This window comes from Ambystoma mexicanum, chromosome 1p (genome assembly GCF_040938575.1).
Source record: "Ambystoma mexicanum isolate Mex_15411 chromosome 1p, UKY_AmexF1_1, whole genome shotgun sequence".
NCBI classification, from domain to species: Eukaryota; Metazoa; Chordata; class Amphibia; order Caudata; family Ambystomatidae; genus Ambystoma; species Ambystoma mexicanum.
In genome coordinates, this window is record NC_090921.1 from 558,564,800 (window position 1) to 559,141,267 (window position 576,468).

The following is a 576,468-nucleotide window of genomic DNA, read 5'->3' on the forward strand; positions in this document are numbered from 1 at the left end:
CTATCTTATATTCTAGTCCCATTGTCTCAAGTCATACAGCACCTTGGCTTCCGGAGGCACTGCTTCACTTCTCTTTTCCATCCACCTTCTGCAGGTCAGTCTCATCTGGACAGCTCTGGCGGTCTAGCCATTCTGTCACCTCCTCTGGCGTCTCAAAAAAAGGGCCCTGTGTTTTTGGAGCACATTCAGCTTTGCTGGGTACATCAGCATGTACTTGTAGCCCGCCTCTCGCAGCCTCCTCTTGATGGACCCATAGTTCAATTTTTTCCTCTGCACCAGGAGCGTATAGTCTGGATACGCCGTGATAGATGCGTACTGTGCCTCCTTTTCAGAAGAATTCTAGGATCTAGGATCTTCTCCCTGTCTCGATAGTTCAGGATCTTAGCAATGATCGGCCTCTGGGGGCTCCCGGTGGGGGCCTCCACGCGAGGGCTCTGTGAGTCCCCTCCACTGCAAACCCCTGGGTGAGATCTCCTCCTTGTATTTCCTGTAGTAGCATGGTCTCTACTTAGTCTGTGGGATTTTGACCTTCTTCGCCTTCCGGAAGCCTGACAATGCATATATTATTCCTGCGGGCCCGTCCTTCGGCTTCCTCAGATCTACCTTCCAGGTTGCCCACCTGTTGTCCCAGTATGTGGATCTCCGAAGCGTGCGACTTACAGGCCACTGTGTTTAAGCTTGCCTCTCTTTCCAGTTCACCCATACGTTCCAACACTTTCCTGACATCTTGTCTCAGAATGTTCATGTCCTCCTGTACCGCTCCAATCTTAAGATCCAATGATGTTTTGAGATCTGCCATAGCTGCTTCTAGCTTGGTTTCCCAGGCTGACTTCAGGTCTGCGATTGCGTCCAGGATCGGCTGATTGTGTCGCTCCAGCGTATTATACGGTTGCTGATTCCTGTCCTTCTTGCTAGTCCCCTCCGCTGCTTGGGGTGTTTTAGCGAAGTCTTCCATCGTCGCCTGCTTTCCTTTTGGTTTCAAAGATTTGGAAGCCATTTTGGCTCACCTCTATGCCCCAGTTTGCCGCAATTGGTTTTGGTTCTCTCGCCCCACAATAAGTTGGGTCAGTAGAGCCCCCTCACACGCCTGCGTGAGTCCTCTCAGCTAATTTATTGGGTTCTTCCCACGTGTTCCATGTGTGTGCTGGTGCTTAACGTGTTCCATACGTGTGCTGATGCTTTCTTCAGGCATGTGAAACTAGATGCATGTGGCGACCGTTCTCCAGCACTCCACGTCCTTTGTTCCGGTGTGCTCTATCCCTTCTAGTCCCCGGGCGCATTTCTATTTATTCCCACGCATTTGCACTCTGCACACCTTGCGAACCTTGTGACAGGGTTCCGGGCCTGGTTCTCTGGGTTTTCCCTTCTCTGCCTTTAGGGTGGGTGCACTGTCTTGAGCGTACACAGTTTCTGTCTTTCTGGCGCAGCTGGGAGGCCGTGTTCATATGCCAATTGTACCCGTGTCATACGGGAATGTTGCATGGGCTTGGATGTTCTGTTCATACGGCTGCCTTGCAACAGTGGGCACCACTCGTTCTGTATGCGTGCCTCTCCTAGCCACCATACTTCCTTCGCCAATATCGCCACAACTCAAATTTCAAAGAGGTCATCGGGCAGGCAGCCCGCCAGGCGGCCCAAGATCGGTCCTGGCGAGGTGTCATCATTATAAGCATAAGGTAGACATCCTCCAGCGAGCAAGAGAGAAAGACTTAATAGACTTCGAAGACTCAAAAGTTTAAATCTTCCAGGACCTGTCAGTAGCCGCCCTGGCCCAGAGGAGGGCCTGCTGCCCCCTCACTCTATGGTTGCGAGACAAGGGAACAAGATATAGATGGAACCACGCGTTTGCCCTCGTTTTCACCTATGCAGATGAGGAATATAGAGTGACCTCGGGAGAGGAGGTCAACAGGGTTCTGAGAAGCCTGCAGGGAGGGGGAGACTCAGCCGAAGGAGAGGAAATGCCCCCCTCATCAGAGCCATCGCGGATTTCCTCTAGCCCCTGGCTGCAAAAAAGCCGATCCTAGGGCAGAAGAAAATTCAAAGGACTGAACACCCCATAACAAGGCCAGTTGTGAGATAAGAACTGCACTTAGACCAAGTAGAGGAGGGGAGGAGACAGGTTGTACCACTAATGAAACTCAATAAACACCCAGCGCGGCCACCTGAACATTACGAGCCACCACCAGAGATTCGACCCACGTGACCTCCCCCCCTCTCGGCTTCGTTGTTTTAAAAAAAAGAAGCAGCCGGGATGTGGCACTCCTGAAAGTTGATAGCAAGCTTTTGCGTGAGTATCAGGTCAAAGATTGCAATAGTAACCTCAAGGGTTTTCGAGGCGACACCCGTTATGTGGCCCTATGTTGACGCCTAGGACATCTCCATTATTACCGGGAGATGGTATTCACTTTCTTCCTCTTTTTCTTTTTTCTTTTCTGTTTGCAGTGGCATAGTGAGGGGGAGAAATCACAGGGGTCCTACCAGGGTACTGGGAGAAACAATGTAGAATCACAAACCGGAGCGATCAACTCGTTACGCCCACTCTTACAGTTGACGCAGGGCTCTCACACACCAACAGGGAAGGGGTATCCACATAAGCCCTGACCACACGTGAGAGAAGAGAAGCAAAGGGCTAAGGGCAAAACACAACACGCCAAGCCCCGGACAGCAAACGCACTGCATAAAGATGATGGTGGGTGACAGCATTCGAACAGGATCCCTTAACATCAAAGGCATTTATTCACTGCAGAAGAGGTCCATGATGGTACATACATTCAGACAGGTCAACTTGGACGTTCGATTTGTCCAATAAACTAAATTTAAGCACAAGGGGGAATTCAACCTGAAAGAGAGAAACCTGGAGGAGCCCTGTGGGCGTCAGTGCCGGAAAAGAAAGGAGGAGTGGGCATTTTGTATCGTTCCTCCCTGGGACTTCAAATTTCACAAACACAAAGAGATCCCAGAAGGGAGATACCTCATTGTGCAAAGCACCATTAGAACCGCAAATGTAACGCTGTGCTCTAAATATGCCACGAACACCAGGCAACTATACTTCTGCAGAGACCTCTTAGCAAAACTAGATGGAGAAAGAACAGGCTCATTAATCTGAGGGGGAGACTTCAACCTGATTATGGACCCAGCTTCAGACTGGAAATCATACAGAGATGGTGCCCCCCACCCTGATAGAAAAAACTTCCAGCACTTCATTTCAGAACACCTATTAACTGACACATGGAGAATCAAGCAACCACTAAGCAAAGGCTATACCTTTTACTCTCCTCCACACCAAACTTATTCCTGCATAGGAAGGGCACTTGGAACACATAATTGTAGAAGCAACCATAGAAGTAGTGGGGTGGTCGGATCATGACATGGTCACAATCGACCTTGATCTGGGCCCGGGTAAGCCAGTAGACAAAAGATGGACATGTAACGACACAATGGGCCTCATTACGAGTCCGGCGGTAACTGTGCCTGAAATTCCGGCAGGTTACCGCCAGACTCGTATTACCATTCAGTCTCCGTGAATCCCGGAATTACCGGGGCATTACGACTCCGGTGACCCGGGAATTCCGGAGGCGGAATTCAGTAAATCCCTGTTCCCATTGAGTCCAACAGGACTAAATGGGAAGGGGGAAGTGGAAACACCGGCACCATCTCGTGAGGGTGCCGGTGTTTTGCACGTCCGCCTGCAGGCGGGTGGTGTTAAACCCGCCAGGTCAGAACTGGCGGGAATGACACCTTCGCCTGCAGGACTCGAGATCACCCGGTATGGAAACAACAGTGGCGGCGGGTTTACCGCCACCGTTATTTCCATACCGGGAGACTCGTTATGAGGTCCACTGTTTAAAGACATCTTTAGGTAGTCGCTAGACGCAGAAACATGCAACTTCTTCAAAAGAAATAACACAGGGGAAATGCCGTCTCCACGTTCTTGGAAGCTGCGAAAGCTACAATAAGAGGCTTGATAATATCCCAGGGATCCTCGGTCAAAAGATTAAAACTCCTGAGAGCGACCCATGTTAAGCAGGCAATAAAGGACAGAGAGAAAGCCCGTGCGGGGGAAAAGGGAGACGCGACAGACACTAGGGAAAAGATCAGAGGCCTTAGACAAGACAGGACAAGGCACACACACTACTGGTGGCCAGACTTAGGAAAGAGAGAGCGGAAAAGACAGTCCTAAAAATCAGCTCAGCCTAGAAAATGGTCTAAGTGAACCCAACAGAAATCACAGCCCGTTTTGCCCAGTACAATGAGCTGTTATATACATCAGACACCAACTCCTCCCCTGAAAGCACCGAAGAATTCATGGCCAAAACCATGTTCCCATCATTGTCGGCAACGGACCTGACTGACAGAATGGTCCAATTTCCACGGAAGAGGATGAACATGCTATCTCCCACCCAAAAGCGGGCTCCGCCCCAGGCTCTGATGGGTTCACCCCAGTCTACTACAAAAGATTTAAGGGTGCGCTAACCCCGTTCCTAGCCCTCCTTTTCAACAACATTATGGCCAAGGGAAAACGCCCCCCCCCCCACTTTCACAGAGGCAAGGATTATTGTCATACTTAAAGAGGGGAAAGACAGGTTAGAATGCGGTTCTTACAGCTCAAATATATGCGAGCATCCTTGCCAAGTGGTTAAGTAAAGTCCTCCCTCAGCTGGTCCACAGTGACCAGGCAGGGTATGTCATCCTACACAAAGCAGGCCTGGGCACAGAATGGGTAAGGGGCGCGCAAGCATTATATAAGAACACCTGAGCCAAAGTCGAAGTGAATGGGGTAGCAGCTACACAGTTCACACTAACCAGAGGGACCAGACAGGGGTGCCCCCTCTCTCCGCTCGTCTACATTCTGGTCATGGAACCCCTCTCCCAAAACATCAGAAACAATGACAGGATCAAAGGATTTGTTAGATATTGCAGCGAGTACAAACTCGCTTTATTCGCGGACGACGTGCTAGCTTATGTTACTCACCCCTTGCAAAATAATCCCAGCTCTCCTGCAAGCGACAGAGGAATACGGGTCGCACTCTGGGTTCCGAATAAATTGAAGCAAAACAACAGTTCTCCCCATCACAGGTACTAAAGCCCAGCTAGACGCAACCACACAGGATTGGGGCCTCAAAGTCACGCAATCCAGCATACGCTACCTGGGGATCACGATTGCAAAAAACCTGCTGAATCTATTCCAGGCTAACTATAAGCCGCTCTGGGCCACGATTCAGCGTGACCTAGACATTTGGAGTAAGCTCAACCTCTCATGGGCAGGCAGACTAACTGCAATAAAAAATTAACATCCTGCCACAGCTCCTTTTCCTGTTCCAATCCCTCCCGGTCGCGCTCCTGGGCGCATTTTTAAACACAGCCAAAAGGACCCTGCTGACATTCCTCTGGGAAGGGGAGAAACCACGAATTGCATACAGCACACTAATCCTCCGAAAGAGAAGGGTGGCTTAGCCTACCCAGATCTACATGAATACCACACTGCAACACAGCTGCGCATTCTAGTACAACACATCCGGAAGTCCAAGAGTAAGCAATGGGTCAATTTGGAAAATGGTCTTTTTGCTCCTGCAACAACGGGTGAATGATTGTGGGTTCCCCCTGAGGCGATTCCACGTAGAGCACTGGAATATCCAGTCTTAGAAGCATTGTGGGCCATATGGAATAGGAGAAACCCCGGCATGGGAGGAGTTACAACCTGGTCATCACCCCTCAGTTGCATCTGCCCCCCCCATTTCAGAACCCCTCCACTTCCAACCCCAATATGAACAAGGCCTGGTCAGGGCTGGCCAAATGTGGCAAGACGGAACCTTCCTAACCAAGGAGGAACTTGAAAACGCACAGAAGGGTCTGAGCATTAAACCCCTTCCATATCTACAGCTAAAAGGCATCCTCACAGACCTGAAATGGAAAGGCCAGTTACAGCACCCTCTCACCCCCTTCGAGAACATTCGGAAACACGCACTTGGGTACTAAAGGACTCATAACCAGCATGTAGAAGGCACTCATAGACAGGGGACACCTCCCACCCCCGAACACGAAGATGAAATGGGACAATGAGCTGGGCTGGGATGACAACCAGGAGGGCTGGGATGACAACCAGGAGGGCTGGGATGCTATATACAGAGCGGTGTGGAAGTCCTCCATTGCTGTTCAATACAAAATGTATACCTGCAGAATCCTCACACATTGGCACTTGACCCCCCCAACGCTTAACCACAATGTATGAGTGTATCACCCCCTACTGCTGGAGAGGATGCGCACAGGTGTGCACATACTGTCACCAATGGTGGATTTTCCCCCACATACAGGTGTTCTGGAAGGAAATCCTGGGGTGGATCCACCAGATCGAAGGCATCTACAGGGACCTATCGCCCCTCCTGGTTCTCTTCGGGTTTGAACAAATCGAGGAAAGATACCTGCTCCTCCCGCACATGCCTAGAAATGTGCTACTAGCAGCACGCGTATGCATCACGGTTAAATGGAAAGCTAGCTCCCTTCCCACCAAAACAGATTGGCTGCGCAAAGCTAAGGAAATCTACGAAATGGAAAGTTTAACAGCGCAGCTAATGGAATCACACACACATATTGATCAACAATGGCTCCCTTTTCTGGAATATTTCAGAGAAGCACAAATCACCCAGATTAACTCACCAACCCAAGCAAGGACCACAGAACACAGGGCACAACCAATCAGACCCACGCACCCTGGACTCACTCCCACCCCAGCCCAAACGAGGCTGGTTACTATTACCCATTTATCTAAAACCCACAAAATCTTGTTCCTCAACTACAACTCTCAGATGACCCTTTGCACAGTTCATATGCTCTCGGTAGACAACGTCAGTTTTCATCTCCCATAAGACAACAACCAACCTGAGCAGTTAGGACCCTGGGTGAGGGAGGGGACGGGCATGTTCTTATTGTTTCTCTTTTCTGTCCTTGATTTTTCTCACTCCCCTCCACTTTATTCCTTTTTGTTCTGAAGGGGGTGGATGTTCTATCTAAAAAATAACAAAACCCAACCTTGGCGATCTAATGTTCAATTTGCTTACTGCAATAAGACACAATGGGCCTCATTACAACTCTGGCTGTAGCCGTGCCGGTAAATCTGGCACGGCTGCCGCCCGAGTTGCATTTTTTCCAGCACCCACGAATGGGCAAGAACTGGGTCATGCCGAGTTTAGCGAACCCGGTAATTGCCCATTTGCGGGTGCCGGCAACAAGGGCCTCCCCATGCCCATTTGGCCCCATAGGGCTGAATGGGGATGGGTACGTCGGATGCACCGGCGCATTCAGAGTGCTGCCGGTGCATCCAGCGTGCTGTGCTCGCGGGTGCCTGTCTGCCCGCCACGTCAGACCTGGCGGGCAGACAGGCACCCGCGACCACAACACGCAGTATGGCGGTCCGGGTACTGCTGTACCGGCATTCTTACTGGTACCGTAGTTCCCGGACCGCCATGCTTGTAATGAGGCCCAATGTAATGTTTCTGTTATACTTTTGTAGATTACAATAAATAAATATTTAAAACAATAAATAAAAAAAGCAGTCAGGCCCCTCTTAAACAAAAAAGAGGCTACTAGCCCATTCTTATATTACTGGCACACTAGTCAGTTATGTATGTAGCTACGGTTAGAATGATTTGTTGTGAAAAGTAACTACGTTCTTATGACAGCGATTTTGTGCAGAGTGTCATTCAAGTTCTATGTGAGAGGAGATGCCTGCAGAGGCCACACCTATGGCTAATTCCAACGGCGCAGATTGTGAGTGGAAAATAAAACATTGGTTAAAATCAAGAGAAAGACCTATAGTTGGTAAATGCATAATTCTTATACATCTGGGTTGATAACATAAGGTGGGTGCATTCTGCATGCCTCCAGCTACCATTAGGTAGTTACCCTCAAGGCCCCACTTAGCCGTAGATGCAGAATTCTGCCAACACCTGCATTAAAGGTAGTGGAGCACATTCTACAATCACCTAGAAACCGTAACTAGGTCGACCTCCTGGACTTAGCTAGACATGGCACCCTGGTTAACTGAGACAGAAACTTTGGTCACCATCGTGGACTTGACTAAGTGTAACACCCTGGTTACCTGTACAACCATATCACCAGCAACTTATCTAAGTGGAAAAGCTGCCCACTCTCGGTATCAATCTAAATGCGATATATTGCCCAACCTCATTGTTCATCTGAGTGAAAATACGCTGCCTGCTCTCAGGACCATCCGACTGCTATATGTTGCCCCCGTCAGACAGTTCGGGTGCAGAGAGAAAGCCCACACTCAAGATGCCTTAAAGAGTAATCCATTGTCCTCCCCTAAGCAGTCCAGATGCAGCACATAGCCCACTAACAAGTCCGCCTAGGTGCCACACAATTCGCACCTATAAGAGTCAGTCTAAGTGCAATATTTTGCCCCCTCATTGTTCTTCTAAGTGCGATATGATGCCCACTCTCAATTCAGTCCAAATTCAATACATTACACCATCAAGGCAGATCAAGTGCAGCGAAAATGCCCACCCACAGAAAGCATTGAAGAGTGATACATTGACCACCTTTGGACAGTCCGAATGCATTACCTAGCCCACCCCAGGTCCATTCAGGTGCAAGACATTGCCCACCATCAGGTAGTCGTTCAAGTGCGCCACATTGCCCCCTGCGCCTCCTCAAATCCATGCAGGTGTAAAACCATGCCTGCTTTCAAAGGTATTGCAAGTGGGGGACCCTCAGTCTTCAAATCATTAAGATTCTCATCACCCAAACACTCAGTGATGGCTCTCATCGTAACCAGGATTTCCCCCATGACATTGCCATTGTAGAGAAGACAACACTCCTGGTAAGTTTTGTTTATGTTTATTTCCAGTAAATTCTTCCACAAAAAGCCGGACCAGTGTTTTCCTCCATTGCTCTCTCTCTCTCACCCCACCCCATCTCAACCGTCCCTCCCATCACATTCCTCCCACACATTCCAAATGCCTTCCATTCATCCTCATTCCATAGTCCAATAGAATACTACTGCCACCTTAGCAGCCATTCACACTACCTTTGCCTCTTTCTCTCACTCCTCTTGTCTCTCTAATAAAGGGGTTAGTCTCATGATCAGCATGGGCACACCACTGGCACCGCTTCTCCTCTATGATTTCACCATCATAACTTGGTCAAACTCCTTACTTCTAACCCTCTATCTCGGTCGAACTCCTTACTTCCAACCCTCTAACTGCCCACTGAGAACCCTCAACCTCTTCATCTTGGATCTTGCCCATTTAATCAACACTCCCAGCTGATACCCCTGCCATCATAATGAATGTCCCCAACCTCTCGATTATAACTAAGCCCCAACAGCTCCAACTTGATGCCACTCTCTCTGAAAACTCATGCGTCAACCTACATAACCTTCCAACCCACACCCAAGGCAACTCTCTCGATTCCACATGCCTATCTTCCAACATGGTCTTCTCTGCTCCCACAATTGACACACCCCCCACTCCTCTGACCACTCTCTCATTTACTTCACCCTCTCTATTCCTCCCCTATTCTCCCACCCCCTTCCCCATCTTTCACCAAATGGAAATTCAAGCGCTTTAAAATGTGTCCAGCCTCATATTACGTGGGACGCTTGCAAACACGTCCGACATCGTGTCACGTGATAGACGGCCGTAAATATAGGATTTTAACGTCCGCCATCTTGGAACAGTACATGTTTTGTATGAAACACTACATTTGCAGTGCTGTTCGACCAAATGGGGTCAGATGTCAGACCCGAACCTTACAACTAACTTAATCATTTGGTTTGTGTACTATTTATAAGCCCCATGGGGCTTATCTCCCAATCTTGCACGTGAGAGTCTCTGTGATAATTTACATTACCGAAGTAGTCCCTTGATTATATCTCAGGCATGTACTTTAATAGACAAAAAGACATGTTCTTTTATTTTTTATAATTGATAAATAAGGACCATTCAATGGAAATATTTAAACCGTTTCTTACGGTATCCAGTGAATAAATCCATTTTTGTTCAGCCTGTCTTAGCTTCAGGTCTCTATTGCCTCCTCTTGGTTGGGGAAGTATCATCTCAATGATGAACCAATAGATGTCATCTGCACTATGGTGAGCAGCCTTAAAGTGTGCTACCAGTGGTTTTTCTGGTACCTGATTCTTTACACAGGATCTGTGTTCACAGATCCTCTGCCGTATGGGTCTCTTAGTTTTACCGATGTACAGCAGCCCGCATGGACACCTTATGCCATACACCACCCATTTGGAGTTACAATTGGTGAAATTTTTCAACTCCCATTTCCTGCCTTTTAAATCCACATTTTTCATATTCGACATCAATCTACACACCGAACACTTCCCGCATGTATAATGGCCCACCACTGGTAGCAAGTTCCAGAGTGTCAATTGAGTATTGGCACTTCTGTCCCTGGATGTTCTATATGTGTGAACCAGTTTATCTCTTAAGTTTGGCATGCGACGGAATGCGAACCATGGTTTGTTTATGGAAAAGTCATCGGTTTTAATTATATTCCAATGCTTGAGTATGCACCTACGCAAGTCATTGCTAATAGGTGAAAATGTGGAGACGCATGTGATCTTATCTTCCTTTGTTCGAGGTTGTGATACAAGACAATCCTGTCTGTTAGTATTCTTTGCTGTTTTCATTGACCTACACACGATATGCGGAGGATACCCTCTGGCTTTTAGTCTGGCTGACAGTTCTTCACTGTGCGTGTCAAAGTCCTACTTACGGCTGCAGTTTCTACACGCAGAAACTGTCCAGACGGTAAGTTTTGCCGTAAGGAAGTGAGGGTGACCACTTTTAAAACGTAATACTGTGTTCTTATCCGTTGCTTTCCTGAAAAGGGTGGTGCCGAACTTATTGCTTACATCTTTATAGATCTCAAGATCTAAAAACAAGATCTTTTCATTATTTGAGCTCATTGTGAAATTAATACACTGCTCTTGATTGTTGACCCAAGTGAGGAACAGATCAAGCTCTAGTTGGTCTTCTCCCCATAGCATGAACACGTCATCGATATATCGAACCCAAATTTTTATGAGATGTTTAAATGGGTTGTGTTCAGCATAAACTGAATGTATTTCGAGATCGTCCATGAATAGATTTGCCAAATCAGGGGCGAAGGTAGAGCCCATACTTGTACCGTGCTGTTGTAGATAGAATGTATCTTGTTCGATAAAGAAGTTATTAGTGAGGGCAAGTCTAATGTACTCCAAAATAAATGCTGATGGAACAGACCTGTCCTCTCTCTTCTCCAAGTATTTTTCCATTATATGAACGCATTTCATCTGGGGAATGCTCGTGTATAACGCCTCGACGTGTAAGGTAACCAATATATCATCGGCTCTCACATCTATAGTGTCTAACACTTTAATCATCTGTGTCGTGTCTTGGATGTAAGAGCGCATAGTTTTAACAAACAGTCTCAAAAAGAAATCCATATATACCGATAAAGGCTCTAAGATCGAGCCAATGGCTGCCACAATGGGACGACCCGGAGGGTCTTTTGGATCTTTATGAATCTTGGGTAAACAGTAAAAGGCTGGCGTGACCGGGTGATGTATCAAGAAGGCTTTTTCATCAGCGTCTATCCAACCCTCACTTTCTGCATGGTTCATGAGGCTCTCAAAGTCCTCGCAAATTCTAGGTGTAGGGTCGCAGGGTAAGGGTTTGTAAAACGCCACTCTTTCAAGTTGTTTTCTAACTTCAGCACAATATTTCTCAATGCCCCATAGAACCACCCCACCCTTGTCTGCTGGTTTGATCACAAACATTTTGTTATCTGTTAAATCCTTCATGGCCTCCCTCTCTGCTTTAGACAAATTATCTTTGTGTGTGTTTTTAGTTTTGACAAGCGTTTTCATCTCCCTGAAGATCTTGTACTCAAAACTGATAATTTCCGGGGAATCCATGGAGGTTAACGGGGTAAAGGTGGAAGGCGGTTTGAGACCTGAAACACTACTTTCCCGGGGCCATACGTATGGAATGTATACATATAGATGTGATTTTTAGAATTACTTCTGATCATGATGTTGATTTTATAGAAATATATTGTAAAGTGTAATGTTTTTTGATAAATATTAAAATATGTATATTTTTGTAATTAGATGGTTATTCGCCCATTTTTGGTTAAGGGGTGAACATGACTAAGTTCATATGCATCTGAAACACTCACCCTTAGTAGAAGGGAAAGGAAGCTGGTTTGTTGGATTTTGTGGAAACAACTCCCTCCATAGCACAAATCTTACCCTTGATAGGGGGAGGGGGAAAGCCATGTTTGTGGCTCTCCATTGTAAGGCATGATGCGCAGTTCCAGACAAGACGGTATGATGCAGTGTTCGAGATTTGCGGTTCAATTAACCCATCAGGTGGAGTTCAAAGGTTGACTAGATTGGTGGCGAAGATACTGGTGGTTTAAAAGACAACTCAAATGTGGCAGTTGCGGTGATGCACTTCTAGTTTGAGCCAAGGCTATGTTATGTTATTGTGATTTCTACCACGCACCGCTGCCATTTTTATGGTCTCCAGGCACCCAGGCTGGGCTGAAAAGGAAGGGTGTTGGGATGTGTTAGTAAGCGGGATTGAGAGCGAAAAGCGCAAGACAGGATTGATGTGCTGTTGGTAGCTGTTTTCTTTTAGTTGATCGACATTGTGCATTGTTTGATGCATGGTTGTGTATGGTTGGTTTATGTGCATCTTGGGTGTTGTGGAGAGTTAGTAGAGTGCTTGTAGTTTTCAGTGATTTTTATTTTTTTGCAGCAGAGGTATGTATCTGGTTTCTTCAGTTTTGGGGTGGGTATGCAGATTATTATAGAGTTTTTAGTAGGATTATTCGGTGGTCATCTGAGTCTTTTTTTCTGCGGGTTGGGTTGATCCGTTGGGTTAATCTTAGTCTATGGTGTTTGGGGTCAGTGTTTTATTTCTCTGTGTGATCCAGTTTTGGGAGTTTCTAATTGTGTTGCATTGGCGGTTTTCCTTCGCCGGTGTTCCCTCTTAAGCTTGGTGAGTTAAAGAGCCATGTTTTTTTATCAGTTTCCTGAATTTTAGGTGATCTTTTGTTGTTCGTATTTGCTTTGGGAGCGAGTTCTAAAGTCCCACCACTACGCAAAACAATGCTGATCTCACAAATGTGTGCTTTGTGTATTGTTTTGGTTCAAATCGAAGGTTGTTGCTGGAACCTAGTGTTTGTGTTGGTTTGTTGATGTAGATTTTTTCTCTATATGAATTCTGCTCTTTGGCCATGGATTGCTCTGTATTTTATGCAGAGTGTTTTGTAGAAGATTTGTTTTTTTTACTGGTAGCCAATGCAGTGTTCTCAGTGCTGGTGTGATGTGTTCTCTCTTTGTGAGTCGTCTTGCTGCTGCGTTTTGTATTCATTGTAGTTTTCGCATAAGGTATTCTGGCATTCCCAGATAGATGCTGTTGACGTAGTCTATTCTTGAAATGGCGAGAGCGATGATGGTGAGTGCTCTGTGTGGGAAGATGAGGAAGGGGAGTATTCTCTTGATTATGTTTAAGTGAAAGAAGCATTTCTAAACTACTGCGTTGACTTGTGGTTCTAGTGTTAGTTCGTTGAGCATTATTATTAATACTGTGGCCCACTCAGATGGAGCGGTGCAGTGTCGAACTGGTTTGAATGTGCGACACAGCAGTTAAAAGATCAAGAGAGTGACAAATTCTGCACCAGAGGGTCCTGTTGGTTTGAACGAGGCTTAACGGCATTCAGAGACCTCTCAAAGTGGTTTGACAGTGAAACACAGGGCTCCTGACTGTTCTGGCCTGGCCGTAAGGTTGCTGTGAGTCCCAATCCAGGGGCTCAGGGACGAGATAGGTCCTTGTTCTCATTCTCCCAAACACGCGGAGGCTGGCAAAGACTTGCAAGATTCCTTCACCTCCAGTGGGGTCCTGGGTACCGGTGTAGCTAGATGAGGCAGGTCTTGCTCCAGCAGCAGGTCAACCAAATGTGCCCTAGGGTTGGTTAGGGAGCAGACTTTGTCTCTGCCTTGGAGCACCTGCCTTCATCTCACAACTAGGTCTCTGGAAAGGACTGCTCTCTCAGCAGGGGCCAAACAAACTATTCTTGAAGACTTGAAATCCAAAGATGAATCAAGGAGAACCCCTCTTTTATAAACAAAAGTCCACAGGTGATTAGACAAAAGCACGTCTGCTTTAAGAGGTTAATTCCCTGTCCTTGTGACAAGTGGTCTTTGCCTTTTTGCATCATACCCAAAGTGCTTTGTGCTAAAGGATGTGGAGGAGAAAGAAAGGAAGGAGAAGTAAAGAGAAAAAGGATAGTGGAAACCTCCCCCAACTGGGATGAGTGACCTCCGACTACACTAACCCTACATCCTTCTCAGACCCATATCATCAAAGCCTGTTGGTTTGCAGAACCCTGACGTAAGGCTCGCACTTTTGTAAAGGGTGCGCCTTTTGATCCCTGTTTCGCATAACAGCGCCTGCTGAGGGGCTGTCTTGCTGGAGAGAAGTGTTAACCAACCTAACAAAGGATCAAAAGAGAGGCATAGTTTCATTTTTGCATTTTTAAAGCGCTCACACAGCCCGCGGGCAGCGAGGCGCTGTTACAGGAATTCTTTTTTTTTTTTAATTGCGCAATAGTTTTTTTGTCTTATTTGCGTATTGATAACGCACTTAAATACCCAGAGGTTTCTAAGCGCACACCCGGGGATCGGACCTGTATAGCTTTGTGTCGTCTTGCTTCCAAGGTGAGCATGTTGCCGCTGAGCTATCCTCCCAGGGTAGTCTTTCAGTCTCTTGTGCTGTTGGCTAGGCTGTCTGATTAGAATGCACATAACCCTTCCACAACTGGCTTGTGCTTACAGTTCTGAAATGTGTATTATTCAAATAATATGTGGCTCATAATAATTTGTTATACCATCCATCATCATACCACATCGGATATGGCTCATGTTTTCAGATTAGTCTGCCACCAGGGGAGGAGGTTAGTAGAATCATAGAGAATTTGGCCAGGGGTGTACATTTAAATGCAACCTCTGCATGGCACTCACTTGGTTGTCACAGCAGCAGTCAAAAAGGGCATATGTGACCTCTGAACCTGCTCTGTACCACAGGAGAGCAGGAGTTGCAGATTAGGAAACTGGTGCAGCAGGGTATTTCGTGTTTTTCGCATGAAGCTTTTTTTTTTTTACTTTTTTTTTTTCAAAGAGAGTTACGTTGAAGCAGAACCATGCCATAGACATTGCATAAGCACATCAGACACAGTTATAATATACATTTGCATATGTAACAATAAACGTGGTGGGTTATGGTGATGTTGGGGGTGTAGTGTCTTCATCCGGTAGCAAATTACATAGATATATGCAAAGCGGGGTCCAAATGTCCTTAGGCCGACAGGTTGAAGGGACAGTTAATACAAATTGTTCCTCATTTTCATTCACCATTGACAAATCTTTAAGAAAGTCAGTTCGACTAGGTCTCCTTGTGGATTTCCAGCATTTCAAGAAACATCGTTTTGCAACAACACATGAGATGTTAAAAAGTCGCCTTGTGGTTTCTGCCACCTTACCAATGTCCCCGAACAGGTATTTTAGTGGAGATAGGGATGCAGAGAGTGTCGTGATTTCCTCTAGGAGTTCTGCAACTTCCCCCCAAAATTCTATTACCAAGGGGCATGCCCAGTACATGTGGTATGCGTCTGCATTCGGTGCATCACACTTTAAGCATTTCCACATACCACCCACGAATTTCGTTAGCTTAGCCGGAGTATAGTGAAGTTGATTCAGTATCTTAAATTGAATCAGTCGTAGCCCCGAGTTCATGGACACAGTTCTAGTGAGTTGGCAGCATCAGAACCATAAAGTTTCATTTATTTCAATGCCCTAGTCCCGTTCCCAAACCTCTTTAATAGTGTTATGTGAGGTGAAGTGCGACTGCACCAAGGAGTATAGCATCGAGACTCCCCTCCTCTGCCCACCAGTGGTCATCATAGCTCTTATACATTCATGGGTTGGGGGCTCCAAGGGAAATGTTGGCCATTTATCGGCAAAAGCGGCCTCCATTTGGTGAAATTGAAAGCGTTTGAGTTGCCCATCTCCCACCGTCTCAAAAAAATCCCCAAGTTCACAATATATACCTCCTGGGAACATATCGCACATTTTAAAAAGTTTGTTCAGGTCCCATGCCTCCTGTAATGCCCTGTCAAATGTAGGTGCACTATTGGGGAAGTTCCATAGGGGAACTCTAGTCCAATCCTCTTGTATATCTTGGACATGCATGTGTGGCGGTGCTTACTGGGTCAAATGCACAAGTGTCTTTATATTTAGATCCAAAGATGACCGATCGTATATCGATGGGGGAAGCAGCATGTTTCTCTAAGGGGATGTGTGTGGCTGTGTTATCAGGGTCGAACCAGTGTTTTGCAAAATGCGGCTGAGACCCTAAGTAGTATAACTCAAAGTAAAGGGCAGAGATGCCACCACTCGGTAACGGTTCCACCATTTTGGCACACCCTAACCTAGCCCTCTTTCCGCCCCACACAAAGGAGGTGGCAAGTGACTGGAGTTTTGCAAAGAAGGCCTTTCCGGGCCAGATCGGGATATTACCAACGTAATATAGTAGCTTTGGAGGACCACCATCTTAAGAAGGGCCACTCGGCCTTAGAGGAAGATGGAGAGGTTAGCCCATAGTTGGAGTTTGTCAGCCAGATTCTGCAGCATATCCCCATGGTTTTGCATATAGAGTGTGTGTTTGCACGGGGATAGCATTATTCGTAGGTAGTGAACCTGTGTGGGGGCCCATTTAAACCCACTTGTTCCAGATAAATCACCGGTGCCAGGGGTCAGTGGGAACAATTCGGATTTTGACACGTTGATCCTGTACCCAGAGTAATCCGAGAAGGTGTGGATGTCAGTCATTACAGGTTCCATGTTCTCTTGTGGTTTGCGGATATATAACAGGGTGTCATCAGCGTATAGGGATATAATCTGCAGGGGTCCCGTCATCCTGAGTCCTCTGTGGGAATGGTTCTTCCGTACGTACTCTGCCATGGGTTCTATGGTGAGTGCAAATAGGATGGGGGAGAAGGGGCATTCCTGCCGGGTACCTCGGTTTAACATGAATGTGGGTGACATGGTGTTGTTGGTAAGAACTCTAACTGTCGGTTTTGTGTATAGCAGGTGAACGCTCTTAACAAAGTACTGGCCCAGCCCGACCCGCTCCAGGACTAGGAAAAGGTAGGATCAAGAGACTGAGTCAAAAGCCTTTTCGGAATCTAGTCCTGCGATGGCCGCATTTGCCTTCGGGTCAATCTGCGCCATCACACCAAAGAGGCGTCTTAGGTTCAAGGCTGTGGATCGAGTGGGGATAAAGCCGGCCTGGTCAGGATGGACCAGTATGGACATATACGATAAAAGTCTTGTGGCGAGTATCTTGGCAAAAATCTTTGCGTCCGTGTTTATCAAGGAAAGGGGTCTATAAGAGGCCATGTCCTGCGTGGGGCGACAAGGTTTAAGAAGGACTGTGATAACCGCCTCACGCATAGATTCAGGGAGAGTGACACAGTCCATTGCCTCCTCCCAAAACCTCAGCAGCATGGGGGCCAATTTGTCATGAAATTATTGGTATAGTTCGGCTCCCAGGCCATCCGAGCCAGGGGTCCTGCCAGAGGTTAATGCTTTAATCGCACTGGTGATTTCCTCAATGGGTATGTGATGGGTATATCCAGTATATTGCATGTATCGGGTGTCAGAGTTGGGAGATCTAAGTCATCTAGGTAACTAGTTATTTCTTCCTTGGATTTCACATCGTGGTTGGAATACAGGGATGCATAGAAGTCGGCAAATGTGTTATTGATATCCTGCTCCCGGTTCACTATCTTCCCTTGAGTTGTCTGGATGCTCGAGATGGGGGTATGGTAACTCTCTTACCATATTATGCATATTAGCTAAGAACTTGCCTGCTTTATTGCTTTCCCCATATCTATGGGCCCGGGCTGGTGTGGTCATATATATATATGACTTCTCTATCTGCAAGTTTATTAAATTCATTCAGCGGTATATCGGACAGAGTCTCCTTGTTGTGTGTGGTATTATTTCAGTTTCAAGTATGCCTAGTTTTTTTTCGGCTATGCTTAGCTCCCTCCTAAAAGACTTCATAGCCCATTGGACTTTGCTAAAATGACACCTCGACCCAGACCTTGAACGCCTCCCACAGAGTGGCATAGCTGCCTACCGACCCCTCATTTAATTTAAAGAACTCTTCAATTTCGATGTGGAGTGCAGACATGGGGGTCTATAAGTATTGTAGGGGGAATCCTCCAGCATCTAGCAGGTGGTGCGCTATCATGCAGAGTAAGGGTGAGGGATATTGGGGAGTGGTCCGAGAGGGTGCGGGGATATATCTCAAAGACGGATGCTGCATCTGAAAGGGTTGAGTTAATAAGCCAGTAATCTATACATGAGTGTGAATCATGTACAGATGAATAATAGGTAAACCTCTTTTCTTGTGGATGTAGCGCGCATGCCATATATCTATTGTGCCTGTTTGTTCCATTATCTGCTTCAAGACACGTGCGGCCCTAGTGGGTGCCCGGGGAGCCGCCGAAGAGCGGTCCAAGGTTAAATCAAGAATTGTATTGAAGTTCCCTCCCCAAATGACTTGTGCGTCTCTGGATGTGATCACCATATCTAGTATTGTGCAATAAAAGTCTGGGTCATCGACATTAGGTCCATAGGTATTAACTATCACTATTTGTTGTTCCGCCACTTCCCCCCAAACCAGTACTTATCTGCCTTGGACGTTTACTTTGCTAGAGAGGTATCGGAAACCCAGTTTTGGGTGAATCAACGTGAGCACTCCACCAGACTGGCCTGAGTATTCTGTATAATATCTAAGGGGTCCCCAGTGTGGAAGAAAGTTGGTGTTTGCAGTGTTGACCACGTGTGTTTCTTGTATAAGGAGGATCTGGGGGTTGTGTCTAGTCACATAAGCTGCGATTTTCCTGGCTTTGACTGGGTTGTTGAGACCTTGGATATTCCATGATAGTAGTTTAATCATCAGTCCCCCATCAGCCTGTGTCATAGCCATAACTGAACTTGATTCTATGTCCCATGTATCGATGTGCCTCCGTCCAACGCACGGTATTCGCTATCACATAACTCCCTGATTTTGAACTTTTAACATCCACAACAAGACCTGGCAAAGTGCCAGGGGTAACCATTCTTCGTGCCCCGCCCCCACCCACACCATCAAACCCAACCCGATGATTTATCCCATTTCCCATAACTTGTGGAATTCTCCTGAGTGTCGCTCGTTGCAGTCACATGGCTGCCATCAACAGAGGCTCACGACCCCAATTTCAACAACTTCGGAGCCACTCTTTCCTAATTCAGGCATTAAACATTGTAAAGGATATGAGTTTAAATCCCTCTCAGTCGGCTGGGCCATTTCTCTCCTCGCCTGGTCGTGGTCACATGTTTTGATCCATTGCCTGGTCTCTGGGGGGCATGGGGATGGAAACCTCAATGTATGCCATGGCTTCAGTAGGATTTTCGAAGAAGTACGCTCTGCCCCCATAGTGGATTCTCATCTTCACCGAGAAGATGAGGGCATAGGGGACGTGGCATAGCCTGAGCTGCCTCTTGACGGGCTCATAGGATCTCCTCTGTGTTTGAACAGTGGCCGAAAAGTCTGGGTAGGTATGTACTCTGTTTTCCTCGTAGTGTGGGGTACCTTTTTCCCTAGATATCCTCAGGATCGTGTCTCTGTCCCTACAGTTGAGGAGAAGGGCTATTATCGTACAAGGCGATGCCCCAGGTCTGGGAGGCGGTGCCAAGGTTCGGTGGGCTCTTTCGACAAGGAAGTGGTCTGAAAAGGATTCCACGCCTAGGAGGGTTTTCAGGAGGTTTTCACATGTCATTCCATTGGGCCTTTACCGAAGGCCTCTGAGATTTACAACAATCTGGATGTTATTCCTTCTGGATCTTGATTCGAGATCCTCACATTTATTTTTGGTTTTTGGAGTTCCCCCTTTAGTTGTGCGATGTCACGGCTGTGCTGTGTTATTGTGCCCCTGTTTGTACTGATCCTGTTTTCTGCATCAGTAATACGTGTGCTCTCCTTGTCCACACTTGCCTTCAGGGAGCTGATCGTTGCCACAATGTCATCTAGCTTGACATTTACTGCTAGAAAGCAGTTTTGTAAATTGTCATTAGGCGGTCCCCCTTTTGGTGGCAGGGGTCTCGGCCTGGCTACCCGTCGTTGACAGCGGTGTTGTGGCCGACCCGTGGGGCTGGGAGCTGGCAAAGGAGTCCATTGGGCCGGTTTTCTTGGCTCCTGTACCCCTCGTCTCGTGGGGGCCCATATGGTGTAGCCACGTCACAGAGTAGACTGTGTTGTCCCACGTCTCATAGTTGTATGGGACAGCTCTGCTTTGCTGATCTCGGGGCGGATTGGGATCTTCTGGCTCGCGTGGCTGGTTCGCCCTTCTGTCACACCTTTATGGATTGCTTTGGTCGATCCTAATGATGTTATATCATATGGAGTACCCTGGGGTTGTTGCTGTAGTGACTGCACAGGTCACGTCTAAGTCATATCCTCAGGGCCCCTCCTTGCAGTTATTTAGGCTCCGCTGTGTTGTGGACCATCTCTTGGGCTGTTTCAATTTGTGTCCATGCTCCGCGGTGGTCTGTGCTGTGTAGTGAAAGGATTCTTCCGGCACTTGGGTATTGACGTGCGGGTCTGGGACCAGTTTCAGCTGGTTGATGAGGGTGAATTTGCAGTATATCCTTCCCTAATATGACCAACTGCGATGGGGGGACTGTGTTAGTTCATATGTATGTAGAGAATTCAGATACCTTCCCACAGTAGTCTGGGAGTACAGGGTATTACATAGAGATGGATATGTAGGTAGCAGCCAAAGCGTATCATGCACCCTTGTTCTTGACCTTTAACGTACTCACTGGGATATGTCGGCTCCTCCAGGGTGGATGGGGGTTCCTTCTACCCTGGGATAGCGAGTTTAAGCGCCTTCCATAGTTCCAGGGTGTCCATCAGCTTGCGTAATCCGGATATAAGGCCAGCCTCCGCCAGTGCAAGAGGTAACCAAGGTTCTATAATAGGGGGCTCGTGGCACTGAAGAGTGCAGCCTTCCTGTTGATGATCGTTTTTCTGTAGGAGTTTAAACTGCTTTTTAGGGGCTCCCCGGGTGTAATAGATTTGCACTGGCCTTGTGCGTATAGTTTGGCAAAGTCCTAAACTTCCTCTTGGGGCAGTGTTAATGGGGGCCGGAGCGGAACCTCATGATACGTACATTTACCCCATCTTCAGCTTCTCCTGCAATTGTAATGCCGGTGTTGGCGCTCCCCCTCCACCAGTGTGGTCGGCGTACAGGGCGTAAGAGGACCCCAGTGTGTCCCTGTGATCCCGCCTAGCGTGGGCGGTTTGTGGAAGGAGGGTTTACCTACGCCGGGTCGAATGTAGTTGTGTGTCTTTGCACGGCGACTCCCCGTGCCGAAGCAGCCCGCCATGCAGCCGTCCCCAGTGCGCAGTGTGTGCAGCTCCAGTTGAGCCACGAGGGCCCGCGGCAGCGGCTCCCTGCTCTGGTGCACCGTGTCTGTGGAGCGCGCGGGGAGGGGGCTAGGCAGCAACGATGTTCTCAGCCCTCCAGCAGCCCACACCCCCCCCTGGTGCACCTATCGCACTTACCTGTAATACTCTGTATGTGTCCCCAGGTTCCTGATCCGCTTTGTGTCGTGGCCCGCCTTTGGGTGCTGAAGAGATCGGGACCTTTGCGCACTGTCTGGGATACGCACCCTGTCCGTTCACGAGCCCGCGGAGCAGTCGGGCCGACGGAGGCTGGCGTGCGGCTTCGCCCTCAGTTCAAATTGTCCAGCGGTGCTGCGTAGGGCTGATCAGGCTTGTCCGTGGGGACCAGTGTTTGCCGTCCTCTCAAAGTGTAAATGGCAGTATGTCAGTAGCGGCTGCAACTGCAATACGTTGAGCCCGATGGTGATATGGCGTTGTCCCAGCCCTTCCCCCACTTGGCCTTCCGCCAGGTCCAGCCTCCACTCTGCCGTAGTTTCCTATCGAGCTCATGCTCGGCTTCTTCCTCACTGCGTTTCCACTGGGGATGTCAGGCTAGATATCTCTGCGAATATTCCACGGATTTCTACCGTGTTTTTTGCCTTCTTATCTAAGAATCTTCCACCATCAGCTCCACGATGTTTCTAGGGATAGGGTGGCCCCTGGAAGGATTTATATCCGTAAGGATGTTATTCGGGTCGGAGCTCGCTACTTCAGGCAGCCATCGTACGCAACAGCACCCCTTGCATGAAGCTTTTGAAAGGGGGATCTGATTAATGCAATTGTAAAAAGCCAGGGCTCCTACACCATTGCCAGATGGCCCAGTGCTCTTCTGGGTGTTTGGGCTGTCAGTATCAAATTGCAGAATCTAAACCCCTGCCCCTTCACATCGGCTGCACTGAGTGGCGCTGACACCAGAGCAGATGAGGTGCATTAATAACAGAGGGCAGCGCTGGTTTGGGCCTTGTAGATTTAGGGTGGGGAAATGCTAAAGGCGAGAAAGGGTCACCCGAAGCCAGCCTTTCTGAAGTATTCGGACATCAGCGGCCACTCCATCCTTGTCTTAACAGCTCGAAATGTAACTGGCAAGTAAACATAACCTATTTTTCGAACAGTCAAAGGATTTTTCACTTGCAAATCTCTACTTGGCAGAATTAAACTCGATCCTAATATAGCTAGTGTTTTCTGTGCCCCGGTGGCGAGTTTTCAGGACGTGAAGCCTGAAGCGAGGATGCAAATAGAACTCGGAAAAGGCCACAAACCTCTGCAGGTGAGTGAGCGGAACAGCTTCAAAGTTCGCTCTGATGCAGTGCATCCCTTAAACATATTTGAAATTGTATGCCACATTTAAGTGCCCTTTGGTTTCATATTTGTCCTGCATTCCCCTCTCTGTAACAAACCGAATATTCCAAGCGTGACGTATATTGTTAGACACTCTGCACGGGAGCCAATAGCAGCAGGTGCGATGCAACGCCTCCGTCGCGGCGACCTTTCTCCGCCTTCCTCTTAGATGAAGGTTGTGTGTGAGGATGGCTGATGCTTGGATGGCACTTGCGCACCACTGTCAGGCCTTGTTAGCTCTGCTAGCCCTGCTAGACGGAAATCTACCAGCAAAGAGTGAGGGACTGAGAAATGGAGACACAAGTGTGGAATGCAGCGTCATAGCAACCTTAGCTCGCGGATATATGATCCCGGGCGAGTGCCTGCCTTATATTGTCTTACTAGTCTCTGTATAGCAGGCGGCTCCTGCGCGCCCACATTTGCCAGAGGCCTCACAATTCTTCACGGCCTCGGTTGATATTCTCTCTTTCCCTCCCCCTCTCCTCAACCCCACCTCTTATGGGTACTTTGTACCATCCGTCTTGCAGCTATAGAGCTCTCACTTCCCATTTTCACTTCTTCCCCTCCTCGCTACATCTCCCACCCCGCCCCATTCTCCTCAGTGGTCCGTTTCCTGTCTCGCGCTTTTGTCTCCCCCACCCGTCTCTTCACAATACAACACGGCTAGCTAGACACTGGCATGTTGCTTGGTTCACTTATTTTGTGGGGGGCGGGAGGCGGGGTTCTCCTTTCCTCTGTCCTGTCCGTTATTCACTTTTCCAACAGGGAAGATGCACTGTCAGGCACACTCGAGGACACACATATAGGGCTGACACCCGCAAAGAGGTACAGACACACACAGAAGCATGTACACATACTGAAATCTTTACACACAAGCGCACATAGTTGTGTGGGTCCCTGGAGGCTGCGTGCAATCTGCCTGGGGCCGACATGGTTGAGAGTTTCATGCACAAACAGAAGCCATTGCCTACTAATGGGGTTTACATTGACACCAGTATTAGTAACTGCATTTCAGAATATTTCACCAATTAGTGCAGCAAGAGTTGATCTGATAGGATACTTGGAAAACAACTTTTAAAAAAATCACATTTCTAAACCAACAACAAAACACAATTCTCTTGACTGGATCCAGAGATGTTTGTTATCAGTCACGAGGAATGTATTTAATTTCTTCCAAAATGTTGCGAATTCAATGCTTTACACATAGAGTAACACGTGTTTCACCATTATGTAAATCAAGTAATGTGAATTGAACATAACTTAATACATTTCCAGAAAATACATTAACATTTCATGTGATATCAATTTCATCTGTTCAATTAAATATGCATTCACTTTCTACTGTTATGTCTAACAAAAATGTATAATTGATTTCCACAATGTCAAATTTGTACCTCCCAATTACTGGGACAATTCACTCTTTTTTCCACTGGAGGTGTGTACATTCTTTGCCCAAATTAACCCACGTGTCGTAAAGGAACCCAAACCAACAAAGGGTATTCGTGGGAGTTCTTTGACCAAGGATTTCTTTAAATAATGGGTTGAAATGGTACATACATCAACACAATTTTTGAGAAAAGTTGGGTAAAAAACTGTACAAATTAAAATTGGTCCTGTAAGGTCACACATGAAAATATCAAATAGATGGATGTCAGCTGTCCAACAGTGCATAATGTCCCTGCTACCCTAGAAATATACCAGCACTGCCACTGCAAAACCTTTTTTGATGATACTCACAATATATATCAGCATTTCCACTCTAAACCACATGTTCATGATGCCTGCTTCCACAGTATATACAAGCATGATCCTGTAAAACACTTTTGCACACTCTGTGGGTCCAAATAGGTGCCACCATTACCAATGTAAAACACTTTCATGATGGTGCCATTAATATATGCCAGCACTGCCACTGGAAAGCATTAATTCATGCTAATGGTTTCAACAATAATTGCCAACATAGCCCTGTAAAACACTTTTCCATTCTACCATGCTCAAATATATGACAGCATTCCCATGACTGTGTCCAATTCACCCACACACATACACACAACACACACACATTCAAATGCAGACAGGATAGCTTGCACACACACACAACTCATTCTCTCTTACACACAAATGCAATGACAAGCGCACACACACTTAAATCCCTCTTGAAAATATTGTATTCACAATGCACATGCACCCAAAAAGTGTTTTTCTTTTAACATTCATTTCAAAGTGAGGATAATGGGCCTCATTCCGAGTCGGGTGGTCTGGTAAAAAAGTGCCACTATCCAAGATACCAGCACTTTACCGGACGGCCCGACTATGGGAGTGCTGGTGGGGCATCTGGGTTACCTCCAGCTAAATGCTGGAGGTAAGCCAGGCGCCCTACTGGCCAAAAAAGCCCCGTTACCACCACCGGGATTGCCGGTGGTGGTAATGAGGGCGAAGCAAATCCCCTGATGGAGTCCTATAGGACTCAATGAATGGGGATTTACACTGCTCCGCCAGCACTCATAATCCAGCGGCAATGCCGCCGGACCAGGTGCCGGTAAAGGTAAGCGCCAGATGCCGGTAACCTGGCGGCTCTACCGCCAGGATACCGGCATAGTCGGAATGAAGCCCAATGTCCTTTTTCCCTCCAGTCCGATGATCCCATTTGCAGCAAGAAATTAAGGCAGACAGGCAGGGAGCAGAGGCAACACATGTGACATGGTGGAAAGGGGTGTGTTTGAGAGGACTTCACTGAGGGGTCATGGGCACAGTAGGGGTTGTGGGGGAGTCTAGCAGCAAACAAAGGCAGCGATTCGACAAATCTCTGTGCCTGTGTCTAGTGATCTTATGCAGCCACCTCCAGTTGCGCCTCGTCCATAATATGTGAGGGGGCGCTGGCCCATCAGTACTGTTGCCCATTATGGAGAGCCGAGCCAGTCCAATGGAAACACTGATAGCTCACCCAGCTACTTACTGCAGCTGAGGGAGCACTTATGGGGCTGGCTTAAACTGTCAAAGGTAAACAGGTTTTCTTTTCTCAGTTTCTGTTACCCAGCACGCATACCCAACGGTGCATGCAAGACCTGGGTTGTTCAGCTTCCCCACCCTTTCGTGGCCCATTGGGGATACAGGCTGGGGAACTGCACCTCTGAAGGTGCGTGGGGGTGCTCTTGTGCCTTCCCAAATATTCAGACAGTCTGGTTCAGGGAATAAGGAAGTGCTCTTTGCTTTCTGGTACCTGTTCATTTGGTGCATGTGCCAGAGGGCTTCCATGTTTTCTTGGGAGGGTAGCACACAGTCAAGGAGCATAGTCCAAACCGGGACTGAAGGTAAGACGAATGTATCTGTATAATATATGTGTGTGTGTGTGAATCAAAGAGTGAATGTATGATGCATGGGTGAGTGCTGGGTACTTATATGAATAAACGCATACATGATGTAACAGTGCATGAGTGAATGTTGCTTGGATGAGTGTGGTGGCTACTTGTGTGTTTGTGCCATGCTTGACCAGTGATTTTGGGGCCGGGGGGGGGCTTTAGGTGGAGATACAATGGCAAAATCAAAGACCACCAGACACTCACTGGCAATCTACACCGCCACATGGGGATCAGCAAGATCGTCCTCAGCTGGTTCAAATTGCCACGAGTTTGAACAAATGTATTCTTCCAGATCACCAACCCTCCTCTCCCCGTGTTCTTAATTCTTTACATGGATTAGCTTGACACTCTCCTGGCTCTGTACAACATCCACATCCACCAATATGCAGATGACAAGCAGCTCTACCTCAAGCTATCCTCCATCAAAGACATACACAGGCTCAAGGCCTGTCTCTCACTGATCCAGTTGTGAATGTCCAGTTCTTACCTGAACCTCTACGCCTCCAAGACTAAATTCCTACTTCTGACCAACAACACCGAACACCCAGACATCCATGCCTGGCTCTCTGCTATGTACCTCAAAGGCTTCACACCCCAGCTGGACATCTGCCCCAGGTCCCTTGGGTTCGACATTTACTGACACCTTTTCTTCAAACAGCACATAGCATAGAAAGGAAGACATATCCGGGTTGGTACCAACTTTCTCTCCTTCACAGGCTCCCCTGACATGTGTTCTGCATGCTGCAGCACATCTCTTCAGACTAAGTAAATTCGACCACATCACCCAACCCTCATTGAACTGCAATGGCTCCAGCTGCAAGCCTGTATCATTTTCAAATCCTGGTGTATCATCTACAAGTCTGTCAGCCTGAAGTCCCCAAGCTACCTCATTGATAAAGTCAGCATTTCTGGAGGCCTACAATCCACCAGAAGTAAAGACATGTGCAGAGTTGAAATCTGCTGATGCAGGAAGGAAAAAAGCCAGATGACAGGCCTTCTCTGTCCCCATCCCAAGAATCTGGAACCTCCTCCCCATCAACATCCAACTCACCTTCTTGCTTCTACAGTTCAGGAAGGAACTGAAGACACTCCTATTCAAGGAATGGCTCCTCCCTAACAATTAGGTCCATAAACCATCCACTTGCCACCTTACCTGAGATTGGGTGATCTGATCTCCACTGTTCCCTCCCCTGGTTACTTGCAGATCCATTGCTGACTATTGCGTTCCCTTCCATGTTGTAGATCCCCACTCCCGTGTTTGTATACTCCCTAACCTTATTCTTCCCCCTATGATTGTGAAGCGCTACGTTGCTTCCCGAAGCTAGGTCTGCAGTCAATAAATAACCTAATAATAATAAAAAGATGCAGAGTAAAAAATGATGCTGTGATGACATCATTTTTCTCACCATCTTAGACAAGTAAAGAATGGTGTTATTACGTGGGTAGACTGGCATTTTTGTGCAGCCAGTCTATTAATTTCTTCCTGTGCCATGGCATTTGTTTTACTAGGCATCGATAATAAAGCAAGCATGATAAGTTTTATTGCATGGTTAGACTGGCATTTTGGTGCAGCCAGGCCCATCAATTCATACTGTGGCATGACATTTTTTACTGGGCGTCTTTGATGAAGCAAGTATGAAAAGTGTTACTGCCTAGCTAGACTGGCTTTTTGGTGCAGCTAGTCCAGCTATTTCTTCCCATAAGGTGGCATTTTGTACTGGGCCTCTATAATAAAGCAAGCATGGTGCGTTATTACGTAACTAGACTGACATTTTGGTACAGCCTATTTAGACATGTTTTCGTACTGTGACATAGCATTTTTAACTGCAAGCCAACTGGAGTATATTTTTTATGTGAGGATACTGCCATATATTGGCAGACCCAGTGTGGACATGATTTCTAGTAGTATCATAACGGACATTGGGCCTCATTACAACCTTGGTGCTAAGTGCACCAACTTTACCACCATGGTGTAAACTCCGTTTACACCATGGTGGATGGCGGATTTACCGCCCCATTCCAAGGTGAGTGGGGCGGTAAATCCCCATTTCCCATTTTCCCTTCCCCATTCACATTTTTGCCCCTTAGGGCATAATGGGAGTGGGGAAGGCGCTAATTACGCCGCCGTAAATTACGGCGGCGTAATTAGCACCATGGCAGGTTAGCGCCATGGATTTTAACGCCTGCTAAAAGCAGGCGTTAAAATCAGAATCAGGCGTTAAGGGTTAACGGTGGAGTTAACCCTTAACGCCTGAGTTGTAATGAGGCCCATTATGTGAGTGTGACCCCTAGCTCCTCCTTTGTACCCTTGTATCCCCTGACCCCTTCTAAATTTAATGTAATCCCTTTTGCTTGTTTTGTCCATTTTAATTTCCTGTGACCACCAACCCCTTCTATGTTTATTTTTGTCCTTTTTGCTTGTTCTGCCCATTTATTGTCCTGTGCCCAAGACCCATTCTTAGAATAATTTCATCCTTTTTAGTTGTTTTGTCCTTTTGTGTGCCATGCTCCTTGCGCTTTCTCCCCCTTCTGCTCCCACCCCTATGTTGCCTGTTGCCCTCCCCCCATTGGCTGCAGTCTTCCTCATTAGGACAGTCCCCAGGGCAGCCCCACTGTCCGGGTATCCCCTGCGGCAAAGGGTAGCTCCTACAGTAGCAGCTCCAGACTATGCTTGCCTGTGTTTGCTAGTGGAGCATGCATGCAGTCGTCAACCAGCAGCGACTGACATAGTAATAAAGGTGTAGGTAGGGGCAACAGCCATCACTGTTCCCTATTCAACCGTCCCTCCTCTCATTACTACTATTTTCACTTGTTTTTTCCCTTTCTCCAGAATAGTCAATTTTTGGTGTTTTCCATTTGTGGTACGTTTGAAAATTAGGCTTTTCTCCTTCCCTCTAGGAAAGTCGATTCTGGGTGTTATGCATTGTGGTGTGTTTGAAAATGAGGGATTTCTCCCTCTTTCTAGGAAAGTCGAATCTGGGTGTTTTGCATTTGTGGTCTGTTTGAAAATTAGGCTTTTCTGCCTTTCTCTAGGAAAGCCGAATCTGGTTTATTCTGCAGTCTTTCCTTGTCACTGGCTCCCTCTTGTTAGTCCTCACGCACACTCTTGTACTTTCTCAAGTGCACTTTTTCACCGGTCCTGCACTCCTCCTCTCCCCCCCTCTCCCATCATTCTGTTACAGCACTTGCACGCTCCGAATCGTCTCACGACCTTGTAGGAACGTTATTGTTTGTCCTCTTCCCTGTTCATCCCTTCCTTCACTCCTTCTCTTCCCCCTGTCCCCTCTTTCTGTTACTGCACGTGTACACTCCGAATTGCCGCACGGTCTAGTAGGAACGATTTTGTTTGTCTTTTCCCTGTGCCCCCTCATCCTTCATCTCCCCTTCTCCCTTCATCTCCTTTCTTTCTGTTAATGCACTTGCACAATCTGATTTGTCTCACGACCTAGTAGGAACGTTGTTTGTCTTCTTCCCTGTGCCGCCCTAACCTTCACCTCCCCTCCTCACCCTTCTTTTCTATTACTGCACTTGCATGCTCCGAATGATCTCATGGCCTAGTAGGATCGCTATTGTTTGTCCTCTTCCCTGTGCCCCCGCCTTCCCAACCCTCCCACTGCCATCCTCTGCATTCTTGTTACTGCACTTGCATGATCCAAATGTGTCAAGACCTAGTAGGATCGTTATCTTTTTGTTTTTTTCTCCCCTCTTCCCCCTCCCTTGTCTTGATGCGCCTTGAAACGCCTTGTGCTGTATAGGGGCATTATAATTAACCAATAAATACATAAATAAATAAAGCAAACATGAATAGGTTCTTATATCAGAATACTGGCATATACTGGTTCAACCAGCACGGATATGTATGGACACGGTCAGCATGAACATGTTTTTAAACTACAATATATTGTGGGTAAAGACATCATGAAAATGCAATCGGAAATTATTCTGTTCACTATCGTGACTTTGATCTGTTTGATTTTTTTACGAGTTACCCAACGAAACCAACTTTAAACTGTCTGGCTACAACCCCAACCCCTAACCCTCACACACTTGTTAATATGTTCATAAAAATGTATGTGTTATTGTTCGAATTTGATCAAAAGTACATGAACCAAGTGGACCGAAATTGATTGCTGTTGAAAAATAAACGTATTATTAAGGGGGAGAGGGGTTTGTACTATGGTTAATCCACCCGTGCATGCACACCACACACGCCTTCCGAGCACCCCAAAACCACTCTGTTGGTGCTGGCTTGACTGGGTTGCTGCTCGTAATGAAAATGGAAAAGGGATGAGGGGTGAGGCTGGCGGGAAACAGAGCATGGCAGGTGACCATAGGCTTGGCTTCAACTCTTGCAAGATTCCCATGTAGATGCCACCTCTGTTTGTCAAGCAAAGTCGTTATGGTCGATAACATAGGAATGGGAGGCCTTAGCCTGAATGTCACACATTTGTCCCCTGTTAGTGGGCCTCCAGGCCAGTGGAGGAACTGTGAATGCCAGGGTGCCCCTGCCCCGCTTTCCAAGGACAATTGGGCATCACAGCAGAAGACACAGTGACGCATGACTATGCAAATGGCCCAATACAGAGGCATAATCATACCGCACAGACCCAGCATTTAAAGGCCTGCTACGTGCAATAAAGGACTTTTGTTCGACAACGCACGAAGGAACAGCAATACAGAATCCATCGGCAGGCAATGGATAGGGGTGGCTTCAAACCCCTCCACATGTGGTACAAAAACACAGCAGATTGTGCTGCTTTAAGATTTCCCTGCATGCAATGCTGCTTAAACAAGGCCAGTGGGCTTCTCTGGCAAGGCACCAAGCAAGCAGGAGTGAAGGACAGCCCTAAAAGGAAAGACCTTTCTTATGATCTGTTGGGATTTGAGCCCCTTCAAAATAAACAGGCGGAAATTAAGGTATGTGCTGTCAGACTGCTCACACATATTTAAACATCACTGCTTACTTCAAGCTCCTTCTTTGTTTTCAAAATCTCAGCGCAGAATTTCTATGAACGTTGAAGCCTTGGGGAGGGAATCATTGCAGTTAATACTTGTGATCTTGGACAAACATTACATATTCTGAGCACCCGAGTTCTATATTAATGTGTTGCTGGCATGAACAAATATAATTAATTAATGTTTAGCAATATAGCATACTGTGTTTTGCATTGGTCTGCAGTTGGTATTAAATGCTATGCGGGGTGCGGAGGGACGGGGCGGGTGTGTGTGTCTTAGAACAACACTGATCTAAGAAAGGCCAACACTAGCTTGTCAGGCCAGCACTTGGGGCATTCGCCGAATGGCCGATGATTCGTCGAATGCCCGATGTACTAAACCTGCTGTTTTCTCCATTATTACCTTCACAACCCAACTTCTCATTTGATTTTCTACCTCAAATGATTACCTTACCTCCATGACTCATTATCCTCCCCTAGTTTCTCTGTCGTCTTTTTAATTATTTCATATCCACCCATTTAATATTTACATCCAGGGGAAGGGCGCTCAGCCAATCTGGTGGCTGGAACAGTGGGCGAGAATCCACAATCCCGTCTGCTGTCCCAGCCACCCGAGGCCCCGGTCCTCCCTATTTTCATTGCAGGGCTGCAACAGGGAGAGGCTGTTGACCACCCCCGCCCCTCCTTCTCCACTTCCCTGTGGACTGGTGCATTCCGCTCTGGTCTTCTTCTTCTTCTTCCCACTGGCCATTACCATAGACATGGAAAAGGGACTTATTCCTTCTCATAGCTCTCAACCATTTATGTTGCAAAGGCGGGTGAAAACACCCGGTTTTTTTGGCGGGTTAGAGGCCCATTGAAACGAATGGGCGTGAAGGTGGCTTGGCGGGTGAGTCAGCTGTTTACAAGGCGGGTGACACCCGCCAAAAGCGTGTGAGTTGAGAGCTATGCCTTCTTCTTCTTCTTCTTCTTCCAGTATGGCGGTGGGCATCTTTTTTTCTGTTTGTTTTCTCCATTTTTCATCGGATGATCAGTTGCTCTAGCAGCGCAGATTTCCCGATGGAAAATTGTGAAAGCCATTCCCAACCCAGGCGAACCCCCGGGGTGTGAATGACTTTCATGCCCTGCTAGTCGTGTGGATATTGTCTTTAACAGCCCACAACCCAAGGTAGGCCCTTGCTTCTCTCGGGCCTGCTTTGGCTCAGGCTGGTGGGCGTTAAAGGCCATGTCCAACCTCCTGGCAGGGCATGACATCCCTATTGAAATTATTTCTTAAATCTGAGGACCCACCCACACAGGATGTGTGTGTGTGTGCACGTGCGTGTGGGCGTGCAAGGATGTGTGTGTGTTTGTTTTTGTGTGCTTGTGCGTATACATGTGTATATGTTGTATGATGTAATGTGTGTGAGTGCATGATGTATGGGTGGCTGGGTGTGAGGGAATGGAGAATGGGTACACGTGTAAATAAGCATGAGTATGGTTTGTGAATGTATGTGCTTGTGTTAAATGGCTGGATTACTTACCAGTAATCTTCATTACTCCTAGGCCTACTCTTCCTCGTCCCAGTACTTGCCTATGCGGTGCCTTGCCTCATGCATAATTACTGGGACGAGTAATAGGGATGTAGAGGTAAGGCTTGGCTATGAAACTGATTTTGGAAGTTGAAGGAGGAGAGTGGGAGGGAGAGGGGATGTGTGGGGAGGGTGGCGCAGGAAGGCAGTTTGCTAAAACACACTGGGCATCCATGATAAAGCAGGCATGATATGTGTTATTAGTGGCTACACTGGCATTTTTATACAGCCAGTCTAAACATTTCTTATTGTTGCTTGACATTTTGTGCTGGGTATCTCTGATAAAGCAATCATGTTAAAGCAATCATGTTAAGTGTAAATACCTGACTAGACTGGCATTTGGGTGCAGCCAGTCCTTACTGTGGCATTGTATACTTTTCTAGGTATCTATGATAAAGTATGCATGATAAGTATTATTACATGGTTAGATTGGCATTTTGGTTCAGCAAGTCTAGGTATGTCTTACTGTGGCATGGCATTTTTTATTGTGCATCATCAAGGCTACAGCAAACATGATAAGTGTTATTACATGTCTGGCCTACATTGTGCAACTATTTTTGACATGTATTCTTATGCTGGCATTACATTTTTTTTTTTCAAATTCAAATTTTATTGGCATCAGTGCATATAAGGCATAATACAGGAGGTTACATTTCTGATACCAAGAAGCTTTTTGAACTTTTCACCCCACTCCCAACCAGCAACCAACCCTTCCCCCCCAACCCAAATAGTATACCAGCTATACTCAAATAAACACTCTGTTTGTCTCCATGGAGTTTCAATTTCCATCTCCCATATTATAGCCCACCGTACATGGGACCCAAGGGCGGCACTCAAATGTCTTCCCACTGCGAGCTTCTTTTGAACCTCTTTCTAGCAGAACATCCCATCAAGCGTATTCTCCTTAAATTGAGGTAGCATCTCTCCTATCCCGGTTCATAACAATTTGCCTCATGTTTATTAATTCATTTCTACAGAATGCGAGTGTTCTGGGTCATATTTCTCCAGGAATGGTGCCCACTCCAATGCCCTGGTAGGCGGTCGGTTGTGTAACAGCCTGGTTAGCTCTTCCATCCTATATAGATCCAGTGCTCTGATCGCCCATTCTTTTTCACTTGGGAGGCTGTCCCTTTTCCATCCACTCACCAGGCAGGCCCTTGCCGCCAGCAGGAGGTAGTGCGGCATATGTGGGAGTCTCCTCCAAGTTTCCCCTCTCGTTTCAGTTCCAAACAATATCAATAGTGGGTCCAACTCTCTTTCTTCCCCATCCAAATCCCTTATCCACCCGAGCACTCACCTCCAATACTGCTGCACCTTGATGCAGCTCCACCATACATGCCAATAGTCTGCTACTTGTCCGCACCCCCTCCAACAGTGGGGGTCCGCCCCGGGTACATCTTGCTCAACCTTGCAGGGTCCCACTGCCACCTATATAACAACTTGAGTCCATGCAGTTTATACTGGCATGCTATTGACGTTCGGTGTGCATTAAGGCAGAGGGCTTGCCACTGTTCCTGGTCCATCTCCCTACCCATATCTTTTTCCCACTTCCTTTTAAGCAGAGTTATGTCCTCCCCTTTCACCTCCAGAAGTGCCTGGTACAGCCGTGAGATGAGGCCTCTGGTGCCCACAGCCGCATCCAGCACCTTTTCCGTGCGGGTCAAATCCCTCTGCAATTTCTCCTTCCACACTTTAGATTTTAATGCCCCCTCGCAGGTATTTAAAGACAGATAGCTTGCCTATCCCCAGCACTGTCTTCAAATCCAGTATGCCCAAAAACTCTCCATTCTTGAGGACCTGGCCTACTCTCTCCAGCCCCGCCTCAAACCAATCCTGGAAGCATCCATGATCTGGAATTGCATCCCTTATGGGTGGCGCTCATATATGGCTCATTGGGGACGGCCATGTCGTAACCCCTCTCATTTCTCTGTTCTCTCTCCACAACCCCAATAACGTGCCTAGGACCTGATGCTTATAGATACCCCTCGGCATTGCTTTCTTTGGTGCCCATAACCATTCTCCAAGGGTCACCGGGCGGAACCGGTAGTTCTCTATCCCCACCCACTGCTTATCTTTAACCATTCGTAAGTGAGGAACTAGGGTTCGAAACTGGGCAGCCCAATAATAGGTCCTCATTTCAGGTAGTCCTACCCCTCCCTTCTCCTTCGGCTGGATTAGCAGTTTGTAAGCTACCCTCTGCTTACCCCCTTGCCAGAGGAACCTAAGCGTCTACTTTCTTAGCTTGTCAAAATGTGCCCCTGGAATATCTATTGGCAGCGCCTGGTATAAAAATAGTATGCGGGGGAGAATCACCATTTTTAGCGCATTTAGTCGCCCAAGCCAAGATATCGTAAGTTTTTCCCACTTTTCCATTTCAGTTCCTAATCTATGTAAGAGGGGGGGGAGTTGCACTCATAGATTCTGTCCAATCTCCACGGTATCTTCACCCCTAAATACTTTATACAATCCCTCTCACTGGTATTCCCAACGCTGCCCACCTCAACAGCTGCCCAGGTGTGCCCTCTCCCAGGGGAAGGAGGACCAACTTGTCAATATTCACCTTAAAGCCTGAGACCGCCCCGTACTCCCTTATAACCTGAAGCGCTCTTTGTGAGGAGCTGCCCGCATCTGAGAGATACATGAGAATGTCATCTGCATACATACTAATTTTATACATCTGCTGCCCCACCTCAATTCCCACTATTCCCTTATCCCGCCTTATCCTGTCCCCTAAGGGCTCCATCGCTAAGGCAAGCAACAAAGGGGAAAGTGGACAAGCTTGCCTGGTGCCTCTCATCAACTCGAATTCACACAATGTGACCCCATTTACTACCACCCTGGCAGTGGGGCCTGCATAGATCGCCCTGATTGCTTTACACATCCTCTCCCCTACCACTATTTTCCACACCACCTCAAAAAGAAAGGCCCACTCAACTCTATCGAATGCCTTCTCAGCATCTAAGCTGAGAAGCACATATTTCCCTGGGTGCTCCCCCACATGTTCCATTAAATCAATGGTTTTCCTAATCGCATCCGGCCCCTGTCTGCCTGCGACAAATCCCATCTGGTCGGGGTGCACACGGCGCGGCAGCTTCTCTTCAAATCTTGTTGCCAAAATGCGGGTAAAGATCTTTTCATCCACATTCAGGAGGGAAATTGGGCGATACAAGAAGCTAAGGACCGGGTCCCGGTTTTCTTTGGGAAGGACTGTGATTAGAGCCTTACTAAATGATGCTGGGGCCTTCCCTGTTTCCAAAATACGATTGTACAATTTGACCAGATGTTGCGTCAGGGTTGATGAGAATTTTTTTAAAAATCCTATTGTGTACCCATCTTCACCCGGGGCTTTGCCGTTAGGAAGGCGGGATATAGCGTTCTGGACCTCCTCCTCAGTAATCAGGCTATCCAGATGCTCTACCTCTTGGGGCGTGAGCTGAGTCATCTCCACTTCACCTAAATATTTCTCCACCTCATCCCTCTCTTCCCCCACCTCAGTAGTATAAAGCGTTGTATAGTACCTTGCAAACCCTTCCGCTATATCACTCGGTGTGCACCTATCCCCCTCTCCCGCTTCAGGGCCTTTCAGTTTCGTAACCCATTTGTCTCCCCTCTGGGCTCGAAGTCTAGCTGCCAGAAGGCAGTCCCCCTTTTCATAGTATTTCTGCTTTAAATATCTCAATTTCCATAATGTTGCTCCCATATCCAGGGCCCTCAGTTCTGCCCTATTTGCTTTGACCTCTTCTTCAAGCCCTTCTATGTTCCCCTTCCCCCTGTGCAGCCTCTCTTCCGCTTCTACTATTTACCTTCGGAATCGTACCTCTCTCAAACCCCTCTCCCGTTTTTTCCTCGCTCCCTCCCTAATCAATATGCCCCTACAGGTGGCCTTGTCCGCATCCCATACCGTCTCCACACTCACTTCCCCTGTGTCAATCTGTTCAAAGTACTCCTCTATACCCCTTTCCAGGTGCTCAGCGAACCAGGGATCGTTCCAGAGCATATCATTACAGCGCCACATGCCTCTTGGCCTATACAACCCTGAGATTTCAATGGTACACATCATCATATCATGGTCTGACCAGCTTATCGGTCTTATGGTACTTTCCACCAGCCTCGAGCCCTGCTCCCTGTTCAACAGGATATAATCTATTCTCGTATACGTTTTATGTGGGTTTGAGTAAAATGTATACCCCTCTTCTCTTGGATGTTTCTGCCGCCACACGTCTATCAACGCATATCTTTCCATTGTTCGCCCCAGGTGTCCCCATCTGTCTTCCCCCCCTTCCGCTCGTCCCTCCCAGGACTTTCTGTCCCACGCTTCATTTGCCCAGGCATTGAAATCCCCGCCCACTATATATAGGTCGGCATTCCGTGCCTGCACTCTATCTAACGCTTCCCTTATAAACGTCTCTTGCCCCTGATTGGGGGCATATATTGCTACCAGCAGAACTCGTGCCCCATCCAGTTATCCCTCAACTATCAGAAGTCTGCCCTCTGTTGTGGGCTGCCTCCGGTCTCCGGGGCAGCCCACCGATGGTGTCGGGAACACCCGACACGAGAGGTGCACCGGGTATCAGCCGGCAACCAAACAAAATCAAACAAAACCCACCACAAACATTTGGTGCATTCCAGTCCGCGCACCACCTAACCTCTACTGAAACACTTGGTGCCTTCCAGTCCGCCCACCACCTAACCGCTACTCCAACCCAAACATTTTTGACACCGCAAAACAAAACAGGTGTGTTCCAGTCCCCACACCATGGTGCCCTATGCCGGGGTCCTCCCACTCAGAAAATCCCGGGATCAAACTGGCCCTCGGCGCCACTGCAGGACGAGAAGAATATGTTCTCTTCGTACTCCTCCCCCATATCATACGGTGCTTCTCGGGGACTCTCCGCCACCTGGACCGCCGCCACCTTGGGGGTCCTTCTCCCCTTCACCTCACTCCCCCCTGTTGCCCCCGCCATGCCGGCTGGGGCTGGAGCGAGACACACTCGTGCGAAATGGCCTCCTTTCCCGCACCTTCCACAGATTTGTCCCATCGCCGGGCAGTCCTGTGGGTGGGGCAGATCCCACCCACACTGATGACATATTGTGGCATTGGGGTCTCTCTTCGGTCAGTCTCTCCTCCTCATCACTCTTCCTCCTGGCCACCTGCCGACAGCCGCCACCTCCTCAACCTTCACTCGCTGCGTGGGGACCTCCATCTTTAGGTGGTGTCTAGAGGAATCCATGGCCGAGGCCTGCACCTCTGCCAGTTCCTGGGCCCGGCCAAGCTACAGTATTCGATCGAGGGTCAGCGCTGGGTCCCTCAGAACCTGCTTGCGCAGTTTGGTGGAGCTGCAGCCATAGATGATCTGCGCTCTGACCTCGTCTTCCTCGAAGTTTCCCAGATCGCAGGACAGTGCAATGCCAAGCAACTTGCCGTGAAATGCATCGAGGCTCCCCCCTTCTTCCTGTCTGGCACACCTCATTCTGAACCGTTCGTAGTCCCGGTTGACCATGGGTCGGAAGTACCCATTCAGGGCCGTGATGGCAGCGCCGTAGGACTCATCCGCTGGCCTTAGTGTCCTAAACAACCTCTGAACAGCCAGTCCGGCGGAGTACAGGAGCGTCGGGCGCTTAGCTGCATCCTTGATCTCCACCGCAGCGAAGTATAGCTCCAGGTTCTCTATCCAGGCCGCCCACCGGGACCCCAGACTTGCAGGCGCCCCCAGGATATCGAAATGGGGTATTGGTGCCAGCTGACCCCGACATACTCCGTCGTCCGACATGCTGGCAGCCGCTGGGAATGCCAAATGCAGTCACCGTTGCTGCTAGGTGCCCGCCGTTCTTCCTGCCCAGGGGCGCACGAGCACTCCAAGTGGAGCCGCAACCCTCGGGTTTAACACCGCTCCGAACAGCAGGAGGAGATACTGTCCAATTTTCCCCTTTTTGCTGGGCCGCCTTGTGAATCTTGAGGCCCCTTCTGGTAACCAAGGTGTATTTTCTTTCTTGGGCCCGGCCTTTGATGGGCCTCCCTGTTTGGCGTAACCAGGCTCTTCCCTGCGGCGGCCTGGGCTAGGGGGTCTGCTTCCCTCCCTCAACACGAGAGACAGAGAGATGGCCCCGCCCCTTTTCCTTTGTTAGGCAGTCCTCCCGAGTGGAGGGCATGCCCCCTTCCGGCCGCACCACGGTCCGAGTCCAAAGCACCCCCGGTGAGTTTTAATGCTTTAAAACCTTTTCAGCAGCCCATCCGACCATAGGCTGCCGGCCCCCTGGCTGCCGCTTCAACTGCAGACGGCAGCGTGACTGCGTCTGCCTCCCCAGGCCCACACGGTGACCTCACTCGGCACGAGCCCCACAGGCCCCGCCCACCTCCTTTGTTGTGTGTCGGGGCATCGACACGCCGTCCCACCGGCAATACATTGTTCGCTGGCCTGCGCCGCAGATGAAAACTCCCCTTTTCAGGGATGGAAGTGAAAGGCCTCGGCACCGGGCGCCCACTGACCGATGTGCATCCAGGGGCCCCGGCTGCCGAACACGACCGCACACGCGGCCTCTTCGCTCCTCCCCACCTCACACGCGCCTTAATGCAGCGCACCGCCGGGCCAGGGGACAGGTGCCGGAGTCTCCTGGAGACACAGGGGGGCGCGTGGGCACCAGGACCACCCACCGCTCCTTCCACACACGGCCGATGCCGCGACACACAGGGCCAGCCTCAGCAGACCACGCCGGCTCTTCCACACGGCCGCCAACTGCGGCCGTGTGCGCGGGTCGTTTCTCCTGCCCACCACAAACACCAAGCGGCAGGCGTGACTTCGTCGCCAGTGTTGTGGGCTGCCTCCGGTCTCCAGGGCAGCCCACCGATGGTGTCGGGAACACCCGACACGAGAGGTGCACCGGGTACCAGCCGGCAAACCGTGCGTAGGGGAGCACCCTACGGCGCCCGGTATCACCAGGCGCAAGACTCTCAATGTGAGCGTGTCACCCCGAGTTGCCTCAGCCGCGGCTCCGAGGACACTCGGGCTGCAACACACAATAGGCCACGTCCACGTGGCAGGCCCACACACACAGAAACACAGACACGAGTTGCCACTTCCTGGGGCTCTGCTGCTCTGCCCTCGCAGCGCCAGCAGAACCCCTTTTATTAAAGGAGCATGTGAGCGTCATGACACAGTCACGGCACTCACGTTGCCCAACAACTAGACCCCCACACAACACCCGCCAGCAAGCTATTGGATACACACCCCTGGATTCGGCAATGTTTGTGGATAAGTATTCCCACCCCTCCCTTTTTAACTGTTCCAGATGCCCAGTATGTCCTACCCACCCCACCTCCCTTCAACTCCCGCTCCTTTCCGCACACCAGCCTGGTCTCCGCCAAGAAAAGGAAGTCCAGGAAGGCCTTCTTAAACTCTCTAAGCACCAGCGATCTTTTGGTCGGAGAGTTTAACCCTTTCACATTAAGGGTGCCAACCCTCAGGCCTACCTTCGTCATTTCATCCCCCATAGCTAAGCTTACTTATCCTGTACCTTCTCTTGCATCGGAAGATAAGTGCCTTCTCCTGGCTTCTCATCATTTCTCCCCGGGTGACATCAACCAAAGTGTTCATACTGTTCTCTTTAGTGATAGTATACCCATTAAACTGAACATTAAACCTGTCAACTTCCCCAAACAAAAATCTCTCCTGAAAGGAGGAACTAACATTCAAATGTGAGATGCCCCCTCCCTCACCGGGGGCCACTTTGACAAGGCTAGAGTTGCCTCCCTCCAGCTATCAATACATGTTTACCTGCGCACTTGCCCAGGTTCCGTCTTCCTTTGTGAAGGCGGTCAGACCGACTGATACTTCCATTTCAGACTCACTTCTCCACCTGAGCTGCCAGTTCTTTTCTCGGTGAAGAGTCATTAAGCCGCCTGAATTTCCTCCCCGTCTGAGCACTCCTTCTTTTCTGTTGACCAGGGGCTGGGTGAGTACTCAAGTCCTGTGAGTCTGGGCCCCACGGGCCACGCGGTTCCCTCACTTGTAGCTCCAATCCGAACGTAAGGTGCTTCAAGGCCTGTTCCGCTTCTTCGATGGATGTCAACCTGTATTCCACACCCTCGGCCTCAAATTCCAGCGAGAAAGGGTAACCCCATCTATAACGGATCCCCCTTTCCCTCATCCAGGTCGTACGTGGTCTGCAGCCTCTCCTCCTTGCTAGTGTGAAATTTGAAAGGCCCTGATACACTGAGACTTTGGATCCTTCAAATTCGATTTCCTTTAGTTGTTTAGCTCTGTTGAGGATCTCCTGCCTGTCTCTATAGCTGAGGAACTTCCCCACAATGGAGCGGGGGCCGTTCCCATAAGGCTTGCCACCTCTGTGTGCCCTCTCCAACTGTACCAGTTTGCCGCCTTCCGGTGCGAAAATTTGGTGGATGAGTGCTTGTACTTTCTATTCAACTTGCCTTGATGTCTCTCTCCTGTTCTTTCAAGCCGAGTATCCTGACATTATTTCTTCTTTCCCGATTTTTGAGATCATCTATCTTTAACCTCATTTCTTCTTCCCTCATGTCCATCTCCGTCATTCTTGCATCAAGGCGCATCTCCACCATATCGGCATTAAGCTGATTATGCTCCAATGCCTCAACCTTACCTTCCTCCTCTTTAACTCTACCCGTCAGATCGGAAAGCAATGTCTGAATACCGCCTCTCAGGGCTTTAATCTCTGCCAGGATGTGGCTTATGTCCTCCTTGGTTGAGAAGTGGGAAAGATCAATTCCGGCGGCCATCATGCTCTGTGATTCTGTGTACCTGTCCCGGCACTCAAGGGTCCAACTCTGACGCGTTTTCTCCCGCCTTTCTCCTCCTCTTGTCCTCCGGTTTCCTCCTCACTCTCCCCTCCACGACAGCACTGTAGCTGCACAGATCCGTACGCAGCCCTGAGCTGTTTCCTTTGCACGTCCCTCTCCTTCACCCAGTCTCTAGTAACCTTCCGCAGAGTTATATAGTAGTCCTTGTACCTGCACAGAGCTCTAGACTGCGTAGATTCTTTGGGTGCTAGGACCATGACTGGCTGCCGTATGGTGGTTGACAGTTACAGCAGGAGTTAATTTACCCCCAATGATGCCACCATTACTCGCCTCTCCCGTGCTCTAATATGGACACCAGGGAGAATCCCCGATCACCTCTGCGCCTCCCAGTTGTGTGGGAGGCGTTCACTTACACAACTTCTGGACCCCAGTCACCAGCAGCAAACCCCCGGCTCTCAGCTCCTTCCAGCACTCCTTTCCATGTTCGCGGGGCCTTCTCCCGCCCCTCCTCAGGGACCAGACCTGTCCAATCCCACCAGTGGAAGGAGTAAGTGACCACCTGGTTGCTTCAAGTAAAGTCCCTTCACCATGCCAGTACCCCCAGGGGTCATGTGTCACTCCCTATGCGCAGTATTTGCTGTATGGTGCACTGTTTGGAGTCACTGTACCTCAACAATGTCTCCACTGTCTACTCTTCACAAAACGCTGCCCAAGCCACCCGCCACACGCTGTTGGTCACTTCAACCTTAATCATCCAAGGCTCCACCACGCGGGTGATCTTTAACTTTGACACGTTGCCGGAGCAGGAGCCGTCGGACCCCAGGGCGCTGCGACCCACCTGAGGCTCCTGCTCCTCCTTTTTGTTCGATCCTCGAGTCACCGCTTTCAGCCCGCTTCACTTCTGCTCTGGCCGACGAGCGCCATGCAGTCCAGGGAGGAAAGGGGTGCGATTCACGGCAGGCATCAGGTATCTCTCCCTCTCTTCCCAGTGGAGGTGACGGTGCGGGGCACGTTACCACCAGGCCTCCCGATAGCTCCCCTCCAAGAAAGCCTCAGCCGGACCTTTGGAGAGGGCTTGCTGCAGAGATCCTCAGTCCTGCCGGAATCCCCCCGCGACACCCTGCAGGACGCTCTCCACCGGGGCAAGGCAGTCTCCTCCGTCGCCCAGTGTCCTCTACCCTCCAGAGCCCCACTCCGCTTCGACACCATCACTCCTCGAGGCGGCCGCTTCGTTCCAAGTCCACCGGGCCGCTGAGCGCAAACCTGGACACTCTGCTTCCTCCGGGAGAAGTCCCGGTTCCGAACCGCTCAGATCCCTCACTTAGCACCCATGGGTGTCCCCGGCTGTTCCACCTTACGTGCGTTGATCTGCTCACGGCCCTGCAGCAAATATGCTCATCTCATCTCTAAAAAGCTGGAGGGACTGGGAGCTGCGTATTTAGGCAGCCATTTTATCCCGCGCCCCCTAGTGGTCTCCGGCATTACATTTTTAATGGCAAAGCGGTAAGCTAGCTCAGCGGGTTCCGCCAATACATCTAAGACATAGCGCCAGGCCTGGCATAGAGGCGAGTCTGATATACGTGCCAGGGGAAGCGATAAGAACTAATTCTGTGCATGTCAAAGCTCTGTCTCTAGGTGGTATCATTTCTCCTCTACTGCTATAGATATCAAATCCCATAGACAGCTCAGTAGCAATGGTGGGATCAGAGGCTGTTTTACTACGTTTCTCAAATGTAAGGGTTACCCAACTTGTGAAAATTGATTCCGATCCCACCCTGACAACATATGTGAGGAGTCAGAAATGCAAGACAGACACATAGGTAGAGTATTCTCACAAGTTACCATTTTATTAAATAAGGGGTGAGAAAACACCTATCTTTCTCTAACCCAACAAGGATTTCCATACATAACAAGCTAAGGCTAAAAGAAAGTGATCTAATGTCCAAAAGTATCTGTCCCCACACTAATACATAGAACACAAATCACACAGGAATTATTTGGCGATTTAAGTTTCACAAAACAACATATATATTCAAACACAAAAGTTATAGTCAGGAATCCTTGTGACCAGGGTTGGATCCCCTTCCCCTGGATGAAGTCAGGATTTTCCAAACCAAAGTTCAATTTCAGAAAAGTTCTTTGCAGTAGCCAAGTTTCACTCCAGTTAGAAATTAAAAGTTATTTTCATTCAGTATATCCTTCACTTGGCAAAGTGACTGTCTTATGTAAGGAACTCATGGTGGCAACAGTAAAGACAGAGACATGTGATCACATTTCAAGGGTGTTTATTAAACTGTACGCAGGTTGGAAAAACGCCTAATCTAAACCTAAATCTAAGAGGGGAGCAAGTGTCAACCGTCAAATGGAAATAAGACAGTCCTTGTGGCGTTGTGTCATATAAAATGGGCTTATACTAAGAAACATATTGCCAAACCTTACAACTAATACAAAAAGGGTGTGGGGCGGTTTTCAAGATAAGAAAGAATTGTTCACAAATAATATGTCACGATGCGGTAGCTTGGATCTCCCTTCCCCACGTTTTGAGCACGGGGTAAGATGGGATCTTGGAGCACAATACGCACTCAAGCTTTCCCAGCACGAGTCGACAGCTCCACTGCAGCTTATCAGGACCATCGATGACCAAGTCTCGTTTCTCTTGAAAGTCTCTTGCCTTGGAGGGCCTGCCATATTCAACAACAAAACAAACGTTCCTTCAACAATAACAAAGTTTGTTTTCTGGTTTTGCTTTGGGTGAGGATTCTTGGCCCTTGGATCCTCCTCTTCCAGGCACTGACCCTTATTTTCTTTAACCTCCCTCCTCTGGGTTCTCTATGGCTTCTATTTCGCTCACAAATCTTAATGGGCCTCATTACACGGACGGCGGTGGACCAAGGTGCTATTAGCCGGTAGCACCCTGGTCCATGCCGGTAAAATACCGACACCGCCTTGGAGGAAAGGGGAATTACCGCCCTATTCCAAGGTTGGTGGGGCGGTAATTCCCCCTTCCCCCATTGCCCTTCCCCATTCCCATTTTTGCCCCATAGGGCATAATGGGAATGGGGAAGGTGCTAATTACGGCACCGCAAATTGCAGTACCGTAATTAGCTCCCTGGTCCCTTTGCGGGTTGTTTTTTTACGCCTGCAAAAAGCAGGCGTTAAAGTCTCCAACCCGCAAAGGGACCTCGTAGTAAGGCATTAAGGGTTAACGGTCACCGGTTGCATTAACGGTGACCGTTAAACCTTACCGCCGTCCGTGTAATGAGGCCCAATGTCTTTTTAAACAGTTCCAGTGGACATCCCTCGGTGGGGTTCACCTTTGTCAAGACACAGGGCTTCATTACACGTTGCGCGCTAAAATCGCAAATTACCGGCATGGCAACCTTAATGTGTCCGCCCTCGCAGGAGGGCGCTGATAGCGTACCATTACGAGTACGCAGACACGAGCATTGCGCCATGCCGGTAATGCCCCTACTGCCATGCCGCTAAACTCCCCCAAAAGTCTCTTACCGGCTTCGACGACAGTGCAGATAGCAACTCTGCCTTGACGCAGCATGCAAATAGTGGTCACCGCTAATAGCGGTGACCGTTAAATAGCGGAACCGGAAACAGCGTCATGGCGCAGGAATGGGAAAGAACGCGGCGGCCATCTTTAAAAACACAATCCATTGCCATCCTCTGCCCCCTGGACCTGTTTGTAGTACTTTGCTGTTGGAGACTTCCTGGAATACCCTTACCATGCCCAAGGCACTTATAAAAACAACTGACCGCCAGCGGAAAGATAAGTTTTCAACTGAGGAGCTACTTATGCTGACACAGACCTTATCTGACAATGCTGCAGTGGTCTTCACAAACGACATGCGGCAGGAGACACTCCTTAAAAAAAAGGCTATCTGGGCCGAGGTGGCACTGAAAGTAAGTGCTGTGGGCACCAGCACCCGCAATGTACGTGAGTGCCGGAAAAGATGGGATGACCTGAGACTCCGGGTCAGAATGATCCTGGCAGAAAATCATAACATTGCCACCGCAGGTGGATCTGGGTCGCCAATTAAACTAAAGGAATGGGAGGAGACATGCGCCAACCTCGTCGGAGTTGAATGCATTGAGGCAGTCGGGAGGATGGAGCATGGCATGCAAACACTTCGGATGGAGGTAAGTGTACTGATGAAAGCATGCAATGTGAATCTACTGGTCCCCACAAATGTCAGCCCAGAATCACCTCATGGATGGCCAAACATCCACACATGCATCCCACCCTGCCCATGTCAGTGCCAGACCCAAACACACACACATGCACACATCAACAGAGCCAAGTGCCACACACAACACTGCATGGATGAGCCACTGAACTGACACGTCACCTGCATCCTTCACAATGAAGTCCAAATGCCCAAACTACAATGATGATGTATCCTGCATTAAGTACATTGAACCGTAACCAATGCCATCCCCCTTCTTGTCCCCGACAGGGTCACATACAGACAGTGAGGATGCATCCCAGGCACCCCCTGCGCAGAAGAAAAAAAGGCCACAGACGACCAAGGACACCCCCACGACATCAAGGGGAAAAGGCACGAGGCTCCATTTGCAGAGTCTCAAACATTGGTTGAGCGCCACTGCCAAGGCCACACCAAACCCAACTGCCCCACCTTTGGTGGTTCACTCACCACCACCAATCACAGCCACCGAGGGACCACCCTCAGCTGCAGCTAGTTCGGCAGGAGTGGCGGCAGCCACTGCAACATTATCTGATGTGGAGGACCCAACAGAATTCGACCTGGGCATGCACACCCCAAGCCCCGCTGGAATCCCAGAGCCATCACCCCAGCACACACCTGGCTCCAACGTCACTGGTGACGAGACCATGGGAGCCTTCAGTAGCCCCCCGGTGCCTCCATCTGTACACCTGCCAGCATCACATTGCACAGCAGCCACACCACCACAGCCCGACACTGCCCTTGACCTGGCCAGCATCAGCCAGCGGCAACAGGGTCTCACTGTGCTGGTTGGTCAGCATGTGGAGGAGGCTGCCCGTCTCAGGGCGGAGATTGGGGAGACATCCAGGCACTCCAGGGAGGGGATGGAGGCATGCACAGACAGGCTGTGTGGGGAGCTCATCCGAGTTCGGGAGGTCCTCACACGTACTGCGGACGCAATGAACCGCCAATTCCCACCACCACCAGCACTAGGACAGTCTGCCACTTCTTCGTCCGCCAGTTCGCGGCAGACAAGCCCACTCCGACGCTCCGCACGCACCACCAGGCGCACCTCTAGGCAGCCTCCAAATGCTGGTTTTGGCAATGACCAATAGGGAGTGAATGTCCATGCCTCCGCGTGCATGCCTGGACGCAAACATTGTGGAAGACACATGAGGGTCTGTTGTGGGGGGTGGGGGGAAGGGTGTTATGGGACTGTTGTGGGGGGTGGGGGAAAGGGTGTGATGGGACTGTTGTGGGGGTTGGGGGGAAGGGTGTGATGGGACTGTTGTGGGGGGCGGGGGGAAGGGTGTGATGGGACAGTTGTGGGGGGTGGGGGTAGGGTGGTGGGATGTTCGGGGACATGCACATTTTCCTGTTTAAGTTCATAAATAAACAGGTGTTTGAGCAAAACACAGGCCTGGACTTCCTCATTGTGTATGTGTAATTTATTGACGCCAGGGTCCATTGTGAGCTAACAGACACCACTAGCCATATACAGGTGACAGTACGAGAACATGTTACTCAGAAGATTTGGTTGATCAGATGCTGTCTCACAGCACGTCCCTCCTGGCCATCCCCTCTTGCATGACCTGCATCCCCTTCACCTCCATCCTCATCACCATCATCATCCTCATCAGGTGCTTCTATTTCAACATCAGGGGGCAGTGGCACATTCCGTCTGATACACATATTGCGCAGCATGACACATGCCATGGTGATCTTGGCCACCTTCTCATGGCCATACAGGACAGCGCCACCAAACCTGCTAATGCACCTAAACCATGACTTCAAAAGTCCAAAAGTCTGCTTGATCACGATGCGGGTACGGGTATGTGCACGATTGTATTCCTCTTCGTGCCTGTTCTGTGGGTTCCGGACAGGTGTGAGGAGCCACCTCTTCAGGGGATAGCCGGCATCACCTATATGGGGGAAGTAATGGGGTCCTGTTACTTTTCACCACAAGTGTGGCCGGTTCATATCACAAACATTGACTTGGCATTCAGATTCAAGTACACACTTAACAGCATACATGCAAATGGTCTGTGTAACTGCAATGTGCAAAGGTGAGCTCAACCCTGCAAGTAGACATGCCCCATTGATGCCTCCAACAGTATTTGACATGTCCTGCGTGAGGCCAGGTCTTAGGTGTCCCTGTGCCCAGGCAAATTTGGTACCACACTAGTGGTGTACTGCCCTTCCAACATGGATGTTGCCATGCTGAGAGGCATCACTTCAGTGGTGCTATGGGTTTGTGGTGCATTGCTATGGCTAGGGGGTATACCTTAGTATGCATTGAAGGGCACAATGCATTATTGATGTCGTGCTGGACGAATTCTGCATGACTATGTTGACGGCATGGATGACATTTGTGTATTTTGTGGCGTGGAATGTTGTGCAATGTGGATGTGGATTGATGTTTGATGTTTCTAGACTTGGATTGTCATCTGTGTTGTGTAGCATATACTTGCATGTCCGTTCATCTCAAGTACGTTGCGGCCCTCCCAGATGGACATTGGCGTACATCTGTATGTGCATTTGGACGACGGACTACAGGCTACACTCAGTTGGAGTATCTATCTCCCCCCCCCCGCAAGCACACCCAGTTGGAGTATCTATCTCTCCCCCCCAAGCACACCCAGTTGGAGTATCTATCTCTCCCCCCCAAGCACACCCAGTTGGAGTATCTATCTCTCCCCCCCAAGCACACCCAGTTGGAGTATCTATCTCCCCCCCCAAGCACACCCATTTGGAGTATCTATCTCCCCCCCCCCCAATCACACTGCCATGTGCTTGGCCTGCTACTCACCAAGTAGCCATGAACGTTGTCCCCTTTCTCGCTCCATGTAGCGGGTGATAGTTGAGTTCCTCAGGGCCATGGAATCATGGGTAGATCCGGGAAATCGGGCACAACAATGTGCGATTATCTTGTTGGCGTCACATACCATTTGGACATTGATGGTGTTGAATTGCTTCCTATTTCGGTACACTACTTCATTATGATGTGGGAGGACCAATTCCACATGTGTACAGTCGATGGCCCCGATGCAACTTGGGATGCCTGCCAGTGAATAGAATACAATCTCCTGGCCAGTTCGTGGCATGGATAGGTGTTTGGGTGCATGCTTCAGGAGGGCATCGAGTACCTGGTTCAGTGTGCGTGAGAATACTGGTTGGGAGTTGCCATGCATCTGCCCCACTGTATGCTGTTAGGTGCCTGTGGCCAGGAAGAGGACCACATTCACCACCTTAAATAGAGGGGGGATGGCAGTTCTGATGTCGATGAGGCTCACAATGTCGTTGTGTATCATGTCCACGATGCTGGTGATGGTATCATGGTCCAGACGGTACAGGGTGTGTATCTGCTCAGGTGTTAGGTTAAATGGACTGGCTCTGATCCTGGGAATTGGTGGGGGCCTATGTGGTATGATTAGGTGCCGTGGTGGTGCTTGCTGTGCCTGTCTTGCCCTCCTCCTCCTCCTCCTGCGTCTCCTCTGTGCTGCCTGTTGTTGTTGCACCTGCGCTGCAATCAGGTCCTCCAGGCCATGTAATGCTGTCAGTATTGGAACCATCTTGGTGTGGGAAGGGGTGTGGGAAGGGGTGTGGTGTGCTTCTTTTGAGCAGCCACAGTCTCCATTGCCTCCACCCGTGCTGATTTTGGCCACCTGTGGCAGGTGGTAACACTGCACAGTTCTTTTAACGGGTGGTTCGCAATGGCGGTATTAGCGCTATGCCGGTAAGGGGTTTTGGGGGATTTACCATGCCGCTATTGGCATGTACACTTGCCTTGTGATGCTGCGCTATTGGCGGCATGTTGTTATTTACGGGATGGAGGGTCGCGGGCACGCGGACTGACCGCTATTAGTGGCACCGTACTTAGCGGTGCCGCTAATGGCGGTGAGCCGGGTCGTAATCCGCATGGGCATTTCATGTTACCTGTATTCCATTACCGGTAACGTTAAATCCCTAACGCCTACCGTGTAATGAGGCCCACAGTTTCTTGGGACTTTAGACTTTGCCCCTTCTCCTCAGCTACCCTCTCCCTGGTTCACACTTGCCAACTTCACATTTACATTTATTTTCAATGTTTGCGGGATTGACTTCCCTTGCACAGTTCTTAGGTCAAAGGCTTTTGACTACAGGGATTTTGCTTGACCTCCTGTATGACCACTTTTACCTATCTTGTTCGCTCTCCTATGCCTTTCTGGTACCTGTAGTTTCCATTCAAGTGGGGGTTGACCAGAGTCTCTTGAGTTAGCACCCATGTGGTGCTGGTTCCCTCTGCAGCTGGCCTCCCCTTTACACTTTTACAGTTCTTTGAACTTAGTTCAACTTGCCACTTTGCGTCTTTCATTCACCACAGTCCAGAACCTATCGGCTCTCCCCTTGACTCACCGACTGCGATGAACCGCTTGGCTTTCCTCGTAACTGGAGTCAAGGCCGGCACCACGCTAGCAAGAGTTTCCCTCGCTCCCGCTTATCAGCGTCGACACTGGTATTGTGCTGCACAGTGTACTTTTGCACATAGTTACTAGACCTACAACCCTAGGTACTTTTGCAGCACACTTGGGCTATTGTCTTCGGTCTTACGATTTTCTCTGCGGAGGATTTGCGGGTCTGCATCAAAAAGGGCAAGGCCGTGTGTCTCCTTGTCAGCCTTTCAATATTTGCTGGCTTCCTCCTCCTCTTGAACTGCCGGACCTAGATAGCTGTCTCAAGGTGCGGTCTGCCTTGCTCGTACTGTGCTCTCTTGCTCCACCTTGTATTCCTGTGGGTAAGGGAAAGGGACATCAGGTGTGTGTGATTCTGATTAATTGCCTGCCTTTGCCTGACCCTTGTATTGGGACATGTTAGGTAAACGGCTCTGGTATTAGTCCATTCTCTGGTGTGTTGTGCGAAAGTGTTTGTGTCGGAAAATGGTGGGGCAGTGGTTTTGAATGTCCTACGTGATAGAATGGGGAAAAGGTATTGAAAGAAGGGGGATACCACGTCTCACCCGTCGTTGTCCCACTTCCACTCCCCGAGGACCCCACATCCAGGTGATACTCACTCACTGGTCCACCCACGGGAAGTGGATCCAATAGCGATCCCTGAGGACTAACTAGAGAGACACCTTCAAGTTTCTCGCATGCTGTTCCTCCATGAAATTTAGCCACATGTGCCTCACAGGGGAATCGGGAAAGAAAACCCATGTTTCCCTGGTCTTTTCACTTCTGGTGTTCCACTGTGAAACAATAGGGTTGTAGGTCTAGAAACTATTGCATGACCCTAGGGTTGGACTCTTTACGTTGGCTAATCCAAACTAAGGCTGAATGGTCGGTAAACAGTGTAAACTTTCATCCCAATAATTAATATATGAGATGGAAAATGGTCCACTTGATGGCTAAGGCCTCTAGTTCTACCACAGAGCCATTTTTTTCACGTGGGAATAACTTGCGACTGGTGTATGGTATGGGGTGTTCTAGTCTGTTGCAAATTTGATACAGGACGGCTCCTAACACTGTAAGAGAGACATCCGTCTAAAGCACAAACTCTTTCCAGAAATCGACTACCTTTAGGATTGGGTTTTGGCATAATGTTTGCTTTAAAATGTTATAGCATATCTCATTGTCATTGCTCCAATGGAGTTTCTGGGGTTCAGCATTTTTAAGTTTATCTGCTAGCTGGGCTGTTTTGTCCAAATAGTTAGGGATACACCTATGGTAATATCCTTTTAGACCAAGGAAAGCCCTAAGATCTCTTTTGGTCTTGGGAGTTGGAATATCCAAGATGGCCTTTACCTTTTCATGTTGGGGTTGTACGTTTCCATTCCCTACGAAAAAGCCAAGGTATTTCATGGCTGATTGGGCCATCTGCATTTAGCTGGATTAGCAGTTAGGCCAGCATTCCTGAGGACATTCAAGATGGAAGAGATGGTCCTCCCAAGTTTTACTATAAATTCCAATATTGTCAATGTAACCTCCACAGGAATCAGAATAGGGCTATAGAATGTTATCGATAAGGTGTTGGAATGTAGCTGGTGCACCATGTAGGCAGAAAGGGAGGACTTTAAGCTGTAATTATCCCAGGGGCGTTGAAAATGCATTTTTTTCCTTATCTGGCCCATATACGGGGACTTGCCAGTACCCCTTTGTTAAATCTAGGGTGAATAGAAAGGTGGCTTTTCCGAGTTTAGCAAATCAGGAAGATCGATGCGTGGCATGGGATAGGCATCAAAGTCTGATATAGCGTTAACTTGACAGAAGTCTATGCAGAATCTCCAGGAACGGTCAGATTTGGTGACCAACACAATATGAGAGGACCGCTCTCCTCTGGGTTCACTATGGCTTCTCCTTCGCTCACGCATCTTAATGTCTTATTAAACAGTTCCAGTGGACATCCCTCGGCCGGGTTCACCTTTGTCAACACAATATTTCTTGGGACTTTAGAGTTTGCCCCTTCTCGTCAGCTTCCCTCTCCCGTGTTCACACTTGCCAACTCTTAGCTTTCTTGGGCTTTGGCTATGTAAGTTATACTGTCCCCTTTTAAGATGCCGCCCTTCGGCAAAGTTGCATCTCATTTGGTTTAATATTGCCCCTCTTTGGCTTGGGAAATGTGGGTTATAATATTCCCTTATTAGATATTCCCCAATTTGGCTTTGGAAATGCGGGTTACAATATTCTCCTATTCGACATCTCGTAACAGAAAAATGCCGCCCAGTTTGCTGAAATTCATACGTTCAGTATTCAAAATCTTTTAGCGATCTTCTTTGGCGTCCCCCGGGGTCACCTTTATCAGGCCAACTCACTGGTCAGTCTTGCCATCTCCTTCTGACATGCTGCTTTTACTTCTTCTTCATTCGTCGGGACTCCTACAATGTTTGACAGTTCCCGCCTGCCTGCCTACCGCTGCTCACGCCGACTGTCAACAAAGCCTGCACAACCCTATGTGCTCACCGGTGAGAACCCTACACCAGAGTATGCTGCAGAATGCAGGGAGCTTCTTTCTCTCTCGGGGCAGCTGGCCTCAATACCGTGTTCAGCTGTGCATCCTCTGCATTCACAAGGGTTCTCGACCTTCACCAGAGTCAGCACGGCGTCCCGCTGTCAGTACAGTTGTGACTCTAACCTCTGCTGCTTCATCCTTTTGGCCCGCACCTGATGGTCCAGCTCAGGTGCGTCTCATTACAACTAGCCCGCACATTACTCTTTGGTAGCTCTGGATCCGTCTTCCTCTACTAGGAGCATTATGGGACTTGAAGTCCATAATGTTCCTATTTTTTTTAACATCAGAATCATCAATTTCACAATAGGCCATTACAACTGTATGGCCATTAGAGAAATTGTTCAGAGGGTCTCCCATTCCGCCTGACCCTGGTCCCCTCCAGTGTGATCCTCCCATACACTACTGCCACCAGGGTCAGGATCAGTTAGCAGCTTCCTTTCCCTGGCCACATGATAAGGGTTCCAGTCCAAGGTTTTAGGGATGATCACCTCTGATTCATCACATGGCCCGCAGGGCTCCTGTGCATCTCCAAATTTGTACAACATTTGTACAAAACCACTCTTGAACCACCTTGACTCTGTGGGAATCTCACATACAACCTATGCTGATGATACTCGGATCCTCATCCCCCTCTCAGGAAACTACGAGGAAGACTCCAGCCATATAATCAGAATATATGACACTATTCAAAACTTGGATGGCCACGCACTAACGATAAGATGATAAGATGATAAGATGATAAGACAGAGATCCTGATTGTAGGTCTGCCGGTACGCCTAGCCAAACTCAACCCAGCCTACCGTGCCTTCATGATTGTTGCTTGCACCATCCCTGTCTCCTCGCATGTCAAAACGTTAGGTGTCTACCTTAACTCCAGCCTATGCATGACCTGCCATGTAAACGGAATTGCCACCTCAGCTGCCTACACCACAAAGCTCCTGAATGCAACCAAACACTTCCTCTCCTTTCAAGACCGCCCGACCATTGCCAGAGTGGTAATAGGCTCTCGTCTTGATTACTGCAACTCTCTTCCGTCTGGCACTTCAGAGTAACATGAACAAGCTCCAGACCTTCCAGAACAATGTCATTTGAGCTGCCAATGGTGTTTCCAGACATGACCATGTCTCAACCGACAGAAAAGTGGCTCACTGGCTCACTGTCAGAGAAAGGATCAACTTTAAAATACTTAACATCATTCATCACTGCCTTTGTAACACTGCACCATCTTACTTGTTGCAGAGGAGCTCCAAGAACAGCTTGTCTGGACCGAGTGGACTAATCCACAGCCACAGACTTACCTTCCCAAGTTTCAGACTCACTAGAGCTTGGGGCTCTAGTTTCCTAATCATTGCCGCGTGACTGTGCATTAACTTGCTTCCTCACCTACGCTCTGAGAACTTGTACTGGCCTTTCATAAAAAAAATGAAAACTATCTTATTCCACTGATACTGCCCTGGCCCCTGATATCAGTTGAGGTATTATTTATCCCAATGATTTTGTACCTGATTTAGTACTAACAAATTATTTTCCCTTGCCTGCCTCTTCCCTCCTATCTACCCACCCTCCTCCCCCTCCCACCCACCTGTGCTTTAACAAGCACCTTGATGCCTGTGGGTTTTGTGCGCCCTACAAATGTAAAAATCAATTAATAAATACCACACCATATCATCCATTTTAACACCATGGGTCCACAATGCTCCCCTCAGGAAACTAGTGACTTTATTCTCTCGAGAGGGGACACCTAGGAATGGACCCACACACAAAGCACAGGGTTCTTATAATCGTTAAGCATCAAAGCAGCAGGAAGGATATTCTGCAGTGTCCCTCTCCCCTGACATACTTAGTCTTGCTCCTGGAGACCATACAAATGTCAAAAAAGTGCGGTAGAAATCCCAGTGGTATAACATAAGAATTACTCACACCTACTTCACCTGTCTATTGCACTACCATTGTTTCTAATGCAGAAAGTAGAACTATCACGGCACCCGTGCACTCAGTCTCTCCACTTGCCTCTTGGTGCCTGAAGAATGAGTGAAATAACACTTTGTGGTATTTCTTAAGCTTTTTCCTCCAGTGAATAGACCTCATCCTTCCTGGGATTGGAATATTATGTAATATGCTTATGGCGCCGTCTAGAACATCATCCATTTCACCCCCAGGACTACTGTGGCATCAAACTCCTACCTTGGAGAGCTGTGTTTTTATGGCTATTACATTGGAAATATGCGTGAGTAACAGGACCTTTTGGACAGAGTGTCATGCAGTGTTTAGGAAGGGTAAAGTGGTTTTGTGAAGCTATGCTTCCTTCCTACATCGGGAATAAATCCATTCCAGGCAGGCTGAAGAGAGGAGCGGTGAAGCGCGGGACAACGAGGCGCACAATACCTATTTGTGAGGGGTACCAAATGCAAAAATATTAACCAGCATAAAGCAGCCTGACAATTGAAGGGTGCTAATTAAAATAACATTTCTGCCATCTTTTTTTCAGAATTTGTTCTACAAGGTGGAGAGCACTCTGCTTCATCTGAAGTTAATGCGGTGGGAGACCCCCTACCCTCTTCTCCCCCCACCTTAACTATTACCCTTGACCCACCCCAAACCAATAATTTAAAAAAAGTCCCCAAATTTTGCAAAAAAGATAGTCATTTCTCAATTCGAAATTGTATTGACGATCATTTCTGGGGATACCGAAAAAATCTGCATCACTTGACCAGGAACCTCAGAGTCTCGGATTGTCCCCTTATGACTTATTGCCAATCTTCTCAGACCCTAGCCCCCTCACAACTCTTTTTTTGGCCACCAGCATGCTTGCACCCCTTTTCATGCCCCCCTGCCGCCTCACTCATCTTTTAATGACCCCCAGGCCCCTCACACCCGTGTTCATGCCCCAGCCACGCCCCTTTTCATGGCCCCCAGGCCACTAGTACACCTTTTCTAACCTGCCACACATCCCTGTTCTCTGTCTTTTGCCCCCTCTTCTCAGACCCTAGCCCCCTCGCACCGCTTTTGTTGGCTCCCTTGCACTGCCTCTTCCCCGACCCTTGCCCATCGTCTCGGACCCCAACCCCCACACACCCCTTTTCTCAGCCTGCTTGTACCCCTTTTCATGGCCCCTCAGGCCCTTGGACCCCCTTTCACAACCACCAGCCCCCTCACACCCATGTTATTGGCCCCCAGTCCCCTTGCACCTGTTTCCATGGCCCCCAACCCCCTTGACCCCTTTTTATGGCCCCCAGCACCCCTTTTCATGCCCCAGGCCCCTCGCACCCCTTTTCTAACCCATCACAAACCCCTGTTCTCTATCCCGTGCCCCCTCTTCTCAGACCCTAGCCCCTTGGACCCCGTTTGTTGGCCCCCCATGCATCCCTCTTCTCTGACCCGTGTGCCTCTTCTCAGAACCTAGCCCCCTTGCACCCCTTTTCTCAGCCCCCTTGCTCCCTCTCCTCTGACCTTAGCCCCCCCGCACACCTTTTCTCGACTCCCATGCACCCATCTTCTCTGACCCTGTCCCCTCTTCTCTGACCCTAGGCCCCTTGTGCCCCTTTTCTCAGACCCTACCCTCCGTGCACACCTTTTCTCAGTCCCTAGTCCCATCATACCCCTTTCGGCACACCCAGATTCCTTTCTACGCACCCTAGCCTTTCACAGACCTCCCCTGTTTTGCGTGTCTATTCCCCTGGCTCAGCAAAAGTTTAGCCCTAAGAGCCAGGCCAGTGCCCCTGACTTGGCCCTGGCTCGGCCCTAGCCCAAAATCCCTGGCTTCCCAGCTATAGCTGGTACATCAATATAGCGCCTCCACAAAGCAAACTTTCCCTATCTGCAGAGCTGTAACATGGGCGCCATCACATGCCTTCTGTGCACATTAATCCTTCAACTCCATCTCCAATCAGATTTTTCTGGCCTGGAATTTATGCTGGTATAAAGAATGCTGTCAATACATGTGCCTTTTGTTCGAAAACTAGTACTCAACTTCCTCCTCCAGTTCCCTTACAACCATCACCTATAATAGATATCCCTTTTCACGGTAGGTCCTTTAGAAACCTCAAGACTAGGGAACCAATATATACTGGTAGTCTTAGATTATGCAACTCGTTATAGTGAGGGTTTTCCTTTAAGGAATAACTCCCTTTCTTCTTTAGAATTGGTTTCCCAAAAGAAATGTTGACTGACCAAGGATCCATAATTTATGAGTAAACTCACAGCGGAAGTTAACGAGATTCTTCAGATTCAAACTTTGCAAACCTCCATTTATCATCCCCAAACTGATGGATTGGTGGAAAGATTTAATCTGACTTTAAAAGACATCTAAAGAAATTAGTAGAAACAGATGGGAGGAATTTGGACATTATGATACCTTGGGCCCTTTTTGCCATTAGGAAGACTCCTTAGTCTTTCACTGGAGTCTTTCTCTTTGAACTATTATATGGAACAGAACCAAGAGATGTGTTAGATATGTTTTGTGGGACCTGGGAAAAGAGAGGGAGAGCTACCATACCATTGTCCCAAACGGCTGAACCATTAAAAGAACATATGGCAGCTGTTCAAAATATAGATCAAACTAATATGACACAAACTGAAGAACATCAACAGGACTCTTATAATAAGAAAGCAGAAATGAGATCTTTTTCTTTAGGTCAAAAGGTTTTACTTCCATCCTCGGAAAATAAAATACTTTCCAGGTGGCATGGACCGTATGAAACAATGGAAAGAATACTATTTCCAACTATAAAATCTCCCAGCCTGACTGAAAGAATAAGACTCATATTTACCACATTAATTTAAGAATGGAAAGAGGACCCGATCAAAAATACTTTGGTGATATTAACCAGTTTATTAGCCAAGGACAATATTAACAAACAAATATGTTCTGATTTGGCATAAAACCAAAAGCAAGATCTAATAGACCTCCTACAATTCTCTGATGCATTCAGAACTGAACCAGGTGGAGTTAAATGAACATATCAGTATATTCATACTCCTACGGGAAAGATTATTCATCAAAAACCCTACAGAATTCCTGAGAGCAGGAAGAGGATTATCCAAGAAGATGTAGAGTCTTTGTTGAAAGCGGATATTATAGAAACCTCTCATGTCCCCTGGTCTTCCCCTATCATTTTGGTTGCCAAACCTGATAATTCATGGAGGTTTTTTATTGACTTTAAAAACGTCAATGAAGTATCACAGTTTGATAGCTAGCTACCTCATGCACAGGATAGACTATCTTATTGAAAGGTTGAGGGATGCAGTATATCTTTCTACTATCGATTTTGATAGGTACCTCATGCACAGGATAGTGTGGGATGTATTTACCCATGCATCCTAGCCCTACCTCAAAACTGTGCAGTACTGACATGAAAACATCATGATGGCCAGAGCTTCCCAGAAAATGCACAGGGAAATGCAGGAAGAATAGGCTGCCATTCATTTTTGCCGATGTTATGGGCACAGAAGGACACTGCCTAAAACCACCATTGGACTACCCGCACAGTAGTCTGAAACCATTGGGAATGGCAATGCTGATTGCCAAATGCAACCTAGAATTGTGGGGAATTCATTTTCTTAAATCCCAAAAATGGGTGCAGTACCAGTGCTCACCACTATCCAAAAGCCGGCAGTTTAAAACCACCCTGTGTTTTCTCTGAAGGCAAGTCAAAATGCCTATTTTCAAACATTGCAATATGTGCAAAATATTTACTGAACACCAGCAGACATTTGGCAGAATGGAGTTTTGTGTGCCTACAAAATCTGGGAAATGAAGATCATAAGACAAGGTTTATAACAAGACTGGCTGCGCTGTGGATTTCAGCAGTTTAAGTTGCACTGGATTTAAAGACACTAAAATCGAAAATGTTTAAATTGACTGAGTGACCTACTTTTGAGTATCACATAGGTTGCAATTGTTTAAATGTCATAGTTTTAAACTTAGAATCAGCCTTCTAGCTGCATATGTGAAAATGTTTAGTTTTATTTGGATGCGGGAACTGGGGAACAAAAAGTGACATTTTATCTGAAACCTGGCTTAAGGAACTGAATTCTGCCTGGCAACTACCCCCATCAGAAGGGAAACTTGAGTTACAGCTGTGTTCCCAGGCCAACCTTCCTTTTGCTGCCCACACTAAGGATATGCCATCTATCTGATAATTGAATTATCTGTGCTCTGCAAGAGAGTGAACAAAGCCCTCTTCACTCAGGCAAAGGTTTTTATTACCGCAGTCGTAAATTGTAGCTTCCTCTTGGCAGGAGCTGGGAGGAGCACTGCCTGTGAGAGCAAGCTGGCTTGGCAGAAACTGGAAAGACTGGTTTCTATACCATGTGACCTGGGAAACCACACCCCTTTGGAGCCAGAACATAACTTTAAAAAGATGAATAACTCATAGAGCGGACATGTGAAAATTTTATAAAGGACACCATAATTCTTGTGATTTTTCTGCCCACATTTTAAGAGGTTTTTCGACCCGGTGGCATGTTCAGGGGGGTTTTAGCGGAAAAGTGGATATTACTCTAAATGTATGCATGTTAAAAATCTGAAACTTCATCAGTTAATGTCCCTACTCCCTGCACACATGTATGTAAAGTTGGGTCAATGTCAGAAATTGCAAAATCAGTTAAAAAGTGAAATATGTGCCATTTCTGAATGCAAGCTCCCAGGAAGAGCAGAGTTTGAACAGGGTATACCTCCTGTAATGCATGATGGGTGCATATGATTTTAAAACAATATGTACCTCTGCAAATATGTATTTGTTTCAAATCTAGATTTGTGTGTAAATTGACAGGAGGAGTGGACTTTCTGCAGGCTGTAAAGTGACATCACTCTGACTCACAGTTCATTCCCCAATCAAATGATAAATGGAAGTTTGACCAATTAGAAGCTGAGAGAGAGGTAGGGTCAGTGATGCTAGAACACACCCACATTCTAAACACATAAAAGCATACAGACAGGACAGATAGAGGCTTTCCAAATCCATCTGCAGCGGGACGCTCTGCCGGAAAAATCCATACTTACCTCCATCAACCTCCAGAAAGCCAAACTAGAGACTTCAATCTATCCAGAACTAAGAGAACCAGAGAGAAAGCAGTGATGTACCCAGAGAGACCCAGACCAGCAGAGAGAGCTGACCCAGATCACTGTGAAGTGCAGACCAGACCAGACCAGAGTCCAGTCTAAAACCCTGACCAGATCCGTGATGAGGCCCATTTAATTCAAGAATATAGTGTGAGTACCTAGAAAACTGTGCAGATCCAATCTCCTAATTAAAATAATATAATTCAACCTATTTAATCTAAGTAGAACTGCCTCCTAACTGTCACCTGTCATTTGTAAAGCTGTCACTTGTCATTTCTAGTCGCAAGCTGCACTTGTCTTTTGGAACTTTAAAATTTCAAATCTGAAAAACGACCTCTAGTAAATCGGTCATATCTCCGCAACCGTTTGGGCTAGAGACTTGCAGTAACTTTCCTCTGATAGCTTAGAATCGTAGCTTTGAATCGCACCAAGAACCGCATTCCTACCCCTTATAGTTTTACCGCAATCGCGGAACACGCATCCGCGAATTTTACCGCGATTTGCAATTTCTTCACATGTAAAAACTGCTGCTGCTTGCCTTCCATTTGCCAGAAATTCGTTTGACCTGCTAACTATCCCTGCATCATTGCTAGTGTGAGCTGAGCTAATATTAACTAGATACCACTCACCCTGAACCTCTGAAAGGGAATTAAAAAGCATTTCCAGCATATTTCTCATCCATTGCTAGCACATATCAAAGCATTTGGGCCTGTGATTTCAAAACTCCTATCTGTTTTCTGTTGTCTAAGCTTGGGGGGGATTGAACTGATTACATTGATTGCATTTCTGAGAACTGTGTGCTTCCTTCCATTTCCTTGCATTGCATCAAGGGGGGGAGGGAATTGCCAGAGAAAAGTGATTACATTGTTTTGTTGAAATCATATTGAGTATTTCTATACTGCATTTCATTCATTCAACCTTGCATCCATTTGAACTCTATAAAGCATTTTGTACCACATTATACTTTTGTTCCTATTTACCAGTGTGCTACCTTATCCATTTCATGTCAACTCATTAGTGATTATAAGAAGTGTGCTAGTGCCAGATTCTCCATTGTTGATCTTTATCATATCAGATTAAGTGTGCTATTCAATTATTAATTTATTATAAAGCGTGATATATATATATATTTTAATTTATCAAATAAACCCTTTTAACTTGCAAAACAGAACTACTTCTTGGCTCAGTGGGGTCAGGGGGATTCCAAGAGAGGGGTGTTATACAGGGGTAGTCATCCAGAACGCATGAACTGGACCTAAAGATATATCAATAAGGGTTTTCATTCAGTATTCTAGACTAGGCGTTAACTTAGCTGTAGTGCTGAATTGAATCCTCTTACAAATTGGGGGCTCGAGCCGAGACGTTGGGTTAGATTTACCACTTGTGCAGCTTAATACAGTGTGCTAACTGACGGGATACATACATCCGGTCGGATCACCACGCTGCATTACGCTGTGAAGCATTCCTCAAAAGGGACACTCCAAGAAAAGTTCTGTTCTGCAAAAATAAAATACAAACTTCTGTAAGTCAGGACAGAGACCAATCTCTAGAATGACGACCTTAGTAGACATGAAAATGGCCAGAGAGCACCTCTTGCATAAGCTATTTCTGAGAGGTGAATGGACCGAACAGGGCCAGGATGCGTGGTTGCAGGCAATCACACAACAGGTCACTGAAACAGGGTCAGATATATATAGAGATCAGGGTCCCTTACATGTGGCCCTGAGTGAACTATATATGGCTCCTAAAGCCAAAGATGAACACGACAAGATTGTTAGGATAGCGGCATACCTGTACCTATATATGGGAGACATGCAGGATAGATGCGCTGAAAGCCAAAATCTGGCAAATAGGCAACAGATGGTGTTAGAGAAGGTCCAATCTGACCTGGTCTCTTCTGAGCAGAGGCTGCAGAGGAGCCAGGAGTCAGAAAATGACAGTAGGCAGCACATCATTAAAATAAAGAAGGATATGGATGTGCTGCAACAGGAAAAGGTAGAACAGGATACTAGATTTCTGGCCCTGCAGAAGGAGTACCAAGACAGTTGGGACTCCTTACTGCAGAGCCAGAAAAAGCTGGAGCAACAATTAGACTTTAACAGGGCATGCACGGAGCAGGTAGCCACCCTGCAAAGTCATCTAGATAGAGTGAAGGTAGAGAGCAACAAGCTGATCTTGAAAGACCTGGATACCCAGGCAGAGTTTGATGAAGAACGCCAGAAAGCTGGTGCCTTTCAAAGGCAGAGGGACGACCTGGCGGCACAAATGCAGGCTCTTAGTCAGGAAAGAGACGCCTTAGGCCAGGAAGTCTGCCATTTAAAAAGGAAAATGGAAGAAAATCACCTGGCCCACCAGGGGCTGGGTGATCTCCAAAAAGAAAACCAGAACTTGGTAGAGCACACCAGAAGGGTGGAAGATGCTCTAGCAAGAAAGGAGCAGGCCAATAGGGACATTGCCCAGGAGGTAAACCTCCTGCAGCAAAGACTGGCCCAGTTCTCCAGGACCAACCAGGAAGCACAGAGGGAGAATGAGGCCCTCTGTCAACACAATGATAGGCTCCAGCAACAGGTAGCGATGCAGGAGAAACTGATAGAGTCGAGTAAGGCCTTAACAGAGGAACTGAAAGCACAAATGCAGGCTCTTGCATTGCAACAGGGAACAGGGGCGGATAGAGATGAGGTCCGCTGGGAAAGAGAGATTCCTGACCATAACCGCAGGAGCCCTAACACCAGGGGCCTTCATCTCCCCCAGTCCCTGGACTCTACCACCCCCATGTCCCCTGGCGCACATGAGCACAGGGCCGCAGGGATGGCAGATCACTATCCAGCTAAGAGTATGGGGCTCATAGGCCAGTACCACTCAGGAATGGAGGGGTGGGCATCCGGGTATGGGCACCCAAGTACAGTACAGTTCAATGGGGAACCCCAGGAGAGTAGGCCCATTAAGGGCATCCTGAAAACCTCTGCCCAGTTAGGTCAGTGGAGGGGGTACCCATCAAATCCTGGCAGCAAGGAGGAATCTGAAGACTCCTCTGAACTGCGCAGGACACAGGAGACCAGGTCCCCACATTCTGCCAGCCATCCCCAGGCTCGCAGAATCCGGGAAAACCTGGAAGAACAGACGGGAACCTCTGGGAGCAGTGCCTCTGAGTCCGAGGAAGAATGGACAAGGGTTACCCGAACCAAAAAGGCCAATAAGGCAAAAAGGGCCTTGCTTAAGGACCCCTTAAAGCAGATTAAGGCGATCAGGAGCGTCATCACGCCTTACCATAAGAACGCTAAGTATTCTGTTTGGGAGCACTTAGAGTTGTTTGAACAAATGATGGAGACTTTCCATTTGAAGGACAGCCAAAGCTGTATTCAATATGTAAAGTGGACATTCTCCCCGGAATACTCCAGTTTCTTTGCGGGGCTGGAGGACCAAAATCATTTAAGATGGTCCACATATAAGGCGGCCATCCTGAAACATTTTTCTGTTCACAGAAATCCTCAAGAGGCTCGCAAGGCGGCCTACAATTTGCAATGTGGGGAGGATCAGGCCCCACGAGAATTTGTGCAGGAGTTAAAGCGTGCTTTTGCGCAAACCACCAGAAGGGTGCGCACGGATAGCAGGGAATTTATTAATACGTTTTTCCATGCCTTGCCCAAATATATCATGACCCAGCTCGTGAGGGATTTTCACGAGAAAAGATCTTTAGACTGGGTCATTGAACAGGCTACCCGGATCTATGAGGTGCAGAAACCGGTAGATAGCAAAAGTAATGCCCAGAAAAACCCCAAAGCCAACAGCACCCCTGCTGCTGCCAAGGTGGCAGAGGTAAAGGTCACCCCCGTTTTGGATTTGGAGATGGGGGGGCCTAAAAACCTGCCTGCACCTAATAATGCTAGGCCCAGGAGGTCCTCGGGTCAGTCACAGACAGGGAGCCAAGGAGGCAGCCCCACAAATGGGGTCCCTCGCTCTCCTGATTATGTAAGTCCCCGTTACAAGGGAAATCGACCCATCCTGGGTTATGTGTGGACTCCTCCAGCCCAAGGGGGGGGATCCAGACAAGCACCTAACCCAGGGAACTTCCCTCCAAACTTCCCACAGGAGGGCAGAAATTTACCAAACCCTGGGCAGGACTGTTTCCCCAGATATCCACCCGACTTCCAGCCCCAAAACCATCCATCCTTCTTTCCCCAATTCCCTGAGCCCAGACCACTGAATCCGGGAGAGGGGAGGCCAAGGGTGGAGGGGTACCCAAATCTTCCCAACCCGGGGTATTACCAGAGGAGGGACAGCTACCCTTCCCGGGATCAGCCCAGGGGAGAAAACAGGGCCCCGTATCAGCCTGAGCGGGTTTCCCAGTTAGAGCGCCAGGTTCAAAACATGGCGCGGGACCTGGGTCACATACTGAGGGCTCAGCAGAACCCTCAGATGGGCGTGCCGGCGCAGAACGCACCCAACTCTGGACCTGGTGCTCCAGAACAATGACGGGGGCAGCACCCCGATAACTCACCGGTTCCCAGGGAGGAGGCACAAAGGGAAGGGGGGTGTAAAGCCTTGGAGGAAGCTTCCTTCCTCACTTGTAAACAGCCCCTGGAAACCCAGGAACCGGAAACAAAATCTCTTGCCCCTGAAAGTCTGCCTCCTAAGGAGCAGAGGGGGGGTAGGAGAAACAAAAGACCCAAACAGACTCAGTTTGAGGAGGAGGTACAGATCTTCCAATTTGAGGGAGAGGGATCCTCAGAGGATCCTGGGAAAAGGATCTTCTCCTTCAGAGAGGGGGGAACTCCTCCCAAAGAAAAATGGGTCCCTAGGGATGCAAATCCAGACTGGGGAGATGTGGAGACTGAGCTACCGCCGCCCACCATCTCATCCCAGAACCAACAGCAAGAAAATCCCCTGGTTCAAACCCATCCTGGGGACTGCCTCCAAGAAGGGGGGGGCAGCCCAGAACCGGAACCAGGGGAACCCACAATGGCTCTGATCTCCAGTTGCCAACTTTTTCTTTCAGATTCCCAAGACTCTCCACAGAATTCTGCCCAAATCTCTTCGCTATCGATGTCCAAAACCAGAAAGTTAGCCCACCAGTTGTCCAAAAATGTACATTATCTGTGCCCCCTTGAGGAGAAGGAGGGAAGATATTATGCCCCGGTACAAGTACAGGGGCAGGGTACAATCTCGGCACTGGTGGACACTGGATCTCAAGCTACCCTTCTGTCCAGAAGGGCCTTTGATGAACTGAATGCAGGAAGGGGAGAGGATTACCAAATTCCTCTCACCTCTCTTCCGGGACAACTACAGAACTTTGACGGGAAGGAAATTCCCGTTGAGGGGACTGCAGACTTGGACATTAAAATTGGGCGACATAAGTTGAAACACCCGGTCATAGTTGTGACCCCAGAGGGCACCCCTTGTTTACTAGGGAATGACCTCCTGAGAAGGTTGTCACCCCTAATAGATTGTGTAAACAAGGTCCTCTGGACCCAGACTAGCCGACCAATAAAATTAAAACAGAGTGTTAACCATGTTAGTTTAAACGGCACCTGCCACATGGTTGAACAAAAATCTGACCAAGTAGAATTTCACTTCCAGAACAACCAGATTCCAGACGTGACAGTAATAGCGGTAGGACAACAGACTGGTGATGGGGGGTCCTCTCTATTTCTGAAAATCAACCTTCCTTCCAATTTAAGGTGGTATTCCACGCTGGAAGGAAACACTCTGAGATTCTATACTAATCCACAATCAGAAACTCACACTCCTATAGTCCAGAAAGATGTGAAATCAGCTCAGAGCCTGGCTGATATTCAGCAAATTGAAGAGCAGTTGTTCATCCCTGTTCAGTTAAATGATGGGAAGGACTCTGTTCTCGCTCGAGTGTGTGTGAACAACGGTAAGAGCTTCATCAGCGAAGCCATGTTTCGCCAACTCCCAAAAGATCCAGCCATTCCCACCTTCAAACTGATAGACAAATGGGAAATGGACCTGGAAGCACCTAATTCCAAACATCTCCTGCCAAGCAGGTGTATGCTCAAAATCTCCATTGGCAACAAGAGCATAGTCCACAATTGTTGGGTCGTGCGAGACGTCCCTGCCGCCTTTTACTTAGGCAGTGACATTCTCAATCGCTTTGCCATTAGTTTGGACCTAATAAACTTCAAAGCTTGGTCCCGATTAGCGGATAATCCCATGGGCTTTGATGATCCAGAAAAAGCATTTAGGTCAGCTCAATTACTACCTTATGCAGTTGAAATTCAGATTAAAGAGGAAGTCACCATCCCAGAAAGGACCCGACAATTCTCCCTGGAAGTGAAAGTTAAAAGGGGACAAGAGTTGAAAAACCCTGATGCTTACATACATCTAAATGCTTCTCTCCAACAGCAAGGGTTGGGGGTAAACCCAACACCATTAGTCAACATAGAACATGACACCATTCCAATAGAGGTGGATAACAGTGACTTAAAGAGTATTACTCTAGCCGCAGGCACCATTATTGGAATGGCGGTTGATGACCGACATTTCTCCATTGATCTTGTAAATGAACTGTTAGGACCAATCCCCAAGGACTGTTTTGACAGTGACAGTGATGACAATACAACACCAGACAGGATCTTTACCCGGCCTGGGGGGAACTTCCTGGTGTACACTTCCTGCCCCTATGGTAAGGAAGATGTGACTTGTGACTTCAGGAGGGATGAGGTGATTTTCCAGGTCCATGAGGGCTGCCTTTCCCACCTGAAGCCTCCGGTCCAAATCAGCACTCTGACCAGGGACTTCTCCACCCAGCTGGAGGAGGCCGCTGAAATAGCCAAACCAGAAGTCTTTCCAGGCTTCAGGCAGATGGTGGAAGAGAGAGTCAACCTAGCTGATGCCTGCGTGACTCTGGAACAAAAGCAAAAGTTGAAACAAGTTTTCTTGGATTTCCAAGATCTCTTTGCGGTAGACTCATATGACTGTGGTCGCACTGACATCCACACAACAACAATCCCCACGGACCCTGGCATGACTCCTGTGTTTGTGAAGCAATATCGCTTGCCTCTCGCATCAATGGAGTCCCTTACTGAAATAATTAAGAACCTGGAGTCCCGGGGAATAATCCGTCCCGTCCACAGCACCTTCAATAATCCGGTGCTGGGAATATTGAAGCCAAACGGCCAGTGGAGACTCTGCGCCGACCTTAGGGAGCTCAACAAACGGGTCCATACTTCCCGATGACCTCTGCCCTACATTGACCAAGGGCTGGCCCAGATCCAGGGGTCACAGGTATTCACTGCAATAGACCTGACCAATGGGTACTGGACCGTGCCTGTCAGTAGGGAGGACCAATACAAACTGGCTTTTACCTTTGGGGGCCAGCAGTACACATGGACCCGGACTCCCTTCGGATACCTTAACTCCGGCAATGAATTCAACATTTTTCTACACAAGGCCATGCCCGACTTGGGTGCAAGGGGTAACCTGGCTTATGTAGATGATGTCCTCATCAAAAGTTCATCTGTGGAGGAACACATAGCGGAGATCCGTTATGTTCTGACACAGTTGAGGGCCGCCGGAGCAAAACTTTCCTTTCAGAAAGCACAGTGGTGTAGAACCCGTGTTAATTTCTTGGGGCATGAGATTACTCCTCAGGGTCTCTGTCCCCAGGAAAAGAAAGTGGAAGCACTTCAGAAACTGAAAGACCCCACAACTCTGCGGGAACTAAGGAGCCTCCTTGGACTGACTAATTACAGCAGAAAGTTCATTGAGGGCTACGCAGAGATCACCAGACCCCTGATTCATCTCCTGAAGGGGGGGGTCAAGTGGGAATGGGGTCCAGAACAAGCCGAGGCGGTAAAACAACTCAAAAGAAGCCTCTCACAAGCGCCTTGCCTAGCTTACCCTGTCAGAAACAAGGAGTTCTTCCTGGAGACGGGGTTCTCTGATACGTGCTTGACGGCAGTATTATACCAAAAGCATGACAAGGTCAATAAAGTAATCTCCTATGCGAGCAAAACTTTATCCTCTGTGGAGGAAAAATTCAACGATTGTGAGAAGGCACTCCTGGCAACGGTGTGGGCATTGAAGAATTACCGTCCGTTTATCCAGGGGGAACACATCATAGTGGAGACTCCACACCAGCCTCTGCAATATCTCCAAAGTGATAGAATCCGGGCCGGAAATGTGAGTAATTCCCGAATTACTTCCTGGATTCTGTCAATGCAAGGCTTTCCTGTGGAGGTCAGATATGGCCAAAACAAGAAGAGTCCCCTCGCGCAAGGTCTGGCTGACTTGCATGATTGTGCCAGAGAAAACTGTCTCGAGGACGAAAGTCTAAAAATAAAGGACAACATGGAGGCATACCTTAATTCCCCCCACAAAGTCTTTGAAGAAGACAAGTGTGAGGGAATGCCCACTGTGTACGTGGATGGATGCTCTTACCATGTTGACAACAACGGGGAGAAAGAACTGGTGGCTGGCGTAGGGAATGCATGGGTGAATGAGTCCCCAGAACCCTCCGCTGGATACAAAATTGGTCCCCGAAGTAGTCAGTTGGCAGAATTGATGGCTGTGCATCAGGCCATCCTCACTGCTGTCCAACATCAACTCCATGAACTGGTCATAATCACAGATTCGGATTATGTACGGAACGGGTTCGTGGAGCACCTGGTTAATTGGAAAACCAGAGGCATGTTATGTGCTAACAACAAACCCTTGAAACATGGGAAGTTGATCCAAAACATTGATGATCTGGTCACATCGAATGAGATGACCATCTATTGGAAAAAGATCAAGGGTCATTCCAAAGTAGAGGGACCAGACAAAACTGGAAATGACTTAGCTGATCAGCTGGCCAAAACCGGAGCCATCCAAGGGGATCTAATTGAGATTGAGTCCCTGTTGGGGGAAATCCAGGTCACTGCCATCACTAGGTCCCAGACAAATGCTCACAACGACCTTTCAATTGCACAATGGAGTAAGGAGACCCCTGATGCTGATTTGATTACTGCTCAGAAGGGGGATCCAATTATTGGTAAATTTTACCAGCACCTTGAGGACCCTGAGAACTTTCCCCTGACGGATACCGATTACATTGGGAAAGAGGACCTAAGAGTGTTGATGAAATGTCCAAAAATGTTCCGAATCCAAGACGGTTTGCTGGTAAGGAAATCCAAAGCTGGCCACGATCAGTGGGTGGTTCCTACCTCATTCCGAAGCCTGATGTTAAGTCACGCCCATGATGCGGCCACCGCCGGTCATAGGGGGTTTCACACAACATTGGAAATCTTAAGAGAGGTTGCATACTGGCCACACATGGGCCAGGACCTCAACCAATATTTGAAGGGTTGTCTTGTGTGTGCACAATTTCAGCCGACATCCCTCACACACCGGGCGCCGTTACAAAAGAGGGGAATGACACTGCCATGGTCAGATTTACAAATCGACTTTGTAGGCCCTGTGATTCGCTCGGCTAGGGGGAATAAGTACATGTTGACTGCGACATGCTTGTTTACCAAGTGGGTGGAATGTCTCCCAGCCCCAAATTGCAAGGCAGAAACTGCAGCTGCCTTGATGATTAACCACATCTTTTCCCGTTTTGGTCTACCTCAAAGGATTGAGTCAGACAGAGGTAGCCACTTCACCAGTGAAGTAATGACAAAGATGTGGGAGATACTGGGGGTCAAGAGAAAGCTGCATATTGCTTACCGGCCAGCTTCTTCTGGGGCAGTAGAGAGATATAACCGGACAATTGTGAGCATATTAAAGAAGTTTGTGGCAGATTCTGGGCCAAGTTGGGATATCCGATTACCTCTGGTCCTAATGGCTATCAGATCTATCCCTTCATCTGCAACCAAAATGTCACCATTTGAGTTGATGACTGGGCGCAAGATGGTGCTTCCTCAGCATTTGCTCTACAGGACCCAAGAGCAGACACTGATAAATGCCTCCACTACTCATGAGTATGTAGAGAATTTAAGGAAACACCTCCAACATGCTTTTGCTTATGCTCAGCGGAATCTAGAAAGATCGGCTGATAGCATGAAGACCCACTATGACCTGAAAACTTCCAGGAAGGAATATCAGGTGGGGGACCGGGTCTATCTATACAACTTCCAAAGGAACCAGGCCAAGCAGCGCAAATTTTTGCCTACATGGAAAGGACCCTTTGAGATCGTCGATAAGATCTCCCCTGTGGCCTACAAGATCCGCATCCCCAAAGGCGGTTCGGCAGAGGGGGAAGACAAGTGGGTCCACATAAACCAGTTGAAATGTTGCCATCCCAGGCACACTCTGCAACAACTGGAGGAATCCTCTGGAATCCTAGCGGGTACTGTCTCAGACTAATTCAGTTCCAATCATAAAACATACCACATCTAGTCTCTAAAATATTGTGATTTGCATGAAACTGTCTCTTAGTTATACTGTTTTTTTTATCAAAGTAAGAATGTAATGTTTCGTCATGATGAAATGCATATGCTGTCCCACCATCTCAACAGTGGTGGAAAAACGTCTATGAGTAGGTATTGCCGCTCTTCCTTTGTCGTCCTAGGAGAAAGAAGACCTTGAGACTGGCCAAGGAGGATGATCCGGAGACCGGGAACGAAGATCCAATGGGCCCAGTGGACCGCCCAATACTCCCATCAGGACTGGCGAGGAGAACCGATCGATCAGTACCGGATGGAGAAGAAGATGCTGAACTGTGCCATCTATTGGAAGAAGATGAGGAAACATCCCAGGTCTTGCGAGTCCCATTCGTGAAATAGAATGGCCATCGCAAGAGGGGGGCTTGTGGGATGTATTTACCCATGCATCCTAGCCCTACCTCAAAACTGTGCAGTACTGACATGAAAACATCATGATGGCCAGAGCTTCCCAGAAAATGCACAGGGAAATGCAGGAAGAATAGGCTGCCATTCATTTTTGCCGATGTTATGGGCACAGAAGGACACTGCCTAAAACCACCATTGGACTACCCGCACAGTAGTCTGAAACCATTGGGAATGGCAATGCTGATTGCCAAATGCAACCTAGAATTGTGGGGAATTCATTTTCTTAAATCCCAAAAATGGGTGCAGTACCAGTGCTCACCACTATCCAAAAGCCGGCAGTTTAAAACCACCCTGTGTTTCTCTGAAGGCAAGTCAAAATGCCTATTTTCAAACATTGCAATATGTGCAAAATATTTACTGAACACCAGCAGACATTTGGCAGAATGGAGTTTTGTGTGCCTACAAAATCTGGGAAATGAAGATCATAAGACAAGGTTTATAACAAGACTGGCTGCGCTGTGGATTTCAGCAGTTTAAGTTGCACTGGATTTAAAGACACTAAAATCGAAAATGTTTAAATTGACTGAGTGACCTACTTTTGAGTATCACATAGGTTGCAATTGTTTAAATGTCATAGTTTTAAACTTAGAATCAGCCTTCTAGCTGCATATGTGAAAATGTTTAGTTTTATTTGAATGCGGGAACTGGGGAACAAAAAGTGACATTTTATCTGAAACCTGGCTTAAGGAACTGAATTCTGCCTGGCAACTACCCCCATCAGAAGGGAAACTTGAGTTACAGCTGTGTTCCCAGGCCAACCTTCCTTTTGCTGCCCACACTAAGGATATGCCATCTATCTGATAATTGAATTATCTGTGCTCTGCAAGAGAGTGAACAAAGCCCTCTTCACTCAGGCAAAGGTTTTTATTACCGCAGTCGTAAATTGTAGCTTCCTCTTGGCAGGAGCTGGGAGGAGCACTGCCTGTGAGAGCAAGCTGGCTTGGCAGAAACTGGAAAGACTGGTTTCTATACCATGTGACCTGGGAAACCACACCCCTTTGGAGCCAGAACATAACTTTAAAAAGATGAATAACTCATAGAGTGGACATGTGAAAATTTTATAAAGGACACCATAATTCTTGTGATTTTTCTGCCCACATTTTAAGAGGTTTTTCGACCCGGTGGCATGTTCAGGGGGGTTTTAGCGGAAAAGTGGATATTACTCTAAATGTATGCATGTTAAAAATCTGAAACTTCATCAGTTAATGTCCCTACTCCCTGCACACATGTATGTAAAGTTGGGTCAATGTCAGAAATTGCAAAATCAGTTAAAAAGTGAAATATGTGCCATTTCTGAATGCAAGCTCCCAGGAAGAGCAGAGTTTGAACAGGGTATACCTCCTGTAATGCATGATGGGTGCATATGATTTTAAAACAATATGTACCTCTGCAAATATGTATTTGTTTCAAATCTAGATTTGTGTGTAAATTGACAGGAGGAGTGGACTTTCTGCAGGCTGTAAAGTGACATCACTCTGACTCACAGTTCATTCCCCAATCAAATGATAAATGGAAGTTTGACCAATTAGAAGCTGAGAGAGAGGTAGGGTCAGTGATGCTAGAACACACCCACATTCTAAACACATAAAAGCATACAGACAGGACAGATAGAGGCTTTCCAAATCCATCTGCAGCGGGACGCTCTGCCGGAAAAATCCATACTTACCTCCATCAACCTCCAGAAAGCCAAACTAGAGACTTCAATCTATCCAGAACTAAGAGAACCAGAGAGAAAGCAGTGCTGTACCCAGAGAGACCCAGACCAGCAGAGAGAGCTGACCCAGATCACTGTGAAGTGCAGACCAGACCAGACCAGAGTCCAGTCTAAAACCCTGACCAGATCCGTGATGAGGCCCATTTAATTCAAGAATATAGTGTGAGTACCTAGAAAACTGTGCAGATCCAATCTCCTAATTAAAATAATATAATTCAACCTATTTAATCTAAGTAGAACTGCCTCCTAACTGTCACCTGTCATTTGTAAAGCTGTCACTTGTCATTTCTAGTCGCAAGCTGCACTTGTCTTTTGGAACTTTAAAATTTCAAATCTGAAAAACGACCTCTAGTAAATCGGTCATATCTCCGCAACCGTTTGGGCTAGAGACTTGCAGTAACTTTCCTCTGATAGCTTAGAATCGTAGCTTTGAATCGCACCAAGAACCGCATTCCTACCCCTTATAGTTTTACCGCAATCGCGGAACACGCATCCGCGAATTTTACCGCGATTTGCAATTTCTTCACATGTAAAAACTGCTGCTGCTTGCCTTCCATTTGCCAGAAATTCGTTTGACCTGCTAACTATCCCTGCATCATTGCTAGTGTGAGCTGAGCTAATATTAACTAGATACCACTCACCCTGAACCTCTGAAAGGGAATTAAAAAGCATTTCCAGCATATTTCTCATCCATTGCTAGCACATATCAAAGCATTTGGGCCTGTGATTTCAAAACTCCTATCTGTTTTCTGTTGTCTAAGCTTGGGGGGGATTGAACTGATTACATTGATTGCATTTCTGAGAACTGTGTGCTTCCTTCCATTTCCTTGCATTGCATCAAGGGGGGGAGGGAATTGCCAGAGAAAAGTGATTACATTGTTTTGTTGAAATCATATTGAGTATTTCTATACTGCATTTCATTCATTCAACCTTGCATCCATTTGAACTCTATAAAGCATTTTGTACCACATTATACTTTTGTTCCTATTTACCAGTGTGCTACCTTATCCATTTCATGTCAACTCATTAGTGATTATAAGAAGTGTGCTAGTGCCAGATTCTCCATTGTTGATCTTTATCATATCAGATTAAGTGTGCTATTCAATTATTAATTTATTATAAAGCGTGATATATATATATATTTTAATTTATCAAATAAACCCTTTTAACTTGCAAAACAGAACTACTTCTTGGCTCAGTGGGGTCAGGGGGATTCCAAGAGAGGGGTGTTATACAGGGGTAGTCATCCAGAACGCATGAACTGGACCTAAAGATATATCAATAAGGGTTTTCATTCAGTATTCTACACTAGGCGTTAACTTAGCTGTAGTGCTGAATTGAATCCTCTTACAATAGACTATCTTGTTGATAGGTTGGGAGATGCAGTATATCTCTCTACTATCAATTTGACAAAAGGATATTGGCAAGTAACTGTTAATCCCATGGATAAACCAAGCCGGCCTTTTCTACTACGATAGGTGTATTTCAAATTAAGGTTTTACCCTTTGGGCTGCATGGTGCCCCAGCTACCTTTCAAAGACTAATGGACCAAGTTCTTAGACCATATGCTTCATTTTGTGTAGCTTATATTGATGATATCATCATTCATAGCAAGTCATGGCCAGAACATATGTCCCATTTGTATATGGTAACTAGGGCCCTAAGAAACATTGGATTTACTGCTAATCTGAAGAAGTGTCACCTTGCTAGATCTGCAGTGAAATATGTGGGCTCTTTGTGGAAAATGGACTGGTTCAGCCTCAAACTGAAAAAGTTAGGGCAGTTGAAGGCCCAGAAGACCAATAAAGAACTACAGGCCTTATTGGGCTTAGTTGGTTATTACAGACAATTAATCCCTAACTCTGCTTCCATCACTTTCCTTCTCACAGATAAGCTAAGAAATGCAGAACTTCAAAAACTTAAATGGCGCCCCGAAGACCAGGTATGGTATGATAAATTAAAACATATTTTATTCAGCAAACCTGTCTTGAAGGTGGCTGACTTCAATAGACCATTTATCCTACATACAGATGCGTCACATACAGGGTTAGGGGATGTATTATCACGGAGCCATGATGGTATATAACATCAAATTCTATACATTAGTAGGACATTGTTTCCTTGTGAGAAGAATGGTGCCACTCTGGAACTTGAGGCTCTGGCCATTACATGTTTTTCTGTTGAACATTGGAACGGAAAAGAACAGGGTAATATTGATTTCCATTCCCGATTCCCACTGAAGGCTGTAAAAACCAGGAACAGAAAAGAACAGGGTAATATTGATTTCCTTTCCCGATTCCCACTGGAGGCTGTAAAAACCAGTGACATTAGGGGTTGGGTATGTGATGAATCAGAGGTGATCATCCTAAAAACCCTTTACTGGAACCTTTCTCATGTGGCCAGGGAAAGGCAGCTGCTACCTGATCCTGACCCTGGGGGTAGTAGTATGCAGGACGATTACATGTGAGGGGACCCGGGTCAGCCAGAATGGGAGAAACCTCTGAACAAGTTCCTTAAATGCCATACAGTTTTAATGTCCTATTGTAAAATTGATGATTCTGATGTTAAAACAAATAGGAACATTATGGACCTCAAGTTCCATAATGCTCCTAATACTGAGATGAGGAATAGGGGTCCAGAGTGACCAAAGAGTAGTGTGCAGTCTAGTTGTCCTAATGACCCACATAGAGCAGCACCTTTAAACATTTAAAGGCCCTTCAGGTGCAGGCCAAATTGGAAGAAGCAACAGGAAGAAACAGAGGTTCGAGTCGCCACTGTGCTGACAGCAGGACGCCATGTGGAGAATCTAGTGGAGGTCGGGATCCCTGGTGTATGCAGAGGAGGCACAGCAGGAAGTGGTATTGAAGCCGGCGACCCTGAGGGAGAGAGAAGCTCCCAGCATCCTGTAGCACACTCTGGTTTAAGGTTCTCGCTGGTGAGCACACAGGGTTGTGCAACTTCGACAGTCAGAGGGAGCAGCAGCAGGCTGGAGGGAACTGTCAAACGTTGTAGAAGTCGCGACGAACGAAAAAGAAGTGGAAGCAGCGTGCCAGAAGGAGAGGCCATGGCACAAACAAGTGAGTTGTCCTGATGCAGGTGACCCCAGGGTGCTCCAAATGATTTTGAATACCCAACTTATTAATTTAAGCAAACTGGGCGCAACACTCCTATTACGAGATGTTGAATAGGACAAAATTGCAATCCGCATTGCCAAAGCCGAATTGGAGAATATCCAATAAGGGAACATTATAACCCACATTGCCCAAGCCAAGGAGGGACAATATTAAATTAAAAGAGATACAACTTTCCTGAAGAGGGACATCTGAAAAAGGGGCAGTATAACTTACATTGCCAAAGCCCAAGAAAGCTGAGAGTGAAACCAAGGCATTTTGAATTTGACAGTCCCGTATCAAGATATGTTGAGAGAGTTGAGAGAGGAAATTGCAAACCACATTACCCATAGCCAACAGGTTGTGTAAAAGAAAATCAAATACAACAGGAGAGAAATCCTCCTTATAACATGGAACAAGGGGGATAGACGTGTAATTTGCATTGCTTATGGCAAACAGACAGTGGAGTAAATTTGCTGAAAATGTTGGGGGGCACATGACATCTAAATGAAATGGGCCCCTGCCAAATGAATGGGACAAAATGGTGTGTCACAAAAGTTGTGGGGGACAAACACCCTTGCCCCACCTAAAATTACGCCCATGCAAACAGATCAATGTGAGAACTATTATCCTTTTGTGCAGAATGTTGGAGAAAGAAACTGTATGCCAATTGTGTTTACATGCCTTACCACAGAGTACAAGGTGTAGTAGTAGGAGTTTTATCCTGGCAGCAGTGTAAGCCATAAAAGGGACACATATTGGTTAGTCCTGTCAGTTGAGTGGACCAGGAAGAAGATAACTCGAAGTACTGTGTTTGTGGTAGAATGTTGTGGTGCAAAGAAGTGGAAAATTCATTACAGTGTTTGATCAACTGTTGTATAACCATCCTGACAGAGATGTTGTATCTAAAGAGGAAGCATGACATACCAGTTTATTGATCTTCAGGGAATATTTACCTGGACTTCTGACTTGCTGTGTGAAGAGAAAATCGTTTTGGTTTATCAAGCAGAAGGTTATGAAATCTTTAACTATTGTTTGCAAGTGTGAAAAACCTTTTGAACTAATTCAGTCACTTTGCCAAATTAAGGATACATTGAATGCAAAGAACTTTAATTTCTAACTGAACTGCAACCTGGCTAGCGCATATAACTTTTCTGAAATTGAACTTTGGTTTGGAAAAACCAAACTTGATCCGGGGGAAGAGGATCCAGCCCTGGTCACAAGGATTCATGACTATAATGTTGTGTGAAACAAGCTGTCAAACAATTCTTGTATGATTTGTGTTGTATGTATTAGTGTGAGGGACAGATACTTTTGGACATTTGGTCACTTTCCTTCAGCCTTAGTTTTCCTGGTAGGGAAATCCTTGTTATGTTAGTTTAGGGAAAGATAGGTATTTGTCTCACCCCTTTTTATTTAATAAAATGACGACTTGTGAGAAAACTCTACCTGTGTGTCCATCTCGCATTTCTGACTCCTCACAGACACCACATGGAACCTGCATTGGGTTGGCCGCTGCTGCGCAGCCTGCGTAAACACAGGAAGTTCCGTCAGCAAGGAAAGATGCAATGGTCGCTGTGGTGAGATGGTGGCAGAGGGTCTGATGGTTGACCAGGTCAAATGCTGCTGACATATCTAGCACTAAGAGGAGGGCAAAGTTGCCTGCTTCACAGATGTTGTCCAACTGGTTTTTGTGGTCCAGGAAGGCAGATTCAGTGCCATGTCTTGGACAGAAGCCTGACCGATGAGGGTTCAGGGTTGTGTGTAGCTCATGGTAGGCTTGCATTTGAATGTAAGCCGCACAGTCTAGGATTTCTAGAAGAAAGGGGACCATGGTGATAGGCCTGTATCTGGTAGGAATGGTAGAATCGAGGAAGGCTTTTTGGTGAGTGGTGATACCCACGCTTCATTGAGGTTAGGTGGGATAAAGCTCTTAGCTAACTAGGAGTTGATAAATGTTGTTATGATGGGGTGAGGGCTATGGCACAATCCTTGATAAGGGGGGCTGGGCAAATGTCACGCTCGCTGCGAGAAGGCTTCATTCCGGCGATGAGGGTGGAGATTTCTGCTTCTTTGAGAGGCAAGAAGCTAAAGGTTGGTTGTAGAGGTATAGTGTTCTGATTTTTGCGGAAAGGGTGTGCAATTGAGATGTAGGATTGGATTGGTTGGTCTGTGAATAGTGTGTTGCAATGTAGAATTTGAGCATGTTGATTAATCAGTGGAGAACTCAATGGGTGGTTGGGGTGGGGCGCAGACAATCTTGAAGCCACAAATATTACATCAGAATAGTGCATAGCAAGTATGAAAGCAGCATGCCAAAGCATGAATGGAATTCAAATGCAGAACTATCATTGGTCACTGTACACAGATATTCTCTCTCTCTGACTCTCTCTGTACCCTTACCTCTCATAGATACATTTTATCTTGTGTGCTACAAGGATATGGGAATTGACTGATGAAGGGAGTTTGCAGCCTGGAGACTCCATTCATTATCTTAAGCAGAGTGTTAAGGGTTATTGGAGGATTTCATTTTTGGTTCAGAAAATGAGATATGAAAAGCAAACCTAACACTGACTTGCTCAAGTGTTCTACCGAGTGGGCCTGCTGGGACTTTTACCTGTTAAGGCATGCCTGTCAAGTGATGGACATGTCAGGTGGTCATCAGGCTATCCGGGCCGAGGCCAGGTCTCTGATTGTTTCTCCCATAAGTCTACCCCAGTGTCCTCCACAAGTTTCTAACCTGTCTGGCACAGCACAGAAGGCCACTGGCAAAAGTGAATCCCCACCAAACTACCCTGTATGCTTTCTGTTAGGGAGGAGGTGCTTGGATACCAGATTGTGTAAACCGTCACTATGCTTTTTCGCCATGAGTGTGAAATTAACGCCAGGAAGGATAGTATTAAAAAAGGTGGGGAGGAAAATGTGCTCCTCTAGGAGCCCAAAAATTGCTGCCGGAGGCTGCAAACAGAAAGAAAACAAGAAACCAGTGAAAATGATCAGCTGGACTCTCACTCAGTCCCCAGAGATAATCCAAAAAAAGAAATGTGATTCCACAGGACCCAAAAGAAGCACACATTAACATGGGGACACAAACCCCCACTATAAGGACGCAACTCAACTCTATGGCAGTATTAAAATCCATAGTGGATGTAAAGGTCCAAGCCCCACGTCCAGGATGATGATACTAACTCCAAGTTCCTTGGGGCTTTCCAGGCCCCTCCTCCCTCGGTATCCAGAAAAGTACAAAGTCTAGAGCCCCAGGTGTTCAGAGGATTCAGATGAGAAACAAACAGTACAAGCTTGAAGAACTAGGCATTAGGTACACCAGATGGCGGTTTTGACTCCAGGCCACAGTGGGGAACCAGGACAGGTTTCAGAAGCAAAACCTGAACAAACGGACCCCACCAATGAGTAGAGCAGAAGATAGTGGAACGCAAGGTAACAGGCAGGCCCCTCTCTGTCCTCATATGATTTGTAGGCATTTCTGTAATGGACGTAGCTTCAATTCCCATATGGGGTACAGCAGTCAATTCACCAGTTCCCCCGGCGGCTGGCTATTGAAGCATGCTTCCACCTGACACTCTCACCTGGTGCTGAGGCAGGTCCATAAATCGGGTTTTAGATTGGTGCTGGATCCCTGCAGGGAGTGCTTCATGGGACGGTTGATGCGATGAGCAGAGATAAAAGTTGAAGTGTGGATTCCTTAATGTGGCCCACAAAGCTGGGTGCAAATTACCTTGGAATCGGCCAAAAAGACAGAGTTCAAAATTCCGAATGGGAGATTTGGCCGAATTTCAGCTGTTCGAAAAATACTGAACGGCCAAAAAGTTTAACCAAATCCCCCATTCAGTGACAGGAGCTGCAGGGGTTTCCCCCACACACTTGCTTACTATATTCTGAGTGAGGGTTGCAGGGGTGTCCCCTGCAGCCGGCCGCGGGGAAAAAAAGGAAGGAAACCTATGGCGCTGGTTCCCGATCACAGAAGAGAAAGGGTACAGGCATTGCAGAGACACAGCGAGTCGGCAGCAATGTAAGTAGGGTGTGGGAGTGTAGGTGGGGGTGCCGGCCGGTGGGGGCGCCGGTGGGGGCTGGGGCCAACTGAGAAATGCTCACGGGAGAAAAGACTGAAGGTTATTTCGGAAAAATAATATTCAGTGTTTTGTCCCTCGAACATTTCCATCTCTGGCTTTCAACCCTGATCCCCTTACCTTGGCCTAAAAGGGCTGCCTACAGGAAGGTGAAGAGATACATTTTGACAGTAAAGGATATGGGTCTGGGGTAAGATTGGTAGTCCAAAAACAATGCAATATCTGAATGCGTGGTTTCACAAGCCCCTTGTTAGGTGTTGCTCTATGTCCTCGCTCCTGTGAAAGAGCAGTGGACTAAATCATTGTATAAACAGGTGTGAAATATTTATCTGACTTTAAGGGCTGTCCTTACAGACAAAGAGATGGGCTCTCAGTTCTCATCATAGGCACAAGGAGTGATCTACCCCCACAGGTGGTGTCTAGGAGCCAGGAAGGAACTGTCTCACCCATAAATAGATATTTGCACTAAAATCGGGGAAGGAAGAAGGAGGAAGGGACTGTCTTTCTAGAGTAAGGTGGGGGTTGGCTGTTTCTTTTTCTTCAAATGTTTATACTTTTACACAAATTAATATGATTTCTAGGATGAGTATCAAATTTGATTTAGCCTAGTTTTGAAGCTATATCCAAAATCTCCACAATTACATATGTTTTGTTCATATGGGCTTTTTTTGATTGCCTAGTCATTTTCTGCCTTCTTTTGACACATGAGCATTTTATAGTCTCCATCTTTGTCGCTGCTTTCCTATTGCGGACCCATCCCGACTGCATACATTCTGCCTTCTCTTGACACAGCCCTGCATTCTTCATCTCCCCTGCTTCTAGTTGCCTTAATATGGTATGATATGGCATTTATAATGCGCCTGTACACAAGTGTTTCTGGGCGTGACAAGACAAGGAGGGGGAAACATAAGGAGGACAAAACAATGATCTTAATAGGCCCTGCGTCATTTAGATCCCACAAGAGCAGGGAAGACGAAAGGGAGAAGTACTGAGTGGGGCAGGGGGTGGAGTGAGAAGTGCAGCCATCAGGTGATAAATGCAGAGAGAAGGGATTGTAGGGTTGCAGATACAGACCACAATTGCTAGGTGAGTCAGGAGGCAGTGCAGGTGCAACTGTACATACACAAGCCTGGGCGCAAGTTCAGAGGGTAGCCAAGTGGCCAGTGTGTGGAGCAGTCGGGAATCAGCAGGGGAGAGGAAGAGAGAAAGCGGAAGCGAAGAGGAAGGTCTTGAGTTGCTTCCGGAGCCGGAGATGGTTCTGCTCAAGTTTGAGAGAGGCAGGGAGGCTGTTCCAGAGGGAGGCCCCAGCTGAGGATCGAGATCTTACCCCAACTCTCTGCTTGGAAAAGCGACTGACCCTCAGAGAGTTGGAAGTGGATGAGCGGAGAGCTCAAGAGGGAAGATGTTTAGGAAGAGAGAGTTGGAGGTAGTGCGTCCCAGGCCCCAGAATGCCTTGTGGACGATGCTGAGGTTTAGGGACGTCAGTTCACCAAAATGCTAGGGATAGTGGAAGTGACATCATACGACTCTTGACCCCCTGATGACATCACAGGAAGTGATGTAATCATACCCCGCCCCAAGTGACATCACAGGAAGTGATGGCAAACCACTTTCAGATTTTTTAGATGCTTCTAGCACCCAGGTTTCCAGGTGCTCTCATTTCAGCCATGTATAAGAGCCGAGGCACAGAGGGAGGCATGATTTGTCCACGGTTATGCATTTGGGGAATGCCATTTTCCAGATTCAACGTGGGGTCTATATGTAAAACATACATGATGCAGTATTTCTAACAGTGTAACCAAAATCTGTAACTCAGGCTACAGCTAGTGTATGAAACATCTATAGATCAATGGACACAGAAGTACGTGTTATCTGTGGCGTTGCTGTATTAAACAAGCCAAACAAGCACTGACCTGGGAAGGCGTGCGCTGCAGTTTAACCATGAGAAAAATGCTGCACGAGCAAGGCCTGACAACTAAATCATTGACCAGGATTTAGTATCAACAAATGTTTACATGATTAAGCTACCACTACGCTAGAAGACACCTATTAGACTGGTCTGCGTCCACAGCAGGGAGTGCACCTGATGATTTTATCTTTGCTAGAGTATAATACCTGGGAACGTTTCTTTCAATATATCCAAGACCGCCCCACCCCATAGTTTTTATTATCTAAGCATAATACTGGGTGCCAGAGGACTTTAAAAACAACAAAACACCATTTAATTTAATATCATTGCTGCACACATAAATTCATAGCACCACACAGTTATTTAAAATTGAAAACACCCACGAGTTGCTTCTCACCCAGGGACTCACTGGCAGACTTCAAGGCGTGCACTTCACACTACCCCTTTGTCAGACCGAGTGGTGCTCAATGGCATAGCATAAAATTTGGCAGCTCCACTGCGAACCATGCTGTGGGCTCCCCAGCCCCCCAAGCTCCTTAAAGCACAGGGCATGCCACACCCTGGGCCGGTCCAGACCACCACGTGTGTGGAAATTTCCATGATGATTATACCGCTTCAGGGGCATGCACTACTGTAAGTGAAAGAAGTAAATATGTTTTTCAATCAACGCTTTAATCTTTAACGTAACATAGAGAGAAGGGGCGGTGCCTGGTCCACAAATATACCAGCCACCACTGGGTGAGTTGTTGGTATTACCCAAATTTACCTTTTACAATTGGCCTTTTGCACAATTGACCTAATTATAGTGGTCCTAATTGACCTTCTGCACAATTGACCTTATTTTAGTTATTTATATATGTATTGGGTTGGTTTTGGATTATAAATAATATAAGGGGATTGGATGGGGGGATGCAGGGAGTTTTGGATTTGGTGGAGGGTTTTGCCCCGCATACATGTCCTAATTGACCTTCTAAATTAGGTAAATTCTCCCGAGGTCAATTCTCCTGAGGTCAATTGTGAAAAGGTCAATTAGTATACAACCAAGTTGTTTTTTTGGAGGGTGTAAATATATGCCACAAGTATGTGATTGTGACTAAGCATAGCAAGAGAGCCTGAATTAACTTAAATGGGTTGGGAAGGACCTCGTGGGGGTTCTTCTTCCTCCCCAGAGTAAATATTTTGAATAGCGGGTTAAAATGGTGCATTACAAAGCCTCTTTCTGGAAAAATTTGGGTAAAAGGCCAACAATCTGGGTAACAGGCCAACAATCGGTTTTGTAGGGTGTGGGATAAATCATGAAAAAGTACTATCATGCCTGTCCCTGCAATATATGCCAGCATTAAAAACATTTGTATGATGGCTGTGCCCATACATTTCCATGCTGGCTCCACCAACATATGCTAGTATTCCCATATAAAACCATACTTATGTTCGCTTTAAGACGTTTTTCTATAGTATCATTATTGGCAATGGCCACAAAACTGGCCCTGCCAATATATGTCAGTACTCTTATGCAAGTACATACTCCCGCTGGTTTGGCCATTAAAAGTGACACCTCACAATAGGAAAATCTGTCTAAACGGGTTCCAATGTCAGTCTAGACCCATAAGAACACTTATCTTGCTTGATCCATTATCGATGCTCAGTAAATAAAAAGTCATGCTACAGTGAAGAATATACAGGCTGCTATGCCAAAACACCAATCTAGCGAGGTAACACTACTTATCATGCTTGCTTTTTTAAATATACTGAGTAATAAATGTCAAGCCACAGTAAGCAATGTCTAGACTGACTTCATCAAAATGCCAGTCTAGCCAGGGAATGGTCCACATGAACTTGCCTTTGTCCAAAAATACCAGTAAAACACACAAAGTCAAAGGATGTGGCAAAAATGCTCCAGTGATTCCCGTCTCACAGGGCCTTACACACATGCATCCCCTTTCACCCACCGGTCACTCACCCATGCATTTCCTCTCGCACTCGCTCACACTGGATTCACCACACAGTCACACACCAAACCCCACCCAGAACATTCAAAAATACACATTGCATCACTTCTCATTCACCCACCAGTCACTCACACCTTCTCTTCCATCCACTTATTGCATTCTCTAGAAAGACAATCAACCACCCACCGACCAAGGACATTCAAAAAAACACATCACATCACTTATCATTCACCCACCAGTCACTCACACATTATTTTACATCCACTCATTGCATTCTCTACACAGGCACACAACCACCCACCCAGCCAGAACACACATCACATCACTTCGCATTCACCCACCAGTCACTCACACCTTGTATTACATCCACTCATTACATTGTCTACACAGGCACATTCCCTCCCACCCAGAGAATTCAAAAACACACATCACTTCTCATTCACCCACCAGTCACTCACACTTTCTGTATGTACAGGCATACACCCACCCACCCAGAACATTCCAAAACTCACATACCTTCTCATTCTCCCACCATTCACATACGTACATCTGACATGCACTTCACACATTCAAAACAAACATCATATTACAAAAAAAAAGCTTTGACCTTTTTCTTGCACCTTCGGTCTGTCCTTCCAGGCCTCCTTGTCTCCTCCGTGTTGCTCACTAACAGGAAAAGGGTAGCTGCAAGAGCTTCCTAGTTCCTGTATGTGAGCTGCAAGGAAGCCAAGGGAGAAGGGGTTGGAGCTGAACATGGCATGTGACATGTGCCATATGTCACTGTCAGCTCCAACCCCTACTGAGTGCCTGCCCGGCCCAGCCTTCACCCTGATGGGTGAGGACTGGGCCGGAGACCCAGCAGACCTGGTGTGGCAGGTCACCCTGCGCCACGGGAGGGCCCGCTACACCAGGAGCACCTGTTATCTTTTTGGGGCAAACATTTTTATTTTTTTCAAAATATATTTTTTTTAAAGTTGGGGTCGCAATGGGGTCCCAGGGATTGCAACTGTGGCCCCTGGGGGTCACAGTTGCAACCCCCTGTGACCCCCAAATGAAGTCCCTGCAGAGGGTCTTGAACTTGATCCTTGCCGCCACTGGGAACCATTGAAGAGATTTCAGAGCTGGAGAGATACGATCCCTGGGCTTGAGGCCAAGGACAAGTCTCTCAGTCCTTTTCTGGATACGTTGAAGAGGCAGGAAGATTTAGAAAGAGGCTGTTGCACTAGTCCAGCCTAGTGAGGACCAGAGCTCTGGAGACAGCTTCTGGAGGAAAGTGAGGAAAGGAAGAATACCTCTGAGGAGGTGCAGTTGATAGTTTGACTTGTTAGAGACGTCAGAGATGTGAGGATATAGAAGGAGAGGTTGGAGTTGAAGATGACCCCATGGTTCTTAGCCTCACAGGTAGGAGCAGGAAGAGGGCCTAGAGGGCTCAGCCAGAGAGAGAGAGAAAAGGAGGGAGCTGGTGTTCCTATGAAGAGGATCCCAGTCTTGCTGGCCTCCGTCGCAGCCTAAGTTGCGATGGCGTGAACGCAACCTAAAGTAGGAGGAGGCGCATGCAGCCTAGAGTTGCGCAGTAGGGCATGCAGCCTAATTTGTGAGGGAGTGAATGCAACCTAAGGAAGAGGGAGCGCATGCTGCCTAAGATGCAAGGGAGCGCAAGTAGGCAGGGGGTGCGAGGACAGGACCTGGGGGAAACACGTATGTGCAAGAGTGAGAAGGGGCACCAGGTCAGGGGGGATGAATGGAGTGTAGCAAGCTAACTCTCCCCGCACCTTCTTACCTAGCAACTGCAGACAGGAGGGTGAGGTCGTTCACACTCACTGTCTACACTGCTACCCCATCGCTGCCAAACACCTGCATCGCTCAACACCGCAGCCTTGTCCTGCAAGGGCTTTGCCGCAGAGGGTCTGTATCTCGGTTCTTATAGGCACAGAAGGGTGGACATAGTGAAGCGTGCTAGGTATAATCGTGCAGGGTCTACTGGGCACCTGTGTCGCTCAACACCACAGCCTTGTTCTGCGAGGGACACCATAATTCATGTTATGGTTAACTAATTTAATAATACTCAATTTATCAAACATTGGCATATGAAGGCTACGTCGCTCTGCCAGGGCTGGAACCTGAGACTGATGGTCGTGTACAGCTATCCAAGGCGAAGGCTTAACTCGCCAAACACCTCAACAGGCAATGCCCAGTTTGCAACAAATCTGAGCAACCACTATTCTGTGCTCCCTCTGAATTTGGGAATTACTTTGTGGATAAGGGAAAGGAGGAAATGTATAAGCAAATATCCCTGACCAGTAAAAATAGGTACCTGGTTAAAGGTCTCTTAGTCATCCATATCACATAGTGACTACATGCTACTGTGTTGCAAAGAGACTAGCATAAGTGTATCCATGTTGCCTGAAGATGGACTACACCCATGAATGTGTAGCCCACACGCATGCGTGCCTTAATCTGTTTAGTCTATCAGTTTAGCAGTTGCCCTCACCTGCCAGGTGTTTCACTGAAATGGTTATTCCCTGACTGATTCTCCAAATCCTTATTTCCAGTGGCAGGGCACATAGCACTGAATGTCTACAACGCTGATTCGTCATGTAGAGACTAAAAAAGATTGGAAATGCCTTGCCTTTCAAGGATGGCAGCAACGCCTTTAAAGCCAAGAAGATTGCCTTGCGCTGAAGCAGGTTTATGTGGAGGGACATGTCCGGATGGTACGTGTGACAAAGTGACCCCAAGAAAAATAGTTGAATAAATGATTAAGCAGAACCACGGACCTGAAATAAGACATTCAGTAGGCCAAACACATTGCAAAAATCAAACACAATTAAAAGCGGATGAGGATGGACACTTGCAGTCTGTGAATCTCTTGTCTCTGTAAGTATGACCCCACGCAACCCCTATTATCTAAACGAGGTGGACATTCTCTGCGAGGATGGAGGAGCCATGGTGGGTCCATTTTATTTATTTATTTTTTATTTGTATAGCGCCCAGCAGCCCGTCGGCATCGTGGCGCTTTTACAGAGGAAGGTAAACTCCTTAGTTACAGTGGTACATACATTGAATATCGTAGCTATTACAGCAGTGGGTTACTTCATTACAGTGGTAAAGGACATCATTTACCAAATGTACAGTTTTTTGGTTACAGGGAACCTGAGTACGCAAGAGTAGGTCAAAAGTGGGAGCGCAGAGGTCAGTGGAGCAACCAGGTTTTGAGGGCTTTGTGGAATGCAACGTGGGAGGGTTCGTTTCCGAGGGTCAGTGGCAGGGAATTCCATTGTCTGGCAGCAATGAATGGAGGAATGGAAGCTAGACCTACCTGCTTTGGCACGTTTGACTTTGGGGATAATGAGTCTGTGGGCAGGTGTTTTAATAGGTCTGGAGGAGCACGCTCTAACTACTTTCGAGGAGAGGTATGGGGGGCTGTCTGAGTGATGCACTTGTGAGTGATGGCGAGAGTTTCAGAGTTTCGATGAAGGAAAGAGAATATAAGATGGCTGAGAGAGTATTTATCAACTCCTAGAGTGAGGTACTACCATAGAGCGTAAGAGGAGGAATTCATTGAACACTGTGCAATCTTTTCTATCTTCAGAGGACCATAATCTATCCAGAGTTCCCTGGTGGGAGTTGCACCAAATAAACTGTAAAGGACAGACAAATAAATTCAAGGGAGCACTAAAGGCACCCTGTTTAGAACAGCTTTACAAGGAGTGTTTGATGGAGCTACCTCCCTAGATAAGACGAAATCGACACACTTCATGAGACAGTATTCAAGTTCTTTGCCCCTTCTCCTCTGCTGAGTTCCACAATGTCTCCAAAAAGTATATGTACTTTTTCTGTCGAACTCGTATTACTTTCACCTGCTATTAACTGTGAATGCACTATACAATGCATCATATTGTGATTGTTTTAAGCACTCCCCACCCCTCGCTACTGCCTATATTCTTCCCTCCACCTCTCAAATGGCTTTTCTCCCCTGTTGCTTTGAAACACCTATGTTGAAAATTGGCACATTATGAAACATCAATTTATTACAGAAAAATCTCTTAGAGAAGGATAGATTTAATCTAATGATGAAGGCACGACCAAACAAGTGTCCTCGCCACAGCAAGGGAAATAGATGATACCAAACCAGGAGGTGTGGCGAGAGGTTGAGTGGTAGGATGGATCTTCCAGTTGCGAAGTGTTGAAAGGCAACAGAGGTAAGACAGTCTAATATATTGTGTAATTGAAATACATTGGTCTGTTTCTTGTTACTTTAATACCACTTCATCAGATACGACATGTTTTGCACCTGTAGGTAATCTAGGGTATGACACTAAGTGTATTTGAAAGAGTGCAGAGTCAGAGAGATCGCAGGCTCCGGAAGCATCCAGCTGCTATTGGGTTATCCATGTGCTGACGAAGATAATAATGTCGACACTGGCATTACCTTGATGAAAAGACAAGACACCGTCCAGGGTCCATTAAGAAGTACTTTGTGCTGATAATGTTTGTCTCTTGCCAAGCATCTCTGGAAGTAGCTATGTAGGGTCCAGATAGAGATGCCCGTTATATGTGTGTATTAGATCTATTGTGTACCGTCAGGAGCCCTGATGAAGGAAAGACTGATGCTGCTGCATGGTGACCCTCTAGCTATTGCTCTTTGTAAAGCACCGTTTTTAACCAGAGTAGGTTCAATGTAGCATTTTATCTTCTGGTCTTCTTATCCACTATAAAGAAGTGGGGATATAATGCTAGATGCCTCTATGTTGCAGGGATGTGTCTCCTAGATCCACCAAGTTCTGGATTCCCACCATGAGCTCTAGATGGTAATGTCTGATGGATGGGCAGAGCGGGCAGGAGGCAGAAGGGGAAATCTGTAACAGCGGCTATGATAGGTAAGACCCAAGGATCCTGTGCAATTATCTGACGCACATGATGACACAAAACCACCACCGCATATGAGCATCAGCAGGAGGTATTACAAGGTCATGAAGGAGAAATCAGTGCGTTTTCTATCCAAAGGATGAGGTTCCTGACTGGTTTACATATGTCCCTCTGACTACTTGGGGACCTGTTCACTTTCATGAGCCTAGCTTTGAAGGTACAAAACATCACATTCCGTCTGGGCCATTGCTTGGACTAACTAATGGCAAAGAACTCTTTGGCGGGTGCCTTCCATAACATGTCCCTGGACTTTTCCAGTGATGGCAGCTGTCTTATATCTGCCCATCTTGTCATATGTCACCACTTTAGTTTGTTGCTGTCAAACAGTAGACCACCAACCCTATTATGATTCTCATGTAGGGCATGGTGGGTTCATGCACCTATGGACTATGTCCACATTTCTGAAAGCACACATCAGCAGGGCAACTTGAGTCTGCTTCCCCTCATTTAATGTCACAGTAAAATCTCTTATTTGCTGTTAGTGGTCCGTTGCATGGCTCTTTCCTATGCGGTTACTGCATTAATTTCACACCAAGTCAATGCTTACCTGCTTCAAGTGGAGCCATACATTTTTGGTAGCTTTTCTTACCATGATTCGTATACCCCTTCCTCTGCCCCAGGGGTTCTTGCGTGTGTATACCCGTCTGTCCCAATGCCAGGGTTGGGATCCCTCCACCTCTCTATTACGGGACTGTGCTCCATGGCATGCAGAATCATGATAATCTTGTTACCAGGACATTGCAACTTGCAGCTTGCCAGATGTTTCGAACTATGACTCCAATGATCCCTCACCATTGACTAAACTGGCGAGGGCCAGAGCTTTACGTGTGCTGGGGCTGGCCAGGGCTGAGCCCTGGCAGTCTCCCAAAACAAATTTCGAAGGGATTGTGTCCTCCGACGTATTCCTTATCTTGATAGATTACATTCCAGCTTGCTGGCCTCGGAAATTATTTCAGTAGAGGGCGCTGCACGTTGACGTCTCTCCAGCTGGTGTCCCTCGACAGCCACCATCTAGGCACTGACGTCTTCATGTGTATAAATGGACTCGCGCAGCGACCGTTGCTCAGTTCCGTTTTTCTGCGCTTCGTGGGCCTCGGAATCGTGTTGCTCAGTTCTTTCTTCAAGTAAATTCTACCTATTCCTCAAAGATATAATCTTTATTCGCTGGCTTCCTCATCCGAACCGTCGACCCCACGGTCCGGCTTCAAAAAGTGTTGTGATTGTGGGAAGAAAATGTCGTTGACGGATCCACACAGGATCTGTTTGTGGTGCCTGGGATCGGAGCATCACTATTCAGAATGCGAGGACTGCATGTCCATGACGGTGAAAGCCTTGAAGGAGCGTAAGTGGAAGCTAAAAAGAGGTAAGACTCTTAAAACTTCTACTCCTTCGAAAGTTTCCTCGGCAGAGTCGAGACATTCGTCTCCTTGTCGTCATGGGAAACATTCCCGTTCAAAGTCTCGAAGCGGTTCCCATCAGTCTTCGAGATCTAAACACTCGAAAAAGAGGTGTCGTAGATCTCCCTCTACTTCGTCTTCTTTCACTTCCCCGGAAAGGGTCACCTGCCCCACGAAACACAGCTCTCCAGCTATGTGGGAGGAATTCCGTAAATAAATACTTCGCGTCTTCGAGAAAGCGGCCTCGATCCCCCCAGAGATGGCTAAAGGTGATACCCTGGGTGAAAGACCCAAAAAATCAAAACGCCGCGAGTCGTTGCACCCGGCGAAGAAACTGCCCGAGAGCGTCATGAACCCTCGAGCAAAGGCAGTAAGACCGGTTCCTTCGACTCATAAATCTGCATCATCGAAGCCTCTATCGAAGGGCCCATCGACACACAAATCAGTCGAATCAATGCCGTCTTAGACGCCGATGTCGACACCAATAAAGGACAGACCTACTGCTGTTACTACATCACAGTCAGTAGAAGTACAGAGGGCTTCGACCATGACCTCGAGAATGTCGTCAATAACCTCGACGACTCCGAGTAGGATCCCGATCCTCTCGAGTTCTTCGAGGCCCCTACATACTTTTTCGACACCTTTTTCGGTTTCATCAAAGCCTTTGACTTCCGCGTCGACAACTTCGATGTTTTCTCAACCTGTGACTACAAGCTTGGCCCCTTCTGCTCTAGAAATGGGTTCTAAACCATACCATAGATCTGATTATTTTAGAGCGTTGTCCTCTATATATGAGGAAGGGGAGGATTCCGATCATGAGAGACCTTTTGGGTTTCAAAGGACCACAACACCTATACCTGAGGAATTTATCTCAGAAGAGAACAGGTTAAAGGATCTTCAAGACTCCTTACATGAGGCAAGTGGTTTAGATACTTCTCCTGAAGTAGAATTGGCTAAACCAGACCCTGGGGAGCATGCTGAGACCCCTTATAGGGTTCTGATGGCCAGAATAATAGAGTTCATGGGGTGGTCTACACTTTCACCTTCTTTTCAGCAGGATGACCTTACTGACATCCTAGATTCAGGTCCTGTTGTTCCCTTTCATTCTGCACTGCAAAGAAAAATGTCTGCTAATTGGGAAACTCCTGAAGTTATCCTGGTAGTTAACAAGAAATTATCTTCCAAATACAGAGTATCTGTCTCAGACCCTGAATATTTGAGCAAGCATCCAACTCCATAGAGTTTGGTTGTACAAGCAGCAACTTCATCGAACAGTAGATCTGCATACCCTACTATTCCACAGGACAGGGATGATAAAAGGTTTGACGCTATGTCAAAAAAAGTCTTTTCGGCATGTAGCATCGCACTTAAATCTATTAACGCCACTTGTACGCTTGCAAGATTCAGCCATACACTTTGGGAGTGTGCTTCATCTGCGGCTGACTGTCTCCCGGAAGGAGAGAATAGGGAAGCATTTTTAAACATCATTAAAGATGGGAAAGATGCAATGCACGAGTCCCTTCAAAGTGGCATTGATTCTGCTGACAGTATCAGTAGGGCCATGGCGGCTGGTATTACAATCCGCAGATATGCGTGGTTGCGAAAGTCTGGATTTGCTTCAGATGTACAGGCCAGACTTTTGAATATGCCCTTTGACGGCAGTCTTTATTTGGTAAAAAGGCTGATGACAGCCTGGAGAAGTTACAGACATCTAAGGCAGCAGCGAAATCTCTTGGAGCTGCAATCTGTCAGACCCCAAATCGCCCCTCAGGAACCTCCTGGAGGGGTAGGTCCGTTCGCTTTTACTCTGCATTCGGAAAAGGCAGAGGACAGCGAGCTCAAAGGGGCCAAAAATGAATCATCCGTGGTGGACGGGTTAAAGGTACAAAAGCCGCAGCAGCAGGTGCCTCTTTACTCTCGGCATCTGCGTCAGCCGCCTCTAAACCCCTCTGAGGTCTCTCCCCACAAGACACCAGTAGGGGGCAGGTTAACTCAACATCTGGCGGAATGGCAGGCTATTACGTCAGATGCTTGGGCATTGGAGACAGTTGCCCAAGGTTACTGCCTGCATTTCCTACACACCCCTCAGAGTCATCCACCGGGGAACAACTCTTTGAAGTTTCCAGATCTGCTCCTTCTGCAGGAGATTCTAGACCTGCTAGAGAAAGGTGCCATAGAACCTGCACCTGTAGCGGAGAGGAACAAGGGTTGGTATTCCCCCTACTTCATAGTACCGAAGAAGGACGGAGGACTGTGACCCATCTTGGACTTGAGAGAATTGAACAAATGCCTCAGGAAAGACAAGTTCAAGATGGTAACCCTTTCTCAGATCCTTCAGGCCCTCCAGCTTCAGTACTGGTTGGTAGCTCTAGATCTTCAGGGTGCTTATTTCCATGTGCCAATCCATCTCAAACATAGGAAATACCTGAGGTTCGCAATTGGCAACTCTCACTATCAATTTCGAGTTCTGGCATTTGGGCTGACCTCCGCCCCGAGGGTCTTCACCAAGCTAATGTCGGTAGTGGCTGCAAGTCTAAGGAGGGAAGGTATCCACGTCTACCCTTACCTGGACGATTGGTTGATCAGAGCAGTATCTTCGGAACAAGCTCAGATCCAACTAGATTATGTCTGCCACTTCCTTCACAAACAGGGCTTCTCCCTCAATTTAAAGAAGTCACAGATGATACCATCACAGAGACTCCAGTTCATTGGAGCAGTCCTGGACACTTCCCTGGGAAAAGCCTCGCCACCAGAGGTAAGGGCTCAAGATATTCTACAGATGGTCACCAAGTTTCAAAATGCCCAACGTCTACCAGCCTTCGACTTTTTGAGGTTGCTCGGCCTCATGCCATCCTGCATCTTCCTAGTGCCAGAGGCTCGCCTGAGAATGAGATCCCTCCAGTGGGCTCTAAGAACCCAATGGTCGCAATTGTCAGGGAGAATGTCAGATCTCCTTCAAATCCTAGGCAGAATAGCTCGAGACCTTCAGTGGTGGGCCAGTCGGGAGAACATCTTGAAAGGGGAACAGTTTTGCCAACCATGACCGGAGATAACAGTAGTCACGGATGCCTCACTCACGGGGTGGGGAGCCCATACCAACGACTTGACCATCAGCGGTCGTTGGTCTCCATCGGAGTCCAGACTACACATCAACCTATTGGAGCTGAGAGCAATCAGACTAGCGCTGAAAGCTTTTCTGCCATCAGTACAGGGAAAGAATATCCTGATAATGACGGCCAACACAGTGGCCATGCACTACTCAATAAAAGAGGAGGCGTAGGGTCACTACCACTGTGCAGAGAGCCAATGCAGCTCTGGTTTTGGGCAATTCAGGAAGGAATCTCTCTATCGGCAGTTCACCTAGCCGGAGAGAAGAACTTGACAGCGGACGCTCTGAGCAGGCAGAGCACAGTCTCCTTCAGGAGATTTTCACCCTTTGGGGAACCCCTCAAGTGGATCTGTTCGCCACCAGCATCAACAGGAAGTGCGATCAGTTTTGTTCAAGGGAATTTCCCCCGAGAGGAGCTCTAGGGAACGCGTTCGTAGTGGACTGGGAGTTTCCACTTCTGTACGCATTTCCTCCACTCCCTGTCATTCCTCAAATGATCAGGAGGTTGAGAAGATTCCGTAAATCCATGATCCTAATTGCCCCGGATTGGGCCAGGAGAATGTGGTACCCAGACCTTCTGGACATATCCATCTGTCCTCCGATTCGTCTTCTGCAAAGAGAGGACCTTCTCTCGCAGAAGGGAGGTCAGGTTCTCCATCCAGACATCAGAACCCTCAACCTTCACGCTTGGTTTCTGAAAGGTTGAGATACAAGGATTCGGACCTTCCGGATGATGTCATGGAGGTGTTGCTTTCGGCTAGGAGGCCAGCAACAAAGACTTTATACCGCTGCCCTTGGAACAGATTTTGCAGCTGGTGCAGAGAAGAGAATATCGATCCGTTTTCATGCGGTACACCAATGGTGTTATCTTTTTTGCTCTATTTGGCGAATTCAGGTCTCCAAGTTGGTATGATCAAGGGCTACCTCGCAGCGCTGTCAATCTTGGAGCGCACTGCGGAGGAGCCATCATATTTCAAACTACCCCTAGTAATCCAATTTCTGAAGGGATTAACTAATGTCTATCCCCCACAGCCTTTCCAAGTTCCCTTATGGGATTTAAATCTAGTCTTAAACTTCCTAATGAGTACTCCTTTTGTACCACTCCATTCTTGTTCATTAAGATTTCTCACCCTTAAAAATGTCCTACTAGTGGCTTTAACATCTGCCAGAAGAGTGAGCGAATTACAAGCTCTATCTTGCAAACCTCCTCATACTATTTTTCACAAAGACAAGGTTGTCTTACAAGTGAAGCCTAATTTCCTCCCAAAGATGGTCTATGAATTCCACATCACTCAGAAGATAACCTTACCTTAATTCTATCCTCCTCCCCATCCAGGGAAAGAGGAAGAGAGGCTACATAGGCTGGATCCAAGGCGAGCCTTGAGCTTTTATATCAGCAGACTTGCTAGGATAAGGCAAGCAGACCAGCTGTTTATAGGTTATGCAGGACACAAATTAGGACTGGCAATCACAAAACAGACCATTTCAAGATGGATTATATTAGCCATTCTAGAATGCTACAAATTGGCAGGGAAAGAGCCCCCTCAACATCTTAGGGCTCATTCAACCAGGTGTATCGCAGCCTCTTCGGCTCTCCAAAGAGGGGTACCGATTCGGGACATATGTGCAGCTGCCACATGGTCGTCCGCACATACCTTTGCAAAATTCTACAATCTGGATTCCTCCTCTAACCAGGAGACAATATTTGGCAAAGCTGTGTTACATTCTGTACATTCTTGAAGGGAAATATTCCAATTTTACTCCAACCTCCGTTTGTACACCACTGCTATGGGAGTCTATCAAGATAAGGAATGCGTCGGAGGACACAATCCCTTCGAAGAACAAGTTACTTCTTACCTTGTAACGTTCTTTCAATGGGATGTTCCTCCGACGTATTCCTTATCACCCTTCCCATCCATCCACGCAGTAAAACTTCCCTTGTAGTTGCAGCTTACGCTCCTTCAAGGTCAATAACCAATTCATGCACAGCTAAATTTTCAAGCTTCAAAATGGAACTGAGCAACGGTCGCTGCGCGAGTCCATTTATACGCACGATGACGTCGGCGCCGAGACGGTGGCTGTCGAGGGACACCAGCTCGATGGACGTCGACGCGCAGCACCCTCTACTGAAAAAAATTCCGAGGCCAGCAAGCTGGAATGTAATCTATCAAGATAAGGAATACATCAGGGGAACATCCCATCGAAAGAACGTTACAAGGTAAGAAGTAACTTGTTCGTTGAGCCAGGGTCCTACCAGGGCTCCCTCTACTCCCACCAGCCCAATGCAGTTTTTCCTGCTCCACTACCGGCATTTGAACTCAAGCCCTGCCCATGAGAAGCGAGTGTCACATTCGGTTGTTTCAATCAATAGACTGCTTGAAAGCCTGTTACGGGCTTAATGGGGCAAGCAGTTTATTGAGAAAACAAAAGCAATCCAGCACCTACCAAACAGCACAATGCTGTACCATTTCGTAGGCGCTGGATTTCTTTTGTTTTATTCAATAGGATGCTTGCCACATAAAGCCCACAACAGGGCTTTATGTGGCAAGCTGTCTATTGAATGAAACACATAAAACCCAGTACTTATGGAATAACACAGTGCAATGTGACACTGGCTGGTCAACGACAGGTCTCGGATTCTAATCCCCAGCATGGCAAAGGAAGAAAAACACATTTGTTTTGCTGTTGGGGTGCTGAATACGGGTTAATGCATGTTATTTGTCAAGCTGTATGACAAATATCAGGCAGCTAAGCAAATAGCATTATTTGGTTAGATGAGATTGTAAAAGGTGTACATTGATATAAATAGGCAACCTTGAACCATGTATTTGGGGGATTTTATTTTTAATTCAAAGGTATTTGCTAGGTCTCGCCCAGCACTATTTAGGCCATACTCCCAATTCAAATGCTTTGAAGTTTTAGAGCTGCCCTCGATTTCTCATCCTGCTTAAGGCACTGGCTAATGGTAGAAGTAGCCCAAAACATGTGGACTCTTGGATAGTCAAAGTTTGCAGACCCCTGCTTTTACACCGTGTTGCTCAGCCCTCCCCCCTCCACCCCAACCAGAGGTGGTGTTATTCTGCGCTGTGCCTAAGAAGAATCCTTCTTTTCAAAGAGGCAGTAAAATGACTTTTTCCTGAATATGTCTGTTTTTTACTCTGTGTTAGATACACAAATTTCTGACCAAAATATCTGCCCTAACTCCTGGGCCATGCACAAATATATATATAGACTAGTAAAGTATGATTTAGGCCTACAATGGAACTCTGAAAGGTGGTGACCTCAGGCGCAGTAACTGAGACGAGGTAAACTGAGCTTCGGAGCCCGGAAGACGCCCGCAGCCGCCGCGCCGTGTGGCTCTGGGTGAACCACTCTTCAACTCGACAGGGGACACCACCTGGGGACTAGGCAGCCGCCATACCCTGGATGCACGGACACGGGTTTCCGATTCTATTTTTAAGGGCAGAGTAAGGTGGCTAACTCCAAAACTTTGAGGTCAGGTGTGCAAGGTTTTGGCGAACACTAACAAAATGTTGCAGCAAATGAAATACTCTATAGACTGTCGGTTGACCGGCTTCCAGTCCTAGTACTTATGGCTCACAGTCTAATATCGCTTCTTCGTTAACCCTGTGTCTTGCATAAGGCCAATTTTAAAGTATTTACTCCTCCACTGGCCCTCGATAAAATGATGGTGATTTCCGCTTCTGATCACTACAAAGAAGAGGTGGAAGTGTAAAAAGTAGGGGCACTATGTTTCCCTGCCCTGCCCCATTCAAATCCCATACCTTTCCTCCGCCCACCCCACCGCCCCTTGTGTTTTACACAAAACCGAGGAAAACACAATGAAAGAAAATGCATTTAAATGACCAACATTAGTTTGTCATTTATCGCCCACTGCATGCAGCTTTATGTCGCCTCCCCCTTCTAATCACCCACCATTCCCACCTCTTAAGGTACATGCCCAGGACTATAGCCACCCACCTCCACCCATTACCTGTACATACACTATGTCTGCAGCAATCCATGCTTAATTGCAGAAGACAAACAGAGATGACTGCCAAGTGTAGCTTTGAGGAGGCTCTGCAATGAGTGTTATGTCCCAAGCAGTCTATACTATAAAACTCAGGACATCCTGTTTCTCTCTCTCTCTCTCTCTCTCTCTCTCTCTCTCTCTCTCTCTCTCTCTCTCTCTCTCTCTCTCTCTCCCTCCCTCCCTGCCTCCATCCCTCCCTCCTCCCTCTATTCTCTGCTCTTCCTATGCCCCCCCTGTGGCCACATCTCCTCCCCCTTCTCTGCCTTTCCCCTGTTCTCCCCTTCCCTGTTCTCCCCTGATGAGGTTTCTAGACAAGTCCGTTCTATGAAATTCACGGCAAAACAGGTTCTCCCCTGTTCCTCCAAAACCATCAAGGACCAAATTGACACCCTTGCTCCTGCTCTGGCTAACTTCTGCAACCACTCCTTTGGCACTGGAGTCTTCCCTTCCCCCCTGAAGCACTTCTTGTGCACCCCCTTCTTCCTCCGCCTCTGCTGCCCGGACCTTGCAGCTCCTGTGGCCTGATCCATATGCTCCCTCTGGCTCCTGCGGCACCCGCAGCTCCTTGGCCTGCTTCATCAGCCATCACCACCCCAACCACTGTGACCTCCACTGCTCCTTGGTCTGCTCCTTCAACCATCACCACCGCAGCCACTGCGGCCTCTGCAACTCCTTGGCCTGCTCCCCCTGGCTCTACGGCGCTCCTCTCTCCGGCTCCTGCTGGGTGCGCCTCATCCATCACTGCCCCAGCCACCGCAGCCTCATCAGCTCCTTGCACTGCTCCATCAACCATCACCACTGCAGCCACTGCAGCCTCTGAAGCTCCTGGCCTGCTCAATCAGCCAACTCCATCGCAGCCACAGCGACCTCTGCAGCTCCTTGACCAGGTCCCCCTGACTCTACTGCGCTCTGTCCTCCCGCTCCTGCTGGGTGCGCTCCAACCTTCACCACCCCAGCCACCCGGCCTCTGCAGCGCCTTGAACTGCTCCATCAACCATCACCACGGCCCCTGCTGCTCCTTGGCTTGCTCCATCAGCCATCACCATCGCAGCCACAGCGCTTCAACTTGCGATTCAACCGTCACCACCCCAGCACCACGGCCTCCGCAGCTCCTTGGACTGCTCCATCACCCATCACCACCGCAGCTACCGTGGCCTGCTCCATCAACCACAGTCTCCTGCTCTCACGGCCTCTGGTTGCTGAGGCTCCTGCTGTGTCCTTCGCCTCTGCTGCCCCGGGATCTGCAGCTCCTGTGGCCCATTCATAATGCTGCAGACTGCCTCCCTCACCTCCTCTGAATGCCACGTCCTCTGCAGCTCCTTAGCCTGCTACACCTACCGCAGACTGCTGCTTTTACCACCTCTGACTCTCGTGGCCCCTACAGCTCCATTGGCCCACTCCATCAACCACAGACTGCTGCTTTTTCCTCTGCTGCTGTTGCTGCCTCTGTGGACCTTCTTGCCCCTCCACCGATCCACTCTGGAGTGTCTCAACTGCCTTTACTGCCTCCCATTAGCACTGCCTCAATCTTGCGTGCCCCAAAGAGGTACCTGATCCACCCACATCGGCAGCGTCCTCTCCAGTTTTAGGTATCACCTCTTGGACCTTTTACTCTCCTGAGCATCCTGGACAACACTTTGCTCTACAGCCCTTCCCACTTCTTACCAACTGGTATTCTGGTACTCCATACCTACCATACTGGCCCTCTACTCTAATTCTTGCTCCTTGTTATGCACTGCTCCCCCTTTCTGTCCCGCCCCCCATCTTCCCTCTGCCCTCTCCCCCTCAAAGTTCTCTATCTTATCATCATGACCATTTCCTCTCTCAACCTCCCTTCCCCTCCCCATACCCACTCCTTCCAACCTCCAAACCACTCACTCCGACGCTGCAACCTTATCTACCCACAAATCTCTAATACCCCCAATACCTTCAAAGTTGCCCTCTGGAATACCAGATCGATGTGCAACAAAACCACTGCTGTTCTTGACCTATTCTTAAGCCTCAACCTCCGATTTCTCGGTGTCACTGAAACATGGATCCCTCCCCATAACACTTCTGTTCCCGCATCCCTCACCTCTTCTTCATCTTCTTTCGAGCACATCACTCGCCCCTCTGGCCGCAGAGGTGGCCTAGACCTTCTCTTTCATCCTCATTTTACCTCCTCTCCATCTCTTCCTTCTCTACCCACTCTTCCTTCCTTTGAATTCATGTATAAAATCTTTAATTCTCCCCATGTTATAGCTTTCCTCATCATATACCGCCCTCATTGGCTCATTCTACGAGGACATTGACCATCTTCTAAGTCTCCTCTCCCCCAGCACCTCCCCTCTAATCGTACTTGGCGATTTCAATCTCAATCTTTCTACTAACTCCCCCTCCACTCCTCTCCTGTCCATCCTTGATTCCTACCTCCTTACCCATCACCCTTCCCCTCCTACTCACCAGTCTGGCTCTACCATTGACCTCATCTTTACCTCCTCCTTCTTTGCTTCTCCTATTTCTTCTCTATTCAACTACCTTTCTGACCACTCCTTACTCCCCTTCTCCCTCACCCCCTTCGCCCTCCCTTCTCTCTTCCCCACTTCTTGCTCTTCCTCCCTCCCCCCCCTCTCCCACTTCGCCTCTCTTTCAGCCACGGAAGCGCCCTCTGCCTTAACTTCCTACCTCACCTCTACTCTAGATCTTCTTTACCCTCTCTCCTCGTTTCGCCCTTCTCGCCATCCCGCTCAACCTTGGCTTTCAGCTCATCTTTCATCCATGCGCCGCCTTCTTAGGTGCCTCGAACGTTCCTGGCTCAAACACCCCACCTCCTCCAACCAATCTGCATACTTCGACTAACACTCCCTCTATGACTCCTGTCTCAATTCTGCTAAGCGCACTTACTTCTCTGAGCTTCTTCACTCTCAGTCCTCCCATCCCCGACGTATCTTTCAAACCTTAACTCAACTTCTTTCTCCTCCTACCCTTGATCATTCCATTGCCCCTCCTCTCTCTGCCTCTGATCTTGCCACCTTCTTTTCCAACAAAGTCCTCAACCACTGACAATCTATCCTCTCTTCCCCTCCTTATTCTCCTCTTCCACCCCCCCTGGACCCCATCCCTTCTCTATGTCCTATTTACCCCTATCACTCAATCTGAAGTTACCCTCCTCCTTTCCAAAACTCATCCCACTGCTTCACCTGCTGACCCCATTCCTACTTCCCTCATCCCTAAAATCTACCCCCTCTTAATACCCTATCTCACCTCCTTCTTCAACAACTGTCTCTCAACATCTTTCCCCACTCCTTTTAAGCATGCTACTATCATCCCCATTCTTAAAAAACCTTCTGCTAATCCCCATCTTGCATCCAATTATCGTCCCATCTCCCTTCTACTCTTCCTCTCTAAACTTCTAGAATGCATTGTCTATTCTCAACTCCCTACCTTCATCTCCAACCATTCTCTCCTCCCCTCAACCCAATCTGGATTCCGCTCTCTTCACTTCACGGAAACTGCTCTCACCTCAGTCCTCAACTCTCTCATTAGTGCTTGCTACTCTAAGCATTCTTCTATTCTTATCCTACTGGACCTCTCAGCTGCCTTTGATACTGTTGACCACCCTCTTCTTCTTAATTCTCTCTCTTCATTTGGCCTTAAAGACTCCATTCTCGACTGGTTCTCCTCCTATCTTTCTAATCGCATCTTTTCAGTCTCCTGGGGTGGCTGCTCCTCACCTATCTTTCCTCTCAACCACAGTGTTCCCTAAGGTTCTGTCCTTGGCCCCTTTCTCTTCTCACCCAATACGTCCTTCCTAGCACCATTTCTATGCTGATGATACCCAGCTCTTCCTTTCTTTCTCCTCCTTCTCACCTGACATCCACCTTAAGCTCTCTTCTTGCCTCTCTGCTATTAAATCTTGGATGTCTTCTCACTTCCTTTCTCTCAACTGAGCTCCTTTTTTTCCCTGCCAACACTCTTCCTTCTCCCTCTCCTCCCCCTTCATTCTCTTTCCCCTTAGCCAACTCCCCTTCTCTCCTCATGCCCGCAACCTTGGTCTCCACATCGACCCCCACCTCTCTCTTTCTCACCACATTTCTCTCACTGCTAGAAGGAGAAGGAGCAGGAGCCCCTTCCCGTTTCCGCTGTCATGATCTCTGCTTCCAAAAGATCAGGACTTGCCCGACTCCCTTGGAAGCAGACCCATAACCCCGGTTCCGAGTGCCAGCCAGTCCCAATTGGGACCTTTTGGACCCTGTCCTGGCGCCAGTGGCACCAGGCTCATAAAGATGCCCAGTCCCAGCGCTGGAAGCGCTGGGCTCATAATGCTTGGGTGGACTTACCTGCAGCAAACCATGCTGCTTACTTACCTGCCAGTTGAACCCCTGATCCTCTTCTGTTTGGGACTACTTTTCCTGTTGGGTGGGGCAGGAGCCACTCCCTAGGTTCAGAACACTGGAACTCTTCTGGAAAGCAGGAACTCTTTTCTTACCTAGGCGTGGCTGTAGAAGGAGACACCTAAGCACTACAGGAGGCTATTTAAACCACACCCGATGGATGAATCTTGCTTTGCGTTATTCTGCATTCTCTGCAGCAGAATGCTCATCGTGTCTTCTGCTTCTGATCCTGGGCCTAAGGGAACAAAGGCTTACCATCCTGGAATCCAGTCTTCAGCAGCACCTGTAAAGACAAAGAAAGAACAGGTTAGCACTACGGTCTTCAGTGGCAGCGCATCTCTTACCTGGTCCATCGGCTGTCACCAACGCCTCGCGCTGCATTCCGGCATCTGAAAGACAAAGGCTTACCTACTCTTCGCATGCTCCGGAGGTCTTCACACTGCATTCCGGCATCTGAAAGACAAAAGCTTACCAGCTCTTCGCACGCTCAGGAGGCCTTCGGCGCTGCATCCCGCATCTGAAAGACAAAAGAAGGTGCGTTTAAAGACATTGTGCAACTTTATTACTCACGTGCCATTACTCCTTCCCACGCCGAATCCAGTGGGTATTCCAGCACCCTTCAGCTTCTCTAAAGCGCCGAACTTGAACCTGCAAGATAAAAGGGACAGTTAGTGCGCATCGTGAAGCAGGCTACAAGCGCTTACTTACGTGCTTCCAGGCGCTTCTATTCCTCACGCGGGTTCGATCCTCAACTCTCATCAGCCCGCCATCCGCCTTCGCCGGAACCCTGCAAAACAAGAGATATCATTACAAAAGACTTTTAAGACATTTGAAGTGCCCAGAACTTACCGTTCGTGCAGTTAACGACGGACAGCAGTCCTCTGAGGTCAAGAGGCCTGCACCCTTATCCAGTGAAGAAACTGGTTACGGCACCCTGCCCCGAGGCAGATGGAGAGCTCGGCGTTCACTTACCTAAGGTGAGGGTGTTAACCTTTGGGGTTCTACAGGAGAAGAGAAAGGGAAGAGCAGAGAGGCACCCAATAACGCCAGTTCATTAATCCCATATTTTCTATCTGCAGACATCTTACTCTTCAAGTCAGACATACAGTGCACAGAGGTCCAGCCCAAAGAGCCAACCGTGTGTTACACATCACCTTTGAAGATACAGCATTCACCCAGTCAAGACCGGCGCCTCTGCGGGAATCAGGTGAGCGTTACAGAACGCAAAGCCTATCACAAAACTCCCACCCAGGCGTTATGGAAACCTCGGATACCGACCAGCTAGCCCAGTTACTTGGGGAACTAAGAGCAGAAGTGCATGCAGCCCGTCAGGAAACGAATGCTCTAAGAAGGGAACTGATTATTTCCAAGGAGCGAACAGACGATCTCGCTAGACAATTGCTACAGTCACAAGCCGGACAAACTCTGTTACCCGCATCAGGGGCAAATCTTCCTTCAACATCCTCTACGAACCCAGTGCAGATCAACCTACCTGGGAATGTACATCTGGCTCCGCCCGAACGATTTTCTGGTGACCCAAAGAGGTTTGCAGTATTTATTAATCAGTGCCGGTTGCACTTCTTATGCCGGCCAGCAGCCTTTCCAACTGATCAAGCTAAGGTAGCTTTCGTGCTTTCGTACCTTAGTGGCAATGCGGCAGACTGGTCGATCCCTCTAGTTAATCAAGATGATCCGGTTCTCCATGATTTTCAAGCTTTTCAGCTCAGTATGGAAAAACTGTTTGCAAGACATTCACTGGGGCTGGCCTTGGACAATGAGCTCCTTTCATTGCGACAGGGTAATCAAGACCTTTTGGCTTATATTGCGTCTTTCAACAGACTGATAGTGGAAACTCGATGGCCTGAGGACAAAAGGATTACGCTGTTTTATAGAGGTCTACGTGGAGAGCTCAAAGATGTGTTAGCCCAAGTAGTGAATCCCCCGCAAGACTGTTCGGACTATATTGACTTAGTCGTTCAAATTGACCACAGACTGCAGAACAGGAAGGCCGATCGTTCCAAGTTTGATGCTCGAGTATTTTCCAAACCACCAACTCCTACCAAAGGAGTAGACTCCGGGGAACCCATGCAAATAGGGGGCCTGAAAGGACCACTAACACAAAAGGAGCGGGAAAGGAGAAAACAGCTGCAATTATGCCTCTATTGCGGAAACTCGGGGCACTTTCTTCGAGACTGTCCGGTGAAACCAGCCAAGAAGGCAGTAGGAGCTGCAGTTACCAGGGTCACAAACTCTGAGCAGGGAAACGACCTCGCCCGACAAGAATAGAGGTCCTCTTGCCGAGCGTTAAAACCAGTTCCGTGACCTCGCATTTCGTGATACCTATGGTCCTCATTAGCCCTGAACATCCGGATCGATTACATGCGATTGAAGCTTACATCGACAGCGGTGCCATCGGCAATTATGTGGATCATGAAATGGTTTTGAGGATGAATCTGACTCTTTGTCCAAAGGCTGTAAAGGACGTCATTACTACGGTGGATGGTACGGAGATAGCCTCCGGACCAGTAACGCATACCACCCAAGAAGTGACGCTAGTAAGTCAAGATGGACACCATGAGAAGATCGTGTTCGATGTGATCAAGGCCCCTCAGTTCCAGATTATTCTAGGAATTCCTTGGTTAGAGAAGCACAATCCTCAGATCGATTGGCGAGCAAGAACGGTTCAGTTTTCAGAATGTGTCTCTACTTGTCACCCTCGACCTGGTGTTGCACTGGCAGCAATTTCCTCGGAGGCTCCTCACTTACCTCCTGAATACCTAGAATTCCAAGATGTTTTCCGGAAGGATCAGGCTAACTCTCTACCTCCTCATAGGTCTTATGACTGCCAGATAGACCTGATACCTGGATCTACTCCTCCTTGTAGTAGAATTTATGCCCTCACCGAGCCTGAGAATCTTCACCTCTGACAATACCTGGATCAATACCTAGCGAATGGGTTTATTCGTCCTTCCAAGTCCCCTGCTTCCTCAGCTTTGTTCTTCGTTCCAAAAAAAGAAGGGGACCTTAGAACTTGTATAGATTATCGCGCCCTGAACCAGATCACCGTTAAGAATAGATATCCGTTACCTTTGATCCCTGAACTCCTGGACCAAGTCAGAAAAGCATGCATATATACAAAGCTGGATCTTAGAGGAGCCTACCACTTGGTACGAGTAAAAGAGGGCGATGAATGGAAGACGGCCTTCCGCACCAAGTATGGGCTATTTGAATATCAGGTCATGCCCTTCGGACTTTGCAATGCCCCGGCCGCCTTTCAATATTTTATGAACGATGTCCTCAGAGAGCTCATAGATGTGTGTGTTGTTGTTTACATTGACGACATCCTCGTTTATTCTTCATCGCAAACTGAACATCGGAAACACGTGAAAATGGTCCTCGAGAGATTGCGTCAACACAAACATTTCGCTAAGTTGGAAAAATGTGTTTTCAACGTGACTGAAGTTGAATTCTTGGGATTCATATTATCACCTAGCGGAGTGCGTATGGATTCAAAGAAGGTCGATGCAATTCTGAATTGGTCATCGCCATCCTCCGTAAAAGGTGTTCAAAGCATGTTAGGCTTCGCTAACTTTTACCGCAGGTTTATCCCCGAATTCTCTCGAATAGTCCAGCCCATCACCGCCTTGTTAAAGAAAAACAAACGTTTTGAATGGTCTACCAAGGCGGAACAAGCTTTCCAGAATTTGAAGACTAGATTTATCTCTGCACCGATCTTAAATCATCCTCGCCCAGAACTCCCCTACATCGTTGAAACTGATGCTTCGAGCCTTGCCATGGGGGCAGTTCTATCACAAAAGGACCCAGTAACCAATCAGTTGCATCCCGTGGCATTTTGGTCCCGCAAATTCTCGCCTCCTGAAATCAATTACACTATTACTGATAAGGAACTTCTAGCTATCAAGTCTGCCTTTAAGGCTTGGCGGCATTATCTTCTGGGTGCCCGACACACCGTTACTGTGATTACAGATCACCGAAACCTGCAATATTTGAAAACCGCAAAAGCTCAATCCTCTAGGCAACTCTGTTGGGCACTATTCTTTGCCGAGTTTGACTTCATAATTACCTATCGACCTGGTACAAAAACGGTAAAGCTGATGCCCTTTCTCGGATGGGAGTGGAAGAACATTTGATCAATCCTAAACCTGTACCTATCATTCCCGAACAAAGAATTCTAGGTGTAATCGCCACACAATCCATAGAGGAAGTTAAGGATAAAGCCAGGCTACTGGTAACTCCAGCAGACATACAGAATTGGCATCTGCAGGGAAAGGACTTTACGGTGAAGGACAACCTATTATATTTCCAAGAACGGTTATACCTGCCCAGCACAGATTTACAGAAAAAGGTAATCTCTTGTTATCACGATTCTTTAATGGAAGGACATCCCGGTATGACCAAGACCTCGGAAAAGATCAAGCGCTACTTCTGGTGGCCGTCTTGGAAAAAAGATATCAGAGACTTTATAATGTCCTGTGGAGTATGCGCCCAAAACAAGAGTCAAAAGGAAAAACCAGCCGGCCTCTTATGCCCTATTGACATCCCGCCTCGCCCTTGGCATACGCTTTCTATGGACTTCATCACCGATCTACCTCCATGCTCCGGATACAATACGATCCTAGTAATCGTGGACCTATTCTCCAAGATGGCGCATTTCATTCCACTCAAAGGCTTACCAACAGCAGCAACTCTGGCCCGAGAATTTCTCGAAAACCGCGTCCGACTGCACGGTTTTCCTTCAGTTCTAATTTCGGATCGAGGTAGTCAATTTATTTCTCATTTTTGGCGAAGTTGCTGTCGGTCGGCTCAAATTGATGTGAGACTTTCGACCAGCCACCTCCCTCAAACCGACGGACAAACCGAGAGGACCAATCAAACTCTGGAACAGTATTTGCGCTGCATGCTACAACAAACTGAAAAAACTTGGAAAGATATCCTTTGGATAGCCGAATATGCCTACAATAACTCTGTCCACTCGGGAACTGGGAAGACCCCGTTTTTTCTTTTATACGGTAGTCACCCTCGAACCTCGGAGTTGGATCCACTCCAAGATCTTGGAACACCAGCAGTAGACCACCTGCATTCTACAATCACCCAAACCTTTAAGGAAGCCGTTTCTCACCTTCAAAGGGCTAAAGAACAATACAAGAAAGGAGCAGACCAACATCGGAAGGAAGCCCCCCAATATCAAGTAGGAGATCAAGTCTGGTTATCCACCAAATATCTACCTCTAAAAGGACCACGCACATTCAACCCAAGATACCTTGGTCCCTATTCCATCACTACCATAGTAAATCCAGTAGCGGTCAAGTTGGACTTGCCCCCTCACATGAAGATACATCCGGTCTTCCACGTCTCTCTATTAAAACCTGTGCAACCTCAAACCCGACTAACTACATCTCCAAAATCTATTCTAGTTGATGGAGAACTCGAGTTTGAAGTCAAAAGCATCCTGGATTCCAAGATCTCCAAATCTAAACTATTTTACCTGATTGACTGGAAAGGCTACGGTCCCCAAGAAAGATCCTGGGAACCTGCAGAATATGTCCAGGCGACTCGTCTAATCAAAAGATTTCATCGAACATTTCCTAACAAGCCCAAACCCCCGGAGAAGCCCGGTTTGGGAGGGGCCTTGAGGGGGGGTGCTGTCATGATCTCTGCTTCCAAAAGATCAGGACTTGCCCGACTCCCTTGGAAGCAGACCCATAACCCAGGTTCCGAGTGCCAGCCAGTCCCAATTGGGACCTTTTGGACCCTGTCCTGGCGCCAGTGGCACCAGCCTCATAAAGATGCCCAGTCCCAGCGCTGGGCTCATAATTCTTGGGTGGACTTACCTGCAGCAGACCATGCTGCTTACTTACCTGTCAGTTGAACCCCTGATCCTCTTCTGTTTGGGACTACTTTTCCTGTTGGGTGGGGCAGGAGCCACTCCCTAGGTTCAGAACACTGGAACTCTTCTGGAAAGCAGGAACTCTTTTCTTGCCTAGGCGTGGCTGTGGAAGGAGACACCTAAGCACTACAGGAGGCTATTTAAACCACACCCGATGGATGAATCTTGCTTTGCGTTATTCTGCATTCTCTGCAGCAGAACGCTCATCGTGTCTTCTGTTTCTGATCCTGGGCCTAAGGGAACAAAGGCTTACCATCCTGGAATCCAGTCTTCAGCAGCACCTGTAAAGACAAAGAAAGAACAGGTTAGCACTACGGTCTTCAGTGGCAGCGCATCTCTTACCTGGTCCATCGGCTGTCACCAACGCCTCGCGCTGCATTCCGGCATCTGAAAGACAAAGGCTTACCTACTCTTCGCATGCTCCGGAGGTCTTCGCACTGCATTCCGGCATCTGAAAGACAAAAGCTTACCAGCTCTTCACACGCTCCGGAGGCCTTCGGCGCTGCATTCCGCATCTGAAAGACAAAAGAAGGTGCGTTTAAAGACATTGTGCAACTTTATTACTCACGTGCCATTACTCCTTTCCACGCCGAATCCAGTGGGTATTCCAGCACCCTTCAGCTTCTCTAAAGCGCCGAACTTGAACCTGCAAGATAAAAGGGACAGTTAGTGCGCATCGTGAAGCAGGCTACAAGCGCTTACTTACGTGCTTCCAGGCGCTTCTATTCCTCACGCGGGTTCGATCCTCAACTCTCATCAGCCCGCCATCCGCCTTCGCCGGAACCCTGCAAAACAAGAGATATCATTACAAAAGACTTTTAAGACATTTGAAGTGCCCAGAACTTACCGTTCGTGCAGTTAACGACGGACAGCAGTCCTCTGAGGTCAAGAGGCCTGCACCCTTATCCAGTGAAGAAACTGGTTACGGCACCCTGCCCCGAGGCAGATGGAGAGCTCGGCGTTCACTTACCTAAGGTGAGGGTGTTAACCTTTGGGGTTCTACAGGAGAAGAGAAAGGGAAGAGGAGAGAGGCACCCAATAACCCCAGTTCATTAATCCCATATTTTCTATCTGCAGACATCTTACTCTTCAAGTCAGACATACAGTGCACAGAGGTCCAGCCCAAAGAGCCAACCGTGTGTTACACATCACCTTTGAAGATACGGCATTCATCCAGTCAAGACCGGCGCCTCTGCGGGAATCAGGTGAGCGTTACATCCGCTCCTTCCAACCTCTCGCTCCTTTCCATTGGAACCGCCTTCCCCTCCCCATCTGCTCTATTACCTCCTACCCCTCATTTCACGCTTCTCTAAAATCCTACCTCTTCCATTCACCCCCTAGCATCTTTCCCTTTGGTCCCCCTCCATATGCGCTTAACCTCACCAATAATGTAAAGTGTTCCTTGTACTGTTTTCTGGTTTGATTCAATGTCATGTATTGCTTGTTGTAATTGCTTGTTCCTCATGTAAAGCGCTTTGGATTAAAGCACTATATAAATCTAAATAAATACAAATACAAGAAACCCTCAGCCGACCCCTCTGCCTGGCTAACTATTGCCCGATCTCCATCACTCCTTTCCTGAGCAAACTCCTTAAAAAGCTGGCGATCTCCCAGCTTAATCTTCACACTGAATCTGTTGGTTGTCTCCATGATCATCAGTCGGGTTTCAGAGCAGCCAGAAGCACAGAAACTGCTCTCCTGAACATCTGTGAAAACCTGCTCTCCAACCTCGATTCTAAGACCCCCTGTGTCGTCATCTTACTTGATCTCTCCTCTGCCTTTGATACGGTCAACCATGCCACCCTGCTCAAACACCTCTGTGATAACCTGGGTATCACTGATCAGGCCTTGGCATGGCTACCCTCTTTCCTCTCCGATCGACCCTGCCAGGTCCAACTAGGGTGCTTCCTCTCCTCTATCTCTCTCTCTCTACTTGTGGTGTTCCCCGGGGTCTAACCTCTCTCCCTGGCTGTTCAACCAATACCTGGCAATTCTTGCCCACTCCATTGCCGCTCTCTGCCCCAACTTTCAGTGCTATGTGGATGCTCGTTTTCAGGCTCCCTTCCACCACCTCTTCTCCTTCTCTCATTTCTTACTGTCTGTCTGCTATCCAGGAGTGGTGTGCCACCAACGATCTCTGCCTTAATGCCAGTAAGACGGAGATTCCCCTCACCGGAACACCTGCTCCCTCCGTTCCTGTCACTCTCTGGCCAGCCTCCCTTGACCCTAGCCCTGCCCCCTCCTGTGAGGCTAAAAACCCTGGGGTTATCTTCGACTCTACACTCCCCTTCTCTCCTCACATCTCTGACGTCTTTAAGAAGTCACACTACCAACTGCACCTCCTCAGAGGTATTCTTCATTTCCTCTCCTTCCCCCAGAACCTCACTGTCCCCAGAGCTCTGGTTCTCTCTAGGCTGGACTACTGCAGCAGCCTCTTTCTAAATCTACCTGCTTCTACTCTCCGCCCTCTGCAACTCATCCAAAACAGGACTGCAAGACTTGTCCTTGGCCTCAAGCCCAGGGATCGTATCTCTCCAGCACTAAAATCTCTGCAGTGGCTCCCGGTGACTGTGAGGAGTAAGTTCAAAACCCTCTGCATTGTCCACAATGTCTTCTGGGGCCTCAATACCTCCAACTCTCTCTTCGTAATTATCTTCTTTCTCAAGCTCTTCACTCCAGCGCCTCCAACTCCCTCAGGGTCAGTCGCTTCTCCAAGCAACGAGTTGGTGGTAGATCTCTTTCTTCATCTGGGGCCTCCCTATGGAACAGTCTCCCTGCCTCTCTGAAACTTGAGGAGAACCATCTCCGGTTCCAGAAGCACCTCAAGACCTTCCTCTTCGCTTCTGCTTTCTCTCTTCCTCTCCCCTACTGAACTCCTGGCTGAAACTGAAACAGCACTGGTCACCTGGCTACCCTCTGATCTCAGGCACAGGTCCCCTCCCCTCCAGTTGCACATCTGCACTGTCCCCTGGCAACTCTTGCACTTGGGGTCTGTTTCGGTATCTCTACAGTCCCCCTACCTGCACTTGGACACTTGGATGTCTGCACTTACCATTGCACTTGCCACCAGCTGGCCGCACTTTTTTAATTGTGTTTACTGTTTGATCCATGTACTGCACTGCCCCCTCCCCTTTCTCCCCGCATTTTTCCCCTCCTCTGCACTTGCTCGATCTCAATGTAACCTGGCCTAGTAAGATCGTTGTCTCTGTCTACGCTTTTGTTCCCACTCGCTTGCCTCATTGCACCTTGAAGCACTTGTGTATAGGCGCCTTATAAATGCCATATCATATCAAAGGGAGATACCATCCCCTCGACAGGCACTGGAAACTCGTCAGGAACAGGGTCCCCCTCGAATCCACACAAACACACATGCACAACAAAATAAATGCTAACTCTTCCCTCTGCAGCAACTAACAATAGAATTCAGCTATACCCCTCGATTAATTCAGCCTAGCTGCACACATACTTATACACCTTCATGATCACATCAACAGTCTGTAGAATGCAGCTATTCCCCACAAAAATCAGCCTAGCTGAACACAATCCCATTCACAGACTCTACTGCCACCAGAATGCAGCTACCCAAGTCCAACTGGCCGTGCTACACACATTGTACTGATCTCACACAACCACTGCACCATACCTAGCACAGGAATGCAGCTACACACCACCTAATCCACCCTGGCTGCACACATACTGAATGCACCCAAGCACTTTACTACACTTCTCTCTCCAATGACCTGATCTACGGTCCACGAGGCCGTTCAACCCACATCGCTTTTCAATTATACCAATGGTAACAAATGAGCAAAAGGCCAGGAAAGTGACTTCTCTAAAAAGTCAGGACAGGTTCAAAAACGAAAGTAAAATGTTTTGCGGTCCATAGATTATCGAGGGCAAGTTGCATAAAAGAGAACTATTCCCTAACACTTGCCCCTCCCCCAAGATTAAGGACAGGGGGGATCTAATCCACCCCGGATGGGTTTTCTGTTCCAGTCGGTTATACATTCTGGACAGACCATCAGCATTGTAATGTTGTGCACCTGGTCTATGCTCAATGGTGAAGTCAAAGCCATGGAGACTTATGTACCACCCCAGTAATTTAGGATTCTCTCCTTTCATGTTCATAAAGCACTTTAACAGCCTATGGTAAGTTTGCACAGTAAAGATAGCCCCATAGAATGTAGGGTGCCAGCTTCGTAAGACGCCACACATATGGAAAAAACTCTTTTTCCACAGCAGTCCATGTGAGCTCTCTGTCCTTAAACTGGCGACTGATGGAACAAATAGGATGTTCCCTGCCTTTGAAACTGTGAAAGGACAGCACCTATCCTGGTGTCAGAGGCATCTGTCTGCACAATGAAAGGTCTCTGGTAGTCAGGTGCCCTGAGAACAGCGACCTGACAAAGGGAATCCTTCAGGCCTTGGAAGACCTTCTCACACTCCTCAGACCAAGAAACTTTGTTAGTTTTCTTTGGAGTAGTGTGGGCCATTTGAGGGGCAGCTATATTGTCATAGTCTGCCATAAAGTTCATGTACTGCCCAATGAGGCATAGAAAACCTTGCACCTGGGTTTGGTTATTGGGGGTTGCTTAGTCTAGTACAGCCTGTACTTTGCTGGGAGGAGGCTGAATCCTGCCCCCACCAACATCACGCCCAAGGTAGACAACGGAACCCTGACCAAGCTGGTGCTTGGTTACCTTTATGGTCAAGTGGGTCTGCTGAAGAGCCTGTAACACAATCCCCAGGTGTCTAACATGTTCCTCTCACATGGGGCTGAAGACTGCTATATCATCCAGATATGCAATGCAGAATTCATCCAACCCTTTCAGAACATGGTTTGCCAACCTTTGGAATGTGGCAGATGTATTATTCAACTCAAAAAGCATTACCCTGAACTGGTAATTACTTTCAGATGTTGAAAAGGCTGTCTTCTCCTTGGCATTTTCTGTCAGGGATATTTGCCAATACCCTGCAGTGAGATCAAAGGTGCTAAGGTGCGTCGAAGCACCTAGATTGTCCACCAACTCATCTGTTAGTGGAAGAGGGTGAGCATCCGTCTTGGTGACAGCATTCAGAGCTCTATAGTCTACGCATAATTTTAAATCAGAGGTACCTGCTTTTGGTACCAGAACCATTGGACTTGACCAAGGACAGCTAGACGGCTCAATAACCCCAAGATCCAACATTTTGTTGACTTCAGACTTAATGTCAGATCCTACTTGGTCTGAATCACTACAAATCCTAAACTTAGTAGGTCCACCAACTCCAGTGACAAAGTCCTGCTCACACCAAAGTATACAGCCTGAAATTAGGGAGAACAATGGGGAAAATGTCCTGAGCAAAGTTTTTAACTCACCATGCTGTTGTAGAGTCAGTTGAGGGGATAATTTGACACCCTCATTGAAGCCATCAGAAGGGCTGCCTTGGAATACGTCAGGCAGAGATTCAGATCCCTCCTCCTTCCAATCTGAAGCCAGAAGCAGGGCTCCCATTTTTTCAAGCTCTGATGACGCCTCCCTCCAATCCTCCTCACCTTGATCTTTAGCAGAGCTGTCCGGGGTGTCTGACTACTTCTTTCTTCTGGTCTTTCCCTTGTCTCCTAATTGGTCCTTCCTGGACTTGTGGAGGTAACGGCGAGCTCCTGCGGACCCACGTTGCTGGGCTAGTGAACACCAAGCAATGGGGATTCCCGGACAAGCCAACCCCAGTCAGGGAAAAAGCCTTGCGGTTAAAAACCCTGTAGTTTATCCTCTTCGGATGCAGCAAGATGTAGAACACTGGACCAAAATGCAGCAGCTCGTTGAATATACTGGCACCATATCCCATTGAACAGGTGAGAGTGGTATGCTGTAGATACGCCAGGGAAATACAGGATTCAGAATCAAAGGGGAATTCAGCTCTGAGATAACAGGGAAAATTGAGGATGGTAGCGTATGCTCAGAATGCTATAGCAGTCGGAATGAAGAGTGAGATCCAGTGCTAGCCGGGCGAGACCGGAAAGAAAGCCAGAGAACCGGGAGTGAACAGGGAGAGAACAGGGAGAGAGAGAGACAGGGCGCAGGGGCGAGAACCGGGGGAAAGAGAACTGCAGGCGGACAAAAGCTGCTCCGCCTCGGGAGGCGAGCGAGCAGAGCAACACAAGAGAGCAGACCAAAGAAAGGCGACCCAAGCGGGGCGCCGCAGAAGACAGGTTGACAAGCGAGAGAAGGCAGAAACAGGAGCGGAGGCTCAGAAGAAACGCAGCGTCTCACCCAAAACAGACAAGGTTGCAATGCAGCGTGCTGTACTCCGTCACAGTGTAAATACAGGCAGCTGCCATCTTGGCGGAACACTAGACCGTAGCAGGACGGTCTACTGAAAACGTAACAGAACTCTACCGTAACTTCCAGTGATGCCACTGTTTCCATGTGCGCCGCATGATGCATTTCAGCCCTAGGGATAAAAGACTCCAGACTACTCGTAGGAAACTCTATGGAAGCCTTTCTGGGCCTTCCAAGCCCACTAGATAGCTTACGTTACTGAGTCCTTCAACTTGGTATGGTCCAGAGCATGAACTCATGATCAGATTTTCCAACAAGTATGATATAAGAAGGTCCCACTGCCATCTTTAGGGCTCCCTAAGTGCTCCAATAAAACTTTGGAGAGTTCCCAAGAATCTCTCACTCAGACCAACTGATTACAGAAGAGATGTCGATGAAAAATGACAAGTCACATCTTCATTCCACAGGGCCTGGCTATATCTGAAATTGAAGGTGCTGCCTGAGTCAGGCACAACGTTGTAAGGCAAGCTACTCCTGGTAAAAATGTTCAGCAAAGCTTTAATTGCTGACTTGGCAGTCATTATCTGAGATGTGTTGGCATCGGGATACCTGGTGGTGTGATCAGCAACCACTAAGTTAATACTATTGCCCAAGGGTGTACAAAGAGTCAAAGACCTAACAACGTCAGGCCTTGTCTCTCCAAATGATGGATCCACTGCTGGTAGTGGAGCCTAGAGATTCTGAATCTCTGTTCCACTCTTGTCATATTGCTGACAAGAATTGTAACCCCTACAGTGGTTTCCACTGGGACCCCCATCATGGACGAGCAGGATTTCATGGTTGACCACACTTGAATTACCCTGATGCCAGGATGAACTGCAACGGGAACTTCATGCACCAACTGCAGGAGGAAGGGCCACACATCCTGATGAACCACCAACCTCCTATGGTCTCGTCTAGTAGGCTCTGTGGGCTTACACACTGGTCACCTACATTCCTCCTGGATTTGTTGTTTCACGGGATGCTCACCCTCCAATTGGAAGCAGGCCTTTCTCCATTGGCCTTTTAGTGATTGTTTTTTCTGTTGACCCTTATTAATCTCTACCCTAGGGACTTCTTCTTGTGCAAGCAAGCTTGGCAGTTCAGGAGAACCATAGGTATGGAGTATTTCTGGCAGTTACTCTTCCTCATCAGGTTCAGGGATTTGGACATCTACCTTAACCACAGTTTTAAGTAGGGCAGGGGGATATATTCTTTCCCTCTACTTCTCAGATTTCTTTCTCTTGTAGCCTTTGGTTTTTCCTTTGGCTTAGGCTTGCCCTTAGACTTGGCTAAGGCAGCCTGATTCTGAGACCTAGTGTCTGAAGGGTCTACATAATGTCTCTCATGACGTAAGGCTTGGAGTCTAATCTCTCACAGAACTCTTCTAGAAACTCCTCTTCTCACACTGACAGATGCCATATCCACTTCACTATTCACAGTTTCAATGAAAGGCATTAGTGGGAAGTTGAGAGATTGCTCCTTAATCAACTGAGGAACTGTGGTAAGAGCCTCTGAGTTTACAGCAGTGGAATCTACTACAGTTGGACTCAGCCCAGTGTTTTTAATAGTAGAGGGACTTACACCTTCTACCAGTACACTATCCTCAGGAAAATAATTTTGGGGAATTAACAGGTATTGCTAGGTTTCAAGGAAACAAACTCTACTTTAGATCCAGATTACAGGCGAACGGAAATGTAACGAAATTACCCCCATCGTACACAAACTACAATGGCTTCCACTCCAGCCAGGATACTGCTCAAGACTGGATTTATCATCTACAAAACAGTCACGAGTAGCGTACCGGCGTACCAGCGTACCTTGTGGCACACGCTTCTCATGCAGCAAATCGACCAGCCGGCTCGTATCACAACTTGTATACAAAGAGAGAACCTGCAAACAATCCTTTTCTTGTCATTCACCCACCCTCTGTAACTGGATCCCTGTGTCGGCGCTGAATGCCCCCGAAATTATCCAGTTTCACAAATCTCTCAAAACATGGCTCATAACATGGCTCTTTCAACAACACCTGACCAAGGACTAATTCCAATGGACGCACATACGGACGCACAGACCTCACAATACTATGCTATTGTTAAAAGATGCTAGCCCAAATGCCGGCTACCCACACTCTGTATTGTGCTCCGCTGCTCTTGATCTAGGTATGCACTTTAAACAATAAAATAAACATTAAATAAAATCCTTCACCACCCATGTGATAATCTCCTCTTCTTCATGGAAAAAGCCAGATTCACAGAGTGGACCCCCAAGGTCTCACTCTCACATTGTGGTCCCCCTTTACATGGTAACGTGCTCCACCGGCTACACAAGATGAACTGGACCTTTCTATGTCAGGAGGCTTAAAGTAGCCACGCTTATGCTTGGGATAGTTAGTCCCACTACCCTTTCCAGACTTCTGTGACCTATTTCCCTTTTAAAACCCAAGAATTTCTTTCTATTTGTAATCTCAAAACCTCCTCAAGTATTGAGCAGAAGTTTTCCTAAAATGGACGAGAAGGGCCTGCTTCAACTGTCAAAGTCTGTTCTGTTTGCTTTTGATGTTTCCATGATGTCACTGCAGCCAGAATGGAGCAGCATGCTGAGCAACCATGTTATTTTGGCAGATTTGCCCACTTCTTGCACTTCACAAGCATACTCAAAGATTGTTAGACAATCTATGATGTACTTTTTCTCATAATTCATACTGAGCAGATCCTTAGGAAATATAGGATGAGAAGAGTACCCAGAACCACTTCCAGAACCTCTTGAGGAGCATGGAGACCCCTGCAGCCTTGCAAGCTTCAACTGATGATCCCTATCGTTCTGCTTCCCAATCATTTCAAATTCTAGCTCCGCCATGTTGAAATCAAGCTCCTTTTGTGTGAGCCTGAGCTTCTCCCTCTTAAGCTCCCACATGACCGCAGATTCAGAAGTTGTTAGGGAAGCATAAGAAGAGGCCTCATCTTCTCCTTCCTCTTGCTATGTCCTCTCAATAGTTGCAGTTATAGTAAGTCCATTACTACTGCTAGGGACAACCCCAGCACCTCCGGCATCACCATTGTTTGGCAAAGGAACAATCCTGGACTCCTGATGATCACACAATCTCTGTACTAGATCAGACTTGTTTCCAGAAGATGGCAGTCCTCTGTCCACACACACTTTCCTCAAGTTATCTACTGTTAAAGTACTAAGAGTGACTGTTATATTACTAGAAGGTTCAAATCACAGTGTTCTGCGTGAGTACAATCATGATACTACACCAGTGGACAACACAGGGGTACCCAAGACCTTATCCTCACTCCTGTACAGCAATTTGTTAAGATGGATTTCTCTAATCTGGTCCGGTGGACAGATTTCTGGCGGCGGAGGCCACCTTAATTATAGTGAACTGGGGAACTCTGAGAGGTTAGCCAAACCCAATCAAGGTAAGTGTGGAGAGTGGCAGGGCTTAGTCTCAGGAGAGGTGAGTGGGGTCAGGGTCCACAATGAGTCCACAAAGTCTTTTTTTTATTGTATGTTAATTAAAACCATAGTTTCAACCTTAACATTGTCTGACACAAATATATTCAAAGAAAAAGTATATGAACATTGCAAATACTTACAACAAATAAACAATACATCAAAAGATTAAAATATTCTAAACATACACAATTAAAACTCATGGATTATTTCATTCCACCATAACATCGAGTTTCGAACAATAAAAAATAATAATTGCTAGAGCGATCGAGGTTGGATTACCGTACAGGCATCTCTTCAAAAAAGTATCCTTTTCAACGACATCCTAGTAGTACATGTAAGAACCTAAATATGAAACTCGACTAAAAGACAAATTGGGGAAAAAAGTGACTAAGTGCTTTAAAGTTTCCAGTTCATTCATATTTTTACAGAATCTACAATATGCACCCTGACGATCAATTTCCTTTTGCCCTAATAACATTTCTTTAATCAGAAATAAATTCCATCTAAACCTCATAGAATCCACCCTTGGTTTAGGGCACGGAAAGATCTTCAAGTAAGATGCCAACTCGCCTTAAGCATTTATGCTTGTGTTCTAAGTGCTGTAAAGAGACAAACCCATGATATTTGTCAACTGCTAAAGACCAATAATATTGATACAATGTCTGCTTAACCCTATCAGGGCTGTGCCACAGATCCATGCTGGACAGAGATATATCGTTTAGCATCTCATTACAAAAGCCAGTAAAATTATTCATCACCTTCTCAAATCTTGTTACAGCCAGAGACCCTCATTTTTCATGCAGAGTATTTGGGCATGGGTTAAAAGTTGATTACAAAGTGCTAGATATTTTCACATCCCTTTAGCTCAAAATGAGCACAGACCCAGCTCAAAGTGAATTGCAATTGAGAGGACCGAATTGGGGATCCCTAGCACCTTGCGCCAAATAATGCTCTCAAGTGTACACATTATTTGGAGAAGCTAGAGCTGTAATAGCTCTATTCCGTAAGTTAGCTTCGGGGTCACCTTACCTAAATAAAACTTAATGGGAGCAGGGAAAATATGCAATATTTATTTTGTATGTTTTGCATCTGGCCGATTAAAGACTCACCCTTATGAAGAAAATATGCCGTAAAATGTTGCTTACCAGCTTTACCAATAATTGGAAATCCAAGTTTCCAGCCTCGGAGGAACAAAGGAAACCTGCTCAGTTGAGTCTCCTACGTCAGAAAAATAAAGATTAAAGAGGCAGGGGGCCAAAATGCACCCCTGCCTCAAATCGTTATTAGTATATATTTTCAGAGTTAGTTTCCCTTCTTGATTGAGCCTCACTTGGATGTTGTAATACTCATGTAAACCTATAGTAAGGCACACGAGCCCCCAATTTTGGAGTTTCAGCCATAGATACTTGCGGAACACTAAATCAAAGGCCGGTGACAGATCGATTGCAGCCACATAAATGGCCACATAAATGGCCTCATATTTTCTGGTCCACGCTAGATCTTGGCAACATCTTAAGACAAACCCATTCAGGGTTGTACCTTGATGCTTTCTAAAGCCTAGGTAATCTTTAATAGACCTGCTTCAACCGCTCAAGCCTCCAAATGTTGGAGAAGTACAGACACAATCATTTTATTATCCGCGTGTTCAAGATTGTGATTGGGCGTTAGTTTTTCGGGTCTGATCTAAAGCCCTTTTTGAAAAGGAGAATAATATAAGTAGTGTTCCAGGAGGGGGAAAATGGCACAGGTGTACACTATTAAGAAAAATAAATGTCAAAATCGTTGCCCATTTGGTCAGATCTTCCTTGAAGAGTCTATTCGATACATGATTTGGCCCGGAGACCCTCAAATTACTTGCTCTTCTGACAAAATCATACACACACTCTTGGGTCATTTCAATATCCCTGTCACAGAGCTGTAGTGCCATCTTAGGACATTCAGTTGGAATACTAAAGGGATCAGAGGCATACAAGGTCTCAACATTACTAACCCAGTCTTCCTCTGAGAATGCATTAATGTGAAGCTCTGCTTTGACTAGTTTGCATAGAATTAATTAGCTGCCAAAAATACCCCATATCATTTGATTTGAGGAATTTGAGCCTGACCTTGGCATCTCTTTGCAGAAGCCTAGCTCAATTCCTTCTGATCCATTTCTAAAAATTAGGATCAATAGGTTAAGACAGAGTTGTACTCAATTGACAGGCCACAACACACAGGAGTAGCACATGACTGGAGATGTAGCAGTCACTTGCCAGGCTATTTCAAACCCAAAATAACATCCACAGTTAATGAACTACAGGTACCAGAATGCAACACCCCCCACCCCTCAATGCCAGTGAATCTGTAGACTAGGCACATGAGATGTATGTCTGGGTGAGACATGGGGCATGCATGCACAGACTGACCATTGAGATTCCGCTGTCACAGGCAACACATACTGCTGAGCATTATTACACACACGTTAATGTTAATGGGTCTTGTGCCGTGCACTGTTGCCATTTGCATTGTCTCTTGGCTCTTTGGTGGGTCTGCAATGGAAAGAGTGTTGGGGCAGTTTGTTAGTGGGATTGAGAGGGAGAAGAGCAAGAGAGCTTTGATGTGCTGCCGGCAGCTTCAGTTCGGAGAAACTGATCACTGAATGCTGGGGTGATTCCGCTTGGTAGTCATCATGTGGTGTTGAGGCATGATTGTGTATGCTTTTGTTTTCATGTCGATTTTGTGAAGTGCATGCAGTTAGTGGTGCAGTAGAGGTATGGTTGTGTTTAGTTCAGAGTTTGAGGGTGAGTAGGCAGAATGGTGAGTTTTGAGTATGGTTAGTTAGTGGCAATACATTTCCTACACCCATCAACCCATCCAAGTGTGACACACTTCCCACCCCTAAACAATCCTGTAGGTGCGATACATTTCACAACCCAACAATCCGTCCCAGGGAGCAGAACCCAGAACGATGCAGAAGTTACACAGTGCCTGTCTCAGGAAGCATAAGGCTTAGCTATATTGTCAGACCAAATGCAGAATGTGGCTAACCTTCGTATACAGGCTAAGTGTAAAATATGATTAATTTACATAATTCGGCTACCTACAAGCTAAGTGTCCTTACCCATTGCAGGTGACTAAGGATACCCGCTGCTTGATGAACCCTCTGAAGCATCCCCAGACGTAGGAGGAAATGGCATACAACAGGGCACATGTGAGGATCAGGGTGACTATTGAGCAGACCCTCTGGCTCTTGAAGGCATGTTTCAGATGTCTACACCAGTCTGGGGGTACACCAGTCTGGGGGTGCGCTCATGTACAAGCCAGAGAAGGTGGGGCAGATAGTTCTGGCCTGTGCAATGTTGCATAATATCTGCCTCAGGCGCAACATATCCCTACCCCCAGATCTGGACATTCCTCCGGCCAGAGGGTGATGCAGCGCCAGCTGGTCCCATGCATGTGCACATGGAGGCAAGGGATGGGCGCATGGCCCGTCAAGAACTCATAGATAACTTTTTCTGAGTACCCCTTTCACTCTGCACTTCCCTTGTACCTAACTGCATATGATGCACATACACAATAAATACTTGTACCAAAATAAGGAATGTTCACTCATTGCTTGATGTGAAAACTATGTATTGCATGGTTATCCTCCTCCTCCGTGCTGTACCAGCCACGATAGGGCGGTGTCTGGTGTGGCAATGGTGATGTGTAGGACATAGGGGTGCTGGTGGGGCCACTGACCACCGGTGTGGTGTTTCTGGCAGCTGGCCGTGATGGTGGTAGTGGTGGCACAGCTGGCACAGTAGGATGTGGTTGTGGTGCTGGTTGTGCAGCTGACACTGTCAGACCAGACGAAAAAGGCCCTTTTCCACCCTGTGAGCCTCACACAAGCAACCAGCAGAAGGGTGAGAGGGCTGGAGCCCTCCCCTGTACCCTGCGAACACGTCCGACGCGGATCCATACCAGCAGCCCAGACTGTGCTGCCTGAATTCAACACAGCCACCATCCAGCATTATTCATACATATGGTGAGGCTATTCTACCAGAATCCTGCCTATCTGATACCTGCAGCACTCTCACCGCTATTATTGTTGCCCCCATGAATGCCTGCAGCGTAGCTGCATACCGTGCCATTTGATCGGCACCATTTTGTCCTCTCTCCCAGCCTGCCGCCAAAATGGTGGGCGCAATGCGGCACGGTTACGAGGCTGATGCTAGTTGCTAAGCAACTAGATTCCCTATTAGCCAATCAACACCGCCGGCAGGCGGAAGCCGGCTCTTGGAAGAAGGCCCGAGGAAAAAGGCCCTGTGCCACCTCTGTTCGCCCCGGGACGCTGCAGCAATGCGGCCCCACTATGCATCCCGCCCGACACATCTCCCATGATCACCTGGCCCCATATTGACTGCTCTCACTTGTGCTCCTGACTGTCTCCTGCACATCCCTGGTCAACGATGCCTGATGCTGGTAAGATGCCTACATATTGTCACACGGACTAAGGTCCAGCTCCGGCACACTTAACTATATAACTGACACTCGCTCTGAGCGCAAGACACACTCTTTGCCATGCTACCTGCATGCACGCCATAAGATCATCCGTGCACATACACGTTCGCACGAACATTGCCAAATGCTATTATGTTACTAGGCATATACCGCTAGATAATACTGCCTGACTAGATATTCAGTGGCCACCATTGCTAAAAAATCATACTGTATTATGTAAACTAGCTAATTGTATTCACATGCTATAGTAGTGCTCATGTACACAATTGCAAAAGAGCCTTTATTGTTATAACTGTCTACTAGTCTATACCTTCGAAATTGCTTCGGAAATGCAAATGCCCACTTTACTTGGACTAGCCAACAGTGCTGTATAGCCTACTAGCTCTTACACATGCTATCCTTAGTATAACGTCATAGCCATTTGATATGCATGTGAATGCCTATGATAATCCACACTAACCAATGACTAAATCCTATGTCTAGTCCACTAGCAAATGCCGTCGTTTACTTATAGTACCCAGCCTTACTCTATGCAAAGGTATCACCGTAATTATCAAGCTACCACACTCTAATATTGCATACTTTACCTAAAACATTATGTACCTACAGCCTAACCTAGTCTACGTGGGTGCCACTCTCATGCTAACAGCACTATACATAATGTCGACACCAACCACGATAGCAGATACATTGGACAACCGTACCTTGTCTTCAAATCTACCCATGCATAAGCCCAACGCACCCCTCCTAACGACCCCTTGCAACACTGTGCTTAGAAATTCTAGACTCTGAGCACGGTTACCTAGAATATTTGACCCGCTCATCAGACATGAGGTTATCTCTAATTTACAGCGTAAAGCACCCGACAAACACTCATCAAAGCTCAGGCACACTGCTAATAGCAGCAACAACAAGCCTCACACAAGAAAACAAGGACCCACACCAGATTAGCTGCTCCAGACAGCACCACCCCTACATCCCCAGATAAATCCACCCCTAACCTTAAAGGAGCCTTAATAAATGCTAGATCGTTAGTCGCTAATGCCACAGAAATAGCAGAAGCCATCCTAACAGAAGACAGAATCCTGGCTTCATGAGGCAGCAGGCCCTGCACTGTCCCTAGCCGTAACAAGTAACTACACCATCTGCAGAGTTGACAGCGGTGAAGCCCGAGTTGGGGGACTAGCTATTATTGCCAAAGCCACTCTCTCTATGAGAATCTCACCCTCGCCCAACATCAACTCTTGTGAACTTATGCCAATCAAAATACCCACAGCCAACTCGCAAACACTCAACATTCACCTTATATACAGACCCCCTGGCCCTATTAATACTTTCAATGAAGAACTCGCCATGATTTGATAGTAAAATCTAAAGGATACATCCCAAACGCTACTGCTAGGAGACCTTAACATAGGCTTTAATGATGCCAATTACCAACATGCCTCTGCAGCGGCCAACACCCTGTCAGAGCTTGGCTTCACCCAGAGAGTGAACAAGCCAACTCATAATAAAGGGAGAAGACTTGATTGGGTTGCATATCATAATTGTAATGTCTCCATCACCTCCATCTTACCCCAAATTTGGACGGACCACTACCTTATATCTTTTAGAATAGCAACCAAAAGACCCACCCTACAGGCACCTCTTGCCCTCCCCACATTCACGAGAAACAAGAAAAATATTCCAGCAGAAAAAATACTCCCTTGTATCCTGCCCACCCTCAACTCCCTACCTGACAATATGGATCCTAGCATCCTAGTTGAAGAGTATAACAAAGTTAGGAACACTTCTCTCGACAATATTGCCCCGCTAAAATGTAGAAATAGTAAGCCGAAAAGCCACCTCAACAATTGGTTTACTCCCCACCTAAAAAACCTAAGACTAGACAAAAGAAAATGCGAACCTGCTTGGAAACTTCATCCCACTGCAGAAAACAAACGAAAGTTAACTAGAATTTCTTCCCAATACAAGAAGGATATATATTTAGTCAAACAAGATACTTACAATACTAGAATCACGCAAGTAAACTCTAGCATGAAGGAACTCTTCACGATCCCAAAAGAATTAGAAAATCCTATCACAGCTCAAGACAACTGTGTCAAAGATAAAACATGGTGCGCTGACATCCAGCATGCGCTAGCTAACAAAGTGGCTAACCTTCAAAACAAAATAGCACTAAAGAAAGCCACACTAATTGTAACCACACCACCACCCAACAAAACAATTCCACCTAAAATTAAGCATGCCAACCAATTTCACTTCTCCAAAGTCTCCATTATAGAGGTTGAGAAAGTTATACTGGGTCTCAAACCATCAAACTGCAAAGGTGACCAATGCCCAGCACAATTTATCAAGGATGCTGCCATGGATCTAGCACCTTTCATTACCAAACTTATGAATGCTTCCTTCACATCCAGCACAATACCTAGCAATCTTAAGGAATCTTGGGTACTCTCACTTCTTAAAAAACAAATGCTAGACCCCGCCATACCGACTAACTACAGGCCCATCACCACGGTGCCATTCCTACTGAAGATCTTAGACAAGGTAGCATATATACAAATCCAGAACTTCCTAGAACTTAACCAACTCTTAGGCTCTCGCCAATCTGGTATCCGGCCACTACACGGCACAAACTGCTCTTATTTATCTTAAAGCCCAAATAGACAAATTAAGAGACAATGGAAAGCTTGCATTACTACTCCTCCTGGACCTGTCGGCAGCTTTCGACTTGATGGACCACAATGTATTATCTAGCCACCTGGATTCAGCTACCCACTTCTCCAGCGAGGCTATAACGTGGATACAATCCTTCCTCAGTGACCAAACCAGGAGGGTCTTCTCACTCTCCAGCCGCGGACCCCATCCCCATCACTTGCGGGATGCCCCAGGGCTCATGTGTATCTCCAACCCTGTATAATATATTCACCAAGCCCCTGTTTGATGAGTTGGACCGTCTGGGTATCACCTACACTATCTATGCAGATGATACCCAGATCCTCCTACCACTTACTGGGTAATACTGCAAGGATTCAGCATTGGTGAATAAAATTTACAGCATTGTTCAGACATGGATGGCCACTCACGGTCTCTGTCTGAACGATGAAAAACCAGAGCTTCTCATCCTGGGATCTGCATCTCTCCTTACTAGACTTGGCACGAACTACTCATCATTCATCATTGATGGGAACCTTATCAAGGTTGCCAAGGAAGTAAAAACATTAGGTATTTACTTAGACCCCACCTTAACATTCACAAAACAGGTAAATTTCATAGCCTCCTCGACAGCATACACATGCAAACTAATCAGAGCGGGCAAAAACTTCCTCTCATCCAACAGCTGTATGACCCTATCTACAGGTCTCATCTTATCTAGACTAGACTACTGTAATGCACTATACATTGGAGCGAATAAATATATTACCAACAAAATTCAGATACTCAAAAATAATGCCCTTAGAGTGGTACTCAGTATCTCTAGGAAAGAACATATTTCTGAAACTAGAATAAAATACAAGTGGCTATCCACACTGGAGAAAATCAAATTGAAAACTGCCTCCCTCATCCACAAAAGTCTAAACAATAAAGCACCACGATATCTAATAGAAAGATTTTCCAGAAAAATATCGACTAGACCCACAAGACTAGTTAACTCTAACTGCCTTCAGGTGCCTCACTTTAAGCTATCCACTATTGGGGGCACCAGTTTCACAGTTAAAGCAGCTCAACTATAGAACTCGCTACCTACCACACTCAGAATGGACCAAACCTTTGCCATATTTAGACAAAATCTGATTACATGGCTCCTAGAGAATGCTGACAAATGAACTTGTAGAGTTTAACCACACGTGTAAATAACTGTACATTTCTCTATATATTAATTGTTTATATTTTTCCTACCACTGCCTACCCTATGTACCATACACCAATAATTACCAGATTAGATGTTTTGCCATTACTTTGTAACCATTGTGACCTGTGTACTAAGCTGTATGACTTCTTATTGTTTGCGCCCTGATACCTGTTGGTCTGGCATGCATAATAAATACTAAACAAACAAACAAACACTGCAGGAGGTGGTGGTGCTTGCTGTGCAGGAGGAGGTGGTGCAACCTTCCTGCCTGCACATGCTCAGCACAACGACCGTCCAGCCGCGTCGCTGTCAGCGGTTGTGCCTTTTTGGGGTGATATGAGAATGCTTTTTGTCTTCTGGGAGTCAACTCTGCAGGCTTGTGTTACACTCATGCTACACTGCGTGTGCCCTGCTCTTGTCATGCTGTTTATTTGGTCTGTTTGCTCCGATGTGTGCTTCTGCATGTGGGTTGTGGGAGTGCACATGTATCCCATGTGTGGGGCAGTGCATTTTAGCTAAAGTGCTTGTGCATGGCTACATCAGCCCACAAACCCTGCCATGTGTATGTGGCTGACACGTGTTAGACCTGTTCCCTTGCCAATTTGGTGTTTCTCTACCTGGGGATGCATTGTCTGGGATGCATGTATTTGGACTTAACATGTGCATTTACATGGTATTTGTTGTACTTACCACCATCGCCTTGGGTCCCAGCTCCGACCTCTGCTACCTCGACTCCCTCAATCCCCTCCATGTGCAAGATGGAGCTGCACATCTCCTCCCAGGGAATGAGGGTCACGGGTGCCACCGCCCCTTCTCTTGTGACAGCAGATTCCCTCTTATGGGCACCCTGGATGTTCCGGGCCCTCAGCCGCACGTCGTCTCAGCATTTGTGGATGTCACGTGGCATGCCTGGGACTGACTCCACATCTGTGAACTTGCCGGCCGCCTCCTGCCAGGTGAACAACCTCCTCCTATGGCTGGTCCTGCGAATCACAGCCCCAAATAGTGCCTCTGTGTGCATTGCTACGTTGTCCACAAGGGCAGCCAATTCCAGCACTGTAAACCTCCGCTTACAAAGCCAAACTTCTGGGACTCTAGATATTCCACTTCCTGGCATGTCTGCAGTCTCCGATGGGGGGGATGGCAGCGGGAAGTGGGGGATTTGAAGCGGATTGTAATTTTAAAATGGCCACCGGCTAGCTTCCCGTTCCTGCGATGATGCTATTTCCGGTGCCGGTAATTCCGGCACTAGAAATTTCAGCATCGGAAATACCAGCACTGGTGATTCCAGCAGTTTGGGTGCCGCTATCAGTGTTTCTGGCACATTTTTGACGGACACACCAGCACTTTTGTGCCACCTGCAGTAATTCCGACGCACCAGTATTACCTTTTCCAGCAGGGGTGTGTGCGTGCCCGTGGACCTATAATATGCTGGTAATCCGGAAACTGTACTACCAGCATGCCAGAATTACCAGCGTATTTCTGGCAAACTTGTAATGAGGGCCAATCTGTCCAAGAATGTACCTGACGAACATGTATGCCAATATATGATCACCACTATAAAGTGTAAGGAAAACTCTGTACGGGCCTGTCAAATTCAACGACTAGAGAGCCCACATGGATGTCCATCTCCTTAATACCCAAAATTCCATGCTCGGCCTTAATCATGGTCACTAAGCCACCCGCGAGAGCGACCCCCTCTACTATTAAGGGCAGCCTGATAGCATGTTGTGTATCCATCCAGCCATGGACGCTTCACTAGTCATGATTCATGAATGCATATGACATCAAACTTTGCTTGAATACAACCGACTTCCTGATTTAGAATCAAGTGAGTGCCCCCTCGAATTCCAAGATGCCACATCAAAAGTGGTTTCCTTACTAAAGCCTACTGCTTCCCCTGTTGTTATACAGGGCTTCTGCCAGCCATAATCAATCCTGACCCTCATTTTGTAATTCCACATTTTCCTGTGCTCATTGGACTTACCTTGTTCCCAATACGCTCTGCTTACTGATACCACAACCTCCTTAGCAGCTTTCAAGTCCACTGCTCCTGCCTTATTATTTTCCATCACAGGATTCCGGAGCCTGAATACCGTGATGTCTAACCCTAGTTACTTGAGTGGCAGTAATTCTTTGAGTGGCAGTAATTCTCTAAAGATGGTGTCAAACACAATTGTGATCCAATGTCCAATGTGACCAAGTTCGTATGGACAGGGTCATTAAATTCCACTCTGTCTATGTCTTTGGTGGAGATCGCCCTAAAATTAGGCACCTTGGAAAATAAGGTGAAAATGTTTGATCTGTTTAATAATAGCCGATTGTCTTCCCTAAATACGCTTTCCACCAAGAGTCTATTGGGACGTGATTGGGCCTGTAACATTATCAACTTGTTGGAGTCAACTCTGCTTAGATCACAACGTTGTCTGTGTTAGAATTATCAGTGCCACCAGATCCTCTGGCTCTGTTGCTTTCTGTACCTCTCAGAATGCTATAAATTGTAGATTTACCAATCCTTGTAAGCACTTCAGCCCCGGGAATCAGGTTATCTTTGATGGAACACCTTTGCTCCTCATGAAAGTCCACTCTGTTGTATTTGGAGTTTTTTTTTCCACTGCTCGGTCTCTTTCTCGACCAAACAAAATTGTGTTCCAAGGCCTATCGACTTGCCTCAGATCACTAAAGAATTTGGAAAGCTCAAATAATCCGTTTGTATGGTCGAACACTTTTTTTAACCTACAGGGGCCCACAGCTCACCCTGTAAGTCGCCACGCACAACAGCCTCTCCATGAACTTGATTAGTATCAGCTGATTTTTCCTGTTATTAGAATCAAATCTTCAGATTTCTTGGATAGGCCAGAGGTCGTCCGGTTCCCGCAAATCGCATTTTGTCACTGGCTTTTCAGAATTTTGTAATAAAAGGATAGCCTGATACAAGTCTGACTTCGCCAAACTTTTATCTAGTTGCAACAGTGCCTTTAAATCTGCCTCCTTCGAGGCCTTCTCCCACTTGCTCTGGATAGAATAAGTAGAATATTGTGCATGTCAACTTCCGATTTAATATTGTCAAATAAATTCGTGACAGCACATAATTAAGGGAACTAATGCAGGTTGGGCTTTTTATTAGTCTCAATGTCAGGCAATTTAACGGGGGACAAAGGCTTCCACTGCTGCATTGGCCGAGGAGTAGAAACATACAATGAAAGGGAAATGCTGCTGTCCCCTGTGTCATGCTTTGTAAAAAGAGTAGACATGTTGATACTCTCATTATCGTGGAGCCCGCCTGACCACACATTTGCAGCCAGCATTTTAAGCATTTCCTCATCCTTCACAGTTGGATGTGGTGCCACTGAAGCAATTACGAAGTTAACTGATTCAACTCCCGGAGCAATGTGCCTCACACACACTGCAGGGATGAAAAACGCAGTGATTGTTATTTCCTTTGTTTTAGGTTCAGAGGTCTGGTCCCTCGTAGGAACACAATTCTTTAAGCCATTCACCCCTTCACCCTCTGTCTATGGAAAAGGGAGATCTCGTGCCATCTCAAACATTTGCTTGCCAATGGTCTTATCAGATGGTTTTGAAAAAAGGCTTCTTAATGCATATATTCCAGCAGACCCTAAGTGAAGCATGTCAGAAGACACTACAAACACTTTCAGACCCAGTCAGGAATAAAAACAGATAATCTTCATGGCAAAGAAAGAGTTCCAAATTCCAGGCTAAAAAGGTTCCCCCTCTACTCGCGGTTGACTTCCTCAGCCTGGGGAAGCTCATTACAAATTCCGAACTGCTTTCTCACTTAGTCACTCGCTTGCACATGTGAACGCTCACACTCTGCTTGAGGTTTTTAAACGTAATGATAAGTTGTGTCCGGTTCAACAAGCAAAACGAATGGAGCAACAGAGTAGCTTTTTCTTCCAATCTCATGGTCTGCTCCAATTCATAGTATCCCAGCACCACAGGAATTACAAGCGTTTCTGCCGAACTACATCCTCACTTAGTCACTCACTTGCCCATGCACCGCTTGAGGTTTTTTAACCTCCCACGGAAGGATAGTTGCACCGGGTTCAACAAGCAAAACGAATGGAGCAACAGAGTAGCTTTTTCTTCCAATCTCATGGTCTTCTCCAATTCATAGTATCCCAGGACCACAGGAATTACACGCGTTTCTGCCGAACTACATCCTCACTTAGTCACTCACTTGCCCATGCACCGCTTGAGGTTTTTAAACCTCCCACGCAAGGATAGTTGCACTGGGTTCAGCAGGCAAAGCAAATGGAGCACCAGAGTAGCTTGTTATTCCAATCTCAATGTCTGCTCTAATTCAAAGTACCCCAGCCCCACAGAAATTACACAAGCTTCTGACTAACTGCTTTCTCACTTAGTTATTAACTTGCCCAAAAAATGAAATACGCAATGATTCTAATTATACAGGTACGCTCAAAAATACTATATTTATTATAGGCCCAAAGACACAATAGAAAAATGAATTAAGCAGGTAATATTAACACACAACACTCTAAAAGTAAAACATATGTACAGTCACCTTTGGTTATATAAATGCATTCAATTCACCTGAAAGTAAAGTGAGTAGTTATGCAATGGCCTTGTGCCAAAAAAGCCACAACATTCCTTTAGGAGAGGGGTCAAAGGCAGGAAGAGTTGTTGTGGTGGTGAGACATGTTCAGACTTCACGAGGATTTTACTGGTAAGCAATATCCCTTTTCCATCACGTAGAACCTCTTTTTAAGCAAATGTTTAAAAAGTGAAAGAATGGAATAAATCCAAGTTCTTCACAAACCTTTAGAATGGAGGAGATAGGGGCAGCTGTAAGTATTGCGATTACTCATTGCGACTTGGGAGGTCGGATGGGAGTTGCTGGTGGTAGGTTTTCCCACTGTAAGATCCAGAAGAAGATGTCTAGGAGCTGTGGGTTCCAGGAAGGTTCCGGTGTGGTCCAGGAGCTGAGTGCAACCCTGTCCAAAGAAGAAATGCAGCAGGCACAGACGCAGGGCTCTTCAGGACACTCTACCGGATGGGTCAAGTGACAGTCACCGCACACGTGTCATGGTATTTCACTCTATTCAGCCCTGCAGGGATAAGAGCAACAGGTGAGATACCATCTCATTTCAGAATGTTCCCTCATGATAGTAGAACTAGCATTAGCTTTAAAAGGGTATGTAGAATATATTGCCTTGAAGGTGATAAGTAAAATGTTTTCCTATATTATCCCTGTCAGGATATATTAGGTTCTGTTTAAGTATAGGTAGAAAGAGCAGTAATGTAATACATGTTTAATGGCAGTCTAGACTGTAATACTTAAAACAGCAACATTAGTGCTAAAAACTAGAAAATATACTCAAAATGCTTAAATACTCAAATGGGTTCCTAGAGGCCTATATAAGCATTGTATTGAAAAGTAGCTACATAGTAAGGCAGCTTTCGTAGTTGAGTTACAGACACATAGCTAGAAGTATATGCAGCGAATATACTAGAATCAAGAACAACCAACATTGTATACAAAATATTCAATGTAAAATATACAAAATGTATATACATTCCCAGTTCATCTAAATAAAGCAACACATTGTTCAAACACATTTCTCATCTTCAATGTCCCTCGGGTCTTCTCACTATATGAACTTAAGATTCAAACACATTTGTTTGGCCTGTAACAAGTCACTTCTTTTTTAATCAAATCAACTGGCACCGTCAGGTTCCTCCTCTGTGAAATCAGGACAGGCCACAAAGCAGGTGGCTGACACTATGGACGTAAGAAGCCCTCGGCTTCACTTTAAAAGATTCCATAAACGCCTTTCTACAACGTCATTAGACAGCTGGCAACAATCTAGCAATGTTCAGTTAAACACGATACAGCAAAAAATAATGACATCACTTCCTCTTATTCACACTGATGAGCTAGAAAATTAAAACTCCCCTGTAGAAAGAGAAAGGCTTGGATAAAAATAGCAAGTACCTTAAAGAAGGGATGTACCATAAAACACATACTTACAGTGTGCGTAGTTTAGTGTAGTAGTCTTTGAATCTACATGAAATGAATGCAGAACCAAATAGTGTGCACTTTTAGCTTAGCCCCTGCACAAGCAAGATTACAATACAACAGATTTAGGTGTATATAAATCTCCCCTATTTAGTATTAGACATGTAATGTGCACACACGACTGAAAGAAATATGGGTTTCCTTTTAAAACATGTCAGTGCCAATGTGTATGTCATCCTTTATAGCGTGCAATTAGCATGCATGCACTTACAATTAAAACTAGTATAGTATAGGTGTGGATGTGGATACACCATGCAGCATACGTAGTGCTTTGGCAGTCAAATCTACATAGAAGGCACATATCTAAGCAGAAGACTCAGTGAGTGTGTGCTCTCACAGCCCTCCACTGGTAAGTACACAGAAAAAAATCATTTTTTAAATAGCTAAAGGTGAGCTCACATTGGCCATCCATCCACAATGGCCCCCTTAACATGCATGCATAAACAATAAGCCATAATATGCAATGGAAATACTCAATTACTCAAACAGGTGTTGGAAACGAAAAATGGAAGGGATTACTTTCTTCTACATGTTTTACAAATGTAGATGGGAAGTTGAAACACGCCAATATAATGGTATAATTAGAATGTCTAGTGTCTGTCCATGAATAATAATTGGGGCCCCTACATTCAAGCACTGAGATATAAGACATTTTGTCTGTTTTAAATCTCAAACAAAATAGGCCTCCAGAGTGCATTTGCATGTCCCAAGGCCTGTTTGAATTTCTCAATTTAATAGCCAGGAAACACAGTGCTGAATGGTCTGATTAAACAGCTCCTGAAAATACAGCTCGATTGCATGACATGCGAGCCCGTCCAAGTAGTAACTACCTGGAATCCCTGCACTGAAATACATCATAATTAAGAGTGCTCAGTATTAAACGTAACAAAAGAGCATTTTTATTGCAGTCCAGGCCGTAAATCCTATAGTAAATTAAGCAAAAACTGCACTACTGATGAAGATCATGAGCTTCTAGTAGCAGCCAAACAATCCAAGGAACAGTTCCAAGAAAAAAGGAAGGGGCCAGGAGCCGGCAAATGTTAGCTACGGCAGATTCTGGGAGACAGTTGTGCACAATCCTCCCTTCTCCCATTGTGCTGTGCAAGACATATATACACACTTCCAAATGTAAACTTCACAGACAGACATTTAAAGTGTGGGAAACTCAGCACATAACACAGGGTAGTCCTTAAACTACACAGCTTTAATGCGAGGTGAATCAGGGAATGTGAATTTCCAGTAACAGATGTCAGATGCTGATACTCTGCACCTACACTCTAGAACCAAATGACCAGTACAAACTAGAACAATCTAGCACAGTGTCTAGAACCACAGCCTAGAACATTCTAGCTCTTGGGACCTAGTACCTTTAGATTTGAAATGGGTTCACTTAGTCCATTAAATATGAATTGGCAATGTGTAAAGCAGAACAGTGCTTTAGCAAAGGCTATTAAAAGGAAACATGCTTACACCCAAGCAAGACAGTGGTGTAACCTCCTGCAAATAGCAGCCAGTCATGACATAGCTATAGCATAGCAAAACTAAGCCAGGCAGACATATTGATGCATAAAGTACATTATCTGCCACAACCGGCGTGCAAAAAGCCTGCCCATCTACACGTGCATTGCAAAATGGACACATTCTCAACATGTGCACACATTTTGAAGCAACTCTAGTAGAAAAGACCACATTACAATCTATATAATCTATGCGGATGATGTGAAGACAATCGTCTAGTCCATAAATAACCATACTGGTTTAATAGAACCTGTTACACAGACACCTACCATTATGCTATCCAGCATAATGCAGGCAGAGTGATGAATAGCCATTTAGATAGCACAGGCGGTTGAATGCTCATTTTTGCTATCAGTGTAGATCTGCAACCAAGAATATTCAAATTAAAGCGAGGAGTAACAGCTTACTCATTTAATGAAGACAAGTGAAAAGCCACCCATTGGTGGAAAAAACTGCTCCAAGCAGAAGCGCTACATAAATCACACGCAAGAGCAAATGAAAGCAGAGACAAAATAATAGCTGTTACTAGCTTCTATATTTTATGTGTTGCTAGAATACATTAATAGTAATTCTTAGTGAAGTCTTACACCTGATGCAAAAATTAATCCAAGTGAATCAGCACAGTGTGCTTTTACACTTGAGAATCTGGTAATGGGATTTAGAATTAGCGATCCAATAATTGGCGGTTTTGTGGTCTGAAATGGGATACATTTTTGAGATCCTGTTTCACTATAGATTGCACTGGCAACTGGCCAAGTCTTGCTGGGGTTATTCATGGGATAGTCTAGAGTTAAAGGCCAGCAGGGGTCCTAGTTTGTTTGATGTTCCTGGGATTTCTCAGTGCATAGGTCATTGATAAGACAAGCTTGTGATGTAAAGATATAATGGTATATGTTCTCGTTCATTGGGAACAGGCACATATATAATGTCTTCACATACACCCTAGAGTGTACAAACAAGCCCATACCCTGAATGAATAGAGAAGACAACTTCATATGTAATTGCCCCTATGATATCATGACACCCAGAAAGAGGTGGAACTAAACCATTGAAATGCAATAAGAAAATATTCTGTGGAAGCAGGTGCATCCAGTGCTAACCACACCATTGCTAAAACATGGGACATGTACAATCCAGAATCATTTACATATCAGATGCAGAATCCCAATGCCAACTGGCCATTGCTGACAGCCATGGCTAGTGGTCTGGTAGTATTCTAAAATATACAGGGGGCATGGCCAAAGGCCATGGCCAGAGGCATGTAACAACACTATGGCATAAAAATACCTTGGAAATTCAAGGAAAAACCTAAGTTGCCAGGACGTTAAGGTGAGCAATGCATTGTAAAAAAAATAACTTTAGTTGCAGGGATGTTAAGGCGAGAACTTAACGCAATGAAACCCCTGAAATTCAGCTAAAGCCACCTTAATATTCCGTCCCCTGTTGCGCATCCTATGACCACAATGACATCACAGATGAAATCCCTGATGACATCACTGGTGACATCAGCTCTCCATTCGCCAGAGGCCAGAGAAGAACTCTTGCACATGGATAGAGTTTTCTTCCAGTTTATGTATATAGTCAATCAATCAAAGCCCCTGACCTTGGACAGGCGGTGCTGTCTCTATGCTGGACTTTATGGTTCTCGCCATGATTCCGCTGTGCTCTGCTTCTGCCCTGCTGTGGGACTCAGTTTGTCCTCTATTGCAATTTAACTCTCCTACTTCCTTTAATCTCGCCCTGAATGGTGGGATACGAATACTGAGGGCAGTGGGTCTCCTCTATCTCACACACCTTCATTCTTATAATTCAGATGTCATCTTTTACCAAACTACTACAAATGAAAGCATCCATGTATGTGTAGCTGCTGACTATTTCTCACAATGTACTCGCAATGTACTCATTGTTATAAACTATTCTAAAATGCTAAAATCACATATGTAAAAACGTATGGGTGATCTAAATATGTGCAAGTACCTAGAGTGATCTTTTGTCTGATGCCATCAGTTAAATAATCATTGTCATATATGATATTAGTGATGACACCAGTGAAATCACCATTGTGCAACTAGCCCCGGGGGACACTGGAGTGTACCGCTAAGATGACCCAGTCCTGCAGCCTTGAAACAGGCCCAAGACCTGCAAACATGGCAGCCGACGCCACCTCCCTTGGAACCACCTACATCACCACTTCTGACCCGGATTGGCTAGCAGCATGCCATCCAATAAGAGGACGTGCGCCCAGCCGGCAGGCGAAGCCGAGCTGCGAAGGCCACATGCAAAGGCCTACGAGACTCTCTGCAGCTATGAACCAGCCCTGAGGGACACAGGAGTGTTCCCCTAAGATGCCCTAGTCCTGCAGCCTTGAAGCAGGCCCAAGACCTGCAAACATGGCCACTGCCGATAATGCCACCTCCATGACAACCACCTACATCACCACTGCTCGCACGGATTGGCTACCAGCATGTCATCCAATAAAGAGGATGTGCGCCCTGCCGGCAGGTGATGCCGAACTGCAAAGGCCGTATGCAAAGGCCTATGAGACTCTGTGCAGCCCTCCGCTGCTCGCCATTGTTGCTTCGCACTCCGTCCACCTTCAACCAGTGATGCCCGTACAAACCAGGTAAGCCACTTGTCCTACCGCAATTTCCTGGCTCGCCCAAAGCTGTCCTCACCCTGGTGGCACACAGTGCGACCCCCCTGGTCCGCATGAAGCCACCCCCAATCAACTCTGCACTCCTCTGCAGGCTCGTCCGCCTCTGTGCATGCACTCTCCCAGTGGTTCACAAATCTCTGCGCAGATGCGTAACAAGCCGAAATGACAGGCTAAGTACCAGAGTCTTGCCCCCATCCAACGCACCCAGACCCGCCCTCTGTGGGCTCTCTACGCCTCCATCCTGGGTCCACCTAGCACAGAGCCTCCTCAAAACCCCCACGTCTGCCACCCAGCGAGGATTTACACCAGTACAAACCTCCCTCAGCAGCCGTGCTGCCATATGCACAAGCATGCCTCCAGCACCATCAGCAAACAGACTACCTAAACTGTGCATGCACGTGCATAACTTTGCGCTCACCCCAATCGATTGCCATCTATGATGCCAAACCAGACTCACCTACTACCCACTTACTTCACTCACTTAAATCCAACAACATCCTTGGCCTTTAACAGTCTGGTTGCCGCCCAGCCACGGAACGGAAACTGCCCTGCTCGACCTAAAAAACAGATGGATGACATCAGGGACACGGGCAAACCCGCCCTACGCCTCCTCTTAGACCTCTCGGTCGCATTTGACATTGTTGATCATAAGATACTCTACCGTCACCTCTCTTTCTCAGCACACATTTCCCCCGACGCCATCGCCTGGATCACCTCATTCCTTCAAGGCAGAGCCATGAGAGTATTCGGTTCCATGTAATAATGTCCCAGCAGAAACGTCTCCTGACAAAAATGTCGCCATTTTTTTGCAGCAACATTATTAGATTGAATATAACCCCGATTTTGGTTATTTTTTTTACGTGGGGAGCAGGGGACATCCCCACAACCCGTCCCCATATATAATGTCACCATATAAAATGTCGCTAATGGCTTTTCCCAGTGACATTCTTTATGGGGACATTATTACCTGATACCGAGTATTCTCCGACCAAGCTTCCGCCAAACCAGCTATCATCCAATGCAGAATATCACAGGGTTCCTGCATATCCCCCACGCTCTAGACCATCTTCACCAGACCATTATTCAACATACTGGATTCACTCGGCATTGTATACACTAACTACGCCGACGATACACAAGTCCACCACCCCCTTTCGGGCGACTACGAGACTGATGCCAAGACCCTTAACACCGCCTATTCCATCATCCACACCCGGATGGTGGAAAACTCGCTATGCCTCAAAGGGGAAAAGACAGAACTACTACTGTTAGGACCCACTGACATACTAAAGAAACTTGACAAACGATATTCATCCTTCAATATTAAGAACACCATTATCTCAGTTTCGCAGGCTGTAAAAACATTCGGGGTCTACCTAGACTCCAACCTCTCAATGTCCAGGCAAGACAGCGCCATTGCGTCCTCTGAAGCCTACTACACAAAACGACTAAACGCAGCTAAGCCCTTCCTTACCACCGGAAACTGCCTAACTATTGCGAGAGCCTTAATTGGATCTACATTGGACTACTGCAATGTCCTCTTCGCAGGCACATCGGCAAAAACCTTGAGAAACTCCAAACTATCCAAAATAACGCTCTATGTGCCGCAATAAGCATCCCCAAAAGGAACACATCTCTAATGCTAGACAACAAGCCCACTGGCTACCCATCCGAGAACGTGTCTTCTTTAAAACACTTGCCCTAACCCGCAAGTGCATCAACCACACAGCCCCACCCTACCTATCGCAGAGAGTAACTAGACCCCTATCCTCCAGATCTACGAGAACACCCTACAGCAACCGACTGGTAGTACCCAAAGTGAAATGTGCCAGACGGGGTGGTGTAACAATCCCCTTCATTGCCTTTAGGCAATGGAACTCCCAGCTGCTCTCCCGTAGAACAGAACCCTCACACCTCGCTTTTCGTAAAGCTATCAAAACTTGGCTATTTACTTAAACCGGTTCCTGAAAAGCCTGCACTGTTACTATACAATGTCTCAATATTCAATCTTGTTATGCCAGCTAGATGTAACATTCCAATCTCGCAAGATGCAATTACATTATATAAGCCCTCGGTAACTAAATCACCCGCCGTTTAACACATTATGCACATCAGTATGTAATCCCCCTGTAACTAAGTCGCTTTCCATGTAACAGTGCCACGATGCCTTCGGGATGTTTGTGCGCTTTATAAATGCAAATAAATCAGTGAAGTCATACATGATGGTATTTGTGATGTAACCACAATATAACCGCTAATGATGACATCACAGTGAAAATCACTGATGACATCACTAATATCATCTATGACATCAATGATGGAATCACCGATTACATTACACCACTAACCGGCCATGGGTAGTGGCAACAACATTTGGCCGTGCTGTGAGAAACCTGAAGGTGTCTCCCTGGTTGGTCCCCAGGGATCTGTCATCCTGGTGGCTAGGACACCGCCATCGCTATTGGACATAGTTCCTGGGGGTGGACCAGCGAGGGAGGATCACCTGGATTTGAGTCCTCGGGGAGTGGGACACCAATGGGTGAAACGTGGCATCCCACTTCCTTCAATGCCTTTTCCCCATCCTCTTCAGTAGGACATTCAAAAACACTGCCACCCTTTCCAATACGTACACTTTCACACAACACGAAAGACAATGGACTAACACCAGAGCTGTTTATTTGACATGTCCCAATACAAGGGTCAGGCAAAGTCAGGCAATTGACCAGAATCACACACACCTGACGGCCCTTTCCCTTGCCTACAAGGATAAAAGGTGGAGCAAGAGAGCACAGAATGAGCAAGGCAGTCCGCACAACAAGACTGCTATCCAGATGCAGTAGTTAAAGGGGAGAAGAAAGGCGGCGAATATCGAGAGACTGACAAGGAGAGACACGACCTTGTCCTCTTCGACTCAGACCCACAAAGCCTCTGCAGAAGGAATCCTAAGACTGAGGACAACAGCCCAAGTGTGTTGCAGCAGATGCAGACAGTACACACACCGTGCTACGCTGATAAGCCAGAGTGAGGGAGACTTCTGCTACCGTGGTACTGACCCTTGAATCCAGATAGAAGGAAAGCCAAGCGATTCGTCACAGCTGGTGAGTCGAAGGGAGAACCGATAGAAACCGGGCTGTGTTGAGTGAAAGGCGCAACGTGGCATATTGAGAGAAGTTCAAAGAACTGTAAAATTGTTAAAGGAAGACCAGCTGCAGAGGGGACCGGCACCACGTGGGTGCTGTCTCGAGAAACCCTGGTTTATTCCATATTGATGAAACTCCAGATACCATAAGGCCGTAGGAGAATCGGCAAGATAGGTCAACGTGGCCATACAGGAGGTCTAGCAAAATCCCTGTACAGTCCAAAGTCCTTGACCTACAAACTGTTGAGAAAGCAAGGGAAGTGAATCCCACAATCATTTAAAGCAAGAATAATTGTAAAGTGGCAGGAGTGAACCCGTTGGAGGGTTGCCAATAAAGAGGGGCGAAGTCTTAAGTCCCAGGAAACACTGTTAACAAACATGAACCCGGCGGAGGGATGTGCACAGACATTTTTGTAAAAAGACATTAATAGTTGTGAATGCTGGAAAAGCCATAGTGAACCCGGCGGAAGGAAGCTAAAAGTAAGGAGGGGTCAGTGCCCGGAAGGGGTGGGGGGACCCCGGAATGAGGAATCCTCATCCTAAGTAACATAAAGAAACAAACTATCATTTGTTAAAGGAACGTTTATTTAGTTATCATGAATACATCCGGTCCTCGAAGGAAAGAGACTTTCAGGAGAAACAAGACTTGGCCATCGACGGCCCTGATAGCTGAAAGCAGAACCGTCTTCTTGTGCTGGGAAAGCTTGATAGTGTACTGTGCTCCAAGATCCCGCCTTAAGTCGTGCTCAAAACATGGGCAAGGGAGACCCAGGCTACCGCATCCTGACATATTATTTGTGAACACTTCTTTATTTTCTTGAAAACTATCCCACATCCTTTTTGTATTAGTTGTACGGACTGGCGATAGGTTTTTCTCAGTATCGCCCCTTTTATTTGACATAACGCCACTAGGAATGCCTTATTTGTCATTTGATGGTCGAAGCTTGCTTCCATCTTAGATTTATGTTTAGATTAGGTGTTTTTCCAACCTGCATAAAGGTTAATAAACACCCTTGAACTTTGATCACTTGTGTTTGTCTTTACTGTTGCCACCATGAGTTCCTTACAGTGCCCACTGTATATTTGAACACAATAAGGGGCCACTGTAAACTGTGATGTCATCATTGTGGCCATAGGCTGCGCAACAGGGGACGTGAACTTAAGGTGGCTTTAGCAGAATTTCAGGGATTTTGTTGCATTAAGTTCTCACCTTAACGTCCCTGCATATAAAGGTTTTTCCTTGAAAATATATATACACAAACAAACATAACTTTGCTGGTTTTTGATATATATATTTGTGTGTGCCTATGTACAATATATATAGGAGAAAACTAGTTACCCCTTCCTTTCACACTAACACGATTTATGATTGCACCACATCCTGGCTAGGTGCTTAAATTGTCATCAACATTTATTTATTTATTTAATTTATTTATGGTATTTGTTATACGCCCAAACCTGATGTATCACAGCATTAATCAACAGAACGTTTTATTATCCAACATATAAATGTGTTCTTTTTTCTTCAAAGGTTTTTTATATTATAGCATACACAATTAGAAAAATGACACAAGTAAAAGACATATTCATTCCAAATCTTTCAACAAACGGTGACACTGCAAAATTGGGTCTAGGCGTTAGTACAGTGTGACTTGTTTAGTTACAAAACACCATCTTTTTGTAGAACAGTTCGATGTATTTCATAATAGTTAACAATCCACACATAGGGCCTCATTAGGAGTCTGGCTAGGATACTAGCAGTAATACCACCGGGATACCGCCATCGCAAATATCATTACCGCTACTCAGCCCGGCGCTATTGGTGCCAGATCACGAGTAGCAGTACAGCAGTAAGTTCCCATTCCCTATTGGGTCCATTCGACCAAATTGGGTTAGGGGCGTATTACTGTGAGCGATAATTGCATCTGCAGGAATAGCACTGAAAATTGCCAAAAACAGGCGGTAAGGGGACATTTTTATCTCCAGCAAAAAGCTGGAGGTAAAACTCCCACTTACCGCCCGACTCAGGATTAGGCCAACCTCTAAATGCGGCGGTAACATCGTTACTACTGCATTTAAGGGCTAAAGCCCAACTCAGGATGAGGCCCATAAGAGATCAATCTGGTATACCCCCAGTTTTTGAAACGAAGACACTGGTCCTAATTCACAGAAGCATTTTATAATGGCAAAACCCCATTGGAAAACGTTCTGTGAATTATCCCCTGAGTCTTGTTGCGTGGTGTGCAGGGCAGACTTTTAATTACATTTCTTCTGTATATCAAACAGGACGTGGAACTGTTCCACTCTGGGAGTGGAAGATTACTTGTATGCCACTCTTTAGGTCCTATTATTCTTCTGCTTATGATATATAAGGTCGTGTGAGTAGTAGAGGTATAAGGAAAAGCTTCAAGAATAAGAAATCTCACAATAAATAATCAACATCAAGTCCATCAAGGATCTAAAGGGTGGCATAGAAGTAATCTTCCACTCTCAGAGTGTCTTCGTTTGAAAAACTGGGGGTGTACCAGATTGACTCATACATCTAGCAATTTCTCCTTCTGATGAGGCCCAATACAAAACCAAATGACAATAGTTGGGAAAAGCGTATCATAACAGAGGGGCGGAAACACGTGTCAACCAAAACCTGACTAGACATCATGGGCTGACTAGTCTTCCATTTTCCATAAAGGACATACAAACATTTGTGTATTCTTCCACAACAAATCTATATCTGTACAGATAAAAACCTATATAAATAGACAGAGTAGGTTAAACCTTTTTTCGATTTCCTTTGATTTAGGTACAGACAATGGACCTCATTACGAGTTCGGTGGTAGCCGTGCCGGTAAATATCGGTCATTTTTGTTTCGGCTTCTGGCGATGGGGACTTACTGGGGCATTACAACCCTGGCGGTCCGGTAATTCCCTATCGCCGGGCACCGGAAAAAAATAATCCCCATTCGAGTCCCATTCGACTCAATGCGAATGGGGAGGCTGGATGTACCGGCACCATTCATGAATGGTGCTGGTGCATCCATCAAGGTCTGCGAGCAGGTGTTATTCCTTCTGCCAGGCACCAGCTCACAGATCTCGGAGTATGGCAGTCCGGTAACAACGGTGCCGGTAGCTTACCAGTACCCGTGTTACCGGACAGACACACTCGTAATGAGGCCCAATGTGTGGATTTTTGACTATTATGAAATATGTCAAACTGATGGTGGTATTTTTTCTTTTTTTTTAAAAACTTTATTTATATTTTCCAACAAAACATGTAACAGGATCAACAATAGGTAACAATTTCCAAAAGTCTTAGCACCCATATTTACGAAATGTACATAACCATCAATGAGTTAAATGAGTAATCCCTAAAAAAGTATAATTATCTAAAAGTATGTTAACAAAAATATCAACACTCTACTCTTGTCGATACACAACTAACAAGCTTGTATAAGAACTCAAAGAGGGAGAAAACATAAAAAGAAGAAAGAGAAAAAAGAAGAGAAAAACATAAAAATAAAGAAATAAAAGACAAACTAAGTACCCCATATAAAACGCAAACACACCCCACACCCAGAATGCCTTATATCCACCCTAACCCTCATGAACATGCAAATATCAAACGTCATTAATCAAACTCATTTCTATGCACCATACAAATCATTAAAAGGCCACCAGATATCCAAATAAACCTCTTCCTGATTTCTCCTGTAATACATATATTTTTCAAAATCTGATAACAACTGCATATCATTCCACCTGCGGCTTTTTCCTAGTTTTCCACAATCGCAAGAGTGTTCCTGGAAAGTTTATGGACAATACTGTATCCAACCTATCTAACACATCCCTCTATAAATTCCTCCTGGTGAGGTATACCCCTAAATATTTAACTTTCAAATCAGACCATTTACAGTTTAAATCCTCAAAATCACCCCTCATACATCTCTCCGAAAGTGGAAAAATGTCTGACTTTTCCCAATTTACTTTGTGACCAGAAAGTTTAGCCACTCTTTCAAAAGCTCCCTTCAGGGCACTACTCCCTTCCCTCGAATTTGATAATATAAACATCATGTCATCAGCATATGACAATACTTAGATTTCTGTGTCCCCAAACATTAGTCCCTTGATACCATTATCCCAACGTATATATGCAAGAAAGGATTCTAATGCTAAGTTAAACAAGAACGATGATAGCAGGCATCCCTGTCTTGTACCCCTCTCAAATTTAAACGAAGCGGAAGCCTCATTGTTCACCCAAATTCTAGCTGTCGCATCACCATGAAGACATCTAATAGCCTGCAATAAATGCAACCCAAACCCTCACTTTTGCATCGTGAATTCTAAAAATGCCCAATTCACTCTGTCGAAAACTTTCTCTGCGTCAATAAATACAAGCACTGTGTCCTGAAGCATATGCCTTGGTAATCCCAGTATATCAAAAATAGTCCTGATATTGTCATACCCAAACCTATTCATAATAAATCCCACTTGCGATTTATGTAATAGGCCTCCAATATATTTTATTACTTTAGAGAATATTCTAATATCCACATTAAGCAAAGAGATGGGTCTATAATTACCACACTTATGATCATTTCCTGGTTTCGGAATCAGTGTTATAAGGACTTCCCACATTGATGGGCAGATGGTCCCTTTGCAAATGAAATCATTAAATAGATCACACATAATAGGAGCAAATGTATCTCCAAATGATCTATAAAACTCTGAAGACAAACCATCCAAACCCACCGACTTGCCAACATTAAGTTGTTCAATGGCTTTTAATATCTCTCCTAACTCAAATTCTGCATCCAATCCCTGTGCATCTTCAATTTTCTATTTAGGAAGATCTACTTTGCTAAAAAGGTCTCTAGCTCTGACTTTAATGGAAAGGTATCTTCTGTATAAATAGCTTTGTAATAAGAACGGAAACATTGGCAAATGTCTGCATTCTTAATAACAATTTCACCCTGCGCATTCTCAATATTTTGTATAAATGATGATTCCATCATCCCTTTCAGTCTATTTGCCAATAATCTACCGATTTTATCCCCACTCTCCCAGTACTTTTGCCACATAAAAGCGATACCCTTTTCAGCCATCATATTTGTTTTGTGTTTCAGTTCTTCTTGTGTACTAGACATCTTTAGGTTATCTTTCATATTTTTTGTTTGCACATATTTCCTTTGAAGAGCAGCTAACTCCCCCTCCAATTTATGTATCTCCTGTAACCCAGTTTTCCTAGATTATGAGGTCCTATTAATTAAATCACCCCTTATGGCAGCCTTAAAACTATCCCACACTATTTGAATATCCACAGAATCTATATTTTCCTTGAAAAACATCTCAATATATGTGCTGGGATGGTTTATTTCATTGTTATTTCTTGATATACCTGCTTCCAAGCGCCATCTTAAGAAGTTTGATTTATCTCCACCTACTGTCAACCTTAAATCTACCAAAGCATGAGCAGAGATTTCACGTTCCCTATTGTTTGCACTCAGCAATTTATCAACCAATCTGCACACTGCTGACCGATCAATAGCATGATTACGAATGCAATTAAAGACTCCACCAATTCTAATTGTGTCACCCTGCATATCACATAGCAACCGCGTAATAGTTTCAAAAATAATTTATTTGGAGGACATGGACCATATATACATACAATCGTGATAACTTTACCACCATATAATATATCAACCAAAAGTACCCTATCTTCCCCATCAATAACCACATTCTCAATCTTAAAAATAAGCCCTTTCTTAAAGATGACACTCGCACCCCTTGATTTTGAAACATAACAATTCGCAAGGATACTTATTATTGGTCAGATACTTCCTGGTTTCATCCAACAAGTGAGTTTCTTGTAAGAACACAACATCCGCCTTTGTTCTCCATAATCTAGCCATCCCTTTCTTCCTTTTCTTGGGGCAATTTAGACTCTTAACATTCCAAGTTACCCTTCCATCATGCTTTCATTCTACAACATACAACCAACAAAAAAGATATATATAGACAATACAATACAACAACAAAAAAAGAAAAGAAATCTGCAAAAGAATTGACCCATGTCCATCCAAATAAGACAGAACCATCCAAGAATATTTTCCTGAATTTTCAAACTGTATTTTAAACTTTAGACTCCCAATTAACGGTGTCCATTATCAGAAAATGAATCCATATTTCTTCTCCTACAACATCCCTACATTTCATAGCTATGTTACAAAATTCATTCACAATCCCAGTTCATTATAACCTCCTGTCATCCTATCCCAACAACATAACTTATAACGAATGTTCACACTCTAGGTCTCCCTTGTCTCCCTTGTCCATTTAGCTATATCTATTAACCTTTCCCCACTTATTATCAATTCAACCCCTAACTTATGTAAATTCACAAAGTTCATGAAAACAAGCATTGCATTGTATTCCGAATTTCCCAAAACCTCTATGCTCAGCAAATGCCAAAGGGATCATCATTTATTATATGTGGCGTCCACTTACATCCAAATGGACTACCCTCAATTTAAATATTTGAAAATTAAAACATGTCAACATATAGTAACTATTTTCATTTTTCTTTTAATTATTCCGTTCCTAAAAAGCAATAAATAGTATTTAAGAACCTTCTCCCACATTTAACATCACATTCTAATACAAAGGACTCTGTCTCTCCAAATCTCAATAATCCCTTCAATGTGCATTTGCCATCCAATAATAAGCCCAACCAGTCAGTATAGTATATTGCTTGTGTAACCAGTGGAAAATTTAAAAACACACGTAACTTTTGCCAATTATCCATGTACAATTGAAACCCTTAGTCACACAAAACCAAAAAGTGCTAACACATGCAAATTCACTTTCAAAGCTGCTTGGTATCAGGGTAACCCAAACCAAAAAGCTGAAATGTATCCTACAAATGTTCCAACCACCCACTCCCACTAGATTATAATAAGCATCTAAATTTGCTCTCCCACGTTTCCAAATGCAGGTGCAGTCACCATTAAGACCGTCCAGCAGCCATGCCTCATAGAACGTGTTGCAATAATGAAAAATATACCAAACTGTCTTGGCCGCCAAAAATATTTACCAAAATATATATATATATATATCAGTAGTGTATGCCTTGTAAGCACAATATGTCAGGTCTCAACCATCTTCACATGTTGAATACAAACATATGCAGCCAAAGACTTCTTCAAGATTAATAAGATGCATGTTCATTCTCACTTCTAATCAAGACACACTTGCATTGGGAATCTTTCCTGATAATGCTTGTGGGGGTTGAATTCAAATGTTGTTGTATTATGAAAAGGAAGTAGAGGATTCCTAAACAACATAACTAGCATGTTGGTAAGGATTAAAATTGCTATTTATTGCATTTCAACTGCCTCAAAATTCCCATATTAAATAGGCATTACCCTTTGACCCCACTCCCACCGTAAAATATTGTCCCTTAGCATATAAACCATAAAGTTATATATATGGTATGAAGCAAGTGGCATTTCGAAACAGTCCATATTAAATACACCTCTTTTTTGGCCCTGCACCAGAACTAGTTTGCATATGCATTTCATCTCATAACACAGAATGTAGATCAGCAATGTCAGTACACCCGCGATAGAAATGCAGACTTGAAGCTGATCTAATACAAACTAAGCAAACCATATTAAATACATCTTTCTTTTTCTTTAGCATTGCCCGCGTTTTGGATCTGCATCCACAATAATAACTCTCTAGAACATTGTGTGCGTACATATAACTGAGTGCAGATTAGCAAGGTTAACATAACCGCGATGTAAATGCAGGATCAGTATTGAAGTCAAACAAGCAAATGCCTGTATTCAGTCTAACCATAATCACAACGTTCTTCCTCATGCCGCATTTAGAGGTTCCAAGTCTCTATGTATCCTTGTGGTTCATATCAACACTCACCGTTGCAGTCATTGGATAAAAGTCCCCACCGAATGAAAACTTTGGATGCTGGAGGGTCCACACAGGCTTCTCAATAACGCACGCCACTCTCCTTATCAGCAGACGTTATTTCTCCAGCATTGGATCTTTCATGGATTCACATGCTTAGAATATTCCACGTCGACAGGCATGGGAACCCTCGGTATATTTATAAAGCCGTTTTCCATAGTAAAAATTTCGACACTTCTGTGTCCTATCTACGTCGTTTTGGGCTGCTTACGCGTAACCCAATAGGACATAGCGGTATAAATGCCCCGTCCCCGCGGCTCCCTTAAGATTTCAACCGTCTTCCAAAGTAGTGGGATCACTTCGTGTCATCTACTATTTTACTGGGTTGTTTTTCGTTTTTTCCTAATGTCTGGGAAAGCTCTATTTCGTCCATGTGCTACATGCGCATTAAAGAAGGTGTACGAAGGAGATGGCCATATGGACTGTATATATTGTCTCCACCCTCACCATTCAGGTGACAATTGTGACATTTGTAAAGGCTTCTCGCAGAAGACCCTCAAAGACCGGAATAGACGGCTGGTGGCTTGGTTAAACGACGGAGCGGGTGCATACCCCCTTCAGAGGTAGGCTCCAGGCATAGCTTGGCCTCAAGAGCTAAATCTCCAGTGGTCCCCCGCCGTTCCGTATCGGCTGAACCTCCAGCGAAGAAAGTGCGTTCGATGAAGAAAAGCTCCTCTGAAGAACATTCCACGAGGGAGTCATCATCGAAAACAAAAACTTTGTTGTCTTCCTCCTTGTCAAAAAAGGAGAGAAAAGATCTGTCAAGATCCTCCTCAGGTGATCATCATAAATCATCCTCGAGTCGAGATTCGTCAAAACACAAGTCAAGTTAAAAAAAGGCGGGAGCGCCTCAGGATTCTGCGCATCCACCGGTGTTGTCGACGGGAGTTCGATCGTCGACACCCTCACTACCATTGACGCAGATCGTCTCTTCAGTAGTTCCGCCGAGTCATATGGCGGCGACGACGACGGTGACTGTCGAAAAATTAACCTTGTCGACGGAGGCTCCGCAGGAGGGCTGGCGGCTGGAAGTGTATGACTCGGTTTTACCAGAGACCCTGTTGCAGAAGGAGAAATCTTTTTCCATATCCTCTGTGGATGAGGAACGGGAACCAGTGGTTGGGCCTACGGAGCTTGGATTGCAAGGGGTTAGCTCTCTGACTCTTTCAAGTGGGGCATGTGTCCCAGTAACAACCCCGTTACTCAATCCTCAGGCTGTTTTATCCCTGGAGGTTTTGTCTACTCTACAAACCTTGTTGAGGAGATTGGATGCGAAGTTGCCTCAGGTTACGGCTCCGGCGAGACATACCACTCCAGTCGACGACGAGCCAGGCCCTTCGCATCGGCCGGCTCCTATGGTGTCGACGGCAGTTCCGGTTCGTGAAGACCTTCCATGCCCGCACCCGGAGGAAAGAGAACTACCAGAGTCCGAGTCGGAAAGAGAGTCTATATCGGATATATCGTTATCCCCTTCTAGGAACCCGACTTGGGAGTCGGAGGTGGAGATGGAAGCCCCAAGAAGCCCAGTTCAACCGTCACCTCCGGATGACATCAGTTCCTTCCACACAATGATGGGTAAGGCTTGTACAGAGTTTGGCCTGCCCCAGGGGGAGGAGAAGAAAGACTGTTTCTTGTTTGATCATATGGGAAAGAGGAGAAAATCGGTATTTTCGGTTCCCATTTTTGATCATGTATGGCAAGAGGGGCTACGAACAATGCGTCATCCGTTCTCGGAGCCAGCGATTAAAGGCAGACTGGAAAAGAAATTTAAGGCTCCTGAGTCTACTCCAAAATGCTTGTCTTCTCAACCTTCTCCAGAGTCAGTGGTATCGGCGGCTGCTGCAAGAAAAGCAAGGTTTCAGCATAAATGCACAACTCCTCGGGAGAACGAGGCCAGGAGACAGGATGCATTTGGCAAGAAGATGTTGTCGGTGGGGGCAACAACGGTGAAGGCGGCCAATTCTCTAGCTATTATGGCGAGGTATGACAGAGAGATGTGGCATCATTTAGCACCCATACTGGAACATCTGCCGGACGAACATAGAAAATCTGCGATGTTACTTGTTCGTGAGGGGGAAGAGGCTTCCAATCACTCAAACATTGCCGTAGATCTGGCAGAATCAGGCTTTAAGCAAATTAACAATGGAGTGGTTTTGAGGAGACAGGCCTGGCTCAAATGCACCTACTTTCGGCCAGAAGTACAATATAAAGTGTTGGATCTGCCCTTTGAAGGAGAACACCTATTTGGGGAGAAGGTGGATGAGGCCTTGAAAGGCATGAAAGAAGTCTCGGACACAGCACGCTCTCTTGGGGCCCTTCAGAGTGGCAGAAGTTTTCGTTTGTTTCGCCCCTTTAGAGGAGCGTCAGGAAATTCCCGATTCTCGTCATCCAGGGACCATACGTTCAATAGACCTTCATACTCCTCTCAAGGCTACAGGCGGGCTTCTCAAACCGCAAGAAGACGTCGAGACTATCAAGCCTCAAGAAAAAGGGGAGGTTACTCGTCGTCGATGAAGGACAATCAATCAAAAGACCAACAATGATGAGTTTCAGAACGTCCTGGGAGGCAGGGTGTCTCACCGTGTCGACGAGTGGGAGGAGATAACATCAGACCGGTGGGTATTGGACACAGTGAAGTTCGGCCATTCCTTACAATTCAAAATCAAGCCGTCGCACATTCCACCAGTGTTTTCGGCTTAGCCCCATCTGCAAATTTTAAAACAAGAAGTAGTACTTATGCTACAAAAAGGGGCTATAGAGTTGGTACCTGTGTCAGTGAGAGGTCAAGGAGTTTACTCCTGATACTTTGTTGTGAAGAAACCCAACGGAAAGTGGTGTCCCATTCTCAATCTTCGAGACCTCAACAAAACATTAAAAAATCTGAAGTTCAAAATGCTCACACTTCAGGAAGTGATCCGGTCTATTCAACAGAGGGATTTTCTGGCGTTGTTGGATCTCCAGGACGCGTATTTTCATATACCAATGTGTCGACGACACAGAAAGTTCCTGAGGTTTGTAGTCGGGCGGATCCACTACCAGTTCACAGTGCTCCCATTCGGATTAAAGTCATCTCCAAGGGCGTTCACAAAGTGCTTAGCCCCGGTAGCAGCATGGTTAAGAAAACAGGGTCATCATGTTTACCCTTATCTGGACGATTGGTTGGTGAGGGGGTCGTCCCCTATAAAAACCCAAGCAAGTCTAGAGGCCACCATACAACTTCTGCGACAACTAGGATTTGTGGTCAACTTCGAAAAGTCCTCCTTAACTCCCTCAAGGAACTTGGTGTTTTTGGGTGCAGAGTTCGAAAATCAGTCAGGATTGATGAAACCATCTGTGGAGAGAATTCACAGGCTCAATCAGCTGACAAAACAGTGGAAGGTCAACACCAGAGTGTCAGTAAGGAAATATATGTCGATATTGGGGGCCATGGCTTCATGTATCCCCTTGGTAAACAACTGTCGCCTCTTCATGAGGCCAATTCAGGAATTCCTGGCAGACCAATGGACCCAGAGTCAAGGGCGTTGGTCGGACAAACTGACTGTCAACAACGAGCTCCTACGAGCACTTCGATAGTGGCAAATCTTCGAAAATCAATCCAGAGGGATGCCCCTGCAGGACCCGGAGTTTCACGTGACGATAGTGATGGATGCATCTCTGACTGGATGGGGAGCGCATCTGGGCTCTCTTCAAACGCAAGGCCTTTGGTCATCGGAGGAGTCAGCCCTTCATATCAACGTGCTGGAGTTGAGGGCAGTACGTTGGGCCTTGAAAGCTTTTCTGCCGCACATAAAAGGATCAGTGGTGAGAGTATTGACAGACAACATGACAACAATGTTCTACTTAAGAAAACAAGGAGGTACTCATTCCAGAACTCTCTCGACCGAAAGCTCAGGAAGTATGGCATTGGGCTCTACAACAAAATATAACTATAGTAGCCTACCATCTTCCGGGAGTAAAAAAAGTACGAGCGGATTCTCTCAGCAGAGAAATGGATCAGCTACACGAAAGGGAATTGAACGAGCAACTGTTGTCAGAGATTTTCAAAAAGTGGGGACAACCTTCCCTGGATCTCTTTGCAATGAGGGAGAACAAGAAATGCGCACAGTACGCCAGCAGATGGCCGCAACTCGATTCGCTGGAGGAGGCATTCTCCTTCCCGTGGACGGACAAGTTTCTGTACGCTTTTCACCCGTTTCCACTCATACGACGGACCCTGCAATGGATTCAAAGATACCGGTGTTGAGTGATCTTAGTGGCTCCTTATTGGCCGAGATAGGCGTGGTTTTCCGACCTGCTCCAGCTATCAATAGCGTGACCTGTGAAGTTTCGGAGGGCTCTGAACCTCCTGTCCCGGAACAAGGGAACAGTGTGGCATCACGATCCGGACAGTCTCAACCTGACAGCCTGGCCTCTGACTTCTCGGAGTTTGGTACCCTAACTATTTCATCGGATTGCCGTCGAATTTTACAAGCCGCACGGGCTCCGTTCACGAATACTTCGTATGCATGCAAGTGGAGGAGATTCTGCATGTGGTGTAAAGGTCAACCAGGTTTAGAGCCTCTGAATATAATTCCGAAACAGCTTCTTCCATATTTGCTGCATTTAGCAGAGAAAGGTTTATCCTTCTCATCGATAAAGGTTAATCTGGCAGCCATTTCAAGATTCACACGTAGGAGGCATTCATCACCACTGTTTAGTGATCGGCTGATAAAACACTTTATGAAAGGCTTATTTCGTACTTTTCCCCCAATTAAACAGTTTCCTCTGAACTGGAGTCTTAACCTAGTGTTGACGGGACTAATGAAAGCTCCCTTTGAACCAATTGCTTCTTCGTCTCTAAAATTCTTTTCGTGGAAGTTGGCTTTTTTGGTGGCTATCACTTCAGCACGACGACTCTCGGAGATACAAGCACTAGTCATTGATCCTCCATACTTGAGATTTTTTAAAGACAAGGTGGTGTTGGCGACCAATCCTCAGTTCATAGCGAAAATTCCTACTGTCTTTCATAAACATTCGTCGATTGTACTACCTACATTCTTCGTGACTCCTTCATCGGTCGCGGAAAAAGCTCTCCATACATTGGATGTGAAAAGAGCTCTAAAGTTTTACCTTCATCGTACTCAGCAATTTAAAAATACAAGACAGCTGTTTGTGGCTTATGGGCTGTCGGCAAAAGGAAAGGCGATCTCAAAACAAGGACTGGCACGATGGGTCTCATTGACGATTGCCTTTTGTCACTCGAAAGCGGGGAAGCCGCTGGAAAGGCGTCCGAGAGCCCATTCCACGAGATCAACTTCATCTTCAGCGGCGTTGTGGGCCGGGATTCCGCTGGGAGATATCTCTCAGGCAGCATCCTGGTCGGTGCCACATACATTTACCCGCCATTATTGCCTTGAACGGCAGCATGCAGACGATGTACTGATGGGACGAGCAGTCCTACGGCATCTGTTTCAGTGAGGTAAGCCCTATTAAAGGGAATGTCCTTTAATCAATATATATATATATATATATATATATATATATATATATATATATATATATATATATATATTAATGTACATGCTTGTTGTTGTTGTTGTAAACTAACGTGTAACCGCTGAAGTTTTATATAAAAAAAAAGAGAAAATGTGTGCTTAGGATGGTATAGGTTTGCATTCACACCACCAAATCAGGAGTACTGCTATACACTCTATTCTAATCATGTGAATCCATGAAAGATCCAATGCTGGAGAAGGGAATAGTTTCTTACCTGTAACTCCATTTCTCCAGCATTGGTATCTTTCATGGATTCACATGCGCCCGCCGGTCTCCCCTGTATGCAAACAATTTAAACCCCCCCATTCTACTTTGGAGGGGTTAAAATCTGAAGGGAGCCGCGGGGGCGGGGCATTTATACCGCTACATCCTATTGGGTTACGCGTAAGCAGCCCAATACAAAGTAGATAGGACAAAGAAGTGTCGAAATTTTTACTATGGAAAACGGCTTTATAAATGTACCGAGGGTTCCCAGCCTGACGACGGGGAATATTCTAAGCATGTGAATCCATGAAAGATAACAATGCTGGAGAAATGGAGTTACAGGTAAGAAACTGTTCCCTCACGACCGATTGAGCATTGAAGCAACTTTCTGGATTACGTGCTCACACTCCACATGCAACAAGGTCCCTTACTCTAAACTGCCAGAATACATATCTTTCAAACAAAAGCAAATGCCCCGGCAGTTTCTGACGAACACTTTAGCAATATGTAACATTTAAGAAAAAAACTCAAGAAGGATAAATAAACAATATTTAACACAAATCATAAGCAAAAACCCAACATTAAATATAACTCAATGGCACAACAGAAGCTGGTGAAAGTAATCATCTCTTCTTTCTTGTATTCAGATGTAAACATCGATTCTTCCATAGGTTCTTGGTCCAGATCAGAAAGGAAAGCTTTGGCTTCCTAATGATCATTAAAAGAGTGAACTTGTCTATCAATCACCACCCTAAAGATTGCCAGATAAATGATGTAGTATTTTAAGTTTTTATTCCTTGGTTTCTCTTTTGCCAAATTAAAAGTCTTGCACTTCTCAAGGATATCCCTGCTTAGGTCACCAAAAATCATAATTTTGTGACTCCCCTCAAGCGAGATCTCCTATTTCCTGTGCTCTTTTAAGAACTAATTATTTTACAGGAAACCTCAGGAACCTTATGATAAAGTGCCTTGGTCTTTGTCCCATAACTGGCTTTGGACCCAAGGATCTATGCGCTCTTTCAATTTCAAAAGGTATTTTGGGGTCTAACTTAAGCAGCTTCATCAAGTTCTCCAGAAAATCCACAGGGCAGTTTATCTCAGCATTTTCAGTTATTTCTCCTCAAAATGTTTTCCTGCTCAGAAATGTTGAGGCTTAATTTCTCATTTTGCAGCTGTAAAGCACTTATCTGTTCAGTCATCCTTCTGCGTGCCTTCATCCACTGTAGTCAGATGGTTTTCCATAAAGTCAACCTTAGTGGACAACACAGTATATCTCTCTTCTGAAGCAAACAGTTTTGCTTTAATGTCTGCTATATCCGAGGTAACTTTGGTTAAAAGCTCCAGGATTTTGTCTTCCCTCTTTCCATCTTCTGTAGTCTCAATAGCTCCACCATTTTGCCGCTTAGCAGGTTGACAGGATTCAGCAGTGGTAGGATCAGCCATTGTAGCAGTTGCAGATAAGCTCAGGACACATTAAACAAGTGACCCTGTACTAATCCCTAGGCATACTTTTGTAGTGTCGCTGTTTGTTGGAATGAATATGTCTTTTACTTGTGTAATTTTTCTAATTGTGTATGCTATAATATAAAAAACATTTAAACAAAAAAGAATACATTTATGCTATTCACTTCTTCCCCCCTTGAAACTGGTCGCCTGAAAACAAAATTCTTGGGAAGTACCCATATTCTATTTATATGTGTGTCTGTGTATACATATATATCTCATATCACACATGTATGTGCATATCACAGCTGTGCTACATTGTATTTGACCTGGATTCTATAGTCCGGTCTCAATCAGACCCAATACACCACACACTTTTTTTTTGTGCAGTGCCTTTTGTTCTAGCTGCTTCTGGTACAAGACCATGCTACATCAGAAACCCCAAATTAAATGCACATCACTCATAACAGTTTAAAAGAGAGAGTGGCTTTACAGTCCACTTGATTTCCCCAAGTAAAGTCCACAACCTGCCAACTTTGGTCGTTACCCAGTTTGTACTGGTTTTACAATAGTTTTGTCACAAAACACCCACAGCGGAGTCTGGAAAGCACCCACAACCTCAGGGGAGGTCACTTCTCCCACGACAGAGTCCTCTCTTTCTGTTGCTCTCAGAGCCCTTAAGCTGCATGCCTCCCCCTCACAGAGTTAATCATAAGATGCCCCATTGATCACTATCAGCCCCCCTCCCTTCCATGCTTTCCCAAATGGATACAGCATATTGGGTCTGGTTTTAGCCATGCCTCCAAGTAGTCCAATGTGGGCAAGTGCCACTTGTCTTCTGAGTGTCAACAGGAGATTGCACCTATTTCTGGAGTTAGTTTAAAAAGAAGAAGAAATGTGAAGATAAATGATTTTTTTTGTTTCATTCACCCCAGTGAGGGAGAGAGGGAGAGGGTTATCCTGCACATTCATGTGCCCATTCTCTCCTATTGTATTATTCTCAGTCATTACCCATTATTGAGGTTGGTCTTCCTAGCCAAAATATTCCTTTGTGAACTACTAACATTTTCAAGTAGCGTGCAGTATGTAAGAACTGCAACTTCCTACATTAAACAACAGTCAACCCATGTTGTTCCTCTTTTTCCAGACAGGGTCTCTTGCATTCTGTTCATTCTCAAGGACAGGGGCCTATCAACCTCAGTTTGTTTTTAGCTGGTGTCATGAAATATCTTTGTTGAAGAAGAGAATAGGCAGAAGAGACTTTTAGAGCTTTCCCAGACAGTATTTGATCATTTAATAGGGCAGGTTTTAAATAGATTTGTGAGCAAATAATGTGAAAGTCCCATGCAACCATGTCCATCTCAATCCTTTGGTTCTGTGATTTCAGAGCTGGTACCATGAAACATGTTATATCTAGTTTTTTTTATAAAGCCAAGTGGCTTCTTGATGCTAAAAGAAACACACCTTTAACCAGTTATGAATGATCAAGTGATCTCATGTGTATTTCAATGAAAAAGGACATTTGTTCCATATTTGAATGGCTTGAACTATGTAAGCTGCAGCTACCTCTTGTAGATTTTGTAATCCTTTTGATTGAGGTAGCAGTGCTTGCTGATAGGGAAGTTGGCCTTATGGGGATTAATGAATCAATGTACCTTGCAGAAATATAGGACCTGCATGCAATGCATATATCTTTGAAGATAATTATTTCACAAACTAGCAGCCAGCAGAGTGAATCAAGCACCTTAGTTGCTGACGTTCATGTACTAGTTGGTGTGAGCTGATGGGCTGCAGTATTTTGGAGACGTTGATCTTTGGTCATTCACAACATTTGAAACTCTGAACATTTTACAGGAAGCAACCATAACTTATTTTTTTGTATTTTATTTTTTTATTTGCATTTAATCAATAAAAGATTTTTACAAAAGTCTTTTAGCATTCTTACTAAAAAGTTCTGATGAGGGTACTTAGGATACCGCTTTCAGTTTCTTTCTTTCAAAAGTCAATTTCCCCGCTGTTATCGTCAGACTGATCAATGACCGTTTGACGTTAAAGTTTAAAGTTTACCAGGTTGGCTCTTTTCAAGGCAATATCTAAAAGTTTGGCTGCGGCCCTCGACCATCTAGCTGAATCGCCAGAAATGAGCCGACACCAACCCGTCTCTTCACTAAGTACCGATGGATGGGATAATAGCGGTGCCAAGTACGCCTCTCTTTCTGTAGACATCGCTGGACAGGACGTCTGGAGGTGTCTCACCGTTTCCAGCTGATCTGGGTTCTCACATAGACGACATGAGACTATTGCAGATTGAGATCAAATGGCCAAAATGTCCCTTGCGTCTAGGGTATTTAACCAAGCTCGCATGAATGTTCTTTGCAGATCTTTTTCCGGAAATTTTTCACAATATTTCAGCTGAGTTTTTGGTTTATTGTGTCCAGGCGGAAGATCTTTCAGTAGTTTATATGACAGAATTTTTTCTTTTGGCAAGATCCAGTCTTGCTGCACTATTTTTTCTTTCACTCTGCCAGGATTAAAGATTAAGAGTTCTTCCGTGCAGGCTATCTCTTCCAGTTTGTCTTTCCGTTTCTTGACCCAGTCAGTTAGAGGTTTACACCCCCCTCTTTGAATTTCTTCTGCTACCACCTGAAAGATGGGAAGACCGTCTGGCAAAAGAATTTTTCTAAAGAGTTGGAGTGCCCCTTGCTCCACTGTTGATGCAAGAGACGTAAGACCAAGGTCCCGTCGAATCGCCGCCAAGGGGGCTGACTTTGGGAGGCCCAGCACCGTCTTCCACACAAAACCTTCCAATTTTAGCCACAGTTCTTCAGGGAGGGTTAGATTTGCGCTCATTCCATAAACTAGAGCGGGAACTATTTTAGATTTGTAGAAGTGAAGGGCTGGTGTCCATGAAAACTTTTCAAATTTTTTATCTACAGCTTTTAGTTGGGCTGTCAGGTTTCTTGTTTTATCCCTCAGGGCCTTCATAGTGGTGTTTTCTTTCAGGGAATTATCTATCCACACCCCAAGATATTTGTATTCATTCACCACTTCCAATTTGTTGTTTTTCAGAAACCAGGCCGATGGGGTTTTGCGGTCGACTGTCGATTTGGTAAAGAGCAGGATTTTTGTTTTCTGGGTGTTCATTTCTAAGTTGTTTTCTTTCATGTAGGCGGAGAGGTTTGATAATTGCCGTTGTAAACCTATTATTGTCTGGTCTATCAGGATCAGGTCATCCGCGTACCATAACCTAGATACTTTTGACAGTCCCACTCTTGGCGGGAATGAGCGAATTTTCTCTTCAGTGTACTGGAAGTCGCCTATAAAGGCAATAAACAGAGCCGGCGCCCGGGGGCAACCTTGCTTGAGCCCACGTTTTGTGAGAATTTTGTTTGACAGGTGGCCTTGCTGGCTCAGGTGGACACGCATGGAAGTTTGAGTGTGTAGGGCCATGATTGGATCCAATATTGGAGTCAGGCATTTCCAGGTTCTCAATTTTTCCCAGAGTTTCTCATGATCCACCATGTGGAAGGCCTTCGATAGGTCGACCAGAGCCAGATGAACTTTAGGGGCACCTGATTTCACCCTTGCTTTAATGATGTTTAGAATTAAGATGTTTATCGCCGTCCGTGTGCCCTTTTGGAAACCAGTCTGGAAAATATCAGCTGCAGGTGAAGCTCTTGCCCACTTCTGAAAGTGCGTGAGTAATAAAGTCGCGAATATTTTCCCCAAAATGTCCAACAGTGCAATGGGTCTATAGTTGGACGGGTTTTCTCTGGACCCTTTTTTAAAAATAGGGACCAGTACTGCTTCTGTCCAGGATGCCGTGATCTGTCTGGCTTTATGGCAATGATTGAAGATTTCCCTTAAGACTGCAGCCCATTCTTCCGGATGTTTTTTGATGTCAATATTGGTTAGACCATCAGGGCCCGGGACTCTTGAAGTTTTCAGTTGTGTTATTATTGTTAAAATATCTTCCACATCTGTCAGCGGGACCCAATGGGCACCAAGCTGCTGGATTTTCCTGTCTATGGATGTTGGTGGCGGCTGAAAAAGGACGCTGAAGTACGACACCCAGTTTTGTTCCGAGACCGCTTTGCGATAGGGGTGCCCTTTGCCCATTGGTAGTTTTTAATAACTTCCAAAAGTCTCTTGTGTTTTTTAAAGCGAGGGACTTCTGCATGGCTTCTGCGTCATTTTGATACAGACTCTCTGCGTGGTGTTTTATCCTTGATTTATAGTGGGTTGCACCCTTTTGGTAATCGGACCATGCCTCTGCTGTTTGGTGCCTGATTGCGAAGTTTTTTAGATTTCTTGTTTCACGTCTCTTGATCACCACCAACCTATCGTAAGTATGATTGTGTGCAGGTTTCTTACCCTTTATTCCTGAAGAGGACACACTATGCGGTAACAATAAGGGCGTATAATCTGGTCTTCTTGCAACTGGACTGGTTGTTCTAAACTCGGGATCCGTGCTCAACCTATCCTTCATGGCTCTGATGTTCTCAGCCGTAAGGCGCAATCGGGATTGTTGCTTGTTTGGTTCCACTTCCGAAGCGTATAGGAGCCTTTCCGGTGCCTGTGCTCCCCAAGATAGTTGTAGCAAATTGTGATCGCTTTCCAGTGTTTTCACGACTTTGAAGGACGAAATAAAAGGGATCAGACCTTCAGTTACAAAGATATAATCCAGGGTAGCAAAGGATACATCTCTTTCCCACGTTGGAATCTGAGGTTCGGAGTCTTTTAACGTTGCTGCATTGAAAAAGTTTCTTGATTTCATCAGCTTTGACCATGCAAAACCTCTTTTGTCTGCCAGGGAGCGGGTCGGTAACGGTTTTTCAGATGTTATGTGTGTTTTGCATTTAGCATTTAAGTCACCGCAAATTATGATGTTATCCATATCGAACTCTACATTGATGGTGTCGATGGCTTCAGCCACTGAGTTGCACATTTTGTTTAATGATGTTCTCTCCGGGTTCCAATACACGTTTATTATCGCAAGGTCTGAAATGATCCATACATCCTGCACTGGGTCATAGCGCTGCCATGAAGTTAGGGTGCCAAGCATACCGTAGGCTTCAATGATTTTGGTTTTTGGCATGATCCCTGAGCCTATGCGAATAGCCATTAGAAGGCCCGAGGATGGTCTTCCCAGTAGTGACCTACAGGCTGGAGAGAGTTCTATTGCAAATCCATCTAATGTCGGTGGCTCTGTTAACCAAGTTTCCTGTAAACATAGGATATCGAAACTCCCTAAATTTAAGTCACTCGGGCGGGTCAGGTGATTGAAGCCTCTTGTGTTCCATGATGCCATAACCAGATCTTTTTTGGCTGATTTAGGGGCCAGTTTCACTCTAGATGTTGGAAGCTCTAGAGGGCTTCGTGTTCGCTGCTATTTCTTGTGGGTCCTTCTGAGACTTTTGGCTTCTTCTGACACATTTGATTTTTCGTAAGTTCGTCCCGTTTGTCTAAAGAGTTGTTTCTATCTGTTGTGCTCCGCGTAGTTTCATAATGGTTTCACTGATGCGGACTCCACCCGGTATTTTCCCAATTTGATGAGGATTCGAACTTTGAGTCTTCTCTTCTCCAGTCGGAGTGTTCATGGCCATTACTCGGCAACTGATGCCTAGTGATTCTGCTCCTCGTGGTGTCTTGCCAGCGATTTTGGTTATACAGTGCTTCAGTTCTTGAGATGTAATGGGCCCTTGCCAGAGAGACCCTCTTCCGAGTTTCGTTCTCGTGCCTGTTTGGTTACTGAGAACAAATTAAATCCTAATTTGTGTAGATCTTTGCAAACTTCTGAAGGGATTTCTGCTAGAGCTTCGTTTTTTATATGGATGAATGCTTTTGCTCTATGGTCCCGCTGATAAGGTTCTACCAACTTAATATCGTTAGTCATCAGATGTTGTAATTTCTTAATTCTTGCTAGGGTTTTAAGAACTGTTTTTTCTGTTCAAGACCATATACCCTTCTTTAGATGACGTTTGTTCAAGTTTAAAGATTGTAGTTCCTGCAAGTTTTTCGTCAAGTTTCTTGGATCCTTTTGACGGGCATGAGTTTTCTACGTACTTCGACGACCTCTGGGCGACCTCACATTGATCGTTTTTCTTTTCTGAGATCGTAGGCCTATTTTGTCTTAGATCTCCAGGGCTCGTTTTATGATTTCTTTCAGGTTCCATTTGCCCCTCGACGACCTCAACTCACCCACACCTCAGTATGGGCACTTCTTTATCATCCTCAACTTCTTTGCGGTCGTTCGACAGGATGGTTTTATTTACAGCTGCTGAAGCTGATTTGACTTCTGGTTGGGGTGATATGACTATGATTTGGGAATCTTCTAAATTGTCATAGTGTTGAGACAGGTTCATTAGATCGCTATTATTCTGAAATTCCTGAATCGTTTTTGGAGATGTAGGCAAGAGCTGATGATCTGGTTTAACAGGTGGGATAGTTTGGGAGCGTTCAGTCATCCTTACTTTAGCCTCTTCTTGCTTCTTTCCTTTTGTTCCGGCGCCTAGAACCAACAGTGGATGGGATGACTTTTCTTCTGTTTGCTTTGCTCCAGATATCGATGCATGTTTGATTTGTTGAATTTGAGTTTTAGTTGGTTTCATTTTTAGCGGCTCCAGCTCAGTTCGCTCTTTTAAGGTCCTAGACTCAGATATTGCAGACGGATTCCGCGATGGCTTTGCTCCAAAGATGGGTGCCAAGTCCTTGTGGAGAGGCCCTTCGCTAGTCTGGGACCCAATAGAGATTGAAGATGATGCAACTTGAGCGACATGGTGTCTTTTCGTCAGTTGGTCTTGCAATTTGGCAATTTTAGCCTCCATGGTCACCTGTGATAGCGTAGGTTTTGGTGTCCAGGGCTGTTATGAAGCCTTCAATGAAGGTCAGCTTTGCCAGCATTGCAGATGACATAGAGGTGTTGTCTTTGAGAGCTTCATTGATGGACTCGTAGAGTTTGGCAAAGGGATTTAAGGCAATTGCCAGTGTTGACATTATTTGTAGCAGATCTGTTTTGTTACTGGGGGAGTCCTTCTGAACCGGTGCTGATATTTCACTAAGTCTTCGACTAGAGACCGGCATATGGAGACCCTTGTCGCCAGTATAGACAGGGACTATGTCTATACTTCTTCTATCTGTGGACAATAATGAGTCTTGTGCACGAAATTCTTCCTCTGCTTGGGGTCCTTTGGAGTGGCGCGAAGGTTCTTGTATATGTGCTTTGGTCCATGCGTGTCTGTCTTCTATTTGTCCCGCTACAGAGTTTGTAAAGCTCCGGTCTCCTAATGGAGTGTTTGACGGTGGAGGACTAGCTACCCCCTGGATCTGGGGTGCCACTACCGTTTTCTTTACTTCGATCCTAGGTGGCCTCTCACTGCTACTATCAGGGCTTGAAGGAGCCGACGAATGTGAGGGCATCTCTGCACAAGGGCCCTGGACTGGTGTATTTGACATATCTTCAGCGATCATTTCCTTTAGGACTGGTGCCTTCGCTTTAGAATCCGGCCTTGGGAAACTTTGGTCAGTCTTTCTGGCTTTGCTTGCAGGTAAGGGATCTTGTACCGCCTCCAAGATCTCTGCATCGGAGAGCTCCGAATCGTGATCTAGTTTCCTTTAATGGTGGTTGAGAAAGTATTCTTTAAGGGAGGACGATATCAGGGGAGTTGGAAAACACTTTGCACTCCCTTGACTTTTGGGGCCCAATTTTCTTTGTTTTTTCGTGTATATTTTATTTGGTGTTGACTTTGTTTTTGCTGATCCTTTTATGTTTGACTCCATTGTTGCGAGATCGGCGGGCTCATTTACGGCTTGTTGGCAATTACCCTGAGCCTTTATCGAAGCCATTTCCAAGTTTGGGTTTTGATCTTTGGGGGTGGCCACATTCACAAAGTCTTCAATTATCTGGGCCTGATTCACGGTCTGTACTGGTACTGGAAAATGGTCCAGGGGCCTTTCTTTTTTTGCCGAACAGGCTTCTAGAGCTTCCTCATCAGAGCTCCTAAGATCATGAGTTATAGATAAGTCTTCTTGATCAGAGATCAAAGAATCGCTTGAGGCGATTCTGGTAAATCGGTTGGGTGAAAAAGGCAGTATTTGATTTCCACTGGGTAGATTGAAACTTCTATGGATCAGTGCAGTCGTTTGGACATTGGCTCGGGGAAGTACCTGAGCCTGGCTGTCTCTAATTTTTTTTTCTTCCATCCCATTTTCCAGAGTAGGTTTTTTTGATGGATGTGACAGGATGTCTTCTGATGCAAGGGGCACATTTTCCATCCTCTGCCGTTCAGGCTCCTGCCGAAGCCATCCTCTGACAGCCTCAGGCGAGAGACCACTCGTCGATACAGTGGAACAGGTGGGGGTCTGGAATTCTGTTTGATCGATCGCTAGCGCTGTTCCCTTGTTGGCCATTTGATTTTTTCCTTCGCCATCACCATCAGACCCCCAGGTTTCCACGGAGGGCAGAGGTCCCCCCTGGACCGATGTATCCACTCCACCCCCCGGTACTTGGCCTGTTTCGTCACCATCACCTGGTTGAGTACAGTTGTTTGCCGGCATTTTGTTGCCAATTTTTGATTTAATGAGGATTTTTGAGCCTCCGTGTTCATTAATGGGTCAGCCACAGTCGGGCTCCTTTCCGAGTCGTCCGCAGCAACAATCGGGAATACAGACGGCAAGAGACCCTCTCCCCCAAGTTCATTTAACACAGTGTCGGTTCGGAGCCACCGTTTCTCGAGGATTGCCTCGGACGGAGTAGGCGGTGCCATCTCAGAGATAGCAAGTCCCGAAAGTCCCGCAAAACAAGGACCAGAGATTCACAATGTGGGAGAAAATAGAAGGAGCTGAGTCCAACGTAAGAAGAGCTGGGACTTTGGAGTAATTTTCATACACGACCTGAGCAAATTATTCTCTGATTTTTCTCAGGTGTGTGAGTAGAGTGATTTACACAGTATTGTTGTGAATCGTAGCACCAGGAAAGAAGCTAAAGGGGGTAGGACCCGCTTACCGCTTCTCCCGACTCCGGACACCAGACAGACTGCTCGCACACCCCGCAGCGCTCCGCGCATGCGTGGTGATTATGTAGATGGAGGCTGAAAACCTTCAGTAGCTGTAGCTGTAGAAAGCGGACTGCGCAAACAATCCTCACGGAGCAAAAGCACAGCGGTCTGTCCACCAGTTCTCCACCAGACACACTGCTCGCACACCGCAGTTTTTTTAAAACCCACCGATTTATTCATTTTATGAAAGTAGTGTTTTATGTGGGGTTTGTTGACAGCATAGAAATGCTAAGGTTTTAATTACATGTTTTATTCTCACTGAGGTTTGGCATAATGTTTTGTTTATCTGTGTGGCTTATCATGCGAAGGATCCATGTTTATTCACGAGTTCCGCACAGAACACATTTATTCTTTTTTTCGTATCTGTGGTATACATTTCAATGTGATTATTTAATAGTGTTTTGTCTTATTCAACTGTATAATATCTTGTTTTGAAAAAATATCGATTGTTTTGATTTGTGTTCCGTTTTAAATGTAGGTGTAGAAACCTTTTGTCTACGAGTTTGACAATCTGCACATATTTTTTGATCTATTGTTAAACTTGTATATACTCATGTTCAGTCGTTATATCTGATTGTGATGCACTGTGTTGGTTAAATATATTCTTTTCAATTGTAAAATGTACATTCATGACTTGTTTTTAGCATTATTTTCAAAAAATGTAATATATGAGTTTTAAATTGATCATAATTGTGACGCTACCCTCAGCCACCTCTTCTCCCTCTCTCATCTCTGACTGCCTGTCCGCCATCCAGCAGTGGTGTGCCGCCAACGATCTCTGCCTGAATGCCAGCAAGACTGAGATTCTCCTCATCGGCACACCCACACCCTCCTTTCCCGTTACTCTCTGGCCGGCCTCTCTTGGCCCTCTTCCTGCTCCCACCTGTGAGGCTAAAAACCTCGGGGTCATCTTCGACTCCACATTCTCCTTCTCTCCTCACATCTGTGATATCTCTAAGAAGTCACACTACCAGCTGCACCTCCTCAGAGGTATTCTTCCTTTCCTATCCTTACCCCAGAAGCTCACTGTCTCCAGAGCTCTGGTTCTCTCCAAGCTGGACTATTGCAACGGCCTCTTTTTAAATCTGCCTGCTTCTACTCTCCGCCCTCTGCAGCTCATCCAGAACCGGACTGCGGGACTTGTCCTTGGCCTCAAGCCCACAGATCATATCTCTCCAGGACTGAAATCTCTGCACTGGCTCCCAGTGGCTGCGAGGATTAAGTTCAAAACCCTCTACATCGTCCACAAGGCCTTCTGGGGCCAGGGGCCTCACTACCTTCAACTCTCTCTTCCTAAATATCTTCCTTCTCGAGCTCTTTGCTAATCCACCTCCAACTCCCTCAGGGTCAGTCGCTTCTCCAAGCAACGAGTTGGTGGTAGATCACTTTCTTCGGCCGGGGCCTCCCTCTGGAACAGCCTTCCTGGCCCCCTGAAACTTGAGGAGAACCATCTCCGGTTCCGGAAGCACCTCAAAACCTTTAGACAGAGGAAAAAAAGGCCAAGGTGGCCAGGCGGTAGCGGGGCCCACCCAGGAGGGTGGAGGGGCAGGGTGCACATCAACACCACATGTGCGGTTGTTGAGAAGAAAAAAACAAGACCCCTCCATGGGTTCATGGACTGCATGGCTATGATGGATTGGGAGAGCTGTTGCTGTTGTCACCACCCTCTGGTGTAGCATTCGAAGGTGGTAGTGTTAAGGGAGGATCACCACGCATAGCTCTGGCCTGTTCCTCTATGGCATCGGCCATGCAGGACTGATATGCTCGCCTCTGCAACATGATGGCTCGGAGGGCCCCATGCAACACCTCACGGGATGCACAGAGTTCCTCTGTGATGGTATGAGTCAACTGTTACATCTGCTGCTCAGACCATCTACTGCGGGCTTCCTCAAGTGCAGTCAGTGTAATTCTGAGGGACCTATACTCTTCCATCAGGGCGTTCCTGTGTGCACAACCCTCTGCATCCAGGGATGCTCGCAGAGCCCTGAGTTCCGCCCGCAGGCTCCTGTTACTGGCCTCCATGTGCAGCTTGTGTGAGCGGCATGTGGACCGCATTGCCTGCAGCTGGAGCTCCACCTGTCTTTCTGGGGGCATCATGGAATTGGCCAACCTTTCCATGCCCTGAGCCAACATCTCATAGGATGCAACACCATACATGGACTGCTCCCATACAGTATTGCCAGCTGACACACAACCACCGTGTTGGCGGACCCTACGCCTATCAAGCCCAGGGGAACCTGGCCCTTGATGTGATGTGACTGTCTGTGGCTGCAGGACTGCATCCCTCCCTTGATCAGCTGTCCCAGGATCAGGAGCCAATACTGTGGAGCATGACCGTGCATCCGCAACCACCACAGACTGACGTACCAACACTGACTGGCCCTGTGAGGGGTCTTCACCCCCTGCAGACATTTGGGACACAACAGCACCCACAGTTGATCCACTCACCTGCGACAGTGTTGAGGAAGCTATATCTGGTTCACCACCAGATCCAAAGGAATCATCAGATGTGGATACATACTGAGTAAGGGCCAGGACGGACTGTAGCACCAGAGGATCTTCATGGGCTAACACACCACGTCCTCCACTGGTGGTTGGTAGCAGCTCAGTATCCTGTACCACCTCCCCTCCTCCTCTGCATCAAGTGCCTCATCACCTGCACATGGACAGAAAAGGAAATGAAGACCCATGTTAATTGCATAGCCCACTCACACAGCTACCACAATGTTCACATGCAACACATTAACCTGCCATGTCACTCAAGGCACAAAAAACCATGCACGTATGCAGTGTAAATGGAAGGGAAGGGAACTATGAATGCAGCCATGCATGTGTGATGAAGGGCTCAACAACACATGTAGTGCATGGTGCCTAGCACCTGCTTCACACACAAGCACCTGACGTGCAATACACAGATGCTGCATAGCCATGCATGACCTGCCAAACAGCATGAGACGGAACCTGGTGACTACAGTCCCAGGGCCATGTACAATAGTTGTGTCATTGCATGATATTGTACTCACAAAACCAAAATACACAAGTGTCACAATGCGCAACGATGCTAGGGTGTCGGAATAGAGTAAAGACAGGCACACTGATACCATGATGCAAGGTCACATTGACATCACACCAGTGAGTAGGCATGTTGAAGTGGATACCTGGGTTTCGAAGTGAGCAGGGGCAGTGCAGAACATGTGAACAGCCTTAATTTCAAACATGAATACGTCACCAGTAATGCAAATGTTGTGGCCTGTTGGCAGAGGAAGGTCAAATGCACACATCAGGTGCAAAGTGGCGGTAGTGGGTTGTAGGGATACAGTAAACCCACATCAAGTGCAGGGGATGGCCGGGATGCAGTGCATGGGTGAAAACATAGGCTCAGAGGACTGTGTCGGAGAGCAGATTGTAGCCAAGTCACTAGTGCATCATTTCAGTCATCATGGACTCCAGCAGCGGAGAGGAGGAGAGTAAGTATAACGCATGAGGTAGCATCAGATGTGCCTACATACCTGGAGAAGGTTCACCTCCAGTTCCATTGAGCCAGAGAGGCTGTACCAGAGGGAGGACCCAGCCAAAGACAGACATCAACCACCAACTCATTGCAATGAGGAGCTACTGCCTAAGACTGATTGTGAAATGGAGGAGTGAAGGCTATGACAGGTAAGCAAATCTTTAAGATGGAGTTGAAGTAAAATTGGCCCCAGGACACCTAAGGACTTGTGGACAATGCACAGGGTTCAGGAAAGAACAGTCGTAGCCACTGCGAGACAGTGGCATCATCACAGTCCGAGGGATACACAATTCCTGGCCCCAACCCAAAAGGACACTTCCCACAGTCCTGGTCTGGATGAGTAGCAGAGGCAAGAGGGTTCAACCACCAAAATCTAGTAAGAGTCTGTTGCAGTAGCCCACCATAGGTAAGACCAGTCCTCTGTAGACTGTGAGCTGCAGGGGTAATGAGTGGAAAGGAAGAATAGCTCTGAGGAGGTGCATTTGGCAGGGTGACCTCTCAGAGACATCACAGATGTGAGTACAGAAGGAGAGTGTGGATTGGAAGATCAACGTAGGCTACCCGCCATCACAGGTTGGAGCAGGAAGAGTGTCACGAGAGGCTGCACTGTGAGTGACATGGAAGGGATGATAATATGGTGGTAAGGACGAGTGTCATGGTGTGCAACACCTTTTATGCATGCATTCTACAGGACAAAGAGCACGTGTCAGTCCACCATGACATGCCAACCCATGTCAGTCATGTAAATACAGGCAGAACTGCCGGACAATCACAACAATCCATCCAAGCAATATACACATGTCTTGGACGCACACGCATCACCACTCACTGGACATGTCCTCATAATTTGGCAGGTCTCCCACGCCTTGAATCTGCTCCACATCAATCATATCACTGACTTGTTCTTCATGTTGAGTCAGCTCATCGTCCTCTTGTGCTGGCCCACCTCCAGTGACCAGAGCTGTGTGACCATGAGCATGGGCGGCGGGTGCTACTGCTGCCCCTGCAGCTCCCTGACCCTGGCTGGTAGGGCCAGCAGATAAAACTGCTGCTCTGGTAGCCCTGGTGCTGGTGTCTGCCACTTTCCCAACATGTCCCTTCCCCTTCGAGACAGGGACTACTGCACCTGGGTCCCTCTGGACCTGTGCCTGGACCACAACAGGGCTGTCTGTGTGACCCTGAGCCTGGGTGGCGGGTGCTATAGCTGCCCCTGCAGCTTCTTGAGCCAGGCTGGTAGGAACAGCAGATGACACTGCTGCTCTCGGACCCTGGGTGCTGGGGACGTCAGCATCAGCTGCATCTCCCTGACCCTGTTGGGTGGGGGGCGCAGCTCCCCCTGCATGTCCCTGGCCACGTCGGCCACGTCCACCTTGGCCACCTTTCCCAGTTGTGGCCCTCCCACTTATGGCACTGATGGAATTGTGCAATGGGAGGCGCAGATATCAATTGTCCTGGACAATTTCAGTAAGGGGGCAGTGTACATGATGTTAAACATACCAGTGTTCTCCTGCAAGGCTCAATGTGACCCCTGGGGAAAAATGAACGGGCTGCATAACACACAGGCACCCCAAAAACGAAAATTATGTGTACACGACCCCTCGTTAACCCACGTGTAAAGTAAAAACCTAACGCAGTATGCTGTGGCACCCAGCAACACAAAAAATGGCATAGGCGAAGGACACGTAGGGTAGTATGACCTTGAAAATGGGGGTACGCAAGACACAGGGGAACCCACAGTCTCCAAAATGCGTACGTCGGCCTTAAAAAGAAAAATCTCAATGCACGCGCGTGTGTACAGAGGCAAATCCCCCACCAAAAGAAAAAGCTCGCACTCTCACTGTAGGGAAGAGATCGCGTGGAAACGCTAGAATCTCTTGCACTCTCGCTTTAGGGTAGAGATTGTGTGGAAACCCTAGAATCGCAGAAGTCCACACATCCGTCCGCTATCGCTAGCACAATCACGTGATGGTCTCCTACGCACTGATTTATCCCGATACTGTACGCTAACACCCAATGTTCAGCACGTGCCACATAACTTACGCACATAGGCCCTTTCCTCTAAAGCCACGCTAACGCGCTGCTTCCGCACATGCAGATTCACTCTGTTTCCGGCTGGCCACGTGAGTAATACAGAAGACCCACGCTCCGGCCTACCAGCCAATTTATCTGCCTCCAAGTGCCCCAAGCTGCTTCCTACGAGCCATCTGCTGCTGCCTGCCCACTGTGTGTGTCTGCTGACCACGTGCCCTGCACTTTTGGTACCTGATGTACAAGCCATTGCTTGAGCTCCTGTCATTGGACCTGTGACCACATCTGCTGATCCAGAAGATTCCTGACGTGCCAGACCACCTCTCCATAGCCCAGCACCAGGACCACCTTGACCACCCACACCTGTATCGGGGGTTGCCATGTCTGAAGCAACTTCATCCCAGGCAATTGGCAACCCCCCGGCAGTGACACAGAGGACTGTCAGCTTCTCAGCCAGGGAAGTTGACATTCTGGTGGAGCAGGTCCTGGCGCATTATGATGCCCTCTTCCCCGGACCATCGCAAGTCGGCAAGGAAGGACGGATGAAGATCTGGGCGGACATTGTGGGTGCCATCAACGAGGAGGGGGTGGCACCCCGTGACTACATCCATGTCCACAAGCGCTGGGAGGACTTCAAAGCCAGGACCCACAACAAGGCCCTGCACCTCGTCAAGGCTGGCATGGACTAAGCGGGGCACCAGGGCCGGTTGACCACCGACAACATGCGGGTCCTGGAGCAGTTCTACCCGGCGCTGTACGCCCAGGTCAGGGAACTCCATCTGGAGTCGACTTGTAAGTGTCCATGTGTACTTGTCCACCATAGTGCATTTGCATATTGATGTATGGTTGGAGTGTGCAGGAGTGTGCACCTTGGCCTTATGTCCGTTATGTCTCTTGTACAGATGTCTGTGTGCATGTCCCATACAGTGCTGCATGTGTGTCTATTCCAGCATTTGTGACATCAACAGCGTCTCATTTGCAATGTGTGATGCACTGCAGCATCTAACAACGTGCCCATGGTTGCATACATGTGTCTGGACGTCACCATGTGAGAGGTATGACACATGTGTGCCTTTAGCAACATCATGGACATGCATGGTGTACATGTGCATATGTCTAGGAAGTGAGTCTGTGACTGGCCAACAATCCTGGATGGATGTTACTGGAGCATTTGAATGTGTGCTTGACTCTTGCTGGCAATTTAAGCTTGAGTGGACTCTGACGTGATAGTTATGTGGCCTGCTTCATTAACATCAGAAAGCTTTTCAACCGTCCATCACGAACAAGGTGGCCAACTCTCTGCACGGACAACTCTGTGGCGAGGTTTTATATCAACAAGCAGGGTGGCACCAAGTCACCTCCCCTTGTGGATCTCGCCATTCAGATTTGGGAATGGGCCGTCCAGCACGACACTTGGCTTCTGGCTGTACACATTCCGGGTCACTTCAATGTGACTGTAGACTCACTCAGCCACCAGACAGCAGCCAGCTACGAGTGGGAACTGAACATGGATTGCGACTTTTACAAACTAGAAACTTCCTCTTTATGCTTCCAGGAACGGTCTCAGAGACTCCTCCCTAGGGGATGCTCTCGAGATTCTGTGGCACAACATGAAGGCCTATGCTTTCCCACCACTTCCTCTCATTCATCGGTCACTCTGCAAGCTCAGTAATACATCAGTAATACATCGAAATGCACTCTCCTGTTCATAGCTCCTTGGTGGCCAGCCAGATTCTGGTTCTCGGAACTTCAGAAACTGTGTATTCTTCCTCCGATCAGACTGCCCTTGATTCCCGACCTGCTTCACCAGTGCGATCATCAGATGTGGCACCCCTCCCCACAATCGTTCAGATTAGCGGCCTGGTGCCTGAATTCAGCTCTTTAGCCCATTTTAACTTGTCCGGGGACAACATGCGCATTATCCAAGCGGACAGGAAACCTTCTTTGAGGTCTCAATATAGGAACAAGTGACTCCGTTTTTGCCACTGGTGTTTAGCTAGGTAGCTCAACCCCAGGCACACTACGATTGACACTGTTCTTTCGTTCCTATCTCATCTTGCAGCTTCAGGCATCCATGTCTTGTCTTGCAGGACTTACTTGTCGGCTATTGCTGTCTACCTGTCCACTGACAGCTGTTCATTTTCTTTGACGAATCTAGTCATTAAAAGGCATTTTGCAGGTCTATTACATATTTTTACACCCAATTCGGCCAGGCCGTTCTCAAGAACCTATTCCAGTAAAGATTTTCCCTCCACCCGTATAACCTGTGAGGTGTGCTTGGGAATCTCCCACAAGTATGGAGGAAAGGGGACAGGACGTAGGAGTAAAACAAAGTTACTCACCGTAGTGACTACCTTACTTCTAGTCCATAGTGTACATAGTCTCCTTTCCTCCATACGCCCGCCGTCCCCTCTAATAAGTATCCTCTATTATTGCTTAAATGGTCGCAGACCTGGCGATAGAAAAGGACTGAAGGGCGATACGTGGGGCGGGGATCAGGAGGGCGGGGTTACAGCCACGTGCGGTACCCCGAGTCAAAATAGAAGAAGGACAAACATTTTCAATTTGTGATGTCTTTTAACAAAAGTGCTCTGGTCCCGTCCCGAAGGACGGAATGTCCCACAAGTATGGAAGAAAGAGGACTATGGACTAGGAGTAAGGTAGTCACTACGGTGAGTAACTGTTATTCAGCTCACTGCCTGTGATTTATTTTATAGAAAACAACACTGGGAACATTTCCACAGCACATGCAAGTGCCAGATCCTATCTCAAATGCCCACAATGCACACAAAAAAGGGAAACTGCATGTATATTCGGAAAGCATGTATTGCACCATTCACAAAATGCATCATTGGGAAGAAAGCACAAAAATACATGTATACATTGGAAACAGTGCTATCTCTACATTTGAATACATAACTTAAACAACTGAAAAAAGTCTGCATTCATGTAGCATGCATCTATGTGTGAGAAACTTAAACTTCCATACACAGTAATATTCTCATTTCCAATATCAACATCTTTCTGCCCCTCGTCTCACTGTACTGTAACTTCTACTAATCCATTTACAAAACAAATAGAGAAATAATTTCAAACATTTCAAAATTACAGCCCCGTAGGACACAGTTATCACTGCAGCACTGCCCCCACATTCCAATAATGCTAATACTCCCAAGTCCCTGTGCATATGCAGTGCTATGCAATTGCACACAAACACTAACTCTTCCTGCCAATAATCCTCCTACAATCTAAAACAATGTGTTCTCTTACTGCTATTATTGTACCATTAAAACACATACCCACTAACTTCCTTCTTTTGCAATTGCAGTGAAGAACCGCCTGTTAAAAGCCAGTGACATCTCTGCTGGACTAGAACCCAGAAGAAACCTTCTCTTCACATCCAGAAAAAGTAAGTACAGTACTGTTGTAGTGTTCTGCTTGTTACTCAGACAGTGCAGTGTTCTTCTATTGTAGCCTACTCAATGTTATCCAAACCCATAGCAGTCGCTTCACCCTTACTCATTCCACCTTGCGAAGTCCACTGTTTCTATTGTCATCAGAACACTAGTATGTTACCCCCCACTAGTTTCATAATAACATTGCAATGTCCTTACTTCTTCAACCACATTACACTGTCATGCACGCTAAAGAACACCTTTCCCACAGGAACACACACACCTAACAGTACCACCTTCCCAACCAAAAGTAACAGTCATTTGCACAATCACACTTCTCTATATATACCTACCCTCATATTCAGACACTCATACAGAGTGCACACAAATACATTCCACAACTTCCAAACCAACACTTTCCTTTTTTCTCCAACAGACACAAGACAATGCCTACCAAAAACCAACTCTGTAGAAAACAATGCAGAAATAGAGCAAATAAAACTCAAGCCATGCAAAATGCCCATCCACCTCTAGCAGACCTTGTATAAAAAGATCAAACAAAACAGCTAATACAGTCACTAAGCAAAACGGAACCAGATAACAGGAAAAAAAAGTGTGACTTCTCTTTCAAAATGTACAACTAAAACTAAATGCATTAAGAAGAATGCACCTACCAGTAGTTCTAACACTAAATCTACAAACGGTAACATAGCCACAAGTAAGCATTCCAAAACATTCATTTTACAAAAAATGTTCCACCAAAGATCCTTCAGAACCTTATAAAAACAGGGGAGAATTCACACTCACCCTTAAGACTTAACTACAGAAAACTGACCATAGAAGCTCTCATAGACAGTGCACTGCTCCTCAAAAGGAAATTATTTATATTAGTTTTAAACAGAATGCAACCACTAATAAAATTAATTAGTAAACCACAAACAGTACTACGTAACCGAAACAATATCAGTATAGATACCTTTACAAATGTCTGTGCAGGTGAGTGGATTCACACCACCAGCACAGAGCCATAGTTCAATGAAGAAACATAAAAACAAGAGCAAACAAACCCAATTGTTATACATAGCAGTGGGCGAGGGTATGAAAAGGTAGACAATACCATTATGGAAGAAGAAACGCTGCTTGCAAGAATATCCCCAATAGACGTACAATCAACTCTCCATTCCACTGAACCAATACATCCTGTGTAGAAATGGCTGTGCACATCAATGTGTAACGTGCGCAAACAACCTTTCAAATCTTTGCAGCAATTCCTCAATCATTATGTGAAAGCCAAAGACAAATTAAAATATTACAAACTATGGACTCCTGTCCAGTGCGCAAATACACAGGACTACAAGGACGTTTATTAGCCTGCATTTCTGGACCTGCTCGCAAAAGCACCTTCCACCACAAACAAATGTTAGCAACACACCATTCAACTGTACGAAATCTCGTTCCAGACTGTACTATGCAAAAAGTCCTGCTTTAGCACTGGAGCATTTAAATGACATGCTCCTACATGGTACAGCCAAGGAACTGCTCAAAGAAATAGACCACATCCAAAACATATATTTTAGAACTGAAGAGCACTTACAAAATCCAGTAACAGAGAACTCTATCTCTATCACAGCTTGTTTGGAGAAAATGTTAACATTGTGTTTAAACTGCAGAGTAATGCTAAAGCATAACCTTGACATGGAACAAGGATTAGTTAATGGAGCACTGGGTACAGTTGTTGTTTTCCAGACATACCCACGTGACAACAGCATTCAGTTTGTCAATATTCACTTTGACAAACTTCAGAGCTAAAAGGATATGATGGTCAACAGCCCGTTCCTTCTTTCCAAAGACATGTATGTATGCAGAGAATAGTTTTCTCTGTCTCTAGCATACGCAGCCACTATTCATAAATCGCAAAGGTCTAACCCTAGATCAAGCATAGAAAAGAGTACTGACAACCTTGCAGATGTCAACCTTCTATTACACACGTACAAAAAAGAAATAACAAAGTTTAAAAGCACATGGAAGAATGGAAGAATTAGCACACAAAAATGTAAACTGTATGTCCTTAATGCAAACCCTAGCAAGCTGTGCACAATTCAATGAAACAATGTTGAAAAAAGAAATGCAACCACTAGTCCAAATTTACTCCACAGATAAACTGTGTCAACAAGCCAGAGCACGACTAAATAACTTAGAGAACTCTATCTCTATCACAGCTTGTTTGGAGAAAATGTTAACATTGTGTTTAAACTGTAGAGTAATGCTAAAGCATAACCTTGACATGGAACAAGGTTTAGTTAATGGAGCACTGGGTACAGTTGTTGTTTTCCAGACATACCCAAGTGACAACAGCATTCAGTTTGTCTATATTCACTTCGACAAACTTTCAGAGCTAAAAGGATAGGATGGTCAACAGCCCGTTCCTTCTTTCCAAAGACATGTATTTATGCAGAGAATAGTTTTCTCTGTCTCTAGCAAACGCAGCCACTATTCATAAATCGCAAAGGTCTAACCCTAGATCAAGCATTGATTGACATTGGTAGCACAGTCTTTAAAGAAGGCATGAGTTACGTAGGGCTGTCACGCCTACGTACACTTGAAGGACTATTTCTAGTCAATTGTGATGCAAGCAAAGTCAAAGCTGACATTCCTTGCATCGTAGAGTACAACAGACTAAGTGTAATCTACACACTCCATCTCAAAATGTACCCTGTTCCTCAAAAAGGCAAACTTTGTTAAAGAAAACTAGACCAAGCACAACTTATACATGATCTCCCAACAGTACTACCAAAGAAATTGAAAACAGCTGGTATTCCATCAATTACCACAACCACAGAAGTATGTACTGAAAAGGCAAATGCATACCCAACTGCACAAACAAAGAACTGTCTGGTCCATTCAAATTTTCCAATACAACTGGTGTAAATTGCTATGCAAACGTAGCAATCAATATTCATTTCCAATTGCCACCAATTGTTGAAAACATTTCCTTAAACAGCATGGACCAGTTGTGTTTGCAAATGCTACTCCACAGAAATGCAACAAGCAATCCTTAGAACACTTACAGTGTCTCAGGAATAAGGCAGGAATTGGACTACTGTGCGGGAATGGTGAGATTCACTATAAACACACAAGACGATCCAGAAGAATTTCTAATGTACTTACTGCAAGTACTGGAAAGCCAAAACATGCCTATAAATGAAATCTTGCAGATTTCATACATGTGGAAACATACATGCACTCTCTGCAGCCATGTGGTGCAGGAACAAGTCCCTAATGACCGCTTTCTGTATGTATCTATACCTAACTGTGAATCCATTCCATTTCAACAGCTGGTACAAAGTGCAAACCATGGCATATTATGTACTACTTGCAATTCCGACAATCGTTCCATTCCACCATACAGATAAAATCACATAGCCAATTCGTAATACTAATGCTTTTACGATACAATGCAGATGGTACCAAAAACAACTGCAAGCTTACTAGCTTCACACATGGACAAGTATCATTTGGCAGGAAAACCTTCACAACAGTAGGCATAATCTATCACAAGGGCCCAACAACCAGTGCAGGTCACTATACTGCGTACATTAAAAAGAAATGTGGATGGTTTGAATGCAATGATACTTCCATTACTCTGAAGCAGAGACTACTAGGAAATCTTGCAAATGCCTACTTAATATTCTTGAAACCAAAATGTTCTCACTGAGCTACTGCCCAATACCCACCATCACATATGAGAAACTGTAAACAGTTAGAAAATGCCAACCAGTATCTAACTAGTTATCTAGCTATCACAGACCAGTACACTATCATCAGGCAAGATAGAACATCAGCTAAGGGTGCTGGTGTAGCATTCATCGCAAAACATCACTAGTTCTCAGGCAAGCCCCTACTCAAACTCTCCCATCTGGAGAACTCCTCTCAATCAAACTACCTTTATCGCCAACTCAAACCATAACAGTTCATTTGATCTACAGATCTCTGGGCCTGCTCTCCACATTTGAGGAAGACACATCGTTACTCCTTACAAACAACTTTAAACCTGGCTCACAAATACTAATTCTAGGAGATCTTAACTTAGGACTATATGACACTAAAGATGCCAATGCTTTAGCTATCAGCAACTGTATCGCTGAACTAGCCCTCATCCAACGGATCTCCCAACCTACCCACAACAAAGGTAGACTGTTAGACTGGATTGCAGATGCCAACTGTAATATTAACGTTCTATCTAACCAGCCTTGCGTCTGGACTGATCACCATGCCATTCTCTTCTCTATACCAAAGGACAGCAACCCCAACCCTGAAAATCATTGGCCCTTCCTAGACTAGCTAGAAACATGAGGAATATAACAGCTCATAAGCTACTCCCACTTTTTCAACCTCTAACAATCCCCTCTTCTGCTAATGAGGGCAAAGACGACCCTACTTACCTTGTTGACCTCTACAATGAAACTATTCTTGACGCTATCAACAAGATCGCTCCCCAAAAACTGTGCAAAGCCAAACCTCGTGCCCACATGAACACATGGTTCATCCCTCACTTAAGAACACTGCGAAAAAAAAAATGATCTGCTGAAACAACCTGGAGAAACTGCCCCTCAACCTCCAACAAAGAAAATATCACTACAGCGTCTACCACCTATAAATCTGCAATCTTCCTAGCAAAATGCAATTCATACAATGACCGAATCCAAAGGGCCAAGTCCAACAGGAAAGAATTATTCAGCATTCTAAGAGAGTTGGAAACACCTACAGCCCCACCAACCACATGCTCTAAGGACTTCACCTGGTGTCTCAACATCTAAAAAGCGCTCTCGAATAAAATCGAGCACCTACAAAAGAAAAATTAATCTAAAAAAAATAGCCTAGTCACTAACGCCCCGCAATTGCATACCCAAATGCCTCTACCAGATCAAACCGACCTATGCAAATTCTCCCCTCACAGCATCAATGAAGTTGAGGAGATAATCCTTAGCCTAAAACCCTCCAGATGCATGGGTGATGTTTGGCCAGCATCAATCATAAAAGAAACTGCACATGAGCTTGCACCCTTCATTACTTCATAAATAAACACCTCATTCTCTTCAAACACAGTACCAACAAACCTTAAAAACACTTGGGTCAAGCCCCTCCTCAAGAAACCGTCCATTGACACAAATACCCCAACAAACTACAGACCAATCACTACAGTGCCCTTTTTGCTTAAAATCATTGACAGAACAACCTACCTGCAGATCCAGCATCACCTGGAGAGAAAAAATCTACTGGGGCTTCACAATCAGATTTCCGTCCGAGGCATGGCACTGAAACAGCTTTGATAGATCTAGTAACCCAAATAAAAACCATAAAATACGAAGGCAAACTTGCCCTGTACTTTTACTAGATCTATCAGCTGCCTTTGACCTTGTGAACCATAAAACTCCTTGTAGCCACCTCCTATCAGCTGCCCGCTTCTCCAACGATGCCACCACATGGATCCAGTCATTCCTCAAAAATAGAACCACCAGAGTGTTTGCCCCAACAGCATCTGCTGCACCTGCTGCTGTCACCTGTGGGGTCCCACAAGGCTCTTGCGTCTCCCCTACGTTTTATAATATATTTACAAAGCCTTTATTCGACAAGCTAGACCTTATGAGTATCGTGTTTACAAACTACAACAACAACACCCAAATTCTTATCCCCATTTCAGGCAACCACACAACAGACTCAAAAAGACTCAATGACATCTACAGTATCATCCAAGCATGGATGGCACAACACAGACTTTGCTTAAATGACGACAAGACTGAGTTACTCCTGGTACGAACACCAGCCAAATTGAACAGACTTGACAGTCACTTTAACACATTCACTATTGATGGCAACGTCATTAAGGTCTCAAAGGACGTCAAAACCTTAGGCATGTAGATCGACTGGATACTCTCCTTAGACAAATTAACGCCACTGCGTCTACCACTGCATACACTTGTAAACTCATTAATGCTTGCAGAACATTTCAGACTCCTGACAACTGCATTACCTTAGCTAGGGCCCTCCTACTAACCAAGCTGGATTACTGTAATACATTATATCTAGGCACAAACAAATATAATCTAAGAAACCTGCACATTTATCAAAATAACGCGCTCAGAGCGGCAACCAAGTTCCCCAGAAAACTCCACATCTCAGAGCTGAGACAAAGGGTGTCATTACGAGTTGGGCGGTAAGGGATTCCCTGCCAGTAATCCCTTACCGCCCAATTCTGAGGTCCCTTTGCGGGAACCGTAAAGGACGTGTGGTCTGACCACACGTCCTTTACGGGTCCTGCTAAGGGACCAGGGTGCTAATAACGGGCCTGCTATTCGCGGGACCGTTATTAGCACCTTCCCCATTCCCATTGAGCCCTATGAGGGCTCAAGTGGGAATGGAGAATGGTTAGTTGAATGGGGACTTACTGGGTCCTCCAGGGTCGGAATGACCCGGTAAGTCCCCATTCACCCAGACCAGACCCGGACCCGTTTTGGAGGCAGTTATGGTGCTAAAAGCACCATGGCTACCGCCCAACTCGGAATGACCCCCAAAGTGTGCGATGGCTCTCAATCAACCAAAGAATTAAACTCAAGACCCTCTCTCTTACCTACAAATGCCTACATAACCAAGCACCCAGGTACCTACGCGAGAAATTCAAACATTGCATCTCAGTCCGCCTGACTAGATCTTCGCAATCCAACTGCCTCATCATAACGAGGTTCACGCTCCAAAAAGCAGGGGGTAGGAGCTTCCCTGTACTAGCAGCAAAAACCTGGAATGCCTTACCCCCCCAGTATCAGACTAGAAACTTCCTACTACAAATTCCGAAGGTCCGTCAAAAACTGGCTCTGCACCAATGAAAATTAACTTCCCTGGGCTCTTTAGTTGGTTACTTACTTCTTATTATGCCTTTTCCTGTAAACTCACACCTATGCAACCGCTGCTCTCATGTAAATGTACATATATGCAAAGATGAATCATATTTTTTGTAAATTGTCTAACCATGTACAAATGTTCCCCGTTTAACCTGTAATATGTAATTGTAAGTAATGTGTAATATGCAACTGTAAGAAAAGTACCCAGATGCCTCAGGGCTAGGAGCACTATATTAATAAATACAATACAATACAATAAAATAACTACAACCATAATACTACAATATTACTGCCTATTAATCCACCACCAAAAATGAAAGTTCTTCTGAGGAAATCCTTCAACACTTATTAAGCATAAACAACCAGCATACACCAACTAGTATCTTACTGCACCCACAGTACTACAATATTACTTCCAGTGGTCAAACTGCCAAAATAAACCTTCAGCAATCGCACTGTTACATACATACCCTCAACAACTTTCAAACTACCAACAGTTAGAATACGCCAACAGGTATCTAACTACCCCCACAAACCTGCAATATTACTCTGCAATACCACAGTATTTAGAAAACATCCACAGCAAGCAAATGCATAAACAAACACTGCTAAACAGAGAAAACAAATAAACAGTTTGAATACGCCAACTGGTATCCAACTGCAACCATAGTACCACCACTTCCAAAAGGAAAATCATACACCATTTGAATTCCTCATACTGTAGCAGTGCCTATAACCAGAATAGGCAGTAGCGGAGGGTGGGGGGGATTACCAGGCATACAGCAGAAGCGGTGGGTGGGAGGTGGATTACCAAGCATACAGGCAGTAGCGGAGGGTGGCAGGGGGATTACCAAGCATATAGGCAGTAGCGGAGGGTGGGGGGATTAGGTTACCAAGCATACAGGCAGTAGTCGAGGGTGGGAGGGGGATTACCAGGCATACAGGCAGTAGTTGAGGGTGGGGGGGTTATCTAGCATCCAGGCAGTAGCAGGGGGTGGGGGTTTACCAGGCATACAGGCAGTAGCAGAGGATGGGGGGATTACCAGGCATACAGGCAGTAGCGTAGGGTGGGAGGGGGATTACCAGGCATACAGGCAGTAGCAGAGGGTGGGGGGGTTATCTAGCATACAGGAAGTAGCAGAGGGTGGGAGGAGGATTACCAGGCAAACAGGCAGTAGCGGAGGGTGGGAGGGGGAATACCAGGCATACAGGCAGTAGCAGAGGGTGGGGGGATTACCAAGCATACAGGCAGTAGTGGAGGGTGGGGGGGTTATCTAGCATCCAGGTAGTAGCGGGGATGGGGGATTTACTAGGCATACAGGCAGCAGTGGAGGGTGGGGGGTTATCTAGCATACAGGCAGTAGCAGAGGGTAGGAGGGGGATTACCAGGCATACTGGCAGTAGCGGAGGGTGGGGGGGGGGTTATCTAGCATGCAGGCAGTAGCGGAGGGTGGGAGGAGGATTACCAGGAATACAGGCAGTAGCGGAGGGTGGGGGGATTACCCGGCATACAGGCAGTAGCGGAGGGTGGGAGGGGGATTACCAGGCATACAGGCAGCAGCGTAGGGTGGGACGGGGATTACCAGGCATACAGGCAGTAGCAGAGGGTGGGGGGGATTACCAAGCAGACAGGCAGTAGTGGAGGGTGGGGGGGTTATCTAGCATCCAGGTAGTAGCGGGGATGGGGGGTTTACTAGGCATACAGGCAGTAGTGGAGGGTGGGGGGGTTATCTAGCATACAGGCAGTAGCAGAGTGTGGGAGGGGGATTACCAGGCATACAGGCAGTAGCGGAGGGTGGGGGGGTTATCTAGCATACAGGCAGTAGCGGAGGGTGGGAAGGGGATTACCAGGCATACAGGTAGTAGCGGAGGGTGGGGGGGATTACCAGGAATACAGGCAGTAGCGGAGGGTGGGGGATTACCAGGCATACAGGCAGTAGCGTAGGGTGGGGGGGATTACCAGGCATACAGGCAGTAGCAGAGGGTGGGGGAGATTACCAGGCATACAGGCAGCAGCGGCAAGGGGACTCACCGGCAAAAACGAACAGGAAAAACAAACAAGGACTTAGAAGGATCCTGGAGGTGCACTCACCAGGCACGGTGTATCAGTCTGTGTCCTCACGGAATGCGCACAATGAGGAAATAACGAACTTCGATTGTCGTTGGTGCATCATGCTCACAAGCATGCATGCAAGGTTCCATAATTCAGCAGTAGTTCCCCATGTCGAGCGCAGCCTCGAGAAAGCGTCCGGGTCCCCAGAGGAGGGGGAGATGCAGGCTCAGTGAGAGAAGAGAGTAGAGTGGGCACACAGGGAAAACAAACAGGCCCTTAACATGTGATGTTTTCTTTTTTCACAGACATTATTATTATTATTATTAATATTATTATTATTAATAATAATAATAATAATAATAATTTAGCATTTTATATAGCGCTACAAACCCTCAGGTATCTGATGGTTTGTAGCGCAATGAAACAACAATTTCTCCTGCATTTGCACATACCACATTAGTGAAATCTGCTATTGCCACTGCAACAGTATTCTGCAGTGCATGCAAAAAGGTGCACAGGTCCTCAACAGTACATACAGTGAGTGTACAATTATTAATTATTGGTGTCATACTTCTTTGTAATCTGCAAACTGCATTCTAAACACATATTTATGCAATCCATTTGCCACTGTCAAAAAGTTCAGTGCATGACTGTATTCTGCTGCGGTGGTTGTGGCCAGGGCCTAGACTATTGGGTGCATGGCCTATGGCCTCTGGCCATGCACCCAAGAGTCTAGGCCCTGGCCACAACCACTGCAGTGTAATATAGCCATGCATGCAAACATCTACCCAATTACCACAACCCACACACATAACACAGCCGCCTGATGCCTTATCCACCTTAGTTGACATACTATTACAGAACTTCCAGCCAATAGACATGCATGGCCTCTGTACCCAATACTCTACTAACTGCCCACAACCAACACAGCATAATACAGTAAACTACCCAAGAACGTGCTCAGTGCCCACAACCCAAACACATAAGGCATCCACCCAAGTCCCTGTCAACTTCTGTACACATAGTACTCCATTACGTGCAATCAGTCAGCACACACTTCAGTCCAGTAAGCCAACCGCCTCAGACCCTGTCCACTTTTCTACATATACCATTACAGTACTTCAACCAGTGGGAACACTCTAGGACTCTTTAGTGCATCACCTACGGCCATGCACCCAAGACTGTAGCAGCTGGTCACAATCACCACAGCATAACACAGCCATGCACCCAACAAGCTGTACACTGGCCACAACCCACACACATAAGCCAGCCACTGAGGCCCTGTCCACTTCTATACACATAGAATGCCAGTACGTGCAACCAGTGGGCACACTCAGACTCTTGAGTGCATTGCCTCCGGCCATGCTGTCACGCTCACCTGATTCCCACGGAGGCGCAGGTCTGGCTTCGAGTGCTGATGCTTCTTCAATGGTGAAGCGCAGGACTCTGATGATGGACAGGAAGGGCCCCTCTACTCTGGCTTTTCTGGTTCGCAGGAATATTCCCCTGTGCTTGAAAAGGGAGTATTACCTACTGACGGATAATGCTCAAGCCTCCCACTCCCTTCCAACCCTCCTCGATACCCTTCCACGATTCCCCGTGAAGTCTCACCTTAGGGTCTGGAAGGATGAGTTCTCCATCCTTCTTCTGATGCAGGGGCGCGTTGAAACCCAGTTTCTTCACTGGATTGAGGTTTGATGGGAGTTCAAAATAAGCTTGACTATTCAGGTGAGGCGCTGTAAGAGTTCTGTTGCAAGTTCAAAAGTTCAAGCTTAATAATAATGTTCATTGTCTTATTGCAGCAAGCGCTAATGCTTATGTCTTTTTCCCCTTAGGGGCCGGGGTTCGGAATGCCGGAGATATGGCGCCGACTCGAAGTGTAAGTTCTGGATGAGCGTTCAGGTAATGTCTTTGCATTCGCTCATTCAATGTCTTTGTCTTTTTTCCCCATTGGGGCCGGGGTCCGGAATGCCAGGAAGCGGCAGGACCCGAAATGAAATGGGAATGACCCAACAGGTAAGTCTTAGAAGGAAACTGAGCTTTTCCTATTTCCCTTCCTTCTCTCACCTTGTTTTCTTGTCTTTTCTCTCTAGGCTCTGGGAAGTGGGTGCGGATCCGGATGATCGCTGCTGAAGATGGAGGCGCCCAGGAAAGGTGGGTGAAATGCAGCGCTGCAGCGATCGAAGCGAAATGCATTTAAAATGATGTCTTCCCTTTCAGGATCGTCGGTGTGATGTCCCCGTGATGCAGCTTTAGCAGGTAAGGTCTTCTTTCTCTCCCAATTCTCTCTAATCTCCCTTTGCAGGCGACCCAGGATGCGAACAGGCGTGGCTGAAGTCCAGATGCAGGAGCTGACACAGTGAGCGTCCAGCTGCGAGGAGCAGAACAACGCGAAGCGTGAGTTGCTGATCAGGCGTGGTTTAAATAGCTTTGGAAGAAGTTCCAGGCATGTATCCTTCCACCGATCAGGTATGTATCCTTCCCCGACCACACCCAGGTGGAAAGTAGTCCCACAGGTAAAGTAGTTCCATTCAGGCCTCAAGAGGGCCTGGATGTAGCAGCATGGTCTGCATCAGGTAAGTGCACATTAAAACACTTGAACACATGTCTAGCTTTATGAGCCTGGCGCCTAAGGCGCCAGGACAGGGGTCCAACATGAGCCTGGCGCCTAAGGCGCCAGGACTGTGTCCAAAGGGCCCCAGCTTGGGCCCGCTGGCACTTCACTGGGGGGAATGATGCCTGCCTCTGGGGTTGCTAGATCGGACCTGGCTCCTTGGAGGTAGGCATCATGACAGTACCCCCCCTCAAGACCCCTCCCAAGGTTGTTCCCTCCGGGGGTTTTGGCTTGTTCGGAAATCTCCGGTGGAACCTTTGTATTAATCGAGGTGCGTGAACATGGTTACTAGGCTCCCACGATCTCTCCTGAGGTCCATATCCCATCCAGTCAACAAGATAGAAGAGTTTTGACTTTAACACCTTGGAGTCTAAAATGTCTTTAACTTCGAATTCTAATTCCCCTTCAATATGAACTGGGTCTGGAGGCTTGGACAGTCGGGTCCCTGGTTGTACTGGCTTCAAAAGTGATGCATGAAAAACTGGATGAATACGCATGTTAGACGGTAAATCCAGTTTAAAGGCCACGGGATTGATTATAGCCTTGATGGGATAAGGTCCTATGAATCTGGGATTGAAGGTTTGCGGGCCCTTGAGGGGTAAATGTTTCGTTGCTAGCCATACCTGGTCTCCTACTTGGTAAGGAGGAGTTTTACTTCGGTGCAAATCAGCATTTTCTTTATACTTTTTCTTGGCTTGCTGTAAATGAGTTGCAGCTTCTTTGAAGGCTCGGGTTATTGTGGAATGCAGATGATTTACTGCGGGCATTTCCAGGGTCAGAGGTGGGTCTAGGTCAGAGGTCCGAGGATGGTGACCATACAAAGTATAAAAAGGAGTTTGTCCGGTTCCAGAATGCACTGAATTGTTGTATGCATATTCTGCGATCCAAAGGATGTCTTTCCAATTTAACTCGGATTGGTGTAACATGCACCGAAGATATTGCTCGAGAGTCTGATTGGTTCTCTCGGTTTGTCCGTCGGTCTGGGGGTGGTGGCTGGTGGATAACCGCACATCTATTTGTGCTAGTTGGCAACATTTCTTCCAAAAATGGGAGATAAATTGACTACCACGATCCGAGACTAATATGGAAGGAAAACCATGTATGCGAACTATATTCTCCAGAAATTCCTTGGCCAAGGTGGAAGCTGAAGGCAAACCTTTTAAAGGGATAAAGTGGGTCATTTTGGAGAATAGATCCACAATTACAAGGATAGTGTTGTAACCAGCACAAGGAGGCAGGTCAGTTATAAAGTCCATTGACAAGGTGTGCCATGGTGCCGGTGGAATATCCAAGGGTTGAAGTAGGCCGGCTGGCCTTTTCTTTTGACCCTTGTTTTGGGCACAAATTCTGCAAGACAATACAAAAGACTTTATGTCTTTTCTCCAAGAAGGCCACCAGAAGTGGCGTTTGATTTTTTCCTCCGTTTTAGCGATACCAGGGTGTCCTTCCATTAATGATTCATGATGATGGGCAATAACAAGTTCTTGCAATTCTTTACTTGGCAGAAACAACCGCTCCTGGAAGTAGGGTAAATCATCCTTAACGGTGTAATGAGGACCCTTTTGACTCCATTCCAGTAAGGCTGAAGAGTCTAGAAGTTGTTTTACTTGCGTTTGGATGTCCTCAATAGTTTGCAATGAAGTTAGGCCTAAGATTCTTTGTTCAGGTATGATTGGCCCAGGTTCTAAACTCGAATTGGGTTCTTCCATGCCAATCCGGGATAAGGCGTCCGCTTTACCATTCTTGCAGCCAGGGCGATAGGTAATTACGAAATCAAATTCCGCAAAGAATAGAGCCCATCGGAGTTGTCGTGAAGATTGAGCTTTGGCCGTCTTTAAATATTGTAAATTTCTGTGGTCCGTAATTACGGTGATGGTGTGTCTTGCCCCGAGAAAGTAGTGACGCCAAGCCTTGAAAGCAGATTTAATAGCCAGTAACTCCTTGTCGGTAATTGCGTAGTTGATTTCAGGAGGAGAAAATTTCCTGGACCAAAAGGCCAAAGGGTGTAGTTGGTTAGTTTCTGCGTCTCTTTGCGACAGGACAGCTCCCATGGCCGAACTGGATGCGTCGGTTTCCACAATGTAAGGGAGATCTGGGTGCGGGTGCTTCAATACAGGTGCAGAGGTGAATTTGGTTTTCAGGTCCTGAAAGGCTTGTTCGGCCTCAGGAGTCCATTCAAAGCATTTGTTTTTCTTTAGGAGAGCTGTGATGGGTTGGACTGTTCGGGAAAATTCCGGAATGAATCTTCGATAGAAATTGGCGAAGCCGAGCATGCTCTGAACTCCCTTCACCGAGCTAGGAGATGGCCATTTGAGGATGGCGTCCACCTTTCGCGAGTCCATTCGGACTCCTTGAGGTGTCAGTATGAATCCGAGAAACTCAACTTCTGTGGTATGAAAAACGCATTTTTCGAGCTTTGCAAATAGTCTGTGCTGGCGCAATTTCTCAATAACTGCCCTAACATGTTTTCTGTGATCGGATTCTGAAGAAGCGTACACCAGGATGTCGTCAATATAAACAATGACACAGACATCGATAAGTTCCCGAAGAACATATTTCATAAAGTACTGAAAGGCGGCAGGTGCATTGCACAAACCGAAGGGCATCACCTGATATTCGAAGAGCCCAAATTTGGTGCGGAATGCAGTCTTCCATTCGTCACCTTCTTTTATACGCACCAGGTGATAAGCTCCTCGGAGATCTAACTTGGTGTACACACAAGCGTCTTTCACCTGGTCGATAAGCTCAGGGATCAGGGGCAGAGGATAACGATTCTTAATCGTTATTTGATTTAGGGCGCGATAGTCTATACATGTTCTAAGGTTGCCCTCTTTTTTCGGCACGAAGAACAGAGCTGAGGAGACAGGAGACTTGGACGGGCGAATAAAACCATTGGCTAGGTACTGATCTAAATACTGACGCAAATGCAGGTTCTCAGGTTCCGTAAGAGCATAAATCCTACTACAAGGTAGTTGAGCATTGGGTACCAGATCGATTTGGCAATCATAAGACCGATGGGGAGGTAACGTGTTAGCCTGTTCCTTCTGAAAAACGTCTTGGAATTCTTGGTATTCTGACAGTAGCTGTACAGGGGTGGAATTTGCTGAGGCTAGACCCATAACTGGATTTTTTGGATAACAAGTTGGTTCACAATCAGGAAAACTTATCTTCTTTGCTCGCCAGTCGATTCTGGGATTATGTGTTTCTAACCAAGGAATTCCAAGAATTACTTGAAATTGTGGGGCCTTGATGACATCAAACACGATTGCTTCCCCATGTCCATCCTGACCCACCAGTGTCATTTCAACAGTGGAATGCGTTACAGGCCCTGAGGCTATTTCGGTTCCATCTACTGTAGTAATGACATCTTGGGTTACTTTCGGGCGGAGAGGAAGCTTAATCCTGGAAGCCAATTCACGGTCTATGTAGTTTCCAATAGCTCCACTGTCGATGTATGCTTTTACAGCACGCAACTGCTGAGGCTGTTTTGGGTCCACGAGCACCATTGGCATGACAAAATGCGAGGTCAAAGAGTTTGTTTTCAAGCTCGGCAAGCGGACCCCTACGCTTGTCGGGCTAGGTCGTTTCCCGAATCAGGTGTCAATAAATCGTTATCAGTGGCTCCAACCACCTTCTTAGGTGGTTTAACCGGACAATTTCGAAGAAAGTGACCGGAAGTCCCGCAATACAGACAAAGTTGCATTTGCCGCCTTCTCTCTCATTCCTTCTGCGTTAATGGTCCTTTAACACCGCCGATTTGCATAGGTTCGGATATGTCGGTACTCTTGGAGTTAGCGTGGGTTTTGATCGGTACTCGGGTTTCGTACTTAAACCGATCTGCTTTTCTATTTTGAAGTCTGTGATCAAGTTGAACCACCAAGTCTATGTAGTCTGCGCAGACCTGGGGTGGATCTACTATCTGAGCTAGAACATCCTTAAGCTCTCCGCGCAGGCCTCGATGAAACAATGTGATCCTTTTGTTTTCTGGTCATCCAGTTTCCACAACCAGTCTATTAAAGGTGGCAACGTAGGACAGGAGATCCTGATTACCTTGTCGTAAGGATAGCAGTTCGTTATCAAGGGCCTGTCCTTGAGAGTGTCGAGCAAACAATCTTTCCATGCTGGCCTGGAAGCCCTGAAAATCCTGGAGAATGGAATCATCCTGATTTACCAATGGAATAGACCAATCGGCAGCACTGCCACTGAGGTAAGATAGTATAAAGGCTACCTTGGCCTGGTCGTTAGGGAAGGCCCCGGGTCTGCATAGAAAGTGTAAACGACATTGGTTCATAAAGTCGGCATATTTCTTGGGATCCCCCGCAAAACGTTCAGGCGGGGCCAAAAGCATGTGTCCAGGTAGATTGATTTGTACCGGGTTATTCAAACCCATTGATGTGGAAGTACCTCCGGAATTAGGTAAAGGAGTGTGCCCTGCCTGGGCCTGCAATAACCTTTTGGCCAGGTCATCAGTTCTTTCCTTGGATAGGATCAGTTCTCTTTTGAGAGCGTTGGTCTCCTGGCGGGCTAAGTGCACTTCTGCCCGTAATTCCCCCAAAAGCTGGGCCAGCTGATCTGTCTCGGAAGTCTCCATAGCGCCCGGGTGGGAAATTGTGGGTAGGCTTCGCGTTCTGTCACGCTCACCTGATTCCCACGGAGGCGCAGGTCTGGCTTCGAGTGCTGATGCTTCTTCAATGGTGAAGCGCAGGACTCTGATGATGGACAGGAAGGGCCCCTCTACTCTGGCTTTTCTGGCTCGCAGGAATATTCCCCTGTGCGTGAAAAGGGAGTATTACCTACTGACGGAATAATGCTCAAGCCTCCCACTCCCTTCCAACCCTCCTCGATACCCTTCCACGATTCCCCGTGAAGTCTCACCTTAGGGCCTGGAAGGATGAGTTCTCCATCCTGCTTCTGATGCAGGGGCGCGTTGAAACCCAGTTACTTCACTGGATTGAGGTTTGATGGGAGTTCAAAATAAGCTTGACTATTCAGGTGAGGCGCTGTAAGAGTTCTGTTGCAAGTTCAAAAGTTCAAGCTTAATAATAATGTTCATTGTCTTATTGCAGCAAGCGCTAATGCTTATGTCTTTTTCCCCTTAGGGGCCGGGGTTCGGAATGCCGGAGATATGGCGCCGACCCGAAGTGTAAGTTCTGGATAAGCGTTCAGGTAATGTCTTTGCATTCGCTCATTCAATGTCTTTGTCTTTTTTCCCATTGGGGCCGGGGTCCGGAATGCCAGGAAGCGGCAGGACCCGAAATGAAATGGGAATGACCCAACAGGTAAGTCTTAGAAGGAAACTGAGCTTTTCCTATTTCCCTTCCTTCTCTCACCTTGTTTTCTTGTCTTTTCTCTCTAGGCTCTGGGAAGTGGGTGCGGATCCGGATGATCGCTGCTGAAGATGGAGGCGCCCAGGAAAGGTGGGTGAAATGCAGCGCTGCAGCGATCGAAGCGAAATGCATTTAAAATGATGTCTTCCCTTTCAGGATCATCGGTGTGATGTCCCCGTGATGCAGCTTTAGCAGGTAAGGTCTTCTTTCTCCCCAATTCTCTCTTATCTCCCTTTGCAGGCGACCCAGGATGCTGACAGGCGTGGCTGAAGTCCAGATGCGGGAGCTGACACGGTGAGCGTCCAGCTGCGAGGAGCAGAACAACGCGAAGCGTGAGTTGCTGATCGGGCGTGGTTTAAATAGCTTTGGAAGAAGTTCCAGGCATGTATCCTTCCACCAATCAGGTATGTATCCTTCCCCGACCACACCCAGGTGGAAAGTAGTCCCACAGGTAAAGTAGTTTCATTCAGGCCTCAAGAGGGCCTGGATGTAGCAGCATGGTCTGCATCAGGTAAGTGCACATTAAAACACTTGAACACATGTCTAGCTTTATGAGCCTGGCGCCTAAGGCGCCAGGACAGGGGTCCAACATGAGCCTGGCGCCTAAACGCCAGGACTGTGTCCAAAGGGCCCTAGCTTGGGCCCGCTGGCACTTCCCTGGGGGGAATGATGCCTGCCTCTGGGGTTGCTGGGTCGGACCTGGCTCCTTGGAGGTAGGCATCATGACACATGCACCCAAAACTATAGTAGCTGGCCACAATTACCTCCCACTGCATACAGTATCATACACCAAAGAATCTCGAGACATTCCAACAAACCACCTGACAGAAACCCTGTCCACTTTTGTACACATACTATTACACTACTTACAGCCAGTGGACAGACTCTTGGGTACATGGCCTCCAGCCATACACCCAAAAGTCAAAAAGTAACATCATAATACAGCCATGCACCCATCAATCTATACACTGCCATAACCCACACCCATAAGCCTGAAGCCCTGTCCACTTCTGTACACATAGTATTCCAGTACGTACAACCAGTCAGCACACTCTTGGATCCAATAAGGCAGCCGCCTGTAGCCCTGTACACTTCTCTACACATACTATTACAGTACCTCAACCAGTGGGCAGACTCTTGGGTGCATGGCTTCCGGCCATGCACCCAAGAATCTACTAGCTGGCCACAAACACCACAGCATAATACAGACTATACAAACATCTCATATCATCTACATTCCACTCCCCTACCCTAATGAAGCCTGCCTGAAGTCACTACATAAGCTCCTTGCCTAAGGACATACCCACGAACTGCCCGCAGTGTACTTACAACCATTCACATTCCACTCCCCTACCCTAAACCATCTGCAGCCCTGTACACTTCTCTACACATACTATTACAGTATTTCAACCAGTGGGCAGACTCGTGGGTGCAAGACCCTAGTAGCTGGCCACAAACACCACAGCATAATACAGCCTATACAAACATCCTCATATCATCTATATTCCACTCCCCTGCCCTAATGAATCCTGACTGCAGTCACCATATAAGCTGCTCGCCTGTAGACCTACCCGTGAACTGCCGCACTGTCCATGGGCACTGCAAACACACCACACTCTTCTTCCACCTAAACAAATATATCATATGACCCATCTTTCACTCCCTCACCCTTTCCAGCCCCTCATCACACCACCAGATGCCCCAAAACATGTTTTTCAGCCCTGTTCACCGCTGCCCTATCAGCGAATATCCACAGATACAACATGGCAGGCATTTTGGAAAAATATGACGCTCATCACTCTTCCGTCCACCCAATCAGCAGGCATGTCGTGTGTTCGCGGACATCACGCAGTCATCCGGGCCAATCGGAGTCCATTCCGCAGAGCGAACAGGGAAATGGGTCCGTGGAGCAGAACCAGATATCACACATTTTTTGGCACCTACATTTTGGCTGTTTTTAAAAAACTACTGGATGGATTTCCACCAAATTTATAAAAGCACGCTTTCGGGACCAAGCCGCTACACCGCCGCAAATTTGGTGAGAATCTGTCCAGCGGCTTGACCTGTAGGCGTGAGCAAAGTTTTTTCCATTCAGTCTATGGAACAAAATAACATAACCTTGCCCCCCCTTGACAAAACCGCACCAAACTTGGCAACATACATTTTTCGTAAAGTTTGGGGAGGATTCGTCCAGGGGAGGCTTATAACTTTCAGGGGGAGCGAAGTTGTAAGCCTCCCAAAAAGTGCTCTTCCTATGAGATGAGCAACTTAACCATGACAACATGGCTGCTACCGCATATATGTATATATATATATGTATATATATATATATATATATATTATACACTAACAAAAAAACGTTGTTAAAGGGAGGTTATGGGTACAGGTAAAACCGAAACCCCCCAGAAATTCCCCAGTTATGGTAAGGTACGCAACCATAACTCGTGCCACCAGTGTCCACTGCAAGGACTAACACCCATGACATCAAAGATGCCATCACAAATCTCATTCATGACATCACTGATGACATCACATGTGCATTTAGTTTTAATAGGAAGCCTTCACAAGGGATGTAATGGTGGTAGAAAACTATCAACGATTATTGGAAGAACTATCATGAGAGATGTAGGTCATGGAGTAATGCATTGCTATACACACCATTATATTACACACTTCTTCACTGTACATGAAGGAACTCATCTACAAACGTAGCCATTGTCTGCACCATGCCTCATGGAAGTGTAACCTTCAAAATCTTTCCATGTTACATAATGAAATCATGAATGCATTTGTTTTAGGGTGTCGGGTACTGTGAAACATGTAATAAGTAGCTACCATTGCCTTTAGAACTACATAATTGCACTACTGCATAGAAACGATAAAGACACCACAATGTATACAAACATGACCATATATAAGGGAATTAAAGTAAGCTAAAAAGGAGCAGTATTACCAGAAACTGTTCATAACATAACTGATTATCTTCATGCACCACAGGAACCAGTGCTGTGTTTTACACTTTCCTCTTCCCCTATATGTATATGTATGATATGATGTGAGTGAAGCGTAAGGAAAGCAGTGTAAGAACATATGAGAAAGGTGCCCTACACAAATATAGAACCTTTTGAATTGTTTGTTCCTGACTGTTAGTGAAGAAAAGCACCTGTTCTACTTATGGTAATGAACAAAACAGAGGGAGCCACACATGTGATATCATCAGTGATGTCATGAAGAGATTTGTGATGGCATCTTTGATGTCATGGGTGTTAGTTCTTGCAGTGCACACTGGTGGCACAAGTTATGGTTGAGTACCTTAACATAACTGGTGAATTTCTGGGGGTTTTTGGTTTTACCTGCAACCATAACGTCCCTGTAGGAAGGTTTTTGCATTGAATTTGATAGGTTTTTGCTAGTGCAACTTATCCATAACGTCCCTTTAACAACGTTTTTTGTTAGTGAATTTCATAGATTTTTATTAGGGCACTATAAACATAACGTTGCTTTAGCATAGTGTATTTAAAAATGATGCTATGTTTGTAGTACTGCACCTTCACCATAACGTCCCTTTAGCTATATGTTTTGTGGCTTATTATGATATAAAGCTCCTTTCAGAGTGTCACAATGTAAATGCCAATGAAGGGAGGCAGTGCGACACTCATCGTATGCCCTCCACACAATTGTATGGTAAATGAAAGGCACCGTGGTACTGTGAAAAACACTGCAGTGGAAACAGGTAGAAATGGGTGGTTGTTCAAACAGATGGTTGTGTGTGTTGCAGTGCGTTTTCAAGTGCGCAACAGGAAGCACAGACATTATCCCAATACTTCCGAAAAGGGCAGCAAAGCAATGTGTGTACAGTGTGCATAATTTGGAAATGCAGTAATCTTAACAGGAACACTATTTGTGGGGAAAACTGTTCGTGCTGTGAAACGATAGATTCCCATTTGTACAGTACGACTATGGCACAAGTTGTAAAAAGACACAAATACAGTTCTTCAAAAAGTACCACGCTTTCTCCATTTCCGGACCCAATAAAAACTAACGCACATACATGGGTGTCTGCATAATGGAATACACAATTATGCAGGAGATCTGAAACCGAAGCATTACCTGGCCTACTGCCTCCCTCCACACAAACGGCACTGAAAATTGTGTTACATGGTGTTCATTTGTCCCTCCACAATCAACAATAATAATATCGTCGTGTTTGAGCATCACCAAAGTCAAACACAGACAAACCAAAAGCAATCACTTCATTGTAGGTTCTCCATATGCGTACAAATCCACATGCTACACTCCACACATAACTCCCACCGGACTCTGTTTTCCATTCACTGTCAAGTGATATATGTGCAATTCACCCACAAAGCATACGCTGTGGCTCGTACAACACACAGCCATAGGCTCACTCTCTGCATTTAGATCGCCAAATATACCGCATACCACAGTCTGTACGAGCACTCCACACCCAGAAAGCTTATTGCGCAATCCTGTGTCCGCCACAGTCCCAAATATAAGGTGGCCATGTGCAAAAGGGGCGTATGTTACACGTACAACCCTGTAACTGTCGCGATTTCTGCTGATTTTTCCAGGTTTGCGCGCGCGGGTGTAGGGGAATAAAAGTCAACCAGGATATGGGATGTCCTTTGTAGTGGCGGCTCTTAAAAAAGCTGTTTATTTTTTATTTTTTAAAACAGCTTCGACAGTAATAACTCTTTTTTCGGGCTTTTATAATTGTTTTTATTTGTTGCACTGCACCTCACATTCTTACAATACGGTCTTCAGCGCAGCCTGTAGATTGGAAAACCAAATGTCATTGCCACTGGGTGACAATGAAATGCCAGTTCCATTGAGAAGGTGCACATATCGATCACCAATGTTGTCATTGTCACAGGAGTACATCCCAGCAGCACGCAAAATCTTACACATGCTTCTATTGATAAGACGCCTTCCCACCTCTGGCTGCCGACAACATTCATTGGGATAGTTATATACTGGACTTGGTGGTATACATGAGAAAAGCACCTTCGCAGTGGCAAAAATGTACTGGACCTCTTTCATCATCTTTTTGAGTTGATGGTGCACACTTGCACAAGCTATGGAACCCAAAAGCAATGCTCCATAATGCACTACCACAACGTGTACAGTACCTAAAGTGGCCACTCATTGAAATTCTGCAAGCAAATGGTCGAAAGTACGGACAGCAACACCGCACCACAAAGTCTCCACTTCGTCCAAATTCAAATTGCCGTTAAGGCCTCTTTCCACGGCATACTGGAGCAGATCTAGCACAAAGCAATCACCCACTATGGAAACTGTGCATCTGGCCCTCTCTACCAGCCTCATTACACAAAGTAATGAAACAAAATATGGCCGCCCTTTCCTGTGACGCACACTCTAACCACCTGATTGGACAATTGCAACAATCGCATTTCCATTGGCCAGCATGTTCAAAAGCGCAGAATGTAGCATGTGCGGCATGCAAAGTATCGTAAGGGCCACACCCCAGTAAATCATGAACAGTCCTTCTTCCCTTCCCACTATCCTCTTCCCACCACGCCCTTATTAGGTACTGCTAAGTACTCACACACGCATCCACCAATGCCCTCCAAAACTTCAGCATCTTACAATGTCAGTTCTCCACAAGACTTCATATGTACCGTTACAAAATCAGACTGCACGTGTGCTGTTATTGGAAAGCACGTCCAGTGGAAAGTGCAGTGAAAGATTGCATGAGTTATACATGCACATTCATTCACATAAGCACCCATCACCACAAAAGAAAGGTGTGAACAGTTTTTTCGCAGTATGTTCGCAACTCTGTTATAAGTGCCTCTGCGCATGATATCTGCCTTTAAGCATCCACTACATTGTGTCTTTAGGATTGTCTCTAGAAACACTTATATATTGTTTTTCTTTTTGTCGTGTTTTTCTTGTTTTTTTCTCGTTTGCTCACTGTCTGTTTGTTTCTCCTCCTGACATTTTTTTCAGCTGAAGATAAATGCTTATGTTACATTTCTACAGAATTCTCTGCAACGCTTCGTGCAGAGTGGCAAACATAACAGCATTGCCAATGGAGGTAAAAAAAAAAAACAACATTTCCTTGAAACCACTGGAAATCTGGACGGTTATTAATACTTTCATAGTCGGTGCAGAATATCCCAGCACTGCACATAAAGTGGCACATGCTTCTGTTTATCCAACATCTCCCGACCTCTGGCTCTGGACAAATTAGACCAGCATTCTCCCATTGTCCTCTTGGTGTCATCGATGAGAAAATCACTTTAGCAGTAGGAAATATCTGCATCACAGCTGTCATCAACTTCTTTAAGTAAGCGAGCAAACATGAGCATGACATGTGCCCCAAATGTATCCTTCTAAAATGCTCGACCACCACATCTACAGTACCAAAAGAGGCCACACATTGTATTGGAGTGTTGTTGTTAATACAGGAACCTAATCATAGATAAACATAGGCAATGGTTGCAGCATGCACCATAGAAGTACATTACTTGTAATTTTGGATAGTACAATAATGAATGCTACTGTATCAGAATTTTGAGTAATGTTAAACATGAAATAACTAGCTAACAATTCAAGACTTACTACACACTTGTCCTAGTACAAACAATACATATGAAGACCCACAATGCATACAAATCAGAGGCACATACAGGGAAACTAAAGTAAGGAAGAAAGATACAGCATCATCATAAAATGTTAATAGCATTAGTTTATCTTCATGTATACAAATGAATGGTGTGTTTCAGGCCTGCTTATTGCCCTATGTGTGTGCACAATGACCTGAGACCAAACCCTAAGAAAAGTACTTTAAGAAAATATGACAAGGTTAACGTCTAGATATATAGTACCTTTTGAATTTTAATATTCGGACTGTCAGTGAACAAATTTATCTGGCCTAGCTATGTCAGTGAACAAAAACAAGTGGCCCAGATATGTGATGTCATCAGTGATGTCATCAATCACATTTGTGATGTCCTGGGTGTTAGTCTTCGCAGTGCATGGTGGCGGCGGAAGTTATGGTTGCTTAGCTTACCATAACTTGCACATTTCTGAGGGTTTTCAGTTTTACTTGTAACCTTAACGTCCCTTTATCAAAGATGTTTTCACTGAATTTCATAGCTTCTTATTGTGGAACCTAACCATAACGTCCCTTTAACCACGTTTTTTTCACCAATATACATATACTTAGTTGAGGTGAGTCGTGGGTCCCATAGAAAATCAAAAACATGAATTGCTAATAACTTAAACTGATTTAGCAGAAATTTTGCTGACAATTTTGTACGCCTCCAGACCCGCCAAACATGCACACCACCCCCTGCACCCTGAACCCCCCCAGATTGGAAAGTTTGGGATTGATTCATTAAAAAATAGTAAAGTTATTAAGGAAACAAAAAATCCCTTTTGGCCTGCTCCCCATTCATTTCCCCATAGACAAAAAAGGTAACTGTTTGCTCCAGCACACAGTGAAAACTGCAGAATGGATTTTGACCAGGTCTGAAACAACTTGGCCACAAAGCGTTGACTTGCGCTTCTTTTGTGGTCTGGGTTTATTCTGTCCAGTAGTTTTATAAATATTTGACAGAGAAGGGGGTGCCCCCTTTTCTCAAAAAAATAGTGATATCCCTATGATGCATTGCGGCAGAGAGATTTTTCAGAAAAGAAAAAAGCAGCCATCTTTTTTTTCTGATGAGAGAGCTGCGGCTTTACCTGCAGGTATTGGAAAACGAAAAGCAGGAAAACAGTAAAATGGCATCAGGCTAGAGGTGGAGAGGGCACCATGTCAAATTTGGGAGTTGGAGGTTGGCTAGGGACCTAGTTTGCAGCATGAACGTTTCTCTATAGCCACGGTTATTCAGTCCGATAATCTGAGCTACCAGAGAAAACAAGATCGGGCAATAAAAGTGCATCACAGCGAGTGTTTGAGGGAATATTGGAGCAGGCTAGGGAGGCAAATAGAAGTTTGTGCGATTGAGGGGACTTTGCCATGAGGAGAGAGGCAATTAGTGAGTGAGGGTCCAGGGGACATTTTTGTTTCTCACCGTTTTTCCCGATAATCACTGTTATCCAAAAACTACCTATAAACGCGGCTATATGTAGCAGATAGCTATTATAACCGCAGTTATGGAGAAAAAGTAAATAAAATAAAGAAAACAGGTTATTTATAGTGCTACAATGAGGTCAGGGGAAAAAACTCACTGCTTGGTAGCATTTTAAATGGCTGATGGGCTGGTAGTGTTGTAAACTATACAGCGGCCATGGCCAAAGGCTGTGGCCTATTAGTGTTAAAAAAAATAAAAAGTGGGGATGGTCAAAGGCAAGTGGGTAGGGAGTGATTTAAAAACTACAGTGGGAACAGCTGAAGGCCATGTCCAGTGGCCCGTTACTGTTTTAAAATATACAGTGGGCACAGCTGAAGGCCGTGGCCACTGTCCATGACTGAAGGCGATGGCTTTTGGCTCGTTAGGGTTTACAAAAATACTGTGGGCACAGGCGAAGGCCATAGCTAGTGGCCTGTTACAGTGTCCCCCCAAAAAACAATGGTATAACAAAACCCTTGAAATTCAAGGAAGAAACTTTGGTTAAGGTGACCAAACATAAGCACAACAAAATCCTTGACATTTAGAGCATTGGTAAACTCTGGACCGGCTCAACTCAGCGTGTTCCTGTTGCAGAGCCCAAGAACACATATATATTGTAAGAGAAGGGATTCATAATGCCATACAAAATGGCATTATGGGGGAGATCAACAGAAATGCGCCGGTCTGAAATTTCCCAATGTGCTGAATTTCAAGGGTTTTGTTTCATTATGTTTAGTCACCTTAACTACACTTTAACTAAAGATTTTTCCTTGAATATATATTTTCATATATACATAATATTGGGCATGCGACTTTATTCCTCACTGTTTATGGAAAGGAATAATTGAAGGTTTACTAGCATGCAATTGTTTTACTTCTGGCATGTCACTTGTTTTGCATGACTTGGTTCCCTATTTATTTCCAGAACCTTCTGTATTCTGGAAGGTGCTACTAATGGTCGGTATGGTTTTAGCATTTATAATAATTTGATATAGAAGTGATTGTGTAAATATGATTAGTCTATTCATTATACATTTTTTGTTAAATAGTGTCAAATCCAGTAAAAGTAAAAGCACATAGTGATAGGGATTAGGGGATTGTGTTAATTAATGTGAGTTTTAAAGTTTGCCATACCCAGAACGCATACAAGTTCTCCATGGGGACAGGCCGGGTGAAAATTGTATGCATTCATGTATGCATGCGTGCTATAAATGTGGTGATGGTGGATATGTCCGTTCTATAGGTTTATGGTGTGGCAATGTCAATGGGGGAGGAGTTCAGTGATTCAGAGTGGGAGTGCGTTTGGGGAGTAAGTTTACAGTCAGGTTTTTTGCTTGTAGTAGTGAGTGTAGTGTCAGAAGTTGTGGTAGTGATGGTTGTTGGTCCTGGTGTCTGCGTTTGTCATATGTTATGCATATGTTATCAATGCTTATAAAGCGCACTGTCACCTGGAGGTATCTTGACCCCGGAATATCACAGGGCAAGCAATACACTATGGCCTGAAAAAGAAGGGTCTTCAAAGATCGCCAAAATTGCAGATGGTTGGAAAGATTTCTAAGCAGGGGCTGTAGGGTCTTCCAAAGTTGCGCTGCCGCCACAGAAAAGGTACGGCCGCCCACTCTAGTGTGTCGAAAAGTACGCACACTTAGCAGGCCATCAGACCGTGAACAGAGCTCCAGATAAGGGAAGTAGCTAACAAATTTGTTCCCGAGGTATTCAGCTCCGTGACCCTGGAGAGCACTGTGAACCAAACAAAGCAATTTAAATTTAATACGTTGTGCTACAGGTAGCCAATGCAATGCCTGTTGGACTGGAGTGATATGAGCTCCATACGGGGACCGAGTGGCAACTCGAGCTGCAAGTTTTTGAAGGCGCTGAAGTCGCTAGACTAAGCCTTTGGCAATAGTCCAGGCGACTAAGAACAAGGCCAACCTCGATTGGGGGCCGGCGTTGGAGAGGTATAAGATGGGATGATTTTCTGCAAGATCTTCAAATGGAAATGCTGCACCTTACTTATAGCTGAGACCTGATGATCCATGAAGAGAGTGGAGGAAACCATAACCCCAAGGTTTTTTACAGTCTTGACTGGAACGGGGAGACACCCAGATGAAGGCGGCCAGAACGAAGGCCCCCCATAGTGATGGAATGTGGGTGGGCTGATTGTGTGTTTTTTTTGGACCTCATTGGGTAAGGTCACCTGTAGGTTTACCTGTCAGACAGAAAGTGTAGTGAGATGTTTCAGTCTTTTGTTGGGTTTGTTTTTTGCGTTTTCCTTTAAAGTAAAAATTAGTGGTACTTCCCAGAGTTATAGTTCAGCAGGAATTATGCCTCCACTGCAAGAGGTTGTCTCGAGCAACTTCAAGAGCTTGGGATTTCTCAGTGTTGCAAGCATTCTGCAGTGCACATTGTCAGGAACTCCTTCTCTCACAACCCTTCAACTACATGGAAAGCTTTGGTACATGAAAGACAGGTTAAGATGGCCACCACTGTGCCAGTGAGGAAACTCCCAAGATGGCTGCAGGTGGGGTCAAGACTGGTTAAGAATCAGTAACTGTGTAGTGTTGTATGAGGCCAGCCTTTAAAACCCTCCATCATGAGGGGGCTGATGCTTAGCATTTTCTGCATGATTGGGTTAAGCTTGACATTATGCTTACCGTGATCTGGAAGTGCCCATGCCTGAAGAACCAGCCTTCAGCAACTTGCACCAGTGGGGAAAAACAAGATTACAGTAAACTGCCAGCAGTATGAAATTTGTTTTATGAAAAGTATTTTTGGAAGTCAACATCATTGTTCTCAATTGCCAGATTTAGTTTGTCCTTCTTTCTATGAGTGCCACGTGGTGCGGTGTGTTTTCAGATAAAGGTCATGTCACCCGTTAACTTCGAATCAGCCGGCATTCACAAGGTCTGGAAGCCGGGTTGTTCAATTACTTTGTTGCTAGACTGCTGTGTAGCTGCGTACGGCTACTTAATTTGAACTGGGGTTATCGACCCAGCCCTTTAAGACGAGGTAGCAATACCTTGAGATGGATGGGGATGCAGATGATACTCAAAAATCAATAATCAAACTAACTCAGGAAGTTGGCAAATCACATCTGTTTTATTTGCAATTGTCTAAAACAAGGAGTTACAACGAACATCGACAATTCTCTCGATCTTCTCGCTCAGCAAGTTTCAATAAAAAGCAGGTTATATCGTAAAAACTTGTCATTACTAACGTCATCCTACGTAGTAAACTACAAAAACCTATTTGAGAAAGTGATAGGGTTAGAGGGAACATCTATGTATACATTCCATACTTGTCGGGAAAGTGATTGGGTCTCTAACATCAGGTGGGACAACTAAGCCCTCCTCTAGTGCAGGTCACTATGAACGTCACCAAATACACAACGTCCCATTGGTTACACAAGCTATAGGGCTCTTTACTAGGTGGCCCCCTATAATTGGTTGGCACCCTTGTATCCGTCAGTACTTTTCATCATACGCCAGCAGCATGCAGGCTGGCATCCAGGTGCTGGTGGGCTGATCTTGACAATAGCTTCCCACCAATTAGCCTACTATTCATCATCACTTTGCTGTCTGCCAGTCAATTAGCCCTTTGAAGATTGGCCTTGAATTTGTTCTTTGTGCCCGGGAGTAAGTGGGAGTATAGCATACTCTGTCTCCTGGAGTTGGTGTAGCACGTCATGATTATCTATTTTCACTCATCCACGTGACTGAAGACCATGTTTTAGAGTTATGCTGCATTTAAAATACTCTTATTTAATGAACCTCTGACGTCTTCATTGTTCTCGTGCCCGTCTTCTGAACATTGTTTGTTCTTTTCACACACTTGAAACCACTGTCTGATCCTTCAGTCCCAGAACGGCCTTGGCTTCTTGGTGCTGGTCCAGCCTTGCCTTTCTTTGATTCACCTCTGTAATTCAATTGCTTTTCAACTGTGACACACTGGAAAAGCCCTTCTTTTTCTCGGTCCAGCTCTGCTAAAATGCGTAGTGGAGTCGTCCATAGTTCATTCACTCCTATACATATATTTTTGGCGCATGCCGCAATCTATTCACTACATAGCTAGCCTTAAGAATACTTTGTCTACTTGCATTTCTTACATCTGTACACCTGTAAAAGGACCTGATATCTTCATTGTTTCTATAGCATAAACATCTTCAACTCGATCTCAAAATGTTGCTTATCTTCGAAACCTTCTCAACACCTATGAATGTTTATGTTCTCTTGCCTCTTTAGCGCTTAAGGGTGCGTCAGCCCTACTTCGTGTGACGTCACCAATCTTCCCTTTTGCTCACTTTTCCCTCTTATTCTGGGATTTCATTGAAATGGCTATCATATTGTCATGTATGCAGGTACATTTTTCTCAATGGGAACCTTGCTTCCAGGATTCTCCTTGCTATTGGTATCTTCACTGGCACTGCACGTATTTCACACTCTGGTTCCCAACATATAGGCAACATGGGAGCGGTACTTGAGGTGAGGGTACTTGTTTCCTTCTCTACAAATTTAATTATTGAAGGCGGCCACGTAGATTCGCACGGCTTATGTCAACTACATTCCTCTCAAATGAAGCTTCCAGCATTGTCAATTTATTGGTGCTCGCTCGAGCAGGTTTGCCACTCCATACCGACTGAAGTAAGACAACATTACTTACCTAGTTTTCTCAAAGCGTTTATACTGTTTAATTCCTGTTTTGCTTTGGAATGTCTGTGAAAAGAAAATAAGGACAAAAAAATATTTTGTTTTTTGGGAGTAAAGGCAAGACATTGTTTAGCTGTTTTGAAACCGAATCTCACGTTGCAACAGGCACATTTTCTATGTTGATTCAAGTAACAAAAGACACATTCTTTAGAGTGTTTCAAGCTGCACACTTTCTACGTTATTGCCAAGTTACTAGAGGCACAATTTCTTTGTGGTTTTCAAGCTACAAGGATTGGATTAAAAAGACTGTTCTTGAACTCTAAGTGTGTGCCACCTGTGGAAAGAAGATAATTTGGTCACAGTTTTATGTACTTTCTGGGATCTGCATTACAGCCTATTGCTCCTGCACTTAGATCTCAAGGAGATAATTTGGTAAGCACTGAGCATACAATTTAGCTAACTTGTTACATCAAGACAGAGTAATGAGTTCCTGACCAGTAAACCTCATATATATTAAATCTTATGTATCCACAGGGAAAGCCCGTCCATTGATCATTTTCAAAAGCAGTGCGAGTCTTAATTTCCGTTGCAGTTCCCATCCTCACTCAGGAAATAATCCAATCTCTTTGAAGGCAAGAATGAACGTGCATCTGTTTTGGCTTATTAAGAGGTTTGGGTATACCTTCTCAGTCTGAAGAGGCCAGGAATCCCCAAACACGGCGGGTTTTCACCCGTCCCTGCAAGACACCAGGTAAGCATTACAAACCTATAGTTGGTTCTGGAACACAACTTATATTTATTGTTATTAACAAAGCTAACAGTTAATGGTTGTCATCCCTTTTTACTTTTGTAAATAATAATGTATTGTTTAGTTCTTACTAATCCTAGTTAATCTTGCAGTATTGTTGTCTTTACTTTACTATGGTTGTAGGTTCAGAAAAACCTGTTTTCTTTCAGAGATTCCAACCTTTTGGGTGTTAGGATTTTAGAATGTGTAATGTGATCTTAACAGCTTCATTTGTTGCCAACATTGTCACTTGTTGTGCCACAGTGTGCCACATGTCATTAGCAATGGTGCACATGTGAACATGGTTCTATAAATATGTACATTTATAGTTAATATTTAGTGTTGAAGAGTTACTTTTCTAGTAGTGTCAAAAACTTTACTAACATAGTTAATATTTTTTAGTAACACAGTTAAGGTGTCCTACTAACACTGTTTGTATTTAGTGCTCACCAGTAAGTAGCATAGCATGTTATTACTTTTGTATTTTTTAGCACCAATGAAATTTGCTAAGTAGTCAAATGGTTCACTTACTGGAATGATGACCATGATGTGTCTTTAACCTGTGGCTGTAATGATTCTGCAGCAGCGTTTTCCCAGGGAGGGCACCTTTTGGCATTTGGTCCGTAATGAATATACTAACATATTCTTTGTGGACCACAAGACAGCATTCATGTCTGTATCTATGATGGTTTGCATGTCAGTAGTGCTGGTTGGGGTACTTTTTTTGTTGTTTCTGAGGTATTCTCTGCTTCTCTCTTTTTGTGTGAGATGTCCATTCTATGTATTTCTCAGTTGTTCATGGCTACTCTTTTTCCCCCCAGAGTTCTCCTCTTCAGGTGGTGTTGTGCAGTTCTTAATGGCACCCTTTCCTCTACCAGTGTACACATCATCTATCCATGGAAACTATGATGACTGTAATGCTCACCTGGTATCCACGGGGACGTCACTCAGCCTGTTCTGACCTCTTACGACCATGAACCATTCTCTGGAGTCTACTCGACTGGAGACTGGGCCTGAAACACAGGATTGGTAGAGTTTAACTCCCTGTTGTCTCTGTGTGCTTGAACCCCTTCTTCCCCGGGGTCCAACCCTGCCCTTTGATCCACAGCTTACCTTGTTTTCTTGGAAAGTGTGCTCTCTGTCCTAATTTCAGTGCAGGGGCGCGTTGATTGATGCAGGCTCGTTGCTGCCTAGTTACTTAACTGGCAAGAGTCTGACAGGTAAGTATAATGAGTCTTTTGAACAGTTCTCTAACTTTGTTCCTTTCCTTCCTTAGATGATGGCCGGCGTCCGGGGATGGCTACGTGCTGCTGAGATGAGTAGCGCTGAAGGTGAGTGAGAGCGCGATGCGCGATGCAACCCTTTCGTATTTGTATTGAACTGAGTTCTTTTTCTGTGTCTTTTAGGTGCCGTGACGTTTTCAGCGTGGATGCCGGTTATGAAGAAGAAATGTGGTGAGTAAGCGCGGTATGCGGCGCCTCTAGATGTTTCCACGCTAACCTGGAGTGTCTTTTCCCTCTTGCAGATGGATGAGAAGTTCTCGAGACAGAGTTCCCCCAGAGCGGCTCGGATTCAGGTAAGCGTTTGAAGCTCGTAGTCTTTAAAAATAAGCGAAGATTTGCTGAATGCTTACTAATGCCTTTTTTCTGTTGTTTTCCCTTTTCCTCAGGAAGCGGCGTGCCGGGATGGGAATGACACGGCCGAAGATGCCCGCAGAACAGAAGGACCGATGAATGATGGGCAGAAGCACCACAAGGTAAGGCTGTTCCTAACGGTGTTCTTGCAGGAGCAGAAGAAAGATGCAGGCCTACTGGAGACCGATCCGAACACAGTGAGTGTCACGCTGCAGGTGCAGAAAACGCAAAGCATGTTTCTCAGCCTGGGCGTGGCTTAAATAGTCTCTGGGTATCCCAGATGTCTCTGGGCTGAACCACACACAAAAGACTAGACTGCACATGCAGTTCTGGGAAATGAAATATGTGGGGGCATCCATCTTGTCCCCATCAATGCACTACAAGTCCAATCCCCAATGTTATCCTATGGGAGTGAGTGAGTCTGGTGCCACAAGCACCAATTCTGACTCCAAGTGGGTCTTTGGAGGGATGGAGAGGCCCTTGAGGGCCATGTAGGTGATCGTGGCCTGGCTCCAGGCTGACATCTTGGAGGGCTGGGGACATGAGAGACAGGAATCATGACATGACTAGAAGCTGTAATACAAGTATAGTGATGTTGCAGTTGGCAACATTGAATTTGTTGCTATATCTACTAATCACAATACGATGTACTGCTAATTCACAGTTGTTAAGCTACTATCCTTTGTTCATGTTGTTAATTAGGAAGTTAAGAGTTCTTAGTTCTGTTAATTTTAATAACACTGTTTACTAAAAATCCTATAGTGATTTTTTCACTTCTACTCATTGGAACATTGGCAATGCTTTTTATGAGACCGTTTAGCGTTCTTATGGTGTTGCACCTCTGTTTTCCTGATTTTCCTCTGATGTCACTCTAATGAAACACTTTTTATTTTTACAGTCGCTTTTATTGTGGATTGTGTTGATGTAATATTTGTGTGGATACGGAGAGACCTGCTACATTTTAGTGTGCAGTTTATGATATGCATGGTCTTGTGGCATCAAGAGCTAGGCCTTTGTCTTTGTTACACTGTGCTTGCTTGCATGCCTGCTCAAGGACCTCTTCCCACATTTTAGCATGCTTTTATGCACATGCGTTCAACTTACAAACCTCATTTTTGATATCAGGATAATTTAGCAGGAGCAGGCTCTATGTGGTAAATATCCTGTGAAACAAAAAGAGAAAACAGTACTTTTTATGTGAGATTTTTGTGTTGGATGTACTAGTGTGTGTGTGTTTGTGTTATAATCATTTTGTTGCTTTGTATGTTTGTTCATGGTGGTCACTGTGGTTTATTCGTGCTGGCGAGTGATAATGAACTTGCTTGGGTATGACTATCGATATATAACTTTGCCTGGGAATTATAATGCAGTCCCATAACTTAGGCTGGGAAATGGGGCGAGGGGGGCCCAACAACTCCCCTTACACGTAAAATGAGACGGGCTTTGATTATGCTGTGGTTCAGTATCCTGCAGTTTGTCAGAGATCTCCATCACAGCTCTAGGCTACAGGACAAGAAGAGGGAATTGAGCACAGATTTCGTTCATATGTTCAGCTATGCCAACCATAGGATGAGAGAAGAAGGGAATCATAAATCATAAACACCTTTCACTTATGGCCCAGGTAAGGAAGTACCATGGCAGAGTCAACTGGCTGTCATGTTTGTGCCACTTAACTTCAAAATGGCAGAAAGGGGAAGACCCCTTTTAAGTCATAGGCCTTTGTAGCCACGCTATGACAATACTGCATACACTAGTGGTTATACCTGTGAATGGGTGGTGAGAAGTAGCCCTCACCCAATCACATAGTCAGTTTAGTAATAGATCACTGGGGTCTCCATTGCACGCCCTCGGAGCCCCAATTACTGGTAGTATACAAATTAAAAAGATGGGAGTTTGGAGGTTTGAAGACAAGGAGAAAGCAGGGAGACCTGTAGAGAGAGTGATCTGAAAATGGAGGGAGAAGGAGAGAAAGGAAAAGTAAAGTATTGCAGGAGGGAAATATTTGGGCAGTGTGAGAAGGAGGAGTGAGAAAGTAAAGAAAGAGGGCAAGAGTCAAGAGAGTGGAGGAAAGATGAGATAAGGGAGTGGAAGGGGTTGGAGAAGGGAAATATCAGTTGGGGAACAAGAGAAGAATGAAGAAGAAAGTAATTGTTACGCTGACCTGGTCTCTGCGGGGACGTTGGGGCACGGTTGAAGCCCTCCCTGGAACTGGCTCCTCTTGGTCAGGCTTCTTCCCCTGCTCTTGTGTTGTGGTCTGCGCTGGTTGTTGGCACTGCCCAATGCGAGAATATGAGAGGCCGTGAGAATGCTGTGATATGACTGTGGTCCCCCTCAAACCCTTCTTCGCAGAATGTGGTGAGCATGCACCGACCCATATAGTCTCACCTGTTTGATTATGATGGCGAGCTCTCCGTCCTGCTTCTCACTGCAGGGGCACTTTAGATAGACAGAGTTTTTTCACTGGTCCATGTGCGTGACAGCCCAGACCGGCTATGGCTGAACCACTCCAAAGGTAAGTATCCTTTTCATAATGATTATTGTCCGTATCCTTTTGTACTGTGTTTCCTTGATTATTGTCTGTATCTCTTTGTAATGTCTTTCCTTTTCCCCAATAGGTGATATGAAGCCCACGTTAGTTGCGGTGCAAGAAGCAAGCCCCAATGGAAGAAAAGGGACTTCACGATGTCCCAATAGGTGGTAAGTTTGGTTTTAAGGTCAAGCACGAGGATTGGTCTAAGCGTGACCTTAGCGTAATGTCTTTATCACTTTTCTAACCTTGTTTTGTCTTTTTCTCTTGCAGGGATTGTCTGGCGATGTTGGACTGTAATGCTGTTATCCGAAGATCTTCCGGCGGGTGAAGGATGCCTGGATCCGCGATGATGCGGGCCGAAGGTGGACTCCCGAGTAAGTGTTGTGGCTGGGAGCCGGAATCAGGTAAGTATGCGCTCCGACTGCGGTTGCTGCTGGAATCAGGTAAGGAGGCGCTCCGACTGCGGTTGCTGCTGGAATCAGGTAAGGATGCGCTTCAGGCAGCGGTGAGCGTTACGCTGCTATAAGCAGACTAACGCGAAGCGCTTGCATGCGGGCGGGGCAGGCTCAAATAGCCTGGTCCAGGCCACGCCCATTTGTTCTGACTCGTGGCCCCACCCTGACACTCCTAGAGGATGCTGCACGTGCAGCCCAATTAATTAACTCCTATGGCCATGCCCGACCTGGAGGCACGTGGAGGCCCTGCAGGGGAAAAAACAGCACTTGCACCAGAATAAAGTGTGCAGAGCACATTTACTCATGAGCCTGGCACCTTTGGCGCCAGGACTGGGTCCAACTGGACGTTTTATGTAGTGGACCTTGTGGGTCTTGCCCAGTGGCCATGACAGTAATTGGAGGAGAGTGGAAGAAGAGAGAAGGAGGTTGAGGTTGACAGGGAGTATTTCAACAATTTAAAAGAGGTCAGAGAGCTATAAGACTACATCAGTGGGCCAGAGCTGGGAAGCAGCTAGGTTATCAGGACAGAGAGTTGAGATCCTTTTGGATCTAGGCCCAAAAGACTGATCTCACTACAGGAAAAAAGTAGAAATGAGAAAAGTCATTGGCTAGCCTGCAGCCATACTCTGAATTCTGGTGGAACCAGTAGACCCACTGTCCAATAGGTAACTTGGCATCAAGAAAGAAGCCAGCACCAAATACTATCACTATACTACTTTATTTTTATTTATTAATTTGCATTCAAATTGAATAAACAATTTTTTTGTAAAATGACAATGTTTTCATAAACAAGACTAAGGGCCTCATTACACGGACGGCGGTAAGGGTTAACGGTCACCGTTAAGGGCAACGGTGACCGTTAACCCTTACCGCCGTACTACGAGGTCCCTTTGCGGGTTGGAGGATTTAACGCCTGCTTCTTGCAGACGTTAAAATCCAACCCGCTAAGGGACCTCGGAGCTAATTACGGCACCGCAAAATTGCGGTGCCGTAATTAGCGCCTTCCCCATTTCCATAGAGCCCTATGGGGCAGAAATGGGAATGGGGAAGGGCAATGGCGGAAAGGGGATTTACCGCCCCTCCAACCTTGGAATGGGGCGGTAAATCCCCTTTCCGCCAAGGCGGTGCCGGTATTTTACCGGCATGAGCCATGGCGCTAATAGCGCCATGGCTCACCGCCTACCGTGTAATGAGGCCCTAAGTGTAATAAAGAAAGAGAGAAAGAAATAAACAAACATATATATATATATATATATATATATATATATATATATATATATATATATATATATATATATGAAATGAAGCTTTTCAAAGGAAAGGCAGCCAGTGGAATGCACTCCAGAGAGCAGCTGCAATAGGAGAAAAATATCCTTGCGGCAATTAAGTGGAAAAGACACCTCGGTATTTCCTGGCAGCACGTTTTCTTTATTAGTATAAATGCATCAGGAAAGGGAACCAAAAAAGAACGACGCGTTTCGCGGTATGCAAACCGCTTGATCACGTAGGTTTACAAACAACACAGATGATGGAATGCAATTTAACCCCTAACAACTCTCTGATTGCGCATAGAGAGTGTCTCCCTGCTCGAAGCCACTGGTTCAGCATGTTTTGTCAGGCAGCCATTTTGGAACAATTAGATGGTATACATTTCTCATAGGAAAATGCAGACAACTTCCTCCAACATATACGACATGGATGACAGTGCTACCATGATTTTAAATGAGTTCACAATTTCATAATATATATATATATCCGTCTTAGATAATCAGGAAAACTTTACACTTCCAATCTCTGGAAGACCATCAATCAAGAATTTGACTGCTGGGACAACGTACTTAATCTTGTGGCCTTTCATTAAAGGCTTCCACCAACCATCAGTATCTGAAATGTCAAAATCCGAAAAGAGCGGTCTTAAGTGTTTTAAGCGCTGAACAGTTAGGGCTGGGCACAGTGTCATTATGTGGAGAAGAGATTCAATTATAGTTACGTCGTTACAATGTCGACAATGTGTCTCCGATGATTGCCACAAATTGCACTGATTGCATTGGTCAGGTGCAGGTTCAAGCAAGTCCTCAGAAATAGGCCTCTGACCTTTTTGTCAGGAAATTGCTTTAGGTATTCAGGCAGTGAGTTAAGTTTCCATTGTTCTGATGGTAAGTGAACTACAGAGTGGTATGTGTTTACCATCTCTTACGTAGAAATCCAATCGCTATCCTGAAGTTTTCTTTTAACCCGTAGTGGGTTGGACATTAGTTGCTCAACAGAACTGCCAATTGTGTCCAGAGGATTTATCATGGAAATGCACCATCCAGTCAGGGAAGAACTATGGTTAGACCTATGAATCATCTCTAACAGCACAGAGCACGAAGGATTGCTGCATCTTGCAAATAAGGCAAGGCTAATACGGTTTCCCATGCACTTCAAGGAGTTCAAGCCCAGTTCCCTTCGGAGAATGGCAATGAGTGTAGACAAAGGGACTCCTAGAACTCCTTTCCAAACGTGCCTTCAAGACGACTCCAAAAATAATGTGGAATGTTGAACATGGCCTCCGCCCCGTAGATTACTGCGGGGACCACTTTGGCTCTGGAAAATTGTACAACTGGTAAGATGGAAAAATGAGCATACCTTCTGTTCAGTGCACAAGCTTGGCCAGTAGATGTTTTAATTTTTCCCAAAAGATGAGTTCTCATCGGAGTTTCAAGTTTAGAATGACTCAACCAGACACCCCTGTGTGCCATTGCCAAACAACATGCTCTTTGTTTTCCCCTTGTTAATTTCAAGGTCATTCTTTTTGATGTATTGTTGTAAGGCGTCCATTTGCCTTTGAAGACCAGCAAGGGTCTGGTCAATTAGTACGACATCGTCTGCATATAAAAGACGAGGCAACTGCACTCCTCTGACCTTAGGGGGAAATTATCTAGTAGACACAAAGGCTTCAGGAATGTCCGCCACAAAGGAGTTATAAAAAGCTCGGGCCATAGGGCACCACTGCTTAATTCCTTGGGCGGTTGCTATTTCGCAGGAAAGAGTCCCTGCCTTATTCAGTCTAACTCTTCGAAAGGTGTCAGGGTGCATATAGGTGCATAGGGTGGAGTATTCTTTTTGGGCATTCTCTTTTTTTAACTATGGACAAAGTTTAGATCTATTGATTTGGTCAAACGCTTGGACCAAGTCCACAAACACCATATATGTGTTCAAATTGTTTTTCCCAGAGGGTTGTTACAGCTGGTTTCCTCACACCATAATTGAAAATGGTTGAGGATGATAGAGCTGTACAGCTTACCAATAACATTGAGGAGCGCGATAGGGCGATAATTTTTGGGGTTTCCTCTTGTCACCTTTTATTATGAACAGGGACCACTATCGCTTTCCTCCATGAACTCGGCAACTGATGGCAAATAGTAATTTGGTTGAATAAAATGGAAATGAAAATGGCTCATTCGTCAGGGAACTCCTTAAGCATACAGTTAGACAACCCGTCGGGTCCTGGGGCTCCAGAGCCTTTCAACCTCTTAATTCGTCTTACAAGGCCGTGCTCATAGGTAAGAGATAACCATAAGCTAGGACATGCGGTGGAGTCAATGTTTTCATTGATTTTGCATTTCAAGGAATAAAGTGTGCTAAAATGGCTGGTCCAAACTATCTCGCTTATAGGGTTCGATTGGGCTTGGTTAGAAGCTAAATCTTCAAATTTTAGGAATGACCAGAATTTCCTGGGGTGTTTACCGCCCAATGCTTTTATCAATTCTGGCACTGCTGATGTTTAGAGGCTGAAAGCCTGTTTTTGTACCTTAATTTAGCAGAAAAAGCTATATGATAATCATTTCCCCAAGCCACCACTTCAGTGTCAAAGGTATGCTGGTGATTTTGAACGAAGATGCTCTTCTTAGGACGATAGTGAAATTGTTCCAAAAGTGGCGACTATTCCACCAAAGAGCCTATACTTCCCAGATCAGATGTTAAGGCTGATATTCTTGTAGTGGAAAATTTCAAATGAAAGCCACCATTACAGGTGATGAGTGGAGTTGACATCCGGTCCCTAGGCGGAAGAACTGGTGATAACCATTCCGAAAACCACAGGTGATTGTCACTGTTTGTTGTTTTTATAACCTGGAATTGCTTGACCAAAGGCAAAATGTGGGAAACGTAGATGTAGTCCACAACCGAGTTAGAACCCCTTTGCTCCCACGTCGGTTGAGAAGGGATGTCACCTTGACAATTTCCATTAAACAGATGCATGTTTCTTGAGTCCATAAGGAGAAACCATGAATTTTGCTTAATGAACCGGGGATCGTCAGTATTCCATGCGCCAACTTGCTTTTTATTATTGATCAAGTCTGGGATGTTAAGGTCCCCACAGATGACATATGTGCACTGCTGATTAATGAAAGCATCGTCCAGCAGGTCAGTGACCTGATTGATAAATGCTTCCGTTGTTTTTGGTGCTGAATTCCAGTATACATTAATAATGATAATTTTGTTCACATCTTCAGTCGTTCTTGTTACTACCACACGTTTCCAGCCGACTACTTCTTGCATTAGCGCATTTGTTGATATGGAATTCAAGAGGGATAGAGGACTGCCTGATTTCACCGCAGTCAAGAGACCCGCAGAGGGACAGCCCATGGACCCTTTAGAGGCAGGGTTTATCGATATTTCAAAGCCGACCAAAACTGGCTTTTTCCTCAGCCAGGTCTCCTGCAGGCAAATCAGGTCAAACTCCCCCCAAGTTAATTTTGCTCGGTTTGGCCAAATGGCCAAACCCCCTGGTATTCCAATAAGCAAGCTTTGAAATTCCTGATACAGGTGGAAAGGCATTTATAGGTGGTTACTCTCGATATGATCCTTGAGATAAACTGGTGAATTGCTAACAGTTATTGTGATTCGATAAGGCTCCAGCAAGCCCGGTCCAGTCAGCTGTAACCAGGCTAGATTTCTTTGGGTTTACCACTTTTTTGGGTCCCCAATTGGCGAACCGAGGATTCTGGCTGGAAAAAGTAATTTATCTTCAATCTAGGGCCTGATGGAAATCTGCCCATACCTAGGGTCCTTAAAGGTGTTATATAAGGCCAGACGCAATGATTTTTTCTCTTTTGATAAAACTCCTCTGTTAACATTGCTGGAGTCCATCATTTCTGATGTGAGTTTAGGCCAGATTACTGATATCTCGTCTGGCTGTTTTACAACCGTCAGGTCGAACCCCAAAATTAATAGGTTCTCAGACGCCTCGGGTAGCATGTTCTTGACAACCGGTGACTTGATGTGCAGATACACAGCGTCTGGTCGTCTTTCGTCAAAGAATTCAATCAAAGAGAAATTGGAGGAATGCAGCTGTCTTAAATTTGGAATGGAGATGAGGAGTTTCAGGACTGTACGGCGATTAAGGATGATCAAATCATGACAATCCAGGACTCTCTCTAATCTCAAAGTATGGGTGCAAAGAATGTCATGACCATTTGTCTCCGCAACCCGACTGTTGCTACGTCCTCCAAACTCGTTTGATTTTAAATGTTCCCACCTTCTTTGGTTTCCTCCACAAATGTCAAAGTCAAAGTGTTGTAAGGGCACTTGTCCACAAAGTTTATGGTCCCTACGGGCAACTGAACGTTCTTCAGTTTTAGCTCTTTGTCTCTTCTTGTCCAGTGTCATGAAAGGAGGCGACGCTGGGGAGGGTGTCGTTATCTCCGCTTTATCAGCATTATCCCTGAATTCCTTTGCAGGAGCAGCTGCTGTCCTGGCTGATGACTCAGAATGTGTAGATACGTCCAGAGAGTATCTTGAGAAATCTGACAGTGCTGTTGAAGTTGGATTTAGGGATTTGATGCTGGGATGACTTGCTGAAGGATTAACACTGGTGTCTGTATGTGGCCTGGATAGGATTGTATAGCCTCTACAGTCTGTTTTTAACACCATTTGTCGAGGGGCTGGTTTTGGTGCTGCATTCACGGAGTTCTGTTTCATGTTTGCACGTTGTGACTGGTCGTTATTAAGAGAGGGACTGCTGTTATCTCTTTTAGAAAACCCTGATGGCTTTTGTTGGTTAAAGATTGAGAAGGCCAAGTTACCAGCGACTCTTTCTCTTTCGTCAGATGTTGTTTAATGTCTCATCATTGCATGTATTTGGACCCCTTTCCAGAGACGTAAGAAGTGTTTTTCCCTTTGTGGGTTCTTGGGTGTTTCTTGCTGAACAAAATGTTCTTTAGTCAAGTCCACCGACAGGGACTCGTTAGTGATCTGAGCAGACTCCGTACACGTCGTTCGTTCATCACAACCAGATGTATTGCCAATCAGGCTAGGAGCTTTCATCCCTGGAGATAAATTTCCATGTTCTGTGACAAAGCCTTCAAGGTAGATGTGTTTCGTGTGTGTCATGGCCAGTAGGGTAGTTTGATCTTTAAAGGTGTCATTTAGCTGTTCATATTAATTAGTAAAGGGCGCCAGTGCAATAGTGATCGTGGACATGATGGAGAACAAGTCAAGTTTTTCTCTCTTGTGAGGCGGAGTTGTTCGTTGGTCCTCAAAACAGCCCTCCGTCCGGCTAGTGCGAGCGCCCGGAACAGGAAGCATGGGAACAGAGTTGTCAGCATGTGAACCCACTACTTCCCCAATAACACGCCCTTCTTCTATACTTGAAGGCAATACCAAGTCTGTGGATAGATCTATCGGTGATGGTTTGAATCCCGTATGAGAGGCTGAGGCAGCAGCCTGCTGACCCCCCGACAGAGGAAACAGCCTCTGCTAACCGTTGATCTCCTTGATGTTATTTGTGCTGAACGGGCGTTCCGTCTCCCCCAAGAGTCCCTTTCACTGGTCTCAATCACGATTGTGGCCTCCAGTAGCTGACCCATAACCTCCTCGGTCGTAGGACTGGAGGTACCAGGGTGTTTAATCTGGCTCGGTTGATACTTGGGGTCCTGACACCACTTTGCTTATTAGGACTAGACATCAGGGGCAAGAACTGTGGTGTTTAGGACTGCAGGGCTGCAATTAGATGCAGTAAAGTTGAATCGGGCAATTGATTTTGAATTGGCTCCCTGGTCTTCGAGAGGGCCCTGTAGATCTCTATCAGGCCACCTCCAGAATTCTATGCCCTTCAGAAGGTCTGTATCTGTTGGTTCGCCCGAACAGAGTTCAGAAGCTGGTGCAGTCACTTTCTTAGAAAACATCGAGGGCACTTTTGGGCCAGTAACAGTGCCACGTTTTACCAGTTTGTGGAAAACATGATATTTATGTGTTGGTTTCAAAGAGATCTTGCCCAGTTTCTGTTTTCCCGCTAAGCATCCCACCGCAATGTCACTTGCTGGTACCTTAGGGGTGCTCAATAGCATCTTTTCGGCCAAGCAATTAGAAGCTGGGCTTTGATTAGTCAATAAAGGTATGCTTTTGGGGTCTAGGCCACCCAGGTCATCACATACCTGGGGCACCGGCCGCAAATCGTCCTCGGCTATATCCGCCTGGGGACCCAGCTCCGGGCACAAACTGTTAGGTGTTTTAGGAATAAAAGAAGCATGTAGTACTTCAGCATCCAACATGTTATTAGAAAACACCCTAGAAGGAGGCAAAGGAGTGGCGGTTAACTGACCCGCGACCCACGAGGTGCTATGAATTTGAGCCTTGATCACATGTGGTGTACTTGAAGAGCCATTATCAGGTCTGCCCCCTCCTGACTCTCTTGATTTTTTTCTGCCGGGAGCCTCACTCCCGAAACGAAAGTACCTCTTGCAAAAATGCTTTTAGGCGAGTCAGTAATGTTAGGTGCGTCGTAGTAATCGAGGTGACCATGGATGGTCTTGTTCACTCACCTGCCTAGGTGGATATGGCAGGGGATAATGAGAGTTATCAAATGAATGAGAAGACGAAGTTAAGACTTCTGAAGCTGTAAAAGATGCTTGCATTTTTAACACAGACAGAGGCGGCAGCAGCAAGTGAGTCAGAAGGAGCTGGACTCAAAGAGCCACGTCCTGTAGACATGGGGGACATGATAACATTCAGAGTGGTGATCTTCGGAGTACTCACCACATGTCCCCTAGAGTCCAATTGATCATTAGGCAGTGCTGGAAACTGGGAGCGCACCGGAGAGAGGAGCCCCTCGTCCAAGGTCTTTAGTTATTTGCAGCTTATTAGCTGCATGGTCTCAGCCACCGGACACCAGACACTATGCAACGCTACGCTGCGCTCTGCTTCGCTACTCACGGGGCCTCATTACGAGCATGGAGGTAAGCAAAAAAGGAAGGCGGAATGGTAATACCGCCATCAGGTACCGGTCCGGGCCATTACGAGCTGAAAACCCAGCATTACCGCCACCTCCTGTACCATGCCCCTTCTTACTGGCATGCGCGCGTACACGCGCCCTTTGTGGCGGCAATACCGGGATGCCGCTAACAGGAGGACATCACAAGTCACGCGGGCATGCACCTACTGGCATCCCAAAGGCAGTAAATATGGCCTGCACGATGGCGGTATTACAGGCATCGCAGATCACCCGTAAATAACAACCTGCTGTGTACCCAACTGTCACAGGTGCACACAGTCACCACAGGTGGAGCAATGGAGCCTGTCACAGCACAAAAGGAGCACACACCACACCCCTTCCTACACCAAAATGATCCCACTTGTTGTTGCAATCTTGGGGCTGGAGGACATGCCTGTACTGCTACACCAGCAACAACAACAACAGGCAGCACAGAGGAGACGCAAGAGGAGAAGGAGGGTGAGACAGGCTCAACAAGTCCCACCAGTGCAGGCAGTGGTACCACGTAGGCAGCCACCAATCCCTCGCATCAGAGCCAGTCCATTCAACCTAACCCCTGTGCAGATCCACACCCTGTACCGGCTGGACCGGGACACCATCACCACCATAGTGGACATGATACACGATGACATTGTCAGCCTGATTGAAATCCGCACTGCCATCCCCCCTCTACTGAAGGTAGTGTCTGTGCTCCAAGTCCTGGCCACAGGCACCTCCAAGCATGCTGTGGGCCAGCTGCATGGCATATCACAACCTCTCTTTTCACGCATGCTGACCCAAGTGCTGGATGCCCTCCTGAAGCACCCAGCAACCACATATCCCTACCACGGACTGCCCAGGAGCTCGCTGACACAAAAGTTGGCTTCGATGCAGTGGCAGGCATGCCCAATTGCATCTGTGCCCTCAACTGCACCCATGTTGAATTGGTGGTCCCTCATGCCATGGAGGTGGTGTACGGCAATCGTAAGCAATACCACTCCATCAATGTGCAGATGGTATGTGACTCCAGCAAGATGATCACACATTGTTGTGCCCGATTTCCCGGATCCACACATGATGGCATGGTCCTACGGAACTCCTCGCTACCCCGCTACTTGGAGCGACATGCTGGACGACGTGCCTGGCTGCTCGGTAAGTCGCCTGACAGGCCCATGGCAGTGCAGTGGGGGGGTGCATACTCCACCTGGGTGAGATTGGGGAGGGGATGCATACTCCAACTAGGTGAGATTGGGGGGGATGCATACTCCACCTGGGTGAGATTGGGGGGATGCATACTCCAACTGGGTGAAATTAGGGGGGATGCATACTCCACCTGGGTGAGATTGGGGGGTGGATGCATACTCCACCTGGGTGAGATTGGGGGGTGCATATTCCACCTGGGTGGGATTGGGTGGTGAGTGAACAATGCACATACAGCAAAACACTGTGGCCCTAAACATCCCAACATGAACATGACACATCAATGCCATACATAATACCAATGCTGCACACCAATGGCAATAGGCCAGATGTACAAGCAGGCCACATTCCTCAATGCTTCGACTGCACATCAACTGAGCATACCCTCTGCGTCACAAACCAGCAACATGCAGTGAGTATGCATAACGGTCATGACTGCAGAAAAGCACAACACAGGACATGCACCCATGAGTGGTAACAAAGAAATCCCACCGAGGGAATACATTGATTGTCACTGGCCTACCACCACAGTCGTGCTGCATGCCACCATGGGAATGGCAACCGTTGGATGACAAATCATGATTACACCTGTGCCAATGCTGCTAGTGGGAATACATACAGAGTACTATACATCACCAATAGGGGTGCAAATACATTGTTCCACATCCACAGTACATCTGCAACAGCATGCAAGTGAACACCCTGCATCATCTGGACAATGCAATCCACACCTGCAGACCATAGTACAGCACACATTGCAACAAATGAACCTGTGTGCATACATCCAGGGACATGTGCATGTCAACACCAAATAGCTGCAGCCATGACAGTGATTTCTACAGGTGTCATGTCAGATATTGACTCACTCACACATACCTCATTGTGCTCCCATGCAGGTGATAGTGGCTATGCCTTGAAGCCGTGGCTCCTTACCCCTGTTCGGAACACGCAGAACAGGCACGAAGAAGAGTACAATCGGGTTCATACCCGTATCTGTGTTGTGATTGAGCAGACCTTTGGCCTGTTGAAGGCACAGTTCCGCTGCCTAAGCAGGTCTGGTGGAGCACTCCTTTACGGGCCTGAAAAGGTGGCAAAGATCACCATGGTCTGTGCCATGCTGCACAACATGTGAATCCGGAGAAACGTACCACTGCCACCTGACATTAACCTGCATGCACCGGGTGAGGATGAAGATGATGATGGGGGAGAAGCAGCACCCCTGCCAGTTTGCGATGCACAAGATGGCCGTGCTGTGCGCCAATCAGTGATTGACGATTTCTTCTGAAACACTGCGATGCTGATGGTTCTGTGTTAGTACTACACTGGGCACTGGGATCATGTGCATATGGACACAGGGTGTGTGGGGAGTTGGGCACTGTGCACTGTCATGAATTGAATAAACACACAAAATTAACAATGTCCAGTCATGATATGATTTTGAACACAACGGGTGTATTGGAAATTAAACATTATTGTGGTTGAACCCTCCACCTCACACACACCCTCCCCCATCCCCCCAACACTCCCAGCACCCCATGCCCCCTCCCCCCAACACTTACAACACCCATACCCCCTCCCCCATTGACATCCCACACATGATGTGCTAATCATGGTTTTCATCAAGATGCACTCAGCCCATGCAGGGTGGCCCTGCTGGTGGCAGCCTCTCTTTAGTTCTGGGGGCTGCATGTCTGTGTGACATGCGCTGCGCCTGGTCTGGCGCACAGGGCTTGTTGGAGCCGAGCTGGCAGGTGTGCTGGATGGGGTAGAGGTGGCTGCCTGTGCAACCGTCATTGCAGGTAGTTGCTGCTGCAGTTGTTCGATAATTCCTCCCAGGACCTTGGTCACTGCTGCTAGACTCTCGCGGATCACCATAGTGTTATTGTTCAAGGATGCTTGCAGCATTGGCATCACGTATTTCCCGGTGGGTCAGTTCCCCCTACGCCACATACTGCCGGACCAGCTCTATCATCCGATCCTGCCGGGCCTCAATCCTCGTCATGTGGGCCTCGTCATCCTCGTCATGTGGGCCTCCATGTTACTGGTGGCTGTGGAGGTGGACGGGGCAGTAGCAGGGCAGGCCAATGCTGGACTGTACTCTGATGGGGGCCACAGATCTGGACTCTCCAGTACTCTGCATGGGGCTGACTGGGGTGCCCTGTGTAGAATGCCGGGGGGTGTGCTGGGGGTGTCCTGGGGGTGTCCTGGGGGGTGGGCTGGGGGCTCGTGTCATGTGAACATTCCCCATGGAGGTTGCCGTCCATGTCAGATTGTTCTTCGACGTGGCCCTCTACATCGCTGAGGTGGGCTGAGGGGGGCTGAGGCAGCTACCTCCCCAACTGAGCTGGTGGCAGCAGACTGTGTGCCATCAACTTCAGCTTCAACTTCAACTTCAGCTTCTACAACAGTGGACAACTCTGGTGTGGCTGTGTCATCGGGTGGTGTCTCGGTTGTTTTTTGCTTCTCCGGTGGCCTGCCCTGTATTTCTGGTGCTGGCCTGTGTGGCAGTCTGGGTGTTGGTGTTGCCCTGGAGGTAGATAGTCCTGTGCCTTCTTGGCTGGCCCTGGATCCCTTGGACCATGTTGTGGCCTGTGTGGCAGCCTCCTGGCCTTCGCTGTCAGCATCTGTGCCTGTGGGGGACCAGGAGATGCAGGGCATCCGTGATGGTGGTACGTGCAAGATGCAAACATTGGTGTAGTTCACATTTCATGCATTGCATACTTGTAGGTGTGACACACAGGGTGCTTGCAATAGGGGGGCATATTGGCATAGGTCGTGGACTCTCCGTTTTGAACTGATGTGTGCTATATGGCATACTGTTGTATTGCAGTTTGCGTGATGTGTGACATGTGAAGTTTTGCCGTGTGTTGGGTGTCTGTTGGTAATGGGATTGGCACGCAGCATGCATATCAATGTGCCAGTGTTTGGGCCACCACCTAGACATGGGTCTGTTTATGTGTGTATGATGGGCCATGCATTGACTTGGTTCACTTTCACTTCAGTTGTGCTAAGTCATGCTTTGGTTCTCTGTGGTTTGTGGGGACACTCACCTGCATCTGCCGATGACGGCACCCCTGCCTCCATGTCTCTGAATCCCTCTATCGACTCCATGCTGATGCCAGGTTGCTGGGAGAGCGGTCCCCGCCACCTTTTGCCATGGCCTCCCTGCGGTTGGCAGACAGGATGTTGCGAACGTGGAGACGCAGATCGTCCCACCTTTTTTTTTACATCCTTCACTTTGCAGGTGGTGGTGCCAAATGCAGTGACTTTCCTCGCCACCTCCTTACAGATTTCTTTTTTTCGCAGTTGGGCTGGGTGCTTCAGATCTTTTGCAAAGACTTCACCTGCATGGGCAACCAGCGTGTCAGCTAACATATTTAGCTCTTCATCCGAGAACCTCTTCTTGCGCAGGTGGGGGGTGGATTTCCTAGTTGCCTTGGACATTTTCTGGTGATTTGGCCTACTCTGAACTCAGTACCAGTGCTGTGTTTGGAGAATTGCGATGGATTGTTTTTCTTACGATGACCGCCGCCGCATTTCCCATTCCGGCGCGATGATGTTACTTCCGGGTCCGGTATTACGAACCTGGTATTTGCATGATAGTATTGCTGGGTCCGTTATTAAGGGGTTTCTCCTGGGCGGAGGCGGTATCAGCGGGTTCGGTGATGCCGCTATCGCGGGTTTGGGGGGTCTTTAGCGGCATGGCAGTGCAGCCATTACCGGCATGGGGGTTCACACGTGCTCGCGCTCTCGTAAACAGCCGCTATTGCGGTGTCGAGGGTACGCAGACACGCTACTACCACCATGCCGGTAATGACTGTGTTTTTACCACGATTCTCATAATGAGGCCCACAGTGTTTTTGAGAGCAAGCGAGCGTGAGTGGAGGCAAAGTCCCTGGAGACAAACACTGAGAACAGACTTAGAAGGTCTTATATCAGATCTTGTATCAGCAATCAGGAAAGTACATAGTAGAAAAATGCAGAGAACAGACTCAGCAAGTCTGAAATGCCCCAGTAATAACACACCGCAGGTCCAGACAGCGAATTCTGTAACAAATGAAGAAAGGTCTTAGGCACATAGACACTCTGCGCTACTTTATTCAGGAATAGTGTACAAGTAGAGACCAACATAAAATGCAAAACGGGGAGCTTCCCACAAGAAGTAATAGTGAATATGGTCTTCTCCCAAATGCGTCTCTTCTGATCGATTGAGGTATTTAGCCTTTAAGGGCCTCCGTGGTGCAAATGTCCTAGCCACTTCTAGTCATACATTTCACACTGTTTTCTCCCATTTTTCAGGTAATGCATACTTAAGGATGACCCAAACACGTTCCTTCATCCAAACAAGTTGCAAGATTTTTACACTAGGACTGATTCTGGTGCCTAGTTTGTGTGAGTAGATAGGTCCATGGTTGTAGCTGGAAGGGAGAGCTAGCAAGTGTTTCTTTGATTTCTTAGCCCATACCTCTCTGATTTGACCCTAAGCTCCCTGCCCCTGTCTCATTCATACTCCCACTTTTAACAAGTCGAAATGTAAGGTCAGCACATTGTATTGCTCGCCAAGAGTGCACGGACAATTATTTATCACCAGTACATTTGCAGAGCAAAGAAAATATTTTGAACGCAGGTAGACGGAGCAATAACTCACAACCAGTTACGCAGTTAGCAAAATAATTAGCACTTATATGGCTATTTATTCATAGCTAAGAAGCAACAAGTGATAAAATAGAAATAAAACACAGAGAAGATAGAGAATTCAAAAGAAAATACATCACTGTGGGCGTAACTGAATCCCTCATCTCGCCAGAAGCGGCTGGAAGACCCCGGTAACAGCCAGGCAGAGAGCACAACAGCCCACAACAAGGTCGGAACAAGGCGTCCCCCCTCCTACTGTGGTCTTTGTGTTTTTTCCACCTGACCTCTCCAGAGCTTCCCAATATATGCCCTCCTCAAAAGGGGTGGCAATTTCTCGAACCTTCTGGCATTAGCACTTGCGCATTGTTGAGTGACCGTTGGTTGCCGGCCGGATCAACCGACAGTAACCCCCAAGGAGCAAAGCTTCCCTCTTCTAAAACACCACGGAAAACAATTCCATAACTCATAGCAAGACATAACAAACCCAGCTTGACTAAGGTCTGCATACCAGGCTCAGTAAAGGATAACATTGAAAGCATGTCTTTTAGCAAAGCAAGTGCAGTTTTCACTGAGGCATGGAATAAATATCCATTATAGCTCTGAGTGCCCCCAGAATGCACTGCGCATCAGCACCATGTATTAGCTCAAGCATAACACACATACGAATTACTTTTAACCAAGCTAGCTATCAATGACAAAACCACTATCAACTTTGTTGTCATCTACAGAACGCTTACTCAAACAGCCATCCTGAAATAGATATCCCCCTCCTACTTCCGCCACTCATCAAACCTAATACTAAATGCGTCATCCTCTGAGACATAAATCTAGCATTCAATGATAGTCGCGACATCAAAGCAGAAGCCCTTCACTCAGCTCTTAAGGATATGAGCTTTACACAACATGTTAACACCTGTCATGATCTCTGCTTCCAAAAGGTCAGGGTTTTCCCAACTCCCTTGGAAGCAGATCCATAACCCAGGTTCCGAGTGCCAACCAGTCCCAATTGGGACCTTTTGGACCCAGTCCTGGCGCCAGTGGCACCAGGCTCATAAATATGCCCAGTCCCAGCGCTGGAAGCGCCGGGCTCATAATGCTTGGGTGGACTTACCTGCAGCAGACCATGCTGCTTACTTGCCTGCCAGTTGAGCCTCTGATCCTCTTCTGTTTGGAACTACTTTTCCTGTTGGGCGGGGCAGGAGCCACTCCCTAGGTTCAGAACACTGGAACTCTTCTGGAAAGCAGGAACTCTTTTCTTACCTAGGCGTGGCTGTGGAAGGAGGGACCTAAACACTACAGGAGGCTATTTAAACCACACCCGATGGATGAATCTTGCTTTGCGTTATTCTGCATCCTCTGCAGCAGAACGCTCATCGTGTCTTCTGCATCTGATCCTGGGCCTAAGGAAAAAGGCTTACCATCCTGAATCCAGTCTTCAGCAACACCTATAAAGACAAGAAAGAACAGGTTAGCATTACGGTCTTCAGTGACAGCACTTCACTTACCTGGTCCATCGGCTGTCACCAACGCCTCGCGCTGCATTCCGGCATCTGAAAGACAAAGGCTTACCTACTCTTCGTGCGCTCCGGAGGTCTTCGCACTGCATTCCGGCATCTGAAAGACAAAAGCTTACCAACTCTTCGCACGCTCCGGAGGCCTTCGGCGCTGCATCCCGCATCTGAAAGACAAAACAAGGTGCGTTTAAAGACATTGGGGAACTTTAATACTCACGTGCCATTACTCCTTTCCACATCTAACCCAGTGGGTATTCCGGCACCCTGCAGCCGCTCCAAACTTGTACCTGCAAAATAAAAAGACAGTTAGAGCGCATCGTGAAGCAGGCAACAAGCGCTTACTTACGTGCTTCCAGGCGCTTCTATTCATCACACGGGCTCCATCTTCAACTCACTTCAGCCCGTCATCCGCCATCGCCGGAACCCTGCAAAACAAGAGACATCATTACTAAAGACTTTTAAAGACATTAGAATTACTCGAAACTTACCGTTCGTGCAGTAAACGACGGACAGCAGTCCTCTGAAGTGAAGAGGCCTGTTCCCCTTATCCAGTGAAGAAACTGGTTACAGCACCCTGCCCCGAGGCAGATGGAGAGCACGGCGTTCACTTACCTAAGGTGAGAGCGTTAACCTTTGGGGTTCTACAGGAGAAGAGAAAGGGAAGAAGAGAGAGACATTCAATAACCCAGTTCATTAATCCCATATTTTCTATCTGCAGACATCTTACCCTTCGAGTCAGACATACAGTGCACAGAGGTCCAGCCCAAAGAGCCAGCCGTGTGTTACACATCACCTTTGAAGATACGGTATACGCCCAGTCAAGACCGGCGCCTCTACGGGAATCAGGTGAGCGTTACAGAACGCAAAGCCTACCGCAAAACTCCCGTCCAGGCGCTATGGAAACCTCGGCTACCGACCAGCTAGCCCAGTTACTTGGGGAACTAAGGGCAGAAGTGCATGCAGCCCGTCAGGAAATGAACGCTCTAAGAAGGGAACTGATTATTTCCAAGGAGCGAACAGATGATCTCGCTAGACAATTGCTACAGTCACAAGCCGGACAGACCCCGTTACCCGCATCTGGGGGAAATCTTCCTTCTACATCCTCTATGAATCCAGTGCAGATCAACCTACCTGGGAATGTACCTCTGGCTCCGCCCGAACGATTTTCTGGTGACCCAAAGAGGTTTGCAGTATTTATCAATCAGTGCCGGTTGCATTTCTTATGCCAGCCAGCAGCCTTTCCAACTGATCAAGCTAAAGTAGCTTTCGTGCTTTCGTACCTTAGTGGCAATGCGGCGGACTGGTCGATCCCTCTAGTAAATCAAGATGATCCGGTCCTCCATGATTTTCAAGCTTTTCAGCTCAGTATGGAAAAACTGTTCGCACGACATTCACAGGGATAGGCCTTGGACAATGAGCTTCTTTCGTTGCGACAAGGTAATCAAGACCTTTTGTCTTATATTGCGTCTTTCAACAGACTGATAGTGGAAACTCAATGGCCTGAGGACAAAAGGATTACGCTGTTTTATAGAGGTCTACGTGGAGAGCTCAAAGATGTGTTAGCCCAAGTAGTGAATCCCCCACAAGATTGTTCGGACTATATAGACTTAGTCGTTCAAATAGATCACAGACTGCAGAACAGGAAGGCCGATCGTTCCAAGTTTGATGCTCGAGTATTTTCCAAACGGCCAACTCCATCCAAAGGAGTAGACTCCGGGGAACCCATGCAAATAGGGGGCCTGAAAGGTCCTCTAACACAAAAGGAGCGGGAAAGGAGAAAACAGTTGCAATTATGCCTCTATTGCGGAAACTCAGGGCACTTTCTTCGAGACTGTCCGGTGAAACCTGCCCAGAAGGCAGTAGGAGCTGCAGTTACCAAAGTTACAAACTCTGAGCAGGGAAACGACCTCGCCCGACAAGAATAGAGGTCCTCTTGCCGAGCGTGAAAACCAGTTCCGTGACCTTGCATTTCGTGATACCTATGGTCCTCATTAGCCCTGATAATGCGGATCGATTACATGCAATTGAAGCTTACGTCGACAGCGGTGCCATTGGCAATTATGTGGATCATGAAATGGTTTTGAGGATGAATCTAACTCTTTGTCCCAAGGCTGTAAAGGACGTCATTACTACGGTGGATGGAACGGAGATAGCCTCCGGACCAGTAACGCATACCACTCAAGAAGTGACGCTAGTAAGTCAAGATGGACACCATGAGAAGATCGTGTTCGATGTGATCAAGGCTCCTCAGTTTCAGATTATTCTAGGAATACCTTGGTTAGAGAAACACAATCCTCTGATCGATTGGCGAGCAAGAACGGTCCAGTTTCCAGAATGTGTCTCTACTTGTCACCCTCCACCTGGTGTTGCACTGGCAGCAATTTCTTCAGAGACTCCCCAGTTACCTCCCGAATACCTAGAATACCAAGATGTTTTCCGGAAGGATCAGGCTAACTCTCTACCTCCTCATAGGTCTTATGACTGCCAGATAGACCTGATACCTGGATCTACTCCTCCTTGTAGTTGAATTTATGCCCTCACCCAGCCTGAGAACCTTCACCTTCGACAATACCTGGATCAATACCTGGCAAATGGGTTTATTCGTCCTTCCAAGTCCCCTGCTTCTTCAGCTTTGTTCTTCGTTCCAAAAAAGGAAGGAGACCTTAGAACTTGTATAGATTATCGCTCCCTGAACCAGATCACCGTCAAGAATAGATATCCGTTACCTTTGATCCCTGAACTCCTGGACCAAGTCAGAAAAGCATGCATATATACAAAGCTGGATCTTAGAGGAGCCTGGTACGAGTAAAAGAGGGCGATGAATGGAAGACGGCCTTCCGCACCAAATATGGGCTATTTGAATATCAGGTCATGCCCTTCGGACTTTGCAATGCCCCGGCCGCCTTTCAATATTTTATGAACGATGTCCTCAGAGAGCTCATAGATGTGTGTGTTGTTGTTTACATTGACGACATCCTCGTTTATTCTTCATCGGAATCTGAACATCGGAAACACGTGAAAATGGTCCTCGAAAGATTGCGTCAACACAAACTTTTCGCTAAGTTGGAAAAATGTGTTTTCAACGTGACTGAAGTTGAATTCTTGGGCTTCATATTATCACCTAGCGGAGTGTGTATGGATTCAAAGAAGGTCGATGCAGTTCTCAAATGGCCATCACCATCCTCCGTAAAAGGTGTGCAAAGCATGTTAGGCTTCGCTAACTTTTACCGCAGGTTTATCCCCGAATTTTCTCGAATAGTCCAGCCCATCACTGCCTTGTTAAAGAAAAACAAACGTTTTGAATGGTCTACCGAGGCGGAACAAGCTTTCCAGGATTTGAAGACTAAATTTATCTCTGCACCAATCTTAAAACACCCTCGCCCCGAACTCCCCTACATCGTGGAAACTGATGCTTCAAGCCTTGCCATGGGGGCAGTTCTATCACAAAAGGATCCGGTAACCAATCAGTTGCATCCCGTGGCATTTTGGTCCCGCAAATTCTCGCCTCCTGAAATCAATTACACGATTACTGACAAGGAACTTCTGGCTATCAAGTCTGCCTTTAAGGCTTGGCGGCATTATCTGCTGGGGGCCCGACACACCGTTACTGTGATTACGGATCACCGAAACCTGCAATATTTGAAAACCGCAAAAGCCCAATCCTCTAGACAACTCCGTTGGGCATTATTCTTTGCCGAGTTTGACTTCATAATTACCTATCGACCTGGTACAAAAAACGGTAAAGCTGATGCCCTTTCTCGGATGGGAGTGGAAGAACACTTGATCAACCCTAAACCTGTACCAATCATTCCCGAACAAAGAATTCTGGGTGTAATCGCCACACAATCCATAGAGGAAGTTAAGGATAAAGCCAGGCAACTTGTAACTCCAGCAGACATACAGAATTGGCATCTGCAGGGAAAGGACTTTGCAGTAAAGGACAACTTATTGTATTTCCAAGAACGATTATACCTGCCCAGCACAGATTTACAGAAAAAAGTAATCTCTTGTTATCACGATTCTTTAATGGAAGGACATCCCGGTATGGCCAAGACCTCAGAAAAGATCAAGCGCTACTTCTGGTGGCCGTCTTGGAAAAAAGATATCAGAGACTTTATAATGTCCTGTGGAGTATGCGCCCAAAACAAGAGTCAAAAGGAAAGACCAGCAGGCCTCTTACACCCTATTGACATCCCACCTCGCCCTTGGCATACGCTTTCTATGGACTTCATCACCGATCTACCTCCATGCTCCGGATACAATACGATTCTAGTAATCGTGGACTTATTCTCCAAGATGGCGCTTTCATTCCGCTCAAAGGCTTGCCAACAGCAGCAACTCTGGCCCGAGAATTTCTCGAAAACATCGTCCGACTGCACGGTTTTCCTTCGGTTCTAATTTCGGATCGAGGTAGTCAATTTATTTCTCATTTTTGGCGAAGTTGCTGTCGGTCGGCTCAAATTGATGTGAGACTATCGACCAGCCACCACCCTCAGACCGACGGACAAACCGAGAGGACCAATCAAACTCTGGAACAGTATTTACGCTGCATGCTGCAACAAACTGAAAAAACTTGGAAAGACATCCTTTCGATAGCCGAATATGCCTACAATAACTCTGTCCATTCGGGAACTGGGAAAACCCCGTTTTTTCTTTTATACGGCAGTCACCCTCGAACCTCGGAGTTGGATCCCCTCCAAGATCTTGAAACACCAGCAGTAGACTACCTGCATTCTACAATCACCCAAGCCTTTAAGGAAGCTATTTCTCACCTTCAAAGGGCTAAAGAACAATACAAGAAAGGAGCAGATCAACATCGGAAGGAAGCCCCTCAATATCAAGTAGGGGATCAAGTCTGGTTATCCACCAAATATCTACCTCTAAAAGGGCCACGCACATTCAACCCAAGATACCTTGGTCCCTATTCCATCACTACCATAGTAAACCCAGTAGCGGTCAAGTTGGACTTGCCCCCGCACATGAAGATACATCCGGTCTTCCACGTCTCTCTATTAAAACCCGTGCAACCTCAAACCCGACTAACTAAATCTCCAAAACCCATCCTAGTTGATGGAGAACTCGAGTTTGAAGTCAAAAGCATTCTGGACTCCAAGATCTCCAAATCTAAACTATTTTACCTAATTGACTGGAAAGGCTACGGCCCCCAAGAGAGATCCTGGGAACCTGCTGAATATGTCCACGCTCCTCGCCTAATCAAAAGATTTCAACGAACATTTCCTGACAAGCCAAAACCCCCGGAGAAGCCCGGTTTGGGAGGGGCCTTGAGGGGGGGTACTGTCATGATCTCTGCTTCCAAAAGGTCAGGGTTTTCCCAACTCCCTTGGAAGCAGATCCATAACCCAGGTTCCGAGTGCCAACCAGTCCCAATTGGGACCTTTTGGACCCAGTCCTGGCGCCAGTGGCACCAGGCTCATATATATGCCCAGTCCCAGCGCTGGAAGCGCCGGGCTCATAATGCTTGGGTGGACTTACCTGCAGCAGACCATGCTGCTTACTTGCCTGCCAGTTGAGCCTCTGATCCTCTTCTGTTTGGAACTACTTTTCCTGTTGGGTGGGGCAGGAGCCACTCCCTAGGTTCAGAACACTGGAACTCTTCTGGAAAGCAGGAACTCTTTTCTTACCTAGGCGTGGCTGTGGAAGGAGACTTCTAAGCACTACAGGAGGCTATTTAAACCACACCCGATGGATGAATCTTGCTTTGCGTTATTCTGCATCCTCTGCAGCAGAACGCTCATCGTGTCTTCTGCATCTGATCCTGGGCCTAAGGAAAAAGGCTTACCATCCTGAATCCAGTCTTCAGCAACACCTATAAAGACAAGAAAGAACAGGTTAGCATTACGGTCTTCAGTGACAGCACTTCACTTACATGGTCCATCGGCTGTCACCAACGCCTCGCGCTGCATTCCGGCATCTGAAAGACAAAGGCTTACCTACTCTTCGTGCGCTCCGGAGGTCTTCGCACTGCATTCCGGCATCTGAAAGACAAAAGCTTACCAACTCTTCGCACGCTCCGGAGGCCTTCGGCGCTGCATCCCGCATCTGAAAGACAAAACAAGGTGCGTTTAAAGACATTGGGGAACTTTAATACTCACGTGCCATTACTCCTTTCCACATCTAACCCAGTGGGTATTCCGGCACCCTGCAGCCGCTCCAAACTTGTACCTGCAAAATAAAAAGACAGTTAGAGCGCATCGTGAAGCAGGCAACAAGCGCTTACTTACGTGCTTCCAGGCGCTTCTATTCATCACACGGGCTCCATCTTCAACTCACTTCAGCCCGTCATCCGCCATCGCCGGAACCCTGCAAAACAAGAGACATCATTACTAAAGACTTTTAAAGACATTAGAATTACTCGAAACTTACCGTTCGTGCAGTAAACGACGGACAGCAGTCCTCTGAAGTGAAGAGGCCTGCTCCCCTTATCCAGTGAAGAAACTGGTTACAGCACCCTGCCCCGAGGCAGATGGAGAGCACGGCGTTCACTTACCTAAGGTGAGAGCGTTAACCTTTGGGGTTCTACAGGAGAAGAGAAAGGGAAGAAGAGAGAGACATTCAATAACCCAGTTCATTAATCCCATATTTTCTATCTGCAGACATCTTACCCTTCGAGTCAGACATACAGTGCACAGAGGTCCAGCCCAAAGAGCCAGCCGTGTGTTACACATCACCTTTGAAGATACGGTATACGCCCAGTCAAGACCGGCGCCTCTACGGGAATCAGGTGAGCGTTACAACACCCCCACTCACATCAGGGGTAGAACCCTAGATTGGATCCTTATGCATACCTCCACCATTGTTATTGATTCTATATCTCCACTCAGCTGGACAGATCATTTTAACATACCGTTCACTATTACGGATGAACCCCTCCCCAGTGAACAAAAATCTACTCATACTTATGAAGCTAGAAATCTTCGCAAGCTCACACCAGATATAATTAGCCCCATACTGAATAAAGCCTTAGACTCCCCGTCAATCACCAGCGATAACCCATGTCTCCTAGCGGACATCTACAAAAACTGTCTTACCTCTACTATTAACGCGATAGCACCCCTAACCACCAAAATGAAACGTACCGATAAACGGTCATGCTTCTGGTTTAATGATGACTTGGTTGATCTTAGAAGAAAGAAACGCACCTTGGAACATGCCTATAGGAAAAATCCCACACCAGAATCAGAAAATGCCTTCCTGTTGTCTAATAAAAACTATAAATCAGCAATAATCTCAACCAAAGCGAATGCCTATAATACGCGGATCACCAATGTGGCCTCTGACTCCAAAGAGTTATTTTCCATCTTGAGAGAATTGGAAAACCCTATCCCCATCACTAACCCTATTAAGCCGAGCAAAGAATGGTGCACCACCAAACAAGATGCTCTAGCAACCAAAATTAAATTGTTACAAACCAAAATTACAACCAAAAAGGAATTGCTAGCAAGCAAACCCACCAATGACAAACACCCTCTTAACCCTGTTTCTAATACCATCCCATTATTTGCCTTAACTCCAGTCTCCCAAGAACTAGTCTGTGACACCATCTCCAAACTTAAAGCTTCTAACTGCAAAGGCGACTCCATCCCAGCTCAAATAGTTAAATCTTGCGCCCACGCACTCACACACATTATTATTAATTTTGTGAATGCCTCATTCAAAGCCAACCTGGTCCCAGCCAGTATCAAAGAAGCTTGGGTCACCCCACTGCTAAAGAAGCCTTCTCTAGACCTGACTGTACCTAGAAATTACCGTCCAATAACGACAGTCCCCTTTCTACTCAAATTCATTGATAATAAAATAGCCTACAATCAAGTACAAGCCCATTTAGAAAACAACCAACTTCTCAGCTGAAGACAATCTGGGTTTAGGCCAAACCACAGCACTGAAATGGCTCTCCTGGACCTCAAAATCCAGATGTACGCCACTAGAGACTCAGGCAAACTATGTATGCTCTTGCTAATAGACCTCTCAGCTGCGTTCGACTTAGTGGATCATGATAAACTCTGTGCCACACTAGCATATGACTTCAACTTCCCACAGATGCAAGTATGTGGATTAAATCCTTCCTAGCTGACCGAACATCTAGAGTCACTTTAGGTAAGGAAGCAGCTGACCCCATCTCTGTCCCTATTGGAGTGCCACAAGGCTCTTGCCTTTCACCCACACTCTACAACGCATACACAAAGCTCCTATTCTCAGCCTTAGACGATATGGATGTCATCTACACCAACTTTGCGGATGACACCCAGATCCTCATCCCACTCTCAGGTAACTACACCCACGACACCTTACTCATTAACAAAATCTATGCTATTATCCAAAACTGGAAGGCTCTAAATAGCCTTTGTCTCAATGATGAGAAGACCAAAATTCTGATTATGGGCTCCCAATCTAACATTAGTACCCTTCACCCTGACTGTGCTTCCATCAACATCGATGAGACCATGATACCAGTCCTGAAACAAGTAAAAACCCTAGGAGTTTACCTGAATGCTAATCTTTCTATGACTAAACACATCAGCAGCCTCTCGTCCACCACATCATACACAGCAAAATTAATTGCGTTAAGCAGACAATTCCTCACCCCTGCTAACTGCGTTACTCTGGCCAGAGCGCTGATTCTCTCGCGACTTGACTATTGTAATGTTTTACTATTAGGTACCTCAAAATCAAATTTTAAAAAAATTACAACTTATTCAAAACAAAGCCCTAAGATCAGCTCTAGGCTTCGGGAAATCAGACTATATATCTAAGATCAGGAAATATCACCACTGGCTACCTGTTGCAGAAAGAATCACCTTTAAAACACTGTGCATAACCTACAAATGCCATCAGGACAAAGCTCCTAAGTATTTAAATAAAGCTATTAAAAAAAAGTATTCCCAAGAACACTAAGGTCCAACAACCTCTGACTTCTAGAGACACCCCGTTGCAAGAATACTAAAGCAGGGGGCAGCAGCTTCCAATACTTAGCCCCCAAACATTGGAACTCCCTCTCCAATAGCATCAAAGAAGAGGGCTCCTTCCCAGATTAAAAGAAAACACTCAAAACATTGCTCTTTAATTAGAAAAATAGGAGAAATGTATTCAGTGGTTGTAAATATGCTTTATTCAATCTGTACCGACCATCTTTGTGTAACTGAATATAATCATGTTTTTGAATGTCTGCATTTTGCAATATTTGAATAATTGTGTGTAATATGTGAATTCTTGCTCTGTAACCACGCCATGATACCTAAGGGTCTGGGCATGTAACAAATGTAATAAATGAATATCTATGTGCTTCATCAGGAATTGGGCGATATCCCGGTGATATTCCCGCAGGGATACCGCACACGATAATAGCACTACCGCCATCCGGTCCGGCGCTATTAGCGCCGGATCACAAGTTTGGCGGAACAGTCCTTCCCCATTCCCCATTGGGCCCCTTTGGGAATTCCCCATTGGACCCAATGGGGAATTTACGGCACAATTACTGTCAGTGGTATTACCGTGCAGTTATAGCGCAGAAAATCAGCAAATTCCAGGCGGATTTCCCCCCACGTCAGAGCTGGGGTTAAAGTTAAATACTGCCAAACCTGTGATTTGGCGAACTCTTAAATGCGGCAGTAATAGTTTTACCACCGCATTTAAGGATTACTGCCCAACTCGTGATGACCCCATATGTGTTTACAACATACAATAATTGATATATAGAAAAAATAAGGAGTGTCCCAATTACCCGAGGTACATCTGGAAAATATAAATAGACACAAGAGAAAAAGAAACGCTTGTAGTATCGGGATAGATTACAAGCAAGTATTTCTTAGATATACCCTCCAGTAATTAATACTACATTTAGAAAAGGTCCAAGCAAACAATTGCCTAGGTGCTTGATTGTTAGGATACTTTCCTAAATTTGGTAAATGGTATTAGTATCCCCATTCACTGTTCAGATCATTTCTACTAGTTAATCTGTGGGCTATACGAACAGGTTTCTTCTATCTCACTGCCCTTCATGGCCAATTCCTGTTATGACATAATTGCCCATTGTGCACCCCTGCCGTCCTTACCTCAAGCTCAAGCTGTCTATCTCGTCTTCTGTCATGTCATCCCCCTGGCTGCAGACACACAGCTCTTTGCACCCTAGGTATGGCTCGCCATCAACCTCACTTGTCTCACATAATCGCTGGCGCCCTTCATCAAGCTGGCAATGCACTATCCAGCCATGCCTCAACCTTGCGTCTCATGCCAGCTAACCCTCACCCCATCAGATGAGTACTCCTGGACCGCAGCATCACTTGCATACTCCCCCTGGGGTACTAATAGCTTTATGGACACTGCGAGAAGGCAGTTCCAGGTATTATGGACCCTTAGAACTACTCATTAAAGGCCCTTGCTATACTCAGGTCTTTAACTCGGTCTTTGAGCCCATAACACTCAGGAGACCCCAACCTTGTGCTCTATAAAGCTTATCTGAAAACTGTTGCCAGAGATGGTTTAAAGAATACTCCAAACCCAGAGATGGTTCAAGTGCTTTTATTAAAGATGGCAGCAGGGTCCTAGGGCTGTCCCTTTCTGTCTCGTTTTGATGTACGTATTTCCACCCTAAGGCAGGCAACCCTATTACCTGGGTTAGTAGATAGAGACTATTGACCCGCTATGGTCTTGTTTCTAGATGGCTTGTCCTGATAGATTAAAGGCAGTTGCATATTCTACTTGGGCTCCCTCAGGGATTTCCTAGACCCTACACTAGCCATTGGTTAGTGTCTACCAGAGAAGTGGGAATGTGCCTTCATACACTTTGACTGAATCAGTCTTTTTCCTCTCATGCCCTGTCGTTCCTCACCCTCTCTCTATACCCTCTGCTCTCCTACTTCCACGTCTTCCAGCTTCCTTCCTTCTACTCCCTGCATCCCTCTTCTTCTGTCCCTTCATTCCTTTGATAACTCTCATTCCTTCTACTTCTGCCTCCACCCTGCAATGTTACGATTCCTACCTACACTGCACCACTTCCTCACTTCTACTCCCTCCACAACACGAATACTACTACCACACCATATTAATGTATCTTCATTCCACCTACTTTTCAGACACCCCTTCTTCACTCTCATATTCACTTCCCAGTCACTCCCTTCACTCCCTCTCCTAACCACGCTCACTAGTCATTCATACACACTTGCACCACAGTACCACTTGCACTCAGTAACCAATATATCAATATATAGTCCGGCGAAGAGTCCAGTCTTCCCGCAGTCTGCTTTGTTTTTTGCTTGTGAGAGGATCTGCACGACGTGGGTCTCAGTCCCATTTCTACCTTCATTAACTACTTTAAAATCCCTCCGACGCGCGGAGCGGAGTCCGGCGAAGAGCCCAGTCTTCCCCAGTCCGCCCCCAGCCACCCTCAGTCGCAGAAGGGCATAAGCAGGTAAGCTTTTGGCGTTTGTTGTTTCATCAGCCGTGTTTGAGCTCACTGCATCAAACGCTCACAGATCTTTTAACAACAATGGCTTCAATTATGATGAGCAATAAAATTGTTCCCTCAACTCAGAGCATCGAAGAGAGTGAAAAAAGATGTTTACGTAGCTCTAAGCCACAACGAGACTCGAAAGAAGGGGGGATGGATCAGCAGCCTGCCCGAGACAGACTTCAATCTGCCCCTTCAAAATTATGTTTAACTCGGAAGTTGCAAAACGATGACTATGTGCTTCAAATTAAATCGCACGTAAAGCTGCAAGTTTCAGCACAGATAAACACTATTCCTTCTGATTTGGCCGAGAGACAGCTGAGGCCGAGGCACTCTGAGGAGGAGGGGGTCGAAGCAATTATAACCCCGATAGGGGAAGAGGGTGAGGAGGGGTCTGGTGGAAGGTGAGCTCTCCCCGCTGGCCCCGTCGGAGCAAGTTCCCCCGTCCGATCCGCTCTGGCTCTCCCCCGCGGGCCCCGCCCCCCTTGAACATCGCGGCGAAGTCGCTGTAAACACACAAATAGCTCTGACGAATGTTACACCATCTTGTGGGCTTCCTTTGGATTTAGACCAGCAGACTTTGGACGGGCAACCCACAGATGCTTCTCCTTTGGCTAAGATGTCGCAAGCCGGCCAGGACTTGAGCTTGCAGGGAGGAGCTAGCATTCACGGTGAAACATTGAATGGGAGTGGAAACGGTTGCGTGGCAAATTTTGACAGTACGATTGGACAAACATCTGATATAGAGAACAGCGGCAAAGACATGGATGCAAAACAACAACCGCAATCCGATGACAGAGGGAAAAACAGTGCAAAACACCCCCAACTGAAAGTGAGCTCAGCAGGCGTCAAAAAGGCACAACGAAAAAACGAGTGCAAAGACACTCCTGAGAAAACGGCCCCCAGCGCTAAGGCCCCGAGCAGACTAAATTCTGCCCATCGGCACCTTACTAAGCACAAAAAACTGCAAATGTCATCAATAAGAAAATTCTTCCAAAAAGCGACTCACCGCACGGCGACAAATCTCTCATCTAAAAGTCAAGGCAAAAGAAACCATGAGCATCTTGACGAGCTCTCTGACGCAGAGATTCTGGAAGCCATAAAAGAACCATTCCCGGCGCTCAAAATCTGGAAAACATGCTCTCCTTCAGCTCTTAACGTAGCCGCAGTAAAGAAAAGTATGACGCACCATCAGCTGGGAGGAGCTAGTGGTATTTCAAAAACTGGTTCAATTCCTTCTGAACTGCTGTCAGAAGAGAGATAAAATGCTCAAAAAATGTATTCCCAAGATGGTGGACGTACAAATACATCTGACATGTCCATAGAGGAAGTGCTCGACATTGAAAAGTGTAAATAACAAAAATACAGCACAAAATGAGACAGAACTGGAAGGCCAGCAAAAGAACGCCTTAAACCTCCAAGATAAATCATTAAGACACAATCAATTAACTATGCCTAGCACACAGGGAAAGCAGGCGGAAACGACAGTTCCGCCAGGATTACCCGCAAATAGAAAAAAACACTTACCATCCGCGGGGATCCTTCTGAAGGAAAATGAAGTCGAATCTTTTCAGATTCCTAGAAGGGAATTAATGTCAGAGGACACCGGGGGAGGATGTCCAAAAAATGGATCAAATTACTCAAAGAACTATTCGCCAACGAGCTCAAATCTTCAAGATCCTTTGTCAATTCCATCTCAAAGGCGCCAGAGCTATGGAGACCAATGGCCTCAGTTGACAAGAGAAACCCCGAAAAAAAAAAAACTGATTTAACAGCAATAATGTCTGCACTTACTATTGCATTAAACCCCTTCTGTAAACTTTATGAGAACATCAACGATAGCCTGAAAGATCAAGTGACATTGATTGCTATGATGCATACGAAGCTTATATATCTAGAAGGGTATATAACAGCGGTGGATCAAAAAACCACAGCTGGAAACAGCACTAAGAATAACCAGATACAATCTGAGAATCATGGAAGGGCATGGCATTCTGAAACAACTGTACAAAAGGAAACACAGGACATACAAAGAAAAACGACTCAGAGCTCTCATTCAACTCAAACAGAGCAATTTCAGCACAAATTAGCTCCTCAGAAGGATCTGAATGGAAGCAACTACAGCATATTTAACCAGCAACAAATTCAGGAAGCTGTCAAGCTAAACCTTCCTGAGGTTTTTTTCTTTCAGGCAAGCTCACCGAAGAAACACACAACCGATGAAAAGCACCTGACTAAAGGAACTAGCTCTAGAAATTGCGCCCCAAAAGAAAAAGCTGAGGAATCTTTGAAAACGAGCAACAAAGAACCTAGGGAACTAAATAGATCAACAAAGGATGTTTTACTGAAGTTGGCCAAGAAACCGGAACTGTGTACGGGACCACCCAAAGTAAGAACCACAAATTCAGCAAGAGAGACAGAAACAGAAAAAAAAGCAAAGCCGCCGACAACAAGAACAGAAATTGAAGGAACCAGCAAGAATAAGGAGCAAGGCGATCTAGGTAAACCCTCGTCAAGAACACCAAGCGATTTCCTAGAGGATCCATCTGCTAAGAACTATTCCCAATACTCACGTAGTGAGGAGGAAGAGGACCCTGAGGTCTTTGAAATCGCAAAGGCGTCCAATAACAGAAAGCCATCAGATAAACAAGACCGACAGTCTGTGTACAGTGAGTCGGTCGAAGATGCAGAATATTCAGATGGAAAAAAAGAAAAAAAAGAAAAAATAATTCACAGAAACTTGACAGACAATCAAAGCATGCGATTAGAAAGTAAAAAGCTCCTTAATCAGGTAATTCCGGTGAAAATATCAAATAATAGTGAAAAAAAGACTTCAAAGGACCAAAACATGGTTCAGGATGCGAGGAAACCCAAAATGACAGGCACTCCACTCTACCATTGACATGGGCAAAAAAAACATCAAACAGTGTCACACAGGACTGAGAACGAACATAGAAAGGAAAGACCCTCCCTAAAAGTCATGTAACCTAGACACAAATGGGCAAAGCAAGAGCGTGCTCAGGAAATTCTCACGCTGAAGCTGGAACAATCAGAGGAAAATCGTGAACAGATGGTACTAAACAGGAGGACTGTTCGAAACATTTTTAGTACCATTTCAACACTGAAACGTTTGCGAGCGGAAGATTTTATTAGGATGGAACCGTATCACAGAGGAAAAGTGGCTAAGGCCTACGTCCACATAAAGGTGGGGTCTAGGCCTTATTCTATCAACAAGCCACTAGAAGAGCTTCGGCAGAGAGGTTTCTATCGGTTGTATCGGTTCCTATTCCCAAGACCACCGAAGGAATTGAGGGTTCAGACAAGTCTCCCTCTAAAAAATCAACGTATCGCACATCAAATAATGGAGATCAACCTGGATCCAAAGGTTTGGATGCCTACAAAACAAAGTCAGTGGACAAAGCAGTACGGGAAAGGCTTTTACATCAGACTCAGGGGAGCACCTGATTAAAGAAAAAAGAGAAAGATACGACTGATTAAAAGGATACCCGATCATGTCAAAAACCATGGAAAAGACGCCAAAAAACAGGAAAGAGAGGGGCTCGTCAACACCTAGACTCACTCCGCCAAGCACAAGTTCGTCACCATTAGTCAAAAACTCACATCAAGTGGGCAAAAAGGATACATGGCTTTCTCCAATGAAGCAGCTATGGGCTTGGTTGCCCAAAACTTTATCAGCATATGCTAAGAAGTAGCAATCGGCAACCCACGGCATGGAGGATCAAGAACTGGGGAGTCTGAAGGTACACACTCAGCCTCTTACCTCCCTGCTGTTGGGTTCTTGGAACACAAGGGGCCACCAGCACCTGTTGAAAAAGGGCGATGTAAACTTGGGAAAGTTTGATATTCTGTCACTGCAGGAAACATGGTTAGTGGAAAAACCGCACCTTGATGGATTTGCCATTGAATTCTGCCCGGCCTTAAAGGGAGCTTTGGGTCGTCCATCGGCGGGGATCTTGTTGGCTGTTCGATCAGGAAGCAGGGTTTCAATCGTGAAGACGATGTCGGTATCCACAGCCATCTGGCAGTATTAACAAATTGAACAATGTGGGACCAACACACAAAAATTGCAAAGGAACTACCCATAGCTATAATCTCAGTATACTGGAATCCGTGTAACAAACAAGATAGCGACTTTTTGAAGAAAATTGAAAAGCTACTGGATCATTTTTTATTGGAGTTAAAAGTGGACCACTTAATAATTTGTGGTGATCTAAATGCCAGATGTTTGCGTTCTGGGAAATCTGAGCTCCGTCAAGGGACACCTGCAGAAAAAACAGGTGCCTCATGGCTGGAGCTAATGGCCTCACGTGGCTGCCACAATTTGGATAGACAGCAGTCGAATTCCTACTTGGGAAAGGGAAAATTGTGGCGCTACAATTGACTAAAAACTAAAACTGGCAAAGTCTTTTGACATTGTCAAAACAAATGCCAGTGACCACAACCTGCTGAAAGCCACTTGGGAAACTCAAAATAGTCCACACCTGCAATATGGCACTAAAATTGAACCCAAAGTTCAAGGAAACCACCTAAAACTATCAGCAGAAAGAATATGATCCTTAAATATTAAATATCAGGAAATAACGGAAAAAAACAGGCCTTAATAGGATCCAAATACCAGACTACCAGCCTCTGCTGAGCCTGTACAAAATTAAAACCCAGAACATATCTACCAAAAAGGAATCCAATGTCCATCAGTATGACAAGATTTTAATCGCAAAAAGAGCTTTGGTGAGACGCTTAAAAAAAAAACGAAACGAACGAATGATCCTCTGGCGATAAGGGAGGCGACCATTGAAGCTAAATCATACAAAGTATGGCTGCGAAATCACCGGTTATCTATGTATCAAACAGATTCGGAAAACATGTTGCGCAAATTGGGAAGTAAAAATACAGGTGAATTTTGGGCCCTGATTAAAAACTCTGGGGTCCATCCAATGGCGTCACAGGTAAATTGCGTACACGAAGAAGCATGTAAAGCGCACTTCACAGAACTTTTTCATGGTCAAGAGGATCAAATTCAAATATCAAGCACTGAGCCGAATACAGCATGGTACATTCTTGGAAATGAAGAGGAGATAAAGGCAATAATCCAGAAATTAAAACCATCACGTACGCCTGGTATGTGATGGAGTGGCAAATGTGGACCTCAAACTATTTCCGAATGAATGGGCACCGTTTATCAGTAACATCTTCGTAAACTGCTCTACCACCAAATCAGTACCTAGCTTCTGGAAAACCTCTGTAGTGGTGCTGATATTTAAAAAGGGCGACAAAACGGAGCCAACCAACTATAGACCGATCGCCCTTCTAGACTGTATAAGAAAAGTCTATGGCATGCTACTGCTTCGGGAGTTTCAACAATGTGCAAAATCAGCTTCTTTGCATGACCCCTTTCAAGTTGGCTTTCAGCAAAAAGCTGGGACCTCGATAAACATCTTGGTTCTCAGCCTTATGAAGAGCAAGTCATTCGAAGGATCTTCAAACATCTATCTAGCCTTCATAGATTTAACTCAGGCTTTCGATAAAGTCGAAAGAGAACTACTCTGGAAAAAGCTTCAAGAGGCGAATTGCCCAACAAACGTCATGAGTCCCATAAAAGCCTTATACTCTGGAACCTCTATGCAAGTAAAGCTTAATGGGAAAGGCACTTTATCTGAGAGCATTTAAACTAAGAGAGGGGTAAAACAAGGATGTCCGCTGGCTACAGCTTTATTCATCGCCTTTATCGGTGATTATAAGAACTCATCAGAAACCGTAAAGGCTTTTCCTCCCTAGGTGGGGGGCAATTCAAGTGCCCAGAATTCTTTACTTGGATGATATCACCGTGATGGACCAAACTCCGATCGTCCTCACACGCCAATTAACTAATCTAGCGGAGTACATTAACAACAACAAACTCCAGATTAATATAAGTAAAACAAAGATAATGATCATGGGAAGAAAAAAACAAAGCAACCAGGAACAAGACATGGTACCTTGAAAATACGCAGATTGAATTAGTTCAAGAGTTTAAGTACCTGGGGGTTACGCCTGACAACACCATGCAAGAAGCCAGCATGCAAAACTCGATTTGGACAAAAGCACGTTCCATGACTACGCAAGCCAGAATACTGGATAACAAATTTGGTCGCTTCTCATTATTACCAGCCTTGAATTTCTACAAAAACAAAGTTATACCTTGCTTGACATATGGCGTGGAAGCAATGCCCACACTGCCAGACAAAATTTGGGCAAAGATTGAGGGTTTTTTTTGGCGATCACTGCTATCGATTCCTAAATCCACATCAACAGCAGCAATTAAAAAAGGACTGGGATTGATCTCACTAAAAACTGTGGTAGATAACAACAGTCTGTCCTTGTATAGGAAAATTGTTCTAGAAGAATCGCCAACACTGTACAATCTGATGGCTAAGGAAATAAAATCAGGAAGCTCAAAAATGCTAACATCATGGGCAACCAAAAACAGGGAGAAATAAAAATCTATTGCCTGTTCTGAAGAAGATTTGCTGCTGAACCCGCTTAAAGTAAAGAAAAAACGGAAAGAATTAGACTGGATCTTGACCCAGGACCAAGTAGCAAAGAACAAACTTCTGCTCCAACTTCCACCTATACAAAGGAGATATAACGACCCAGGAGAAATTTATAAAAGATTTCTGAGCAAACCGCTGAGACATCTGTTCATAAAAGCAAGACTAAATCTGTTGCTAACAAACGAAATTTTGCACATCAGAGGTTTAAGTCCAACTAACATATGCAGATTATGTAAAGACGAAGGGGCTGTGGAATCAGTCCGGCACCTACTCACTTCATGTCCAACATTACAAGGCATTAGACAATCCTATCTGACAACTGTTCTGAAACACTCATTGTTACGCGAGGAAGATTTTTGGTGGCCACGCCTGATGAGTGGAGAAAAAGTGACATGGTCAATTGCCACTGTAAAGATTTTGCAACACGCCCTCACGTTGATCGAGGGAAAAGAAAAAGAACAAATCAGCTAAAAAATCAACAAAGGGTTTGGGGACAAGCTCTGTTCTATGCCTTGTTTATGTTCACGTTCATGTTTATGTGTAGATAACAAGAGAAAGCTATCTACGTCCCGTTTTTGTTAAAATCAAATATTTTTGATAAATACAATAAAAGAAAAGAAATATATATATATCACCTTTTCTCTGAAACACTTCCACACTCCAATCCACCACCCCTCCTCCTGCTGGTCTCTGGGTCCACCACCTACTCCTTCTCTGACCTCACCCAAACATCCCAAAACATCCTATGTCCTGGATATTCCTTTATCTGATGGTCAACACCTACAACGCATCCATGTCTAAAGCTGTCGACATCATTGCCCCGTTTAAAATGCGCAAAGGGAAACCGAAAGCTCACCTGAACTCATGGTACACCCCTGAACTCAAACTACTCAGACAACAAAAAAGTAAACTTGAAACACTGTGGAAAACAGCTCCCGCACTAGAAAATAGAACTAATCTTACTAATATTACCGCTCTCTACAAAAAGGAGATAATGTGTGCTAAAAAAGAATCCTTCAACTCCAGGATAACTCAGGCAGGCTCTAGCACCAGAGAACTATTCAACATCTTAAAGGAACTAGAAAACCCTAATCCCCCCACAGAGACCTGTACTAAGGATAAACCCTGATGCACAGGTATCCAGAATGCCCTCGCCAACAAAATCACGGGGCTCCAAACCAGAATTGAAAACAAACGACAACAAATCACTTATGGCTCAACATCCAGTCTAACGCTACCATTGCCCACTGTTATCAATTCAGGCTTCACATTCAAAAGGTAACTATACCTGAAGTACATAAAATGATAGCCTCCTTGAAACCTTCGAACTGTAAAGGGGACAGCTGCCCCGCTCAGATCATAAAAGACGCAGCTAGGGATCTGTCACCCTTCATCACCAAATTAATAAACCTGTCATTCACAAGCAATTCCGTCCCAAGCAATTTGAAACCATCATGGGTTCTACCACTGTTAAAAAAACAAACACTTGACCCGTCTATACCTACCAACTATAGACCTATCACCACCGTCCCGTTCTTACTAAAAATCCTCGATAGAGTGGCCTACGTACAAATTCAAGACTACCTAGAAACTAACCAACTATTAGGAATTCGTTAATCAGGCTTTCGTCCTCAACATGGAACAGAAACGGCCATTGCTGATCTCAAAAGTCAGATCGACGAACTCAAAGATAAAGGTAGGGCTGCCATCCTTCTTCTCTTAGACCTCTCTGCTGTCTTTGACTTGGTTGACCATAAAATCCTATGCAACCACCTGTCATCGGCAGCACACTTCTCCCACTGTGCGGTCATATGGATCCAATTCTTCCTCGCTAACCGAACCATGCGTGTCTTCTCACCGCTAGCAGCGGCCGACCCGATTGCCATCACCTGTGGTGTCCCACAAGGCTCTTGTGTTTCGCCTACTTTGTATAACATATTTACAAAGCCTCTATTCGACAAGCTGGACCATATGGTGTCACCTACACCAACTATGCAGATGACACCCAGATACTCCTAACTCTATCCGATAACTACAACTCGGATGTCAGCCGGACTAACCAAATCTTCACCATCATTCAGGCATGGATGGCCACACATGGCCTCTGCCTGAATGATGATAAGACTGAACTGCTCATTGTCGGATCCCCCAACAATATCCTGAAACTCAACCCCAGCTATACTAGCTTCTCCATTGATGGAAACACTATTCCTATCGCGAAAAGTGTAAAAACCCTTGGTTTCTATCTAGAGACCAACACTAACCTCTCCAAACAAATCAACATGACCGCCTCAGCCACTGCCTACACAGGTAAGCTGATCAGGGCCTGTAGACCTCTGCTATCCACAAACAGTTGCCTCACACTAGCCAGAGCACTTATACAGTCTAAACTGGACTACTGCAACAGCTTATATGCAGGCGCAAACAAATCCGTAATCAACAAATTGCAGGTCCTCCAAAACAACGCACTCGTAGCTGCTCTTAATATTCCTAGGAGAGAACATATTTCTGCTATTAGAAAATCATGTAAATGGCTCTCCATCCAACAGAAAATCAATCTAAAAACTATTTGCCTTACCTTCAAAGCCTTAAATCACCTTGCCCCGCCGTATCTAACCAACAAATTCACCATGAAACCTGCTACCAGAATCACCAGATCCACCAACACACTATGCCTTGTGGTGCCCAAATATACCCCAAAAAGAGCCGGTTCTAAAAGTTTCCCGGTCCTAGCCGCCCAACTTTGGAATACACTTCCACTGGACATCAAATCCATCCCTACCTTTCAACCATTCAGAACCCAGGTTATCACCTGGCTTCTGAATAAATAACTAACACCACCTCAGGTCCTTGGGACAACTCACACACACGCCAGCACTCACCCACCGCCACACTGCGTCTATTGATACTAGCTTCTATAGCTCCAGTATCTATGTGTACTTATTATATAAATGTATTGCGACATATCACATTGTCTGATTGCTATCTGCATTAATTGTATTTTTGTAAACTGTATAAATGCGGCACAACTGTTCCAATGTGTATATCTTTGTCCTGTAACCATATCCTTGAGCGCCCATATACCCCTGGGTCTGGAGCGCTTTACAAATAAAATAAACAAACAAACAAACCTCCTTTGGTTGATCTGACCCTCGCTGATCTGGTCCTGACTTTCCTGCCCGGCAGGGATCAGCATTACAGATGTTTTCAAGGAGCGGACTAAGCCCTGCCCCTTTTCTCTGCACTGGGCTGCCATGCTGTAACAATGGCGGCACTCACTGCATAATGTCCAGGTTCATGTTAGAGAGCCTTAAGGTAAGTTTAGTTTGTATAAGAAGTTGTTGTGCTTTTGTTTTCAGTCCCTAGTGGTCTATGGTGGCTGCATTGGTTTTGTTACAGCACGTGCTACGGCAGGGGCTTATTGAACGGTGTCTGCAACAACTGTGTGGGTGATCCAGATCCTCGTTTGTTCCTTCTCGCTTGCTTGGTTGTGTTGTATGTCAATAGTATAGGTCTCCAGCCAGGCGCTTAGGAGTTCTGACTCTGTTACCGCTGGCTCTCTACCCGGCTTGGGACTGGCATGGAGTTGTGTAGGGGCTCTGATGGTTTGCTGTCTTGTGGGTGGTTTTCTTTCATGTCTTCTCTGGTATTTCTGGGAAGGAAAGTGAGACCGTGGGCAGTACTTTGGTTAAGAGGTATGAGGTGATGCAAATTAGTACTGCACATGTATAGACTGGCACTTGAGGAGGGGACAGAAAAGGTAGCCCTCTCAACTGCCACGTCCCCCTCTGGGGTATGACTAACTCCTTGGTATTCCTCCTACCCCAGATTTAGAGGGTTTCCCATCCCCTCTTGACAAGTACAGGTCCCTGAACTTGTTACACTGCATATATTCTATGCATGTGCAAGATGCACTCACCAAAAGTGAGATGGCGAAGGCGGAAAATTTGCTAGGAATATAGGATCTAAGAAAATCGAGTGTAAGAATCTGCTGGGGAATTCCTCACATGTGAAAGGGCTCAATCATTCATAGCCTATATATTGCGGTTGTTTCAATTGAACTTTAGGAGCATGAACCTGTTTTTGGTATCCATGACTCCTGTATTGTTTTAAGCAGTGCATTAGAGCAATACATGAGTGGAGGTGCACTACACTCGTTTGTAACCGTTACTTACCTGAGCACAAACAAGCAGAACGCTTCGGGCAAAAGCAATCCCCTAAACCCCCCAAATACCACAGAAATATAATACAGTGATGGACTTAGAGCACAATACCCTATGGGAGGCACAGAGAAATGAAAAACAAGGAGCGGATCTATATTTCCAAAAGAGCAGCAGGATCCGTTCTTTGAGCTGAAGGCATACAGTCCTATTTTGTGGTCTACTCTGAGCTGAGCACAGGACCCCTCAGGCTGCTCTGCCAGGATACAACCCAGCAGAACAGGTTCAGAGTTGCTAATAACACATGGTAAACGGAAACAAATCTTGTCATTATTTGCCTGTAATGAAAACAGTGCACCTGTCTTTGATGGTAGTTAGGTTGTTTCTTCTTCCAAAACTGTGAGCACAATCATACAACAAAAATGTCTCAAGTTTTGATCTGTTAAGTTACTGCGATTCCTACAGGACATCGTTGTCATGTGCATGGTCTCTAGTCTCTCTGCAGACTTTGAAACAGAGGGGGTATTATAGGTTAGAGGAAGGACACGAAAAGGCAATATAGTTTTATTGTTCTGATTATGTGTGCAGGGCGAAAGTACCCTGAGCTCTGTTTGCGGGTCTATTTCTAGGTGTTATTTGCCTATGCCACAGAGGCGTTTGTTTCTAGGGGACTCTTCTGTACTCATGGTGCTAAAATGCATTGGCTGGGGGTTCTAGTGTAGCGTTGCTTGAAGAGTAATAGAAAGACTCTTTGGCATCCCGTGTGCCGGCGAAGTAGTTGGTATGCTCTAACTCTGTCAGAGCATAAGACTTTGAGGATGCTTGTGTGGGGTTTTAGTAAAGGGCCTGTTAGGTGGGTTGGAGCATCCATCATGTGCATTGATGGCAGATTGCTGGGATGATGCCACGAGTAGCTGTACTAAAAAGCCAAGTCTTAAAGATTTTCCTGAGAGCTAAGTAATTCACCATTGGGCACATCCCTTTTGGGACGGAGTGCCAGTGTTTCACCCCCATGCTAGTGAAAGATGATCTCCTCTCCTGTAGAGGAGCAGCCGATTGCCTCTATAGGAAGCCCCGCCCCTATTCTGCCTATATGTTGGAATCTGGAAAATGCAACAAGTGCAACGCCAGTAATGGTACCTATACCACGAACAATGTTTGAGACAAGGGGCCTCATTACGAGGTTGGAGGCAGCCATGGAGCTGTTAGCTCCATTCCAAGGTTGGCAGGACCGGTAATTCCCCATTCACCAGGGCCCTTCCCCATTCCCATTTGAGCCCACATAGGGCTCAATGGGAATGGGGAAGGCGCTAATAACGGTACCGCAAATTGCGGTACCGTTATTAGCTCCAGAGTCCCTTTGTGGGTCCCGTCCTTAACGCCTGGAAAAACCAGGCGTTAAGGGAGGACCTGCAAAGGGAACTCGTAGTAGGGCGGTAAGGTTACGCCCACCTCGTAATGAGGCCCAAGGTATCCGTTGAGAAGACCGTAAGAGAAGTACCCCGGAAGACTGATGGTCTCCTAAAAGGAGCACCTGAAGAAGTGAGAAGATATGAAAAGGAGAAGCTAGTGATGTCATGAAGAATGAGAATGACGCACTGAGAAGGATGACCAGAGAACATAATACATAGGTGATATAGAATCTGATGGCGAAGTAAAGAATTGAGAAGACTTTTATGTGCAAAATGTTTGCATGAGTGTGAAGAACACTGAAGAAATTGTAAGCCGTTCAATGACTGTACAGACGCTGTAACGCAAGCAGACTAAGTATTCATAAGGCTGGTTATACGTAGTATATAGACTGCAGGCAGTGCTGCCAACATATATGTATATAGAGTTCTGGACATTCAATGATATATTTTAGCAAGCTAATCTCCATGAAGGAAGATGGATTTGAAGCTACGTGTGTCTCAGCAAAGAATAGGCTTGGATTTGAAGCAAAGATCAGAGAGGCTGTCTGGCTTGATGTCAAAGACTGGAAGCAGCCAAGAATTGGTTATCAGTGTGCGAAGAACAGTACACTGAGAAGCCAAGGCATCCCTTGTTACACCATGGGTGCCAGGTTGCTTCATTAAAGACGAATAAATGCTATAATATGAGCAGATTCACAGTCTCTGATCACGTGAGCTGAGGATGAAAATAGATGAAGAGCATGGTGCACTGGACTGAAGATAGCAAGTGCTCATACTCCCATATATTCCCAGAGACGAGGAGCTACTGCAAGGCCAAGTTCAAAGAAATTGTGAATGGCAGATGGCATGAGTGATGAGAGATGGCAGGCTAATTGGGGGGGAAGATAAGGGCAAGTCCACCCAGCAGCACCTGAGGCACCAGTTTACATGTTTGTTTATTATTTATATTGCGCGCCGGACCCAAAGGTATCAGGGCGCAGAGGTTACAAGAAGACTCGCAGCTTAGGTTACACATGTCATAAATACAGGTCAGGGCACAAAGAAATACAGTTATATAGTGTCATGAAGAAATATGGTTACATAGAATCACGAGAGCAAGTAGCACATACTAGAGGAACGGTGTATAGGCAATATGATAATAGCACTCAGAAGTCTGTTACAATACAAAAATGGAGGTGATCAGGTCTTACTGGTCATAGGCTTTGAGCCAGTTGATGACATTCTGTCTGAAGTTCATGTATGGTTGATCCGCTCATAGGGATGGGGGCAGGGAGATCCAAAGCTGAGCAGCTTTTACAGGGAAGCTGCACCCCCCAACCTTGGATAGGTTAAATCTTGGGACAGTAAGGCAGTTAGTGTTAGCTGTTCTAGTGGCTAAGGTAGCAAGGGGCCACATCATTCAAACAGTTGTAGGTAAGTGAGGCATTTTTTAGCCGGATTTTGACGGTCGTAGAGAGCCAGTTATTTTGTCTTCTTGTCTCCGATATATGCTTTCTCCTTGTAATGCCCAGGGCAACTCTGATCGAATGTTCCAGAACCAATTATAGAAGGCGCATAACGAAGAGCCTTATAGTTTAAGAGCCAATTAGGTGTTGTGTTTTTAATTATTGTTGAAGATGACTTGCACGAAGGGAGGGCATGAGTGGCCCACCTGACTATAGAGACCAAATCACAGTCCCAGCCCCTATAGGCAGTGTTGACAATTACAATGAAATCCTGCACGACATGCGAGCATGTCTGGCAGCATTTACAATGGATTCCTATGGGGTCGGCGGCTCTATGCTGGCAGCGTTTACAATGGATCCCTATGGTGTCCGCCGACTTTATGCTCTTGCATAAAGCCAGCGGACCCCATAGGGCTCGCCATCATTTGTGCCGCATGAAAATCCATGCCACAGCAAATGCTGCAACAAGTTACGTTCTGTCCCTCCTCTCTGCCATACAAATGATTGAAAATGGTGTGACATCAATGGAAGGCGTTTGAAGCCATACTCAAGGCTTTTACGCATTTTAACGTTATGCCACTATGGAGCATGAACTCCATAGTGTTTGAATTGTAGATAGTATTAAAAAACAAATGATTGGGAGTGTCCTTGTGATTAGTTTGTCTTTATTGTACAAAACTAAAAAGAAAACAGAAGAAATACACGTTCAGTGTGCAAAGCCTCAGAGAGCATGACTATTCGATTTGCTAAATTACCACCATTATCAAATGAAACTTTGCTCATTAAAAAAATCTCTTCACTTTAACAAAAAGAAGAACGCATGTTTGGCTGTCAGTGCAAACACTGTGACAAGATCCGGACACAGGTAAGAGTAGTATAATTGTTTATTGTATGGACCCCAAAGACAAGCAGCCGCCACAAGAGGATCCCGAAACCAACTGGCCCATGTGGAATGTTGATGCCTGAACACCCATCAACATTCCACACGCGCCTGGACATATTACAACATATCTTCTTCCCTTACATAACCAATCAAACATTAACAATAATAAATGCAAAATAACAGGAATTAGGCTAACGGTGAAAAAGGTAAGCAATGGAATACAACATATCGACAGTAATGCAAACAGAGAATTCAAACAAGGTTGCCCCAGACATGATGCAACTACTAACAAATGTAGTCTCTAAGTTTTATGGGCAGCCCACACTGCCTAGAGAGACGCCCCACATCATGCACCACTTCAGCTTGCCGAATAGGAACACTCTGAGTCTCCACATTCAAACCTGCACTTGAAGAGCAAGCAACATCCTCTTCATGTCTGTGCACCACTCCTTGGGAACCAACAGGATCAAAATCCAGAGCAACATCCTGAGACTCCACATTCAAACCTGCGCCTGAAGCGCAAGCAACATCCTGTCCCTTGCGTGAATTGATAACTCCATCCACCACCACACGTCTCTTACTCCAAATGGAGCCATCCTCCAATTGCACATGACCCTTACCCGTCTTTACCACCCTCCTTGGAGGCTGGAACGTGCTGTTGCCCTTTAGAACAAACCTAGGATTTCTTAGGTGCACAGTATCCCCAGGCATAACCTGTAATTCCTTCCTGGACTTCTGAGACAAAGCCATAGCTTCCTGGCGTGCCAGAATACTGCGATGGACGCCTTCCAGATCTACCTCACATGGACCTCTACCTCCCAAAGCCAAAGTCCTCAACAAGGTGCCTGCCTTCCTGCCCCTCATAAGTTAAAATGGAGACCTCCACGTGACAACCAAAGGAGTCCTGCGATAAGCAGCCAAATACTGTGTCAAAACCTCCTGCCAATCCAAACCATTAGCCAAAGCCAATTGTATGGCAGACTTAATAATACCATTCACCCTCTCAACCAGGCCATTGGCGCATGGATTATATAAAGCAGTCCGATGATGGGAAATGGCATGTTGATCAAGAAATTCTTTCATAGCTCTGGACGTGAACTGCACACCATTATCTGTCACTAAACTAGCAGGTAACCCTTCTCGGTCAAACACCTTCCTCAAAAAGGCAATAACCGAATCGGTAGTGACATTTCCAAACGCAGCTACCTCAATCCACCTAGATGTATAGTCTACTAAAACCAACAAATATCTACTCTCAGGCTGAAGACATCTCTCCCTCACCGCCACCTGGAACCATCCCATCCTCGTCGCCAGTGACAAGTTCCGGACACAGGTAAGAGTAGTATAATTGTTTATTGTATGGACCCCAAAGACAAGCAGCCGCCACCAGAGGATCCCGAAACCAACTGGCCCATGTGGAATGTTGATGCCTGAACACCCATCAACATTCCACACGCGCCTGGACATATTACAACACACTGATGTTTGCATCCAACTTGCCCCGGAGCAATCCTGGGAAAAAGAATGTGTAATTTTGAAAAAATAAGGTAAAACACTACAGATCTCAAACTTTTTCTCAAACCGGTCTCTATACCCTACATCATTCCAACCAAGATGGAATTCCGTAACTCCACTAACATCAACGTTGTGATTCCTGGTAAGTTTAAATATTTGGTATCCGTTACTACCACAATCCCACCAAATAAATTCCGGCCGATTGGAATCTTTAAAATGTATGGCAGAAATCAATTGAAACAAGAATCAGCAAAAACCCAAATCCTTGGCATATTCTCCTCCAAACATTAATTTCATCCTAAAACATGCATGCATATTTCAAAGTACATACATGTTTGTTAAATCCTTTTCTATAACGACACATATTACAAATAAACATATTGAAACAAAAAAACTTGGCTTTAACATATCAGAAATTAAAGAGGTGTTGCAGGCAATGGAAAATGGGTCCTTCATTTAAAATACAAAAGACATTTTAAAAGACAATTTCACATGGCCATTAAGTAGTAGGTAAAACAATATTACAAACAATTAGGGGACAGGAGAATACAGAGAAGAAGGGAAGAAGAGGAATAAAGGGAAGGAGCAACGAGAGAAGAACAAAGGCAAGAGGAAGACAGAATTAGAATGGAGGCGAGAAAGCGAAGGGAACTAGAAGAAATAGAACAAAGAAAGAGACATCGAGATTTTGATGTCAGTCTTATTTATAAGAAACCAGTAGGGCCAAGCCCAGCAATACGATGGGACAGATAAAGGAAGCACGTCAGGGGCATCTAGAATAGTATTGTAAGAAGAAAGTTTTGATGCAGAGAGCATCGGAGACAAGATCGATAAGGCCTATCCAGAATTAAAGGAAGGTAGCACATATGGGAGTCAAGGGAGGAGGGGTCAATCTCTAGCATTTCAATCACAAAGCAAAGAAGAGATTCCGTTCAGTCACAACTGAAGAGCATTGTCCTTAAGCAGACTTAACTTAGACAAAGGTGAAGGGGATGATAGTCAGATTTCTTGGGGACACAACATGTCAAACGAGGAAAGAGACTTCATCCTCGGGGTAGAAGAAGGGAGCGTGTGCGCCTTCGAACGAAGCCGGGAGATAGACAAAGATGTGAGATGGTCAGATCTGGAACAACCCAAGGATAGGATGCGAGATCCCATAGCATATCCAGAGCATCCCCGAGAACGATTGTATAGTGAGAAGGGAGAATCGCCGTCATATGTGAGCCGGGTAAGGTCACTACCGTCAAGGAGATGGACAGGGGCAATCGTCCCTGCCATGGATAGGCTGACGAGGGAGCCAACTGCGGGTTGGGGTTTAGGCAGTTTCCCTTTTTTGAAAAAGGGGGTGCAAGACCACAGTATATTCCATGGATGCAGATGGATGAGGATAATTTGAGGTGTAAGCTCCCCGAGTCTCACTTTGAGCATTGGGAAATGGATCTAGGAGTTAGAAAAAATGACAGGAGGAAACACACTGGCCATAAGGGACATAAAGGTTCTCCTGGCAGCTATTCTTGGGGAAAGAGCTGATGACATATGGAGGAGAGCAGGGTATTAACGTGTAACAGCACAAAACACAGCACATGACTGAGCGCTGTTGAATAATTGCAGAGCAGATATTTGGAGGGCATTCAGGGTACAGTATCCTGACACATCAGATATGGGTGCAATTATGACACATAAGATGAAGTAAGATGAAGATCCTTTTGCGGACATTCAAGAGAAATGGCAACTTGAAACTCACGAGCTGTGGGGAAAACTGTGGCATTATTTTACCACATTTTATGTCAGGGATTGCCTGAGCCAGTAAAGAGGCATATGAAGAAACAAGTCTTGGTCCTGGAAGGATAGTTCAGCGGCAACGTGCGAGCCTTGGAAGAAAGACGACACGAAGCAACACAGGCTCTGATCCCCGGGTCCGTGCTTAGAAACCTCTGGGTGTTTAAGCGCGTTATAAATACGCAACTAAGAGAAAAACAATTACGCAACTAAAAAACAACAATTCCTGTAACAGCGCTTCGATGCCTGCGGGCTGTGTGAGCACTTTAATAATGTAAAAACTAAAATAAAATAAGTGGGAATGGAAGCAAAACTGTGGGCTGAGATACAGCTGACGATAGTGCATCACTGTTGGTTGTTACAGGAGACAAATAGGAAGAAAGATGAGACTACGAAAATCAAGGAAGCCAAGTTAGTTCAGAATAAATTATCAAAGTTTGCCATAGAAGGGGCGGTATTGACAAGCGGAGAAGGATTGGAAAAACAGGAAGCAGTAGGTACCTCGCAGGTGAATAATCAGTGCCCGATGGACCAAGGTGGATATGGGTTTGAGAGAGGATCACACGTGTGACCACATATAGCACACAATCGTTTCCCATCAAAAAAACTCTATTAAAATACTGGCCCATGGTCCATACGTGTTTGCCGGGTTCAGGTAAGCCACTTTTCGCATTTAAAAGATCAAGAAATCTTAAAGATCAATTGGTGCATTCTTCCACACTAGCTAAACCCAATGTAAGTCAGAGAGTGTTGCGCCCACTGTTGGGCCATTTCCCTTATGGAAATTGTCGTGCCTGTCAGTGCACCAGGAAGACTACAAGCTTTCCCATTCAGAATAGAACTTGGGAAATTCGATTCTTATTGAATTGTAAAACCAGTAATGTGGTATATTGCATCCAGTGCCCCTGTGGCCTGCGATATGTCGGCCAGACAAGCAGGCCGGTGCATACAAGAATCAACGAACATCGTTCTAGAATACGATGTAAAAATCATCTGGCCCCATTGGTGTCGCACTTTGTGGCATGCTCACACTCCCCGGATGATATGAAGTGGTGGGTGCTGGATGTGGTTAAAAACAGCCTTAATATGCAGCAGGCACTGCTTAATGGGGAATCCAGATGGATGTTTCATCTGCAGACACTGGACAGCTCAAAAGGGCTCAATGAGGAGACTCTCACATTCCTGTTACCCCCCTTTACCACACTAACAGCTGCCTATGGGTAGTCTCTCATTTCCACATGTTTGGGATGAGCAAGAGGCAGTTTCATATAGAGTATGTCATATGTAGGGAGCTTGGTCTTTTTTGATTACCATTTGGGCCTCTTTACTACATAGGTTTAGCTTATTTAGCTTTGCCAGTAGAGCGGGTGCAGTACACTCTCCTTTCCACTGAGTTGGACTAATATACCTTGAATCCTCTTCCTGTTGGGACACATACCTGTATGTACTTGGATATGGGTGTGTGCCACTAGTCAGAGGTTTGGGCTAAAGAGGAAGAGGAGGATTCCAAAATAATCAAGGTGGGTCTCAGAATACACAGAATGAGTATCAGAGTACCCAGGGAGGGTTTAACCAAGGGGGTCTTGTCAGACGAGCACCCCCAATATGTTGGACTTGTGGGATGACAGGGCACATTGCACGCATATGTGAGAGCCAAGGGAATGTACAGAATGGCCAATTTTCATGCGGGGGACAGCTTATCCTCCACCATATAGCACACAAACTAGGGAAGGGTATGCCCAAGATCAGACACAAGCTCCACGAGTGCAACAGGTACAGCAGCAAGAATGAGTGCAAATGAATCGACCGCAAGGGCAGTCACAACAAGCCCTCATGCAGACACAGCAGTATGCAAACACAGGACAAGTGCTGACACCCAGAATAGGAGGTGTCACTGTGGTAGGAGGAAATCCTTTCACAGGGACGGGGATGAGCCTTTACCCACAATAGGACATCTCACAGGGTGACTTGATGTGTTCAGTAATATCTGTGACACCAGACCCTCAAGAGGAACCAAGGGTCCATGTGACGATCGGAGGAAAATCTTTTTCTTTTCTAGTAGACACTGGAGCTACTCGTTCATGTATACGAGAAGGAAAATATACAATTTTGGGAATTGCCATGAATGGTCAAGAGTTCTCGGGGAGCTATGTGTCGAGTGCCTTTTACTGATGAATTACAAGTCTCTATAGGAGAGTGTGACATGTCTGTTGCTTTGTTATATTCATGACAGACACTACTTAACATTGTGGGAAGAGATTTAATGACAAAACTTAACATGACGATTTCATTCACTGATCAGGGAATAGTGTGTTCCACTCCAGGAATACACTATTTAAATGTGGGCAAATTTATATTGGCGTTCACAGGGCAAATGGCTCTGCGAGGCGTTCCAGTAGATCCAGAGGTTTTTCTGTATGGAGTGAGCATTCTACTGGCATGGCTACCTGGCCTAGTGAAAAAGATTGTGAGGATACCTGATAGGTTTTTGTTTAGACCACAAATTCCTATGGAGGAATAGGGGGGACAGACTATCCCTATAGAATTAGACGCAGCCATAGTACGAAGGGAAATGGCAATGCTCGAAGGAATGGACGATGAGGGTAGACCATGAAGAACAGTACTAACTCTCAAGGAAGGGTACAGATTGACTGACATCGCTGATGGCAACATGTTTAGGGAGGACCGAACAGATGATGAGGTGGTGTTCTTTATGAGCATCACATACTGTATAAGGATAGAGAAAAGGGTAGTCCCACAGCGAATGGCGATAATGTGGCAGCGTCCAGCATTTTTTCAGGAAGATTTGGAGAAGGTGCCAAGCGTCGTTTGGACCATAGGCCCTTAGGACGTAGGTTTATTAAAGGGAATAGAGGAAGTTAAAGTAAAGCTGAAGCCAGGAGTGATTTTACCTCAAGCAAGACAGTACCCCTTGTCTCGAGAGGCTCATGAGAGTATATTTCAGACTATTTCAGCACTGATGAAACAAGGAATTCTGGTGCCATCAGAATCGTCGTGTAATACCGCGGTGTATCCGATCAAAAAATCTAAAGGAGGATCATGGAGATTTCTACAAGATATTAGACCGATTAACCGTATTGTAGATGCAGAGTTTCCTCTAGTTCCTAATCCGGTGATGATACTATGCAGCATCCCAGTAGAAGCTCGATATTTCACAGTGATCGATTTGAAAAACGTGTTTTTCTCGATCCAGTTGCACAAAGATTCACAAGACTTGACTTCCTTTACGTTTCACCAAGCTCGACTAAAACATACTCGTTTGCCCCAGGGGTACTGCGAGTCCCCATCGAGTCTTACAGATGGATTTAGGCAAATATTGATCATAATAGTTTGGTGATACAGTACGTAGATGACATTTCATTTTGTAGCACCACAGAAGATGAGTTCTATTAAGTTGATGACTATTCTAGCAGACAAGGGATACAAGGTAGACAAGGAGAATACTGTCAAGAAGAGGTGTTATACATAGGGCAGTTGATTTCACATGAAGGAAAGAAGGTGACGCCTGAAAGAGCTGAGGGGATAATGAAAACCTCAAAGCCAAATGACGTGAAACAGATGCAACAATTGTTGGTGTTATGCAACTATGTTGGAGCCTGGTTGTTTGATTACATTTCATACACAAAACTCTTTTTCATAAGCTTTTAAGGAAGCATAAGTAGATTAAGTAAAAATAGAATGGACTGCGGAAATAGAGGAAGGGTTTGAGGAGTTGAAATAAAACGTATACAGCCCCTGTTTTAGGAATTCCCAATTATGCTGAGGAATTTTATTTGTTTTCGCCCTCAAATGGGACAGTCATGACAGCAGTGCTTACACAGAGCATGCCATTGGGGTACAAGCCTTTAGCGTATTACAGTGGGATTATAGACCCAGTTATGAGAGGACACTTTCCTTGCGAACAGTCATTGGCAGCTGCCGCATTTGAAATTGAGAAGTCTACAAGTATTGTCATGGGCTGCTCTATGACTCTCTTCCTGGCGCATGCTCTGTTTGCTATTTTAGAGAAACCCAAAGGTACATTGACATACCAAAGAACTTCGGCTTATGAGGTGTTGATTTCTAATCCGACGATTAAGATTGTAAAATGCAAAATAGTGAATCCTGCCAGGTTTATAGCTGAGCCAGTAGCAGAAGGCGATCATGCACATGACTGTGCAAAATATTTTGAATTTTATGATGATATACCCCATGTGAAAGAAAATGCTATTTCAGGAGGGAAATCCTCTTTATTGAGGGTTCTTCGAAAATTGATGAGACTATTGGGGAAAGGCATTCAGGCGCAGCAGTAGTGAGATATAGATTAAACAGAGAATTTGAAGTTGTAGCAAGTGCAAGGCTGCCGTCTCACTTTTCAGCGCAAGCAGCAGTATTGGTAGTGGCTATTTTCGCACTCAAGAACCACGAAGGGCAGGAAGTGACGGTGTACAGTGACTCCGCCTATGTGACATCAACCGTACTTGCAGGGTTAGCATGCTGGAAAAGGAGGGGCTACCTCCATGTGGATGGCACTCCAGTGCCACACGCATCCTTATTGGACAGGCTTATTAAGGCACTACAACTCCTAGTGGGCATAGCGGTCGTTAAATGCGAAGCTCACACTAAGCAAACATATTGTACCCTTTTGACAGCTCAAAAGGGCTCAATGAGCAGACTCCCACATTCCTGTTACCCCCATTACCACACTAACCGCTGCCTATGGGTAGTCTCTCATTTCCACATGTTTGGGATGAGCAAGAGGCAGTTCCATATAGAGTATGTCATATGTAGGGAGCTTGGTCTTTTTTGATTACCATCTGGGCCTCTTTACTACATAGGTTTAGCTTATTTAGCTTTGCCAGTAGACAGGGTGCAGTACACTCTCCTTTCCACTGAGGCGCTGTGTCGCTATTCCTGAAATAGGGCCAGCTAGGCCACGCAGCGTCTCCTTCGCTACCGACATGGTTTGTCAGGAGACACACTGCACGGCTCCGGCACAGATCGAAGGAGTTCGGTTACACAAACGGGTGAGTGTCTTCAATTCATCCGCTATATCCAGGGTTCACATGCCCCTTGGGGACACACTTTCTGACCTTGTTTTCCTCTCCCAGCCCATAACCGTGACCGCATTATTGCGAATCACACACGGGAACTATTTACACACCTCCGCTTGCAGAAGCTGCAGAGAATGCCCACTGCCGACTTTCTCCAATCCGTACCTTTTTGAAAGCAGCAACGTGCTTCAGGTAAATCAGGGTGGGCATTATGTATCTGGCATTGCCCTGTAGTTGGACACCTTTGTCTTTAGACATGTGGACTGCTAAATTTAGAGATCATATCTTGATTTGTTACCTTTTAGCACACAGGGCGCCCTCTGCCTGATCTGCATTTAGGGTCTACGGTTCCACCTTTCTCCATCTCTCGTTTTTTTGAGTGTTACGGCCCACACATTTAGGACCAATACCTGCGGGTTCTACCTCTGGGTCCCGGCAGGACAGGAGCCGTGAGTTAATCACCATGCTATATTTATATTCATGTTTTATTTTTCAATTTTAGTGAGCACATTTTGTGCATGAGGCTCTGTAAATTTCACCAAGCCTGCTTTTTGGTCTCCGGTTCACTGAACTTTTGCGATTGTGGCCACATTTCTTGGTTGCATGCAGCCCTTGTTCCATCCTTTTAATTCTTCTTTATCCATCTTTCTGTACTGCCTTTGTCCTTTTACTCATGGCCTTCTTGTGTTTACTATATCCATTTACACGCTACAGTTCCATCTCATATTGAGGTTGATCAGGTCTCCTATCACTACTACCACACGGGTGGCATGGGCCTGAGTGCAGACTATGCAATTCATTTCAGCCTGCATATAGTAGCTAGATGCCATAGTTTTTAACTGATCATTGAATATACACACTTAGTGTTTTTTAATTTTTTCTTTTTCCTCAGGGGTCACCTTTATTTATTTTTTATCTGACTCTGGTCCTGAGGAAGGCGTTACATACACCAATCAACGCCGAAACGTAGGACACACCTACTTTTGGAGTACCACACTTAACAGGTGTCAGATGGCTGTGCTCAAACTTATGCAGCCACGCTACGTAGACCCCGAGTAGATCTATTGAATATCAAGCATAACCTTGAACATTTCTTTTCTTGAATTTGTATAATCTACAACATCTTGCAATATATGTAACCATCCGTGTGGATGGCACTCCAGTGCCACACGCATCCTTATTGGACAGGCTTATTAAGGCACTACAACTCCCAGTGGGCATAGTGGTTGTTAAATGCGGAGCTCACACTAAGCAAACATATTGTATCTCTTGCAGGAACGAAGCAGCAGACAAAGAAGCCAAAAGGGTTGCATATTCCCCAGATATTTTGAGTTTTGATACTGAGAGAATTAAAGAGAAAGTAGTTACAGCTATGTTAGTGCAAGAAGGGTTTAATACACTTTCCATAACCCAATTAATGGAGATTCAAGGAAGTACACTACAGGAAGAGCAGGAATTATGGAAGAGAAGGGGGTGTTCTTTATCCCCCACAGAAGCATTATGGCGACAAGATAGCACTGGAAAGCCGGTGATGCCAGTAGCGTTATAACAGGTCATGCTTGAACTGCTGTATTACCTCACACATATAATTAGGGAGTCTTGCTGCAACGATTGCGGAATACTGGTTAATTCTGAATTTGTTGGAACACGTTGCACTATTTATAGTAAACTGCATTGTGTGTCAAAAGTTTACTGCTGGGCATACATTGAGAACAATTAGAGGAGTATTTCCTCGACCAAATGGTCCATTTTAGCATTTACATAATGACTATGTCGATATGCTGCAGGCAGGTGTGTAATGGATATAGGTATCTATTAGTGGTGGCGTGTCCCTTCTCTGGGTGGATCAAGGCAGTTACGTGTACGCACCCTGATGCTACTTGCACCGTAACGTTTTTAGTACACAAAGTCTTCCCGAGATGGTGTGTGTGTGTGAAGTGCTGAGATCCGACAATGGCCCACATTTTGTTAATGCAGTATTTGAACAGATAGGGCTTTTATTGAATATCAAACGCATGTTTTGTTCTGCTCATCACCTGCAAGCAAATGGGATATGTGAGAGACTCAATGGCCTCCTTAAAGAAAGGATTGTCAAGATTAAATTGATGTTGAAGAAGGGATGGCTATATTGCCTACCCATATCTTTATATGCCCTTTGGAATCAGCCAGGTTCAGACCATCACCTCATCCCTCACAAGCTAGTGATAGGACGGCGAATGAGAATACCCCTTACACCTCCATCTAGGAGTAGAAGTGATGCCCAGAGTGTAGCTCAAACATTGGGTGATGAATTGCATGATTATTTGACATGTATGACCTCCAGCATCTCTCTCATTTCAGATCAGCTCAAGCGCCAGGGGTCGGTCTCAGAACACAGATGAAGACAATTCAACAACCAGCACAACTGAACTTTTATCGGCACCCAAGTTGTATGTTGGTGATTTAGTGCTCATTAAGAACTTTACCCGAAAGCAGCATGAGACACGTTTTAATGGCCCCTTTTGCGTTTAAAATATAACCCTGTCAGCTGTGAAGGTCCAAGGGAGACCAGCTTTGCTTCACTTAGGAGATATAAAAGTCTACAAAGGTGAGACCCTCCCTCCCACCATTGCCAATCCAGAAGCAAGACAAGAAGAAGAATTTCAGCATGTTCAGGCTCGATCGATGACGAAGAAGGACGATTAAGTAATAACCAGTGGATGATGCAGATTTAGTTTGGACTAAAACTCAGGTGATACTCCTTATAAATGTTTTACCAGGAGTACAAAGACTTGCAGCAAGTTTTAGTCATGGGCGTAATTTTAAGGGGGGACGGGGGTGTTTGTCCCCCCCAACTTTCATGGCACACGATTTTGTCCCCATTCATTTGAATGGGGCATTTTTTTTTCAGATGACATGTCCCCCCCAACATTTTCACCAACGTTACTCCACTGGTTTTAGTAGACCAAAAATGAACTCTAGAAACACATTGAAGTATCAAAGTTATGCCTAAACGTCAGGTCTTAATCAGAAATTGGAAACAAGCTCAGTATGCAGATTCATTTTGTGGTGCATACTTGTTCTAAGCAGTTAAACATATGGTACTACTGATAGTGATGTGCATAGGCTTGTGTTTGCTGTTTTTGTATTTATACTTGAAGATTATCCTGCTCTTGTCAGAAGAGACGTTGATATTCACACTTTTTTACAGGATCCGAAAAATGACCCTGTGATAAGAAGGCTCCTCATTGAAATAATCGAGCACATTTTATAGTCACAGGTGTAAAAGAAATTTGATGATTGTGTTAAAAATGTGAAATTTGGAAGCAGGCACAGTTCTAGAGAATTAACAAGTATCAGGATGGCGCAAAAGGTGGTTGCCTATGTTTTGGTGCATAATTTATGCCTGCTTGGTTACACTCTGTCTTTCTATTCCTTCTTTTTCACAGTCTCTATCATACTAGTATTCCCACTACGGCAGAGGCCACTATGGTTCTCCCCACTACAAGAACTGCTTTTGACTTGGTTACTTTCACTGACACAGAGGCCCCCAGGGATCCCCGCTTAGGAGAACTACTTTTGATTTTCTTCATGAGATTTACACATTTACATTTGGGAGACATAAGAGAAATGCAGAGGAAGATAATGCGGGGATTAATACCTATCTAGACAATGCAGCACACTTTGAAATAACATGTGATATCAGCACATGAGAAAGGTGGGAGAGAGAACATCTAAGGAGAGCTGCTACGTCTGTGCTCTCATACCCTATGCCTCGAATGCAGTACAAACTTTCATCTCTAGATAAGGTCCAGAACATGATGCCAGGTGCCTCGTTCATCTTGCAGCATGCATGACCAGAGGACAATTCCAGGTAAGTTGGGCTACTTTGCGATGGAGATCAAAATGGTCCTTTCTGTTTCAGGATGATTATATCAAGACCACACACATGGAAAAGCAACCTTGATGGGAGAGCAAGATGCTTGTGTATCCTGCAGGAGGACAAGAAGAGGTGGTCATGAAAGACATGAAGAGAATGGAATGCCCTGATATAACAGAGATAGCTGGATCGCCCAGAGGTTGGGAACGAACACAAGTGTTAGTCTATGGATAAGAGAAGTCTAATACGGTATGGGAAGGAGGACTGAAGTCCTTTGCAGTTCATCTACTGAAGTCAGAATATGTGCAAGAGGTACAGAGAGCAAATGATGGGTGTTTGAAGTCATGGGCTAAGCATGCCAAACTGCTGACATGAGTAGAAGATGAATCAGCTCCAATGATTGTGCTTCCATTGGTGAATGCGACACTGTGCTTCCGAAGAGAAAGAAAGAAACACGTGGGAGATAACATATGCTCCAAAACTACAGTTGATGTTTCCAGAATGGGAACAGGGCAAAGGTTCTGATGGACTGATATTGGGCTTGTTGGCCTAGGGCCTACATGAAGCTGCCAAAGGATTGGGGAGGAACGTGTTCCTTGGTGCTCATCCATGTTCCAGCATTAGTGATTCCTCAGAGCGACTTGAACATTGGAAAATTTCCAAAAGTGGATGCTCATTTAAGAAAGAGAAGATCGCTGGAATTTCTCAATCAAACCAGAAGAGGGTATTACTTCTCAGCCACATCAATAGAAGCATATGATGCCATTCCTTATGAACACAGGTTGTTCAGTAAGACTGCTTCAGCATTTACGACTATCTTCATGCCTGGGATCCAGACGATGGCTAATGCCCAATGGTTACAAATGACCAGATGGGAACTTCTGCATGCAATCAAAACCACCATAAAGGGATTCAATGGTATCAAGGAAGATGTTGAGACTTGAGTGTCGTGTAGGCAGTAGAGGCCTCCGTCCCCAAATGCCGCACAGGGAGAACTTAACGCAACTCTCTGTGCAGCCGTTGAGGTCACAGGCGAAGATGTTCGAATGTCCAAGTCCGGGAACGCGAACCTCGGGGACCCCACACTGCTGCAAGAAAATGCGGATTAAGTACCAAGCAAGAAACAGTACCTACAGTATTAGAATAACTGGAAAGGTCTTACCAGTCAGGGTCAAGGAGGGGATGAGGAACCTAGTGGAGAGGTCCGGGACCCACGTGGACGGCAGTACCCCAAGAGGAGTAGGCTCAGTTGTTCGCCTGTCAGCAGGAGCTGTGGAGCTGTGAAACTGTGAGGCAAGGAGTTCAAAGAACCAGGGTGCAAAAGGGTGATCCAGGAGGCAGTCCAATAACAGTCCGTGGTCGAGAGCCGTGTATCACTGTGCAAAGAAATCCGAAGGGGTAAATCCAAGAGGAGTCCAGTAAAGCAGGCCAGGTCGATTCCGTGAGTGATCCAAAGATGATTCAAAGTCCGTAGCGCCAAACAGAATGCAGAGCACAGCTGAGAAGCAACGAATACCCAGGTTTCCGGGTTTATGTACTCGCGCTTCTGGTCACGTGATGCGTGGCATGGTCACGTGATCGGGCAAGAGCATCACGTGACCTCACAGTCCCGCGATGCGGAAGCTCAGGGTTAGCCCTTCGCGATCCTATGCGCCAAGGCAATTGCCAATGTAGGAACGGCCGTAGTCTGACAGCCGTCCTATTACGGACCAGGCGCGGGTGTGCCCGCAAGACGTGTGTGAGTCCACGTGAGTCCCGGGGAAGGGGGGAAGTGAGAGAAGGGCGGGACTGGGGATGAGGGAGTGCCCTGGGGACCGCATGATGAGGGATCGTGACAGAACCCCCCCCCAAAGGCCCACGACCCCGTGGGCAGGAAGGGTGATCCCGGTGGAAGCGAGCCACCAACCGGGGAGCGTGGACATCAATAGCAGGAACCCAAGAGCGCTCCTCCGGACCATAACCGACCCAATCAACCAGGTATTGCAAGCGCCCCCTGCAGACCCGGGAGCCCAGAATGGAGGAAACCTCATACTCGTCTGGGGAAGCCAAGGACACCGGGGCAGCAGAGGCGCGCAAGCGGGACGGGGCCGGACACGGTTTGAGAAGGGAGACATGAAATACAGGGTGTACCCTCCAAGAACCCGGGAGAACCAGTCGGTATGTGACAGGGTTGATAACCCGGGAAACCACATAGGGACCCACAAAACGGGGCAACAACTTCCTACAACCCACTAGCCTCAAGTGACGAGTGGAAAGCCACACCCGGGAACCCACCGAGAAAGACGGAGCCAACAGCCGTTTCTTATCTGCCTGGACCTTCATGGAAGACTGAGCCTCACGGAGATGTAAAGCAGTCTGGTCGTGGATAGAGGACAAATCCCTAAGACAGGCGCTGGCGGCCGGATTGGTGGAGGCCGCAAGGTCAGGGATCGGTAATGTGCGGGGATGTTGGCCATAGAGAACATAGAAGGGGGAGAACCCAGTGGATGCATGAACTGCATTGTTATAAGCGAATTCAGCGTGTCGGAGGGCACGCAACCAAGAGCACTGTTGTTGCAGGATCAGACAGCGGAGATATTGTTCCATTGTTTGATTAGTCCTTTCGGTCTGACCATCCGTCTCCGGGTGGTAGGCCGAAGAGAACCGGACATCGATACCCAACAACCTAGTTAGAGCGCGCCAGAAGCGAGAAGTGAATTGCGATCCCCGGTCTGATATAAGGACAGAGGGTAACCCAAAAAGACAAAAGACGGTATCAAAGAACAGGGTGGCCAGGATGGAAGCAGAGGGGATACCCTTGCAGGGGATGAAGCGTGCCATCTTTGAGAAGGAATCCACCACCACCCAAATAGTGTCGTAACCCTGTACCCGAGGGAGTTCCGTGACAAAGTCCATGGTTACCGTATGCCATGGTTTCGGGGGCACTGGTAAAGGGAGAAGCAGGCCTAACGGGCGACCCCTACGGGTTTTGCATTGTGTACAAATGGTGCATGTATTGACGTAACAATCCACGTCCCTCTTCATGCCCGGCCACCAACACCAACGCTTCAGGAGGGATAACGTACGGCGTTGGCCAGGATGACCATTCACAGGGGCATCGTGCGACCATTCCATTGCCATGTTGCGTGTGTCGGCAGTGGGCAAGAATAGGCGGTTCAGCACAAACGGGAGGCCATCCTGGAACACCGGATCCCACTCAGATAGCTGGTCGGGATGTAAGGACACCCACTTGCGTACTGCGTCCACTAAGGGCATCGAGGGAGTACATAGACAAACGACCTTAGTGTCGTCCAACATTGTGTTAGGGTATACGGGAAGAGAGACCCCCCCGGGAGAGCGGGACAGCGCATCGGCCTTGCCGTGCGCGGAACCAGCCCGATGCCGAATTTGGAAATCGAATGCTGCGAAGAAAAGGTGCCACCTCACCTGACGGCTGTTAAGGCACTTCAGGGAAGCCAAGTCCTGCAGGTTCTGGTGATCAGTAAACACCGTGACTCGATACTTGGCGCCCAAGAGATGGTGTCGCCACACGCGGAAAGCGTCCATAACCGCCAACAACTCCTTCTCGGTCACGGTGTAGTGTGACTCGGGGGTGGTAAACTTGCGGGAATGAAATGCAACAGGGTGCAGACGACCCGTGGCCTGACATGCTTGGGATAAGACAGCACCAAGAGCGAAGGAGGAGGCGTCAGCTTCCACGACAAAAGGGAGTTCAGAGTCGGGATGCTGAAGAACAGGGGCTGTGGTGAAAGCAGTCTTCAGTGAATCAAAGGCCTTCTGTTGTGTATCAGACCAAAGGAAGGGAACTCTAGGACTGGTTAATGCAGTGAGGGGAGACACGATAGAAGAAAACCCAGAGATGAATCTCCTGTAGAAATTCGCAAAACCCAAAAAGGACTGAAGGGCTTTCAGGTTCGCAGGAATAGGCCAGTCCAAAACCGCTTTAACCTTGGAGTGGTTCATGGACAACCCCCCGGGAGTGATACAGAACCCGAGGAAATCAACATTACCAACGTGGAACAGGCACTTTTCCGGTTTGGCATATAGTGAGTGTTTCTGTAAGCGTGTTAATACCTCACGAACGTGTCGCACATGCTCTTCCAGGGATTGAGAAAATATTAAGATGTCATCGAGGTAAACCACGACGTAAACATCTAAGATATCGCTCAGGATATCATTCATAAACCTCTGGAAGGTCGCCGGGGCATTACACAGCCCAAAGGGCATGACTGTATATTCGTATAGGCCGTACCGGGTACAGAAAGCGGTTTTCCATTCGTCCCCGGAACGGACGCGGACCAGGTTGTAGGCTCCGCGGAGGTCCAGTTTTGTAAAAATGGTAGCGTGTGTGAGTCGGTCCAGCAAGGGCGTGATGAGGGGAATAGGGTACCGATCTTTCCTCGTGATAGCATTCAGGCGTCTATAGTCAACACATGGGCGTAGATCGCCTTCCTTTTTCGGCACAAAAAAGATAGGGCTGGCTGCAGGCGAGGTGGATGGTCGTATGTGCCCTAAGCTCAAGGACTTCCTAATGTACTCCTTGAGAGTCATTTCCTCGGATGGCGAGAGGGAATAGATCCGCCCCGTGGGAACCACTGTATCAGGGAGTAGATCGATAGGGCAATCGTACGGGCGATGTGGAGGCAGTGTTTCAGAGGAGCCACGATCAAAGACAGCTGCGAAATCTTGATAGACCTGGGGAACGTCTAGTGCCACTAACCCAACTACGTGTTCTGATGGTGTATCTTGCGGATCCTGTACTGTAAGATGAGCTATAGCCTGGGCGGGATTGTCGCTGTGTGCGTCTGTGGGAAGACAGAAATGCTGGCAGACAGCCGACTCAAAATGAACCAAACCCAATTTCCAATCAATGAGGGGATTATGTTCCTGAAGCCAAGGGATTCCCAGGATGAGCCCAAACTGTGGCGTGGTGATAAGGTCAAAACTAATGGTCTCCCTATGTCTGGATTGTATTGTTAATAGCAAAGGGGCTGTTTGTTGTTTGACTGGGCCCGAAATCAAGGACGAGCCATCTACAGCCTGTACCGGTTCAGGCCTGGTCTTGGTCAAAAGGGGCAGGTTTAACAAACGGGCCAAGGAAATGTCGATAAAGTTTCCCGTGGCCCCAGAGTCAATTATCAGAGTAACAGGATGTGAAACGGACGCTGTGGGCTGTAGAGTGGCTTGTACATGAATGGGCCGGATACGCCCGAAAGAGGGTGTAGGGTTCGGGGTGTCTGTGGTATAGCTCGATCCCGTCCCCGGTACTATGATCGAGCTATCCGAAAACCCTGTGGCTTGTTTTTGGGACGACGTGGGCATTCCTTAACAAAATGACCTAGGGTGCCGCAGTAGTAGCAAGCGTTATCCGCCCTCCTGCGTTCCCTTTCCAAAGGAGATATCGGACTCCTGACCCCCCCGATCTGCATGGGTTCTTGGGAGGAGTCAGAAGAAGGAACTGTCATGGGAGAAGGGGAGGAGTGAGTGAAACCTGCTTCCGCTCTTCTTTCGGACCTACGTGCGTCCACCTGGAGTGACAAGTCAACCAGATCTTGGAATGCAGTGGGTAATGAGGGTACTACTGATAAGGCGTCCTTCATAGGGTTGTTGAGGCCCCTATAGAAGACGACTGCTTTCTTGCCCTCTGGCCAAGAGGTTTCAGCGGATAGCTGGTTAAAACGGGTTATGTATTCAATGAGAGAACCCCTACCCTGGCACAAATCCAGAAGTTCCAGATCTCGAGATTGGGCCTTGTGTCTAGTATCAAAAACCCTGGACATCTCGGTGACGAGGAGATCGAAATCATATAATGCCGGGTTATCGTTCTCCAATAAGGGGTTGGCCCATGCAGCGGCAATCCCAGCCAAATGGGAAAGGGTAAATGCCGCTTTCGTGGTGGAATCTGGAAAAGCCTGAGGCCGGCACAGGAAATGCAACTTGCATTGGTTTAGGAAGGTCCTAAATTTCTTGGGATCCCCGTGGTATCTCTCAGGGGCCGCCAATGGGAATGGAGTAGGTAGCATCATGGGAACGGGATTCTGGGGAACAATCGGAGGTGGAACAGGTCGAGAAACAGAGGGTGTGTCTCCGAATTCTACATCTGGGGGTAAAGGGTGTCTGGTACTTTGTATGTGGTCGAGACGTTGATGGATAGCCGTGTTGGCTGCCGCCATATCGGCTCGTAGCACTGTAATGGCTTGGACTATAGCAGACATGGGGTCTTCAGCGTTCCCCTCCATTGCCTACACGACTATAGGCTTCTCAGTCTGTTGAGACTTGAGTGTCGTGTAGGCAGTAGAGGCCTCCGTCCCCAAATGCCGCACAGGGAGAACTTAACGCAACTCTCTGTGCAGCCGTTGAGGTCACAGGCGAAGATGTTCGAATGTCCAAGTCCGGGAACGCGAACCTCGGGGACCCCACACTGCTGCAAGAAAATGCGGATTAAGTACCAAGCAAGAAACAGTACCTACAGTATTAGAATAACTGGAAAGGTCTTACCAGTCAGGGTCAAGGAGGGGATGAGGAACCTAGTGGAGAGGTCCGGGACCCACGTGGACGGCAGTACCCCAAGAGGAGTAGGCTCAGTTGTTCGCCTGTCAGCAGGAGCTGTGGAGCTGTGAAACTGTGAGGCAAGGAGTTCAAAGAACCAGGGTGCAAAAGGGTGATCCAGGAGGCAGTCCAATAACAGTCCGTGGTCGAGAGCCGTGTATCACTGTGCAAAGAAATCCGAAGGGGTAAATCCAAGAGGAGTCCAGTAAAGCAGGCCAGGTCGATTCCGTGAGTGATCCAAAGATGATTCAAAGTCCGTAGCGCCAAACAGAATGCAGAGCACAGCTGAGAAGCAACGAATACCCAGGTTTCCGGGTTTATGTACTCGCGCTTCTGGTCACGTGATGCGTGGCATGGTCACGTGATCGGGCAAGAGCATCACGTGACCTCACAGTCCCGCGATGCGGAAGCTCAGGGTTAGCCCTTCGCGATCCTATGCGCCAAGGCAATTGCCAATGTAGGAACGGCCGTAGTCTGACAGCCGTCCTATTACGGACCAGGCGCGGGTGTGCCCGCAAGACGTGTGTGAGTCCACGTGAGTCCCGGGGAAGGGGGGAAGTGAGAGAAGGGCGGGACTGGGGATGAGGGAGTGCCCTGGGGACCGCATGATGAGGGATCGTGACAGAAGAGCTGAGGGCCATACGACCGATGACCCTGCAGAACAGATATGTCCTTGACATGATCACAGCAATGGAAGGAGTTTGCGCTAAAATCGGGCCATCATCTTGCACGTTCACACCTTCTAATGATGGCAAGAATGGGACCTTGACAGAGGCCATAACGTTGCTGACGAACCTGCATGACGAGATGGAGGACAGTTTTGATGACAGTTGATTTGCGTCCATATTCTCATGTATTCTGTAGTGGATGGCAAATAGTATTAGTGGTGGTGATGTTTGAAGTCTGTATGATCAAGATAATAATTGCCCAATGTAAGAAGACAGCAAAGAAGGCAGTAGGAATAAAGATCATGATCAATATCAAATCAGGGTTTGGACCCTAGAAATTGACAGATGACGATGTCAGAAAATACAAAGAGGCCAGCATCATAGCACCTGAAAGTAGGATGTTCCTGTATCCGAAGAATTATAAGAAGTACGTGGGATGATGGGTCTATTGTAATCCGAAAGGGCAATGCAACTACATGACCTGAGGTGTAGATGAACATGTTAAATTAGTCTGCTCCCTGAGGGTGGTGATGAAGATCTGGACTCCAAAGAAGCACTTCTTTAAGAGAAAATATCAAGATGTGGAAACAGGTGAAGAAGTGGTCGATGAATCGACCACAGGGTGGAATGTAGAGGAGCAATTACAGTCTCTGCAGGAAATCCTGCCCCCCTACCTCCTGTATGTTGGAAGCCTGAGATTGTGCCATGCTTGACACCAGCAGTTGTTACCATACCATGACAAATATTCGAAAGAAGATACCCACTGAGAAAACCCTATCTGATGCATTCCTGAAGAGACGATAATCTGAGGGAGGAACTCCCTGAAGTAATATGAAAACGAGTAAAAGAGGAGCTGGTGATGTCACAAGAGACTAGCTTCACGCACTGAGAACACTAGCTGAAGAGGATGCACAGACCTTATAGAAAGTGACGACGTAGTTAAGAATTGAGCAATTTTCAAGAGCACTGCAGAAAATGCAAGCCGTTCAAAAACTATACAGATGCTGAAACGCAAGTAGATCAAGTAATCTTAGATGCTGGCTATAAGTAGTGAATAGACTGAAGACTGCAGGCGAAGACGCCATTGTAAAGAAGCTGGACATTGGTGTCATGAATTTAGTAAGCCCGGATCCATGGAGAGAAGAGTCAAGAGCTGTGTCACAGCAACAAGTAGCTGAGATCGTGGACACGAATGGCGAGGCTGTTTGGCCTGGTGTCAAAGCTGAGGCAGCCAAGACCGGTTATTCTTGAGGGTGGTGAACGTGAGAACCTGAATCATCCCTCGTTAAGGTTCAAATAAAGAACACCAGGTGTGCCAAGTTTTATTCATTTAAGAGATTTAAATGCTGCAAAATGGACCAAATCGTGGTCTCCCGTCACGTAAGTCAGGGATGGGAATACAGTTGAGCTTAGAGTTCTAGAACAACCAGAGTGCGTGCTCACACTCCGCTATATTTCCAAAGACAAATAGGAAGAAAGATGAGACTAGGAAAATCAAGGAAGCCAAGTTAGTTCAGAAAAATTTTCAAAGTTTGCCATAGAAGGGGCGGTATTGACAAGCGGAGAAGGATTGGAAAACAGGAAGCAGTAGGTACATCGCAGGTGAATAATCAGTGCCCGATGGACCAAGGTGGATATGGGTTTGAGAGAGGATCACACGTGTGACCACATATAGCACACAATCGTTTGCCATCAAAAAAGCTCTATTAAAATACTGGCCCATGGTCCGTACGTGTTTGCCGGGTTCAGGTAAGCCACTTTTCGCATTTAAAAGATCAAGAAACCTTAAAGATCAATTGGTGCATTCTTCCACACTAGCTAAACCCAATGTAAGTCAGCGAGTGTTGCGCCCACTGTTGGGCCATTTCCCTTGTGGAAATTGTCGTGCCTGTCAGTGCACCAGGAAGACTAGAATACGATGTAAAAAATATCTGGCCCCATTGGTGTCACACTTTGTGGCGTGTTCACACTCCCCGGATGATATGAAGTGGTGGGTGCTGGATGTGGTTAAAAACAGCCTTAATATGCAGCAGGCACTGCTTAATGGGAAATCCAGATGGATCTTTCATCTGCAGACACTGGACAGCTCAAAAGGACTCAATGAGGACACTCTCACATTCCTGTTACCCCCTTTACCACACTAACAGCTGCCTATGGGTAGTCTCTCATTTCCACATGTTTGGGATGAGCAAGAGGCAGTTCCATATAGAGTATGTCATATGTAGGGAGCTTTGTCTTTTTTGATTACCATTTGGGCCTCTTTACTACATAGGTTTAGCTTATTTAGCTTTGCCAGTAGACAGGGTGCAGTACACTCTCCCTTCTACCAAGGCGCTGTGTCGCTAGTCCTGAAATAGGGCCAGCTAGGCCATGCAGCTTCTCCTTGGCTACCGACATGGTTTGTCAGGAGACACTCTGCACAGCTCCGGCATAGATCGAAGGAGTTTGGTTACACGAACGGGTGAGTGTCTTCAATTCTCCCGCTATATCCAGGGTTCACATGCCCCTTGGGGACACACTTCCTGACCTTCTGTTCCTCTCCCAGCCCATAACCGTGACCGCATTATTGCGAATCACACACAGGGACTATTTACAAACGTCCGCTCGCAGAAGCTGCAGAGAATGCCCACTGCCGACTTTCTCCAATCCGTACCTTTTTGAAAGCAGCAACGTGCTTCAGGAAAATCAGGGTGGACATTATGCATCTGGCGTTGCCCTATAGTTGGACACCTTTTTCTTTAGACATGTGGACTGCTAGATTTAGAAATTGTATCTTGATTTGTTACCTTTTAGGACACAGGGCTCCCTCTGCCTGCTCTGCATTTAGGGACTACGGTTCCACCTTTCTCCTTCTCTCATTCATTTGAGTATTACGGCCCATGCATTTAGGACCAAGACCTGCGGGTTCTACCTCTGGGTCCCGGCAGGAACAGGTGCCGTGAGTTAATCACCATGCTATATTTATATTCATGTTTTATTTTTCAATTTTAGTGAGCACATTTTGTGCATGAGGCATCACTCTGTAAATTTCACCAAGCCTGCTTTTTGGTATCCGGTTCACTGAACTTTTGCGATTGTGGCCACATTTCTTGGTTGCATGCAGCCCTTGTTCTATCCTTTTAATTCTTCTTTATCCATCTTTCTGTACTGCCTTTGTCCTTTTACGCATGGCCTTCTTGTGTTCACTATATCCATTTACACGCTACAGTTCCATCTCATATTGAGGTTGAACAGATCTCCTATCACTACTACCACATGGGTGGTACAGGCCTGAGTGCAGACTATGCAATTCATTTGAGCCTGCATATAGTAGCTAGATGCCCTAGTTTTTAACTGATCTTGAGTATACACACTTAGTGTTTTTGAATTTTTTCTTTTTCCTCAGGGGTCACCTTTATTTATTTTTTATCTGACTCTGGTCCTGAGGAAGGTGTTACATACACCAATCAACGCCGAAACGTAGGACACACCTACTTTTGGAGTACCACACTTAGCAGGTGTCAGATGGCTGTGCTCAAACTTATGCAGCCACTCTACGTAGACCCCGAGTAGATCTATTGAATATCAAGCATAACCTTGAAGATTTCTTTTCTTGAATTTGTATAATCTACAACATCTGGCAATATATGTAAGCATTGGGTTAGATTGTTTGTATATGCAGATATAGACCTGTTATGAATGAGTTAATAGCAGTGCAACTGAATCAAATGAATTGATGCATGTTAAACCATTTCATTTCAACATTTCAAAACACCTTAAAATGTTCTTTGTTCGTGTTGTTTTTTTATATTTTCAACATATTGAGTCTGGGTTGAATTAATAGCTTGGGAATACTATCCTTTTATCCCCCAAAAACTTTTTTGTTTGTGTATTTTTCTAACTGTTTATAATAAATTGTGATACAGATTTAGACTACAATATTAAGCTGTACGTGTTTCTTAATACAGTACTTGGTACAAAACAATGTATGGTTTCTCTGACACATGGCCTGTGCAATTGATTAATATATGAGACGGGCCCCTGTCGTTATATGTGACCAACAAGGGTTTATGTTCTAGTAATTAAGTCAAGAATTGATACCACACACCTATTTAGGAGAGGGGTTGGAGGAGTTTGCCTTCATAAAGAGACGGGTTGCAGTCAATTGGTTGGACTAGTATACCTTGAATCCTCTTCCTGTTGGGACACATACCTGTTTGTACTTGGATATGGGTGTGTGCCACTAGGCAGAGGTTTGGGCTATAGAGGAAGAGGAGGATTCCAAAATAATCAAGGTGGGTCTCAGAATACACAGAATGAGAATCAGAGTACCCAGGAAAATTTAACCAAGGGGGTCTTGTCAGACGAGCACCCCAATATGTTGGACTTGTGGGATGACAGGGCACATTGCACGCATATGTGAGAGCCAAGGGAATGTACAGAATGGCCAATTTTCAAGAGGGGGCAGCTTATCCTCCACCATATAGCACACAAACTAGGGAAGGGTATGCCCAAGATCAGACATTGTATCAGACACAAGCGCCACAAGTGCAACAGGTACAGCAGCAAGAATGAGTGCAAATGAATCGACCGCAAGGGCAGTCACAACAAGCCCTCATGCAGACACAGCAGTATGCAAACACAGGACAAGTGCTGACACCCAGAATAGGAGGTGTCACTGTGGAAGGAGCAAATCCTTTCACAGGGACTGGGATGAGCCTTTACCCACAATAGGACATCTCACAGGGTGACTTGATGTGTTCAGTAATATCTGTGACACCAGACCCCCAAGAGGAACCAAGGGTCGATGTGACGATAGGAGGCAAATCTTTTTTTTTTCTAGTAGACACTGGAGCTACTCGTTCATGTATACGAGAGGGAAAATATCCAATTTTGGGAATTGCCATGAATGGTCAAGGGTTCTCGGGGAGCTACGTGTCGAGTGCCTTTTACTGATAAATTACAAGTCTCTATAGGAGAGTGTGACATGTCTGTTGCTTTGTTATATTCATGAGAGACAGTACTTAACATTTTGGGAAGAGATTTAATGACAAAACTTAACATGACGATTTCATTCACTGATCAGGGAATAGTGTGTTCCACTCCAGGAATACACTATTTAAATGTGGGCAAATTTATATTGGCGTTCACAGGGCAAATGGCTCTGCGAGGCGTTTCAGTAGATCCAGAGGTTTTTCTGTATGGAGTGAGCATTCTACTGACACGGCTACCTGGCCTAGTGAAAAAGATTGTGAGGATACCTGATAGGTTTTTGTTTAGACCACAAATACCTATGGACGAATAGGGGGGACAGACTATCCCTATAGAATTAGACACAGTCATAGTACGAAGGGAAATGGCAATGCTCGAAGGAATGGACGATGAGGGTAGACCATGGAGAACAGTACTAACTCTCAAGGAAGGGTACAGATTGGCTGACTTTGCTGATGGCGACATGTTTAGGGAAGACCGAACAGATGATGAGGTGGTGTTTTTTATGAGCATCACATACTGTATAAGGATAGAGAAAAGGGAAGTCCCACAGCGAATGGCGATAATGTGGCAGCGTCCAGCATTTTTTCAGGAAGATTTGGAGAAGGTGCCAAGTGTCCTTTGGACCACAGGCCCTTAGGACGTAGGTTTATTAAAGGGAATAGAGGAAGTTAAAGTAAAGCTGAAGCCCGGAGCGATTTTACCTCAAGCAAGACAGTACCCCTTGACTCGAGAGGCGGATGAGGGTATATTTCAGACTATTTCAGCACTGGTGAAAGAAGGAATTCTGGTGCCATCGGAATCGTCGTGTAATCCAGCGGTGTATCCGATCAAAAAATCTAAAGGAGGATCATGGAGATTTCTACAAGATATGAGACCGATTAACCAGATTGTAGATGCAGCGTTTCCGTTAGTTCCTAATCCAGTGACAATACTATGCAGTATCCCAGTGGAAGCTCGATATTTCACAGTGATCGATTTGAAAAACGCGTTTTTCTTGATCCCGTTGCACAAAGATACACAAGACTTGACTTCCTTCACGTTTCACCATGCTCGACTAAAACATACTTGTTTGCCCCAGGGGTACTGCGAGTCCCCATCGAGTTTTACAGATGGATTTAGGCAAATATTGATCATAAGAGTTTGCTGATACAGTACGTAGATGACATTTCATTTTGTAGCACCACAGAAGATGAGTTCTATTAAGTTGATGACTATTCTAGCAGACAAGGGATACAAGGTAGACAAGGAGAATACTGTCAAGAAGAGGTGTTATACATAGGGCAGTTGATTTCACATGAAGGAAAGAAGGTGATGCCTGAAAGAGCTGAGGGGATAATGAAAACCTCAAAGCCAAATGCAGTGAAACAGATGCAACAATTTATGGGGTTATGCAACTATGTTAGAGCCTGGGTGTTTGATTACAGTTCATACACAAAACTCTTTTTTTCATAAGCTTTAAAGAAAGCATAAGTGGATAAAGTAAAAATAGAATGGGCTGAGGAAATGGAGGAAGGGTTTGAGGAGTTGAAATAAAACGTATACAGCCCCTATTTTAGGAATTCCCAATTATGCTGAGGAATTTTATTTGTTTTCGCCCACAAATGGGACAGTCATGACAGCAGTGCTTACACAGAGAATGCCATTGGGGTACAAGCCTTTAGCCTATTACAGTGGGATTATAGACCCAGTTATGAGAGGACACTTTCCTCGCGAACAGTCATTGGCAGCTGCCGCGTTCGAAATTGAGAAGTCTACAAGTATTGTCATGGGCTGCTCTATGACTCTCCTCGTGGAGCATGCTCTGTTTGCTATTTTAGAGAAACCCAAAGGTACATTGACATACCAAAGAGCTTCGGCGTATGAGGTGTTGATTTCTAATCCAACGATTAAGATTGTAAAATGCAAAATAGTGAATCCTGCCAGGTTTATAGCTGAGCCAGTAGCAGAAGGCGATCATGCACATGACTGTGCAAAATATTTTGAATTTTATGATGATATACCCCATGTGAAAGAAAATGCTATTTCAGGAGGGAAATCCTCTTTATTGAGGGCTCTTCGAAAATTGATGAGACTATTGGGGAAAGGCATTCAGGCGCAGCGGTAGTGAGACATAGATTAAACCTAGAATTTGAAGTTCTAGCAAGTGCAAGGCTGCCATCTCACTTTTCAGCGCAAGCAGCAGGATTGGTAGTGGCTATTTTCGCACTCAAGAACCACGAAGGGCAGGAAGTGACGGTGTACAGTGACTCCACCTATGTGACATCAACCGTACACGCAGGGTTAGCATGTTGGAAAAGGAGGGGCTACCTCCGTGTGAATGGCACTCCAGTGCCACACGCATCCTTATTGGACAGGCTTATTAAGGCACTACAACTCTCAGTGGGCATAGCGGTCGTTAAATGTGCAGCTCACACTAAGCAAACATATTGTATCTCTTGCGAAAACAAAGCCGCAGACAAAGAAGCCAAAAGGGTTGCATATTCCCCAGATATTTTGAGTTTTGATACTGAAAGAATTAAAGAGAAAGTAGTTACATCTATGTTAGTGCAAGAAGGGTTTAATAAATTGTCGATAACCCAATTAATGGAGATTCAAGGAAGTACACCACAGGAAGAGCAGGAATTATGGAAGAGAAGGGGGTGTTCTTTATCCCCCACAGGAGCATTAGGGCGACAAGATAGCACTGGAAAGCCGGTGATGCCAGTAGCGTTATTACAGGTCATGCTTGAACTGCTGCATTACCTCGCACATGTAACTAGGGAGAGTCTTGCTGCAACGATTGCGGAATACTGGTTAATTCTGAATCTGTTGGAACACGTTACACTATTTATAGTAAACTGCATTGTGTGTCAAAAGTTTACTGCTGGGTATACACTGAGAACAATTAGTGGAGTATTACCTCGACCAAATGGTCCATTTCAGCATTTAAATATTGACTATGTCGATATGCTGCAGGCAGGTGTGTAATGGATATAGGTATCTATTAGTGGTGGTGTGTCCCTTCTCTAGGTGGATCAAGGCAGGTACGTGTACGCACCCTGATGCTACTTGCGCCGCAACGTTTTTAGTACACAAAGTCTTCCCGAGATGGGGTGTGTGTGTGAAGTGCTGAGATCCGACAATGGGCCACATTTTGTTAATGAGGTATTTGAACAGATAGGGCTTTTATTGAATATCAAACACATGTTTTGTTCTGCTCATCACCTGCAAGCAAATGGGATATGTTAGAGACTCAATGACCTCCTTAAAGAAAGGATTGCCAAGATTAAAGTGATATTGAAGAAGGGATGGCTATATTGCCTACCCATATCTTTATATGCCCTTTGGAATCAGCCAGGTTCAGACCTTCACCTCATCCCTCACAAGCTAGTGACAGGACGGCGAATGAGAATGCCCCTTCCACCTCCATCTAGGAGTAGAAGTGATGTCCAGAGTGTAGCTAAAACATTGGGTGATGAATTGCATGATTATTTGACATGTATGACCTCCAGCATCTCTCTCATTTCAGATCAGCTCAAGCGCCAGGGGGTCGGTCTCAGAACACAGATGAAGACAATTCAACAACCAGCCCAACTGAACTTTTATCAGCACCCAAGTTGTATGTTGGTGATTTAGTGCTCATTAAGAACTTTACCCGAAAGCGGCATGAGACACGTTTTAATGGCCCCTTTTGCTTTGAAAATATAACCCTGTCAGCTGTGAAGGTCCAAGGGAGACGAGGTTTGCTTCACTTAGGAGATATAAAAGTCTACAAAGGTGAGACCCTCCCTCCCACCATTGCCAATCCAGAAGCAAGACAAGAAGAAGAATTTCAGCATGTGCAGACTCGATCGATGACGAAGAAGAAGGACGATTAAGTAATGACCAATGGATGATGTAGATTTAGTTTTACCTAAAACTCAGGTGATACTCCTTTAAAGGTTTTACTAGGAGTACAAAGACTTGCAGCGTGTTTTAGTAGGCCAAAAATGAAGTCTACAAACACATTGAAGTATCAAAGTTATGCCTAAACGTCAGTTCTGATCAGAAATTGGAAACAAGCTCAGTATGCAGATTCATTTCGTGGTGCATACCTGTTCTAAGCAGTTAAACATATGGTACTACTGATAGTGATGTGCATAGACTTGTGTTTGCTGTTTTTGTATTTATACTTCGAGTTTATCCTGCTCTTGTCAGAAGAGACGTTGATATTCACACTTTTTTACAGGATCCGAAAAATGACCCTGTGATAAGAAGGCTCATCATTGCAATAATCAAGCACATTTTATAGTCACAGGTGTAAAAGAAATTTGATGATTGTATTAAAAATTTGAAATTAGGAAGCAGGCACAGTTCTAGAGAATTAACAAGTATCAGGATGGCGCAAAAGGTGGTTGCCTATGTTTTGGTGCATAATGTATGCCTGCTTGGTTACACTCTGTCTTTCTATTCCTTCTTTTTCACAGTCTCTATCATACTAGTATTCCCACTAAGGCAGAGGCCACTATGGTTCTCCCCACTAAAAGAACTGCTTTTGACTTGGTTACTTCCACTGACACAGAGGCCCCCAGGGATCCCCGTTTAGGAGAACTACTTTTGATTTTCTTCATGTGTATTACACAACATTTACATTTGGGAGACATAAGAGAAATGCAGAGGTGCAGAGGAAGATAATGCGGGGATTAATACCAATCTAGACAATGCAGCACACTTTGAAATGACATGTGGTATCAGCACATGAGAAAGGTGGGAGAGAGAACATCTAAGGAGAGCTGCTACGTCTGTGCTCTCATACGCTATGCCTTGAATGCAGTACAAACTTTCATCTCTAGAAAAGTTCCACAACATGATGCCAGGTGCCTCGTTCATCTTGCAGCATGCATGGCCAGAGGACAATTCCAGGTAATTTGGGCTACTTTGCGATGGAGATCAAAATGGTCCTTTCCGTTTCAGGATGATTATATCAAGACCACACAGATGGAAAAGCAACCTGGATGGGAGCGCAAGATGCTTGTGTATCCTGCAGGAAGACAAGAAGAGGTGGTCATGAAAGACATGAAGAGAATGGAATGCCCTGATTTAACAGAGATAGCTGGATCGCCCGGATGTTGGGAACGAACACAAGTGTTAGTCTATGGATAAGAGAAGTCTAATAAGTGATGGGAAGGAGGACTGATGTCCTTTGCAGTTCATCTACTGAAGTCAGAATATGTGCAAGAGGTACAGAGAGCAATCGATGGGTGTTTGAAGTCATGGGGCCTCATTACAACTCAGGCAGTCCGGAAATAATGGTGGCGGTAAACCCGCTGCCACCGTTGTTTTCGGATCGCCTGATCCCGACTCCTGCAGGCGGGAGGTGATGTTCCCGCCAGGTCTGACCTGGCGGGTTTAACACCGCCCGCCTGCAGGTGGACGAGGAAACACCGGCAGCATTACGAGATGCTGCCGGTGTTTCCATGATCCCCATTCCCAACGAGTCCCATAGGACTCGATGGGAATGGGGATTAAGACCATTCCGCCTCCGTGATTCCCAGAAAACCGGGGTTGTAATGCCCCGGTAATTCTGGGAATCACGGAGGCAGAATGGTAATACGAGTCCGGCGGTAACCAGGCGGTTTTACCACCTCGGTTAACGCCGGACTCGTAATGAGGCCCATGGGCTAAGCATGCCAAACTACTGACATGAGTAGAAGATGAATCAGCTCCAATGATCGTCCATTAGCGAATGCGACACTGTGCTTCTGAAGAGAAAGAAAGAAACACGTGGGAGATCACATATGCTGCAAAACTACAGTTGATGTTTCCAGAATGGGAACAGGGCAGCTGTTCTGATGGATTGATATTGGGCTTGTTGGCCTAGGGCCTACATGAAGCTGCCAAAGGTTTGGGGAGGAGCGTGTTCCTTGGTGCTCATCCATGTTCCAGCATTAGTGATTCCTCAGAGCGACTTGAACATTGGAGAATTTCCAAAAGTGGATGCTCATTTAAGAAAGAGAAGATCGCTGGAATTTCTCAATCAAACCAGAAGAGGGAATTACTTCTCAGCCACATCAATAGAAGTATATGATGCCATTCCTTATGAACACAGGTTGTTCAGCAAGACTGCTTCAGCATTTACGACTATCTTCGTGCCTGGGATCCAGATGATGGCTAATGCCCAATGGTTACAAATTACCAGATGGAAGCTTCTGCATACAATCAAAACCACCATAAAGGGATTCAATGGTATCAAGGAAGAGCTGAGGGCCATACGACCGATGACCCTGCAGAACAGATATGTCCTTGACATGATCACAGCAATGGAAGGAGTTTGTGCTAAAATCGGGCCATCATCTTGCACGTTCACACCTTCTAATGATGGCAAGAATGGGACCTTGACAGAGGCCATAACGTTGCTGACGAACCTGCATAACCAGATGGAAGACGAGATGGAGGACATTTTTGATGACAGTTGATTTGCGTCCATATTCTCATGTATTCCGCAGTGGATGGCAAATAGTATTATTGGTGGTGATGTTTGGAGTCTGTATGATCAAGATAATAATTGGGTGGTGATGAAGATCTGGACTCCAAAGAAGCACTTCTTTAAGAGAAAATATCAAGATGTGGAAACCGGTGAAGAAGTGGTCGATGAATCGACCAGAGGGTGGAATGTAGAGGAGCAGTTACATGCCTCTGCAGGAAATCCTGCCCCCCTACCTCCTGTATGTTGGAAGCCTGAGATTGTGCCATGCTTGACACCAGCAGTTGTGACCATATCATGACGAATATTCTTAAGAAGATACCCACTGAGAAAACCCTATCAGTTGTATTCCCAAAGAGACGATAATCTGAGGGAGGAACTCCCTGAGGGAATATGAAAACGAGTAAAAGAGGGGCTGGTGATGTCACAAGAGACTAGCTTCACGCACTGAGAACACTAGCTGAAGAGGATGCACAGACCTTATAGAAACTGACGACGTAGTTAAGAATTGAACAATTTTCAAGAGCACTGCAGAAAATGCAAGCCGTTCAATAACTATACAGATGCTGTAACGCAAGTAGATCGCCATTGTAAAGAAGCTGGACATTGGTGTCATGAATTTAGTAAGCCCAGATCCATGGAGAGAAGAGTCAAGAGCCGTGTCACAGCAACAAGTAGCTGAGATCGTGGACACGAATGGCGAGGCTGTTTGGCCTGGTGTCAAAGCTGAGGCAGCCAAGACCGGTTATTCTTGAGGGCGGTGAACCTGAGAACCCGAATCATCCCTCGTTAAGGTTCAAATAAAGAACACCAAGTGTGTCAAGTTTTATTCATTTAAGACATTTAAATGCTGCAAAATTGACCAAATCGTGGTCTGCCGGCACGTGAGCCACGGATGGAAATACAGTTGAGCTTAGAGTTCTAGAACAACCAGAGTGCGTGCTCACACTCCGTTAAATTTCCAGAGACAAGAATACTCTGCAAGGCCAATTTCAAAGACAATCTCATGGCAGACGGCATGGTTGATGAGACATTGGGCTAAATGGGTGGGTAGGTGAAGTCAAGTCCATCTCCTGTGGCACCTGGGTCTTGGCTTACATGCTGCTAAGTGAACCGAATGTTCCAGACATGGCACAAGCGAGCCAACCAATAATAGAGGGCCATATAATGGAAGGCCTTATAGTTTGAGAGACAATGATATACTGTTTACTTAATAGTGTTGAAGATGACATGTTTTAGAGGTAGGCATAAATTGTCTACCTGACAGTAAATATCCAATCACATTCCCACCCCTTACAGAAAGTATACTTCGATGTTCCCCTTGAACCTATCACAACCCTTCATAGGTGTTTCTTTTTTGCCACTTATTATGACGTCACCTATGATGAATTATTAGTATATAAATGTGATTTTTTATGAAATGTACTGAGAGCTTGAGCGAATGTCCGTTGTAACTCCCTGTTTTAGACAATTGATATTAAAACAGCAAACTTTGCCATCTTTCTGAGTTAGTTCGATTATTTGTTATCAGAGTTATTCTGCATCCCCATCCATTGCATGCAGGTTACCCAAAAGGATCTAAGCTCAAAACCAAAACAGAAAGGTATTGTGTAATGTGGTTCTTTGCTCAGGGTTATGCACTGATGTGAAATTACACATGGCAGGTGAAGCCAGTGTTGGGTTTAACTCCTTTGCTTCCTGCTGTTTTTAGCTGAAGCTGGTTCACCGTGCCAGTTTTTTTTATATGCCAGTTTTTTTTTATTTTGTCCTTCCAAGAAACCCAGCGGCGGTGCCACCTTCTGTTTGTTTGTACATAGCCCAACATGCTTTTTACTTCAGAGCTGGAGTGGGAAGGTGGCAAGTATAGAGCGTTCCACCCTCTGTCGTGGACCAACAGTTAGTCACCTTGTAAATCTAACTAGCTACAATAAACATATTAGCCATATTTAGTTTTGATGTTTTATAACATGCTAATTGCAGTAAACTGCATGAATGCATGGAAAAGAGAGAGTGGGGTACAGCAGGGGAGTAGGGTTGAGATAAATCTCTTAATTATACACAATGCAGACACCATATTCCTTGTTGCAGCATACAATCACAGGTTGATATACACGTGTAAGTCAGCTTACAAATAGACATTTACCTATTCCACCCAAAAGTGTTGCCAAAAAGATCCTGTTATTGCTCAGTGTCAGGAAACTCTGATGGAACAAACAACCCAGATAGTGGTCAAAAGAAAAAGATCATCCTAATAGTGCCTAGGGGCTAGATTTTATGAGGGAAGAAACATCACACTACACACCATTAGAGATCAAAGCCCTATTTCAGTGGTAGGTTTAGATGGGTTTTGTAATCTCTTTTAAATAGGTCCAGATCTTTTGTCCAAGTGTAGTTTATTCCAGTTTTTAAAACCAAAATCAACAAAGGCTCGACCTCTGTGGCAGTTCCTCGTGAACCTCTGAGTGGTCAGCAGGTTTTGTGAGGTGGATTGAAGGTTCCTTTTAGGGAGGTGAGAGAACTGGGGCTTTTGTGGGGTAGACCTTTAGCGGGGTCTAGAGGGTCTTGTATAAGATCCATTATTCCATGGCGTGCTAGTGAGGGGCCCTTAACGATTGTGAAATACTATTCATGGATTTTAGAACAAAAATTATCCTAGCTGCTTTGTTGTGGAAACATTGGAGGTGGTCTGTCAAGTATTTGCTTAGGCCCATGGCAATTAGTCATTTACTTGTTTCATATAGTTAAGAAAAGAAGAAATACATGTAAAAACTCCTGAAAATATCAACCCACACAAAAACTTACAATGAAATCCATGAGCATTCTTCTATACAGCATACACCGTAAAAAAAACTCCCCCACACAAACATGTGCTGGTTACAAAATAGTTATAGGCAGATGAACAGAAAACACTCAAATCTGCCAATCACAAAACATTATTACAACACCAGTTGTTAACTGGGACTGAAAGTTGGAGCGAGAACGCCGAAGGGTGAGGGGGGCCGTAGGAATGCCTGGCTACCCCCACCAAACCCCAGTAATATGGCAAGGGCTTCTCACAAGATCATTGTGATATAATTGTCCTTTAAGGGAGTCTTCCAATGTGGAAATATCTAACAACAATGTAAAACTCCATACTTGTACTCCACTCTGAGCCAGGCTTCACCCCGAGACTGTAATATCTCCCCAAGCCCTGTGCAGTGTGGGGAGCATATGGAACGTACGGTCTAGGCATGCCCAGAAAGTGACAGACAAAAACCAACTAGTGTGCACCAGCCTCTGCACAAAGAGTTTTCCAAATTCCATAGCTATCCGGGAGTGGGTTATGGATTGTGGATAATTTATAGACAATAGACACTATCCAAATTCACCTAATAACTACCTTAAAACTTATGCAAACACTCCAAACAGTTATCAGTGTATTTCTGATCCCGCTTGGCTTTGTGATAAGTCCCATAAGAAGCAAAAAGGATAGACCTACACTTTGGGTTCAAACATAAGAACTTCTCCCACCTGACACATTGGGACTGGTACCAGCTTGAAGAAAAAAGGGGGAGTACCTTTCGAAGAGCATGGTTCGCCACCATTTGCTAACTCTGGACTGATGGGTTCCCTCGGTTTAATAGTCACCAGTGCTTTGGTCACCAAAGAAGAGGACCACATTGACAGGGACGTTGAGGAACGCGCCAGATCCTGGTACATCAGCAGTGGCTAAAATTAACATAGTTGCACTTCATTCCCCTGTAATGGAGAGCCAAAAAACTGGACTCAAACTTAGCAGGAGGTAGTCACAAAGACCACTTGAGCACAAGCTTCTGGGCTGGCTCCCCATGTAAGGACTGGGAATGGGGTTGTTGGTTTGGTGAGCTGTGGCAGGAGCCAAAATATCCGGGCTACCAAGCTTTGGCGTTGTCAGGCAGAAGGAGCGTGCTTCTACCAGGGAAACTACACTTCCAATTTAGGCCGGCGGTGGCCACATGACAAGACACATGTGAGAGAGGCTGCCAGGTTGGCTTCTTAAGCTCTGCCTCGACCCGTGCTGCTTGCTGGAGATTGCGGATGTATGCAGGCACAGGCTGAGGGCTGGAGCAGCTGAGGACGCAGGTTTGGGGAAGCGTGGAGTACAGAGAGCAAGAGGAGAGGGGGCTGAGAGGGTGCATGCTGAGCAGGGCTTGCCCTTTTCTTTGCTCCTGCTCCACTACACACAGCGACTGATGTTGCTGCGATTTGCGCCCCTAATGCAGTAACATGTTGCTGCGTTCCACTCCCCCATCGCGACCACAGGAGTTCCACAGGATGGCGGCCTGTTTCAACGCTCTACAGAGTTCGCCTGAGCGTACCGCGGATGGTCCCTCGGGCCAAAGATAAGTAACTGTTGGCACTCTGTAGTAGAATATGTATTTGTAACATCTGTTGCTGTTAGGTAGGTGCATGGGCCAGTCAGCGCTGTCACATTGGAATAAGGCACACGCCAAGCACAGAATGCTTAAGAGAAAAGTGTGGGGAGGAAAGGGTCCAGTGGACGATTGATTGGGCAGTTTCCGATTACTGCAAAACTTATTTCACGCTTCCTTGTTATTTTCAGTGCCAAATGTACTTGTCCTGCTTGCTTCAGGGTTTCAACGGGCCCATTACATGTGCTTATGTATATATTTGTTCTATTGTCTGGCGACCATCTGCCTCTAGCCATGCAATGATTGTGTGAGTATGTTAGTAGGGAGGACAGGAGAGAGAAGGTTTTCAGAATAGGAGCTCTTGAGCAAGGAAGGGCATTCTGTTCTCACATCAGGCAGAAGGGACAAAAGATATCTGGTCATCTACTGCTGAAGGTGCTTTAAGTTTGATACATGTTATTAAGTTACAAATTCTGTGTGTTTCCCTTATTCCCTCTTCCCATACATTTACGTTTCCTAACCCTCTTCCCAGTGTTCCTAACTTACCCTACCTATCCACGACTTCTCCCTAACTCTCTTCCCCTGCTGGCTTCCACGTGGTGACCTGTTACCTATAACCAGGGCCCATGCCAATATATGGTGGAGGGTCGACTTCCATTCGGGTTCCGTGGTCAGGGTGAAGTTGTGTTACTTGTTCAGTGGACTTGACACCCCAACAGTTATCCTTGTTGAAGACAACTTCTGGTGCCGCCTGGAACTTGACTCTCCAGGCCAGCAGGTATAAGCCTCAAGGATATCTGCATCTTCTACCCCTACTGCTCAGACTCAACCTGTTACATCATCGTTGGGGATTTCCATTGATGATGCAACTGGGACAGAGGATGACCAGCAAATTACTGTTGTCGATCAAGAACCTGACAAATAAATTCACCCAGCGAAGGAGTGAACATCCATCCAAGAACACATGATAGAATCAATACAAACTGGAGAGTAAGACAAACACCCCAGAGGAGAACCACTATTTGAGAACATTCTTTACAAGTTATGTGTCACTTAAAACCCACCATCTCAGAACCCGCTAAAATCCCAGAATCTTCTGTGGCTCTTCTTTAAGCAGCCCTGGAGCTTTCTTTCATAATTTTAGAAGGCTAGGTGAAGCAGCTAAATGATATGCTGCACCAAATACATCACAGCACTTCTCATGAGAGCTCTGCAAGCAGCCTTTCAGGTTTAAAAAGCAGGGCAGAAACCTCTTAGGAAGTCCTGTGTGATGCATTCCTGAAGATATTATAATACAATAAGGAATATCACCACCACCAGCTCTGACAAGTCTCTTATTCCCGAAGAGACACGTGGCCTCATTACAAGTTCTCCGGTCCGGAATGCGGTGATTCCGTGACGACGGTAATAAAGTTTCTGCATCTGCAAGGTTGCGGAAAGATCGGCCGATTACGAGCTGTCGGTTGCGCGCACCACACGGATGCGGAAACGGTGTCACCTTCGCCACGTAAACACCCACGGAATTGCATATAGCGGCCCCACAAGCAGTGTAAAAACCGTGTCCACCGCCGTCCTCACGGACACGGAAGCGGAAATACCATGACCGGGAAAACCGGAAATAGAGAGGCGGCCATCATATAAAGCACAATTCACTGCCATCCAGAGTCAGCCCAGGCTAAATCTGTACACTGTAAAGCCAAAAAGGACCACAAGCATGGCAGCCAGGATCCCTGCCCAGAGACAACGCAAACAACGCTTCAGCGAGGCAGAGCTCACTGTATTGGTGGACCACATAGTGCAGCATGCCAAAATGCTGTTTAGTGCAGAGCAGGAAGGATGTGTGGGCCGAAGCTGCACGCAAGTGCACAGCTGTGGGCATGACTACAAGGAGCGTCAAGGACTGCCACAAGAGGTGGGACAACCTCAGACTGAGGGTGCGTAACATGATTGAAACACACTGGCAACGCAGCAGTGGCACAGGTGGAGGGCCCCTGCCCCACTGAGGCTGCAGACATGGGAGGAGCGCTGCAGCAGTGTCCTCCACCTTGAGGCCATCCATGGGATTGGGGATGCTGAGGCAGGAGTGAGCCCACCTGCAGATGCTGGTAAGTGCACAAATATGAATGCCATATGAGTACTTGTTGAGAGCAGGAGTGCTGCAAAGGACCCAATAACAACCCACTCTCCCAGCCAGTGCATGTGTGTTCCAAAGGACCCATTAACAACCCCCCCAAGCCAGTGCATGAGTGCTCCAAGGGACCCATTAACAACCCCCCCAGCCAGTGCATGAGTGCCCCAAAGGACCCATTAACAACCACCCCCGCCAGTGCATGAGTGCTCCGAAGGATCCAATCATGACCCAGACGATGATCAACATCCCTACATTTCATGACCGTCAACAATCATATGCGTGTAAATGCAAATGTTCACTGATCAACCTGTCTGATGCATGTGATGCACCCATCCGGTACCACCACATAACTAATAGCAGGCTTCTTCCTGTCCAAGCCTGTCCTTGCCGGTCCCTGCCATCTGTCAGAAACTCTGCCCCTCACCACCAAGGTGCACCGTGCTCCTGAACGTCTCCCCTAAAGGTACTGTGACTCTTAGTTGTACCTCAATGCTTATCACCATGTAATACACTCATCATCTGCCTAGACACGACTAGCGCACCCGCAGTGTATGGTAAGCATAACATTCCACTCAGACTTCCAATGAACGCTCCATAGAATCTGCCACCACGTGATACTAGCTCCTACCTCTCTGCAATACCTGCGTCTACAACTAGCCAGTATATATATATGTGTACAGTATGTGTCACTGCAGTTACTCATTGCATATAGCTACGCATCCTAGTCATTGCCTGTACCGTCACTGTGAGTCAAACTTAGGCATCGCCTGTATTACCATTGCACTGCCTCTAATTGCCTCTTGGTACTGCTGCTTTTAGCCCAATTGTGATAACTAGATCTCAAATGTTACCGCCATTGCACTGTCTCTAATTGCCTCCTGGTACTGCTGATTTCTGCGCAATTGTGATAATTTGAATTAAGATGTTACTACCACTACCACTAATTGCCTACAGAATTGCTGTTCCAAGCCCGACTGTGGTATTTCGAATTCAAATGTTACCGCCATCGCACTGATTCTATTTGCCTTCAGAACAGTTGATTCCTGCTGATCTCTGCCCAATTGTGATAACTTGAATTTAGATGTTACAACCACTGAGCCTAATCTGCCTTTCAGCATTGCGGATTTCTGCCGAACTGTGACATTTCCAATTCGATTTTACCTCCACTGCACTGATTTGCCCCCAGAACCACTGATTATGTCCTAACTGTGCTAGTTTGAATCTAGTTGCTACTTCTAGTTCATTAAGTTAACTAAGTCTAACAGCCAAGTCGAATCTGCCTGCTTTTATGCATCTAGTCTAAGCTAAAAAGTCGAATTTGCCTGTTTTTATGCATCTAGTCTAAGTCAAATTTGCCCACCCTGTACCCCTGCCCCAGGCCACATCCACTACACTTGACATGGCCGCCAACCACTCCAACAGGCTCCCACACTCTGATTCCATTCCTCCTACCCCATTCCTACCAGCTTTACTCAGTCACAAGCTCCATAATCACCAATCCTCAGCCACCCCTCTCACTAACGGTGTACCCAAGTCCAAATCCACTGCCAGAAACACATCTCCCACACTACCAGTGCACATAAGACACTCTAGAAAAGCCCACACAGCCTACATCAAAACTCGCAAAGCCATACTGCAGACACCCCACCCACCACTACTCCCAAAGCCCAACATCCCACCACTAAACACCATACCAACACCACCAAACCAAGCACACACGATCCCCCCCCAAATCCAATTTGCTGTCATTAATGCCAGATCTTTACAAGCCCCGCCACAGAAATACATTACCTAATCTCTGACCTCGAGCTAGACGCTCTAGCCATCACAGAAACCTGGCTCCATGAAGCTTCTGGACCAGCCATATGCCAGTCCCTCCCCCCTTGGTACATCATCCTCCGCCAAGACAGACCAACACACAAAGGCGGTGGTGTGGCTCTCATAGTCAAAGAGACACTAAAGGCTAGACAAATTAAACCCATCATATCCGAAAACTGATGCCTTATCAGTAAATATCTCTTTCTCACCTAACGACACCATGACAAAGCACCTCATCTACAGGCCCCCTGGCCCACTCCTGAACTTCCAAGCCGACATCCTACACCTCCTAGGTAACAACCTCAAACCAAACACCAAAGCAATTCTCCTAGGAGATATGAATCTCAGACTCAACGACATAAAAGACAAACGCAGCAAAACCTTTGCCAAAGCTGTCCTAGACCTTCAATTCATCCAGAGAATTGATTCTGCCACTCACACTAAAGGCCGCATACTAGATTGGTTAGTCGACCACAACTGCAAGGTAGATATCATCTCAAACACGCCTCAACCTTGGACTGATTACCACCTCATCCACTTCTTCATCCCTACAAATGCAGCCACTAATCAAGACCCTCCCATGCCAGCCGCCCTAGCCAGATCTAAAAAACTACTCACCAAAGAGAGAATCTGCCCACTCTTAGAAGTCTCAGCACTAACATCACCCATCTCCAATAACCCCGAAGAACTAGTCGATCTCTATAACACCACCATCAAAGAAGTCATAGACACAGTTGCCCCACTAGAGACAAAAAAAGCGAAAAAAACTCTTTCACGCCAACTCTTGATTTAATCAAGACCTACAAGACCTAAAATCACTTAAAAGACAATCTCTCAAAAAATGGCAATCAAGCCCCTCCGCCCCTTCACGCGATTCCTACCTAACTATTGTCAAACAATACAAAAATGCCATAGCCAAAGCAAAAGCAGCCACATACAATACTAGAATCGACAATGCCCAATCGCACTCAAAAGAACTATTCGCCATCTTCAACGAGCTAGTCGTACCTCCCACATCCAAACATAAAACAGTCAAAGACGAGAAATGGTGTAATGACATCCAGAAAGCCATGCTTGACAAGCTAGATTTACTCCAAAAGAAAATCAAAACCAACCTTTAAAAATCTACCCAAGTCTCCTCATAAAACGCTAGCCACCCCGAACTCTAAGCCTCCTACACAACACAATAGCAACCTTCCACCGCCATTCACCTTCTGAAAGGTAACCGCACCTGAGGTCTTAAACATTATGAAACAAATAAAACCATCACTCTGCAAAGGAGACATCTGTCCAGCAAACATAATCAAAGACTGCGCTGAGTCCCTAGCGCCGTTCATTGCAACCTTTATCAATGCATCATTTGCCACTGGCTCAGTACTCTCCTCACTTAAAGAAGCCTGGGTTCGCCCACCGTTGAAAAAGCCCACACTAGATCCAGACTCCCCTAATAACTACAGGCCCATTACAACAGTGCCATTTCTGTTGAAAATCCTGGATAAGGCTGCCTATCTACAGATACAAGCCTACCGCGAATCTCATAACATCCTAGGCAAGAGACAGTCCGGTTTTTGCCCAAGCCACGGCACAGAGTCTGCGCTACTCGATCTAAAAAATATGGATAAAGGCAAATGTGCCATCCTCTTACTCCTTGACCCGTCGGCTGCGTTTGACCTATTCGACCACAAAACTCTAAAGACACACCTCACCAATACAGCTCACTTCTCTACTGAAGCCACAACATGGATCTCATCCTTCCTGGAGGGCAGAGCTATGCGAGTCTACTCAGACCAAGCATCAGCCACCCCCTCCCCCATCAACTGCAGAGTACCACCAGGTTCCCGCACCTCCCCTACACTATATAACCTATTCACACTCCCTCTATTCAACGACTTAGAAGAATTCGGCATAACGTTCACCAATTATGCCGACGACACTCAAATTCTTCTCCCTCTAACTGGTGATTACAACCAAGACCTAAAAGCCCTACAACACACATATGCCATCATCCAGGCCTGGATGGCAGCCAATGGCCTCTGTCTCAATGGAGACAAGACAGAGATCCTACTGGTGGGCCCCAAAGAATCCCTTAGCAAACTTGACGGCAAATATTGCACCTTCCTAATTGAGAACTCGGTCATCTCAGTCTCTTCTGCTGTAAAAACTTTGGGAGTCTATCTAGATTCCACCCTTTCCATGGATAGACATGTCAGTTACATCTCATCCTCAGCAGCCTTAACAACCAAAATAATTAATGCAGTAAAACCTCACCTATCCACTACAAACTGCCTCAACATAGCCAGGGCCACCATACGTGCCAAATTGGACTACTGCAATGTCCTCCTATTAGGCACCTCTGCTAAAAATATTAATAGACTCCAAATCACACAGAACAACACCTTGAGAGCTGCCCTCAATATTCCGAAGAGGGAACACATCTCCCTAGCAAGACAAAATGCCCACTGGCTCCCAGTCAAAGAGCGCATCCAGTTCAAGACCCTAACCATTACCCACAGATGCATATTCCAATCTGCCCCTAGCTACCTTACTGATCGGATACAACCAGTCCAAACAATCAGGCCCAAAAGGGACCTGTACACGAACCAACTCTTAGTCCCTAACTTCAACAGAGTTAAAGCTGGCGGCTCGAGCTTCGAAGTCCTAGCGCCAAAACCATGGAACTCCCTACCACCCAAACTGAGAGCGGAAACATCCCTCTGTGCCTTTAGAAAAGCACTGAAAACCACCTTGTTTAAGTGAACTCTACTGCAATGCAAATAATTTCTGTATACTGCTGTACCAAAGTTCACTGTCCCATGTAACCTCGTACCTTCAACCATGTCTGTAAGCATGTCCACTGCCTTTCATGATACTCGCCTGTGTTAAGTAAACCTTCTTGTAACAGCGCCACGATGCCCGTGGGCAGCTGTGTGCTTTAAGAATGCAAATAAATAAAAAAAAAATGCCCTCTGTGTCCCCACATCCATTTTAAGTGACAGTGACACCGCACAACAGCCGAGGCAATGAACACCTGCACGTGTGCAAGCCAGCGCCCCTGCCCAGGAGGATGACGCTAGCAGGTCAGTAACTCTGCCACCAGCTGCATGCTGCCTGCTGCCACACAAGTGCCACGGGCACCCATCATGCCTACACAACCCACCCCAGAAAATACACTGCACTGTGGAGGAAGCTGCAGGCAGCGACAACAGTGCCCCAGCACTGCAGTCAGATGTAGGGCCACAGGGGGAGTTGCCCAACCTGGATAACTTGGCATCCTTCCATGACCTCCAGTTCAGACCAACATCACTACGCAGTCCGATGAGGTCGCCAACCCCCTCAATGGCTGAGCTGAATGCCACATGCAGTGGATGGAGGACCAGCAGGCTACCCTCACCCAGCTAGTGGAAAGGCAGCTTGAGGAGTCCAGGCTGCAGAGGGAGAGCTACAGCACATCTGTGCGTCGGCTCTCCAGGCCAATTGGATGCTTTGCCACCATCATAGTGACCCTGGCACGCCATGTGCGGGAGGGCAATAACAACCCTTCCAGTATTGCCGAGTCTATGTTGCTTGCCCAGCAGGCATATCTGGGACGTTTGCCACCAATGCCAGCAACAGTGCCATCCACTAGCACCACCCCATCCAGCTCCACCTCTGCCAGCCCACGGAGGCACTCAAGTCGCCTAACAGGGCCCTCTGGCAAGGATGCCCGTGCGCAAAAGCGCACACGCAAATGATGGCATGCGTGTTTGGCACTGCAGGACACATAGGACCAAGAAGGGTGTAAGGGGGTGGGTACGTTTGGGTGGTGTGGGAGGTCCATTAGGGGGTTAGCGATTTGGGGCCTGTTTGGGGGTGGGTACGTTTGGGTGGTGGGGGAGGTCCATTAGGGGGTTAGTGATTTGGGGCCTGGTTGGGGGTGGGTATGTTTGGGTGGTGGGTGGGCACGGGTGTACAGCTTCCCTACCCAATGCACCCTTCCCTGTTGTAATGCTAAAAATGATATCATCATTGAAAAAAACATTCATGAGTGGACATCCATCATTTAATTTTCAGTCCATCAATTTATTAACTGGCATCGTCATATCCATGCAATGCTGTCAATGTGCAGTCTTTCAAAAGTAAATGCGAATCAGTGTATCCCGTGCTCGTTGTCCATCTTGTGCACCCCCAAGAGGAGGTGCAGCCATCCCATCCCCATCTTCATCCTCTGTGTCTGGGGGCAGCGGAATGTTCCTGCGCAAGCACAGATTGTGCAGCATGGCAGAAACAAGCGTGATTTTACCTGTCTTCACTGGGCTGGAGAGCAGTGGTCCGCCAGATCTGCTCAAGCATTGGAACCGGGCCTTCAGTAGTCCAAATGTCCTCTCAATCATGCCACGTGTGCGGACGTGTGCCCTGTTGTACGCTTCCTCATGCCTGTTCCTTGCCCTCCGTACAGGCGTCATCAGCCTTGGCATGAGTGCATATCCAGCATCACCTACATGGGATGTAGATGTGAGAGATATGTCAGTGTTTGTTGTATCATGTCTTCATCAGATACAGTGCAATCATGTGTCATTAATCATTCATCCATATGTGGCAAGCAGTGGTTGGACCTATTGTTGAATGCCATTCCTGGGTCATTGTAGTGGACGTTGGCATCTGGACATTCACCAACAAATTGATGTGCATGTGTAGTTGCGCCTGCGGGAAATATTGGTTGGTAAGGGTGGCATTGTGCAGTGATGTACACACATGGCGGAGTCAATCAATTGACTGTGATGATGTTGTTGATGCAGGATGTCTCATGTGCAGGCATCATGTGCATTGGGGGGCATTGTTGCATATTGTGGGTGGATGTATTGAGTGGCTCCAGGTGTATGGGCCAGTGGTAGTATTGGCTGTGTGTGTCATGTGGCAAGGTGTGTACGGGCACAATGTGGCAACCAGTCATGTGTAGCTTTGTGATGTGTGGGTTGTGCTGTCTATTCACTCAATGGGCTGGGGGGTGATGCATGTGCAGTCGTAGCAGCCCAATCACATAGGTCATTGCCCTGGACACACATCCCACTTCCACAGGGACTGTGCATTGACAGTTCTACTCACCTAATAGCCATGTGCTTTGTTCAGCGTAGCGTTCCATGTACCGTGGCAATGTGGAATTGCGCAGAACCATTGAGTTATGTGTTGATCCCGGGAAACGTGCGCAGCAATGTGTTATGACTTGTGCGGCATCACATACCATCTGTACATTCAGTGAGTGGTACAGTTTCCTATTGCGGTACATCATCTCAATAGCATGTGGAACTGTCAGCTCTATGTGGGTGCAGTCTACTGCACCTATGCAATTTGGCATGCCTGCAATGGCATGGAAGGCCAACTTGGTGGCAATGTCCTGGGCAAGGGTACGGGGTAGGGCGATGTGTTCAGATACATGGCGCAAAAGGGCATCCAGTACCTGTACCAGTATTTCGGCGAAACAGGGTTGTGAAAGCCCATGCAGCTCACCAACTGTGTGCTGATAAGTTCCGGTGCCAAGGAAATGCAGTACTGATACCACCTGCAGGAGGGGGGGATGGCGGTGGTGATGGCAATGTGGCTGCTGATGTCGTCCTCTATCATGGTGGTGATATACATGATTGTTGCACGGTCCAGCCGGTATAATGTGTGGATCTGTCCTGGGGTCATGCCGGCTGGATAATAGGGTTTGGCATGGGTACAGGGTTTGCTAAATGCCGCCTGCGCCTCCTCCTCCTCGGCACCATTACGGCCATCATGTGCAGTGCTGCCTGTTGGTTCAATAGCCCCAGTCCCAATGCTACTAGAGCTGCTGCCTGCATAGTTCTGTTTGGAGTTGGCCTGGGTGTGGCCCTTTTGTAGGCTCCCAGTGACCTGCTGGGTCCAGCTGGGCTCATTTGGTGCACCTGTAGCCTGATTCAGATCACCAGGCACTGTTTAACGTCATGTTCGTGGTGGCGGCGATACCACCACCGTGGTCACGGTTTTAGCGCTATTTTTGTGGCAGTGTTTCCATGTCCATGCTACTCGTAATGCTCGCTGTATTTCGTATTGCCGGCAACGGGGTGGGGGGGTTTCCGTGCAGGTGAAGTTTACGGGTGCCTTGACTCTGCGGTGGCGGTTTATGGTGGTGGTATTTCTGGGTCCGTAGGTCATAATTTGGCGATCGTGGAAACGGAGCCGGTATGGTTATAATACAGCGTTCAGTCCGGACAGGAGAACTTGTAATGAGGCCCACTGTCTTGGCGCTCTTATGCCTCTGGGCTCTGGCACCAGTGCTATAGAAATCAAATAAATAAATGTTAGGTTGGATGGGTGCCAAAATCAATATATATCCTAAATAGGAATAGCTCGTTATGGAACGGTCATTGACATCACTATCTTTGAACTTTAAGTGTATAGTTCTGCAACTCCACTGGCCTACTGAAGAAGAAGACATCCAAATAACCTCCGGGCATCAGCGGGCCCAACAACAGAGCCTTCAGGTTTGGACACCGTAGTGATGAGACCAACCCCACCTCCGAGTTGGTACGACCCAGATTGGATGACCTCACTTCCTAGGCATACTCAAGGGACAACATATCGGGCCGAGTCTACATCAAAGTCCCTTGATTTGAGCCTGCAAACCTAAGAAGCCAACACCTCTAGTTCCTGTTAAGTGATTTGCCAACAGGAGCGTAGGGTATATTCAGACCCTCCAGGATTTTGGGGCATGAAATGGCAAATTTTGCAGCATGAAATGGCACATTTTGCGGCTCAAACCTTTATTTATGGCAGCACAATTTTTTTTGACCGGAGGATGCAAGATTTATACATTGCAGGGAAGAGGCCGTGTGCAAGGCTACAAGAGAGCCAGGGTGTATAGGAAGAGTCTTAGATGTCTCTGGCTTGGCAGAACAGGGTTTGTTTTCGCTATGTTTTTTGGTTTAATGTGCATGCCTATTTAATATTATTAACGTTATTAATCATTATCAGTTGTAATGCTGAAAATGTTCCCCTTCTATGTTCCCCAATCCCGCAAACACCCACGCACCTCTTTCACCCAACACACCTCACACGTCTCACCAATTCCCCATCACAACCTGTATTTTTTAACCTCACGCTCAGTCATACACATACTCACATGCTCTGTCACAATTTACGCTCTCTAGTCCCAGCCAAACTCCAGATCATACTCCCAATTCACACTGTACGCTCCCCAATTCCTCCTGCAGTATACAGTCCTTCATTCTTGCATGCTACTTCTGCATCTTTGATCCTTTCTCCCAACCTATCACACTCTTCCCTCAACCTTTCTCCCAATCTGCAACTTACTGCCCATTTCCGGCCAACCCCTCTCTGCTTTTAGCCCACTACTACCCCTGAGCCCACGTGCCTTCCACTTTCTGTACCTCCGCACTCTCTCTGATTATTGTCCCACCGCCCCACTCATCCGCTCTGCTCTCTTGCCCACTGCTTCCCCCTTTGACCTACTGCTCTCCCTCTGATCGCCCTTTGCTTTCTTGCCTACCACGCCAAAGCTCACCCATCAATCACCCTCTCACTCCTTTCTCTCACAAATTGTGATAATTTTTCAATTTTTGAAGAAAACTGAAGATTTTGGCCTAAAAAAAGGGGGCATCAAAAAATAGAGCAGAGGATGGGCTGTTTTTAGATAACCCATTTTTGGAAATGAGCAGGCCACCTTAATCTCAAAGGTGACCTGTGCATTTCCACGGGGCTAGGCTGTAGCGCAAATGATGCGCTGGCCAGCCGCCTTGAATACGTTTGTGTTGGAAGTGCTCTCCAACTATGGTCTACAGGCTCCCTGTGCATTTCACAGTGACTGGCCCTTAAGGGTCCTGCCACTGTAAAATGCAACCCAAAAAAACACATTTCTATCCCATTTGGGGAACAGAAATGCAAGTGAGACAGCAGCTGTCACACTTAAAAATGTTTGTAAAGCAGTGGCACCCCTCGTGCACGTATTTAAAGTGGGCGCATAGGGTGGCCTACAATTTCTGAACATTTAAAAGAGCATCTTGCTTGTCAATTTAGGATGCGCTTTTAAATGCAGAAACGCCCCCTGATTTGCGCTAAGGGGTGAAAAAGGACATCTGAATGGGCACATATAAGACGGGTCCATTCAGATGTCCTTTGTGGATCGGACTGCTCTTTTTTTGCTCAAGTGATGAGATGTGCTTGCACATTTCATTTCTTGAGTTAAAAAAAAAAGAGTTGAGAAACTGGCCCCTTGATTATTTTTTTCTTTTTATAAAAATGGTCATTTTTGTGGGTGTTTTTGCAAAAACTGCAATGTTTGCGCTTTTTTGCAAAAACAGCCGTTTTTCACAGTATTTTGCAGGATCACTATAAACTAGAGACTCTATATATATCTAAGGACTGTTCCACTAATCCGCACCAGAGCTGATGGATATCAGTGATGGTATGCCAGTGGTGCCGGAAAGCGAAGAAGAAATCTGGGGGTTGGAGCCTGAACGCCACAAAGTGGATCCTTAAGATAAAGATATGTTGTTCCAGGGTGATGGCAAGTACTAGCTGCCCAAAGAACAATAGGGGCAATTGGTCATGTCTGTAAAAAACCTGAGGGTGCTTCACTGGCCAGAACCTTAGGGAATGACGAGGAAATATCCAAGGGACAGGCACAGTATTTCCCCCTTTTCGGTGTACCCCTACCCGACACCCCTTTAGCTGCTATGGGATACTGTCAAACAAATTCCCTCATACCCGAGTATATTTCTGTAACAAGATGGAAAATAAGTCCCAGGAAATTAAAACCAATCTCATATACTCACCCCTTTTACCCTGACAAGAGGACCAGGGTTCTTCTATAAGCCCTCCTGATAACTACACCTCCCATAATCCCTCCCCACTACTGTTTCCTAAAACCACTGGGACCAGGAAGAGGCAGACAAGAACGATGAAGATTATCCATAGGGACCAATGCACCATGAGTTACTATTGGCGAACTCCATCATGTCCCATTAACAAGGTCAGGCAGAGCTGGATAACTACTCACACATGACTCCAATTAACCTACCTGCCAGTATAAAAAGTGGAGCACTAAAACACACTGGAAGGAAGAGAAGAACAAAGCAGCAGTAGAGGCAGAAACTACAAGCTTGAATGCTGCATTGCAAAGCGCTAGTGGGAGCTCCAAATCGTAGAGCCCTAATGTGAGAGGGTCTACTCTGGTGTGGGGCGCTGGAGCGGGAGCTCTGTGGGGCAGAGCCAGTACAGTTGGAAGCAGGGCTGGAGAAAACCACTTCTTTGACATCGCAAGTGCGCGTTGCGGGAACGAACCCCAGAGGCAAAAGAGGAGCGCAGAGAAGTACGTGCTCATTTCAAGCATGAGCACCGGTAAGTTTCAGAAAAACCAGAAACACAGGAATGCTTTCAGTGCGAGTATGAACAAAGAAACCTCATTGAAAGTGATTGCATAGTCAAGTGTGAAAAGCTTATGGTGAGTGAAGCATGATGGGACGTGAAGTACTGCAATTGAAACAGCCATCGTTCTTGAAAGAAACAAAGATTGAAATCACAACCAAGAAGGATGAACTGTTAAAAGTATATGGAGAGAAAGTATAAATGAAAAGCAAAATGTGAGGTTGTGAAAAGGTAAAATGTAACAGAGTGGTCAGGCTAAAATTATAATGCCTTTTCGAAAGACTCTGAATTGTGAACTTTGAAAAAATTAAGTATATATCTCGATGAGGGGGAGTTGAGATTGAAGAACCATACACAAATCAAAGCCCCATTGGTGCCAGAAAGGCACAACCGAACTGTCGATGAAAGGCTCAAACCCGGCAGAGGGAAGCCTATATTTAACCGTTATGTTAGAGGTGGTCATGCTGAGGTTGAGCTAAAGACTCGCACATTCGAAATTCCTCGACGGTTGTTTTGATGTGAAAGCTTGGGGAACAACCACCCCACACACACACAGTGAACTGGTGAAAAGGGGTCTGAGACTGACTGAAGGAGACTCATCGTGAACTGATGAAAAAAAGGTCTGAGCCTGACTGAGGGAGACCCATTGTGAACAGGTAAAAAGGGGTTTGAGCCCGATTGAGGGAGACTCGGGGTGAGTGAGATACACAAAGACTTTGTGAATGTGAAAATCCTGACAAGAAAGGAACTTGGGCATTTGTTTGTTACTTCAGGCCTTATGTGACCTATCTCACAGATTTACAAACGCATATGCCGATCTGCCAGATGGGAACAGTGCTCTCAATACAAAAGTAAGTCTTTTCGATGTATCATAAGGACTTGTCTGAGCCTAGTAAGCCCACCGAGTACCTTATATCACAGAGTGCCCGTTCACTTTCCTTTTTCAGAACGCCGTAACTCCACGCGTTATACCCGTGCCGGAACAAAACCAGCACCCGTCGGATACAGATCCGGAATAAGAAACCACTGGCCCACATACGAAATTATTCACTGAAGGTAGGCATTTACACATATGGTGGAGCTTTAAATATCAAACGGGGCACCATTTGGGCACATTATGACCTGTGCTCCCGCACACCCCCCTTTTTTCTTGTTTTCCGCACAGCCTGCTATGGCCACCATCAGCATAGCTGCCCTCCCAGGCATATGTGAAGCCCCAACAGACATCGTCTGAACTGTGCAGAGCACTCTTCTAAAGAAATCCGAAAGGTATTGCTATAGTCATAGCGTACTAACTAATACTCACCTGCACAAATGATACCAATTGCTTTGTCCCCACAACACTCCGATGTTGTCGGAGCTAAATAAGGTGCGGAGGCACATCTAAATGTTAAATTAAATACACAAAATAGCCAATGAGAAACATGCTATACCCAAATAATTGTAAGTGATATATATAGTATTAATTACTAATATATCTAGGTTGCACACCCAATACTGTATGAAAGGGCTGGGTGTATTAGGATTTATGTGGCATTATCACTATTGTCATTTGTTATATAGCTAGTTTTTAACACACATTTTTGTTTGTCCATATAGATATATTGTTAGACATCAAACATCTATTGTGAAGAATACGACACCTGGGTCAAAGCTGTCGTTCATGTGTCCCGATGAAAGCCTTATTTGGTCCACTTTTTATCCAGTGGACTACAGTCATCTTTGAACACTCGGAGATTGTACCCCCTTAAAGCTGGAAACAGAGCTACTCCTGTCGACACGTCCCCCACATGGGTTTATGCTAGCACATATTTGCGACTGGGGTTTTTGAAAAAGTATCACAAAATAATGTCTATGGTGTTAAGTCACTTTGTCCTTACTAACATCACCTCAAAGGTACAATGGGTCTGATGTAAAATTTGATCAAAGGAAATAGACATACTTGACTATTCCATAATAGTTTTGTCTCTAACAGGACTGTGAATTTTCTGTGTTTGTCTTGTGCTTTTAAGAATCGGACTTACTATTGTCCATTTTTTAACATATATTAGAAAAATAAAATTGAATAATTTCCTTTTGGAAACTAGCTTGTATGCACATCTTGTGATATTTGCTTTGACACAAGATTGCGATTTATTATTTATGACTGCCTCATTCCAGCCTAAATAACCAGCCTAGAAGTGTGACATCATTAGGTAGGTTGTTTTGGGAACTCTTCTCTAGTCTTCTGTGAATAAGAGACTTTTATTGGAAAAGAGACTTTGGTGCAGAATGCCTGGATATCTGGACTCTGAACTGCATGTCTTGTGAGGATAGCTCAGGGGCAACATGCTCGCCTTGGAAGCATACGACAAGGAGCAACACAGGTTAGATCCCCAGGTGCGCGCTTAGAAACCTCTGGGTATTAAGCGCGTTATAAATATCAGATCATATCATCCTGGTGCTAGACAAGCCGAGGTGTGTGCGAAGCTCAAGTGTGCCCCTTTGTCCCGTGCTGAAAACGTGGGGAAGGGGAGCTAACTACTCTGACATATTGTTTCTTGAACACTTTTCTTTTCCATACATCATTTTCCCACACCATTTGTTATTAGAGGTAAGGATTGGCAATTGTTTTATTTAGTATAGGCCCTTTTTATTTTGACACAGAGAGTAGAGAGTACTGCGTTATTATTATTTGATGGTCGTAGATTGCTCCCATCCTTAGCTTTACGGTTAGATAGGCGTTCAACCAACCCACTGATGTTCAATAAACACCCTTGCACTGTGTCTCATTTGTGTCGGTCTTCATTAATGATACCAAGCCCTTCATTGCATGTCCCTGCTGGATTCAGAAATCTGACAGACCATGGAGTGGTCAGACTTCCTATATCCAGAACTATTGCCCAGACATCTTTTCCCAGTGATGTGTGATCGGGATATATCCCATGGCCCGACTCAATTTCCGGACATGAGCATAGTAATTTGAGGCAGATGTGGTGTTTATGGCAGGACTGCCAGAAGAAGTCACATTAGGGCCAGGTTTGAATATGTTTGATGAGAGGTTTGCCCAAAGTGAACAGATGGAACAGATTTGCAAAAGAAGAAACGCTGTTACATGAGAGGAAGATGAACTGCTGGATGGAAGGGCCGATAGGGACCTGGGATTGGCCACAGGACTGGCAAGGATTAAATGCCCCACCTTGAGACCACAAAACAAGAAGACACCCTTAGAAAAGTCTGGGATAGCTGGTAGGAGGTATGTAATGAAGTCCTCTGGGTGACTCTTGTTATAAGAGGTGAGAAAACCACAGGGCCTGGATTTCCTGTTATATGGCAAGAGCTTTTCACAAGAAGCCCAGTTTATGGAGCCATTGTAATGTGGTTATATCTGATGATATAATTCTCCTTACTTATACTATACCCAGGTTTTAAACTGTAATCTTTCCCCAAGCCCCACATAGTGCTTTGGGAACACCAGCTTTAAAAGTGAATGAAGCGAGCGGTTCAGAAACGCTCAGAAATTGAGAGGAACAGAACCAACCAGTATGTGTTTGCAAAGGGGCAAACAGACTGCCAATTTCCAAGACCTGATTGTGAGCGGGTTAAACCTATAACTCCACTGCATCTGCTTCCCTTCGCGTGCACGCACATTTGGAATCAAAGATGGCGGTGAGCCAATGTAAAGGTTTGTTCTGTAGTGCCACAAGAGAGAAAGGGGGCCCAAAAGAGTGTGATGAAAACCAGGACCAGATTGAGATTAGTCACTCATGTTTCTACACACAGAGCCTCACAAACTTGAACATAGTTCAGCAACGGTGGTACACAGAGCTAGAGCCAGGCCACTATAGAAGGACTGTGTGTGGGGCAGTGGTGGGTGGTTGTAGACAGCCTAAGTACAGTACACAAATGTATTGGAGGAAGAGAAATGCTCAACATATGGAGGAGAATATGAAAGAGGAGTGTTAGAAGGACAAGGAAATTAATAAAAAGGAAGAGACACCTACAAACAGGAATCTCCAGGAGGGGAAGGAGATTCTACAAGTGTGAAGGATGGTGTGAGGAGCAGAGCTGTGAGAGACTGACCACAGAGGAGTAGAGGTGGGCAAACATTGCCCAGAAAGCGCTGTAAAAGATAAGCAGTGAAACAGGAACACTACAAGCCAGCGAGAGAAGGGAGGTGGGGAGGAAAAATGAATATGTGGTGGAACATTGATAAGTGGTAGAACAGAGAAAAGGAGACCATGGAAGATGTTTGGAGAGAGGAAAAGGTGATCTCCTTTGGAACAAGATTGCCCTGGCTCATCAAGAAGGAAGGGGTGTGTGATGAATCCGATGGTGCCATCACTTCTTTCCCGGCAGTGACCTCTCACCATGTGACATGGGGACGGCGGCCGTTACCTGACCCTGGTGGGGCTATATGAGGGAGGTTCACATGGGGGTAGACAACCTCTGGGGAAATAGCATGGCGCCATCAGATGAGTCATGGTATCCCGCATCTTCTTTTGAGGATACCCCATCCCTGCCTATGGCCTTAATGGCTTACTGTAACACCTTCCCTCATCCACTGAACGAAAATACATTCTCAGCATCTACAACTGACTTACCCTTGGAGACTTTACTTATAAGAATTCAAGCATGGACTTCCATTCCCATAACCACAAAAGAACTGTGACGAGGAAGAAGAATTGAAGAATGCAGATTAATGAGAGCCAGGAATACAGGTTGCACTCTAGACTTTTGTGGGCGAATAAACCAGTGGAACAGCTGACAAGGGCTGAGAGTTGCTGGGGAGAAAAAGCTGCCCCTCGGAACGAGCCGAGAGAACGTAAGGCTGGAGAGGGAGTCATGGAGCAGACCAGCTCCAGGACTGAAAATTGACACACAACGGGAACACCAGGAGCCAGGTGAGGTCTCACCAGTGTTTGGAAGCAGCCTTAGGCTAACCAGAGTTTGAAGTCAAAAAGCAGAAGAGCACTGCAGAGACCGCAGGAATACCAGAAGCATACAGAGGGATTACCAAGGTTTGCGGGTGATTGGTAGTAGCCTTTGCCGTACCACAGCCTGAATAAACGAGTCAGAGGAGCCCAGCAGGGACTGCTGGAGGCTAAACATCCAGTAAGTGAATACGGCAACTGAAGCGGAGACGCCGAACAATCACTACCGGCTGAACGAGAGAGAGAATACAAAAGCCAAAGCCGGTGAGTCCACCCAGGGGAAGCGGAGGTGCCGGGGCGTATTGGCAATCACGCCTGATAAACATTAACAAAGTACACAAAAGAGAGAGAGAGAAAATATTTTCTACCAAGAGGAAAAGAGCTTTCACGATTGTGAATGTGTAGGATGCACAGATAAAAGAAGCCCTAGCAGGATAGAATACCAGGCACATAAACTGTTGGAAGAAGTAGAAACAAGAGAATATTTACCTTGGAGAGGTGTACAAGTGAGTGCAATTAAGAAAGCCCGGGGACGAAAGTATACCAGGCAAGTGCAAGGCAAGTGCAAGTGAGTACACCTATGAAAGCTGTGGCAGGAGAGTATAACAAGCAAGCACAAGTGAGTGCATTTAAGAAAGCCCTGACAAGACAGTATACTAGGCAATTGCAAGTGTGTGCATGAAAGGAAAGCCCTGGTAGGAAAAGCTACACCAGGCAAACACAGATTGAACATTGAAAGAAAAGAGGTCCTGAGAAAAGAAAATCAGGATTAGTGAAAATGTGTTAATCACAGGAGGAGAAGTGGAAACCTGGCAGGACAGTGCACCAAGTATGCTCACAAGACAAAGAGAGAAAGCCAAGTTGTTTGTATATTTGATCTAGAGAAACCCAAGGAACTGATATTGTTCAGTGAGCAACCAAGGGAGTAAAAATCCATGGGAAGCAAACTACCCCCTGGAATAAGGAACTCTATCCTGTTGGACCTTTTTGTACCCTAATTATATTATTCGAACCTGGAAGAAAGCATGCCAGGTATCCTGCCGAGACAAAGAGCCAAGTAGAGATGTAGACTCCTTTTTTAAAAATTATTTCTCAAAGCAAAGGAACTGCCATTTTTGAATAGACAACCAAGGGAGGAGAAATCCAGGGGAAACAAACCACCCTCTGGAATATGAAACTCTATCCTATTGGATCATTTACGTGGGAATTACAGATTTTCCTTCTTGAACTTTTATGAACCACACTGGCCAAAGACATTACCCTTTTCACATTAGAATTTAGTTTATTAGAATGTGGGGGCCAGAATGGTACTTTGGACCACAGGACGGTTTTACTTTGGACATCCTGACCTTAACAGACCCTTGGTTTTTGTTATAGATAGGGAAACACCTCTTAGAGAGGGACAGAGAGGCATTTCCCCAAGACCATTTACTTTAATAAAGGTTTATGCCCAAGAACCGTTAGTCTCTGTTGCCATGTCTCATTCCTGGTTCCTCACAGGTGGCCGTTGTGGGACCAAGGAACAGATCTAGTTCCTTGAAGCAGTGGAGTATCAAACCTAGCACAAAGACCAGCTTACGGGGCTGAGGACTTTGTGGCACCCCTGGGGCCTAGTCTGGAAACACTCTACCTATTTTCTTAGAGCTGCCTCGCTTGCAGACAGAGGTGGAGGCTTCTCCTGTGAACTGGAGGAACCAGAATGAGATGTCAATCAGGTGAGGCAACACACAATTCCTAAAGAAGTGTTGGGTTAGTTAACCCCCACACCATACTGCGAGTGACAGAGTGATACACACTTCTGGGACGATACCCTGGTTTGAGACACTCTCTTTGCATCAAAAAAACTTTTGTTTTCACTCAAAGACTTTGTTTCTTGAGAATGCTTCTTTATCCCAAAGGCATTTGCTTTATTGGAAATCATGGACAAGTAATCCTGGGTTTATGTTTTTTCCTTAGGTAAGCCCGAAGGGGTCAACCCTGTGAACAGACTTAAGACTCAGAAACACAACCCCAGAAATGTCCTTGTTGGTGCGGGAGTGAAGTCCAGGGCCTGAGAGAAGGGTTGTAGTTATTGTTTGTACACTTTCAGAATTCAGCTACTATCGTGATTAATAATGCGCAGTAAATCTGAACAGATATTTGTATCTTGTTGATCACGCTCCACTTCATGACAACATTAACACTTGTGAATGGTTCAAAAGTAGGGGGAAAAATCATTGGTCCTGAAATTTCAGATGGACTATTCATCGACACTACTAAATGTGGACAGACTAAACTGACTGATTTTCTGAATTTCCATATTTCACAAATTAACCACAAAAACAAAATTAAGAGATATTACACAAACCGGATTTTGCACATTTGGATACTAAACACTGAAAATGAAAAGGAAAAAAAGACAAAAATAGTTACATCAAAAATAAAACATTCATTTGATTTCTATAAAGACTTGAGGTTACTACCATTAAAAACAAAACTCTGGTAATGGTGTCGATGGCAACATTAAGGTTAAAATACTCCTTTGCACTATGCATAAACTCAATTCAGCATTCAGCATTACTGAATCAAACACACCCTCTAAAATTAATAACAATCAATGCAAAGCAATAGACCACAAAAAGGTACACTCCTAACATACCCATAAAACACAATAAAATAATTGTAAATATTAGGGCTAATTCAAAGAATGTAATATGAGTAACTTTGGCTTTATCCTGATAGAAACCGGCAAAGGGCTATTTGATCCACAAAGTAGATACCATTACTCCTCAATCATGGCAAGTAAGCGATCATCACAGCAAATTCTTTGTGAATGAAAAAGCTGTCCAGGTTTAAGTCAATGGTAAGTAAGCAACGTTTAAGCTGACGTTTAATTTGTAGTGTGGACTTTGTTTAGACCGAGGGGGTCATTTTCGTGAGGGCACAGAATCCGATCAAAAGAATGCATAAAATCCACAGCTAATGACCATGCCGTGTCTTTTCCGTGTCCAGGTGCGCAGAAAGTGGAAATGAAGCTGATAAGCGAAAGGAGGAACTGCATACTGTGTCTTCAGAGTCAGTCCAGTGCCATCTGCTCGAAAATATAGAGATATAATCCCCCACAAGTCCCCAGAGTCCCGTCAACTAAAAAGGAGACCTGGCCCCACTGGCAACAGCCCCTGCTAAGGCCTTCACTCAGGCATCCAAGCAAGATATTTTTTTTTCTTTAATGTCTCACCCATACACCAAACAACACACCAGTGCTATTCGTGACTGCTACTGCCCACTTCCTGTGTTGCTCCTGACTGCTCCTATTCCCACCCGACAGCCGCTACCCTCTCTGTGACTCTGGCTGACCCCTCTTGCTTCCCTGTGCACTACTCCCTCGCACCAGCTCCCTCCAAATCGTTTGCTCAGCCTGCACCCGACACCACCATCTCCACCTGCTGCCCTCCACTTCCCTGCTTACCCCCAAGTCATCCTTGCACCCTTTTCAGTCACCCCTCAGGAACTCCAGTAAACAAACCCAAAGCACCTGCTGCCACATCTTGTGGGCTTCCAATCAGCTTTAACCCTTCTTTGCCAAACATCACTAGGCACCCACATGCACCATATCAAACAGGACACACCCAAAGTTCTCCAGCAACAAGCTCAGAATCTTTTTTGATGTATTGTAAAGGAGGTGCTATGCCTCTTTGGTACATAGTATAGGAAGATCCAATTCCTTGAGTGCAACAAACTCTGGAAGGCCATACTGGACAATGTCAATGCCTTATCAACCAGGCCACACATGTTGGGTCAAATCCAGAAGCACTGGTAAGAACTTAGGAGATGCGTCCAGAAGCTGCAGGGAGAGCATAGCCAAGCCTCAGGAGGTGGCTTTCCACTGCAACCTCTGGATCTCTGGATGTGGGGGGAGCAGGCAATGCCAGTCATGAACCTGACCACCTTAAAGGTAATTAGTTGTGTGCAGACTGGGATGTAAGGGATGCATCCATGACAAAAAGCAATGAGGTAAGAGTTGCCATGTGTGCAAGTGGGCAAAACCATGTCTGTGTGACAAATGTGCATATACACTCAAGTTAGAGCTCACAAACACATGTGACAACAGCAATGGAAATGTGATATCTCGGCGTCCACTCCTCCAAGCTATTTCCCTCTTGTCATTCTGAGCATGGCAGCGGATACCTACAGCAACATGTCTGGTGCATATGGCTAGATGAAAACTCCATGTCTTAAATTAAGACTCCATTTCTTAACAGGCCAAGGGGCACACTCCAGTTCACTGATATGTCTGAATGCATTGGCCTTAGTGCATCAGGGTAATTGTGATGTTTAGCTATTTATTTATACATTTATAGCAGCGTACCTAGTCCATGGGCATCTGGGCACTAGTTACAGTACACTGTAAATTCAAAGGAGAAAGTGAAATCATAACAGTAGGTTAATTGAAAAGGTCTGTTTTAAGTTTCTTACTGAACAGTGGTTAGAATGGTTCACCCCACAAATGGGAAGGGTGGTTGGTCCAGGGGCCTGCCGCACAGATGGGAAAACTGGAGTCTCCTGCTCTTTTGCGGTTGAATCTTGGGATAGTCAGACAATGTTTATAAGCAGATATTTGAGTTCTCATCAGGGCTTCATTGGGTAAGCATCGGTGTGTGATGGAAAGTCTTACATTTAATTCTCTCTCTGACTGGCAGCCAGTGAGCGGCTCTTCTGGCCTCCGAAATGCGGGTGGGTTTACCCAAATCTAAAGCTGCACAGTGGGCATTGTTCTGTATAACCTATCATTTGTTTTTTCTGAAGTGCTACAGAATAGTGAGTTACAATAATCTAACTTAGAGCCAATCCATGCTTGGACGACATTGAGACGATGTATCATGGAGAGGAACGGTTTGCTAGCGTTGATAAGCTTTGTGGAGTAGGCTGAAGTGGGGACAATGTGGTTAACCTGCAGTGACATATTAAGGGTGGCATCCAAGTAAACACCCAGGCCTTTTACAGAAGTGGCGTCAGGAATTCTGTGATCATCAATGATGAAAAGTTTGTACGTGTTGTCAAGTTTGGCCAAGCGGGCTAGAGAGCCGATCAGCAGAAGCTATGTCTTTTCATCATTTAGACAGGGACTAAGCAGGCCATCCATATTTGAATAGTTTCATAGATAGTATTTACCTTGACTGAGTCTTGTGTGTAATCACCTGACAGGGGGATGAGAATTTGTGTATCGTTGGCGTAGTTGGTATAAGAAATGCCCAGGGAGTCGAGGAGATCAAATAACAGCTTTGGGTAGATGTTGTAGAGGGTGGGCGAAACACAGGAGCCTTGGGGAACAGCACAGGAGATAGGTATGTGGGTGGCTGCTGCATTTCCGGCAAAGACTCTGGAGGATCTGTTGGATAAGAAGGAGGAGATCCATTTGGCGGCATCTGGAGAAAAGTGCCCAAAGGTTGATAGGTGAAGGTATAGTGACTGGTGATCGATGAGATTGAAAGCTGCTGAGAGGTCCGGAAGGAAGAGGGAGATCTTTCCGGCATCAGTTGCTTCATCCAAATGGTTTTTTAAGTCCAAAAGAGCGGTCTCGGTTCCGTGTCTCAGGCAGAAGCCTGGCTGCTGAGTGCCTAGGATGTGGTGAGATTCAATGAAGTCTCGAATCTGGAGGTATGCCACTATGTCAATGATTTTCCTAAGGAACGGGACAGCAGTTATAGGCCGGTAGTTGGTGGGATTGGGTCAAGGGAGGGTTTTTTGAGCAGGGGGGGGTGGGGGATCCAGGATTCCTTGAGGGTGGTTGGGACACAATAGGTGGTGATTGATGAGTTGGTAATGGAAGCAGGGGTTCGACACAGTATTTTATGAGGGATGCTGGGCAAGTGTTGCCTTTACATCTGGATGGTTTGAGACCCTTAATTCTAGAGGCCTGTCCATGACTGATATAGGTCGGGTAGCAGGGACTCTGGATATGAACCAGGGTAAATAACGCCAGGCCCTCTGTGGTCCTAAGAACTACACAATGGGTTCCTGGAACACAAGCGGCTTCTTGCATCTTTTTTCAACCGCATGGGCAGAAGACCTTGACATAATTTGCTTACAGGAAACCTGGTTAAGTGAAATTCCAAATATAGACATGGTGTTCTGATCCCCACTGTTTCATCCCCTGGTTACTTGTAGATCCATTGTTGATAATTGCTCTCCCTCCCCTGTTGTTAGATCACCACTCCCTTGTTTCTCTGCTGCCTAACCTTTCTCCCTCTATAATTGTAAAGCGCTCTGTTGCTTCTTGAAGGTAAGCCCACACTCAATAAATACCATAATGATAATACCAATAGGTGACAGATCTGAACACAGATTGAAATGGGTGTCTGGTTGAGGGTCTATGTCTTGTCTAGTCCTGCCAAACCAGCATTGGCATGCCATCACATCACCGATCTCGATAGAACCGATTATTTCAAAAACAACAGTGGCATTGGAACATTTGCTCTTGGGTGGGGTTGTATTTATATTTTGTACGCCTAACACCTAAGCATTGTAGAGTGAACATAATGAGTATAATAAAATGCAATAAATGGTACAAAGGTACAAAAAGAGTTAAAGAAGAAGAAAGAAGATGGGCCTTAAGCTGAGTTTTGAAAAGAGGACATAGAACAAAGTGAAAGAGGGAGAGCACTCCAGTGCTTATGAGCTAACAGAGAAAAGAAACGATGACGTGAAGAGGCAGAGGGCAGGCGAGGGACTGTTAGAAGAAAAGTGATTGAGAGTGAAGAGAACAGGAAGGAACACAAAAAGGGATAAGGAAAGAAATATAAGGAGGAGCAAGACCATATAGAGATTTAAAAATAATACAGAGAACATTAAGGAGAAGACGAGCTTCAAAGGAAAGCCAGTGGAGAGGCTGCAAGGCAACAGAAACATAATCACAGGGAGAAAGAATAGAGACTACACGAATGGAAACACAATAAATGGAGTGAAGAGGGGCAAGATGGGAAGCTAGAAGACCAAGAAGTAGGGTAGAGCAATAGAAAAGTCAGAAACAAATCAGAGAAGAAACAAGGACCTTAGTAAGTAAGAAAACGACTGACATTACGGATATTAAAAGGCTAAAAGTAATATGAGCAGTGAAAGAAGGAGAAGTGTCAAAGATAATGCCCAGAATGCGAGCCGAGATAGAAATAGAAAGAGAAGATGCAGGGATAGATAAAGGAGGAAGAGGAGGAAAAGTAGAAGCAGGAAAGAAAAAAACTTCAGTTTTGGACGGGTTAAGGTGAAGATAATTTGACGGCATCCAAGATTGGATGGAGAGCATACAATTAGAAAGAGTGGAGAGAATAACATCAGAGAATGACAAAAAAAGAAGGAAAAAAATGTATATCATCCGCTTAGAGATTATAGGAAAGACCAAACAAAGATATGAAACAATCAAGAGAAATAGTATATGAAGAAAAGAGTAGGGGGCCCAGAACGGAGCCTTGGGAGACCCTGTGAGAAAGAGGCAAACTAGGGGTGGCAATCCCACCCCAGGAAACCAAATTGGAATGGTGAGAAAGATAAGAACTGAGCCAATCAAGGACAGAGGAGCAAAAGCCAAGATGACAAAGAGAAGAGCGAAGAATAGAGTGATCAACCGTATCAAATCCAGTCGATAGGTCAAGAAGAATAGGAAGCGAAAACTGCTTTGAATATCGAACAGAGAGAGGGGTGTCAGACACAGCAAGAAGAGCAGCCTCAGTAGAATGGAACACCCGGGACCTTGAATTGAAAGGATGAAAGGATGAAAAAGGTGAGTGTGCACAAATGAAACTAGAGACCTGAGAATAAACAATACATTCAAATAACTTTTAGGATACTATGGATTTAACCATAGTATCCTAAATGAAGATTGTGAAATTAAGTATGCCATCACTAAATGGGCATGCGCATCTTTGGAAACCAGATGATCCATGTCATGACTGTGGACAAACATGGACAGTCTATTGGGAATTTGTCGCCTCAAATACCTGTTATCCACCCTCCGATGTCTTTCACATACCGTGGCATGTACACTTATACTGTGTGTTGTCCTATGGCCGAGGGATCAACAGAAGCACTGACACCATCATATGTTCAAAAATTGATTTATTCATTTCACAGGTCCCTATACTATCATTAGGATAACTCCCATTGCCAATGCATTACCACCCCTGTGGGTTTGTGGCTGTCATGATGCCTACCTCTAAGGAGCCAGGCCGGGCCCAGCGACCCCAGAGGCAGACATCATTTTCCCCAGGGAAGTCTCAGCGGGCCCAAGTCGGGGCCCTTTGGACTCAGTCCTGGCGCCTTAGGCGCCAGGCTCATAGCGGGCGCCAGGCTCATAGAAGAGGATATGTGTTTAAGTGCTTGGGTGCACACTTACCTGATGCAGACCTTGCTGCTTCATCCAGGCCCTCTTGAGGCCTGAATGGGACTACTTAACCTGTAGGACTACTTCACCACCCGGGTGTGGTCGGGGAAGGATACATATCTGATTGGTGGAAGGATACATACCAGGAACTTCTTCCAAGGCTATTTAAACCCCACCCGAACAGCCAAACATGCTTCGCGTTGTTCTGCACCTAGCAGCTGGACGCTCACCGTGTCAGCTCCTGCATCCTGACTTCAGCCATGCCTGCCAGCACCCTGGAACACCTGCAAGGGGAGAAAGGAAGAGAATAGGAGAAGAAAAGCCCTTACCTGCTAAATCTGCATCCCGGAGTAATTTCTCCAACGGCTCTGAAAAGGAAGACATCATTTTAAAGGCATTTCGTTTCGATCGCTGCAGCGCTGCATTTTACTCACCTTTGCAAGGCGCTTCCATCTTCAGCAGCGATCTTCCGGATTCAGCTACGCCCCGGCGCCTAGAGGAAAAAAGACAAGAACAAAGGTGAGAGGGAGAAAAGGAATAAGGAAAGCTCAGTTTCCTTTTAAGTCTTACCTGTTGGATTATTCCCACTGCATTTCGGGTCCTGCCGCTTCCTGGCATCTCCGGACCCCGGCCCCTATGGGGAAAAAAGACAAAGACATTGAATGAGCGAATACAAAGACATTACCTGAGCGCTCATCCAGAACTGTTTCACTTCGGGTCGGCGCCATATCTCCGGCACTCCGAACCCCGGCCCCTAAGGGGAAAAAGACATAAGCATTAGCGCTTGCTGCAATTAGACAACGAACATTATTATTAAGCTTGAACTTTTGAACAGAACTTTTACAGCGCCTTACCTGAACAGTCAAGCTTACCTGAACTCCCATAAATCCTCAATCCAGTGAAGTAACTGGGTTTCAACGCGCCCCTGCATCAGAAGCAGGATGGAGAGCTCATCCTTCCAAACCCTAAGGTGAGGCTTCACGGGGAATCGTGGAGGAGGTATCGTGGAGGGTTGGAAGGGAGTGGGAGGCTTGAGCATTGTTCCACAGTTGGTAATACTCCCTTTTCACGCACAGGAGGGTATCCAACGAGCCAGGGAAGCCAGAATAGAGGGGCCCTTCCTGTCCATCTTCAGAGTTCTGCGCCTTCGACGCCGCGCCTCCGTGGGAACCAGGTGAGCGTTACAGAACGCGAAGCCTTACCACAATTTCCCACCTGGCCGCTATAGAGACTTCCGAGACAGATCAGCTGGCCCATCTTTTAGGGGAATTACGGGCAGAAGTGCACTCAGCCCGCCAGGAGACTAATGCTCTCAGAAGGGAACTAATCCTATCCAAGGAAAGAACTGATGATCTGGCCAAAAGGTTATTGCAGGGCCAGGCAGAGCACACTCCTTTACCTGTTTCCAGAGATATTTCTACAACAATGGGTTCGAATAACCCGGTACAAATCAATCTACCTGGACACATGCCTTTGGCCCCGCCGGAACGTTTTGCGGGGGATCCCAAGAAATATGCCGTTTTTATGAACCAATGCCGTTTACACTTTTTATGCAGGCCCGGGACCTTCCCCAACGACCAGACCAAAGTAGCCTTTGTACTATCTTACCTCAGTGGCTGTGCTGCCGATTGGTCCATTCCATTGGTAAATCAGGATGATCCCATTCTCCGGGATTTCCAGGGCTTCCAGGCCAGCATGGAAAGATTGTTTGCTCGACACTCGCAGGGACAGGCCCTTGACAACGAACTGCTATCCTTACGACAAGGTAATCAGGATCTTTTGTCCTATATCGCCACCTTTAATAGACTAGTTGTGGAAACCGGATGGCCTGAAAATAAAAGGATCACATTGTTTCATCGAGGCCTGCGCGGAGAGCTTAAAGATGTTATAGCTCAGATAGTAGATCCACCCCAGGCCTGCGCAGACTACATAGACTTAGTGGTTCAACTTGATCACAGACTTCAAAATAGAAAAGCAGATCGGCTCAAGTATGAAACCAGAGTACCTATCAAGACCCACGTTAACTCCAAGAGTACTGACGTTTCCGAACCTATGCAAATTGGCAGTGTTAAAGGACCATTAACGCAGAACGAACGAGAGAGAAGGCGACAAATGCAACTTTGTCTGTATTGCGGAACTTCCGGTCACTTTCTTCAAAGTTGTCCAGTTAAACCACCCAAGAAGGTGGTTGGAGCCACTGATAACGAGTTATTGACACCTGGTTCGGGAAACGACCTAGCCCGACAAGCGTAGGTGTCCGCTTGCCGAGCTTGAAAACAAACTCTTTGACCTCGCATTTTGTCATGCCAGTGGTGCTTGTGAACCCAAAACAGCCTCAGTAGTTGCATGCTATAAAAGCATACATAGACAGTGGAGCTATTGGAAATTACATAGACCGTGAATTGGCTTCCAGGATTAAGCTTCCTCTCCGCCCGAAAGTAACCCAAGATGTAATTACTACAGTTGATGGAACCGAAATAGCCTCAGGGCCTGTAACGCATTCCACAGTTGAAATCACTCTGGTGGGTCAGGACGGACATCGGGAAGCAATCGTGTTTGATGTGATCAAGGCCCCACAATTTCAAGTACTTCTTGGAATCCCTTGGTTAGAAACACATAATCCGAGAATAGACTGGCGAGCAAAGAAGATAACTTTTCCTGATTGTGAACCAACCTGTTACCCAAGGAATCCAGCTATGGGTCTAGCCTCTGTAACTTCCACCCCTGTACAGCTACCATCTGAATACCAAGAATTCCAAGACGTTTTTCAGAAAGAGCAGGCTAACACCTTACCTCCCCATCGATCTTACGATTGCCAAATCGACTTGGTACCCAATGCACAACTACCTTGTAGTAGGATTTATGCTCTTACTGAACCTGAGAACCTGCATTTGCGCCAGTATTTGGATCAATACCTGGCCAATGGTTTCATTTGCCCATCAAAGTCACCAGTCTCTTCTGCTTTGTTCTTCGTACCTAAAAAGGAAGGAGACCTTAGGGCCTGTATTGACTACCGCGCCCTAAATCAGATAACGATTAAGAATCGTTACCCTTTGCCCCTGATACCTGAGCTTATCGACCAAGTAAAAGATGCTCGTGTGTACACCAAGCTAGATCTCCGAGGAGCTTACCACCTGGTACGTATAAAAGAGGGCGACTAGTGGAAGACTGCATTCCGCACCAAATTTGGGCTCTTCGAATATCAAGTAATGCCCTTCGGTTTGTGCAACGCACCTGCCGCCTTCCAGTACTTCATGAATGATGTTCTTCGGGAACTTATCGATGTTTGTGTCATCGTTTATATTGACGACATCCTGGTGTATTCCTCCTCAGAATCTGATCACAGAAACCATGTTAGGGCAGTTCTTGAGAAATTGCGCCAGCACAAATTATTTGCCAAGCTCGAAAAATGCGTTTTTCATACCACAGAAGTGGAGTTTCTCAGATTCATCCTGACACCTCAAGGAATCCGAATGGACTTGCGGAAAGTGGACGCCATTCTCAAATGGCCATCTCCTAGCTCTGTGAAGGGAGTGCAAAGCATGCTTGGCTTTGCCAATTTCTATCGAAGGTTCATCCCGGAATTTTCTCAAACTGTTCAACCCATCACAGCTCTCCTAAAGAAAAACAAACGCTTTGAATGGACTCTTGAGGCTGAACAAGCCTTTCAGGACCTGAAAACCAAATTCACCTCTGCACCTGTATTGAGGCACCCGCGCCCTGATTTCCCTTACATCGTGGAAACCGATGCATCCAGTTCGGCCATGGGAGCTGTCCTGTCGCAAAGAGACCCAGAAACTAACCAACTACACCCTGTAGCCTTTTGGTCCAGAAAATTCTCTCCACCTGAACTCAATTACGCAAATTACCGACAAAGAACTACTGGCTATTAAATCAGCTTTCAAGGCTTGGCGTCACTATCTTCTCGGTGCAAGACACACCATCACCGTAATTACGGACCACAGAAATTTGCAGTATTTTTTTTTTTTAAACTTTGTTTATTGGCAGAAAGTTAAGACAGGCACAGGACAAGGCACACAGCGCTGAACCAGCGGATCTGCAACATGGACATCAATACAACACAGTATGATACAGTCGGACAGTATTCTCGTGTGTGACAGCCAAGACAGAGACATTACAGTATCAAGTAGTTACGGGGGGTGAGTGGGCAGGGGGTGCTACCTCCTCCGCATCGTCTCTATTGTTCAAATAGGTACGGAATGCCGACCACACATTTTTGGGTCGCGATGTGGGTGGCAGGGAACCAATGTAGTCCTCTTCTCGTATTTGTGTCCAAGTAAGGGCTGTGAGCCACATCGCGAGGGTGGGGGGGCTGTGCCGTTTCCAGTTTAGTAATATACATTTTTTAGCCACAATAGCTCCGACATTCAAAAATTTAGACATTTTCCGTACATTCTCGCCTTCCCAGACCCCGAACAGCAGGGCAAGCGGGTCCAGGTCAACTGGAGATTCCACTATTTCTGAGAGCGCCTCTGCTACCTCGAACCAGAAGGCGCTGATCGCAGGGCACGCCCAGAACATATGGATATGGTCGGCATCAGAAGATTTACACTTTGGGCATGTAACGGACCCTGCCCCAGCAAATCTTGCTACCCTCGTTGGTGTATAATAGAGCCTGTTAAGAAATTTAAACTGGATGCATCGGAATCTGGCACATAGGGACACCCCGCGTGTATTTGCGCACATCTTGGTCCAGAGTCCGTCGGATATCTCCATTTCGAGCTCACTAGCCCAAGCTATACGTGGCCTGAGGGCCCCAGACATTCTCCCACCCAGTTGGCGCTTGTACAGGTTGGATAACACCCCTTTGGAGCCCGCTGAGTTTGCTATATACTGGAGTTCGGGCGATTCCGGGGGCTCATCCGGATATGAAGGCCATGCGGATCGTACCGCGGCTCGGAGCCTGTAGTACTGTAGCATCTCAAGGGGAGAATCAGTGTGACCTGGACGCCACGTTTGAGGGGTGACAAATTTACCTTCTGGGAAGAGGTCTGCCAGGCACCGATATCCCAGGCCCTCCCAGTGTGTAGCAAGGTGTTGGTCGTGTGTGGGGGAGAGACCAGGGAATTGCCACAGGGGGAGCCACTTGTAATATGGGAGATCAGTCTGCTCAGTATATAGAATAGCGTTCCATGCTCTAATCGTGGTGGTTACTGGGTCTGCATGGGAATCTGTGCGGAGCGAGCGGTGTAACAGTAGGGTCATAATGTTGGTTCCACCTCCAGCCATTTTTTCAAGTTTCACATGCGGAGGCGGATTTTGGAATGTATACCAATGGGAGGCGTGTTGGGCCTGGGCCGCGTGCCAGTACAGTCGTAGGTCAGGAGCCGCGAATCCACCCCTGTCGTATGGTGCTGTCATGTGGTGCCACTTCGTACGGACCGACCCCGGATGCCAGAGAAATTGAGCACATTCGGCGTGGAGCCTCGCAAAGTATTGCCTTCCGGGCCAGACAGGGACGTTGGCAAACACATACAGGAGCTTGGGAACCAATGTCATCTTTATCAGGGAGAGTTTGGCTGCCAAGGACAGGGGTAAATGCCGCCACTTGGAGAATTTGGTGACGATAAGCTGAGCCATGGCCTCATAGTTATCCTTTAGGAGGGCACATTTGAATAGCGACATGTGAACCCCAAGGTACCTGACTCCCTCAGGAGACCAGCGCAGGGGGTATTCGCATGCCGGATGCTGTGTTGTTTTGGTGAGGGGGAAAATTTCAGATTTGGAGTAGTTAATCGTGAACCCGGAAAACGTGCCTATTTTCGTGATGTCCCGAATGATCGGGTTCAGATTAGTGGAGGGGTTTCTGACGTACAGAAGGACGTCATCCGCGTAGAGTGAGATTAACTCTGGGGCCCCCGTCAACCGGATACCTTTGTTGGAATGCCGCCCTCTGACATGGTCTGCCATGGGTTCAATGGCAAGGGCGAAGAGTAAGGGTGAGAAAGGGCAGCCCTGGCGGGTTCCGCGATGAAATTTGCAGTATTTAAAGACGGCCAAAGCTCAATCTTCGCGACAACTCCGATGGGCTTTATTCTTTGCGGAATTTGATTTTGTAATTACCTATCGCCCTGGCTGCAAGAATGGTAAGGCAGATGCCTTATCCCGGATAGGCATGGAAGAACCCAATTCGAGTTTAGAACCTGTGCCAATCATACCGGAACAAAGAATTCTGGGCTTGACTTCATTGCAAACCATTGAGGACATCCAAGCTCAAGTAAAACAGCTTTTTGACTCTTCTGCCTTACTGGAATGGAGTCAAAAGGGTCCTCACTACACCGTTAAGGATGATTTACCCTACTTCCAAGAGCGGTTATTTCTGACAAGTAAAGAATTGCAGGAACTTGTCATTATCCGTCATCATGAATCATTAATGGAAGGACACCCCGGTATCGCGAAAACAGAAGAAAAGATCAAACGCCACTTCTGGTGGCCTTCTTGGAGAAAAGACAAAGTCATTTGTGTTGTCTTGCGGAATCTGTGCCCAAAATAAGAGTCAAAAGAAAAGGCCAGCCGGCCTACTTCAACCTTTGGACATTCCACCAGCACCTTGGCACACCTTGTCAATGGACTTTATAACTGACCTGCCTCCTTGTGGTGGTTACAACACGATTCTCGTAATAGTGGATCTATTCTCCAAAATGGCCCATTTTATCCCTTTAAAAGGATTGCTGTCAGCTTCCACCGTGGCCAAGGAATTTATGGAAAATATAGTGCGGTTACATGGTTTCCCTTCCATATTAGTCTCAGACCGTGGAAGTCAATTTATCTCCCACTTTTGGAAGAAATGTTGCCAACTAGCACAAATAGACGTGCGGTTATCCACCAGCCACCACCCCAGACCGACGGACAAACCGAGAGAACCAATCAGACTCTCGAGCAATATCTGCGGTGCATGTTACACCAATCCGAGTTGAATTGGAAGGACATCCTTTGGATTGCAGAATATGCATACAACAATTCAGTGCATTCTGGAACCGGACAGACTCCTTTTTATACCCTGTATGGTCACCATCCTCGGACCTCTGACCTAGATCCACCTCTGAACCTGGAGATGCCTGCAGTAAATCACCTACATTCCACAATAACCCAAGCCTTCAAAGAAGCTACAACCCACTTACAGCAAGCCAAGAAAAAGTATAAAGAAAACGCTGATTTGCACCGAAGTAAAACTCCTCCTTACCAAGTAGGAGATCAGGTATGGCTAGCAACTAAACATCTACCCCTCAAGGGTCAGCGAACTTTTAATCCCAGATTCATTGGGCCTTACCCCATCAAAGCTATTATCAACCCAGTGGACTTTAAACTCGATTTACCATCCAACATGCGGATTCATCCCGTTTTTCACGCATCTCTTCTAAAACCAGTACAACCTGGAACCAGACTGTCTGAGCCCCCAGGCCCTGTCCAAATTGATGGAGAATTAGAATTCGAAGTGAAAGACATTTTAGATTCCAAGATAGTTAAGTCAAAACTCTTCTATCTTGTTGATTGGAAAGGATATGGACCTCAGGAAAGATCTTGGGAACCCAGTAACTATGTTCACGCACCACGATTAATTCAAAGATTCCATCGAAGATTCCCGCACAAACCAAAACCCCCGGAGGAAAAGACCTTGGGAGGGGCCTTGAGGGGGGTACTGTCATGATGCCTGTTGGGGGTCTCTGGGTGCCCCCACTGCGTGCCCGCGAGCCCCTCCACCCACAGACTCCACACGGACACGTCTGTGCGGTTCGGGCTCCCCGGTCGCTCTGACGCGGCCGGGAACGCCCCGTTTATTTAAGGCGCACGCGGCGACGTGCAACGTCACGCCGCCGCGTGCGTATCCCCTCACGGGGCAACGCCACACTCCTCCTTTTTCCGGGAGGAACAACAACAAACAAACATGTCAAACCATAGCACTGCACACAAAGTCACTTGCGAACTTCAAAGCCCATGCCCCCTTTTATTATCAGCCTCCCAGGTCCCCTTCACTACGGAACACAGTCAATTGGCCCCAGCACGTAGTCTCCGAGGTAGGCAGGTCTCCCTCGCCCAGCCCTCTGGGGGTACCTCCCACCTACCTCAGCCGCCGGACTCCCTGCTGCTCCAGTGCCTCGTTCTGGTGACCCCACGAGTTCCCCCCGGGGGGTATCTTCATCCGGGAGGACAGTCTCATCCGGGTCAGGCGGGAGTACAGTTCGAGAGTCCCCCAGTTTCTTGAAAAAACTCACATTTCGAGTGACGGCCGACTTCCCGTCCGAGGCCGTTACCATTGATCCTTTCACTGCCACTACGTCCAGCGGCTCGGGTTCATATGGGAGCGAGAGTTTTCCATGGGGATGCCGATTCCTGATCAGCACTTCGTCGCCCGGTTCCAGCCGCTGCGGACGAAGACCCCGCCGTGTGTTTTCTAGAAGTGTCCTTGCCTGTCGCTCCGCTTCCACCCGTTGGTCATCTATTACGCCGGGTATCTTTTCCTGTACCTCCGGGAGGAGACCTCGGGGGCACCTTCGAAATAGGGCTTCAGCCGGGGCTACTCCAGTCGAGGCGTGTGGGGTGGTGCGGTATACTCTTAGAAACTGGTATAGCGCCCGCTGGAGAGGCTGGCCCTGTCCCTGGGCTATCCGGAACGTTTTGTTTAATGTCCTCATCAGCCTCTCGGCATCCCCGTTGGCGCGGGGCCACAGCGGGGACACCTACCGGTGGGCCACCGCGCAGCTCTCGAGAAACTCCGAGAACCTCGCGCTCTGGAACGGGGATCCATTGTCCGAGCACAGGGTCACGGGAAACCCATGGGTGGCAAAGATCTTTTCCACGGCGCCGACCACGTGCTCAAACGCCACCGACTCGACGAATTCCACCTCCGGGTATCGCGAGTACTCATCGACGATGGCTAGGAAGTGAGTACCTACGGCCGTGGATCCGAAGTCCGCATGTACTACCTCCCACGGGCGGATCCCCCGTGGCATTACTTCAATTTCAGGCTCCCGCTGTACTGGGGAGGCCGCCTGGCACCATACACAGGCCGCTACAAAGTCGTCCACTTTTCTTTCCAACTCGGGGAACCACACCTTCAGCCTCAGTCTCGCCTTCGTTTTGGCGGCCCCTTGGTGTCCCTGGTGTGCCAGGTTGATGACTTGGTGGACCTTGGAGCCCGGCACCACCAGGCGATCGCCCCGCAGCAGCAGGCCCGACTCTGTGAAGGACAGCTCGCCCCTCACCTTCCAGAGTTGCTCGAGGGTCACTTTGGCCTCTTGAGTGCGCCCTGCCACCAACTCCAGCACGGCCTTCCAGGACCCCGACTGCATCGATCTCCTCAGGATGCGGAAGCATTCGTCGTTGGCCGCAGCACTCTCCAGCTCGGGTAGCGGCATTGCATTGGGGGTGGCGCTCTCGACCACCATGCTGACGTGATCATCGGCTTCCTCCGCACACGACTCTTGTGCGGGTCCGCCCCTGCCCACCGGATGCCTGGACAGGTAGTCAGCCGCATTGTTGGCCCCCGGCCGGTAGATCAGGGTGACGCCATATTCCAGGAGGGCCAGCAACCATCGCTCGATCCTGGCGGGTGGTTTGGAAGAGGATCCGGCCATAATCGGAATCAGTGGTTTATGGTCTGTTACCACTGTCACGGGTCTCCCCAGCACGTAGAGCCGAAAATGCCGACAGCCCCACAGAACCGCCAGGGCCTCCCGTTCAATCTGTGAGTACCTCTGTTCGGTCTCGGAGAGGGCCTTGCTCGCGTATGCCACGGGCCTCATTCCCCCATCTTTGCCCACCTGGGTGAGGACTGCCCCGAGGCCAAACGGGCTGGCGTCCACAATAATCTCCGACTCCAGGGAGGGGTCAAAGAAAGCCACTGTGTCCTCTGCTGTCAGGGCACCCTTGATGTCCTCGAATGCCGACTGTTCTAACGGGCCCCACTGCCAGATGGTATCCTTTTTCGTCAGGGCCCTCAGAGGTTCCGACCTCGAGGCGAGATTCTTGATGAAACGCCCACAGTACGTCACCATACCCAGGAAGCTCCGCACCTCTGACGCCGACTCAGGGGGGCGTGCCGCCTTGATGTCTTGGACCTTCTTGGGGTCAGGGGATACCCCGCCCTCCTTGAAGATGAAACCAAAGAACTCAATGGTCGGGCGGAGGAACTCACACTTGTCCTTGTGGAGGGTGAGCCCCAGCGACTGCAGCCTTTCAAGGGTCTTGGCTAGGCGTTTCAGATGGTCAGGTTCAGTCCTAGCAAAGACCAGAATGTCGTCGCTAATGTTCAGGACGCCCTCCAGGTCTGCGAGAGCGCCACGGATTAAGTTCTGAAACACCTCGGCCGCAGACGACACTCCGAAGCTCAGCCGCTTGTATCTATAGAGCCCCTTGTGGGTGGTAAAAGTTGTGATGTAACGGGACTCTGGGTGTAGAACAACCTGGTGATACCCAGCTCGTAAGTCCAACTTCGAGAAGAACCGGGCCCCTTGCACTTCTGCGATGATGTCATCCATCGTCGGGGTCAGGTGTCGTTCTCTCCTGATGGCCTTATTGGGCAGCCGCATGTCCAAACAGATTCGGACCGAGTCCGGTTGTTTAGGTTTCCTCGCCACTACGATGGGGGATACCCATGGTGTGGGGCCCTCCACCTTTTCAATTACGTCCAAGTTCACCAGGTTATCGAGTTCCCTGTCCACCTGGTCCCTTAGATGAAATGGGATCCGCCTGTGCTTCAGGGCTACGGGCTGTACCGACTCGTCAATGTGGAGCCTCACGGGGTCACCGTTCATTTTCCCAATCCCTTTGAAGATGTCAGCATACTTGTCCAGCAGGTTATTGATGTCCTCCAAGTATACTGAATAGGCAAAGCTGACTATGCCAAGGGCCTCCGCTGCCGCACAGCTGAGCAGGGTGTTGCTGCTCACCGGAGTCACATAGAAGCGGGCCCTGATTTTCGACCCGTCATGTTCCACCTTGGCGACAAACGCCCCATCAAGTGGTAGGGGCTCACGCCCACCAAATGCAAAGATGCGGGCTCTTGGCGTCGCCAGCCTCGGGGGTGGGTTGAGCGCAGCATAATGTCCTCTCGCCATTACGTTGACAGAGGCCCCGGTGTCGACTAACACCGGGACCGGCGAGCAGTTCACCTCTACGACACATCTCGGCTGTCTTCTGCTCCTCCCCTTGAGGACCTCCATGCTGGAGACGAAGAAGATATTCTCCTCATCCTCCTCCTCCACTTCTTCCGCCAGCGCCTCCTCGGGTTCCGCTTGTTCCACCTGAGCTACATTCGGCGGGCGGTATTGCCGCGGGGCCCATAGACGAGGTTGTCCTCTCGGAATAAGTACAGGCAGGGTCGCCCTGCACACCCTCGAGAAGTGGTCAGGCACCCCACAGCGTCCACAGATCTTTCCTTTTGCCATGCACTCCGATGAGTGGGGGAGGTCATAGCCGCACTTCTGGCACGACTCCACCGGCTTCCCTGCTCTGTCTCTGGGAGGTACACCGGGTTTTCGCACTCCTCTGCCGCCCCGCCAGACAGCGCACACCTCCTCCGGTCTCGCCGCACGGGATCCGGCCTCCATCTTGTTGGCACGAGCCTCCGCCACCTCATGGCACCTCCCGAGCTCCAGGATTCTGGGCAGAGTGAGTCCGGGCTCTCTTAGAACTTGTCGCCTCAGCTTGCCAGATGAGCATGCCTGGATCAGCATGGTCCTTATCATGTCCTCCGCATCCCCCCACGCACACCCTTGTGACAGGCGGCGCAGGCGGCCATAGAAGGTGTCAAGCGTCTCATCCTCCTTCTGTTTGGCCGACAGCATGACGAACCTTTCGAAGTCCACGTTGGCAAGGGGGACGAAATGCGCGAGGAGGGCGGCTTTGGCCTGATCATAGGAGTTACCCGCTGGAGTTAATGATTCAAAGATCTCCTGCACGGTCGCTCCTGCGGAGTACAACATCGTGGCCACCCTGCTGTCATCATCCGCGACCTGGGCGGCTCGAAAGTACATGTCTAGCCGTCCGATCCATCTCCTCCATCGGGGCCCCAGGCTGGATGGGGGGCCCGTAGCATCAAATTCCGGAATAGGCTGTAGGGCCGCTTGCGCCCTGGCTTGGGCCATGGCCAGGGGTGGTGGTTGAATCGGAGGGGGAACGGCAGCAACCGGGCGCGCCGCCGGTCCAGAAGTCGTAGGACGCGGGGTTGGCTGTGGGGTTTGCTGCTGGATCTGGTCTGTTAGGTCTTCGTCCTGCGAATCTTCCGAGGCCGTCGCACCCCCAAGGGCACGGGGATCACTCATAGGCGCAAGCGCACAGGCACCCTCGTTCTAATCCTGAGGGCCGCAACTTGCCCTTCTCCCCACACTGCCACCACCCACGTGATGATGAAAGGGTTAAAGGAGAGTACCTCGAGGCGCCTTGTGTCCACGTGGGCCGCAGAAGCGGGAGCGTCATCCCCCACGTGATGATGATGAAGGGGTTGAAGAGGGTCCTGAAGAGGATTTGTGGATAAATGTTCCCAAAAATTGAGCTTTGAAAAGGAATGGGCTGAGAAGGCCCAGCCACCTCAGTCCATCTTCCAGCTACAACTCGACGTCATCGTCTGAAAAATGGCCAAAATATCAAAATTCTGGCATGGGCCTGCGGGTTGTACTGCCCGCAGACAGGAAATCCAAAAATTAGGCTTGGATGGCCTTCCTACTCCAAACCGGAGCTTACGGAAGATCCTCCACCTCGTGCGCAAAATGGCCGCCAGCCGCGTGTGGTCCGCGGCCTCAGCGTGATGCGAAACACCCGCGGATGTTTCCCTTTCATGTAGAAAAATTGTCTGGGATCGCGCTCACCGCCGGGCCCGGGCATCCGACACTCGTCGCCACTGTTGGGGGTCTCTGGGTGCCCCCACTGCGTGCCCGCGAGCCCCTCCACCCACAGACTCCACACGGACACGTCTGTGCGGTTCGGGCTCCCCGGTCGCTCTGACGCGGCCGGGAACGCCCCGTTTATTTAAGGCGCACGCGGCGACGTGCAACGTCACGCCGCCGCGTGCGTATCCCCTCACGGGGCAACGCCACAATGCCTACCTCTAAGGAGCCAGGCCGGGCCCAGCAACCCCAGAGGCAGACATCATTTTCCCCAGGGAAGTCTCAGCGGGCCCAAGTCGGGGCCCTTTGGACTCAGTCCTGGCGCCTTAGGCGCCAGGCTCATAGCGGACCCCAGTCCTGGCGCCTTAGGCGCCAGGCTCATAGAAGAGGATATGTGTTTAAGTGCTTGGGTGCACACTTACCTGATGCAGACCTTGCTGCTTCATCCAGGCCCTCTTGAGGCCTGAATGGGACTACTTAACCTGTAGGACTACTTCACCACCCGGGTGTGGTCGGGGAAGGATACATACCTGATTGGTGGAAGGATACATACCAGGAACTTCTTCCAAGGCTATTTAAACCCCACCCGAACAGCCACACATGCTTCGCGTTGTTCTGCACCTAGCAGCTGGACGCTCACCGTGTCAGCTCCTGCATCCTGACTTCAGCCACGCCTGCCAGCACCCTGGAACACCTGCAAGGGGAGAAAGGAAGAGAATAGGAGAAGAAAAGCCCTTACCTGCTAAATCTGCATCCCGGAGTAATTTCTCCAACGGCTCTGAAAAGGAAGACATCATTTTAAAGGCATTTCGTTTCGATCGCTGCAGCGCTGCATTTTACTCACCTTTGCAAGGCGCTTCCATCTTCAGCAGCGATCTTCCGGATTCAGCTACGCCCCGGCGCCTAGAGGAAAAAAGACAAGAACAAAGGTGAGAGGGAGAAAAGGAATAAGGAAAGCTCAATTTCCTTTTAAGTCTTACCTGTTGGATTATTCCCACTGCATTTCGGGTCCTGCCGCTTCCTGGCATCTCCGGACCCCGGCCCCTATGGGGAAAAAAGACAAAGACATTGAATGAGCGAATACAAAGACATTACCTGAGCGCTCATCCAGAACTGTTTCACTTCGGGTCGGCGCCATATCTCCGGCAATCCGAACCCCGGCCCCTAAGGGGAAAAAGACATAAGCATTAGCGCTTGCTGCAATTAGACAACAAACATTATTATTAAGCTTGAACTTTTGAACAGAACTTTTACAGCGCCTTACCTGAACAGTCAAGCTTACCTGAACTCCCATCAATCCTCAATCCAGTGAAGTAACTGGGTTTCAACGCGCCCCTGCATCAGAAGCAGGATGGAGAGCTCATCCTTCCAAACCCTAAGGTGAGGCTTCACGGGGAATCGTGGAGGAGGTATCGTGGAGGGTTGGAAGGGAGTGGGAGGCTTGAGCATTGTTCCACAGTTGGTAATACTCCCTTTTCACGCACAGGAGGGTATCCAACGAGCCAGGGAAGCCAGAATAGAGGGGCCCTTCCTGTCCATCTTCAGAGTTCTGCGCCTTCGACGCCGCGCCTCCGTGGGAACCAGGTGAGCGTTACAGTGGCTCTGGTCCTTCACCCAAGCAGATGTATGTGTTTACCGGTTTCTTTTTAATAAACAATCATTCTCTGACCTGAGGCTCATAGGGATCCACAGTACGCTGTCTGCCTGAATTAGTAATCGGCTGTAAAAAGGGTGTGTAATGGTCCTCCATATCCCACAACTCTCAGGACAGCTGTAATCCCTTGCTTCCCAAGTGGTCCTAATGAGGTCAGATTTTAGTGCCTTTAATAATCATTAAAGCCCAGAGAAAGGGATATTTCTCCTCCTCTACATGCTCCAGACCATCTGATGAGCCCAGCCTTGGTTTTGAGTCTCTCTTCCCTCCTGCACCTAGTGGTCGGGAGCCTCTTTCTCTCAGTTCCATTCTGTAGGGTTTTCTTCAGGGTCACCCTCAGTCCAATGTTCTGTTCCCCTTCACAGGTCCCTTATCTACTTACCTCCCATTTCTCCAGGCTCCTCTACATCAGATGGGGACCCTGTCATTCCAGCAGTTTGGATGTCTCTTCCCTAGTCTAGGCCTGTTTCTTCAGCATCTTTCCTTCTTTCACACTGTGTTGCCGTTGGGTACAGGGGCTCATTTTGCCGGAGGTTTCCACCCTTTTGTTTACCCAGAGTATTATTCTCTGCTGCACCTTTTTGGTTTTGCCTTTCAGTCCTCCTTTCTATTGGATCCTTCATCCTCTTGGAAGGTTCTCTTTATTCTTCACCTTCTTCTTCTTACAGTGTACTATGTTTTCTACTCATATTCACTTCCTTATCCTTTGTCTGACATCTCTCCACATTCTTCTGGTCTTCTCCTTTCTGATTATTAGTCTCTTTCTGCTTCTCCAGCATTGTATCTTTCATAAATTCAGATGCTTGAATATTCCCTGTCGTCAGACTGGGAATCCTCGGTGATAAAAATAATTATTAAAATGTTTTGATATACACACATTGCTACATAGCCATGTATGTACATAGCCCATTATGGCCTATAAGCCATCCTATTGTGTAGTCCCTCCACCTCAATTTGGTCCTTTATGGCCCAACCAATGAGGTGGCAGGGCTTAAGCTCTGCCCCTGGCAGCCATCTTCAGATTTTTCACCGCAGTCTACAAGACACAGGGATTCCTCAAGCTCTCTGAGTTTTCAAATCTTTTCTACATTTTGTGTGGAATATATTTTTCAAATATATTATGCTTTGTTCTCCTACTAGGGGCTTTGCTCTCACTGAAATCTTGAAACAAGAAACTGTTGTTTTTGACTCAAAATCGTCGTGTAAACTCTCTCTTCAGAAATGTCTGCACCTCAGGCTGTCAAGAAGCCTTCCCTTGTCAGGGACTGCACGAGGAGCAATAAGAAATTAGTTTCCATGAAAGACCCCCACGAACATTGCATTTATTGTCTGTACCCACATGACATTCAGAAATGCGATAATTGTAAAACATTTTCCAACAAGACGCTTCAGGACAGGCAGAGAAGACTCCTTTTACACCTGGAAGCCAGGGATCAATCTTCGGACGAAGAGTCTGTCAGGACAGCTCTTGTCCAATCCAGAATTCCATCTGAGAGGCAAAGTTCAAAGAGAAGGTCCTCTTCAGTGGAAAGGAGTTACTCTCCCATTGCCAAAAGCAAGAGGAAGCTGGAATTAATTCCCTTTTTGGCGCCACTGGACTCATGAAGCCAGAAACAGTCACCTTCATCAGCAAAATCCACCTCCTTAGGTAAGGAGGGGTTTGCAAAAAACCAGGGGGGGGGCAGTCGTTGACGGGGACGCCGTCCACTAGCGAAGGGAAAGGTAAAGGCCCGTCATTGGCCACACCGTCAACGAAACCATCATTGACGACGATCACGCATAAGACATCGTCGAAGGCAAGATCATCATCATTGGATTTATCGTCCACGAAGCACTCGTCGACAAAGAAAACACACCATTCATCCACGAAGCATTCATCCACGACACGCTTGTCTGCGGAGCACGTGCCAATGGCCAAACCACATTCCTTGACGAAGCACGCGTCAACGGTAGCCAACCCACAGTCATCGACGAAGCCCTAATCGACGGGATCCAAACCATATTCATCGACGGAACCACCGTCGACGGGACATTCATCAACGAAGGCACCATCGTTCATAACACCGCACGTTTCTACAGCGGCAGAGGAATTGGAGCCCGAGGCGCCTTCTGCGCATGACAGGGCGACACCTGTCATTAAAGACAATCTCCTGGAGGGTGCTGAAGCTACTGAACCAATAGTACCGCATGTTTCACCTTTGGGGGACATGACAGAGTTCCCTGATGTGATCCTCCAGGAAGAATTTTCTGATGCAGAGGTAGTGGAAGAGCGACCTGGTCCCTCCCCTAAGCAACACATTCCTCCTTGGCAGCCATCCACGGTAGAGGCTGATTATCCTCATGACCCGATACTGATGTTATCTATACAGAGGATTGTGGAGGACTTTTACAGACGCTAAAGGAAGAAGGAAACTCCTACTGATCTAATAGAAACTGAAACCTATCGGAGAAACTCATCTCCAATTCTAGGCACGTCAGGAAGTTCACCTCACAGGAGTAGACCTCAAAAGAGAATGAGATCACCGGAGGCAGCTCGAAGACCTAGGAGCAACCCTCACAGTGCTTCACCGACAAGAGTCCCATCACCTCAGTCATCGCATAGACCTCGATCGCCGGAGAGGGATCCAACAATAATGCCGTCCACAGTTTCGGTCTCAGAATGGCAAGAGGATCCTTTTAGAGAATTCTCTGATCCAGAGGAAGGGGAAATTACACAGGAGCCTTATGCAACCAGTGAGTGGGATGACTGTGTAGTCGAGAAGCACAGGAGGAGAGATTCCCCAGGCGAGGCCTCACCGCCGGATGATCTGGTTTCTTTCCACACCATAATAGGCAAGGCTGCAGAATTGTTCAAAATTCAAGTTACATCAGAAGAAAGGAAATCAGTGCTTCATGAGCAGAGGGACAAACGCAAGAGAAGGGTGACCACCATCTCTCTCCTTGACACCATCTGGGAGTCCAGATCCAAGATCCAATCTACACCCTTCTCTACGCCGGCTCTGGTGTCCAGACCAGAGAAGAAATATAAAGCTCCAGAGTCTGCACCTCTTTGTTTGAGAGGTCACACAAAACCGGACTCGATTATCACATTCGCAGCAAGGAAGCAGCTCGCCAATCCCGCCTTGCCTCTGTCAGCACCACCGGACAAAGACGGACATAAGCTAGAAGCCATGGGCAGGAAGGTGTCATCTTCTGCATTGCTTACCATCATAATGCGCTGGCCATGACCGCAAGGTTCGATCGCGAGCTTTGGCTCTGCATGTCCAGACTGGCTAAACAGTTACCACCAGAGCTCCAGGAAGAGGCTAGATCGATAATCGCTGACAGTGAAGCAACATCGGATCATATGACTGACGCAGCGGTTGATGTGGGCGAATCAGGTTTCAGACAGATGGCACACGGCACAGTACTCAGAAGGCAAACCTGGATGAAAGCTACTAACTTCAGGCCTGAAGTCCAAGCACTGATATTAGACATGCCCGTTGATGGACAAGATCTCTTTGGAAAGAAGATAGACGACCACCTGAAAGTAATCAAGGCAGACACAGACACAGACACAGCCCGAGCCATCAGTTCTTTGAAGGACAAGAATAAAGACAATAAATCTTTTCGTCCAGATAGAGGCTCATCTTCCAAATCCAAAGGATATGGTCACTCCTCGTATGGGCACAAAGCACAAGGCGGCACGTATCAAGAGAATTAGTATCAGTCTTCCAACAGATACGCCCACAGGAGCAGGCATGGCTCCACCCAAGGGAAGTCACAAGACAAGCAAAACTGACTATCAGACACTTTCCCCTCAATGCCACAACCCGGTTGGGGAAAGGGTAAGTCAGTTCTTCCAGCGCTGGCAATCACATCGGACAAATGGGTGTTACAGGTGATCCAAAAGGGCCACACCTTAGAATTTCTAGACCAACCTCCTTCCCTGCCCCCAACTTCGCGCAGGGTGCATAGATTAAGACAAGTCATGTCCGAAGTGCGAAAACTTCTCCAGAAGGCAGCAGTAGAACCAGTGCCGTACTCTCAGAGGGGAAAGGGTTTCTACTCCCATTTCTTCCTCATCAGAAAGAAAAACGGTCAATGGAGGCCCATTTTAGACCTGAGGGCACTCAACAAATATATCAAACGCATAATATTCAAGATGGTGGCATTACTTGGTTAAACAAGCACGACTTGTCTGCCACTTTAGACTTGGAAGACGCATACATCCATGTACCAATCCATCCAGCGCACAGGCAGTTCCTCAGGTTCATGGTGGGGGAGCTTCATTTTCAGTTTCGAGTACTCCCGTTTGGACTAAGATCGGCACCGAGAGTTTTCACAAAATGCTTGCCGCCAGTAGCTAAAAGTCTCAGGAGGGCAGGAACAGAACTCTTTCCGTACTCGGACGATTGGTTGATAAAAGCAAGTTCCGCCGCAAGTGCTCACTCAGCAGTGTCGAGGACTATCAACCTCCTAAAAGAGTTAGGTTTTTCCATAAACAACACGAAGTCCTGCCCCGTTTCCAGCAAAACAGCTCTCTTCCTGGGAGCCGAGCTCAATACCAACATTCCCACGTTGAGGCCATCGACAGAAAGAGTAGCAGCGATTCTACGCTCAACATCGACCTTCCTGGAGAAAGAGACAATATCTGTACGCTCTTACAAATCCCTTCTGGGCATGATGTCATTGTGCATATTCCTCATACCGAACTACAGACTTCGCATGAGACCGGTTCAGGAGGCCCTGGAACACCAATGGAAACAAGCTCTCGGATGCTGGGAGGACATCGTCCAGATTCCATCGACGTTACACAATGCTCTTCGATGGTGGAACGTTCCGAGGAATCTTCTCCAGGGAATGCTTTTTCAAGCACCGACATCGACCCTTCTCCTGAGGACGGACGCTTCCTTATCAGGCTGGGGCGCTCATCTGGCAAACCTCCAAACCAAGGGCACTTGGTCAACACAAGAGTCCCAGCTTCACATCAATGTGTTATGGCTCAGGGCCATAAGGTTGGCGTAAAAGCTTTTCTGCCTGTGATAGCGGGACAGGTACTTACAGTCCAGACAGACAACACAACCTCCATGCACTACACAAACAAGCAGGGAGGCACGAGGTCAGAAGTCCTATCACAAGAAGCCCAACAGCTATGGGCATGGGCCCTACATCACGGGGTGCAAATCAAGGATGAGCATCTTCCGGGAGTGGACAATGTCCTAGCGGACAGACTAAGCAGGTAATACATGGCGTCCCACTAGTGGGAGCTGGACGAAAAGGAAACCCAACATATTTTTACCTTATGGGGCCATCCGCATATCGACCTTTTTGCCACCAGGGACAACAAAAAGTGCAAGAGGTTTGCCTCAAGGTACCCGGAGTATCAATCACTGGGAGACGCATTCTCAGTGAATTGGACGGGAAAGTTCCTCTATGCCTTCCCCCCATTCCCTTCATGCCAAGGGTGCTTCGCAGGGTGAAAGAACAGGATTGTGCTATGATCCTAATTGCACCGGATTGGGCATGGCAAGTCTGGTACTCGACGCTGAAACATCTATCCAGTCGGCCTCCGATCTGCCTCAAGACGCATCAATATCTGTTGACACAACAGAACCGCAAGGTCCTCCACCACGACCCGAGGAGCCTATCTCTCAAGGCATGGTTCCTGAGAGCGCATTCTGATGAACCTGAAGCTACCATCAGAATGCTGGGATATCATCAGGGCCGCGAGAACCCCGTCAACACAAGTCACCTACACCAGGATGTGGACTCGTTTTTCCAAATGGTGCGAGAGATCTGCCATCAATCCTCTCACGGCCTCGGTTGATCAGGTTCTACCCTACTTACTGTACCTAGCTAAGTCAGGGCTTTCATTGTCCTCCATCAAGGTCCATCTGTCAGCCATAGCGGCGTACACAACAACCCCGGAGATGCAATCCTTGCTCTCTTTACCGGCGGTTAAAATCTTCCTGAAAGGGCTGATGCGTACTCCTATGCCCTCGCCAGTCCCGAACCGGAGCCTCAACACCATCTTGACAGTCCTCATGGAACCTCCCTTCGAACCCATACATAGATGCGAAGTGAAATTCTTGTCCTGGAAAACAGCTTTTCTGATAGCCATCACATCAGCCAGAAGGATCAGCGAGTTACAAGCCTTGTCTTCTGAGCATCCGTTTACTTTGTTCCACAAGGACCGCGTCATCTTAAGGCCACATCCTAAGTTCCTTCCCAAAGTGCTTTCGGAGATGACACTCACTGAGCGCATTGTTTTACCAACCTTTTCCCAGAACCACTCTTCTGAAGCGGAAAGAACATTACATTCTTAGACATTTCTAGAGTATTGAAGTTTTACTTGCAGAGAACCAAGGACTTCTGCTCCTCAAACAATCTGTTCATTGCTTTCTCTGGCCGTACCAAAGGTCAACATATCTCTAAACAAAGTCTGGCACGCTGGGTATCGTCCTGCATCACCCACTGCCATCAGATGAAAGGCGACCCTCTAACAAGACCACCATCTGCGCACTCCACCAGAGGAAGAGCGGCGTCAACATCACTCCACGCAGGGGTGGCCTTGAAGGACATATGCAGAGCAGCCACGTGGAGCACTCTGCACTCCTTCGCGAAACACTACTGCCTAGCCGAAGACACCAACAAAGAAACTGCAGTTGGTCAGGCAGTGCTCCGCCATCTCATTGCATAGGGTAAGACCAGCCTCCTTTCCCGCCTTTCCCGAAGTATGTAACATTTGTGTTGCTGCATGGTAAAGGTTTGATCAGAAATATGTTTTTTCTGGATTTATGTATATACGTATATGATGGTGGCATGTTTTAACTGCTTGGTATTCTATTCAAGCATCTGAATCTATGAAATATCCAATGCTGGAGAAGTCTTAGTTACTTACCTGTAATTGTATTTCTCCAGCATTGGTATCTTTCATAGATTCACATGCGCCCACCAGCCACCCCTGAGAGGCTGCTCCTATGTTTGGCATCCATTATACTGTAGTAGCTACGGTTCAAAATCTGAAGATGGCTGCCAGGAGTGGAGCTTAAGCCCTGCCACCTCATTGGTTGGGGCCATAAAAGACCAAAGTGAGGTGGAGGGACTACACGATAGCATGGCTATGTAGCAATGTGTGTATATTAAAAAATGTTAATAATTATTTTTATCACTGAGGATTCCCAGTCTGCCGACGGGGAATATTCAAGCATCTGAATCTATAAAAGATACCAATGCTGGAGAAATACAGTTACAGGTAAGTAACTAAGACTTCCCCCTTTTGTTTCTTTCTTTCCTTTCCTGGGTCTCTTCTTCTCCCCGCCATATGTCTTCTCCTGTGCATCTCTCTCTGTCTTCTTTCCCTATTGGTATGACCACCTTTTCCTTATTGTAATTCACTGTATAAAGTGTGGACTTAGCTCGAAAGCAGCACAGCGCTGCACAGGAGGTGGCAGCCAGCGTTTGGGATGGTGTCTTTTAACAGTAGTGGAGTACTATGAGTTGTAGTCTGTGTGTTGGTCTGTGCATCCATTGGGATTGTTCAGGTGTTGTTGTAAAATCCTGTTTTGAGAGATTTGCAAAATTGGAGAAATGTGGGGGCATTCTGAGGCAATTCATGGATGGAGTTCCAAAGGGCGGGTGAGTAACAAGAGAAGGATTGTTTGCATGTCCTCTCTTTTAGGACAAGTTGTGATTTGAGCTGGTTGGTTGATTTTTTGTGCAACAAGCATGTGCCACCAAACATTGGTTAGAACACGTGTTCATCTGGACCGCCTGATTTCTACTTGAGAGGTAGGAGGTAAACCATTTCAGTACAGTAGCAGAGAATCCTATCGGGTCGGCGAGGAGGGAGGAACGGATGCAGTGGATGACCGTGACAAATGCAGCCCATTAGTCACGGAGGATAAGGAGGCATGAGTCACCCGTATGAATGATTTGGAGGGCATCATTCACCACCTAGATGATGGCTGTCTCGATGCTACACTGCGGGTGAAACCCTGATTGATAGTCATTTAGGAGATGTAGTACATTGGTCTAGGGTCCGTTTTGTTCATGAGATTCTGTAGGAGATCAGCCTTGAGGGTGTCCGGAAATGACCCTTCAGTGAGGGTGGCAGTAATGATGCTGGTGAGTGCATCATGCCCTGAGGCCATCCATTGTTAAATGATGCAGGCCAGGATAATATTGTCAGAGTAGGAGGTAGGTATGAGGAAGGTGAGTGTTTTTAGCAGGTGTAGGGTGTGTATAGGGAGAGAGAGGAAAAAATGAGGTCCAGAGGGGCAGTGCGTATGCTGGTAAGTATGGGGGGTGTTAATGTGCTGTGGGAGGTTGATTTGATCTGTCATATTTTGTTTATTTTTTTAAATAAAAATTCTGCCACATGTTTCCTGAAGTCCGTGCCCATCTGGGCCAGCTGAAAGTTTTGTACAATGCTTTACTACTTTGAAGAGTACATTGCTGCTGTTAGAGGCTACTGCAATGGTGTTGGAATAGTAAGCAGCTTTGGCTTCAGTGATCAGAATTCTATGGTTGGTGAAGAGAGTTTGAGGTTAGTGAGATCTCCAGGGTTACGGTTCTTGCACTGCCTTTTCTCTAGGGCTCTCATTGAGCCGAGGTTGGGGGTGTTGTCCAAGGAATGGAGGATTTGGTCTTAGTGTGGCTGGTATTTAGGGGGCATGAGTAAGTGAAGTTGTTGACTAATTATCGAAGGACCAAGGCTTTCCCTCTGGTGGGGAACTTTGCCTCAAGCTCGTTGACTGGGAAGCTTTTAAATGAGCGTCACCGAGTTAGAGGGCATTTAGTTTGACCTTTCTGGGCTGTGGTGGAGTGGGTGATTAGACACAAGAAGACTGTTCCCATTAGGAATTATTGTTAAGATCAGTCAAGACGAAGTTTGCATGGTCAAATGCAAGGTGGAGAAATCCAATTATTTAAGTGTTCTACACTTGCCATAAACGGTAGCTGTGATGACAGACAATAAATTATTGTGATACACAGTAGGGTGATTTCAAGAAAATACATGAATGATTTATTTCACATAGTCAAGTAAATAACATGAGTACATAATGATAACAAAATAAAGGCAATGTGACTTAGTACACTTAATAGATAATAGACACAGGCATAGATACAAATGAAATAATACATGAAAAGAGCATGAGTTGTGTTAATAAATGTCAAGCTGGGGGTCTCTTAACTAGTTAGCATGGAGGGGTCTCGTTTGTTACCGGAATTAACCAGACAAATCGCTCCACCAACTAAGAACAACCATGCACCACCACCCACAGAATCGAGAAAGAGTTATCAATCTGTCAATCATGTCCGGGCCGAGTGAGGTTTCCCATCAAGTGGGTGATCAACAGTAGGATGGCAATGTGCTCAGTAGGTGGTAGGCAGAGTAGCAGGGCCTAGTCACATGACCAACAGCCTTCACAATGCTATCTGCCTGGAGCTTAAGAAGATGCCTGGAAGGTGTCAAAGCTGGTGGTGGGCGGAGCAGCTGAGTGTCAGGGCCTGGACACGTAATCAGCAGCCTCCCCAATGCCATCTCATCTGCTGTCTTTCCTTCTCACCATTCTGTAACATTCTCTCTCTGTTTTTGTTCTTTTATAACCCTTTACCTAACTCCTTCAGTCTTCGTTGTCCTCTTTCCTTCCAACGTCTCCAACCCTCTCACCAGCTCCTTTCTCTTATTCTACAGCATTGCTCATACCGTCTCATTTTTTCCTTGTTTTTCCTTCAGATTATCTGGCCTTTCCTCTACTTCGTTCACTTCTTCAGCTCTGCCTTTAGATTCCTTTAGTCCACTCTCTCTGACCTCCAATCCTCCCTGTATCTCCTCCAGGGACTGGCTTGTTTCTATGACTACCTTTCTACTCATCACTCCAACTTTCTTTATTTCACTTTATCATCAATCTTCCCTCTTGGCCCATTCTTAATTCTGCGTTTTACCACAACCACCATTCTCCTAGATTGTCCTCTGGCTTACAATCTTTTCTCTATTCCATTCCACTTTATATCATGTGCATTCTTCATTATCTTGCTTCCAACTTCTCCTCATTGCTTTTTCTTTCTCAGGCCTTTCTTCTGATTCGCGTTTCACGTCTATGGCACTGGCTCCGAAAGAGTTGGAGATACATATCTCATGGTTAGAGAGCCCATCGAGGGCACGTATTGAACAGTTGCCAAGCCATTTCTTCAACGTGGTGGTAAATCGGGTGGTCAGGGCGGTCTCCTGAGATTTGAGAGAATGAGTCAGGTTTTCAGTGCCTTCCAGAAAGCCATGTAATCTTAGCTGTGTCTGAGTTCCACAGAGTTGGTGCCAGGGTTGAGAAGGCGGACACTGCGACCCTGGACAAATTGCAGGCGGCGACCACTAGAAGGTGGGCTGTGCTTGACCTTAGAGTGCGAGTTGGGTGGTAAGGTGTAATTTATTCTTGAAGGTATTTGGGGCCTGCTTTGTGCACCACTCAGTGAGAAATAAACAGGATGTTAAAGGTGGCTCTGCGTCCAATTTGGAGCCAGTGTAGGGCGCGGAGGGTGGTTGAGATATGATCCCTTCGTCCCAATGCATGTAGCAGTCTGGCAGCCGTGTTTTGGACTCTGGAGTTTGTTTATTTGGTAGGCCGGTGCACCCAGGTAGAGGGAGTTCGCATAGTCAAGTCTGGACATGATGATGGACATAATTGCAGCCAGTCTGTTGGGGTAGGTGAGGTAAGGGAAGGTGTGTTTCAGAAGCCCAATGTGGAAATGACAGGATTTGGATGCATTTTTGATGTGGTGAGAGTTAGGTCGGAGTCCATTGTGAAGCCAAGGTTTTTGACAGTGGTGGTGGTCAGATCAGGGGGGAGGACCAAGTGACGGTGGCCAGGGAGTCGGTTGTGGGAAAAGAGCAGTTTTGTCGCACACCATGATCTCTGTTTTGCCTGGGTTTAGAAGGAGATGATAAGTCATCATCCAGCGGTCAATGTCAGTGACATGCTGCTAGATCAGGACGAGGGCCTGAGGTCGATTTAGGAATTTGCAAGATGATTTGTGTGTCATCTGCATAGTTATAGCAGGTGAGGTTGTGTGAGCGGATGATTCTGGGCAGAGGGGTTAGGTAAAGGTTGAAGAGAAGGGGTGAGAGGCAGGCTCCTTGGGGTACTCCAGTGTACCCAGGTCGTGCGTGTTACGCTCACCTGGCTCCCACAGAGGCGTTGATCTGAACTGGACAGCTGCAGTCTCCACCAAGGTGACGCGTAGGGCCGCGATGACGGTCTGGACTGGCCCACTTAGCTTCGTTTGTTTGGCCTGTAGGAATATTCTTCTGCAAATGGAGAAAGGGAATTAACCACCCGTGGAGTTGAGCGTAAATCCCCCGACCCCCGCTGTTCTCCCCACTGATCACCTTTGATGTCCCCTCTTATAGTCTCACCTGATGGTTTGGAAAGATGAGCTCTCCATCCTGCATTGAGCGCAGGGGCGTGTAGATAACCAGTTGCTTCACTGGCCCGAAGGAATTGTTGAGTTCCAGAACAATATTGACTCCGAGATTCCCAGCAAGACGCCATAAGTATGTAGTTCGTAAGAGTTCAAATGTCTGACTTTCACTCTTGTCCGATTCCTTGCAGGTTGCAGCTTGACCCTAAAGAAGAGTTCCTTGTGGCAATCGGTAATATTCTGGTAAGGACTTGTATTATCCAACAGTTCGATAAAATAATGTCAATATGTCACCTGTTGCTTTCTCCCTGATTCAGGCGCTGAGAGAAAGTATGAAGTCTCGGGAATAATGCCTCCGGCGGTAAAATCAGGTAAGTCTATTGTGGTGAGGAGGGTTCCCCTCGTTTGTCCCCTTGTTTCACCTTGCTGTCCTTTTGTTTCCCCTTAGGAGCCGGGGTTTGGCGAAGATGCAGTGGGAGCTGCGCCGACCCGTGAAGAGGAATAGTACCCGCGGTGGTAAAATCAGGTAAGTCTATGAGGGGGTATCTAATATTCCTCTGTGTATTCCCTTGGCTCACCTTGCTGTTCTTGTCTTCTCCTTAGGTGCTGGAGTGCGGCGGGAACATGCAGAAGGATGCGGTGGAATGTGAAGATGCTGCGAAGGCCGGTGAGTTCAGCGCGGCGCTGCAGCAGGTGAGGCGCCGCGCATAAAATAACTTCTTTCTTCCAGCTCGAAGGCGCGATGGATCGGGAATTCAGGTAAGGATCAAGGTATTGCTCTTGTTCTAACCTTTTCTCCTTCTTTGTCACTTTTTCTAGGCGCTCCAAACTCGAGGCAGGCGTGGCAGAAGACTGGATGCAGACTTGCAGGCACAGTGAGCGTTACGCTGCTGGATGCAGAATAACGCGAAGCGTGTGCTGCTCTTCGGGCGTGGTTTAAATAGCCTCCAAAGTAGTCCCAGGTAAGTATTCCTCCCCAGCCCCACCCGAGTAAAAAAATAGTCCCTAGGTAAAGTAGTCCCTTCCAAGCCTCTTTGGCTTGGAGCTATTGCAGCATGGTCTGCGTCAGGTAAGTTTGCAGCATGGTCTGCATCAGGTAGGTTTTAATCTATGAGCCTGGCACCTATGGCGCCAGGACTGGCTCTCCATATGGCGCCATACATGCCAGGACTGCACCCAAAATAGCCCCTAGCAGGGGTTGTTGGGCTTGCTTGGGAAAACTTGAGGTCTTCTTCCGGGGTCGCTGGACTTGGTCTGGGTCCCCGGGGGTAGGCATCATGACAGTGCAGTGGAGTGGAAAGGGGGGGACAGTGATTTGCTGTCTGTTAATGAGGAATATGCCGATCCAGGTGAGTGCTGAATCTCGTATTCCAAGGGAGGGCAGTCTGTCAAGGAGGATCATGTGGTTAATGGTATCACACACTGCCGAGAGGTCAAGGAGAACAAGTGTTGTGCATCCTTCGGAGTCTGCAGTGACTTTGAGGTCATCCCAGATAGAGATCAGTGTAATTTCTGTTCCATGGTGCAGATAGAACCCTGATGTCGCGGGGTCTAGGAGATTGTTTGATTCCATGAAATCTTTGAGTTGTGAGAAGCAGTGCGGTCGATGAGCTTTCCCAGGAATCAAGTGTTGGAAATGGGCATGTAACTAATTGGTAGGAGAGGGTTGAGGGATGCTTTTTTGAGAAGAGGTTTTACATGTATAGTTGTTTCTTCTGGAAGGCTTCTGGGAAGTTGCCAGAGGTGAAGAAGTCATTAAGAATGGACCTCAGCAATTCTCCTGCACACGTGGTGGTGAATAATTATTTGAGGAGAGAGGCAGGACAAGGGTGGTCAAGGGAAGCCGCAGGGTCGGCTGACGGATAGTAATTTCACAAACTCCTCACGGGAGATAGGTTTGAAAGAGCAGAAAGAAGGGTTCTCGGAGGGAGGAGGGTTGGTTCTTGTAGAGCGGGTGTAGGGCGGCCGACAGATTGGAGGGTTTGGCATTGAGGGTGTCTAGCGCTGTTTTGTGGAAAATTTCAGAGAGGGATTTGCAGAGTGTTTGTGAGGAGGCAGTCCGGGCTGTGGTGCAGGGCGGGTTCAGGAATTCTGTGATGATCCTGTGGAACTCCTTGCTGCCGCTACGGCAGTTCAGAATACTTTTATTATAATAGGCTTTTTTTGCCTTTTGGATCTCTGATTTGTAATTTTTTGGTGGTGGGTGAATACTCATTTGCTTTGCGGGGTTCCAGTATCTCGCCATTTGCACTCATGGGTGCAGTTATGGGTTTTTAGGGTCTTCATGTTGGGGGGGGTGTACCATTGGGGATATGTCCTTTGTGGGAGGCAATGGACTTGGAAGGGGTTAGGGGAATGAGAGAGTCGTTTACCCAGGAGTCGAAGAGCTCTATAGTTAAGGATCTATCTGTGGTCGGGAGTGGGGGGAGGCCACGTAGCAGTGCATCGGCCAGGTCAGGTAGTACCTTGACCTTGTTCCATCACTTGAACTGGGATTTAGGGGTAGATGAGGACTTGAGGGTGGTGGCAGCATTTTGCGTGGGTCCTGCGATATGCTGCATGAGACTGAGTGCCTCTTAACTGCCGACCAGGGGTAGAGTCATGGAGTCGAACCAGATATTAGTCTCCCAGTAACGTGAGTGCAGGGTGGTTAACTAGAGTGGCCGCTAGTGGGTCGCATGGGCTGATGGCGAAGAGTATGTCGTATCCGGGGGGCCTGTCGATGAGTAGGAAGCTGTGCGAGAGAGTAGGCAGGGGAGAGAGAGTTTGGCTAAAATGGATTTGCAGTTAGCTATGTTGGGTTCTGTTTCAGTGGTGGTGATAGAGATGTGAGGTTTGTGGAGGATGACTAATCCGTCTCCTCTAGAAGGTCTGTTGTGGGTGATGAGTGAACGATAGGCGTCAGGACGTCCGAGAACCAGGTTTCTGTGATGAAGAAAAGATCGGGGTTCTCTGAGGTTAGAAAATCATAGATGCTGTGTCTGTTTTTGGCAACAGAGCAGACACTGAAAAGAAGGCAGTTGACTTTGGGGAAGGTAGAGGGCTGGTGATTTTCCCGGTGTCTGAGGTTGGCAGGGCTGGTGTGGTCAGAGTTGCTGGTAAAATGGTGGTGGTGCTGGCGGGTGGGACGATTGGGTAGGGTCAGTGTAATTGGATGGGTGGAGGTGGTCAGGGGGAATACTGTAATTGGGTGCATAGAGGGTCATAGGTGGTTCGGACCAAGAAGAGAGGGTGGGCGGTTGCAGGTAGTAGTGGTTTGGGATAGACGATTCAGTTGTTAGCGAATGGCTCAGAGGATTAAGGTGTGGTGGTGAGAGGTGCCGGGTTGTTCAGAGGCTAGGGGTTGTTATGGATTGGTGCACGGGCTATAGGAAAGAGAGCAAGGATGAGGGTTGAAGTAGAGGCTGTCTTCATGGAGGGATGTGGAAGGCAGGGGTGACATTGGGAATGCAGTAGTGTGGCTAGGAGAGGAGGTGTGCATCGAGAGATCCAGGGCTGGCAAGGAATGCAGAGTTGAGGGTGATGGGTGTCATCTACTTCTGAGTTCTGTGCGTTTGGGTGCTAAAGGAGTGTGCGAGAGGGTGGGGGGTCTGTGGGAAAGGGGCTTGAGGTGATGGTTTGGGAAAGGGCAAGACGTGCCTAGCTGAGAGAAGGGAAGGGGGCAGCCTTCTGGTAGTGATTGGTGTAACGGAAAGGGTGGGATGTGGTGGGCAATGCTTGCTGGGAGATGTGTGGTCGTGGCGAGGGAGGTGTAGGGAGTGGATTTGAGGAAAGGTGTGTGGTTGGAGGGTGCGGGAGGTGAGGACGGGCATATGAGACTGAGACTGATGTGTGGGGGTCTCTGGGGTTGTAGCTGTGGGGGCGAGGGACAAGGGTGGGGCAAGAGAGATGCAAGGTGTGTTCCCGAATATAGGCACAAGGGTTGAGTTGGTTGTGGGGCAATGTTTTTTGGAATGCCAGAGGGTCCTTCTGGTCTGGGAGCTGGATGCTAGGTGGTGGAAAACTTTGGGTGGGAAAGGGCCTTCTGCCTGGGGAAGCAGGGAGGGGAGGTGGGAGAGTGGGTGCAGGTGGGTGCAGGTGGGCAGAGGTTGTTGAGAGCGGTGCAGGGACCAGTGGTGTGCCTGGTCTGAGATTTGGAGGGTGGGCGCTGAGAGGGTGTGGAAAGCTGTGGGTTCTGTGGAAGGGTGGGCAGGAAAGAGGGTTTGGAATAGAGAGGAGCATCAGCAGGGGTAATAGAGAGGGGGCAGTGTGAGACCGGCATGGTATCGAGAGATGACGCAGACAACAGAATGTGAATTTAGCAATAACTTGCCCTAGAACTATGGTGGGCAGAGGCGTCGCTAGGGGGGGGCTAAGGGGGCTATAGCCCCTGATCTTTTGGTTGTAGCCCCGGATAGAATCTCAGGAGCTACAACCAAAAGGCTAGCTAGCCCCCAGTCCCGACAGTTCTGATATTAGCTTAGCCCCGGGTCTTTTCCAGACCTAGCAACACCCCTGATGGTGGGAATTTCCATAACTAAAGATACTAAGGAAAGTCTATGTCCGTAAGTCCAAATCAAAAGCCTGTCTCTGTCAAAACCCATGCTTGCCCTCACATCTAATACAAAAAGGTAGTGTAGGGTTATTCTAACTCAAATAGTGTTTAACATAAAGTCTGGAGCAGTCTCTATCTCCCTTCCCCAAGTTCAGGATACAGTTGTAACAATTATAGGCTTCAACTCTTCTTCCAGGATTTGAGTGTATCTTCCCCCAAAGCATGCTTGGTTTCAATATGCAAAGTTCAGAAGGATATTAGGGGTCCCTTTCCCGAGCTTCAAGTACTGGTTTGTCAAAACAATGTGCCAACAGAGCTCAGGGTTCCCTTCCCCAAGCTTCAAGTACCAGTTCACCAAAACATTATTCCAAAAACGCTCAGGGTTCCCTTCCCCAAGCTTCAAGTACCAGTTGACCAAAACAATATTGTGAAAGAGATCAGGGTTCCCTTCCCCAAGCTTCAAGCACAGATGTAGCAAAAGTTCACCAAATACGTGTTCTTAGGTTTTCTTCTGCAACTTCCATACGATTTTAGCCTGTGCTTCCCTGATATTGCACAACTGAAACTGCCTTTTTGCACCTTGCCAGTAATTTCGATTTTAGCCTATGCCTGCCTGATATTGCACAACTGAAACTACCTTTTTGCACCTTGCAGCAATTTCGATTTTAGCCTATGCCTGCCTGATATTGCACAACTGAAACTGCCCTTCTTGCACTATATCAGCAATTTCGATTTTAGCCTATGCCTGCCTAGTATTGCATAACTGAAACTGCCTTTTTGCCCCTTGCCAGTAATTTCGATTTTAGCCTATGCCTGCTTGATATTGCACAACTGAAACTACCTTTATGCACCTTGCCAGCAATTTCGATTTTAGCCTATGCCTGCCTGATATTGCACCACTGAAACTGCCCTTCTTGCACTATATCAGCAATTTCGATTTTAGCCTATGCCTGCCTAGTATTGCATAACTGAAACTGCCTTTTTTGCAACTTGTCAGTAATTTCAACTTTAGCCTAGGCCTGCCCTGATGTTGTATAACTGAAATTGCGGCTGTAATCTAATTGAAGTTGCCCTACCTCTGCACCATATTAGCAATCTCGAACCGAGTACTTGCCCACCTTGCTGTACCAACAACTGAATTGCCCACTCTCAGCATAATATTAACTATGCTCCCTTGGCTCATTCTCACCATGTTCCCTTTTTGCATTATGAACAACAGCACTCCATGTAGCAGCAACAGCTACATACCATTCAACAATGGTCTAGCTAAACTCGGCTGCCCTAGACACCATCCTATCCCCTGTCCCACAGCCTTCCTCCCCTCCCTCCTACCATTCCCACACATTGCTCACCAACACATCACTGCTAAAGTTAATACCACACCAGTTAATACTCTACCCAACACCACCAACCTTACCAAAGCTGACTACACGGCCACCAACCCCAACCGTCCCAATCCATTAGGACACCGCCCCACAACCAACCCTACCCTCCATGGCCGCAATAACAGACTCAGCGCTAGACTCCCCACTATTTCCAGCAAGCTGCCTGCCACACCTATGACCAAGACTTCAACTTAGGACAGCGCTAATGCCACTAAAACGAAACCTCTAAAAGGTGCACTACTCAATGTTAGATCCCTAGTAGCCCACCCCACCGAAATTGCCGACATTATCCTATCAGAAGACCTCGACTTCCTTGCTAATACAGAAACATGGTTACATGAAGCAGCAGGACCTTACCTCACTCTTGCTATTCCCGACAACTATTCCATTCTCAGAGCGGACAGACCTAATGCTTGCGGAGGAGGTATAGCAATTATATTCAAATCCTCTCTCGACCTCAGACCGATCACTTCCCCATCGCTAGATTCTTGTGAGCACCTCACCATCAAAGTACAAACTACCCCTAATAGTACAATTACTCTGCAACTAATATACAGGCCCCCAGGTCCCACAGGCTCCTTCGAGGAAGACATTACCACTCTCATAGCAGAGAATTCCAAGCCCCACTCCCAAAATATTATTCTAGGAGACTTTAATCTAGGGTATAATGACCCTAACGACACTCCAGCCGCCTCTTTGGCTAACGCCCTATCCGAGCACAACTTCACTCAAACCATTACACTCCCTACCCACCAGAAAGGTAGAACCATTGACTGGGTCACAGCCCATAACTGCAATATCACCTGCAAAGCCCCAAAACCTCTTGTATGGACTAACCACTCCCTCATAATATTCGACATGAACCTAAACAATCCTAACCCCAAGCAGCGCCCCCTCGCACCAGCCTGCCTGACTAGAAACAAACGCAACATCACTGCGGAGACCCTGACTCCTCCCCCTCCTCAACACACTCCCAGCCACAGCTGACCTTAACCTTCTAGTCAACACTTACAATGATGCCCTAACTAGCGCCATTGATGCGGTTGCCCCACTAAAGCTACGCAAAGGTAAACCTAGAGCTCATTTGAACCCTTGGTACACACCGGAACTCAAAACTCTTAGAAAAAAGAAAGCCAAGATGGAAACCCTATGGAAAACTAACCCCTCAGCAGAAAACAAATCCAACCTCATGACTATTTCCTCCCACTACAAGAAAGAGATAATCCACACCAAAAAGGAAGCTTACAATGTTAGAATAAATGATGCCCAATCCTCTGCTAAAGAGCTATCCACCATCCTGAAGGAATTAAAAAATCCCAACCCTCCGACCGATACTTGTGTAAAGGACAAGCCATGGTGCACCAGCATCCAAAATGCCCTGGCTAACAAAATCACTGGTCTTCAAAACAAAATTGAGTCCAAAAGACTACAACTCTCAAACAGTAACGCCTTCATACCTAGCACACCCACCCCGACCAGCAACGCTTCTGGCTTCACTTTCAAAATGGTCACTATAACCGAAATCCAAAAATTCATAGCATCCCTCAAACCATCTAATTGCAAAGGGGACAGTTGCCCCGCCCAGATCATCGAAGATGCTGCGTGAGACCTAGCCCCCTTCATCTCCAAACTAGTAAACCTATCCTTCTCGACCAACTTTGTACCTAACAACTTGAAACAATCATGGGTTCTTCCACTTCTAAAAAAACAATCTCTTGACCCCGCCATTCCCACCAACTACAGGCCCATTACCACGGCCCCCTTCCTGCTAAAAATCCTCGACAGAGTTGCCTACCTGCAAATTCAAGATTATTTAGAGTCCAACCAACTGCTAGGCCTGCGTCAATCTGGCTTTCGTCCTCAACACGGAACAGAAACTGCCCTTCTTAACCTCAAAAGTCAGATTGATGACATCAAGGACAAAAACAAAGCAGCTATCCTACTCCTCCTAGACCTCTCAGCAGCCTTCGACTTGGTTGACCACAAAATACTCTGCAACCACCTCTCATCTGCTGCCCACTTCTCCCCCTCTGCTGTCATGTGGATACAATCCTTCCTAGCCAACAGAACCATGAGAGTCTTCTCATCTGTGGCTGCAGCAGACCCCATCCCCATCACCTGCGGTGTCCCACAAGGGTCCTGCGTCTGCCCCACCCTCTATAACATCTTCACAAAACCTCTCTTTGATAAGCTGGACCATCTGGGTGTCACCTACACCAACTATGCAGATGACACCCAGATACTCCTCACCATCACTGGCAACTACAATACAGACGCCACCAGGATTAACAAAATCTTCGGCATCATTCAGGCATGGATGCCACACACGGCCTCTGCCTGAATGATGAGAAGACCGAGCTCCTCCTAGTCGGATCCCCTAATAACTTACAGAAACTTAGTCCCAATTACTCCAACTTTATCATAGATGGCAACATCATCCCAGTCGTGAAACATGTGAACACCCTAGGCTTCTACCGCAACGCCAATATCAACCTCTCCAACCAAGTTAATATGACCGCCTCAGCCACCGCCTACACTGGAAAACTAATTAGGGCCTGCAGACCTTTTCTATCCACGAACAGCTGCCTCATTCTGGCTATGGCCCTCATGCAATCAAAGCTTGACTATCGCAATAGCCTCTACCTTGGTGCCAGCCAAGCTATAATTAAGAAACTTCAGATCCTCCAAAATAATGCGCTGAGAGCAGCATTAAATATTCCCAGGAGCGAGCACATCTCCCACATAAGAATATCCTGCAAATGGATAACCATTCAACAAAAAATCGACTTAAAAACCCTCTGCCTTACCTATAAAGCCCTAAACCACCTAGCCCCCTGTACCTCACCAACAAACACCTTAAAACCAAACACAAGAATCACTAGATCCTCTAATACTCTCTGCCTCACCGTGCCCAGATTCACCACCAAAAGAGCTGGGGGCTCGAGTTTCACTGTCCTTGCCCCTCAACTTTGGAACACATTGCCGCTGAATATTAAATTGGCCAAAACCTTCCAATTGTTCAGAAAATTAGTCATTAGTTGGCTTCTGGAGAAGGCAACCCTCAGACAGACTAAGCCTATTACTAACTGTATATATTTTACACACTCTGAAATGTTTAACCGTGAAATCTAACTACCTGCTTGTACATATTGCATATGGCATATTACTGCCACAATTGTATATTTGCAATCATTTTCTATATATACTGTAATACTGTAACCATGTAACCTGTCCTTAAGTGCCCATTTACCCCTGGGTCTGGAGTGCTATACTAAATAAAATAAACAAACAAACAAACTTAGTTGGGGGCTGGCTCTCCGGTCTAGGCGCAGTTGTCGGACCGCACTGTCCACCCATCGCAGGCTGTGCAAACCAGGGGCTCTTGGCATTATGTTTTGGATTGAGACCTTGTCCAAGCATTTTCCTTGGCATTACATGACTCTTTGTACTTTCAATTGTTAACTTTATATTCAGTCTGGCTCTTCCTTCACCAGGGTTTGCAACTTTAGGTTCTCTTTTGCTCCCACTTCACTGCTCCCACTTCTGCTGGTCGCTGAACGGATTTTAACCACTTTCTCTTCACTCATGGTGCTTTAAATACTGTTCCTTCATCCTCAGATATCCAGAGACTTTCAAAACGGTGCCTATTGCGTGCACATGCCCACTCTGATATCCTGTTTCAAGATATTCTCTTGCCAACATGTCAGTCTTTCTCAGTTATTCGAAGAGCTTTTAAAACCTTGCAAATTGTCTATACATGATCGCTCAGATACACAGTATCTTCATACAGCCTAGTTAGCATAGGATTTGATTGTTTATACAGTTCAGAAGCACTCACAAGTTTATTGGCGACATGTGCCCGCGCTGTCACAATTTATCTTCTTTTCTTCTCGTTCGCGCACCAGGTTTCTTTACACACAGAAACTCACTGGTTCCTTTATTTGATTCTGTGGCTCCTCCACTCTCACAGCTTCTCACAAACTGAGGTTAGGGTCTCAAACCCTGCCCTTCAGGCGCTCCTGGGTCGGCTTCTCCACCAAAGGCAACAAACACTTGCAGAACCAAACGGGAAGGGCCAATGTTGCATACTGCTTCCTTCCTGCGACCTCACCGGCTCCCTGGAGACATGGCTCCCTCGCCACACTTTTGCAGAGTGCCCTGCAGCTTTTCAGTGTTCTCACTTTCTGCTCTCCTGCGGTTACTAACAGTCCATCTGGGCTTCGCTGCTGCTCTCTTCCTCTCTGCTGCTGTTGCCACGCCACCCTTTTATACACCTGTATCCCATCGGTGTTCAGCTGTGCTTCTCTTACTCGTTTTGCCCAACTCCAATCAGAGCAATTACTGGGCCATGCCTGACCTTCAGATCTGTAGTGTTCAGACTCCTCTTCTTTGTCTGAGGTGTTTCCAATGAGAAGTGCGCATTACTCTTAGTTGCCTCATCCTCGTCTCAATACTTGATGTGAGATTACAGGGAAAAACTGGAATGGATTGACAATATACCATAAAGACTGAGGGAGGGTCTGATAGGTCAGTGTTCGTGAAGGAGGAGATACCATGTCTCGCCTTCAGGTACCCTCTCTCGAAACCCCAAGGACCCTTCATCCAGGTGATGCTCCCTCGCTAGTCCGCCCCCATGGTCTCGATCCAAAAGCGATGGACCTTCCCAGGCCACCTGAACAGAAGATCCCTGGGGAGATGTGAGAGTACCTTCAGGTTTCTCACAGCATGCAGTGGGTGAATCATGGTGGGCCAGAGAGCTTCTCTGGTCAGAGTTGGAGGGTGTGTCGTGAGTGGTGGTGGCATTGGGTCGATATGTATGTGGTCTTTGAGTAGAGGGGTCAGAGGTGAAAAGGTTTTGCGGGGTGTAGTGTGAGTTCCAGAATAAGGGTGCAAGAGTGAAGGATGTAGGGTGGATGGGGTGTATTTGGGAGTGTCTGCGAGCTCCTTGTGTATGTGAGTAGGGTAGTGTTTGGTGAAAAGTGGTGTGTGAGTGAGGGATTTTGGGTGCATGTGGTACTGGGTTCAGGTGCAAGGGTTAAGGAAAAAGAGCGGATGGGGTCTATTCTGGAATGCCTGAGAGCTCCTTGTGTATGTGAGTAGGGAGATGTGTGGTGAGAGGCAGTGTGTGCATTAGATAGTCTAGGTGATAGTCTGGCCAATTTAGCCCCAACTCTGAGCTTGGGGTAAATTTGCTGAAAAAAATCCCAATTTTTGGCACAATTACCGCTGGTGGTATTACCGCATGGGTATTGCACTGAAAATTCCCCATTGTGTCCAACGGACACAATGGGGAATGGGGATTAACAGCACCCAACCCGTGATCCGGCGGTAATACCGCCAGACAGGTGGGCACTAACGCTAATATAGTTGGGCAGTATCGCAGCCGGGATACCGCCAAACTCGTGATCAGGCCCAGAGAGTCTGATCAGTGCACAAAGACACCCAGATTTGAGGCAACAACAGCTGAATAAGCAGCTAAATAAAGACACAGCATCACTAAGTATAACTGTTAAGGTGAGATACCTGGCTACTGGGAGGGTGCCCAAATGTGAGAACAACAGCAGCATTAAGTATAAACAATCAAAGTTGAGACAGCAGCAACAACTTTAATTGGCCAGTTTTGGGGTACCCAGCTATTGGGATAGAAAGTCCAGATCTGAGATGAAACAGCTGCAGGAGGTAAAACAGCTACATTACAAAGACAGCAGCTAGTGTACCAGATTGAGACTTCAGCAGCAGGCACATAAACTGTCAACTTGGGACTGTTGGCTATTGGGAGAGGGTGCTCAAAAGTTGAGACAAAGTAGTAGATATAGACAGCTAATTGTTTAGCAGGGTCACCATTGTGCCAGGGTTTTAATGGAGATATGACTAGAAGGAGAAACGCCTAAATGGGGGCACAGCGGCAAATGCAGCAACACCCAGACTTGGGACAACCCGGACAGAGGGAGAAAGCGCCCAAAATGGGGCCAGAACAGTAAATGTAGTAACACCTGGATAGACGGAGAAAGCGCCTAAAATGGGAGCACAACAGTAAATGCAGTAACGCGTAGATTTGAGATGAGCACCTAAAATGCGGACCCGAGAGTTAATGAAATAGTTAACGGTTAACGGTTGGGATGCAGCAGTGATAGGACTATCACCTACGAGCCAGCAAACCCTGGTAAGCTTTTTTATGAAGGTTTAGGGGCGGTAAGGCTTTCTGGAATGCAGTAATTGCTGTATTCCCTACCCAGACCATTCTTACCTTGTCGGTTGATGCTGGTTGATGAATGCAGGCTTCACAGGCAAACATGGTCAAACACAGCATGGAGCTGCTTCTTCCGGAGCTGACCTTTGCCTTGGGGCCCTTAGTCAAGGGGTGCTGGATGGGCAAGGGAGGATTCCCCTGGTAGAATATGTGATCTGGGTCTATGAGCAAATCAGGGGAGGGGAGAGGGCCAGGAAGCGGAGAACCGCACAGGGAATACGGAAGTGGGTCGGGGAGGCAGGAAGGATCAATGCACACAAATCAAAATGGAAAAAATGCTTACATAGCCAAGATTTACCAAAAAGAAAACTGAACAATGGGGGCAGAAGCCTTACCTCACACCAGGGACCATAGTGGCTGAGGTAAGGCAGTGAACATCGGGTCTATGCCCGCATTGCAGCTAGTGGAGTATTACGGGCAAATCAGTGGAGGGGGATGGCCAGGAGGAGGGAGAACTGCACAGTGAATACAGAAGCAGGTAGGGGAGGGAGGATCTATGCACACAAATCAAAATGAAAAAAATGCGTACAAAGCCAAAATTTACCAAAAAGGACACTGGACAACGGAGGCAGAAGCCTTACCTCTCACCAGGGACCAAAGTGACTGAGGTAAGGCGGGGAATTCCAGGTTTAGGCCTGTGTTGCAGCTAGTGGAGTATTACTTGCCAATATCACTGAAATATGATATACATTTCATACAAGAATGGATCACCATATGTAGTATTAATATCAGTATATATATATATAGGCCAAAAGTTCCAAATTCCTGTGAATGTAGGCAGACATCCAAGTCCAAATGATGCCATGCAATGGAAAGAAAATACATGTGGCTGTTGCATGAAATGAAAGAAGGTGTGTCAACAAATTCAACTCTTAGAAATTGAGCTAGAGCCAAGCAAATCTACAGTCATCCCCTGTCAGGATATGCAAAAACAAATAGATTGTAGCAGGTTATATATATTTACAGGTGTTGGAAGTTTTCTGAAGCACTTTCACATATTGAGTTTGGCAAGGAACGCATAGAGAGAGAGCGAGAGAGACCCTCATTCGTTTCCTCCCCTTTGACTCCAGGCCACATGGAGACTGAGCCAACATAATGAGCCATGGCCTGCCACAAGCCCACATTCCTCACTAGCAGATGTGTTTGGCCCATGTTGGCTGCACAAATATGTGCTGTGTTCCCATATAAGAACATACTCATGTTAGCTTCAATGCCAGTAACGATACTATGAGAAAACATGTCCCAGCTGGCTGTGCCATTACAACAGTAGCCCCACATAATATACTCCTGTTGGTATTTTTGGCTGCAGAATCTCCACGTGCCAAAATTATACCCATTCCCTCATGAACTCGGCACCTATGTCTGTAGAGACCGCACATCGATGGATTCCTGAACAAAATTACTTATCTGCACTTTGCGCGCCCCCTATGCTCACTTTTCTCTAGGTCAGAAGATATATACACTGAGGGTTACGAATGCCATAATGACAAACTGATGCAGAGTTATTGGAAATGGGGGCACATGAAGTGGCATTCGATATTGGGTGATCATCACTATTGAGCCAACTAGTAAACCACATTTTAAAACTGCTCTTTAAACCCACCACCCATACCCTTCCCCCAAAATGTTGCAGCCACATCTGACCCTGTTTATTCGTCAAAACTGTATTTGAGCACTAATTAATGTATTTTTTAATACAGCTTGAGATGAAAGTCATGAAAACATGATGATTGGGGTGTATGACGGATCAGGTTTTGATCTTCAAACTGTGGGACTGAACCCCATATGGGGCCCAAAGCATGCCAATGGGGCGGGGGGGAGAATGATGTTGATGTGGATGGTGGGTACGAGGCTGTTTAAAAAGGGATTACAGGGCTATTTCAATAGATAACATAAGCAGGTATAGCTTGTGGGGGTGGAGAAACAATATTTCTACTGAAGATAGGGTGGAGGGAATCTGTATTAAATGGTTTGAAGAGCTTTCAAATGATGTGCGCCCGACTCCCGACAGGGATCCCCTGTTGAAAAGAACTCATTTTTAAAAAGCGCAAGCTCCAGAAGGGGTCGCAGGGTAGATGACAGGAGTCAGAGCTGTAACCTCCTAGGGACCCCAAATGACATCCCTGCCTTTGCATTCTGTGTGATTTGCCTTTCGTAGATTCCTATTTTCCTTGACATCAACGCCACTCTTCCTCTTTGAATCCAACCTATAGTGCTCCCTTCAATCAAGTTCTTCTTCAAATGGGCATTCCACAACAAAGACTCTAGTTGACCGCCACCTTACCTTTCTCTCTTGGAATTCTATGGGTTTCAATTCCCTAACCTCAGATCCTGTGAGACTCCAGACTATCCAGAGCTCTGACCTGATTCTTTTTCAGGAAACCTGTCTGACGTATGCAGTGGGAATTGATGGCTTTTCACCTTTTCAACAACTGGCCCTGCAACTGGGAGGGGGAAGGCCAGCAGGGGACTCCTTATTGCCTGTAAAAATGACGTTGTTGTCTTCTTTGAACTGCTATCTATAGAGAGACAGGGCATCCAGATTGTTAGAGCGGGCTTGTCTGATGGTAAGGTGGATGGGTGCTGGTTGGTGGTTAATCTGTATTGGAATCCTCAGGCCTCCAACTTATTTGTGTTCGTGCAAGATCTGTCTGACTGTCTCCTTAAATGTGCCTCTCTATTCCCGTCTGATCAAATTATAATAGCGGGAGATTTAAACTCTCAATGCGTTGATGTCATCGATAGACCTTCGTGTAAAAGTAAACTGAGTACAAGAAATGGAACAATCTGGTAAAGATTTATGAGGGAAAGGGACCTCTGGTTGCTTAATGGAAATGTGGTGGGAGATCTTTTGTGCGAACCCACTTGGCATAGGGGACGTTCTTTCTCTACCTTAGATTACTTTTTTGTTACCAGAAGGATTTTTGATAGTTGTTTGAAATTTGTGGTCTCTAGAGGGAACACAGATGATCATGACATCTTTATGGCCACACTGTCCCGTGAGAGGGTGAATGTACAATCAGTTTATTGCTCAGTGGTCTCTGTAAACTCTGCGAGAAAATTTGATAGAGGGGGTCTTACCTTAATGAACAACTTGACCGAACAAGTAAATCAGTTTCCGGATGGTCAGCTCTCGTCGCTGTAGTCCGGCTAATTTCCAGGCATTCCTGTGGGAGCTAACTTCCCAAATTGTGTATGGTAAAAAAAAAACAGGTGCTTCATAAGCATTCATATGATACTCACATCCATGAACAAAAGAGGTTGAAACTGAATCATAGGCTAGGTTGAAAAAATGGGCCTTGATAAAGAGCTCCTTGATTAACATCTTAGGGTCGTGGATAATGTATATAGGAACTGGGTCGGCTCACATAGATATTTATTATACCAGCAAGACGGTGAAAAGATGTTGAGTGCATTAGCTCTTCGAAACTCCAGAAATGTTTGGGCTATAGTAGGCTCTTTGGACAGCCAATCAGGAGATAGTCAAGAAATGATATTACAGGAACAGGTATGGGTCAGGCACTTTACTGAGGTCTACGCATACTCAGACACTCCAATTCCGAAGACAGAGTTGAGAGGGGCTTGGTCCCTATCTTTTTCCTGTAAGACCATTGAAAATCTGATCAAGAAATCATCTACTTCCAGAGCGGCTGGCCCAAATGGGCTTAGTAACTCTATTCTAAAAAAGAACACTGCCCTGTGAGCGCGGCTCCTGAAATATCTATTTGATAATATCTTGTTGTCCAAGGAATTCCCAGAATCTTGGAGATCGTCTGTGGTAATCCCAATTTATAAAAGGGGGGATCGCTTAGCAGCCTCAAACTATCGTCCCATATCCCTTTTTGATGCGGATAGCAAAATCTTTGTAGGTTTGATTTTGGTAGAGATGGAGACCTGGGCTAAGCTGAAAGGCATCATTCCCAAAGAACAAACTGGGTATAGAAGGGGGCTGTCAACATCCCTTAATGGACTAGCTCTCAGCTGTCTAAATGTGCGATCTGGGGGGGAAAGGCGGCTCTCCCCCTTTTGGAGCTTGGATTGACCTCTCGCCGGCATTCGACACCATCAACAGAAATTTGCTCTGGAAAAAACTGAACCCCTGGGGGGCCCCGCCCAACCGCCTATCCATTCTCATTGAACTCCATCACAATACATCTATGTGAGTCAGGCTGTCTAGAGCGGGTGCCCTGTCAGACTCAATTAAGATCAGACGAGGAGTCCGTCAGGGGTGCCTGATTGCCCCCTATCTCTTTATCCTCTTTATATCAGATTTGACCATATGGCTGCAAGACAAGGGCCTAGTTACCCCAAGAATTGGAGATTTGAAAACCAAGTAGGCCTTCAACATCTACTTTCGGCACTAGCAGACTATGCTAAATGCAATGATCTAAAAATCAACTAGAAAAAATCTAAAATCTTAATTTTCCAACAATCAAAAAAAAGGTACTTAAGCCGTTGACCTGGGAGTTAGAGAATCGTCCTGTAGAGGTAGTTACTGAGATCACCTACCTAGGGGCCAGTATTGAATCCTTCCCGACTATGGCCCACGTCCTGGCAACAATTGATCTTAAGGTGATCAATATGGGGGCGCCGATGAAAATAATTCTTCATTCATTCTGCAAGTTCTCCATTCAGCCCATGGTGAAATATTATATAGGCAAAGTAGCCCCGATCATCTTGTTCGGCCTTGACTCCAATCCCTTATCATTCCAGATTGACTGGGATAGAATTGAGGCCAAACTCCTGAAGAAGCCGTTAAAGCTACCCAACTGTGTGCCAATCGGTTGCTTAAGGTATGAACTAGGATTGACATCGCTCAGGGCGATGATAGAGTGGAAATGGGTTTCAATGCTGAGGCTAATCTTGGATCTGCCCAAAGATTCTTTGTATGAAGATGTGGCACTTTTGCGACAAAGAGGAGGGAATACTTCCTCAGTAACCTCGACTTAAGATGTCAAGAAATACTGGCCTACTCACACTGCTCATTGGAATTATTAGTCCATAATCCTATGAAAGTCAAAATGTGCATTCAGTGTGTTGACTAGATTAGAACAATTGACAAAATGAGGCTAGCTAAGCTATCAGCTTCATATAACCTAACCAATAAACTGAGATCCTTCCTGCCACAATATCTAAACAGGTCATCTGACTCAGCCATCAGATCCATCTTTCTGAGATTCAGATTAAATCTACTTCCCACACTAGAAATCCTGTCATTAAGAAACAGAGAGGAGTATCCTTCTCCTATCTGAAATAAATGGGATAAGGCAAACCAGTCCCTCTACCATCTTCTGTCAAAGTGTCCAGGCACGTGGGCCTTAAGAGTGTCAAGGCTTCAGAGATTTGTTCATGATGTGAGGTGGTTGGATTCAGATATGTTCTGGGATCGATTAACACCGGGTAATGACGTTTTTTTGACATTTGAAGTAGTTGCTGTTTTGAAAGAATTAGATCTAGGGAGGAGAGACCTCAAATTATATAACTACATGGTGCCTCTGAATGGTTGAACTGTGTTTTGAAGGCATGTTCTCGAGACTAGAGGTATTTTGTTTTATGTGTTCTCGGTTTGTTCTTTTTTTAGCTTACATAAGATTGTATTGAGACTTTTCTCTCTCTATCTTGTGTGATTATCTATTTTCTGTATGATTTAATTATTGAGTGCACAATATTTGTATGTAATTAGTGTTAAAAGTCTGTGGGCCTCATTACGACCCAGGCGGTAAGTTACCGCCTGGGTCGTACCTTTACCACCATGGCGTAAACTACGTTTACGCCATGGTGGTTGGCGGACTTACCGCCCCATTCCGAGGTCGGCGGGGCGGTAAGTCCCCAATCCCCATTTACCCTTCCCCATTCCCATTTTTGCCCCATAGGGCATAATGGGAGTGTGGAAGGCGTTAATTACGCCACCGTAAATTACGGTGGCGTAATTAACATCAAGGTCCCTTAGCGCCATGGATTTTAACGCCTGCTAAAAGCAGGTGTTAAAACCTCCATGGCGCTAAGGGACCTCGGAATCAGGCGGTAAGGGTCGGCGCTGTTTACGCCGCCGTAAACCCCTTACCGCCTGAGTCGTAATGAGGCCCATTAACTGCTATATTTGTCTGTTTGTATATATGGCTAAAACACAATAAATAATCATTTAAAAAAACAGTGCTCTGTTCCATCAGGCTCATCTGCTCTCCTGGGAACACATCTGTTGTGGATGTGGGCCTCCTTTATTCTATCGCTGATCGCTTCGGAACGACCCTGCTTCTTGGAATGGGTTCAACTGGAGAGTAGTTTTGGATTGACTAGTTCCGGGAAGCTTGACCATTAATAATTAATGCCACAGTAAAGTTAGGATTCCCCTAGTTGCATGTCCTGAAATTCCATACTGGGATTGAGACAACCAGTCACGGTGACAATGTCCTTCCTTTCCTGCCTCTCATGCTCTGAAATCCTGTACACCACAGTCCTCACTGCAAAAACACATGTGCAAGACAAACCTTGTCCTCATAATCCAGGTCATAGCCTGTACTGTGTGAATCACCCCCGCCGCATCCACCCCCCCCACACACACACACCGGGACACATCAATGGAACCACAACGTTTACATCTTGGCTACATCAAGTATAGGATTGCATGGCCCTTCCCTATACTGCTGCCACAAGTCTGGCTCACTATGAAGCTGACCCAGCCCCATTATCCAGGTCTCTGAATTCAAGCCCCCACACACTCACTTATCCAAAAATAATGGAGTGGACCAAAGTGCATAAAGAATCAGCTTTAATTATTTTATTCATAAAGTAATTAGGATGGGGGAAAGTACAAGACGTTCTCAAAAATCCTTGGTTACATCAGGGCTTATAAACCAAACACAATACATTGTCATAATTCTAAAAAACAATACTAAAGACTGCTGATTGGATATTAGGAAGCATATACCTATATTATTCTATAGATTATAAATGCTCATTTGTCAATCCCTAATCTCTGGAACCGCCCATGGTCCTTCCCTCTGAATGAGATGTCACTTCATGAATATCATCGGGACAATTTTTGATTGGTTGGCACCACAATGTGATGACACTATTACAAAAATGGTGTGCCATTGGTCAGTTGTTACCGATAAGGCCTTGGATGTTGCATTTGTCCACCACAACCAAATTATATTTTAATGTGCAGGGTGAGATCGAAACATTGCCGTTAACAGAAATAACTAACTTACCCCATTCTCGAATTTCCCACGCCGGGCCCCAATCTCTTAGACATTTTGCTAACCCTGGACAGTTCGTCATGTCCTCCCTCGCAGCACAAATTGTTGCTTGAAGGTTCATGATATAATTGAACCGTGGTACAGCGCCAATGTACAGGGTTTACTTTTCTCATTTATTCCTTTTGATACAGTTCTGTGTGTTAAAACTAAGCTTCTTCTACCATGGGAGTGCTGTAGTATCGTTGGCATTGTTACCATGTGCACCTGGCGATCAAAGCTTTGTGTGGTTTACTCTGCCATCGGCAAAAACTAATGGTTGCATATCTAGGCTGATACCCTGGGAAGTCCAATTCATGCAGTTTCAGGTACCTATCGCATCCTCCCGCCTTTCTCAACCTTGGCATCCCCAGCCCCCCGAACACCGTTGTGAAACAACAAAATCTCTATTAATCAATTTAACCTCAAATGCTTTGTATTTTTTCTACTAAACCTGAAGGGCCTTGCTCACTCAAAATGGCAATCCGCCGCCACTTACTGCATTCCCTCTCTGTGTATTCTGCAACTTAACTTTTCCTATAACACTAATTCCCTACAGTGTGGCAAAAACAAACTCTATCCTATTTGTGGTATATTTCACTAAACAATCATGGCAGCTGCAGCAAACTATTCCAGCTTCCTTGTTTTATATGTCCTTTCCCGTTTGGGGATGGCCAGGAGCGTGACCTTGTGCATAACCATAACTGCTCTTATCTGTACTATCACATTTCCATTTCTGCAGACTTTGGGCTTAGATAAGTGACTACATTGCATATGAAACGGTGCATGAGACAACTCCACTGCCATATCCAGTACAGTCAGTCAAACATTTCCAATGTGGTGTCACTATTCCTTTCAGATCACAGTAACTCCCTCAAGGTAAAACTGAGCGTAACAGTGACAGTTCAGACAGATCTGTGCTGTACATTAATTTTCATATGTGCCAACTAACTTTGCACTCTAACCCAGAGGAACATGACAGAAGACATGATGAAGATAATGTAGCATGTGAAGTTGGTAATGCTGATACCATGAAGGAACAAGAGAAGACGTTATGGAAAAGACACCCTCCCCACCACGCCATATTCCACAACCTGTAATCACCACCCACGCCCAGTCCTACACCAGCATATACTATACAACTACCATACAACGTCAGGGCCAAAATGACACTCCCACACCTCCATTTGGGGTTCACACACAGACATCCATTGTCCAACAACTTAAGGGCAGGGAACATCCTGTATGTGGTAGCTATGATAAGAGACACCATCACTCTCCATCACTCTCCAGGAGATATCTCTTCCCCTCCCCCCACTTGGTAAAGGATTTGCCACTCCAGTAGGACCCCTGTTATCTCTCCCAACCATGCCACAAGTATTCGCTGTCCACTACCACCTGCTCTTTACTTTGCTCCTGCCCCCACAGTGTTATAGCTGGGATTTCAGAGAGAGTGACAGCCACAGAGTCAATTTATAGTCAGAGTAGAGGTGAATGGGAGCCATCTGGTGGATTCTTGTTCCTCGATGGGGTAGATCCTGCGAAAGGTACACCAGACCCTGAAGGTCATTCACCAAGAGTTGCAAACAGCACACCATCTGAGGGAATAGTTGGTAAAGGAGTTAGGCCAGTGCAGCAGCTGTTGCTACAGCTTTAGCAGCGCAACAGCCTACGCTGGGATAGATACTCAGCTGTTTTCAAGAGCTAACCTCAACACTCAACGAAGCCGCTGGACATTCTGTCCATGTCTCCTCTGCAGTGGTTAGCGAAATGTCCTGCTCCAGCATCGCCATCTGCCCCCAGATGGTGAAGGTCTGTCTTTGGCATGGCTGGACTGCTGGCCTGTGGGGCGCATTTCTCCTTACCCATGCCTCTTCCAATATCCCATCCACCCCTCATTTGGACAGAAGTTCCTAGTCCTTTGACACCACCACTGCCACTCCTGCTGTCAGCTGCTTGTGCTCGCTTCCTTCCACCACCAATTTCCCATAGGTCTCCACGCCCCTTTGTCCCATTGTATTCCCATGGCATTTATTTGTGGCCCTTTATGAATTGGATCTTCTATTTCTGTTGGATTTTTCCCACCTTGTCTTCATCCAGGATTTACTTGGAATCCACTTTGCTTGGATTTGTTTAGGGACTGTTAATTTCTTAATTTTGTCCCCAATCCCCATTAGAGCAGAAACGCCATTTCCACCCTTCAGTTCTAATAAAAGTTTATTTGATGCAGTCGCTGTTGTTATTTGATTTCATGCATTTTCACTGACGAGGAAGCCAAAAAGGTTATGTTCTCTATTGTAGTGATGCACTCAGCTCTATATGTTTGACTGATTTCTACAATCTACACAAGAACATATACATTGTCCTATTGCGGTGTAGTCGCTGCTACTTGTTCGTCATGGCTATCAGCGCCATCATCCGCATCATCATAACATGATCCTCTACCACATCACGCATGTGCACATTGTATGTGATGGTCACGTTGTGCAGTGTGCAACACATGACCACGATGAGACTTCATCTGCTCACTTCTGTGGCCATATGTCAAAGACAAGATTCCCAAGGACCAAATAGGTACCTCATCTCCCAGAATCCCCCTATCTCAGATAAAACCTCCAGAATGAATCCAGGAAATGCTAATACAGATCTAAGTGAAACTCTAATCAACCCACAGAAGTACAATCCCCACCCTGATGAGAACAGTTATGGGATGCCCACGCCACCTTCCCATGTGGCAGCCAGCATGAAAGATAGAGGAATAACTCTTCACCATGTAACAACCAGACACACAGAGAGGACTGCACATTCTCCGCACCCTGCATGAGAATTTAAGGAACGCAAAACTCATGTTTTCCTTGCATCTGCAACCTTGATGGAAAGAGTCCCTTGCAGTCAGATCAATGGGAGAAGCCCACACAGCAGAGAATTTAGGAGACCCGTTTTTTAAAACTACAGGGTCAAAAAATAAATTCAAATTCAAAATAACTTTCCGAAAATATTTTTAAAATTCCATCAAAGTACATAACACTATTAAATTACATAACATAAATAACCAAATAATATTCAAAAATACTTTATAGCTAACCCACTAACATACTCAGTACAGGGGACAGCCAGACCAGACTCCAGAGGGGGAGCCTTGCAGCCACAGGGGAGAGCCCCATCACCGTAGCTTGCATCTCTACACATACAAAAGAAATCCCAACTGGCTGAGCTATTTAAAAACAGCTATACCACAAAGCCTTCCTGTTTCTGAACATGCTCAGTGTGGCACTGCCCGATGACGGGGCGCGCATGCGGCGGCGTGACGTTGCACGCTGGCGCGTGCAGCATAAATAAACGGGGCGTTCCCGGCCGCGACAGTGCGACCGGGAAGCCCGAGCCAGAAGGACGTGTGTTGTGCAAGTCCTTGTGCGCTGGGGGTCAGGACACACCCCCAACAGTGGCGACGAGTGGGGATATGATGCCGGGGCCCGGCGGTGACGAATCCGCAATTTTTCTTCCTGAAACGGAATCTTGCTGACATTTCGTTTCATGCCATAGGCCGTGCTTCACCCACGCGGCTGGCGGCCTTTTTGAATAATCAGGCCGTGGACTTCACAGAGCTCGGTTTGGGCGGTGAGTGGCATCCAGGCCTAATTTTTGGACACACTGCTAGCAGACAGTTTGATCTGCGTGCCTATGCCCGAATTATTTCGAATTTTGGGTCTTCTACGACGAATGCAAGCGAGGAGGAGGGCTACAATGGCTGGGCATGCATAGCCCATAATTCTTCCTTGACTCAATTTTTGGAACAGCTGAAGGCTGGGGCCTTCTTCATCCTCTTCATCATCAGACTGGTGGCCCTACTGCTTTTTCATCTTCTTCATCATCATCACGAAGGTGTGTTGCAGTGGTTCTTCATTCTGCTTCCTGGAATCATCAGGCCTGGTGGCTGGGACTGGGCTATTAATGATTGCCTGTGGAGGGGGGACAGTCTGCTCTTGCCATCTTCGCTCCCAGGGTGAACTTTCCTGTGCCTGAATGTGGATCAGAGTTTGAGTTGCGGCCCCCATTTTCCATGCTGGGGGTGCCTTTGCGCTCGAACTCATGAGTGATACTGAAGATCAGGGTGGTGCACAACCAGTAGCGGTGCAGCAGCCTCCACTTGCTCAAGCAGGGCCTCCAGGCCCACTGCCTCCAGTGCAGCCGGTGCAGCAGCCTCCAATTGCTCAAGCAGGGCATCAAGGCCCATCGCCTCCAGTTCAGCCGGCGGTAGCACCTGTTGCCCAGCCAATCCTTCCTGCCATGGCCCAGGCACGTGCACACGCGGCCTTGCAGCCCATCCCGGAGTTTGATGTTTCGGGCCCGCCTTCTAGCTTGGGGCCCAGATGGAAGAGGTGGGTTGACCGCCTGGACATGTACTTTCGGGCCGCTCAAGTGGTTGATGACAGCAGGCTGGCAACCATGTTGTACTCGGCAGGGCCCTCAGTCCAGGAGATCTTTGAATCGCTTCCGCTAGGGGATGGATCCTACGGTCAGGCGAAAACCGCGCTTCAAGCCCATTTTCTGCCTCTTGCCAACGCGGACTATGAACGCTTCGTGATGTTGTCCGCCAAACAGAAAGAGGACGAGACTTTGGACACATTCTATGGGAGCCTGAGGCGCCTGTCGCTGGCCTGTGCCTGGGGCGATGCGGAGGACATGATCAGGACCATGCTCATCCAGGCGTGCTCCTCGTGCAAGCTCAGGCGCCAAGTGTTAAGGGAGCCTGGAATCACACTGCCACACATCCTAGAACTGGGGAGATGGCATGAAGTGTCTGAGGCGAGGGCAGATAGAATGGAGGCTGGGTCACGCTCCATCAAGATCGAGGAGGTGTGTGGGATGTGGTGCGGTGGCAGAGGCACCAGAAGACCTGGCGGCGGACCCCGGGACAGAGCCGGGAGGGCAGGGGAATCCTGCCAAAAGTGTGGGTACGAACTGCCCCACCCAACGGAATGCCCCGCGACCGGAAGGACATGCGGAAGGTGTGGGCCGCCAGATCACTTCTCGAGGGTGTGCATGGCGGCCATGCCTGTGATGGTGCTGCGAGGCCCGGTCCAGTCTTCTTCGCCAGGGCCGACCGCCTAATGTCGCTCAGGTGGACCAGAGTGAAGAGGACGCCCAAGTGGAAGAAGCAGACGAAGAGGAGGAAGAGAACATTTTCTTCGTCTCCAGCGTGGGGGTCCTGAAAGGGAAGAACAGGAGGCAGCCAAGGTGCGTGGTGGAAGTCAATCGGTCTCCAGTCCCGGTCCTGGTGGACATGGGGGCGTCCGTCAATGTGATGGCCCACGGACACTATGACGCTATGGACATGCCTCCTAAGTTGGTAGCACCGAAAGCCCGCATCTTCGCTTTCGGTGGTCTGGACCCTATCCCACTGGATGGTGCTTTTGTGGCAAAGGTGGAGCACGACGGCTCGCAAATCACTGCACGCTTCTACGCTTCTACGTGACAACGGTGAGCGCCAATACCTTGTTAAGCTGTGCAGTGGCAGAGGCCCTCGGCATCGTCAGCTTTGCATACTCAGTCTATCTGGAGGACATCAATTACTTGCTTGAGAAGTATGCCGCACTGTTCAATGGGATCGGACAGATGACTGGTGACCCAGTGAGGATGCAATGAATCTGTGCAGCCCATCGCCCTGAAACATCCCAGGGTACCCTTTCACCTTCGTGAACATGTCGACAAGGAGCTTGATAACTTGGTCAGTCTTGACATAATTGAAAAAGTGGAGGGTCCGACTCCCTGGGTGTCCCCAATTGTAGTGACACGGAAACCCAAACAACCAGATGCCGTCAGAATCTGTGTCGACATGAGGCTGCCGAATAAAGCTATTAAGAGAGAGAGGCACCTCACACCGATGATTGATGACATCATTGCCGAGGTACAGGGCGCTCTCTTCTTTTCAAAGCTGGACCTTCGAGCGGGCTACCACCAGGTTGTTCTCCGCCCCGAGTTGAGGTATATTACCACCTTTACTACACACCGAGGGCTGTACCGCTACAAAAGACTGAGCTTTGGTGTGTCTTCGGCGGCGGAGGTGTTCCAAAATATCATCCAAGGTGCCCTAGCAGAACTGGAGGGTGTCTTGAATATCATTGATGATATCCTGGTGTTTGCCAGGACGGAGGTGGACCACCTGAGGTGGCTGGCGAAAATGTTTGAGAGGTTTCAGTCCCTGGGCCTCACCCTCCACAAGGAAAAATGCGAGTTTCTGAGACCATCGATAGAGTTCTTTGGCTTTGTGTTTAAAGAAGGGGGTGTATCACCGGATCCCAAGAAGGTCCAGGACATTAAAAAGGCGCAGCCTCCGGAATCCGTTTCCGATGTGCGGAGCTTCCTAGGTATGGTTACGTACTGTGGACGGTTCATCCAGTATCTTGCCTCCAGGTCGGAACCGCTCAGAGCACTGACAAGGAAAGATACCACCTGGAACTGGGGTCCGCTTGAAAAGGCAGCATTCGATGACATCAGGGGTGCCCTGGCAGCAGAGGATACCATGGCCTTCTTTGATCCAGCGTTGCGGTCGGAGATCATTGTCGATGCCAGCCCGTTCGGCCTGGGCGCCGTGTTGATGCAGATTGACCGTGATGGGGGTTTCCGCCCGGTGGCTTACGCCAGCAAAGCACTGTCGGATGCGGAGCAACGGTATTCACAGATTGAGCGCGAGGCGCTGGCGATGCTCTGGGGCTGCAGGCACTTCCGGCTCTACGTCTCGGACGTCCGGTGTCGGTGGTGATGGACCACAAGCCACTGCTTCCTATCTTGGCCAGGTCGTCATCCAAGCCGCCGGCAAGGATTGAGCGGTGGATGCTCGCTCTCCTGGAATACGGATTCACCTTGGTGTATCGGCCGGGGGCCAACAATGCGGCCGACTATCTCTCAAGACACCCGGGTGCGCCTGGGAAGGAAGACCATGACACATGTGCGGAAGAAGCCCATGAATATGTACCTGTGGTGGTGGAGGCGGCCACGCTGAATGCAATGCACCTGGAGGAGCTCGAGGCAGCTGCAGCGAAAGATGAGTGTTTCCAAATCATGAGGCACTCCATCCAGCATGGCTCCTGGAAGTCGGTGCTGGAGGCCCTAGCGGGGCGCACTCAGGAGGCCAGAACCGGACTGGAGCAGCTGTGGAAGGTCCGGGAGGAACTCTCTTTTTCAGCATCTGGTCTTCTGCTCAGGGGAGATCGCATTGTCGTGCCCCAATCCAAGGTGAGGGAGGTGATCACCCTTGTCTACCGTGGACACCAGGGCGCCGCCAAGACTAAGGCCCGCCTAAGACTGAAAGTGTGGTTCCTGGAACTGGAACGCAAAGTGGACGACTTTGTGGCGGCCTGCATCTGGTGTCAGGCGGCGTCTCCCCTGCAGTGTGAGCCTGCCATAGAAGCGATGCCTCGGGGGACGCGACCCTGGGAAGTTGTTCATGCGGACTTTGGCTCCACCACAATGGGCACCCACTTCCTGGTGCTGGTCGACGAATACTCAAGATACCCGGAAGTGGAATTCATGGAGTCGGTGGCGTTTGAGCATGTGGTGGTGGCCGTGGAAAAGGTGTTTGCGGCCCATGGTTTCCCTCACACACTGTGCTCGGACAACAGGGAGCCGTTCCAGAGCAAGCGATTCTCGGAGCTAATGGAGAGCTGCGGGGTGCTACACAGGAATCACACCCCTATGGCCAATGGCAAACAGCGAAGCCGAACGGCTTATGAGGACTCTGAACAAGACCTTTAGAATCACCCAGGGCCAGGGGCAATCCCTCCAAAGAGCTCTTTATCAATTCCTGAGGGTGTACCGCACCACCCCGCATGCCTCCACCGGAGTGGCCCCGGCAGAGGCGTTATTCTAGCGGTGCCCTGGGGGTTGTTACCGGAGGTGAGGGAGAAAGAACCGGGGGTAATCGACAACCAACAGGTCGAGGCAGACCGGCGAGTGAGGATCAAGCAGGAAAACATCCGGTGAGGACTTCGCCCGCAGCGGCTAGAGCCGGGCGATGAGGTCCTCATTCGAAATAGACATCCCCATGGAAAGCTCTCCCTTCCGTATGAGCCTGAGCCGCTGGACGTCGTTGCAGTCAAGGGATCCATGGTGACTGCCTCGGACGGAAGGTCTGCGGTAACCCGCAATGTGAGCTTCTTCAAGAAGCTAGGGGATCCGAGACCTGACCCGCCCCCTGATCCGGACTTAAGGGTGGTTCCTGAGGACCAAGGAGAGACACCCTGCCTGCCTGAGTCCCCGGCCCGGACGACGCCTATGGACAGATCACCCATGCCAGAGGTGAGCGGGAGGTACCCCCAGAGGGCTGGGCGAGGGAAACCCGCTCACCTCAGCGACTACGTATTGGGACATTTGTCTGAGCATCCTGAGGGTGAGAACTGTTAAGTAAAGGGACCTGGGCGGATGTCAATAAAGGGGTGTTTTGGAACTGGGTATTAGATGTGGTTATCGTTGTAGTGTTATTTGGTTTGCAGTGTGTAGTCTTTAAGTGTTTGTTGTTGTCCTCCCGAAAAAGGAGGAGTGTGGCGCTGCCCGATGATGGGGCGCGCACGCGGTGGCGTGACGTTGCACGGCGCTGCGTGCAGCATAAATAAACGGGGCGTTCCTGGCCGCGACAGTGCGACTGGGAAGCCCGAGCCAGAAGGACGTGTGTTGTGTGAGTCCTTGTGCGCTGGGGGGCTTACGGGAATCGCTGGGGGTCAGGACACACCCCAACACTCAGACCCCTCATCGTTCCAGCCATTCAAAAATAAGCTATTCTGTTGAAGCCCTATATAAAACCAGCTCTCATGATGGCAATTAAGCAGAGTTTTGGAGCGTAGAATTAATGAGTTGCAATATTAGAGAGCTGGAGAACTGTTGGAAAAGGAGTTACGTATTGTGGAGTGGAGTTGGGGGCCATCAGAGGACTAAGGATGAGGAAGACTTTAAAACTGGAGAGTGGAAGAAGGTGCAGAGAAAGAGAAAACCCAGAGAGTGGAGGCAGGGGAAGTGAATGAAATCGACTGCAGAGTGGAGGAGGGTGGAAGAGGAGTACACCAAAGAGAAGGAGAGGAGGGTGACCAGGCAGCTTACACAGGGAGGATTAAAAGGTAAACAGAGAACTGTATCACGTCAAAAGGTAAAGGAGAAGAAGGGGAGTGGGAACCTTATACAACGAGAAGAAATACAGGAGCATTAGCCCATGAGAAGGCACAGTAGAAAAGGTGAGCAGGGGATCTTATCACTAGAGAGGAAATACAGAGGCTGAGGTCCATGAATGAAAAGTTGGAGGCGTATACTAATGATTGAGCCTTTTGTCTGAAGCGCTGGCCAAAGAGAAAGTGGAAATAGAAAAGGTAGAAGTCCTGGCCAAAGAGAAAGTGCAGCGGTAAATGATTAAAGCTCTAGCGAAGGAGAACACAAAGAGAGGAAAATCTAAAGCTCTGACTGGGCGGAATACAATGAACGAGGAAGTTGAGGCACTAGGCAAAGAAGAGGTGGGAAGAGAAGGCGCAAGCCCTGGCCAAGGAAACCGTGAAAGCTCTGGCCAAGGAAACGTAAGAGCGTGTCACAGTCACTAATACCAGAAGACGTGTAGGGGGGCCTGGGCACTAACGCAGGAAGAACAGAAGCCATAACTGTGACTGGGGCAGTGAACCAGGATAGACTATTTCCTGGAGTGGCGGTATTTGTACATCAAAACCAAACTTCAGCAATACCTGCTGCCCAGAGAACTTCAATGAACAAACGGCATTAACATAAACATCTATATTTTCTAAAAAGATAATCAGAGTCTTATTACTTGCAACTATTGGCCCACATTTATGGAATGCGTGGAGCAGCTTGTTTACAGCAGTAACAAATGTGTTTTATTTTAATTTCCACCTTATTGTATTATAGTCGTCATTTATAGCACCATTTCCCCATTTGTATGGCCTCAATGCACTTTGTGGTTGCCTCCCTTGGCTTCCCCTCCTATTACCCACTCCTCTCTCTCACCGGTCACACCTGATGAGGTCACCAGACAAGTTAGGTCTATGAAGGCTTCATTCAAACAGGTGGACCCCTGCCCCTCTAAAACCATTAAGGACAATATTGACTCTCTCTCCCCAGCCTTGGCTGATCTCTGCTTTTCCACTGGAGTTTTTCCCAACTGCCCTTAAGAACTCCCTTGTGCACCCTCTGCTCAAGAAACCCTCTGCCGACCCCTCCATTCCGGCAAACTACCACCCTCTCTCCATCACTCCTTTCTTGGGCAAACTCCTGGGGAAATTAGATATCACCTAGCTGGCTCTCCACACTGAATCTATTGGCTGCTTCCATGACCATCAGTCTGGCTTTAGAGCATCCAGAGGCACGGAAACGGCTCTTCTGAACACCCGCGAAGACCTGCTCACAAATCTTGACACTAACACTCCCTCTGTCCTCATTCTCCTTGACCTCTCCTCTGCCTTTGACACGGTTCCCCACAACAACCTGATCACAGGTCTCCGTGAGACCCTGGGAATCACAGGTCAGGCTCTGGCGTGGTAAATCTCCTTGCTCTCCGACCGCCCATCCCAGGTGGAAGTCAGAGCCTTTCTCTCGACTATTGCTCTCTTAACCTGTGGTGTTTCCCAGGGATCTAACCTCTCCCCATGGTTCGTCAACATCTATATGGCTGCCTTGGCACGTGTGATTGCCACTCTAACCTCCACGCGGATGACATGCAACTATCTTTCAGGCTTCCCTCAGCCGCCTCCTCGTCCTCGCTCATATCTGACTGTCCACTATTCAGTCATGGTGTGCTGCAAACAACCACTGCCTCAACGCCAGTAAGATGGAGATTGTTTGCATGCGGACCCCTGCTCCCACTTTCCCACTTTCACTCTGGCCAGCCTCCCTTGGCCCTGTGCCCGCACCCACCTGCAAAGGTAGAAAACCTTGGGGTCAGCTTCGACTCCACTCCCTCCTCCTCTCACATTTCTGACATCTCTAAAAAGGTATTCTACCTTTTCTCACTTTCCCCCAGCGTCTCACTGTGTCCAGAGCCTTGGTTCTCTCTAGGCTGGACTATTGCAACAGCCTCTTGCTCAACCTCCCTTCTTCTGCACTGTGCCCTTTGCAACTCATCCAGAACAGAACTGCGCGACTTAGCCTTGGCCTCAATCCCAGGGACCGCATCACTCCGGCCCTGAAATCCCTTCACTGGCTCCCAGTGTTTGCCAGGATCAGGTTCAAGACCCTTTGCATTGTCCACAAGGCTTTCTGGGGCCTGGGACCTACCTACCTGCAACACTGCCTACCTAAATACTGTCCCTCACGAGCCCTCCGCTCCTCTACCTCCAACCTTCTGCGAGTGAACCGGTTCTCCAAGCAGAGATTTGGAGGGAGATCCTTATCCTCAGCAGGTGCCTCCCTCTGCAATAGCCTCCCTGCCGCCCTCCATCTTGAGCCTGACCTTCTTAGGTTCGGGGAACTCCTCAAGACCTTCCACTTCTCCGCTTCCTTTGATCTCCCACTACCCTGATAACCTTGCTCTCTACTCTCTCCCTCCTCTTCCTTACAGTTTGCTGACTGGATGCCTGGTTTACCTCAGAGTCTCACAGGTCCTCGGCACCCCCGCCAGGACTCTCTAGCACTTGCCACAGGGCCCTACACCCACCCACCTTCACTTCGCTTAGAAATAACCCAAACACCCACTTACCTCAATCTCCGCCGACTGGTTACACTTGGACTTCCCCCTCCCTGTGACTGTCTATGCACTTGCACGATCCAAATGCAATGTGCCTGAAGATCGTCTACCTGTTCTGCTTTGTCTTCCCCCTTAATTGCACTGGTAAAACTGCAGATTCGCTGTCAGGCTAATTTGCTGTGTCTCAACTGTTAAGTGTATTTTTACGCACGTACTCTGCCTGTGCAGACTATTATCGTCTCAGATTTTCAAGGGCTCTGTGCGACTGTTGTTTTTTCCCCATTTTTCCACCCTCCTTGAGCGCTTTGAAACACTTTTCTGTGTGTAGGCGCTATATAAATAAATGATACAATACAATACAATACAATGCCCTCAGCAACCGGAGTCCAGGTATGGGAAAGTTCTAAGAGTTTGTTTTAAGATGCATGTGTGCATTCTGCATTCTGACAGGATTAGGATTTAGGAGGGCTGGCTGGCTAGGCTCCAGTAAGCAACCCAGAGGTCAGGTACGTAGGTGGGTGCTGTCGGTGATTGAGGCAGATTGGTAGTGCAGGAGACTCAATGTGTGCCAAGCTACACTGAAATTTGTCATAGGTTGTCGCTGCATTACTAATGGCAGAGGTGTTTAGGCGCATCAGGGATTACAAACTTGACATTGCCATAGCTGCATTCTAGAGCGTATGGATGTGGAGTCGTGCCTGTGGCGTGTCTCCCCAGATATGGTGCGATTCATACGTACATTTAATACATACATTTAAACTCGGACTGAGTTTATCTTCGATGACGCTTTCCTAGATCTCCCCAGGTGACTGGCTGGTCTCGCAAACTGAGAACCACCTAGAGTTCACAACTTGAGCAGTGGGTGAAACACAGCAGCACATCAGAGACAAACAGCAAACAGGGGGACCCCCAGATTTGAGACACAAAAGCGAAGAGGAACCACCTACATTTGGAACACTGTGGCAAATGGAGAATCACCTGGACCTGAGAACTTGAGCAGTGGGAGAAACGCCTAAGTTTGAGACACAGCAGCAAGTGGAAGCACACCCATGTATGAGACACAGCAACTAATAGAGAACCTCCTGGACTAGAGACACTAGACTGAAAACACAGAGGTCCGAGACAAAGCAGTAAATGAAATCACACCCAAATATAAGATACAGCAGAAAATGGCAAACCACCTCGATTTGAAATACTTGAGCAGTGGGAGAACGCCTACGTTTGAGACACACTTACATAAAAGGGAGCAGGTCAGTGGAGATGTATCTAGAATCAAATAAATGGAGGGATACCTAAATTTGAGATACTTGAGCAGTGGGAGAAACGCCTAGATTTGAGACGGCAGTAAACGGAGAAACCCCCAAATTTGAGCCTCAGTAGTGTTAAAAAGGCATGGTATCAAACAGTAAGATAGACACAAGTGATCACAGTTCAAGGGTGCATATTTAACTTCAATTGGGTTTGAAAAACTCACATCTAATCCTAAATCTAAAGATGGGAGCAAGGTACGACCATCAAATAATAATAAGTCAGTCCTAGTGCTGTCTTTTCAAAATAAAAAGGCCTATACTAATAAACCTATTGACAATCGTTACATCTAAATACAAATAGTATGGGAAACAATGTTATGCAAAAGAAAAGTGTTCAAGAAATGATATGTCAGGATATTCAAGCCGTTGGCTTCCCTTCCCACGTTTCAGCACGGGAGAAAGCAGCACACTCCAGCATAGCACAGTCTCTGGCTTCTCTAGCACGAGGGTGCAGTTCAAAACTTCAACACCATGGCCTTCTGTGCCAAAGTCTCTTTGCCATTCAAAATCTCTTTTTCAGAGGGCCTGATGCAACACGACAAACATCAAAGTTCCATTATTCTTAGGATTTCACACGTAGCAATTCTCTGATGATTTTCTGTTCACCCGGGGTCCCCCTCCGCTGGGCTCAGACCCACTTTAACACAAACCTTTCAAATCGATCTCCCTCTGCCGCGCTCGGACCAACTTTATCAACTTTGCCACAAACTTTCCTTACTGTATCAACATTGAAGACATTCGACTGTGCACAGGTATTTGCTTGGCCCACCACAGGACCACTTCGATTCACAATTCTCGACAACTCTTTTGCTTTTCAGCTGGATACCTTACAGAGACCTTTGATTTTGCACACACGCGATGCTGGACAACACTAACTAAAAGCCCATTATTGCTCCCCCCTGCCTCACAAGGAATAAACGTAACATCACAGCAGATGCTCTAGTTCCTTTGGTAGCCCCCCTACTCAAAGCCCTACCGGACACCAATGATCCTAACACTTTAATTAACATCCACATTGAGACCATGACTAAAGCCATTGATGCTATAGCCCCGTTAAAAATACGAAAAAGCAAACCCAGAGCCCATCTTAACTTGTGGTTCACTCCAGAGCTAAAAATAATCCTTACTGAAAAAAGAAAATGGGAATCACGCTGGAAATCTTCCCCTACACCTGAAAACAAAACTAACCTTGCCATTATCACTGCCACCTACAAAAATAAGATAATCCAGTCCAAAAAAGAAACCTATAATGACAGAATAGCCAAAGCCAGCTCCTGTACTAAAGAATTATTCAACATCCTTAGAGAACTAGAGAACCACAACCCACCGCCAGATACATGCACTAAGGATAAAGTCTGGAGCACCAGCTTTCAAAATGCCCTCTCCAACAAAATTAAAGGACTGCAGACCAAAATAGCTGACAAAAGATCCCAACTAACAGTCACTACACCAGCACCTACCCTTACCCCTTACATTAACTCAGGTTTCACATTAAAAAAAGTCACCATTCCTGAAGTCCATAAAATCATTGCGTCTCTCAAACCATCTAACTATAAGGGCGATAGCTGCCCAGCCCAGAATATAAAAAGATGCAGCTAGAGACCCTGCCCCATTCATTACTAAATTTATAAACTCCTCCTTCTCTAACAACTCTGTCCCAAGCAACCTCAAACAGTCCTGGGTTCTACCACTATTAAAAAACAGACCCTTGACCCGGCTATACCCACTAACTACAGACCAATTACGACAGTCCCCTTTCTACTCAAAATTCTGGACAGAATCGCCTACTTGCAAATACAAGATTATCTTGAAGCTCACAAATTACTCGGTACCCGTCAATCTGGCTTCAGACCCCAGCATGGAACAGAAACCACACTTGTTGACCTCAAAAGCCAGATCGATGAATTGAAAGACAAAGGAAAGATGGTCATCCTACTTCTACTTGACCTCTCTGCGGCTTTTCATCTGCTGGATCACTCCATACTTTGTAACCACCTATCCTCAGCGGTTCATTTCTCCAGTTCTGCAGTTGCCTGATCCAATCTTTCCTCGCTAACATAACAATGCGCATGTTTTCACCTTCGGCAGCTGCTGACCCCATCCCCATCACCTGCGGAGTCCCTCAAGGATCCTGCGTCTCGCCTACTTTGTACAACATTTTTACAAAGCCACTATTTGACAAACTGGACCATCTGGGTGTCACCTACACAAATTATGCGGATGACACCCAGGTACTCGTACCCCTCTCAGGAACCTATGATATAGACGTTGCGCGGATCAACGAAGTCTACATCATCATTCAGGCATGGATGGCCACACATGGCCTCTGCCTGAATGATAATAAGACAGAATACCCCTAGTCGGATCATCCAACAACCTTCTCAAACTAAGTCCTCACTACACAAATATCCTCATCGATGGGAACAGTATACCCACTGCCAAACATGTAAAAACTTTAGGTTTCTACCTCGATGCCCAGTCTAACTTAACTAAGCAGATTAACATGACCTCATCGGCCACAGCCTGCACCGGCAAGTTGATCAGAGCCTGCAGACCTTTACTATCCCCCACCAGTTGCCTTACTCTGGCGAGAGCGCTCATACAATCTAAATTGGATTATTGCAACAGTCTTTATCTAGGAGCGAATAAAGCCATCTTAAATAAACTACAGATCATGCAAAACAACGCGCTCAGAGCAGCGTTGAATATTCCCAAAAGAGAGCACATATCAGAACCTAGAAAGCACTATGGGTGGCTCTCTATACATGACAAAATTGTCCTAAAAACTATCTGCCTCACTCACAAAACGCTTAACTACCAAGCCCCCCCCCCCTTATCTCACAGACAAGTTCACATGGAAGGTATCCAACAGAATCACTAGACCATGTCTGGTGGTGCCCAGATACAATCTAAAAAGAGCTGGAGGTACTAGCTTCCCGGTATTAGACGCCCAGCTATGGAACACTCTCCCTCAGAATATTCAAACTATTCAAGCCTTCACCAAATTCAGAAGCCATGTTATCACATGGATCCTTAACAAAACTTAATATAACAGCTTTTAGATACCACTAACCGCTAGGTGGTCTGAACAACTAGTACATGTGTCATCCATCCTGTACTACTGCTATGACCCAATGTATAATATGTATAATGTGTAATATGTATATATGTACCATTGTAATTTTACCCTGACTGCTCAAACTGTATTCAAGCACACAACTGTCTATTCTATGCCATGTAACCATTACTATCCTTCTAGTGCCCAATTACCTCCGGGTCAGGTGCGCGATATAAATAAAATAAACAAACAAACAAACTCAAAGGTATTGTATCTTGGTTTAAAAGTTCAATCACTCATGCGCAGTTCAACTTTACTTGCATCTTTTACCATACGTATATTTCAAACAATGTTCATTCCAGCGCTCACCATACAATGTTGCGGCTTGCAACCTTGGCTTCAACACAGACGGTCTTGTATCGGTCTCTCCAACTCACTGGCTGTGTTGATTTCACTGAGGCTGCTTTTTCTTGGAGCCATGGACAGTAAAATGGCAGCTGGTGATTCTTACTGCCTTGATTATTGACGCATAAGCGCCCTGGGTATCTCCAACACACAATGCAGGATTTTCAACCTGTTTTCCCCGTCTTACACTTTCCAATCTTGAGGGCTCCTGAAAGTAATGGTTCCTTGTTGAAACGGTCAAGGGAACTTCCCACCTTGCGATCCCCTTCTGTTTTGCCGTCTTTCTCCTCTTGTTAAACTGCCATCTTGGAACTGCTGTTTCATTGTGTGATTTGCCTCGCTCAGAGTGTGCTCTCATGCTCCGCCTTTTATCAGTTTGGTGAACCTTAATGGAAGTCAGGTGTGTGCGATGGTCAGTAATTGCCTGACCATTGTATTGGGACACGTCAGGTATACGGCTCCGGTGTCCGTTTCCTCTCATAGTGGGCTATCCGTGAGAAAGTGTTCTTGTTCTAAAGGGGAGAGGGGTAGAGTTTCTACACATCCTACTTGGTAGGATGGGGTAAAGGTGTTACAGGGAAGGGGATACTGTGTCTCACCATCCAGTGTCCCACTCCCACTCTCCAAAGATCACTCACCCAGGTGATCCTCCCACACTGGTCGACCCCCAGGAACTGAATCCAAAAGCAATTGCTGTGTCCTGGCCACCTGGATGACAAATCCCCGGGGACTAGTGGGTGAGACACTGTCTGGTGTCTCACAATAGTAAATGAATTAACACCTCAATTTGGGAAACAGCTGTGAAAGGAAAGTTACTTACTATCTGACTAACAAGGGTGTGATATGTTATATATCGTAATACGAGTGGTAGGGCTTTAATGGAATACAGTAATTGCTGTACTCCCCACCCAGACCACACCTTTTCAGTCACTGCTGGCTGATGGCGGCAGGCAAACACAGGCAAACATGGCATGGAGCTGCTTCTTCGGGAGCTGCCCTTTGCCTTGGGCCCTTAGCTGAGGGCTGCCCAGGCAGGGGCTGCCCTGGAAAGATGTCTGAATAGGGCTTCAAAGGACATTCAGGGGTGGCGGCAGGGCTGTGAGGCTGACGGGAGCAGCTGAATTGGGATGTGGATGTTGAGGTGGGTGGGGGAAAGGTGCGGGAACGCACTGCATTATATATAGCAAACAGAACCCATATTTAAAATCTACAAAGCTGTGAGGCAGAAAGCAGCAGCTAGCAACACTTACCATGGAGCCACTGGATAAAGTGAGCCTGGATGCAGATGGCCCACAAGACCCTTGTTGCAGTGTTTCCTGTCTTCAGGGCCAATCAGGGGTGGTGGGAGCGCTGGGAGGCGGGTGGGAGCAGCTGAATAGGGAAGTGGTTGCCGAGGGTGGGTGGGGGCAAGGCGCAGGAGGTGCTGCGTTAAATTTAGCAAACATAGCCCACATTTAAAATATATAAAGCTAGCAGCACTTACCCCACAGCCACTTACGATAAACTCAAAGTGCTATGGGGAGGTGGTTGTATGGCTAGAAACAGGAGATAGACAAAGGGTTAAGGTCTGAGCATCTGTTGCAGAAAGATCTAGCTGCAAAAAAGGTTTATTTTGAATGGCGCAGGACTAGCACCTGGAAGATTGATAAAACTTTGGACATGTAGTGTGGGTCTACCATGCACTGCTTTATAGGTCTGATGTACACTACTGAAATCGATTTGTTGCTTAACAGTTAACCAGAAAAGATGCTTCAAAGTCCTGGAATGTGATCATATCTTATCAGACCAATAATGGGTTTGATGTGGTGGTCCTGAACCCTTTGCAGAGAAGGTAAGGTTCTGGCTAGGTGTGCTGCATAGATCCCACTGCAGTAATTAAGTTGGTAGCAGGGTATTCCTTTAGGGTACCTAGCGAAGACAGGGAAGGGAAGGGAAGACACCTCTTAGCAGCGTCAGGTGATGGAAAGTTGACCCAGTGATCACGTCTACTTGAGGGTTAAGGGACAAGTCATTGTTAAAGATGGTTCCCCAGTTTTTGAATTGGAGCTTTGGGCATTAGAGGAACAACCCAAATCCCAGTACCCATGGAAAAGAAAGAAGGGTACGCGTCAGCAGGACACAATACTAGGCTCACGGTCTTAGAGGTGTTCAAACATATGATTTTTCAAAATCCACCAGCGTATATGGTGACATCTTTTTATTTTATTGTGTAGTATAGTTTATTAACAAACTTTTTACACACTCTTAGATTCATCATCAATTCACACCAAAGTTTAGTACAAAATGAATTTCCATTTAAAATCATGCATCACTTGTTTCAAATTTATCACAGTCCTGATTGTCGCTCGGGGACCAAGATTTATTACAGTCCGGATTGTCAAGAGGTCTTCTCAGATTCTCTAGGACTTCAATCCCTGCACATACCATTGCTTGTTTGTGGCCTTCTAAAAACATCACCCACCATTCGTCGGATGTTAAAGTTCTGCAGTGATCCATTTGATTTACAAGGAAGTGTGTTCTCTTGTCAGTGACTTTTTGGCAGTACATTAATAGAAGCTTTACAGTTTCCAGACTTGTCTTTGTACTGCACATTCAGCACCACCCATTATTTTCTCCACGTCTTCCAGTCCTGTGGTGATATTCGTTGGTCGGGTAAACTTTTAATCTTATTCTCACCAATAGATCTCGATGTAGTTTGCTTGGGAACTTCTGCAGGTAGCTGGGAATTGTATTTCTCCGTCGGTGTAAACTGCTTGTGTCTCTCTGAGATGGTAGTTTCCTTTTTGCTTCTGTAGTCTGAATCCAGTCCATCCTCTTTAGCTTCTCCTTCACTTTGTCTGGACATCCTCAAAACAATTGACGACAGCCCCCAGAGCCTTTGTGCAGGTTCAGATGTGTATGGGTGTCCAATGCATACATCTGAAAGGCAATTTCATGACGCTTGAGGATCAGTGGTATTTGAGGATCAGCGCCAGTATTTGAGGATCAGCGCTAGTGGATGGATATTCGTTAAATATTACAGCACATTTCTTATGAAGCAAAAAATGCTGGTCTTTAGCAAACCTTCCAAAATCAATAATGATGACATCAATATTGTGACCTATGAGTGATCCCTATAGAGATTGGACAAAAACCCATTAAAGCACCTCTTGTTGTCAGGAGTAAACAGAGCATGTGGAAGAAGCACCTGTAATAAGTGGACATGTTATTATGATACGAGGTTTTAACAACACTTGCATCTGTACGGAAACTCAGCAATACCTAAAAGCTGGGATGGATATATGCCATGGCAACGATCGTGGTTATTGCACAATAGTTCAAATCATCAACAAGTATTACTAAAAGATAGAATGTTGTTCTCGGAATCCTTACCAGAAGGAATAGATTAAGCCACAAGAAAAGAAAACTGCAAAGATGAAATTTCAAAAATGGCAGCAGACCATCAAATGCTGAGAAGGGTGTGATTAAGTCCCCTGCCTGACCCTTCGGTTAAAGGGTGGGTTGGCTAAGGGGGCAGGGTGCCACTGCCGCTAAGCGATGTTAGGCCTGGAGGAGGTGCGGGATCCAATGGACTACACTACCATGCCCTGATAGGCTGGCAGGGGCTTATCACAGTGGGGTAAGCTACTACCCTTGTCTAAGTAAAATTATTAGCAGTGAGTAATATTTTAAATCGGCAACACTGTCTTTTCCCATGATGCCTAGAAAAGAAACCATAGCAAAACAAAAGAGGTGATGGCTGGAAGGTTTAGATTAAATCTTAATCTCTGGCATTGCTCCTGGCCACCCCCCAGACCATCGTTCTACGCCTGCCAAGCCATCACAAAAGGTAAAAGACCATATTTAAATCGGCCTTGGTCCCAACCCCAAAGGGGCAGTCCACCCCGAACTGTTTGGTCACATCACCTTTGCAAGAGACCACAAGCATCCCCATACATGTTTCAGCCTCATTGGGCATCATCAGTGAGGGGTAGCTTGGGTCTATAGGCCCAGCAGGCATGGGTCCCACGTCTGGGAATACCATGGTTACAATAGCAACACAAAAGAGGTGATTTCTGGAAGGTTTAGAATAAATCTTAACCTCTGGCATTACTCTGGGCAACACTCCATACCATCGTTCTTCACCCGTAAAGCCATTACAAAAGGTGAGAGACCATATGCAAATCTGGCATGATACCACCCGCCAAAGGGGCAGTCCACACAAACCATCCCAAGCTAAGCACAACCCTTTCTCCATGCGAGTTCAGGGCCAGGCATTTAGGATATCTAATTTAGTGTGAACCAGACCAGAGGGAGAAGAGAAATCACAAAGTGCTGGTTTTACAGACACAATGGGATAATGTTGGGCCAGAAACATGAATCACTTCACTTTGCAGCTCTGAAATGCCTGCACAATACCTTGCCACTGAGAATCTTCTTTGTGATACACTGCATACACAAGTGAGCAAAGTGGATGAGAGCTGCAAGGCAAAGAGCTCTGCAGTAGTGGTCCGATTCCAGGCATAGGTGGAAAAGCCTGGCAAGAAAATCCAAGAGAACAAGGTGGTTGGATAGCAAATAACAAAAGGAAAGGAGGGACACAGAGGAGAAGGAGATGTAACATGCACACTACCATCCAGTCCAGTCAGGAGGGATTCAGGGTTGGGTGGTGGTCTGAGCACATGATGAAGAATTGAGGAAGTCCAGGGAGAGTAGGAGTTGTGTGACAGGGAGGACTGGAAGAGCGAAAGGGGTTCCCTTATGCACAAGAACATTTTAAATCAGAGGCGGCAGAACACAACAGGATGTGGTAAACCAGAGACAGGGATCTAGGACAGAGATGAAGTACTTAGCTGGACTCAGCTTATAAACAGACACAGCTGGCCATCCGCCTGGCGGGGGCCGGGGGGGGGAAGCCTGGTGTATCTCAAAATCACCTCCTGCTACTATCTAGGCCTACTATACAACAGTACGCAGGGCCAGAGACTTGAGCAAGAGGGTCTCCCAGGAATCAAGGATGAGAAATAAGGGACCAGAAGCAGAAGAACCAGGAACAAAGAAAGACATGTTGAGGTCGCTTAAACTCCCCGGACTATGAGTCTCTGAAATTCAAGACAATTCTGGGAAGAGAGATGCCAATTAAGGATTACAAATATGAAGCTTTCTTTATTTAATGCCAGAGAAACTGTGTTAAACCCAGAGACTTTGAAGCAGACCATGGAGCAGACTGTAGAGCAATGTCATTGGGTGTGGACTTCAGCACGTCTAATGGCACTTCCTGCGAGGGTAAACCAGAAAGAAATCAGAATGAGGAAGAAGCCAACGTTATTCGAAGCTATAGACAATTTATAGATTCTCCAAACCCCAGCATCCCTGCCCCATTGAACGTCCCCGATATTTGCCAAAACAAACTTTTCAAGGAGCAGAAAAGGGGTGGGACACTTCTATTAGTTCAACACGGCATAATCTCCTGGAAGAAATATTCAATTTTGTTCCTTATAACATGTGGTTGTGTGAGTTTTATCCCACTTGGCTTCTTAACAGGTGGCACATTTTTTTTATTTTTTCTAAAACAGAACTGCCCAATCTATTTTATTTTTTAATATTTTATTTTGTATTGCGTCATGTAACCTAAATAAATAGGTCTTAGCACAAAACAAATAAATGACATTTTAAATTACATTTCACACAAAAGAAATAGACATAAAAACATAAATAACAATGTTGCTCAGAAAAAATAATGCACAATCTAATTGTTGGTCCAAAATCCAAAATCCAAGACCCAAAAATGGGGAGGTCACATGGGATCCGGCTGCTGGTTCCCCAACCCTTTTAGATGCAAGTAATTGAAGCAGACCCCCACCATGTGGCAGGAGCTGTTATAAGCACAAATATGGAACAGAAGGCCATGCTCTTGCATTCACTATCCATTGGTTCAAGTGCCAGAGATCTGGCTGAAATAAATCAAAGACTCCAGAGGCAGTTCCCTGCCCAGAGTGCTAAGCACAGGAAAAGAGGTTCATGACTAAGGTTAATGAAGAGGTTATATTTGCATTCATTTTTGTAATGTTGTTATCATGAGGGAATTCTTTTTTATATGTATCTTTATGGAATTGTGGCATTTCAAGATAAAAACTAAAGGATGATAATGAAAGTTAAAACATTGAAATAAATGTCACTTGCATGTGCAGAACTCTTTACTTTTGCATTACTTCTAATGCAGGCTCATGTTAAAACAGATCCAGTTCAACCAGGCATACTTTTAAAAAGCTTAACTTATAAAGACAATCTTTTTATTTAAATACTACAAAAATAACCATTTAAATTTACTAACACGTTTTGTCTAATTACTTTACTCGCTCTTAAACTTACATTTTTACTGCAATAAACAAACCTCTAAAACCAATATTAATATAACACTCTGTTCTAATAGCCATATGGATCTCAGAAGGGGCCATAATCTCCAGGGATAATGACAATTCGCTAACGTAAGGCCCTTTGCTTCCCCTCTGTTCATAACTTGGGGTTAAACATTGTCACACGATAAGGGCCCCTTCATTCTCTAAGGCGATATTAGCACCAGGGATTGAGAGAGCAACCAATCGGGTCCCTTGGATCGTTGGCTGAATCCAACGATCCAAGCCCACGGGCCAGGTCTATAAAAGGTAGTTTACCAGATTAAGTAACAGTTTATAATGGAGATATACATTATATAGATCCCTGGAGAACTTCTCCTTTGATCTAATATTTAAAAAAGATTTGGGTCACCCACAAAACTCCAGAAAGCTACAAAAAATGAAAAAGCACATCTTTTCAATGAAGGCTTACAGTGCATTCCAGTGGTCGAAGATTTGCTGAAAAGTTGTGATGGCCTGCCAGAATGGATTACAATGTAAACGTATGTTTTAAACAAAGGTCTATGCTGCACTGGTCCACGCTGATGACAAGTGTCTAGAAATGTTGATCATGTTGAAAAACAAGCTATACAATTAATAGGGGGTCTGACACCCACCTGGTGTTATGGCAGACACACCAGAAGTTGCCAGGAATCAAAAATGGTCCTAAAATGAGGGGGCGTGTCCAACGAGCACGCAATGTGGACGTGATCCATCGGTGCTCCTGAGGCCGCCAGCAATATCCTGCTTAAATCCTGCAAAATGGACTAACACTCTGCCAAAAACAACGCATGTGTGCAGCGGAACATGGTTGGAACGGGACTCTGAGCTATAGAGCCGAAACGGGAGCTGGAACCGAAGGTCTACGCAGTGGAAGAGCCGTGGCTGTAAACTGCAGGGATTGCCCATGATGGCCGACGCGACCGCGAGGTGGTGCGGATCATCATGCAAGGAACTAGAATACGCCGAGGCAGTTACCCAATGACCTCGCCTCCTGAGACAGGGCTGTCGTGGGGACTTGCTGTAGGCGCGCTGTGAGGGGCTGCTGGAGGACCGGCACAAGAACACTGTGAGCCTCCTCAATGCAATCGGACCCATACACCACGAGTACTGGGACGTGGCGACGTAGCTAGCAGGACAGACACCGGTGGAGCTGGTCCTTGATGGGGACGCCCGCCAGCCGAGAACTGCGGTGCAGTCTGCCGATGCCAGCAGAGGTCACTGGCAATAGGTAACACATGCCTGCAGTTGGAGACCCGGCTAAAAAAGGGTCCTACGCATACCCCCTGAGACCGATACAGCCCGCCCTCCTGAACCGCTGCCTCGCCTGCGCTTGGCGGAACACTCTAACACTACGGCCCGAGGCACAGTGGGGACCAGTGAATGCAAGTGGGCGCCGTGCAACGGTGGCCTGCTGGGAGAACCGGCGGCTCTCTCTCTCTGCTCCCCCCACTGCTGCCTGGAGAGGGAGAGGGGGACCGCGAGATTGGATCGCAGCATACTCGCCGAGTTGGCGGCGGCCCCAGCGGTGAGCAGTATTTTGTGCGTAGTAGGGAAACACTACAACAAAACAGTGGGATAGCCAACACATGGTGCAATGTATAAATACTACACCATCCCTAACACACGCTGCCTCACCTAAGGGGATATAAAAGCACACAAATGAGCCGCAGAGCTGAAACAAGGCGGTGCCTATGGAACATAGGAGACGCTAGTCTCCAGCTACGTGGACGGCAAGCATACAAGCCTGAAATACGCACCATGGTTGAAGTGTTGACCGTGCAGGACACTAAACCACCACTGAAAAAGTGAACTGAATGTATGAAAGATCCCTCAATGAATACAACCAAGGATAGCCACCACCAAACAATGAACTAACACACAGTGGTTGGTACTGCCCACCTGGGTGGAACTGGGCTCCCGAGTAGAGAAGAGGCACTAACGGAAGCAAGTGGACACTGCTGGACACAGTATAGGCCTCCCGGCTGGAGATAAGGGAAAGAGACACGAGAATCAAGACAAAGCAACAAATCAGAACAGCTGGCTAGTTCACCACGTAGCTCGCCAAAGGGACACGGCCAACATTGGTATACTGGGAGCAGAAACGCGACTGCACAGCACCTTGGGCATTACCAGCACCGAACGCAAGCCCTTGCCGACCCGTGACAGAGGAGAGCTGCCCCAACTACTACAACAGCCGGATTCCACTTAGGTCTGGTGCAAGGTGGATACAACGCTCCGGCACCACTATGGCGCCACACTAAGAGTAAATACACACGGCTCCATATTAAGAAGGAGGGCTACTAAGCGAGACATAGAAACTAGTGCTGAAGTAACCACTACTAAAAGGGAGAGGGGGACACACACTGTCGCATTAAAGCTAGAGTACAAATTACAAAATGTACTAAATTGACATTGGAAGATGTGATACAGCAGCATAAACAGCAACGAATAAAGCAAAGACAGTGCCTGGTGCAAACACTGCTTGCTGACACGACACACAGCGCTGTGGGTTGCCCACCAGACGGGGAAATGTCCCCCCCCTCCCTCCCCAGTGGGCCCTGTGCAGCACTAAGAGTACCCAACTGAAGCAATATTAACCATGCCACCATGGGGAAAGAAAGGGCAAAAAATGTGAGCACACAGAGTAAAATGGAACAGTACACGACACCCCTGCCCAAACCCCCACACAGGAACAAAACAACCCAGGCAAGGCAATGGGGAATGCTGAAAACCAACTGTCCCTAAAGGACGTCATGAATGCCATAGCCAACTCAAGAACCTCTATGGAAGAAAAGATGGACGGCATAGGCACAGAGCTTTCGCTTCTGCGCCATGATCTACAGAAGCTTACTGCTCGTACGGTAGAGGCTGAGGGGCGCATATCTGAAACAGAAGACGGCTTAAGAACTGTGAGTCAGCAAATGACAGGGGCACTGGCGCTTCTCAAAACATTGGAGGAACGGGTGGAGGAGGGAGAGGGAAGAGCGAGAAGGAACAACATCCAAATTCTTGGACTTTCAGAAAAGTCAGAGGGTCCGAGCATGGAGTTATTTCTTGAGCAATGGCTTGCTGATCTATTCGCTCCCAAGGCCCTATCAAAATGTTTCTCAATCAAACACGCCCACCGTAACCCAGCAGGCCGACAAGTCCCCACAGCACCCCCGCGCACAGTAATCGCAAAACTCCTCAATTATAGGGATCAAGATACCATACTCCAAATGGCCAGAACCAAAGGCTCTGTAACATACAATGGATCCCGAATTGCCTTCTTCCCTGATTTCACCACGGAGGTACAAAAGGCGAGACAATCCTTCGATTGGTTATAGGTCATAGTACTGAATCAAAAGGATCGAATGACAAAAGGGTCGAGTCAATTCGACCGAAAAAAAGGATTGAAATATCCCCCCCCTAAACCCCTGTTTTTGGTGTAAAAACACCCTTTTAAAGCTAAACTAGAGCAAAAAAAAAAAACATTTCACTTTTTTTTCGATCCTTTGGTTTTCCGTCGAATGCACTCTCACCTTTTGCATTCGATCCTTTTGTTTTCGAATCTTTAACTGGACATCCCTTCGATCCACTTAAGAGGAAACTGCAGTCCGTGAATGTAAAATATGGGCTCTTGTTCCCAGCACACTTAAAAATATACCATAATGGAACAACTGTACACTTCACAGACCCCAGGGAATCATGGAACTGGGCAGAGGACCATCTGGAGGGTGACTGGAGACCGAACCGAAGGCAAGGAAATGGCAGGAACAGACCACGACCGGAGAGAGCACCTCCTGAGTACCCAAGACAAGAACCCGAAGCAATCACGAACGAAGATAACGACTGACACATGCACAACGAGGATGTAGAAATAAGAAATGCAGTAGGATACGACACCGAGACACGACCATGCAACAATCTGCTGATGCTGCTGCTGAACATATCGCCAACAGCCAGTGGCTCAAACCGCAGGGACCCTGGCGGCGAATATTATGCAAAGAGACAAGAAGCGAGGCGGATTGTTAGCTGCTTCGTAAAATACAAATTTGAGTGGTCGAAATGCATCTGAATTCCGAATGGCAGGCGGCCCCAGACAGCACAAACCCCCGTTAAAAGTTGCCTTGCGATTGAGATAGGTAATACTCTTTAACTAACTGTTGTATACCTGATTTTGCAGGGTTTGGAGGATGTTGAATGTAGGGAGTTAATTGCTTAATTTAAGTTTAATTTGTTAGGGCGACAGATGCTTCCGTTTGGGGTGGAGTATGGGGAGGGGGGAATTGGGGAAGTTCTTAGTATAGCATGCACAGCTCGATTGTTCACACCAAACACAGAATGTAACAGAGTACCCCAGATCAAAAAAGCAAAGAACACCTCCTACAGAGGCCGTGACAGCCTAAAAAGTGATGGTTGTAAATCACACAATGACTGTAACTGGACCTAACACCATAAAGCTCTGTCTCCTAACATGGAACGCGAACGGCCTAGGTAATAGTATTAAAAGTAGATTGGTGACACAGTAGCTAAACATAAACAACCCAGATATAGTACTCCTCACAGAAACCCACCTGGCGGGCACAACATGCCAACTCTTTAAAAGAACTAAATACGGTACAGCAATATATGTGGGATTCTCCATGGGCTCGAGAGGAGTACTGATACTAATCCATGGTACACTGGGGAATCAGACGTTTGCCATATTAGTCCCTAACAATAGGAGAAGTCTTCAACGATGTAATGAAGGTCGAGGAAGATCGCACACATATAACGGGTAGAAACCCAGCAATACCGACCAAACTGGCTACCTTCACATCTGCACTAGGGCTGAGAGATGTGTGGCGGGACTTACACCAGACAGAGCGCCAATACTCATTCCACTCCGGTCACATGCGTCACTATCCAGGCTGGACTATTTCTTCACTCCTGCTGAAAACATACATAAGGTAACTGAGGCAACCCTACTTCCCTGCGGTATATCAGACCATTCACAGCTAATGATACTACTTGAAACAGGAAAACCCCAGCCCCCACCAACCTGGCGGTTAAATAGCTATTATCTAGGCATCCCGGAATTGGTGGAGAAAATCCAAAAGGCCACAACCTGATATTTCGAGCTGAATCAGGGCTCGATAGATGACAGTGTGACACTGTTGGAGGCGTGTAAGGCAACACTGATGGGTGAAATCCTGGGGTGGACGGCAGCACACAAAAAAGCGCACAGGAAAAATGTGGAGGATGGTGAAATCGAGATGCAGAGAGCTGAGACACTCTATATAAACACAAAAGCAGTTGAGGATAACAGAGCCCTAGTCCTGGTGTAAAAGAAGCTACAAAATGTAACGCTGAACTGTGCAAAGCAAGCACACAGAACAATGAGGACTAGGCTATATGAGACCAGGGACAAAGCCAGTAAGATGTTAGCATGGTTGGAAAAGAGGGACAAAGGACATCAGCAAGTTAGAAACATAATCACCAAAAATCTAGGGTGGGTCTCGATTGACCGAGACATTGCAGGAGGGCTTTGCGGCCTATTATGAGATATTGTCTGCTGCACCCACTGACTCGATAGATCCTGCCATACTAGACGAGGTTACCCTTCCGTCCCTATATGATACATAAAGGATGAACCTACAAAGAGAGAAGAACTAGTAGCTGCTCTATCCCAACTCCAAACTGGGAAAACCCTGGGCCCAAATGGATTCCCAGTAGAAACATGCAAAACGATTGGGAGTAGTGAAGTAGCACCACACATGCTTAATATGTTTCTCCACTCAAAAGAAAAGGGAATCCTCCCCCCAGATCTGCGAAAGGCCAGCATAGTGGTGATCCATAAGGATGGCAAACCGCCAGATTTATGAAGCTCCTACCGGCCGATATCGCTCATAAATACAGAGGCCAAAGTCCTAGCGAAGATCCTTGCTAATAGACTGCAAAAGGTAATAACTTCTCTCATCCACCCAGACCAGTGCGGCTTTATGCCCCAGAGGTCCACACGGATGAATATCCATAGGCTTCACGTGGCAATTTAGAGGGCACCAGCACTACAGGAGGCACTTGCACTCCTCACATTCGACTTTGAGAAGGCATTCAACTCCGTCTATTGGGAGGCCCTGTGGATAATAATGAATAGAATGGGATTTGCTGACCAATTTATGGGCTGGGTTAAGCTCCTGTACACTGCCCCAACAGCCGAGGTTAGAGTAAATGGATGGTCCTTATGAAGCATTAGATTGGGCAAGGGAACAAGACAGTGATGCCCCCTGTCTGCAATGTTGTTCACGCGGACGATTGAACCCCTGGCAATACTACTAAGGGACACGTAATCGTGGAAGGGCTTTCACTGGGCCCACGACTGGGAAGATAGGGTTTCCCTGTATGCCGACGACTTGCTGATTTACCTAAGTAACCTGTTGGAATCCTGTCCCGTTGTCACACAAATGTTGAAGAGGTACGGGTTGTTTAGCGGGTTGAGGGTAAACTGGAACAAATCGGTACTATTCCTGATCAAAGGGATAAGCAACATGACCCAAGATATCTGGCCGTACCGAGTGGAAATGGAACAATTCTGCTACCTCGACGTACAGATCACGAATGACCTCACAGAATATGTGCCCAGGAACCTATATCCAATCATTGATAGATATGCGAATGATGTGAGACACTGGATGGCTCTTCCCCTTACTCTACTGGGGAGAGCGGCGTTGTTTAAGATGCTGGCCCTCCCATAGTTCCTATACACGCTACAGAACGCACCATTACACATACCTAAGACAGAATTCTGCAAGATAGATAGGATACTCAGAACACTGTTATGGGGAGGCGGTCACCCGCGGATTGCCCTAAGCACCCTGCAACGTTCAATCTGGGAAGGAGGTATTGGACTCCCCCACCTGCAAACATATTATTGAGCCTCCCAGATGGCAGTGGTAAACGATATCTTACACAACATGCCGAACTCCCACACATCCGTGCGGATACACGTGTAGGACAGGGGCTCTGCCCACTGGAGAGTCTTTATCAGACCATAGCACGCCCAACCCCTAGCACAGCAACTGCTCACAGAGCACAGGTATGGATGGATGCACATGAACACCTAGACTGGGAGGGGAAGATTACAACGGTGCAGCCCCTATGGAGAAACAGACATCTACCAGAGCTCAACAAGCTAACAAAGTGGCCAAGCTGGGAAGCAGCTGGGGTAACTAGGATCGGGGATGTGACACAAGATGGTAGAATAGTGTCCTTTGAGACCCTAAGGAATAGATTTGGCCTACCTTTAACAGAACACTTTCACTATAGGCAAATGCTGCACACACGCACAACACAGGTGACAGACCTAGCCGATATGCCTGAATGCACACCAATAGAAAGAAATATTGTACTAGATCGAAATTATGCTAAAATAACCTCCACAATGTATAGTGCAAAGTCCTCATTCACAACACTAGAGCTCTGCGGCCTAATATCCAATTTGGAAAAACACGTGGGACCATTGAAACCAGAGGACTGGACCACAGCCCTAATGTACCCCAGGGAAACAGCCATCTCTGCTAGAATCAGACTGGTTGAACTCAAAATACTGCATAGGATATACTACCCAAGAGAGGCACTATACCAAAGGGGGAAAACAACAGACCCCAGCTGTTTGAGATGTCGCCAAGAGAGGGGAACCTTCTTTCATATCCTGTGGGAATGTCCACAAATCCAACTCTTTTGGCAGAAATGCTGTGACAGAATCTCAACGGTCACTGGCCGAGTAGTACCCAAGGACGCCAAACTGTTGGTTCTGGGAGTGGACGTAGACACGGAGATGTCCCGTTTCGAAAGTCTCTTATTTTCAACGGTCACAGGACTCGCTAAAAGGAACTTGGCACAACTGTGAGGCTCAAATCTCGCTCCACAATATGAGCAATGGGTGGCAGACGTGGATGCGTGCATTGCAATGGAGATCAGAGTATATACCACCAGAGGTTGCCCTAGAAAAGCGCATAACATTTGGCAAAGATGGGAGGAAAATTTGTGAAATTAAGCCACAACATAAGAGGCTTGATAAACATGTGAGACCGACTTGATCCGTATATATAGCACAAGGCTACTGGCCGAGTTATGTAGAGGTACCCACACAATGCCTAAACGTACGAGCTGTGCAATAAGTATGTTTGTATGTTTGGAATGTATTGACCAAGTGTTGTTCTTTCAAAATCAACAAAATGTGTTATAAAAAAAAATGCCCTAAAAGGACAGCTGCTCCTACACAGAAGAACAGAAAGTAAGTGGGCCTGGGATCTTGTCATGAATTTATGGAGGGAGTTAATGGAACCGGGGAGCCGACAATTCCCACGTCAATACCAATAGAAATATATGAGAAACTCTATGGGTACAGTTGAGGAGGTAGCTTGTGGTACGAGTTACTTCGGATGGAAAATGCTTGGAGTAGCAGAATGAACCCTAGGTATACCTGCAGGAGGATTTAGAGTTCATTTAAATTAATAAGGAAGATGGTAATGTAGCAAACTTGGAGAAGTAAAAGGTTAGCATGGCTCATTAAGTGTATGGTGTTGCAGTAAAAAAAAGTGGCAATTACAGAATTACCACCACTTTTACATCACTACTGCTTTACCAGTATTGCAGATGAGATACCTCCAGTATTTTGATGGAGGTATTTTCTCCACAGTTACAACAATAAGCACCCGGGGAGGGTGGTGCTGCCAATCAAGTTGCTCCACAGCTGGGCTGATTCCAACTATCTTTTCGCAGGCTCAGAGCAAGCTGCATGCAGCTGACACCTGCCATATCTCACTACCACCATCCGTCCACTCCCCATCACTCACCACCTCCCGTCCGTTTCTCCCATCCCCTTTCCAGCTCCCACTTACCTGTCAGTTTTGCCGCACCGCTCCTCACAAGCTCCCTGGACACCATGGCAATGGAAAGAAGGGACACACATGGAGCCCCACTTTCATTTCCTTTGTGGCCATGTTGGGTGACTACTTGTTTGAAACAACACGCTGCACACTCACTGTGACCTGTTTTTTCAAATTAATGCAGTGTTTTGAGCGCCCCGGTTTATAAACTCCAGAGTGCTAATAGCAATAATCAACTACAAACACCCTTCTTCCGTGGATTTCACTGGCCATTAACAGCGCCTAGGCCCTAATATGCAGTGTAACATGCGGGTGGTGTGATGTTTATTGTTAGGAAATATTTCCCATAAGTGCAATTTTCCCTCCATTTATGGACCCCCCCAAACTTTTTGCTTTTGTTGTGCTTACCTAACCTGACTTTCCAGTAGAGCACAGCCTTCAGCTGCACTCCTCTGGGATTTCGCTCATTTGTTATGGGGAAACTGATACGTCCTTCAGGCTGTCAGTACTGGGATAGTCTTCGACTATGTTGCCAGTTCTTGGTAACTTTTTATCTATGTGCCCAGTACCTTACAGTACTGCACACAGGGGTCCTTTTACTAAAAAATAAAAAATATTGCCAATCCTTACGCTAAATACAAAAGGAAGTGTGGGATAGTGTTCTTAAGAAAGAGGGAAGTGTTCATAAATAATGAGTCAAGATGCGGTAGTCAGGGTCTCCCTTCCCCAAGTTTTCAGAATGGGACAAGGTAGGATTCGGGAGCACAGCACACGCTCAAGCTTTCCCAGCATGAGCCAACAGTTCCGCTTTCACCAATCAGGTCCTTGAGTGGCTAAGTCTCTTTTCTACAAAAAGTCTCTTTTCTCCGAGGACCTTATGGGTTTCAAATAAACAAAAGCTCCTTTTGGCTTATGCTTTGGGTGATGCCTTTTCACACGTGGGTCTACCTTTTCTGGGCCCAGATCCACAAATAGTTCTTAATTATATCAGGACCTTCAGTAGTTATGTTTTCTTTCTTTCGAGGGCCTGACAGGTGCCAAGTACAAAACAAAAGTTCAACAAAAAGTTCTAGAGTTCTTCTCTGAGTGTATTTGGGTGATAGCTCTTCACCCCTGGTTCCTCCTCTTCCGGACTCATACCCCTCTCGAATATTAGCTTCTCTCTGTCAGGTTTACTTTGGCATGGCATGCATTCAAAGACTTTCCCTGTTGTACTTTTCTTTGGGGCATTCACTGGTCGGTGGGTGTTGGCTTCTCACCCTTGGATCCCCCTCTTCCGGGCTCAGATCCTACTCGACTATTCGCCTCCCTCTGTCGGATTCACAATGGTTTTCAATGCAATGTCTTCTGTATCATTCACAAATCTCAATGTCTTTTTAAACAGTTTACTATGGACATCCCTCTGCTGGGTTCACTCCTGTCAACACACTTTATATCAGGACTTTAAACTTCGCCCCCTGTTTATCGGCATCCCTCCTTCGGGTTCACTCTTGTCAACTTTTTCAATCAGTTCCCTTGATGCAGGATTAGTTTCCCTTAGTTTCACAATCTTCAGCTGGTCAAAGACTTTCGACTGTACAGAGGATTTTATTGTACCCTTGTAGGACCATTTTGACCCCGTTTGCACTTTTCCCAAGGACTTCTGGTAATGGTAGTTTCAACAATCAGGTAATCGCCCAGAGTGTCCTGAGTGAGTACCCACGTGGTGCCGGACTCCTCTGTTGCTGGTTTTCCCCCTTATAGTATCAACGGTTCTTTGTATTCTTTCACAATTCAATTAGCCATTTGCTACTTTCGTTCAACACAGTCCTGTTTCTTATCGGCTCTCCCCTCGACTCACCGGCTGTAATGAACCGCTTGGCTTTTCTTCTCTCTGGAGTCAAGGTTGTTACCACACAAACAAGCATCTCTCCCCAGCTTGGTTATCAGCAGAGGAGGGTCGCGTGTACCATTGACATATGTTGCAACACACACTGGCAATTGCTTGCGGTTTTACGATTCCGTCTGCAGAGGTTTCACAGACCTTGGTCGGAAAGGGCAAATTCACTTCTCCCCTTGTCTCCCTCTCGGTTCGCCCCGTTTTTCTCCTCCTCTTGAACTGCTGTGCTGAGTTAGCTCTGTCAACGTGTGGTCTGGCTTGCTCCTCTTGTACTCCACCTTTAATCCCTGCGGGGAAGGGAAAGGGCCATCGGGTGTGTGTGGTTTCAGTCAATTGCCTAACTTTGCCTGACCCTTGTGTTGAGACATGTCAGGTAAATGGCCAGGGTGGTAGTCTGTCTTCCTTCAGGATATGCGAAAGTGTTCGCGTCAGAAGGTGGGAGGTTGTCATGGAAAATTAAATTCTTTGTCCTAGGGGTGTTGATAAAGTAAGAAGGGTGAGACTCGTGGAGTTTCCTAAACAAATGGAAATTATCGGGTTTATTGGGGTGGACAACAGAAAACCAAGGATTCTCGGAGTTGTGCTTTTCGAGGGTAAGGAGGTTCAGCCTCCTAGTTGGTTGGCCATATACAGAGGGGATATTGGATCTTGGTCTGAGAGATTCACTGAGAGGGAGGAAGGTAGATGTTGTATAGCCTACAAAGGCTTATGGGGTCTTGTTCTCCTCTCCCTCTTTGTCGGTATAATACTGTGCCTTACCTGGGGCCTTTCTAGGTGATCCTCCCTCTTCCGTCCATCCCTGGGGTTGGGGTCTAAGAGCATCGGCCCTTCCCAGGCCACCTGAATAAGGAATTTGAGGTTGGCTTGGGAGAATACCCTCAGGTTTCTCACATTGTAAAATGTGTGCCCAGGATGGACTTGTGGCAGCAGTTTACTTTTAAAGTATTTTTACTTCGTTTTCAAGGGCCATACCCCGTTTACTGCGAATGGCCCAAGACTAGTGCCCAGGAAGAGGGTTGGGACTGTCTGGTCCCAATCCACACTACTGGTGCAGTAGGTCTGGTAGGCCTGAATGACTGGTACCACCGTAGGCCACGATTGTCCCACGTCTGTCGTACATGCAAGAGAGCAGATCTTCCATTGCTTATCTGAGATTTGGGTGCAAAACGAATCTTGGATAAGAGAAGGGGCTCTGCATCCATTCCAGGTCGATCACCTGAAGTTCACGCCGAACTACAGCAGGCGCCAAGTATCCTGAACAAAAGAGCAGACTTGTGGTACCGTCAGAGACGTGCTGGAAGGTTTGGCACCCTGACCATGCTGCTGTCCCCTCAGCCCCCTGCTCTTGCATCGTACCAAGATGCAAGAGCATCTTGCAAAGGCGCTTCAACCCTTTGGAGTAGTGGGACCAACTACTCTCGGCACTTCCTGCTTACCCTAGCAAAGAGCCTCTTCGGAAGTGCTCCTGGGCCATTCACTGAACTGACCAGCTCAACCCCGGGGAATCTCACAGGAGTGCCGCCGCCCCGAGTTGAGACTCGAGACTTTGGGCATCACTTACTTGTGGTCCTGGGCCCCTTCCAGCCAAACTCATTGTCCTAGCTCCTCTGGGTCGCAATTTATGAGAGTGTGCCATGCTGCGAGCATTTGCAGTCCCTGTGTCGCCCCGCTGTGGTGACTGTCGCTGTAAGTGCCTGCAGACCTGCCCCACCGTGTGCTGAGACGTGCTGCACTGGAACTAACCACCTCCTTTCTTCGAGAGCTGAGAAAAGGATACTGTCCCATCACAGACAATCGTCTCGTCCCGCCGCCACTGAGAGCCGGAGCGTCCTGTAACTGCAGGGGTGAAACCTACTAGCATCATGGACTAGAGTTGCAAAGTTTGGTCTGGATTGTGTCGAGGGTCAGCGAGTACTGTCATCGCTTAGCAGTGGCCCCCTGGCACATCCATCAGTTTTTACGCACGAGAATCCCTTAAAAGATATACACCGTGGCTGGGGAAGCCAGCGCCCCCGCAATTCCCGAACTCCGAAAGTCGCTCTATCTGCAAGGGTAGACCCCCCTGAAGGAGTAGGGCTTTATTCTTCATCGCCTCAACCCCCTTCCTGAACAACTACAACTCCCTGAAGAGAAGCTGCTTAAGGCTCTTCCATTCTTAGGGCTGGACTGCATAAGATAGGGATTGACTTCGAAGAACTGCCTACTGCGATATCTTTGTTGAACATACCCCTTTCTGTTGCAGGTTGTGGTCATTTTCTCGTATTTTATATATATTACATAGTGAAAAGTGTTTGTGATAACTGTTTTATTATTACTGTGGTTTAATCCCGTTTTGTTATAAAGGCCTATAATAAATGTATTTGTGATATACATGTCTTAGAGTAATCTGTGGACTTTTACGGCTTCTGATCACTCTCACCCCTCCTGAGACTTAGGGCCTCATTCCGAGATTTGAGGCAGCCATGGCGCTTTTAGCGCCATGGCTGCTTCCTATACTGGGTCCGGGTCCGGTCTTGTTGAATGAGGACTTACCGGGTCATTCCGACCCTGGAGGACCCGGTAAGTCCCCATTCAACCAACCATTCCCCATTCCCATTTGAGCTCTCATAGGGCTCAATAGGAATGGCAAAGGCGGTAATTACGGGCCTGCTAATAGCAGGCCCGTAATTAGCGCCCTGGTCCCTTAGCGAGACCCGTAAAGAACGTGTGGTCCGACCACACGTCCTTTGCGGTTCCCGCTAAGGGACCTCGGAATTGGGCGGTAAGGGATTACTGGCACCGGTCTACTTACCGGTGCCCGGTATTCCTTACCACCCAACTCGGAATGAGAGCCATAGTCTTAACCGCCTGCCAAGCTACCGTATTTTGGTCTGGTTTGTCCAGAAGCTTCCCCTGTTCCATTAAATTAGGGTAGACTCCTAAACTTCTGCACACCAGGTCAGAGTTTAGAAATCCATCCTAACAATTATTACTATAAAACTGGAGGAATAGTTACTACAGCAGACTTATCACCCACAGTAATTGTACAAAATCCCCAGGGAGTCCTAATAGGACACCAAAAATTGTGTTTAACACTGCCATGCTCCCAGTCGTATTCAATTAGTTGGATTTTGCCAAGTGGCAGTAACAGTACTCATAAGGAAGCCAGCTATTCCCATTTCTAATAGGGTTGCTTGACATCAAATTAAGAAATGAACGATACATTTTATTAAGCGAGTTGTTCTAGGAAGGTTGCACTGGAGTTTGTACTAGAAGTGCTTTGCTGTATGCAGGGAAATGAGAGCGAAGGTGTGGCATTATCCTTCTTCCCCCTTCATACATGCTGTAATGTCTGCGGTGAGTATGACCCACCAACTTACTTGTAAGTGTACTGATGAGTTCAGGGTGATCTGTATGAACAGGGCACTACAGAAGGCATGTTTAAAATTGGGTATACAATGTATCTCGATTGTGGGGAAGGCACCGCTAACGTCCCAGAACCGTTTGAACTGTTGAGGAACAAAGGAAAATACATTTCTGTGAGAAATGTTTACTCTCCCAAGTCCACCGGGAGCAGAGTTCTGAGTTTTAAATGTTGATAACGTCAATGTAAGATGCCAAATATGTGTCCATCCTACTTTACCGCACCACTCTCCGTGTACTCACGTCACGTCCACCCCTCCCCCAAGCAGTAAATACCTTAGAGACCAGTGAAATAACTCTCCAAACTGCTGACTTCACTTGGAGAGTCAACAAGAAGAGACGTATGAAAATTACCTTTCGTTTTCTGCTCCTCCATCACACACGTGCTAACTAAACAATAACCCCGCTGCATGTGTTATGGAGGCGGGATGTGTCCTCGTGAGACTAAATGATTCCGAGAAAGATAAACCCCTCTCGGGCTCCGCGCAGCGCGTGGGAGGATTACAAGCTCCGGGCTGGGGGTGTGTGGTGACTTTGGCGCCTGTGTCTGTGCGTTGTGACGTCCGGGAAGTGCCCAGACATGTTGTTATTGCTCTGACTAAGAAATCATCGTTATTCACCTAGTGGAGCAGAGAGGACTTGGCAAACAAACAACGGGCGCAGCAACAGAGTCTGCGAGCGTCTTTCTTATGTCACAGAAATACTTGTACTTTTTAAATATACTGCTTTTTAGAAGCTGCTATTGGCGTCCCGCTAATATCAGGAGTTCTTTATTTTTATCGTACACGACGACCATAGCCATGGGTGATGGCAATGTGATTGATCAAAGATCCTATAATTAGGTGAAACTGTGTATACAGAAGTTACCCAGCAACACATCATACAGGTATTTTCTAACACAGTGACATGATAAACAGCCCAACAGTTCTATTGCAATATCGCAGGAAAATATTGCACATTATCACTTAAGTGCACTCAGCCAGCAGCAAAAAAGTATACATTGCACGCTAGTAAATAACAGTCATTAGAACCCGGAGCAAGGGACACAACCAATCGGGTTGCTTGGTTCGCGGGCTGAATCTACCAATCCAAGCCTGCGTTCCAAGCAACCTGATGGCTGCCTCCCCAGCAGTGCTTAATATGTGGGGGTGGTTGCAAGTGCCCAAAACCGGCACTCTTTTTTGGGCTCCGGAACTCATGCGGGGCGAGCGCACGTGCAATTGTTTTGTTTGTTCTTCCACTTCGCTTTGCTTCGATTAGAAATCATTGGGATTTGTCATTCTGATCTCAATCTCTCTCCTGCTTGCAGGTTGCAGGCCATGGCTGGCTGGGCCTGGGAGGGGCCACAAATAGCAATGAACAACAAACTGTTACAAATAGCAGCCAATGAAAACTACCATTCTGTTGTTACAATGCAGTATTTGATACATTCTGTATAGTAACACAGAATGTGCAGTTTTCATTGGATGTTCTTCTGAGCCAGTGAAATTACAGGGTGACGTGTTGTTGTCACAGGAGGCAGCGCGGCGCCACCTTCATTTCACGACTTACTGTGAAGTGAAGGTGTCGAGGCGTGGCGTCGTCGGTCCTGACTTGAGAGAGAGAGCGCCTGCCCTGCTGCACTGCGTGGTGCAGCCTAGTTGCTTCCTGGGGCCCCCTCTGCCTGCTTTTTCATTTGTTGCGGGTGCCAGTGTGCGTACCTGGCCACCACACCCTGAGGCCCGACAGGAAACCAAGTCCCAGCTGGCAAAGCAGGTAAGTCACTTGTTGCGTGCGGTGCAGCCTGAGCCTGTCACAGTCAAGTGATCAGGCAAGGAAGGCCCAGGTCAGGGCCCGGGCGGTGGCACGGTCCCCTGGTGGTGTCCTGACTGCCCAGGAGTCAGGACCCCACCAGGGGCCTGTCCGTGCCCGGGCTTCTGTCTGTGACCTGTGTGCAGTGTGCTGCTCACTGCAGTGCCAGGCCCAGGCCAATTTCTGTGACCAGGGGCTGCCGGCTGCACAGACTGAGTTGGATGACTCTGCCGCGGGCGGCCGGCCATGGATTGTGCCCAAAAGTATGTTTTTTACTTTTTTCTTTGAAAACCTGACCTTCCGTGGGGAAAGTGGCCAGCGCCCCGCCCCACGGAAGGTAGGTTTTTAAAGAAATAACTTATTTTGAGTGGCGGCTGTGGCCCATCACTTCGAAAGTGATGGGCCCCAGCCGCCCAAAGAAACATTTTTTCTTTTAAAATCTTACCTTACGTGGGGCCGTTGCGCTGCGCATCTATTTTTGTCATCATCAGGCTCAGCATGGCCGTGGCAGTGGTGGCCCCACGGAAGGTAGCCTAAGTGATTGAGGCAAGGCAGGGAAAAGCCCAGGACCAGGCGGGCCACGGGCGGCAAAGTGGTCCCGCTAGTGTCTGTCACAAAAGGAATGAATTGTCGTTTGCAACTTTGGCCACTTTTTCATTGGTACCAAGCACGACTCGAGACAATTGTATGCCCCAGTCTGACCCTGGACTGCATTCATCTAAGCGAAACATGAACTGTGAATTTTTGCCTGGGTGTTTCCGTTCTTCCTTTTAATGTTATCAGCCTCATTAGTTCACAAACGAGCTTCAGCGAGGGGACCCGGAACGGTGCACGTATTGGGCCGAAACCGAACCGGCTGCACTTCGCGAGAAAAGCCCATGCAAAGACGAACTTCTGAAATGCCATTCCAGGCTTAAAGATACACACATGGAAACCAGACTGGGATAAACATGGTGCACGTGCCCACTAATCTGTCGTCATTAATAAAAGCACTAGTTGCGTATTCGTGAATAATTCCAACCGTCTTTTGCTGTAATTTTTTTTACATAATTCCAGTGCATGTTTTCTAGCCTGATGTGTGGTTTATACATCAGATGTGGCCCTTTAACCTGGGCACAATACGCTCCGAGCATGTGCTCCGAATGAGAGCACATGCAATCCTTAGATAGGAATCCTCAGATAGGGAGGTGGGTGTCTGTTACACCCCGCAGTTTAGTGAAGTATGTCAAGAACATGTCAGTGGGAAGGAGATATCCGAATATGCATTCTCCTCTGGCTCTTGAATATTGGGTGACAAAAAATATTTCTTTTTTTAATATGTGTTAAGGTGGAAAGAGGCCCTAAAGCTGAAGTAGCACAGGTCGCTGATTTCACAACAATGTCTTGCAGAAATGAATTTTTCCAAGTTATACAACACCATGCTCATGCTTGAAGGAAGGGTGAAGAGGGATGCATTTATGAGATGTGATGACTGATAAGGGCTTGAGAGTAAATTGATTACACAAAACACCTGGATGAGGTGACTGAAGAACGGGCTTAGGGGGGGTGCTCTTCCTGAGGTAACCGATAAACAATACTTGGTGTACTTTAACAGACTGTCAGATGGGGCAGAAGGGGTAGAGACAAATACAGTGCAACAGTGACTGAAACAGAATGCTTTTTTATTTATTTGCATTTTTAAAGGGCTCACACAGCCCGGGGGCATCGAGGCGCAGTTACAGGAGGAGCATGTCTTAGTTGCGTATTTACTACTAGTCTGTGCCAGCACCAAACATGTGACATGGAGCAGCAGCAGTGTGATGGGCCGATCTAGGTAGGTCTAGGACTGAACTGGTGTGGCCGCCGCGCCCGAGCTGAGGGTGGTGCCGTGACCGCGCTAAGGGCGGCGCCCGGCATTATGGGGCCCATATATTTTTTGGGCACTGGCACTTATTTTTTTTACAAATTAAGCACTGCTCCCCAGCCATCATCCCCCCACCTTCCCTTCCCTTCCTTTTCTTATTTTCAATCACCCTCAGCCCCACTTACCTGAATAATGTGGCAGCGGCACTCGCCACCGTCACTGAAGCCACTCCCTTGTCCCTGCTAACTGCCATGGAAATTGGCATCTTGATCCATGGAGGCCATCTTTAGTGAGTATTCTGTTTCAATCAACGAGAAGCCGGGAGGCATCCTGTTGAGTGAAACAAAATACTTTGCACCAAGCATCCCTGGTTTCCAAATTGGAAACCCAGGGGGCGGATAATAGCCATAATCACCTGTTGGTTTAACTAGTTGTTAATAAAATATAAACATTACCCATCTCTGTGTAAATCGGACCACCACACAGTAACACAAGGGTGGCATAATCCACCCCACTGAACTAGAACACCCTTTGAGAAATAGTGTAACAAACACTCTACTTGGCACCCATTGCTTCTTTCTCCTTCTCTCTTGCACCTCCTTGTGTTCCCCCACTGTCATGCAGGACCTACTCGCTGCACACTGTCCACTGCTGGAGATTCCAGCCTACTCCAGGATGCTGTAAGACACATCCTCAAAGTACCACCTTGCCCGAAGGGAACCAGTACCGAGACGTCGCCCAATACCACACCGAGCTACATTAAGCCGTAATTAGCAGAGATGTACTAGGATTCTGGCACAATTCGACCAGATGTTTCAATACCCAGGATCCCCCCACTACCAATGTACTACCAGTACTCTAGATCCATGCTACCGCTGTGTGGTCTGACCTTATCAAGGTCTCCTCATAGAGGATATGGGAAAATAACCATGATAGACAAGTCCAAAACAAATAAATACAGTGGCTAATATTATGTAATGTGCAAATCTACAGCAAGAAACAGCAGAGGATGTGAAGCCATAGTGCAAGGCAATGCCAGCCCTGTAACTGGTAGAGTCCATGATTCTAGGACATACATTCTCTTTATTGACATTAGATGTCATCTCTTCTGATGCACAGTTCCTGCTCCTCCCCACCACCCAAAGCACCTCCTCCTGGGAACTCACAGAACTTGCTTTAATCAAGCCTTACCATTGTGTGCATTAGGCATTTACCAGGCACTGCTATTACATGCCCAGGTATTCACATCATGTTGCACCCACTACCAACAATGGGCAGTTAATAACACTGCGGCCGTGACTGGCAAGTGCCTTTCCCATGCCTACACAAAAGTCTAAACTGCTGGCATTGCCATTGCTTGTTTTTAATATACAAAAGCCCCAAGTGATGTTCTGGAAGTGTTGGCTTTTAGTTCCTATATTTTTCAATTCATGTAACCACACCTTTGTGTTATCTGTGCATTCAGGATTACAGGTACCATAATGCAAAGTGATATTAAAAGCCAAAACTAGCTGAACAACTTGGACCCGACAAGAGACAACGGAGATCTCCAAATTCAAGCATTTTTAGTCATAAAATCCCATCAAGGTACGTGCCAAACAAGTAGTCAGCATGTGGAAAATGGAAATGACAACTGAACCATAGCATGTGGAAAATGGAAATGACAACTGAACCATTCTTGCATTTATTGTTTTTCCCAGTTTAATCAGGTGGTCAATATTAAACAGCAAACCTGGCTGTGTGATATTTCACTTGAGGATTGTGCAGCAAACAGGTCTCAAGAAACAGTGCCATAATGCAGACCCAGCATATCAACCGACACCATGATCTTCCCATTTGGCTGAGGAGAACTTAGTTACGGAACAAGCATAAACTGAGTAGCCCCACTACCCAACCACCAAACACAGCATGGAGGCTGTCATGGCATGCCCAGAAACAAGTAATCTCTGCACATGAAACGTTTCTCATGTAGGTTGCATTAACAGAAAAGGCCCTCTTGCTTGCGAGTCAACATTAAAAGCAGTACTACCATGCACTGCCCTCACACAAACAGAGGCTATTGCCTAGTTTGCTCATTTAAAGTTTAACAGTTTTTTAGCATCACAGATATTTTCAGAAGGACAACACAGTTGGAGACTTAACTGCATATTAATCACTCACCACCTTTGGTTCCTCGTCAAGCACTTGCGACAGATATGGCGAAATAAATGTGCCAGGCATGGATAGGAGCCATCAGTCAGGTCGAGCATGTCACAGCAGAGCCAGCACCACTTTTTCCCCCTCACGCCCCTTGATTGTTCCTCTCTAGAGCAACCCACATTCTCCGCTTTACTTTAGTAGCCAAGTGGACTAGGACGACGAAAACACCAGCAGAGAACACAGCATGGGCTTCCATTCCTCTCTGACCATGATGGATGCAGCTGCCTTTGGAAGGTAATCAAGGTGCATGCGTTTTTGCAATAAAGTTTACCACAATTCGGAATGTATCCTGACCCTCTCCCTCCCCGGCAACACATCAGAAATGCTAATGTCCTGAGCCTGTTCTCAGGCTCCTCCTCCGGCTCGGAGGAGCCTGAGAAACTCGGAAAGAAAAACCGCAGCGTTTTCCAACACAACCGCGTTGTTTCTGCCTGAATCTGCTTTACCATTTGGGAGGCCGAGAGCCCCAAATGGTAAAGCAGATTCAGGCAGAAACAACGCGCCATTGCGGAAAACAACCGCGTTGATTCTGCCTGAATCTGCTTTCCCATTTTGGGCTCTCAGGCTCCCCACGTAGCCGGAGGAGCCTGAGAAACTTGGAAAGAAAAACTGCAGCATTTTCCAACACAATAACGTTGTATTTATGTTTGCGGTCGCTTCAAAAGCGACCGCAAACATAAATACGTTTTTAAAGCTGCAGTTTTATTTCTACGTTTTCCGGGCTCCTCCAGCCCGGAAAACTTAGAAAAAAAAACGCAGCTAGTGCTTATTTTAAAAAAATAAATAAATAGCACTTACTGAGATTCAGCTGCAGCTTTCCTGCTCTGGTCTCCGGTCCCCGTCCTCCGCCTACAGCACTAATGAAGGGAAAGCCACCCAGCGGTAGCCTTTGTTTACTACAGCTGGCTGGCTTTTCCTTCATTAGTGCCGCAAAAGCAAAAGCCAGCACAGGAGGGCCTCCATTTCACAAAATGGATGCGCCCATGTGCTTGCTTTTGCGAATTTTGAGCTTGAATAGCTCAACATTTTACATAGGAAGTTTTCAAACGGAGAATGCTAGTATTTTTTTTTATTTTGCCTATCTATTTTTTAAATAAAATTTTTTACTAGACCATCCCTTTAAATAGTTCAGACAAATTTAGCATTGCCCTAATAACGTATATATGAATACAGCCACAAACACAATATTTAAATCAATGGTTCCGCGAATGCTCACTCAGATAAAATAGACAACTGCAATACAAGAGCGAGCAGAGTGCAGAGTGTTGGGTGTGCAGCGTGCAGCAATTGCTTCTGTAGTAGGAAAGCAGAATCAAAAAGGGGCAACTGACAAGGAAACCTGCCAGCAGTGCCCGGTCGTGTATACTGGGAAGTCTGTCGCAAATCAGCGGTGCAGACAGACGTAATAAGGTAACCTTTTTTTAAATCGTGTTTCCCTCTGTTGGTGTTGATCTCTGATACCCCATATAATCATGGCAGAGAAAACTAGCACTTTGACCATGATGCAGAGACGAAGGAAGAACCTATGTAAGCTCCCCTTGCCACGATTGCCTGTGACACGTGGCAAAACTGGGGGGGGGCGCAGACTTCACTCAGATTGGGGAACATTAAAAAGGCCCCAACGACTGAAGGACATTTCCAAGGGTGCCCTCATCAAATTGCCCCGAAATGGTCACAGATAGTATTGAGGATATTGGGCCGAGGGTAGTTAATGCCTCACATATGGCAGAAACTGGCAGAAACTGCAGCTGCCCCTAAAAGTGTCAGTACACGGTCAGACAAAGATAGGCCATCTACGATCTTAGGCTTTTTCCCTGACTGGCTAAAAAGCAAACGACGAGCCAAAGTCAGGCTGCAGTAACAACAGTTGTCGCAACTTCCCCGACCCCATCTACGTCCATAGATAACAACAATTCATTATTGAAGTTATTTCTGAACCTACAGGAAAATTCATCTAAAGCCTCAAATTTGGAGCATCCGGAGCTCAGAAGTACTGCAAATACAAACCTCTCTATTATGTCAGATCTGAAAAGAATTCAATCTTCCTCATCGGGGACTCTTTCACCAGTGACTTTTCTAATTCTCCCAATAGAGGTAACTATCGTAGAAACATAGTTATTGATTTGACTACTTCCAAATGGACAGCACTGCTGGCTACCATGGATGCTATATTTGCCACCAGCAATACACTGTTGCAAGAACAATGGGATCAAAGGTTTATACTGGCGTGAGTAGTAGACATTATAGTGGCAAATAGCCGGCTCCCCCGATGTTCCACAACAAAGAGAAATTGGGGTGTGACCCATCACTAATCTCGGACTCTGGTACACCATTATCACTGGCCTCTAGTTCTTCATACATACAGGACGGTTTAAATGTACCAAATGATCTGAATCCAGAGGTGACGCATGACAAGTGTGGAAACAAAACAGAGTGTAAACACAGAAGGCAACAAAAAGAAGCATCCAACACACAGAAACAGCTGGGAATGGGCCAAGCGAAGAAGGAAAAAAAATGAAAGGATACATAGCCAGGCTTTAGCACAGAACAAAAGCCAAGGACAAACCTGTGATGAAGGCAAAGATTGTTACATAATTACACAAACCAGCACCAATAAAAGTAAACACCCAAAAGTATGCAAAACACATGGCAACTAACGACTGGACAAATGGCTAAGACCCTCAGAGACAGGTTCGGTCTTGCAGTTGGTGGCTGTGTGTGAGGGTCAGATGCCCAGTAGTCTTGCTGAAAATGGTGGCTCTCAGCAACAGTCTAAGGCGGCACAGTTACTATCACCAACAGGAGGGGCGATAGAAAGTGTGGCAGACCAGGCACTGAACCGCAAAGCTAATAATCATATTACAAACTCACAAACCAGACCCTTATGCCGATGGCGGCCAACAAAGTCATGGTGCAGAGAAGGATAGTTGGTAGAGTAGAATTGGAGTAATGCCACAGAAGGAGGCAGTACATTCCAAGCAGAACACTTGGCTCCCCATAAACACAATACTCCTATCGCAAATAAACATCTCTGCCAACAGTCCTTTTCTGAACCGATTAAACTTATTAAAGCTGGTACATTTGAACCCAGAATTAAATATAATAACATTGGGAGATGTAAAGAAAGTGGACCTGCCAAAATTGGGAAGCAACACCAACTGGGTTGTGGAAACATTCGTTTCACCAATGATTGTCCAACTGATGTCTGCATTCGGTGAACAGTATGCATCCCTGCATGACAAACTACGGGTCAACTCCACTCCCAGCCCATAAAAGCTACACCCAATCATATATACACAAGGAAGCAGTGAGGAAACAAGACATAAGGCCTCATCATGAGTTTGGCGGTAACCCTTAAATACGGCGGTAACGCTATCAACGCCGGATTTAAGGGTCCGTCGGATCACGAGTACAAATACCGCCAGTGCCATTACAGCCGGCGCAAGTACTGCTGGCTGTAAAAGCGTTGGCTGTGAAAGCGCCAGTATCCATTTGCGCTAAAACATAGCAATCACGAGTCTGGCGTAGGCGCTATTAGTGCCAGAAAAGCGGCAGATAATCCGCCGAAAATACCCCTAGCAAAGTACTGGAGGTAAAAGAACACAGGGCACAGCACTAAGGGCCTAGGTGAAACCAATGCAAGTCAGAGGCCTACAAAGGACCCACTCATGCACAACACACCCTCCCCGACACCATTACACCAGCAAGGCGCCAGCCATCCCCAGGGCCAGGCCAACACCCTGGGCCCTGACTGATGGCCAGTTGGTGACCGAATAGAGGCTGGACTGGGCAACCATCACCCAGTTGCTGGACACAATCCAGGCTGACATCAGCAGCCGTATAGCCATCAGCTTAGCAGTACCCCCGCTTGTGAAGCTTGTGTCCGTGCTCAATTCCTCGGGACTGGCAGCTACCAACACTCCGTTGCCATGATGCACGGCATGGCCCAGTCCACCTTCAATGCCATGCTGGGACAGGTGCTGGATGCACTGTTGATCCATGTGAATGAGCACATTGCATTGCCAGCCACACAGGCAAAGGTGAACCAGTTGAAGGGTCAATTCCGTGCCATTGCCCTAGTCCCGAATGTTATAGCAGCCCTGGACTGCACACATGTAGCACTCTTACCACCCCAGGCACATGAGGCATCCTACAGAAACCGGAAAAATGACCATTCCCTGAATGTGCAGATGGCATGTAGCCCTAACCTCACCTTCAGCCACTGCTGTGCCCACTACCCAGGATCCACCCACGACTCCATGGTCCTGCGCAACAGTTCCCTGCCAGCGTACATGCAAAGGCACCAAGGCCAAAAAACATGGATGCTGGGTGAGTACAAATATAGTCCGTAATGCATGTTGAATTACATCTAATCGGGCTGGTCCTACACAGTGAAATCCCTGCATGCCAATAGGCAGCACCGTCACTGCAACATTCCCATGCATGTACCTTGCATGAGAACCCTTGGACATGTCCAACACAGCAGAACGCACCCAGTCTGGATGGCAAAGACATGTGGCAGCACAGTCACATATGGAAGGCCTACTACCACAAAGCCTCCTGTGTGTGTTGCAGTATAGCTTCTCACACTGACACAGCACAGACATCCCACCCTGGCCACCCGACAGTCTTGCCAATGTTACACAAAATTCGGCACATCCACAAAAGCACTACACAAAAGTAGTCTGATTAACGAGAATGTACATCCCTGAAACACTGACCCCTGATTGGCCAATTACATGCCTGGAGAACAGTACATAATAGTGCCAACCAGCAAATGGAACAGCAGCCAAAGGGAATGCCAATGACACATGGGCTAACCACATGTCGCATGCACAAGCAGATGGAAGTGTCCCCTCCTCCAGTGACAAGGGACAGAGTGCTGTTACATTTAGAAACAGAGGCGTTGCAAGTTGTAAGTACTCCATTGATTCAATGCTGCTCCTAGCACAGCACACTCCACAATGTAAGTGACCAAATGATAAGTAGGCCACATGTAATACATGAGTGTGATGCACATAACAACTAACAAATGCATAGATACACAGCTGTATGGCAACCTCACACCAATCATGTCCTGGAATTCAAAGGTTGGATGCCAACATTGCAATGAGATAGCATGACCTCTTCGACATGAACTTGATCCTGCTGACAATGTCACTAATGACTGAGCCTTGTGCACCTACTGAACCTACCTTGTCCCCATACCTGCTTTCTCTTCTCTGCAGGTGAATCTGGATTTCCCCAATACTCATGGCTCATGACCCCTGTGTGTCATCCACACACTGCAGCTGAGCGGGCATACAACATTGCCCATGGACGTACATGCATCTGCGTGGAGAGGGCATTTGGACTGCTGAAGGCACGCTTCCGGTGCCTAGACCACACAGGAGGGGCATTGATGTATGCACCTGAAAAAGTTGGAAAAATTGTACTTACATGTGCCATGCGGCACAATATTTGCTGTCGCAGGAATGTGCCACTGTCCCCTGACGCTCATGTGCAGCCACCTGAGGATGGGAGTGAAGAAGATGATGTGCCAGAAGGTGTTGCGCGTGCACACAGGAATGGGCTGAGGGAGGGGAGGTTGGCCAGACAGGACTCGATTGATAATTCTTTCTGATACGGGTGCTGGCTACATTTTGCACATGTCACTTGACCATTAAAGAGCACTTAATCACAATCACAACTGTCCATGCTTGGTATGAATTTCCCCCCCAGTGAACACCCAGCACACAATCCCCCCTAACCCCAGTGAACACCCAGCACACAATCCCCACTCCCCCAGTGAACACCCAGCACATAATCCCCTCCACCCCCAGTGAACAACCATCACACAATCCCCCCTGCCCACAGTTAACTACCCACAACAGTGCAGGTAGGTGCATGTTCTCAGGGCACCCACAACAATGCCATGTCCATCTATGATGTCGCGGGCGCTTTCCATGTCCTGGCCCCTCTGGTGTGCGGGATCTCAGGTGGCGCAATGAACGGCGCCTAGGTGAAGGCTCAAGCGATCCCTCCGTGGGTGTAGTGGAGGTTGATGGGACTGACCCGGTTGCCTGCAGATGCTGACGGAGAAGGTTGTTCGATTCCCTTGTCTGCTCAGCTAGTGCAGATACTGCCTCGCACAACTCCCGTACCCTTTGCCCAAAACCTGCGAGGGCTGAGGTGCATTGCCCCACCACTCTGCGTGTGCGCGCGTTGTCTCGGGCAATGTACTTGCAGCCATGCTGTATGGACGCGCTGATGGCCTTGATGTGCTGGCTGTGCACTTTGGTCATGGATTCCACTTTTGCCAGTTTGGCCTCAATTATGTCCAGACGTCCCATCACAGCTGCTCCCGTGATGAAAGGTACCCGTGGTGTGGCAGGTACCGGCCTGCCAGTTGTGCGCTGTTGGGGGGGCTGCATGGGGACATGTTGGCAGCTTGGATGGGGCTGTCGGGCTCTGAGTGCCGGTCTTCTGGGCTGCCATATGATGGTGTATTTGCATCTGGCTCTGGCGGGTGGACACAACGCACATGCACACGGGTTGTGCTCCCTGTGTGACTGGCCCTGGGGTCCCCTGTGGTGTGCCCATCCCCTCGGCGACATGCAAATGTCCTGCCTGAGGCACAGCTGGAGGTGTCTGTCCCACATCGGGCTCTGACCCACAGGTGACTCCCTCTGCATCGGAAGTCTGCATGGTGGCTTGGGGTGAGCTAGGCGCTGACACCCTTCAGCCATGTGGGTGCTGCAGTGGTCTGGTTGGGCTGAAGTGTGTGGTGATGTGGGATGGGTCCAGCGTCGGTTCCTTTCCGGGCGGCCCCTTTGTGGGGTGGTGGTGCTGGTCGAGGTACGCTGCCTCGGGCGCTGTGATAGAGTGGCCTCCTCACCGTCATTGTCATCCCGTGAAGATCACTGTGTGCCTGTGGGGTACATACGGTGTGGATTGAGTTCAGGGCAACCTACATACGTATCAAGCAGAACATGCCATCAAGTGGGATTGTAGGCACTGGCGATTATGCATGGCACTTGCATTTTGTTCAATCCCCATGTAGTGATGGGTGGAATGTGTGAGTGTAGAGGAACACTGCATGGAAATGTTTGTGTGCCATCATCACATGCGGGATTGGGATGCACCATGCACAAGGTCCTGGGGGTTTATTCATGCACACTCACACTCTATGTAGCTGTCCCATGGGTATGGATGTCTGTCCCCTGCCCCTTGTATTGATGCACTGCACGTGCAGGGGAGTCTATGGGGCACTACGGTTCAGTGGTTCAAGGGCTCAGTTATGGGTGTCTGCAGTGCCTCACACACATTTCATGACATTCATTCACTCAGGGTCTGCATGTGTGGTCCTTTCAGATGCATGCATTTGGGGTGGGACTCACCTGCAGTCGGCTGGATACCAGTGCCTGCCTCCGCTCAACCTATTCCCTCTATCGTGCCCATGTCGATTAGGGCAGTCATCTTCTCCCAGGGTGTGAGTTCGGGTGGTGGTGGCCCTCCTCCAGTGCCCCTGCTTGCACTCCTGTGCTGTGAGAGTATGCCGCGTACTCTCACACGCAAGTCATTGAGGCGCTTGCGACAGTCCTCGCCATCCCAGGGCACGCGCCCCACTGCAGACACCCTCTGGCTGATGTTCCGCCAGATCTGTGCACAACGCTGCCCACTTGTCTTGCGCTGCTGCAGTTCATCATGGTGGATCTTTGCCTCCTCCACCAGTACAACCAGCTCCTGGCCACTGAATTTTGGTTTCCTGACCCTGTCCAGGGCTGACTTGCCCCTAGTGCGCTCCTATGACATAATTCACTCTTCCCAGGGGTGGATGGCTTGCAGGGGCTGTGATATCCGACGGATTGTGATTTCCAAAATGGCCACCGCTTTATTTCCCGTTCCGGCAGTGAGGCGTTTCACGTGCGCTTATAGCGCATGCTTATGGCGCACGCTATTAGCGCAGTATGGCGGTACCACACGTGCGCTGCATTTACGGGTTCTTGGGCCTTTTTCCCGTCGAGCGCTATTTGCGCTACCGCCATGTCCATGTGCGCGTGGACGCAAACTCGTGATCTGGCGGACTATCCGCCGGGGGGCTTGGCGTTAGCGCTAATAACACTCGACGGGAAAACCGCTGCATTACCGCTGAACTCGTGATGAGGCCCATAGTGCCTTACCGAGAACAATGCAGAGTCTGAAGTACTGACCAAGCCCCCTAAAGACTTGTATTAAACTTATGTCATGGAACACAGGGGGATTTTACTCCTTTATGGTGAATCCTGAAGGCCGATCAATATTAAATTCAGTATACATTTTTGCACTACAAGAGACTTGGGCGGTGGGAGTACTGCTGATTGATGATTTCATGCTAACATCTTTACCGGCTACTAAGGGGAAAGAAGGTCGACTGTTTGGTGGACTGTGCATAGGAACTCAAACGATTTATGAAGTGACTCTTTATGAAAGTGGCACAAATGTGAAAAATTTGCTTGCGGTAGTGATTAACCATTTTCCTCGCCCCAAAGCTAAAACCTTGATTGTGAGCCTTTAGGATCCTCCAGACGGAAACTCTTCCAACCTCCTATTCGAGGGTGTAATTTAGACATTAGTGAGATGGACGAAGGAAGAGGTTTCTGGGGAGAAGGCTGTGATTTTGATGGGCGATTTTAATGCCCATTGTCTATCAATGGACGATCTGGAGGTCGGAACATTCGGGGATGGAAATGAAACTTCAAAGACAAACTCTATTGGAAGAGGGCATTCTGCCTTTCTAGAGAAATGGAAAAAAATGCCTATTGCCTTAAATGAGTTCAATATGTACCTGTTAGTACCGACTGACAGCCTATACCTTCAGTATGTTCACTCTTGGCATGCTAGAGGGCATGTATCTTGCCTTGATGCTATCTTTGCAACAGAAAATATAATCACAAGGAAAATCAAATATGAGGCCTAGTTTAATAATATGAGTGACCATGCAGCACTAATAGATACGTTAGCACTCTCTGGGGTAATAATTGAGAAGTCATTAGCCGCTTTAGCAACAGTCAATCCCCAATGTAACCGTATAAAATGGACGGTTGCAGATATTGACATGGCAAACAAATTGTTAAGTAAAATGTCTTAGTAGCTTGGAGGGTGGGAGGTAGATACTCCCGAGGCCATCTCAGATTTTGTGCAAAGAATTACCAAGGCCGTTAAATTAGACAAAATAACCCACTTTATTACAGGCCATAAAAAAAATGTCTATGATGTAGTGATACATAAGATAAAAAAACGACATGGTTAGAAAATCGACAGCTCTAAAATATGAGGAAAAGGTATTCGTATTAAAAAAAATCCAGACCAAATATAAACCCTTGCAGGGACACCATAAATGAAACAAAAACTCTAGCAACTGGCTGATGGTCTACAGACTGATTAGGGCCAACGATGCTAAGAGTTTTTGGCAACTATACTGTTCCCATAGCAAAAGGTGCACCCCTAAAATTGGTGAATATAACGGAAGCGTCCTGGCTAAAACATATCAGCGAAAGGTTTTATATAGAGGCTGAGCATATAGAACAAACCCGGATAGGGCACGAGCAACCTCAATCGGGACGTTTGGAGAAGAGGACATTTACCAACTGATCATAAAATCAAAGTCCTCCAGGGCTCCGTGTCCGGACACCTTTCCGAATGTTATGATCAAAAGGGATCTGGCTTTATGGACAAAGTTCCTTTACCAAATGTGTAGGGCTATTGTGAGGACTGGTGAGGTTCCTGTCAGTTACCGATCCTCTGTTCTCATACCTGTCCATAAGAAAGGTGTAAGAGATGATCCCAACAATTATAGATTGCTGGCGATGCTGGATGCCAGTAGCAAAATGTTTTCCAAAATACTTTTGAAGGATCTAGACAGGTGGAGTGAAAACAGAGGAATGCTTGACATGGCCCAAACGGGCTTTGCAAGGGTTGCGGCTCAGTGCACCTTATTTGGGCTATTAAGCTTATACTAGCCGAGATCGAGAAAACACCAGGTGCTTTTTGTGTCCCTTGTGGATTATTCCTGTGCATTTGATCGAGTCAACCGAACTAGACTGTGCGAAAGCAAACATCGCGGTGTATTGATCAAACACTTTTACATTTAATTAAGGAATTATACAGAGAAACTAAAGTTACAGTTAGAACAAATAAAGCTGGCTCACTCACTTACCCAATAAACACCATTTGGGGTTGAAACAAGGATGCGTTCTCGCACTAACATTATATAACCTGTACGTGAGTGGCTTACTCAGTGGACTGCAGAAATGTAAAAATTGTCCCCTGAAACTAGCTGGCCAACCTTTCCCCTTCCTTTCATAAGTGGACGATACAGTCCTTCTGGATTAGACCCTGTTGGGGCTGCAGAGATCATTGGCAGGTTTAGAAAAATACCAGATGATAACGGGCTAATGATCAACCAAAATAAAACTAAGGTTATGATGTTGGGAAGGAAGCAGCAAAGAAGTTCTAAATTCGGTATTTGGGATGGACTAAGTCTGAAGTGGTTGAGTCATATATATATATTTACGAACCTCTTATTGGTGTCTACGAGTAAATAGTACATATAAGTTGCTAGCACAGATCCAGCTTCTTGGCAGAGGGCCGGTCATCAAAACCTATGTGTGCAGGAGTTGTGTGGGAAGCATTGAGGCCATTCGTGAGGCATATACGAAAGGCATGGTACCAGCCCTACTACATGCCTTGGAAACTTTTCTGGAAAGGCATGTAGTATGGCTGGACCAAGTAGAGGGTAGACTTTATGATCTTTTTTAGGAGTGCCTCGGTCAGTCCCATTCGAGGCCTTGCACCCCGAACTGGGTTTAATCTCAATGAAAACACGGTGGAAGATTGCTAGATCCTCTCTATATATAAGAACAATGCACAAAGTACATGAGGCCCTCATTTTAAGAAATACCTTGGTCGACCACTCAAAATGGTTAACTGGGAGACCCAAGGGAATGATGAATCAAGTCCATACTGAGTTAAGCTCTACAGTCACTACACACTTTGACACAATAAAACTCAAACTAAAGTAATTTTATAATAATAAAGTGAAAAGTATGGAACAGTTAAGCAAAGAAATGAGATACAAAGAATATAAAAAAACAGGATTTCCCTTTAAACATCCCACAGAGCTGTTTGACAAAATGGTCCAGTATAAAATTATGTAGGTTTGTCATTTAATTGCGCCTAAACATATTGCCAGTGCAAGAATTCACTGTGCATGGGATGGGATACCATGAGATAAACGGCTATGTAGATTGTGCTCTGCCCAAGTAGAAACTGTGCGACATGTCCTTACTGGCTGCAAAGTCTTACTTCTCCATTATAGGAAACGTTACCAGGAGTTCTTAAATGTAGAGAATGGGTACCACTCTGACTAATTTTGGTCCACGATCTACATTGGCAGATCATTGGTCATTGCGGATACAGCTTTTCATATATGGGTCCAAATTATAGGCAAATTAAAATCCACTTTTGCTTAACTCCGAACACCTTAGCTCGCCACAATATGTTTGTGAATAGAGTTTTACATATAGTATACATTTATGTATACTACGATTGAGAAATGATAAATTCAAAGACTAACTTTTACCTGATAAGGAAGTGTATTTTAAGAACTGTATTGTATTGTATGAAATTAACTTGTAAAATATGTTTTTATATGTGTAAAAGGTATAGAATGTGCCAAAAGCACTTACATTTGATGAACAAAATTAACAAAAATACAGAAGTCTACCTTTAACAAACTGAAATCCAACTGTCTGCCAACACATTTGCATTGTTTGACATCAATGTTTTAAATGCAGAAGCTATGCTGGTGTACATAGCTGGGCTAAAACAAACTACAATTGGCAGTGTTTGATTGCTTTGACCAAGTATATTTCACTTTAGTTGGAGGAGTTCAACTTTCCGACCAACAGAACTTGGCAGAACACTTCCCAGCTATTCAGCATTTGTCAGATTTCTAACATATTCTCAGGTACATTAATTATTATATGTATATAATCCACACCCATACATACCTTATAAAGGGCAGACCATGACGTGGCCTTGAACGGACCATGACATGGCTTTGAGGAGGAGGGGCCCAGCCAGGTGTTCCTGCTTTTTTTTTAAGGCAACAATGATTATTCCCTCCTCAAACGTCAAGGGTATTACGCCTAGCCGGATACAACAGCATATATCTTGACCCCCAAGCGTGCGTTTAATTTCTTTGAAGTCTTGCCGCTGTCGTTACACCTTTTTGGAATAATCCTGGAATATTGTCTACATAGATGGGGCCTTTCCACCTCGCCATTTGTAGGAGCGAGTCATGATCACGCTAGTTAAATATTCTGGCTACAACAGGTCTGGCCCTGGATCCCGGTGGCGGTCTCTGTGACAGGACTCTATGAGCACATTTGACCGCGATCCACTGTAATTGGCCCTTGGTACCAAAACTATCCTGCAGCCATCGCTCAAGAAAGACCTCCATGGAGCCTTCCTCCATACCTTCTGGAAGCCTGACTATGTGTAGACTATTCCTCTTGGATCACCTTTTCGCATCCTCAACCTTCGCCTTCAATGTCTTTGTCATTTACACCAGCTCCCAAATCTGTTGCTTCAGTAAAACCACTTTCTCTTCAATGACCACCACCTTGGAATCCGTGGCTTTCTGCTTTTCTGACTTCTCGTGCATGTCAGCATGAAGAAGATTCAATTCCTCACCAATGGAACCTATTTTGGCTTCCAGGACCATCCAGGAGCTCTGGATTGCCGTGAAGACCTCTGCAATTTCATCCTCCAGGCTCGGCTGGACCCCCACATCTGAAGGGAGAGTGGACGCCGTCTCAGACGCCTGCATCCACCCTAGAGGGATTGCAAATGTATCCATTTTAGGTTGCTGGAATACTACAGTATGTCGCCCTTTTGTTCCCGCCATGGCAGCCCCCTGTCGTGTCTCAGATTGCTAGCCCACACAGTGGTGTACCCTGCTCAGTGCAGTCCCACACAGAGCCAAAAAACAACACAGGGGATCAGGGGTATCTCGGCAAACTACTCAGGCTGTGGGTAAAAGTGCAACATAATGTCCTCGGGCGGGAGGGCCTCCTCCTGTTCAGGCCCACAGCTCCTGTCACCATTTCCTCGCCTAGTTATTGTCAGTCCCACCAGCCTTCAAATTATAATAGCCTCACTGAGCCCAGTGGAGAGAAGAGATGGGGCAGAGAGTAGGCAGGGTGGAAGGTCTCCACAAAGAGTCCCACAGACCGAGGACCTATGTGTGTCCATCCAGGCTGTCATCTTGGGGGAGAAGGGGTGGTGGCCATCTTGGGGCTTGGGGTCAGGCAGAACGGGCGACTGTCCCCCAACTCTTTCTGTTGGGGGACACACCATCCACAGATATTCTCAAGTAGGGGGAGAGGGTCACCCAGCTCGCCCGCGGTGCTCAGTCTTTCAGATGGAGGCCCGGTCCCTGGCGGCATTTGGGTCGTCAACCCACAAGGGAGGTGGCCATGTTGGATCCGGTCACCTCCATGATCCACGGGCGCTGTAAATTGAATCCCATGCTTCTACACCAGGGAATCCAAGCAGCAGGCGCACCACACTCGCCTGCATTGCTGCCTCCATTCACAAGGTGGGTAGAAGGTCGGATGATTCAAGATGACGCCGGGCGGCAGCGGGGAGCTCCTAAACTGCATTCTCATTCCATCGACAGGACGCCACGCCTCCCCTAGAGGATGAAACCTTTAAGTAACTGAGGGAACGCAATTAAAGGCAATCTTCAGATGGAGAATGCATGGATGAAAACCATAGCAACAAAGAAATAATAAAGAATATTGCTGAAAACGATAAAGGTATGCATGCATTCTGCCATAGGTATCCATGAGGACCATGAATGCTGATTATTAGAAAACATCTTAGATATTGTTCATTTGCTAATCAAGTTCGGTTTGACTATCAAATTGTGGATGGTAACTAGTGTAAGATTCTCCCCTCAATCCTATATGGCATGGAATGCAATCCCTGTGCCAATAAAATCAATTGGGACTGACTCGAAGGCTGCATATGGGAGAACTGCCTATCTTTACCATTGTCGCTCCCTATTGCAAAACTAAGGTATGAGTTAGGCCATCACTCTTTACAGTCATACTCTCATTGGATTGTCCTCACTCTGTATAGACTTATCCTTATACCTAAAGATCAGTCATTATATGTAGACATCAATGTAGATCTCTTCACATATCAGAATCCCTATTGGACAACTCTATACACTGATGCTGAATTGAGTGAACAAAACTGCTATTGTAATAGTGATATTCTGAAAGTCAATCCGTACAATTAATGCATGCTGATTGGATTCAGACCAGACCCTCGATCAGCAGCCTGAAACCCACTAAAAGTTACACACTGTGTGAAAAAGCTAGCCAGTATGTTGTTCCATATATTAGATGCTTTCCCAATGCTTCATGGTGGGCAGAACTGATGTGTTTTAGACTCAATCTGCTCAAGACTAATGAAATGCAATGTATTTGGAAAAAACTAGATCCAGTAGCGTCTGAATGTACTCTTTGTGTTGAAGGGTTTATACAGGACTCACACAATCTACTCATATCCTGTTCTGCTACTTTTCCTCAGCGAGTAAAACACTTTGCACATTTTGTTCACGATCCCTCTTGGCTTCTCACCCAGGCCTTTTGGCATAGGATATCTTCTGGGAAAGAGATTTTGCCATTAATTGCTTCTCCAAAATTCTTAAATGAATGAAATTTGATAAAAATAACCTTATGATTGCAAAAACTGAGATGCAATGATGTTTATTTGTTTCAGATAATGTGTTTATTGCTTGATAGAAATAAATTGAGTATGTGTTTTTATTGTTCCTTTTGCTTGTCGTGTATATGCCATATCAGTAGTCATGATTTATGTGAAAAATGTGTAAAAAGTCTTTTTGTGACTAATGCACAATAAACAAATACAAATTATTTTAAAAGATGTTAATAGCTATCTTCTGAGCGTTTAGCAATGCTGACAGAATTTGAATGTTAATTGATCCCCTTGGTCTGAGCAAATTTTGTTTGGTAGTCCATGCACATTCTTTAAGAAAGATTTCAAGACTTCAATAGATGTAGGAAATGTTTGTATGGAATATAGTGTACTAGTTTAAAAAAACATTGGAATGTTCATATGTCGGAAGAGGATGTAGTAACCCCATTGGTATACTGCGTGCTAGCTTTGATAACGTACATATTAAACATGTCCATAGAGAGTGCTTTACTATGTCATGCAACTTAAGATCGAAAATGGTGCAAGTAAGCATGTCAATGCGAAAGCCAATTCCAGTTTGTCCAGCCATAGGTGTATTATGGCGCTTTTAACTATGATTTCTTACATAAAGCTGCTAGGAAGAAACAACTGGCCTTTATGTAAGATCAATTCTAATGGAATATTTTTTCCTGCCTGTAGTAATGATTTCTTTCTATGAAGGGTGGATTGGAAATTCCTTAATGCTTGTAAAAAAGTCACAATATAATTTTCCCAAGAGTATACAGTTGAGAACATTAATGGGGCATGATGCTCTTCTGTATTATCACACATGCTGAGAGGAGATGAGGCATCTACTTTCACAAGTCAATTGCCAAAACAATAAGCATTTTTTTATTGTTTAAAGTGCAGACCTAGCGCGAAAGCAGCAAAGTGCTGTAGGGTGTGGGTAATAAGCATCTCTGCTGGCATCTTTTGACAGTAGCGCAGTACTGGGAGTTGTGGTCTGTTCAGCAGTCTGTTTGTCCATTGGGATTAGTCCTTCATGGGCTGTTATTGAAAAAGCCTAATTTTGAAAGATATGTGAAAATGGAGAACTGTGGGGGTATTCCGAGCCAATACTGGGATCGAGTTCCACAGGGTGAGTGCATGACAAGAGAAGGATTGTTTGCAAGTCCTCGCTTCGCGGACAAGTTGTGATTCGAGCCAGCTGGTCGATTTGCTGCGCGAGGACGGTGTGCCACCAAATATGTAGCACTTAGCTGCCGGGTACGCTGGTGCGCTACTCATGACTACTTTGTAAATGATACATGCAGTCTTGAAGAGTATAATGGCCTCAAAAGGAAGCCAATATAGTTCACGTTGCATGAGGGTGATTCAGTCAAAGTTCAACAACAAACAAACCTGTAATAAGACGTGCTGCAGTGTGGCGGACTACTTTTGGAGGAGCCCTGTCAGGAGGTTAATTTCCCCCATCATTGTGTAAGATCAGAAGGGCCTGCACTATGGTCCGGCATTCCTGTGGTGGAATGAAGGGTTTGGTTTTGCAAAGGGTGGAGATTTGGAGTAATGGGCCTTATTGACTGTATTTCTGTAAGGGCGGCTGCTATCAATGGTGAAGCCTAAGGAGTTTGTTGAATCTGAAGGTTTCGGATCAAATCCTTCTATGCGCATATCATGGAGCCATTGCTGGATCACGCCTTGAAACAGTTGTGTTACGCGCGCTATAAATAAAATATATCATAAGTTGTTGTTTGGCAGGGGACCTATAAGTACAAATTGTATGGGTTACGTTTGAGGTAGGCAGTCAACATCCAGGACTGGATGATGGCTAAGTAATTGTGCAGACAACTGCTGTCCGGTTGGCTCTTTACTCTCATGTATAACTGAGTATCATACGTGTATTGGTGGATGGCTGGTATCTAGTGATTACATTGAATATAAAGCATTGAAAGACAAAGCATCGAAAAACATGCATAAAAAAACATTGAATGCATTTTTTTCTAAGGTAAAGGTTTTATTTTTATTATAATGGGTGTTAAGGGGTAAAATAAACGGCGCTTAGGGGGCCCCATAAAGAAAATGAAAAAAAATGATGCATTTGATGCTTTTTTTTCATTGCTTTTTTTTAGATGCTAAGGCATTCGATGGTTTGGTATTCGATGCAATCACTATAAACCGGATGGCTCTATCAGGATTTTTTAGGCGAGTGCCAAGAGGCTCCATGTAAAGGTTAAAAGGGATTGGTGAGAGGATGGAGCCTTGGTGGACTCCCAGAAATCTGGGAGTCACTAAGAACGCAAAACATTAATCTGGACAGTCTAGTGTCTGCCCAAGAGGGAGGAGATAAACCAATTCAGCTCAGTGCCAGAGAATCCCATCCTGTCGGCGAGGAGGAAGAGGAGGATGCGGTGGTAGATGTTGTCAAACACAGCCAAGAGGTGCATGAGGACAAGGAGCTATGAGTCGCCCTTATTCATGATTTGGATGGCATCATCCATCACCTGGATTGTAGCTTTCTAAATCCTACACCTGGGGCAGCACCCCGACTGATAGTCGTCATTTAGGAGGTGTAGTAGTTCGATTCTGGCAAGTAGTTGTGTAGCGACTACTTTTTCCAAGATTTTGCCAATAAACAGGATCTGGGCCGGTACTTGGCCAGATCGTCTTTTTAAAAACATTTTTTAAAGAGGACATATGAGACTGGTCTTGAGGGTGTCCTGGAATGACCCTTCTGTGAAGGAGAAATTAATGATGCTTAGGAGAAAGTTGAGCACCGGGCTCATCAATTGTTTAATAATGGAGGCCAGGATTATATTGCCAGAGTAGGAAGTAGGTCTGAGGGAGGCACACTTATTTGTAGGTGGAGTGGGGGGGGGGAGAGAGGAAAGAATTCAGTCCAGAGGGGCAGTGTGCACGCTGGAGTGCAGGGTGGGCTAATTCTATGAGAGGTTGATTTGATGATCTAACAGATTGTGTGTATTTTGTTCAATTAAAAAGTGGATTCCATGCCAGATTTCCTGAGTTGCTGGCTCCTTGGGGTCTGGTGAGCATTTGGGACAATGCTTTCCTACTTCAAAGAGGGTATTGGTCCTATTAGAGGCAGTGTGATGATGGTGGTGTAGTAAGCAGCGTTGGCCTTAGTAATCAGAAAGCTATGGTTGGCACAAAGAGATTTGAGGTTGGTAAGATCTCCAGAGTTATTATGTTTGTTTTAGTGACACTGTTTCGCTAGGGTTGAGGTGTGTAACAAGGGATAGATCGTTTGGTCTTAGCGCAACTGATTTTTAGGTGGGCATGTGTGTCCACCAGTTTCATAGCTGAGTTGTTGAATGATTTCTAGGAGGTTGAGCCATTTTCTGTGGTGAGGGAAGTCTGCTAAGTTTGTTTCTAGCTCATTGAACCAGAAGATTTTGAATGAGGGGCACTGAGTGAGGGGGTGTTTAGTCTGAACTTTGAGAGCTATGGTCGAGTGGGTGATCGACAGTGGGATGGTGGCATGCTCAGACCATTCGAGTGGGACAGAATCTGCATAGGGGATAAAGGAGATGATGTAAAGACTAGGTCAAGGGTGTTTCCTTGGCTGTACCTGGGAGAGAGCACAGTTTGCCTAAAGTGCTGGGATCCAGTCAGTGCGAAAAGAATGCTTTGAGTGTGGCTGCCAGAGTAAGACTCAGGATGTGAAAATCCCAGAGAAAGACATTAATAGTTTATGCTAATTTGGCAGAGGAGAGTACGTTGGAGATGTCGGCGATGAAAGTGTCGCTCCTGTGGGGTGGTCTGTAGATGAGGTGTTAGGTAATGGATTCCTTTTGAGATAAAGGAAACTGGCATACAAGTGATTTGAATGAGCTTGCTCTGGACGAGGGGATGATGGAGCATGGCCAATACCTCCTATAATTATTATGGATGATTGCCACTCTGCCTCCTGCCCTTCCTGGCCGATCAGCATGTTGGATGCAGTAGTCTGGGTGTAGGAGAATGCCAAAAACATGGGGCCAGTATGGGATAAAGCATGTTTTGGTGATGGAGATCATCAAGGTTATTGTACACTATGAGGTCAGTGATCTCTGAAGCGTGAACAACGACTGAGCGAGCATTGATTATCATGAGAGGGCGTTTGATCCATTGGTGTTGGATGGGTGCAAGGGTGATATTGATGAGGTTTTCTAGGGTAACATGCTGGGGCTGTGCAGGGCTCTTGGCCATTCGAACCCTAGCGAGGGGGGGTAGGCTGTGGAGGGAGGAGACACTTGCTGATATCTTGTCGAGTAGTATTAGTAACAACTACTTTGTAGGAGAAATACAGGATAGCTGTTCTGGCCATTGGCCTTATCAAGCCCAAACAGGCACAAACAGTTGAGGTCGTTATCTTCGTCCATACTTTGCTGAGGACACCTAAGGAGGATGGGCGGAGCAGCTCAGTGGCAAGGCCAGGTCATGTGATCATCAGCCTCCTTTATGCGGTCTGCATGGAGCTGTCCTTGGGTTCTTAAGTAGCTGCTTGTTAGGCACGAAACCTGGTGTTGGGCAAAGCAGCTGAGTGGCAGGGCCTGGTCACGTGACCAGTAGCCACAATTCTGTCTACCTGGATCTGGCATTGAGTATCTAAGTAGCTGCTTGGAAGACACGAAACCTGGTACTGGGTGGAACAGCCTCCTCAATGCGTTTTGCCTGAAGCTGGCTGGGAGTCCCTAAGTAACTGCCTGGAGTGCACGAAACTTAGCGGTGAGTGGAGCAGTTGAGTGGCTGGGCCTGGTCACATGACCTGTAGCCTCCTCAATGCGGTCTGCCTGGAGCTGGCCTCGAGTTCTTAAATAGCTTTCTGGAAAGCCCAGAACCTGGGGGTGGGATAAGCAGCTAAGTGGCAAGGACTGGTCACGTGACAAGCAGCCTCCTCAATACCATCTTCCTGGAGCGGGCCTGGGGTTCCTAAGAAGCATATGGTCTTTCCATCCTCAGAAGCAGCTTCAACTGGACTGAGCGGAACATCAAGCTCAGCACAACACCACAGGAGGCACTCCTTCCAGCTTCCAGAGGCTATCTGCAGAGGTCAAGGAACCTACAAGAACCATCTAGTGTCAATCTACAGGTTGATCAGATAACCTCTGACCCCTTCAATCCACCAACTTTGATGGTCTTTCTATCCTCAGAAGGGTCTTCAACTGGGCTGAGAGCAATATCTAACCTTTCCTCCCTGCCTACCACTCATTTCCAAGAGAATTGCTATTTATTCGGTATAGGTTGGAAACCGAATTTTTATCTTTGCATGGTAATATAGTGCAAATAATGCACTTTTTCTAAATGCGCATGACCGCAAACGGAGTTGCATTTTACTTACCCTTGTACGCCTTGCACACCTCATTAATTCTTCTTACTTTCGATTGACGTATCCTACCTTTCCTTCGCTTGTGTCGATTCCCTCTTTATCTCCTTTCAGGTAAGATACCATTTTCATTGCGTTTTCGGCATCTTTTCGTGTCACGATGGTGAAGTATGCAACTCTTAATGGTAAATCCTGGGATAAAAATCGGATTGGCCATCAAAGAAAATACAGAGTTTATTATAAATACGTTGTTGCAACATGAATATTTTTTTTTGTTTTAACTTATTTTTAACTTTAAACTATGTAGAAACTTTTATCCTATGCTAGGATTTCAACTTTTTGGGAGTAACCAAAATAAAAAATGATAACAATGGGAGGAAGTGGATTGAAAGGGTTGTGTTAGGGGGTGGAGTAGTAGTAGGTTATGGGGATTGCAGGGGTGTCCCCCGCTTTAAGCTAAAAAGACGATTAGTCACCAGAAGTGTTTAAAATATAGTGTGGTTAAAAAAGAGATGGTTTCACATGGAGTTTGAAAACCTATTGCTTATTTTGTTTACTTCCTGGTTTAATTTTTCGTGGAGATTTTGAAACCCATTTTTCGTAGGGGAAAAACACTACGAAATCAGCTCCCATCTCCGAACCCATTCGCACTAGGTAAAATTACAAACTGTCAAACATTTATTTTTTGAAGGGTTCATATATTTCTGTCAAGGTTTGTTGCATATAGTGTGCAATACACTAAGTTTTTTACCTTCTATGTTTCATTGTTTATGGCTGCAATGCATTCCTCTGCATAGTTATAACTTAGAACTACCTATTCCTCCCTTCCCGTCTGACCTTCCACTGTCACTCTCCTTGTATCCTCATTCCTCCACTAATACCGCTTTCTCCACCACCTTCCAGTGCCTCCTTCGGGACTCATTTTCCCACTTTCCACTGCCAACTTTCACCCTTAAATCCATGCATCCTCAACCTTGGGTCTCCCCGTTCATCTGCAGACTTCACACTGACATTCAACGACTCCTGCACAGATGGAGGCATTCCCACTCATGATGACCTGCAACTCTACCTCTGTGCCCTTGGCTCTCTCAGGTCTTTTCTTGATAGTGCTAAAAAGGGTTTCTATCTTTCTCTTTCACATTCACTGCAACCATCCTCGCTGACTCCAGGGCACCCTTAACTAACTGCTGGCTCATCTTAACCCAACAACTACTCTTTCAGCTGGTGACTTTGCTGAATATTTTGCTTCCAAAGTCAAACTCAGAGAATCTCAACTCATCCTCCTCTTACTCACTCCTCATACTTTCTTCACTCCACCTTGTGATGAATCATACAGATCGTTCAATGAACTCCTGCCTTAAGTCTCCTCCCAAGTGGCCAGGAAAAGGCAGATGCTTCCTGATCCTGACCTTGGAGGTGGTGTACTGCGGGAGGATCACCTGGAAGGGGACAAGGTCCAGGGTGGTGAGAAGATCCTGTGGGATGACACACAGTGTTTGTCCTTTGAAGGCAGAACCTTTTAAAATTGTCAGAACAGGTAATGGCCTATTGTCATTTTGATGTACCTGAACCACATAAAGGACCTGTGGATCAGAACACAAATGCCTTTAAACCTGAACAGACCTTAATAACAGAAAGGTACTTCAGGATAAAAGTGGCCGGACTGGAGACACCTTATGCGAGGAAGGGTGTGGGTCTCAAGTGAAGCCAGAAGCAGTAGAAGTTGTGCAACATATGGAGCAAGGATCACAGAAGTCAGTGAGTCAAACCTTGCATTCTGATTCCTTGCACGCACAGTGCCGGCAAAAGTATCCAGCTTAATATTAATTCGCGTAAGAGCAGAATCGAGCAGAAGTTGTTCATTAAGTTCCTAACAATGGGACAATTGAAATGTAGCACTTGCATGTGATCGGGTATTTTCTCTTTCACTCGAGTGACGATAAAATGCTACAGAAAGCAATTGTTAAACCTTTAAACATTGTAAAACGTGTAAAGTGGTCGCGAGTGCCTAATTTCGCTTTTCAAAGGAAGAGTGAACTCTCAATTCTTATTCACATGAACAATTACTCATTAAAAGAAGTCAAGAGTACAAACATATTTGAAGTTGGAGAGAACAAGCATTGCCCAGGCCAAGAGTATTCCCTAAGTGAGACTGAAACCAGCCTTTCCCAAAGGTGGTGAACAGGTTTAAACAACACAGTAAGCCAAATAGAGTTTCTGTATTGCCTAAGATACAAGTGTGCAAGTACTACTTGAAGCCAAGAGGGTGGCACCAAAGCTTCTGGGCATTTATTTTGGCTAACAGTTGGCAGAGGGATGAAGGCAAGGTTTGGGAAGGCAAACCTGCTACTTATAAATATTCTTTGAAGTTGATACAACCTACATGGCCAAAGATTGTAAAAGGAAGAGAGGAGTGTGTCCTAAAGGCAATTAGAGGCTGTTGTTGGTTGCAGATGGACAAGAGAGGCAAAGAGGCTGCCCCTTTGCAAAAGGGATATTCAGAGGAAGAGTGCTTTGTCTATTTGAAAGTGTTGAAGTACCTGAAAGTGAATCTTGTCAAAATCTGTTTGAAGTCATAAAGTACTGAAGCTGTGGTGGTGTATTTGGTTGTGGGTGGACGTGAGCCTTCAGTAATACAAACGAAGTGGAATGCTATGAGGTACAGGAGTATGCTCTCATGGTAAACTATTGTAGAAATTGAAGTTTTTAAAGTGGAAGTAGAAGTGCTGTGGAGTCATCCCAACAAAGATACCTACTCTGACTCCTAATCTTGTAAACAGAGAGACATAACAAGTTTTAAATAAGAACCGTGTTTCACTAATATTTAAAGAAGTTGTATTTCTTTTGAACTGTGGCAATTCTTCTTGGACAATTAGAAATTGTGGCAAAGCGTTGTGACACGGAATAACATTGATGCTATTTTTAGTGGAAAGTCCTACTTTCACCAAGAAGAAATGTTTTGTTTTTGTTGGAACTTTGGTTAACAATTCTTTACCTTGATATTGAAACATCAAGAATTGGGCTGAGACTGTATTACGTTAATGGATTTCCTTGTTTCTTGTTGTTGAACATTGGAGCTTAATTTACCTTGAATCCAATGGAAGGGAGTTCACCCAGGTTATTAAGGGGTTATCAAGAAACTGTCAATATTATTATTGATGTTATTTGAATTGCCATATATTTTCTTTGTCTATTTGATGTTTAAGTGTGAGGCCAGACATCCTGTGTTAGAATGTTTCCCTTTAGTTTTGTTAGGCAGGGAAATCCTCAACAGAGTAGGGATAGTGAGGCGTTTGATAACATATTTAATTTAATAAAATGGCTTATTTTGAACAATCATCCAAACATTGTCTGCCTCGTATTGCTGACCCCTCACAACCCACTCTACCATCTTTCTCTGCCTCTATCTCACACTTCAGTCATACCAACACTGAGGAGGTGCTTGTATTGCTGATAAAAGGTAACCCACACTTGTGCCTCAGCTTGACAAACCCATTGCCCCTCTAGTGGCCTCTCACCTTGCTTACCTCTTCATGCTGTACTTCACCTCCCCCTGCTTTCCCTCTACATTCAAAACAGCTATGGCACCTCATCAATTCTCTGTTTCCTGGAACACCACCACCTCTCAACTCACTCCTCTTACTGTTAATGTTGATGTTCCGAAAGGCTCTATGTTGGGTCCCCTCCTGTTCACAATGTATACTTCTGCTCTTCGGGCAATCAGCTCCTCCTTTGGGTTCTCGTACCAACTCTTCGCAGGTGACACCCAAATCTTGTTCTCCTTTCCTGAACTCTCCATTGACCTATCAACCAAAATCTCACGGTCTCTCTGCTATTAAATACTGGATGACCTCACACTCTCCGATGTTGAACTTCTCCAAAACAGAGGTGCTTTTCCTTCCTGCCAAATCCTCTCTCTTCTCCCCTGCCTATCCAGTTCCCACCCAACACTCTTCCCTACTCCTCTTCAGCGTAAACCTTGGTGTTATCTATAACCCTTCCCACACATTCTCTACCTTTGCATCTAAAACTGAACAGTGGATCACTTCAAACGCATAAATATCAGGAATATCAGGCCCATCCTACCATTTAAAACCGCTAAACATCTCCTATCCACTCTTGACTAGTGTGCCTGTATCCCCTTTGATCTTCCAAACTTCCAAACTATGCATTCTGTCCCCTTGATCAGATTAACTTTGCTACCAGGACTCTTTGAACTTGCTCACTTCACCCCTACTTCCTCCCATCACCAGAAGGCTGACTGACTATACAAATAAATTGCCAAATTCAAAAGTCTCCCTCTAATGCCCAAATCCATCCACGTTAAGAAATCGCCATATGCATCCTCTTCTATCAACCCTACAAACCCCCTCACAGACTTTGATCTGCCTCCTCCACTGCCCTAGTGTCACTTCGCCCATCCTGTGCCTCCTCTGACACCTGCTCTTTCACTCTTCGTATTTCGCTTCCTTGGAACTCCCTCCCAACTGCAATCAAAACACAGCTCACATCGATGTATCATTGACAACTCCATCATCCCTGTATCCACAGCTGTCAAAACACTGGGAGTATACCTAGACTCCTCACTATCCGTGACCAGACAAGTCAGCGCAAACACATCCTCTTCTGCGCATACCACCAAACTCATAAACGCCATCAAGCCATACCTCTCTAAACCCAACTGCCTCTCTATAGCGAGAGCAACCATTGGAGCCAAACTGGACTACTGCAATGCCCTCCTAGCAGGCACATCAGCAAAAAACCTAAACAGACTTCAAGTCACGCAGAACAATGCTCTCCGGGCCGCTCTTAGCATCCCAAGAAGAGAGCATATCACCCATGCCAGACACTCAGCCCAGTGGCTCCTGGTCAAAGAGCGGATCACACTCAAAATCCTCACCCTCACACACAAATGCCTCTCCCTCTCCGCCCCGTCCTATCTATCAGAGACCATCTCCAAACCCTCCTCCTCCCGTCCCACCAGGACGCAATACTCCAACTTACTCTACATCCCACGCATCAAAAAAGCCAAAACCGGTGGCCTAAGCTTCCCCTACATTGCCGCCAAGACCGGGAACGCTCTTCCTGCAGACATTAGAGCAGAGAACTCACTCCCGATTTTTCGTAGGAAACTGAAGACCTCTTTCCTTGCACAATAATATGTGACGCTCGCGAATCTATGCAAATATACTGCATTGCAAACTTGTACAAATGTCTTGCCTGCCACTGTAAATAATGTATTGTATGTAAATAATGTATTCTATGTAACTAAGATATCTCTGTAACAAGCGCCACGATGCCCCCGGGCTGACGTGCGCTCTACAAAGCTCAATAAATAAATAAATAAACAAAAGAAAATTAAGAGCCACGAAACCTGGGGAAGGGTGCAGCAGCTGAGGGGCAGGACCTGGTCACGTGACCAGCAGTCTCATCAACGCTGACGGAAATTGAAACAAGAGAAAAAGATCATCTAACATGTGTGTTAGTGTTCGGAAAATGTCATATACTTTGGACCCCCTACGTTTTCATGATCAGCCCTTACATTCACATCACCTTTCAGCTTATGCATTGATACTTCTTTGCTAGGTAATAATTCCCTACCATAAATGGTTTAATTTTGTTCTGTTAACAAAAATAGTTCAGAGAAAAGTGATATCAGATCCAAGCATCAATTGCTGTTGCTAATATATTTGTCAACAAGAATAGGATGTCTAATATCCTGATGTCCGAGAAGGAGTAATTCCTTAATAAACCTCCTATTGACATTTGACAGCCCCAAGAAATGTTGGACCTCTTTAATATTTTGCAGAGTACTGCAGCTGGATCCATGTCAACTCCTAGACCAGGAAAGATTGAGCCCAAAAATGCTACAGACACTGCTACAAATCCCCACTTCTTAAGTGTAGCATACAGGGAAGGAATCCTTATTTGTGAGAGAACCGATTTCATATGGCATAGATGCTCTGCACATGTAGTTGAAAAAATGAAGAGTTCACAGAAATATACGCTGGCGCGCACATCTAAAATGTCACAGAGGATGCCATCAATAAGATGCTAGAAATGGCTGGGGAATTGCAAAGTCCAAAAGGCAGAATTATATATTCAAATTAACGGCAGGGTTGTTCAACACCGTCTTCTATACATTGCCTCCTCTTTTCCAATCTAAATTGTAAGCTCCAAGTAAATGCAATTCAGAGAATATGTGAGGAATCTTGAGTTGCTGCAATAATGCGAAACTAAGAGAGAGAGGATAGCTGTTTATAATGATTAAAACATACATCTCCTTATGGGGAACAGAGAGACTCAAAATCTCTGCTGGGGTTTCCCAACAAAACATATTGGGACCCCAGCAGGTGAAGTGGAGTCCCAAATAAAGGCGTTTTGCAAACGCTCCTCAATGTATTTCCTCAACTGCTGATGTTCCTTCGTCAATAATGCAAACATTTGTCCATGCAAAATCTGCATACCTAGAATTATTTTGATGGGACGATGACATGTGTATCCAGGAGGAAGCATTACTGCTGTCTTTTCACATGGAACGACATCTTTGACTATTCGTAGTCTGCATCGAGTGCGTCAATGCTAAACAGTTAGTTACCCAGGCCTAATACAATAATCTGGAAACAATGCATTGATCTTTTTCCCCCAAATAATGACTGGATTATGTGCGAAAAACCAAGTGGTGTTAAGAATGGCAGTAAAAATAGGTGCATCAATAAAATCAAATGCACGCGTTTTTAAAAAGTCAATTTAAGTGACCAGCAACAATTGCGCAATTTCTTGGTACCATCCACAAATGTTAGCCGGGACCCGTGCACTGTCCTAATGGTCTCTGGCATCTCTAGAAGATGCCATAATTCCGAGCAAATAGTCCATGAGATTACTGGATTCTCCTGAACCCAATAAGGCGTACACAATGTGTAGTGATGCGAATGCTTGGTGGCAGGCTTAACACTTGGGCCTTGGCTACCATTCTTAATCGAGTGCTGCCATTTTAAGCCAACTAAGGGCAGTGACATGCACAATGGTCGACATGGCAGCAGTGTAAGCACAGATCTTCCTTACAGCTTCATTCTTATCCAAGGAGGGCAAGGATATGCAGATGTTGTTACTCTAGATGGGTTTCTGACCAGAAGCCATTTGTTGACTAGAGATAATATCCAGAGATTCTTTCACTACACCTTCCTTTTTATAGTTTATTATTTTTATTGTTAGTCAATTTGAAGCGTAAGTCACATTGACGCATTGGTAGAAGTTGCCTTGCCGACCACATAGGACTTTATCACCTTTCTGATACTCTGGTAAAAGGTTGCTGCAGCTGAATCACACCCGCCCATGCTGCCGCAGCAATCTCTTACGGGAAATGTATGTAACTGGGCCATGAGATCCCAGCAGCAAGGTAATTTTGTATGACCAGTTTGCCACAGGCAATGCAGGCCTCGAAAATTCTTCTAAACAGCAGAATACCTAATTTCAAGACCTAAGAGAAATACACTTTTATTTATTTATTTGTAATGCACCATTAACCTCAGGCATCTGGGTGTACAAAAACACAAAGGACATAGCATATACAACGGGACAAGAGCAAGGGCATTACCATCGGGATTTAGGAGCTAGGAGATTGAAAGACAGAGAGAAGATCAAAGAAGTCCATCTAGCAGAGAGCCTATGAAAAGAGTCTAGTTTTCAGGGCTATGCGAAAACTCCTCATGTTTTGGTCCAATTGTAGAGTACTTGGCAGTAAATTCCAGACCTGAGCTGCCAGTATCGGAAAAGCACTTCCTAGACCCTCAATCCTTTCAAACTTGGAAGTGTTTATCAGACCGAGGTTCGCTGAACGGAGGGCTCACGAGGTACATACAGTTAGGTACGTGCACTCAGGTAAGCCGGTGTCTTCCCATGAAGACATTTGTGAACTAACAGAGCTCTCTTGAAATGGATCCGAGCAGAGATAGGAGGCCAGTGTAGTGATTGCCTTGCTGATGAAATATGCTCCCACCTAGGAACACCTTTAATAATGCGCACAGCGTCATTCTGGAAAATCTTTAGTTTTTTCATTCATGTTTTACTAGCATGTTTTAGGGCATTACAGTAATCCAGGCATGAGAGGATGGTAGTACAAGCAACTGACGCACAGTTGACTTCAGAAATGAAGGGCTCGATGTTTCTCAGATGCTTTAGATAATAATGTCAGTTTTTGGAGACATAGTTGGTTGGACTTTCAGTGCTAGGTGAGGTGTCAAAGAAGACCTCCAAAGTCTTGACTTTGTCCACTACAAGGATGAGACAATCCTTAATTCTGAAGCGTGAGTATTGAGTAACCCAAGTTTAGATCTTAACATGGAGGTGCCGAAAAACATACGTTTGTTTTTTTAACCATTCAGACAGAACCAGTTCTTAGTCACCCATTGTTCAATGACCCCGTAAATGGAATTAAGGTTCATTGGTTCGGTGTTATAATCCCCGCTGATTTCTGAGATCAGTTGGGGGTCATCTGCATAGTTAGTAAAAGAGAACCCAAGGGTCTTTAGCAGGTCACAGAGAGGTCTGATAAATAGGTTGAAAAGAGTGGGTGAACTGCAGGCTCCCTGTGGGACACCCAAGTAATGGGGGCAGATTTGGATGAGTCACTCTCCCAACTAATTGAAGATTGTCTATCCGAAAGAAACAATGTAATACAACTGGTGGATTGGTGAGCGCAATTTTCCAACTCAGAAAGGGACACTTGTGGTCCAACAAGTTAAATGCTGCAGATAGGTCGAGAAGGACCAGGAGGACCCAACTTCCCCTGGTCCACCAATTCGGCCATATAAGTTTGCAAGTCAATCAACGCAGTCTCTGTGCTATGTGCGGCTCTGTTTACGATGAAGAAGGGAGGAGGATTCTAAGTGGGCCTGTAATTGGAGAGTGGCAACCTAATCTAGAACTTGCAACAAAAAGATGGAGTTGGTAATTGGCCTACGAATTTTAGCATCCTTAGGGTCTAAACCTGCTTTCTTCACTAGTTGGGCAATAGTAACTACTTGCGCCATGGTGACAGGTGACAACATATTTACCAGTGCTTTCTGTAAAATGGTGCATGTCACCATAAGCACACTACATATTTGGTGCAATGCTGCCACACAAAGGCCCGCCATGGACACTGACATTTTTATTTGACATTTACTGCTGCAGTAAACGCCAAATAAAAGTTTCAAACATCCCCATAGTCGCCAGCAAGGTCAAGTACCATGCAACTGGTACTCGACCTTCATAAAATCTCTTTGCTGATGCGAGTGAGCTAGTAGATTTTGCAAGTCCTGCTCTATTGCTCAAATACAGACTTAGCGTTTGCCAGAAAAACAGCAGAATTAAGCACTATAGTTGTTTCATTAAAGAATAACAGGACTGCAGAATTCGATGCATCGTTGGTCAAAGGTGAAAGGATAAAAGTTACTTTAACTGCACAATAAAACCAATGGGGACAGTTCAGTAAGTACAATAATGGTAATACTAATAATTCAGATTGTCATTCTGGTTTCACTGTATCAATTATGTCTCTGCTTTCAAAGAGACCTGAACAATAGTGTGTGTGTGTGTGTGTGTGTGTAGTCCTGCAATGATGTTTTGCAATAATATTAAAATGTTTAATCATCAACTCTTGACACTAAGTTTTCATCATGCATGCATAATTATTTTGCTTATATCTATTGGGTTAAAGACTATAAGAATACACCTTTTGTGTGTGCATGGATTGATTGGAAAAAGGAGACTCTTGTGAAGAAGACAAACAAGCGAAAACCACAAGTTAAATTTTGGGAATCTATTGGGATAGAGTTACATTCTCTGGATTTTTCTAGATATTATAGGTTATTTAACATTTAATTGATTGAACCATTAAGTGGCAGTGTTTATTAACAGTACATGAGATTACTACTTTTAATAGACGTGGAATATTTATTCAAATATTGCAGGTAAACAGGTCTGTTACTATGCAAACATGTTTACTTAAAACCTAAGCACGTTTAACTGAAAAGAAACAATGGCAAAAGATGCCAAAGATATGTGACGAATCCAAGGAGATCATCACCTCTACCAAAGGGGAAGCCTCTTCCTTAGGGGCTAGGGAGGTGCACCAGCAACACTTGATACCCCCTAGGGGACAGTGTAAGCGGGAACCCTCTGGAGGTGTTTGACTAACTTGTGCACACCTTGTTCCTATATTACTGTCGCCGCTCATGCTGTATGTATGTGCCCTTGTAACTAAACAAACTTACTTACCCCTGTAACAACGTCACAATGCCTACGGGTTGTTGTGTGCTATACAAATAATAAAATTAATAAAATAAGGTGACTTCCCATTAGGTGACAGGAAAATACCAGATGGGGCTATACGTCACCATCTGTCCCCAGACACTAACACCTTCATGTGGTATGTAGATACTAGGGTGTATGAAACTGTTATAATTCCTTTAATAATGACCGACTCAGCTTCTGACCTATGCTCTGCCCAATATGCATGGAAGACAGCAGCGAAGCGTGAAAACTAGCCCCCTAGAGGAGCGTCACTGAAGGAAACAATCAGGAGAGGACTGTGCGAAGCACGCCTAGTTTAACTTCATTCTGCCTTGATGAATTCATCATGTAATACCTTCTGTGTTCACTGTGGGATACATAGTCTGTGTGTTCCTAACAGCATAACTCTATAGCATTCTTTCCTTCCTGTGGGAATTATGTTGATCATGTGCAATACCTAAAGTTGAAATGCATATTGATAAATTGGAGGCCACAATCGTTAAGAAGTTAGCCCAGTGTGTTAAGCACTCATTGCAGAGATATGTAGTCATATGCAAGATTAGAATAGCACATTCAAGCAAAGCTGGCTGAGCCTTTCCTACGTTTGAAATGTATAAACCTGCCTGCATATGTACTTGGTTTTATAGCACAACAGGTTCTTTTATCAGCAAGGTACCCCCATCAGATAGAGGCTGCTATAAACTAACATATCATCTGTATGATGAAGGTCTAGAAATTGGTTTGGTCAGATGGGGTGTTGCAAAACCTAGGCCATCACCTCCAATAATGAGCATAAACTGTTAGTCCAAAAGGTGAATACGTATTCAATTTCAAGACTGTGGAACAAAAGCGTTCATGCTTGTATTCTGACTTTGTCATCAGACGATACAGTGATTCTTGTCAAATCATATAATAGCTCTTACATTACTGTGCTGTCTTCTGTAAGGTTTGCCTTCTTGCATGCAGTGGCATTTTTGAGCCCATTGCATGAGCTTTCTTCTTATGTAGGCCATTTGACTGGAAGAGAGGCGGACCAGGTGTTGCAGGACTCAGGCAAGCATATTTTAAGGAATGCTTGTTTGACACAAAAAATGGTTTGCTTTATTGTAAAAGTCAAATGTTTTTATGCATGCTTATAAATGACAATGGGCCTTATTACGACCTCTGGTGGTAACGCAACAACGGCGCTGGTAGTGCTGCTCGCGAGGCTGCCCTGTACTCCTGGTCAGACCAGACATGCATAGTGGCACCCACTAGCAGAACAGGATGCTAACAACGGTCCTGTGATTAACGGGGCCGTTGTTAGCATCCTCCCCATTCCCATTGAGCCCTATAGGGGCTCAATGGGAATGGGGATGTACCGGGCCTGGGTCCCCCGAATGGGAATTACCGGGCCCTCAAAGGTCGGAATGGCCCGGTAATTCACATTTTTCGGGACCCGGACCCGAGTTTGGGGGTAGCCATGCCGCTAAAAACGGCATGGCTACCTCCAAACTCGTATTGAGGCCCAATGTCACAAGCCATTGCTTTGGAAGTATTTAAAGCTTTAAAATACGAAAGAAAACCCCAGATTAAATGTGTTAAAATAAAATCGATTGGCATGCTGGTACTCATATACTTCCCTTGAGGATGGAGAGGATGAAGCGCTAGAATCATTCCCATTTTGCTTAACACCCTTCTATAATATTTTGTTTTTTAAAATAGTCATGGTCGGTAATGTGATTTTTGTACTTTCCAGGTCAGTTTTATTAAATGAGATTGTTTTAGTTCATGATAACAACTGGAAAAGAAAGTGTTCAAATGCAGAAATTGCAGAGTTGGCACAAATCTGCCCCTTAACCAATGTGGGATCCTGGGCAACTCATTTAATCTTGTGTTGCCTAACCTCTCAAAATTGCCAGTCTCGCACACCACAGGCACTTATTTCTTTGATCTCTAATGGCAACACTATTTGAAAACCAAACCCCACTTCTTATCTCAGTCTGTCTGGATTCAGACACCTTCCTGGTAGCTTCTAATCTGCATCCACTATCCATGCTATGGTAAGCATAGATGTTCCTTCCTTCCAATTGGTCTCCTCTATCCATGCTTGAGCACTTTTGCATTCTGTGAGGCAGCTTATGTGAGTTCTCTGTCTATTCTGGGTTACACGTACCTTGTACATACAGTCCTGCATTTATACAACAGGTTGCATACTTCCTGGATACTATTGATATCCTATATCAATACTAGAACAGAAGTAACCTCTTCGTAGACTGATAATGTTGGCCTTCAAATGCTATTTGTTTATCATTCAGATTAGATCAAGAATGAAGAGGGTAAGGGGACTTAAAGGGAGTAAACCTGCTTATTTTGAATCCTGCAAGGCAGCATATCAACCTATAGGTTGTGATCGCGACGAGAGGGTGGGGGGACGCAACCAGATATTCTTGATCAGTTAATTCCTTTGGTTGGTGGAGGGGGGCCCCCCCAAGATGTCCATGCCCAGGCCCTAAAAGTGGTTAAAATGGCACTTGCCGTGATGCAATGAGAGAACGGAGAAGGCCCACAGTGGGACAAGAGAAAGAGACAAGCCGAAGAGTGAGGAGAAGTTGCAGGGATGGGAGAAACAAAGAGACATGCCCAAAGCGGGAAGGGAACAGAGAAAGCCCAGAATAGAACAAGAGAAAGAGACATGCCCCAGAGAGAGGAGAGAGAAAGACAAAAAAAACAGAGTGTGGAGAGGAGAGAAAGAGCCAAACCCCAAAGAGCACAGAGAGATCCCAGATTGGGGCATGAGAAAGAAGAAAGCAACTGAAGAGTGGGGAGTGAGAAGACAGTACACCCAAGAGTGGGGAAAGGTGGAAAGAACTCCAGAGTGGGTGATTACGAAGGAGCTGAACCCCAGAGGGGAACTGGGAGGAGACAGAAGGAACGATTCCCAGAGACGGGAGTGGAGGGGTGCCCTAGAGTGGGCAAGAGACAGAGAACAGAAATTATAAAGGTCTCCCCGAAGGGGAAAGACAGAGCCAAAACCCAGATTCAGAAGCAAGAGACTTGGCTGGAGTCCTAGGACGGCATTCCAGTAAGACACAAACTTGTTTGCCTGAACTGTACAAATAGGCGAGGGCCGATGATAAAATGACATAGGGTCAGAAGCCAGCAGCCAACCTTTTCCATGGGCAGTCATCAAAAGCCTGTCTTTGCTTTGTTGTTTCATTTTAGAGACAGGGAAAAACCGAACCTTTGTGTCCGAGACCTGCTTCTGACCATGTCACAGATGCTGTGATGAAACATTACAGCCGTTAACATCCAGGCACAAGACCGCATCTTAAGTTTATTGAATATAGTTTCTTCTCACTGATTCCAGTGCAGACAACAAAATTCTTGTCTTGTGAGGTAAAGGAATACAAATGGATTGTTAATGCGGACAAAGTACTGTATGGGCTCGAAATGGAACACAGAATGTATGAATTCCTGAGGAATTAACCTTGATCTTTTCAGAGACAAGGACCGCCTTGACTGCATTCTACTGCATTAGTGGAATTATTGTATTCATCACATTGATGAGCTCCAGAGGGGACAATTATTCCAGCTGTGTTTGTATGTGAACTTACAAAATGTAATCCAACCATCAATGTATGCCTTGTATAAATTAATGATAGTAACTGTTCAAATGATCTATTAAGGACAACAGATGTGCATTTTTATGAATAATTATGATCAGATGCAAACAACTTTCTTGGCACTTTTTAGAGTGTCTGTAAAACATGTTCTCAGTCATTTCTTTAAAACAAAGCTAGGTATGGCATTCCACTGTGACAGTACAAGAATTTCTCAGAGAAAGTATTTAATTTCAATGATGTTATATGCAAACAATTGCTTTTTAATTTAAAATCAGGTTGATTAATTGTTTTGGAAACTCTATTTGAGCAAACAAATGAGGCACAGATTACAGACCGTGTGTGTTTACTTGTGCCTGTTGCTTTCCAGACTTACTATCTGCTAACTCTTCATAGTAGTGAATATATTTTCTACTTTTCCGATACTTGATGTCGCAGACTTAAAAAGGAAAAGTTTATTTTAATGTTCTATAATGGCAAGAACTTTACAATATGTAGGGTATGAATCATTTAGTCGGTATGGCTAGATTTAAGAAACATTTCTCACAGCCTCTCCTGTAATAATTCATATCATAATGCTGAAAAATAAAAGTATGCATTTGTTGTATTTCTACAGTGCATCCGAACCAAGAGGCACCTGTAAATTGTACTGCAAAAGAGAAATTGAACAACCTGGGGTGATGAGAAGGGAGAAACAGAAGAGTTTTTAACCTTTGGGTATGATCTGATCTAAGCTAGATTTCAAACATCTTGATGTTTCAGTATCTTGTGAAAGGATAAGAGGGATAGATGATATCTAATAGAGATTTGCAAATCTTTAGGGTGAAGCAGGAGAAGGTTTATTTCGACATCTTGACTTTCTTTATTTGAGGATTTCTAGTATTTGTTTCTGATAAACATACAAAGGTTATTCGGGTTAAATGACTTTGTATATCGTGCAGCAATCTTTAAAGTTAATTCTAGGACTTGCATGTCACTGTAAAGAAAGCCTTCTGTGTGGATTCTCTTTTGATGAAACTATTTTTATGTTTTTCTACTAGCCCTATTTTTACAACGTCCACATTAGGTCAAAGAGCCAGCCTTTTATACCACGCTGCAAATAACCAGGTCATTTAAGGACATGCTCTGAAGCAGTTTCCTTCCATCTCTAACAAGATGGCATGCTACAATGGTGTCTCTTTTCCATTTAACAATCCTGCAGCTACATCAAGGTACAAGACATTTAGGTCACAAAAACATTATATAAAAAATGCTATCATCTACAGAATTTAAATATGCATATAACTATCAGTAATTCCTCTAGACATCTCCATACCTACAAACAGCTTAATAGTTAAGCCTGTCTAATATGGAATGTACTGCTTCCAACACAGAGGCTTAACACATAAAATATCATCAGATATCTCAAACATGAACATCAAAATATGCTCAATTGGTAGTTAATTGATACCCATTACTGCCCCGATCATTTTTCACGATTGTGTTTTATACAAGAAATAACTGTATGGTAGCACTCCGAATAGCAATGTTGTACTTGATAATGTACACAGTAATATTGCGCATGCAACAATTTCAACTCGGATTGCATACCTTGTGAAACACTGTACAAAGGGTGTCACAGCCTCAAGGTAGCAGTCAAAGCATAGTAACATAACATGAGAAAAGGGTACCCGTATTTCAGTGCATGCAGAAAAGTGGACATCTGATCCTGCTCTTCCTACCTACCCTGTGTGATTTCACATCCACTGACGCCTTTCACATAGTCTAATGAACATATTTTGTATAGGGATATTGTGCTATATTTTCACACTATAGGAGGCATAGTATTACTATAAGTTAATATCCTACTTAAACTTAAGATACAACCCTGTCTCACCATAAACTAAAATAAATTCTTGTACGGTGTGACATGGGAGAATATTTTTGACATCAGGGAGTCGGGCCGTTTTAATTGTACTGTACTAGTTTGACTACTTCCTTCCCTAACCAAAAGATTCACCTTTATACTCAGTGTGTTCTTAACAATGCCACTCTTAACCCAAGCATGACAGTCACAAAATTAACATTTTAGAGTTTGATCTGGCATACAAAGTATAAAGACGCCCGGACAAATAAGCCACCCAACTTGCAGGATTGCCCAAGCGCACCCTCACGCTACTCATGCACCCAACATTACATTGTGTACTTACTTACAATATGACAAATCAGCCTTGGAAACACAACCAAATTATCACAACACTTTAGGACATCGCTGACTGCCTTTTGCAAAACCTGGGTACGCCTAACAGGACTGACTCGCAGCTATGCTATCGGACCTCGTTGTTAGGTGGCTTGTAACAACATTACTGTCTCAATTACATTTCTCACCCAAGATAGCACATGTAATTCGCCTCTTGTATTATGACGTGCACACGCTTATAATTGCGTGCTAACGTTTCTCACTCTTGTTAGTGATCACATGTGCTCTATAACATCCTTATACTTCGCCATTGACTTGTTCTTGTTCTTCACTGTCACCTATTTTAATGTCATACTATCATCATGCACTGTACTGTTTTCAAACCAACTAAGACACATAACAGATGCTGCACACTGTATCTTCCCTAGCTTGCTTTGTTAGACTTGCTCATTGTATTTGCCCTTCACTGTGCCTGCTACTTTCACCAGCAATACTATATTTCATATTTTTGCCATCCTCTATATTGCATTATTGTATTACATACAATACCAACACAACTCTGATTGTTTATTTGCTTAGGACCAGCACTTGCTTTATTCTACCTACATGTGGCCTGTGGACCCTACAACTAGCTATTAGGCCTATCTTGTGCACATGAGATAATGGGCCTCATTACGACCCAGGCGGTAAGTTACCGCCTGGGCCGTGACTTTACCACAATGGCGTAAACTACGTTTACGCCATGGTGGTTGGCGGACTTACCGCCCCATTCCGACCTTGGCGGGGCGGTAAGTCCCCAATCCCCATTTACCCTTCCCCATTCCCATTTTTGCCCCATAGGGTATAATGGGAGTGGGGAAGGCGTTAATTACGCCACCGTAAATTACGGTGGCGTAATTAACTCCATGGTCCCTTAGCGCCATGGATTTTAACACCTGCTAAAAGCAGGTGTTAAAAGCGCCATGGCGCTAAGGGACCTCGTACTCAGGCGGTAAGGGTCGGCGCTGTTAACGCTGCCGTTAACCCCTTACCGCCTGGGTCGTAATGAGGCCCAATGTATCTAAGTGGTTCTCCACATTACCTCTATCATGTACATGGAATCTACAAAGATCTTAGCCATAACTTTAGTAAACTGCTACTTCAGTTCCTTTCTGCCAGCAGGACATACTGTTGATTCTAAGGTTAAACCTTCATCTCCTACAGCTGATAACACAACCTCTGGCAGTATGGCTACTCCCATTTTCACTAGTTCTCGGTTCCCACCATAGTCGGACCAGATCAGACCTATCTATTTCCTGCCACCATTGTTTCCTACTTCGGATAAACTAACATCAGCGGACCACACAGTCGCCAGCCCTACCGACCAAATGACCCCTGCCCAATGGATTTAATGATTTGCCACTAGACCCAAGCCTAATCAACCATGCCTTACTAGCCTTGAAATCACAGTTTTAGAATCTAGATTTAATAAAACTCCCCTGCCTCTATCTACCGTGCGTAATATACCGAACTTACAACCGCCACCTAACACTAAGGCTTTACCTATCCCAGGCTCTATCTCTCAGTCGCCTCCACTATTACAAACTTGCCCACCTGAACGCCCAGACAAGATAGTGCCAGTGATTAAAGGTGCACTTATCAATGGTAGATCGATGGTAGCCCACACTACAGAGACTGCGGACCTCATTAGTGTGAATCAGTTAGACTTTCTGGCCATTACAGAGACCTGGCTTCACTCAGCAGCAGGACCCTCTCTATCCTTAGCGGTTCCTGAGAATTACACTATCCTTAGATTAGATAGAGAAACCTCTAAAGGGCGAGGAATCGCCTTCATCGCAAGAACCCAACTAGGACTAAGGATCACACAGCATCCACTGTTCCCATCAGGGGAACTCCTGTCAGTAAAATGACACTTATTAGCATCTCGTACAATCACCATGCACCTCGTTTACATGCCGCCTGGCCCCATCTCAACATTTGAGGAAGACATCACTGCACTACTCACTACTAATACAAAACCTGGCTCGCAAATCATAATACTTGGAGACTTCAACCTCGGTCTGAATAACCCGAATGACACTAATGCTACCACCCTGGCTAACACTATCGCAGAGGCAGGCCTTACCATCAGGATCAACATGCCTACTCATATTAAAGGTCGTATCCGAGATTGGATTGCCAACCTAAATTGCATGACCTCCATAACATCCATTGATCCTTGTGTTTGGACAGACCACCATCTTATCTCCTTCTCTAGTCAAGATAACCTACAACCTAATGTGACCGCTCTAATGGCCCCTGCAGCCTTAACCAGAAACAAGCGGAATATAATGGTAAATAACCTACTACCACTCCTCCATCCCATCACTAACACCACAGATTTTAACACAGACCCAGTGGTGCTAGTTGATCTTTAAAATGTTACGCTTAGCCAAGCCATTGATATAATATCCCCGCTAAAACTACATAAAGGGAAACCACGAGCTCACCTTAACTCATGGTTTACTCCCAATCTTAAAACCATACGTAATGTAAAAAGGCAGGCGGAATCCATTTGGAAAAACAACCCTTCGGATCACAACAAGGAAAAACCTTACCAAAATATCTGCCAGATATGAATCTGAAATACTCCAAACTAAAAGAGACTCCTTTGATGAGAGAATTTCTAAAGCCACCTCTAATACAAGGGAAGTCTTTACCATCCTAAGAGAACTTGAATCTCCTACCACCCCAATTGACACCTACATTAAAAACAAAACTTGGTTTACTAATATCCAAGATGTGTTTTGTAACAAAATCTCTCTACTAGAAGAAAAAAAACATCGAAGCCAAAAAAGTAAACCTCCTATCCAATGACCCACAGTTCCAGGAAGCCCCTAAAATTCAAATAAAACAGGCTAATCAATTTAAATTTGCCCCGTCTCCATCCATGAAGTGGAGAATATAATAACATTAATTAAACCATCCAGATGCCTAGGAAACTCATGCCCAGCATCCATAATCAAAGAGGCAGCTAGGGATCTAGTGCCTTTCATTACTAAGTTTATCAACTCCTCCTTCGACACGTGTACAGTCCCAACTAATTTTAAAGATGCATGGGTCCTTCCCCTCTTAAAGAAACCAAACCTAGGCCCTAGCATTCCCCCAAAGTACAGACCGATAACAACGGTACTATTTCTCTTAAAAATATTAGACAAGGCCGCATACCGCCAGATCCAAACCTACTTAGAAACCAACAACCCGCTAGGACTCCGGCAATCAGGATTTAGACTGAGACATGGTACAGAAACCACACTCATTGACCTGAAAAACCAAATGGATGAGCTGAAGGACAAAGGGGAACTACCCATTCTTCTCCTATTAGTCCCGTCTGCTGCCTTGGATTTGGTGGATCATAAAGTGCTCTGTAACCATCTGACCTCAGCTGTCTATTTCTCAATGGTAGCCACTGCCTGGATCCAATCTTTTTTAGATAATCACTCCATGAGAGTGTTCTCACCATCGTCATCAGCAGAACCAGTACCGTTAACATGTGGAGTACCTCAGGGCTCCTGTGTCTCCTCTACTATGTACAATATCTTCACCAAGCCTTTGTTTGATGACCTTGATAATCTGGGTGTCTCCTATACTAACTATGCAGACAATACTCAGATTCTCATTCCCATCTCAGGTGACTACGATACAGATGTTGCACGGATCAACAAAATCTACCTTACTATACAAGCCTGGATGGCAACTCATGGTCTTTGTCTCAATGGTGACAAGACAGATCTCTTGCTTATCGGATCATCAGGCAGACTCAACAAACTCAGCAACCAATTTAAGTAATTCAACATTGATGGTCTAAACATCAAAGTCTCTAAAGAGGTAAAGATCTTAGGTTTCTATCTGGACTCAGCACTGAACTTAAACAAACAAGATAACGCAACTGCCACAGCCGCAAGCTATACATGTAAACTTATCAACGCGTGCAAACTGTTTCTCTCCACTGATAGTTGCATCACGCTGGCTAGAGCCCTCATTCTGTCTAAATTAGACTACTGCAACGCACTATCTAAGAACTACCAAACATAACGTGTACAAACTGCAAACTCTCCAAAATATTAACAGTGCTTAGTATCCTAAAAATGCAGCACATCTCAAATGCTAGGCGTGACTCTAAATGGCTTTCCTTTAAGGATAGAATTAAACTCAAATCACTATCCCTCACTAACAAATGTCTTTCCAAAATGGCTCCCAAATATCTAATGGATAAATTCACCAGACATACCTCTGATCGTCCCATCAGGCCCTTGAATACCAACTGCCTCAAGGTCCCAAAATACAAACTTAAGAAAGCAGGGGGAAGTAGCTTCCCAGTCATGGGAGCCCAGCTTTGGAACTCCATGCCTGCAACATTAAGAGCAGCCCCCTCTCACTGCACATTCAGAAAAGAAACTAAAATGTGGCTTTTCTCCCTGGACCTATAAATACTGCCACAACTTCCAGTCTGTATCGCATACCCTGAACATTCTGCTAGACTACTCACATTTGTGTAAAATATCTTGTACAGTAATTCAAAGTCATGCAATGTATAGTAATATGTTAGTGACCAATGTTATAAATAATAGTTATTATCTCTATTCTGCAATGTGTTTTTGTAACTATGTAACATGTAATGCACCCAGATACCTCAGGGTTCGGTGCGCAATATAAATAAACAAACGAACAAACAAAACATTCTTGCCCCGCTAGATCCATCCCGCCCTGTGTCTGTAGCATCTACTTCACACTTTCCCATCCTCTCATTTTCACCTTGCTCATTTTCTGTTTCAGCATAAGAAGGTCTGGATACCCCTGGAAGGAGTGCCTTACGCCACTCCACAGGCAAGCCTACCTGCTCGGATACTACTACGGTCGTGATTTGGCACAATATAAAATCATATTAGCATAAATAGATGCAGCTTGGTACATCCCAGTAAATAATAGTATTTCATGATCATTTAAAGGTGTTTGAAAAAATTACTAGTGTTATGTAAAAATATGGATATGAAGCTGGCCAAGAATAATGCGACAGGGTGGTCTTCCCCAAATAACCACGGCGACTCCAATAGTAAGTCCAAGGGTTTTTGTTAAAATACAAAGGGTCAGAATGCCTTATCTTTTCAAGTTTCTTTAGGGCCTACTGGGTTCTCTTATGAGATTTGGCGCTATGGCCCTCTCCCTCCCAACTTCCCCAGCCTTATGCCACCGCTCTATCCCAGGTATCTCTAATGGGGTTGTTGGTAATAACAAAAGGTAACCCCTACTGTCTGAGTTTCTTCCTTAGGCTAAAAAGGGTATCTATAAGACAATGGCTGGCTAACTCCCTAGGGGTCTTCCAGTTGTCCCTGACCTAGCCTCACTTAGTTCTCTATGGGAATATGGGTTGGTACTTCCTTCTACCCAGTTCCTTCCACAGACAGTCTCTCCTGACCCTTCTATACAATGGGATGTTCCCCCTCCCGCCATACCACTGTTCCTCCGCTCTCACAATCCATCTTATTACCTCCACCCTTAGATGTTATCACTTTCCCTACTCCAACCACCACTCTACTACCAATACCTCCAATATCGCCTTCCTTCCTCCTTACTACACCACCTTCTATTCCCCCTCTACTGTTACCGCAATACCACCACTACCTCTCCCCTGTCCCTACTACTCCTACTACTATCATAACCCCTCTCCCGCTACGGTCATGGCCTATACGAGCACTACCACCAACTACCATCCACGACTACCAACTACCACTTCCTGCTACTACCACCACACCCAACTACTACTTTCTACTCTATTGCTAGTTCATACACTCCCTACTCTCAAACACAAACATTCCACAGACCCCCCTCTAACTGATAGCCTCTGCACTCCTTTCACTTTTGCCTCCTCTGGTCTCTCAGATGCCTGTCCTCACCCAACTAACACACAGTTGAACACTCAGACACATCTCCTTAAATACCCCACCCCCTCAGAGGATTGGATACTCACCGATCTAATCACTTACCTGGCTCAAGGGGGTGTGGCCAGGGAAGTGCTAAGGGAGGCTTCAAAAAGTGCTTGTAAGACCCGCCCTGGTTTCTGGCAGAATCTCTTGCAAAAAAATAAAAGACTTTCTGAGGTACTGGAGTCCCCGTTTGATTGAGGTACTGGAGTCCCCGTTTGATAATGCCCTTTGGTGGGCTTTTAATATCCCTGGTGGGACTTTCATTAATAAGTCCTCTATTTCTGAATGGCGTGTAGACCAATAGAGTCTTTGCTGCATGGTGTCTTCCTTCTGCTACTTCTCATTGTGGCTTCTCCCTGGTGTTCAATGGTAGCGGGAACTCTACCATCATCACAGGTAAGGTGGGGAGAGGGCCTGTACACACTCGCGCGGCTTGTTTGTGGTGGGCTTCCTCTCTTCCCTGACAGGGCCTGTATGCAGGCCTTGTCACAAAAAAATATTAATAGAAAGTGACTGCAACACATTATTAGTTCCTGATATTATGGAGCTTTGTGTACATTCTTGTCACTATAGTTAACAAATAACATTCTTAGTATGTTTGTTTATCCATTCTTCTCTTCTGCATTATTTCGCAGTTCTATGATCATTTCTTAATACTCTATTGTTCGAACAATGTCAAGTGGTAAATGCCTAAAATAATTCTCAATTGTCGCAGAGCTTCACTATGATATTTTTCTGTGTTCATCAACACAACAGCTCCCTTTGGGGTTTTGTCAAAGTGCTTTAACCCGTTAAGTGCCAAGGGCAAGGTATCTCGTCCTTCGGATTATCTCCATGTTGCCAAGGATGAGATAGCTCGTCCTTGGCACTTAAGGGGTTCAAACAGAACAATTTCAACATTCAGATGTAGTGTGCTGGATCTGAGGTTTAAAAAGAATTGTTTACCACAAATTCTTAGTATTTGTATAACTGGGCCAATATGTTTCACAATCAACCCTAGAGTGTGTGTGTTCCACCGCTGGCTCAGTGCTATCAGGGAAAGGGTACACATAAAATTTCACCAGGTAAAATAGAGGTGTGGCCTGTTGCCCCCATCCCAAAACCCGTTCTCTGATCACAGGGGAAGCAACTGAAATCTTTTTCTGGCTGTAGCTATGATAAATGGATGAAGGATTTGAAAAATGCACCTGCGTGGACTCCACAAGGATAGAGAAATGCAAGTATTTCTGGTTTTTCGTAGACTAGGATTTACCTAATTTTCAGGTTTGAAATTGCTGGGAACTGTTTAGCTCCTGCTTCTAGCCTAGGAAAGCCTGGTTAGCTTGAATCCAACAGCTACCAGGAACTACCTTTGGCCCCGCAGGCCAGCTGGCGTATATGTGATACAGGACTGGTCTTACACCAGATTGCACCCCGAGAAGCATTGATGGCGCCCCCCCCGCAACCCCCAAAAATGACAACCAAAAAATGTGTTACAAATGTTGTAAATAGTGCACTTCATTAAGAACCAGACAGAAATACAAATGCAATAGAAAATGTATACATTAGACACTATGTGGCAGTCTTAGAATGTTACCTGTATTATGTGTTCGAAAAGTAACTTTTCTTGACTTTTCCCTTGCAAATTGAAGCACAGCGTCGGATAGATCCAGGGATTGGCCAATGTAATTTTCGATTCATAAAATAGCAATCGGTGTCAGTCTTTCATTGGCCATTGTTGATCGAAGGTATGTTTTAATGAGCTTCAGTTTGGAGAAGCTGCGCTCACCACTTGCAACTGTTATGGGCAGAGTGAGCAGAATCTTCAATGATATCCAGACATTTGGGAAAATGTTCTTCAGGTTAGCATCATGAATATACCGGAGAACTGGTAGTGGTGCAACTGTCCCTCTTGGTAACACGTAGCATATATTTTCCAATTCAACATGAAGGTCCTTGCCATTGATGTCAGAAGATTCACCATGTTTTAGTGTCTGGTGGAGGTTTGTACAATGCCCCAATAGTGTTGTTTTGTCCATAGGAAGCTTGCTAAGGTCATACAGAAAGCCCCAGCATTGTTCATGATCCTTCATTTGTCCAAACCTTTCTTCAATTGAACCATGGGCTGTGTCAACAAGCACATAACAAAACTCCCTCTTGAACTTTTCTTCTGGGCTTTGGGTCTGTGTTAGATCATCTCTGACCTCATAATCAACTGCCTCTTTCTTTGACGAATACGGATCTCCTTGAAGGCAGGCTTAACACCAAGTCAGCTGCCATTTCTTTGGCAGCAATGATGGCATTTTCAAATCCATTGTCTCTGTAGCCTACAAATAACTGAATGCATCCTTTCATCAAAGAAGTAGCAGTCACAATATCCACTGACTTATTTTGTAATGTCTTGCTTACAATGTTAATCTGAAACGAGATATTGTGCCAAACTACAAGAGAAACCAGAAATTTGAAGTCAGTTATCTGGTTAGCCAGACTTTGGGCCTCATGTCTGACTCCAGCATCAGCTTTGCTTAACTGTGCTAATTCCATTAGTGCGTCATAGATGTCAGTCACTTGGAACCTTACTGTTTTCACGCTGTCCATGCGACTCTCCCAATGGGTGTCGCTTAGCGGCTTTACAGTGAGTTTTCTAACATTATTTGTGAGGACTTTCCACCTAATAGTAGATGCTGAAAAAAGAATGTATATTTTTTGTAGTAATCCAAAGAGAGTTACTGAATCCAAAGATGACAGTGCTGCATCGGATACAACCCGATTTAGGGAATGGCAGCCGCAAGGCACAAAAAATGCTCTTGGATTAAGAGCAAGAATTCTAGCCTGAACCCCACTGTGCTTGGCTTTCATGTTTGCGCCATTGTCATATCCTTGACCACCGCAGTGTTCAAGCATTATTTTATTTTCATTCAGGATATTTCTAAACAGTTCAGTTAAGCCTTTTCTAGTAGAGTCGTCAACAGGGTTAAAGCAGTGTTCCTTTACTTTGATTTGATCATCACTGTCATCAACAAATCTCACCGTCAGTGACATCTGTTCTATGTGACTAATGTCAGAAGTGCAGTCCACGATAACTGAGTAGAATTTTGCTTTGCAGAGTCGCATCAATATGTTCTTAAGCACCTTACTTGCCATAATGTCGAGCAATTCATTTTTAATTCTTTTGCTGCAGTAATGATCTTTGACTTCTTTACGAACTCCTCGTTTTAAATGCTTACGCATGACATCATCATATTTCCCAAGGAGCTCTACCAAACATAGGAAATTGCCATTGTGATCCGTGAACAACTTATCTGATGAGCCCCGGAAAGCTAAATTATTCTTTGCAAGGAAGAGAGTAATAGAGATTAAACGTTGAAGCACATTTCTCCAAAAAGCGATTTCTGAATTAATTATCCTCTGGTTTCTTAATCTATGCATTTGTTCTATCTGAGTCTAGACCCTGCTTCTGTCCATTTTGAGTATGCGATAAAATGAGCATTTGACACTTCATGATTCTTTAGAGCAACATAAATGTTATGCCAGCAATTGTAACCAGAAAGTGCAAGCATTGATTTTGCAGCCCTATCAAATATTTTACAACAAAAGCAGAATACTTTATCAACTGATTTTGAGTAAATGAGCCAAGGTCTATGTATCATCTCACCACTGTCATGCACTCTTTGACAGTGTGATAACGAGAAGTTTCGCTTCTGTTTATTCACTGGGAATCTCATGGCTTTGATTTTACTTGGTCCATTCAAAATGATCCGGTCTATATCAGCAGAACGTAGGACCTCTGGCCACAAAGCAGGATCTGATGTATCAAAGCTTGATGAATAATTTGCTTTACTGCTGGTTCCTTCTCCGGATGAGTTGGGCTCTTTTTCAGAGTCCCTTTCATTTTCATATGGCATAGATTCTTCTTCTGCATTTTCCTTCCTTTCAGGTGAGCCACATACCTCATTATGCTGACTCAAGCTGCATGGTAAATCTGATGATTCTGCATAATTTCCAGGCTGTGCACCGCTCACTATTTGCACTGTATTGTCCTCAATATTCTGACTCAAGCTGCATGGTAAATCTGATGATTCTGCATCATTTCCAGACTGCGCACCGCTCACTATTTGCACTGTATTGCCCTCATTATTGTGACTCAAGATGCATGGTAAATCTGATGATTCTGCATCATCTCCAGGCTACGCACCGCTCACTATTTGCACTCTATTGTCCTCATTATTGTGACACGAGCTGCATGGTAAATCTGATGATTCTGCATAATTTCCAGGCTGCGCACCGCTCACTATTTGCACTGTATTGACAGTATTTTCCTCTGACTGACCCAAAAATGTTTTCATCAATTTTGCAGATTTCTGCAAATCAGATTCAAATTGAGCACGTCGCTTCTGATTCTGAGCTCCTGACAGTTTCTTTGGAGGCATCTTCTATATTCTCTCTCTCCTTAAATTAAACAAGACACCATTATTTCATTAAAAATATGGATTCATAAACAAAACAGTACTCGGCTAGGCATCATAAAAGGTTCCCTACCCAGCCAGCAAACATTGCAGTAGTCTATCATGGGTGAAACTGAAATTGTGAATTTTTGGCTAATGGCTTAGTAAGTGATGTGCCAATTAAATGGAAGAAACAACTCAAATGAACACAGGCCGGGTCAGTCTTCTTTACCTTGTTTTATGACACATTCGATATACATGTCTCGACATTACCACAGAGAATGGGTCACACTGACTGTCTGTCCCTGAAATTCAGTAGGGGCAGGAAAGTGATGTAGCTCAGGGGCAACATGCTCGCCTTGGAAGCAAGATGGCACAGAGCAACACAGGTTCGATCCCCAGGTCCGCGCTTTGAAACCTATGTGTATTAAGCGTGTTATAAATAACTTGTCACATCATATCATATCAGTTGGTACAATACGTAAGCTCTAGGACAAGGAAGAGGGACGTGAAGGTAATTCTGGCCCAAAGAGCTGATTTTGGAGTTTGGAGTAGGTGGTAGGAGGGAGAGGGGGGTGGGATTGTGCGATAAACCATAATGGTTGTCCTGTCCAGGCTAAACAGGCATGATATATGGTATTAGTGGCTAGAGAAGCATTTTGGTGCAGCTAGTCTAGTCATTCCTCAGTTTAGTATGACTTTTTTTTAACTGCGCATTTCTCATAAAGCTGTCCTGCTAAGTGTAATTAGTTTGCCAGATTGGCAATTGGGTGTTGCCAGTCTAGCTGCTTCTTACTGCTGCATTGTACAATTTTCTGTGTATCTGGGATAAAATGATATGATATGATTTAAGTCATTTATAAAATGCCTGTACACAAGTGTTACTAGGCGCGACAAGACAAGGGGGGGAAGATAGAGGGAAGACAAGACACACGATCTTACTATGCCTTGTGTCATTCAGATTGTGTAAGTGCGAGAACGAGAAATGCAAGAGGAGAGGGAGCAGGACGTGCAAGGAAGAGGGGAGGGGAAAACGGAAGTAATTCTCTGAGTAAGTGCAGCCAGGGCAGCGTGGCTCTGGGTAGTGCAAGGAGAACAAGCGACTGTAGGGTTACAGTTACAGCCCCCCCAAGTGCATGGTAGGCCCAGATCAAGAAAGAGCCTGGATTCAATGAGATGCTGAGGGTAGCCAAGCAACCAGCCAGTACAGCAGACAGGTAGGTCAGGTAGGTCAGCAGGGGAGGGAGAGATAGAAAGCAGAGGAGAAGAGGAAAGTTTTGAGCTGCTTCTGAAACTTCAGGTGGTCCGCTCAAGTTTGAGAAGGGCTGGGAGGCCAGAAGGAATGCTGGAATCAAGGTTAGAGAGCAGATCTTCACAGGTGTTCAGGAGAGCAGTTTCCGTGCCTCTGACAGCTCTGCAGCCAGACTGATGGTCATGGATTCAACAGATTCAGTGTGCAGATGGGCAGCTTTTTCAGAGTTTGCCCAGGAACGGGGTGATGGAAATTGGGCGATAGTTTGCCGGGCAGGTAGGATCGGCAGATGGCTTCTTGAAGAGTGGCTGCACAAGGGAGTGCTTAAGGAGAGAGGGGAACATTCCAATGGTGAAAGAGTGATTACAGAAATCGGCTAAGGCTGGAGCTAGGGTGTCAATATGGTCATTAATGGTTCTGGAGGGGCAGGGGAGCACCTGTTTGGACGACACTTTCATAGATCGGACTTGTCTAGAAACCTCGTCAGGTGTTGTCAGAGAGAAACAGGAGAAAAGAGGGGGAGAGGTATAGATGGCCAAAGGGGGTCCGAGAGAGGGAGAGGAAGAGGAAGAGGAGATAGAGGACATGATGTCTTCAGTTTTAGCAGAGAAGTGAGTGGCAGAGTAATACACATTGACCAGTTCCTTGCATATTTTAAAGAGTTTTGTCAGTGTTGGTAGAGACCGCAGAGAAGCAAGCTTGAATGTGTGCTCTCTTCTTGATGAGTGTTATTGCTTTGATTGGCATTTTGGTGCACCAGTCTAGGTATGTCTAAATGTGACCTGGCATGCTTTACTGTAATGTTATTACGTGTCTACACTGGTCTACACTGTACAGGCAGTGGTACATGTTTTCAATGTGGCATGGCATTTTTAATAGCAAAACGTTCATGTTCCTGTGCAGTGTTGGTGACTTGCATGTATTGGATTGGTGTTACCCTACAAAACAATTGCAAACACTCTGGCTTTTTAGCCAATTATTCTGAGAAAGTGTGCTGTATATTGAATGAAAACACTTATTTATATCTTTCTCTTAGTACAGTGTGCAGCATACCTCTTCAGCAGCACGTTCATGCATATTGTGCAAACGTGATAATCTAAGCCAGCCCAGAGTGTGGCACGACCCATTATTTGTTGCTGAGTTGGAGGGGCCCCCTCGGCATGGCTCGCAGGGGGGCCCCCACAATTTGTGTTATGCCACTGCTGGTATGCAATATAAAAGTTGACTTAACTGACAGAAACAGCTTGTCACTGTTGACGTAAAACACCTAGAAGCCCACACACAAAGAGCTGCTCAGTTTACCTAGGAAGGCATCAGCAAAGTTAGCTTGCATTTTCCCTCTCCCCCACCCCTCTCTTTCATATCGGTCACTGCACCTGGATCCAATGCAAATGACAACCGGGCAGCTGGGTGACTCTGATCACCAGCCAAACATGACTCATCACTAGAAAACAAATGGGTAACAGTGGTCACCAGTGGGAACCAACTTACCTCTTGAGTGCAAGACAGCAAGAGGATACATTGGCCACCACCGGTCATCAACCAACTCAGCCCAGGAGGGAGGGAGAGGGACTCTGATCACCACACAAAATGAACCCAGCACTGGCGAGCAGGGCAGCAACAGTTCCCGTCAGGAGGAAGCATCCAAGCTTTTGAGTGGGAGGATAACATTCCACCAGCAGGCATCAACCAATCCAACTGTGGAGGGTGCAAGGGTGACTCGGCTCAGACAAAATTCAGCCAGCGCTAGAGAACAGTAGTAACAGTGTGATCACCAGCTGGCACCAACCCATCTCTTGAGGGTGAGAGGATACCAATTCCCACCAGTGGGCACCCATCAACTGATCTGTGGATGGCAGGAGGGTGATTCGACCACCAGGTAAAACAAACTCAGCACTGGAGCCTGAGTGGTACCAGTGTCCACCAACATGCACAAACTGACCCAGATCAGGAGAGTGAAATGAACCCACCGCTTTTGGCATTGTTGGGTTCCACGTTGCCCGCTACAAACCAGTGAAATCCTGATCGAACAACCCAGCTGCGGGGAAATAGAAAAAGACCAGCGAAGACCAGCAAAGCCAGCTTTGCAGGGGAGAGGCGCCACTAGTAAGAGTGCCCGCATGCAGCCTGCAGCATTCAACATGCGTGAGACGCAATCATGGGTAGCCAGAAATCACAGCTGATGGGAAAGTCTATCAGCAAGAAGAGGACAGACAGCGACGCCACTAGTCTTTCCCCAGTCCTGTTCACCTGCAGACTCCCACCGCTGAGTGTCTACCTGCGTGTGAGGCAGCAGGCCCCGGTCACATTAATGGAAGCAGAGCCACACGTTGCGCAGTAGTGGTTTTCCCTCTGGAAAGTTCTAAAGCACTGCAGGTGGGGATGGCTGCTGTTGGAGTACGTTGAGTCCACCTGGCCTACCTGTAGTGGCCAGTGCACCCCAGGCTGTACCGGCAAGAAAGACCCGAAAATTCCCCATACCGATACGCACCCCCCACCCTGCAGTCACTCACCTGCCACGGCCACCGCTAGTAGGGGGAGCAGGATAGGGGGTGCTGGGCCCATGTGAAGGAGCGCCGTCTATCAGGTGTCTATCAGCCGTCTATCAGGGGTATACCGTCACCGCCCTCATAAACGGCTTTGTGTTCGTTTGTCTGCTTGGGTTAGAGAACGACCCAGCAAACTAAGTAACCAAATCAGAGGCATATTGTATGGGCATATTGTATGGGAGAGGCAGCATAGTTGTTGGTAGTCACTATTATTATAGAGGAAACAACTTCCGAAGTTCGAGCCACGTGTATTCTAGACCATTAGCAAATGTGATGGCATTAACTAAATCACTTACATGGACTCCGGATGATTTGCCCAAGATCACACAGTGGTGGGACCGGGATGCCGGTGATATAAACACTTGACCGCACATTTTCCAGATAATATCAATATGCATTAAGGTGTTTGATTGTAGCTCCTGGGATTGTATCCGGGGCTACAACCAAAAGACCCAGTCCCGGGGTTATAGCGCTGCGCAACACTCACCCCCCCCCCAGCAACGCTCAGACCCCGGGGTGAGGGGCTCTGCTCACTTGCTCAGCCAGAAGCTAAGTCCGGACTTGCCTCCATCCCCGGGAGCGTGTGCTAGCCGTGCGGGAGTCGGGACACAATCTAACAGTGCGGGGCAGTCCTGCATCACTTCACTTACCTGACACAGATTTGCTGCCTGCCGCAAATCCGATCACACTGATGACAGGTCACTCATGGAGCGGACCTTAGGAGGCACAGCACCCTATGACTACTCATAGCGCTGGGGGCCCCAGGCCAACACGCGACCTGGCCGGAGGTGCCTGACATGCAAGGCCCTTACTAGTTCCAACTTAAGACTAAGGAGCTGCAGCACCGACCCGTGTCTCGTGGCTCTGTGCTGCTCACAATTGACGCTGTGTGGGGAATCGGGATGGGATGCGCCTGCATCATAGTCGCCCCAAAGTTCCAAACACAGTATACTTACCCGATATTGTGCATGCATCCACTCCACTCCTCCTGTTTAATGGAATGGCGGGGGGCCGGCTGACAAGGCAACGCCAGCTAGCCAGTGCGCGCATGCACATAGCATGAGGGCACGCCGCACGTGTGCCAATGGGGCTAGCTGGCATCAGCGCCACCGGGGACCGGGGGGAAGTGAAAAAACAACAAACAAATGTTGCAAATTGCTAATTTATTTGTCAATTGCTGCTGCCCTGCCCTGCCTGAGGGCAAAGGCGGTAGCCTGAAGCAGTGCTCACTGCTCCTAATACACAGACGGACGTCACAATCAAGGCCTGTCTGGTGCTTTGTGCATGTGGCCTGGCCTGGCTTGCAGTTGCAGGACTCAGAGCACTGCTGTTCGGCGCCCCCTAGAGGCTCACTGATGTCAGGCAGCCGCCTGAGCTGCCCGACACAAAGACCGGCCCTGATGTGAACACATCTAGTACACATTTAAACACAATGGACCATATATAATGGGCAAAAAGTTAAAGTAACATCTCCTGGTAGCTCCTGATTCCCCGGTGTTACCTCCTGCCTACAGGGTGATTCCAGACCCCCAAGAGCTGGTTTCAGCTCCTGCTAATAGAATCTTAATGGATTTGCCATACCAATAAACCCAAGCAGGTGTGATGTCCAGAATGAGTTTACTATACATATGAATAAGTATGGATGTATGTAAATGATTATATCTAAAAGAAGGGATGCTCATCAAGTACAGATAGTGGGGATAGGAACTTATGCACCGATGTGCATTACATAAAAAGAACTTTAAATGTGTTCAAATGTACTATTACGAACAATGCGTGTTTTATGAATTATTGTTGACAGATACGTATGTTTAGCACAACATTTTGGAACTTCTTTATCGATGACAAGTTAAAATTTTTAATTGGAAAACACTGGCATTGTACTTCTCCATTGCTTGAGATATTCATTATCAGAATTCTTATGGGACAGAAATTCATCACAAGGACATTTTAGATGCAAATATGTATATTTGACTTTACTAGTTTAGATTGTTTAGGGTTTGATATGTGCATAAACACATCAGAAACAATCTAGGCAATTCCCAATCATTACACAGAGTAATTTTTAGTTTCACTGTATTGGGTATGCCCAATTAACACCAAGCACATTTTAGTACTATTTTTTTTTCCAACAAGTTTTTATTAATCATTTTGAAATGACAATTCACCAGATATCAATGCAAAGCGGTTAATCTACAACAGAAACATTCGGAATCCTCCAGCCCCCCCCCCTCAAACTCTCCCTGCACAAGAGTTACAGTGTTCACAAAGGGACCTTAAAACCTGAGGAAAGAACAGAAATATGAGATTGCGAGTCAAACATTTGCTGACCCTAGAGGGTTCAAAGTAACCAACAAACGCAAGGGGTCACCATATGCATGGCTCAGGAGACAACAGGGAATAGGACGAAGAACCATGCATCAGAGGAGCGCTCAGTCTTCATGTAACAAAACCGGAGTCCAATCTAGCAAGAAGGATTCCATCTTGTCGTGGGCCAACGCTGATAATTTCTCATGGGTGAATATTGCCCACAATTTTGACAACCACTCTCATTTGGATGGTGTTAGTTTACCTTTCCAATTCTGCGCCAGAGCTAGCCTCCCCGCTCTCAGCATACCCTTAATTACCCACGGGAAGCCACCCGAGTCCTCCTCAGAGGAAGAGACACGAAAAAGTATATCCAGGGGACTCTTGGCCACGGAGAAACCCAATATATCCTTTAACCAACTCAGAAGCACCGACCAGTAGATTTGGGCGGAAGGGCACTCCCACCACAAGTGATACCAAGTACCTCTTCGACCACAATCACTAGGGCACAGGGGGGGAGAGTCCCGGAAACATTTTCGACAGCCTATCCAGGGGGGGGATACCAAGCATGAAGGATCTTAAAATTGTGTTCCATAGCTGCAGTGTACAAGGTGTCAGAGAAGAGAACATCATATTTTAGACCAAGTAGAATCCTCTATTACGAACCCAAGTTTTTTATCCCAGAATTGTTTAAACCCTTGTCTACATTGCAGCTGGGCCGTTATCAAAGGCCCATAGATTCTTGAGAGGGACCCCCTCCGTGAAAAGGACTTTACTATCACCTTCTCGAAGTGTGAGGGGGCACGCTAGATCCTTGTTCCAGGGGGGGAGGTGAGGATACCTTTTATGCAGAGATAATCGAATATTGACATCGGGCTATCTGCCATCGCTTCCACTAGGCTGTCGTATTCTATGAAGATATTCTGTCTGAACAGTTGGGCTGCCCTTTCCAGGCCCATGTCTGACCACTTCTGCGTGTTTCTTAGACCTCTTTTACCTAGATCGAGGGGAGCGTCCCATAGAGATCGAAGAGGAGAAGGCCAGGAGGAGAGGACAAGATTCTCCTTGGTGGGCCTCCAGAGATCCCATAAAACCGCAAGTGTAGGATGGGCCTTCACTCGGTTGGGGAGCTCACTGCTAGGGATCCACAACAAACCTCTAACTTTTCTTGGGTGCGTGTGGGTATCTTCGATGTAAGTCTAGTAGGTGCGCATCTCATCTCTCATATGCTGCAGCATGACCCTAAACTGGGCTGCCTTATAATATAGGTGAAAGTCTGGAAGACCAAAACCCTCAAAGGACCTCGAGAGAGTCAGGGTGTCATGTCCAATGCTGTTTTTTTTGCCGCTCCATATGAAACGCTGAATCATGAAGTGCAATGACTTAAAATAAGACTCTGGAATCTTAATGGGGAGAGATGTGAAGTGATGGAGAAGGCCGGGGAGGATGTTAATTTTAACAGACACCATTCGGCCGAACCACGAGAGGGTTAAGGGTGACCACCTGGCTAGGTCCGATTTTATATTGGAAAGAATCTGGGGGATCCCAGGTCTCTAGGGAGGTGGATACTGAGATATAGAATGGCGTTATGTACTACTTTAATGTCCCCCACTATGCCCCCTCTCTCAATGCCCCGGAAGCCCGACCCCACTGGCATTAAACAGGATTTTGTCGGATTGATCTTCAAGCCTGAGAAGATTCCAAAAGTACGAATCAAGTGGAGAAGATTAGGGAGAGAAGTATCCAAATTGGTCAGATAGGCTAGGATATCGTCCGCGAAAAGAGAGTTTAAAGTCCAGATCACCCACCCTGATCCCAGTAATCCCCTGGTGTTGCCGTATCGCTATGGCGAGAGGCTCCATTGTGAGCACATATAAGAGGGGGGAAATGGGGCAACCCTGTCTGGTGCCTCTGGATAGAAGGAGCCGGTCGGATACAGTGCCATTTACAGCAACTCTTGCTGAGGGCCCGTTGTACAGGGAGGCAATCCAGCGGCAGAACTTTTCACCCAGACCCATTCTTTGCAACATCATGCCCATGTACGGCCATTCGACCCGGTCAAAAGCCTTCTCTGAGTCTAATGAGAGCGAATAGGCATCCAAGTCACTACTCGAGGCTTCATGCATAGGGTCCAGGGTTTTTCTGATGTTATCTGACCCTTGTCCGCCTGGAATAAATCCCACCTGGTCCCAATGGACCAGGGCCGGGAGATGCTGGGCCAATCTGTTATCAAGCTACTTTGTGACAATTTTCACATCAGTGTTGAGTAGGGAAATGGGGCGATAGGAGAGGCATTGAGTTGGGTCTTGCCCTTCTTTAGGAATAACCACTATAAGGGCTGAAAGCATGGATTGGGGAAGGAGTCCGGCATCGAGAGTGGAATTAAACAACTTAGCCAGAAAAAGGGCAAGGGTAGATCCAAAGGTCTTATAAACGGAGACAGTGAAACCATCGTCACCCGGGGTGGTACCTCCCTTCATCGAACTTATGGTATCCACTATCTCCTGGGGGGTAATGGGGTTTTCAAGAGGGCCCGCTTGTTGCGGGGAAAAGACGGGGGATTGGTAGGGAGTTTAGGAAGGTGTCTGCTTCAGAGCCCTCTCCCGCATATTCCGAGGTGTAGAGGCGTTCATAGTATAGGCGGAAGTGCTCAGCAATTCCTGAATCATCTATGCATTTACCTTCTCTAAGGGGTTGTAGTGCATGGACTTTCTTACTATTCCTGAGTTCCCTTAATTTCCAGGTGAGGATCCTATCAGCTTTTTCCCCCTTCTCCATATATCTTTGCTTTACAAACACTAGTTTTCTCTCGGTTTGTCCCACCAAGAGGGCCGCAAGTTGAGCCTTGAGCCGTTGAAGCTCTGACCTTTTGCCCTGGAGCATTTGGGACCGGAGTTTACCCCCCCGGCTGGATAGCCTCTATTTTATCTCCAAGAATCTTCTCCTCTCTACCTTTCTCCCATTTTCTTCTCACTCCCATGCCAATGAGCACCCCTCTAATCGTGGCCTTAAAGGCTTCCCATACACCGGCTTAACTCACCTCACCATTGTCATTAAAAGTGAAGTAGTCTTTTATCGCTACCAAGAGTTCCTGGGAAAGGACTTTATCTCGCAACAACAAGTCATTACATGACCACCTCAAGCTCTGGGCTCATTCTGAGGGCATCCCTATCTGAACCCGTACTAGGTCGTGATCTGACCATGGGATCAACTCCACCCCAAAGCTGAATACCCTCTCCTGAAGTGAATTATCAAACAAGATGTAGTCGATCCGGGAGAAGGAGGAGTGCGGGCTAGAGAAAAAGGTAAACAGGGGAGCGCATTCCTTCCGCGTTGAGTGGGAGCCTGAGATGCCCAGGGCAGTATTTGTGTTATGAAAGGAGGAGGAAATCTTCCTCATCTTGCGAGAGACTGAACACGGCTGTTCAGTTTTTCTGTCTACATTGGGGTCGAGAACCATGTTAAAATCACCTCCCACCAAGAGAACCCCCTCTGTAAATTCCATGATTTTCGGCTTAGTCTCTTCCCAAAACAGATCTTGGGCCTCATTCGGAGCATAGTCTGAGACCAGCGTCACCTTGTTACCCCAGATTTCCCCCTTAACCATCAAGAAGCGGCCCTCTGGATCCTTTTGCTGTGTTTGTGGGACAAAATGAGCTTTCGAGGAAACAACTATCGCTACTCCCCTTTTTTTTGTCCGACATGAAGCGTGAAAGACCCCCTGCACAAGATTCGCTCTAAGAGGCATTTCCCTACCTCTCGCCCAATGAGTTTCCTGAAGGAATAGCACATGAAGCTTCAGCCTCTTAAATTCCCTCACCACTAAAGATCATTTATGGGGGGAATTCAAACCTCAGACATTCAGTGAACCCAGGGTCAGTGGTTGGTTGGAGTCAGCCATTAGGGTGACAACCGTCTCTCAATATTCCTCTATGGGGGTGCCCATGAGCCGTGTTCCCCAGATGACTCCTTACACGCCGATCTCTAAACGAACCCAAAGTTTCCAAAGGAAGTGGATCCCAACTCAAACGCAAAGACAACAATTGAAAACCCCCCCAACAACCCCTGCCCAACCCCCCCCCACCGAGTGCCTGGATTACACGTGACATTATAGATGTCACCAAACCAGGCCACCAGCGTCCACATCCGAAGGGTGAATGCACATGATACTCAAATACTACGCTGAGCCCCCCTCCCACTCTCCGAAGCATCAGCCCACCGGGACCCCCAGGAGATGCTGAGTACATCACAGTCAATGCCGTCACTTCAGGCTAAAGGAGCCATGTCGGCTTCATGTCCTCCAAGGACCTTTACAAGGCCGAGGCCCCCACATAACTGATCTGAATGCGGCTAGTGAGCTTGATATGGTCAGTCTTTAGACGTGCTAGGCGAGGTCGGGGACACCTTGCTGTATTTCCTATGACCACGCACTCAACGCCTTTCAGAGGGTCCGCTGGTGGCTCAGGACTGGGACAAGTCTATTCCTTCACCTTCCTGGCTGTCCCCTGGCTTGGGATCACCCAGGAGCTTGCGGGTCACCCTCTGAATATCGTCTTCCGTGACCAAGGAATATTTGTATCCGTCATATTCAAATGAAAGGGAGAAAGGGTGGCCCCATCTGTATCTCACTCCTTTAGACTGGAGCCATCTCGTTAGGGGACCACACGGGCATTGTGGGGCCAGGGTAAAGGCTGAAAGGTCTTGATATATTGTGACCTTGGTAATCTCCCAGGTGACGGGGCCCTTTTTCCTTGCCAGGTCGAGAATCTTAGTCTTCTCCGAATAGTAGTGGAACTTCACTAGGATCGACCTGGGACCTCTGTTGGGGGGGCCCACTCTATGAGCCCTGTCAATCGTTGGTTCATCGGTGTTGCTCTCATCGAACAATTTACTGATCACTGAGGTGACGATCCTGAAAATGTCTGCCTGGGTCTCTCCCTCCCGTTCCAGGACCTCAAGGAATCTCAGATTTCTCCGGCGCTGCCTATTTTCCAAAGCGTCTAGTTTAAGGGTGCACTTCTACTCCCTTCTTTCTAACTCTGACAGGCGCATGTCTATCTGGGTTTCCAGGAGGTCAACTGAAGACTGATTCGCTTCCAGGGCTTGGACACGCTTGTCAACTGAGTCCACTTTTTTATCCAGTGAATCCAGCCTTTTGCCGATGTCTGCTCGGAAGCCGCAGATTTCTTCCAGTAAAGCAGTCATATTTTTGTTAACCGCCTGGGCATCCAGGACCTCGGCTTGTGCTTTGGTTGACATGTCGGGAGAGGACTGGGCTAGAGGAGGGGCGTAGCAATACATTTGGAGGGACTAGGCCCAGTTCATTCGGGGATAACCCGGCATCGTCTGGTGAAGTAGAGGAAGGAGTCCGTAGCAAATGTGCCCCCCCCCGTCTCAAGCAAGAACTTGAAGAAACTCAAGGGAGTTTATGACTTCTCCCCAGATCTTCTCTGACTGAAGACGCCGAAATTGGTCATGGCGGGGCCTTCCAGGAAGACTCAGACCAAAGCAGATGTCAGAACGACAGGAAGAAACAAGCTGGGGATCAAATACACTGGTGTCCCTCGGTCACCAAGGCACTCAGATTGCGGGGAGATGTGCTGGAGTTGTCCCGCCCCTCTCGATTAGCCAGTGAGGGGGGAAGAGCCTGGCGATCTCTCCCCAGGGTCGTGAAATTCAGGGGTCGGGGGGGAGGCAGGCAGTGTGAAGTGGCCCGGGCCCCCCGCGCCCGCACCACAAGCACCCACCCGGCGCCAACCAAGTAGGGGGGCTAGAAGAACGAAGAAGGCCCCACCAGCTCCACTAGGGGCAGAAGGAGTTTGCTTCACTCACCCCCTAAAATGGCCGCAGCTCCAAGGAGGGCCCTGCCGGTGAGGAGACAGCCTGGGGAAAGCGCCCATGGGGCGGACCCACTGGAATGAGCCTCCAACTTGATCTGCCGTGATCTTCAGTGGGGGACGGAACCCCCGCACTCCGCTGGTCACACTCTGCAAACCAAAGGAAAATGTGGTTGGGGCACGTCCACTACGATGACCGCCATGGTCAGGCAGTTACGAGAGTCCCACTCCGCCAGGCCCAGCGACTCGGAGAACCCGATTTCGGGACTGTACAGGAACGGAAGGCCCAGTCTGCGGCACCCAGGCACCTCAGGTTCCAACTTGTCGCCACCCACACGAGTCTGGGACGCGATGTATGCTCTGGCGGGGAGGGGACAAGGAGGCCACGGCCCACCCCAAGCTGAAATGCCAGGCCCCTGCATTCCACAGATCTCGAGGTGTTTGCATGGAGCCGCAGGGTAATGAGAGAGCGGGAGCCTTCTCCCTTAAGTCACTCATAATCCGAACTCGGGTTCTGCAGCACCAACCGCGACTGCGGAAAAGTTTATCAGATGCACCACGTCGTCTGGGGCTTGCCGCGGGGTCCGCACCTCACTCCTGTGAGGCTTAGGAGGGGCTCAAATCCCTTAAATTGCACCCCTCGGAGGAGACAGACGAAGGAGCGTCAGACCATCTCGGTGCCCCCTGGTGGCTCTCTTTTGTACTATTTTAATGAGAAAACCAGAGGAGGAGAATCATCCTCTGGAAAGAGGATTCCGACCCCGCTGCCCTTAAACCTTTGGCCCGACTCACTCTGCCAGGCACACCCTGGTTGTTCTGATCTCCTCAGGCCTCCCCTTCTAGCACCCTCTCACCGCTCCTCTCGGAGCGATCACTTTCTCCTTTCTTTCCACCTCTCACTCTATCCTCCCCGTGGGCAAGCCGACTCTAGCACTGCCACCTACCTTCTCAGTCATCCGACCCATGAAGTGTGTGTCAGTTGAGGCTTTCACCGCTACTTTATCTCCTCCTCCTGCACCTTTAGCTGACTCACACCGAGACACAGCCCACTCTAACATTTATCTCTCTATGTCTAACACTCTGAATGTGCTTGCAGCCTGTCATGAGGATCCGCTTGAAGCCCAAATCCAAGTGCAACTCTTGGTACAATTCCGACCTCACGGGGCAGAGAGGAGGTTGAGGGAATTGGGCGCCTCCCTTGACAAAATGGCCTGCTGCCTGTTCCAAAGGCAGTACAGACTCTCTGTCCTCTCTAAGAAGAGAGCCTAGCCCGCATCTATGTGGCATTTAACAACTTGGACAAACTATTCAAAATCTGCAAGGGGCTGGCAAATCCCGCTACAGTCTACCTCTCCTGTTCCTTCCCAGACCCTCTGCACGGCCTTGGCCTCTCATTTCACTACTAAACCTCAGGACATCCTGTCCACCCTCTCTTCCTCTACCTTCTCTTCTGCCTCCTCTACCACTCCTGGCCTGTCTGAGGCCATCTCTCCCCTCCTCTCTCTCCTCCTCCTTTCTCCTCCAGTCCCTTGTTCACCCCTCACAATGTTTCTAAAAAAAGTCTGATCTATGAAAGTTTTGTCAAAGTAGGTTCTCCCCTGCTCATCCAGAACCGTCAAGGACCACATTGACACCCTTGCTCCAGCCATGGCCGATTTCTGCAATCACTACTCTTTGCCACTGGAACTTTCCTCTCCCCCTTAAGCACTCTCTTGCGCACCCCCTTCTAAAGAAGCCTTTGTCTGATCCTTCCTCTCCGGCTAACTATCGCCCGATTTACCTCACTCCTTTCCTGGGCAAACTCTTGGGAATGCTGACCATCTCCCAGCCTAATCTACATTCTGAATCTGTCGGTGGCCTCCATGACCACCACTCTGGCTTTAGAGCTGCCAGAAGCACGAAAACTGCTCTCCTGAACACCTGTGAAGACTTGCTCTCCAATCCTGACTCTAATCTCCCTTCTGTCCTCATTCCCCTCGATCTATCCTATGCTTTTGACATGGTCAACCATGCCATCCTGCTCAATCACTGCCGCGACAAACATGGTATTATTGAGCAGGCCCCGCCTGGTTTACCTCCTTTCTCACCGACCAACCCTCTCAAGTCCAACTGGGGTCTTTCCTCTCTTCTATCTCTCTCTTTCTACTAGTGGTGTTCCCGAGGGGTCTAACCTCTCCCCCTGGCTCTTTAACCACTACCTGGCACCTCTCACCCACCGCATTGCTACTTTCTGCTCCAATTTTCAATGTTATGTGGATGAAACTCGCTCTCTTTTAGGCTCCCCTCAGCCACCTCTGCTTCTTCTCTCATACCAGACTGTCTGGCCGCAATTCAGGAATGGTGTGCCACCACTGAGCTCTGCCTTGCCAGGAATACTGAGATGAGATCCCCTCATTGGGACAACCGCTCCCTCATTTCCTCTCTCTCCCTGACCGCCCACTCTGGGCCTTCTTCCTGCTCCTCACTGTGAAGATAAGAACCTTGATATCATCTTCGAACCACCCTCTCCTTCTCTCCTCACATCTCTGACATCTCTAAGAAGTCAAACTATCAGCTGCACCTCCTCAGAGGTATTCTTTCTTTTCTCACATCCTCCAGAAGCTCACTGTCTCAACAGAGCTATTATCCTCTCTAGGCTGGACTATTGCAACAGCCTCTTTCCAAATCTTCCTGCCTCTACTCTTTGACCTTTACAACTTATCCAGAACAGGACTGCAGGTATTATTCTTGGCCACAAGCCCAGGGATCGTATCTCTCCAGCTCTGAAATCTCTTCGCTAGCTCCAAGTGGCTGCAAGGATCAAGTTCAAGACCCTCTGCAATGTCCACAAGGCTTTCGGGTTCTTGGAACTCTCTACCTCCAATGTTCTCTTCCAAAATATCTTCCTTCTTGAGCTCTCCGCTCATCCACCTCCAACTCTTTAGGGTCAGACGCTTCTCCAAGCAGAGAGTTGGAGGCAGATCTATCTCCTCGGCTCGGGCCTCCCTCTGGAACAGCCTCCCTGCCTCTCTCAAACTTGAGCAGAACTACCTCCGGTTCTGGAAGCAACTCAAAACCTTCCTTTTCGCTTCCGTTTTCTCTCTTCCTCTCCCCTGCTGATGCACCCAACTGCTCTGTGCACTGCTCACCTGGTCACCCTATGAACTCGGGCTCAGGGTCCTGCATGTCCAATTCCCCTGCACCGCCTCCGGACTCCCCAGCACTTAAGGGTCTGTATATGCAACCCTACAGTCCCTTCTCTCTGCACATATGAGCCACCCATTGGCTGCACTTGTGGGTTAACTACACTTCCTCCTTCCCCTCCCCACATGGCACTTCTCCCCTTCCCTATTTCCGGCACTTGCGTGATCTGAATGACACAAGGCCCAGTAAGATAGTTATTGTGCCCTCCCTTTGTTTCCCCCTCCTTGTCTTGTCGTGCCTAGAAACACTTTTGTACAGACGGGTTATGAATGCAACATCATATCATATATAATTTTGAGGTCTTGAGATAGAAACTGAGCCATGAAACACATGTGTTGCCCCATAATAAATAATCACCCTCAGTGAGCATTTCTGGACAAGGATTGTAAAGAAGGCAATTTCAAAATACAGAATGCAGGAAGAGCAAGCCCTGTGATGGTGTAATATATTTTAAGAAAGACGCTGGAAGTGTTCAGCGTCTGGAGGCATTGATCTACAAATTGAAGACAATGGGAGAAAAGTTGATTACAGAGAAGAAAAAATGCACAGCTCAGTGGAAATAAACAACAATGTAGCACGCAGGGCACTTCTGCTACAGCAGGAAGTAAAATGTGTGGACCTACCTTGGACAGAAAAAGCAGGCCCAAAGGTGGCAGGATCGAGATCTCAAGATAGAAGTGTGTTGTATAAGCAGTGCATAGTGGAAGGATGAAGGCTTCACACAACACTGCCAGGTAGCAAATGCCTGTTCAGCCAATAAGAAAAGTGGAAAGCAGACAACGGTGGGGATGATGCCTGGTAGCTTACTCAAGTCAAGCAGCAAAGGTATTGGGCAGGTAGGAGGAGGGGGTCTAGGATAAAGTGGTGGCTCGAAGTGTTCATGGAAGAACATGCAAGGGTTCACAGACACATCACCCCAGGATTGCAGCATAAGGCCCACATTTGTAAATGGAGCACATGCAACGTCCATTAACATAATGAAAGATGTAGTTTGCACACTGCACTGCGGCAGCACATTTCATTTAAAGGCATTCACAAACAAATGTCACTATGAACTGCCAAAATGAGCATGCAGGACTATAAATAGGTTTGATTGGGTTCCCATATTGGATTGAACAGTTTAACAATATAGGACAAGCTTGGGTTGGCGATTAGGCTGGAGATTAGGCTGTAGAGGAGGTCCCAAATACAGCCCGCACTTCAACCGTCCATTTCGAAGTACCAGGAACGTTCACGCCGAAGTATGTGACATATGACGAGCAAATAAACCAGCAGAGAGCCGCAGTAGGGCTCTGTCCAGTACCCATCAGAAGAACAGCACCTATTGAAGTACCAATACCAAGGAAACCATGGACAGTAAGGTATCCATTGAGGAAACCCTATGAACAAATGAAACGAAATGAAGATCGTCTAAGTACAGTCCCTTAAGAAACCAAAAAGGTCTTCATGGAAGACGAATGGTGACGTCACAAGAACCCAGTCTGACTCACATATAAAAGAAATGACGACCAGAGAATGACAAAGAGATGAAACGCCATGGGCCAAGGATATTGTGAACCTAAAGTGAAAGGACGATGTTAAATGTAAGAAGCTTAAGCCATGAGCATGATGAAGATATTCAACCAGTTTACGCATGAACATATGCTTGGAACCGCAAGAAAGCTAAGAAAATTGTGCGGCTTGCTATGCTTGGTAGAAAGATAGCGCGGCAAGTGCCACATATAATATCTACCTCAAACGAAGAACATTATAAAAGCATATTTCCACTTTGCACAAGAAGCAGAATCAACCCAAGGTTACTAAGGGCCACACGAAAAGGGCTTCATATTTAGCAAAATCAAGAATAAGCGGCAGAAGTGAAACTCAGCTGAGGCAAACCGTGCCAGGAAAACTAAGGTTGTATCAGTAGAATAGATGAACAGTAGCTACAATTAATTGAAGCTAAGAACAGAATATCCTGCCTCTGAAAGGTCAAGATAAGATGAAGGCAGGTGGTGGGTGAAACGAAAATCAAATACACAAATTATGTGGAGAAGAGAAAAATTCACGGTGTCTGAATCACGTGACCAGCCGAGCAAGAAAAAGTGAGAGTTTCACACCTACTCATGGCAGCAGGCCAGGCAAAGATATCAGAACTTTTCCATACAGTAGATGCAGTCTCGAGGCCAACCACAGTGAAATAATTGACACATGGCCACTAAAGTGATGATTGATTGTAACAATAATTGGAGGAAGGCCGGGGGGAACTAAGGGGCAACCTGCACCTGGCCGACCATTCTGCGTGCTGCTAAGCAAAGGGGAAAAATATGCATGGGGTTGGTGCCAACCCAATCACAATGGACCAAGTAATCTAAGGTCCTATAGTTAGTAGAATCAATAGGACGTCGTACTTTTACTTTTGACGTCTGCAGTAGCAATTTTGAGGGAAAGGTTTAGATGCCCCACCTGACAGTGTTTACCCAATCCCCTCACTCTGTTACCATACACAGATATAGTACCTATACTAAAGTTACCTTTCCTGAACCAATAGAATTGCATACCCACTCTTAAGCGTTATACGTCAATGATGACAAGTTTTCAGTATAAATGTTATGATTTTTATGAAGTTCGTTGGAGTTGAAGCAAGAAGGAAGATTGCGCCACTGCTGATATTCATAACTCCCCGTTTTTTGTACTTGTTATTAAACGGACTCCCTTTGCCAAACTGTGTCATTATTGATTTGGTGTTGGAGTATTAATCTGCACCCCCATCCATCTCACGGGTGCTGCTATCTTGTCTTAAAGTGCTTCTGGGCAAAACCCTGACTCTATGGGCCGGTTGGGGGTCTAAGAGCACAAGGCTCTGGCATGTGTGATATGATAACAAATCATGACAGTGCAGGCAAATCAAGGATATATTTACCACAAACACTGAGACGGTAGAGCAGGCAGGGTCCTCAGGCAACTATACGATGAGGAATTGGGCTATGAAAATGTAAATATGGATGACTGATCTGTATTTTTATTTTAAAAAATCAATGTATTTTTTTAAGATTTCGTTTTTTAAATGTGGAGCTCTGGTTGGGTAATTTTTTAACAAAATGGAGAAAATTGTAAGATATTCATTAACAGACATTTTGTGATATCAAAAATTAAAGCAATACTGTGCCGTTGGTATTGTCAAACTGAATTTATGGTCATCTGTGCATACATTTGTTAATTTTAGTTTTACTTTGGTTTAAATCTATTCATTATACTGGAGGAAAGGTCAGCCTATAGTCTGCACTGAGTTGGACAATGTCTTGCAGTTTGTCTCGGGTTCCAGAAGAAAGATCCAAGTCAATCTGCTAATCTTCAAATGTTTAGTGCTCCAATTGAGCAAGATACTCTCTGGGCCAGGCTTCATTTGCAGCCTATGATGACACGTGGAAAGCCCTACCGGGGACAAAGAAAGAAAAATGACCAAGAGGAAAAAAAGAATCCCTAGCGCAAGAAGACACCCACGAATCCTATCAATGAAAAGAAACAAATTAGAGTACAGGAGCTCATCCATGATGCTACAGGGGGGGATCCTTCAGACTAAAATAGAAATAAAATAGTTGCTCCAGTTGCTTAAACTGTTATTCTCACCCTCATGAAGGGGGGTGGGAGCCGGTGCTATGAAGGGGGGTGGGAGCCAGTGCTACGCTCTGCACCTTTCCTCCACACTTCCCAATCTCATAAGCTGGCGCTTTCCTGAAAGGGAGGGTGAGTGCCAGAACTCACTCACTGCTGCCTCCTGGCACTCCCGTCACTGCCACAGCCCTGCTACAAGGTGATCCCTAAGCCGAAAGTGCTGCATTAACTGCTGCCACTCCCTAGACTACTGCTAGCATATGCAGTGCTCCCTGTGTGCGGGTGAAGAGCACAGCGTAACGATTTAAGGCCCGCCACCTACCAAGGTGGGCTGAAAGAATTACTGATATTCCCTGCTGGCAGACATGGACCGGGTTGAGGGCATGTAACTCCACACGCTGCAATTAACGCTGGGTTGTGCTTGGAATGTGCAGCCCAGCCTTCAAAATTAGCGGGTCTGCCCCCATGCTCCTGGTGATTGTTGGGCTGCACCTTAAAGTAGCAGCCCAGTCCCCACACACGCTCTACCTGTCAGAGAACTTCGCAACGCAGAGGAAGAGAACAAACTACAGCAGAAGGCCCAGTAAGGATTTTTTTAATACATAGTTGCAGTCTACCGGAAAGAGAACCTTCTGTATATATTTTTTATGACTTCATGTTATATTTTAAAGAACTTTTTATTTCAAAGGACGGTTTTTGAATTCTTTCATTTTCTTATACAACTGCTCAGGTAGGTCGATAAAGTACATTTTAAATATTGTCATGTGACTTCTTTTTATATAAAACTCTTATAAACTGCTGGTGTACTGGCAGAAGGAAAAGCTAAATAAAGAAACCTTACACCTGCCTTTCATGTTCTCAGCCAAGTTATTGTAATCTGTTGTTTCTTCCCTAGGAGTTTTGGGGAAATCTTAACCTTACACCCCACGTCCAATTCCCATAGAGGTGCACCAAGTGATTCAGAGCCTAGGTAAGCAAGGTTTCTGGAGACAGGTAAGTGGCTAGTTACGTTTTAAAGTCTTATGAAAAGTTACAAAAAGTATGGTGGTGCCGCTTGCACCAGTAGATCTAGAAGTTGTATCATTTACAGGGTTGTCGTATGAAAAGGATTGGTTCAGAGAAAGGGTATTCCACATATAAGTAGTGGATGGGGTGAATAGATTTCTTTGCCCTGATCTCTGCATGTTATGTACGCCAAACCCACATTCTATATTTTCCCAATACTCATTAGTGGTTCGTACTGCTTGAAGACGGTACTCCCAAAGAATGCAAAGAAATGGCGTCAAAATGAAAATCAGCTGAGAGAAGGACTGCTTTGCTCTTCTACTATCAACATTAAAAGGAATGCTGTATGGGAAGTGAGGGAGCAGTTTTGCTCTGTGCTGTTCTCACCGATCCAACAGCACGCTTTCCGGTTTGGGCTAGACGGCAAGATTGGCGTTCTGATTCCGGGCATCTTATATAAAATGCTGATGCCGGCAATGCATATTTTTTTTTTTCAATGTGTTCTTTAAGATGCTTTCTTCCTCGAGCACTATGGATAAGACCTGGTCAAAGGAAAACATTTGCGATTTATTAACACTATTGAGACAAGAGCACTGATGTGGTTGAGCACTTCACACTTGTTAAGCAGGCTAATATGTATGACAGGAACCTACAGAGATCCTCATTACAACGTAGGCAGATTTTGTTCAAAAAGACATTACCACCAGGTGGCACTTTTGGAAGTTCATCTGATTAGAAGTTGTGCACAGAGAGGACGCCAACAGATGCAGATTTCCAGAAATATCATTTCTGAAATCTGCAGGCATTATTTTTCAAATTTTTTATTAATCAATTTCCTCCCTTATTTTTAGGGTGGACATTGACAGTAAACCTTAGCAGGTTATATGGCTACTGTATTATAATTTTTGAAAGTGGAAAGGAGACCCTTTTATGCTTTACACTGCAAAGATTGTGAACATGTAGGCTTCTGAGATGCCCCATTTTCATTCTCTTTGAATGTCCACATCCAAAAGTGTGGTGACATGTACTCGTCCAAGAATAATGGGTAGTGAAGCTCAGCAGATGGGAGATGATTGGAGTCAGAGGACGCACCTGGACCATCTTGGCCTGACCCGGAGCTTCCTGCTGAAGCAGACATGCAGCTCAGCGCATGGAAGTTTAGAGCCCAGCACCAGACAGGTGCAGTGAGCAGCCTGTGAAGACAGAAGACCACAAGTGGGAGTCAGGGCAGTGAAAAGTGCCTGTTTTGGAGTGCTGCACTTACTCTCTGCTAATCCTGCTCTCAACGCAGAGCTTCATCACTTTGATACAAGAATGACCCTTTCAAGACATCTCAAAAATGCTATTCCCTATTCAGAATGTAAGTATACAAGTAACAGAATTAATGCACGACTCATTACTCTCTTGGTTCTGTAACTTAATTTGAAGGCTTAAAGAAACGCAGCCTCCAGCTTGTAATTATGCACAATTTAAAGCAAATGTGAAGTTTAAAAAAACCTGAAAAACCTCTTTTGTCCATGACATCATAGAAATTAATAGTTTAAAAGGGGGGAGGGAGGGAGAGGTCATTTTGTTACCCCCATTTAAGTGTGGGAAGATGCAGATTTTGGTGGTAGTCAACTGGTACAGTTGTGTGGTGGCTTTCAGATGCAAAATCCGCCATAAACTGTTATCGCTCAAAGAGTAATGCTAAATTAGAGCATTTGCTGACATTCCCAGCTTTTCAAATATGCAAACATGCGAAGGAATTTGCAAGGCCTCAATGGCAGGTTTGGGTGAGTGGCGTTAAGTACAGAGAATCCTCCTACTCATGTTTTGGTGGTGAGTGGGCGCTGCGAGGGCCTGCATGGCTTCAAATGCCACCCATGCCTTCCGCAACATTCAATGCTAGTGCAAGAGACGGTCAAAGGATATGTTCAAAGCTACCTACGAACCTCAGCCCATGTCACATTTCAATGTTGGACATGCATGGTTTTTCAGTTGTTAATTCTGTCTTCACTGCTTGCCTTCAGCCCAATCTGTTTTCATGTCCTATTCCTACTACACCCTAATGTGTCTCGATCCTTATCCTCTATGCAAACTTCTTGCAACCCTACATCCTTCCCTACACAGTAGATCACCTCCACCTGAGCCACTTGGATCTTCTATATACACCGATCGACTTTGAAGGAATATTGCATACAATTCCATGTCCAAATCTACTTTCCATCACCTCCCACATGCCTGTTATATTCCTAAGCCATTGCTATGTTTGATGTACTACAATTATGGGATCTATGTGATTACTGCGTTTAAAAAAAATACTGAATACGAAAATGCAGCATGTTCTGCACATTTGATCACAATTATATGCGGTGGAGACCCACCCCACCACAGCCCCCCACCCCCATACTCCCCTCAAATTATTTGTTCCCTAACCCATCCCCACATACAATTGCGCTGAAATGCAAAGTAAAATGTTTGGCATTTTCAGATTCAGCATTTTGGGTGGTGAAATTATGGGGCGATACCCAATTATGTACTCCCATTTTCCCAGCCCCCCCTGTTTTTCAGCCTTCCTAAATTGATCTCCTATCACTAGCCTAGCTCGCAGTTTACTCAGTGCTGCATTGCACCCTGAAGTATAAACAAGTGGTCACTTCAGAGCCCTAAAGCTCAGTTGGCCACGCACTGACTAAGCCCACGGGCGGCCATTGGGCCTTGTGGGGCAAACGCTCACCAGCTCTGGCTGCAAGACAGTTAAAAAGGACAAGTTCATCTTCCGCAGGATAGTGGATTTTATTGCTTGTCCCCCACGCCCACTATAACCTCCACTAGGACTCGAATTCTAAAAAAGAAAGAGGCAGGGAACTCGGACTTTGCAGTGGGAAGTGACGTCACAGGAATTGAACATAAATTAAAAGAAATGTGCACATTTCCCTTTAAGATATATTTCCAATTTCAAGAAAGTGCACAGGACAAATTAGCATTTTCCTAAAACATTGCTGGCTAAGTAGAAAAGGGGCACACCTTTTATATCTTAGAATGTGTAACAAAGCCTACCCTGTTGACAGACTCCTGTAGTCATGAAGCTAAGGTTCTGAACTTGCTGCCACGAGATCCATGTTCGACTTTTGTTTTGTGTTAATGCATTGAAAACACACACTGACAGATGGGCCACCTGCCTGTTCCCTTGACTTGCGCCCTGCTTCAGAAGCCATCCATCTGCATGTTCCCTCGACTTGTGCCCTGCGTCCAACCTGTCTTAGCCCCTGTTTTCCAGCCCTGGTCTGAGCAAGATTGTGCGCCAGCCGCATCCAGACCAGTGACAGTCCCCATGGAACCCACCCCACACCCCCAGGCCAGTTGGATAGGGAGTGGCTCCTGCAAAATGAAATTGATGTTAAACAGGAGATGGGCTATGCCCCCGAGTTCTTACCTTATTTCAATGGGACACAGACACCAAGGTGACTTCTCTAGGGAGCCCACTGGGGATCCACTTTATTTTTTAAAAAAATACGTACGCTTTTAAATTAAAAATGTCCATATTTTTAACAGTAATTCCCCCTTGCATGTGTTTTTTCTAAAAAGGGATCTGCTCCGCCAGCCCACCCTTGTTTAGAGGATAGGAAGGAACTGACAAAGCAAACCCCATACCGAACACCTGGCATCACCCACTGATGCTTGAGGCCAGAAGATGGTCTCCATGGGTGCTCTAGCCCCCTAGGCAGCCTCAGGCAGGCCAGCACTTGCCTCTGCCACCTCGTGTCAGGGTCTTAACCCCTCTATACCTTCTACTTCCAATAAACATAACCTGTCCCACATTACATTTACTTTCCTCATAAATAACATTCTTACTTCACAAATAACTTTACTACATACACAGTATGTACTTATCTATAAACATAAATATATAAATAACAAAAAATAACATTATAACTTTGGGATGACTGCTGCAATCAGTCACCCCTTCTCAGTACCTTATTGGGCTGTCTTTGCGGCCGTGGTTGGGATCTGCTCCTTGATATTAGGGGCTGTACACTCCTCCAGTTGTTCCTCCTCTGAGTGACTCCATCTGCCATGTGGGGCAACCAGAACACACAAGGCATGGCCCATGACCATAGCTTGTCTCTGGGTGACCCCCGGTCCAGGAGGAGCCATTTGGGCCACCGCAAACTTGCTGCAAAGTATATCTTTGGGGGGTGGACACCACCGAACCGTGCAGTACAAACTGTACTTTTCATGCGCCCCATGGCCTGGTGGGGCACTGCCCAATATTACCACTGCAGCCATGTTCTCCCTTCATGGCAGTCCCATAGCCTTGGGGGGCGACCCACATCACCACTGCGTCCAAACGGCACCCTCTTGCCTTCAGGCGGTGTCCCTGTTGATATGGGGATACAGACACTGTCACTGCTAATAATAATAATAATTTCGCATTTATATACGAACCTGGAGTGCTCATTTATTGACCTCGGAAAGATGAAAGGCTGAGTTTGGCCCCGCCGGGATTCGAACATGCGTTAGCAAGCTCTGCACGGATGGAACTTCTTGTCACCTGGCGGCCCAGGGCATCCCTTGGCCTGAGCCGCTCAAGCTTCCCAGGGCTTTGTACACCCGCAGTGGGTGGGGCAGCCTTCCCCCACCTCGCCCTTCCCCTCCCAGGCTGGACTTTACACTGAGGGTCCATCCCAACTGGCTTTGGGGCGGCAACGCAGCTCTGTCGGGGCACCCTAACCCACGTCACCTGGTGGCATACTTGCCAACATTCTGTGACCAAAAAGATGTAGGATTCTTAAGTTTTTAAATAGTAATTAGCATAGTGATGAAATCGTAGGAAAGGATATTTCTGACCTGATGACATCACAGGAAATAACATCACCTGACATATGGCACTAAATAGATCACAGTAAAGCACGGTCTGGCATGGTCTAACCCAGATCATCATGAGAAATCATATTAGTAAATGAGTGACCTCTGAGAACTGTGGTCAGAGTTCACCACAGTCATTTATTTACGTACAGTCTGCACTATAGTACAACCCGCAGGACTCTCAAGTTTCCTGTGGCCCTTGTGGGAAGGCCATTTATTCCTGTTTTTTCCCTTACGTTCCAGGGATCTTTCGTTTTGTCTTTCCCATTGCAGGGCACTGCAAGTCCCAGAATTCCATGAATAATCAATACTGGATGCCTTCTCACGCATGGCGAGGAGAAACTTGAGAGCTCAGCACACAGTTTTATAAATGTATGTTTTGAACTTTATTGCCTAACCTTTTGGGTTATGACAACGTTTGTTGTTGCCATCACTGGAGCTTTCAATCCACACAAGCATTGACACGGTGGATATGGGGGCAGGGGGTGGCAACTGCTCTATTGTCCTACAGCAATAGGGATAGGAACATCACTTTGCCCTCACGCAAATCTTGAAGGTTTCAAATAAAAATTCTTTATCAGCTCCCATTGAGGAAAAATGGGCCATTTTAGAGCTTTGGCTTTTTTTTGTTTGGCCTTTTATGTGGTGATACACTTATAATAAGACACTGTTCCATTGGAATACAGTTAGAGGGTAGATTACATATGAGGAAGGACACAAAGTGTGTAGGTGTTGTTGTTGCCCCTCCCCGTGCAAAACACACCCTCCTTGGATTCCTCTGATTTTATCAAGCAGTAACATCAAACGTTGTTTTTGAAGAGCCTGCTTGAGTGATTTCAAAGCAGTCTTCTGAGAGTTCATGGTTTAATACTGGTATAATAAAATGCCTTACCCAATGATGCCTTCAGTCTCTTGATTTATAATTATTGTGCATGTCTTTACGGAAGTCCTGTTAAAAACAAGCAGTGGCAAAGCCAGATGTTCTGGCTTGTTTATGGGTATTAAATAAGCATATGCCAGACACTACTATTATATGCCCAGGTACTATCACCATATTGCAGCTGCTGCCATTAATGGCCAGTTGCAACCATTACAGCAGTGCCTGGCAAATGCCTACACAAAAAACCCAAACTGTTGATATTACCAATGTTTATGTAGCCCAGCTGCTGCCTTTCTCTCTAAGAGCCATCTGGAGGTCCATGCTCTTCATGTAGGCTTCTTGAACAGCAAACATTTTATTTTTCACACAGCCTTTGTTTCCAGTGGTGTTCCGCCGATGGGCAGCAGTTTAATGGTGGCGGCAAACATGTGTAGAAGTGGCTCATACCGCTGAAATATTTTAGTTCAGGTTAAGTGCTAAGGCGGATGGTTCATTATACTTGCTTTACAAAACAAGATGGATGCTTTGTCAAATGGTGACTTACAAGCAGATGGGTGCCATAAAGGGTCCTTTGGGTGGTATCTATTTTTTAATCTTAGTAAGACCCGGAGGACAGTTTAATGCAATCTGTCAGGCATAACATGATCCATCATTCCTAGGTTTTAGGCTCCTAGCATGTTGCATTCTGGTACTCATAGTATAGCATTTATACATGTCAAAAGCAATATAAAATGACAAGGTTGGATTTGCAGAGAAGGAGTTTAGAGCTGTTTACTTATATTTTTAATATTCATGAATGTAAATAAAGTAGGTCATTAGATGGAAAAAGTGGTCAGTGATTTATCTGTATTTCTAACTTTGGTGGACTTTAGAATGTTGGTGTTGCTCAGGTTACTTTGCATGTAAATAACGGTTGTGCGACTGAAGGAGAAAAAATGCATTACCTCTTTCATTCAAAATGTTTCATTCCGCTGCAATATATACACATATATGTGGATCCCAAGAGAACTTTGGGAAACTCACAAGCATATTTTATAATTCAAGCAGGCCACCTATAAACATTTTTCATAGTAACACCTATTGTTCAGCATTCTCCTTTAGACACATGAAAAAATAATCCAATATTTTAGTTAATTTTTTTAAAGGTTCAGTATGTGCACTGCAATAAAAAAATATCAACCTTTCCGTAAACAACTCCTGCAAAAACAAAGGTCACTCGAAGAGATCCTAGCACTGGCTCGCATGGAGGCCGCTGTCGATTCACAACTGGACAACCTGGGGAAAGTCTCCATACAACAGCCAGGAGAACCCACAACAAGCTCTTCACAAGCCCCAGCCAGGGAGGGAGGCGCACAGAGGCAACCTGCTACAAATGCGGTTACGAATATCCGCACGCCGGGGACTGCGCGGCCCTGGGACAACAATGCGCTGCATGCGGAGGCATGGACCACTTCAGGGCCACGTGCAAGAACGCCCCAGTGACGGCACAGGGCAGGCCCCGAACACAACACAGACGCCGATATAGCCGGCATAGCCCGCCCTAACCCAGAGGAGAGAGCGACAGTAAACCGACAAAAAGAGAGGGCAGCAGCAGATCCAGCCACTACTCCCGGGACAACAGGCGCTCGTCAGAGGACACGCGACGCTCCCACAGAAGACGCTATGTCCGCTACATAGAAACGCGATCCCCACCAGCAGCGACACCCCATCCTCAGGGGATGACCAGAGGAAAAAGGGCTATGTGCGGGCCGTCAAGACCCACACGACAGCCACACAGCACAGTTCCATACTCACATTACATGTAAACAACACGCCGGTGAAGTTTCTCATAGACACCGGGGCCACAGTGAATATCATAAATGAACAAACCTATGAAGCACTGACTCCACCTCCCAAAATCAAGAAGGCCGAAATAGACATTTACCTGTATGGATTCACGACGCCTCTACCGTGCAAAGGCACCATAACAGCGTGGTGCACTCACAAAGACCACTCTGCGAGAATCCCACTGCACATCCTCAAAACGGAAGCCGACAGTGGCTGCATCCTAAGCTTCAGGACAGCCGTGGAGATGGGCCTGGTACACATTCTCTATCAGCTGATGGCCCACAAGTACTTTGCCAAACCGGAGACAATTGAACAGACCTTCCCTAAATTATTCCACGGCCTAGGAAAACTAAAACATCGGAAAGTACACCTGCACATAGACCCACTCATTAAACCAGTAGCCCAACACTACCGCGGCATTCCATTTAACATTCAAAGACAAGTGAAAGAAGAACTTGATAAACTGATCAAGATGGACGTTATTGAACCCGTTTCGGGGCCCACCCCCTGGGTTTCACCCATCGTCCCAGTTCCCAAAAAGTCACCGGACGGGTCCATCCGCCTGTGCGTCGACATGCGCAGGGCAAACACCGCCATCGAGAGAGAGAGACAGACACCAGGCGCCCAGGATCACAGATATGATCCACCTCCTACACGGATCAAGAGTTTTCTCAAAATTGGACCTGACGAAAGGATATCACCAGATCGAAATTGCAGCCGAATCTAGATATATCACCACATTCGTCACCCACCTCGGGTTATTTCAATACAAAAGACTCAGTTTCGGCATCTCTTCGGCGGCTGAAATATTCCAAGAAGAGATCCACAAAGTATTTCGACACATACCAAACTGTCTGAACTATTCAGATGACGTCCTGGTGTACGGCAAAACGCAGGAAGAACACGACAGGGCGCTCCACAAATTATGTCAGGCGATGGAAGAGGCCGGCCTCACACTAAACAAGGCGAAGTGTGAATTCTCCAAGGGTTCGCTGAGATTCTTTGGTCACATCTTCTCAGGGAAAGGCATGAGGCCGGACCCGGAAAAAGTAGAGGCGCTGAACTCTGCCACCCCCCCCCCCCCCCCGTGAACACAACAGATCTGCGCTCGTTCCTGGGCCTAGCCAGCTATTGCTCTAGATACCTAAAGGACTATGCCACGGTCAGCAACCCCCTTCGACTGCTCACGCGAAAGGACACACCGTTCGTATGGTCAAAGGAGTGTCAGGAGGCGTTCGAAGCCATCAGAAGCGCCATTTCACAGGCAGAGGACATGGCGTACTACGATGCCCGACGAGACACCGAGGTGATTGTAGACGCCAGCCCGGTAGGCCTTGGTGCCATCCTGACACAAAAGGATCCGGAAGAACCGCAAAACGTCCACATAGTCGCATACGCCAGCAGGAGTCTGACAACCATAGAACAGGCATACTCCCAGGCGGAGAAGGAGAGCTTGGCGGTAGTATGGGCCTGCAAGTACTTTCACCTGTTCCTTTTCGGCAAGAGATTCACAATAGTCACGGATCACCAGGCCCTCCTGACCATCTACGGAAACTCCAAAGCCGTCATGCCACCAAGGATAGCCAGATGGGGCCTGAGGCTACAAGACTACCAGTTCACGGTAAAACATCAGCCCGGAAAGGAGGACAATCCAGCCGACTATCTCTCCCGTCACCCCCACAGCATCCACGGTGTCTCAACCCTCCATCGCGGATGCGTATATTAACTATGTCATTCATCACCTACAGCCGCTGCCCATAGGATGGGCAGAGATAGCAGCTCAGTCAGAATCAGATCCCACACTACGCATCGTCAGACATTGCCTTCTAACAGACAAAAGGGCCCTCATGAGGCAGCAGGCGAAGGCGGAAGCGGACGAAGTCAAGGAAGAAGTTAAGGGACTACATCTAGTACGTGACGAATTGACAGTGGTGGAGGGCACGATACTGCTAAAAGGGTGCAAGGTCGTCATTCCGAGGACACTCCGGGAGAGGACGATACACTTGGCCCATGAAGGACATTGCGCGATAGTGGCCACGAAACGGCTTCTACGGCAGGTGTGGTTCCCACAGCTAGACAGCCTAGTAGAAACCATCATAGGAGGATGCCACATCTGCGCACAGGTAGCTCCGCCGCCACACCCGAATCCGCTACAAATGTCACCGCTTCCCACTAAAGTGTGGGAGGAGCTAGCAGTGGACCTGTTCGGACCATTAAATGACGGCACGCACGTCGTGGTACTCATGGATGAACATTCGAGATACCCCGACGCCCAGATCGTGGAAAGCAGTGCAACATCGAGCGTTATCCCCGCCCTTGACCGGATGCTGTCAGCGTACGGGATCCCCAAAGTCATAGAGTCAGACAACGGCCCCACCTTCATAAGCCACGAGTTTCAAAAGTTCGCACGATACATGGGGTTCCAACATCAAAGGATAACACCCCGATGGCCTCAGGCAAATGGCATGGTCGAAAGATTCATGACCAACGTCAAGAGAACACTACAGATTGCCCACATCCAAAACAAACCCTTCGAGCAGGCTCTCAATCAACTGCTCAGGGAGTACCGTCACACGCCACACAGCACCACAGGCATATGCCCGACAGACCTGCTATTCCGGAGGCCGATCACCACAAGGCTACCAGAGGACCCAAGATCCAAGGGCGCGACAAGCCTCGAACGAGAAGCAAGAGTCAATGACGAGAGGAACAAAGCGCAAATGAAGGAAGCAACGGACAGAAAGAGAAGGGCGAGAGAAAACCTCATGCAGCCAGGCGATGAGGAATGGGTCAGACAACCCAAGCACAGAAAGGAAGAAGCGACATTTGCACCCGACCACCTCGTTAACACCCACAAGAAAGGAACGATGGTCACAGCACAAAGAAGTGACTGCACGTCCATAACCCGAAATAGTTCACAGTTCAAGCGGGTAAGGCCCCATCATGGAGAGCGGTGGGAATGGGACAGAGACAGTGACGAGAATGGCCCGTCAGAGGAACCATATCAAGGAGACGCTGAGGAGTTGGAGACGGAAAAGGACAGTGCAACCCCTGCCAGAGAATGGTCGACACCGTGCGGGGCGAAACGTCCTCAGAGGAGTCGCATCAAACCGCTCCGCCTGATAGAAGAAATGGGGTAAGGAGACAAGAGCATCCCTCATGTTAAAAAGGGTGGAGATGTCAGCCCACCCGCATCGTTGTGTGGGGGGCCGGCCGCGGTTGCGGCCGTAACGTAATGACGTCCCGGACGTGACGTCAGGGGAAGGGGAGGGAAGGGAGTTCGGCAGTTGCCGCCTATGTTCAATAAAGGAAGGTTGTATGCACCCCCGGCTCCCGCGTATCATTGCTGCGAGGCCCGCGCGCACGCTGCGCATTACCCGGGCCGAAGGCCCGACACTCTACGCCTTACAAATTCCCCAGTATTCGGTCCAGCGTGTATTTTCATGCCAGCGCAAAAGCTGGGGATCCATTGTACATGCAGCATTTAATTGTATATGCCATCTGCCATGCTGGCATGGAAGGCAGGGTGTAAACGTGCAGGGCAAAAGGCAGCAAACACGCATGTACGCGGCCTTTTGTGCTGCATATTTGCATTCTGCCGTGAATTATCAACAGTTACTTTGTTTACACCATCTGTAGTGTAAGGCCTGCTGAGAAGAGAGCTAAAAGCATGCCTATCATGTATGAGGACACTTTGTGCTTCCTGTATCATGTCCCCCCACACTTTACCACCTCTTTGTACGATTAAAAGAAAAGTTCCGTGTGTAGCCAGTGATAAGCACTGCACGATTTGTGTTGACTCTGCAACCTGTGACTCACACGCCGCCTGTTGCTTGCAGACTATGCCCGCGCTTTGCCTGCGTGTCCCACGTGTATCTTTCCACTGCGGCCCAGTGATCTCGCGCCCTCCCTCGTCTTTGCGTTAGTGCTGCTATTGTTGTTTAGCCGAGCAATTGGAGGAGGGGAAGCTCCATCAGGAGCCGCGCGAATTGGAGTTAGTGTTGAAACTGCAAATCAAAGAGGCTGAATCGGGTTAGTTGGAGCTCAGAGGCGGCAGCAGCTGTCAGTCTGGACAGGCCTCATAACTAAGCCGTAAGCAAGCACGACAGCAGGAGGGCGAGCCAGGAAAGCATAGGGGCAGAGAGGAGGGGGAGGAGGGGAGACGCGCAATGGGGACGAAGTTGATGCGGGGGCAGGGCAAGGTGTGAACATACAAAGCTGCAGGTCAGGGTGAGAGGAGGCAGCGACGGCGGTCACAGGGAGGGGAGGGGAGGGGAGCAAAGGGAAGATTGGAAAGGGGCGGGGTTAGTCTTTGTCAGGAAGAGGGGAAGGCTGGGAAGGGGCGTGGGGGATGCCGGCGGCGAAGGAAGGAGAGAGAAGTTTAATCGTTCCAGCACGGGCACGAAGACGTGAAACGTGCTCAGGTACCGGAGGCTCGGAGCGAGGCGGCAGGGTGAAGGGCATTCGGGGGCGGAAAACTGGAGGGGTGCAGAGGAAAGTTTTTTTTTTTAACGGACCTGCGGGTGAATTGGTGACGGATTTATTATCCACAGACATAATAGGGGCATCCTGCCAGGAAGGGGAGCAAGCCCACGCCCCGGTGGCGAATGGAATCATTCGTGTAATCATTTCAGTCAATTTGGCCTCGCCGCGCGTGTTTAAAACCCCACCCCCTGCATTCGCTGTATATGGAAATGGCGCACTGGAGGGGGTGCCTTTGAAGTCATCAAAGGGCCATGCCCACCATTTACCGAAATACTGAATTAAGATCTCTGCAGGTGAGAACCTCGACAGCCCACCATATGTTTCCTTGACGCACGTGTGCAGTCTTTGGTGTTAAAAAAAATACCAATAGGAAGATTGCATGGTAAGATTAGAGCAGAGAGAGCCTCCTCCAGCAAAATTGGGCCAACAAAAAATACTCATTCACACGAGCTTTAATCACCAAGCGCGGAGTACCCCGGTGCGCAAGTCTAGCTGAAGCTCGGTGGTACTAAACATGAGCACGAGACTCAGAAGATTTCACTTCAACTTTGTTTTCTTACTTTGCTGGAACTTTCCACTGCACACTGACACCGCTACCATTTTGCACAGTGTCCCAGTACTCTGGCGGATCTAAAACAGTGGGAGGGAGGGGTCAGGGGAGGTTACACCGCACTTTGCAGAGGGTACCGTTGTGTGCCGTGGTGCTATAGCCTATCATCAGTAGTGGAAATTGACTTTTTTTTTTAAACTGGGCATTCCACCTAGCGTGGGAGTAAAGGAGGGGCGGTGGGGGGTGCTTAGTCACCCCCATAAACATTTGCCCCTAAGAAGATCAATCATGAACACCTAGAAAATAGCCGCATATCTTATAATGTTGTTGGCAAAATACAAAACGTGCACATCTTTTAAACCCACAAAAGCACATCAATATTTCCTGTACAGTGCAATTTTGCATACCTCTCAACTCACCCGCGTTTGGTGGGTGTCACCCGCCATATAATCAACTCATTCACCTGCCAAGCCACCTGTATGCTAAAATAAGTCAATGGAATCTCGCCCGCCAAAAACAAAATCCGGTGTGGAGGTATGACATTGACATTGGATTTCAGAGCAGGAGGCTCAGACCCTCAAGTGTTCTTGTGGGGAAGTGTCTTGCCTCTTAACATAGCGACCATGGTTGAAATCCCGGCCCTGACACGAACGTATGCAAGGCTATGCAAACTCAAAAATATTTGTAAAGTGCACATAGATTCCCAGAACCGCAGACACTTTTTTGCCGGATCCCAGATCCGGGAAGATCTAGCTCAATGACCGCACTGCCTGTAGTGTATCAGACATTAGGGTCGAAGCAGTGGTACAACAGCCTTTGGGCAGATCGACTTTAGCTAACCCCTCAGGCCCTGATGTTGGGCTATGTTGACTTGACCTGGCTGACCTACAGATCCTTGGCAGGACAAAACGCAGACAATAAACAGTGCCTGCAGCTGCACTATTAACAAAAGCTTGCCACGTACTAATGTAAAGTGATTCATTGTTCGCACCTGCATTTTTAGGCAAATAAAACCGTGATGGGGTGTTAATACTTGCATGTCAGGGAAGTGATTGGAAGGGTAGGAGGAGACAGTTCAATCTTACAGCAGTTCATAAGTGTGTGGTTTCAGACCTTAAGGAGAGAGTTGACTGTAACGTTGAGACTGCACTAGAATAGTCTGATTAGAATGTGTGAAGAAGTTAGATACCCCTACACAAGTAAGTTTGTCCCTTCCCCACAGTCTCTCATGTTAGCGCCTCTCCCAACATTTGAAGGGTTAGTGTAATGTTCAATGCCTGAATGAGAATGTGGACGAGTGTCTGGCATGTTTGTATGTGAACTGTGTTCCAGGTCAGGGAGTTGGTGAGAGCTAGCCTGGGTGGCGGGTGCCAGTGGGTCCCCTTCTGGGCTCTGCCTCAAAACTGATCTATCTACATGTAACATCTTAGTAAAGGAAGAAAAGAAGAAGGTCCTAGGTAAGGAAACCCCTGTGCCCCCAGCACACCAATATACTGTAATCAGTCAGAGTTTGACCTATGGTTTAAATAAATCATAACATTGTCTGTATGCAGTTTAATTGGCCATTCCATCAATCTCATTATCTCACTCGCATACATCGAGTAAACATTCACCTGGATGTCTGGACTTTAAGTTCCGTTGGTACTCTGTAGTTCAAAAGAAGGGATGTTGGTGTACATAATTTCTGAACAGTGCGAGAAGTGGGGAGGGAAAGAAGAGATGTTCTTTAAAGATAAATGACCCATAGTGGAAGCCAAGATTAGCTGCACTCTCGGGAAAGTGCCATACCTTATAAGTACAGAAAAGCAATGATCTTGGTCTTGCGGAAGAAACGGCACCAGAATGATTGAGTGGAGTTCGATCTATCTGGGGATTGAAAAATGAGATTTTTCGAGTGGTACCTAGTGGTATCAAATAACTATTTGAGGACAGACATAGACACAGTCTGGATAAAGTTCTGCAATCTGTGAGTCATTCTTCCAGTATCTCCATCGGCCACTAAAGCCATAGTCTGGGGTGAAACATTGCATGCAATTTCCTCCGGGAACATGTGAACCCTCTCTAGAGATCACAGGAAAAAAATGTCTGTACAGGCTGAAGCGCTTAATGTTAACATGTGACTATCCAATGTCTATAAACACATTACTCTAGCTATCCATGTTCCCATCCTGATAGTCAGCGCCCCGATGAAAGTACAGTTCCGCCTACTCGTATTGTGCAATAATGGAGCATTAAGTGTCCCAAACATACAAAAATTATTCGGGTTGCGTAGCCTGGAGGGCAGCCTTACCTTTCGGTTCGGATGTGCACAGTGTGTGTGACAGTGTGTGTGACCAGCGTCCCTTCGTGCAGGAAAGGTCTGTAGCCATAGTGATCAGTAAATGAAGGTTTTCCATTGTCAGACGTCACTGCGATAGTACGCGCTAATGTCATATGTAAACAAATGCCCAAATGAAGTGAGCGGCTATGGTAAACAAGTGAGCGAAAGTGATGTGTGTAACATCACGGGCACAGGTGTGTCCGGAAGGTTATAGGACCAAATTAAGATAGTGTGATGTCAATTAAGCACATCCAGTTAAATGAGCGTTACTCTCTACTGCTCACAATCTCATGAGGTTATTGTTACTTCATCCTACATTGATTAATTCACAGCAAAATATAAATCAGGCATGCTGTACATATCAACCAATAACAGTTATCTTTATAGCATTTCACTGAATGTGTGGTGTTGGACAATATATATGTGGCTATGTGTGTGTCCATCTGACGCTAACATGGATTAGTGGCGTCATTATGTTCTCGGAGAGAAGTAAACCAGTGCTGCTAGGATGTAATTGCAACCATATACATGTGTGAATTTGGAGCTGTTAGGGTTTTAGGAGTTATCTAATTCTCAGAGGAAGGCTCCCAAATAGAAATCTTCGTTCATACCCGTCGGGTAAACCACATCCAGTTTGTCTATCCAGTAGAGTTCTCTTTGTGTCCGTTTTTTCATGAAATCACCCCCTCTCTGTGGTCTCCCGACCACTTCAAGAATGACACAGCGAAGCTCTGCCACTGTATGTCTTTTTTCCACAGAGTGTCTGGCCACCGGGGACTTAGCGCTGTGCATTCGAATGTTGCTCTTGTGCTCGTTCCACCTCTCCTTCGCTTTTCGAATAATTTGTCCCACATAGAAAATACCACAAGGGCAACATAGGCCATAGAGGAGGTTATTGGTGTCGCATGTAGCGATTCCCTTAGGCTAATCTTTTACAATTGTTGCATCTGAGGCAAGCAAAAGTTCAGTTTTTGCGTTTGTGAAGCAGTAACTGTTTGGATGTCGTCGGCCTTTCTGCCTTGACAAGTTGGTCTCAGAAGTTTCTTCCTCTCTTGTAGACAATCATCGGGGGCTGGGAAAGAGTTTGTCCAGTTGAGGGTCCAATTTGATCCATCTCCAATTTTTCTTGAGGAGTCATGTAACATGGTGGCTATGGCTAGAGAACTTCATCGAGTATAGGAACGGGGTTTCCCTGATCAATAAAAGAACATGAATGAATTTACCTGCTGTCTCCTGGAACTTGCCTTGCAACAGTGCCCTCCTTCCCCCGCAAACCCACCAAAGGGTATTGCCTAGGTGCACCTCTGGGTCTAAGAGTTAGTTGAGGAGGTGCAGTGTTTTTTTTTTTTTTTTTTTTAAGTCTGATGAGAGCGATCTTAAGTGTGCCTTATGCATGCAGCCTAGTTGGTGTACTCATTGTGCATTAGAGTACGAGTAAGGTGGCAAACCTTCTCCCAATTTGTGGGACAGCCCAGATTTTATTGGACATGTCACAGCATGCACAATCTGTTTTTGGGATAGTACAATTCCAGATTTTGCTTGTCCATCTCAGGATCAAAGTCTTGCCACGACTCGTTAGTGTTATATTACAAGTCAAGGCAGCACAGCGTTTTGAGTGTGCAAACTGCTTAACACGTCAGCAGAGCATTGCAATGGGAGCAATTAGAAGTTGATGTCTGCAGTGAGCTATTGGTAGGGACATTTTTCACTTAAAAGGTGAGAATGGCGAGCGGGAAAAAAAATATGAGTGGTGCATAAAATTGCATGACGTGTGAAATAATGCCCAGATTACTTGCCAGTAATCTTAATTATGTTTGGCCTACTCTTTCATGGCCCGGTGCTTTTTAATGAAGGCACCCTGTCATCCCAACAGCAATTCCTAAATTTGGCTATGCATAGACAATCTTTTGGCTGTGCCAACACCCTCTTTCACTATAAGGAAGGGCACTTACTCATACTTCCCCTGATGCCGTACCCACAAGGGTGAAGCAACCTATGCCTAGGAATAGAGGAAGGGCATAAGTACTGGAAAAAAATAGAGTAGGACAAGGAGTATTGAAGATTACCAGGCAGTAACTAGAGTAGCAAGAACCGAAGCTGTATTCCTCTCCCCCTCTGGCCCCCCCACCCTCTCTCACACTCCAATCGCAACAAAGAAACTAAAAAGGAAACTTACCTGGTCCCCCACAATCTCTCAGCACTCTTCGCCTCTCCTGTCTCGACCCACCACCCCATTCCCCCACTCACCTCCTTCCCCTGTGGCTTCACCCTTCCTGAAACCCCTCTCCCTCGATTTCTCATCAACTACAACTGAAACCCCTAACCGCCAACACCCCACCTTCAAATCCCCCGAGCCTGACCAGATCATCCTAACACACGCAGCCACCCAATCCCGCCCGAAACCCGCCAATACCTCTGCTCGCCCACTATTCCCATCGATCATCACCCACCCTGCCCCTCCCCAGCTTCCACCCTCTCCGCCACCACCCCCTTCCACTTCAGCTCCGAGACCAACCTCGCATGCCGATATGTACTGCATCTTACTTAATGCCCGATCCATAGCAAAAAACAGACACTGCATCTTTGACCTCCTCGCCGCTGACAAACCAGACCTGGTTTTCATCACAGAAACTTGGTTCTCTGATGACTTCACCCCAACCGCTAATGAAGCCTTCCCCCCTGACTACTCCCTCATCCCACTAAACCGTCCCTCCAGAGGAGGGGGAGTAGCATTTGTCTTCAGGTCTCTCTTCCACGCCTCAATCATCGACAACCAACCTTCCATTCCATCCTGCAAATCTCTCCTCGTTAAACTATCCCTCTCTGCCTTGCTCTCACACAGTTTCGTAATAATCTGCAGGCCCGCTGGCTACGATAGACAATTCGCAAACAACCTCTGCGACTCTATTGCCACCCTGCAACTAAACCATCCCAACCTCACCCTCCTTGGAGACTTCAACATATGGCTCGACATTCCCACCAACCCTATGACACACTCTCTGGTTGACGGTTTGGACGCTATTAACCTCCATCCCCACATAAATGGCCCGACTCACTATAAAGGACACACTCTTGATGCCATCTTTAGCTCCAACACCCGGATTCATCTAAACCCCCCCCCACCCCTATCATCTGGTCGATCACTTCAATCTCTTGTTCGCCATTCGCTTACCCGTCCCCCTTCCCGTACCTGAATCTGAACCCCCAAATCTACGCAAATGCTGGAAAAAAACTAATTATCGTCCCGGACCTAGCCGACGTGCTCCATTCGTCTCCAACACCTACTTGCCAACTCAGTAAACAACTAACCCCTGACGCCTTTGACTCGTGGCTTAACGCATCTCTGATGCGGCTAACACCCTCTTGCAAACCATCACCCCGCCGTGGCCTCTTTCCCAAATGGTTCACCCCTGAGTTGAAGACCACTAAACAACTATATAAATACCTAGAACGCAAATGGCAGAAAGACAAAACCCGGGAGAACCGGGCCACCCTCGCACGACACCTCTATCAGTACAAAGCCGAAATCCAGAAAGCAAAAAAAGCCCACTACAACTCCCGAATCCTAAACTGCAAAAACCCGAGCAAAGAACTCCACAAAATAATCTCCGAATTCACCAAACCAGCTTGTACCACGACCGTCCCGACCCCCTCACAATCACGGTGCGACTCACTCTCCCTCCACTTTTACACCACAGCTCTCGAAAGAACAAATACCCTAGCCACCAAACTGACGCTCTTACATCTGCCAGGGAATACTCCCCCCGTACCCACCTGCTAACCAGTTTCAACCACTACGCAACCAAAGTTCGAATCCTTTAGTACAATATCACTGGAGCAATTTCTCAAACTTCTATCTGCCCGCAAACCATCTGGCTCGCCGCTAGACCCTTTCCCGGCAACAACCCTCAAAGAAATTTTCGCTTCCACCTGTGCAGGAGAACACGCAAGATCCATGATAAATTCCTCCCTTTCCTCCGGTATCTTTCCCGACGCATTCAAAACAGTCCATGTCAAACCCCTGATTAAAAAACCTTCCCTCGACCCACTCAAGCCCATAAACTACCGCCCCATCTCAAATACCAGGTTCCTTGCCAAACTCATTGACCGAACTGCCTACTCCCAACTAAATGCCTTTGTCGAAACCAACAATCTCCTAGACCATGCACAATCAGGTTTCAGAGCCCGTCACAGAACTGAAACCACCCTAACCTCAATCTGGGATGACCTTAAAATGACTGCAGACTCCGCGGGATGCGCCGCACTAATCCTTCTTGACCTATCCACCGCCTTTGACACAATCAACCACTCAATCCTCCTAGACCGCCTCCACTCCCTAGGAATTCGCGCAACCGCACTTAAATGGATAGCCTCATTCCTCAAAGACAGGTACCAAATAACGATACTCTCCACCTATACCCCCCAAGCCCGACCTGTCGACACGGTAGTCCCAGAAGGAGCATGCCTATCCGCCCTCCTGTTCAATCTCTACTTGATCACCCTCCCACCAATAATTCGTTCACACAACATCCTGTGTTACAACTACGGCGACGACACTCAACTAATTCTAAAACTCCTGAACCCAACTCCCGACCTGACCTGGCCTCCTTGACATAGAACTGTGGATGTCCCAAAGCCACCTCCTGTTAAACCCCTCTAAAACGGAAATCATGGTTTGTGGCAAATCCGATCTTCTCCCGCACCCATTACCCTGACCACCCGCCATGGGCAACTCACCGACTCCCTCCAGCTTTCCATATCTCTCCTTTCCCAACAGACTCTACGCAGTCCAATCAATAGTCATATCAAGAATGGACTACGCAAACCCCCTATACCTCAGAATCCACGCCTACCAACTGAATGAACTCCAAAGGGCACAAAACGCGGCAGCCAAAATGCTACTTGGCGCTCGGCCCAAGAGACCACATCTCCCTAGCCCTTAAGACGCTGAACTGGCTTCCTGTAGCGCGTAGGGTGACCTTCAAAACCTTTTGCATCTCCCATCAAGCACTGCATAAAACCGGACCCCAATATCTTCAAGACAAGCTAAAACCATATCACCCCCCACACACCCTAAAATCAAGCTCAGCCGGCCTCCTAATCATACCTAAGACAAACTTAGGCGGATCATCATTCTCAGCCTTGGCCCTCACACTATGGAACTCACTCCCACCCCACATCCGCCTAATTTAGGACTTAGCGTCTTTCCGCAACCTGCTGAAAACCTGGCTCTTCCCCTAAAATCAACCTATACAGAACTATCCAAAACAGACTAACAGCTTCTCAATGACAACAAACTACCTGATACGAGGAATTGACAGCCAGTAAACCCTAATATAAACTAAAAGGACAATCTGAACTGACCTAATAAAATAGATCAAAACAATGAAGTGGATAATATGAATAAATCATACGGAAACAGTAAAGAGACTTAAACTCCTGAAATGGACATAACACAAGATGAACGAACGAAATTATTGGCGCGGGTGAAATAGTTAGAACAGATGAAGCGTGTGGACCAGATGAATGCGTTGAGTGGAAGAACGCACGAGTAGAAGAACAGATGACTATATTATTTGAATGAGTGCAGAAACTGAATGAATATGTAAATTGGATGGGTGTTTAGAATGGATGATCAGTTTCAGCGGTTGGGTATGAAGAGGGGATAAATGCATAGAGTGCCCGAGTGTATAGAGCGGCTGAATATATAAAGCGCCTGGGGTGTATGGAGCGCCTGGGGTGTATGTAGAGAGCAGACGACTGGAACAGGATTTCTGCGTATTTGTGAATGACTTTATAAGACGGATGAGGAGCGGATCAAAAAAGGGGTGCGTAGAAGTGGCTGAGAGCGTAGAGGGGCTGAGTGCGTAGAGGAGACAAGTACATTGAGGGGAAGAGTGCGTAGAGCCCATGAGTAAGCAAAACAGGTGAATACATAATGCGTGTGTGGGCATAAAGAGGACGAGTGCCTAGAGCGAACAAGTGCCCAGAGTGGAACTGACCTGTTGCTTGAACATACAAGTTGCGTAGAGATACTGAATGCGTAGAGCGGATGGATCGAGTGAAGTAGAGTGCGTGGGGCTGACAAGAGAGCATGCATGGAGCAGACAAGAATGCATGCGTGGGGCAGTCTACAACGCGCAGGGCGGACTGGAGCGTGCGGAGCAGACTAGAGCGCGCGGAGCAGACTGGAGTACATGAGTGCGTCGTGCGAACCGGAATGGGTGGCGGAGACTGAGATACATGGAGTGGATAGGAGTGCATGGATCGGACTGGAGCGCACAGAACTGCGCAACGTATATAATATGGTTTGGAATGCAGAGAATGTTCGGAAAGAGCATATAAACACATCGTACCACACCAAGATGCTTACTCTGCCCTCTACACCACCACTCAACTAGAACACAGAGATACTATGACACCATTCGGTATAACTGTTCTCATACTAACATCCGCCGCATGCTCCACATCATTCTAAGTAAAACACTGCTGGTTACACACCCCCAACCAGGCGTTCTCCTCAGGCCTAACGCAGCCATACTCTGTCTGGGTAAATCGTCGCAGAACGAACACATACTCCTGATCCTTCAACCACCACACCTACCGCTAAGATGCAGCTATTACACGAATACCGCGCCAGCTGCACACATAGCCGGTGCTCACTCGCACCTTTGACTCTCTCTACTCTCTCTACTGATCTGAACTTCGGTTCCCAAGGGCGTTCAACCTACCAGCGCCTTCAGACCATACCATTGGTATATAAGGCGCTATATAAATGCAAAATAACATAACAGTATTATCTCCATGTCATCTTTCTCATCACATTCCTTACTAATGAAGGGTAATAAAAACAAAATTCATTTGACTACCAGGAACTGCAGACTGCCACACACCAAGTGAATTAAATCAAAAAGTGGCATATTCATTGAGATACCGGTCGAAGGAAGGCATGAGCATCAGACAGAAGTGCAGAGTAAAGGTCATGGCAGATGCCCATGTAGCGGCCTGACAGGTCTACACGATAGAGGCTCCCATTGGCACAGGAAGAAATTACCCCCAGGTTGAACTCTTATGGGTCAAGGAAGCACTCTAAGAGTAAGCCACGGCAACCATTTCTTCCAGTCACTGTTGAGGCCTTCTGACTCCCACCTGAGGAGACAAATGGCAGTTATTTGAGGACCTAAAATGGGCAGCATTGTGCAGGAAAGTCAGGAGAACGTCCGTATCATCCAGGTGAGCCAGGGCCTGGGTTTAACCTTCCAAAAGACCCTCAGGAAGGGACTGGATAACCATCTCCTGCGAGAGGGGGGACGTTGAGACCACCTTGGATCCAGGAATGCATCCCAAGTATTATTATTCAAGCCCTGCTGAAAAGTGGCAGTTCATCCTTGTCCCATCAAAATAACTTAAGCAACAAAAGCCTGTTCATTATTGCATGAATTAGTATTATTTAGAAGCTGCATAATTCCCTTTTTTCCATTTCATGTGGCAGGGGAGGGGCGAATAATGTGCGAGCTAACATCAGTGGAGTGTCCAGACTCTTGACTGGGGTGGCCCAAGTGGGGGCACGGACTTATGTAGGGGTGGAATGAAGTAAGAGTGCACACACAGATAATGATCATAGTTTGAGATAATGGGCTGACACCTAGGGGTGGCCAATCAGATTCCCTGGGTAGCAAGTGGCACCCCCTCGACACGCCTCTGGCTAACAGTGCACAGGGCCAGCACAAGTGCACTAGAACATATTTGTGCACTGGCAAATATATAATACATTTTTTGAATTAAGCTCTCTCTACCAAGCCCCAGCAACTGTGACTGGCAGCAGCAGGAGAGGGCCTAAAATCGGCTCTGCTAAAGCCAGGCCATCTACACTAAAATATCTGGGGTCTAGATGGACTGCCCGGAATATCCTTTGGTCAAATCAAGCAATATGGAACAGTGGCAGAGCGGTTACAGCAACAATGCAATGCTTGGCGACCGCGTCGCAGGACACCCGAAGATGAGCACAAGAGGCAATGTTCTGCCCACAGGAAACTTTAAAAGGAGGTTTTCTTTCTCTAGAATAGCGTCAACTGAATCCCTTCTAAGGATTCTCATTTTTCTTGCATTTAAGATACAGTGAGATGAAATTCTTTGCCCAGTCTCTCACACTTTGGTAAACCAGAGAAGCTGGGATTTCGACACCCGCTGCAATTAAGGCACTTCAGCGCATACCTTTTGGGCGCTATATATTTCAGATTTAGCTTTCAAGAACTAAAATAAGGTATTAGAGCAGGGGTCTCCAACCTTTACGTTAGCTAGAGCTACTTGTATTGGTGGCAGCGGTCGATATCGGGGTTGATGTTTATAAACCTCAGAATTTTTACCAATATTATTTTGGCCCGATTATTTCCCCTCTATAGATAGATGTAATAACATATGCCTTCACGGTTATATTAAGAGATACAAAAACCTCTTTGTTGCATTATTATTTATTAGTAGCTATCAGATATTTGTTGGACTACCACACAAATATCCTGTAATTTGTGTGCTCCTTCCTTTGCGTTTTATGCAGGCTTTCTACATGCTGGGCACTCTATTGTTTTCCAAAAGTGCATTTCACACTTCCATCAAAAAACAAAAGCACAGATTAGATTTATAAAGATGTTATATGCTTATGAAACTGGTATTTTTGCATTTATCAAGACGCTAACCTTAAGCACAAAAAACGTGAACTTTAGTGTAGCTCTATATCAGCCCTCTTTGAGCCTAAAACTATGGTATATGTACATGTTTCTATGTGTCAGTATTCTTGACTATGAATACATGTCTGCATGGATGGACAAAAGGAAAGCCAGACCTATTGGCAATGTAAATGCTTGTTTGCACTGGAAGTGGAATTTGTAAACTCTGGCAGGCATAATTTGCAACACATAAGTGCATCAGCTCACTTCTATGCTTGACCGAAGGAAATGGGTTCGAGGCAGTGACAGAGAGGGTGCCAGAGGGACCTCTGTGAAATATGCAGAGGAAGAAATAAGGTAGAGGGAAGCAAAATGGGTGTGCCTTAATGAGGCATGGTACTGGCGAAGTGAGTCAATAGAAGAGGAGAGGCCAAACTTACCTTTAATAATGCTGTCGTAAAGGCCAGAGATGACACATCAGTCTGTGAACATCCCTTCACACTACTCTCCCTACTAGAGATTAGAAGCTAGACTGTTAAAATCATGATGGACCGTATCCTAAGACTCACCCATGTCCTGGCCCTTGTTACATGCAAGTAAAGCACAAGACCCGTTTTCTTATTTGTAATGTCTCTTTCTAACTGCTATATGCTTTTTATTTTAGGTGCCAGACATCAGACTATTATTTCTCAAAGTCCACTGTCCATAGTTGAACGGAAAGGTGGCCCTGCATCCCTCTACTGTTCTGCAATGGGCACCTCCAACCCAAACTTGTATTTGTACCGACAGACCCCAAGCTCTGGGCTACAGATGCTTTCTTACTCCATATCAGCAGGGTCCATCTCAGAAAATGCTCTGCAGCATTTCACAACCAAGAGACCAGAGGACCTGGCATTCACGCTGGAGACCACCAGCCTGGAGCTGAGTGACAGTGCTACAGTGATATTTTCATTGCGTGGCACACACTGATCCTGCCCCAGCCCCTCAGGCATCTCTGGCAAACAAGAGCTTGCTTGCTCAAGCAAGACAGTATCGTGGGGGCGCACAAGGCCATCTCTGGTACTGCAGGCGGCCACAGAAGCAGAACGTGATACTGACATCTGTCAGTGCATTTAGAAGCAGCTCCAGGTAGCACAGCAACCAAGCTCCCCGCCTGCAAGATGGAAGACCAGGATTCGGATCCTGAACAGGGACAGTAGCTGAACCAGTAATGTTACTTCAAAAAGTGTTTATTTTTCAATATCTACAGCACAGGTGACCTGAAGAGGCTCAGGCGAGCTACTGGTAGCTCACGATCGACCGTTTGGCGACCACTGTATTAGAGACATTACCTGCAAAGTGCACAAATCATTGTAAACCAATGTGACAATCTACATATAGAACAATAAAGAAAGCCGTTGTTCAAAACAGGTAACCCACATGCACTCCTAACAAACTGGGTCCTTCAAAAAAATCTTTAATAGATTATGCATACATCAATATTAGTGATTTTAATCACATTCTCACAAACAATGTAATGCTATACATTTAAACAACATACCCAATACCTGGGCTAGTGTATCTGTCGTATGGCCAATTTCCTGTGGATAATTTTGAACTCAATGGCTAGTAAAAAACAGTAAAGGCTTGAACAAACAGTACAGCTTAATCATAAAAAATGAAGTCTTAAATTTCCATTTTGAATGCCAACGCATATTTGATATTCCATTGTCTGCAGGGCTATAAACTGTCCTTTCATTGATGTTTAACAATCTTGAACATTCATCCACAGATACAATTTACAACAGTGTTCAGTGACAATAAGATACACTTTCTAGATTTCGAAGTAGACTATGAGAATGACACTCTAAACAAGAGAATCTTCACCGAACCAACAGACCGCAACAGTCTGTTATTTGCGACCAGCTTCCATCCAAAATGGACAATTGACAGCGTGCCTTTGAGCCAATTCACGAGATATCGCTGCAACATCTCCAGCACAGATGAGCATAAGCGACAGGTGAGCACTTTGAAGGACAAATTCCTGAAAAGGAAATACAAGGACCTAATTCAAGGGATATCAGAGAAGGTGGAGCTCAGACAGAGAGAGGCTTTACTCACACATAAGCTACCTAAACCTGGCCCATCTCTAGTATATGTTACTACGTACTCTACACAGTGTGTCAGGGTAAAAAAAAAGTGATTAAGCAGAACTGGGGAATGATGCGAATAGACCCCGTTTTACACAGATTATTTCCTGAGTTAGCTATACTGGCACATAGGAACAGACATGCACTACGTAATACACTGGTGAGGGCAAACACTACATCATGCAAGAGATCCAATGTGTGTCACACAGGAACACAACCATGCAGCAATTGCCAGCACTGTGGCAATATCATTATAGGTAACAAAATTATGCACCTTCATTCAGACACTCGTGCACTTATGACTCTACGAATGTAATATATGCCTTGAGGTGCCAGTGTAGGTACTTTTATGTGGGCATGACAATGCGGGAAGCGAATGTCTGTTGGACCGAACATAAATCTAATATCAGAATGAAGAGTTTTAGGTCTTCAGTGGCAACCCACTTTATTGAGGCTAGACACAATGTAGCACAGCTAAAGTGTGTGATTGCTTGAACAGGTTTTACATTCCAACAGGGGGTGATCTGTAGAGGAAATTACTACAGAGAGAGATCACATGGATCGATCAGTTAGATTCACTCACCCCATGGGGTATGAATTGTGAATGGGACCTCATGTGCTTCTTGTAGGCCCTATTCGGTACACTCAGATTGTGTTACTTATACTGAAGGAAGTGGAGGGATGATTGTCACTGCTATAGAATGTCAGGGTTGTATGTAGGTAAACTACCCCCTGCAATCTCTGCTATGGGGCAACACTGGGGTTGGATGGACATTCCCGAGCACTATGGACCCCATAGATTTTATGAGACAGGTCTTCTTAACCCATCACAGAACGTGAGCAGGAATCTCTTGAGAGTCTGTGTGCGCTGAAAGATGGTAATGTGGAGCATAACCCATCACAGAATGTAAGCAGGAGTTTCCTGAGTGTCTGTGTATGTTATATTGTTATGTGGAGTGTACGACAGCCATTGAGGGTGGTAGAGTGTGAGCAAAGTAGATCTGCCATTATAGCTTTAATGTACAAACATAAAATGGGGGGGGATATACTGACTTTAAGAGTAGACTCAACAGTCAGGCAGCGGATTGCCGCCACAAAGGGATCAACCGCCGCAGCCATTACCTATGCAAACTTTGTGCTCACTTGAGCTATTATTTACTCGGTGGCTAGCATCTTGAATGTTTACATAATATAATTTGCGTTAAGTAAGCTTGCCTCATAAGTGAGGGCTATACCAAATTTGGAGATCTGACCTCCCAATCCATAATGGCCACCATGCCAGCGTCACGCGACTGCGTTGGCTGGCAGGCTAGTACCACGGATACGAGAGTTATTTATTGATGGCTGCGGGGTACCCGACTTGTGAAGCTGGTCTGCTGCACTGCGGTCTCTCTGCTTAATACAGCCACAGTAAATACCAGCGAGATTGCTGTATCGCACAGGGTGGAGTACATACTGCATGCGCGGTACACGGCCCTCTGTAGTTTTTTCACGATACCAACAAGAGCGTCCCTGCTACTCAGTTACGAGTATGCAGCCATAGTTGCCATCGGAATCCTGATGCCTAGTAGTATGGCAAAGGTAATTAGACACACTTATATCCTCGTGGGAGAGGAATTCCCCTTGGCATTTATTTGGGCCCACTCGAATAGGGGTGAGGGTGGTGCTGATCATCAGGCCACCCTAATGATAGGATATATGTTTTTTATCTTTTGGTACAAGGTGAAGAATATTAGCTCAGAGAAAGAACAAATTCTTTGTGATACCCAGCTTGCTGGCATGGATACAAGTTGAGCAAGTGGCCTTCGTTGCTTTAGCAAGGAATTTATGTGTATAGATCTTTAGTAATAGTGTATACTTTATTACAGGTTAGACTATACCTCTGTGAAGCTATATAAACCTAAGGTTAGTTTCACCTCATTTATATTTACCACGTAGCATGCTTTCCATGAAAGGTTAACAAAATGAACAATAATGTATCACTCAGTGTAGGTTATAGATGAATGTTCAAGATTGTTAAATATCAATGAAAGGACAGCTTATAGAAGATGGATACAATGGCGTATCCGAAACGTGTTGGCAATTAAAATGGAAATTTGAGACTTCATTTTTTATGATTAAGCTATACTGTTTGTTCATGTCTTTACTGCCTTTTACTAGCCTTTGAGTTCAAAATAGTTCATAAGAAATTGGCCATATAACAGATAAACGAGCCCAGGAATTGGGTGTTTTGTGTAGCATAATGTTGTTTGCAGAATGTGATTAAAATCGCTAATATTGATGTATGCATAATCTAGTGAAGATTTATTTGAAGGACCCAGTCCCTTAGGAGTGCACGTGGGTTACCCGTTGGGCACAATAGGCTTTCTTTATTGTTCACAAGTGTACGTTCCCTTAAGCCTAGGGACAATACCCAAGTCCACATGAAATTAGAGAAAAGGTTGCATTTCAGATAGCTTGGAGTGTCGACGTTACATTAGCTGAAACTAAGCTGTTGTTCCTCTATTCCATTCTTTGTAATCTATATATAGAAACATGTTAATCATGTATGAATGACTGCAAATCCTAGAATCCCAAGTACAGTGAGTATGGAAAATAGTATTACAACACTGTACTTGTTAGCACTCAGATACAAAGAAAAAGAAATTGTGTGATCAGGTCAACAATTTATACCAGTTGTTTGGCACAAACTTCCAGATCGCTGTTATACATGATGCTAAAAAATGTCAATAGTCACAAAAAATTGAAGCTTTTTTTGAGTGTCAAACTAGCAGAGAAATTATATTTTAATGTATTTTTATTCGCTTGGAAGAAGGCACTGATGTGGTAGGTAACTGGAGCACTCCAGTTGGAAATGTCCCATTACATGCAAATTATCACCTTCCTAAACAGTCTATTCTTTAATAAACCATGTTTGGCCCTCCGCTGGGCAGTCCCAGAATTAACACTTAGTTTTGGCCTGTGGTATCAGTTAGAATTAAGCCTGGGCAAAAAAAGCCATCGAATCTTGTAGGATTGCCGGAAAATCTCTCACATCCCTTGTGCATCCAAATTTAAACCGTGACCTATTTTTCTGTGATACAAATCTGCTTTGTAAAACAATCCAAGTAACCCCATACACACTAAACACCAATCTTTTCCACATAATAAGTTCTATGGTCCACCTGACACAGGGCTCACCTGCTTTACCCCCCACTCTGGCACCTCCCATTACCCCCTTTCACTCTGTTGTGTGTGATGCCTTTTCTTTTACGAGCGCGTCTTGCGTTATTACAATGTTAATCTCACGAGATTCCTCTGGTATTCCCTTATATAATCCAAAAATATTTGAACTGTAACTGGCTCTCCAGACCACCACCAACTCTCCAATGTCACATGATCTCCTCTTTGCCCATCCCCACCTTTAGCCGAACGCAATTTCATCCATTTTACTCCTCCTGATATCTTTTTTTCACTTTTCAGTTTCACATTGCTGTGGTAATTGCTTGCATCGAACAACAACAAAAAAAGGCGCCTTTTCATATCTGAAACGCCTCTGTGCTACAAAGCACCACCAGAGATATAGCTATATTTTTGGCAGAAGCAGGCACCACCTTCTCCGTAAAAAATGGAATAACCCCAAAACTGTTCCGGAAATGATATCAACTCTTCATGCACAAATTGGTTCTTATTTGGTCCAATTCCGGCCAGTGGTTTTTGCGCTTCGGCGACATAAAATGTGGACTTTTTCACTATGGAAAAATGAATGGGAACAGGCCGAACACAGTGTTGTTTTGCTTTCCTAACTATAATTATACTTGCAACAGAGGAATATCCCCCGTGCCCCCCACAGCCCGCTGCAATATTTATAGACTCTACCTGGTCCACCAGAGGCCTTGCCTTTATATTGTGAACATCAAAACGGCCAATTCTAAAAGGTAATACCTGTTCAATTTGCTCAGTATATCTGCCCAATATGTTAATCAGAGTATCTTTGGAGTACAATAGGGGCGCAACTACTTCCTGATCGCCAATGGTAAGGGGTAGATCTTTTGTAAAAGGTACTATTACAACAGCCCCAGAAAATTCCAGCATGTCCATTATTCTGTCTGCCAAAGGGATCTTCCTTCTCTAAGGCAAGATTTGGTAGACCATGTGTCAGGCAAAAATTAGAAAGTCTTGCCCCCTATGCTCACTGACACCTGTAGTTCCTCTTCTGGGTCTGCAGTTACTGATAGAATTTGGCATGTCACAGCCTTCTGTGGTCTGTCCTATTGTATATTTATGTTTGTGCCCTATGATATCCCACTCATGTTTACCCCCTGTCTGGCCATAGTGTGAAGAGTTGCCCCACTGTGTCCCTTACCCACTCAAAACGATAGTTCAATAACTTGTCCCGGTGCTGTGGAAGTATCTTGCCCATTTGCTCCAGTGGAGTCACCATAGTGCCAACATGTACGTCCCCTTAACCCCCCCCCTCAAACACTGTCAGCAGTGCCCTGCGTGTTCCCCCCATGGCAATGCTAATGCAATAGAATTCAAATGCGCATTTACAATCCCAAAAGCAAATTTAAGTCCCCAATTTCACAATGCAAATTGGCAACTGGTTATTTTCTAGACGTCACTAACAAGCACCACACCCATTACTCCTCACTTCTTCAAAGACACACAATACAATTGTATACACACAAAATAAAAAATTAAAAAATCACTTCTGCGCAACATGGTAGCAATTAATCACTAAAAATACCAGACATCAATATTTCAAAACGACTCTACTCAGGACATCATCTTTCCTTCGAACGGAGAAGATCCTTTCACCAAATCCTCATGTACCACTGCGCCTCACCGTCTTTCTTCACCTCTGGAGAGATCCCGTTTCCAATACGCAAACACTAGAATTTCACTACTCAAAAGAGAAAAAGGTCAAATCTACAAAACCAAATACCACGCTGCGCCTTGTGCTTTCATGCGAGGGTGCACTTATGTTTGTTGATCCTCCAACTCCCTCGACACTGGACCTCTCCCAAATGCCTGCACCACCTGGGATCAGGCAGACCTTTTGGGAACTCGGCATCTGCTATACCTCCTCGTCTGTGCGAACTGGAACTAGTCTATATGGGCTGGCTCCACCTCCCCAGACGTGGGGCAGAAACCCCCTCAGGTTCTGTAGATCTCGCTGGAGGCCTCCAGATGTAGAGCTAAGGGCGATTCCAACATGGGTCCAAAACCAGGGGAAAAAACAATCTCCAAAAACTCAAAAAGGAGTGCACCACATGCAGGAATAAACGCAATGTATTCGTACATCACGACCGGGAAGATTAACCAGACCAGCCAACTTCGAGCCGCCCCTTGCGGAACATTTTATAGACGCAACATATCACAGTAGAAATGTAACAAAAACATCATCCTAACATTAGCATTGGCTGGTTGTCACCAGCTACCTAAACACCCCTATATATTGTTCACAAACTATTGTCAGTTACCATTTCATCACAAAAAAGGACACCAACCACCCAAGATGGTCTCACCCCCGTTGATCAGTCAAAAAAATGTAACAATCCTTTCTCAGGAAAAAGGTTTGCTAAAGGCCTTCATTTTAACTGGACCATGCCGCCTCAGATAACTGGGGTCGCAACGTCCCACAGAGTTGGACTACATTTTTTTTATTTTTTATTTTTGTGCATGTTCAAAAAGAACTTTACAAAAGAGAAAAAGCTGAAAAGCTGAATTCCGAAGTAGCTAACCAGGGTGGGAACCGGAGTCTGTTATTTTCATTGTGTGTTCCAAAGTTTTTACAGTTGCCAAGAGCCAGGTATTTCGGTCTCCGCCGATCAATCTGTTCCACCATTTTTCTTCGTCCCATCCTCGATCGTCCAATGTTAAGTGTTTAAGGTAGACCAATTTGAGATTCAAGTTTTTCGGGCATTGCAGAAGCAGGTGTCGGATGGATTCGGTTTTGTTCTCACACAAGCGACAAACGCTAGAGTCGGAATGGCCTCTAATCCTGCAAATTTCGTTTGTGTCCAGCAGATTCATCCTTATCCTTAGGAGAGAATTTCGTGCCCCCCTACTGGGGAATTTTTGTAGGTACCTCATTGGTTCGTGAGCTTGCAGTACAATGGAGGCAAATGATGGAGTAATTTGTTGTTGGAAGCAGTCTCTTGTGTTTGAATCCAATCAAGCTCTTTCAATTTTTTAAACACTCTAGTTGGATTTGCACTGAGGTCGGCTTCTGAGCAAGCAACTGACTGGAGTAAGGCCGTGTTTGCTTCTTTCCATGCTGCTAACATTTTCACCTTTCCCGATTGTAACTCCTTGTTTAGCAGACCGTAAATTTCCTCAGTCTCGTCCATGATGCATTTTCGGTATAGCCTGAGAGCGTTGATGTTTACTGTTGTCTTTAACGACACAAAACTGAGTTCTCTCCGAATTTCAGCTATGGACGTAGATTTTGGCAGGGAAAAGACCCCTTTCCAAAACAGACTTTCTAGTTTTGGCCAGATTTTGTTAGGAATCAGAGGCATAGCTTCAGCGCCACAGCTAATAGAATTCTTCAGAAAAAAAGCCGTCCCTTCTATTACTGGGATGCATGAGAATTTTCAAAATTTTATGTCAATTGCCTTTCCTTGTGATGTCAGCTTCTTTATTTTGTTTTGGAGGTTTGCCTGCATGGATGTCTCGTGTTTCGAGCTATCCATCAAAACACCTAGATATTTGTATTCTGTGACTTTCTCGATCTCATTTTCCTCCAGACACCATTTGAATTTGTCTGCACTTTTTTTAGGCCTCCAGCATCATGATTTTAGTTTTCTCTTTATTTATTTTTAGATTGTTTTCAGACGTGTAGCACAGAAGATTTGATAACTGTCTCTGGAGGCCGATCTGGGTCTGGTCAAATAAGATAAGGTCATCTGCATACAGTAGGCGGCTAATTTTTGCAATGGCCATTGACGGAGGAAAGGTCCTTGACAGATCTTCTGAGTCACCATAGTCGCCTATGTAGGCTAGGAACAACGCTGGGGCAAGAGGGCATCCTTGTTTCACCCCTCGACCCGTCTGAATTTCACCTGACATGTTGCCCATTTGGGACAGGCGGACCCTGAGGGTGGTTTCTGAGTGAAGAGCCTTGATTGGTTGCAGAATCTCCTGGGGACAACGCCACCCTTCTAGTTTTTTCCAAAGGCGGTGTCTATCGACTAGGTCAAAGGCCTGAGAGAGGTCTATAAAAGCCACACAGATCCTCGGTTTGCCCTCCAGGACCTTACTTTTCAGGGTACTGATGGTTAGTAGATTTGCCGTCGTGCCCACGTTTCTTTTAAAGCCTGTTTGAAACCTGTGGTTGCAAGGCACCGATTTAGACCAGGAATGGAATCTTTTCAAGAGCAAGCTCCCAAAGACTTTCCCGATGCAGTCCAAGAGGGCTATAGGGCGGTAGTTTAGTGGATCTGTAATGTCACCTTTCTTGTAAATTGGGACAATGATGGCTTTCGTCCACGAAGGTGGGAGGGATTTCTGGGCAGCGCATTGCAAAAAGATGGACGCGATAAGCGAGGCCCATTCCTCTGCGTTTTTGTTCAAATCGATGTTTGAAATTCCATCCGGGCCCGCCGCTCTGGAGTTCTTCAGCTTTTTGATGTGATCTCTGATTTCTGCCTGGTCATCCAGTTTCATCCAGTTTTCAGTGATCGATTTCTTTTCAGGTGGGTCCGTGGAGTGCAGAGCTTGGAAGAGGGAAGAAAAGTGAGTGATCCATTTTTGTTCCGCCATGGCATTGATGGTCATGTTGTTATATGAAGATGTTTTTAGCAAGGACCAGAATTCTCTCACTTTGTTTCCACCGATGGCCTTTAGCATGGATACTGCATCCTGCTGGTATAGTTGATGACAGTGATGTTTCGCCCAGTTTTTGTAAGTTTTTGTTGCCGTCTTTAGTATTTCTTTGTTTTGAGGAAGGTTCCGAAGCCGCCTTTTCAACCTGCGTAATTCACGTCTTTTTGCAACCAGGGTGGCGTCAAAAGAATGTCTGGGCGCAATGAAGGTTGAGGCCGACAATTTAGGTTTTGCCCTGTATTGGACTAGTAAAGGTACATAGTCCAAAGAATCTTTTCCATCGATATTCACCCCCAGCGCATATTTTGCTGACAGGTTTGAGACTGCTTGCGCTGTCAAGTTCAAGCGATTTCCCCGGGAATTTGGTTCAACCCCTGAGACGAACAGAGCCGGTGGTTTAAAATGGTTTTGCAAAGTCATGATAAGCTGGTTGTGGTCACTGGCTATTGTTTTGTGAACATCGAAGTCTTTCACCTTTGCCAAAAGATATCGTGAGGTAAAGATGTAGTCGATGGTGACGTGGAGGGAGCCTTGATCCCAGGTAGGACGACTGAGTGTTTGGGAAAGCTGAATCCAGATTCTCCATTTTTCTTGATGCCATTAGGGCGGACCACAGGCTCTCTCTTTTGGTGGCAGGGGTCATAGATGAAGTTCTACCCAGCTTTGTAAGCCTATCAGAGCATTGAGCGTTCAGGTCGCCGCAAATTATAATCGAAGGGACCTGGTGGAATGCTTGGATTTCATCTACTAGATTTTCCATCATGGCTAGGTAGGTGTGTTGGTTTATGGCAGCTGGATTCCTGTAAGTGTTGATGATTGCTGTTTGCGAGATTCTGCAATTTGATTGTTCCTCCCAGTCTAGTATTACTGCCAGGATTGAGAGGTTTGATAGGAGAGTGGCCTTGATCTTCAGGCCAATCCCCTGCCGGCAGGCAATGAGAAGTCCCGATATTGGGCGGCCCACAAGACCTTTGTTGGCGGGGGCCAAGATGGTGTCATAGCCGTCCATTCCCGGTGTTTTCTGAAGCCATGTCTCTTGTAAGCAGATGATATCGAATGAAGACAAATTTGCGTCTCCCGGCATTGTTAGATGAAGATGACCATGGGTGTTCCATGAGCAGAGGTGGAGGGCAGATGGCTTTTTGTCAACTGTCGGGATGTCCACTGACCCTTTGGGCCGACCTGCGCATTTCTATTTTTTCGTTAGTCTGAGGGCCTTGGGAAGCCAGGCCATGAGTCCCTGTAGTTTTTCTCTTGATTGTTTGTTGCTGACCAAACTTTCTTTTATCGCTAAGAAGCGATCGCGGTTTCTCTGAACAATGCGGTCGCCAGGGTCAGTTTCCGCATTGTCATTTTGCGTTTTAACTGTGCTGGTCCCCCGTCGCTCGAGGCTTTTCTTAAGGCCGAGCGGCATGGGTTTTTTCCGTGTAGTCTCGATGACGGGAACTGAGGTCTTAGAGTTGTGACTTTCAGTTGTTTGAGGAGTTCCAATGGGTCTTGTAACTTCGCTCCTATTTTCATTTTCTCGATTTTTGACCTGGCCTCCCAAATGTCTCCCTGAGTGTTCTGACTTCTGAGATTGGAATTTCTGGTTTTGATTATTTAGAGTGTACCCTAGAGATGCCAGTTCCTCCTTTGCTCGAGCGATTTCCTTTTTTGCGCTCGTGGAGGCAATGTAGATGTAAGCTTTTGCTCTGTGATTTGAGTGGTAAGGGTCCACTAGTTTTAAGTCTGAGGATTTTATCCCACATAGGGCGGGGACAAGGCTGAACAGTGTGAGCACTCCTCTTCTATTCAGAATTATATCACCATCGTTGTCTACATGTTGTTCCAGCTTTATGGGAGACAGTCTGAGAAGTATAATGGGGCTTTGAATGTGGCCCCCTGTCGTTTGTTTTTCCCCCTGAGTGTTGTCTGCTTTGCACCTTGAAGTGACGATCAGACTCCGGCCCCCCCGGCCTTCCCGGAAGCGTGCTGGTTGCAGGCGGTCAGCCTTTTATGCCTTGGTGTGTCGTGGGCACTCGAGGATGCGAACGAAACCATTCGGAAACTAGGGGGGCTGGAGGACTTCTGTCTTGGCTCCTGATGGAGTTTTTTCCTGCGCTCTTCCAGGGTGCTGAACTTTGGCGGGGGTTCTTCTTCCGATGGATCTTCAATAATTTCGGGATCGTCCTGGGAGCCGGAATCCACCAGCGAGGCTGCAACGCAGGACACCCGAACTTTATTTCCTTCCTTGGCGGCCAATAGGACTTGGGGATCATCAATGTGCTGGGAGATATTCATCAAGTCCTCCTCTGCCAAAAAGACCTCCGTTGAACGAGGCAAGGCTTTGTTCACCTTTTGTATGATTGGTGGGTGGACCAAAATGTGAACAATATTTTCAGCTATCTCAGCTCTTGTGTTTAGGGTTGAGGCCCGCGAAAGAACTTGTTTTTCTTTTTGTTTTGGATCCTCACCTCTTGATTTAGGAATTTCTGGTCTCACTGTTGAGAACATCGAGTATGCACGCTCTTCTGTTCCCACAGATGTTTTTTGCTGTGGAAAAAGTTGCAGTGGATCGTCTGTTATGTCAATAACCTCTTGGGATGCTGGCCTGCTGTCAGCAGCGGGAGTAGATCTTTGAGTAGCAGAGGTAGAAGCTATAGAAGCTATTGGAGGAAGTTGTACCGGCAGATTGAGAGCGCACACAGAAACATCCGAAGGGGTTTGGCACAGAGACTTTTCTCCCTTTTCCCACGTCCGATTTTAGGTTCTTCAGTTGTCCATCTAGGGTGGTGATATAGCCTTCTAGAAATGTTAGTTTTGTATACATCATCGCTTGAATCAAGGTATGATCTTTTAAGTTCTCATTTATCCCCTAAAAGTTTGGTGAACGGATTCAAGGCTATGGTAACTGCTGACATGATTGATAGGAGATCCCACTTGTTTTGCGACGGTGATTCTGTTTGAGACTCTGGTAGTTGCGGGTGACTTTTTGGGGCCGGTGTTGATATTTCACTCTCATTTAAAAGCCTTCTTACTACGGGGGTAGATGATAGCTCTAAGGATCCACGTTTGTTCCGTTCAGATTGTATCATTTTGTGTTGAAGATAGTCAGACAGTTCTTCCTGAGAAGGTTGGGTTGGCTGCCTTTTGTCTTTAATAATTTGCTGTGTGTCTTGGGATGTGTTTCCAGACAGCTGGACCTTAGTGGGCGCATCCACCTTTTGATCTCGGGGAGTTGATCTCTGAGTTTTCTGACCGGCCCAAATTTGGAGTACCGTGCGGTTCCTTGTTTGTCTGCTTATTGGAATAAGTTGGACGATGGCTGGAACCTTGTGTGTTCGTTTGGTGGTCAGGGACTGTTTTCCCAGAGGGGCCACAGATTTCTTCTCACTGTTATTTGGAAGTGTAGTTGGAAACTCTGGACCCCTTTCAAACGGGCCTGAGGGCGCGGCTCTGGGTTGCGGGGCGGGAGAGATTGCCTTCAGAGATTTTGCCTGCGGCAGCCGAGTTAGAGAAGATTGAGCCTTTTGAACCTTGGTGGCCTCTTGGGCCTTTGGCAGCTACTCTGCCGCTGGGGCCCTTTTTCTTGCTTTTTCTGGTGGTTGACTCATTTTTACCCCCTCCAGGATCTCCTCATCAGTGAGGTCCTCTTGCCTACACAGAGGATCCGGTGCAAAGACGTGGAAGAGGTCTATCACTAGGCTTGCAACCAAGGGCTTTATAGACGGTTTCCATGTTTTTTTGGCGTTTTGGCCACTGGTTTTGATTTTAGAAGACACTAGACTTGTAGGGTTTTTTTTTGCATTTTTGGTTTTGGCGGTCCTTTTCTTCTTGGAGCGTGGGTTTTTCTGTAGTCCGATGACTCCACCTCCTTCCAGCGACGTTTTTTTAGATTTGGGGCACCTACATAGGAGGCGGAATGCACCTGTGCAAGCGATGCTGGACTGGGATCAAGTGGTTTTTTAGTTGGAGTATCCGAGCCCCTCCAGTCAGCTGGAGACCGGGGGATAATTTCCTCAGGAAGGGAAAAGGCTAAATTTTCTGAGCCTGTGTGCACTTGTACCTCGATTTGTAACCGGGAGTTTAAGCCGTTGATGGGATGGCAAGATTCATCTCTGTGTGAGTTGGCCCCCCCCCCCCTCCCGCGGGGGGCACTTTTCCAAAAGATCGGCATGGGCCAAAGACGAAAATGAGTTTGTTGAGGGGGGGGCGTGGTGCCGCTCCCCCCCAATCCCTTCCTCACTCAAAACCTCGGCGGAAGACGCTGCCTTTATGTCCACAGGCTCCGCCCCCTGAATGACTCGCGGCTGCAATCTGGCCCTTTGCGAGCGCCCCCCCCGCTCACGGGCCTCGGTCCTCCCTCTGGAGGCTTCCCAGGCTCGGAGCTGTGAGGGGGGATTCCGCGGTTGCAGAGGCGAGGGCGGGAGTCGCGGTGCCACAGAAAAAGGCGGCCGTGAGTGAAGATCTTCTTCGCAAGATTTTTCCAATTCTGCAAGGCTTCCTCGCGCCAGGGGGGAAGAGGTTTTCTTGCAGGTGGTTCTTTGTTTTCCTGCCACCGTTGGCGGGAAAGACCAACTGAAGTTTGTGGTTGGCTTTGAGTCATAGCAGCTGTAAACAAATTCGGAGCACCACGAGATTGCAATTGGGTTTTTGATGCAATTCGGGGCCGTGCGCTTCTAAGCAGGCGGCCCTTCTCGAACTCCATAGAGTCTGACACAGAGTCTGGTGCAAAATCCGGAGGTGGCGATGTTTCCGGGATGGATGCCATGGCAGCCATGCACAGACTGCCAGAGGCTGCACACTCACAGCCACACTCTGTGGCCCGCTCTGTGGTATGGAGTGGTTCTTTTAGAGGCAAGGGAGTAGTAGCACCTCAGTAGCACCTCCCACAGGAACAATAGAAACAGTAGAGTGACTACCAGAGACTGCCCAGCCACACTCCGCCTTAGTTGGACTAATAAGCAATGAACCAACATGGCACACACTGTGATACTGGAAATGCTTTGGAGGGACAGGGCCTCCTTGTCCTGTAGTCCTTTTTCTTTTGTGTTCTGTATTCTTTTCTGCCCAGGAATCCATGTGGGACTCCTGGAAGTGCAGCTCTTCCTTTTTCTGGTTTGGTGTACAGACCCTTATGGCACCCATGGGTGGGGGTACAACCCTGTGCCCCTAGTGTATGTTTTTGGGCACCTGTGTGTGACCCACAGAGCAGGGTATGGGCTGGTGGCAGCTCCATGCTGAATTTGACAGGTGCTCCGAGTATCCTCCATTTTGGGATACCCAGGCCCTGGCATTGGAATCAGTTGATTCCTTATAGAAAACAAGATGGCCCCTGTGGCCTCTTGCTTTCTATTGCATGTTACCTTGTTTTCCCAAAATCCTTGGAAGTCCTGACTTTGTCCCTTCCCCCTGACTGGCTGTTGAGTGGAAGATCCATATATGGTGTTGTGAAGTCCTGGCCAGACTGGCTGGAGCCTTCCCAGTGACTTTATCTTGTGGGTAGGACCTGGGTGAATGGAGTGCGTAACCAATATGCACTTCTTGTTGTGGATGTCTAGTTTCTGGTGTTTGACACAATGACTGAGACAGCCCTGCCCGAAACTGGTATGAATGCAGTGTGTAGTGTTGAATGGCTGGGTACTTGTCCCAATACACATTCCTTGTTGTGAGTGTCTGAGAGGGAGGAGAATGGCCTGAATGCACTGTATGCCTGATTGGCTGACTGACGGCTGAATGCCCTGCTGAGTGATTGGTTGTCTAAGTGTGACCCAGTAGAATGAATGGGAGATCAACTAGTATATCTGGGGGCCTCTCACTGCTAGAATTCGTTCAGAAGCTGGAGTTGAAACTGAAGCTGAATCTCGCAGCCGAGCCTGAAGAAGAAGGTTGACTGCTGTCTCTCTTCGCCGAAAGCCGTGGGGACTGATCCAAGAGAGGACCTGGCTAGGCGCCCTCTTCCCGTGCTCCTCGGGACCATCGAGCACCGCTAACCTTCGCCAAAGCTCCCTGGAAGTCAGACGCTTGACGCTGTGCCATCGACGACCGGAGCCGCAACACTCCTTTGCTTAAGACTTTTGATTCATGGACACGCTCGTCCGCAACACCACCCGCCTTATTCCGCCGGAGAAGGCCAGGTCGTTGACGTGCCGAGGTGCATCCACCGGTGTGTTTCCCGCCACCCAAAGATCGTAGAGACGCCAGACGACTCGATGCCCTTGCTGGGCCACAGTTCTTCACAAACTCTTTGCGGTCTTGAACTATCGACATCGAGGTGCCCCGCACGCCTCTTCCTTGCAGGACGGCTTCGCTCTGTCATCGACGAGCACTGCTGGGACCGAAGCTGCCGCCTCGATGCCAAGTTCCCTTTCCTCGAGGGATCTCGACGATCCGTGGCTCCTGTTTTAAAGGGTGCTGCTCAAGAAGGATCCGTCGATGACTCGCCATCATCGAACTCTCCTATTCCAGGTACATTGGGGTGGTAGAAACATTATAGAAGGAAATAAGACTTATTGAACAATCTATGGACTGGGCTTGTGATACATCTTTGTTTTACAGGTTGCCCAGATGGGGGGGTATCTCCACACAGAACTGTGTCTAGGTAACGTGCCAGTATTCTGCTAATTGTTCTCACCCGCTGCTTTCCTCCTATGTCTGTTGTTGGTTACCTTTATTAAGTGATTTGTGCGACCTTTGACCAGAGTACAGTTGATGCACTTTAATGAAATCTGATAATAATTGTGGTACCACTTAGAACTTATATATTTGCCATTGTAGATTAACTGAGCACAAAGTGAGTTATTGTAATTGTGTATATAACCCTGAACCTTAATTATATAAAGACTGTTTTAACTAATACAGTGTGTGGGCATTCCTTTGTGGGTGCTTGGGGACTACCCTGTACTTAAGAACCAGCCTAAGAACTAGCCCGCATCACCTCCTGAGAAGCTAGGCCTTGATTTCTCACCCATTGCTACCAACAATAGAGCATCTTGGCTGGGGTCCTCTGTGCCTCTCCTCTACCATATAGAGAGCAGGAACACAGACACCCCCCCTCCAGTTCTTACACACACCTACTCTATTCATGTCCCATTCCCACCATCTGCACCTGCTCACTATGCAACTCCCCATCTACATGTTGCCATTCCTGGAACACCACATCCTAGTACCCTCCCTGCAATGAATAGCACCACTATAAAAAATGTGACCGGTCCAGTGTGTGGAAAACCACAGGGTGTTTCACTGCCCAGACCCTGGGGATCCCTTACTCAGGTGGCCAGGGCACGGCCCTCTCCTTTGGGTCCAGACTGGGGGGGGGTGGATCACCAGGGTGAGGAGTCCTTGGGGAGTGGGAGAGAGACACCCGATGGCGAGATGCAGTACTCCCCCTGTCCAATTTCCTATTCCTATTTTTTAGGATATTCCAACTTGCCAAATCTTCCTCCCACCCCCTTTCCTACACAAACACTGATCTGAGGAAGGAGGATGTCTAAGGCTAAATGGATTACCACCCATGCCATACACTGGAAATGTCCCTCTAACAATATCAGGCAGGGTCAGGCACTTGGCTTTAATCATACACACCTAATACCCATTGACTCTCCCGACATTGTTAAAAGGTGGAACACTGAGATACACTTTGAGCAAGGCAATGCACGAGAAGGAGCAGTACCTCTAGGGCTGTGGCAAACCTGGTAAGGAGAGCAACAAGCGAAGGCGTTGCACCGAAGGGGCAGGAAGCCTGAGACTCCCCTCCACCCCCCCCCAGCGAGAGATTATTTCCAAAAGGTCACAAAGATTGCACACGGCAGCCCAGCTGGCAGGGAGGAAGAGTCTTCTGACTGCTACAAGGTTACTAACCACCCTCCAGGGTGAACGGCAGAGTTGGGGAGGCCAGAAGCAGCAGTGGCAACAACCTTGACTCCTACATCAAAGGCACGAAAGACTGAAGCATCTTAACATGACCAGTGAGTTGAAGGAAGCAAAGAAAGTCTGGTATGTGTTTAATTGAAATGCTTGCAACAGTATCCAAGGGCTGAAGGTTATGTGAGTGCTGATAAGCTGCGAGAGAAAGTGAATCCATTGTTAAGAACTGTGAATACGAAATACAAAGTAAAAGCAGCAGAGTGGTCCGGTGAAGTGAGATTGCCCAATCGAAATTATCTGTGAAATGTTTTAAAGCTGCAGAGGCAGCAGGAAGCGAGAGAAAAAAAGTAACCACTTGAAAGAAAAATTTGAAAGACTATCTAGGAGCAATTGATATGAAAGCAAGTCATACGTAGCAAGTACATTTTCCAAGAGACATTGGAACTGAAGGAAAATATGTAAAGTGGAAGTAAAGAAAGAAAGGAGGGTCGAAGTGGTCATGTGGTGGTGAAAGCAAAAATCCTCAGTTTCTAAAGTCTTCAATAGCAAAATCAAAACACGAAAGGTGGCTTGAACCCAATGGAGGGAAGCTCGCCTGTGGAATCTGAAGAAAGCTTGGTGAGGTGAACCCCACCAAGGAGAAAAGATTTGAGCCCGATTGAGGGGAACCCATAGGGAACTGTGACCAAATACTATACGTAGAAACTTTTTGTTGAAACTGCGTATGAAGCTTGCCTGAGAACCCTTGCTGCGGCCTTCACAAACATTATGTATTCTTTCGCAATCTGATGAGGCAGCACTTGTTGTCTGGGAACAGGCATTTGTCACTTGTGAAACACTTCCCTTGCAAAAAAAGAGCTGGTAACTACCTCACACCCCTCCCCACCTGCCCTTGAGCTCTCAACCTGTTTGCAGGACAAGATGAAACTCCATCAAGTGCTCTCCGCTAATAGCTATGTCATAATACCCTAAAATAGCAGTTTAATGCCTCTAACTTAGGCCTATTGAAAATGACAGAGCTCTTGCTCATAACACCTAGCATAACTACATGCACAAGTAACAATGATGCTGTGTCATGCTTCACACTATTTATTCTAAAACTACCAAAAGCAAAAGGTGCAGCTGCCGATCATGTGAAAAAAAATAACGTGGTGAGTGTGCTGTTCCAGATGATTGTTCTTGTGTACTCTGTAGATTCTGTCTAGCTCTCATGCAACTCGAAGATGTTTTTTCATGAGCTGAGCTGTGAGCAGGTGTGCCACACAATGTGCTGTGTGTTTTCTGTGAAGTATGATGCATGCAGGATTGTGTCGCCATGCACCATGTATTTCTGCAATCATGTGCAGGCAAAGGGTGAGAAATATAGTGTCATGCAGTGTGCTTTGGGTCGTGCTCAGATGTAGGGCAATGTACTACATGAAAAATTATGTGCTGCTGCACCCTCTCCTTGAAGTTCAGTGCATGCAAGCAATGCAATGGTATGTGCCACAATGCTGGCAAAAGCAAAATTATAATGCAAACACTGCATTTCTCTCACTATTTTGGATGATGCAATTAGAGGCCTGAAAAAGGACGTTTGGGAATTTTACAAAACTGTGCGGCTATTCCAAACCCCCCCGCATGCCCCCTGCCAGTAATCCAGAACAAAACCCAGAGGAGCATGCAACCCGCCCTAGTAGTACCTATGCAAACTTATCAGGCCAGGCCCAGAAGTGGTATGACTGTTGTACACGTTCCTAAAGGCCCCAAATCACTTACACCCCTTCCCAATGAAACCAAGGCAAACCGTGATGGTATGATATTATCCCCCAGCACAATTGTAATGGATCTTCAGCCCGCAGCTGCACCGCTTGTGGGCATCTTGATGGCCAGAAGGGCTTCTTGGTTAGGCAACACAGCAGGATTGTGTAATAGTCTCAGTAGTGGCTCCGGCCATGCTGGACCTTTTGACTACAGCACTTAATTCTGACTGGTTCATGATGGGACGTAATAGTAAGACGAGCACTTTTTTCCTGCCAGCCGCCTTCTACCTGACGCATTGTGATCCTTTAGGCGGAATGGGTGACGATAAAGCGGAAGGGTGGGTTAATACCGCCCACACCTGTGGGTTTGAGAGGTTCATGGACGAGGAAGGGGGGGCAATTATCACCTCAAACACGCTTTGATACCTTACAAGGAATTGAGGAATTGGATTGACTACGGCCCTCTGTACAACCTATCAGTGATCGGGGGAGCCCTGTGATGCTTGATTTGTATGTATTTGTATTTATGGAGTTTTATATAGTGCTTTTAACCAAAGCGCTTTACAGAGAACAATAGGCAATATATTAAATAAGTAATGCAGATCAATGTTTTAGATTCAGTCAGTAACAAAGAACAATTTGCAGAGAGCAATTTACAGAGAACAGTAGTAATACATAAAATGTTCAGAATCAGCTGTAAACGATCAAACAGACGACTGAAGTATGTTCATTTTTAAAGAAGAGAGGAAGGAGGAATAGTAAGTAATGGAGCAGAGCAAGAGAGGAAGAAGGTACCAGTGAAGAGGAGCAAGAAGTTGGGAGGATAGATTGTGCACAAGGGGCGCGTGGGACAGTGAGCCGAAAGCGATCAGCAGAGCGACGAGTACGAGAGGGAGAATAGAAGGAGAGGAGGGCTGCAAGATAGGTAGGGGCGAGACCGTAGAGAGATTTGAAGACAAGACAGAAAGTTGTACTTGAGTTGAGAGTGAAAAGAAAGCCATCCTAGTGAGGTAAGGGATGGGGAGATTGAGTCCCGATGGGAAAGAAGACCGAGAACGGATGGAAGAGTGATAGATTGATTTAAGGGGAGCCAAACGTGAGGAAGGAAGACCAAAGAAGAGAACAGAGCAATAAAAAAGTCGAGAGATGATTAAGGAAGATACTAGAAGTTTTGTGGCGTGGAAGGTAAGAAAGGGGCGAATTCTGCGTATATTGTAAAGATGAAAGCAACTGGCACAGGAAGTAAGAGAGATGTGGTGAGCAAAGGAAAGGTTAGAGTCACAGAGGAAAGAAAATGGAAGAAGAGGGAGGTGGGAGGACATTGGCGGGAATAAAATAGAACTTCTGTTTTCCCAGCGTTTAGGGTAAGACAGTGGGAGGGCATCCAGGATTTGATGGCAGTGAGGCAGGATGAAAGTTTGTGATGGATGTCAGGGGTGAAGGATGAGAAAGAGAGAAAGAGCTGAGTGTCGGCAGCATAGAAGTGGTGTGCGACTCCAAAGGATGAGAAGATAGGAGCTAGAAGGGAGGTGTACAGAGAGAAAAGAAAAAGGCCGAGAACGGAGCCTTGGGGAACGCCGTGGGCGAGAAGAAAGGAATGGGACGTGCAGCCGCCCCAAGAAACGGCAAAGGTACGGTTATATATATAGGATGTGAACCATGCTAGAACAGAAGCCAAAGGAGGAGCGAGAGTTGAGTAGTAAAGAGTGATCTATTGTGTCGAAGGCAGCAGATAGGTCAAGAAGAATAAGGACAGAAGAGTGTTTTGAATAGCGGGCTGTGAGGAGGGAGTTAAGAACGGAGGTAAGAGCTGTTTCAGTGGAGTGGCTGGGGCGGAACCCAGATTGAGTAGGAGGTAGAAGAGATAGATTAGAGACGTGTGCTGAGAGTTGGGAGTAGACAAGGCGTTCAAGGAGGTTAGATAGGAAGGGCAAGAGAGAAATGGGGTGAAAGTTTGATACAAGAAGGGGGTTTGCAGTGGGCTTCCTCAGGCTAGGAATGATGATTGCATGTTTAAAGGCGGAGGGAAATGTAGAAGTAGCAAGACAGATGTTGAAAAAGGAGGTAAGGAAAGGTATCGGGAGCGGGTAGACTTTGGGAATGAGAGAGGTGGGAAGAGGATTGCCAGGGGCAGCATTGGGGTGGGATTTAGGCAGGAGAAGGGCGACAAAGGTGCAAAGTTAGGAACAGTGGTGGAGGGGGTTGGAAAAGATGGAGAAGAGGAAATATATGAGGGGATTGTAGGATGAGGTGGATCCTACGACCATTGAAGAGTCGACATACCAACCAGAAGATGTCATCACGTTTCTTAGTTGGAATATAGCAGGTGCGGCATCTAAATTATTAATGAGGCACACAGTGCATTATATGATGACCTATGGTATTATTTTCTTGCAGGAGACGTGGATGACAGCACCCATCCATTTGGACGGATATGTTTCATTCTCAAACTCTGCACACAAAAACAAAAGGGGTCGCTGTTTTGGGGGGATCACTATCTCAAACTCTGATGCTGGAGCAGACTATTTCCACCCTCCAGTGTTTAGTAGCGACACCTGAGCGGTGCTACAAATTATTGCTAGTAAAATTTTAGAATAGCCCATGCCCCACAGAAACGAATCCATTGCGGGCTCCAAAAGACCTGTTTGAATATACAATCGCTAATTTGGTGGCAGAACACACAGTAATTGTTTTGGGAGGTGATTTGAATGCAAAATTGGGCAATGGGACACCCATCAGTCTAGCAGATGAGGGCGCAGACTTTGCCTATGGCATTGTGCGCCCACAAATGTCTGATGATTTGATGTGCTTGAGGGGGCTACAACTAAATGTGGTTCATGGAATGGGGCTGTGTGCCCTAAGTGGACGCATAAACTCAGATGTGCTGAGTAAGATCACTTTTGCAAGTACCCAGGGCACATCGACAGTCGATTACTTTTGCATCCACGCTCAACATTGGCACCCGATTGTGGATTTTACAGTCATTGAGGAAATAGTCAGTGACCACTTCCATTTGAGGTTGGTCCTGAGACAGGGCCATCTTTCCTACTCTACTGTAGCCCACCCATAGCTGGATTTATGTGAAATGAATCCACAATATAAGCGCAGGATTAAATGGGTGAAATGTGACCCGATCGCTACCGAACAAACGGTGGTGCGTACAAATTTAGATCTCATCACACGTATTCTTGGGCACAATGCAGAGCCCCTTCAATCACTACACGATTCAGAAATTCTGTGGAGTTCGATGACCAACCTTTTCCATTGTGACTTTAAAAAGTAAAATCAAACCTATATGTTGGTTTGATGAGAAATTTAGGACTGCACAAATTAACCTGAAAGGAATATTGAGCAACAAGAACAGCACAAGGAGCGCTGTCATAAAGGCTAGGGCAACATTCAAAAAGTCAGTGGTGACTAGGAAAAATGCATTGGAGGAAGAAGCATGGGAACAACTAGCCCTGGCAGTTGCCAACAGGGACTGCAAGAAATGTTTTGACGTAGGTGGCCACCATATAGGCTGTCTAGGTCATACAAGGAAAACCGTGTGGTTGCCAGAACCTGGTCAGATCACTTTTCGTCCCCGTTTAAGGGTAAGGCAGTTGGGTATGAGGGTGGTGACCAGACTGTGAGAGAACGGATCTCAACGACCGGTGGGGGGTGTCTGTACTTCCGCTCCCTATATGGTGGAGGGGAGGCACAGGAGACCCCAGCAAAGATTCTCTATTCGGTAGCAATGGTCGAGCAATCAAGGCCTAGCTTCTCAGGAGGTGATGCAGGCTGGTTCTTAAGTACAGTGTATCCCCAAGCCCCCACAAAGGAATATCCACACTCTGTATTGGTTAGAACACAGTCTTTATATAATCAATAGTTAAGGTTATGTACATTTATCATGATAACTCACTTTGTACTCTGGCAAAATCTACAATGACAAATATTTACAATCCTAAAGTGGTACCACCCTAGATCCCATTGAAGTGCATGAACAATACTGTACAATGTCACACAGACCAATAGAGTGAAACCAGCAATAGAGAGAGGAGAGAAAATAAGATGGTTGAGCAATAGGCAGAATACTGACCCCTACCACCAGGCACAGTTCTGTGTGGAAATCCCCCCACCTGGGCAACCTGTAAAGAAAGATATAGCACAAGCCCAGTCCATATATTGCTCTGCAAGTCTTATTTTCCCCTATAATGTTTTTACCCCCCCAATGTACCTGGTGGAGTCGAGTTCCTCGAAAAGGCGTCGACAAACGTCGAGGGAATCGCTGTTCGGCGACGGGGAATCGACGGCCCTTCTTGAATGCCTTCCCTTTCAAGCGGGAGGCACGGGGCGTCGAACGTCCGTCGACAAACGAGGTAGAACGATGTCGAAGAGGCGGCAGCTTCGTCCGAGCGGTGCTCGTCGGGGCGTCGGCGTCCTGCAAGGCGGAGGTGTGCGGGGCACCTCGATGACAATAGTTCTGGACCGCAAAGATTGTAGAGACGGGAGCCCAGCAAGGGCGTCGAGTCGTCCGAGTCTTTGAGGTCGTCGGGTGGCGGGAAACCCACCGGCAGGTTTCTCCTCGGCGCGTTGGTCGTCCTCGACTTTCTCCGGCAGGATAAGATGTCGACGAAGCGGTCGAGAGAGTCCTTCGATTGAATGTTCTTAGGCAATGGAGCGGACGGCTCCGATCGTCGGCGGCACGGCGTCAAGTGGTTCCCACGGCTGGGCAACACAACTTCGACGGGCCTCCAGCGGTTCCACAAACCTGCGAACCCTGGTCGACGGCAATGGACTTCGTCGATGTCCGGGTGCTTCACTTCGATCTCCTCGGCGGTCCTGTCTCGGGTCGACAGCCTTTCGAGGATCTGTCTTCCAGGGCGCTTCGGCGAAGATGGAGCGGTGCTCGATGGTCCCTCGGAGCACGGGAAGAGGGCGCCTTACCAGGTCCTCTCTCGGGTCAGCCCTCGACGAATTCGACAGCCTTCGGATCGGTCGAAGCAAATGCCACAGCAAGTCTTCTTCTTCCAGCTGGACGTCGAGGATCAGCAGTTCCAGTTACTCTTGAGCGGAGACTCAGCTTCTGAACGCTTCTGAACTGAACACTCTTCCAGTGGTGAGAGGTTCCCAGATATACTATCCTCACTCTCATCCACGCTGCTGGCACACACTCAGCAGCCAATCATACTGCAGGGCATTCATGCAGTCAGTCAGCCAATCAGGCACACAGTGCATTCAGGCCACACTCCTCCCTTCCAGACACTCACAACAAGGAATGTGGATTGGGACAAGTACCCAGCCATTCAACACTACACACTGCATTCAGGCCAGTTTCGGGCAGGGCTGTCTCAGTCTTTGTCTCACATGCCAGAAACCAGACAACCACAACAAGAAGTGTATATTGGTCACACACTCCATTCACCCAGGTCCCACCCACAGGAGGTACCCACAACATACAGACACTGGGAAGGCTCCAGCCAGTCTAGCTGGGCCTTCACCACAATACCATACATGGAACTTCCACCCAACAGCCAGTCAGGGGGAAGGGACAGAGTCAGGGCTTCCCAGGACTTTGGGAAAAACAAGACAACAGGCAATAGAAAGCAAGAGGCCACAGGGGCCATCTTGTTTTCTATCAGGAATCAACTGATCCCAATGGCAGGGCCTGGGTATCCCAAAATGGAGGACACCCAGAGCACCTGTCAAGTTCAGCATGGAGCTGCCACCAGCCCATACCCTGCTCTGTGGGCCACCCACAGGTGCCCAAAAACATACACTAGGGGCACAGGGTTGTACCCCCTACCCATGGGTGCCATAAGGGTATCCCATGGGTCTGTTCACCAAACCAAAAGAGAGCTGCACTGCCAGGAGTCCCACATGGACTCCTGGGCAGAAAACATGACAGAACACACGGTAGAAACAGAAAAAGGACAAGGATTCAGAGGCCCTGTCCCTCAGATGCATTTCCAGCATCACAGTCGCCCCCCCCAGACTGAGGTGGAGGGTGTCTAATCTCCCACGGGATAGACACCCTCATCCAGACGGTCAACATACCTTCTGGAAAGGCCATCTGCATTATCGTGACTCTTCCCTGGTCTGTGCTCTATGGTGAAGTCTAGCCCTTGCAGGCTAATGGACCACCTGAGCAATTTCGGGTTCTCACCCTTCATCTGCATAAGCCACTTCAGGGGCTTATGATCTGTTTGGACCTTGAAGGTAGACCCCGTAAGGTAGGGCCTAAAACGCCTAAGGCTCCAAACTATACTAAAACACTCCTTTTCAACAGTAGCCCACCCAAGTTCTCTACCCTTGAGTTGTCTACTGATGAATATGATAGGGTGTTCTCTCCCTTTGTCATCTAACTGGGACAAGACAGCTCCAATTCCCGTGTCGCAGGCATCCGTCTGGACGATAAAGGGTCGGCTGTAGTCAGGCGCACTCAACACAGGTGCCCTACACAGACTTTCTTTCAAGCCATCAAAGGCCCTCTGACAGTCTTCGGTCCAATTAACCTTCCTAGGCTGCTTGGGTGACGTTAGAGCGGTCAGAGGTGCAGCTATGGTTCCATAGTCTGCCATGAAATTGCGATAGTACCCAGTGAGGCCCAAAAAGGCTCTCACCTGGGTTTGAGTAGTGGGAGTCTCCCAGTTCTGTACATCCTGTACTTTACTGGCGAGAGGTTGGATTTGACCCCCTCCTACCTCATGACCAAGATAGGTAACTTTCCCCTGAGCTATCTGGCACTTGGTGGCCTTGATAGTGAGGTTAGCCCTTTTCAAGGCCTGCAACACCCTATCCAGATGTGTCAAATGCTCTTCCCAGGTGGAACTGTAGACGGCAATGTCGTCTAAGTAAGCCACACAAAAGGCTTCCAGCCCACTGAGCGCATGATTGACCAATCTCTGGAAGGTGGCAGGGGCATTCTTCAACCCAAAAGGCATGACCCTAAACTGGTAGAGTCCCTCAGGTGTTGAGAAGGCCGTCTTTTCCTTGGCATGGTCCGTCAGAGCTATTTGCCAATAGCCTGAAGTGAGGCCAAAGGTGCTCACAAACTTGGCAGCACCGATGGTGTCCACGAGCTCATCAGCCCTGGGTAATGGGTGCGCGTCAGTTTTGGTGACGGCATTGACTCCTCGGTAGTCCACACAGAACCTCCAATCCTTGGTACCCGCCTGGGAACTTGCCTTGGGGACAAGGACCACTGGGCTGGACCAGGGACTGGTTGAGGGTTCAATAACACCCAGATCCAACATCTTGGCGACCTCAGCCTGGATGTGGTTCTTGACGGTATCTGACATACGGTAGCACCTGCTTTTGACAGGCACACTGTCACCAGTGTCAATTTCGTGCTTACACCACGGTGTAAGGCCTGGCTTCAGTGAAAACAGAGAGGCATACTGTTGGAGCAAAGCCCTACAGGCCCTCTGTTGCTCTGTTGTCAAATCTGGAGAGAGATGTACTCCCTCCACTGAGCCATCCTGAGAGTTGCTATGCAGCAAGTCAGGAAGGGGCTCACTCTCATCCTCTTCTTGCCCAGAAGCTAGCAAGAGACATGAGACTTCCGCTCGCCTGTGGAAAGGCTTGAGCCTGTTGACATGGAATAGCTGAGGAGCTACCCAAGGGGCTCCCATGTCAACCAGATAGTTGACTTCGCCCATCTTGGAGATGATCCTGATGGGTCCAGTCCACTTGTCTGCCAAAGCCCTAGGCTTGGTAGGCTCCATCACAAGGATTTCCTGTCCCGGAGTCCAATCCACTTGCGAGGCTTTAAGGTCATGCCAGTACTTATTCAATTCCTGGCTGGCCTTGAGATTTGCTGTTGCCTGACCCATCATCTGTGTCATCCTCCGCCTGAGGCCTAACACGTAGTCCCCCACTTGCTTGGCGGGACCTGGAGGGGTGGCTTCCCAGCCTTCTCGGATCAAGGCGAGGGGCCCCCTCACGGGATGTCCAGAGAGTAACTCAAAGGGGCTGAAACCAACACCCTCTTGAGGTACCTCTCTGTAAGCAAACAGCAGGCATGGCAGGAGGAGATCCCATTTCCTCCTTAGGGGCTCTTCCAAAGCACCTAGCATGCCCTTGAGAGTTTTGTTAAATCTCTCAACCAGACCATTGGTCTGGGGGTGGTAAGAGGTGGAGAACTTGTAGGTTACCCCGCACTCTTTCCACATGGTTTTCATGTAACTCGACATGAAGTTGGATCCTCTGTCAGAGACAACTTCCTTGGGGAATCCAACAGGGGTGAAAATGCCCAGGAGAGCCCTGGCAACCACCTTGGCCGTAACCGTCCGAAGGGGTATCGCCTCAGGGTACCTGGTGGCATGATCTACCAAGACCAGGATGAACCGATGTCCACCTGAAGTGGGAGGGTCAAGGGGACCGACGATGTCGATGCCCACCCTCTCAAATGGGGTGCCAACCACTGGCAACGGCTGCAGTGGGGCAATGACACTGCCTCCAGTCTTGCCAGACAACTGACAAGTTGGGCAGGTCCTGCAGTGGGACTCCACTTCTACTCCCATCCGTGGCCAGTAGAAATGGGCAGAGAGCCTCTGCTTAGTCTTCTTGGTCCCAAGATGACCAGCCAAGGGCACCTCATGCGCCAACTGCAGTAGGAAGGGCCTGTAAACCTGGGGTACCACCAACCTCTTGCGGGCACCAAATTCAGGCTTAGTGGGCTCACTAACAAGGAGCTCACCCTCCCAATAAATCCGGAAATTCCTAGGCACCTCTCCTTGTGCCTGGGCCAGGGCCTGTTTCCTCAGTCCCTCGAGAGAGTGGCACTCTCTCTGCCCCTTACAGAAGTCCGCCCGGGAGGGTCCCCCTTCAGCTAACAAGCCTTGAAGGTCGGGATGATCCTCCGGGTTAAGAACCTCTCCCACAGGAGAGTCTTCTGCCTCTTCTCCCAAAGGAGTTGAGTTGGGGTTTTCCACTGGACCCAGCCCGTCCTGAGCATGGATCCCAATGGGTGCAGCAGGAAGAGAAGGTGCTCCCTCCACAGAGGTGGCCTTCTTGGTCTTCCGCCTTCTTGCCTTAGGCCTCGCCTTTGGCTCGGGTATCTGACCCACAGCCGGACCCGATGTCACCTGTGATCTAGTGACGGCAGCAGCAGTCATGGGAAGACCATCCGAGATCAACCCCAACTCTACTAGATCATTCCCTAACAAAATGTTAGCAGGGACATTGTCCTGAACCAGGACAGGAAGCTTCGCTGTCTTGTCGCCAATCATGAGTGTGACTAAGGCTACAGGGGATAATTTAGGAGGCCCACCAGCTAACCTGGTGGTTTGCAGAGGAGCACCTTCATAGTCCTCTGGCCTGAGCAGGATCCTGTCCACCACTGTCATGCTTGCCCCAGTGTCTCTCAAACCAGTAGAAGGCTGGCCATTCAAGAGGACACTTCTCAAAAATCTACGGGTGTTCTGTGGGATAGTCGCCAGTACTTCTGCGTACTGGTCCCAGGCCCCAAGGGACACTAAGGAAATCTCCACCGGAGCACCAAATGTGATACCGGCAGAGGAGGGGAGGACAGTGGCCTCCACCTCAGACACGGGGTAAGGGTAGGTCAGGCTGACAGCCTGTACTCCAAGTGCCTTACCTTTACACTTGGGGTCACCCCTTCTGTGATCCAGAGCCCCACAGTCCCAACAAACGCCAGGAGTGCGGGGTACGGTACTGGAACCACTGGGGGCCTGCTTTGCAGCAGGTGGACCACTACTCTTATTCCCACCCCCAGATGACTTATCCCCACTAGATTTTTGGGTCTTAGGAGAGGAAGGTTTTGGTTTACCCGACTGTGACTGCTTGGGGGACTCCTCAGCTTTCTGAGAGGCCCCCTTCTCTTTATCCTTGTCCTTCCCACTGGAGTCCTTAGGGGACACCCGGTGGGAGACCCACTTGTCAGCCAACCTAGCCAGCTTGAAGGGGTCCAGAATGTTCTGGTCAGCCACATATTGACGCAGCTCTGGTGAACAGGCTTCAGAGAAATGCTCAAAAAACAAGAGGTGGGACAATTCAACAAAAGTCTTAACCTTGTATCCATCGATCCACCCCATCATGTTCATGTGCGCAGCACTCACCCAGTCAACCCAAGACATATTCTCCTTTTTCTTAAAATCCCTGAACCTTCTAAGGTATTGGGTAGGTGTCTTGCCGAACTTGGCAATCAAAGCAGACTTCATACACTCGTACTGACCCCTTTCTTCCACACTCAGCTTCAGAATACAGTCATACCCGGTTTGAGGCACTCTGCTTAACAAACACTTCGCCCAATATCTTTTATCCACATCATGAATCTCACAAGCCATTTCAAACGCTTCAATCCACTGGAGGATATCCGAACCCTCCACAAATACACCAACCAAATCTTTCATAAACTTGGTGGCTGGGGACCTGACACTCTCACTGGATCTAGCTGAAGTCTCCACTCTAGCTTTCTCTAGCTGGATCCTCTGACATTCAGTGTCCTGGCTCTTGAGTTCAAGGTCCTTATTTTTGAGTTCAAGATCCCTATTCTTGAGCTCCACTTGTTGAGCCAATTCCTCTTTAAGCTCAGCATCTATTTCCAACTTGCGGTATTCAAAGGCCAATTTCATCCTTAATAACTCAAGTTCTAAGGAATTGCTGGAGTTTGGAACAGAGGCAGCAGGAATGGTGGCATTCCCAGAAACAGATTCAGCTGAAACCCCAGGGGCAGAGTCCTCATTGGTTGCATTCCCCCCCTCATCAAGAGTTTCACTATCAGTCTGGTAGTCCACCAGGGCAGCTATCATCTCAGCCCTAGACTTATCCACAAAGTCTAACTCCCTAGCTTCACAAGCACTCTGGAGAGCCTCCAAGCTCATCCGAGTTAATTTGCCATTCGCAATAGACTCCATTGTTTGTAATGCAGTTACCTTGTACACAACTAAACCTTAATTCAATAAAGGGCAAATATCCTTTGTAAGTGGCACGGTTATACACTGATTCTTAAAACCATAAGCATCCCACCGCTGCCACCAGTGTGAGAGAACGGATCTCAACGACCGGTGGGGGGTGTCTGTACTTCCGCTCCCTATATGGTGGAGGGGAGGCACAGGAGACCCCAGCCAAGATTCTCTATTCGGTAGCAATGGTCGAGCAATCAAGGCCTAGCTTCTCAGGAGGTGATGCAGGCTGGTTCTTAAGTACAGTGTATCCCCAAGCCCCCACAAAGGAATATCCACACTCTGTATTGGTTAGAACACAGTCTTTATATAATCAATAGTTAAGGTTATGTACATTTATCATGATAACTCACTTTGTACTCTGGCAAAATCTACAATGACAAATATTTACAATCCTAAAGTGGTACCACCCTAGATCCCATTGAAGTGCATGAACAATACTGTACAATGTCACACAGACCAATAGAGTGAAACCAGCAATAGAGAGAGGAGAGAAAATAAGATGGTTGAGCAATAGGCAGAATACTGACCCCTACCACTAGGCACAGTTCAGTGTGGAGATCCACCCACCTGGGCAACCTGTAAAGAAAGATATAGCACAAGCCCAGTCCATATATTGCTCTGCAAGTCTTATTTTCCCCTATAATGTTTTTACCCCCCCAATGTACCTGGTGGAGTCGAGTTCCTCGAAAAGGCGTCGACAAACGTCGAGGGACTCGCTGTTCGGCGACGGGGAATCGACGGCCCTTCTTGAATGCCTTCCCTTTCAAGCGGGAGGCACGGGGCGTCGAACGTCCGTCGACAAACGAGGTAGAACGATGTCGAAGAGGCGGCAGCTTCGTCCGAGCGGTGCTCGTCGGCGTCGGGGCGTCGGCGTCCTGCAAGGCGGAGGTGTGCGGGGCACCTCGATGACAATAGTTCTGGACCGCAAAGATTGTAGAGACGGGAGCCCAGCAAGGGCGTCAAGTCGTCCGAGTCTTTGAGGTCGTCGGGTGGCGGGAAACCCACCGGCAGGTTTCTCCTCGGCGCGTTGGTCGTCCTCGACTTTCTCCGGCAGGATAAGAGGTCGACGAAGCGGTCGTGAGAGTCCTTCGATTGAATGTTCTTAGGCAATGGAGCGGACGGCTCCGATCGTCGGCGGCACGGCGTCAAGTGGTTCCCACGGCTGGGCAACACAACTTCGACGGGCCTCCAGCGGTTCCACAAACCTGCGAACCCTGGTCGACGGCAATGGACTTCGACGGCGTCGATGTCCGGGTGCTTCACTTCGATCTCCTCGGCGGTCCCGTCTCGGGTCGACAGCCTTTCGAGGATCTGTCTTCCAGGGCGCTTCGGCGAAGATGGAGCGGTGCTCGATGGTCCCTCGGAGCACGGGAAGAGGGCGCCTTACCAGGTCCTCTCTCGGGTCAGCCCTCGACGAATTCGACAGCCTTCGGATCGGTCGAAGCAAATGGCACAGCAAGTCTTCTTCTTCCAGCTGGACGTCAAGGATCAGCAGTTCCAGTTACTCTTGAGTGGAGACTCAGCTTCTGAACGCTTCTGAACTGAACACTCTTCCAGTGGTGAGAGGTCCCCAGATATACTATCCTCACTCTCATCCACGCTGCTGGCACACACTCAGCAGCCAATCATACTGCAGGGCATTCATGCAGTCAGTCAGCCAATCAGGCACACAGTGCATTCAGGCCACACTCCTCCCTTCCAGACACTCACAACAAGGAATGTGGATTGGGACAAGTACCCAGCCATTCAACACTACACACTGCATTCAGGCCAGTTTCGGGCAGGGCTGTCTCAGTCTTTGTCTCACATGCCAGAAACCAGACAACCACAACAAGAAGTGTATATTGGTCACACACTCCATTCACCCAGGTCCCACCCACAGGAGGTACCCACAACATACAGACACTGGGAAGGCTCCAGCCAGTCTAGCTGGGCCTTCACCACAATACCATACATGGAACTTCCACCCAACAGCCAGTCAGGGGGAAGGGACAGAGTCAGGGCTTCCCAGGACTTTGGGAAAAACAAGACAACAGGCAATAGAAAGCAAGAGGCCACAGGGGCCATCTTGTTTTCTATCAGGAATCAACTGATCCCAATGGCAGGGCCTGGGTATCCCAAAATGGAGGACACCCAGAGCACCTGTCAAGTTCAGCATGGAGCTGCCACCAGCCCATACCCTGCTCTGTGGGCCACCCACAGGTGCCCAAAAACATATACTAGGGGCACAGGGTTGTACCCCCTACCCATGGGTGCCATAAGGGTATCCCATGGGTCTGTTCACCAAACCAAAAGAGAGAGCTGCACTGCCAGGAGTCCCACATGGACTCCTGGGCAGAAAACATGACAGAACACACGGTAGAAACAGAAAAAGGACAAGGATTCAGAGGCCCTGTCCCTCAGATGCATTTCCAGCATCACACAGACCTCCACTATTCGTTTTACCTTGGAGGTGGAAATAGCAGTCAAACAACCATCACAAAACCACGCAGGACGCGGTCCTGCAGATTTAGTTAAGGGGGAATTGAACCTGTTGGTACCACTTTTGACAACATGCTATAATTCCTTTCTACAACTTGGAGTATTTCCACATTTGTGGAAGTCTGCAATCGTCTATCCAATATTTTAAAAGGGCGACCCTGAAAATCCTTTAGCATACAGGCCCATTTCCCTTTTGGACACCTCCTTCAAGGTTTGGATAATCTTGCAACGTCTGGAGGACTGGATCTACCACAACCAAATCCTCTCAGAAACCCAATAAAGTTTTTGTCCCTGTATTGGGCACCCGAGACCATTCTCGACAAAGTGGACAGAAGTTTGCTGTGGCAGGTGCTTGGGTCCATGGGCTGCCTGGCTGAGTTAATAAAAACACTGCAGATGATACATGAGGGCACTAGAGCTTGTGTACGATTTGGGGAACAGGGGCAATGTACGAACTATTTTGAGGTCACCTCGGGTGTATGCTAGGGGTGTATGGAGCCACAGTATTTTTTGCTTTGTACATCAGTAGGCTATACAGGGCTTTGGTGGACTCAAAGGCCAACTACCCAAAGGTGGGCACTAAACCCCTCCCTGTACTTGCATACGCAGATGACATGGTTTTAATGGCACGCACCCCGAAAGCATTACAGAAACGTATTGATGTTTACAATTCTTTTATGTCCGATTCAAAGTTAACACCATCAAATCGGCAGTAAATGGCTTGCTCTGGAGGGGCGCGCAAGATTATAAAAATGCGTAATATGTTGAGTAATGGTGCCATTATCCCACAAGTAGCCAAATCTGATTATCTGGGCATTTGTTTTACTGCGGATTGGTGGGGGCAGTCCCATATTCAGAAGCAGAGTACTAAAATGAGACAGTCACTGGGTGGCATTTCTCGATTTGTCAATATGTATCAAGGTCAGCCTGTTAATCTCATTCTCGAAGTCTACAAAGCACAAACTAACGCTGCTACTAATGATGGTGCAGCTCTGCGGGGCCATGAAACTATAACGAGTATTGAGGTAATGGAAAATAATTTCCTGAAGCAATTGCTAGGCTTGCCATGCTGTGGCCAGAACTTGGCAGTACACACAGAATTGGGTGTAAGTCACATGGGGCACGACTGGCACATTATTACATTGGCTATCGATATGGGCAAATCCCAGAGCTGTTCTAACTCCTCACATAATTAAACACCTACAGTCAGTGTACTTTTGGCGCAGGATTACATGGCTGCATTTCATTTCAAAGTGTGTATCACTGTTGAACATCCAGAGTTTGCATTGCCTGGTGGCTCTTAACATTGGCTGACTGTAACAAGTATAAGATGTTCCATGCACTAACTGAACCAATAGGGGAACATCTGAGCTTCTAGTGTCCTCAAACAGGAAACGTATTAATCACACAGCCAGATGTAATACAACCTTATCTGTTGTACAGTAACCAAATACAGACCGGTGGGCACTGACCAGAGCTCGATTTTATCTTTTGTGGCTTAGAGCCAACACAAAGAACTGGTTAGGTCCCGAGAAGTGCTCGGTCTGCCCAGGCTGTGGCGCAGAAAAAGAGGACCTGCTGCACTCTATGATATTCTGCCCATTTTATTGTGATATTAGAAACAATACCATTCTCATATTTTTAAGAGAAGCCAATTTTAATCAATGCCGGCCTGCCTTGATATTTTTATTATCTGCTTGATCAATTAACGTGACATGGGGGTAGCTTTGAATTTTTAAGAAAAGCATGGGAAAATATGTTCTGAAGGATCTAATTTAATCTGTATATTTGCATTTATTGCTGTCACTTAACTGGACCATTTTTATTCTCCACTCTTTAATGTCTAAATTGTGATGAATTGTACATGTGTTGTAATGCTTTTTGTTTATGGATTTTTTCATCCGAATAAACTTTAAATGATGCAATGGTATGTGCCACAATGCTGGCAAAAGCAAAATTATAATGCAACCACGGCCTGAGCTATGGGAAAAGCAACAATTTACTATTGTGTGCTAGATTGTCACCTCTTGACTGTTAGCCTAAATGTATGAGCCCGGCTCCTGTCTTTGTGGCACGTGGTCATTACTTCCCTGCTGAGGTCTTGATGCCCTGCTAGATGATTGTTCTCAGAAGGAACGGTACCTGCGCTCACATGGAGGGCGGTGCACCTGCATCTGAACAGAAGACGTTTTGCACCTCCTCAGGAGGTTGGTGGAATACACTTGCTTGATTGCGTGGGATAGTTTACCTTGATCAGCTGACATTGGGAAATACTTGCGTGCCTTTGAAGAAGCGTTGCTGATCCTGGAAAGGATTATCAACCAGTTTTGCCACTGGACTTCCCTCCCGGTTTAAGGAAATGGGGGTCAACCCTCTCATCCAAATTTCTGGCTACAGAAATTCCTGTGATGTACTTGGAAAGGTATTTGATGTCATGGAGTCCTAAATTGATTACCACTCGCAGGTTGTTCTGCCAACCTATCCACAAACTGACATTTATAAGAAAGAAACACTTCTAGATGGATGCTATGTGAAACCCAATTACCGGATCAGACCCGGTGGACATCTAACTTGCCTACGGCCCTTGCCAAGCCCCATTCCCTTCTCCACATTTCTTTTAAAGCATTTTTCTCTTTACTGTGGGAACCTGGGATATGGTCGGACCTTGTGGAGCCCTTTTCCTGCACAACCCTGGAGACCCACTACAATGGTAATGTGTTTTCCTATGTACAAATGTGAAGGTAACCTTTCCTCACAGGACATACCTGGTCCTTGTATCCAACCACAGGTGGAAAATCTAAGCCAACACTTAGTGATTTATTCATTTGTTCCATTGGTTTACATTTCTCCTCAGGGTAACGCATGTTAATTGGTGATCCCAAAGATTTATGAAAAACCTTTTTTTTTTTATTTTTAAACATGTTATAGTTTTATTCAAAACGTTTCATTTATCTATACACTCATACAATTCCTTAAAAGAAAAAGAACCAAATATGATAAAAAAAGCAAAAGAAAATTCGAATACTAAGCAAGAAACGGAAAAAAAGAAACTCATTCTTTCATTGTTCACAGTTTCCGAACTATCTTGTTTCATTTTCCTTGTGACTTTGAATACTACTATGAGTTCCTGTTGACAATTTATATGCTTTCCACCATAGTAATATGGTTCCAAAATTGAATTATGACCGTAGTAAGGTTCCTATTATTTCCTGACAGTATTAGATTCCACCTTTCCTGGTTGTCGAGTTCAATTCCAGAAGTCGATATCATCTCTCGAAACCAGTTTCTTTTTTCAGTCAATGCAGGGCAAATCATAATGATATGATGAATAGTTTCAGACATCTGTTTGTTCTTGCAAAATCGACAAAATGCTGCCTCTTTCATCATAAGCCGATTATTTGCCATAAGTTCCCGCGTTGGTAATTGATTCAATCGGAATTGATTACATTCTTTTTCTTTTATTCCATAATATATCTGCCTTGATTAAGGTGGTATTTAGATAATAAGAATCTTATTTATACTTGGTTTGGTAATTAGTATAATTTAATATTTTACTGTAACTGTTGGTTGAGTTTTTTCAACCTTATTGCACCCCTCATGCTTTCTACGAGGACGACTTGAGCTTGGCCGACGCTGCCCTATGGTAACACATTGGTTAGCATTGCTTGCTGTTGGTTATTGCATCAATGAACCTCATGCCAAGTGGGGCGCATATAAACCAAAATGTGTCCGTAGGTATGAGTCATTTGTCGTCAGAGCACTGCTGACATATATGTTAAACCTAGCCAGCATAAATAATAGCCATTAGATTGTGTTAGATACAGGTGCAAATATATACTGCAAACCGTGGCAAAGCCAGGTTTTGATGTGGGGGGAGGGGAGAAGTGCTCCTCAGAGGGCATCGCCTGGCAGAGGCACACCACTGGTCAATCACTACCATTTCATAGATCATTTATTACGCGCTTAATATCAGAGACCAGTCTCAAAGACTGGGATTCAAACCTGTGTTGCTCTGCGCTGTCTTGCTTCCAAGACAAATATGTTGCCCCTGGGCTGTAGTCCCAACCCTATGAGTTAAATGTTTTCTATCTTTTTCTTTACCTGACAAAGACTCAACCTAAATTTTACAATTACCAACGAATGAAAATGGGCCCAGACAAATGGACTATGGAATCACTTCTTTCAGATATAGTGCTCTAAACACACTGTACTACTTTTACTCAACCTTACATAGACCAGAACCTGCACAAAATCGAATTCACAAAATGTACCTTAATTAGTTAACCAAACGATTTCTTTAAGAAAGCATTCGAAATATCGGCCACATAGGTATGTTTAAAAATTCCTTCTGGATATCTATACATTTGTTTGTTATAATTCTGTAAATGTATAAATTGCCAATGTCGATTGATGATACATAGGACATTTTATTTAGCTCATACTTTAGATAATGTTTCATAATACAAATAGTAATTGATGTGGATAAAACAATGTTAATGATTTGGTTTTCTGATTTACAGCAACTATTCTGATATTATAATGTCTTTTCTTCCCCCCCCCCCCCCCCCAAAAAAAATGTTCTCTCACTTTCTGCATTATTTGAATGGTCTTATGCTCACATTTGGTTAGTGATATATGGTATCTCGAACACGTAATATGCTGTGATACATTTACTTTCTAAACCCTCAAGAAACTCACAGTGAGCCAGATATTAAGTCCATGATGTGAAACACGTTTAGGCAGCAGGGGGGTTATATTACAACATGCATGAAGATTTAAATTAATTGTAACCAAGGAAAGATACTGTCCTTGGCCATGGAGAATAGGTTTACCTTCGCTACTAAATGTATATAAATACAGTGGTACTGGTCTTGTGACCAAGAGAAGATTGGAGTTCAGTATGAATTAAGAATGATTGTAAGCGCAAAGAAGGTGTTTGCCACTTGCTTTGTAGAATGAATATAAAAAACTGAAGCAGGTGTAGAGTTTTGCCACCCTTCACGCAGCTGATACATAGTTTGTGTAAATTGAGAATTCTATATATTCAAGGATATCATTTGGTACTCGAGCATGTCAGAGCTCTGTGGCGCCTGTATATCATTGAATAAAGAAATGCTTGCTGAGTAATCTCAAATTAGTATAGGTGGCTAGACGAGTCCAGCTTTACACTAGTGTGGCTCATCAGCAACATGGAGCGACTGCCCCTCTGCCTCCGATATTCTGAACATGTGTACTGGTCCATCGAGGCGCAAAACGACTACAAAGCAAATACTGTGCCTTACACGTTTCATTAATATTATAAATAACGTGATATGTATATGTCAACATCAAATTGGATGCAGGTTTGATTTCTCATGGTTTGAACTATTTACTATTACATTGCTGCATTGTTTTGATTTCCATCCTAAGATTCTGTTAATGAAAGAAGTGTCTAGCCCACTCATCGAATGCATTTTTACCAAAATCAGACGTTGGCCATACGCGCCCTGCCAGTTTCCGATACTAAAATCACTGCTGAGCAGCCTTTTTTTCTTGCCCTTGCCAGCAAGAGCTCACAATGCTCAAACTTTGTGGAATGCTCCCGCTACCTTACACCTTAGTACAGTTGTCCAGACTTATCAATACTGTCACTGTATGTATGCTTGTAGTGGTCGACTTGTCTCCAAGGGGTTGTGTATACTATGCTTTTGGAATTTGCAAGTATTTGGGTGCTTTGCTAGTTTGCAACAAAACAGTATGTAAGTACTAGGGCCCGATTATGAGTTTTGCCTGTTTCATCTGGAAATACTGCAAAACAGTAAAACCAATAATTTACGGTTACGCAGTTACGCACACTCAAAAGCCATTCCCGATTTTGGAGGCTAATCTGGAGCAGCGACTTCTCTCCCTGGTCTTCTTTGGCAAGGAGGTTGAAACTGATTTCCTCTGCATGGATGCTGGGCTGGAAACCCTTTGAACCGCACAGCGGATCTTATTCAACCTGCACCAGGGCACTGAAGCAGCCCGACGGAGACACGTGCGTCACCGTCCAGAGTTATGGAGCACTGTACGGCAATTATTCATCTATGGCAATATGACCTCAGACCCTACATCGACCAATACTCTGGCCACTATATCTCCAGTCCCACAAGCCCTTCGGCAAAACCTATAGATGTTCCACTCTAACAAAAGAGTGCATGCGTGGATGACGTCATCAAGTGTGGGCTGGTCTCAAAGCAAATCACGCCACTTGTTTCTGGATTTGCTACATTCATAGCAAATGTGCATGGCTGCATCGGGTCCTGGCTCCAGATAGTCTGGCCTGGGGAGCGGGAAATCAAAACTGCTCAGTGTAGTGTGTCATTATCTCACCATAGTGCGATTTTCATTAATTGCATTAACACCCGCATCAATCTGGCTGCAGGGCAATGCAGCAACTCCACCCTCCCAGGCGGGCCGAGCACCCTATATCAAACTATATGCCTGGCCTGCATGATAATACCGCCATTTATTTTGCTAAATGGACGGAAGGGATCCTCATCCCCTCAATAAATTAAATAAATAAATAATAAAAAAAAAGCCTAAGGATGGTATCTGCTGATAAAGCAGGTCTGAAAACCGCAAGGAAGGACAGCGAGAGGGGCTGGCGGTGGGTGGTAAAGAGGGACAAAGGTTTGTGCAAATGGATCTAGTGTTACTGTAGCTGTGAAGGCCAAGCAGCACCCAGCAAGTTGGTAGCATATGCTCAAGTACTGTGCTCGGCGCAGCAGCTGCACCAGACACCACTGTGTGTGCACAGCTGTGCGGGCAAGGGACCGCTGCAATGAAATTAAAGGCACAGCTGTGCCACAGTGCCACACACAGTTCAGCGGGAGCCAAAGGAGGGGATGCGCACCAGGTTGGAGCCAGGGGGGCCAGCGCCCCCATTGTCCCCCCCCCCTTGCCTCTGCCACTGACTGCAACTGTGACTTGACTCTGACCCATTCACAGGAGCTGTAGGATACAGGGTATCCGAGAACCATAAAAGCCAAATGGGCCTGGCCTATAACATCCACTCTGCCGAACGAGGACTGGTAGATCCCATGTTATGGACAAGAGAAATGACCTTTTTGAAGCTATACATGACAACAAGGACATCTGGGATTCCCCCTGTCCAAACACAAAGCCAGTACAGTATGAACAATGCACAGAGACCTTCCTTTGGCAGAACTCATTGCCACAGGCAAAGACTTCCATACAACTAAAAGTGCAACACATCACCATTTGAATCAGGGAGTGGCACTTCCTACTCAACCCTGCTTGTGGCATAGAGACACGAACTTAGCAGGAGCTTTGGAGAGAGCTGCCGAGGAAATGGGCAGGAGCAGACTCGGAACAAGAGTTGGAAATGGAATTACCAGATTTCAAAATGGCCACTATGCAGACCAGCAGGAGGTGTAGGTGGCCACAAATCTTAGCAGTGATGCACATCGACTCAGGTTGTTCTAACCCCATCCTCCTAAGAGGAAGTAGGGTCAAGAGGGAAGGCGCTGGCCTGCATTCCGAAGGGACAGGCCTGCACCCGTTTAAAAGCAGCGCTCAAATGACTTCCTCTTGATCACGCAATAGGGAAGAGATGCTCATTTCCCAGCCTATTGCTCCCAGTGGGGTGATGGTCCAGCTCGGATATGACTGGGCAGGGCATTCCAAAGGTGGGGGGCGAGTGTGAGAAGGCTCTGTTTTTTGTTAGTTTGAATGTTGGAATGCAGAGGCGGTGAGTGTGTTGTGTTGTTGTGGGGAGGGACTAGTAGGAAGAGGGTGTAGATTTTGTGGCAGAGGTATGAGGGTGAGTGATGCTTGAGGGGTTTATCAGGCGGAGGCCTTTGAACAGCATTCTTTGCCTGATGGGGAGCCAGTGTAGTTGTGCAATCGTTAAGGTAATGGGTGAGTGTTTGGGCAGTCCAAGTACTGGTCTGGCTGTGGCATTCTGTATGGATTAAAGGGGTGGAGTCAGGGAGTGCAATAAAGACAGTAGCCATATTCTTTTTATTTTTTATTTTATTAGCATTTCTTAGTTTACAATTTTAAACTTTTTATGTTACATTTAATCTCTATAAAATTAATTTACAGCGTACAGAGACAATCTATGATCCAAAGTGGTAAACTCATTCTCTTTTTCGCAACATGTTTGAAAGGTCTTTAAAAAAAGGCTAATAGTGCCAATATCACAGTGATTCTTCTCCCTTGCATCAACAGGTCCTGTGTGTCTTTAGGCGACCCTGTGGAACAGTTTTTTAAGAACTCATCCAAATGTTTTGACCTTAGGTCCTTCAAAGCCAAGCACTCTATCATGAGGTGCATCTGAGTTTCAAGTGGTTCCGAGCAGAATCTACACAAGTAGTTACGCTCACTTTCAATCCGCCATCTCTCCCTTACTTCCTTGGTGGGAAAGAGATTAAAGGCGGAGTCTCTGAACTCATGAAGGTGATGGAAATTTCTTTATGCAACTCTGGGACTCCCCTCTTTTACCACACAGACTTCCCAGTGCTTCGCCAGATTTAGATGAAATAATCCTGTCATATGTAGTGATCCAGTCAAGGTCTAGTATATTATTTTTTTTTTTAACATGTCCATGGTTCTTCAACGCGGTATCTTCTGAGAGAGCCAAGTTTTGGAGTATTGATGAGCATATGCTTTTCCACTCAATCAAGGATCATTCCCGATTTTTCTTCAGGGCACTTCAAAATCTCCCTCCCCATATTCCAACGTGGACAGCGGTGCAGATATCTGTTACAGGGATAGGTTTCAGATACCAGCTTGTGTTGGAAAGTAGAGGCCTTGTAAGTATAGTCAATTTGGTATCTGAGAGCCTATAAGATCAAAATGTGAAGTTGAGCAATTTCACAGGTTTGGAGACAGGTCTGGCTTTGTTGCTTAGTGACAGTGCTCACTCCCAGCTGGTGCAGTTCTGGCAGTGGATGGAACGGATGGAGCGAATGAAGTAGATGGAACGGATGAGTGGATGGAGTGGATAGAGTGGATGGAACAGACCGAACGGATGGAGTTGATGAAACCCGACTGAACGGATAATAATAATAATGTGTGAAGTGGATAGAACCGATCGAACAGATGGAGTTGATGAAACCTGATGGAACGGATTAAGTGGATAGAACGGATGAAGTGGTTTGAATGGATTAAGTGGATGGGAAGGATAGAATGGATCGGTGGATTGGATGGAGTAGATCATGTGGATGGAGGAGATGAGTGGGCAGAATGGTTGACTGGACGAGGCAGATGATTGAACGGATGAAGTTGATAGAATGGATGAAGTAGATGGCACGGATGAAGTGAAAGGAACGCATAGAGTGAATGACACAGAGTGGATGGTACGGATAAAATGGATGGTACGGATAGAGTGGATGGTACGGATAAAGAGAATGGAACAGATGAAGTGGACAGAAGTGATGAAGTGGACGGAATGGAACAGATGAAGTCAATGGAATGGGTGTATAGATGCGTGGATGAAGTGGATAGATGGGTGGATGAAGTGGATAGATGGATGGAATGGTTGGATGGAGTGGATGGAGCAGATCGAATGGACAGAGTGGACAGAATGGAGGAAATAAATGGAATGGATGATATGGATGGAACGGATAATATGGATGAAATGGATGGAGTGGATAGAGTGGATGGAACTGATCGAACAGTAGGAACAAATGGAGTTAATGAAACCGGACGGAACGGATGAAGTGGATAGAATGGATGAAGTGGATGGAACAGACGAAGTGGATGGGAAGGATAGAGCAGGTGGATGGAGTGGATTGCATGGATAGAGGAGATGAGTGGATAGAATGGATGACTAGACGAGGCGGATGATGGAACGGATGAAGATGATGGAATGGATGAAGTGGATGGAACGGTGAAGTGATTGGAATGGATGACAAAAATTAATTGCATAGAACGGATGCAGTGGATGGAACTGAACAGAACAGTTGAACCGGATAAATGGACGAAGCGGATAGAACCAGTGAAGCAGACAGAACGGATGTACCTGTATCCCCATGTTACCCTATCCATCCTGTCGCTTTATATACGTATCCCGCTATGTGCGCTCTCAGTCCTGCTCTCGTCCCTGACCGCTAACACTTTACTGATAAACCACCATATCACACTACTACGCCTAGTCTCTCCTATACACCATATTTCAACTAGAATACAGCTATGCCATGAAACATTCGGCCTAGCTGTTCTCATACTAACATGACCCCACTAACACCTCATCATCCTAATAAAACACAGCTAGCTGAGCACATTCCGGCTAGCTCTAGGTGTCTCCTCCGGCCTAACGCAGCCAGAACTCAGCCTGAGTGTCCACCCTCCAGACTGAACACATCCAACTGATTTCCTCAGCACCACATCTACCGCTATGAAGCAGCTACCATGCAACAACCACAACAGCTGCACACATATCCGGTGTGCCCACGCACCATACCACACCCTCTCTCTCTACTGACCTGAACTACGGTTTCCGAAGCCGTTCAACCTACCAGCGCTTTGAGGTCATACCAATGATACATAAGGCACTATATAAATGCCAAGTAACATAACATGAGGAGGTATTCAGTCTTGGTGGGGTTTAGCTTAAGGTACTGTGATGCCATCCAGTTCGAGATCAGAGCAATGGAAATTGGTGATGGTGAGTAAGCTTTTCTGAGAGGAAATTCTGGGTAGAGCACATCATATGCTTTATGGTGGACAGAGAAACATTGGTTGGAGAGGGCATAACCCAGAAAGAACTTCCACTTAGATGTTGAAGATGTAGGGAGAGAGGAAGGAGCCTTGGGGGACTCTGCAGGTGACAGAGTTGGAGGCAGGGAGAGTGCAGACGAGGATGTCAAGTGTGCAGAGTATGGCTGTCTCTGTGCAGTGTCCGGGCAGAAACAAAATTAGTATGTGCTGCGTAGTGTTATGGGGCAGTCTAACAGGCCCCGTCAGGAGGAGAGTGCCTGACATGAGATGCCCTAGCGGGTGCCACAGTGTGTGGGGTCAGGCCCCCTTACAGCCCTCCTTGCCTGTTCCATAGAGTGGAGTGTGAGAAACCAGAGGGTGTTTCACCTGCTAGTCCACAGGGATATCTCTCTCAGGTGGCCAGGGTACAGTCATCGCCTTTGGATCCAGACCCTGGGGGTGGACTAGTGCGGGAGGATCACCCAGGTGAGGGGTCTTCGGGAGTGGGGGTGAGATAGCCCATGGTGCGACACAGTTTTCCCCCTTTTTTGTTAATCTACCCCATCCTATTTTGTAGGATTTTCTAAAGTCCCAATCCCCTGCCCCTCTTTTTAACAAACACTGGGCCGAAGGAGAGGATGACTGAGTGTAACCAGACTAACTCTCTCACATCGTACTGGACATGTCCCGTTAATTGGGTCAGGCAAAGTCAGGCACTTTACCCTAAGCGCATACACCCGATAAGAGTTAGCTCTCCTCACACGAATAAAAGGCAACACCTACAGACACACTCCGAGTAAGGCGGAACACGAGAACGAGCAACACTTCCAGGACGAAGGCACACCTACTGGAGCAGAGCAACAGACCGAGGGTCGAGAGCAGCGGGCTGTAAAACCCAATGCTTCCCTACTGGAAGTCATTGCCTCTGACAGAATGCGAATGACACATGGAGAAGGCCAGATCCCACAAGTGAAGATTGCATTGTGTTTCAAGGATGCCTGCGACCCTCCCGGGTGAACGGCAGAGTTTGGTAGGCGAGTTCAAGTCTGTGGTACTAACCTTGACTCGAAAATCAGAAAACGCAAAACAAGAAAGAAGCACACCCAGCTGGTGAGTTGGCAAGGGACCTGAGAGACCCGTGTGTGTTAAAGTGAATGAAGTAACAACATCTTATCACAAGTGAGGGCTGCACGCGTGTGAATGAGACGTGAAGAAAGGGAGACCCGTGAATGAACTTTAAAATTAAAATACAGCTGTAAGATCAGCGATACTAAGTAACAGAGTGGTCCAGGAAGGGAAGTAATCCAATTCGAAAGTCTCTGTGAAAGGTGCATTATTAGAAGCAAAAGGGTGAACAAACAGCAAGCATGAAAGTAAATGGTGAAGGTTGAGTCTAAGTAGTCTTGCAGTGGTCTGTAACAAAAGCAATGCACATTCGGAAGACTTCGACATCCGAAAGTGGTCCAAGTCCGATTCAGGGAGACCCAAAGTATATTAAGCTTGGGGAAGGGAGCCCCCATGCAACTTTGTGTGACCTCTATCATGAGAGGTCAGAGGCCGGCAGAGGGGGGCCTTTGTGAATGTTTTGGTTGAAACATCATTTTGGAAGTCAGAGAAATGAACTATAAACGTGGAAGGCCAGGTGGGCCTCGATCCACCCTTTTGAACTGTGTACTGTGTTGGAATCCGAGCCAGAATGTGTCATCCCGACTAAAAAGATTGCCTTACCCCTGTGAGGCCTAACATGGGGAGGAGAGCTGGTTCAGCCACAATTTTTTTTGTTTTGAACATGGAGTATTCCTTTTGCATCTTTTGCATACATTTTCTCCTTTTTGTACAAGAGATGGGGCAGGTATTAGGTTTTGTTATCATAGGCCTTTTTGATTTAACAGACTCCACTAGGACTGTCAATGATTTTACAAATTGTATCCATTGTGTGAGTGTCAATAGTTGTGAGACCATGCCTTCTCTACATTTGGTATCAGGAATGGGATACGACTCAATTGAGATGAATTGGCTGGTCATAAAATTCCAGAAACTTGGTCACTGAGCCTCAGATCGCTCTACTGCCACAAAGGAATCCATAGCCTCTCATTTGTAGCAGCAGAGAAGCCACTATCCCTCCAGGGAAAAGAGAGATGATTCCCACTATCCCTCCAGGTTGTTATACAAGATTGGCTCCGAAATGTGGCTTAAAAATTTGGTCTAGATGTCCTGGCAGGCGTCATAGACCCAGACTTTCGGGGGAGACATTTCTCCTAAAGAACCATGTCGAAACTCCATTTGAAATACACTGTGGGGACAAAATTGCACAGGGAATTCTGGAGAAGGCTCCATTCCCCTGTTTTAAGTAAGAAAGTGAACCAAAGGAAACAGAGGTAGCTTAGGCTTTGGAGAGACTGATGAAACACCCATCACTGATGCAAAGAGGGAAGAAGAACCTAACATCCTTCTCGATCCAGCCTTCGCTCAGCGAAATGATCCAGCACTTGAAGAGACCTTCTTACAAGTGATTCCTGAGGAAGGAGGACACGAAAAAGGAGGCCCCTTTTTCTTCCTGAAATAGGGATTATATAGAATGGAAACCTCCAGAGAAGGCCCAAGTAAAGCACAGTTAGTAATACCCATCACAAGATCGTGCTAGAGATTGCGCACTTTCATTTGACACAGGGACATTTCGGACAATCTTAAACCCAAGCTTACATTAGTGGGAAATTCTGCTTGCCAGGTATCCATGCAGACAGACACATTCAGACATGTGAAATATGCCAGACAACCAGCACACATGTTCCCTTACCTGCCCCTCGAAGCCCCTTGCCTATAATCGAAGTCTCTTTCTCCCCAATTGGTATGGATATTATTGGACCATTGGAAACCTCTAGACTAGGTAATACATTTGTTCTAGTAATGGTTGATTATGCTACCCGGTACCCAGAGGCGTTCCCGATGTGGAAAAGTACAACCCTGCAAATTTTAAAACACCTATTACCATTCTTGGAGTGGATGGTAAAATAGCATCCTTTCGAGGACCCTCGACCAAAAGATCAGTGAGGTCATCCTGCTGGTAGACCGTAGCAGGCCTTCCCCATCCCAGATACTCTGACTCTATTCATGAGGGACCTGTAAGAGGCCTCTGAATGATCAGAGGGGTCCGATGTCAAACAAGTGTTCCATTCTAGACTCCTCTGAAATTAGACCATCTGGAACATTTGAGGTTCCATACTGAAGCCCAAAAGGAGTGTCCTGGTCAGAGGTCTCATTCTCCTTAAAACGAACACACGCCGACTTAAAGTATTTCTTCTGTAAAGGCTTATACATCCTTGAAGCTTCTGTCAACGAGACCAACAGCTTAGACGCCGAAGAACTCGACCCGTGACTCGATGGCGTCACAGAGGAATTAGGTCTCGGCCGCTCCTCGACTCGAGAATTTTAATCCACTTGAGGGGTTGAAGGTTTAAAGCCTGGGCTTGAGGGCTCACAATCTGAAACCTAGGTAGACGGCTTCTTGTCCTTACGAGGCGCAAGGTGTCATGGGTCTTTTTCAGTTCTTTAGAAGGGACCGGGGAAGTTGCCTTCTCAAAGATTTTTAAAATTTGGAGATGAAAAGCATCCAACTCGTCTAGGTAAGTCGGGCTCCAAGGCTAAGATACCTTGCATTTGGGAGAGAAGTCGGAAGACATCAAGCTGGATCCGCGACGCCTGTTCATGGCATGCTTACAAGAAGCAGAGGACAATGAGTGGTGGGTACCACTGAGATCGCAAGTGCTTCTTGGAGAGCTTTCACAGTGGTGAACATCCTTTTGAACTCCTCATCTGAAGATCTCCTCTTCAAAAGGAGTTGTCGATAGGGATTTATACAGTGGCCTACCGGAGAGGCAGCGGCAGGCTGAACCAGATTCATTAAGCTCACTGGGATTGTAGGGCTCTGGGTTTTCTCAGAGTATTTGTTAATTTCCTTAACAGACTTTTCTAGGGGAATGGTATTATCTTATTCCTAAATGGTGAAGCATAAACTCAAAAGTGATTGAAGAAGGGCAGCTGTGACACCACTTGGAACCTTCGCCAAGGTTCTAAGCTGCCCTTCATCAGCAGATCAGATCTAGAGAGTTCACAGCAACCAGAGCTCCTGCTTTCGAAGAAAGAAACCAGAAAACCAGAGAGAAGAGGTCTCAAGCTAAGTGTAGCAGTTGATTTTCAATTCAACACAATGTACAAAGTTCTAGAAGAAAGTGTTACAGTTTTCGTGACAGCATGTAAATAAGAAATTGTTCATAGTTCGTAATATTAAAGACTCTTCACAGAGTTTATTTTGATAATGTTTCTTAATAGTTGAACTAACGTGAATATGCAAGGCAAAGCAGAATTGTTTATACAGTGAAGACTTATGTCAGAATAGTCAACACACGCGGCCAGTGTTAAAATAAAGGACCATGCGGTGCGTGTTCTGCATAGGGATGTGTTGCGTTCCAAAAGAAGTGTTGCGTTACCAAGACAACCTTCTGACGCGGCTTTGTGAGGACTGCAGCATTGCGCTAATCGAGCACTTGAGAGTGGGTAGCAGTTACAACTTGGGCCATGCGCAGGAAGCATACATGTAGAGTTACAAGTCTCTCTTCCCAAAGCGACGCACAGGCACAAAGACAGTACCAGGCAGCATTAATCCCAAGCGTGGGCAGAATGTTGAATTCAGTATGGGCTCCAAGAGTTCGTTTTTTCTTTTTTCATAGTTGCCGCGCTAAGTGAACGAGAAGACAACCAGCACGAGAAACCTGCAAAATAAAAGGTTTACTGTATTTTTGTGTGCGTCGAAAGAAAGTGAAAAAACAAAGGAAGTAGAAAATAAAGGAGATAGCAGAACAATATTCCTAAGAACCTAGTGAAGCAAGTTCAGGATCAACAGACCAGCTAAAAGGCACCGAGAAGTACAGTGGAAAGTTACTTGACACTTATCAGAAGCAAGTAAAAGATGAAACCTTAAGATAAAGACTAAACTAGCCAACTGTTGGGCATAAGTCTAGTAATTAAAAAGGGAGACTATAGTACACGTTCTTGAGAGGGTCAAATACTAACTGCAGTAGATCTAAGCTGTAGTGTGTTTCCTTGTAGATTCCGCCAGAGAGGTGCAGAGTGCAAAAGCATTGGGCAGAAGTGAGCGGAGATCTGGCAGTTTGTTTTGTTATCCAATTCCCCTTTGCCCCCTGAGCTGTCAGATCAGAGCGGAGTTCAATTTCCTTCCAACAGGATGGCTGGGGGGGGTGTTAGTGGGGCCATCCTCCATTCCTGCTGGACAGGTAAGTTGGAACCTCACACTCTAAGCACTACAGTCCTCCGCTTTGTGCTCGAGCCCGAGACACCATAGGCAAATCTGGTGTGGGTCCGCAATGGACATCTTGGCCCCACAGTCCATGCATTCCTTGAAACCAGTTTTTGGAGCCAACATGTTTTGAGAAATAACCGTTGAAACGATAACGCACTGTATCTGAAGCGTACTGTGAAGCAGAAAAACGGAACTGAAGTAACGGGCATGGTGCGTGCTATATGTACAGTCAGTGACGTCATGCTCGAGAGCAGACAGGGGCTGTCAAGGGACATAGTCGATGACCCACAGCACCCTCTTCAGAGAGAAAACATTTCCAAAGCAACTGACGCTGGAAGGAGATGATCACAGATGAGGAATATGTTGGAGGACACAATCCATTCGAAATGTTTCCTGGGGAGTTAATTTTGGACCTTTGTTGACAATCTCAAGGTATACACCCTACCAGGATAGCCCATGAACATTAAGTAATCTCTACAACTTTACTGATGCAAATGGCATATTATATCTGTGCATGTGTGTATGCCTGCAAATCCTAAAAAGGAGGACAGAATGCGATAGGTTAGGACAATTTACTTTCAACTCAGTGCAGCAGTATCATCAATTATGCTATTACTGACTTACCCCCTCAAGAATCTTCTATGGCTTAATTGTCAAAAAGCAATCACCTCACCAATTTTAAACCATTGTCAACTGGATTCATACATTAAAACAGTCATGAACAATAAAACGAGAACAGTCCCTCCAAAGAAACTTTACAGCCGCCAACACATTTCACTGAATAAAGAGAGTAAAGACAAATGAATCTCTGCTCACCATTCCAATTAACTACGAAACATGGCTAGCACCTTCCTCAATAAATCCTACAACCAAACTCCAGCCCACACAAACTAAGATGTCAGAGATGTGAATAAAATACTCATCAGGAACCCCAAACAGTATGTGAAACACAATGAGAAGCTAGATGCAGGGTTTGAAAAGGACTGTACAAAAACTGAAACAAAAACTTAGAAACCTGTCTAACCTTAACACAGGGTCCCATTGAACCCTGAACATTGATCAACATATTGCAGCACACTCGGGGAATACAAATCAACAATAAGGAAGGAAGAAAGAAATGGAATACATGACTGGCTCAGACAGCTGCTGCAATAGACAGCCACTTCTTCTGGGAACTGTGGGGAAAGGGTAAAAGGATATAATCCCTGGGTCCGTGCTTAAAAACCTCCGGATATTAAGCACGTTATAAATACGCAACTAAGAGATATATTCCTGTAACAGCGCCTCGATGCCCCCAGGCTGTGTGAGTGCTTTAAAAATCCAAATTAAATAAATATAGCTAGCCAGATTTGATAGCTAGTAATGGCTGTCAAATATGGCAAGACTATTTTTAGAAACGTACACAAACCACCCCCCAATGAAACCCCCAGAGGGCCAGAAAAATATCACGACAAAACAGAATTGCCTGGAGGGAATTACTAAAGAGCAGCAAAACCACAGACAAAACCGTAACAATCGAGGAATGAAAAAGCGTCCAAAAGCTAAAAGGCAACAAAATAATGCTGCGGCCCAGACACAATGCTAAATGAGATGCTTAAGCACAGCTCATACCAAATTCAAAAAAACACAAACACCATTCATCATCGTTCTACAATCTGGCCACTTCCAAGACACTACATTTTAACGGCTTATTACTCCTATCAATAAAGATCGTGCTGCCCTAGACCCAAACAACTACAGGGGAATCTGTGTAAACAGCAACCTCAGCAAACTATTTTGAAGCCTCGTGAACCAAAAAAGACCTCAGTTTACATAAGAGTCATATATGATTCCTATTCAAACACTGAACTATAAACCATATCTTGGCCTTGCAGTCACTGATCAGCAAATATGCAAAGAACAGAAATAGGGGGCAGATGGAGCTAATATTTGCTTGCTTTATAGATTTCCAAAAATAGGTTCATTCGATTTTGCAGCCAGCACTAGCCCTTCAATAAGTACAGGCTGGAATGGGGTCCTGGGTTGCTTGAGGAATCAGAGGCCCCAGGTCAGAGAATGAATGGCTCAGAAACAAAAGGCCTGCTATAGGCAGATGACTTGGTCCTACTGGCACCCTCCATGAATGGACACTAATACAATTGTAGCCTCCTCTAAGCGTACTACGAGACCTGGGCCCTAGCGGTGAACTTAAATACCAGAATCATGGTATTCCAGAACAAAGCAAAGGACAGCAGCAACAAAATCAAACTAATCCTTAACGGTACAGCATGCAGCATGTTACAGAAAACCCCTTCCTAGGTCTCAGACTAAGTGCACCTGGAAATGTTAAACTAGCAATTAAACCATTGCAGGAAAAAGCACTCCATGCATCCTATGCCATCAAGAAGCAACCATCGTGCTTTAATCCACTGATATAATTAATGCTGACCGCACCATAGCCTCTATCCTTCTTTATGGTAGTGAAGTGTGGGGTCAAACCCTAAAAAAAAATGAAAATATGCAGAATGGGACAAAACACCCATAGAAATTCTGTACCACCAACTCTGCAAACAGGTAATTTGTGTACATAGAAACTGCCCAATCCATGGATTGGGGAGAGCAGGGGAATCTCCATATAACAAGTGAGATTTCTCCTGCTGCGCAACATCCAAAAGCCCATTTCCAAATTCTGGTGCCATATCGTTCGGCAGCAGTGCCACACAGTTTGCATGCATAGAAAACCAAAGATATGTAGAGAAATTGACTAGGGACTCCGAACAGGCCCCCTAAAGAAACAAACCATTTACTGGCGTGCAGCACGAGGCCAGCACAACAAACTAGCATGATACAGGAAATTAGGGGAAAAAAACGGGCAAACACTCACCAAATACGGAATGAGGGACTCCAAGCTGGAAATCGACACTGTCTGACACCGCTCAAACAAGAAACGCAGGGAGGCCGAAATCCCAACAGTCCAAACGCTGGCTGCCCACACCATGTACAGCATTCTGTTGCTCTCGAGAGAGGTCCACGCTTAAAAGTTTTTTTACACAGTGTGACAGGAGAAGTAGAAATTGAGACACATTCTCCTTCACTTGTTTGCATACAAAAACATTTCGGACACTTACTTCCAGACATTTTGCAAGAATAAGGAAGTCTTTACAAGAAAACAAGACAATAACAGCTCTATATTATAAAAAAGTAGACACTCCTTTAGGTGCCTAACTCTTCCTTTATATAGGTACAGGTTAACAGCATCTACAGTGTATGCCTCTTTCCTCTCTCCTTCAACTTCCTCATCTCCTCCCGTTCTATCTCTTCTAACAAATACATTCTAATCACCCATGACAAAGGCACTGGACAGTTCACCACTGATTTACCTACTTCCAATACAACACACCACAACCTTAATATCAAACTACTGTAACCTCAAAATAATTGATTGCGTAATTGTGTACTGTGAGACAGGCATGGCATTAAGAGAGATGACAGACAATATATGTATATTTCTAAACAAAACTTTATTAATGGTCAGGATGGTGTAACGCCTAACTAACCCTATGCTAGGTGGGATTTTTCCTACCTAAAGAAATCTAAGGTAAGTCTGTGTCAACAAGTGCAAATTAACAGTGTCTGTGTCAAAAACTATGCTTGTCCTCACAGCTACAACTACTAGTGGAGAAATGTCAACCAAATATAAGTGTTCAACTTCAATAAAGTTCCAATGTAACATTGTTTCAAAGAGGTTTGACCATGGCCGAAGCTACCTTCTGTAGATTCACAGGTATCACAGTTTGCACCAAAAGAGGGTCTTGGGTTTCCCTTCCCCAAGTTCAAATATAACCAAGTTCGTACAATACTGTAATCTTGAGACTCCCTTCCCCAAGATAAACACTCTCCAGTTCTTTGGTTCTCAGGGATCCCTTCCCCAAGACTGATACGGAGCAATTGAAGTGCTTCTTCTGGTCACAGGTTTACAAGAGAATACACAGTCCACTTGACCCGTCCTTTAGTTAGTCTCACCACGGACACACACTTTTGCTGCTTTTCCAATATTTAGTAGTTTCTGGTCCAGGTGCAGTTGTCAGACTACATGGCCCACCCACTACAGGTCACGCAACTAGCAACCATATGCCTGGTCTGTAATTTCACTCTTGATATTGGCAAGGTCAGTATTTAGGAAAATTCCTGGTCTAGGCGCAGTTGTCGGATCACACGATACACCCATCAGGTCATGCAACCATAGGTTTCCTCAAAGGCCATTGTTCAGTAATATTTAAAGACAAATCTTCAATCTTATTATTCTTAAGGTATTTTTCTGGCAGTGGGTTATGATTCACTTGATTGTTCAGAATGTTTAAGCAGTCTTTAGCATTTTAGAGTCTGATCAAGTAACAACTTTCTTTCCATTCACTTCTTCATAATTGCAGAATTCACTTGGTTTCACTCAACCAAGACTGTCCCGTCGCCCAATATTCAGTAAATGTAATGTGTTTTATTTGTCAGGATAACACCTTTCATTCAATTCAGTTTTCAATAAATGCTGTTTTAAGTTGTGCAGGTGTTAAATACCTCTTTTCATTTAGTTTGATATTCAGTAAGTGCTATTATGCATTTCCTCCATGGACAGTTACCATTTCCATGGTCCCTTGGAGTGCTCTGGTGTTCCTGTCTCCGAACAGTTACAGGATCTCTGCAGCTCTATTCGGCTACTTCTCCCCAAGCGTGAAAACCAACTCTCCGGTTCGCCGGGTGCTCCACTCATCACACACCGGCATTTGTGCTTTGCCTCTGCTCCCTGGCAGCGCCTGCTGTACGCCTTTCCTCAAGGGTTCCCAGTCCTGCACAGTTAACTCGGCAAGACTCTCTGGATCTCTGTCGGCGTCTCAGTAGTTTGGCTTCTCAGCACGGAAACTCCTTGGTTCTCTGTTCCTTCTGTAAGGTTCTCTGTTCCTTCTGTAACTAACTCATGTGCTTCTGATTTCCACCTTTTATACTAATCTCTACTATGAACAGGCTGCAGGTGAAACAAGGTTTACTCAATTGCCTGACTCTGCTTAAACCTATTAATATGACATGCCTGATCTTTATTACTACATGCCTCCAGAACACTCTTCTGCGTCCCAGTACCAGAGTGGTGTTTACAATAGGAACTCTGCACTACTCCTAGTTGTTTCTTCTCAGTACCTAAAGGAAAACTACAGGGGAGGATGAAATGAGATTGACAATAGTCCATAAAGATTAAGGAAGGTGAGGGTAGGTCAAAATCAGGAAAGGGGGGGGAGGGAATACCATGTTTCGCCTTCAGGCATCCTCTATCCAATCCCCAAGGACCCCCCAACCCCCACTCAGGTGATCATCCCTCGCTTGTCCACCCCCAGGGTTGGGACCCAAAAGTGATAGCCCTTCCCTGGCCACCGGAACAGAAGATCCCTGGGGAGTAGATTTAAGTGTCCAAGACTTGTCCACAAGTCTTGGACACTTTTATATGCCACTATTAAGCGTGACTTGTTATGCAAGAGTCACGTATTTTCTCCTGTGCACCCTAAATTTGCCACATACTTCCTCCCTCTGGGAAACACTACGTACATTGTACTCATCAATAACAGGATCTCCAATTAGGTGTGCTGGCCTGATCCCCATTCAGTCTATTGCTACTACTTCCCATGGAACATTTGGTATGCTAGGGAATGACATGGGCTTCAGCCTAGACTTTAAAATGTTATCACGGTCCTTACATTTCTCACAATCCTACACACCCCTTGCTATGTATGTATCCATCATGGCCACCAAAAATCTGTGCGAACGGCTTCTGCTTTTGTTTATGATATTCCCATGTGTCCTCACAACAACACCTGCTCTCTCATTACTTCAGGAACAATTCGTCTGTGAACTCTACAAACATTCACCTTCCAATCCAATGTCCTGCTTTACTCTCAAGTACTCTCACCTGTTCTTTCAGTGAGCGATTTCCATCCCTTCTCCACACATAATTTTAATTTCTGATACACTTCATCCTCTCGACATGTAACATACCATTCATCCTAGTTTATGCTCCCTTCCACCAAAAAAATGTCCTTGACCATATCTTCAGCTGCATTAGATTCTTTACTGTCCTCGCCCATGACTGGATTTCTTGAAAATCCATCCTCTACTGCATTCTCTTTTCCTAAAACATACTGTACTTTAAAATTCAAACCTTGCAAACTATGGACTCCTTTCTCTATTCTTCTCGATACTCCATCCATGCCCTTCCTATTAAATATGGCCACTTATAGCTTATGATCTGTTCTGATTACGAATGGCTTACCCCAAAGATATGGCTTGAATTTAGACACTGCCCATTCGCATGCTAACGGCTCTTGTTCCATTACTGAATATCGAACGTCTGAATCCTTTACTGATCTAGAAGCAAAGGCCACAGTGTTCTCCCTTACTCCTTCCTTTTATACCAATACCACTCCCAATCCAGACTTACTGGCATCCGTGTACACAATTGTCTCCAAGTCATCCTTTAAAAACAGAGGTGCTTCCGTGACATCTTTCTTAATCATTTGAACCTCACTCTCCATTCTGAGACAAAGAAACTTGAACTCCCTTTCTATTACGTTTTCCTAAATTTCTGGTCTTGCTGGACATGTTCCTGACTAATTTTGATTAATATTATATAAATCCTATAAAAGACACTACATTGGCCTTGTTCCTTGGAGTGGGAATAATTCCACCCAAATACCACCGCCTGCACAGTTCATATCCTCACACACCCTCCAGAGTGCCGGGTCCTTGCTCGCTTTCACCTAATCACACTCTAGGGTGGCCGCTTCATGACTACTGGCAAGCCCCTTAACTTAGTTCTAGAATAACAGGATGTTTACTTGTGGTTGCTAAGGAACGCAATCCGATTGGCTGCCGGTCCCTTTAACACAAAGCCTGCACTGCCGGAAGGCGTGAGCCGGCTGTGGACCCCCGCCCAAAGGACCTCGCTATAAGGACCTGTCTGCTGCTGCAATCTTCTTTCCAGCCATCCCCTGCGTGCGGAGGGCAGGAGCCCGTCCCTACTCTTCACTACGATCATCCGGAAGGAAACAGATGACCGGCCTGCAGATTATTACTACCTCTTCTACGTTTCCTCGCCGCCACTTGCCCAAGCTCCTTTTTAATATAGGAGCACTTACACAACCCGACGTGAAATGCCTGCATGAAATAAGCTAGGAGTACCGAGCCTGCAACCCTTGAATCGCCGCCGAGAAAAACAACGTGCTGACTTGCCCAAAATGGCCGTGTGCATGTTTACTTGTGGTTGCTAAGGAACGCAATCCACATGTGAGGAACCAGACAGCTTCCCGATTGGCTGCCGGTCCCTTTAACACAACGCCTGCACTGCCATAAGGTGTGAGCCGGCTGTGGACCTCCGCCCAAAGGACCTCACTATAAGGACCCGTCTGCTGCTGTCCTCTGCGAGCCGAGAGAGAGCGGAACATAACTTTGCCATTCCAGTACCCGAAACGTAGGCCTGCCATATTGAACATTAAACTAAAGTAAGCGCCTGACTTCTGATATTACCGGCACACTCGGAGCTCCCATCACGACCTTCAGATAATATTACTGTCTCCTATTATGCTATGCGCATCCATTTCATGTCATCAGCACAGCTAATACAACGACGCATGACACTATCATTAACTCCTATACGACAACCTAGACTACACTGTACGCCATGGGTGAATAACTGTACTACCCCATAATATGGGCATCCACCTTGTTTTGCTTAGCACCTGTGTACCCTTGCCCTTATTCTTGCCTAAATTAGCACTAGGGCTTTATGCATGTATATGCATGTCACATCTGCTTTTCTTGTGTGTCTAGTCAATGCTTATTCGGGCAAATGTACTGCAATACGGAGCTTACTATGTATATTAGCTGCACACAACTATCTGTAGCGCTGTTTAGACTGCATTAGCCAAATGACTGACCTCGTTATTTGGCATTCCTTTGTATTTGTTACTTGCATGTTCCCAGCTATTACTACACCGCATCTGTATGTACAGGACCAGCCCCTTGAAGACTCTCTAAGTCTCTTATCTGCTCTGTAATCTAAGCGTATTAATTTGATGTTAGATTTAACCTATGAGCTGTACAGACCCACAGTATTGTATTAACCTCACTCCACTCAACTTCCTAAACTACTAATTTAGGCTACTTACAACACTAGATAACTAGTTATTACCATTGTGTGTTCTCGATATAAGCTTCTCATATCTCACTGTATTATATCTCTACTAAATATGTCAGTAAATACAGCTTCACCTTGTCCAGACAGAAACCTCAGACTGCGCGCTAGCCTACCGAGAATATATGAGCCTAAAGCTAATAAAGTTAATGTAAATAGCACAAATAGATCTATAAGGACCTGCAGACTAACCCACCTATGGGACCCGTCCCAAAGTTATACCTACCTAATCGTCTGTCAACCTCTATCCATCATGGTACAGATGCATCATGCCCCAACTTAGATAACCGTACTACAAATGTAAAAGTTATGAATATCACAGGAGCCCTAATCAATGCAAGGTCTTTAGTGCCATACGCCACAGAAATAAATGACTTACTAGCCTCTGATAACCTTGATTTTTTTGGCCATTACAGAATCATGGCTACACGAGGCAGCTGGCCCATCAATGATGCTTGCCATCCCTGATAAATATCATATTCTAAGAATGGACAGACCAAATGCGAAGGGTGGTGGCATAGCCATTATAGCAAAAACAAGCCTTGAACTAAGACTTAGCACTGCTCAACCTTTCAAATCCTGTGAGCTACTTACAGCCAAGTTACCTATCATTAACAATCGAACCCTAACTATACACCTGCTGTATAGACCTCCAGGCCTAATTGGCACTTTTGAGGATGACCTGTCAAACCTGCTCTCTAACAATACAAAAGAATCTTTGCAGATATTAGTGTTAGGCGACTTTAACCTAGGTTTGAACAAACCAGAGGATAAATATGCACCTCTGATAGCAGCCACAGTGACCGAGCATGGCTTTACCCAAAAAGTGCACGTCCCCACCCATATCAAAGGTAGAACCCTTGACTGGATAGCCGACCTAAACTGTTCATCCACTGTTCTGAACATAACACCCCAACCCTGGACTGACCATTACTTGATAGATTTCACCTTAAAACTCCTCCATTACGTACGAGATGCAAAAAAAACATTACAGTTGACGAACTAATACCACTGCTTTTGCCTGCTCTTGACTCCATTTCTATGAATCCCGACCCTCACCTCCTAGTTGAGACTTATAGCATCTCCATGACCAAAGCGCTAGATACCATTGCGCCAGTCAAACTCCGTAAAAGTAAACCAAAGGCCCAACTGAACACTTGGTTGACCCCACAACTCAAAGAGTTAAGACGCAAAAAAAGAAAGCTGCAAGCTATCTGGAGGCACTCCCCACCCCCACCCCCCTGAGGACAACAAAACACAATTAAACCAACTAGCTAAAAAATACAAAAATGAAATAATCAACACTAAAAAAAATTTTTCAATGAAAGAATTGCAAAAGCTAACTAACACAAAGGAGCTTTTTGTGATCCTCCAGTAGCTCGAATCTCCCATACCTACAGTAGATAACATCGCAAAAGATATACAATGGTGCACAGATATTCAAAATGCACTCACCAACAAAATAACTTTACTCCAAACTAAAATCTCAAAAAATAAAGCATCTTTGATACCGAATACGACCCCCACTGACTACAGCCCCTAAGGCGCTCACCTCCTTTAGTTTTACCAAGGTGTCGATCCTGGAAACAGAGAAAGTTATATTATTGCTGAAGCCATCTAATTGCAAAGGGGACAACTGTCCTGCCCAAATAGTGAAAGATGCAGCTAGAGACTTAGCACCATTCCTAACCAAACTCATAAATGCTTCCTTTAAATCAAACTGCGTACCCGAGAGTTTAAAAGAATCTTGGGTTCTTCCCTTACTAAAGAAACAGACACTGGACCCTTCTATCCCTACAAACTACCGTCCCATTACAACAGTACCTTTTTTTCCTCAAAATAATTGACGGGGTAGCATCCCTTCAGATTCAACGCTACCTTGAAGCTCACCACCTGCTGGGATCTCGTCAATCAGGTTTCAGACCACAACATGGTACTGAGACCGCACGGATTGACCTTAAGATGCAAATAGATGAGCTTAAAGACAAGGGAAAAATGGCAATGTTATTGCTCCAGGACCTTTCGGCCGCTTTTGATTTAGTGGACCATACAGTGCTGTGCAAACACCTAGCCTCTGCAGCCCACTTCTCTTGCGATGCTATAACGTGGGTTCAATCTTTTCTCGCTAACAGAACCATGCATGTTTTCTCCCCATCTGACTCAGCAGACCCGATCAACATTACATGCAGTGTCCCACAAAGATCTTGTGTTTCACCTACCATGTACAATATTTTTACCAAGCCCCTATTTGACAAATTGGACTGACTGCGTACCACTTACACTAACTACGCTGATGACACTCAGATCCTCATTCCCCTTGTGGGCAATTTTGACAATGATACGGCCTTGGTAAATGAAAAATACTCTCTCATTCAAGCATATATGGCCTCCCCTTTGCTTGAATGACGAGAAAACTGGAATTATGATCCTCGGTTCCATAGCCAACTTAAAGAAACTAACCCCCAACTATGCCTCATTCAACAGACGGAAACACTATCAAAACAGTAAAAGAGGTAAAAACCTTGGGTTTCTATCTAGACGCTACCTTAACCCTAAGGAAGCAGGTGAACTCATTAGCTTCATCAACAGCATACACAGGCAAACTCATTTGAGCATGCCGTCCGCTTCTATCTGAAATGAGCTGCATCACTCTGGCCAATGCCTTCATATTATCTAAACTTGATTATTGCAACAAACTTTTATCTAGGAGCTAATAACTATATCCTCAATAAACTGCAGATATTGCAAAACGATGCCCTAAGAACAGCTCTGAACCTATCCAACAGAGAGCACATTACTAATTGCAGAAGAGACCACCACTGGCTAACAATTAGCGACAGAATATTGCTCAAAACTATTTCACTCACACACAAATGTCTTAACGATGCTGCCCCCCCATTCTTAGTGCACAGAATAAATAGGAAAACTCCCTTGCGACCAACTAGAGTCACAAACCCCCATTGCCTCGAGATACCAAGATTTAAACTGACCAAAGCGGTGGGGGAGGGCGGACTAGCTTCCCAGTCAAAGTTGCTCAAGCTTGGAACAACCTCCCACTGCACCTTAGAATAAATCAACCTTACATCAGCTTCAGAAGTAAAGCACTATCTTGGCTCCGATCTGCTGACACCTAACGTCTACCTAATCACTATACCCAGAGACATCTTGATTCTACTGCTATGTTACTTCGTCTACCTAAATCACAGATACCCCTGATTCAACTGTTACTTTATTCTGTACCTCTATGTGTATCTTTATTTCCATCATCGTCGCACATGTAAACATTGTAATTATTCTTTTTTTGCTACACTGTACCCATACTATGTTGTAACTAAGCTGAAAGTATTCTTTTCTTGTTGCGCCCAGCTACCTACGGGTTTGGTGCGCCATACTAAATAAACAAACAAACCATTACAATACACTTCAACTCACAGATGCCTCCCTACGCCCCCCTGTTGCAGTCCCCACCGGTCCATAGGTTGCGCTGCTCCCTAGTCAGTATTGGCTACACATGCACCTCACTACACTGCTACTGCACACAAGAGACACTGCAGGCATGATCTTTTGACCTTTGGCAAGCTCTCGTTCGTGTCAGGTGAGACATTGCAAGTTGTGAGTGCTTCCCCCTAACAGGCATATTCTCTCCCCGCAGAGAAGTAAACTACAGAAGGCGCCCTGTAGTCAACAAGGAAAAAGCCCCTTGCCCCCTTTGAAGGTCACCCAAGGCAGCAATCTCACGCCAAGGCTTCTCTTACCTTCCAGATTCTTTTTTCACCAACTTTCCTGCAGAGCGGCCTATTCCGATTGTTGTCACTAGTGGGTGATCAGTTCCACAATCAAGCAGCAACCAGAGTTCTATAAGTGGGCTCTACATTCAATCATGCCTTAAACAAGGATTATTAAGCCTACATTCAAAGTGGCCAAATACAAAGTTTGAACCATTAAGAGATGAAAAGTAGATGCATGCATGTTTGAAGAGGCAGGTGTTGTATTCTTTCTGAAGTTCTATTTTTGATCGATTATCAAAGTACATGTAATACAGTTGTACAAGTCAAAATAAAATACGTATATTCCCCAATTAAGTGACTTATCTACAGGTGGTACAACCTAAACCCCAGAATGTAGGGTTCATTGGAGTAAAGTGCTGTAAAAGCATCAAATCCAGATCTGGCAGGGATATCTGTCACTGCATTGGTTGCACTGCTTGAACCCCAAAGCTTTTGGGGGAGGCGTTTTTCAAATGGTCCTGTAAACAGTGTGCAGCAAGTTCTCATAGCAAGATCTGGGGAATGCAGAAAAAGAACCAATGTATTTCTATGTATATACTTTACATCTTGCGCCAGCAGCTCCCAAGATGGAGCAGAGGATCACACTGCTATGAGTGTTGTCCGTTTAAAGATTTACAAATCCAGACTGTTCCATGAGACTTTTCAAAAGGAGAATCTGCGGCAGGAAGGACTGCACTAGAAAGGAAGTTCTTAAAGGGTCATTCTGCTTCCTGAACAACTAGAAGGGCACCGTGGGTGTAACATAGGGGAGACTTCATTTCTTGAAAAGCCATGATGCTCTGTGCTGCTAAAAAAAGAACTTCAATCACAAATAACTTCATCGATCCAGCTGAGCAAGTGCAGAGTAGCACATGAGGAATTAATCCTATGAAGAGCTTCTCTAAGAAACACTCATTTGCCAATCAATCAAGATCTCCTAGACAAGGAGCCTTTTAAAAGATACATCAGGGAAGTGTTTGTTGTCTGGGACTAGAAACTTAAAACACACATGGAGATGATGGACTTGACAACCAACCATGGACAGCCTCTGCAAACCAAAAGCATGCCCCACACCTTTTAGGAACTCTAAGGAATGCAGGCAGGGCTTTTGATGAATCTATGCAACACAAATCCAAGGAAAGAAATGCGGGGAAAACGTGAAAGAAGTGAACGCTCATGTATGGCCTGCACATAGAAATGCAGAAACAGAACTGGCAGAGCCAGCGGAGGCTCAAACTGATGCAGATCGTATGGCTGGCTCCGAATCGACTCCAGCTTCAAGCCAGGGCACAGCTTATACACAGGCCGGGCCGACCCTCGGCCTGACAAGAAAAAGGTCTGTAGGGAAGGAAACAAGTTGGAAAGAAGAGGACATCCTGCTAGGACGATGCAAAGCGCAGCTCTGTAGGGAAAAAACAGTTCATAGATACTCATTAAACCTGTTAAACTATTCAGCTGGTATAGTAGTCACCTGTGTTTTTTGCCTTGCTAACTAATCATACACTATTCCGTATGGGAGAGGGGCCTCCACTTCCTCACTTGAGTGTCAGACAGCACAATCCATTATGTGCAAGAGTACTGTGCTGCCTCCCACTGAGGAGGGGTGCGTCCCACTGCTGCATATATGTATATGTAATGCAGAGCCTTTTGGGCTATGCAAAGAAGATAGGCCGCAATAACGAGAGGCTGGCACACTGTAAAAAGTATGGCTCAGCTGTCTCATTATTGTACTGACACCCTGACTGGTAGGAGAGCAGTCCTCTCCCGTCAGTCAGCATGCACCCTCGCAGAGAAGAGGAGGGGGCTATCCAGTCCGGTGTTGTGGCAGTGTGCAAAGGTATGAGCAGGTAAGTGAAGTAAGATGTGTGTGTGTGTGTATGTAAATATTTGTATGTATGTGCGCGTGTACGTTTGTGTTTATGCAAGGAGTTGTCAATGCTGTATGAATGCGCAGATGGGTATGTCGTATGCAGCATGGAATTCTTTCCTGTGCATCAAGGATGAAGCAAGCATGATAAGTTATCATGTGGCGAGTCTGGCCTACATTGGTAGTGCCAGTCTGCATATACTTTCTTACTGGGCATCAAAGGTAATGCAAACATAAGTGTTATTACTTGGCTAGATTGGCATACACGAGTGGCGCCAGTCTGGCCATACATTCTTACATTGGCATAGCATTTTTGACTGGCTGACAAAGCGAAAAGGAGTACGTCCTTGTAAAGTAATATTGGCATATATTGTTGGAGCCTGCATGGACATGTATGGGCAAAGGCAGATTTGTTATGCTAACATTTTGTCGGCTGTTGGGGACTTGCATCTATTGGATTTTTTCATGTGGAACCTCACAAAAGGGATTGCAAACTGTGTGGATTTGTACCCAATTTCTCACTGAAAGTGTGCTGTAAAATTAGCGATTTTAACAAATGTTTTAGAAGTGTTCACAGGGGAGAATCCACTCAGCCCTCCCACCCAAACCCCCTCCACACCACCACCGTAGAGCACCATTTGGTTGGGCCGGGCTCCCTTGCTACGCTCAGTCGATCCCCCATATTAGATGTAGACATTTTTACTTATGATCCCGCAAGTAAAAAATGTACCAGCCGCCAGTGAATGTCAAAGTCTTTATTCACGGACACAGTACACACGGTAGTAGCACCACCTTTCTTCGGCCATTCACTTCGCGGAGAAACTAGTCCTGTACAGCATGCCTACTCATTCATCTACTCTGCTGCTGAACACCAGATGTTGTAGCACGGGTGGAGCAGCCTCCTCACATTGCCTTCCTCTCGGAAGATTACCTGGGCTAGAACGATGTGGGATTTCACAGATATTCTCTCTATGAGCTTTCCTTCCTGCGAGTCCAGCTGGAACTCCCATTGACATCCCATTGCACAGCCAACTGTTGACTGGCTGCTAGCAGATCCACACAGGTTTACAATATGATTTAATGGCCGTAAAAAGCTGGCTGCAAAACATAGCTGGCACTTTAAGAAAATCAAAAGTGCAGGGCCTCCGTGCCCCGGGCCCACACCTTAGCCCTACGTCACCAATGTTCCACACCCTGTTCCTGTATTTCCAGCTATTTGTCGGAAGCAATTCTCTGCGGACGATCCCCATCATGCCTGCGTCCGGTGTTTGGGTATACATCCCCCAGTGAATACCTGTGTCTTTTGCTGTGGGATTCACCCTAGGTCCCTGCGGACTAGTATTCTCTCCATGTCACAGCTGGGACCGAAGACTTCGTCTGAAACGGGAGCGAGGCCGACATCCATAAGAGGGGGACCATACTTTAGGTGAGGTACGTGTTTCAGCACTGGCCTTCGGTACCCAGGGGGAAGACCACTTCCTCAGTTCTGGGTCTTTATGGGACCGTTTAGGGGTAAACCCTGGGCATGTTCACCTGAGAGCATCGCTGGGTGGGAAAACACTAGTACCTCCAGGTGGGGAAGTGTTAGTACCTCTGTGGGAAAGGGTCTGAAAAGATCCACCCGGTACCAGAAGATTAGTTTATACCAGACAAAAGTATTAAGGCACCGTGGTAAACGTCTAAAGCCGTGGTAATCTGAACAGGCAAGGGTTCCTTCAAAGAGGCGCACGCCCCTGGGACTGACTCAGTACTTTCCGATTCCCCTATATCTGCTACAGCCAAGACGGCTACTTCGGTACCAAAAGAACATCTTATCCTTGCTTACTGCAGTTGAGCCCTCAAGCTCCTCAGTACTGAAGAAGTCACACAAGTGTTCTCACAAGATGCATAAACATTCTCACTCTAGATCCAGCCCAGTACTGACATCTGCAAGCAAGGAAAATCACCCGTTGTCCCTATCTCTGATTCAATACCATTTCCGATTCTGAAGACTTTGATGCTTCAGAATGTTTTACAGTTCCCCCAGAACAATTATTCAGTACTCCTGTGAGAGTGAATTCCCTTCAGATTTTGACACCATTTTCTCCTCAGTCTGAGGACAATTTGGCTCAACCAACTCGGGTTCCAGCAGCTAAATCAAGAGCGTTCTATCCTGCTTCTCCACCTCATGGCTCATCTGTGTAGATTCATCCTGTGTGGCTGTCATGCCATTGAATGCACAGCACATGCTGGTGCAGCAGATTGGAATGTTATGACTTGAGCTTGGTTCCGCCCAGAGAGGTTTAGAGAGACATGAAGCCTGGGGGTGGGCGCCAGGGAGCTCTCCCTGTAATACTTAAGATCCTGCTACAATCTCCTGCACCTGATGTTATACCTGTATCTTATGTGCATGCAACTTAATAAAGTAAACTAAGGACTCGCCATGCTGCCTCCTGAACCTGCATTATAACACGGACCACAGCTGGTTATAACTAATATTCAAGTGTCTAGACCTGTGGCTTTCAACATTTATAATTCAAACCATCAGTCTATCAGGGTTGACTCTTCTACATCACCTTTTAGGTTACAAGAGCCCCAGCCTGATCCTTCTCAAATGGCAAATGACAACCAATACAGTTCTAGAAACCCTGCTCTCTGAGCCCTTCTAAGACGTTCTGGCTCCAAATGTCTCATAATAACCTCCTCAGGGATCAGTTCCTTCTCCTACGCCAATCAGTCGACAACGAGGATACTGCTCCACCGTCCAAGAAACAGAAAGTTTCCAAAGTCACGGACGCTGATACAGATGACAACACTGCTCTCTCACCATCTAAGGTGTTTCCTGAGATTGTAGCAAAAGCTATACAGGCTTTGGAAATCATTCCTAAGGATAAACCTGAAACAGCTGGTGTTTTTGGCAAACTGCCCTCTCAGCAGTCTAAAAATCCACTTCCCATGGACTTATCTGGCCTAGAGCAAGCAGTAGGACCTAGGGGAAAACCTCATTCAGATCCTCACATCTGTAAAGCTTTAGACACAAAGTATATGGTGCCTAAGAAGAATCTTTTGTACTTATGGGAAATCTTCCAGCACAATCTGGTAGTTTCAGATGTGCTAGGCAACAAGGGCAAAGGTCCTTCTCCGTCTCCATCTTGAGTTCTAGATAGGAATGCAAAAGCCTGGGAGGCACAAGGTAAAACGTCTTGCACTAATACTACCTTACAACTCAGGCAAGTAAACACTGCTACAGTTTTAGCAGGATTTAATATCCTTAACTGGGAGAACCTGGAGCGCTTTCTTCATCTGCTCCCTCAGGAAGCAGCTGATGAGATATCCTTTTGGATTTAAGAAGGTAGAGAGGCAGCTATCCAACAGCTGCAAATGGTTAAGGAGCTCACTGATACAACAGCAAGAGCGGTCACTAATGCAGTCTGCATTTATCGAAATGCATATTTATCAGCCTCTTCTCTTCACCAGGATATTCAAGAGAAAGTTCTCGACTTTCCTTTTGACAGTAAAACACTTTTTGATCGCTCTACTGATGAGGACCTTCAAAAATGTAAAACCAGTGTCACTGCTGCTAAAACCCTTAGCTCAATTTCAGTGAAAACCATATCACCAAAACTTTAAATCGTTCAAACCACGTCCTCAAGGGAATAGTGGTCCTTCTACATCCACAAAATCTTATAAGAAGAGAAGATCTAGCCGTTAATCAAAGTCGGGGGTCTACCCCTTCTTCAAATTCTTCATAAGATCAAAAGAAGTCCATTTGACTTCCTCCCGGGGATGTACATATCTTCTGCTCCAACTATTATCAAGGAGCATACATCCCCGGTAGCAGGAAGGATTTCCAACTTTCTTCGTCATTGGAAAAGCATCACTCAAGAGATATAGGTTTTGAATATTATTCGACACGGTTACTGACTTGCCCTTCTGACTATTCTCCCATCCTTTCTCCCGAAGCTTAAAAAAATCATTCCCGGAGCTCCTGGTAGAGTTCCAAAAACTCCTATCCTTAGGAGCAATAGAATTGGTTCCTGAAAAGGAATTAGGACAGGAGTATTCCCGTTACTTTCTAATACCAAAGAAAACCAGTGGCATCCGGCCAATTCTAGACCTCTCAGATCTCAACCAGTTTCTGTTAATCGAAACCTTTCAAATGGTTACCATTCCTCAGATTCTAGTCTATCTGCAGCTCAACGATTGGATGGCATATATAGATCTGCAAGATGCTTATTTTCACATTCCCAGCTTCAAGGATCACCGTCAGTTCCTGAGGTTCACCATAAGGTGGTCTCATTACCAGTTCCCATGTCTGCCCTTCGGACTCAATTCTGCACCCACAGTATTCACAAAAATGCTGGGAACAGTGACAGCTTGCTTTCGGTTAAGGACAGTACATCTCTATCCTTGCCTAGACGACTGGCTTCTCAAGGCCCAGTCTCCGTAGGAATTGCTTCAAACGATGCAATTAACATGCCAAGCTCTTTTCAACATAGGGTTTACGATAAATATAGCAAAATCCAAACTCATCCCTTTGCAAAGGATACAATTTCTAGGAGCAGTACAAGATACTATTCTACAGCAAGCCTTCTGTCCGCCGAAAGGGGTGGTAACAATTCAGCAAGTCATCTCGATGTTCCAAACACATCAGGCTCTAACAGCTTGGTGGTTTCAAAGTCTCTTGGAGCTAATGCCCTCTTGTATAAACCTAGTTTCCTTGGCAAGGATCAGTCGGAGAACAGTTGGAATCAACTGTTGCATTCTCAGGAAATTCAAATTCCAAAGCAAGTTCAGGACTCACTAATCTGGTGGAACTCCTCGGAGAATCTGTTAATCAGGTCTCATTTTCAGCCTCCCCTTCACCAAATAATGATTACAACAGACTCATCTGAGAACGGTTGGGTAGCCCATAGCCAAAGTCTAACCGCACATGGCTTTGGTCTCAAGGAAAGAGGGACCACATACATGTCCTGGAACTAAGTGCAATATTTTTTGCTCTAAAATCATTTCTTCCCTCCCTTAAAGGAAAGGTGGTGAAATGCATCACAGACAATACCACTGCAATGTTCCATGTCAACAAGCAGGGGAGGTACTTGTTGCCTTCACCTGTGTCTCCTTGCACAGAAGATTTGGTATTGGCCCATTCAGAATCACATTTTCTTGTTGACATCCCATCTGGATGGAAAAAATAACGTCCTAGAAGACAAAGCAGGTTACAGTCTGCTCTGCACGAGTGGGAGCTAAAACTGTTGTAGCAAAGACAATATTTCAGACGTGGGGCCATCCATCAGTAGACCACTTTGCCTAACATGTCCTCACTTTGTGTCAAAGCAAGGTCAGGGTCTTCAGTCAGTGGGAGATGCTCTACACCTGTTTTTTTTCGAACCTAGCACATTACACTCTTCCACCTCTCCCATTAATACAAAAAACATTGCTCAAATTCAAGCTGTCACAGAATCTAACAATGATTCCTATGGCTCTGTTCTGGCCTTGCCAGATTTGGTTTGCAGACCTCCTGGAATTAGCTTGGACTTCCAAATTAGATCTCCCATCACAGAGGGATCTATTGACTCAACAGAAAGGGCAGCTTCTTCTATTCAATTGTTGAATTTGAAGGCTTGGTTCCTGGAAAATTAGCCTTCTCCTTCTTCAATTTGTCAGACCAAAATCTAACAAATCATGTCAGCTTCCAGAAATGCTTCTACAAAAAATCAATATAATAGCAAATGGTTATGGTTCTGTCACTGGGCCCTAGACCACAACCTTACTCCTCTAAAGGCTTCTATTGATAATGTCATGTCCTTCTTGTCTCATCTAGTTTCCACAGGTGTCAAAGTAGACACTTGCAAACATTACCTATCGGCTATTGGAGCTTACCTAAACAGAGAGCATAAGTCCTCCTCCCTCTCCAACAAAGCTATTTGTAGGCACTTTGAGGGCCTTCTACGTTTACACCCCCCCCTTCATGAACCTCCACCTCAGTGGGATCTCAACATAGTTTTGTCAGCTCTAATGCTAAATCCATTCAAGCGGCGAGGGTCAATTAGAATGTAACTAAGCCCAAACTTTACCATCTCTGTAACTAAGGTCCCTGTAAGTAACAGCACCTCAATGCCCTTCAGCTGTTTGTGCACTATATAAATGTAATAAATAAATAAAGTAACAATCTGATTGGCCCTTGCCAGGGCTTTACCGGACAGGGAATCCCTCAGTGGGATTCCTTACCTTTGTTCCCGGTAGGGGGTGTGACAGTCTCTCAGCCAATGAGGAGGGTCAAAACGGGGCAATCCCCGCTCTGAGCCTCCACACGGCTGGAGGGTGCCATCCTCCCCCGCCGGGTATCCAGGTGTGCGTTTTCTTTCTTCCTCCCCCTCCCCTGCAAACACTCCCCTCTCTGCCCTCCCAACCCCACGTACCTTTTTTTTCTCCTTTTTCGGGAACAAACGCACAGGGAAAACTTGTCCCCAGCTCATCCGCTCGCGATGGCCACCTTGGAAAGGGAAAAGGGACTGTTTTCCCTTCACCGGCGGCCATTTGTTTTGACGTTTTTTTGTTTGTTCCAAAATGCTGCTGCGTTTCAGAACAGAAAAAGAATGCTATTTGTACCCCAGTTTTGCGGGCCGGGGTACTAATAGCTATAGGCCCCTTGCTGTAGGGGCATTGCAGAGTCAGGTAATGCCCCGGGGCCTTCGTTAAGGCCCTCACTTTGCTTGGGCCTATAACTATGCGGCCCGGGGCATTACCTGACTCGGTAATGCCACCGCAGCTCGGGGCTTATTGCTCAATTAGAACTTCTAACCTTGAAAGCGGCCTTTAATAGTAGCCATTACTTCGGCTAGAAGGATTGGAGAACTCCAAGCTCTCTCCTCAAAGGAACCTTATATAGCGTACCATAAGGATAAAGTAGTCCTTCATATGGTCCCATCCTTTCTACCAAAAGTGGTTTCCGATTTTCATCTGAATCAAGAACTAAGTCTTCCTGTTTTTCTTCCTAGGCCGCATGCTTCGGCGGCCGAGGAGACATTACATAATCTAGACGTGGTAAGAACTCTAACGTTTTATTTAGAGAGGACTAAACCATTCAGGAAAGCAGACCAACTCTTCCTTACTTGGTCCTTCTGGCAATAAAGCTTCCATCACCAGATGGGCTGTCTCCTGTATCGCCAAGGCTTATGATATGCAAGGACATGCGACTCCGGGCTCATTCCACAAGAGCCCAGGCAGCTTCCGTAGCCTTTACTAGACTGGTTTCCATTGCACAAATCTGTAGAGCTGCTACCTGGGCTACCCCTCTTGCAAGCACTATGCTATGGATACATCCTGTAGAAATGATGCTAAATCCGGCGAAGAGGTGCTCCGCAACTTTTCCTGAATTTCATAACATGCAGTCTCCTCCACCCTTACTTATTTTGAGGCTTTTTAGTCTGGTTCCAACCAGTTGGGAAGACGGGAGCGCCAGGGCGAAAGAAATTAAAAATTACCTTCATGGTGATTCAGGTTCTCTTAGTCCAGACTCTCCCTCCTTCACCCACCCAGCCATCCCTTATAGTTAGCATATACTTAAATTCTACCGCCATCAGCAGAACTACAGGAATTGTGTGTGGAACGTTGGTGAGGGGTAAGGTGTGGGCCCACGCACGGAAGTATGCACGCGGGACATAGGCCCTACACCTTCAATTTTCCTAAAGTGACAGCTATTTTTTGCAGCCAGTTTTTCCGGGCCACCTGCGGATGCAACCAGTTGTGAAGGAGGGAGAGCCTGGACCAAGAGAACCTGAATCACCATGAAGGTAATTTTTCATATTTACATCAAAAACGGACTGAAATGGCACTTGAACAGCATTTGAAACATATCGTGCCTATTTTACAGCCAGTAGAGACTATTGTTCCCATCAGATGCTAAATTCAATTTCAAATGAGGAGCTTTGTTTTTTCGAGATGGAGAGGAAATAGTGACTAGTTTTGGGAATATCAATTAGATGACGGAGTTTCTGAGAAACAAGATATTTTCCTATTGCAAGAACTGTTTAGAATAGTTTAAACATGCCGTTTATCACAAACTAGTTTCTTTAGCTTTCACTGGCACATTAATGACACGCCCCCAACAGTTGGTTCAATGCTGGGAACGATGCGCCCCACTTCTACATGTCCCCGGCATTTATCTACTCATTTCCTCTTCTGGAGAGGTAATTGGATATCCAGGAGGGCTTCACAATGTGCCTGGTTAGCCATGCAGGGCTTCAAAAAGCATAGAACTAGTCGTGCTCCAAACCATCTAATTGCTCCAAGTGGAGTCTGTCTTTATACTCACCGGGCACACACCTAGCACCATTGCCTACTTAGATGATCTCTGCCCTTTGAACAGCCTCCAACCCACCCAGGTCGCATTCGCTCCCATTTGATTTACCGATGTGACTTCACACCATTGCGATTTTCACACTAGGTTTTCAAGTCTTTACTTCTGCATAATGCTCCCTTGCCTTGCCTATTATGCTACTGTTCTTCACTGTGCTTGTGCTCCCCAGTGCAATTCTCCACCTATATGCTTAGGTAGTTCTTCTGGGTGAGGTACTTCCACAGTGCTCACGTGGCTTCTAATGCACTACAGCTCACCTACTGTACTACTGCACCTACTGTATTCGTGCTATACAGGTTTATTTTGCTCCTAGATAATTTAGGTAGGTACCCATGGTGGAGTCCGGCCCATCACAGCCTCTCATTCTTACAAGTCAAGATCAGGACCTTCTGAAGATGGTCCAGCTGAGATCCGTAGATGAGAGATACAGCATCACATATTCAGATCGTCCCATTACAGGTAGGTCACAACCTAGGGGAAACCGATAATTCTACCGCTTTGCCTCCATGTGGGGTGGAGGGGTGAAATCAGGTGGGTTTCGGTCATTCATTCCTCCACATGCTCTCTTTGTATACAGCTGCCAGAGAGAAATCGTGTACCATACTAGATTATGCTAGGAGGCAGTGTCCTCCCTTTCAATTCCGGAATACCGTTTTTCTAATATGGCTGTCCAGTTTCCGTCTTGATCTGGTCTGTTAATTCCCTCCTTGCCTATACTTGCGCTCTCTCCCCAGTTGGCCATTGCGTCTTGCCACGCTAGGCTGTGATGTGTTATGCCAACAGTCAATGTCACAGGCCAGACAGCCCCCTCCCCACCTTCTTCAGACTAACCAATGTAACATTCTGCCCAACGTTCCCGGCACACAGATGGACAGAATTCTACACAACCACCTCCCCCGCTCATCAATGTTCTACTGCCACATTCACCTTTGACAGGGACTACTCTTGGCAGCCAGCATGTGCAGTCTCGGAATTATTATTCTGGAATGGGTTTTCAGGTCAGTAATCCTTTCGGCACATCTCCCCATAGGAGCACAGATTCCAAAAGGAGACTATCGGTGGGGTTCCTCCTCAACAATGGCATCTCAAATATGGCACACCCTGCCTATGGCATCCACCCAGCTTCAGAAAAGCCATTAAAACCTGTTTTCCCCTATTAACACCTCTGTTTCAACAACAAAGGCATTCCAAGAACTTGTATTTCCATAATACTGCAATGACCCTGCCATGCTCTGACGTAGGGCTATCTTTTAGACTCCCTATAGATTCCCCTCCTTCAAAGAACTTCGCAACACCTCACTGCTATACCGTTTTGTCTTGGTCTTTACAAACGTGTGCATTCCAAATTTTACATGCATCTTCCTTCGCTTACACATCACAGTGGCTTCAGAGCCTGGATCAAAGGTTTGATATGGCATACAATGTAAAGGTCCATACATTCCTACCAGCTCTCCTTCCCAACACAACAGCTTAGTCGCAAGGCGTTACTATCAATTATATTTCATAATGGCATAGTGAATCAACCTCTTTTATGCAACACACTACAACACTATGTGGGCCAGGGCAGATGCCTGGGCAACCCATGAGTTCAGGATAAAAGGACTGGAGGCTTTTGGCCGATTATACTTAGCAGCAGCCAAGAGCCTCTGCTTATTTTCAGACTCTGCATAACTAATACAGAAAATTAAATGGCAACTTCGGCTTGACAGATTTTCTTCAGTTGTTTGGTATCTTTTCTGTTTATTGTGCTATCTGCTCAGATTAGAGCTGGACAGGCTAACCACAGGACACACTCCTACACTCGTTTGAGCAGATTAGGGCTTTTATGTATTCTGGTTAATTAACATAAAGACCCTAACATGAAAACTGAAGTATCCCTCAATCATTTTACTTTAAAGGTATTAGGTTGCACTTCTAACCTATTAATTTGAATGTTATTCCCCTACCCTTCATTACCAACCAACACTGCCCTTTGGACATGGTCTAATCTTGACTAGTCAACCCGTGGCTTTCGTGCTTCGCAGTCTCAGAATTAATGTTCTGGAGTTTCACCTGTTCAATCTATAGGTACGCCGGGAAAATTGAGCCACAACACATTTCCTACGATCGCCTCAGCACATCTTAAGCTCCTCATACATCCTAACATTACACAGTGAATCTCCAATTTTACAGATTTGTATCGAAACACAGTCCAGAGTACTCCTTGTACCTGTAGAGCTTTCAATGTACCCTTCAGTCTAAATCTATGGTCCATCAAACATGCCCAATACGCATGCATGCATGCATGCATACTATCACAAAGCCTCTTTTCCCCCTCTTTACATGAACTATTCCCACTGCTTTATTTTGTTCTGCAGAAAAAGGACTTGACAGCTCTGGCGGAGCACAATATACCATACTTTGGGGATTAGGCACAGTAGAAAAGACCTCATTTATGTACAGAAAGAGACGTCTGATAGCTACTCACAAACATCCAAAGCCTCAGTTACTCTTCTTTGCCCTGAAATGTCTTAATGATCCTAATCTATGGGGTATGACAAAAGAAAAACAAGCTGATCCTTTTGGCACCCAAAAGGCCAGATGCCAAAAGCTCGATCTAAAAGGAGGTTAAGCAGCTAATAACTTGTGCAGAGAAAATACCTTGTCCAGATGACAGCTGTGTCAGGGTTCCCTGCATCCGAGGTGAGAACCAAGATAGCGTGATTACCTGTACCAAAACCTGCTCAGATCTAAAGACACCAGGACCCATTAACTCCAGATCTGCTTCCTACCTCTGGCCATCCAAGAAAAAGCAGCCACTGACTCAGCTATGTGGAGTGGTTGAAAACCTGCCTGCAGGTTGCTGGAGTCATAAAAGTAATTTAGCCTTTACTCACCAGCTTTTCCAGTAGTTTTGAGGATTGGACAGCTAGGATTGACCCAAAGTTAAGTTAGACCAATCAGCTTGGTCATGCAGAGTTTTTTTTTTCAGCATAGTCGTACTAGAAGCTATTTTGAAAGCAGCTGGGGCTCAGTCCAAAAGTAGTAAATAGTCAAGGACGTCCACAAAAACGTGTGAGACGGACATAAAGAGCCCACCACTAATGCATGAAAGTGGGCTGGCCAGCGCAACTTTTGCACTGCTGTCCAGACTCTCTGAAAGGCACAGACCACCTACGAGAATAAGGGCACCTGCACAATCCTAAAAGGAACTCCAAGAAAACAAGTGCCTCCTCTGTTCTTTCTTAATTGGCGCTAGTTCACAAGAATTTGCCCCAAGCTCTTTATAGCTGGTCAACTAGCATGGATCTGCTACACAACCCGAGATTTTACTAGCTTGCACCAAAAATGGTGAGGTTGGTATAAAGGTTCAAAATGTAATCCATGTTGAGCTTTCACTGGTGTACAGAAATTCTTCAGAATCAGCGAAATAGACCAAGATGACGATACATGGGCCAACAGAGCGAGGGTCCCAGAATTAATTACCTACCTGCTAGAACTCATTCTAGACAAAGTGAGAAAAATCATGTGGTTCCTGGAAGTAGCCCATTTTTGCCCTTAAAATGATATTCTTGTATTGTCCGATACACTGTAGAGATTTGTGTTTCTATGTAAACAGTTTGCCACCATTTAAGTTCTTAGATTTTTCCTTTGCCTCCAAAAGTTCAGAGACCATTGTAGGTTTCTATTCTGCACATTCCAGCCACAGTGTGTGGGGGACATCTTAATGGGCAGATGAGAAAGTCGAACCACTTAACAATTTTTTAGCAAGCACAAAATGGCAGAATCCAGTGACGAAACTTAAAGAGTGCAAATATAGAAGCTAGAAATCGCAAACAGCTCAACTGCCAATAGAAAATCAGTTTATAAATAATTAGGAAACCGCCAAAGCCGTGCAGTCCACCTGAAGCCAGGACTAGTAAGGTGTTCACCCCACTCAGGTGTGCGAGCCCACATGCTCCAAGAGGGGGCTACATCACAGTTTAGACATCCACGAGTGGTGGCCTTCGTATTCATCGGATAAGAGACCACCCAGGAATCGGAAAAAGAAAAATGGAGAACCGCAACTACCTTTAATAGAAAACCTGGTTTACAATTAACTAACATGGTAAAGTGTTGTCAGGATGTCCGTCCCCATTGAGTAGTATGCTAGGATACCAACCATAAGAGTGGAAGCCGTGCACCTCGACTTAAGAATGGATCTCGCTATAGAGAACGCTCTTCTGCACTACATTTGCACACATTATCCTAGTGTCTGGGGGCACTCCTGTACATTTCGTTCCTTGTACACAGGAATACAGCAGGGGCAGGGGAACTGGGAGCATCTCAGTGAAAAGGTCATACGTAGCGAGCAAAAAATGTTGTGCAGCCGCTGACTCCCATGAAATAAGTAGACCCTACCAAATAGCAATAACCAATGTGGGAATAAACAAAGAAGTTGAGACACGTTAACATTGGATGCCCACCTGCTCACGAATGTCACGCTAAATATAAAATGGGTCCTGATGAAAGGTGGAAGGAAGAAATTGTTTAGCACACTGAAACCGGTTGACCACTTTTTGTAGTGGATGTTCAACCACTTAATGAACACCTTGTCTAAATAGCGGTTTTTAAAAAAAAGTTCACAGCACATGAGAAGGGACCCATACAACATCTTACTCCCTCCCGTGCCGATAGTCCGGCTATTTACAGACATTTTAAATTTTCATTCGCAAGCCAGCTAGGGTCAGTTTCTTCTTCTGTCCTCCACCCATAGATAAACGGTACATCAACACGATCGAGGGACAGATATCTATGGAAGGACAGTCTGCATCAGTTGGAGAGATGAATACACGACTTTTCAGTCCCTTGAAAATGTAAAGAATTAATGGGACCAATACTCCTTTGTGATATAGGCACTCCAGTTTACCCAAACTTGCCATGTCCAGAATTACAAATAATCTGGCCAAATACAGAATGTATTTGGCATGGAAATCCAAATAATGAAGTCACCACAGAATGTTGTCCAGTGTCTTTATTTTGTACTCGTCCGAACATGCCGGCTGTCTTTCTTCCTGTTATTCATTGCTTTGTTTCTGTTCTTACCCACAACATTTAAACAAAATATGTATTTGTTTTCGGGCCAAAATGAATGCATGCTTTTTACTAACTGATTAGAGCTCTTTAAGCAAAATCTTCAAATGTATGCTAAATAAAAACTTCAAACTTGGGAACTTAAGTAGAGGCTACGATCAGGAGTAGCCTGTTCAGAGGCACTCCTAATCAGCACGATTGGAGAATGGAACTATCCCCACTGCTAAATACGTGAGGCGCAAAGAAATTGCTTGCTGCCATCAAGACCTAATAACGAGTGACTATCTCCCTCATTGCCAATATCTCTTGAATGCCAATACACCAATCAGCTGATAAACACTTATTTGGAGGAACTCTTGTAAGGGAAAAACGTTTCAATCTTCCAGCGGTTCTCCTGGTCAGGCTTCTGTAGTGCCCTAGTAGTCTCTTTGTTATTCGCTCGTATTGGTACAGATTAAATAACTGCCGAATCTGTCTGCCTTTTAATGTAAACAGGATATCCTGAAATACATACCCTTGGACTGCTCCTGTGCTTGCGGTATAGCCCGCTCAAATCACGTATGAACGGGTTCCTGCTATTCCATCGTCTGACTTTACTGAGATCAATCTTCAGCCCTTTCTAAAAACATATGCTAGGTTCCACCTCCTCCGATTCATGCCTGGAGTTAGAAGTGTCTACATGTTTGAAATGGGATCTGGAGTACACGAAGACCATAAGTAACTTGGTTAGTCTTTTTCCACAGATCAGATAAAATTAACTTTCTCTCAATCCATCACCCCCATGCAACCTAATTATTCTAATGATTCAACCAGGAGCAGGGCTGCGAGTGGAAACCCCTGTCCCAAGCCAGACGTTCACGACAGTCCTAGTCCACCTGTATTGGTACCTTGTTACTTGGCATTATGATACTAGTCATGTTGGTATCAGATTTTACTGTATCCCAGTGTTGCATTTCAGACATCCAGATATGTAGGCACAATAGTAATATTGAAGCTTCACTTGCAATAAAGATTCACATATTACACAATTCCCAAAATGGACCTAGGAAACCAAGAGGTCAAACATCTGGCGGGTGTAACTGAACATGGTCACATGTAGTCCCTGAACTGGAAGCTGCTCAAGGTGTCCATGCCTCACGAGCCAATACTGGATGCCAGAGCGACTCCCCACTGTACACTTCGACAGACCTGGCCCTGCCCCACACTGAGGCAGCTTACATCATCATCACAGTAATCCATCTGTAGACTCTCAACTGCCAGCATTGCCAAGAAGAATGCTACTATACTCGCTGCAACTCGGTGACATGGCCCAGAGATGACAAGCAGACAGCAACCAACCCACAACTGGTAGATCGCTACAAACCAAGACTCATAAAAAGGCAGAGCTGTGCAGAAATGCACATTTGGGATCATTAACCAATCTATGAGGCTTACAATACTGCACCGTCTAACTGGGGATTGATCATAATGTTCTTCATATTTCCACACTAGCATTACCACAGATGGGCATGCGGAAAACGTGCCTTCTTTGGAGGTTACTGGAATCATATTATTAGGTAGGAATTAAGCCCACGTATTGATGCGCCAGTTTTGAGCTAGAGCTCATTTTACTAAGGATGGCTGGGAAACTAGGACCGATATCAAATCACTTTCCCTCATCTCAATATATAACCCAATTAAGGATGTTACATTATGCTAGGAAACGGATGTTAGGTGAACTGTCCTACTGAAACACATTAGTGTTACACTTCTTGGGGAATCAATCAACCATGCTCCACAGGCATGAAAGGCTGGAGCATGAACACCATGGCTGCATTTATTTATTTATTCAGATTTGTAGAGCGCGCATCAGCCCGGGGGCTGAGTAGTCTTTACAGAAAAGGGTGAGCAAGGCGTTGCTCCTCAGCAGGAATATATAAAAGGGTATTGGTTCGTAGCTAAAGGCAAAGCATGAAACATGAAATGAAACATTGGCTTCACCCTAACAGTGAAGCTAATTCACAAGGACATAGGACCACCTGTTGGGGATAAAGACAAGAGGACAACAATAACAATGGCCATGAATGTGATGAGTAAACTGTATGAGACAGACTAAGTGTCAGTCCCTTAAAGTAGTGTTATCCAAACCTTTTTATGCAGAGCCCCCTTTGAGTAACAATATTGCTGTTGGGCCCCATATATGTCATTTCGGCTTACATTCTTTATTAAAATCAGTCACCATACTCCCTTTTTTTGGAAGAGCCTTGTGCCCCCCATGAATATCCTTTGGGCCCCCCTCCAGGGGGGGGCAGCCCCATAGTTTGAAGACCACTGCCTTAAAGGATTCAGATCTAGCCAATCCAGATAATAGGAACAATACATTAATGTTCCTAATCTTCCAATGTTAGCCGTTGGTTTGACTCAATTCTCCCTATATTACGGCATCAACACTGTTCAGAGTCCACTTTTGCATCACTACTAGTGCCTGAAAATCGTGAACGTGAAATTAGTGCCACAGTTCTAGGAATAGTGTTGTCTGGGGGTACCCAGGCAACACAACATTCCTCCTACTAATCAGACTTCGATTCATAGGACATAGCGGGCACCGGAATGGGGCATGGCTTGTTCCCGATTCGACCTTGTGCAGTACGACATTGAGAGCCTATGTAGGGTCTGGGTTTGCTACAAGCAGGTGTAGTCCATTTATACCCACCATAAAAGCTCTAATCTCCAGAATCTTTCATTGTGAAATCTGGTTTTACGAAGTGGCATAAGTTGTCCATACTGCTTTCAATAACAAATATCAATCCTATAAGTAGAGTTACGTGAGGTGTATATTCTAAAGGATTAAGGGTAGGTTTATTGCACCAGAGCACAAACCCGATCTATTGGTTAAATAAAATGTCCATGTATTGGGTTTGCATCCATGCACCGAAGTGGCAGTTGTAAATGTGCACATTCTAAGACTTCAGGAGCTGAGCAGCAGGAGTTCATGGTTTCTGGCTGTTGGAGTCAGATGCAGGTTGTGTATTGCTGTGAGCTTAACTGGTGATTGTATCACCACCTGTACTAGGCGTAGGTACCACACTCGTCTAGCCCACGTTGGGGGAGGAGGGGTGTGAATATCAGGGACATTCTTCCTTGGTGCGGTTTGTGTACTACCCTTTGCAACAGTGGTATCCGGGGCGCAGGGGAGGGCATTGCAAACAAACATCACTGACCAATGATTACCTTTTCTGGCTGATAGAGAAACTTGCAGCAGAAAAGCAAATGTTCCTCCCTTTGATGAGTATGCCATACTTTTTCAGCTGCTGATTTCTGCTTTTGGAATTTCGTGTTAAACTTCCGCTGGAATTAGCCTCTACTTTATCATTTATTGACAACCCTAACTGATGCAACACTGTTATGGTCGTCTCGTCTACATAGGCTTGTGACACGGATTGGCGTGGTTCCCCGTTATGACCCAATCCGTCCAGGTATAAATGTACGCCCAGCCTTTGTAGATGGACTGCCACTACTGGTCAAACCTTGTTGAATATACGTGGTGCCAATATTATGCCAAGAAGCAGCACCTTGAACTTGAAGTGTTTCCCATCCACCCGAAATACGTCCTTTGTTATCTCAACATGGAAATACGCATCTTTTATGCCATACATTGCCATGTAGATTCCCCTTACGGAAAACTGTTTGCTAGGGCAAAGATGGAGGACAAGTACTCTGCAAAGTCTTCTTGGGCAACACGAGGTATATCAAGTAATCGCCCATGTTGTGCTTGTGTTGAGGTCCCTCCTTTTGCGAGTAGTGTAGCTATCTCTCCTAATAAAAGCTGCCCCTGTGGAGGCTCTTTGTTTTAAGGTTCCTCGGAAGAACGTTGTAGGGACAGGATTATAACTCTATGCAGAAACTGTCTGAAAAGTGTTATCCCCACCCCACTTCCACTGTCACATAGAAGGGCACTGTACCTGGGTAGTTACTGTTTGGGATCACTCCAGTTGTGGTTCTTCTCCCATCTTCCACCTCGATCTTGGCAGTAGAGAGGCAGGTAGGCCTGAGCTTGCTGGTATATTTGGTGTCCCATGGGTCCTGGGTGGATTGAACACCCTGGTAATATTGTGCAGAGGAAGCTGGCCTTCAAAAACGTGCGTTTGCCCCCGGACACAAAGCATGGAAATCATCTTCGCCTGTGCTGTCTTAAAATGAGTTACCATTGGCCAAGCATACCGCTTTGGCACTGATGCATGTGCCAACTGGAGCACTTCCATCTCTGAATCATGTACACTGCTTGTTATGGCCACATTAGCGGCGGTTTGACTTTTCTTCTGAGCTTTAGCAGACGTTTCCTGTCATTTTGCTTAGCAAATCTACTAAAATTATAATAGTTTTTTTAAACCGTGATTAATACCACAGAGGTTTCTAAGAGTGGACCCGGGATTCGTTGCTGTGTGACGTCTTACTTTCAAGACATGCAATGCGCCTTGGCCCTGGGCCTCCGGGACCATTATGCCCCAGTCATTCCTGCTAAATAAGGCTGAGACATTGCTAGCCTAACTTTGACTTGCCTTACAATCCCTTTCTACATTAAGTGTAGGTTTTTGATTTCCATTCCAGTGGGGAACTCACGGTAGAGGATTATGCTCTGTTACTAAGCCTGGCTGTTACTACCAGTGAGTCTGCTTTAACTTGGCCCATAAATATGTGCAGATCCAATGGGGAAGGCTTCCATTTCCACTCTAGAAGTGTGTGGACCGGTTCGCAAATAGCAGGCCCCACCATAGATGCATTTAGTTGGTGCTTCACAGATTCCCTTAGTGGAACGTAAGGTGCGATTGGTTTTGGCTTTTCTAGAGTGTCCTGCGTGAAAAAAAATGTTCTTCTATATACTGGTTAACATTGATATTAAACCTCGCCACTGCCTATTGTAATGATGCCCCATACATGAAATGATCCTCGGCTGGAGATTCAAATGTAGGTGGTTCTGCCTCCTGTGCAGACACAATATTGTAGTCTTGCGGACTGCCCAGCTCCTCGCCATCCTCCATGACTCTGCGTTGTGCATCTGTACAATGCATGTGACCTTGCTTCTGCAAGCGTATGGAGTTTGCCGGTGGTTTATCCTTCTCTTTATGGGAATGTTCCTTTTTTTCGGCTCTACCCTTTCCATTTCTACCAACAGCGTCTGTGAGAAAGTGTATTCCCTGTCAGGAGGGTGGGCGTCCTCTTCTGTGAGATTACATATATATTCCAGCCCTGCTGTACTCACTTTCTAATTCTTGCCTCTTCTTCAGGGAGCCTAGGCCCTGTGACGCTCGAGTGTGTACCCCGTCAGATAGTGTATTCTCTATCGCGATGTAGGGCTTTCGTTATAGGCTCATCTTAAAAACCTCAAAGGGTTTTAAAAGAACACAAATTAGGGCAACATAACGCAAGTCAAACCGCGCCTGAGTGTTTTGATAATGGTGCTGTTTGCTGAGCGTTTTCTAAGGTAGGTGAGTGGGGGCGCCTCTGGCCACATATATAAGATAATGAAACGGTGTTACATCAGAGTCGAACATGACAATATTGTATGCTACATTTAATTCAATCTTGTAGTGATTTGGCATGAACGTGTGTATCCACATGAAAAATAGACTGATATTCAACTGGCTAAATATCTTGCTCGCAGTCGACAGTAAATCTATTGTCAAATGTACAATCAGTGCATGTAAACCAATAATTGGAGACCCAATATTATTATTGGTAATTTGTAACCTCAACATTATTATAATATCAATTTGTGGTTTTTTATCACAACTTGTCGCTTCCTGCCTTGAGAAAGGCCCTAGAGGTTGAAACACATGTTGGCTGTTCCTTATTTGGTCTATGATGATCTATACAAGACATATGAAAGAATATTTCCAAATAAATGATTGATGGCTGTCCAAAATAACGACTCATTTGGTTAATAATGATATGAAAGACCTACGAGCAAACAATGATTCTAAATTGATGATTTACTGTTACAGCGAGCAAGATATTTTGTCCGTAGAACAGCAGTCTATACATACACTTCAGGTAGATGCACACGTCAATGCCAATCACTACAAGAATTAAACTGAGAATACAATACTGTCATACGCTGTAATGCACAACTGTGCCGATTGACCATTGTTTCATTATCTCATAAAAGGTTTGTGTTGGGCGCCTGGTGTGTGAGGTGTTAATGTTTGGAAAATTTTACAAGCTGGTCTTATTGGCATTCCCTGGATGCAGGGTTTTACGGGGTGTGTTGGTCGCCCCTTTTTATGCAGGTTTGTTTTTTCAGCGCTGTGTGCTCAGTTTGACATTTTTCTGTGTGTCTGTGCCTCGGTGCCTTCTAGTCTCCTGCTCAGTGGTTTTGCGCAAGATCTGGACTGTCTTTTAGCACTGACTTGAGAGTTTTATCCCCTGCAGCCTCTCAGACGCCAATGGGCCTTCCAGCGAGTTCTTGGGAAATGGGGCCCAGCACTTAGAGGCCTGGGTCATTATGACTCTTCTGGGTCTGAAACATGAACCTCGCGGATACCTCAATGTTGATTTCTTTGCCAGAGCGTGTCAATGAGGTCTTCACGATATATGCCGCCCAGGGTGCTGTCCTTTGAAACCCAAGAGTTTTTAACTTGAACTGTGCAGGCGTTCTACGAATGGTCGCTGGGTAGACAAATTGCACACTAGGGGAAGAGTGAGCGAGTGTCTGTATTATGGCACCTTGGGCCAGACTTAAATGGTACTCTCTCCTTGGGCATTGTCAAGGCAAAATGTCGGAGAAGGAACAAGTTACTTACCTGTAACTATTATTCTCCTGCATGGGTCTGGCATGGATTTCACTTTCACTTACAAACTGTCCTTCTCCGCTAAACCAATCGCTGAGCTCTGGGTCATACTGTCCCCAGCCAATGACTGCCCTCTCCCTAAGCCCCTCCTAAGGCAGCCATCTTCAGATTTGGTAAGCACATAAAGTGGCAGTATGACCAAAAAAAGATGCAGAGGGGATGGCAGGAGGGTTTGCATCGGAATCCATGCGAGACCCATGCTGAAGAACAATAGTTACAGGTAAGTAACTTGTTCCTTCTCCGGCATGGGGTCTGGCATGGATTCACATGCTCATGAATAAAGAATACATAGCAGTGCAACATTCCAAAACCACGGGAAGTGGCAAGGCTCAACAGAAGCATTTACTCTTACCTCCAGAACAGGCTCAACTTTAAGCAAACAGGTTGCGTAGCACTGCTTGGCTGACCCTGGACTCCTTTCTGTCAAAGCAGTAGAATCTTGTGATGGTGTGTGGGTGGACCTCCAGGTAGTAGCCCTGCAGATGTCCAGCAGGGGCACACTAGACAGGAATGCTGTCATTGCAGCGATCGCTCTGGTGGAATGGGCTCTCAGACGGCCGGGCAGCGGTCGGTTTGCCAACCGATGAGTGTGCGATACAGCCGGAGAGCCACCTGGAGATGGTAGACTTGGACAAGGCCGTCCCCTGGTTCACAGTACCAAAGTTCACGAATAGTTGAGACGTCTTCCGAAAACACTTCATGCGTGCCACACAGAACCTCAAAGCATAAGCCACATCCAGCGAGTGCAATGTCCTTTCAGCCGGTGACAAAGGTTTCAGAAAGAACGCAGGCAACACCCAAGGCTCTTTGAGGTGGAATTCCGACAACTTTTGGCATGAAGGAGGGGTGCGTCCGCAGCACCGCTCTTGTGTCGTGAAAAGTCAGATAGGACTGTTTGCAGGATAGGGCCTGGATCGCACCCACCTTCCTGGCAGAGGTGATGGCCAAGGGGAAAGCAGTTTTCCACGAGAGGAACTTGGGAGGGGCCTGATGCATAGGCTCGAAGGGGACCCCCCCCATGAGTCATCGGTACCACATTGAGTTTCCATGCCGGGGCGGGAACGATCTAATCAGTGCTTTGAGGAACTCCTTGACGAGGCGTTGGAACCAAAGTGAATAAGACCGTCCTGGAGACCTGGTGTAGCGGGAGATAGCCGCGAGATACACCTTGATAGAGGCGTGCGCCAGCACTGCCTTGACCAAGGACAACAAGTACAGAAGAATGTGCAGCGCTGTGATCCTTAGAGGGTTTATCTTCTGCGACCGTCACCATATAGCGAAAGCTTCCACTTGTGCCCGTAGCACTTAAAAGTTGATGATGCTCTGTCCATGGAATTGACCTCCCTGCAGTCCGCCGGCAAACCGTTACCATCCGAACTCTAAGACTGCAGAAGCCAAGCCTTCAGGTTCAGCGATCCTAGGTCATGATGCAGGATTGCGCCTCCTTCTCTGGTGAGCAGATCCACGACCACTGGCAGCTTGACTGGAGGAGACGTGGACAGGCTGAGAAGGTCCGGGTACCAAATCCGCCTTGGCCACGACAGGGTGATGAGGATCATCCTGCATCAGCACCGTTTGAGTGGATTGATGACTCGTGGCAGGAGAGGCAACGGAAGGAACGCATACAGGAACAGGCCTTCCCATTGGAAGGAAAAGGCGTCCCCCATGCTCCTCGGTTTGGTGGAAACTGCTGACGAAGTCCTGGCATTTGGAATGTGTTGCTGTCGCAAACAGATCGGTCTGCTCCATTTGAGGAAGAGGCTGTCCACTGATCCTGTCGAAGCTCCCACTCGTGTCAAGAGTGCAGCTCCCTGCTGAGGGAGTCGGCAATGGTGTTCTTGACTGCCGCCAGGTTGAGAGGAATGAGGAACATTTCCTGTGCGACAGCCCAGTGCCACAAGTCCTTCACCTCTGGGGAGCGCTGGGAAGGGTGGGGGGGGGGGGATCTGGTTCCTCCCTGCTTTCTGATTTAGAACATCATGGTGGTTTTGTCCACGAAGAACCACACCACCTTGCCCTTGAGGGACAGAAGGAAAGACTTGAGGGCCCAGAACACTGCCCGCAGCTTCAGGACATTGGATGTGGAGATCCCTCTCCTCCGACAGCCACAGGCCTCTGTCGTGGAGACGTCCGGTGTGGGAAGCATCTGTGGTGACCGTCTCCTGGCTCGGGGGACTCTGAAAATCTGTGCCACCGGAGATGTTGGAGCGCATGCTCCACCACCCTATTGCTTGATGGAAATCCTAGTCGAGAGTAATCGGGCCTGCAAAGCTTTGGGCCACCTGAATCCACCGAGCATCCAGGAATTCCTGAAGGGGTTGCATCCATGACCTCAGAGTTGGATCAGGTAAATGCACAGTGACCTCATGCAGAGCAGCGACTTGATGGTCTGTATCGTGGCGGTCTTCAGTGCCAACAGCCGTTGCACCTTGACTAGCAGGGCCACCATCCACCCATCCGAGGGAGCCGACAGGCAGGAGACCATGTTGAGTCTGGCCCCCAGGAACAGTGCGTTCTGCGATGGTATCAAGCAGGACTTGGAGAGTTGACGGAGAACCCCAGATCCATCAGAAGCCGGGCAGTCTTCTCCATGTGTTCGACGGCCAGTTCCCTTGACCCGGCCCGGATAAGCCAGTTGTAGAGGTACGGGTACACATGCATCCCCTGTAGACGCAGATGCGCCATCGCCCATTTTCTTATCATGGCCCGTACTTCCTGCAGGAGCCGAGGGATGTGCTGCTCCTACCGGGCCACAAGCGACATCCGCAGACACTTTCGTTGGAATTCCAGAGTGTGTCCATGGGCTAGAGCGTTCAGCCCCCATCAGTCAGGGGAGATCTTGTCCCACTCGCTGACGAAGCCTGCCAGCCAGCCTCCCACCGGGGTGCAAGGATGGGGGCCCCCGACGTCCTGGCTGGTTCATTCTTGCTTCGTGGCCTGCTTGACGCCTTGGTAGCGACACTGTCAGCCACCTCCCCCGACAACCTTGGAACGGCCCCCGTAGGCCTCCTGTGTCGTGGATCGAGAGGGCAGGTGGTACGAAGAGGATCCCCTGCCAAAGCCCTTCGAAGATCTGCCGGATTTCCCTCCGGAGGCACAAAAGGACGGACTATGTAGCTGAAGCATGCCCAGGGCATGGGCCATCTCCATGTCAGCCTTACTGGCCTGTAACGATTCGTCGACGGCCTTCCCAGAGGTTGTCCCCGTCAAAGGGCATGTTCAGCACCCTCTTCTGGACCTCCTGACGGAAGTTGGTGGCTTGCAACCAGCCACGATGACGGAAGGCAGTCACCATTCCCCATCTGTCGGAACCCTGTGTCCGCGATATCCAGGGCCACAGTGATGGGATGGTCCGATGCCATCTCGCCCTCCTAGAGGATCTCCAGTGCCACTACTTGCTTGTCATCGGGCAGAAACTCCAGCAGCGAGGCCATCTTATACCACAGCTCCCGGTCGGATCTGTCCATGATTGCAGGCGCGTTAGCTGCCTTGACTGTCGTTACCGCAGAGTAGATCACTTTCCTACCCATGGCATCTAACTTCTTCCCTTCGCTCTATGGAGGATCGGAGGCTGAAGATGAGGGGTTAGAGGACTTCTTTCTTGCTGCTGCCGAGACCACCGAATCCGGAGAAAGCTGCAAACGTAGGCACTTGGGTGTGGACTCCGGCACCCGGTACTTTTCTCCAGCCTATCCTTTGCCATGGCTGAGGCTGGGTTTCTCATCAACAACAGGCCTTCATCCCGAACGTCGTCCAGGAGAGGCTGCGCCAGAATGGTCTTCCTTTTGGCCGCTCACCGTTGGTAAAGAAACCTCCCTTCTTGGTCTCTTCTGGCGTCAGCTGGAAGAGCTTAGACGCTCTGGCTACCATAGCATGGAACCAACCCACTTTGTCCGGGGAAGAAGCCCTCGCCGGCGGAGAGCACTGCCGTCGTCTGTCCCTGTATCCCTAATGGGGGAGGGCATGTGCAGAGGTTGATGTGGTGGTGTAGGGTGCAGTCTCCTCTTCTTTGCCGGGGGCTCACCAACACAAGGGTGTGGAGGGTTGAAGGTATGTCCAGCAATACGTCCCTCAGAGGTGTTGGCGGGCGTAGGCTTGCTGGGCCCATCACTCTAGTCGTCAGCATTTCTGCCATCGTTGTTCCCTACATCCTCCGGGACCGCGTGAACGGACACCAGGTCCTTATTCGACAAAGAAATATCCGTGCCCTGGAGCACAGTTGAAGCCTCCTCTATCACCTCAATTTTTGCATCCTGAGGGGTCGGTCTTGGGCTTAGGGATGGCATCCTCTTCTCTGGCGCCTTCTCCACCTGCTTGGCTGAGGCCTCCCGCCTCAGGGGCAGCGATACTCTGGGCACCGCCGGGGCCCCCTGGACTGGGTCAGACCCATTTTGCATTTGCCACCAGCTCTATCATAAAGGATGACTTTGCCTGGGCCGCCTGGGCCTTCAAGCGCAGGTCGAACGCCTTTCCCTGCGCCTTGGTCTTCACCCGCAGCTTCCCTAGGTTAGAAGATTTCCTCTTCGAGGAGGAGCGAGAGCGATGAATGGAGATGGAGGCTGACAGTGAAGATGAACACACCCGGTCCATCGCAGGAACCGCTTGCGTGGCGACCCTGACGGAAACGGATTTATGGTGATTGGCCTTTTCTTGGACCCCCACAGATGGAGTGCCCTCAAAGGACTTAGAAGCTCGCTCCTCGGACCGGCCGGTCCTGGGTGAGGCATGCCCCTGCATGTCCCACTGGGTATAGGCCTTGGCGTTGAGCCACGCCGCTAAACTACTGTGATGATCCTTGAGGGTTTGCTTGGAAAAACCGGGGAGATTTCACAATCCGCTTTCCTGTGGTCCGGATGGAGACACTAGAGGCAATGAAAGGTGTCTGTCCTCTACAAACACGTTGCTCAATCCGCAGCTGAAGCAGAGCTTAACCAGGGAGCCTCCCTCCTTCTCCTTCGACATGGTCCGGCGTGCAGTGTAAGGCCAAAGGCCTTCTGGAATCTTCAACGATTCTTGCCTTTGAGGGGCATTGAAAGGCGCAGCCAAATGGATCCCTGCTTGTCGGTTACAGGAGCGAAAGAGCACATGGGCTCAATTGAGCAAAAATAGAGCTTATCAAAAAAAGTGTGAAAACGTAGAAAAGCTCACAGAGCAAAACACAAGGACTGCCAACACAAAAGTGCAGGAAAAAAGAAAATGGCTGCAAGAGGAGGGGTTTAGGGAGAGGGAGGTCATTGGCTGGGGACAGTAAGACCCAGAGCTCAGTGATTGGTTTAGAGGAGAAAGACAGTTTGTAAGTGAAAGTGAAACCGTTTTTTCTTTTACAGAGGATGTCCGGCCTGGCGACGTGGAATATTCATTAGCTTGTGAATCCATGGCAGACCCCATACTGGAGAACACATTTTCCTCTTTTCATAGGATCTGTCCCTATGC

General features: G+C 46.4%; 1 protein-coding gene across 2 annotated transcripts; it reads right to left on the reverse strand.

Moving 5' to 3' along the window:
• Positions 1-129,701: 129,701 nt before the first annotated feature.
• Positions 129,702-444,742, reverse strand: LOC138575570 (zinc finger MYM-type protein 1-like). Of its 2 annotated transcripts, XM_069649493.1 has the most exons (3): positions 441,897-444,742; positions 165,275-165,482; positions 129,702-130,321 (listed from the first exon to the last, which is right to left on the reverse strand). In XM_069649493.1, the coding sequence occupies exon 1, from the start codon at positions 443,726-443,728 to the stop codon at positions 442,511-442,513; it is 1,218 nt and encodes a 405-aa protein (XP_069505594.1). In that variant the 5' UTR covers positions 443,729-444,742; the 3' UTR covers positions 129,702-130,321; positions 165,275-165,482; positions 441,897-442,510. The 2 variants fall into 2 exon arrangements, with proteins under 2 accessions (XP_069505594.1, XP_069505595.1); XM_069649494.1 differs by lacking the exon at positions 165,275-165,482.
• Between the last annotated feature and the right edge of the window lie 131,726 nt (positions 444,743-576,468).

Excerpts from the sequence above, each read along its gene's own strand:
- LOC138575570 (XM_069649494.1), bottom strand. The coding sequence starts at position 443,728 with ATGCATAGATTAAGAAACCAGAGGATAATTAATTCAGAAATCGCTTTT.